Genomic DNA, 576716 nt, shown 5'->3' with positions numbered 1-576716 from the left:
TCATGAAGATCCTTACTAGTTTTATGAGCTCCAAGGTACCTCGTAAAACCATTTCAGACGCATAACAGAATTAGTTGAATTTTTACGACACTCCAAACTATCTTTGAGCTTGGATCCTAATATTCAAATGGATTAAAAAGAAGATCTTCGATGTCCCCACTCTTTTTATGAGTTGGAATAGCTCCACGGTACCACTTAACACCATTACAGTCACACTACATACTCACTCGATATCTACGACTATCCACACTATCATTGAGTACGGATCCTAATATTCAAACCGATCAACATGAAGATCCTCGATATCCCTACTAGTTTTATGAGTAGTTTTATAAGTATCAAGTAAGCAGATATTCTGGGAATGTCATTATTTGTATATACTAGTGTAATGATGTCCCATGAGGCTCAATCTAACATACAAGCTCGGGAACCTATGGATTACTCTGTTGATCTTGTAGACCTCCAATATTTGAACTCAAGAATGCTTTGGAGTACCGTAGATATTCTGGGAATGTCATAATTTTCATATACTGGTGTAATGTTGTCTCATGGAGTTTTTGCAACTGATACATAAGCTAAGTAGCCGTTGAATCAATCTGTTGGTCTTATAGACCTCCTAGATATGAACTCAAGAAAGGTTTGGAGTACCGTAAATATTCTGGGAAAATTGTATTTTGTATATACTGGTGTAATGATGTCACATGGGGCTTCATCAACTAATACACAAGCTCGGAAACCTATGAAGCACTCTGTTGGTCTTGTAGACCTCCAACATCTGAACTCAAGAATGATTTGGAGTACCGCAGGAACTCTGAAAATATTGTGATTTGTGTATACTGGTGTGATAATGTCCCATGGAGTAGCTCCAACTATCAAACAAGCTCTATGAATCACTCTGTTGGTGTTGTAGACCTCCAATTTCTGAATTCAAGAATGGTTTGGAGTACCGTGGCCATTATGGGAATGTTAAATTTCTTATATACTGATGTAATGATGTCCCATGGGGCAACTCCAACTAACAAACAAGCTCGGAAACCTTGTTAATTACTCTGTTGATCTTGAACACCTCCAAGATCTGAGTTCAAGAGTAGTTTGGAGTACCATAGATATTCTGAGAATATAGATTTTTTTATATACTGATGTAATAATGTCCCATGGGGCTTCACCAACTAACACACAAGCTTGTAAACCTATGAATCTTGGTCTTGCAGATCTCCAATATCTGAACTCAAGAAATATTTGGAGTACCGCAGGAACTCAGGGGATGTTGTGATTTGAATATACTGGTGTAATGATGTCCCATGGAGTTGCTCCAATTGACACACAAGCTCAGGACCGTATGAATCACTTTAATGGTGTTGTAGACCTTCAATATCTGAACTCAAAAATGGTTTGGAGTACCATAGCTATTCGAATAAAGTTTATTTTTTAATACTGATTTAATGATGTCCCATGGGGATTCTACAATTAACACACACAAGCTCAGGAACCTATGAATTACTTGTAGACCTACAAAATCTGAACTCAAAAATAGTTTGCAGTATCGTTGTGTTCTGGCAACACCGCGATTTGATAGAAATAGTTTAATTTTGTTTCAAGCCTACTTCATATTAGTATTGAGGCCCCATAAATCGCTTTGTTCTTTATGTAGATCATTAGGAACTGAACTCAAGGAAGGTTTGGAAGCAATAGAAGATCTAAAAAAAATTCCTCCCATGTTTCTACTTTTTCATGATTTGGATCCGTTTTTGAAGCAGTATGTCCAAAATTTATGTTGAAATACAACGAAAAAAAAAATCCGTATTGAATCGGTTAAAGAAATGAGCATTGAATTGTCCAAAAGTCTTAGAAGGTATTTTCAAGGAAAATATAGTGATCGCCAATACCGAAAAAGTATCGTTAGACCCCGAGCCATCCATGAAAACCCTAGACTTGGTTTGGTTACTGGGAATCGATCGTATCAAATTCCAATTTCAGGTCAGTATTCCAAATTTTGACGATGATATATCGAAACGGAAGGTACTCTTAATAATAGCTTCATTATTCGACCCACTTGGTGTGATCGGAGTGGTCATCTTGCGAGCGAAGCTAAAATTTCTATGGACACAAGGAAATGAGAATTGAAACTGACTAGGCTGGGATACTATTGCGCTTTTCAATGGGTTAAGGGAAATCCTTCAACGTGGAAAGCATCCGATGGCAACCATGTGGTCAAGATCCAACGTACTACCGAACCATATTCCTGGAACCATGTTGCCGAGGTGGGCAATCCGGCAGACCCAATATCCCGAGGTATTGGACCCGATCAAATTCATACCTGTACACTGTGGTGGAAAGGCCCACCATGGCTTAAGAAGATGAAAAAGGATTTGTTGAAACCGAGTTTCGTTTAACATCACATTGTTCTTATGAGAAGCCCGACGTACATTTCCAAGGTCGTACACATATGCCGAGGTGGACCGAAAAGAGCGCATCACTACTACGATGGTTCAATCCGATATTGTCAAGGGACAATATAATCCGAGTCGGTAGGAGATTGGGTCACTCACAGGAGTCGGATGACGCCAAAAACCCCATGGTACTGCCTGCTCGTCATCTATTCACCAGAAGGCTTATCCAATATTATCACCAGCCCTTGCTCCACGCAGTGCCTTAATTGCTATTGGCAGCAATCCGGCAGAAGTGCTAGCCTCTAGCGGGCGCAGTGTGGCAAGGGACGTTGTCTACAAATGCCAACGCTGCTTTTGAGTGAAGCCGACCGCGGTGCAGCAATTTATGGGAGAAATGCCTGCGGATAGACTCATCGTCGCAAGACCATTTTCCATAATGGCGTGTCGGTTCTTTCGGCCCCGGATCTGCCCAGGATCCAAGAGACCCGCAGTGAAAAACTTTGTTGCACTCTTCGTCTGCATGTGCAGAAAAAAGGTTCACCAGGAATTAGAATCCGGCCGTTTCATTAAGGCATTCCGAAGATTCGTTGGAAGGAGAGGCTATTGTTCTGATGTGTACTCAGACAATAACACTAAATTCGTTGGGGCAATAAAGTTGTTTTACCAGTAGCAGTTGTTCGATCTATTTCGCAGTAAGCGTCATCAGCTACACACCTACACTACACCAAATATACTCTATTACTATTAATATACTATATTTGACTACACCTACTACACCTCCCAGAGAATCATTGACCCAATCTCTAATGATTCAACAAAGGGTACAGGTATTTTGGCGTAAGTGGAGAACAGTTGGACAAACCATTGCGGGGGCACCGGTTCTAATGATGCATTTCAACTTGTTCTCCAAAGCTGTCCTAAAAAAAATATGGTCCCAACATCAAATGAGCGAGAAGAAAGCGTTTTATCCCCCTCGGTAGGGGCCGCCTATTCGAATCAGTTTTTTTCGACTTTATAAGGTTACGGCAGGTATTTTCGTCTGCGTTCTAATTCCCGTCATAGATTCGAAAACCAGCGAAAGAGTCACTTTTTTGCTATAACTAATTCGTATCAAAACGAAGGTTCAGAGGTTCGGTCTGCCACAGTAGAGATATAGCAAATGAACGTTGCATTCATTACTTTTAGCGCCTATGACGGGAATTGGACCATGGACGGTAATACCTGCAGTGTCCTTACCAGTGTGATAGACTTGTTTTCATGTTTTGTTGTAATTCGAAGTGGTTTCGTCATAGAGAGCGATTTCTGCAAACCTTCACGGAAGAAAAAAAGTACCCAAAATTGAGTATTTTTAAACTTACTTTTGAGTTATTTTTTCTCTTCTCTTTCATCCACTCTTTCTTTTGTTGCCAAAAACAAAAGAGCCAAACAATCCAACGACGCCAGTTCAATACGGGAAGCCAATTTTGAGTTTTATTACCTGAGGTCGAAATTGAGTGAATTAAACTTAAATTTGGGTCAATAAATTTTCCGTTGGGTTCTTTTTTAACATGGGAGTAAACCTGTCATAAGACGAGTTTAAACAGTCCCATTGAATTCCACCACTTAATTGTATCCTGACAGATACGTATTTCGACCTCAACAGTAAGGCCGTCTTCAGTGTCTTGTACTTGACTCGACTTCGTACGGGCTTCTCATAAGAACAATGTGATGTTAAACGAAACTCGGTTTCAACAAATCCTTTTTCATCTTCCTAAGCCATGGTGGGACTTTCCACCACAGTGTACAAGTATGAATTTGATCGGGTCCAATACCTCGGGATGTTGGGTCTGCCGTATTGTCCACTCCGGCAACATGGCTCCAGGAATATTGTTTGGTAGTACGTTGGATCTTGACCACATGGTTGCCATCGGATGTTTTCCACGTTGAAGGATTTCCCTTAACCCATTGAAAAGCGCAATAGTATCCCAGCCTAGTCAGTTTCAATCCTCATCTCCTTGTGTCCATAGAAATTGTAGCTTCGCTCGCAAGATGACCACTCCGATCACACCAAGTGGGTCGAATAATGAAGCTATTATTAAGAGTACCTTCCGTTTCGATAGATCATCGTCAAAATTTGGAATACTGTCCTTAAATTGGAATTCGATACGATCAATTCCCAGTAACCAAACCAAGTCTAGGGTTTTCATGGATGGTTCGGGGTCTAACGATACTGTTTCGGTATTGGCGATCGCTAGATTTTCCTTGGAAATACCTTCTAACACTGTTGGACAATTCAATGCTCATTTCCTTAACCGATTCAATACGAATTTTCAACATAAATTTTGAACATACTGCTTCAAAAATGGATGCAAACTATGAAAAAGTAAAAATATGGGAGGAAATAATATTTTTGAGATCTTCTAGGGCTCCCAAACCTTCCTTGAGCTCAGATCTTGATTATCTACATAAACAACAAAGCGTTTTACGGGGCCTCAATACTAATGTGAAGTTGGCAATGGTACTTGAGACATAATTAAACTATTTTTATCAAATCGCAGTATTACCAGAACATCAACGGTACTCCAAACTATTTTTGGGTTCAGATCTTGGAGGTCTACAAGATCAACAGAGTAATTCATAGGTTCCTGAGCTTGTGTGTTAGTTGGAGAAGCCCCATGGAACATCATTACATCAGTATTAAAAAATAAAACTTTCTTCGAATAGCCAAACCATTCTTGAGTTCAGATATTGAAGGTCTACAACACCAATAGAGTGATTCATACGGTCTTGAGCTTGTGTGTTAGTTGGAGCAACCCCATAAGACATAATTATACCAGTATATACAAATCACAACGTTTCAGGAGTTCCTGCGGTACTCCAAATCATTCTTGATTCAGATATTGGAGATCTTCAATATCAACAGGTTTCCGAGCTTGTGTGTTAGTTGTTGGAGCCCCATGGGACATCATTACATCAGTATATAAGAAATTCAATATTCCCAGAATAGCTACGGTACTCCAAACCATTCTTGAGTTCAGATATTGGAGGTCTACAACACCAACAGAGTGATTCATTGGGTCCTGAGCTTGTTTGATAGTTGGAGCAACTCCATGGGACATCATTACACCAGTATAAACAAATCACAACATTTTCAGAGTTCCTGCGGTACTCCAAATTATTCTTGAGTTCAGATATTGGAGGTCTACAAGATCAACAGAGTGATTCGTAGGATTCCGAGCTTGTGTATTAGTTGATGAAGCCCCATGTGACATCATTACACCAGTATATACAAAATACAATTTTCCCAGAACATTTACGGTACTCCAAACCTTTATTGAGTTCATATCTAGGAGGTCTATAAGACCAACAGATAGATTCAACGGCTACTTAGCTTATGTATCAGTTGCAAAAACTCCATGAGACAACATTACACCAGTATATGAAAATTATGACATTCCCAGAATATCTACGGTACTCCAAAGTATTCTTGAGTTCAAATATTCGAGGTCTACAAGATCAACAGAGTAATCCATAGTTTCCCGAGCTTGTATGTTAGATTGAGCCCCATGGGACATCATTACACTAGTATATACAAATCATAAGATTCCCAGAATATCTACGATACCATAAATGAGCAATCCCAACTCATAAGAATAGTTGAGACATCGATGATTTTCATGTTGATCGTTTTGAATATTAGGATCTGTACTCAAGTACAGTTTGGAGTTTCGTAGATATTGAACGAATTCTGTAGTGTGTCTGTAATGGTGTATTGAAATCCAGTGGAGCTATTCCAATCCATAAAACTAGTAGGGACATCGAGGATCTTCATGTTGATCGATATGAATATTAGGATCTGTACTACTCAATGATAGTTTGGAGAGTCGTAGATGTCGAGTGAATATGTAGTGTGACCGTAATGGTGGTACCGTGGAGATATTCCAACTCATAAAAAGAGGGACATCGAGCTCAAAGATAGTTTAAAGTGTCGTAAAAATTCAACGAATCCTGTTATGTGTCTAAAATGGTGTTACGAAGTATCTTGAAGCTACTCCATCTCATAAAAATAGTTGAGACATCGAAGGTCTTCGTGTTGATCGTTTTGATTAATAATATCTATACTCAAGAATAGTTTGGAGTGTCGTAGATATTTAACAAATTCTGTGTTGTGTCTGTAATTATGTTACGAGGCACCGTGAAGCTGTTTCAACTCATAAAACTAGTAGGGACATCAAAGATCTGCATGTTGATCGATTGGAATATTGAGATTTGTATTCAAGGATAGTTTGGAGACTCGTAGATGTCGAGCAAAGTATGTGGTATGTCTGTAATTGTGTTACGAGGTACTGTGGAGCTTTTCCAACTCATAAAAATAGTTGAGACATCGAAGTCTTGATGATCATTTTGAATATTAAGATCTGTACTCAAGGACAGTTTTTAGTATCATTTCATTTCATTTATTTAGTTAACATCTAAACAGATAACACTGAATCAACAATTTGACGCCACAATGCACGGTTCGAGGCCGCATCTCTCCATCCTCGGATACGCCCCACGCTCGCCAAGTCGTTCTGCACCTGGTCTGCCCATCTCGCTCGCTGTCAGGATACAATTAAGTGGTGGAATTCAATGGGACTGTTTAAACTCGTCTTATGACAGGTGAAAACATTCCACTAAAAAGCTCAAAATAATTTTCTTATCAAAATGGGAGTAAAGGCAAACTACTTCGACCCTACTTACTCAATTTTGGTTTCCCGTACGGATGTTCGAGGTTGGGTGAATTAAACTCACTATTGGGTAGTTTATTTCTTCCGTGTTGGCTGGATGGACATCGCCCAGGATGGAGATCTTTCAAGTCGGTCTTTTGCAAGTCGGATGTTGAGGTAACGTACCCAATACAAACAAAAACACAAAAAACCAACCGATCATCTAAGGAATCTGGCGTATCTATAATTCAAAATTTTTGCCCACGTTTTTGCCTAATGCAGCCTAAATGGCATCACAAAAAGAACATCCTATTCTTTGCTCACAAACCGATTTCCTCCGCGCCAATGCCAAAGCGCGATGTCCAAGCGATAACTTTAGACGGTTTTCGGTGGTGCCGGGGGGAACCCTTCAGCCGAAGCGAAGGAAGCGATTCAATTTTTGATGAGGTGGAACGCTGCTGAGGCTATGGTGCTGGGAGCCCATCCTTCGATCGGAAACGAATGAAATTCGGTTTTGCACCGCAATCATGGAACTGCTTGACGATGCTGGACGTGCTCAAGGTTGGACGGTGTGGGGAGCTGAGCGATGGCAATGGTAGTAATGCGATTTTTGGGTCCTACTATCGGTTCAAGTCAACCGCACCGAAACAGCTTTTGATGGCGGTCGGATGGTTGCGGTCTGCTGGAAAGGTGGGCGGCTAGTAGTGCTGCGGTACCAGTCGAAATTTATAAAACGATTCCAAAGTGGGTACCGTGAATCGGGGACGTGTCGATTGGTTTTAAGCGATACATTTTGAAGGTTTAGAATCATTGAAACCTAAGGAACTTTATTCAATGTTCGAAGTGAAATAAAACATCAGTTTTGATCTTTGTTGCTCAGAAACTGTACAGAAAAAGGAAATTGAAAAAATAGGCTAGCTCGGTAATCAAGCTGTTTCCAGATTACGGTAAGTGCACATATACGAGTTTGTTTGCATGTTTCGCATCAGGTATTTTAAGCTTTTTTTGTCGCTTATATGGTAAGTAGTTATGAAGAAGTGGTTTGTGTCACATGCTTGAATAATTGGAAGCTGTTTAGGGTCGTGTGAGTGAGCTGCAGGTTTTGTGCAGTCACTCCACTTTAGTAGCCTTTAGTGGTATTTTAGTAGTATTTTAAGAATAGAAAATAAAATGGAAATCCTCTTTTCTTCCTTTAGAATAGCAATAAGATTGAAAGAGACAAATACTTGTTTTGGTTGAAAAAATGGGAGCAATAAATTATCGTTGAGTTCAGGTGATCTCTACATCTGTTAGCAATACTTTTTCTTTTTTTGATTTAAAAACAAACATATGGATTGAATTAAAAACTCTACTGCGATAAACATAATTTCAAGAACTAATCAATGGATATTTACAAACGAACTGATTAAGCTGCTTGATGAATTAGATCATATCAGACCAGTTTTTCTATTCATCCAATCTTACGACAAGCCTTCGTCATCCTGCTCAACCTCGACAAAATATTCAAAACATCCTTAGCTTACGCACATGTCAGTAAGAGCGTAACCCCTTTCCAGCTGCCCGGAGGCTTGACCTACACAAACTTTGGTAACCTACTTGCTCCCGACACGTTGCGCCATATCGGCCAGGCAGGATGTTTTCACCCGATCCGATCTGGGTCACGTTCGAATGGTGAACCGTTCTGGTCGACAAAACGCATGAATAATCATAACCTGCCTCGGCTCCTGAGTGGTCACGCGCGCGCCCGCATATCAGATTCCCAACAGCTTCCTTACATGAAAATCCATAAATCACCATCAATCATCCCAGCTTTAACCCGAGAACAAACTAGTTTCAATTTTCAACCAGCCAAAAAGCTGCGCCGCACTTCCACCACCATCGGGTTGGAACCGGATAACGTCGACGGAAACATATGTTAAGTCGAAGTGTCCGTTTCTGCTGGCCCAGTCGTTCCGCCTGCCTTTCGGAAATCAAAGGGGACCGGCTCTTCTGCTTGTTCAACGACAATCTCTGGAAAGTAATTAGGATCATCTATTATTGAAAGTGAATCGGACAGATCTGTCATGTCCCGTCGGGCGGATATTTTCCTACCGGTTTGCTGGTTCTTTTTTTGCATGCAAGGAAGTGGACGTTCTGGCCTTTTGCTACGTGATAGGGTTGCACGGTGGAGAGTTTTCGATCGAAATCGGGACGAAACATTATTCATTGCATTCCATTTGATTTTACTTCGTTTCATTAGATTCTAATAGAATCTATTGAAACTTTTTATTCCTTTCTAAGCTTCAATTCAGTTTTCTTTCGATTCCATTGCATTTTATTCGATTCCGATTAGATTTCGTTCGAATTCTATTCGACCCAATCTCATTCTTTCCCATTTTATTCTATTCCACATGATTTATTTCTATTTCACTCGAATTCATTTGTTTCCACTGGAATTAATTTTGTTACATTCGAATCTACTGGATTTCATTTAATGCTATTTAATCGGAATCTGTTTATTCGGCTTTCATTTAATCGTATTCCGTTCAATTATAAATTTTTCGATTCTTCCTCATTGGATTCCATTTGATTCCATTCCAATCCATTTTGATCCGATCGATTTCGTTGACCTATATCCATTTCTTTTTTCCCGATCATAGTCGACTCGGTTAGATTCAATTTCATTTGCTAATCGATTGCATACGGTCCAATTTGAATCCTTTCGGTTCATTTGGATTATGTAGAATTTGATTCTATTCCTGTTTGTGCTATTTGATTTCATTCGATTCCCTTCGATTTCATTCGTTTCAATCGGATTATATTTGTCTTCATTTGACTTCATCGAATTACATTCGGTTTCGTTCGTTTTCATTTAATGCCATTTGGTACCTTTCGACTTTATTTAATCCATTGAATTTCATTTGAATGCATTCGAATCCTATTGAAATCGTTCGATTTTATTTGATTCCGTTCGATTCTAATTGTTTTCTTGCGGTTCCAGTCAATTTCCTATACGATTCCATTCGATTCCTCCAGATTCTGTTCGATTTCGTCCATTCGTTTTATTGGTATTAATTCTATTCCGATATTCAAATCTAACTGATTCCATTCGATTGATTTGATACCATTCAATTCGATTTAATTCATTTCCATTCTATTTCGATTAGATTACATTCCATTACTTTGGATTCAATTTGAACTAACTCGAACCCATTTGGCTCTCTTTGATTTAATTTGATTCCATTCGATTCTATTTGGTTCTACCCTGGCAACTGGAGACTATCCTGTTCCATTAGATGCCGTTCGATTGCATTAGATTCCGTTCATTTTTCTCAGTCGCTTCTGTTTTCGATTCAATAAAAAAATGGTTTCTAATGGATCCTATTGGATTTCATGCGATTCTACTCGGTTCCCTTCGATTCGATTGGATTCTGTTTGTTTATGTTCGATTCCATCGCACTTTTTTCTACCATATTCAATACTATTTGATGTCATCGAATTCCTTACTATGTCATTCGATATCATTCGATTTAGTTCGATTAAATTTAACTAAATTTTTTCGATTCCATTATTTTTCATTCGATTTCGTTCGGTTCCATTCAATCTCGTTTGGTTCCGTTTTGTGAAACAGTTTCAACTAGATTAAAATCTGTTATATCCGATCCAAATCGAATCTCTCCGATTTAAATCGATTCTATTAGATTCAAATCCATTCTATTCAACTCGATTTTGTTTTAGTCCATTGGATTTTATTTTATCTCATTCATATTGATTCGTCCCTCTTGGATTCTATTTGATTGTAGTCGACTCCGTGCGATCTGACTCCAATCGATTTCATTCGCTTTTATTCGATCTCGTTTAATCGATTGATTTAAATCTACACGCTAACTTTTACCTTTTTTTTTCTCTTTTCTTTTCTTGGAAATTTTACTCAATTTTCGCCAAAAGCAGGACAACTCATAGCTATGAGTAGTTCCGCTTTTGATGTAAACTGAGTAAAATTTACCTGGGGAAAAAAGAGATAATACAATTTTACTCAGTCACTGAGTAGTTGAAAGTTAAAGTGTATTCTATTCGATTCAAATCGACAACTTTTCGATTCAAAACAATGCTGTTCGGTTCGATTTCTCTCTCTCTTCGATTCTGTGGAATCACACGACCCCATCCAATGCAAACGGTTTTATTTATTTCCATTCGATTCGTTTTATTCAAATCGATTCTACTTGATTTGAAACGATTATATATCATTCAAATCGATTCTGTCCGATTCAATTTTTTTTTACAATTTTAGTCGATTTTATTCAGTTCTAATCAATTCGATTCGATTCAGTTGATTATATTCGATTCAAATCGTTTTCACTCAATACAAGTCGATTTTTTCCGTTTCATATCGATCTTATTCGATTCAACATGATTCTATTCGATTTTATTCATTTCTCGACTTCATCCAATGCCATCCGAATAAAATCGATTTTGTTCGTTTCCCTTCGTTCATGTTTGATTCCGTTTTAATAAAATCTATTCAACTTGAAAGAAATTATATTAGATTGAAATCGATTCTATTATTCAAATGTATCTCTTTCGATTCAAATCAATTTTTTACTATTCAAATCGAATTTATTCGATGCAAACCAATTTTGTTCGTTCCCATTTAATCTCCTTGACTCCGTTTTATTTTAATTAATACATACTAATTTATTTAAATTTTATTTGATTTAAATCGATTTTATTCGATAGGTACTACCGATTCAATAGATAATCGATTCAAATCAATTCTATGCACCGGAGACGAGCCAGCCTAGGGCTGAAAGTCTCCTTAATAAAGACAATAAAAAAAGAAAAAATCTATGCACGATGTTGAATTGCACATTTGATGATCCTGCCAGGAGTGTGTACCAACTTCTCGTAAAATCACCCATCATGTTGTGTAGAAGTGTGTGAGAAAAAAAGGTGTAAAACGTATTCGCGGGTAGCCAAAAAGTAGTTGAAGCGGCGAAAACTTTCCACATCGGTGAGAAGAGTAACATAGGGGAGATGCGGTCAATATGCGCCCTCTAAACTAATCACTCAATTTAATGATAATTTCTTCCGAAAACATGTATTTTCAAAGTGTTTATCAATAATCTAACATATCAGTCATTATATGGTCCAAAAATTTCCATGTAAAGCCATCAATATTGCAACAAAACGATTTTATTCCAAAATTGAGAATTTCAATCCAAAATGAACGATGCTGGGCAATATGCGCCACCCTAAAAAGATAATCAAAATATTCCAATATTTTGCACCAAAATTTTCAAACTCTTCTGCGCAAGATTAGTGTCAACTCTATCATTTCAGTTAGTCAATGTCTCACACTGATAGTAATAAGGAGAAAATATTTTTTGTATCTAAAGAAAAAACATTGAGGACATAAACGCCGAAATTGCGTTGGAATGAGCCAAAATATTATTTTATTTTTGAAAATTTTAATACAGATTTTTTAACTGAAGTGAAAAAAAAAAATTTCAAGGTGCTTTTTTTCCGTTTCGGTTGCCGATAACTCGCAGGAAGATAAATGGAAATCTGCTTCTGTGTCGCGGAGTTGTTTCGATTGTGAAGGATAGCATCGCAAGTGGTCGTAATTCTTGACGAAATTTTTGTATTGGGGGTTTTCTTGTGTTTGATATTGTTACAGCATGCAGGTGGTTAATATCAGATAGACGCCGCAACACCCGGGTTATGGACGTGTGTAGATTTGTGATTTTAGAAATAGTGGCGTAGCGATCGGACACTGATGAAATTCAACGAAGTGGCTAATTCGCAGATCCAAATTGAAAAATGAAAATAAAAGGTGTAAAAAGGACTCTAAGAAAAAAATGGATATAAGTTTAAAGTGGATATGCAGGATGTAAAGTGAAAATTTTAAGGTTAAAATTTTATGATGAAATAAAATGAAATATCGCACAAGACCAAAAATCGTTAAGGGATTATTTATCATTTTTATTAAATGGTTTCTTTCAATAAACAGAAGATGAGAAGTGCAAAACTCTAAAAAAGAAAAAAACTGTGGACTTTTTGAATATTTTTGGTGTTTTCTGTTCACGAGTGGAGCCTCTTCGATAGTGGAAAAATTACATTGGTGAGCACGTTCCAGCTTTATTCCTTTCATTCTTTCATTGCTTCATCATTTAAAAAATGAAAATTAACACTAAATACGTACAGGGCATCGTTTGCTGCTATTGCCGCGGATATTGTGGGAGTCCCAGGTATCCGGTTCACGCTTTAGTTAGCAACGATGGCTCTTCTCGACCTTCTACTCCCTGAGTAGTTAATACGAATAAGGGCGTCCTTGTGAAGTTTTGCTGTACCTGTTATGAAGATCTAGTACATCCCATTCCCTACACTTACTGAAGAAACCTTTCTTGCTTCAGAAGCGATCCTTTTTGTAGTACACTGGATTCTGTTTTTACACGATTTACATTTTCTCAATTTTGCACTTATCCAAAATGTTTAACGTATAATAATTATCATGTGATTTTTCTTTGATTTATTCAGGATTTTTTTAAACATATTGCAAGGATTTTGGTTGTAAATTGATGTCACACGATCAAAAATACGAGCGGAAAAAAATCGTGTAAAAACAAAATCCTGTGTACTAGTCTTCGTAACAAAAAGGGCACCATTACGGAGCATGAGATCTGATCAAATTATTCGTAGTACTGCTTGATCAACATCCCCAGTTGGGTGAGGGATAGAGGATGACGCACACACACGCACACACAGATTTTTTAACTGAGTTTTTTTCGTTTGACGGCTTACAAATGATTTTTGGCTTCATCTGCTTACGATTTTGAGACAAAATTTGGAATATAAACCAAGAAAAGGTGGTGGCGCATTTTACCCAACCGGCGCATTTTAAACATACTTCCCCTATGTGTATTGTCTTTGTGAATGAGATGAATTTTGTTTTCGGGATGTTGCCCCTTTGCTTGACCTTTCAAGCGCTCCTAAGGTGTGTGACAATTATTTTCTAGTATTTTTTGTGTATAATATATGTTTGATATGTCAAACAGAGTAGTTTAGCAGAACGATCACACCATCTTGGTTTTTTTTTGTAGATCTTATAAATGGTGATACACAGGTTCATTGAATGAAGGGGGCGGTGTCGCTCGTATTCGAATGCTGGCAGATTTGGGTTTTGTAAGTTATACGGTCGGCATGAGTTGCTCTATTTTACTTAATTGTCGGCCAAAGCGATACAAATTCAGTTCAAGTAAGAATTTATAAATAGAAGTGTGACTATCAATACACAAATAGAAAAATGTGTTATGGGGTTGATTTATTGATATTTTTCGGTGAACAATAACTACGCCATTTGTTTTCCTGCGTGACGTTTCGGTCTACTACTTTGTCTCGACCATCTTCAGACGCCTTATTTATTGAAAAAAATAAACAAAAAATAAACATTAATTAAATTACAATTATTTAGAACGGCACTTTACATTTAACACAACACACTTTTTTTTCCCACCACAACTCACATTTCGATCACCGCAGCAATTTCCACCTCGTTGTCTGCTGGGCGATCACGTACCACTGGCAAGTGGGGTTGCAGTTGTGGTGTTTGTCGTCTATTTGTCTCTCTTCGTCGTCTTTCGTCATTCGTCAAATTTCGTAGCTTAACCACTAATGCATTGTAGTCCGAGTTGAACATTCCACACTCTCGCTGGAGGTTGACTGTGTTGTGTTCTCCCGCCAGTTTGATATGGAATGTCTCCGCCGTCATCCTGCTTTCCTGGTCGTCGATGCGTTCAATTATTTTAGTTTTGTCAAAATTAAAGTTGTGTCCATCAATCAGCGTATGTTGTGTTAATCCCGTACGGTTGTCTTTTCGTTTTACGTCATTCCTATGTTCTCTTATTCGTATGTCGACTTTCCTTCCGATTTGTCCGATGTAAACTTTTCCATCTCCTGTTCCACATGGCACGGAATACACCACGTTTTTCTGCTGTCCTGGTGGTATGGGATCTTTCAGTTTGGAAAAAATGTTATTTTTCACCTTATTTTTTGGTTTAACAGCCAGCGTTAATCCACTTTGCCTAAGGATTTTTTGTAGCTTCTCGCTTAGGCATGGGACATACGGTGAGGGAACATATTTGGTCTGTTCTACCTCTCTTATATCCTGCAACCCGTTGTAGTGCTTATGCACTCGTTGCTTTAAGACATTCTGAATGAACCATGTTGGATAATTGTTACATTTCAGAATGCCTTTTACGGTGTTGATGGCTTCTGGTCGGTTGACAGCATCGGTTAGTTTGATTGCTCGATCTACGAGAGCAATGGCTGTGTTTCGTTTATGCGAGAACAGGTCCAGATATCGCATGTTTTCTTGTTTCGGTAACCAAGTTTTCTCCAGTATCCCATTCCCTCTTGAGAGCATCATATCAAGAAATTTTATTTTGTGATTCTCTTCCTGTAAACTGTAGCCTTTCATGGAATTCATTGAAAACTACGAGTATTTGGTCGACGTCTACGTCACACGCTATACAGAAGCAATCGTCTACGTACCTTCTGTACACGATCATTTCGATCCCCTTTTCCTCCAACTTACGCATGCTCTCCTGTTCCAACCTTTCCATAACGATGTTGGCTATCACTGGTGATAGTGGCGACCCCATCGGTACGCCGAAAGTTTGGGTGTAGCATGTGAGTTGTGGTGGGAAAAAAATGTGAGTTGTGGTGGGAAAAAAAAGTGTGTTGTGTTAAATGTAAAGTGCCGTTCTAAATAATTGTAATTTAATTAATGTTAAACACGGTTTTCCGGATAAACTGACACGGTTGATCAAAGCGACGATGGATCGGGTGATGTGCGTAGTTCGAGTTTCAGGGGCATTCTCGAGTCCCTTCGAAACCCGCAGAGGGTTACGGCAAGGTGATGGTCTTTCGTGTCTGCTATTCAACATCGCTTTGGAAGGGGTAATACGAAGAGCAGGGATTAACACGAGTGGTACAATTTTCAATAAGTCCGTCCAGCTATTTGGTTTCGCCGACGACATAGATATTATGGCACGTAACTTTGAGAAGATGGAGGAAGCCTACATCAGACTGAAGAGGGAAGCTAAGCGGATCGGACTAGTCATCAACACGTCGAAGACGAAGTACATGATAGGAAGAGGTTCAAGCGAAGACAATGTGAGCCACCCACCGCGAGTTTGCATCGGTGGTGACGAAATCGAGGTGGTTGAAGAATTTGTGTACTTGGGCTCACTGGTGACTGCCGAAAATGACACCAGCAGAGAAATTCGGAGACGCATAGTGGCTGGAAATCGTACGTACTTTGGACTCCGCAAGACGCTCCGATCGAATAGAGTTCGCCGCCGTACCAAACTGACAATCTACAAAACGCTAATTAGACCGGTAGTCCTCTACGGACACGAGACCTGAACGATGCTCGTGGAGGACCAACGCGCACTTGAGTTTTCGAAAGGAAAGTGCTGCGTACCATCTATGGTGGGTGCAGATGGCGGACGGTACGTGGAGGAGGCGAATGAACCACGAATTGCATCAGCTGTTGGGAGAACCATCCATCGTTCACACCGCGAAAATCGGACGACTGCGATGGGCCGGGCACGTAGCCAGAATGTCGGACAGTAACCCGGTGAAAATGGTTCTCGACAACGATCCGACGGGCACAAGAAGGCGAGGTGCGCAGCGGGCAAGGTGGATCGATCAGGTGGAAGATGACTTGCGGACCCTCCGTAGACTGCGTGGTTGGCGACGTGTAGCCATGGACCGAGCCGAATGGAGAAGACTCTTATATACCGCACAGGCCACTTCGGCCTTAGTCTGATTAAATAAATAATAATTATTTTTTTGTTTATTTTTTTCAATAAATAAGGCGTCTGAAGATGGTCGAGACAAAGTAGTAGACCGAAACGTCACGCAGGAAAACAAATGGCGTAGTTATTGTTCACCGAAAAATATCAGTAAATCAACCCCATATTGAGTAACGGTGATTAAACCAATCAATAAGAAAAATGTGTTGTAAAATTAAAAGAAACATTAAAGAATAAAAATGATTTTCAATAAGATGTAATATACTCTAGATTATATTAATGAGAGCAAAATTAATTTACAAGTTTCATTTTCAAAATAAGTTTCACGACGGCTGTTCGGCCACATTGAGAGTTGACGTAAAGTCAATGTCAACTTCTCTCCACAAACAGCCTAGATAGCCGTGTGGTGTCGGCAGCCGGTTGTCTGGCTAAGAATAACGCTACGGATTGCCTGTTCCAGTGGTAAAAGTCCACCATACAGGTGACCCCTAATTCTTGGTGTGATGCGGCTTTATGCTTACCGTGCCTATGAATGAATGGTTAGGGGGGTCTAAAATGAACCTAACCGCTAACGGAGCCTGTGAAGCACCAGGGCACCCTTCACAGTATTGAGCCCTTATTGCGCCAACCGGAGCTATGGCGTAGTTGACTTATTGCTTCTCCGGAATAATCGGCTACTCTTATTCAATCTCAACTTGAGGTTAAATAAGGGTGGGATTATGAGTATGTTTTTATTTAGTTTTTTATCTAATTGTCACCTATATGGATTCGCTTTATGCGTTTCTCACAGTGTACTCTGTGTTTCGTCTTTGACGTTCTTGATACGATACCGACTTGGTTTCATCGTTGCTGTTCACATAAATGTTGAAGTTGTGGAGTGTATTATCGTAATTCGCAATGGCTACAGTTAGGATAGCTCAAATCAATCTTCAGCACAAAAGAACAGCAACGATTAATCTTTGTAGACTTATGCAAAATGGCAAATCCCAAGTGGCTTTGGTGCAGGAACCCTATTTTCGCAAGGGTAGCTTTTACCTAGGTAACCTAGTGAACCCGGTTTTGCTGCTTTCAGTAATGAAATGGCAAACTCTCGATCAATGCCGCGTGCATGTGTACTTGTTAACAACGCTATCGTTGCTACACTTATCTCTGAACTAACAACCAGAGATGTATGTGCTGTCACAATTGATGCAACTGGCGGATCCCCCGTCAGGAAATACGTCTATTGTTCGGTTTATTTACCACATGATGAACCATCCCCTACGGATGCTTTCAAACAAGTGGTCAGTTATTGCACGTCAAAAGGCCTTCCGCTAATTGTCGGCAGTGATGTTAATGCTCATCACATCATCTGGGGTAGCTCGGATATCAATCTGAGAGGCTCCTGTTTGATGGAATACTTAAGTAGTACCGAACTTGGTTTACTTAACATAGGCAATCGCCCAACCTTTATGGTATCTAATAGAGCAGAAGTATTAGACATAACTCTCTGCTCCAATAGAATCAGTCACGAGTTGACGAATTGGCATGTGTCAGATGAGGAATCCATATCTGACCATCGCTACATCTATTTTGATCAGTTGAATGTTTCTTCGCAGACCTTGCGTTTTAGAAATCCCCGTTCAACCAACTGGGATCTCTATACAGAGTTGCTCTCGACAAAATTTCATGGATATCTACCATCCATTGAAACTCCTACCGACTTGGATGATGCCGTTGATACTACAACGTTGCATATCGTGGAAGCTTTTGAAGAAGCATGCCCCTTGCGTTCTGTGAAAACCTCAAGAGGAACCCCGTGGTGGAATTCCGAATTGGCTAAGCTCAGGAAGCAGTGTAGAAGGAGTTGGAACAGACGCCATTCAGCAGGGACGGATTCTTTCAAGTTGGCTCGCAAAGCTTACAAGAAGGCTCTACGATCTGCTAAACGATTCGGCTGGAAAAACCTTTGTGCAAATGTTTCCAATTTGAGTGAAGCCACTCGATTGAACAAAACTCTTGCGAGATCCAAGGATTTCCAAGTTGGCGAAATTCGCAAGCCAAATGGCGACTACACTTCTTCTGACGAAGAAGCGTTAGAGCACTTATTTGATACACACTTCCCTGGATGTGTAGATATTGCATCTTCGGATGTTCCTGATGTCTTTTCATGTAGTTATGGGTCTTGGGCTCAGGCTCGTAGAATCATAACTACTGAATCGATTCAATGGGCTCTTAATAGTTTTGCTCCTTACAAATCTCCAGGGGAAGATGGGATCTATCCCGTTCTTCTTCAGAAGGGTTTTGAGCATATCAAACATGTTTTGAAAAACTTTTAGTATGCAGTTTTGCTACTGGGTATATTCCCATATCCTGGCGGGATGTCACTGTAAAGTTTATCCCAAAAGGAGGACGTGCTTCGTATGAAGAAGCAAAGAGTTTTAGACCCATCAGTCTGACCTCATTTCTTCTGGAATGCTTAGAACGCATTATCGATCATCACATTCGTGATGACTGTTTGGCAAACATGCCTCTTCATGTTAATCAACATGCTTACCAATCTGGAAAGTCCACCGTGACTCTTCTACACAAGGTTGTCTACGACATCGAAAAAGCATTTGCTCAAAAGCAATCATGCTTGGGTGCGTTCTTAGATATTGAGGGTGCTTTTGACAACGTGTCTTTCGATGCAATATTGGAAGCCGCACGTTGTCATGGGCTACCTAATATAATTACCAAATGGATTCACCAGATGCTTAAAAACCGACATCTCTACTCGACATTACGTCAAGCAGCGATTAGGAAATTAAGTGTCTGTGGCTGCCCTCAAGGGGGTTGTATTATCTCCACTTTTGTGGAACCTCGTTGCAGATACGCTATTGAGATTACTCAATAATGGCGGTTTTCCTACCTATGGATTTGCCGACGACTATCTAATATTAATAGCCGGTTTGTGTATTACTACTTTATTCGACCTGATGCAAAATGCTCTTCAGGCAGTCGAAAGTTGGTGTCGCCAATATGGCCTTTCGGTTAATCCGAATAAAACATCTATTGTACTTTTCACGGAAAAACGTAACCGTAATGGTATTCGCCCATTACATCATTTTGACTATGAAATCAATATAATGGATCAGGTGAAGTAAGTGGGACTAATTCTTGATTCCAAGCTCTCCTGGACTCCTAACATTGAGTTCAGAGTCAAAAAGGCGTGTATGGCTTTCGGTCAATGCCGACGAACTTTTGGTAAAACTTGGGGTCTTAAACCTAAATATATCAAATGGATTTACACAACAGTTGTACGACCAATTTTGGCTTATGGATGTCTTGTGTGGTGGCAAAAGGGTGAAGTGAGGACAATTCAGTCTAAATTAGGCCATCTTCAAAGGATGTGCCTAATGGCAATGACTGGTGCGTTCTCTTCGACTCCCACGGCTGCTCTCGAGGTTCTTCTCGACGTTGTCCCACTACACATACATCTCAAACAAGAAGCACTTTCTTGTACTTACCGATTATGGGTTCTCGGTTTCATGGAAGAGAATCCTGTAAACCGCAGTTCTACAAACACTTCGTTGTTACAACTCATGGTTGATTGGGACAGAACAGTCCTTGCTCCAAGTGATCTCACACTCGCTAGTAGTTTCCCTTATAGGACATTTTCAACACAATTCCCCTCGCGGGATGAGTGGACATCTGGCTATTTGGAGAGAAGTATGTCGGACAGCATTGTTTGTTATACTGACGGCTCCCTCTTCGAAGGTAGAGCGGGTGCAGGTGTCTACTCGCGTGAGCTAAGATTGGAACAGTCCCACTCACTGGGTAGACACTGCACTGTCTTTCAAGCGGAAATATTTGCCATTATGTGTGGAGTGCAATCCGCACTGCAGAAACACATAATGGGCAAAGTAATATACTTCTGTTCAGATAGTCAAGCAGCTATCAATGCCCTCGCTTCGGCCAACTCAAGGTCGAAGTTAGTAATCGCATGTCGAACTCAAATAGAGGAACTGAATTCAGTTAATACATTGCACCTTATATGAGTTATCATGCGCCGTTCCTGCTACACATCAGCCGTTTCTGCTGCACATCAGCTAGTCACAACATTTATCAAAACATCCAGCCGATGCCCGCATTCCTTTGACCGGTATCGCACACAGTTCTTATTTCAATGTAAAACACAAACAAAATTGTCAATTATAAATAGAGAAATCAACAATAAATCGCAAGCAGTTCGATTATAACCATCATAGCGTGTAGTCGTTTTAATTTTAATTTTTAAAACTCTTTGCGCATGCAAAGTTTAACTGCCGCCCGAATAGGGACCAGTGTAAGTAAGGTTAATCGTATCGCGTGTGAAACAACATCGTGAATAATTATCCGAAATTTCAACTCTACCGCTGCAAGAAGTGGCGACCGCCACTAAACGCAGCAGACGTGAAGAAAGAGCGCCCCTAGTCACCAACGTGCATAGGAGAAACGGGAACATCGCCGCTTCACTGGGACAGTTGAAGCTTACATCTGGTCACCAATTAGGAGTTCTGACGATAAAGGACGGAACCCAAACCACTTAGGAGTTCCGACGATAAAGGACGGACACCCAGCTTAATTAAAATTATGCTAGCAATTATTCTGTAAGTATAATTAATGATCTTTTATTGGTTTCAGAAAAGAAAGAAATAAATGTTATAGTGCTAATTAAGAGTGAAATAAAGTAAATCCATCAAAGTGTTTTATTAGTGTTAATTTGATATAATTCCAAATATATTGAAATCAAGTATTCAAATATATAAGTTTTATTGAAGTGTTTGCGATTCTCTTTAGATAAAATCCCCAATTTTTTGACTTACATAAAAAATGGCTGAAGAACAAATAAATGCAATATTAGCCAGACTCTCGGCTATTGAAACTGCAATAACACCAACTACCCTGACTATTCTGATCCCCACTATATTTGGTGGATCAAAATAATCAACCAGTTGATCCCGAAGCCATAGAAGACATACCCGATCTGGTCAAAGCTCTTCCAACTTTTAACGGCGAGCCAAGTGAATTACATGTTTGGTTTGTCGATGCAGAAAAAATAGTGAACTTATATCGACCTAAAACAAATGGTTCTATCAACCAATTTAATAAGTTTCACATAGTGTGTAGAACCATAAGAAGGAAAGTAAGAGGAGAGGCGAATAACGCCTTGGTCTCCTCGAATGGTAACTTAAATAGACTTATGATAAAAATACCTTATTAACTTATTATGGAGAAAAGCGAGATTTGGCAACTTTGGACTGTCAATTAATGAGTGTACAACAGAGAGGCAAGGATCTTGAGAAATACTACAACGAAGTGAGTGCTATACTATCCCATATAGCTAATCACGTCAAGAGTGATAGTCGTTATAATCACCCCGAAGCCTCGAAATCCATTATTGAAATGTACAATGAAAAGGCGATGGATGCTTTCATACGAGGTTTGGACGGAGATATGGGTAAATTCCTAAAAATTACAGGGCAGAATCATTAGCCCAAGCTTATAATTATTGTAACGCATTTATTAATGCGGAATTCAGGAAAACTACACAAAATTAAAAACGGACACTCCCATCTTTTCACAACACCCACAGTATCAGCAACAAAAAATACCACCAAAAATACCACCCAGAATACCAACTACATTCACACCACAATATTTTCAACCACTACCTTCACAACACTTGATTAGACAAATTTCGAAACCACAATATAATCCATTCCTTCCAAGGCAACCATTCATTCCTAAAAACCCACAATATAATCCATATATTCATAATCGACATGTGGTAAATGCAGCCCCACAACCAGTTGTCCCCAAAAATCCACAATATAATCCATATGTTTATAACAGACAAGTTGTAAATCCTTCCGCGCAACCATTCGTTCCCAAAAATATTAAGCCTGAGCCAATTGATACTGATGTATCTATGAGAACGGTAAACTATATAAACCGGCCTTTAATACAAAATAGGAATCCGAAACAATTCCACATTGAAACAGAATGCGATGATATTGATACGCAACAATACTTTGAAAATTTACCTTATACATCGCACGAAGAATGTCCAGCAGGACCTTCATTCGAAAGATATGCTGAAAATTTGGAGTACCAGTATCCTCAAGAATTAGAAGAACATAACGAAGAACCAGAATTAAATTTTTTAGAATAAAGTCTGCATTACCATATTTTCTATTCTATGGTAATCGAAGTGATCCTTTAAAAATATTAGTCGACACTGGATCGAATAAAAATTTTATTCATCCGAAATTCGCAAGAATTTCACATCCAGTAAATAAACCTTTCAATGTTTCTTCAGTTGGAGGAAATATTCAAATTCAAACTTATTCCCAAGCAAAACTTTTTAGGCCATATTCTGACGTAAATGTGAAATTGTATCACATGGACAAGTTGCGATCATTCGACGCAATTATCGGCCATGATACATTAAAAAGAAATGGAAGCAATTATTGATACCAAGGAAAATGTGTTGATAATCAATAAAAATGTTATACCTTTATTAGCGCATCGATTACAGGAGGTAAATCAAATTCGCATCCGAGATGAACATTTGCAACAAGACGAAAAGGACAAGGTACATAATTTGTTAAACCAATACCAAGATTTATTTCAACCACCTGATGAGAAGTTAACTTTACCACAAAAATACGTGCAGATATACGTACCACTGATAATGAACCTATTTATTCAAAAATCATATCCTTACCCGCAAGCCTTTAAAAATGAAGTAAACAATCAAATTGAAAAATGTTACACGATGGAATTATACGACCATCTAGATCTCCGTATAATTCTCCCGTGTGGATTGTTCCAAAAACAAGATGCCTCATGTCAGAAAAATACCGACTTGTTATTGATTACCGAAAATTGAATCAAAAACAATAAGTGACAGGTATCCGATACCTGATTCCTCTACAATTCTAGCAAATTTGGGAAAGATGAAATATTTCACAACCATTGACCTTGCATCTGGTTTTCACCAGATTCCTTTGAATAATAATGATATAGAGAAAACAGCTTTTTCGGTAAACAATGGAAAGTATGAATTCGTTCGTTTACCCTTTGGTTTAAAAATGCTCCTGCCATCTTTCAACGAGTTATGGATGATGTTCTCCATGAGCATATTGGAAAAATATGTTATGTCTATATAGATGACATTATCATATTTGGTGAAACTTTAGATGAGCAAATAAAAACTTAAAAATAATATTGGAAACATTACGCAAAGCTAATTTTAAAATTCAACCAGATAAATCTGAATGGTTAAAATCTGAAGTTGAATTTCTTGGATTTATTGTATCCCAAAAAGGATTAAAACCAAATCCAAAGAAAATTGAAAGTATTCAAAGATATCCAGAACCCACTAATTTAAAAGAATTACGTGCGTTCCTTGGACTATCTGGATATTATAGAAGATTTGTTAAAAACTATGCCAAAATTGCAAAACCTTTAACAAAATTTCTAAAAGGAGAAAACGGTCATAAGCAAGTTTCGAAGAATGAATCCAGAAATTTTAAAATTGAATTAGATCAGGATGGAAAAAAAGCTTTTAAATTATTAAAAGATATTTTATCCCCAGAAGTTTGTACCATTTAAAACCCCAATACCCCAGCAACCTGGAGAAATAATTCATGTTGATATATTTGTTTACAATATAGATAATTTATTTCTAACAACCATTGATAAATTTTCCAAGTTCTTAAAATATAGAGCAATCGACTCTAAATCCCTTCTAGATGTAGAAGATGCCTTATTTGACCTAATTTATGAATGGAGTATACCAAAAATTGTAATAATGGATAATGAAAGTACTTTTAATTCAAATGTTATAGAGCAAAGATTACGAAACTTGAATATTCAAATTTTTAAAACCCTGTTCACAGATCAGAGACAAATGGTCAAATCGAAAGATGCCATTCAACTTTAAGAGAAATTTCAAGATGCATAAAAAGATTTTCCAGACATGGATGTTGCTGAATTAATGAGATCAACTGTGTATAAATATAATCATTCAATCCATAGTTTTTGTAAAAACACTCCTAATAATATTTACATTGGAGAAATTAATAAAAATTTAGATGCAAATGAAATTAATAAAAGAAAACAAAAAGCCATGAAAAAGTTATTCAGATGTACGACAAAAGAACGAAAAAATTCCCGAAGAAACTTATCCAACTTTTGAACCAGGATCTGATGCATTTGAAAAAACACATGATATCTCAAAACGAAAAAGTAAATATAAAAAGATCAAAGTTAAAGAGGATTATAGTACTTATATTATTGACATCAATAATCGCAAAATTCACAAAATGAATTTAAGAAAAAACTAATGTTTGTTCAATACTTTATTGTTTCAGAATTTTGATGTGTACTGCAATTCCTATGCAAGGACAAGTACGAATAGATGATTTCAATTAAAACCCAATAGACATTATACCTCTAGGGATAGCAAAGATTACAAATGGATTCGTGAGAACAATACAACCCATTAATTCATCTCAACTACCTGACATAATGGTAAAAGTTGACGAATTGATAAAAATAATGTATACAATAATCAGCTTTACAAATTATTGGAAAATAGAAACAATCTGTTGTATCAAACCTTTTGAAAATTATACCATCGTTCAGTCGAGTGAAACGTTGGGACACAATTGGAACGATTTTTAAAATGGATTGCTGGAACACCCGATGCCGAGGATCTCCACATCATCAACAAAACCATGAATGCCCTAATTGACAATAACAATCAGCAAACCTACATCAATGAAAATATCAATTACCGAATTAAACATCTAAATCAAGCCGTCAACGAATTAGTAGACTTGGATTTCAAATCAACACAACAACATGCAATTGAAATCAACCTCCTCACAATTTTGCTAAATCTTAACGCCGCTCAACATCAAATAGAAGTGCTAGAAGATGCTATTTTACTTGCAAAAATGGAATCCCTAGTAGTCAACTCTTAACTATGAAGGACTACTTAAGAATTAAACAGTTCCTCGAACACCAAAATATCCACGTAAAATCCTTTGAAGACTTATTAAGTAAATCAAGTACACAGGTCGCAATGAACAATACACACGTTATGTACATGTTAAAAGTTCCACAGTTCTCAAGTGAAATCTACAGTTATGAGTATGTTAGTCCACTCATTTTAAATGGAAGTCGAATCCACATCAAGTCGAACTATCTTATCAACAATAATTCACACATCTTCGAATCCTCACAACCATGCCAAGAGGACTCAGAAAATTTTATATGTGAATCCGAAATGCTACAACCAACAACTCCTTGTATTTTTAATTTGGTCCAATTACATCATGCAAATTGCACATACGAAAAGGTCTATTCAACTGGAATCATCAAGCGAATAAATGACGCTACTATCCTTTTAAACAACGTAAACACAACATTACAATCCAACTGTAGTAAATTGAATCAACGCTTAGAAGGATCATACTTAATCCATTTTGAAAAATGTGAAGTAAGCATTGATAACGACAGCTATACGAATCTCATCATACAAACCCCAAAATTATCCTTCAGACCTACAACCGGAATACTAGCCCATGCCGAAAACCTAATGGATATTCCACCACACGAATATTTGGCAAATCTTACATTAAAGCACAGATCAGTGCTCAAGCACATGTACTTGACTAATAATTCTTTACAGTGGAAACTTCACGTTTTGGAGCAATAAGTTTTTCAACTCTATTCCTAATAACAGCCGCTTTTACAATCTACTTCATCATCACCAAAAACAATCTAGGATTCCAAAATAGAAATCAACCTACAGGATCAAATGAAAGCATCTGCACCAGAAGAAAACCCAACGAAATCCCCATATTCGGATATCACCAATGAAAGACTTCAAGTTATCAATAATTATCTTAACATGCCAACAGCCAATCGTCCGATAAGACTTTGAGGGCAAAGTCATTTTAAGAAGGGAGGAGTTATCATGCGCCGTTCCTGCTACACATCAGCCGTTTCTGCTGCACATCAGCTAGTCACAACATTTATCAAAACATCCAGCCGATGCCCGCATTCCTTTGACCGGTATCGCACACAGTTCTTATTTCAATGTAAAACACAAACAAAATTGTCAATTATAAATAGAGAAATCAACAATAAATCGCAAGCAGTTCGATTATAACCATCATAGCGTGTAGTCGTTTTAATTTTAATTTTTAAAAACTCTTTTGCGCATGCAAAAAGTTTAACTTATGGGTACCTGGCCATTCTTCCATAGCTGGAAACGAATTGGCTGATGAGTTAGCTCGCACTGGAGCATCACAAGACTTTTTTGGTCCTGAGCCAGCTATTCCAATATCTAAATGTTGGGTGAAGCGTTTGATTAGCTCTTGGGCTTCCACTCAGCACAAACGGTATTGGAGTAGTTTGGATTCATGTCGACAAACAAAATTGTATATCCGAGAGCCATCTCCGGTAGTAGCTAACTATTTAGCTAATCTGTCTAAACAGAATTGCAGTGTCTTAGTCAAGGCCTTGACAGGTCACTGCCGACTCAACTATCACATGGTAAATATTCAACGTGTTGAATCCTTTGTCTGTGATGGTTGTGAATCCGATTATGGAACTTCTTATCATCTGATATGTAACTGCCCAGTTTATGCGCAACTGCGTTTCCAAATATTTGGTAAACACTTACTAAGTGAAATTGACTACAGAAACCTGAACCTTCAAAGTATTCTGTTGTTCATAACCCGTTGTGGTAAGGAGCTATGAGCTTTTGTACGTGTTGTATACGTTGTATGCCCTCTTCAAGGGTACCTTTCCCAAACTTCCCATTTTTCTCCCATCCATATTCCTTTCCTTTTTGTTCACATCCTTTTCCGTCAGGTGCGTGATGAGAAAGGCTGTGAAGGCGATGGCACAAATCTCCCGAATTGAGGTGAACGTGCCCCTGGAGCCGACGTTCTGATACCTGAAGGTGGATCGATCAGGTGGAAGATGACTTGCGGACCCTCCGTAGACTGCGTGGTTGGCGACGTGTAGCCATGGACCGAGCCGAATGGAGAAGACTCTTATATACCGCACAGGCCACTTCGGCCTTAGTCTGATTAAATAAATAATAATTATTTTTTTGTTTATTTTTTTCAATAAATAAGGCGTCTGAAGATGGTCGAGACAAAGTAGTAGACCGAAACGTCACGCAGGAAAACAAATGGCGTAGTTATTGTTCACCGAAAAATATCAGTAAATCAACCCCATATTGAGTAACGGTGATTAAACCAATCAATAAGAAAAATGTGTTGTAAAATTAAAAGAAACATTAAAGAATAAAAATGATTTTCAATAAGATGTAATATACTCTAGATTATATTAATGAGAGCAAAATTAATTTACAAGTTTCATTTTCAAAATAAGTTTCATTTTGAAAATTTTGTGTTATAATTCTAGTGTTATCGCCTTCTTCCTAATTAAATAGTTTAATTTATCATGGACATGGATTTACAGTGTCCAGATCACTACAAACTAGTGTTGCAAAGTTTTGAAAGATTGTAGTATTGTTCGAATGTTTTCATTCTTCCATTTTTGGCACTATGGAGAGTCTACGCGACATTTAAGAGAAACAGTCATAAACCGATGACCAATTGTAATGATTAAATGAATAAGTGTCAAAAGTAGAAAAAAAGAATCGTCTTTGTATGTCTCGTCGCAAAGTGCGATAAAGAATTTTAACAAACAAATATTGGTGTAGCTGCATATAGATTACGGCTATGAGTGGTGGGACGCCCGCTTTCAAGATTTTTTTCCTCTGCGTTGGTGGGACGCCCTCAAGAAGAATTATTGTGGATCAGAATGATCACAATTCTGCGTGATGGGACGCCCACATTCAAGTGTTCTTCTTTTGCGTTGCTGGGACACCCGCATCGGAATGATCACAATTCTTTGCTAAGAGACGCTCGCATTCAAATGTTTCTTCCTCTGCGTTGGTCGTTGGCCCGCAAGAAGAAAAGTATGTTTGTGGATCGGAATGATCACAACTCTTCGCGAAAGGACGCCCGCAAGGGTTTCTTCCTCTGCGTTGGTGGGACGCCCGCAAGAAGAAAGTGTTATTGTGGATCAGAATGATCACAATTCTGCATGGTGGGACACCCGCACATAAGAGTTTCTTCCTTTGTGAGCCCGTTAGAAGAATGTAGTTATTATGGATACGTTAGATCACACTTCTGCGTGGTGGGACCCTGTATTCAAGTGTTTCTTCCGTGATAGAATAAGTATGGTGTAACTGTGGATCCGAAAAGTCACACGTGCACGAGAAGATTGGTTTCATTGTGAATATATATCCGCCTATGATTAAAAGCTGTTTATCGATACTTTTCCAGTTACGGTTTCTAGTTTTTATTTATTTGTTATATTTCAAAACTGTGAATACACAGTGAAATAGACGTGTGTTTGAAGAGAGTAGAGATAGTAGTAGAAGGTTTGTAATACAAGTGAAAAAGTGAAATAAAATTTTATTGTGAGTCGAGATGGCACTGCAACCAAAGTGATTATTGATCACAAAATGCACAGCTCATAGTACACTAATATGCTGTAAGTAATCGTTTGCTGCAAAATGTTCTTCTATCGCAATGAGATCTTCTTCTTAATGGCATTACATCCCCACACTGGGACAGAGCCGCCTCGCAGCTTAGTGTTCTTTAAGCACTTCCACAGTTATTAACTGCGAGGTTTCTAAGCCAGGTTACCATTTTTGCATTCGTATATCATGAGGCTAGCACGATGATACTTTTATGCCCAGGGAAGTCGAGACAATTTCCAATCCGAAAATTGCCTAGGCCGGCACCGGGAATCGAACCCAGCCACCCTCAGCATGGTCTTGCTTTGTAGCCGCGCGTCTTACCGCACGGCTAAGGGCAATGAGATAGTAACCCCATTATACATAATATGTCAGCAGTGTTATTTTTCCTTGCAGAAGTACAAGGTTCTAGGTTCATAGCCAGAAGATAGAAGATGTGTGGTATTGGTTTCCAACAGTTTTTTTTTCAATTCAAACCCATTTAATTCGATTCCAATCAATACGATTTAATTCAGTCGATTCTATTCGATTCAAATCTCATTTATTCGATACAAATCGATTTTTTTCGTTACAAATCGATCTCGATTCAATTCAAAAAGATTCTACTTGGTTTCACTGAGATACGATTCTATTTGATTTCACACGGCTCCATCCAATGCCGACCTACTACCATCGATATCGTTCGTTTCTATTCGATCTCGTTCGACACCACTGGATGTAAATTCTAAATCATTTCTATATAGATCAAATAGATCTTTTTCGATTGCAGTCGACTTTATTCGATTAAAATCGATTTTATTCGAATCCAATCCATTATATCCGGTTCTATCGTTTCTGTTTGACTCAAATCGATTCTTTTCAATTTAAGGCTCTCCCAGACCTAAGCGATTTCACCGTCGCGACGGCGACAACTAGTCGCCGCGGTTCTATCATTGGATCGCTGCAGGCAATGTTCTATTAACCCTTCCATACCAACGGTGACAGAATTACTATTGTAAAGCGATAGAATCGCGTCGCGACTGTTGCGTCACGTGTATTTGGGGGAACCTTTAAATCGTTTTTTATTCCTTTTTTTTTATTTGGTAGGCACTCTGTGTTACTTAATCGCTACTTGATTTTAAACGATTGCATTCGATTCAAATATAATTTTGTTCGATTTACATCGATTTTATTCGATAGACGAGCTCGGTGGTCTAGTCGCTACCGCTTCTGCCTTATAAGCAGGAGGTCGTGGGTTCAATTCCAGGCTCGTCCCTTTCCTACTTTGTATTTCTATCTTGTGTTTTCTGTGTTTCACGTTCTACCAAAACGATTCCTACTGTTATAACCTTCCACACAATCCCAAAACCTCCCGTGGCACCTATGAGAGGTTGTAGAGTTCTCTGCATCTTTCGTAAATTGGTGTCCAACTAACCATCCTTCACCTTCCTCAGCATTCGCAAGGACGTGGCCAGGACAGATCTCGACTATTGGAGAGTGCATTGCTTCCATCTAAGAAATAGTGATTAGTCCCAAATCAATATCTGTGGTAACGGATGAAAGTGTTGCTACTCTCATACAATAGTCTTGGCGTGTACCACCTACGAAATTGTGCGAATTGCTCAATGCTCATGCTAATTTACATCGATTTTATTCGATTAGTCAATTCTATTCTACTCAAATAGATATAAATCCATTCGAATCGATGCTAAATATTCTATTCAAAGCGACTTTTTTCCGATTAAAATCGATTCTATTCAATTCTATTGAAATCAATCTTATTCGATTCCAAATAATGCCATTTGATTTCATTGAAAAACGATTCTATAAGATTCCACACAACTCCATCCAATGCCATCCGACTACAATTCGATTTCGATTCAAATAGATTATTTTCGAATCAAATCGATTCAATTCGATTCTCTTCAATCCAACTCGATTCAAATCGATTCTATTAATTTTTATTCGAGTGAAATCGACTCCATTCAATGACATGCATTTCCAATCAATTTCATTCTATTGATTTCGATTCAGTGTGAATTCATTCGCTTTTATTCGATTCTATTCTATTCTACTCAAAAACATTTGTTAGCATTCGATTTTATTCGATTCTACTCGATTTGTTTAGTTTTCATTTAGCTTATTTCAATTTTGTTAGAATTCATTAGATTTCATTCAGTTTTGTTCGAGTATTCGTTTCATTTTGGGGGCAACGGCCGTTCGGCCGAATGCTATTTGGCCGAACAGACAGTTAGGCCGAAAGCCATTTGGCCAAAAGTGTCATTTGGCCGAATAGGACATTTGGCTAAATAACTTTTATGGCACTTTCGATTTGTTCGCAACAAGTCGGGTGCGGGAAATTTTACAAAGAGTATAAACAAATGCAAAAAATGGGACCTATCCACCTGTCAGATTAATTTTATACTTTTCTTATATGGTCGGGGTTCCGAAAAAATCGCACCAAGCTGATTTTTGACTGACTTGTGATATTTTGTTCGTAAAAGAAAACGGAAATCATTTCCTATCCGTACGTTTGATCAAGGATATCCTCAGTTTTGGCCATTATGGGATTAAGGAATACGATTACACGATTTGTGGTCAATTAAATCTGCTAAACGAAAGATTGAGCAGAACAATTTCAATTTTTTTTATGGCTTTAGTGCGATTTGATAGAACCCCGGCTATATACTTTACAACATTTTTGATCGTACGAGAACGGCAACATGACCGCTAGGTGGAATATTTTTGATTTTCCTCCTTTCTTTTTCATTTTCCCTTTATCCTTCTTTCTATCATTCGTTTTTGTGTTTTGATTTCTGCTTTTATTCTATTCCATTCGATTTCGCCCAATTCAGTTGGGTTCCATAGTATTTCAATTCCAATGAATTCTATTCAATTCCATTCGATTCAATTTGAATGCATCTGATACTATTCGATTTCATAAGTTTCGACTGAGTTATTTTTGTTTCTGTTCGGTTCCATTTGGTTCCACTAGATTCCACCCGATGGCGTTCAATATTATTGATTTACTTTCAATTTCCTTTATTCTTCTTACCTTTTCATAATTCCTTCCTTCTTCTTCTTTCTTCCTAGTTCCTTCGTCCTTCTTCCTTCTACCGTAATCCTTCTTATTTTTCTCTTCTTCCTTCATCCTGCTTCCTCCTGCCTTTTTTTCTTTTCATTCATTCTTTACGTTATTCCTTCTTCTTTTGTTGTTGTTCCTGCTTCTTTCTTACTTGTTCGTTCTTCCTTGTTTCTGGTTTCTTCCTCATTCTTTCTTCTCCCTTCTTTCTTATTCTTATATCCTTCTTTATTCTTCCTTATATATTTCTTTCCTTCTTCATTTGTCCTTAAACCTTTTTCCTTCTTCTTCTTTCCGTCTTCCTTCTTCTGTCGCCTTTTGTTCATTTGACCCTTCCAGCCATTTGTCCTCTGAACCTTCTGTCCCTTTTGACTTTTTGTCTTTTCGGCCTTTCGACTTCTTGACATAGATTCATACATTTGATCTTCTTCTTCATTGGCATTGGGAAGTCGAGACAATTTCCAATCCGAAAATTGTCTAGACCGGCACCGGGAATAAAACCCAGCCACTATCAGCATGGCCTTGCTTTGTAGCCGCGCATCCTACCGCACGGCTAAGGAGAAGCCATCCGATTTTATGTCGATTCCATTCGACATCTTTTGATTCCTTTTGTTTTTTGGTTTCATTCGATTCCAAAAATTTCCACTTCATTCTCTTTGTTTCTATACATTTATATTCGATTTTATTTGTTTCCATACCATTCAAACCCATTCTATTCGACTCCATCCCGTTCCAATCCATTTGACCTTAACTGAATCCATTCGTTTCTCTTCGATTCTGTTTGATTTCAGGCGACTCCTCTCGATGCTATCCGATTCCAATAAGGGTGATTCTATGAATTCCATTTGAAATTATTTAATTGGCTTCGTTCTAACTTCATGGCATTTCATTCTATATGAATACACATCGACTATATTCGGTTCCATTCGATTATTGTTTCTGTTCGATTCTATTTGGTTCCATTCGACTCCATCCGATGACGTTTAATATTATTCGATTCCATTCGATTCTATGTTTGCTGTTATTCACTTCCATTACATTTAATTCTATTCCATTCGATTCAAAACCATCCCAAACAGCACACGCAACATCCTTCAAATTGCTGCTTGTTCCTGATAAATTGCATTGGAGACACATGAAATACCCCAAGTAACATTAAAGCCACTTTCCGGTTTCAGAAACACAGAATGATCCATTACCGTTTCAGGGTGGTCACAATGTGTGATTATGGGTTCAATGTGTTTCATATCAGAAACAAAGCAGAAAATTAGCATTTAGCATTAGCATTTAGCAGTTCGCACAAATTCGTAGGTGGTACAAGCCAAGACTATTGTATGAGAGTAGCATCACTTTCATCCGTTACCACAGATATTGATGTGGGACTAACCACTACCTCTTAGACGGAAGCAATGCACTCTCCAATAGTCGAGATCTGTCCTGGCCACGTCCTTGCGAATGCTGAGGAAGGGGAAGGATGGTTTGTTGGACACCTACTTAAGAAAGATGCAGAGAACTCTACGACCTCTCATAGGTGCCACGGGAGGTTTTGGGATTGTGTGGAAGGTTATAACAGTAGGAAACGTTTTGGTATAACGTGAAACACAGAAAGAACTAAGATAGAAATACAAAGTAGGAAAGGGACGAGCCTGGAATTGAACCCACGACCTCCTGCTTATAAGGCAGAAGCGGTAGCCACAAGACCACCGAGATCGTTATATCAGAAACAAAGCAGAAAATTTGCACAAATACGAACCAAAGTGTTCATTGCTGTTACCAAAGTATTTCTGATATATTGCAAAAACAAATATACTATATTAACAATATGATTCACTCTCACGAAATTTTGACGACACCACATGTGGCGCCAACTCGCGTCCAAAAGGATCGATACACACGTAAATCGAACCACCCAAAATATGACGATCGTTTTACACACACTTCAAAATGTCATCATGAAAAAAAAATAGGGATGCTTGATGTTTTTTTGCAAACTTAATCAATTATGTTTAATCGAATGCAATTATGGAAAATCAAATGTTGTATCAGAAGTGTGGTAGGAATATTTTTGTGGAAATGTATAATAAATTTGATATAGCTCGTTGAACTGTATCCGGCGGGACCATGCCGGTGCACCATATCGAAATTGACGCACGCTGAAGCAGTTGGAGAGCTATACGAGGTTGCTGTGGAAGTTTACATTCGTCTCGCATTGTACCTACTTGCTCTTTGTTTCGCACACCATGTTGCTGTTTGCTGTTGCAACACTTTTATCAAATATACTATTTATATTAACAATATGATTCACTCTCGCAAAATTCTGGCGACCCCACATGTGGCGCCAACTCGCGTCCAAAAAGTTCGATACACGTTATAAATAAACTACCCAACATATGATGATCGTTATACACACACACTTACGGAGCCGAATTTATTGAATTCAACATTTGGCTAGCAAACATTACCGCTAGGCAATGGTTAAACTCACTAGTATTTTTTAACAGCAAGGAAGGGACCCTGATCAATTTACTTATGTTTTGTTACACTTTTTGAATTTAAATGTAAATTAACAAAATTCGTAGAGATTTATAGATTTATGATTTATAGATATATAGATGCATAAGAGTTTACAAAATGATTGTTTGAGCTTGAAAAACGATGGAATTCCGACATTCAAGACTTAAGGATTTTTTAAAACCTGACGATTTTTATCACATTTTCAAGGATGATATGATCAAAATATTTTACCTACTTGTGAGATGAGCATGTCAAGACCATACTGGAGGTGGCTGAGTTGTATCCCCGGGTTGGTGTAGGAAATTTTTAGGTTATATATTTTCTTGGAATGATGGGATGATTTTTTTTTTGGTTTTGAAAGTAAGGAACACATTTGTTTTATTGAGTTTTACCAATATTAGCGGAGCTTAATCATTGGTAAAGCTTTTTGAAATTGCGGTTCTGATAATTGTTGATCTAGATTTATTTCCTTTAGATAGATGAATGAAAGTGAAGCTCATCGATCACTTCAAAGTCTAATGGTTGTATCAAGAATCATGCAAATAAGAGGCGTTTAGAAGAAAAAGTATTTGGAGTATAATTTTTATTTATTGGTTCACTATTCTGAAGTGTGGGACAATTTTGTTTTCATTAGATTCATCCCTTTTCTGACTTAAAATCAAAACTTTTGAAAATCTTTTACAAAACTACCCTGGTTCCAATCATCCAGATTTTGTAATTGCGTTTTCTGTAGGTGGTATTTGGCTTGGCCTCGGGCGTGACCTAATAATAAAATGTTATTGAAAGTGATTGCAATAATGCGTCTGTAAAATGAAAAGTGAACTAAATTTTGAATGTATCAATCAAGGTAACTCATTTAGCACTCACCGCAACAAAACAACGGCGGCACTGTATATGCATATTTCTATTTGTGTGCTTTTGACAGAACATGTCTACGGTGGCGCGATCTGTTCATTTCAAAGCGGCGGTTTTTGCTCATTGATTGCTCCATCGGTAATGAATAATTCTGAATTATTCTGGTGAAAATAATAGTTTCTAATGGTTATTTCTCCAAATTTCTCTCTTTCTATCATAGAAAACCGGCGTTCTAATATTGGTTATAAAAATATGGTGAATACTAAGCTGCTGTTTGGAAGAGCCACATGATTTGTAGTAAAATGAATTTGCTTTTTGATTTAATCTACGAAACAATTGATCTAATCTTTAACTACGCATCGGAGTGATATGATTTCTAAGAGAAATCATAGCAAACATTTTTCTAGATTTTTATACGCTAGCTGGAAGTAAATCCATTTCTAGCCACCTTCAACATGATGTTGCTTTGTAGACGCATATCCCAAGTAACAATTTACATACTTCTTGGATTTATTTAATTCTTATAGCGGATTTATAATAGCAACCACCATAGCTAGTTGCTCAATTTTATTGTCGATTTTATTGCTGTCGTAAATATGCTGCCTCTCATAAATATGCTGAAAAAGCTTCAAACGTCAACCGCATATTGACTTATCGAAATTTATTATGGCCATATTGAAAATGGAGAAGCATTTTCAAATCGATAAAATTTATCACTAACATTCATGATTAGACAATGTTTTCACCGCGTAAAACACTTTTTTGGTATTTGATTTACATTATAAATATATTAGGGAGAAATATCAATATATTTAAGGGAGATCAGGGATATTGCTGTTACAATTATTTTAAATTGAATGCTCTAAACTACATTATTTTGAGAGTGCGCCTTGTTAAAAAAATTTTTCAAAGCTTTTTTTTGACAGCTGCCGCAGCCAAATTCCCTTTTTTCCCCTAAATACTCTTATAATAGGTTTATAGTGGTTATCTAGAGAGAGCCACTTGGCCATATTTTACATTTATAGTGATCATCAGAAAGTTGTCGTGTAATATTGGGTTTTATTATTAGATCTTTTAAATTGATCTTGAAAACCATCCCTAGAGCGGAATAAAACTTGTAATGTTACTTGGGATATCACCGCATGGCTAAGGAAGGGTTTTATATTACTATGGTAGATTATTGTTTAGCATGATCAATCGTTTTGAATAATTTTATGACACCAGTTAAACTTATTCATTCTCATAACAAGTTTCAATTTTGGCAGGTGTTGAGAAAGAATTGGGTATATATGTAAAAAAGATATCGAACCAGTGCATAATCTCCATCCAAGCGTTTCTCAGCTATTTTCAGAGGATTACATACATTTATCGAGTTTGGCTTCGTTATGCTCTTTGACGCTTGAGCTTCAATAAACAAGTTATTTAGACTATAACTTGGTAATAATCGATTCCTCCTTAATTTTTTATATGGTGATTCGAAGAAAAAAATCGAGGAAACTCATTTAGTAGTGACGTGGTAAATAATTGACCGTTTTACAATTAAAAGGTTCCCTTTTAAGGGAGAAAAAAAAGTTGTTCGGGACCCCTCGGGAGATTTTTTTCAAATAGTCACGAAATGAAAGCTTAAGAGCTATATTTTCACGTCGTGAAAGTATTAGCGATGCTCATTTTCTTGTCACACACCGCGTTGAATTATCTTGACTTTATGAAATCAATGATGATTTCTTTTCAAATTAACTCGCATGCATAATCCCATTATATTTTATGTGCATGAATCATATAAAAAAGATTAGACCTGAGCTATCATGACTTTATGTGCCGCATTTGAAATTCAGTTATCAACAACGATATTGAACAGCTGATTATATACAACTTAAAGGTAATATATTTACATGCCACTAGACCTGCCAATATATTTTATGTGCAATGATCGATAGTTGATAATTATAATTACTTGCACATAAAACTCATTAGCAAACTATAACAGACTTCTTTTCTCAAGGAATGTTTGTGGTTGAAGTTGGTTGAAATTTTTCTCTGGTGAAAAAATGTGAGCAAATTCAGTTTAACATTAAGAATATGATCTAATCAGTTTTAATTTTCCAGATTCACCCATATTCTTGCTTTTTGGACATATGTGCTACATAAATTTACATTTTACTCGCGTCAGTACCGCTTATCGCGTTCCGTTTTTATTTCTTCCCGATGGAAGAGACAACACGCCAAAAAACTTCCGGAATACGCCTGCGTCTTTGAATCTATTTCAAGATGGAACGCCGAAAAGAAGGTGCCCGTTTCATCATGGACAACGATGAGCTTGGATCACAACACGGTGGACACAAACGTTTTCTATTTCCAACTCTTTTCCATGGTTCATTCCTTGAAGACCTTCCTCCGGTATGGAACCGCCCGTTGTGACCTGTTTCCAGTCGGTAAGGTGGAGTAGACTCCGAAGAAGTGCCGCTATAGTGCGAAGCTTCAGAAGATGGTTCCGATAGCGTGAAACTAAATGACAAACGTTTCGCTGCAGGGGGAATCAAAAATTATCATCGTGACGTTCAACTATCTGACTAGGAAATTGAGAAAATTCACGGTTGCTAATGAAACCGGAAAGCAGTCGTTCTAGAGCAATGAAATATGTCTGTGTAGAACGTGGCACTGGAAATTGTGGAGGAGATATTTGTTATCAGGTGCTGTAGCTGTATCAGCAATTCTACTCCGAGTCACCTTTGGAAAGTGCCGTAGTTTCCTCAGAGCAAGTCATCGTCAGCAATGGAACATCGCCAACATCGATTCCTCCACCATCTTTTGAAATAGAATCAAATGCGATACCAAAACACAAATTCCTCTCACGGTGGAAGATACCGATTCCTTCTCCGCTCTGGCAATATTACCCACATCCGCACTTAAATAATGAATACCATATTTGTATCAGACAATAAAAATAAACCATTATTTAAATACATAGGGTTTTTCCCCTTTTTTGTAGGTTTTATTTTATAATAATAAAAACTAAACAATTCATTTGGCATATAAACCAGGTCGCATGAATAATATTGGCAGCTGCATTTAGAGTATATTGGAAAGGCACATTAAATTATATTAGATGTGCATTCATTTTATATGTACGTTGCACATAAAATTTAATGGTCACCAAATTTTCAAATTTTATGTGCATTGTTAATGAAAACCATTTGCAAAGCTTGATTGCAAAAATCTATGTGCGTTGCACATAAAATTTAGATGGAAATTAAGCTCAGTGTATGTCGATGGTTTCCACGGTCCCTTCAATCCACATACATTTTGACTTTCTACATCTTGATAACTTCCCTATCTCGAAATCATTCTATCCCGATGTGTTGTAATCGTATTTTGTTTTGAATTCACTCTCCTTATGTCGATATTTTAGTTCAAATTTTTAGGCTACTAGACCATATTTGGACGATAACAATACAGATCAACAATAAGTAATGATATTTGTTTTGTTGTCATTTTTCATAGCAACAAGCTGTTTTGGATCTAGTACTCATTTGAATTTTCCTTCCATTCCTCGATCTCTCCCTATCTTGATGGTCCCTTCAATATCGAGATGTGGAGAGCGACTGTAGTATAATCCCGAGCAAGGTCGAGTACGTTCAACTATTTTTTCTTGCGAAAGTATCGAAAAGTAATCTATTGAATCCCAAAAAATATCTGATATTGGATACGAAATCGAGAAAGCACAAAAAAATGGGCGTAATTAAGTTTAGCCGAAATATCTCACCGTAATGCTACGTTTTGAAAGGGCAAGTGAATTGAACAACATAGTTGAATGCAATTTACTTGCCAAGAGTTGAACTTGTTCAACTTACTGTCCGTTCAAGTGAGTTGAGCGAAGGTGTTTGGACGCGTTTAATCCAAGCGACTTGTTCAATTCACTTTCCATGTCTAAATGTAACAAAATAATCATACTCATTATGATAAGCGCAACATAACAAAACGCAATAGGATGAGTGTCATCTTCATGGCTTTCCACTCAAGATACATATTCATTCAATCAATGGTGGGCAGCGAAAAGTTTTCAATTCATAATAAGTTGAAACGCAGGTGTTAAGTTCCAGTGGGAATTTAGGACACCGAAGAGGAAGAAGAATGATGCATTGGAATAATATCGATAATATTCAGAAATAATTAATCAAATTTCTTGCTGAAGAAAATGATAGAAATGTTTACAGTGGAACAATCATTTTAATGTTTGCGGAACGGCTTTCACAGATTGAACGATAGTTTGTCTGCTTTGCACTGCTTCATCGAAATATTTACAGTAGTGTTTGCATTTAACAAAGTCGATATTCCGGTAATCGATTTATTGAAAAATGTATGGACATCCCCACACTGTAAAATGTCATCGAACAACTGTATGACTACTCACCGGAAGATGGCAGGAGGGTTTTCCAGCACAAGCTAGAAAAAAACATGTTTAGATTCCTCTTTGCTCGCTAGATGATGTTGTTATCACCGGAAAATTGTTCGCCATTTCGTTGAATGGGAAAACTCGAAGTGAACCATATTGTTAATATAATATATTTGGCAAAAAAACTTGAGCAGAGCTTTGCAGCATTTTATTTCTAACAGTCTTTGGCATGTTCCCTAAAAGGTGTAATGATGTTTCAAATGATTTTATTGTTTCTGTAGCGCACTTGTAAGCAGAAGCTCCAAAGTGAATTGATGGTGTGATAGTTGTAGTAGTAGGTTGCCATCATCAAGGTCCATGGTTCGATTCGCAAGATGTTGCAAAAAGTCTCCACCTTTTGCGCTTTGGAGTTTCACATACGATGCGCTGCGCATAATTCAGACCTTCAGTGCGTAAATCACACCACAGTAACTGTTACTCATTGGGGAAAAAAATGGCGTTGCTTGGCATTCTATTGGGTTGTACTCAATCTTATTCGATTCTCTCCAATTTCATTTTGTTCTATTTGATTCCATAGACATAATTCGACGCCTTCCGAATCGATAGAAAAGCATTTTTTTCTATTGTTTCAACTGAATTCTATTTGGTCGATTCCGTCGGATTCATTGATTTTTCTCGTCAAAACATTTTATTTGCTCAATCGATTCTTAATTTTATTTAAGGTCAACTTTCTCAAATAACCCATATTTAAATTTAAAACAAAAAAATCGAAAAAGTGCTTTTCTGTTTTCAAGATTAGCCTAACATTTGCCCGATTTTGAACGAACATCGTGTGAATTTTTCTGACCGGTTCAAACGTGCAGCTTTTTTCGGTATTTGTTTTCGATTTTCAAAATAGTTAGAGGCTTAAAAAATATGGGCTCTTCGGGAAAGTTGATCATAGATAATTGTCAAAGAATGAACTGAGACAATAAAACGTGATCACAGTTGTCCATTTTTATTTGATGAAAATCAATGTTCCAACAACCAGACGTACTGGTGTCGTAGGTTCGATTTTCACCAAAGGATATTGATTGCCTCCATTACACTTTTTTGAATTAAATTTTTGCCATGTTTTGCCTGGGGCCTTTCTTAGCCGTGCAGTAAAATGCGCGGCCACAAAGCAAGACCATGCTGAAAGTGGCTGATTCCGATTCCCGGTTCGGTCTAGAACATTTTCGAGTTGGAAATTTTCTCTACTTCCCTGGGCATAAAAGTATCATCATGTTAGGCTCATGATTAGGGTGGCTCAAATTAGTATGGGAAAACCCTTTTTCAATTTGTTTGATGGGCCCCCCTCTTATTCAGTTCTATTTGATGCCTTGATGCTCTGGACAAAATTTCAGCCAAATCGGTCAACGTTTGGGCTGTGCTAAACTCGTTGGAAGTTTATATGCAAAAATGTATGCAGAAACATCCAAAAACAGTGAATTGCACGATGAACTTACGATGAAGAACAATGATACTCATTCAGATCTTGAAGAATTTAATACAGAATGTTATGCAGAAAACCGCGATATATGAATGCAAAAAAATGGTATCTCGCAGGTAATAACTGTAGAAGTGCTGAATGAAGCTGCGAGGCGGCAATGTCCCACAATCAGAAGTTCGGCCACTGCGCGCCACCCGTGTTGGTCGTCGTGCTGAAAGCTTCCCAAAGCTCATAAGCCTGCTCCGAAAGGCAAGTCCTTTCGGTTCGAAGTTGATAAGCAACCAAGTGACAGGGTAAATAGATTCACCGTGACTCACCGAGAGGCACGTACGCTCATTTTACGGATCGGGGAAAAAATCTGAACTCTGGATGGCAGATAAGGTGGTAAAAAGAGCTCATTTTTGTTCGCCTTGATGATGGGTCGGTTCCACGGCCCGCTCTGGTCGGTTGACATGAGCGAGCCTACCGACTTCCTACGTATGCGTGTCCGGGTTGGGTGGCCCAGTCGATGTATGGATAATGATGGGTTCTAGGTTGTAACCGGCGGACCATAAATCACTGTCAGCGTCCCGAGCAAACGTGGGAGTCGGGGAGGTTTGATGCACGTCGCCGCAAGGAAGTTTGAAGCCGCGGAGGGAAATGAATGACCATTAGCGTATTCAGTGGGAGCATTGTGCACTGATAGCCCTACCGCTGTTCCACTCAATACGCTGGTGCTGGTGGTTCGTGTACCTATCCACTGAGAAATTCGTGATATATCACTGAAACACTTCTCCGATGGTACATGTCGTGTAGATTTGCTTACCGTCATCAACTTTTTGCCCTTCGGACACCTAAGATTGTGCACTTCTCTCTCGTGGCTACCTTCGTCACGTAGTAACTTGGTCTGGTATGCGGGACGATCCCTGAACACAAACTCGATTAGTCTAAATGGTGCGGATGGGAATTAATAATGGAACTGTCACGCGACCGGACACACTCGATGGATGCAATTTTTCATCCCGAAAACAAACACGTGCTAATTGTTACCGAACAGTTGTGGCATCGCCAATTAGGTATGAACAAAAACGGAAGCACGTGGCTTAGTTGAGTCAGGCCAGCCGCTAACTAATAATAATCAATTGATTCCAGCAGGAAGAGTGATTTGAGGCAGGAAGTCACATAATAAAATCACATTTCAAGTGTAAATGGAATGTGTGGTTTTAACTTTTGAATATTATGATCTGGCTATTGATGAAGATGTAATGATTAAATTATTTTACACCGAAAAATCTATTACCGTGTCGACAATCACGACGAATTCTAACCAAAGCGGACACGTCATTTACAGCCCTTTTCACGCCAGTAACTCAGGTTTTGGGCTACTATAGGGTGACGCGTGACGTGACTTATACCGTGACGCGCTTAACGAACTGACGATGTAGGGTGTTAGATGCATTATCATGTCCATTTCGTAATTAAGGATTAATTATTGAATGACTGCGTTTTACTTGGAATGGAGCTTGAATTGGTTTGCTGAGTTGAGTCCACCTTGAGGTTGTTGGTTCATTATAATATTCAAGAGATAGCGATTATGAATATTTATTGATCGGACTCAGTCTTAAAATTTCACAACGAATTTAATCAATATAATTTCGTTCATTTAATATTTCGGATAGCTACTCTGTAATTCAGTGAGTTCTGTCTAACGATAAGACGTTCGGTATCGCAGCTTGATTGCAAATTTTGTGAAGTGATAGGGAGAACAAAATCTTGAAACCCGATTTGAGAGCGCTAGTGAAGAAGAAAAGGCAATTGCGAGAAATGGATGTTCCGGAACCAGAATTTCAGTTTTAAAAAGTAATTGACAGTCATTGAAGGCCATCCATAAAGTACGTCACGCTTTTAGGGGGAGTTATAAAGCTCGTAATATGAATAGACCGAAACGTGGTGAAGAACTCGTGATGGTTTATTAATTCATGTAGCTCAACGATTTTTTTTTGACAGCAAGTATTAAAAAGCTTTTATTATAAACGATTTATCTTATCAAACCCGTAATTGTAAATGTGTTGAATATGTGGCTCCCGATTGTTGACAAATCTGTTGATAATTATGGTGTTTTATGTCAATCTTTATAGAACTTAACATTGGCAGATTAATTTAATTGCAATTTGGTCAAACGATGATTTGATTGCAGAATGAATCTTTTCCTATCATGTTTTCATTACAGACAGGAAGGATCTTTCGTGGCTGTTTTCCACTATATTGCTATAAAGGCTGCTAAAATACGAAATACATAACAACGATTATACAAAATAAGTTATTTTATCATGATTTTCATACTTTTTAAAATATGAAAATACTGGTTGACCCGTCAGACGTTGTCCTGCATAGTAGGCGGATATGCGCGTTGTGAACTGCCCTTGCGAATCTAAATTTATGTTTTCCACAATTGACTCAACTTTTCTTGCAATGTTCGCATGAGGAAATATCATATAAACCCGTCGGAACCGATAACGAACAGGTTCCATAAGACCAGCTTAGGTCAGTTGGATATAAAATAAAATAAATAAATAAATAAATATGCTGAAGGAATGAAGAAAATCCATCTCGCCGTTTTCGAGTTATGCGGATACGAACACAGACCATTTCATTTTTATTAGATAGATTTGACAAACAGCAAAAAAATCTTAAATATCAAAGCTACTTAGATGGAGGCATAAAAAAGTTCACACTAACTGTCATGGTCGAATCACTCATTATCGGATTTATGGCAAGCGTAAAAAAGCTGGATGGGGCCAGGAACGGAACGATCTACAACTAGTGTCGATGGATTAGTCACAAAGACGTAATCAAAGATTAACTAATTGACGTAGGGAGCATCCAGAAATTACGTAACGCTCAGAGGTGGGAGGCGGGTTTGTCGAAGTGTGACATTCCATACAATTTTTTTTTAAAGATTCATACAAAAAGTGTTACTTAGTTGGTAGGGGAGGGGGGGTTGAAAATGGCCATATTTTGCGTTACGTAATTAATGGATCTTCCTTTATTAGTCTTTGACGAAATCGCAGTACGGGATCCACCAAACGGCTGCATAAGTCGCATGGCGCCGTGGAATCGTGGATTGGCTGGGTTAATCGTAGATAGCGTCGTACGGAATTTATCGGAAGGACTGGCTGGTCAGCAGAAGCCCAAGAGGAGATTTGAACAAAACATTCAGGAGCTGATTAGCAGAACTTCTGGAGGAGCTTAAGACCGAAACATACATATAGAGGACGATGAGCTCATGTTGAAATATGTATCAGATAGTGTACTACTCCTCGCTGTAGGAACCATGCGCCAATTAGATGAATCTGCTCTTTTGAAATATCAAGGAATATTGTTAGGTAACGATGTATTGAAGATACTTGTTGTTTAAATATAATAGAGCTGCAGTTGCTGGCAGAAGTATCAGTTAGTAGCCCACCTTAGGGTAAAGAAAACTCTAGTCTAATGTTTTCTTTATAACAGAGTTCCTCTTGGAATTGCGCGTTCAAAACGAAACAAAAATTGTGAACAGAAACAATGTTAGTAAGCCTGAAGTAAAACAGGGTGTTGATGAGTGAGAAGTCTGAAATGAGAGATGGGTAGTGAGAAGTAGAAGTGAGAATTATGAAGTAAGTAGCGAGTTTGAAGTTTGAAGTGATAAGTGACAAGCGAAAAGTGAAATGTGAGAAGTGAGCGAGAAGGAAGTGAGAAGTGAGAAAAAAGAAGAAAATAGTAAGAAGTGATAAATAAGAAATAAAAAGTGAAAAGTGAAAAATATGAAGTAAGAACTAAGATGTAGGTAGCGAGAAGTGTGAAGGGAAAAGTGAGAATCGAAAAGTGAAAAGTGAAAAAAAACTGAAATGTGAGAAGTGAGCGAGGAGGAAGTGAGGAGTGAAAAATATGAAGTGAGAAATGAGAAATAAAATAATAGAAGTTAGCCATGAGGAAGTGTGAAGTGAAATGGGTAAAGTGAGAAAGGCGGATGTTAGAAGAAAAAATCAAGAAGGAAGAAATAAGGAAGAAGAAAAATGTAAGAAACGATTAAGATGAAAGAAAGAAGAATAAGAAATAAAGAGGAATAAGATACGAAATGAAAAGAAGAAGGATAAATAAAGAAGGAAAAAGGAAGAATGAATAAGGAAGAAGAAGAATTAATAAGGGAAGAAGAAAGAAGCAAGAAAGAGGAAAAAAACTAGAAGAAAGATGGGTAAGGTAGTTCTGGGACATTCTGGATTATCCAAACTATTCGGGACTAGAGGTGTGCGCCGCCGCGCCACGCCGCCGCCACCGACAGTTTTTGGAACGCCGCCGCCGCCGACATTCTTGCATCGGCGCGCCGCCTTCTTAAAATTTGTAATGCCGCTGATCTATAATTTTCCACGCCGATTCAAAGAAGTCCGCAGAATTTTCAGTGGAAATTGCAAAAATTCATTGGAATTCCGTAGAATTTTCTGATTCTGATCCAGAGAATATTTCGAATGTTTTGAATTGTATGAAACTTTCTCGAAAAATTATCGATTTTTCTTGAAAGGGACGATCCATAAAGTACGTCACGCAAAAATCGGCGATTTTCGATACCCCCGTCCCCCCCTCGTCACACTTTTTGTATTAAACCTCTAAAATTTTTGTTTGAGTCGTCACGCTGCTCGGAACCCCCCCCCCATAGGAGCGTGACGTACTTTGTGGATGGCCCCAAAATTACATGCAATTTCTTGCTAAAATAAAAAAAAACTCTCCGTAAAAACTAAGAAAAAAAATCCTGTGGAAATTGCGAAGGATTTCTTCTTGAAATCCAGAGAAATTGAAATTTTGAACGGAGAAAAAGTCGTTCGGCAGAAAGCCATTTAGCCGAAGACCACAAGGCTAAAAGTTGTTTGACCGAATAAACCATGTAGTAGAACACTTGTCATAAGACGAGTTTATACAATCCCATTGAATTCCACCACTTAATTGTATCTTAATGGTCGACTTATCGAGTCGAGTCAAGTACGAGACACTGAAGACGGCCTTACTGTTGAGGTCGAAATACGTATCTGTCAAGATACAATTAAGTGGTGGAATTCAATGGGATTGTATAAACTCGTCTTATGACAAGTGAAGACATTCCACTGAAAAGCTCAAAATAATTTTCTTATCATGTAGTAGAAGACTATCTAGCCTAAAGTTATTTGGCCGTAAATGTCATTTGGTCAAAACGGTTGACCGAATAGTTCAAATGGTCGAATATGCCCTTTGGTTGAAATGGTCGTTGTTCAGAAAGCGCCATTTGGCCGAAATGGATATTCAGTCGAAAGTGTCGTTCGGCAGAATTGGTCATTTGGGATATTTTCAAGACATTAACGGAAGAATCTTTCGAATTTCGCCTGATAAGTCTCACCAACTTCCCCAGATAATTCTTTGAGTTTTTCCAGAGTATATTCATTTGAAAATTATTTTTAGATTTTCCACTAGAACTATTTTGAAGTTTCGAGAATTATTTGGAATTACCCAGAGGAGCTCTTTGGATTTCCCAAGGAAAGTTGTTTTGAATTTCAGCGGAATATTCGTCGGGTTTTACATGACAATCTTTTCAGAATTTTCACGGGAAGTTGTTCCAAATGTCTACAGAAAAATATTCGGAATATGTTCCTGTTAAGTTTCTGTCGAGCATTCTTCGCAATTTACACAGAAAATCCTTCATAATTGAAGGAGCTTGTAACTGGTAGAGAGGATGATTCAACTTTGACTTTCTGAATCTAGATTAATTGGGTCCTGAAATGAAGAAAGGATATTCGATATACATTCAGAAAACGATGAAGCTAACCATCTAAAACGCGTCAAGTTTTTTTCTACTTTAAAATCAAAAGGAACATTGTTTGAAATTTAAAAGCAGATGGAAAATGCTTCCTCAATATTTTTGGTCTTGTTTGACGTTCAAAATAAAGTGGTTTAATATGGTTTCAAACGCACCAACGCAAAACATCGCAGGGTAAAAGACTATTATTCTTCCATTTACTTCCACTATTCACTTTTTATGTATCAACAAACAGATACGTATTTCGTTTCCTACTTGGAAACGAAATACGTATCTGTTTGTTGATACATAAAAAGTGAATAGTGGAAGTAAATGGAAGAGTAATAGTCTTTTAACCTTGTAGAATTTCCCCTAAGACGCTCTAAAATAATTAATCATCGCAGGGTACTTCATTCCAACTTTTGTCATTTAATAAGGATTGCTAACGTTTGATCATCTGTCTTTTACGCGCACACAGAAAAGATAAGATTTGTCTTCATCGAGAAACGCTTTCGATTTTAAAGGAAATTCCCTGGATTTCTACAGAAAATTCTTTGTAAATAAAAATAAAAAAATCAGAGGCAGTTTTGATAATATGGTCAAAACTGGCCATTCGTTTGGCGAAATGGCCTTTTTGTCAAAAGGCCATTGAACAGAATTTCGTAACCTCTCTACTTTTTAAACTGATACTGGCCTTTAAATAATAGTTCATCTCACCAAACTCCATTAAGCCGAGCCAAACTGAATGTTTATCTGAAACTATTATCAGGTCGAACATGGTTTGACAGAAAATGTAGTTTGGCCGAAAGCGACATACAGCCGAAAGGAACATTCGGTCAAATTGGTTATGCCAAACAACATGTTCGGGGAAATGGCCAATTCTGTCAAACGACCATTTCGGCCAAACGGCATTTTTGGACTGATTACCTTTTCGGCCAAACGACTATTTCGGTCATACGACCTGTTAGGAAAAACGACTTTTTCGGCCACGTTTCTAATTCGGCTGTATTTTGCTATCAGCCAATTGGATTTCCAAAGAATTTCTTATGGACAATACAAATACTAGTCGTTAGATAAATGCAAAATGTTTACGTTTTTAGTTAGCGAATGCCGTTCGATAACTGCAACGCATTCTAGACGTCAAACAGTTGTCAGTCGACGTCAGTAGCAACAGAAGTGTAAAAATTGTGCAGCTATCATCGACTTTAACATCGTTTTTAAATTCAGCAAAACTGTGTTAAACGAATTGCAGTTAAAAAGCATTGCAGTTATATGACTTTTTTTTCTGTTATATGACTTGCGGTTATCGAACGTACACTGTACAAATAATTTCTCGTAGAAATCCATAGAAATTCTTTAAAAATTCCGAGCAATTTTTTGTTGCAATCCAAAGGATTTTTTTTATTGAAATTTAAAATTTTGAACAATCTTCTAAACTGTAATAGCTAACGTTAAAACAGTTATTCTACAAGCCGCATTCTTCTACAATTAAGAAGAATATTCTGTGTGTATTTAAAAAAAACTCAACAGAAACCCAAAAGGAACTTTCCGTGGATATTTCGAACATTTTCCTGTAGAAATTTTGAACAAACTCCCGTGAATATTCTGAACAATTTCTCATGTAAGTTTCTACATTATTCCTGCTTTTCTTTGGGAATTCCAAAGAATTCTCTAAACTTCAAAGTAGTTCGCGTGAAAAATTTAAAAATAATTTCTAAATGAACATTTTGGAAAAACTTAAAGAATTTTCTGGAGAAGTTCATCAGATTTTTCAGGCGATATTCGAAAGATTCTTCCGCTCATATTCTGAAAAAAAAAACAGAAAACAAAACTCAAAGAAACGTAATAAATAAAATCGCCACGCTGATTAACGCCGCCGCCGCACTGTGGTCGGATATCGTGAAATCATGGCTTTAATAAATAACTCCTTAGGGTTGCCTCATAGAAATTTGGTGTCTTCCACAAAGTCGTTGCATGGTAAGTAGGCCTTCATATGGTGATAAAAATATAGTTCGGAATTCTACCGCTAGAGCGGCGCTTCAGCTAACCTTTTATATGAGCATGATAGGATGACGGTGTCTTCAGCAAAAATCAAGAATTCAGGATTATAAGCAACTCTTGTGAAGGAACTATTTTTGAAAATGGTTTTGTTTCTGAGATACAATGCATTTTATGTAAAAATGTGAGTTTATATCCAAAATTTGATAATTTTTAGTTTAGTGCGTGTTGGCTCTTGTTTCGGACGGCCAAACGATCACGCGATTTGCCGAAATTTTGTGTTTTGCATTGCGCGGCCGGTAGTAAAGTTAATTAGTTCAGTGCGTGTTGGCTCTTATTTCGGACGGCCGTACGATCGCGCGATTTGCCGAAATTTTGAGATTTGCATTGCGCGGCCGGTAGTAAAGTTAATTAGATCAGTGCGTGTTGGCTCTTGTTTAGGACGGCCGAACGATAGCGCGATTTGCCGAGATTTTGTGATTTGCATTCCGCGGCCGGTAGTAAAGTTAATTAGTTCAGTGCGTGTTGGCTCTTGTTTCGAGTCAGCGGATCGACCGGTCGTCAAAGTTTAGTTTTGCTTTGTGCGGGTGAGTAAATAAATCAGAAAGTGAAAGTTTGTTTCTTATCCGGTCGTGTTTCTCCAGTAAGCGGATCGGCCGGTCATCGAAGTTTAGTTTTGCTTTGTGCGGAAGGCAAAACGATCGGCCGGTCGTCGTAATTTTGTTCTGCTTTGCGCGGGTGAGTGAATAAATCAGAAAGTGAAAGTTTCAGACAGCGAGAGTGTTATGTCCCATCCCATAGATCGCATCACTTACCGAAGTGAATCCAGATAAATTATCCTTTGTAACTAAAACGATATCCTATCCCAAGACAATCGTGGAGATGCAGAGGTGTTCTCGGTCTCTAGTAGCAACGAGAGTCGGACTAACAATCCTCCCCTTCCTATATGACCGTAAGGACGTGGCCGGCGCCGTTATTGACTTTAGATATTTGAGCTCCCGAAACGTGTACATTGAGAATGGGTAGCTAGTCCCAAGCCCGATTTATTGTGTTCTCTGTACAATTTCGCAAGTTCTAGTCAATCACGGAGTAGCAACTACGAATTGTGCGGTCATAATGCTCATGCTCATGCTCATGCTCATGCTCAAAATTTGATAATTTTTAGTTTAATTTTGTATCTATGTGAAAATTTTATTTTTGCTCATTTTTGCTGTATCTCGGAGAGTAATATATAGTAGTGTCTGAGTCGATTTAACCATGAAATAACTTGGAGAACGCCTTAATTTTTGAAAAATATTCAAAAATATGATGAAAAATCGATTTATTTTCCTACTCCCTCCACTTCCCGCTTAGATTTTGTATCGGATAGAATCTTTGGATTATGAAGAATGTAACGGACGCGAATTCGGTTGCAGAAATCTGCCGTAAATCTTCCACAGTGCCTTAATATTTATTGAGTTCCGCATGTGTTTGACGGAAAGCTGTCACTTATTCAATCAAAGTAGGCCGTGAAATTCATATTATAATGAGCACATAAACTTTCTGGGCTTCGTTTTGGTTATTTTTCAGTACTATTTTAAAATATATTGATCTGGAATTTAGGTTAGAAATCACTATATGACACTACCGATTTGTTAAAGTTAGTACACTCTGGAAGGATTTCGAAACAAGAAGGTTTGATCTTAACCATACTTTTAACAAGCTCTGACTAGTTCATATAAAAACACAAATTAATTAATGTTGTCCGTAAATCTATGTCTAATTCGAGGAGTGTGTAAATCATAAAAATTTGAAAATGTGTATTTCATAAGATTCGTCAGAAATAACATCTGGTGTCAGTATATTTGGCGATATTCTATTTTTGTCTTCAAGATCTAAATCGTTGAAAATGGGCTCTCATGAAACATCACCGGATATTGTGAAACAGCTCCTAGTTCTGAAAAAAGATAATTACGCTTTTAGATGATTAATGCACAAAACATTTTGTATTCATATTATATTCAGCATAAACAGTTCGTATGCCAACGTTAAATAAATATCAGGATGTTTACAACTATTATTCAAAAAAAAAAAAATAGTGCCAGCACCAGCATAAAATTTATATTGCATGGTACTATAAATGGTAGAACGGTAGGACTGTATTCAAGAAATTCGTGGCGTATGTTAAATTGAACGCAAAAACATTCATTTGAACAAATAAAAGTAGGTCGTTTGAGAGTTATGGCAAGTTTCTGCAACAAAAATGTTAGGTGGGACGCTAAACAGCCCTGACACGACGGCCCTCCGACGAGACAGGAGGTTTGCGCAGGCCCAATAAGCCGCCTTTAAAAACAACTATTACGAACGACATAGAAGATCATACGACTCGATACAATCGGCAACGACCTAGGCGACGAATAAAGGATCACGATTGGAAGCTTGGAACATGGAACTGCAAGTCGCTAGGCTTCGCAGGTTGCGACAGGATAATCTACGATGAACTACATCCCCGCAACTTCGATGTCGTAGCGCTGCAGGAAATCTGCTGGACAGGACAGAAAGTGTGGAAAAGCGGGCATCGAGCGGCTACCTTCTACCAAAGCTGTGGCACCACCAACGAGCTGGGAACCGGCTTCATAGTGCTGGGAAAGATGCGCCAACGCGTGATTGGGTGGCAGCCAATCAACGCAAGGATGTGCAAGCTGAGGATAAAAGGCCGTTTCTTCAACTATAGCATCATCAACGTGCACTGTCCACACGAAGGGAGATCCGACGACGAGAAAAAAGCGTTCTATGCGCAGCTGGAGCAGACATACGATGGATGCCCACTGCGGGACGTCAAAATCGTCATCGGTGACATGAACACTCAGGTAGGAAGGGAGGAAATGTATAGACCGGTCATCAGACCGGATAGTCTGCATACCGTATCGAACGACAACGGCCAACGATGCATAAACTTTGCAGCCTCCCGCGGAATGGTAGTCCGAAGCACTTTCTTCCCCCGTAAAAATATCCACAAGGCCACATGGAAATCACCTAATCAAGTAACGGAAAACCAAATCGACCACGTTCTAATCGACGGTAAATTCTTCTCCGACATCACGAACGTACGCACTTACCGCAGTGCGAATATTGAATCCGACTACTACCTAGTTGCAGTATGTCTGCGCTCAAAACTCTCAACGGTGATCAACACGCGTCGGAGTCGTCCGCCGCGGCTTAACATTGGGCGGCTACAAGACGGTAAACTAGCCCAAGAATACGCGCAGCAGCTGGAAGTGGCACTCCCAACGGAAGAGCAGCTAGGCGCAGCATCTCTTGAAGATGGCTGGAGAGATATTCGATCCGCCATTGGAAGCACCGCAACCGCTGCACTAGGCACGGTGGCTCCGGATCAGAGAAACGACTGGTATGACGGCGAATGTGAGCAGTTAGTTGAGGAGAAGAATGCAGCATGGGCGAGATTGCTGCAACACCGCACGAGGGCGAACGAGGCACGATACAAACGGGCGCGGACAGACAAAACTCGATTTTCCGGAGGAAAAAGCGCCAGCAGGAAGATCGAGACCGTGAAGAGACGGAGGAACTGTACCGCGCTAATAACGCACGAAAGTTCTATGAGAAGTTGAACCGTTCACGTAAGGGCCACGTGCCACAGCCCGATATGTGTAAGGACATAAACGGGAACCTTCTTACGAACGAGCGTGAGGTGATCCAAAGGTGGCGGCAGCACTACGAAGAGCACCTGAATGGCGATATGGCAGACAACGGTGGCGGTATGGTCATGAACCTAGGAGCACGCGCGCAGGACATGCGACTTCCGGCTCCGAATCTCCAGGAAATCCAGGAGAAGATCGGCCGGCTGAAAACAACAAAGCCCTTGGAGTTGACCAACTACCAGGAGAGCTGTTTAAACACGGTGGTGAAGCACTGGCTAGAGCGCTGCATTGGGTGATTACCAAGGTTTGGGAGGATGTGGTTCTGCCGCAGGAGTGGATGGAAGGTGTCGTGTGTCCCATCTACAAAAAGGGCGATAAGCTGGATTGTAGCAACTACCGCGCAATCACATTGCTGAACGCCGCCTACAAGGTACTCTCCCAAATTTTATGCCGTCGACTAACACCAATTGCAAGAGAGTTCGTGGGGCAGTACCAGGCGGGATTTATGGGTGAACGCTCGACCAGGTGTTCGCCATACGTCAGGTATTGCAGAAATGCCGCGAATACAACGTGCCCACACATCATCTATTTATCGACTTCAAAGCCGCATATGATACAATCGATCGGGACCAGCTATGGCAGCTAATGCACGAAAACGGATTTCCGGATAAACTGATACGGTTGATCAAGGCGACGATGGATCGGGTGATGTGCGTAGTTCGAGTTTCAGGGGCATTCTCGCGTCCCTTCGAAACCCGTAGAGGGTTACGGCAAGGTGATGGTCTTTCGTGTCTGCTATTCAACATCGCTTTGGAGGGAGTAATACGAAGGGCAGGGATTGACACGAGTGGTACGATTTTCACGAAGTCCGTCCAGTTATTTGGTTTCGCCGACGACATTGATATCATGGCACGTAACTTTGAGAGGATGGAGAAAGCCTACATCAGACTGAAAAGCGGAGCTAAACGGATTGGACTAGTCATCAACACGTCGAAGACGAAGTACATGATAGGAAGAGGCTCAAGAGAGGTCAATGTGAGCCACCCACCACGAGTTTCTATCGGTGGTGACGAAGAAAGAAAATGAAGAATTCGTGTACTTGGGCTCACTGGTGACCGCCGATAACGATACCAGCAGAGAAATTCGAAGACGCATAGTGGCTGGAAATCGTACGTACTTTGGACTCCGCAAGACGCTTCGATCGAATAGAGTTCGCCGCCGTACCAAACTGACTATCTACAAAACGCTTTTAAGACCGGTAGTTCTCTACGGACACGAGACCTGGACGATGCTCGTGGAGGACCAACGCGCACTGGGAGTTTTCGAAAGAAAAATGTTGCGTACCATTTATGGTGGGGTGCAGATGGCTGAAGGTACGTGGAGGAGGCGAATGAACCACGAGTTGCATCAGCTGTTGGAAGAACCATCCATTGTTCAAACCGCAAAAAACGGAGCAATGCGGTGGGCCGGGCACGTAGTCAGGATGTCGGACAATAATCCGTGAAAATAGTTCTCGACAACGATCCGACGGGAACAAGAAGGCGAGGTGCACAGCGGGCAAGGTGGATCGATCAGGTGGAGGACGACTTGCGGACCCTCCGCAGACTGCGTGGTTGGCGAAGTGCAGCCATGAACCGAGCTGAATGGAGAAGTCTTTTATGTGCAGCACAGGCCACTCCGGCCTTAGTCTGATGATAAATAAATAAATAAACATAGTTACCAAATTAAACAAAAAACAATCAAATTATGAATAAAAGCGCATTTTTTACAAAAAAGGCATTGTGTCTCATAATCAATTTTTTTTTATAGATGGTTTCTTCGCAAGAGTTGCTCATAATACTAAATTCTAAAACTTTGTAGAAGACACCATCATCGTGTCATGCTCATATAAAAAGTTAGCTGAAGTGCCGCTCTAGCGAGAGAGTTCTGAACTATTGTTTTATTACCATATGAAGGCCTACTTATCAAGCAACAACTTTGTGGAAGATACCAAACTTCTTTGTGTCAACCCTAACGAGCTATTTATTAATGCCATGATTTCATGATATCCGACCACAGTGGGCCGCCACCTAAAATGGCTATCGGCGTGACGCTGAAAACGCCACCGCCGCCGCTGAATATCAGACCGGCGCACACCTCTATTCGGGACTTCAGATTTACATCTGCTTAGAAGCTATGTTCAGTACTCTAAGATTCGATAAGCATTCAATTATATCCATTACATTCCCTGAAAGGTCGACTGTCATAAGGTAGTTTTGGAATATTCTGCGTTATCCAAACTATGCTTGAGTTCGGAACTTGAGGTAGATCTGCAAGAGCTGCAAGAAAATCGTTTTTCATTACTCAAAGCTTCAATATACATTTATATCTATTACACCTCCTGGTACGGTGTTGAACTTAAATTCAAAGATTAAAAAACACCTAAATGAAGTTTAAAAAATTACACCTTATGGGAGATTAACTGATATCGTTAAATAGTTTAGGATATTCTGGGTTAATCCAAACTGTCCTTGAGTTCGGGACTTATCTACAGCCGCAAAAAAAATCGTTCTTCAGAATTCAAAGCTTCAATATATATTCAATTATATGAAATACTCTTCCTGGGACGGATACCGTAAGTTTTATGATATTCTTAGTAATTCAAACTGTTCTTGAGTCCATGACTTGCAATTAATAGTTGACAGTAGCTTTTTTTCTCACACAAGATTTTTAAAATTGTTCAACTACACCCAATAAATCTCCTGGAAGTATAACATATATCGCCAGATAGTTTAGATGCTCTGGATCATCAGAACTTCCCTTGAGGAGCAATCAACAGTTGAAGCAATGGTTTTTTCCCTACTCAAACTTTTGATACGTGTTCAACTCCTGGAAATCAACAGGGGTTAGGGACAGAAGGTCGAAATACAAAAGGTCAAAAGGACAAAAGGTCAAAAGACAAAACGTCGAAAGACAAAAGGTCAAAGGGACAAATGGTCGAATAGGACAAAAGATCGAAAGGGACAAAAGGTCGAAAGGACAAAACGTCGAACGACACAAAAGGGCGAAAAGTTAAAATGTCGAAAGGCACAAAAGGTCGAAAGAATCAATAAAAGGTAAAAAAGACGAAAGGGACAAAAGGTCGAAATAGAGAAGAAACTGAATCGGAGAGAATCAATCTCACACCAGAGTTGCCCTACACACTTCTTAAAACCTCTGCTATTTTATTTTTCACAATTTTTAGCAATTAAATGAAATTCATTCAGTGAGTACAGAAGCCGTTCGATAACTGCAACATGTTTACTTTTAAGCTATTGAATGCCGTTCAAAAACTGCAACGCATTCTAGATATCAGACGGTTGTCAATCGACGTCAGATGCAATAAAAGTGCATCTAAATGTGCAGCGCAATGCAGCTGTCATTCAGTCTGACATTAGTTTGAAGTTTAGCGGTCCGATAACTGCAAAACTGTTGCAACTATCGAATTGCAGTTAAATGACTTGCAGTTATCGAACGTCTACTGTACCACTAATAGATAAATGTTTAAGTTTTCTAAATGTTACTTGTGTAACGCCGTGTGTTACATGTTGGTGTATTTTCAGTGCGCGCACCTGCGTGGCTGAGGCGTGCACCATTTTGACAGATCGAATTGATATTTAGGAAACCTAGATTTTGTTTAATTGTTTAAAATAGTGAAAAATAAAAGAGCAATGTTTTTGCCAACTGTATAGGACAGCTCTGTCTCTCGTAATACAAGTTTCACTTATTTCCTAAATCAACAATTTTTTTTATCTCTAACAGAACTACCGATATTCATAATATTATTTCATAGTAATTACTCCTTCTTTGAAAATTACTCATTCTTCAACTTTGATTGATGAGAGGAAGGCTTTATTTCTGCTTGAAGTTAAATGCATTTCACAAATTCCTTTGGAATATACTCAACTTTATATCATCTTTCGACCTTTTGTCCCTTTCAACTTTTTGTCCCTTTCGACCTTTTGTCTCTTTCAACCTTTGCCTTTCGACCTTTTGTCCTTTCGATCTTCTGTCCCTTTCGACGTTTTGTCTTTTCGACCTTTTGTCTTTCGACCCTTTGTACTTTCGACGTTTTGTCTTTCGACCTTTTGTCATAGATTCAATCAACAGACATCGTAAGGTGCTGTCTGTATACCAGGTGGACAATTTAGGGGTCGTACACTAATAACGTAAGCACTTATGGGGGAGGGGGGTCGGTCATTTTCTTACGCTCCATATAAATAAAAATTGATTAGTATGGAAAAAATCTTACATGGGGGAGGGGGGGTTGAAAAACACAGAAAAATTGCTTACGTAATTAGTGTACGGCCCCTTAGGGAGAGGGAGGATATGGCGAGTGTCCACGGCTCATACAAATATTTGAAAATTTATTTGTGCAATTGTCTATGCTGGAGGAGAAGGGTATCGAAACCTTATCAAAACCTGTCCGCATGGTGTATATATGTACAGTCTCTAAGATAGTTTTGGATATTCTGGCTTATCAAAACTATACTTTTATTCGGGACTACAAATCTACGGTTGCTAAGAAATATTTTCTAAAAGTGGCTATATATAGGGGAAATGACGGCTTTGGCAGGGTTTCGTCAATTATTGTCAAGGGGTTTTCTACTATTATTTATGATAAAATTTGGCCTAAACATTCTATGTATCTCAAAGAATATTGTGGTCAAATTTCATAAAATTTGGTCAACAAAAACTCCCTTGACAATAATAGAACAAAACCTGCCAAAGCCGCCATTTCCCCTATGTGATTATATTGGAGCTGCAAGTGATGGACAACTCAAATAATTATTAGCACTATATTTTGCCTTTTCGGCAATAGAAAGCTATTATATTGCCACTATAAAACCTTAGAAACATTTCGGCCTGGAAAGGTTGAAGGTGGCCCACAAAATTGGCAAAAAATCAACACTTCACATAAGTTGGTACATTTCTTACGTTTTTGTAAAAAAGTGACAACGGTGAAAAGTTAGCCTAGATTAGTTAGTTGATCAAATAGCTGCATAATATTGACTTGAAAAAAAGTTATGAGCGAAATACGCAACTAAGCGGGAGGGGACTAGAAGCAGAAAGATGTAAGTGACATTTGGGTGGAATTTGAGTTAATTAGAGCAAAATTCTTTAAATGTGAAAATTCATTTGAAAATAATAACTTTTTGAAGTTTTCATACAATTTGTATGAAACTATGAAAAATTGAAAAACATCCCACCCATTTTTATCAAATCTAAGTTTTGGTCACTAACACCTTTATCCCGTTTGATCCCCTCAGTTGATAAACGATCATTTGCATATCTTTATAGGCCACCACATAAAGACTGGTCAAATGGACCAGAAGCCTCTACCGGCTCCAACAACGAGCATGATTAATGCGAAAGTACACATCAGGACCACACCAAATAGCGAGCAGAACAAATTGTTCCACAATTCCCGATCGCTCGATAAGCGGTGAGTATATGTTTTCGTACGCATCGTTAATGTTGCCATAATCGGATGATTGTATGGACGGTAAACAATAATATTTTCGGTTCGTGTTTCCACTGCAATCAATTAGGTGTTACAAACGCATATTCATGGAAGTTGAGAAACGTGTTGTTTCTCATCAACCGAACCAATACGCTGAGGAGGAAAACCACGATAAATGAAATAATGCTCTCGTTGATGCATAATTAGTTAAGTCCCCAACGCAGTTGCAACGCAGAAAATGTAGGGGAAAAATGTCGCGCTGCTCGGGGTGTAAGCATACCCCGTTTTGTTCCATCTTCCTTTAGAATGAAAATTTTCCAACTCATTCCAACGAAGCCGACTTTTGCAGAAGCTAAAGTTTAAACGCATCAATTTTTTATAAGCTCGTGAGCATATTCGCCAACTTACTGCAATAAATATTAACTTCTCTTATTAACTTTCATATAAAAAGTGGTTTCTCCCCCTCCATATCGCCTTCAATGTTTTGGCCAAGTTGGCACTTTTGTTTGTAACTAAAAGTATTCGTTTGATTGCATTTTGTTTGAATATTTTTTCTTGGAAAAAGAAGTTTAAATCTTGCTGATTGCAGCCTAATTTTCCCTGAGGCAAAATTAGCAGAAAAACCTTTCCATGGAATGTTTTCCGGTTCTCATGCCAACCCAGCAATATGCAGCAGCTTCATTCTTGTTCCGGAACAAAACCAATGCATTCCATCATAAATGTCCCCAACAACAAGACCAACTCATTCTGACTTCCGGTTCTGATGGCAAAGTTTCCTTCTTGGGATGCAGCACCCAATTGGCGAAGGCAACCGACGACCGTCCGAGCGTACACTCAATCAGTAGAATATATATTTGCCCTGGACCAACAATCTTAGAAAATGTTATTTGCACATTGCTGGAAGTGTTTTCATACGCTCTTTCCTGCCTGTCGCCGTCGAAGGCTAAGACGACGGTGATGACAACGACTACGACGACGACGACGACCCGGCTGGCAGTATTGAACCCATTGCGGTTGATACAAGCAACATCAAGGAAGCCTTACCCTTGTCATTATCCTACGGATCGAGCTTGCTCCAGAATGCGTACACGCAGACAAAAATTGGCTAATAATTTCTTTACCCCTTTATTCCAAATACCACTTGATGAGAATGCGGATTTTGTTTGTATCTCACAGGTGGAGGTAGAACAAATCAATGCCTGTAAAAGAAGGTGCAGGTTTCTTTGAGTGTAGAACGCGTCGAACCAAAAGATGGACGCATGACTGGTAAATATGGATCACGTAATTGAAATTGATGGCCGATAATTGCTGTTAGTATTGGACCATTATAGGCCTTTCCCGCATCGTCAGCAGCTCCAACGAACGGCTCAAGCTACGAGGACGGAGTTATTTCCTGATTGGACACAAAGTGCAACAATGTGCACTGATAACTCTCACCAGCCGTGGTTGCAACAATTGGTTGCTGGGGCGAAGAGTGGTTTAAATTGGGTATCCACAGCGTGACCACAACGGCGGCAGTCCGTGAATTTCATCGATGGCATTCGATCCGGTTAATCCACCCAGCTCTGGGGTCTGATGGCTGGTATTCGCAATTGATGCATATTTTTATCGGAATGCATTTATACGATTTTTGTGGGTTGTTTTTATAATGAACTATGATCGAGTGATTAGCATTATGTACGTCGAATCTGGAGAATTGAAAAATGTAAACCTTAAGAATGAAGATAATCATCGAATTGCCTCAAGTATTATTATGACTGGCGATGGTTTGTTGCATCCTTCCGCATTCCAATGGTAAATTGATGACAGCGGAGATGCATCGCTACCTTTCCCAACCGTGTCAGTTTATCCGGAAATCCGTGAATTATCCTTAACTGCCATTGCTAATCTGCATCGCGATAGAGTCGTATGCGACTTCGAAGTCAATGCATAGGTGAAGTGTAGGCATATTGTATTCGTGACACTTCTGCAGTATAGTAGTAGTTTTGAGTTGTCCCGATTTTGACAGAAACTGAGTAAAATTTCCGTCGAAAAAAGGGACAGCAATACAATTAAACTCAGTCACTGAGTAACTGAAAGTTAAAGTGTGATGAATACGCCCGCACGCGATGGAAGCCGACTTTATCGATTGGAGGAATTGCAAAAATATCGCTCAAGACTGATGAAGACCTTCTATCAAAAGTTCGGTTTTGAGTGATCCCTTAGTCTTGAGCAGTATTACTTTTGAACTGAAGAGAGATAAGATATTTTACCACCTAAAAATACAAACAAACAAGTAAAAGCATACGTATTCTTCTATTGTACCAGTTTCAATAATCATTGATGAAAGCCAATTATTGTTTATTAGCCTAATAATGTCTTTTGTGGAGGAGGAGCCTTAAACAAAGTCATCAATGGGCAATCTTTCTCCAAATGGGCCTTCAGTTGGTCACATTCCGTACTAGCAGTCCAGGATTCAGTAGGACAATTCTGAAAAAAAAATATTCAAATTCAGAGTTAAGCTATCAGTACACTCCTATTAAAGTAGTTGACAAGTCCGCCTTTCCCACGTCAATATACCTATAATTTGTTTTATAAATGCCTGGGTGAACTTGAAAATATTTGCCATTATGACAAGGAGTGAATTGTGGGCATTTATTCTTCGGTCTGCCAACCACGGGCACTTACCGTGAACATCATCGTATGTACACATTCCTTGAAGCTTCCCGCAATCATGCTACATCCCAATCGGTCTTTCTGATTTCCCAACGACGAAACTTTTTCAAAACACGTCTCAATGGACGTATTGGCAACGGTCTGCCAATCGGAGGATGATCCCACCAATGCAATCAGAGTAGTTGTTGCTGCCTCTTTGTTCAACACACCGTCAGATATAATGCCTCCCTGTTCAAATAAGCACTCCGAAATACACTGAAAGACAAAAAAAAACAATGTATCGATGTAAAATTAGAGACTATCGTTTTAAATACATTTTGCCTTGGTGGAAAGCTACGTGGATGATTTCCCCGCATCGGTGGCGGCCCAGTTGGCTTCGGGATCGTCCTTACACAAGCGGTTACGTTTTCTCGCGGTGGTTTGATATTCGGCATTTTGCAACATTTTTTTGGGTTCTTGGTGTTGGGTCTGGTAAAGCAGTCTTCACTTATTTCTTGTTGACCGTAAACCAGCTGATTGGAAGAAAAATCTTAGTTTCGTTTGAGAAATTTAGTGATTTTATCCGTGGCTTGTACCATGGCAATCATTCCTAAAAGGGTCACCGTCAAAACTACATTGATACTCATGTCTTTTGGATGTGATGTTCGTTTGCGGTAAACTAAAATGCGAAAAGCTCGACGGTCAACTGAACTCCGCGCAGCGGCTTTTAAACGTAATTTACGCTTCGAGTATTCGAACCGTGAAATTGGGCCTTGATCGCAAATTATCGCGAATTGCCTTTGAACTAATGTTTTATTGTTCGAATAATGTTGAAGAGATACATAGGCCAGAACGATCATTGATCACACGCTGGTATGAGCTATTTTGGGACAAACCAAAATTTTCTAAATTCATGCGCGATTATCGTCTGTTTGTGTCATTGTATGATTCTTATAGTTGATCGCATTGAAGTATCGTTCTCCGCCTAGTATACTTTCCTAATTATGTTAAAGTCTAGTTTGGCTCCAAAACAAGAATGTTAACAGACGAACTAATTTCCGCTTATTCCCAGAAGCGAGAATAGCGAGCAACACTTTTTTTTAGGACAATGGTGAGATGGTACAAGAAGACTTGTAACCTAAAACTTTCGCTATGTATGTCTGTTTGGGTCGCATGTTGAAGTTGAGGAGAAGCACGTTAACACAGTGCTGTCTGGATATGCCAAGATACGTCATATGATCAATGTTGAACGTTGTGCGCGATATACATATGAAGATGCTTTGCCTGCGGAGGTGTAAAGGCGTGTATCAGAGTTTCAGATCTCTTGCACTTGCTTAAAACCTTACATCGGTGGTTTCAAACCGTCTGCACTCTGAAGCGAATTCAATCCAGTTCACCAAGGGAAGAATATCAGTGTGGAAGCTGATATATCTCCACTGGCAAAAGGAAGCTAGTTTGACTTGCTCATATGCCATCGCGTGCGGAAGGATTTTCTATCGACGAGTACTGTCTCCAAATTTCTAATATGACATCAGCATCTAGTCGAATAGGATTTTTATTGCACAGTTCTGTTGTCCCCCTTCTGTCCCCCTTCATACGGGAGCTTGGCAGAAGGAAGGTCGTGTGATATGTGCCATCACAAATACTGCCCTCCGCTCGCTTTCAAATCGACTTCTATAAAAACATTCTTCATGCCTGCCGTATCCTAACGGAACTATCAGTTCTATACTTTCGCCTCTAATTCTATCATGAACATGTACGTCTAAGTTTGGAAGATGATATTAGCATTTCCATATCATTGTAAATCGTTTAACTTCACGTAGAAGTAACACATAAAAAATCATTAATTTACAGTTTGATTGCTTTTTTATATTCCTTTATGGAAATTTTCTTATTTTTCTATTGCTCTTTATTGCTCGTTTCGTGGAATTTTTTTAATTTTTCTGGAAAAAATATATTTATTTTGCGAAAATTTTTGTAATTTTTTATTGCTAATATTGATTTATTTATGGAAATTTAGTATTTTTTTCGTGGAACATTTTGATTTTTTTTTATAATTGCAATCTTCGTTTTTAAAAGTACTTATTAATTTTTGTTTTGTGGAAAATTCTTACTTGTTTATGGAAATTTTGTTTTATTTGTGGAAATTTTATATTTATTTATTGCTCGTACCCTTATTTCTTTATTGGCAATTTCCTAATTGTTTATGGGAAAATTCTAATTTTTAGGGGGAGTTTTTATTTTAGTCTATGACGGCAGTGCCGTTTATAAAACGTTTGAAAATAAACTTTCCAATATCACTGTAGGGCAATTAATCCGATGGTTGTGGGTGCACAAATAGTTGCGGTAGTTCATATTTTATCAAATCTACTAATTAATCGCAGTAGTCTACATGATCTATCGTTTGTTTGACATATCAACAAACTATTCAAAGAGAATCAACCAAGGAATTCATTCAATATTCATTTAATATTTTCCGTCTTTGCAGCAATGGTTGCGGTAGTTTTCCTATAGTTGCGAGTCCCATAGAAAAACAATGGGATTCGCAACTATATGAACACAAATTAAAAAATAACTATTGGAACAACGTACCAATAATTGGTGGTTAAATTAAAGAGCACAATTCTGAATATCGTTGCGCTGGTTTCCCGACTGCAAGAAAAGTAAGTCCAATAGCTTTTGGATACACCCACAAGGTAAGCGAAACAAAATATGTATTAGCTTTAAGAGCTAAAACTGTGAGGGAAAGTGCTTAGTTCCTCAACTATTGTGTCATTTACCCTAGTTTACTTGGATCTTTTCGAAGCAGAGCACGATATACACGATGTCGGGCCGTTTGTCCGAATTTCGTTTGACTGAATGCCATTTAGCCGAATAGGTGAAAATTAACTTAGATTGTGAGTAATGAAACGTGAGAAGTTGGAGTAAGATATTCGAAGTGAAAAGTCCGGAGAGGAAAGTGAAAAGTGGAAAGTGAGAATTATGAAGTAAGAAGTGAGTAGTGAAAAGTTAGAAGTTCGAAATGAGAAATGAAAAGTGAGAAGTGAGCATTAAGAAGTGAATGGAAAAAGTGAGAAGTGAGAATTGAAAAGTGAAAAGTAAGAAGTAAGAGGTGAAAAGTGAAAAGAAGAAAGTGAGAAGTGAGAATTGAGATATGAGGACCGAGTGAGAAGTGGGATGTGACTGACTAGATGTGAGAATTGGAAATTAATCCTTATTCTTTCCAATTTCCTTCTTTACTATTTTTGCTCTTCCTTCTTCTTTATTATCCCTTCGCCTATTTTTTTCTTTCTTACTTTCTTATTTCCTCTTCCTTCTACTTTATTTCCTTTTGCTTTTCCTTTACCGTTTCCTATATTTATTCTATTTTCTCTTCTCTTCCCTCTTGTTTCCTCCGCTTTATTCCTTCTTTCTTTTTTTGAGGATTGAAAAGTAATAAGTTAAAATTGGGAATTGGATATTGAGAAGTGAGAAATGCTAAGTGATAAGTGAGTAGTGAGCAGTGAGAAGTGAGAACTGAGGACCGAGGAGTGAGAAGTGGGATGTGATTGGTGAGAAGTGAGATGTGGAATTTAAAATTGTGAAATTTATCCTTATTCTTACAAAATTGCTTCATTCCTCTTTTCGCTTTCTTTTTCCTTTTCTTCTTTCTTCTTTTTTCATTTATTTCCTTCTTTCTTTTACCTTATTCTCTCTTCCTTCAACTTTCTTCCTTTTCCTTTATCCTTTCCCTTATTTATTTATCTTTCTTCCTTCTTCTGTTACTTTCTTCCGTTTTCTTCCTTCTTTCTGTCTCTTTTTATCTCCTTCCTTCTTCCTTTGCCTTTTTTGCTTCCTCTTTCTTCTTTCTTTTTTCTTCGTCTTATTTTTACTTCCTTTTTTCGTGCTTTTTCCTTCTGTCATATCTCACTTCTTACTTCCTCAACATCTCCCAATTATCATTTTTCATTTTTCACATCTTGCCTCGGTTTTCTTCGCTACTCATTTCCTACTTCTGACTTCGCAACTATCACATCTCACTTCTCATCACTTCCCACTTCTAATTTCTCCTTTCTGAATACTCATTTGTCATTTGTTACGACACACATTTCACTACTAAGTATTCACTTCCATTTCTCAGTTCTCACTGCACACTACACTGTACTCACTACGAAAATCTTACTTCTCAGTGCTCACTTTTCACTTGTAGCCGCAATTGAGTCGTTTGAGAACGACTGGCGAACTATCCCTGAACAACGAAAAGACTCAATGAAACTAATCGAGGGACTAGCGCTACGTACTCAATTATAAACGAATGGCTTAAGCGCCACCTCTAATGAGGACCATTTATCGTTGTGTAGTTGCCCGGCATGAGACCTATCACTATTTAGGCCTAAGTTGTTCCTTGGAAAAGGTTGAGAAACGATCTTGCAGTCCCTGAATTTTTCCACATCAGTCTTATAGTTTTTTTTTGCATTTCACTCTTAAGAACATAACACCCCAAATCACCCTAAACGAACGGTCCTGAAACATACCATAAAAGCTTTGGTTTATCATCGCTGGAGGCTACCCACCATTTACACCAGAGGTCGACACCGTCATGGAACCGGTTCGTCTTCACAACTCTATTCACACTGCCTGGCGGTTTTCAAATTCAAAAATTATGCCAACATCACCGTGAATCAAGAGGATAGGGATCTAAACCAAACTGTTAGAGATCTAACCCAATTTATTAAAAGGATCTACTAAGGGCTTATTCATGGTTTAACAAAATGTATTTTACATAATTTCAGATCATTTGCTTTCACCTATCCTATCTACACAGACAAACAGACATAACACATTGAACATTCACTCATCAAAATCATCGTCGTGCAAACACTAACGACATCTGTTGTTTTCACACAGTTGAGCAAATCACAAACCAGATGGCGGTAGTGAGAAAACGTCAAACTCGAGCATCGATTGGCCAACCAATGATTATTTAAACTGACCAGTAAATCAGTGAACGATGAAAACTTCACAAGTGTTATGTCTGTTTGTCTGTGCTATCTACATGTGCGTGTCTTTACTCTCAACACCATCCACCATTTCGTTGTCTCATGGAACAATAGCGCTTGCAAATTACTAATTTTTGGGGACCGGCATCTATCGAGATGGCCTTTCATTAACGATCTCGGATCGTTGTCACATGTGCACACGGACGGGAGGGGAAAAAGAGCTCTTTGTACTTACAGTTCTGTTAGATTTTGTGATCGACTTTGCTGGCTTTGGTGATCGGCTACCTCATGCTGCTGGTAGATGATTGGACGGCGTGGATGAAAAAACGGTTGCAACTTGACGCTGCTCGCTGCTGATGCTGATCTAGCCACCTAGCAGGGCGAAACCGCACGGAGAGCGATTCTCGGACGTCGAAGTTCACGTGATGATTGCCGCCGGAATGTCGCTTGGGCACGATACGGTCCACGATAGCCTCTTGGTGACGGAAAACGGATATTTGCACTTAACGGAGGCTTGACGGAGGATGCAGCTACGGTGGGACGAGTGGTTCCTAAATCGGACACAGAAAGCCGTCGCACGGCTGTACGACAACGGAAACTGTAGACAACGCACATGGCACGCACACGATTCTACACAATCGCATTACCTTTCTGATCACTAGCTTCTTTGCACAAAGGTACTTCTGAACTTAACTGATTGGGTGGGATTATCAGTTTACTATAATGAAACACGAGGAAATTAGCACTTGGAAAGATTTTTGAATAAATTCCAAATTTCACTACCTCGGACTCCGTGTATTCTGGCAGAGCCACACTTCCGAAACTTTATTGAGACTCCAGGCAAATGAACGAGAAACTCTGCGGTCCTCAGATTCAAAGCCTCAAAACCGGAAGAACTTCAGTCCTGAACGAATTGAACAAAGTGGATTATCATTTTTTTGTTAAATATCTTGGCTGTGCATATGCACAGCATATGTTTCGAAATGGACAAATTGATATGAAATTTGCGAAAAAGAATCCACGTGTCTTGGAGGGACTCGAACCCTCAACCTCCTACTCTCTAGATAGGCGTGATAACCGCTACACAACAAGACCACTTAAAGGTCACGTTTGCGGAAAAGTCATTAGAATCCGAGTACCAACCTCCACCGCGGTTAGCTCTTTTTTGCAAATTAAATATTTTTCGGATGCTTGATTTGCCCAATCTTTACATGTGCTTTACTGTTGTATATCCACAGTCAAGCGAGTGCACATTGTTTATTAAACGAGAGGATCGCACTCCATGCCCCCCAGTAACGGACTGGGCGGGACGGTATAGAATGCGAATTCAATCGCACTCTGCTGTGCCAAAGGCTTGCTTGGCTAAAGCATTTGATGAGTTTGATTGCCTTTACGTAAGCGGTCGCGTGTACTCAGACGACTAATGACGGTGAAAGACCGACCCTTGATGTGGAGATTGGGCAAATCAAGCATCCGAAAGATATTCAATTTGCAAAAAAGAGAGCTAACCGCGGTGGAGGTTGGTACTCGGATTCTGATGGCTTTTCCGCAAACGTGACCTTTAAGTGGTCTTGTTGTGTAGCGGTTATCACGCCTATCTAGAGAGTAGGAGGTTGAGGGTTCGAGTCCCTCCAAGACACGTGGATTCTTTTTCGCAAATTTCATATCAATTTGTCCATTTCGAAACATATGCTGTGCATATGCACAGCCAAGATATTTAACAAAAAAACGGTTTTCGTACGGCCGAGTTGCCGAATAATATGCAATTAATTGGATTATCATGTTCTTTTGAGTGAAAATACATCTCGCTTCCGCGGATTGCATCATATATTGCCATCTCATTCTCCCGCCAATTCCAAAGTAACGTTTTGACCTTCAACTTTTATAGCAGTGCTCGCGATAAGACAGGGACACATTTATGGTGTCAGTGAAGATTTAATTTTATTGATGCTTTTCTACTTAATTTCTACGAACATAAATTATTACCATGTAAGTATAGTATATATATATATATATATATATATATATATATATATATATATATATATATATATATATATATATATATATATATATATATATATATATATATGTATACAATGCTTTCATTATATACATATATTAGAAAACAAGTACCAGGTTTCATGGTGTTTAAGGATTGAACGCATACAGAAGCGATTTATTCGACTAGCCCTGTGAAACTTGCCCTGGCGAGATTCTTCAAATCTTCCTCCGTATCCGAATCGGTGTAGACTTCTAGGGCTGGACACGTTACAACGACGAAGGAAGATCCAGCAAGCGTTGTTTGATGGGAAGATTCTAACTGGAGAAACTGAATCACCGCATCTACTGTCATGTTTGGATTTCTGCTACAACCTAGATTCCACAGAACGTCATTTGGATATCACGAGCCGATTACAGCGTGCCTCCAAATGCTTACGTAGGTGGAAAACTTGTTTGAGTTTGGTGAAGCGTCCAGTAGATTTTCGAACAAGCTGTACAATTCAGTGTTAATTTAGTATTGTAGTAATTGTAACTTAATATTATATCATTCTTTAAGACTTTGAGTCAGATGAATAATTTTTCAACAAAAAAACAAATATTGGTAGTAACTATAATTATTATTAACAAAATATCAGACGCTTGGCGTACCTATTACACACTGTTCAATTCGAACATCTCACTGCTACTTTCTCTTAATAAGGAAACAATTTTAAATATTTGGCCAAACGGTATTCGGGCAAATGGCGTTTGCCCAAATGATCCTTTTGGCCAAAAATGACCATTTCGGCCAAATGGCAATGGCTTTAAACCATATTTCAACATGCTATGAAAAGTATTTAATATTTTAAGAAAAAAATATCAATGTGGTCCCTATCTCGATGCCTCCCTAACTCGATGGTCCCTTCAATATCGAGAAAGGGATAGTTCACTGTATGACATTATGACTATGACATTATGAAAAGAATTATTCATTATGAATTTCTTTCCAGACTCTAATTTTCCTCTGGAATTCCTCCAAAAATTTATTCCACCTAACGATGTCCTCCTTTCAAGACACTTTAGAAAAGTTCTCCTGGAAAACTCTCCGTTGATTTTTTCTACGGTAAACCCGGATAAAACATAAGGGAATTACTTTGGAACTTGACAAGAGAGCTTGACAAAGTATTTCTGAGGTGAATCCTAGAACATTTGTGAGAGAACTGCTTGTCCTTGAAGAACTTTTTGGAATGGTTATTGAAGAAATGCAGTTGTTTTTGGAGGAGCTCTTGTTGAAATTTCCCGGGTAATGCTGAACTAACTTTCATTTAAAATCATATAAGAATGAAGAGCAGAAATTTAAAAAATCCAAAGAAATTCACGAAGAGAATTTTCATGACGAACTAATGGAAAAACTTATCGAGCCTGAAAGCCCTTCCAAAGAGGTTTGTGGATAAACTCCCAATCGGGTTTTGTTTAATCTCCAAAGAAAATTTCCATAAAAAACAAGAGAAGTTTATCTCCAAAAAATTGGCGGGATGATGCGCGTCCCTTACTATCCTAGTCAATCCTTTACTATTAACTTGAAATCTGTCAACACTTCATTGTAGGGTGGTCGGTGTTGGTCATTTTTTGACAAATACCGGTATTCGGTATTTGGTGGAGTGAATACCGGTAATATCGGGAAAATTTCATTATTAAAAAAAACATGATTTAGACTATTGGGTAAAACACAATATTTGTTGACAAATTTTAAATAATGAAATCATTACTTGTTGAGTTGAGCGAAGTAAAACTTAAATACTCATAACATACTTAGTGATTCATCGTCTCGGATTTTGTTGTCTATATTTCTGCTGAAAATGCCTTCAATGTTCAACCAAAGTTGGATGAATGAGCATCGAAAACCAGTGTCAAGTACTTGCCCTTAATCCTTTCAGATTCACAGTAGAAGAATTGTTTACGGATTGCTTGCAAGGATCCTGGCGTTAACGTAGTTGCCACCGGCAACGCAAGTGTGTTGCTCTGTTTCAACCGATGAACCAGAAAAATCACCAAAGAGGCATCTTTTTCTTACCGATCGCTAGGTGTGGTTATTCTTGGCGTTATCTCAGCTTCAATAATCACATCAGGAATGAATAGACACATCTCGTCCGCTTGCTTAATCAGAATTTCAAAGAAAATTTCAAAATAGTTTCTGATCAATTGCTCCTCCTCTTGAAAACCTCTGAAATAAAGACAAACAAAATCATCACTGAAGTTGAATTTGGATTAAAGTTACAAACCGATCAGAGTTTTTTTTTTGAGTGGACATCTTCAACAAATTACATCGTTTGAGCAGAGACAAACATACGTAACAGCCTGAACATTTTTCTGAAAAATCCATCCTCCAATTCCTTTCCCATTATCTTGCGAGCATATTACACGAAACATTGTTCGTTTGACATTGTCACCAGAAGGCGCTGGAGTGAAATGTCAAACTAGAAGGATTACGACGCTAGCGCCTCTAGTTTTTAAACGTGCAATCAATCAAATTCAAATGGATCGTTGAAGTCATGGTCGATGGTAATTTCTCTAGTGTTACATCTGTTTGTCTGTGGTTTGAGTACGGATAAAATTCTATTCCAGCGTGTCTTGGTATCAACCACCACCAATACAAGATGTTTTCCGAATTCAGAACGGACATATTTTTGCAGTAAATCATGTTTCACAGGTGATCTCCGGGTGATGAGTACTACGGCGCGTACCTTTTTCTCAATTTCATATATTGCGGGAAAATTTTTAACGATGTAAACGAAGTCATTGTCAATTTGGCAGATGGCTAAGAAAATGAAGCAACTTGTATGACTAATGACGATGATGATCGATTTTTGTTGAAGCGTGAACGTTGTCAATTAAATTCTGTAGCATGACGTCACGAATGAATTAGATTCTCGCTAAATAAACTTTTTCGACTGACTCCAGCGAGAACTCCCACAAAATTCGAGTTCGTGATTGGTTAGCTTCCCCTGAGTCCAACAATGAGAACTACTAAGCTGTTACATACAGACGTTTCAGAGCCTAATGATGCTTACTTGTGCAAAGGTTCATTCAATTGTTGTAAGTATTTGTAGCACACCGGGTCTTCACTGCCTGTAATCGCTTATTTGTCTCATCTTTGCGGGATTTTGTATCTATATAGAACATATATGCGATACCAGGCAGATTAGCTGATATATGTAAGTGAAAACAATTCGATTTTTTCATACTTTTTTTTTTTTTTTTTTTTGTGGTGGTTACAATGGCAGCTGTCCCTTGCTATTAATCTACACTGTACCCCGCCCATATTGGCTTCTATGAGCCTCCCGTTTTTCATCACCACACAGACGTTCCTAAGCGATGTTGCTCATGTGGTCACTGTTGTTGGCCGTGTTGATGAAAACAAGGATTTGTTTAACAGCCCACCCCATCATTATAAGCACTTAGTATTGTCAAACTATTATCACTAAAATCAATATCACTCTTTTCTTCTCTTTTACCTTTAAAAAATATATAAGTTTTTCTGACACTACTAATCACCTCAGTCACTTCACTCAGTATAAGCAATGAAATCATTCATCCTATTCACCTACTATCATTACGTAAATCTTGGCACAGTCATCGTGATCACCAACAATATTGCGGTCACTATCACCGTATCGTTCTTTCTTCACTTTCACAATTTCTCCACTATCATAACTCTCTTAGGCAGGAAAACCATCCCCAGAAACGGGTCACCGAAAAATCACCAAACGGTCAAAATCAAATTACTAAATCTTCAGAACCATCCTTGTTCAAAATCCCGTACAACATTTCCAAATTCACGTCACTCCTTAATAAGTATAAAGTCCCTGTTTACTATTTTGTTGAACATGTATTGCAGTCGTGTGTTTAATGATGAGTTGATTCACTTAATGTAGACCCATGACTGCCAACACCATCTAACATCGCTTCATCAATTTTTACATTATTTATATTTTACACTTCTCAGTCATCACCCAAAACACTTCAGCATAATTTTCCACTCATTTCCTAAATCAAATTTTATGCTATTGTTCTTGAAGCAGATCCAAATATTTGAAAACACAATTAATTAATGATAACTAGCCTGATGCACGTATTAAACATTCAGTTCTTCATAGTGTGATTCACAGTTTAAACACACTCTTCAGATGATGATATATACACACACTGACAAAAACAAACACACATTTTGATGCGGTTAAAGAAGTAGTTTAGAGAATTGTGCCTATCTTTATGTCTTCTACCAATTGCAGTGATGTCTGGTATTACAAGTTTTAATAGTCAAACAGTAAGTTTACTTCTAATTCTGTCAAGTATTTCGTAAGATGTCATTTGTTTTATCTTGTTTAATTCACCTATCACATTGTCTTTCTTAGTTTTTTGTTCTCTACGTAATTCAGTTTAAGTCGATACTCATTGTAGATTATGTTGCGTCGTTCCTTCATTTTATTTGTCTAATACTAATCTTCCAGGGTCGTTTCTGCATATATGGAAAACCTAGTTTTAGAGTTTGAAAGAGCATCGCTTTAAAGTTGCGCGAAGATAATGAAATTTGCCCTACCGTATCTAATCGTTTTAAATCCTTACAAGTAAAATAACCATCATTACCTAAGTCGTGGTCAGCTATAGGATTCACTTTTCGGTGGCAAAATAAAGCTTCATCACGCCTATTCCCTATCTGTTAATAAAATTTATCGAGAATGAAGCCATTGTTAGATTGTTACCATTACCATGTTACCATTCTACCATAGTTGTCAAGTGTGGTATTTTATATTATGGCTCTTTAATTTGGACATAACAAAATAAAAGAAGCGCCACGCTCCTAGTTTTGAAAAAACTTCTACTCAGTGAATCATATTAAAGTCAATTTCCTATTAATGTCAATAAAGTTGATTACAATTTCTCTATACCTATATACCTATCTAGCTAGATTTAAGCGTAGCTACGATTCATCATCTTCAGGGAACACATCAGAAAAGTATTGCAAAACAGGAGGAGATCTCACTTCATTATTACTGAGTAAAGAAGCCCACCTCACTGCATCACTATTCCAAGCTCCAAGACACGATGATGTCCGTTGGATCACATGCACATCCGTTAAATCAGTGCGTCAATGCCAAATTGTGACGCGGCATTGAACAAAAATAGTCAACATGTGATACCACCACGACAGGATATGTCTTTGGTTGCCATATCAGTGCTAATGGCGTAAGCCCACCCATCGCGGCAAGATCACATATCCGAGGGGAGGGAAAAACAATTCGATTTTTTCATACTTACAGTAAAATTTGCAATACCGAACATACCGGTATTTCCCGTCTCTAATAACGGTATTTTCGGTACTCAAAATTAGCCGGTAATACCGATTTCAGTACTACCGGTTAGACCACCGTACTTCATTATCAAACAAAAATACAGAAGTGACATTTCACAAACAAGCATAATAGCAACCCAGTGCTAAAATTTTGCGGGGTGCAAAATTCGCAAACTCATGGCCAATTTTATGTTGCGTTCCTGTCTTTTATTTCTGTTGAGATATCACCGGGTTAAAAGCGAGTACTTATATACTGTCGTGAATCGCAAGTAAGTCCCATCTTTACATTGATTCCATATACATATCATGAACTAGTTTGAATATTGCAATAAACAGACCAATATGAAAGCTTTTATTGCAGTACTCAAAATAATTCATGAAAAAAATGTTACTTAAGTCCTTTTGCAAAGTTAAGCGAGATTTCTTCAAATAGTTATTTATTTAACTCCATTCAGCTCGGTTCAAGGCTGCACTTCGCCAACCACGCAGTCTGCGGAGGGTCCGCAAGTCGTCCTCCACCTGATCGATCCACCTTGCCCGCTGTGCACCTCGCCCTCTTGTTCCCGTCGGATCGTTGTCGAGAACCATTTTCACCGGATTACTGTCCGACATTCTGGCTACGTGCCCGGCCCACCGCAGTCTTCCGATTTTCGCGGTGTGAACGATGGATGGTTCTCCCAACAGCTGATGCAACTCGTGGTTCATTCGCCTCCTCCACGTACCGTCCGCCATCTGCACCCCACCATAGATGGTACGCAACACTTTCCTTTCGAAAACTCCCAGTGCGCGTTGGTCCTCCACGAGCATCGTCCAGGTCTCGTGTCCGTAGAGAACTACCGGTCTTATAAGCGTTTTGTAGATAGTCAGTTTGGTACGGCGGCGAACTCTATTCGATCGGAGCGTCTTGCGGAGTCCAAAGTACGTACGATTTCCAGCCACTATGCGTCTCCGAATTTCTCTGCTGGTATCGTTATCGGTGGTCACCAGTGAGCCCAAGTACACGAATTCTTCAACCACCTCGATTTCGTCACCACCGATAGAAACTCGTGGTGGGTGGCTCACATTGACCTCTCTTGAGCCTCTTCCTATCATGTACTTCGTCTTCGACGTGTTGATGAGTAGTCCAATCCGTTTAGCTTCGCTTTTCAGTCTGATGTAGGCTTCCTCCATCCTCTCAAAGTTACGTGCCATGATATCAATGTCGTCGGCGAAGCCAAATAACTGGACGGACTTCGTGAAAATCGTACCACTCGTGTCAATCCCTGCCCTTCGTATTACTCCCTCCAAAGCGATGTTGAATAGCAGACACGAAAGACCATCACCTTGCCGTAACCCTCTACGGGTTTCGAAGGGACTCGAGAATGCCCCTGAAACTCGAACTACGCACAACACCCGATCCATCGTCGCCTTGATCAACCGTATCAGTTTATCCGGAAATCCGTTTTCGTGCATTAGCTGCCATAGCTGGTCCCGATCGATTGTATCATATGCGGCTTTGAAGTCGATAAATAGATGATGTGTGGGCACGTTGTATTCGCGGCATTTCTGCAATACCTGACGTCTGGCGAACACCTGGTCTGTGGTAGAGCGTTCACCCATAAATCCCGCCTGGTACTGCCCCACGAACTCTCTTGCAATTGGTGTTAGTCGACGGCATAAAATTTGGGAGAGTACCTTGTAGACGGCGTTCAGCAATGTGATTGCGCGGTAGTTGCTACAATCCAGCTTATCGCCCTTTTTGTAGATGGGACACACGACACCTTCCATCCACTCCTGCGGCAGAACCTCATCCTCCCAAACCTTGGTAATCACCCAGTGCAGCGCTCTAGCCAGTGCTTCACCACCGTGTTTAAACAGCTCTCCTGGTAGTTGGTCAACTCCAGGGGCTTTGTTGTTTTTCAGCCGGCCGATCTCCTTCTGGATTTCCTGGAGATTCGGAGCCGGAAGTCGCATGTCCTGCGCGCGTGCTCCTAGGTTCATTACCATACCGCCACCGTTGTCTACCATATCGCCATTCAGGTGCTCTTCGTAGTGCTGCCGCCACCTTTGGATCACCTCACGCTCGTTCGTAAGAAGGTTCCCGTTTATGTCCTTACACATATCGGGCTGTGGCACGTGGCCCTTACGTGAACGGTTCAACTTCTCATAGAACTTTCGTGCGTTATTAGCGCGGTACAGTTCCTCCGTCTCTTCACGGTCTCGATCTTCCTGCTGGCGCTTTTTCCTCCGGAAAATCGAGTTTTGTCTGTTCCGCGCCCGTTTGTATCGTGCCTCGTTCGCCCTCGTGCGGTGTTGCAGCAATCTCGCCCATGCTGCATTCTTCTCCTCAACTAACTGCTCACATTTGCCGTCATACCAGTCGTTTCTCTGATCCGGAGCCACCGTGCCTAGTGCAGCGGTTGCGGTGCTTCCAATGGCGGATCGAATATCTCTCCAGCCATCTTCAAGAGATGCTGCGCCTAGCTGCTCTTCCGTTGGGAGTGCCACTTCCAGCTGCTGCGCGTAGTCTTGGGCTAGTCTACCGTCTTGTAGCCGCCCAATGTTAAGCCGCGGCGGACGACTCCGACGCGTGTTGATCACCGTCGAGAGTTTTGAGCGCAGACATACTGCGACGAGGTAGTGGTCGGATTCAATATTCGCACTGCGTACGTTCGTGATGTCGGAAAAGAATTTACCGTCGATTAGAACGTGGTCGATTTGGTTTTCCGTTACTTGATTAGGTGATTTCCATGTGGCCTTGTGGATATTCTTACGGGGGAAGAAAGTGCTTCGGACTACCATTCCGCGGGAGGCTGCAAAGTTTATGCATCGTTGGCCGTTGTCGTTCGATACGGTATGCAGACTATCCGGTCCGATGACCGGTCTATACATTTCCTCCTTCCTACCTGAGCGTTCATGTCACCGATAACGATTTTGACGTCCCGCAGTGGGCATCCATCGTATGTCTGCTCCAGCTGCGCATAGAACGCTTCTTTCTCGTCGTCGGATCTCCCTTCGTGTGGGCAGTGCACGTTGATGATGCTATAGTTGAAGAAACGGCCTTTAATCCTCAGCTTGCACATCCTTGCGTTGATTGGCTGCCAACCAATCACGCGTTGGCGCATCTTTCCCAGCACTATGAAGCCGGTTCCCAGCTCGTTGGTGGTGCCACAGCTTTGGTAGAAGGTAGCCGCTCGATGCCCGCTTTTCCACACTTTCTGTCCTGTCCAGCAGATTTCCTGCAGCGCTACGACATCGAAGTTGCGGGGATGTAATTCATCGTAGATTATCCTGTCGCAACCTGCGAAGCCTAGCGACTTGCAGTTCCATGTTCCAAGCTTCCAATCGTGATCCTTTATTCGTCGCCCAGGTCATTGCCGATTGTATCGAGTCGTATTATCTTCTATGTTGTTCGTAATGATTGTTTTTAAAGGTGGCTTATTGGGCCTGGCGCAAACCTCCTGTCTCGTCGGAGGGCCGTCGTGTCAGGGCTGTTTAGCGTCCCACCTAACACCAGGACTTGGGCTTGTGCGCTTTGAGCGGCACACGGTCGCTTTGGCGGAGCCTACTTGCGGATTCATGCAGCTTTTTATAGAGGTTTAACAGGGCCCACTGTCAAACCCCACCACATCCTAGGCAGGCGCCACAACTCGCAGATGGCCTGGGGAGGGATCGTCAAGCCCTTGGACATAGTCCCTGCTGCCCTTCAAATAGTTATAAAACTCAATTCACTAGTTTTACTGAAAAGCCGAAAGTATCTTACTTGAAACATCCCAGTAGACATATTTGACTCCAATTAGCTGTGATAAGTCGATGATAGTTAACTTTTTAAAACCACATTGCGGGCATTCAAGCAAAACAAGACCGTGACACTAGCTTTAAATAGTAAGAACTTTCAAATTTAATAGAACATATTATAACTATTGTCCTGGTGTCCTTCGAGTCCTGGTGAAGTTTTCAAGATGATACGAGACGAAGCCTTAGATTGAGTCAAATATTTTCTTTAGAAAATGGTAACGAAATTCGCAAGATCACAAATCCTGAAATCAAGTTTCAAAACATAAATGTAAATTCAATTCTCCCCTTTCGTATTACTGGAATAATACCAATCTTGACAACTGACCACTCAACGCCATCAGCAGCACCATTTAAAGTGCGCAATTATTTGCATTTAACATATTGTCCTAATGCTAACTGGTTCCATACGCTCGTTCGACAAGGATAATCGTTCGGCGTTTGGTAAAATTCCAGTGCTCATTCCCGCTGTGACCTCAACGAGCTTGTTGACTGCCTGGAAAGCAGCCCCACAGCAATGTGTGGGTGCTTTTGGTTGGGATATTGACCGAGGAGGAGGTCCCACCAGCCAGCCCAGCTTGTGGATGTCGTTCATTATTTTAGCATGATTGTAGTTTCGGCAGTGATCAAATGGTATGATGATGTGCCCTACTGCTTGAATAGGAGACAATGCTCTATATGAATCGTTTGAAGAATTGTTTTCATGAAACTTTTCTAATATTTTGAATTTGATATAAACAAATTCAGTATTTTGTATTTTTAAAATATCTTCAATGACAAGTTAGTTTTTCAAACTAATTTGTTTGAACTAGATTCAAGACAGTTCGACGTTGAATTTCATTTATTTTTTCTATTTAATATCATTTAGTTTTCTATTTAAAGTTTATTTTTAAAACAAGTTTCTAATATGGCACAAGGTGGCACGTTGGACCATCATCCCCTACAGCCCTGTCACAGCGTACTATAGAAAGAAGAGCAAACGTTTGCTTCAATTAGGGAGCAAAAGCATATTGTTGCTGAACAAACAGAATTTTGTGTTGAATTGAATTGAATTAAATTTCAGCCTTCCGATACGGACTACGGTTCGCGAGTCCTGCAAGTGTTGGCGTATTCATGTGTTTATAACGCGCCTAAATGTGGAAGGAAGCACTTTGCACTGTTGGATAACAACTTCATATCCACCCTCACCCACTTCGTGATAGTGTTTCTGAATGGTGTTTGTTCATAACCATATATAATATATTATCTGCGAGAGCAGATTTTGATAGCCAGCTCTGCTACCGCTGATGGCTTTTTCAGCGTTTGAAATCCATTTGGCTACAGTACTATATTTAGTCATGCTCCACTTTTTTTGTGGTTCGGGTGACCAAAAATAACCAGAACTGATAAATGACTGGATTGGGAAAGAAAGTCGTCTTCATGAATGGACAGATGAATAGATAGACAGATGATGGATAGAACGAAGGAAATAAGAAATGTTCGACAGATAGTCGGAAATCTTTCATCGAAATTGAAAATTAAACCAGAATCGTTATTATGAGAATATGAATTGGCATAAGTCGGTAGAAATTTGAATTTTTCCAACGGCTGCTCACTTTAACCGTTGGGTTGCTCTCTTGCTTTTATCTTTGGAATCATTTGACCCTTAATTGAATGGCAGCCCTATTTCCATGTTTTTGCATTCCTGGAACGCAAACGGGCGGGGGCGTAAATTTATTGAATTGCAAATGAATGCAAAACCCCGCACTGTCCGGCTCTGCCCTGCGATGCGACCAGGATTAAGGTTCCCCCAAACACACGCGACGCGACAGTCGCGACGCGATTCTATCGCTTGGCGACAGCGATTCTGTCGCCGTTGGTATGGAAGCGTAAATAGAACATTGCCTGCAGCGACCCAGCGATAGAATCGCGGCGACTACTTGTCGCCGTCGCGGCGATGAAATCGCTTAGGTCTGGGGGAGCCTTTAACGTCCGAGATATTGGCAATTTCGCTATCCATACGATAAGAATCTGTTCAGTGAAGCGATGTACAATGGAATACTGATGAGAGACCAATAATTTCAGATTATATTCATATTTTTGCTATCATAGTTGCAATTCGCGGCGAATTACGAGCCGAATGTTGCAATGCTCTTGTTGAGATAAAAGACTATAATGATGTGATGAATTAGGCACTAATTGCATGTGATCCACTAAATGTTGCGGTGAATTCCCATTGCAATCTTTTCCCAGCTGCTGATTTCAATTTTGGCGTTTTTGCGATGAAGCGCCCCGCATTCGAGTTAACGGTCCAGCGATTGAATGGCCGTTTTCAGATGTAAAAACCACATTCCACCCGGAGCAATCACGAATGCCTGTCGTTCATTTCGTGCGCAGTTAAGGTCCATAAACGGAGCAATCTTTTCCTCGCGTCCGGTGACCACCAGCAAGTCGAATATAACCCAAAATGATGCCCATCGCGCGGGCATTTTGTCCATTTTGTGGAACGTAAACCAACAGCAGCCGAATGTCCCCGATGCGCGGGCCCCAGTATGGAAAACAATGGCCTCCGCCTCCATTCATAATGCCATAAATTCTTTATGACCAATAGCTCCCGGAGAGGTTTATGAAGATGAATTCCATTTCGAGGCCCTCTTGGAGCCCTTCTTCTTCAACGATTGGCCTGTTGTTCTGCTGCCCGGTTATTAATCGGATGGGAAATTGGTGGCAAATTTCGAAATGGCACGTTGTTGCATCACGCCGCGTTCCAGGAAGAATTTTATGACGAACGAAATGTTTCTCGCTTTCCGTTTCCGGAGCTTCCATCGTGTATCGAATGGGTTTTGCTTGGAGCAATCATGTAGCAATTTGCTGTACTCTGTTGCCACCTGGGACATGCGAATAGACATTTTAGTGCATAGGGCTCTGCTACCTGAACTAGAGAGCCGTTTTTGTCAGTTCCTATGAAAAACCTAATGGATGCTCGCTCAATTGCAAAATGTTCGATAGATCTGTTATGACATTTCATATGCTCGCTCATTTCGTTAGGGAATGAAAAGTATAAGTTTTGGAAAGTACTAAAACTTACTTTCCAAAACATATACTTAATGATTAATGATTTAAAAAACGGAAAAGGCTCCGGCCACGTTCTTAGTCAGTCAGTTGTGGAGAAGGAAGGAATATTAGTAGGCGATCTTTCCTGTTTTCGAGGGCGGCAAGGACTATGTCCTTGGGCTTTAGTTATTCTGCTTGATCGGATTTCGATCACCGCTTGAATAACTTTAGCTACCCAACTTTAGTCCAACTTTACTCTGGTTTCACTCGGTAAAATAAAAACTCACTTTTATTTTTTACGTTTCAACCAACGTATGTTGTTGTTTGGGTCATCCTCAGAAATATTACGACTTGCGTTGATTCTCATGGGCGGTTTGCTTTTTGACGTAAACCACGTCTAAAGGGAAGCCTCGAATACAGGGTGTAGAATGGAAATTTCCTAATTCGAGACCGTCACAAAATCAGGAGAGATTTCAAACGCTAATAGCGTCTTTGTCTTTTGATGGTTTTTCGAGATTTTCTTTTCAATCGATCCGGAAACTCTCCAGCAATTTGCCAATTTCATCGATACTATTGATTATCAGGTAAAAAGTTCAGAATTATTCAATCCCGTTCATGCATCCCCAATACGGACATCAGGTTGACGTAAGGCACGGGCTTTTTAGCTCACTGCCCCGCTTTTCCTGTGTATTATAAGACCTGTGTTTTACGTGCGCGAGTCGTTTACGTTCAGGATTTCATGGAGAGCAGGGCGTCCTGAAGCGGTCCTAGTGTCATCGGCTGTCGCAGCAGTTGTAGTGTGCAGAAGAAATTTTTTTCGCTACGGTGGCGGTCATGGCAGCAGCATGGCGTCCTTTACGTCCGTGTACCAATCAGCATCGGAGGTGATCGGTCGCTCGGTCGAATGGTTGCTGTGAGTGAGGCACATTATTCAAAATAAATCGGCTCTTTTCAGGGCCATCATTATATTTGGAAAGAAGATTAAGTTGAGATGACTTTCCCCAAATAATGCAAACGCTAGTGACTTGCAAATTCTCCAGTTATTGTTATGTGGTGTCAGTGATTCAATATGCGGAGTGTTGAAAAGAGTAACAAGTGAAAGTCGATTCTAAACTATCTACCATCATAAAACCATGACGTCAGTGTCGGTTCGAGCAGCGGCCATCGACGGGTGGTTGCTGTAGTAATTGAAAATGAAATCGGTTCCGAGGTGAATTTTATTCTATGTGCAAAGCATAATCGCTTGGCGACGACACATCGGTAGCAGACTCTTGAGCACGTGTCGGAATGAGGCGATGCAATAAATTTATATGCGAGAAAAATCGATGGCGTCAGTATCGGTCCTAACGACGGCTATCAGGTGTTTGCCCTTGAAAATTTATTCACCATGATGAATACCTCCAAAAATGTATTCATAAGAGAAGGTTGATCCGAGTATAGTTTTCTTCAAAGTACAAAACATAATTGCTTGGCGACGGCAGAATGTTGCCGTCGATAGAAGAATCTCAAATACATGTCGGAAAAAGACACCTCAATAAATTTATTCGTACGGTGAAGAAAATTCGATGGCATCTATATTGGTAGCCGTCTGAAGCTGATTGTTGTAGAAATTTATTTTCGGACGGCATCTAAATTTTGTTCAGTAATCATGCTAAAGAATTTATTGCGGCGCTTCTCTCCGATACGCTCATGATTACGCTACCGACGGCATGGTTACGATCGAACTAGGAACACGGCAGGTATTTTCGTCTGTTCGTCATAGTCTCGAAAACCAATAAAAGAGACGCTTTTTTAATGATATGGAAATGCTAATATCATCTTCCAAACTTGGACGTACATGTTCATGATAGCATTAGAGGCGAAAGTATAGAATTGATAGTTCCGTTAGGATACGGCAGGCATGAAGAATGTTTTTATAGAAGTCGATTTGAAAGCGAGCGGAGGGCAATATTTGTGATGGCACATATCGCACGACCTTCCTTCTGCCAAGCTCCCGTATGAAGGGGGAGGGAAGAATATCAGTGTGGAAGCTGATATATCTCCACTGGCAAAAGGAAGGTGCACAGTTCTGTTTTCTCATTGCGTCCGTCTCGTCGCAACCAACTTGGCTGCAATAAAAATACTATTCGACTAAATGCTGATGTCATATTAGAAATTTGGAGACAGTACTCGTCGATAGCAAATCCTTCCGCACGCGATGGCATATGAGCAAGTCAAACCACCTTCCTTTTGCCAGTGGAGATATATCAGCTTCCACACTGATATTCCTCCCTCCCCCTTCATACGGGAGCTTGACAGAAGGAAGGTCGTGCGATATGTGCCATCACAAATATTGCCCTCCGCTCGCTTTCAAATCGACTTCTATAAACACATTCTTCATGCCTGCCGTATCCTAACGGAACTATCAATTCTATACTTTCGCCTCTAATGCTATCATGAACATGTACGTCCAAGTTTGGAAGAAGATATTAGCATTTCCATATCATTGTAAATCGTTTAACTTCACGTAGAAGTAACACACACGAAATCATTAATTTAGACGCTTTTTTGTAAAACTCATACGTACCAAATCATAAGCTCAGGAGAAACGTTCTGCTATAGTGGAGTTTTAGCAAATGTACGTTGCTTTCGTGGGTTTTAGCCCCTACGACGATGGACGGAAATACCTGCCGTGTCCCTATCTGCCGATTGTGCTTTGAAATATGAAGAAACATTGCCTGATATTAGCAAATGATGGTCCTGAAAAGTCGAATTATATTTAATATTTTTTTAATAATTAATAGCAGCAAAACCAAACTCAGAGTCTTGCGAGAAAATCGCGAATTTCACCGAAAACAGCCTAACCGATGAAGACACCATAAAAGTAAAGACAATTTTCAGCAGTAGTCTATTAATAAGTTTATTGCAGAGTTCGACGAACTGTCTGCCGTCGCCAAGCGATTGTGTTTTGTATTGTGATGAATATTCGTCGCAGATCAATTTTCTCTTTCTCTTTTTCTCAAACTTGGCTCTGAGCAATAAAACCAGAGCCAGCATATCGAAAGAAAATTTCAATTTTCGCTCACGACAACCAAATCGATGGAGACGTCAATGAATTTCTGCAGCAAACACCCGCCAATTGCCTCCGCTCTGACCGGCATGGAAGCCATGATTCCACTATCCACGCTTAGCATTTTTTTTGTAGTTCGTCTCGGATCAGTTCTATTGTTATTCGTCCCAATAATACCCATTTCAAACCACTAAGGGGTCGTACACTTATTACATGAACATTTTTTTCTGTTTTTTCTACCCCCTCCCACAATGTAAGATTTCTTTCATACAAAATTTGTATCATTTAATTTACCATGTAATCATTTAATGATTTTTTTAATGATATGGTGCGTAAGAGAACGACAGATACCCCCTCCCCCATAAGTACTTACGTAACATGTGTACAGTCCCTAACAGTACATAACAGTAGAGTTTTTCACTTTCTTCCGAATATAATTGTGGTCCTGACAAGAACCGATTTATTTTCCTTAATGTGCTTCCTTATTACTATCAGCAACCTCACGATGTTGCTACCTTGCGATTGATTTGAGCTGCTTCCATTAAGAAGAACAAAGCTCCTGCCGGAAATTTTATCCCCGCCGATTAAGAAACTTTCACGTGGATGCCTTTGATGCCATCCATGCAAATAAATATTTGTAGGATCTCCCTCCGACGCGCGTTCGTGATTCTGTTAAGGATGGCAACTTTCTGGCGTGGCAAAGCGGTTAATTTGCACTTTAAACAATATTCTTCGCACATCAACCTTCCCTTGTATAAAATTGTGGCCCTGGAAAGAACCAATTTATTGGTCCTGCAACAAAACCAGATCCATAACCATGCAAGAAGTTTTCAGTGGAGTGCCGCTGACGGCGTCGATATTCACTCGAAAGTTTTTCGCTAAAGCGTTACAAATGCAGAAACCACCGCCATCGATGCTAGAACCGCTACCAAAGAAATCGTTCACAAGGCCCGTTCACAAAGAAATCGTTCAAACAGCGGGTCACAAGGTCCGTAACTTACATCATTCTGATGTCCGTGTTAGGAATGCATGAATGGAATTGGTTGGCTTTGATCAGTGTTGCCACATTTTTATCTGTACCATGACCTTGAAAATCTTTTTCATCTGTACCAAAATCTTCAAAAATCTGTACCAGACAGTATGGAGCATTACCCATAAATATCCAACAATTTTAAGTCAATTAAGCGATGTAAACAAATTAATTAGTGGAAAAGCATTTTTATAAATGTCAGTCACATATCGCAATAAGTTGTATTTTAACATATTTTTTGGTTACCTGTAAGAAAGTAACTTCCAGTAATTTTATTTAATATTTTCAACATTAGATACTACAAGGTTAAAAAACTAAATTGAATATTACTTCCGCTATATTCACTTTGTATCCACAGATCCGTATTTCGTTTTCTACTTGAAAACTTCTTCAGTGTTTTGTTGTCGATAACAAAACACTGTAGAAGTTTTCAAGTAGAAAACGAAATACGTATCCGTTGATACAAAGTGAATATAGCGGAAGTAAATGGAATAGTGAAGTATTTTAACCTTATAACCTTTTCCCCTAAGGGCGAAGCCAGAGTAAACGCGACGTGCGATGCGACGTGACGCAACAATGCAATTTGACAGCCTGTTGATAATGATTGTTATTCTTTTACGTGAGTCGCGTCGCATCGCTCGTCGCGTTTACTCTGGCGGGCACCTAAAACGTTAAACATTAATTCTCGCTTACTTTTTCAAAAGGACCTAAGTAACTTTTTTTTCATGAATTAATTTGAATAGCGCAATCAACAGAACATCATGAAAGTTATTGATTGCAGTATTCAAATTAATTCATGAAAAAAATGTTACTTAGGTCCTTTTGAAAAGTTAAGCGAGAATTATTCATTGGATATTATTTTACATGTCGCGTTGTTTAATTTTCAATATTTTTTCCTGCATTCCATGAGCATGAGCATGATTAACCGCCCACGTTTGCTCCTCCGTTATTGCCAGGTCAGCTGTAATTACACAGAGAACCAACAGATAAAGTTTGGGACTAACTACATCTTCAATGTGTAAGAACTGGTGACCTAAAATTGAGCAATACCAGCGCCGGCCGTGTCCGAATGCAGGTCAATTAAGGAATGGGTAGGAGAATGTTGGGCCCTCCTTAGCCGTGCTGTAAAACGCGCGGCTACAAAGCAAGACCATGCTGAGGGTGGCTGGGTTCGATTCCCGGTGCCGGTCTAGGCAATTTTCGGATTGGAAATTGTCTCGACTTCCCTGGGAATAAAAGTATCATCGTGTTAGCCTCATGGATATACGAATGCAAAAATGGTAACCTGGCTTAGAAACCTTGCAGTTAATAACTGTGGAAGTGCTTAATGAACACTAAGCTGCGAGGCGGCTCTGCCATAGTGTGGGGATGTAATGCCAATAAGAAGAAGAAGAAGGAGAATGTTGACATGATTCTCGCTTTGATAGAAGCCGACGAGTCATCTGCACTTCCACGAGAAATAACTGGGATGTTGGATATATGGGGTAGGGAGAGTGGCAGGGTTCGTTTTGGTAAACGAAATGCCGTGTATATAGGGTAAAACGTCCTATCGTTGTGGTATGCCCTAATGTTGCGGTAGTGTTAAAATAGTCCATTCTGGATATAATAGCATTAAAAACAATTGTGAATACGCTAAAACTCATCGAATTAACGACTAGAACAGCTTTTGTTTGACGAAATTTCGTTCAAAATTATGAAAAATCGACATTTTTCATTAAAAATTTTAATCCTTTGAGCCTATTATTGCGGTAGTGCTAAGGTCCTATTGTTGTGGTATCGATTACCATGAGAATTGCATGCAATACCGCAACAATAGGACTGACCTTGAAAAAATCTCGCAACGATAGGCAACTGTGTCCTGTTATTGAGGTAGTTTATTTTTGTTGTGATAAAAACAAAACAACATAACAATTAATTGCATATTATTCGGCAACTCGGCCGTACGAAAACCATTTTTTTGTTAAATATCTTGGCTGTGCATATGCACAGCATATGTTTCGAAATGGACAAATTGATATGAAATTTGCGAAAAAGAATCCACGTGTCTTGGAGGGACTCGAACCCTCAACCTCCTACTCTCTAGATAGGCGTGATATGCAATTAATTGTAATCAAGTGTCGGTCTTTCACCGTCATTAGTCGTCTGAGTACACGCGACCGTTTACGTAAAGGCAATCAAACTCATCAAATGCTTTAGCCAAGCAAGCCTTTGGCACAGCAGAGTGCGATTGAATTCGCATTCTATACCGTCCCGCCCAGTCCGTTGCTGGGGGGCATGGAGTGCGATCCTCTCGTTTAATAAACAATGTGCACTCGCTTGGCTGTGGATATACAACAGTAAAGCAAATGTGGAGATTGGACAAATCAAGCATCCGAAAGATATTCAATTTGCAAAAAGAGAGCTAACCGCGGTGGAGGTTGGTACTCGGATTCTGATGGCTTTTCCGCAAACGTGACCTTTAAGTGGTCTTGTTGTGTAGGGGTTATCACGCCTATCTAGAGAGTAGGAGGTTGAGGGTTCGAGTCCCTCCAAGACACGTGGATTCTTTTTCGCAAATTTCATATCAATTTGTCCATTTCGAAACATATGCTGTGCATATGCACAGCCAAGATATTTAACAAAACAACATAAGTTTAGCCCAACTGACGCAATATTTACGAATTTATAGTTAACCAGCAACCTATTCGACTACTGCAATGTGGAAAAAGACCAACAGGTATTTTTTAAAGAATTTCTGAAATGAATTTTGTTTTGACACGGTACTTAACCCCTCCATAATAGGTCGTTTTACCCTAGTGTAATTTGATCGATGAAAACAAATAATTTTATTTAAAGGCCGCACAAAGCAGAATAAAATTTCGATGACCGGCCAATAGTTCTGCTTTCCACACAAAGCAAAACAAAATTTCAAAGACCGGCTGATCGTTCTGCTCACTGAAGTAATATTTCTTAACGCGATCTAAACTTTTACTTTCTAATTAATTTACTCACCCGCACAAAGCAGAACAAAATTTCGGTGACTGGCCGATCGTTCTGCTTTCCTAAGAAAATATGGACGCGATCTCCGTTCGTTCTACGCCCAATACAAAACACTGCACTGATTGTTTCACTTTCTAATTAATTTACTCGCCCGCACACTAAAACCAGACACTTCGACAACCGCACGATCGTTCTGGGTTGCTTTATCTTTATCTTTATTTCAACACAAAATACGAACAAACTTGTACTAGAGAATTAAAAACTTAAAAACAAGTAAATTAACTAACCAAATGTACTGTAGTAATAAAATTAAAGGAAAATGTACTTAACAGACGTCAGGATATCCTTAATAAGAGCATCGCCACACAAACAAGGAGTTCTTCGACACCTTAACAATATTTTTTCAGCGACGTTTCATCCAGTTATTGACTTGCGGGTCTTGAATTCTTCAATGCTCCATATTGCAATATTTTTTCCTGCATCCCAAGTAAAAACTCTGGTTTATAATGCTCTTGGAGACAACGATTATGCAATAAAACCATATTAGAACCGTCAGTGTTACTAGGGATGAGTTTTATACGAAGGAAAAACTAAATATAATACAAACTCCTCCTTTTGACCTGCATTTATAAATCTTTGTTTTATTACAGAGCTGAGATGGGAAAAAATATGTTTTTTTTTAACCGAGGCTGTTGGACACTCACACGCGATGTTAGCTTTGATTTTTTAATTAATAAAAACTCACCAGCGAGTATAAGAATCGTTCAAAAATCGTATCTAAGCTTGAAGCATTTATTGTTAGTGTTACGTTTTGGACTAATTTTCCTTCCTACCGCAGAGCCATAACGCCAAACAATATTATAACGGTACTTTTGACATTTAAGTTGGTATTAGCAAGGTTTATATTCTACTGATAACTTTGTGTTTATTATAGTTTGATAGAAAGTCATCACCGGTGATAACTCACCTACTGCTCGCATCTGAAATAATCTCAAATGGAAATTGCAATCATTATCGTCGGAGAATGATTAACAGAAGCAAATTTACTTTTCTAAGGCTTGGTTATTTAAAAATCTGTACCAATCTGTACTTTTTGGTAAAAATCTGTATTCTGTACTTGTGGCAACACTGACCGAGGTTTATATACAGCATTGTAAAGATAATTAAAAGAGCTTACATATTATACAAACGAAAATCATGATATCATGAAGGAAAAAAAAATTAAAAAATCAAAATACGGAGAAAACACTAAAAATTAGACTTTAAAAGTCAGCGGAGATATTTAGTTGGGGATCATATTTGGAATGTGTACTTTCAGATTTCCATGGAAAATCTTGCGCAAACTTGCGCCATTTTGAGAAAACGCGATTTAAAAAAAAACGCTTGTGAGCTTGAGCTTGAGCTCGATTGACTGCTCGTAGTTGCTACTCCATTATGACCAGATCAGCTGTTCTTGCACAGGGAACCAACAGATGTTTGCTTGGGACTAGCACACATCTTCAATGTACAAGTACTGGTGATCTCATTTGTTAGGTCATACTGGCGCCTGCCACGTCAGAATGCAAGTCAATATAGGGAAGGAGGAGGAAATGATGATGCAATCACTCGCCCACTGCAAGTCGAATATACCTCTGCACTTGCCACGAGTTCATGCGGAATTTGTTGGAATTTCTGGGTTAGGTTGGAGAGGCAGAGGTCCGTCTTGGTTAACGAGCTGCCAATGTGATAGATAAGAGAAGGTAACTGATAGAATTTCTAATTGGATGTAGGAAACGAGCTCTATAGTTCATTTCCAATTCTAGCAGATTACTGATACAATACTCAAGTTGAAGGTATAGGAATAGTAATGGAAACGGTATGGAAGTCTATTTCCAGTTCTAGCGATTGCTAGAACATGAGAAATAAAGAGAAAGATACAAAGTAGGAGAATGGAACGGACCTGGGATTGAACCCACGACCTCCTGCGTATGAGGCAGAAGCAGTAGCCATATGACTACCAAGCCCGCTAAACTTAAAAAAAAAGAATTTTAAAATTAAAAAAAAAAACGTTTGTGCACAAAAACTTGTCTGTTTTTCCTTAGTGTGCATCATTGCAACACAAATTTCAATTTCTATTATAATAAATGTTCTTCCCTATTTGTTCTTGATATTTTGTGAATAAAAATTCGATGTCGTTTGGAAATTTATATACATTATTAATAAAAGAGTCAACATATTAAGCGCTTTTCAAAAGTTAGTCGCGAAATGACTGGAATTGATACTTAACAACATTTTCATGTTATGACAACATTAAAAACATCTTATTAGCATTAGCATTAGCATTAGCATTGAGCAATTCGCACAAATTCGTAGGTGGTACAAGCCAAGACTATTGTATGAGAGTAGCATCACTTTCATCCGTTACCACAGATATTGATTTGCACGGGTAAAATTCCATTCCCAAAAATCATAAAACTGACTCATGATTTCATGATTATAGCACATTTTCATGTTATGAAAATACACCATGATTTTGGATCATGAATTCATGATTCGTTTTATGATTTGTGCAACCATAACGCGTTGATGCGTTACGATTTTTACTATCGACGTTTTTGGGCTCATGAAATCATGAGTCATCAAATCTGAAATCATGAGTCTTTGAACCTGAAATCATGATTCTAACTCATGAATATGGGAGCTTTTTTATGACGGTGGGATAAATTTGCCATCAAATCGATATTCAATTTATGAATTTAAATGGAAGCCTTTTGAGGCCATCAAAGATTAATTTTTTTTAATGTTCCCAGTTCGAACCTAAATCAGGGACATTCTTTCGTTCAACGCGTATCGCAAGATTATACATCTAGTGTTCGTATTTTCCAACAATAGAGGTAATAAACTATAGAGGACGATTGTCGCTGCGGTTCCCTTTGTTATCGTTCGCAAACATGTCGGGTACCTATCTGTCAAAACGTACTGATTTTTCCTTCGTTGACATTTAGTGCCCTATCTTCGCCAGCAAAAGATGTTTCGCTAGTGACGACAGCGACAATCTTCCTCTATAGTTTATTACCTCTATTTTTCCAACCGTTTTTTTTGCTGTTGTTTAGGCTTTCTTGCTCTAAACGCTTTTAATTAGATGAAAAATGAAATGATACCCACCAAATTTGCATTATGCAGAGATAGCATGGAAAATGAGCGTTTTCCAGGGTTGACACTTCTGACTGACAATTCTAGTAGCTCGTACACATTACTTAGTGTCGATCATTGTAGATAAAACGATAGTAGATAAAACGGTAGTAGATAGATAGATGGAATCCAGTTCAGCATTTTAAATTGTTTATTTTCCAACTACCGACAACTGGAAGCACGAATTGCGGGTCTGTTGGTTCGACGCAAACGCCTTTCTCGGTAGTCCGTTTTCTTCTGCAATAGCAAGCCTAATGCTGGTAACTAAAATATTATCATTCCTATACATTTGAAAAATAATTGAATTACTTACAAATCAATTTTTTGGGAAAACCCTTTTTTGCACGTAATGGACGACTAAACATTATAATTATGATCTGACAGATACACGTAACGCTTGTCGCAATCATGATTCACGGTCATGGCTGCGGTTATTGCGACTCATGATTTTAGACAATTTGATCATGAAATCATGAGTCATAATCATGATTTCATGAAATAAGAAGGATCATGAATTCATGATTTTCAAATCATGAAAGCGGTAAGGGATTTGTTTCCGTGTGGGATTAATCACTATCTCTTAGATGGAAGCAATGTACCCTCCAATAGTCGAGATCTGTCCTGGCCACATCCTTGCGAATGTTGAGGAAGGGGAAGGATGGTTAGTTGGACATCTACTTAAGAAAGATGCAGAGAACTCTACGACCTCTCATAGATGCCACGGGAGGTTTTGGGATTGTGTGGAAGGTTATGACAGTAGGAATCGTTTTGGTAGAACGTGAAACACAGAAAGAACTACGATAGAAATTCAAAGTAGGAAAGGGACGAGCCTGGAATTGAACCCACGACCTCCTGCTTATAAGGCAGAAGCGGTAGCCACTAGACCACCGAGCTCGTAACATTAAAAACATCTTATAAGCTCGAGAAAAGAAAGAAAATATTTTTGTACGCCGGTTTGTATGGGAAGGCCCCATAGTGGGAACGTCTGGCAATGCGGGAGAAGTACAGCTGAATCTTAGACTGTCCCGCATAATTCGAGACTTATGGTCACCTATGATTCGACCGAATTTTACTATACATATTTCGAATTAACCTTGTCCACTTGCCCCAGCCGTACTTTTTGTAATAAATAATTTTTCACTTAAATCTATGAATTTCGCCCAGAAAAATAAATCGATACTATAGTATTTTCTATTATTAAAATATTCAGCACGAGTAATGGCTAAAAAATCAGAAGGGTTGTGTACAAGACACGACCGCAAGGTAGACGTTGGACAACGTAAGGATATTATTTATGCGATCAGACGCGTGCACTTCTTGCGAAATGAGTGATCGTAAGCAGGAAAAGCGCAAGGAGCTAGCAACAGTTTTGGAGAACAGCAAGCGGTAACAGAAGCGGAAGCGCTGGTGGAGGAAATCAAAGTACGTCTACCTATACAGATCGGTCTTCTCACAGGGCAACAGCATTCGGGCTACACTTAGCTTGGTGCCGCTGAAAAAATGAAGCGGATTAATTGTCTTGTAAACAAAATGGCCCTTTTCAGGCCACAATAATGACTGGAAGAATTTATTGTACTAGCATTCGGACTATCTGTTGCTTATTCCGCTCGCGTTTGTGGCAGCAGCGCGATGAAGTACATTTTTACATGTGAATACATTTTCGTAGTCTCTCCCTCTGACGCACGCTTGTGATTCTGCTACAGACGGAAATTTTCTGTCATCACAAATCGATCATGATCTGCACTTTGAAGACAAATTTTCTCGGCTCAACCTTCTCTTTTGTAAAATTGTAGTTCTGAAAAGAACCGAATTATTCTCCATAAAGCGCCTTTCCGAACACAACCAAATCAGTATTTTGAAATAAAATTAAATAAAAATAAAATTTCACATTACTGATACTGATGTTATCCATGCGGCAGCATCTTCCTCCTACGCGTGCTACGGACGGAAACTTTCTGCGATTGACAAGCAATTCATTTTCACTTTGAACCAAATTCTTCCTTAACCTTCCCTTTTATAGAATGTCGGGTCCTGAGAAAAACCGAATAATGTAAATAATGCGCCTTCTGAATCACTAACAGCAACCACTCAATAGTCCGACGCGCGCTTGTGATTCTGCTGCCGCTGTGGCCAAGCGATGATGATTTGTCTTTGATGAAAATGTATTCTGCTCAACCTTTTCTTTTGGAAAATTGAGGTTCTGAAAAGAACCGATTAATTTCGAATAATGCGCCTTCCAAATTAACTGCAACAAATCCAGATCCCGAACCATGCGAGAAATTTTCACTGGAGTGCCGATGACGCCGATGATAGTCTGTTTACCGCAACAGATGCAACAAACACCGCCTTCACTGCCATCTTTCTGTCCGCTCTCCGTGGATCCTCGAACAGAAATGACGCGCGGGCGCGAAACAAGGGTCTATTTATACCCAGAGAAAATGAAATAGTGGGTCAAAAGGCCCCTAACTTACATCATTCCGATGTCCGTGTTGGGAACACTTGAACGGAATTGGTTGATTCTGATATTTTTACTGCGTAGGACTAGAATTGAAATTTCTAATAGCTTTTCTTGAATAATCAAAAGTTTCAATGGAATTGACAAATTGCTGGAGAGTTTCCGAGTCGTTTGATATATAAATCTCAAAAATCCATCGAAAGATAAAGGTTATATTATCGTTCAAAATCTTACATGATTTCGTGACGGTATCCAATTTTAGATTCTGATTTGACACCCAGTACCTTCGGGTAAGACGTTGTCCAACGTCAAAAAGCGAAACTTTAAAGTGATGAGATTAACAATTTGTATGATATATCATGTATCGTTGCGTTGCGTTGCGTTGTAACGGAGTATTTCGTAGATTGCATACTGATAGTTGTCATGTATATTCTTTACCTTTCTTACCCCAATTGCTTATGGATTTCCATTTGGGATTCAATGGAAATCCAATTGGGGGTCCAAAATGATAAAACATGAAAGCTATCATTGCCGGCCACGCCCATCTTCTCCGTTACTAGGAAAGGGAAGGAAATGATGATATGACATCTACTTAACGAGAGGCCAGCGACTCACCGACGCCCTCATAGATGTCAAGGAATTGGATGGTGGGTAGGGTAAGTGGTTTAGGAGTATCATTATAAGCAAATGATAGAAAATTTGTGGGAATACGTTGGGAGTGACTTTGCTAAGAAATTTATGTCACTCCATTATCCTTGCCGATGATTTTCCTCGGATGGGGCGAAGGTATTAGCCTTGCCCTGGCTAATAGCCTAGGTTTAAGCGCCTTTGCTCGCTCTCTGAAACGAAAAAAGAGCAAAAAGAAATTAAATTCCCCTTCCCCCCTGATATGATAATGATTTTGATCAACAAATGAATTCTAAGTGGATGAATAAATGATCAAACGGCTGCAAACAAGCCTCTATTGTCGTAGCAGAAGCAAGCCCGCCTCAATACGACAGGCAGAAGCACATGTTTGTGATTCAAACGCGATCGACTGTTGTTCAATTTCGGTACCCATAGTTGGGTAGAGAGAAAAGATGTGAAATATTGCTAAAGTAGGATTCGATGGATACGGGGAATTGACTCATATGCCACCGTTATTAGCTGTTATTGTTAGTTATTTAGCTGGTTATGGGACAGCTTTCTCGCAAGGGCAGCTGTTGTATAATTGGTAATACGTCCGTGTTCTTAATGGAATAGTGCGGGTTCAAGTCCCACCGGCAGCCGAACTCTCCCTCGCACACCTCATAAAAAATGCCCTCCAATGGCAAACCCAACTATGTGCATCAAAACCAACATCCCTTCCAAAAAACTAAAACAAATTGCATATTGCAAATCTGTTATGCACTTATTCCTTGGCAATATGCGATTATAAGGTGTTCCAAAATAACTCATTGTTCGTTCAACCTGCTTCCTTATCAGTAAGAATTTCAGCATACCAAATTCAGGAACAGTGTAGAAGAAAATTTTACAACATCTTTTCACCGCTACACCCTACGTGATCGATAATTTGCCACCTTTCATTGATTAAAATTTGATGTGCAATTGCAAATCTAATTCTACAATTAAGCTTTTCTTCAATAAGTGAAAATAAAATATAGGGAAGTGAAGTTGTACTCACCTTTTCTTGTACAATGAAGGTACTTACCATCCACTTATATCACAATACCGGGCAATTATGTACTTGAAAGTAGTGCGATTTTTAGATGCAATATGCATCCGGACAACTGGACAACAGGTGGCATCGAGGATCGGAGCTTTCTGTTGGCACCTAAGGTACAGCAGCCACCTCCACAACCACCAACCGTCACCAGCGCCCACGCACCATCTTCGTCGTCGCTGGCGTTGTAGTTTTCATGCTGCCACCAGAACTTGTGCTACCAGTAACTAACTAATGCAGTATCACTTCTTCGGAACTTCGGAACCACCATTTCTCCGATGGGTAGTCAAAGTCAAGATTTTAAAATCTTCAAAGTGGATTTTGAATTTTTCCCAAAAAAACGAGAAAAATGACGCATGATAAGAATTTTGCTTCCGAACTTTTTCGCATCCTACTTTGATCTCAATTTGTATGATATATCATGTATCATACACAAACAGTATTGACAATTTATTAGGTTTATGATGTTCGACAACCCTAGTGCGTACTCTTTCTAACCCCGTTTAAAAACCCGTTTTTGCAGTAGCACCAGCAGGAAGAATGAGATCGTGAAGAGAGCATTTGAAGAAGGTAAACCTTTCGCGCAAGCTGCACGTGGCACAGCCAACATAGATGGGAGGTTGGCCGATTGAAAAAAAAAACAAAAAACCTTTTAAATACAAAGCTACATACTTAAATGCGATGTTAAGGTATCGCTTTGGAGAGGGATGGGCAGGAATTAACTGGCAACTATGAGCCGAGAGGAATGGGGACAACTTGTACGATACAGATAGTGATCCAACTACAAAAATAAAGGCGCCGCATACAAGCTGGATAGATCATTCTAAATGGTACTGCGTACCCTCCGACTATTTCGTAACTGGCAAATTAGCCAGCCGAAATTGAAAGGATTTATACGTTTCGGGCAGACCACTTAGACGTTGGTATGATAATAAATGAAATAAATTATGGAACTCACATCCCCCATATAGTACCGGATTTTTCATACACAATAACTTGGAAAGCACATAAAGGAAACCAGGCACGATCGATAACCTTGCTTCGGCGGAATCGTCTTCAGTATTTCCATATTCAGATGTGGACCTATTGTCCGCAATTCCGCACTAACACTTTCCATCCGTTGTGCTTCATCGCAATAGATCGTAAAAACGTGCTCCAGAATAAATCAATTTTATTTCCATTTCTGATATAGCGTCGGTTGGTGGTAGAAAGCGTGTTTACTACACAGGGGCCACACATGAAGGGTACTTCGTTCGCATTTTTATGCACCTATTCCAGAACATGTTTTGCCGCCACGCTATGAAGCACTTGATGCGAAAACAAGAATTGCCTGTTCTATTGGGTTGATTGGTTTTGGGTTCTTCTTTGGAAAAAAAACGTGATCCAAATTTATGGCTTTATGGTTTTTATCGGCGTAATAACTTCATTAGACTCAAACGATGACAATCAACTTCATACCTTTCATTCGTTGCGTTGAAACCAAAAGTACTCAACCTGATCCTTGACGAAATTAAGTCATCAACAAAATTTATTCGATTAATTTTCCTATTTGTCAAGTACTGGAAGTATGTAGTACGGCATAAGTGAAAATACAAAAGAGTTATTCTGATCCATCAGGATGAATTTCATCTCAATTTCACTAAGCTCACGGCATACTTTGTAAGTTGCCAATTATATGCGGGGGGACAGAACATGACATGGCTTTGTTCTGCAAAAGGATGATCAAACTATGAAAGGTACGTTTTGGACAAGATAGTTCCGGGTACAAAAATAGACAGGGGTATGTCTGATTGGTTATGTGATTTAGTAAAACTTTTGTCTAGATCTTTTGGAATTTCTGATTAAACAATTTTCCTTCCATAGAACTTTATACATTATATGAACTACCTAAGTTATGAATGCTTCTATAGCAAAAACCAGCATATTAGGAATTTCGTGGAACTGGATTGCGGAACACCGAGCCTGTTCCAATTTATACTACGCTACTGGTACATTATTGTTCGGATTTTACATGTCAGAAGCAGGAACTATTCCAACGTTCGTACCCGCAATTCACAAAGGTATCGTTTTCTTCGAAATATTCCATTCGTCTCCAAGATAGCTATTGCTCGACAGCGTGCTGTGTTGGAGAGTGTCCTGTATTCATGGAAATTTGCATAACTGCCGATAAGAAATATCACATGTGTGATGGAAAGTTGTTTGCCAACGGCTCACCTGCCCAATGACCTCACTTGTTGGAACGAAGTAATGCATGCGCTCCTTTGGCTTTGTTGCAGAGGATTAACCGTTGCCGGAGCATAACCATAAATGCTATGACAGTATGATATATGCATGGTTTCCGAGTTTGTGTGAATGTGCGAAGCACGAGTTCGGTGAAATATGGTCGGTACGACCAGTCGGAATGTCTCAGCGTGTATCTGGACTAATTCCTTTGCTCCGGAGATTATTAGCTTTGCAATAATCCAACATGTTCGTGAATTGTTGAACAAGCGAGTGATGGTGGCATAAATTTATTCATGAAATGGATGTAAAGAAGCATACCGCATTGTGTCTTGACATGAGTACAAGAAGACAAGAAGACAAGAAGACAAGAAGATAAGAAGACAAGAAGACAAGAAGACAAGAAGACAAGAAGACAAGAAGACAAGAAGACAAGAAGACAAGAAGACAAGAAGACAAGAAGACAAGAAGACAAGAAGACAAGAAGACAAGAAGACAAGAAGACAAGAAGACAAGAAGACAAGAAGACAAGAAGACAAGAAGACAAGAAGACAAGAAAACAAGAAGACAAGAAGACAAGAAGACAAGAAGACAAGAAGACAAGAAGACAAGAAAACAAGAAAACAAGAAGACAAGAAGACAAGAAGACAAGAAGACAAGAAGACAAGAAGACAAGAAGACAAGAAGACAAGAAGACAAGAAGACAAGAAGACAAGAAGACAAGAAGACAAGAAGACAAGAAGACAAGAAGACAAGAAGACAAGAAGACAAGAAGACAAGAAGACAAGAAGACAAGAAGACAAGAAGACAAGAAGACAAGAAGACAAGAAGACAAGAAGACAAGAAGACAAGAAGACAAGAAGACAAGAAGACAAGAAGACAAGAAGACAAGAAGACAAGAAGACAAGAAGACAAGAAGACAAGAAGACAAGAAGACAAGAAGACAAGACGACAAGAAGACAAGAAGATAATGAATCAATAAGCAAAGAAGACAAGAAGACAATAAGACAAGAAGACAAGAAGACAAGAAGACAAGAAGACAAGAAGACAAGAAGACAAGAAAACAAGAAGATAAGAAGACAAGAAGACAAGAAGACAAGAAGACAATAAGACGAGAAGATAAGAAGACAAAAAGACAAGAAGACAAGAAGACAAGAAGACAAGAAGACAAGAAAACAAGAAGACAAGAAGACAAGAAGATAAAACGTCATAAGGACAATAAGCCAAAAAGATAAAAAGACAAGAAGGCAAGAAGACCAGGCACTAAATCGAATTTTAAAAGATTACTCAAAGCACTTCAATTGTTTCAGTCATGATTTGGTCCGGTTCGGTAAAACAACACTTGAAAGAGACTTTGATTCTCGAACTTACATCCCTCATTCGACCGATAGAAGAACACTTCTCTATCCTTTTTTCGGAGAATTTCGCCCAGCCAAAACACGTTAAATTTCCTCAAACAACGGCTTACACATCGGAGTATCGGACCGCTCGTTTCGCAGAACTGCTTCCGTTCGACAAACTCGAGTAATAAGGGCGATAAATCAATCATAATAAACAATGATCTGATTTCCACCGGCGGCGGCAGTTCTGGTTTCAACAATGGGGAAGAATATACATCATCCAGAATTCATCCGTGGCGAGGAATGTGTATTTGTTGGGTGGGTATGTGTCATAAATATTTCATAACTGCGGAAGTGGATGGGTTTCACCAATGTCTTTCTTCGTCAATAGAGGAGCGTAGCCAGAAGGAGATTCAGAACTGGCACCGGCGGCGTTGATGAAGTTACATACGTGCAAACGTAGTTAACATTAATCAATTCGGTAGAATCTGCCCAGTGGTGGCAAATAAATGAGCAGTTAGAAGATGAGTGCAAGAAAGTTCGTTTTGTTGGCACAGACGTAGGATTAAGAATGATGATTCTATTTCAAGTGTAGCAATGAAATTTAAAATCAAAACATGAACAACGATAAAACATCATTCAAGCAATTAAAAAATAATAACAAGTTTTGTGTTTAGATGATCATATAAGTCTATGCTAATACGAAGATAATAAATTCGGGACTGATTGTTTGAGCATAGTTTTCCAGTGGAACTTATTATTCTGACATTCGTTATGCTATCGAAAATGAGATTAAATTGTTGAGCCTGAAACATTCAAATTAATTGCTGAACATCCATGTTTAGGATAACAGTGCATGGCTGTGGATTATTAGCAGAGGTTCAGTTGAAATGATTTTGTCTTTTTTTTGCATGTTTCAAATAATCGTCACAAATCGACTATGCCGCAGTTGACTAATTCTCGAATTTGTCTTCCACCACATCAATAATCATTCCACCAAATGCGGACATATTCCATCCACTGCAGTACCGTGGCCCGGATAGATGTTGCAATATTTGTGGTCAAATTTATACAATTCCCACACCGCATACTTACGGCATACCATTACTTGTATGGCAATAATGCAGCGGCGATAAATCAAACCGATTCCGTACGGCAATTATTCACACAATTATTCTGGCATTTGGGAGAGCATTTCGGAATAGTTTCGTTGCCTGAAGCCCAACCGAATCAACAGCAGTAATACCTTGTGAATATTTGACGGTGATATGATGCAGATGTGGTATAACTATTTGATCGATACATGCTTGCAGTTATTGATATCTTATTATGTTGTGCCTTAAGAAAATTTTACATAATTCAGACAGTTTCTTTTCGCTAGGGTTCAAGCATTTTCGTCTTTTCGTCATAGTCTCGAAAATCAATTAAAGAGACACTTTTTTTTTGTCAAACTCATCCGTATCAAATTGTAAGCTCAGGGGAAACGTTCTGCTATAGTGGAGTTCTAGCAAATGGATGTTGCTTTCGAAAGTTTGAATACGAATTTAAAGAGATTCCAAATGGATAAATTAAATCCATATTAGTATCAAAATTGATTGAAGAAATTGTGAAATTAAAGAATTGAGGAATTAAGGAATTAGGGAATTGAAGAATCAAGGAAATAAATAATTAAGGAATTGAGGAATTTGGGAACTAAGGAATTTAGGAATTGAGGAATTGAGGAATTAAGGAATTAAGGAATTGAGGAATTAAGGAATTAAGGAGTAAAGGAATTCCTGGAGGAACTTCCGGAGGAATTCCTGGAGGAACTTCCGGAGGAATTCCTGGAGGAACTTCCGGAGGAATTCCTGGAGGAACTTCCGGAGGAATTCCTGGAGGAACTTCCGGAGGAATTCCTGGAGGAACTTCCAGAGGAATTCCTGGAGGAACTTCCGGAGGAATTCCTGGAGGAACTTCCGGAGGAATTCCTGGAGGAACTTCCGGAGGAATTCCTGGAGGAACTTCCGGAGGAATTCCTGGAGGAACTTCCGGAGGAATTCCTGGAGGAACTTCCGGAGGAATTCCTAGAGGAACTTCCGGAGGAATTCCTAGAGGAACTTCCGGAGGAATTCCTGGAGGAACTTCCGGAGGAATTCCTGGAGGAACTTCCGGAGGAACTTCCGGAGGAATTCCTGGAGGAACTTCCGGAGGAATTCCTGGAGGAACTTCCGGAGGAATTCCTGGAGAAACTTCCGGAGGAATTCCTGGAGGAACTTCCGGAGGAATTCCTGGAGAAACTTCCGGAGGAATTCCTGGAGGAACTTCCGGAGGAATTCCTGGAGGAACTTCCGGAGGAATTCCTGGAGGAACTTCAGGAGGAATTCCTGGAGGAACTTCCGGAGGAATTCCTGGAGGAACTTCCGGAGGAATTCCTGGAGGAACTTCCGGAGGAATTCCTGGAGGAACTTCCGGAGGAATTCCTGAAGGAACTTCCGGAGGAATTCCTGGAGGAACTTCCGGAGGAATTCCTGGAGGAACTTCCGGAGGAATTCCTGGAGGAACTTCCGGAGGAATTCCTGGAGGAACTTCCGGAGGAATCCTTGGAGGAACTTCCGGAGGAATTCCTGGAGGAACTTCCGGAGGAATTCCTGGAGGAACTTCCGGAGGAATTCCTGGAGGAACTTCCGGAGGAATTCCTGGAGGAACTTCCGGAGGAATTCCTGGAGGAACTTCCGGAGGAATTCCTGGAGGAACTTCCGGAGGAATTCCTGGAGGAACTTCTGGAGGAATTCCTGGAGGAACTTCCGGAGGAATTCCTGGAGGAACTTCCGGAGGAATTCCTGGAGGAACTTCCGGAGGAATTCTTGGAGGAAATTCCGGAGGAATTCCTGGAGGAACTTCCGGAGGAATTCCTGGAGGAACTTCCGGAGGAATTCCTGGAGGAACTTCCGGAGGAATTCCTGGAGGAATGGAACTGTTGAATTAAGGAATTAAGGAATTAAGGAATTAAGGAATTAAGGAATTAAGGAATTAAGGAATTAAGGAATTAAGGAATTAAGGAATTAAGGAATTAAGGAATTAAGGAATTAAGGAATTAAGGAATTAAGGAATTAAGGAATTAAGGAATTAAGGAATTAAGGAATTAAGGAATTAAGGAATTAAGGAATTAACGAATTAAGGAATTAAGGAATTAAGGAATTAAGGAATTAAGGAATTAAGGAATTAAGGAATTAAGGAATTAAGGAATTAAGGAATTAAGGAATTAAGGAATTAAGGAATTAAGGAATTAAGGAATTAACGAATTAACGAATTAAGGAATTAAGGAATTAAGGAATTAAGGAATTGAGAAATTAAGGAATTAAGGAATTAAGGAACCGGGACATAAATTTAAACAATTTTGGATACAAACCCAGTACCCATATAGTAATCACATTCTGACTACAAAAAAAAATAAAACAAATCCAATATGTATAATAAAAACCCAGATTAATCCACCTAACGGTGATGGTGCCTTTCTCGCGCAAAAAGGTAATAAATGTAGCCTTTACGCTTACACCTCGATGATGTACAAGAAAGGCAAAACAGTTACACCGTCTAATGTTATGATAGAAAATTTACACTAGTAGACGACAGATGGCGCTGCCAAAAGTTTCTCGAATTTCCTATGTTCGAATTTTGACTTTCGGACAATTTCATGGTACTATGAAACTGAACGAAGAGCATACTTACGCCTAGATGCGTGCAACACGAGCATCTTTATAGTGCGATGAAACTCTTAATGGGAAGCCACGGATAAAATATTCATAGATGCAAGGCATTTTTCATAACACATTATTGTTCTATGTGACTATGTCTCATCACTATTTTAATATTATCTATTTTTTGCAATTTGCAATTATTATGAAATTCAATAGTGATCAACAGCGTTTTAGTCTCTGTCGGATGCAACTTGTTGCAAAAAAATCGGTTGAGAGTTTCTATGTGAAAATTTGGCTAATGTTTTTTTATGGCATTTTGTGCACACACACACGCACACACATACACACACACACACACACGCGCACACGGACAGACAGAAATTTGTTCAGCTCATCGAGCTGAGTCGAATGGTATATAACACTATGGGTCTCCGGGACTTTTATCAAAAGTTCGAATTTGGAGTGAAATGATAGCCTTTCGGTACAACTTAGTTGTACGAGAAAGGCAAAAAATATTGTACACTAGCAGACCCGACGAACTTCGTTTCGCCTTAAATAGAGTTATTCTCTGATTAGTTCTCGAGTTATGCAGAAAATTCTGGTTTATTTGAATGGGAGCCCCCCATTCCAGAAAGGGGAGGCGATTCAAACCACCACAGAAACATATCTTCCCTTCCAAAACCTCCACATGCCAGATTTGGATAAAATGCTTGATTTATTCTCAAGTTATGATGAAGTTGGTGTTTCATTTGTATAGGAGTTCTATAAGGTTCAGATAGACAGAAACTCATTTTTATGTTTGTAGAAGATTTAAAATTGGAAGAAAACAGCAAATGCAGAACGTTAACTTTTAATTTTTAACAATGAAGACTTTTGAACTTTGATTGAAAATGATAATCTAATTTGAAAGCTTTATTCAATTTCCAAGCAAACACCATTACTAACAAACTTGCGAAAGCAGATTGCAATTTAATAAGCGTTTCTGATACTACTTATAAAGCCACTCACCGGCAAAGATAATTTGTCCCTCATAACAATGCTAATCCTTCTTTGAAAGCAACGTTTTATCTCCCTTCAAAACTGGCTCAAGATTCTCCCAAAAATTACCTTCATCCCGACGATATCTTCCGTTTGCAGCTTTCTTATAGTGGCAACTTTCCAAAAACACATCCAAACGTCGTCGTACGGAACCAGGCAGCATTGCTGTCGGGAAAAAGCTTATGATTTAAAAGTTTCAACTAATCCGCCGTGAAAGTTTGCATCGCACGTTCCCTCCCGGAGGCTTCCCAAGGACGCTGGCTACAAGTTAGCAAGATTGGAAACGAACTGCACACTGCTACTACTGCTGGCTGTACCTCGTTTCCACGTGCGCGCGGGGTAGCCCGGCCCGGATGCCAGTATTTAATTGTGGCACGGCGAACTAAGCATTTTCAATTCAGGATAATTTAACATAATACACACAGCCGCCGCCACCGCCGCCGCCGGTGCACCATCCGCCTTGCGCGATAGATTCCGGGCAGTTGCGACTTCAGCGAGAGAACCGGGGAAAAGTTTGCTTAATTAGCAATTATGTTTGGTCCCGCCGAGTCCCCGCAGAGCACTGTGTTTCCTTTGAAGCGGAAAGGCGACCGAAATTACATTAACGAGGTGAAAATCCTTGATTCCATACTAAAATGTGATCGATCAAGTTTTTATAAAGATTGGCATGGCACACATTAGATTAGATTCGATTTAATTTTAATCAAAATATCTTACTTTTGCACAATAGGAAAAAAGGAGGTATTTTTGGCCAAAATTATGAATCCTGCAATAAACGGTGGTATTGTATGTATGTATGTTGATAGCCACCATCCTAGCTTGAGTCTTGCTCTGCATGCGGTTCCACCCAACAGTACGTTCGAATTGTACTTCTATTCTGTGTTCAATATATCGCTGTATGAAGGGCCAAAAGGGGGGTGGCGGACCCGTAAGCAGAGACACCTACGCGAAACCCGCGGAACATGAAGAATCTCCTTCCAACGTTATAATCCAACAAACTAACAATACAATTCGCAATACTTGAAGGGCTTTCCACGGGATGGTTTGTAAGAAGAAGGGCGCGTCAGATCCATTACAACTGTGGTGAAAACGTACCCATCTACAAGGATGTTATAGTATCATTTTCGCTCAGACACTTGGCGGCTTCCCACTCCTAGTGTCATTCAGTTATAACTTCCCTGATGCCCTGATGCTCCCTCCCAATTCCATATTATGTTATTGCAGTATAATTAGATATGATATAAAATGAAGTAGTATTATGTGTGATTATGTATTATGATTCTTATATTGAGATTTGAATCTCTGCTTTGTAGGAAGGCGAAGACAAGATTATTTGAAACACATTTTTCCTGGGTAGTTGATGAAGTTTCTGGACAACGAATCCACATCCTGTTCACTACTATGTAGTTTTAGCTTATTCCTATGTAAGGTTGATCTAAAAAAGTCGATAAGGATCTTTGGTGTCAATGAAAGAATACGATACTCCATGAAAAAATTTTACAAAAAAAAAATCAAAGTAAATTCCGGTGTTAAGCTGGTGATCACGCTATGTTTAAAGGCAGCTATTATGCAAAGTGAATGCACCTCGGATGTTAAGTCGTTAGGTCATAGTTTTTGACCTCTAGTTTAAGGATCCGTGTCGATTGAAATATTTCATCGGTGAAAATTTGACTTTTTTACCATTTAAGGGGATATTTTTAACCTAAAAAAATATTCTGATTTTTTTTAAAAATTTTGAAGCAAGTTACATAAAATACAGGTACCACATTTTTTTCCTGACATTTCAAGGAAAATTTTCATATAAAAACAATTTTTATATGATGAAAGTAGCAGAAGTTATTCTAAAAATACTGTTGACACCGAACATATATTTCATTTTTTGATAGCGAATTCTTGTGTAACTGCATATCTCATACGTGTTTATTAAAAAAACAGCAACCCTACACCACTTGTTGCCATAGAAACAGAATTTAACGCTTGACAGGTCAAGGAATTATATTTCAATTGTGTTCATAATCATTTTCTGGAAGGAGGAGACTATGACACAATTTAGACAAAAACCCTCCTCCAGCGCTACATTAGCTGGTGGGATTGGTCTACCAAATCTTCGGCCCTGTAGCAAAAAAAAAAACATCCAGACAAATCTGAAGTCTGGACATCAAACGCAACTCATCACGCTCAACTTGGTTTCACTGGGCATTACTGCTGTTGTCGAAGTCTTTTAGTTAAACGGGGTGTTTTGAAAGGAAAATAATGCAATGGTTATTACAATGTATTGGAGAGTCTACCACAGGTAGTTGATTGCTGTTTTAGTATAACATTGTTGGACTTCTATTCAGACTGCGTTCGAGCTTTTTGTTAAAGTTGGATAGCAGCCGGGCTACCAATCACCGAAAAATTTCTTGAAATTACATGTTCTTGAATAGAGCGCATCACAGGGAGGCCTTACAAAGTATACGGAGCAAACAACGGAAGCCATCCACAGAAATTTCTATACTATCTACCAAAACTACAAAATGCCAGATAACCACGAACAGTATGCAAGTAAACTGTTATCCACGATGGAAGCATATAACAGTGGTCACATAATGCAGGCGTCCATTGAGGTTCAATCAAGTTTGAAATACAGGACAAACATAAATACTACTTTGAACTAGTTCGTAGTTTTAATTTTTTGTTGATTTGAAATGTTAAAGAGTGATATTATGTTCTTAAATTTAATAATACTTCTTTTTATTGGCATTATATCAACCACTCTGACATATGCCGCCTCGGAGCTTAGTGTTCATTTAACACTTCCATAGTTATTAACTGCGAAATTTCTAGTCCAAGCTACCATTTTCGCATTCGTATATCATGAGGCTACGATGATACTTTATGCCCAGGGAAGGTGAGAATATTTCCTAGACAAGGCCGGGAATCGAACCCAGCCACTTTTAGCATGGTCTTGCAGTGTAGCAGTGCATCTCACCGCAGGGCTAAGGAAGGCTACAGATCTATTCATAATATACCGTAAGAACATTTAAGACTTGCAGTAATTTTAATACAACTTCTACTATTTTCATCATATGAAAAAGGTTTTTATATGAAAATGTTGCTTTAAGCATCAGGAAAAAAAGTTGTATAAAAATATTATTTGAGGAAGAGTTGACTTGAAAATAGATTGCGAGAAGCTGTTGGAAAGTTTTGTCTCATCAGTACTCGCTGAGCTGCGGAGGATGACCTGTCTAGCATACTGGCCCAGTACGTGGGATCAGACCTCACCCCATGAGTTTCCAATATCCCTAAGCTGTTGACGGAACAACTCACATAGATATTAGGTCTGCATGATGTGGATGTGCTTGCAAATATCTTATTGGCCGATCCACATTCCAACGTGAAATGCCCCATTGAGCTGCTCTTAGGAGCACGAGCATTCTACCTGATTATAAAGCCCAATAAGAAGAAGACGGAAGGAAATGGAGCCAGAGCAGAAACACATTGGAAGAGGACCAACCTTCCAAAACTCAGAGTTTGGATGGCGTGCTTTGTTCCATGATACACGGCCCAATACGAACCCAGCTTTAAAAATGGCCGCTTTGACTAAACCCGAGGATGAGCTAAGCAAACTAATGAATCAATTTTGGCATTTAGGAGAGACATCAAGTCCGCAGTAATCAGCGAATTCTATAAACGAAAATAATACGATAACACATTTCAATAAATAAATGTATATGTAGATTGTAGAGCTGTTTAAAGGAATGTATACATCAGATGAGACAGTAACTTTATGAATACTTATTTCCACTTGAATATCTACACATTTTTGTTAAGCAATCAAACAGGTAAACAGGGAATCTACCTACAAAAAACTGAGAGTTGTTTCAAACGCCAGTGCCATAACAACAAACGGGACTTCCCTAAAACGATTCAATAAAAAATCCGCGAAAAAATATAAATTTCGTTTCGTAATCACAGATAAAATCTCTTTATATTTCGTTTCGTATCATTTCGAACCAACATGAACACTACACATTTAAGCGCAACCTGTAGATAAATTTAATTCAAATGCTATTTTATACTAAAGGGGTTCTCAGAAGATCACTGAAAAACTTCTAACTGTGACGTGTTTTTATGATTCATTCAATTGTTTAGTTATTCCTGCTTCTGTAAAATTGTCATAGGACTCCGAAGGATGGCATTGAACAATGATCGCGTACTACGCGATTTGTGAACAGACCAAGTTCTGAAATCACAAGCACTCCCAGCCTCTTTTTAACCAAAACACAATAGGACTGCCAAAACTACCAAAAGGCCAATTTTCGATTTGGGCGAGTAAAATGTGATGAATACACAGCTAATAACCTATATTTCTATAATCAGGACGGTTCTCATTTTTTAGATTTTTTAGGGAGGGGTGGGGAGCGTTCAAACTAGCCCCTCCTAGAAATTATATTTTTACGTTTTTTGGGAAAACGGACAGCTTTGCAATGTTTTCGTCTCAAAAGTAACATATTTATATATCGCTACAAAGCTCTTGAACAGATCTATGCAATAGGCTTGATAATGTAATAATAGCTCCGTCCAGAATTTAGTTTTTAGTAGTTTTGTAAAAGCATATTTTACGCAATATTTAACGAACAAAACAGTTTGGTACCCCGCAATACCCCGCAGTAAAACATCATGCACTACACTATTGAACTCTTAAGCTTTGAGGACCATGAATAAAATTCTGCCCAAATTCACCATTTTGTAAGATACATGAATTTTAAAAATTGCCCATTTTTGCCTTTCTCGTGTACTAAGTATACGTAGAAGCTATATGATCGCTCTCAAAGCATTTTAAAAAAGCCCAAAACACTAACTGTGTTGTATCGTCGACTCAGTTCAAAGAATTGAGGTGATGTCCGTGTGTACGTGTGTGTGAATGTCTGTATGTGTGTGAGCAAAAATGGTCTTAACTCTTTTTTAAGCACTTATTCTAAACCGAATTACTCGCAACAAGTTCCATTCGTCAGAGAACGTTGGTCCATTGTTCCCTATTAAAAATAGGCTGGATCGGACTATGGGCTCAAAAGTTATGGCCAAAATACATTTTCTTATAATGTACGAGAAAGACAACATTACCGCTAGGGGGATTAATCAGGTGTTTTGGTAAACTTCTTATTTTTAAATTTTAATCTGAGTTACTCAATAATGCCACTTTAATTGAATTTGGTGACGAACACAATTTACATAACATTTTAAGGGGAAGGGTTATGCCTTAACGTTGGGCATAATTCAAGAAAAAATCATCTATCATATAAAAAGCGTTACGCAGCGAGAAGGGAAGTAGTTCAAAATTTAAAATTTTGACACTACTACATTTTAGGAGCGAATTATAGATTTAACCATAACGTGTCATAACGTGTTGGATGAGTAGTGTGAATAACTCTTTGCCACAATACCTTTTTATAATTATGAAAGAAATCTTAATGAAATATCAAATAAATAAATCTCCATTTCTTTGATGTCACAATATGACGCTAATTGAATCTGTTTTGCCCTCCTTTGTTGGTTTAATAAGTTCTACTCGGGATTTTGAATGCCAGAAGCTAATAGTACTTTTTTGATCATTTTTGGAAATCTGTATTGCGTCCATTTGTCTGTGACACGAATATACAGTACATGACCATTCATATTTTATCTAGAATAAAACAGGCTTATTGCAAGCCAAAAAGTGGCCAAATTCCGTTGGTTTTGTGGAATATGACAAAAATCGATGCTATGCCGATACCTTGCTTCAATACCCCATTGAAGGCTCAGAAAAAATATGTTTCTTTCCTATCTATGTTTTTATGATGAATACCACCGTTTATTGCAGGAATACCTTGGAACATGGCTAACTAACACCTTGAATCGACCTGCGACGACAAAACAAAGGTGCATGAGTGCTGTAAAAGCAGCAAAAGCTGTGATAGAATTTTGCAAAAAATATAAACCATCATGGGATATTGGAAAATTAATATACACCACAGTTATAGCACCCTCCATACTATATGGCACCAAGACATCAACGTTGACCAAAAGGAGCAGAATGCAATTGAGTAGATATGAGAAACAAATAATGAAGGATATATGGAATCACTGCCGAAAAACTAACCAAGAAAAATTTAATATACGTAAAGAACTAAAAGGAAAAACTATAAACAGACAGAACAGAACAGAGTACGGGTCAGCAGAATAAGTTATTTCGGGCACATAATGAGAAGACCAGAGGGACATCCCATCAAGATGGCAATGGAACTACAATTTCGAGAAAAGAAACATGGACGACCAAGTTCACTTGGAAGGACTCATTAAAACAAGACTTCGACAGATACGATGGCGCAAATGAAGAGGAGTGGAGAGAACTGGCGAAAGATAGGAACGAAATTAAAAAGAAAGCAGAAGAAATTTACCTAGAAGAAGATAGTGAGATATCGGATGGAGAAGAGACTAGTGAAGAAAACCAATGAATAAAAATAACCAAAAAATTCTCCCTGAAGGTTAACCGGCTAGATAACGTTTGGATATAGGAGTTGCAGCTTGGTGTTTGGAATAGATAGGAAGAGTGGCTAAAGATTGAGATGGATGTGAATGAATGTGGGAGACGAATGTGCAATATTTTGATATGCAATTCAGTGTGAGCTATAAAGATCAGATAGTTGCTTGAAAGTTATGAGTCAAGTTGCGTGAGCGAAAAGTAAAAGTAATATGAATACAGTGTAGACAGTTGATTAAAACTTAAGAAGTGAATCTGGATTACAATAGGGTCATTCGATAAGACGTCTAATCTGTACACCTCCATGGAACACCTTCCAGAACTGTTAAAAATGTTAAATAGTTAAAGATAGGAGACAAATGCCGATAAAATCTTGATGTCAACCAAACAAAACATAACGTTCAACCCTTATATTCTGGAAAATAGTTGGATTCACTGAGAGAAAGTAACATTTGCATTTCATTATGGTATAACTAGTCCTTACTAATAAGCGGTTGAATGTTATCATAAAAAATGATAGTAACAGTAAACAATACAATCCGAAGAATAAAAAAAAATAATTAAAAAAAAATAATAAAATAAATAAAAATAAATAGATAAATAAATATATAAATGATATAGAATCAATCTAATTGAGAGCCGACTTTTTTTTGCCAAATAAACGAATGATAAGTCAGTAGAAGTAATTTATAGAGCTTAGTTTCCTCTAAACTTCGGATAGTATTGAAAAGATGTGAGGGCGGTCGGGAGGTTGTTACTATCATTTGATAAAAATATGCATTAAAGCTCTTTTTCTTATAAATCAGTTAATCACCATTTTGTATGTATAAATATATTAAACGAAAAAGGTGGTAGGATATAAGAATACTTTTAGGTACTCTCTAATTTAATAACATCTTACATTCCAGAAAAATCTCAAAATCTCTCAATGAGCGTTAAGCTCAAGCAGAGGATTCCAGCGTAATAATTTAAACTTCTCTTTCAGTTCCTTCTCCTCGTTGAAGAGCAACAGCTTAATGTAGACGGTTTAACTTATGGAAAAAAGATTAAGATACCAGTCAACAGAAACATTTGTAATGCATACACCTGTGTTCAGAATAGTAGCAGCGGAAGCCGTTTTTCATACAAAATGGTCAACTTTGACAGGCTGTGGTTTTGTACCCCAATGACCGATTGGGCTGAAATTTTGACAGTGAACTACAAATATGTTGAAATTTACACATACTAAGTGTCATTTCTTTCGAATGACGCGTTCAAAAATTGCGCACTGGGTCAAATTGTTCAGAATAATAGCAGTTTTTGTTTTGGAAATATCAGGAAAACAATTAATTGGATTGTTACTAATTTGAATTCAGGTGCTGCGCGACACTAAGTTTATAATTTAAAGAATACAAATTGTTGAATTTGACATTTGAATTGGACAATATATCAAAAATAAAAACTGCTATTTTTTTGAGCAATTTGACCTAGTGCGTGGTTTTTGAACGCGTCATTCGAAAAAAAGTGATGCTTGGTGTGTGTAAATTTCAATATATTTGTGGTTCACTGCCGGGGTTTCGGCTCGATCGGTCATCGGGGTACAAGGTTACAGCTTGTCAGGGTTGACCATTTTGTGTGAAAGGCGGCTTCCGCTGCTATTGTTCTGAACACAGGTGTATGTGTGTATTTAGGTATGAAGCAGTATACTAATTATTTTAACGGAGATTTCCTCCTAACCCTAGGAGAATATAAACTATAAATATATACATACTAATTATTTCATAATTCCATAATTATCAAAACAACGTACAACATGTACCCGAGCAGGAGAAATTGGCTCAATAATACTTAATTTTGTTATTGATACCATACTCTGTTATGAACTGGCCCTGCATGGGAGGTGAAGTGCCGGAGGAATGATGCCGGGGGTTAGTATGCACAATACTTGAGCCATGGCAGACTCATTTATTAAATTTAGTTTCGATACCAAATGCATAACCAATTATTATTCGTTTGGTATTGAGGTACCTGAGCATGGTATGCCTCGAGTGTTTTGCATATGGGTTTTTGGTGTTTTGCCTCTTATGCAGGGATAGATCATACCAATTTCTGTTATCGAGGTCGTCGCTCCTGCTCGGATATAAATGCATAACCTCAAGCAACTTTGTAGTTTAATAGCATATACCGGTAGAACAACTTATCGTTCAATCTACTCTCATTCTATTTTATTAATAATATTATATTATATAGTGTAAGTAAAATGATAATTTTTATTAGGCAGATGAGACCAGTTAGCGGGATTTGTCTACTAGATCTATCTATAATTTGATCACGAGCGATAAGCACCAGTAACACAAGTGCCCAGAAACGTGATTCATTCATTATTCTGTTTTAGTACCATCATAGAAGTTCTCACGGACTGACAGTCATTCTTATAGCCACCAAACTTTCTAGGTTAGAGGCACTGCTACAAATGATTTTTTTATTTTCAGTTGATGATACAACTAAATGTATAAATTTCTTGGGTAACCAAAACATCACGCACGCTATGTTTAAAGGCAACTATTATGCAAAGTGAATGCACCTCGGATGTTAAGCCGTTAGATCATAGTTTTTGACCTCTAGTTTAAGGATCTGCATCGATTAAAATATTTCATCGGTGAAATTTTGACTTTTTTACTATTTAAGGTGATATTTTTAACCTAAAAACCTTTTACGATTTTATAAAAAAAAAAATGATACAAGTTATATAAAATCCAACCACTACCTTAGCGCTCGATGAAGTAGGATTATGTGATTTTGCCAGTTGCCAGTCAGGATCCCACCCGACCACATAAGCGGGTAAAGAGATCGCAACTCGAGTTACTGTACTGAACTGCCAGTTTGTCGTCAGATCCCAAACCGAACCCACTGAAGGAAGTGGTTATCCTCCAATACATTTTTCAAGCTAAATCTTTCACATGTTGTGCAATTACATAAATCGAGTTTCAGACATAATAACACTCACCCCAGCCAGCCTTGGGCTGAAAGTGTTGTTGATAAAGATGTGAAAAAAGTTACCACCAAGTTACCCGGAATATAAGCAATTAACTTCGATTGTCCTAAACTTAGGGATGATGATCAGCTTAACTTACATGGTGTAAATGGTATTATTCGAGACCAATACCATCTATGCTTTTTTGCGGATTTGAAGAATCGAACCAATACCGTGGATAACTGTTTCTTCTCATATATGTGAAACTTTTAGCTTTCTAAAAGTGTCTTCCGAAATTTCCTCAAGCTGCCTTCTGTGATCTAATAGACATATAATTTGCCATTGTGTTCCTGCTCATAACAGTGGCCAAGAACATAGTATGTTCCGTTTACCTTTTTTGTTTGAAAAACTGTTTATTATTTTGGTCTTACTGAATATGCGCCAAAATAATATTTCTTCGACCGGGAAAGTGTGTTTTCAAAAATAAATTTCTATTTTTAATTTAATTTCTGAATGCAGTCATGCAAATCTTACTATGCTCACTTCGTTTACGGCTTTCTTTTTACGGCACGTGACGTGAAAAGAATTTTAAGCAATATTATCATCCTATTGGAAGGCCTTCTTGGAAACCCAAAGAACTAACTAGCTATTAAAAACTGGTTCATGTCCTATTGTCAATAGCTGTTCAGATTCAAGTCATCCAAGAATTCCCTAGAGTATAGGCCTTAAGGTCTACACGCGTAACCAAAGGGTTGTTATCTCTTTTTAAAGATGTTTATGTCTTGTTTGATCTAGTGAACCAAATTCGATACACCTCCAATAGCTGTTCCTTTCCAGTTCATCCAAGAGATTCCTGGAGTATATGCCTTGAAGTCTACATGCGTAACGCGGGTTATTCTATCTTTTTGAAAATGGTTCATGCCCTATTTGCACTACTTAACAAGCAAAGGCGTAGGCGTTACAAGCAAAGGCGTAGGACTGCCAATCCGGAGATGACTAGTTCGATTTTTGCTCCGGAGGTTTTCGGGTGAGAAACATTCTCGGCTCCCCTGGGAATAGCGCAACCATTGTACACAAGATACATACTGAGGAAATGCTTATATAAAGTTGAAAAGTAGGCCAAGTTCCAGTTGGAGTGTAGAGTCATAGAAATAGAAGAAGAGGAAAAGGACCAAATTGGATGCACCTTAAATAACTCTACGCACCACAAAAGGGCTATTATCCATTTTTTGAAAATGGTGCATGCCCTTTTCAATCCGTAGAGTTAACTGTATACGCTTCCTTTTTTACTAATTTTATTTGCTAATTATCTAAAACATGCATTTGTCTCTAGGTGTTTCGTGTTTTCTTAAAACTATCATCCTTATTTGCTATGATACATTTATAATTATTATTAATACATTTTCATTGCCTCTGGCAGTTAGGATTTTTCCTCTTTTTACTTACTTATGGATCCTGTACACCTCCGGTGGTGCGAAGGGCCGACTTGAAAGATCTCCATCCTGAGCGTTGCCCGGCTATCGCTTTAACCTGTTGCCAGGTTAGATTTCGGTCGACTTATTTTATTTCTTTATTGAGGCTTCGCCGCCATGAACCTCTGGGTCTGCCTCTGCTGCGATGTCCCGCTGGGTTCCAGTCTAATGCTTGTTTACAGATTTCGTTTCCGCCCCTACGTAGAGTGTGGCCGACCCAGCCCCACTTCCGATCCCGAATTTCTGTTGCTATCGGCCTCTGGTGACAACGACGATGGAGCTCGTTGTTTGAGATCCAGTTGTGAGGCCACCAGGCCCGAATTATATACCGCAGGCATCTGTTAATAAACACCTGCAGCCGTTGAGTGTTCTCCACTGATACATACCATGTTTCGCTAGCGTATAACAGCACAGATTTCACGTTAGAGTTGAAAATTCGTATTTTGGTGCGTTCACTTATCTGCCTGTTTTTCCAGATATTTCTTAAACTCGCAAAGGCAGCCCTTGCTTTCTTGATCCGTGCGCCTATGTCGATCTTGGTACCGCCGTCTGACGTCATTTGGCTACCAAGATATTGGAAGCTTTCAACATTCTCCACTGGTTGCCCAGCTACTGTGAAACTGAAAGGAGTCACCGTGTTTACATCCAACGATTTGGTTTTGTTGACATTGATGACTAAACCTGCCGAGGAGGAGCGCTCGGCAAGGTCGTTGAGCTTACTCTGCATATCAGAGCGCCGTTGCGCGAGGAATGCAACGTCATCAGCCAATTCGAAGTCGTTTAGGTGCTCCATGGTTATGGGCTGCCATAACAGCTCGCGGTTTGGTTCACGGTCAATCGCATCTACCAGAATCTCATCGATTACGATGAGGAACAGTAACGGTGATAGAAAACATCCTTGCCTCACACCAGCTACGACCCGGATAGGGTCGGACAGGACCCCATTATGCAGCACTCTACACGAAAAGGCCTCGTACTGTGCTTCGATGAGGCCGATGATTTTCTTAGGAACCCCCTTGCGTCTCAGGGCACCCCACATATTCTCGTGATTGAGACGGTCGAAAGCTTTTTCGTAGTCAATGAATACCAAGTAAAGGGACTCTTGGAATTCGTTGACCTGCTCCATAATTATGCGGAGCGTGACAATATGGTCCACACAAGATCTTCCGGCACGGAAGACTGCCACCGGAGAGTCGCATCGATCTTCTCCTGAATCCGGGCTTGGATAATTTTGCACAGAACTTTGAGAACGGTACACAGCAACATAATGCCTCGCCAGTTATCGTATACAGTCAGGTCACCCTTTTTGGGCACCTTCACTAAGATACCTTGCATTCAGTCGACCGGGAAAGTTGCGGTGTCCCAGATATTACGAAATAAACTATGCAGTAGTTGAGCGGATGTCATGGGGTCAGCTTTGAGCATCTCGGCTGATATGCGGTCGACCCCTGGGGCTTTATTTGATTTCATGCATTGGATGGCTGTTTGAATCTCTAGCAGTGATGGAGCTTCGGTATTGACGCGTGTTATACGTCGGATCTTAGGCAGATCATGCCGAGGTGGTGATTGCCTGGCTGGCACTTGAAAAAGTTGTTCGAAGTGCTCGAACCAGCGTTTCAGCTGGTCAGTTGGGTCGGTCAATAACTGATCATTCGCGCCTTTCACAGACATCGTTGCATTCATCTTAAGCCCCGCTTAAGCGTCGTGAGATATCGTAGAGGCGGCGAATGTCCCCGATTGCGGCGGCTCTCTCTCCTTCGTCGGCCAGAGAGTCTGCCCACGCGCGCTTATCCCGTCGACATGAGCGTTTTATTTCCTTCTCGAGAGCCGCGTATAAAGGCATTCTTGATGGTGGTCCATTGGTCTTCCTCGCTGCCACCTTCCGGAATATCTACAGCACGCGTCTCCAATTCTTCAACGAAGGACCGTTTCACCGTGGCATCTTCCAGTCGGCGTGTGTTGAATCGTCATCCAACTCTTTCCTCCTGCCGACGAATCCGCGCAATGCGCAGGCGTATTTCGCCGATGAGGAGGTGATGATCAGATGCGATATCGGCACTACGTTTATTCCGTACATCAAGAAGGCTCCGATTCTATTTTCGGCTGATGCAGATGTGGTCGATTTGATTTTCTGTAAAGCCGTCACGGGAGACCCACGTGACCTTGTGAACCGATCGATGAGGGAAGAGCGATCCCCCGATCAACATGTCGTTATTACCACAAAATTCTGCGAACAGCTCTCCGTTTTCGCTCATTTCTCCGAGACCATGGCGTCCCATAATGCGCTCATGGTTCGAGTTGTCGGATCCGATCTTCGCATTGAAGTCGCCCAAACAGATCTTGATATCACCCTTCGGAATTCTATCTATGACGGCATTGAGTTGACTGTAGAAGTTCTCTTTGTCTTGCAGATCGGCAGCATCGGTTGGCGCATAACATTGGATTATAGTAAGGTTTCGGACCCGTGTTCTAAATCTGGCAACGATTATCCTTTCACTTATAGGTTCCCACTTCATTAGCGCAGAGTGTGCCTGAGCGTTTAGAAGGAAGCCAACTCCGCGATGCCGGGGAGCGTGTTCACCTCGTAAACCAGAGTATAGCAGAACTTGTCCCGACGGATTTCTGTGTTCTCCAAAGTTTGGCCAACGGACTTCACTCAATCCCAGGATCTCAAGCTTCATGCGGCGTGCCTCATTGGCAAGTTGTGCCAATTTACCCTGCTGGGCTAGGGTTAAAACGTTCCATGTTCCTATTCGTGTCCGTTGTTTCGCGCTAAGAGTCGTCGCTGTAAAATCAGTCCGTATTCTTTCATTATCGGATTCTCGAACAAATTGATGTTATGGGAACAGTAGGTTGTTGGCCCAAGGTTCCCTATCCACCGGGATGGGGCTGCCATCTTAGGTATAGCTTCCGGGGAATAGCATTTCATACTCAGCCGCTGGATGCCAGAACAGACGCTGCTGGAGCTGCACCTCTTTGGTGGATAGACGCTCGATCAGTCGGGTCAAATTTGTTTAAAGTCCCACCCAACACCAGGACTATAGGCTAGTGCGCTTTGAGCGGCACACGGTCGCTTTGATAGGGCCTGCTTGGGGACATATGCAGCTTTTTATAGACGTTCAACAGAGCCCACTGTCGAACCCCAACCGCACTCTGATCTGGGGGCACATCGAATGGCTCATCGAATATCTCTCCAGCCATCTTCAAGAGACGCTGCGCTTAGCTGCTTTTCCGTTGGGAGTGCCACTTCAAGCTGCTGCGCGTAGTCCTGGGCTAGTCTACCGTCTTGTAGCCGCCCAATGTTTAACCGCGGCGTCCGACTTCGACACGTGTTGTACACTGTCGAGAGTTCTGAGCCTGCGCATACTGCAACGAGGTAGTGGTCGGTTTCAATATTCGCACTTCGGTAAGTGCGTACGTTCGTGATGTCGGAGAAGAATTTACCGTCGATTAGAACGTGGTCGTTTCGGTTTTCCGTTTCTTGGTTGGGTGATCTCCATATTGCCTTGTGGAAAAAATGGACACAACTTCGGCTATTGTTGCATCCCAGTTCAACCACGAATAACCTGAAGTATAAACTTCCAGCTCCTTGAGAGCTGTTAGCCTTTTTTGATCGTTTATGCTGATAGCGATCCATAGAATGTGACGTGAATCAGCCTAAGGCTGAAAACCTCAATAATAAAGAAAAAAATCCATAGAATTGAATTGGAAGAACGCTCAAAAATCGTTATTTTTCCGTTAACTCAAAAATTCACTGGAATTTAGGCCGTTAGTAATCCATAGAACGAAATTGGAAAAGCATTAAACAAGAAATCAAGTCCTACTTAAATTAAATAATCACTCAAAGCACATTGAATTTCTATTTTAAGAAAATAGATCTTTCTTTATACGTATTGACCTTAAAGCATGTACTCCTGTTTTCTTGTAATTTTTGGATGGAGTTAAATAGAGCATGCCTTTAATTCATATCCTATCTGATTGAAATGATCACTAAGAGGTTGTTACATTTCTGAAAGGAGCAAATAGATTTTTCGTTACGCGTATTGGTCTCTATTTTATTTTTTTAATTCATGGATGGCCTGGAATGGAGCATGTATCTAATTAACATCCAAAAAAAAAGAAAATAGATCTTTCGTTACGCGCTCTGACCTTAAGGCCTGAGGTCCATTTCTTGAAATTCTTAGATGGCCTTGAATGGAACATGCATTCAAGTCATATTCAATTTGGTTCAAATGCTTACCAAGAGCATGTTGCTTTTCTGAAAGGAGAAAATAAATCTTTCGTTACGCGTATTGACCCTAAGTCCTGTAGTTCAATTCTTGGAATTCTTGGAACTTGCTATCAATTCATGTCCAATTTGGTGCAAAAAATCACTAAGAGCATGTTGCATTTCTAAATGGAGCATGAGGATTTTTCGTTATAAGAATTTTAAATACGACCTTAAGGCCTGTTCAAATGATCACAAAGAGCATGTTGCGTTTCTGAAAGGAGTAAATAGATCTTTCGTTACGCGTATTGATCATAACGCTTGTACTCCACTTCCTGGAATTCACAGATAGCCTGGAATGGAAACATATCCAATTTGGGTCCAAAATTGTCCAAAGATCAATGAATAAAAAGTGAAATACTAGTAATTTAAGCAAAAATTCTTTTTACGTCCCCCTAATAAAAGAGGGTTGAGTGTACTTCAAAATGTGGTCTGAATCTGATTCAATTAACAAAAGTAAAAAGTAATGATTGGGCATTCGAATTGATTTGGCTAAGATAGTTTTATTCTCTGTTTTGCACCCCAGAAAACAGTGTGCACCACCATTCTTCGGTGGCAAGGGGTAGAAAACGGTTGAGAGTAAGCCCCCCTGGTAGGAAAGGAACTCGCAGTATTGCAAAGGGAATAACAGAAACCATATTTCGTCCACTGCAGGTGCCCAGTGATGTGCAAGAAATGGGGTCTTCAGCAGCAGCAGCAGCGGTCGGAGTGCCGGTGAAAGCTGCCGTAGCATTGCATGCTCTGCACGAATTTGTGCTAAGCAGAGGGTAATTAAAATTAATTGGAAAATTTACTCCTGATGCGGGTAATAGATTTCGCAGTTTTGTGTATTGCGATTTACTCACTAATTGATGATTTGTTCTAGGTGATTCGGGGACGGTGCAATGTTAGTCATAATTGTGAGTTAGACTGTCTTCACCGAATCTAAACAAGCACCATTGATTTTAATTTTGGTCACTGTTCATAATTTACTTGACATGACTCTGCCATAATAGCGATAATTGAAACCCTTGTATTACATTGGCTTCGAATTATAATTGCATTATTAATTCGAACATAAATCATAATGCTTTTGAAGTTGCATGCGATTCGGATTTCAATTAACGAAATTCCGATGCATCAAATAAAACTGATAGCCAAACAGATCATTCATTTCCTAGAATGAATTCAGCAAGAATTCCAAATTTCGCCACAGCCGATGAAAAACTGAGAGCTGAAATCTGTTTTTTTATAAGCAGAGTGAACAGCGTGAGGTTTTGTTTGAAAACCGATGATCAAAGTGAAACAAGCATTTTACTAAATCCTCGGTTCTCAGAACATTTCCACAGCTTACAGCACGGTTACTGCTGTAGTGATGTTTACACGATAAAGTTTGATGAACATGTTCCGGATGCTAAATAAACATTCAACAACCCTAAAATTTGTTCCTCTCGAGTGAAACATCCCGCTTAATGGATTCAAATTTCCGTAGAATAAGGAGAACGTCGAAGTGCGCCACCTCGCTTAAAAACACTGATTCCACTTGTATGATTCAGTGGTTTGAAGTAATGTGTTGATAATGGCTGGTAATGTATAATGTAGCTAAGGTTTATTGAATATTAGTAGAAAACATTTTTCTAGACTAAGTTTCAGGTTCTAAATTAAACAGCATTAATAGCTACAAGTCGCCACCCTACAACACAATAGCGTAGCGAAATATTTGGTGAGAAAAACACCATTGAGTCCAAGAACAAGTAAATGCTGATAAACATTTTCATTAGAGAGTGTAATGAAGGAATCAATTTATGATTTTTTCCGCTTAGGTGTGCATTCGGTGTGTATTGAGTCGCCACATTATCGAATGTCTTCTGAATCTTTAAATGCGAGTTTAATAGACATCCACTTAAAAAGGAACTTCCATTGAATACATAACGTATGGAAGGCATTTGCATTTCCACAAAAATAATGTTTAAGCTTGAACTCGCCTTTTAAACCCTTTCCACCATTTCCCTTTCCACCATTTCCCTTCCCACCCTTACCTAAAACCATGACGCAATGAACCCAAAAAGTTATCGCATCCTAAGCAATCCATCAGGAAAATCCATTTCAATCATTCTAACTGTGCAGATGGGTTTCCAATTAGCTTCACGAGAAACAGCAGCGGGGAAAAAAAGTCTTGCGGTGAACACTCACACCCTCGTTGACCACGGGCGTACATTTAACAGCGAAAACAAGTACGTGTGAATTTCCGGAGGATAGTGCAACCAAAAGACCACAGCAATTCACACTTTTCTCTTTCCAAACAGCGCGACCCCCCTACACCGCTCGGTGAGGCTGGAGTGTAGAGGCGTTCATCAGCCCCGAGGTCCCTTTGATCAAGGGTGATTTTTTTTTCGAAATTCTCGCGGTTTCGGATTCTATGCTACTGATGTGTGATGTGCTGCCGCTGCGATATGCCCTTTCGTATTTTTTTGCATTAGAATACTTAGTGTCATGTCCCGAGGAATGCCTATCAAGGTATGTTGAGTAGGCCGGGTTTCATCCTATTGAAGCACCAACAGAGGTGGTTCTGGCATTCTGGTGGAGATGAGTGTGAGATGGTTGGAGAAGAAGCACGTATCGCAACTGCACTCCTAATTATTTCCATACAAAATAATTCAATCGAAACCATTGGAATTGGAATCATATCGAGTATTCCTGTTTTAATTCCCCTAATTTTTTTTTTCAATTTTGAATGGGAATTCTTACATTTTTTTTTCGAACTTGCTTTTGAATTTCTTTCAGCAATTCCTGGAGAAATTTTTCGGAGGAAGTTTGGAAAACATTTTTGGTATTACTTCCAGAATAGGAACAGTAATAGATTCGGGATTAATGCTGAAGGAACGTGCGAATGAATTCCTTAGGAATTTTTCAGCCAAAGGGTTTCTCGAAGAAGATAAGTCCTGGAGGAACTTCCCTAAAGAGCTTCTGGAGGAACTCCTCGAAGGAGGAAAGTTCCCGGAGGAACTTCCGGAGAAGTTCCCGGAGGAACTTCCGGAGAAGTTCCCGGAGGAACTTCCGGAGAAGTTCCCGGAGGAACTTCCGGAGAAGTTCCCGGAGGAACTTCCGGAGAAGTTCCCGGAGGAACTTCCGGAGAAGTTCCTGGAGGAACTTCCGGAGAAGTTCCTGGAGGAACTTCCGGAGAAGTTCCCGGAGGAACTTCCGGAGAAGTTCCCGGAGGAACTTCCGGAGAAGTTCCCGGAGGAACTTCCGGAGAAGTTCCCGGAGGAACTTCCGGAGAAGTTCCCGGAGGAACTTCCGGAGAAGTTCCTGGAGGAACTTCCGGTGAAGTTCTCGGAGGAACTTCCGGTGAAGTTCTCGGAGGAACTTCCAGTGAAGTTCTCGGAGGAACTTCCGGTGAAGTTCTCGGAAGAACTTCCGGTGAAGTTCTCGGAGGAACTTCCGGAGGAATCGCCGGAGGAACTTCCGGAGGAATTCCCGGAGGAACTTCCGGAGAAGTTCCCGGAGGAATTTCCGGAGAAATTCCTGGAGGAACTTTCGGATAAGTTCCCGGAGGAACTTCCGGAGAAGTTCTGGAGGAACTTCCGGAGAAGTTCTGAAGGAACTTCCGGAGAAGTTCCTGGAGGAACTTCCGGAGAAGTTCCTGGAGGAACTTCCGGAGAAGTTCCTGGAGGAACTTCCGGAGAAGTTCCTGGAGGAACTTCCGGATAAGTTCCCGGAGGAACTTCCGGAGAAGTTCCCGGAGGAACCTCCGGAGAAGTTCCCGGAGGAACTTCCGGAGGAGTTAACGGGGGAACTTCCGGAGGAGTTCCCGGAGGAACTTCCGGAGGAGTTCCCGGAGGAACTTCCGGAGGAGTTCCCGGAGGAACTTCCGGAGGAGTACCCGGAGGAACTTCCGGAGGAGTTCCCGGAGGAACTTCCGGAGGAGTTCCCGGAGGAACTTCCGGAGGAGTTCCCGGAGGAACTTCCGGAGGAGTTCCCGGAGGAACTTCCGGAGGAGTTCCCGGAGGAACTTCCGGAGGAGTTCCCGGAGGAACTTCCGGAGGAGTTCCCGGAGGAACTTCCGGAGGAGTTCCTGGAGGAACTTCCGGAGGAGTTCCTGGAGGAACTTCCGGAGGAGTTCCTGGAGGAACTTCCGGAGGAGTTCCTGGAGGAACTTCCGGAGGAGTTCCGGAGGAACTTCCGAGGAGTTCCCGGAGGAACTTCCGGAGGAGTTCCCGGAGGAACTTCCGGAGGAGTTCCCGGAGGAACTTCCGGAGGAGTTCCTGAGGAACTTCGGAGGAGTTCCCGGAGGAACTTCCGGAGGGGTGCCTGGAGGAACTTCCGGAGGAGTTCCCGGAGGAACTTCCGGAGGAGTTCCTGGAGGAACTTCCGGAGGAGTTCCCTGGAGGAACTTCCGGAGGAGTTCCCGGAGGAACTTCGGAGGAGTTCCCGGAGGAACTTCCGGAGGAGTTCCTGAGGAACTTCCGGAGGAGTTCCCGGAGGAACTTCCGGAGGAGTTCCCGGAGGAACTTCCGGAGGAGTTCCCGGAGGAACTTCCGGAGGAGTTCCCGGAGGAACTTCCGGAGGAGTTCCCGGAGGAACTTCCGGAGGAGTTCCCGGAGGAACTTCCGGAGGAGTTCCGGGTGGAGCTTACAGAGGAGTTCCTTGAGGAACTTCCTGGGGAGTTCCCTGGAGGAACTTCCGGAGGAGTTCCTGAGGAACTTCCGGAGGAGTTCGGAGGAACTTCCGGAGGAGTTCCCGGAGGAACTTCCGGAGGAGTTCCTGGAGGAACTTCCGGAGGAGTACCTGAGGAACTTCCGAGGAGTTCCCGGAGGAACTTCCGGAGGAGTTCCTGGAGGAACTTCCGGAGGAGTTCCGGAGGAACTTCCGGAGGAGTTCCCGGAGGAACTTCCAGAGGAGTTGCCGGAGGAACTTCCAGAGGAGTTGCCGGAGGAACTTCCGGAGGAGTTGCCGGAGGAACTTCCGGAGGAGTTGCTGGAGGAACTTCCGGAGGAGTTCCCGGAGTAGTTTCCGGAGGAGTTCCCTGAGGAACTTCCGGAGGAGTTCCCGGAGGAACTTCCGGAGGAGTTCCCGGAGGAACTTGCGGAGGAGTTCCCGGAGGAACTTCCGGAGGAGTTTCCGGAGGAACTTCCGGAGGAGTTCCCGGAGGAACTTCCGGAGGAGTTCCCGGAGGAACTTCCGGAGGAGTTCCCGGAGGAACTTCCGGAGGAGTTCCCGGAGGAACTTCCGGAGGAGTTCCCGGAGGAACTTCCGGAGGAGTTCCCGGAGGAACTTCCGGAGGAGTTCCCGGAGGAACTTCCGGAGGAGTTCCCGGAGGAACTTCCGGAGGAGCTCCCGGAGGAACTTCCGGAGGAGCTCCCGGAGGAACTTCCGGAGGAACTTCCGGAGGAGCTCCCGGAGGAACTTCCGGAGGAGCTCCCGGAGGAACTTCCGGAGGAGCTCCCGGAGGAACTTCCGGAGGAGTTCCCGGAGGAACTTCCGGAGGAGTTCCCGGAGGAACTTCCGGAGGAGTTCCCGGAGGAACTTCCGGAGGAGTTCCCGGAAGATCTTCCAGAGGAGGTCCCGGAGGAACTTCCGGAGGAACTTCCGGAGGAGTTCCCGGAGGAACTTCCGGAGGAGCTCCTGGAGGAACTTCCGGAGGAGCTCCTGGAGGAACTTCTGGAGGAGTTCCTTGAGGAACTTCCGGAGGAGTTCCCGGAGGAACTTCCGGAGGAATTCCTGGAGGAACTTCCGAGGAAATCCCTGAAGAAACATCTGGAGGAGTTCCCGAAGGAACTTCCGGAGGAGTTCCCGAAGGAACTTCCAGAGGAGTTCCCGGAGGAACTTCCAGAGGAGTTCCCGGAGGAACTTCCGGAGGAGTTCCCGGAGGAACTTCCGGAGGAGTTCCCGGAGGAACTTAACTTCCGAGTGAGTTCCTAAAGGAACTTAACTTCCGAGGAAGTTCCTGAAGGAACTTAACTTCCGAAGTAGTTCCCAAAGGAACTTACCTTCCGAACGAGTTTCTTAAGGAACTTAACTTCCGAAAAAGTTCTTTAAAGAGCTTATCTTCCGAAGGAGTTCCGAAAGGATTTTAACTTCCAAAGAAGGTCCTAAAAAAACTTAACTTCCGAAGGAGTTCCGAAAGGAACTTAACTTCCAAAGAAGGTGTTAAAGGAACTTAACTTCCGAAGGAGTTCCTAAAGGAACTTATCTTCCGAAGGAGTTCCTAAAGGAACTTAACTTCCGAAGCAGTTCCTAAAGGAACTTAACTTTCGAAGGAGTTCTTAAAAGAACGTAACTTCCGAAGGATTTCCTAAAGGAATTTCCTGAAGGAACTTCTGAAGGAGTTCATAAAGGACTTTACGAAGGAGTTTCTGGTGGAACTTCCCGAAGTAGTTTCTGGAGGAACTTCCCGAAGGAGTTTTTGGAGGAACTTCCCGGAGGAGTTTCTGGATGAACTTCCTTCTTGGAGAAACTTTCAGCAAATTATTTTAAAACTATCTACATAAAAATGAATTTCTGTCCATTTCACCATTCAAGATTTGTAAATTACTTAACCGATTGGCATAATAGTTTATCTGCAGTGGATTCTGGGTCCGGGACGGTTCTTATGTGTGACCCGAGACACTACCCCTCTTTAGGGAGGAACTCCCATTAAATAAATTTCAAATTTCTGCATAACAAAGAAACAAAGAATTTGAAAATTTTAGACGAGACGAAGTATGAATCCGAATCCACGATTTTGTTTCGGTTTATTCGAGCGTGTGTTTATCTGGCACCGGATAGTGTATTTAGGAGCAACAATTTTGTGTACCCCCAATAGAAAATCTGTCCTAGTGCTGGGAGAAACCTTCGCATGCAAGAGCGTGTTGAAAACTTTCCGAAAACATTTTTCCAGTTCGTTAAATATTCGCTTTGAGACCACCTGACCAGGTGTGAAATTGTGTTGCGTCGATCTGGTTGACGGAACTGCACCCGTTGACAAAGTTTAACCACAGCTGAGTCAGTGATTTGCAGCGGCTAAATTGTTTGAATAACTTTGGGAGAATTTGGGTGCGTTTAGAAAATGGGGTGACATATTTGTTTTAAGAAAACCCGGAGAAAATTAATCACAGGAATCAAATTTATTAAGTTTTCTTTACTCAAGTCGTATCGTATTTACATGAACTGCAACTTCTTTTTCAATCTAGAAAGCGCATAATGTTCGTCTACGAAAATATTCATTTGTGGAAATGAAAAACGATTGTTTTGAGATTATTATTTTTCGCTCGCTGCCAAGTGTCAGAAAATTTATTCTTTCTCGCTTTCATATTATTAGAAATGCCATAGAAGAATCTGGTTTTTATTGTTTCAAACTTTTTTGTGTTCTATTGTTAAACAACTTTAAGTACCCATATTCCCATGTATCGAACATAGAACAGAACACAATTCCTGATACTCAGTTATGTTCTTCACGTTTGAGGAGCTGTTGTTAAAAATTCACTCATTGTTAATTACTCTGCTGCACTTAGTCACAAAAACAAAATGAAGAACAATTGCGGAACAAAAAGTACCACTTGCTTAAACGGAAATAGATAAGACTGATTGTTTCTTGTGATTTACAATCCGGCTGAGACGTCTTTGTTTTAGCAAACGTAAGTAGATCCTAGCATGACGGTAAGCATCCTTCCTGTTCTGGTTGTTCCGGATGCTGCAGCGCTCGTTATTATGTGAGCAGCGTGCAGGTGAGCAAAGCCGAAAGCATTAGCCGGCACCATTCATTAGCAATCTGAAAGAAAACCTCTCAGCGTAGGGTCACCCGCCTTGAGCGGATTACCACAGTCGCGTCAATTAATTTCCCTCTTGTTAAGTCATGGGGGATTACCTTAGATGATACAAATATATACTTCGCATTAGAATTTGGATTGACAGTGGTAATAAATCATCGGCTGTAGGTATCCTATGTCTTGCTATTCACAGTTGTTTGAATGAAAATGCAGATTTTTTTGTCGATTCCGAAAATAAACGAAAATGTTGCTCGTGTAGTGTTTTTTAAATCTGACTAACAAATCGTTGAATTTTCAAATTTCAATGGTGGTGAAAACATTTTCAGTGTTTCATGCTTTAAAAGCTGATAGGTTATTATTATCGGAGATAAGTCTATTTCCACAATTTCATTTCTGTTTCCACTATTCGCTGTTTGTTAGTAATGTGTAAGCCTCATGATATACTTAGCACGTTTTATTGCTTCTTCATCTTGATTTTAATTTTTATTGCCATTGCTATGATCGAATTTGCTCTATCGAAAAACGACTTTTCCACCAATGAAAAACCGGCAAGCGCTGTAATTTCCTTTGACAAACCATAAATATGGTACCCAACTTCATTCCGCTGTCCTCGCACTGTTCTCGTCAAACATAAAATGCCTTCAATACTGATCGAACTAATATCCGATCCCGAAGAGAAATAAATATAACGTTTGACCTGACCGCGCTCAATGAAATCCGATGTATTTTCATTTCCTTCATCGTCGTCGGGAACCCTTTCCTACTTTCACCGAGTTTTTCGCTGCTGCCGTTGTCCGCTAGGTGGGTATTCCGAAGTGAAATGGATGGATTGAAAGAGGTGCGACCTAGTTTGTGCTTGCATCAGTCTCGAGGGACCGTCACACGGTGAAAAGGCATAATTTAGTTCCTGGAAATCTTTGACCCGACAATATTTTGATCTTTTCCAACGTCTGCGTTGGGATGAGCTAATGGAGTAAAAAAATATGTAAATCTCCATTAACGAGCATTATGATATTACATCACCTTCACATTGGCTTGGCTTTTTGGAATTAAGTCTGATTGTTCGGAAAAGGGGATATACGAAATCCATTAAGATTTGTTCACAAAGAAAAAGGTGTTTTGGAAGGAATACGCAGAACAGGGAATAATGATTGATTATTTGGATGATGCCCGTTACAGTAGTTTGTATGTAAGATAGAATGAAAACAATCCAATTTGTAGGTAGGTGTGATTTGTTAATAGATGTGATATTCATCGCAGTTCCACACATTATCGGCATAATTTAAAAACAAACATTTTTTTTTTTTTATCTTTATTAAAGAGATTTTCAGCCCTAGGCTGGCTCATCTCTTGGAAAAAAAACAAACATCGCAAATCAAACCCATTTCAACCCACAAACACAAATCACATCGATATTACAGGATTAATCCACCTCATGGGAAATTCCTAACGGTAAGATTCTCGACCACAAAGCGAGATCATACTGCGGATGATTGGGTTTGGTTCCGATTCTTTGACTCCTCAAAAGTTTCGTTAGATTTTTTTGACGTAGGACTACGTCTGTGTTTTCCATACCGGGGTACACTTTGTGATTGCGAAAATCGGAGATTGTCACAAAAATATGATAGACCTTACGTAAATATCTCTGCAGTTTCTCGATGCATTTTTTTTACCATTTGATCAAGAAAGAGTTAACGCTTTTTGTTTCGAAAATACTGAATTTCAGCTATTAGTTATCGAAGAATGGTGAAAAGTTTAGAAATAGGTGAGCTAACCCATCTCGTACATGCTACGCCAGCACAGACATCAAAATCAAGCAACTTCTGGTTTTGGATCCAATCCTCAGTTTGTACACGCAGAGCGGACGCAGCGGAGTGGACACAGCAGCGCGAAGGCGCTGATAGCAGTCTCAACGGAAAACCATCGCACCGATGGTTATCGTCGGGTTTATTGCTGCAAATCATTTAACCTCAACGATGGCAATGATTCGTTGCTGTTAATGATTGGAAAGGCGCATTGCGAAAAGAAAATCGGCACTTCAGCGTATTACACGTAAAAAAAATTAATGTTATTTATTATTAAGATTTCTAATACTTTTTTGCCAAAGCAGGCGCTTAATGATATGTATAAGAAAAAACTTATACATCGCATTAGTCACATACATTCCAAAACTTATAGTTTTCATTAACTTATGAATGTTATTAGCTTTTTGATATGGGATCATTCATTAGGTGGCATAATGAAGAGTATAAGTATTTTCGAATGGTTTTTTGCCATAACATATAAGGTTATTTTTTTACGTGTATGTAAAGAAAGTGTTACGACGCTGCGTTAACAGCCCTGGTTGCAGCATAACGGGCAACATGACAGCTCGCGCTTAGTAGTAGTAGTGTAAGAGAAGCGAAGAGAGGAGATACACTGGTGGTGGTAGATAGCGTAGGGAGTAAAAAATAAACACAACATAAACAAAGTTCGCCATCGCATTTTGAAAGAAAAGTTATTTTCGTGATAAATTAGTGAGCTCATAAAAATAATTTTCGTGCCAAATTTCGGTGTAAAATTCATTGGAATCAGCAGAAAGGGGTGTCGGTCAGTTGCGATTAAAAAGCCAGTGAGTAAAACCTGGATAGAAAGGAAAAATAGTTAAACATAAATTTAAACAATTTCATAATACTGACCTGCAGATACGGTGAAACTACAAATCCTTTTTCGGAGTGATTTCGGACTACAAGTTAGGTTGATCCGTCGTAGAGTAGAATGTAAGTAGAACCAGGAAATAGCTAGAGTGAGAATGAGTAATTGGGTTGTTTAGGGGTATATATGTTTTTACATATTCTGAATCTGTATAAAAAACTGAGCCTAATCCCAAATATTCAGAATTTTTGGAACCCTGGAACTATTTTTTATTTGCATTTCAAATTTATACGGGGCTAAAAATTTTTTCTTATGCTGCATGGGCCAACTGTCATGCTATGAATGTTAGTGTCATTCTATCGATTAAAATGTCTTATTGTTTGCTGTATAAAAATGTAAATAAAAGGTTTACAAACAGAATAAAAATATGTTGGAGATCAGGAAAGCATTCTCTTTATGTTTAAACTATAAAAAACCTCATATTTTCTTTGCTAAACAACCCAATTCAATACCTAAACTCAAAATAATGTTCACTTAAGAGTTACATGAAAACATATGCGGATATTTTCCATCTAGTTTCGTTTGTAGAAGTTAAATGATTTGTTAGTGATGGTACTCACTGCTCTCAATTAACTAAAAAATGTAATTAAATTTAAGTGATTTGAAATTTCAACAAACACATAGATTTTAAGTGAATTGGAATAATAGTTTGCGCAATACCCGTGTGAGTGATAATAATTCCCGTCCACTAGAGGCGGACGGGACCAAAAATAGAGTTATGAAATAATTATTTCATACTCAAGACTTATTTTTGTAAATTGCTCTCATGATGTTTCTGCACAATTTTTCATTAGCGATTGATGCAAAACATAGACTTCGGTCTGAGTACCCCACTCATATATTTTTCATACATTCGTGACAAGTAGTATTCACTAGAAAAGAATATAGATATTGTTTTCTACGTTTTCATTTAAATTTCACTACATTTCTTTTTGGTAGGCATATGACATGTGAGTAAGTTTTATTAGACACAAGTAAGGTCGTCATAAATGTAGATTTTTAAAGCCTACCTGATTTTTATAGTGGAAATTAAGTGACAATTATTTTGAGTGAATATTTGAGCAGCAGTTTCACGGCAAAATCCGCTGACCAAAGGTAGGGTAGTTGGACCGCACTTCAACATCCAAAGTAAAGGTAGCACAGAGGAAAGGAAACCAGTTTATTTGTAAGTAAATTTGATTAGTGAACCATTGTTGTTTATTTTAAACTTGAAAAATAAATTACAGTTCAGCATTGCTGAAAACAAATCAGCTGCTCCGGAAAAATTATGGGGAACAGAAAGTGTTGATTACTAAAATGGCGTCTGCGGCAGTTCCGCGCCGGATTTTGAAACTCCAAGAAAATTGACCTAAATCGTAAGCGGCTTTAAACCAAACACTAATATATTTGAAGGTTGCAAACCTTCGGTTTCCGCCCGCGGTAGAAGCGTCCGTGTATCTTTTTCTGTGGCGCCGGTGAAACAGTCATCCTATTCAGGACTAAAAACGTTTTTTTCCGGAAGAGGTATTGACAGTTGAGAAAAATCGTCACCCAGACAAACAGTTTCAAAAGACGATTATGGTAATTTGTTGTCGTCGCTGATGAATAAATCAAATTTTATTTTTTATTTGTTCGCATGCTCGATTCTTTCGGTCAACTATTTGGCTTAAGTTTTGAAGTTTCTCTGTCTAAACGATATCGCTACCACATTTTCTGTATTCACCATGCAGTTTTATTCAAAGAACAAAGGAGAAAACTTCTCTCAAATCAACTTTCTGTGGTTTAAAATACTGATCCACATTTGAAAAAAGTCCTTAGAAATTGATATGATGAAAACCCAGACAACCACATATCGCATAAGAATGCACGATCAAAATCGTTTACCGATCCAAATTTCATAATAAAGCTGATCGTTAGGTTTTATCAAGGTTTTCAAATGATTTATTAGTGGACTTACCACGCCCTATGTCCTCGGAAGGTGGGAAGGGTCGACTTCGCGCCTGCTTCCCTCTGCACGACTGGTATCAAGAATGATGATGCCGCGTGCACACCAAATTGACCTCTCTGCAATAGAGTCTATTCGCCAACACACAGAGGGACTTGCCGACGCGGTGCCTACGCTTGCCTTAGCCTTGACGAGGACCCCTTTCCGTCCACGGGCTTGGAACCCGCCCGGTTGACCGACGCCGCGAAAGCGACGATACCATGTTGTTCTTCGCGCGGCCGCTTGTTCGATAAAAGGATCGAGTTCGACCACAGAGCATGACCACCGGTATGACCCATGAAGCCGACTCCGATCCCTTGGACCACCTCTTGTTTGCGCCTGAACTAGCCATCCTTGAGTCCACGCGCCACCTTCTGTGTAGCTTCGAGACGATTTGGGCGATAGCCGATAAAACGGCGTTCCAGCCAACATCATCTTTACACATCCTCCGAACTAGGTTGTCCGGGGTAGTGTCCAGAATACATGTGGCAAGCATGTGGTCACGCATTGCGCGAAAACGTGGGCACACGAACAACACGTGTTCCGCCGTTTCCTCTAAACCTGCGCACACCAAACACTCAGGCGATGCCGAGCAAGCCAGCTGCGTTACCTGCACTGTGATTTTGCAGCACGCTTAAACGCCGGCCACTTCGAACCCCCCATGGGGTGCTTGTTGTTCACAGCTTTGCTGGAACAAATCAAACAATTGGGGGAGTTCGTGCAGCATTGTGCCTTATGTCCCTCCAATCCGCAGCGTCAGCAGAGATTGCTTCTGTCAGGGCCTCTGCAGTCCCATTGCTTGTGCCCCGGTTGCAGGCACTTGAAGCAAACTTCGGGTTGCTCGTATATGTCCACAGGGCTTACCGACCATCCTACCTTGACGCTCCTTAACTTGACTACCTTGGAGGCATCCGCTGCAGATAGCCGAACCAATGCTACCTGCGTCCCTGCCTGACCTTTCCGTAGCCGAACGGCTGCGGTGGGCGTCTCAACTTTACACTGTCGCCGCAGTGCCGTGACGAGCTCTTCGACTTCGGTGATCTCGTCCAGGTCTTTAACCCTTAGATTCGCCTCCGTAGTGAGTGCCCTCACCTTGACCGACTCGCCTAGGACTTCCTCCGCCAACTTCTTGTAGGCGGCGCCCTTTTGCGAGACGCCCCGCTTCAGCTCGAGGATCATCTCGCCCATCCGGGTACGTCTTATTCGACGTACGTCGGCGCCGAGTTCACCGAGCTTGACGTCACTCCTCATCGCTTTCAAGACGTCCGAGTACTTGGCCTCATCCGCCATGATGACTAGGGCATCTCCCCTGGAGCGATTGGCGCCTACCCTAGACCTCTTGTTACCCTCATTCACCTGGGCCTTCGTTTCGGCCCTTGACGTCTTCGGTTTCATCTTGTTCTTGACCAGGGTCCAGGAGGCGTCATCTTCCTCTATTACCTGGTCTGGTGCGGCAGAGAACTTTCAGCCTGCCGTAACCCCTTACCACCGTCTTTCCTGAGTGGACGGACCTTTCCAGGTCCTTCCTCCCCGGTTTTGGAGGTACCTGGCCGGGGTTCAGCATCCCAGCCCCACTACCCTTGTTCGGGGTAGTAACCCTCCGGGTTTTAGAGCGGCCCCCAGGGAGCTCATCCCCTGGAGACTGTCTCCCCGTTTTTGTGTCTGCTCCGTTGGAGCAGTGACCCCCGACGTGCCAGCGAATCCTTGGGCCTAAGTCTGGGTAGACTTTGGCACCACCGTCTTCGCTGGCACGCCCTCGGTCGATTCGACCTTGCCCGAGTCCGCGAATTCTCGGGCCCCAGTCTGGGTAGATCTCGACTCCACGGATTTCATGGGTTTAGACTTGGCCGTCCCGACCGCCCTCTCCAGTTTGGCGTCCAACATCGATTTTCGAAGTTTCAGCAAGCTCCTCTTGAGGTCCTTACTGATATTATGCTTCGATGACGCAAAGTCGATGATGGCGTCCAGCTGTTCCGTCGCCACCTCGAAGGCCGAAAGCCCATCGCCTTTGCGGTTCATCGCCTCCACAAGCCATGGGCCGTCAATAACCTCTACCGGCGTTTTTTTAGCCGAGAGGGAGGTTAGGTGACCCACGCTGGCGCTGCGCACTGGGCTGCCGACTATTGCCTCTGGCCTCCTAGGTCCTAGTAATCCTTTACCGATTTCTTCGCATCAAGTTGCATTCGACAGGGAACAAAGCCTTGTTGATCACTTTTGAATTTGATAACGATCGACCATTGCGTTTGAAAGTTATTAAGAAAATGGTACGTTGAATAAGCGTCATATAAGATTGGTGTCTTGGCTAAATGCGAGAAAGGCAGTATCACCACTCGGTGAATTAAGTTGGGTTCCGTTCAGCAGCAGCACTGACGAGTGGCCGACAGCAGCACTTATCTGTCGCAAAAAGGTAGCAGAAGCGGTTCCAGCAATAAGTAAATCATCGAGTGGCCGTCGCCGACAGCAGCCAACACAAAGTGAAATATAAACGCAGAGTGAGAAAAAAATATTTGGATGCAAACACAAGAAAAATTGTAAAACTGTGTGTAGTTTGTGATCGCGATGGGCATAGTGTTGCTGAATTTCAGAAGTTTAAGCAGCTGAGCGTAGATGAACGGTGGAGACAATGCAACGCAAAGGTTTGTGCAGGACGTGTCAGAACAGCCACGGTAAGTAGTCAGTAAGTCGTGGCGCAGATGCGCGGTTGAAGGATGTCAGTTAAAACACCACACACTGTTGCATTCGTCGTCTGTGCCAACTACATCGACCCATTCAACGAGCATTTCATCAAGCCTGGTCCCATGCGACCAAGACAAGACATGATCTGTGGTGTCCTCTATGCAAAAGGGAAGAGTATCACCATATTTGCGTTTATAGACGAGGGTTCACAGATAACTATTAGAGGAAAAGGAAGCCAAGGATCTTGGCGTTACGGACTCACACTACAGTGGACAGGGAACGTGAAGCGCAACGTGATGCGCTCAGAGGAAGTGAGCTTGCAAATAGCAGAAAAGAGTAGGCTGGAAGATCGTCAAGCTCGTACGGTGAGCTATTTGGTCTTGCCCACACAACGGTTAAGCTACCGCGAATTAAGCAATCGTCCCTAGTAGCACACATGTTCCACATAGGTTACTGCAACTAATATGCGACCAGATTGAGTCACAATAAAATTGCTGCAATCATTATTGCCTGACATGTGCTGCTCAGGAGTTTCAACCCCAGAAAGGACTACCGGTTGAAGGGTACGATTACGTTCGACCAAAGCTGTTAACCGGGCTTGGTTGGATTATATACGGCAATGTGTCAGCCGTTGGGTTGCCAACCTGCCGTTGTCGCTGTCAACTTTCACACTGCGGCTGTACCGAAGCCTGAACAGTAACTGAACGAGCAGCTAATAGATTACTTCACATTGGAAAGCTGTGTAATTGCGACTCCTTGAGCTTGAGCTTGAGCTTGATTGACTGCTCGTAGTTGCTACTCCATTATGACCAGATCAGCTGTTCTTGCACAGGGAACCAACAGATGTTTGCTTGGGACTAGCACACATCTTCAATGTACACGTACTGGTGATCTCATTTGTTAGGTCATACTGGCGCCTGCCACGTCAGAATGCAAGTCAATGTAGGGAAGGGGGAGGAAATGATGATGCAATCACTCGCCCACTGCAAGCCGAATATACCTCTGCACTTGCCACGAGTTCATGCGGAATTTGTTGGAATTTCTGGGTTAGGTTGGAGAGGCAGAGGTCCGTCTTGGTTAACGAGCTGCCAATGTGATAGATAGGAGAAGGTAACTGATGGAATTTCTAATTGGGTGTAGGAAACGAGCTCTATATTCATTTCCAATTCTAGCAGATTACTGATAGAATACTCAAGTTGAAGGTATAGGAATAGTAATGGAAACGGTATGGAAGTCCATTTCCAGTTCTAGCGATTGCTAGAACATGAGAAATAAAGAGAAAGATACAAAGTAGGAGAATGGAACGGACCTGGGATTGAACCCACGACCTCCTGCGTATGAGGCAGAAGCAGTAGCCATATGACTACCAAGCCCGCTTCTGGAAAGCTGTGTAATTGCGACTCCTGCTGATAAACTTGAATCCGAAGATGATAAGACAGCAAGACGGATACTCGAAGCAACGACACGACGGATTGATACCGGATTTGAAACAGGTCTCCTCTGGAAATTGGACAGAGATTCTGGATACGTTTCTTGCAACTCCTATTTGTTGAAAGGTCCTGATCTACTTACACCTTGACCAAGAGTCCTCATTGGATTTCGCCTGTTTCCAGTAGCCGTTTCTGGGGACATTAGGAAGATTTTATTTATTTAGGCAGACTAAGGCCGAAGTGGCCTGTGCGGTATATAAGAGTTTTCTCCATTCAGCTCGGTCCATGGCTACACGTCGCCAACCATGCAGTCTACGGAGGGTCCGCAAGTCATCTTCCACCTGATCGATCCTATTTGCCAGCAGCGCACCTCACCTTCTTGTGCCCGTCGGATCGTTGTCGAGAAACATATTACCCGGGTTACTGTCCGACATTCTGGCTACGTGCCCGACCCACCGCAGTCGTCCGATTTTCACGGTGTGAATGATGGATGGTTCTCGCAGCAGCTCATGCAACTCGTGGTTCATTCGCCTCCTCCACGTACCGTCCGCCATCTGCACCCCACCATAGATGTTACGCAACACTTTCCTTTCGAAAACTTCAAGTGCGCGTTGGTCCTCCATGAGCATCGTCCAGATCTCGTGTCTGTATAGGACTCCCGGTCTAATAAACGTTTTGTAGATTGTCAGTTTGGTACGGCGGCGAACTCTTTTCGATCGGAGCGTCTTGCGAAGTCCAAAGTACGTACGATTTCCAGCCACTATGCGTCTCCGAATTTATCTACTGGTATCATTTTCGGCAACTCGGTGTACTGAGCTCAAGTACACAAATTCTTCTACCACATCGATTTCGGCATCACCGATGCAAACTCGCGGTGGGTGGCTCACATTGTCTTCTCTTGAACCTCTTCCTATCATGTACTTCGTCTTCGACGTGTGATGACTAGTCCGATCCACTTAGCTTCCCTCTTCAGTCTGATGTAGGCTTCCTCCATATTCTCAAAGTTACGTGCCATAATATCTATGTCATCGGCGAAGCCAAATAGCTGGACGGTATTATAGAAAATTTAACCACTCGTGTTGATCCCTGTTCTTCGTATCACCCCTTCCAAAGCGATGTTGAATAGCAGACACGGAAGACCATCACCTTGCCGTAACCCTCTGCGGGTTTCGAAGGGACTCGAGAATGCCCCTTAAACTCGAACTACGCACATCACCCGATCCATCGTCGCTTTGATCAACCGTGTCAGTTTAGCATTAGCATTAGCATTAGCATTGAGCATTTCGCACAAATTCGTAGGTGGTACACGCCAAGACTATTGTATGAGAGTAGCATCACTTTCATCCGATTTGGGACTAATCACTATCTCTTAGATGGAAGCAATGCACTCTCCAATAGTCGAGATCTGTCTTGGCCAAGTCCTTGCGAATGCTGAGGAAGGGGAAGGATGGTTAGTTGGACACCTACTTAAGAAAGATTCAGAGAACTCTACGACCTCTCATAGGTACCACGGGAGGTTTTGGGATTGTGTGGGAGGTTATCACAGTAGCAATCGTTTGGGTAGAACGTGAAACACAAAAAGAACTAAGATAGAAATACAAAGTAGGAAAGGGACAAGCCTGGAATTGAACCCACGAATTCTTCCTTATAAGGCAGAAGCGGTAGCCACTAGACCACCGAGCTCGTCTCTTTGATCAACCGTGTCAGTTTATCCGGAAATGCGTGAAGATGCTTAGAAATAATAAATTGTTCCTGTTTCGCCACAGCCCACCCAAAGCGGTGCAGCCTTATGCAATCAACGTCACTATGTTTGTGTCAACGTGCTCACCATCCTCGACTCAATACGTCAAAAACGAAAACGCCGAATAGTTTTCCCGATAATATCCTCGAGCTGCAGTTGTCATCAAGGAACACCATTACGTCGACGGCTATCTCGACAGCTTAAGAACAGTTGACGAGGCGGTACGAATAGTAAACGACGTTCACTTCAAAGGCGGCTTCGAGATACGAAACTTCTTGTAAAACAGAGCCGAAGAGAACTGGGCTGCCGTAGCCTGAAAAAGTGACGTATACGCCATTTTCCCAAAATAGTGTTCACTAGTACTAGCTTGAGCTCTTTAACAGAAAAATGGAAAACATGCATGTTGTAAAATGGCTGTTACGTCACTTTTCCAGATTATGGCAGTGAGGAGATCGAACCAGGACCGTCTAAGGATTTCGCTCTCGTGCTAGCAGAATTCATCGAATCTATGCTAGGAATGAGATGGCTGCCGGAGGAGGATGTTTTCTCATACACGCTAGCATTGCGAAGCGATTTGCATCCGATCATGAACGAACAACACATTTCCTCGAAACGAGAAGTTCTTAAGGTGGTCATGAGCCTGTTTGACCCATTGTGCTTCGTGTCATTCTTTCTGGTGCACGGTAAGGTGTTGATGCAAGACGTTTGGCACCTGGAATTGCTTGGCATGAGAAAATCTGCCAAGTACTTTTCCAACGTTGGTGCCAATGGGTATCTTATTTCTCCCAGATGGATACATTACAAATTCCCCGATGCTTTCATTCCCTATAAATTTTGACCGACGTGAATTGCCCATCTTCGTCGATGCAAGCGATTTGGCAAATGTCTGTGTTGCGTATTACCGCCTCGAAACGGAACGGAACTAGAGTAGCACTTATCGGCGCTAAATCAAAAGTAGCCCCGCTGAAAGTATTATCCATCCCGCGTTTGGAATTTAAATCCACCATTCTAGGAGTCCGAATTCTGGTCTGGAGCGATTCCAGTACTGTGATGACCTGGATACGATCGGACCATCGTCGATTCAACAAATTTTTGGCTGTATGAATTGAGAAGAAATCGCTCAGGAATGGAGATGGGTTCTATCTGGAATAAATCTCGCTGACTTGGCCACAAAATGGAAAGTCGTCCCTGATTTCTCCTCAAATAACTCGTGGTTCAGCGGACCGCGATTTTTTATCAATCGGGAGAGTTCTGGCCTCAGCAAGCCAAGATACTTATCACTACCGAGGAACTTCAAATAAACCACGTTCACTGCACAATTCCTCCGTTGATCGACGTCTCCAGGTTCAGCAGATGGACCAGACTACACCGAACGATGGCCTACGTACTTCGATTTGTTGACAATATACGATGGAATACCAGAGGCAACAAGCTCCAACAAAGTACTCTCCAACAAGATGAATTGAACTGAAGAAGTGTTGTGGAAGGTTGCACAGTCGGATTCATTCGCATCCCTGGAGAAATCGCATCCCTTTCGGCTGCAAGAGGATCCTTACCCTATGCCCACCATGAGCGCTTTGCCAAATGCAGCTCCATTTATAAGAACTGGCCCTTTCTTGATGCAAATGGCGTACTTCGAATGCGTGGAAGAATCGGTACAGCCACATTTGCACCGACCGAAGCTAAGTACCCAACCATTCTTCCTAGGTAACATCTAATTACGTTTCTCATTGCAGACTGGTACCATCGCCGATTCCGCCACGCCAGCTGTGAAACCATGCGCCAGCGGTTCGAAATAGCGAAGCTCCGAATTGTGAAAAACCCCTTAGCCCAAGTAACAATTTCAATGCTTGTTAGATTTATTTAATTCTTATAGCGGATTTATAACAGCAGTCACCATGACCAGCTGTTATGTTCTATTGGCGTTCTTATTGCTATCAATAAACCTCTCACAAATCTGCTGAAAAAGCTTCAAACGTCAAATGCTGATTGATCTTATGGGCAGCTCTACGGTTGTGACTGAGAACGTAATAAGTCATATTTTCAAAGCTCGATCAAAGCCAAAATTTTTGGCCGTAATGCGGTAGAATTAATAACCACTATAAGAATATTTGCATTGCAAAGTGTTTATTACGGTGTTCGTTGAGAGCAACATTTTTCTGTTCGATATGCATGATGGCCATTTTGAAAATAGAAAAGCATTTCCAAATCAGTGAAATTCATCACTGAAATTTACTTCTAGACAATATTTTCGCCGCATGAAGAACTTTTCATGCAATTGGTAAGAATTGCAAATGTATTGGTGAGGAAAATCAACGGAATAAGTGAATACTTGGGATATGGATGTTATAATTCTGTCCAGTGTATTGCCCAGAACTACATAATTTTGTCGGCGCCTAGTCCTCAATCTCATTTTTTTACTAGGTTTCACAATAAAATTGAACGCGCAGCTCATTTCAATAAATATGAACCGAAGAAAAACCCTTGAAAAATATATTTTGTTGTCATTTTGATCTACAATCCATTTTGTTATTATTATTCGGTGATGTTTTTTTTCTCTTTTTCAAAGCAACTTTTTCGACAGCTGCCGCAGCCAAATTCCCTTTTTTGCAGGTGGCTTGAAAAGGGTTTCCAGATACTCTTATAATACCTTTATAGTGGTTATCAAGGGTGGGCCACTTGGTCATATCTTACTCTTATAGTAGTCATCAGAAAGTTGTCGTGTGGTCGTGGGTTTTATTGTGAGTTCTTATAATTTGATCTTGAAAACCATTCCAAGAGAAGAATAAAACTTAAAATGTTACTTGGGAGAAGACGCCCGGGAACCTGCGGTTTGAAACCATGATTCTTATGATTTCTTGATCGCAGTATAGGACATGTTAACCAACCATTAGGTTGAAGTTTCTTATAATACAAGTTCCATATAAATGCTTGCACACTTGTTCATTTATTTTATAAAACGGATGAGATGAAATTTGTGTAAAAAGTTTAGTCACAAGATGAATATTCGCACAAATGTACCATGCGTCTCCATATGCTTATAGGCTACTGAACAGTTTCTACAATCGCTACCTATCGTTTCCCCTAAGACGCCCATTTTTTTCCTGAAAAACACTCATGGGGACATTCAGATATCGTAATAACTTAGATTTGTAACGTTCTACGAACTATTTCGACCGAAATTTAAATAAAATTATTCGATTAGAACCGATAAAACAAAACAATAATTAGAATTTTATTTTAATTTGTGATCGTGTGTCGTGTTTCGTTTGCCTACATAAAATCTGTTCATTCCTATACCAATTTCAAGTTTATAGTATTTGTTAAAAAAAACTTCAACTCATTATGGCACGCATATAGGCTGCAAATAGGCAGCAAACAGGCGCCATACCTCTAATCGCCATGCTAAACGGTTGGCGTAATTTTATTTCAATATGCTTTAGAATCAAATTGAATGATAGCTCTGATTTGAATAGTTGAATGGTAAAATTATTTCAAAAGATTCAAAATTTCGTCTACGAATCGGCGAGAGCAGAAGTGCGCGAATAAAATACTTACTATCAGTTTTTGAAAGTTTAATTTTTGGTTGAGTGATTTTAGTTTAATTTGAAGCTTAGTGGACCTAGGTCCAATTGATTGCGTATTCTGCTTAGATATTTTTATTAAAGATAATTAATACGAAAAAAAGCGCCCTGGAGTTTCTGTCGCTTATCGACGGCATTCATCATCTCATCTCTGGTCAAGGTATTCTACCACGACTTCATCTGTCAACCGTCTTACCTGCGTGTGCCCAACTAAGGCCCGCCTCAAGGAGGTATAGACGAATTTCGCGCCAACTCGACCAGCGGTTGGCAGCACCATCTCAGAATCGAATGAAACTTGGTGGGCATAAATATATGGTATTTCTAAGCCACTCTGCATACTTAGTTTTTCAAAAATTGTCAAGAGTAACATTTGATGAGGGTCTAATTTATTTTCATGGATTTTTTATAAATCGATGTAACTCTAAAATGACAAAACCTACAAAAAAGTGTTGTATGGCGGACTGTCGTGAAATTCCCAGAAGTTTTTTGGAAAAATATCCAAAAAATAAAATACCGATTTCTACACTGAAAAAAAAAGTTTTAAAAATTAAAATCAATATTACAAAAAAAAAACCTCATCTCAGAAATCGATGAATTTTTTTCTGCAGATAGGTATTTTAATTATCTAACTTTTCTGGGAATAATGTTCCTGTGACATATTTAAGAAAAAAAAGTTTTTCTAACAAAAACTTTTTTCATGTCCATATTGAGTGAAAATTTATCAGCGTGTTTTATGCCTACAGCGCCAATCATAGGTTCAGCAGCCTATCATCAACCAATGACACATTTTGGAAGTATACAAAATTGTTTAGAAAGCAATTTATCATAATCTAACATTAATGTGGACCAACATTTGAAAAGGGCGTATATTTTCCCATAGGCTTATATCAATGTTACACACAAATGACCAGATTTACAAAATTGTGATGTTTGATGGACTATTGTAAATTTGTCTGAACTATGAAGTCTGAAACATAAAAGAGCGTTTCGTTCACCGAGAAAATAAATGAATGAATGTAAAGATTCAAATTGGTTTAGCAAAAAAATTGGAGGTTGATTTTTTATCAGATAAACATTTTGATTCCAAACGATGAAGCTCGGTAGGTAATTTCATTAGGGATTTCCGGTAAACGGACATTTAAAGAATAATAAATTTTCCGCATTTTTTAATTTTTTCTTCAATTTTATTTGTTACTACATTTAATTCTAATTTTCTCATAAATTTGTAAACTAAGTCGAACAATTAAAAGACTTTTGGGTCTTCATCTGAGTTGGAATATTTTTGACCAGGATTTTATTATGAGCGATTGGTATGAGAGAATGAAGCTTTTGTGTGCCAATTATAGTTTTTGCATTTTTGAAACGTTGAGTACCGTCGTCGGGGGTGACAATGGGTCAAATGGGGGTGAGAATGGGTCACTGTTTCAACTACTTAGAATGCTTGTAGAATGAATGTATCTGAGGACAAGAAGACAAAAATATGAGGGACCTTTTTGAACCATTTGGTCTACGCCCTCCATGCTCGCGGTGAGAGCGATGACCCATTCTCACTCCCAGACCCATTGCCACCTCCGATGGCGGTATTGCTCATTCGTGATATAACAGAAATGTAATATAGTGATATTTTTGTTTGATTGAAAACGTGCCCATTCGCCCATTCGTACAACTCCCGAGGAATCTTGATAGTATTTCCATAATCTTTGGCAAGAGTTGCTCGTTTTGCCATTCGTTTGAGAGTGCCACCAATAGCTTCGCAAGGGCTTTTCTGGGCGATGTTGTAAAAAAGTGCCATTCTGCTTCTAAGCCATGTTTTGAATTTAAATTACACAGACTTGCAAAGTTCCTTTTATTTTTATAATGTGCTGTAATTTTTGTAAAATCGATCGACTGTTTCAAAAAGTCAATTAATTTTGAAATGAATAATTGAACAGCTTTTGTGTCATGGGTCATTACTTCTGATTAATAAAGCTAACGTTTTCTAATTAAGGTCACTCCTGACGGAATCCAAGTTTGAAAGTGCTCGCGTTTTCGGGGGCACACCACTCGATACGGAAGCAACGCACAACTGTCATTTTTATTTTTTCACGCATGCTGCGACGTAGCAAAGCTGAATCAACAAAAATGACAGTTGTGCGCCGCCTCCGTATCGAGTGGTGTGCCCTGAAAACGCGAGCACTTTGAAACTTGGATTCAGTCAGGAGTGATATAACTCGTTTCTTTAAAGTAAACTTCGAATGGATGTATTGTTGCCTGGGAATTATTCCAACCTTGAGCAGCATTTTGGATAATGAATGAATAATATTCAGAGAAATCTATCAGTACAAGTGTATTGCTGTTTGCGAATAACGTTTGCGAATAACGTCATAAGTTATAAGTTTACCAATTTTTTCAATAAAATACGATACAAAATCTCGCTTAACTTTTCAAAAGGACCTAAGTAACATTTTTTTCATGAATTAATTTGAATAGCGCAATCAACAGAGCAACATGAAAACTTTTGATTGCAGTACTCAAATTAGTTCATGAAAAAAATGTTACTTAGGTCCTTTTGAAAAGTTAGGCGAGAAAACATCTACAGGCTTTATAACGGTTTCTAAATTAAACCGTTCAGTGGTTAGCCTTTGTTGAAAAACAACATCTTCTTTTCCACTATTACAATTAAATATCACTTCAGCTTCGTTTCGGCAACATTGCCCGTTTTCAAAGTAATTATTTTTATGTAATTGTTTTTAAGTTACTTCGAAACAAAAAGTCAAATAAAATATAAACCCTTTTCAAATGTTGGTCCACAATTATGTTAGATTATGCTAAATTGCTTCCCAAACAAATTTTTATACGTCCAAAATGTGTCGTTGATTGATGATAGGCTGCTGAACCTATAATTGGCGCTGTAGGCATAAAACACGCTGATAAATTTTCACTCAATATGGACATGAAAAAAGTTTTTGTTAGAAAAACTTTTTTTTCTTAAATATGTCACAGGAACATTATTCCCAGAAAAGTTAGATAATTAAAATACCTATCTGCAGAAAAAATTTCATCGATTTCTGAGATGGGGTTTTTTGTAATATCGATTTTAATTTTTTAAACTTTTTTTTTTTTCGGTGTAGAAATCGGTATTTTATTTTCTGGATATTTTCTCAAAATACTTCTGGGAATTTCACGACAGTCCGCCATACAACACTTTTTTGTAGGTCTTGTCATTTTAGAGTTACATCGATTTATAAAAAAATCATGAAAAAAAATTAGGCCCTCATCAAATGTTACTCTTGACAATTTTTGAAAAACTAAGTATGCAGAGTGGCTTAGAAATACGACATCTTTATGCCCACCAAGTTTCATTCGATTCTGAGATGGTGCTGCCAGCCCCATAAATTCGTCTATAGTTAAACGGAGGTGAGTGAGGTCGTTATGTTAATCGTAGCGAATATTCCACGTTGGTCGTTAAATGCCAACGGAAAGGTCCATTCCGTTACATTTCCGTACCAGTTATATAGCGAGTGTAGGTTCGTTGTGTTTTGCGCGTCATCAATTGCACGCCACGAACCTCTATCCTACCCAAAGGATAGAGGACGCGCCACACCCCGCTTGGTGTACCGGATAGGAGCCGGGTCGCTTAGGCACGTATGCCTCTATTTGACAGAGCCTATCGTCCTGGAGAAATTCAGTCCAAGGGCCACGACACTCTCTCCTATCGAAATCGGAAGCTTCCGTTCCAGCTGCCACTCTCTCCGCACCTTTAGTTTGGCCATATCGCAAACGGGTCACTTCCATCGCTGCGCGCCAAATCGCAGCACGGACACGCCGGTGACCGCCATCGTGTTACCGCCATCGAAGTTATCGTCGCCATCGTCGAGACAACGAAAGCCTCATCGATCCCGCCAGCATCGAGTCAACAAAAATCCTGCGCAGGTACGTGAAGAGCTTTTAATTACAAGGCCATTTACGTTTAACGTCAGTTCTCTATGTTTTGTACGGATAACGAGTCGACCGATCGAGAGTTTCCCTAAGCGAAAAGGTCTCCAAAAGTCGGGCAAAACAAACACTTCCGGTGGTCTCTCTTTGAGAGTAAGCCACCGTTTTAGCTATACTCGATAACTTTCATCGAACGGTTACAGATTATCGAAATAACTTAGTATTTTAACTTATCTGGACATGCAATGCAAATATGCAAATGACTTCAACGCCGTTGAAGCGATGATCCCCTTCATACTTTGTAACCAAATAATTTCGAAATTTTCCCGATCAAACAACAAGCGCCAGTAACCAGTCGATTTTAAAGGTCGAGAACTACAAATGCAACTCATGAGCATTGCAAATGCATTTTTTTAGGTTTTTTCGTACAGTGAAATCTTTCGGATTAAGATTCGAAATTTATTAGGCTACGGAAGTACTCAATTTTGCCAAGGTCGAAAAATAACATCTTATTCATTATGCACTTTCACCGTAATTAATTAATTAATTTATTTATTTATTGAATCGTCTTTGATGGTATCGTACAGACTAAAATTAAACTACATTCTTAATCCTAGTTTTGAAATAATGCTTAGAAATATTAAAATCAAACATATCACACACAACGTTGAAATATCTCAAACAGGAACTTAAAGGGCTGTTATACCCATAAATTGTCAAGTGCATGGGGACAGCGATGAGTGAAGCGTGCCGTAAACTACGAATAGGAGCGATGAGTTGGGTCTCCGAGAGAAGATCCGAGCAATCTATGTATACTTAAAGGATGGCGTGGACCAATAATGTTTTTAGTTTCAACCGTCTTCTTGATAAAAGTTCAAGATCCACCAGCTGGCAGCGAGCAGGATAGTCTGGTAAATTTGCAGGGTCATTCCACGGTAAGTGACGAAGTGCAAAACGGATGAATGATTTTCGAATACGTTCAATACGAATGACTTGCGAAGTGTGGTAAGGATCCCAAACATGGGCAGCATACTCAAGAATGCTACGCACGAGGGCGAGAATCCATTACGACTCCCAAATCTCGGATTGAAGCGACACGGTCCAGTTCCATACCATCGATGGTATAGGCGAAGGTAGTTGAAGACACACTATAACTTTTTCTATTTCGAGCTCGGCAAAATTGGGCACCGCTGTAGCTCAGTAAATTTCAAAACTGAACTTCGGCAGAAAATTTCGTTTATTACTGATTCTCAGCAAAATATTTGCTGTATCTCGGCAACTGAAACGTCACTTTTACTGAGATCTCGGCAAAAATTATGTTTGCTGAAAGTCGGCGGTGCCCACCACGGGAAAATAAACAAAAAATGCTGAGATCTCGGCGAAAAAATTTAAGTGTGTAGGCATCGGCAGAAAGTGATCACCTTGCACTTCTTGATGTTAACGCACATCCCATTCTTATCGCACCATCGGAGAAGTGTCCGTCTGCAGAGCAACGCAGTCTATAGTAATGATTTGATCACTCTGAAGATTTTGAGATCGTCGGTAAATAGTAGTTTTGCAGATGAGATACGAAGGCTTAGGTCGTTTATGTAGAGAACGAAAATCAAGGCCCTAGCACACTGCCTTGCGGAACACACGAAGGAATGTTGAAGGCCTCGGATCGGGAATAGTTTGTTTCAACGTAAGCCTTGTAATGGGACAGGGGAAGAGGAAGATACGGTTCGGAAGGAACAACCTCCACTTAAAGCGCCAGGCAAAAAAAACTGCCGTGAAGGTGCGTGTTCTAATCTCTGTTTAAGTCCCGGTCCCTGCCAAGATCCTCAGGGCGAGTCCTTTCTCCAATCTACAACCCTCACTCGAAACCTTGACGCTACCAAAAACCAAACCGAAAGACTAACAATTTGCAAAATATGTACAATATTAGGGTGAGTCGGTTAGCATTTGGATTTCTTCTCAGAGCCTATACTAATCCACGAAGTTATAAAAAAAACCGATCAAGTTAAATTTCCTTTTGCACGGCAACCAGACTTATCGACCACTTATCACCCAACACAATTTCCAATCGGGGCGTATTGTAGGTTTATTTAATCTAATAACCTTCTATCGTCTACCTCTCTCTCTCTTAATGCAACAGTAATAATTCGTTCTTTAGGTGCTTTTTTACAAACTTCATTTGCATGATTTTGTTGGGTTAGTAATGTGTACATAGGTCTATCTTACTTGTAATTCACTTCCGGAAGCCGTTGAAAATATCCCTCGGAGTCCAACGATGGTAAGTAGAGTGATTCAAATTTTGACTTTTTTGCTCCCCTATGCTTAAACGATGACATTTGCTATTTTAATAATCGTCCTAAATTTTTAGCTAATTTGGATGTAATTTGACTGAGCACAAGCTGTTTGAAGCTTGTATGAAAATTACTATGAAAACAGTAACTTTTGTGAAAAACCGTTCCTCATCATTGCCCATTAAGCTCTTAAAATGTATGAATACGTTAGCAACATAGGAAATTTAACAAGGGAAGATATCGTCGTTGTTGCTAAACGATTTGATGTTGGCAACAAAAGTTATTTGGAAAATACTGAATTATGGGCAATTCCATTTAACACGTAAAAGAATTACATCAATATCAATAATGAGCATTTCTGTTATTATTATAATTTTGCTCACACAAGTCAGATTGCTTCGCAACAACAACTGACTTTCAGCTTAGGATATATTCTATGATGGCGATGCGTTAAATGAATTAAAATACATTTAGGGCTGCTCCACGAAACGATCCTTTACAAAAGTGGCGATTCTCATAGTAATTTTCATATAACCTCCAAATGGCACGTGTACAATCAAATTACATCCAAATCAGCTAAAAATTTGAGAGGACTATTAAAATAGCAAAACCAAACAGGGGAGCGAACAGTCAAAATTTGAATCACTCTAATGGTAAGTGCACTTACAGCGCGGAATTTCAACCGCCACGTGATGGTGTTTCATACGCGAACGTCGGCCTGTGATGTATGACGTTATACAGCTTGCACACAATTTGTTGCGCCGGCCGGTCGCTTTTTGCAAGTTCTACCCGCAACTAGCAGGTGGGTGTCTCGACTATCTTGCGTGGTGAAATTTCGCTGTGTTATTGGTCGATGACGTCACCAGAGGATGCTACCATAATTGGGTACACGTTTATGCTACTATTCGGTTGCACGATAAACCTCGGTACCGCGAAAAGATGTTGCATAGGCCAGAATCACGTCGCGTGTCACTAGGACGGGGCCCTAGGGTGGCACCCTCGTTTGAAGGGCTGCGTATTCCATATTGGGTGCTCTACGGAAGCTATTGGTATTTGCGGACGCTATTGGCTATTATTCAAGATGGCTACTGCCTTAGTGTTTTTTTTAGTTTCACCTTACTCACTGAAGGATTAAGCTAAATTGTAGCTAAAAACCCAGATCAATCCACCTAGCGTTGGTGGTGCCTTTCTCGCGCATTAAAATAATAAGAAAAACACATAAGAGAGGTCGAAATAGCACTTTAGGGGGATAGATTTTACTTTTTCCATCAATTCATATGCATTTGCGGTCATTTGAATGCATTGCTGCAATCTTTGAAAAAAAAAATTTTTTTTTTCGTTTTTGAAAAAAAATTCCCAAGGGGGGACCCTTGGCAGAAAAACAATGTTTTTTCAATAACTTTGGAACGCAATGACCGATCGGGCCAATTTTCAATAGGAAACAACTAGACCGCAATCCGCGTCGACTGCAACTTGTTGCGAGCAAATCAAATAATGATAAGTACCAAAAAGTGTGTCTCACATTTTTGTACACACACACACACACACATACATACACACATACAGACATCACCTCAATTCGTCGAACTGAGTCGATTGATATATAACACTATGGGTCTCCGAGCCTTCTATCAAAAGTTCGGTTTTGGAGTGATCCTATAGCCTTTACGTATACTTTGTATACGAGAAAGGCAAAACTTCTGAAACTTTCTCTATCAGTTTCTCATAAACGCCGTTATAACTCTTTCAACTAGACTCGATTTTATCAACTATCGTTGCACCATGAACTAACTTCTTCACCCGATGCTGGTTGAAATTAAAGAGGAGCTTGAACTCAATTTCAATATTCTTCATGCCAAAACGTATTGAGCCCGAGTTAGTTCGTTCGGCTATCGTCGGGGTTGAGTTTCGAAATTAGATCGCTTCATGAATATCAAACTCTGTTAGAGATTTCTTCCTCCCGGTAGTTTAATCAGGGACTTAGAACGCAATTCCTTATTTTAAAGTAGAGGCTGAATTTTGAATCCATCTTTTTGCCTTTCTCGTATACAAAGTATACGTAAAGGCTATAGGATCACTCCAAAACCGAACTTTTGATGGAAGGCTCGGAGACCCATAGTGTTATATACCAATCGACTCAGTTCGACGAATTGAGGTGATGTCTGTATGTGTGTGTGTGTGTGTGTGTGTGTGTGTGTGTGTGTGTGTGTGTGTGTACAAAAATGTGAGACACACTTTTTGGTACTTAGCATTATTCGATTTGCTCGCAACAAGTTGCAGTCGACGCGGATTGCGGTCTAGTTGTTTCCTATTGAAAATTGGCCCGATCGGTCATTGCGTTCCAAAGTTATTGAAAAAACATTGTTTTTCTGCCAAAGGTCCCCCCTTGGGAAAAAAAATTCAAAAACGAAAAAAAATTTTTTTTTTAAGGATTGCAGCAATGCATTAAAATGACCGCAAATGCATATGAATTGATGGAAAAAGTAGAATCTATCCCCCTAAAGTGCTATTTCGACCTCTCTTATGTGTTTTTCTTATTATTTTAATGCGCGAGAAAGGCACCACCAACACTAGGTGGATTGATCTGGGTTTTATATATATATATATTATTTTTTTATATACTATTTTTTTGGATCATTTTTTTGGGAATACTTTTTTTATTTGATCTCTGTAACCATGTTACAGATTTTCTGCCAGTCAAATAGGATAAAATCCAGTCCGCTACCCAGTCTGGAAAGCCCATATGTCGCAACTTATTGACGGCATGATGATGTGGTATGCAGTCGAACGCTTTCGAAAAGTCGAAGTACCTAAATCGAATGCAACTGATTTCGCCGTTCGATTTCACGGAACAGCATGTTAGAGTAACATAACAGGTTGGTCGTAGTAGAGCGACGAGGAACGAAACCACGCTGGTGTTCCGATATTACATGTTTAGTTGCTGATAATATGACTTTGTGGATCATAGATTCAACGAGTTTGCCAAGACAACATAGTACAGGTATACCTCGATTATATGGACTTTTTCGATGCAAAAAAGTCCATATAATCGAATTTTCCATATAATCGAAGCAAATTTTTTTTTCTCGAAATTTGTGTTACACGATGAAATAAGTCTTAAAAGTTGAAAGAAAATATCCATATATTGCCTTACAGTCTAATCCGCATGTTTGGGCTCATTTTATGATAACTCAGTAGATTATGATTTTCTATAAGAACGTAACCTTTTTTCCAGCCGCTAGTTTCTAAGCTTACGTTAGTAATGAAGACTTCGCTCAGCTCAATGTGAGCACACTAATATACTTATTCACGAATTCTAACTACAGTGCCTTCCTGTTTCAGCAACAAAGCAAACACTGAGTGGTCGAGAAAGGTATATGTTAGATTCAAAAACTGGCTTTATATAGGACTGACACTTGTCCTCTTTTGATTTGATCGCAGCAAATTGAAACCGATGGAAAATTTTGTCCTATTGTCTCCTATTGAAAATTGGCCGGATTGGACTATGGGCTCAGAAGATATGGCCAAAATGCATTTGTTTATGCAAAAATCGCGTAGAAACAGTCTCACTTTTCTGACACTTATCTTTAAAAGATCTCCTTGCAACAAGCAAATGATTTAAGAACTGCTAACAAGAACATTCTACAGATATTCAATTTCTTTTCCTACCGTTGACCGTCAGTATAATCCTTAAGCCTTGTGCTGAACAAATGTGAATACCAGGATATTCGACAACATTTATTTAAACATAATGACTGCTCGAAGAGTTTTCAGTTTTTACATTCAAATAATTATCAAGTTCGTCCAGAAGAAATAATCACATATTGAAATAAACTCTTCCAGTTTCGTGTATATACCTAAAAAATCAGTCTCAGTGGGTCCGATTTGCTGGATGTTAATGCATCATCCGTCCTTCTATATATAATTCCATGCACCAAAAGCAGAAAAAGGTTGGAAGCAAAGATCTAACAGCTAAATATGACAATCTCGTCTTATCACTTGCTCCGCATATTGTCAGTCTGACAATTCACTTGAACGTTTTCGTATGGCAGAGATCATCAAAAATACGCATTATTTTTCACCACCTATTTGTAAGGACGTGGCCGTGGCTGTTGCAGATTAAAGAATTGTATATGTATCATTATATACAATGAAAATTTCCAACGCGAAAATGGTAAACCAATCAAGTCAATCGAACATATGACTCAGAGTGCATCTCGATATTTAACATCACAACATGCCTTACGGGCCTTTACTTGCCCCAATGTACCATAATAAATATAGAATCAATGTAAAATATGACTTACAATATTCAACATCTTTTTAAAATCCCAAAACACAAAACAAATTGAGCGAAAAAAAATGTCCATATAATCGAGGTAAAAATTCCATATAATCGAAGTCCATATAATCGAGGGTCCATATAATCGAGGTAAACCTGTATCGATGTACCGCGGTAGTTTTCAACATTGCGCCTGCTTCCTGATTTGTTGCAGTTTTCCATAATTCCGGGAACTGTATTGTCTTTTATCGATTGATTGAAAAGCAGTAGCAGTGGAGTCGCAAAAGATTCAGCACAGCTTTTCAGAAGAAAGGTCACGTCAAGGTCATAAAGAGCCTTTAGCACTTCACTGGATTAACCATTTCCTCCCATAATCAAATCAAAATATTGATAAATAAATGTATAATTATTGTTCATAATGTATTCAAAATGAATTGTGTGATTCAAAAATGATCTTAAATATATGTAATTCTAAGACACTGTTTTGTATGAAATCTATTCTACTATTGTTCTTGATATTTCATGAACTTTTCCTTGTTACATTTTATTTATAACGATAAGAATTCTTTGATTTAAATATTTAATATATTCTTTTATATATTACAATATATAAAATATAAATAAATAATATATTTTATTTATGTTTATATTTTATATATTGTATCATACAACTATCATTTTTGTTGTAAGCAATTCAAACTTTCCATATAGATTCTCGATTAATCTATTCTACGACAATCACAATTTATCTCAATACATACATAGGCATAAACGATGACTTCAAAATTGTGTACATGCACATTTTATTTATTTTCTATGAAACTTTTTTATTTCAGTCCTATCGTTTTACGTACCCAGCAGCACACAGATAAGTCTCCTGGCTGACATTCAGTTTCGAAACCCTTTGAAACAACGACGGCACTGGACACACTCGGAATTGTTTATGACTGGTAAGTAAAACTTTTTCCCCTCGCTTGTGAAATCCCGTTCGAGATTATCTACGACAAAGCGCACGACATTTCTCGTTGCCCTCCGCTAAACCTGGCAGCATTCGGTTCCCATCATGTCCAGTTTCCAGTTCGGTACTTTTTGTCGCCGCCAATTCAACCACCGCCCCCTCCTCACACAGCAATAACCTCGGCTCCACTAACCGTATGATGGACTCCAGCGAGACACGACCAAACCGAACGGACTTTGACTCGGTCACGGGTGCTCGGCAGCAGCAGCAGCCTCTGCCACTGAGTGATGGGATCTTGGCTTCTGCAGGTGTTCGGAAGGAAAACTTTCACACAAGGACACAAAAAAGTTGGTCTGAGTGCGAGACGTCGAGGCGGTTGGTGACGATGATCATCTCGAACGCACTCCCACTTCCATCTTGCCCAGTGGCAGTGGCACAGTGTCCGATGAGCTTAGAGTAGTGTGTGTTGTCTAAAAATCAATATCAAATATACCATTGTTTGTTTCGATGTTCGTCCAATTTCAATTGAACAATAGGAAGTTCATAATACGACGATGGCTTTTGTCAAACTTACCATATTGTTCCTCTTCTCAGATGAAACTTCCAGAGTACAAATTAATAATTCCAATGCATCGTGTATTTCTAGACGTAATAATATCACCAATAAGAGGCAACAGATAACAAACTTTCAACCCATTTTCAAAATCAGTCTTTTAGAAAACCACATGATGATCAAAAAACAATTTAAAATTAATAACTATGGTAACTCATTGATAAAAGTAAAATAAAACAAGAGAATTCTTTGTTCTGTTTTTGGTCTTAAAAGTTCTTTGCAGCTAAGTTGTATTTACAATATATTTATTTATCCCAAAAATCGAAACTAGTGCACAGAAATAATTGTAGTAGAGCTAGCGTTTAGTTAAGATTCGGTTTGACCACACCCTACTGTGCTGAGCTATCGTCGTCGTCGTCGTCGTCGTTTTCGTTGTCACAGCTTCTCGTTAGCACGTGGTCATTCTGGTCACATGGCTGCCGTGATAAGAAACCCAAAGCAGAAGAAAACCTCGATCGGCCCACGATTGATGTGGTGATGCTCTTGAAAAACGGATAAAAATTTATGACCATGATGATAACCTCATACCTACTACCCCGGTGAAGCTATGAAGAGTAGTTTTTGCGGAATGGAGTTCCCAGCCGGGGTCAAGTTAATGAAATAGGAAAAGTTAGCCAATCAACTCACCCTCAGTTAACTTGTTCTCGTGCGGCTGCTCGGAAATTGATTCCAACAGAATTTCCTGAAGCAGTGTTTTAATGCGGCCATCGACCATTGCTCGTACGGTTGACATCAACGACCGTTTCAAATGGGAAAAGATAAGCACAGTAATAAAAAAGCATAAGCTGACAAACAAACAATTTTTCGATGATCCTAGTCATTTGTCTCGCTTCTGGGTTGAAAGCTGCTGACCTGTTATGTCTGCTTCGCCCAAACCGAGTACAAGCTCAATAGAAACGTGGCATGTAGGTAGATAGCTGCTGTGCCCCATAAAGCCGTGTCAGTCTGGAAGCTTTCGTTGGCATTCGGTCATCACGAGATGCACGCCATCATCGTCCGGCACAGCAATTCGGGCAGCCCGGGCTGGTCCGTGCTACACTTGAAGTTGAGTTGGTGTCGTAAAAAAAAAGAAAGAATAATTCAGATGGTTCATGGCCGGGAGTAAACTTTGGCGCCCGTTGACCTAGCGACAAACGATGCCTGCAGATCGTTATCTAAGAAAATAAATTCTGCGGTCTGTGGCACTGTTGTGGGAAAACTGCCTGTCGGGGCTGTCATGTTTTCATAAACCTGGGCCATATTTCATTCGACCCCAACCTGCCACAATAGTGAGTGTCTCTTTTTTGGGGCACTTGTGATAAGAAATGGAAATAATACCATTCCGTCTTTATAAGTTGTTTTCATTTGTGTGAAAAATATCATCTTGAACATCAGGTCTTGAAGTTGATATAATTTTGGGCCATCTATCAAGAAACAATTAAATGTATCATCTCCATTATCAACACATCATCAGCCGTTATTGATTATCATCTTAGTCTAGAAGTCGGAGCATTAGTCGCTCAAAATTACTGCATTTTAGTTTGAATCTAGGTATCTATCTACATGGTGTAAGCAGAATCCCATTATTTTGATTTTGAACTTTTGTAGTACGTATCGAAAGCTTTTGAGAAGACATACAGGAATAATAATACAGGGCGGACTCGATTATCCGGAGTGTTGAAAAAAATTTCGAGCCACTTTTTTTTTGTTTTTGTTTGAAAATATAACTTTTGGTCAAATGATCTTTTTTCCAGCAAAATAAAAGCTAGGAAAATATCCACCGTTAGAGACGAGCGCTGATCCGCAAATCGTCGGCGGCATCCCCCGTAACCATGAAGCTATATATGCTTGCAAATAATACAGCCATTCAAGTTGACTTAAAGTGGAGAAAGGCCCTTTTACGACCAAAATAATGCTTAATTACTTTGACATGTTGAAATAAAGCATAAGTGATGCATCGCTGCATTTGTAATGCTGAAGTAATGTATCGTTGCCTGCTGATGAATAAATGCAACTTGCATCTTTGCATTTGGTTTGATTTGTGTTTGATTAGATGCAATAATTAATGCTTGGTGGTTACTTGGGTCGTTTGTCATAACTTTGCTCGGCGGCATTTTCGGCGTCAAGCCGATAGCATTTAGCCACCGGCGGTGTGAAGCGCCGTGTCGATTTTTGTATTGCGTTTGTTACCTAAAGATCTTTCAGAATATTTTTAAGACATTAACAGGAGAATTTTTTATTTTCGCCGGAAAAATCTAATTCCTAGGAAATTATTCCAAGCTTTTCGGATTTTTGACGGAAAATACTCTGAAGTTTCCACGGAGATTTCTTTGAAATCTTCACGGGAAATTCAAGAGCAAGGATGTTATCGATCATTTAGTAATCTGTGTTCGATCATTTAGTAGTTTGTCTATAACTCATTCCAGAGGCTAAATTTCAAAATGTGTTGTATGGTGGACTTTTAGTGCGAAGGTTTTTCTACAACTCTCCTGAACAGGTCGATGTTCGAACTCCACTGCTAAAGGAGTAACGGTGCTAGTTGCTATACTTTTTATTTATTTATCATCAGACTAAGGCCGGAGTGACCTGTGCTGCACATAAAAGACTTCTCCATTCAGCTCGGTCCATGGCTGCACTTCGCCAACCACGCAGTCTGCGGAGGGTCCGCAAGTCGTCCTCCACCTGATCGATCCACCTTGCCCGCTGTGCACCTCGCCTTCTTGTTCCCGTCGGATCGTTGTCGAGAACCATTTTCACCGGATTACTGTCCGACATTCTGGCTACGTGCCCGGCCCACCGCAGTCTTCCGATTTTCGCGGTGTGAACGATGGATGGTTCTCCCAACAGCTGATGCAACTCGTGGTTCATTCGCCTCCTCCACGTACCGTCCGCCATCTGCACCCCACCATAGATGGTACGCAACACTTTCCTTTCAAAAACTCCCAGTGCGCGTTGGTCCTCCACGAGCATCGTCCAGGTCTCGTGTCCGTAGAGAACTACCGGTCTAATAAGCGTTTTGTAGATAGTCAGTTTGGTACGGCGGCGAACTCTATTCGATCGGAGCGTCTTGCGGAGTCCAAAGTACGTACGATTTCCAGCCACTATGCGCCTCCGAATTTCTCTGCTGGTATCGTTATCGGCGGTCACCAGTGAGCCCAAGTACACGAATTCTTAAACCACCTCGATTTCGTCACCACCGATAGAAACTCGTGGTGGGTGGCTCATAATGACCTCTCTTGAGCCTCTTCCTATCATGTACTTCGTCTTCGACGTGTTGATGACTAGTCTAATCCGTTTAGCTTCGCTTTTCAGTCTGATGTAGGCTTCCTCCATCCTCTCAAAGTTACGTGCCATGATATCAATGTCGTCGGCGAAACCAAATAACTGGACGGACTTCATGAAAATCGTACCACTCGTGTCAATCCCTGCCCTTCGTATTACTCCCTCCAAAGCGATGTTGAATAGCAGACACGAAAGACCATCACCTTGCCGTAACCCTCTACGGGTTTCGAAGGGACTCGAGAATGCCCCTGAAACTCGAACTACGCACATCACCCGATCCATCGTCGCCTTGATCAACCGTATCAGTTTATCCGGAAATCCGTTCGTGCATTAGCTGCCATAGCTGGTCCCGATCGATTGTATCATATGCGGCTTTGAAGTCGATAAATAGATGATGTGTGGGCACGTTGTATTCGCGGCATTTCTGCAATACCTGACGTATGGCGAACACCTGGTCTGTGGTAGAGCGTTCACCCATAAATCCCGCCTGGTACTGCCCCACGAACTCTCTTGCAATTGGTGTTAGTCGACGGCATAAAATTTGGGAGAGTACTTTGTAGGCGGCGTTCAGCAATGTGATTGCGCGGTAGTTGCTGCAATCCAGCTTATCGCCCTTTTTGTAGATGGGACACACGACACCTTCCATCCACTCCTGCGGCAGAACCTCATCCTCCCAAACCTTGGTAATCACCCAGTGCAGCGCTCTAGCCAGTGCTTCACCACCGTGTTTAAACAGCTCTCCTGGTAGTTGGTCAACTCCAGGGGCTTTGTTGTGTTTCAGCCAGCCGATCTCCTCCTGGATTTCCTGGAAATTCGGAGCCGGAAGTCGCATGTCCTGCGCGCGTGCTCCTAGGTTCATTACCATACCGCCACCGTTGTCTGCCATATCGCCATTCAGGTGCTCTTCGTAGTGCTGCCGCCACCTTTGGATCACCTCACGCTCGTTCGTAAGAAGGTTCCCGTTTATGTCCTTACACATATCGGGCTGTGGCACGTGGCCCTTACGTGAACGGTTTAACTTCTCATAGAACTTTCGTGCGTTATTAGCGCGGTACAGTTCCTCCGTCTCTTCACGGTCTCGATCTTCCTGCTGGCGCTTTTTCCTCCGGCTAGTGCAGCGGTTGCGGTGCTTCCAATGGCGGATCGAATATCTCTCCAGCCATCTTCAAGAGATGCTGCGCTTAGCTGCTCTTCCGTTGGGAGTGCCACTTCCAGCTGCTGCGCGTAGTCTTGGGCTAGTCTACCGTCTTGTAGCCGCCCAATGTTAAGCCGCGGCGGACGACTCCGACGCGTGTTGATCACCGTCGAGAGTTTTGAGCGCAGACATACTGCGACGAGGTAGTGGTCGGATTCAATATTCGCACTGCGGTAAGTGCGTACGTTCGTGATGTCGGAGAAGAATTTACCGTCGATAAGAACGTGGTCGATTTGGTTTTCCGTTACTTGATTAGGTGATTTCCATGTGGCCTTGTGGATATTCTTACGGGGGAAGAAAGTGCTTCGGACTAACATTCCGCGGGAGGCTGCAAAGTTTATGCATCATTGGCCGTTGTCGTTCGATACGGTATGCAGACTATCCGGTCCGATGACCGGTCTATACATTTCCATAGTTGCTATACTTATACTAAATGATAACAAAATATGCAATCATTTAGTCTAAGTTACTGCTACTAGCGCTATAGCTCCGTTATTAGTGAAATTCAAACAACGAACTGTTAGGCAGAGTTGTAGATAAACCTTTGCACTAGAAGTCCACCGTACAACACATTTTGAAATTTAACCTCAGGAATGAGTTATTGATAAACTACTAAATGATCGAAGGCAGATTACTAAATGATCGATAACATCCTTGCTTAAGAGTATTTTTTCCAAAAGCAGATTTTATTGAATTTCCTCATAAAAATTTGTATTTGAAATGATTTTTTTTATTTTCACGGGAAATTGTTTTAAAATTTTAAGGGAAATGGTTCAGATATTCTTCGGAATTTCCACAGAAAATTTCATTTGCTAAACAAGTAATACGGCCAATAATCTCGACCAGGAGGGTTTGTGGCCTTTCGATTGTCGAAAGTTTTTTCGGTGGAAATCTTTTTTTCAAATGCCACTTGACAGAATAACATGTTAAGGCAAGAGCTATCTAGCCAACTTCCAATAGAGCGAAACGGTTATAACACAGACAAACATACATGACACATTGAACATTCTTTTATCAAATTCATCGTCGTTCAAACACTAACGAAACAGATGTCGTTTGACTAAGTTTGGCAAATTACGAACCAGATGGCGGTAGTGAGCAAATGTCAAACTCGAGCAAATCCGATGCGCGCTCCACGAGTGAGTGATTGCCCAACTAGTAATTATTTAAATTTGCCAGTAAAGCAGTGAACGATGAAAATATCCCTAAGTGTTATGTCTGTTAGTCTGTGGTTATAAGGTTGAAAACCCAAGGTCTTGTTGTGTAGGGGTTATCACGCCTATCTAGAGAGTAGGAGGTTGAGGGTTCGAGTCCCTCAAAGACACGTGGATTTTTTTTCGCAAATTTCATATTAATTTGTTCATTTCGAAACATATGCTGTGCATATGCACAGCCAAGATATTCAACAAAAAAGAGGCTTCCGGGCTTCTTGAAAGGAGGCTTCCGGGCCTCTTGAAAGGAGGCTTCCGGGCCTCTTGAAAGGAGGCTTCCGGGCCTCTTGAAAGGAGGCTTCCGGGCCTCTTGAAAGGAGGCTTCCGGGCCTCTTGAAAGGAGGCTTCCGGGCCTCTTGAAAGGAGGCTTCCGGGCCTCTTGAAAGGAGGCTTCCGGGCCTCTTGAAAGGAGGCATCCGGGCCTCTTGAAAGGAGACTTCCGGGCCTCTTAAAAGGAGGCTTCCGGGCCTCTTGAAAGCGTTCAGGCCCCTTGAAAGGAGGCTTCCGTCCTTCCGAAAGTTGGCTTCCGGGCCTTATGAAAAGATTAGGCTTCCGGGCCTCTTTGAAGGAGCATTCTGAGCCTTTTGAAAAGAACCTTTCGAACCTCTTGAAAGGAGGCCTCCGGGACTCTTATAACGAGGCTTCCAGGCCTATTGAAAGGAGTCCTCCAGGCCTCTTGAAAGATGACTTCCAAACCTCTTGAAAAGCGGCGTTCGAGCAGCTTGGAAGAACGCTTCCGAGAAGCGTAGATAGATGCTTCTAATCCTCTTGCAACGAAACAATCGAGGTTTTTCGAAAGTAAGCCTTCATGCCTCTTAAACGAAGGCTTCTGAACATTCGAATTCTAGATTTTAGTTAAAAAGCATCGATCAGGTAGATTGCATAGAAGATTTTTCTTTCAAATATGTCCATTCGTTCGATCTTTTTTTCCGTATTCCTTGGTTGTGGAGGGCCGGATTCAATTAGCTTTGATTTACTGATCACTATACGTATTATGTACAAGACAGTTTATAAGTTTTGAAATGATAGAAATACAAAATTATCCAAACATTATCAATATGTTTTGGTTGGAATTGTACTACGTCCGCCATTACGCATTTTTGTCCGAGGTACCCCCTGTGTCTTGCGAAGGTACCCCCAGGCAAGGGCGTAGCCAGAGGGGAGCAGGGGGGGGGGGGAAGGCGTCGATTACGATCCAATCATATACAGAAATAGGTGGTTGGAATTCAAAAGATTCCCAAAACTTATTAGGGCATCCAGGATCCATAATATATGAAAGTTCAAAATAACTCGAAACATTTCGGGCTCAAAAATTCTCCTTGAAATCAAGAGCTGCCCTGGGAACTTCTGAATTCCTCCGGAAAGTTATCCACAAATTCCTCTGAAAATCGTTCGAAAATCCTTCTCATATAATTGTAATTCCTCCTTATCTAGAAACCCCCCACTAAATTTTATTTAGGAAATTCACGAGGAAATTCCTTGTAGATTTCATTTCTTCTCTCCAAGATTTACTTCTAGATATTTCTTCGGCTATTCTCTCTTCAGGAAGAAGTCGGCATTTCCTTCAGGCATGTATTCGAAACTTCCGTCAAGCATGCATACGGAATTTCTTCCCAAAATTCTACCAGAAGTTTCTTCAAAAATTTATGACGGAAATCCTCCGATTTAGCTCCATAATTTCACTTGTAAATCTATAAGAAATTCCTTCAGAAATTCTTCTAGGAACTTCTCCGGGCATTCCTCTCGGAACTCTTCCTTAAATTCCTTCGGGATTACTTCCAGGAAATTTTCCGGGAATCCTCCAAACATTCAATAGCGAAATCATCTAGCATTCCAATCTGGAATTCTTTTCGCAATTACTTCAGAATATCCTTCAAGAAATCCTCTAGAAATATCTTCATGAATTTCTCCTGGAATTCGTCTAAGTGTTTCCCCAAAAATTCTTACAGGTATTTTTTCGGGAGTTTCTTCAGGTGCTTCTCCAGGAATTCCTTCAGGAATTTCTCCGGGAGATTTTCCGCGGAAGTGTACTAGAATTCCTTCCGGACTTCACTCAGAATTTACTCGGATATCTGCCAAGAGTTCTTCCAGAAATTTCTTCGGAACAATCCGCAGGGATTTTCTTCAGCAATTCATCTGGGAATACTTTCAGGATTTCATCTGGGAATTTCTGCATTAATTCCTCCTGATATCTATCATTGACCTTGACGAACGCACATTGTTCACCACGGTGGCACTGGAGTCTCACAACATCTTCTTTCTTCAACCCAAGAACTGTGCGACAAAAGCCATGTGCCTTTTCGAAAGACGGCTTCACCGGGAAGCGCGAGTAGTCTATACGAAAAGTGTTTTCGTGCCTCATCGCTGTTCTGCTGGGAGCTACAATTTGGACAAATTGTTGAAATGACGCCCATGCGGCTGTCGATCTTGTACACGATGAGTATTTATGCTGTATGCCGCTATCCCGCAATAAGTACAAATTGGTGATTGAATCAAATTCATAAGGCGCAGGAGCTTTGCGTGGGTTACCTTTTTGTTCACTAACATGTAGTAAAAGCTTCGTTCAGATGATTCTAGCTGTTTTGAGTTGATGTTATGCCAGATTTTTTTCCAGTTTGAGTTTGGTGACTCTTCCATTACCTTTGGGCAAATTATTTGGCTCAGATATTGATGATGCAAGGCAGTTGAAGATGGAGCTCTCAACACCTCTTGAGGGATATAAGCTATTTCTTGACAGATTTGCTTAAGACACGGGCAATCAGTTGGGAGCTGAGCTAGATTTGGAGGATTACCGATCCCTTCTATGAAACTTCTATAAAAAGGAATAGAATCGATTTCACAAAGATGTCTGTTGACAAGTAGTGTTTTGCATTTAAATATCGGCAAGTGAAGATTTAATCCACCTCTGTTTACAGGAAGTGCCAGTTGATGTATTGCCACTCTAGCTGTATGACCGTGCCACAAAAAGCTACCTATTAGTGAGGTTATTTTAGGTACACCCAGGTTTTTTTTACGCGGTTGGAATTCATTAATTTCTCGGTTAACCTGAACTTTTACAGCTTTTCAAATACCCCCTGAATTTTCTTTGATTTTTTGTGAATTTTTTGGTGGGGTTGACTCATTGCTTCATTGACCCTGAAGGTCTTAAACGACCAAAACCAAACCGTGTAAAAAAAAACCTGGGTGTATGTGTATTTTATACAGTGGTAAAATTGATGAAATGTACCACATTTTTGAGGAAACAAAAGTGTTCATCAATATGACTTTTTGATGGAGTGAAAGGACCCTCATTTTGTGCAACCAGATAAGTTGCGCCATTCTTGATATCAGTGTATTCCAATTCAAAATAACCATTCGTCTAATCGAGTTTGAAAAAATAACCCCTAATATTTTAACTCGTTCTGTTGTCTGGACCCACTGCACATCCACTTTGTTGCGAGCTGCTACGTATCCAACGTCTAAAGCCGAGGTTTTTTCCAGGTTTAGAAGAGCGCCTGCACATGTCTCAAAAGAGTGAAAAAGTTGTTTCACTCTCTCAATTTTTCCATCACACGTCGATATTATAGTCACATCATCCATATGCAACCACCAAATCAAACTGACCACTACAAGTTTCTTCAATTCCCACCTCTTACTAACCGTATAATAAAATGATATTGATTGTATATATCACAAAGAACAATGGCTCCGTAAAGTGTTATACACGCCTGAGCCTACCAAATAAACGAAACTGGAAAAAAAGTTTCTTCAATTCTCTGCAGGAGAGGATGGAGGTATATAACTAATAGGTGCATCGACAGCGGGTCGCCCTGGCGAACAAAGCGCTGTATCGGAAACGAAGAAGAGAGATGACCGTTGACTAAAAGCCGCGAAGTTGATAGATCCGAAATTGTTGCGAGTAGACGCGTCAAGTCAACGTTGAATCCGAGAGTATCCATCGTGTTGAAGAGAAAGCGTCGGTTCACACGATCAAATGCGTGATCCAGGTCGGCGATGTTTCCTGAGTTGAGCTATCTTGTCTTTTATTGCTAGCGTCGCTCCGAAAATAGTTCGTCGTCCACTTGAACATTTCTGTACATAGCTGATGATATTGTGTTCAGTCATTACCGTATCCATCCTATACTTCAGTATTCGTGCCAGAAGTTTGTAGTCATAGTTTAATAATGATATTGGGCGATATGACTTGATTGTATTGCCTGCATTCTTTTTACGTACTAGTACAATTACTCCGTTGACAAACACTGGCGATATATTACCACTTAGACCTTCGTTCAGAAGCAAATTGAGCTCTCTGTGTATAATATCGAAAGCCCACAGATAGAACTCCCTAGGGATTCCATCGGAGCCAGGTGATTTCCGAGCTGCGCTTCCCTTTAGTGCAGAAAATATTTCGCTTGTGGTGATAGGATCCATCAAGTTATTATTCAAATGACTGTTCTGAAGAATTTTCGGTTCACAACGAAAGGAGTGTCGTTCTTCAGGAGTATTTGTTTCAGCATACAGATCCTTGAAATAGTTGACGATGTGCTCCTGAACAGTGATTGGATCTTCAATTATGTGACCGTTGTTATCTTCGATCTCCTGTATAACAGTGCGTTTCCGATTCCTTTCTAATTGGAAAACTGACAACGGTTCTCCTGCAAGACGAGTTTCGTTTATTCTCTGGAACATATGGGTGTTTTTCCTTTGCAAGATCAACATTTTCGATTTGAACTTGTTGATGTCAACAAGCGCTCTTGGATTGTCCAGATAATTGTTGTAAGCGGAGCGAAGCTGTGTGTACAATCGTTGATGTTGGTTGTGAAATTCTGCTGAGAGCTCGTAGGATTTTCTTCGAAAGAAGGATCGAAGTTTAGGCTTCACGAAGAAAATCCACCACTCCATCCAAGAGTTGAAATTTCTTCGTTGTCGTGTCCAGTAGGTTCATTTCATTCCGAAATCCTCAAGAACGTCGTTTGTTAGTATGTTTGGACGAAGACTCCAGAAACCTCTCCCTCGCTCTCTACCCATAGAAGGAAGACAGAGCCTTGCTGTTACAGCTAGATGATCCGTGAATGAACATGCATGTGTGACCGCGGTACGAAGTTGAGAACGTAAGTGTGAGCTGATTTATATTCTATCAATTCGGGAAGCTGAGTTGTGGCATATGTATGTATGCTCGACCCGGTTACCATACAGTAGCTCCCATACATCGGCTAATCAGATTTGTTGAACTGTGTTTTTGAGTGCAATACTTAAATTACTGATACCAGTGGAGTCTTTCGGGTGAGTTACCGAATTAAAATCCCCGCTCAAGATAGTGTATTCGGTTTGGTTTCGAAGGTAGTATGCAACCGTATTATTGAAGAAGGCTTCTCTGCTGGCACGGTGTTGACTTCCAGATAGTGCATATATATTGCAAAGTGTTATGTTATCGTTTATTCGAAGTGAAATTAATCTCCAGACTTCTCTCAACGTGTGTGTATTTTATATAGTCTTTGAGCAGGATCGCCGTACCTCTTTTAGTATGATCAACATTGAAGACGGAGTTATACCCAGATATTGCTAGTGTTTCATTTTCGATTTCCTGGAGGAATACAATATCCAGATCTTGCTGTCTAACGAAGTGTCGAAGTGCGTTAAGTTTGTTTTCATTAATTGTATTGTTAATATTGATAGTTCCAATATTGTAACTCTGGAAAGCCATCCTTATTATTATTTACGGTTTGAAAGTGCGTCGATCTTGGTTTGGTTTTTTAAGTGTGGGGTACTCATACTTGTATTTTTTTGGTCGCAGTGAACGGTTTGTGCTGCTCGACGAAGCTGTTGAGCCGTCACTATGTACTCCGTCGTCTATATCAGTATTGGTTTTTGGGTTGGGAACTAGTGGCGTTTTGAAACTATCATCTGCAGTAACGACCCGTGCGGCCATCGCCGCGGCCATCGCTGTGTTCAGTTCGGAGTTTTCAGGTTGCAGTGACGGCAATGAAGTTACCGCCGCTGGCGGTGAAGAAGTCGAAGGAAGAACAAAGGTAGGTCCCGTGTCCCTTTTAACTGCATTAGCATACGAGCTGGTTCTTGAAGATTGTTTGGTGGTGTTTATGCGATCGTTGACACTTACTTTTTGTACTTGAAGCTTCTTGTTCTGAGTACAAGGAATACCCGAGTGAATGTATTCGTTACAGTGTCTACATGTGTGCTTCTGGCCGAAATGTGTGACGTAGGTGGTCTCGCCTTCCACAGTGATGTATGACTTGATTTGACTTTTGAGAATCATCTTAACTGAGCGAATACCCGAAGGAATATCGTCAAAAGCATACTTCTCCGACCATGCCAGCTCCTCGATTGCTAATACTTGTCCATAGTTAGACATGTGTTCAACAATAGCCTTATTTGTTACGTCTTCTGAAAGATCATGGAGACGAACGTCGACAGCACCATCCTCCATTAGAATTCTCAGTTTGATCTTTTTCCCAGAAACTTCAACCTCGTGCCGGTTGTCATGTTGTTGAACAATAGATTGCGCGGTCTCGAGATCGACGCATTTCACGAAAGCACACCATAAGTAGTGGTTAATTTGCACTCTCACAACTTGGGTTTTCGATAGACCAAGCGCTTCGGCGATGAAGCGGTGAATGTTCTCGAAACTTGGTTTCTTCGATAGATTCGCGAATTCTATTCTGAACGTGTTTACGCGACGGTGTGGTGCGTTCATGGTTGAACGAGTGCCACCTACGAGGTGGAATAACACAAGCGAAAATAACGAAAGCGGAATAATCGCCGGTAAATTGTAAGAAAATCTTATTTAGATACGATTGAAACTAGCCGGCTTTCCAACAAAACGCGTCTGTTCACATCAAGTGACGAAAGCTAACTGAGGCCTAATGGCACTTAATATTGATCACTTATTACAAATAGCATGGCTTGATCTCGTCATGATATTTTAGTGCAAAATATTGATATTGTCGTCTGATCTTTTAGCTCATATATCAATCATGTCCATATCTCATTTGGCTATATTATCAACATTTGATAATATTGAGCTAATTTCGTCTACTCGGGTACAACACTAAATGAAGCATCCGAAAAATAATCAATTTGCAAAAAAGAGCTAACGGCGGTGGAGGCTGGTACTCGGATTCTGATGGCTTTTCCGCAAACGTGACCTTTAAGTGGTCTTGTTGTGTAGGGGTTATCACGCCTATCTGTACAGTAGGAGGTTGAGGGTTCGAGTCCCTCCAAGACACGTGGATTCTTTTTCGAAAATTTCATATCAATCAGGCCATTTCGAAACATGTGCTGTGCATATGCACAGCCAAGATATTTAACAAAAAAATTATGATATGGAAATGCTAATATCATCTTCCAAACTCGGACGTACATGTTCATGATAGCATTAGAGGCGAAAGTATAGAATTGATAGTTCCGTTAGGATACGGCAGGCATGAAGAATGTTTTTATAGAAGTCGATTTGAAAGCGAGCGGAGGGCAATATTTGTGATGGCACATATCACACGACCTTCCTTCTACCAAGCTCCCGTATGAAGGGGGAGGGAAGAATATCAGTGTGGAAGCTGATATATCTCCACTGGCAAAAGGAAGGTGGTTTGACTTGCTCATATGCTGATGTCATATTAGAAATTTGGAGACAGTACTCGTCGATAGCAAATCCTTCCGCACGCGATGGCATATGAGCAAGTCAAACCACCTTCCTTTTGCCAGTATTTTTTTTCAGCACTACAAAAGGTATTCCCAGATCATGTTGTTGCAGCTCTGGTAGATGGCATGGCTACCTCTAAACGTTCGCACCATTTATCAGTTCTAATACACCTCCTGAAGTGCTACGATATCGAATCCGAAATTATGCGTTTGCTCTCAACGAAAAGATTTGCAGTCCCAATTGCTGTCGTAGCTGTGGTCTTTGCCGACCGTTCCGGTTCGTATTCGCTAGTTGATTATTATCGCTTATGAGCGATGATAATTCCTTTTTACATTGTGCTCATATCGCTCTAGTATTGTTGGATACTGCATTAGTATTAGGATTAGGATAGTGCTAGTATTAGCGAATATGTAAATGGGCCATTAGTTTTTAAAGGTTGGCTAGAAGGGCCTCCAACACCAAACCATACATTTCCGAAACATCATAGTTTACAGTTTTGCTTAGCGACCCTCGCAGGCACTTGGACGATGTTCAGCCGCATCTAACCCCGGGCAGAAGCTAAGAACAGAATAACAAAACATGATATGGACTTGATTGATATAAGAGATAAAAGAACAGGCCACAATATCAAAAATTTGCACCGAAATATCATTTAAATTTCAAGATATGCTATGGATAAGAACAAACTAATGGCACTTGATATCGATCACTTATTACAAATAACATATCTTGATATCCTCATGATATTTTAGTGCAAAATATTGATATTGTCGCCTGATCTTTTATCTTTTATATCAATCATGTCCATATCTCATTTTGCTATCTTATCAACATTTGATATTATTGAGCTATTTTCGTCTACTCGGGACGAGGCGAACTAGTCAAAAATGCCAATTACTACCACCATATAAGTAGAAATGTGCGCTGCCGTGCACGTAGCCATCATCAGTGATTTTCTCACGCCATCGCGGCCGTCAAGAATAAATCGACGCGCAATCGTAAGAAAATTAACCACGCCGCCAATTATTTTATATCACGCCGATTTGCCTATTATTTGGAAAACGAACCGACGGTAGCAATTTCTGGACAATTTTTTTAAAGAATACCGTAAACGAATTTCCGGGGGAAAAATCCTTCGAAATTTCCTTCAGGAAATCCTTCGGAAGTTCCTCCAGAAATTCCTTTGGAAGTTCCTCCAGGGATTCCTTCAGAAGTTCCTCCAGGAATTCCTTCGGAAGTTCATCCAGGAATTCCTTCGCAAGCTCCTACAGCAATTCATTTGGAAGCTGCTCCAAGCATGCCTTCGGAAGTCCCTACAGCAATTCTTTTGGAAGTTCCTCCAGGAAGTTTTTCGGAAGATCCTCCAATAATTCCTTCGGAAGTTCTTTCAACAGTTCTTTCGGAATTTCCTTCGGGAATTCCTTCGGAAGTTCCTCTAGGAAATTCTTCGGAAGTTCCACCAGGAAATCCTTCGGAAGTTCATCCAGAAATTCTTTCCGAAGTTCCTCCAGGAATTCCTTCGAAATTTCCTCCAGGAAATCCATCGGAAGTTTCTCCAAAAATTCCTACGTAATTTCCTCCAGGCATTCCTTTGGAAGCTCCTCCAGGCATGCCTTCGGAAATTCCTACAGCAATTCCTTCGGAAGTACCTTCAGGAATTCTTTCGGCAGATTCTCCAAGTATTCCTTCGGAAGTAGAGTTTCCATTTCCCGGCCATTTTCGTTGTCCCGGGATTCGGGATGAACTTTTTCGTATATCCCGGGAAATCCCGGGATCCCGGGATTTTTCGATGTTTCCTTAGAAAACTTATTTTTTGATTTAAAAACGATTTTATTCAATGTTCAGGGGTAAAGTTCATATTTTAGAAAGCTCTAAAACAATATTTGATGCAGCGACCTGCATTACTGCATTCTAGCACCGAGTAAAAATACTCTCAATGAATAATTGGTGAACTAACCTCGTCCCCTATTCAGTATAATTTGGTTAGGCCGATGGAATTTTGTCCTCACTGTTGGACATAAAATACTCGTTTAACTGGGTGTTTTGCATCTTCAAAATAGAAGTTTTGTTAATCATACTAAATTAAACAGTTAAGACATTAACAATATTCTCAGATTATTTACTATGGAAAACTAAGACTCTAAGAAATTTAATGATTGGTAAATTCGGCGACCTTCTCGAATTCCAATTAAATCCACGATTTAAAATTTGAAGGAGATGCAATGCTTGAAATAGGTTTTGTAAAACCAACTTGAGAATATTTGTACTTTCAGCCAGCCTCGGGCTGAAAATAGGTAGACCATCGGGGTCGAAAAAAAATAGGTAGAGCATCGGGGTCGGACCACTTATACTTGTGCATGTGCTGGAAAGTTTGTTGTACGAAAGTCGATTGGAAGGACATGGATTGGATCAATAATTGGTTTGGAGGCATGAAGCTCAGGAAGACTGACTCAATGTTGGGTGGCGCGAGGAGAATAGCAAGGCGAATATCAGCTAGCTGTAGACGGGAGATGGGTAGGAAGCAGGTGCCAAATAGATGTAGCTGATCTTGTACTGTAGATACATGTGGTTAAATAATAGAGAGCTGTAACTGCTGGAAGAAGTATCAGTCCTCCATTGAGTGGTATAGGGGAATCTAATATTTTTTGTAAAGGTGTTCTATTAACTATCCCCGATATTTTCATGTCTGCTCCTCTCTTACTAATTTAATAATAAGATGATATTGATTGTGCATCACAAATAATCTTGGCTCCGTATACATGTCTGAGCCTACCAAATAAACGAACTTGAAAAAAAAAATCATGTCTGATGGGAGGTATAAAAATATGATATGAATTTATCACCTAAGTTGGGTTTCGCGTTCAAAACAGATAACTTTTGTACGAAGAAAGATTTACAGTTTGCGAACTGGAAATGAAACAGTATTTTATGTCCCGGGTATCCCGGGATTTTCGGGATTTCAAAAATAATATCCCGGGAATCGGGAAATCCCGAATGTCCCGGGATGTCCCGGGATGGAAACTCTATTCGGAAGCTCATCCAGGAATACCTTCGGAAGTTCCTCCAGGAATTCCTTCGAAAGTTCCTACAGCAATTCCTTTGGAAATTCCTCAAAGCATGCCTTCGGGAATTCCTAAAGCAATTCCTATGGAAGTTCCTCCAGGAACTCTTTCGGAAGAACCTCCAATAATTGCTTCGGAAGTTCATCCAGAAAATCCTTCGGAAGTTCATCCAGGAATTCCTATGGAAGTTCCTCCAGGAACTCTTTCGGAAGATCCTCCAATAATTCCTTCGGAAGTTCATCCAGGAATTCCTTCGGAAGTTCCTCCAAGAATTCCATCGGAAGTTCTTCCAGGAATTCCTTCGGAAGTTCCCACAGCGATTTCTTCGGAATTTCTGCAGGAATTCTTTCGGAAGTTCCTCTAGGAATTCCTGCGGAAGTTCCTCCAGGTGTTCCTTCAGAAATTCCTTTGGAAGTTCCTCTAGGAAATTCATCGGAAGTTCCTCCAGCAAATCTTTCAGAAGTTCCTCCAGGAATTCCTTCGGAAGTTCATCCAGCAATTCCTTCGAAAGTTCCTCCAGGAATTCCTTCGGAAGTTCCTACAGCGATTTCTTGGGAATTTTCTGCAGGGATTCTTTCGGAAGTTCCTCCAGGTATTCCTTTAGAAATTCATTTGGAAGTTCATCCAGGAATTCCTTCAGAAGTTCCTCCAGGAATTCCTTCGGAAGTTCCTCCAGGAATTCCTTCCGAAGTTCCTCCAGGAATTTCTTCCCAAGTTCCTCCAGGAATTCCTTCGGAAATTCCTCCAGGAATTCCTTCGGAAATTCCTCCAGGAATTCCTTCGGAAGTTCCTCCAGGAATTCCTTCGGAAGTTCCTCCAAGAATTCCATCGGAAGTTCATCCAGGAATTCCTTCGGAAGTTCCTACAGCGATTTCTTCGGAATTTTCTGCAGGAATTCTTTCGGAAGTTCCTCTAGGAATTCCTTCGGAAGTTCCTCCAGGTGTTCCTTCAGAAATTCCTTTGGAAGTTCATCCAAGAATTCCTTCGGAAGTTCCTCCAGTAGTTCCTTCGGAAGTTCCTCCAAGAATTCCATCGGAAGTTCATCCAGGAATTCCTTCGGAAGTTCCTACAGCGATTTCTTCGGAATTTTCTGCAGGGATTCTTTCGGAAGTTCCTCCTGGTGTTCCTTCAGAAATTCCTTTGGAAGTTCCTCTAGGAAATTCTTCAGAAGTTCCTTCAAGAATTTCATCGGTAGTTCATCCAGGAATTCCTTCAGAAGTTTCTTCCAGGAATTCCTTCGGAAGTTCCTTTAGCGATTTCTTCGGAATTTTCTGCAGGAATTCTGTCGGAAGTTCCTCTATGAATTCCTTCGGAAGTTCCTCCAGGTGTTCCTTCAGAAATTCCTTTGGAAGTTCCTCTAGGAAATTCTTCGGAAGTTCCTCCAGGAAATCTTTCAGAAGTTCCTCCAGAAATTCCTTCGGAAGTTCATCCAGGAATTCTTTCGAAAGTTCCTCCAGGAATTCCTTCGAAATTTCCTTAAGGAATTCCTTCGGAATTCCCTTCGGAAGTTCCTCCAGGAAATCCTTCGGAAGTTCCTCCAAGAATTCTTTCGTAATTTCTCCCAGGAATTCCTTTGGAAGCTCCTCCTGGAATTCCTGTGGAAGTTCATCCAGGAATTTCTTTGGAAGTTCCTCCAGGAATTCCTTCGGAAGTTTCTCCAAGAATTCCATCGGAAGTTCCTTCAGGAATTCTTTCGGAAGTTTCTCCAGAAATTCCTTCGGGAGTTTCTCAAGAATATCCTCCAGGAATTACTTCGGAAGCCCTGCTAAAGTACTGTGCAAAAAGATAGGATAAGTAATGGTCAAGAAGCGATTGCGCTACTGAGAATTCTTGAATAGTACGGAGCTGACAAGGAAACCGAATAATTAGTATTCTAGTGAAGAAAACACAAACTGATGTCTTCCCTTGCGGAATAATGCAATGATGCACACACACACTTTTTGCAGCGGTACAATGTCGAATCCGCTTTGCTTCAGTACAATGGCAAATGTGCTCTCCGCCTGTTGAAGTTAGGCGATTTGCAGTTGCATGTCCGAGCTTAAAATCCCTATTAAATTTAATAAAATTAAGTCCTATTCATCGCTGTAGTTTTCTATATTTGTTTGCCAACCGGACTTTGCGGACTTGTTGATTATTCGTTGCTTGGATTTTAAAATGCTGGCTTGCAAGGGATGACACGAACCCGCTGAATTTCCGATGAACCCTTAGTTCATGGCTTGAGGTTCTCCGCAGGCATTAGGACGATGTTCAGCCAACCTAACAAGGGAAACAGACGCTATTGTGGTCCGCGCGTTCTTGGTGAACAGATGCTGGATCAGATTTGCACCTCCGGAGAGCAATAAACGACTAAAGTTCAGTTTTTTTTCCTTTATTATTGTGTTTTTATTTAACTTCTTCTTCTTCCGGAGGAATTCCTAATTGAACTTCCGGAAAAAATTCCAAATGAACTTCCGGAGGAATTCCTAATTGATCTTCCGGAGGAATTCCTAATTGAACTTCCGGAGTAATTCCCAATGGAACCTCCGGAGGAATTCCTAAAGGAACTTCCGGAGGAATTCCTAAAGGAACTCCCGGAGGAATTCTTAATTGGACTTCCGGAGGAATTCCTAAAAGAACCTCCGGAGGAATTTTTAAAGGATCTTCCGGAGGAATTCCTAATTGAACCTCCTTAGGAATTCTTAATCGAACTTCCGGAGGAATTTACAAACGAGGAATTCGTAAAGGAACTTTCGGAGGAATTCCTAATTAAACTTTCGGAGGAATTCTTAATTGAACTTCCGGAGGAATTCCTAAAGAACCTCTGGAGGAATTCCTAAAGGAACTTCTGGAGGAATTCCTATTTGAACTTTCGGAGGAATTCTTAATTGAACTTCCGGAGGAATTCCTAAATGAACTTCCGGAGGAATTCCTAAAGGAACTTCCGGAGGAATTCCTAAAGGAACTTCCGGAGGAATTCCTATAGGACCTTCCGGAGGAATTCCTAAAGGAACTTCCGGAGGAATTCCTAAAGGAACTCCCGGAGGAATTCTTAATTGAACTTCCGGAGGAATTCTTAAAGGAACTTCCGCAGGAATTCATAAAGGAACTTCCGGAGCAATTCTTAAAGGAACTTCCGGAGGAATTCCTAAAGGAGGAGGAGGAGGAATTCCTAAAGGAGGAGGAGGAGGAATTTGGAATGCCTAGAGGAACTTCCGGAGGAATTCCAGAAGGAACTTTCGGTGGAATTCCTGAAGGAACTTTTGGAAGAATTCCTAGAGAAACTTCTGGTGGAAGTCCTAGAAGAAATTCCGGAGGAAGTCCTAGAAGTATTTCCGGAGCAATTCCTAAAAAAACGTTTGGAAAAATTCCTAGAGGAACTTCCGGAGGAATTTCTAGAGGCTATTCCCGAGGAACTGCTAAAAGATCTTCTGCATGTATCACAAGAGGAATTCCAGAAGGATTTTCCGGTGGAATCCCTGAAGGAACTTCCGGAACAATTCCTAGAGGAACTTCCGGAGTAACTCCTAGAGGATATTCCGGAGCAATTCCAGAGGAACTTTTGGAGAAATTTCTAGAGGATCTTCCGGAGGAATTCCTAGAGGATATTCTGGAGGAACTTCCGGAGGACCTCCTGGAAGAACTTACGGTGGGCGTTTGACGTTTGCTCACTACCGTCATCTGGTTCGTGATTTACCCAACTCAGTGAAAACAACAGATGTCGTTAGTGTTTGTGCGACGATGAATTTGATGAGTGAATGTTCAATGTGCTATGTCTGTTTGTCTGTGGAGTAACTTGCGGAGGAATTGCTTATAGAACTTCCGGAGGAATGGATGAACTTCAAGAGAAATTTCAGAAGGAACTTTCCGAGGAATTCCGGACGGATCTTCTCGAGAAATTGCTGGAACTTCCAGAGCAACTTTTGTGAGAACTTTCAGAAGGAATTTCTTGAATTGCTGAAGGAACTTCAGAATGAATTCTTGACAGAACTTCCGGAGTAATAGCTGGAGAAATTTCAAGAGGATTTCCTAGATGTATTTTTGAAGAAACTTCCGGAGAAATTTCGGAGAATTTTCAAGGCATGAAATAAGTTCACACTGACTCACGCTGCCGCACCACCGGCGTGACGCCTTCGCCGCTCAATGAAACTGATCATTTTATTTTCAATCGACGTACAGGTCTAATCCTGGGGACCCTCAGAGAAACTACCAGAGGGACCTCTGGCGGTATTCCTGAGGAAATTTCTAAGACATTTATTGGTAGAATCTGGAGGAACTATTGAGGCAACTTCCAGAGGAACTCTTGGGGAAATTTCAAGAGGAACTCGTAGGAGAATCTTTGGAGGCATTCTTGAGGGAATTGCCGTAGAATACCGCGCTCAGAAATCCGGATGATTTTGAGGTGGTTTCTGAAGGAATTTTGTAAGCAATTCTCGGAGGAATTCCCGATGGAGTTAACAGAGGAAATTTTGTGAGAATCTAACATGGAGAAATTTTCTGAGAAAATTTGAGAGTTTCCAAAGGATTTCATTAGGGAATCTTCGGGGGAATTTCGGGTGAAAGTTTTGGAGTAATCTTAGGACCATCGGTACTCCGGAACCAAATTTCCAAGGAAGTCTAATGGAGAATTTCCAAAGGAATTCCTGGGTGGAACCTCTGGGGTAGTTCTCGGAGGTTTGTCAGGATGCGTTTCCTGGGGGAGTTCCTAAAGGAATTTCTGGTTGGTTTCCGAAAGAACTCTGTAGGAAATTTCCTGAGAAACTTCTTGTGTACCTCCAGGGGAATTCCTGGGCGATTTCTCAGGAGATTTTCTGCGTAAATTCACCATAGCACTCCTGGGAAATCCCTCGAAGAAACTCCCTGGCGTACCTCTAAAGAATCACTTGGGAATACTGGGAAGTAATTCTTGTGGAATTTTCGAATGAATTTCCGGGAGAATTTTATTTTAAAATGCTGGGGGAGCTTTCAAAAGATTTCCTAGAATTTCCTGGGATTATTCCGGGGGAATCCATGGATAAGATTCCAGAGCCATTTCTAGAAGAGAGATCTAATATCCGGAAAAATTTCTTTGTAAATTTCTTGAGGATTTACTAGAAAGTTTTCCAAAGGTTTTTTTTATTCAATAACTTCAAGTAAAATTCCTAAAAGAATTCCCAGGGGACTCCTGACAGTATATTTTTGTGAATTCTGGAGAAATCTGATCAGGATTTCCTAGAGGTTTTTTTTTTTAATTTCTGGAGGAATTCCCTTCTTGGAGTGAAGTCCGGTGGAATTCCTGGATGAATTTGAAAGAGAATATTCGGAGGACTTCCGTTAAACTAACTGTAAACTTGTGCATTTTGCTGTTTCATCAATTTTTAAATTTGTTGTCTTGTGTGGTTGCAATAATACCTCCATTATTGATACTATTACTCAAAACGGTTAGAGACATTTGTTCACAAAACATTAATTTGGAAACCCCCCATTCTCTATGAGTAATAGGTCATATATAGACAAATAAATAATATATAAGTTTACGCTGACCCACGATGCCGCACTGCCACCGCCGATGTTCCCGACTGAAAATGATCTATCCGTTACCGATATTTTAATTAGCGCATAGATCAACTCTATATTCAATTTCTGTCAGTAGAAAAGCTTGTATATCTAATTATATATTTGCTGAGTCTTCAGGAAGTTTGATCATGAGAACAATTTATTAATAAGAATTAAAGCTTGCATCTGTTACACCAGAATACTGCCTGGCCTGCAAAAAGGTCGATGATGAACGGATGTTTTGTTGCGATTACTGTGGCTCCTGGTGGCATTTCGATTGTGTCGGTGATCAAAGCTTATCCAATTCGGACATTTACTTGTCCAAACTATAAATAAGGCAAAGCAGATGATTTAAAATAAAGGACCAGTTATTAGACCAATCACTTACCTGATTGATGATATTTACCAAATTGATTGACGGATGAACACTAAACATATTTCTTCGCCTACTTTTTCGACTGCATTGAATAGCCAAAATTACTTTGGTAATTAGATCATATTTTCCTTGAGCATTTTCCTTGAGAACTGCATACTAAGCTTTATTGGGAACTTCTTCTGCTAGTTATCTACGATTAAAAGGAAGTTGACCTATTTTTGACCCCATTTGACCCAAGGAACCCCTTGATAAAATCGTCCCCATGGACCCACTAACCAGATCAATATATCTACACTAAAATATAGGGTATAATGCATTTTTCCTCCGAATTTCATGGAAATCAGTTGAAAAACAAGGGAACAGCGAATTTTATAATTTGAAATCGTAGTCCGGGCCGAAACGGGCTTAAAACTGCTAATTTATTTCTGTTTTGTGGAAAATTCTCAATTGTTTATGAAAATTTTGCTCTATTTGTAAGCATATGCGATATTTCGAAAAATTTCGTTTCAGGTGGTTCGAAACGAAATTCCGCGGAATTTCGCGGAATTTCGAAACAAATTTGAACTTGAACCATGTTTTATATTATTAAAAAATTTGGCTACGCCGCTGAACAAAATCATAAAAACTGCTTTTTGATTTTACATTTTTATATTATACAGCTTTTTCTATTAACGCTTATGTAGTAATCCCATTATGAGTCGACAAATACGTGTTTAGTTTTCTTCTATGAAACGTCTTCAGTGTTTTGTTAGAAATATCTAAAAGAAAACGAAAAGTATCTTCAACTATTCTAACCTATGTTTTACAAAAGTAATCCGACTCAATATTTAAAACGTCAGGCTTAGAGTGTAAATTTAATTGGATATAAATCAGATCAGTATAACTTTGTTGAAGCGTCAAAGTCGTGGCGTGGATTCCTAGGGTCCTTGTGAAGTTTTTTCAGCGCCTCTTTCTTATTAAAGGCCAATTTCTTCAATTCCGCTTAGGCCTCAACCCAGGTTTAATGAGTAAGCACCGCTTAAGAGTTAGTGTGGCCCTAATGAAAACATAATGCAACCTTACGTTCAAGCAACAATTAGAATCTTACCTACAAGTAAGAATAAAAACTTCAGAGGATTGAAGGTACTTCACACAACAGTCAATATTTGGCGAATCTTCAAAATGTACATAGCCTCCAAGATTTAAATTTGAACTCTGTGATATTATTTGACTATTTGCACAGTATGAGTGCAGAATCGATCGTGTACTGCTGTGCTGCTGGTCACGGGACGGCAGCTAGTCTAGGAAACGCAAAATGAACAAAATCTGCCTCGCGAGCAGAATCGATCGTGTTGTAGAGGCTTATTAAACGAAGCACATTGATTATGCGTCGGATTGATTTGAAACACGGTTTTCGTCTTCGGGTTTTCAAAATAACTTCGTTTAGTCGTTTATCAAGGTGGCTTCACATGAATTATCTTTTCAATTAACCAACGATTCCCGATTTGGTAATGCAGCAAATGTGATCAAATTCGGTTGTATATAAGTCCGAGTATAAGACACATAAGTTGTTGCGCCTCATGTGCTCGGGAAACTAAACTTCCTCTCCTAATCGTAAAATGACTGTAAGGACGTGACGAGCATCGTTATTGGTCATGAATTGGAAACTCCGAAGCAAGTACATTTTTTTATCCCAAGCAGATTATTCAATTGGTAAGCTATGCAAATTCGCTGTTTCTCGGCCAATCATGATTAGCAACTACGATGTGTACAATTAATCAAGCTAAGCTACGCTATTTTTTACTATTTGTACAATATGTAAGGAACATTGCGGAGTCGTGAGCTTTATGAATGCCTCATATGCACACACACATACAAGGACAAACATACAACAATTTCTATATTTTTACATACTTACTGATATAAAACTGAATTGATAAAAAAAAATTGATCCAATTCAAGACCACTCGCTCCACGATGAATTCATTTGAAAGCGACACATATGCTGGGATATCGCCTTATCGCCAATAGTATATAAACGGGGACGCGGTAATTTATCATAGACTGCTTCTTCTGTAGTTATAGCTCTATTGGTTGCAAAACAGATATTTTACTACAAAAAATTAAATTAGAATTGCGTATATAATGTAAAATCAAATAAAAAAAAAATCCGCGGAAAAAAAAATTAAAATTTCGTTTTGTTTCGCAAAATTTCGAATTCAATGGACCTTGATTTCGTATCGTTTGGAAATCTCGAAAGTAAATCTATATTTCGTTTCGAATCAACAATAACATTTTAAATTTCGTTTCGTTTCGTTTCGTTAGGAAAAAGTGTGTTATCGCATACCCTTATCTATTTGTGAAAATTTTATATTTATTCATTGCTCATACCCTCATTTCTTTATAGGCAATTTCCTAATTTTTTATGGAAATTTTCTAATTCTTCATGGAAATTTTATTTTGGTTTTAGTGAGTTGGGTTGAATAATGATTTTCCAACCCCATACTGTCTGATTTGTCATCTCAGGTGTCTGTTTGCAGATTTCCGTGAAAAAAGCAGACAGCAAACAAGCATTTTCTCTCCATGAATATTCTGATAAAAGATCGACACAGCTTTGTAACCATATCAATTGGTTGGAGGGTTATCAACAGGAATTGCTAGAATTCACCCTCTTCCCTGCTTGTTACCGCACATTCTTCAACCCTGCTCATTCACAACTCGTCCGTCTGCAGCGATAGAAAACAAAACTGCCCTTGCATCAAGTGCGACGATGCAGAATAGGGCGGTAGGGCCAAATTGGCTGACAATTTGCATCCCTCGGAGCTATTGGTAAACAAACAACACCCATTGTCGCACTAGGTCATGCTCTCTCGTTCGACACACATCCGCTTGTTCTCTCTTCAAGCTTTCAAGCGCATTTTCCAGTGAGTTCCATTAGAGCAGCTTATGGTTGCTCACCGTTAACCATGGTGCAGATCTCAGAGGATGCTGCGAGTTTTTCACCAGCAGAGATTTTCCTTTTTCCGCTCTCGGCGGAGCTCGAAAGCCGCCGCAGCAGAAACAGCAGCATCAGACAGCATGTACTTTCCCAACCGATTCTCGCGTAACCGTGTTGTGCCTCGAACTGGCGAGGGACGGGGGCTGGGCATTTCCAACCTGCCGCATTTCGCCCGCAAAGAGATCCTGGATGCTGTGACTAGCTTTGGCAATTGGAAAAGCGCCATTTGGCAGTCAGTATCGGATGTACTGTTGGTCGTTTCGTACGCGAAGTAGGTGCTTTACGCCTGGCTGGCTGCCGTGACCATTGCTTGAGAACTGGATTTCGAAGCCGAGTGTGTGCGCTGCCACGCCACTAGGAGTGATGATAGAGAATAAAAAATGAGACCCCGGAAAAGGTCGGGTGAATTTGATTGAAGTTTTTATGGGTAGATCAGATCCACCAAAAGCAGCGTATCCGTATAAGGCCGGGATGCCTGCAGAAGCGGCCTCACGTTGAGGTTGGCCATTCAGTGTTCTGTGCAGTGGAAATTATCGCCGCTCGGTCTTCTTGCGGGAAGTTTGTTTGTTTTTTGCTCCTCGTTCCTGGTGGAATCGAAATCTGCGATTGAGTGTGTGTGAACGAGGGTGGACGTGATTCAGTGCTCGAACCCTTTGCCATGGTACTGTTGTCGGTGGAGCTTGCCTAGTTCCGAATGGGGATGTTTTCATTGATGGGAGGTTGAGGAGCAGGAAAAGTGATGCACAGCGCATATCGAATGTGAATTTTGGATAGTCGGCAGAGTGCAGGGGCAACGTATAACACTCTTCATAGGATATTGGACTATAGTGGGAAGTGTTCCTACTGTTGTAGCAATCCAGACCCCATCCTGCCTTCGCTTTGATGTGTGTGATGGATTGAAGTGTCGGCTGTTCACCGATGATGGTGTGAAATATTAAACGCAATGTCCAAATTTCCACTGCAGTCACTCTAATCGCAAATAAGGGGTACGCTACTGAAGTGGTGAAAATTTCTACTGACAAGAAAAAAACAAAACCCTTGAAGCATTTCCAGACAGCTACCGGAAAGTGATATGCTACCCTACAAGTCTGTTCTTCGAGAAGAGCACCTGGCGCCGTGATTGTGCGAAATTCGATCGTGAAATCAAATTAAGTGGAAAATTGATCGAAATTCGCTTGCCACATTACCTACCAGCCCCATTTCGGTTGTGTCTGGTGGGAAAAGTCTGAAAACAGAGTAGAGCGAGTGAAGTCATAAAAAGCCGAAAACAACATAACCGTAGGCGCCAACCAGGGTCCGTGTCTTTCCCGTTCCACCCGAATAAAACGCACTCGTAGTGTGTGGGAGTGAGTTGAAGGTGTTTCGGAGTGCGGGGCCGTAATCCGGAATATCCAGTTCGGATAAGATAACAGTGTGTCAGTGTGTCGAAGCCGGCGGCTGGAATCCATAAGCCACTTAGGAGACAAGGATAAGTGCCGATGATGTGCCAACCAGTGAACCGGCCTAGAGCCATCGAGACCATCCGGGGAAGGGGTAGTCTCGCCAAGCTGCTTATATAAAAGTGCGCGTGTATTCGGAATGTATGTGCCCCCAATGTACGTGATGTTAATGTGTAATTAAAATTCACACCGGATACTTGTGTTGTGGTCTCCGAAGCGCACGGGCTTGATTACAGAACCCAACCAGCTTTAAACTTGGGTGTATTTTTTGTGGTATAAGAATTTTGACTCATCTGGAACTGCATGAAGAGGAAAGCCCATCAACGTGGAGCCGTTAGCAGGGTAAGCGAGCAGATGGTTATATGGTGGAGGGTAAATCCTTCAGGAAGTACGGGAGAAAATTAGGTAATCCCGAAGAAAACGAGGTCGAGCTTTAGTTTAATTAAAATTTTATTCAAGTAAAACAACTTCAGGTCGGGCCGTACAATGAGAAAGTTTTTGCGGTATTTGCCGGTACAAGGTGCGTTGCATGCCGTACCGGTGAAAATTCTGAGAACAATAGCTTGCGATGGTACTTCAGGCGAGATAGAAGAGGGCACTCCAACACGATAGAATGAGGCTTTATCTTCTGATTTGTTTGACAAGGATAATGAGATTTTAATCAATTTCATAGTATTGTGCAAATTAGCCATGTTGCGGATGATGTGAATTAGTCAACAAGTTTGCCATAGCATGTTTTATGTAACATTTATAGATATTTATTCAGTTATGCGGTTTTGAATCCGTTTGGTTGTTTTGTTTGATCATTCAAATAAATATAAGGCAAATGGACTGCCCTTTGAAGAAGTGTTGAGCAATATTATTCCGAATTGATAAGACTTTTAACATTTTGTAAACATTTTCAATACGGGGTTTTCGATGAATTGTTCAGATTTTTGTTTACCAAATCATTGTTCTAAATACAAAATGAGTGACATGAGAGAAATATGACGAAAATGTCGCAAAATGTTATTGCACGTCATTCGAGTCATATGATCATTGATCATTCGAGCGCATAGACAAAAAAGTATGAAAAACTAAGACTTTCCACATTTAAGCTTCCCCTGAACATACGTGATGCGGTTGTGCCATTGCGTGAAGAGTTTAATTGGAGATTGTATACTTTTACTAATACAACAGTCATAGGTTTTGGAGAACACATCTAATAATATTAGAAGGCAAACAGCCTTTATTGCTCAAGTTCATAATGCACCATGCTTCTCCACTTGTCTGCATACTCTGTTTTCATAACGGACGGGTTGTTCGCTAAGAACTGTCTGCTTACCACTTTTTTTCGGCCGAATATGAACTGTGAAAACTTTCTGTACTATCTGTAGGCAGTGTATGCAGATTACCATCAGCAGAGCTTTAAGGTCACTCCTGACAGAATCCATGTTTCAAAGTGCTCGCGTTTTCGAGGGCACATAACTCGATACGGAAGCAACGCACAACTGTCATTTTTATTTTTTCACGCATGCTGCGACGCAGCAAAGCTGAATCAATAAAAATGACAGTTGTCCGCCGCCTCCGTATCGAGTGGTGTGCCCCCGAAAACGCACTTTGAAACTTGGATTCTGTCAGGAGTGACCTTAATTTCCTAAAAATATTAGAACATATGTAGTAAAACTAAACTAAAAATAAAAAGCGATTATGACGTTTCGACTACCCAAAACCGGGTATTTAATGTGTCACGATCTACTTGGTCTAGTACTCGGCGATAGTTCTAACCTACTCCGACTAGAAGCTTTTCGGCGGAGGAAGCTCCCCCGAAACTAATCTTCCCTGACCATTGAGCTAGTTCCCACCTTAATTCTCATGTCATTCTCAACCACTTGATTGTTGAACAGTTTAGCTCCCAGCTTAGTCACAGACTAAGCAAATGATTCCCGGCGGCAGATTTATTCTAGTCCAAAAGGAAGTTCTCTGACGTTCAAATTACGCTCGTAACAGACGACCGCGCTTTCATACCATGGTTATTGAATAATCTTCACTACTCTTAACATCAACATCAACACAGATCTGGAATACTTTCACACTTCAATGGGCTGACCGGTCGAGTGCCGAAATCGGTCCAGATATTCCCGGTGCTGCATAGCATCCGATTCAATGTTAAGAAAATTATTTTGAGCTTTTTAGTGGAATGTCTTCACTTGTCATAAGACGAGTTTGTACAATCCCAATGAATTCCACTACTTAATTGTATCTTGACAGATACGTATTTCGACCTCAACAGTAAGGCCGTCTTCAGTGTCTCGTACTTGACTCAACCGATTCAATGACGGCCCAAAACCGATACTACTACGCGTCACGATCGTGGATCTAATCAACTCCAACTAGAAGCTCTCCGATAACGGAAACTCCTCCGAAACAAATCACCTGGAACCCTGAGCCAACAAGCTCCCAGCTCAGCCTACTCACATAGCGAACAACACCCAAATTTTGTCTCACAATCGTAGGCAGCTGAAGCCAAAAAACATTTGTTAGCCGTCAAACGAAAAATCTCAGTCAAAAACTCTGTATTGAAAATTAAATAAATAAAACATTATTTAGGCTGTCTCATATTTGGAAATTATCTTGGATTCCGCATATGTAATAAAACTAGGATTGATTCATACTGAACGGATTTAAGAGCTTCCTAATACTCCCTCTAATAAAACAAACATAACAATATCTGATTTCTTATTAAGATCCGCTGATATGATATTTTATATTCAACCGGTTATAAACCGGGGGAATCTGAAAATCGATTTTGAATAGACATCCTGACAATCCAACTGGAACATGGACTGATTGTTTAACTATTTGCAATTCCTTAGTTATTAATTGAAAGGTTTTCTGTGCCCGGCATTGCATGAGGGTGTATCTTGTATCAAACTGCAAAATAAATTTTGTGTTACCAAACTCCGATAGGTCGTTGAAATGTTAAACTGTCAATTTTATTTACGTTTATTTATGTTTAATCATTATTTGTTGCAGCTTCTGAACATTGCACAGAAGAGTAACTAGAACAAATTCGTGGACAAAACCCAAAATTTTTTTTTCAACATTTACACATTCTTATATTTTCTTTAGATACTTAAAAACATTCTGCATACTATGGCTGTTTCAGAAGTGATTCAAAACTTTCTAAAAAAATATAATTAGGGCTCAAAAATGAGGTATTGAATTGGATTTTATCTACTTTATTTGTGGAGTATTTGGAAAATCTGATTTTTACACAACATAAATGTTATCAACAAGCTATTATTAGTACACAATGAGTAGATTATAGTTGTATGCCTCCATTTTGTTTATGTTTATGGTCAAATTATAAATTTTATGTTTCAGGTGATGACCACTTGAAAATCACTATTTACTCTATTTTTTATGTTTTTCTTCAGAGTAAAAGTTAATCTATACGGCAAGATCCGGCAAAGATAAATCACTTGGGTGTAACTTCAAGATATGGACTAAGCATTCCACGTGAAAACCCGTCCGCAAACGTCCGCAAATTAGATTCTGAGCTATTAGATTAAAATGCGATTTTTCATCATTTTAAAACAAAATTTTAACATTTGTTCATAAATTACCACATATAACGAATCCAGGAAAAAAAAGTAAAAAGCATGCTATTTAGCATGCATTTTGTCAAGACAGATAGAATAATGGGTCTCCCATGAGTTGCGTTGATATCTTTTTTCTATTGAAATCGCTTATCTATAAATTCTGCATTGTATACACTTAATCATTTAACAGATTTCGGTGAATTTTGCTTCAATTCACCGAAATCTAAACAGCAGATTTGTTCGGTAAATATTTCACAAAATTTTCGGCGATTTTTTCTTTGTTCAACTGTCAAAGCCACCGCACATCTGTCAAATTATTCACCGAACGGTGCTGCTGTTGAGATTTCGGTGAAATTTCACAGAAATCTGCGATTTATTTTAAGTGTGTAGAGAAATCTGTTACAATCTAGATTTAGTATGAACCCGAAAATTGAAGTGATCATAATTTATGAACGGTGCCTTATTATGATAGTTTCGTCATGGCTAGCTATGATATTTTGGGGGCTTCGACTCGGACATGGTAATCGTTTTTGTTTCAAGCCATGGTATATAGAATACAGGTGATTTATATTTTTTACTACAGGCTTCACCTTTTCAGGCCCGAATTTTTAACGTTAAGGTTTAAGTTAAGGAGAAAAGAGGGTTCAAGCAAAAAACAGTGTTTACTTTTGTGCATGCGAATTTATACAACCATTTTTCGTCTGGGGTATTGTGCATGGGTTAAAATAGGTTAAATGGTTTTTTTTCCTATGTAAATGTTAGAAAATCCCTTTAAGGATAGAGCTTTAACTACGGGTTTCTTGCTACTTTGTGAAAATATAGCCATTTTAGAATCGTTCATGTAGCGGAAGCAAAAGATTTTACATAAAACGCGAGGTTTTGTTTGAAAACATATGTATTTTAACATTTTTATTTTGTTTTACACTGTTAGGTGGATAGATTTAGCCAAAAAATTGCATTTTCCTGCATAATTGGCAATTATAACTTCGTCCTAGGAATATCAGGCCCAAATAACCGCAAAAAATAGTTTTGGCCAAGAATTGGCTTATTTACTCCTATGTGCATTGTTTATTAAAAGATCAACAATTGTTCATTGAATTATCTTCCATCCAGAAACCAGATGGTTATTTATTTGCGGATTTTTGACCTCCCTCCTGCATGTGATTTATCGTATTCCTTTGCTGAACCCCCTTCCCTTATGACCATGTGGTTTTTTCTCGAACAAATAAATCTTTTCGAAAACCAATCAAACATAATTCATATTACATATATGTATGTACAATTGTAGCGATATTTCTAGTTTTACATATTTTGGGGCCGTTTGGGGCCTCTTGCCCTACAAAAATTTCGTCTGTTGCGATCCTGCGTGATGCAGTGGCGATGTTGAAAATTTATTAAAAACGGTGGCGTCTTACCGAAAAGTCATCGAGTTTGATCGCAGTTATTGGAAAAGCGCATTAGTGGGAGAAAATAGGATCTTCTCAGGACCACCAGAAAGGGTTGATTGCAAAAATTGCCTGTTTCGGTAGCATTGCCGTGGAGCTTGGTTGCTGTTAGTGATTTCATCCATTCGAAAAATTTTATTGTGCATCTCGCTCCGACGCGCGCTTGTGATTCTTCTAACGAAGAGCAACTTTCTTCGTCGTCAAACGATTAAGTTTTGTACTTTGAAGAACATTCATATCGGATCAACTTTCTTTAGTATAAAATATATATGCTAATATATGCTTTTCAATGCACAAACAGAAACAAAATCAAATTAGCAAAGTCGAAGTAAATTCTGCTCTTCCCTCCTATGGGAAACCCCATTGCTATCTGTCAGAGTTTGAGTGAAACATGGCCGCCATCACCTCCTCTCTGTTGCTCTACTGTAAAAACCCATAAAGAACTGTCATTGTTTGTGTGAAGAATTTTGCTTCGACTTCCCGAATACTAATAGAAACAAAACCAAAGAATCTCGTCGAAAAGTTGACTTTCTGCCGACGACAGCTCAATCGATAAAGACGCTACTTTAGATGAAAATTCCTACAGCAACGACAGACGCCAAACGAATATGTTTGTACGATAAAGAAATCTCGTCTTTTCAACAAAACGTATTTTGATTCATTAACAGCTCATTAGAAAATTCAGCATCTTGCGAGAAAATTTCACAGGATGCTTTGAATTTCCAGTCTCCCATGCTTTCCGATCAAAATGGCTCGCGCGCGCTGGAATGAATTCGTTAATCGTTATGAGTGCACATCATATTTACACCCATATAAGATCACAAAGGGGCGGGGTTTACTTTACTGAATACAAGAAAACTGCTTTCAGATGCGCGCGATCCATTTTGATCGGGATTATTTCGAATAAGAGAAGTGCAATTTCAAAGTAAGGTTCCGACAAGAGTTCCGTCGAGCGCTTGTGATTCGGCTATCGAAGGGTAACTTTCTGTTTTTCACTTTGAAGAAAACTTATCTCGGGTTGACCTTTATTTGTTTAAAATGGTGGCCGGGAAAAAAAAAGAAAATAAAACCAAATAACCCTGCATTTTCCACCGACGACAGCCAAATCGATGAAGACGCCATCTCAGTGGAAAAGCTGCTTTAGTGTTTGAAATGGCGCATTACAAAAATAAAGGATCTTTTCAGAATCGTTATTGTCGCTTAAACGGATAAATTCGAAATCGAAATTCGAAAATAAATATATTTGCGTTTGGTTTCGCACCACTTCCGATTCGGACATTTTGAGGATGGTGTCTTCTAGTCGTGTTAATCCCTTTTCCACGGTTGCAGAGCCAAAGTCCATCCAAATGGGAGCTACTTTTTGGCTTCTTGATTCCCTTGACCTCTGAGCAGTTTGCTCAATGTTAATAAAGAGACACAAATTATGATCATCCATTTCGTATAGCTACGTAGTCCTACGTCATCTTTGCGTACAACCCGATTGGGCTGCACCTTTAAGTTTTTTTTATTTTTCATTCCAAGAAATATAAATTACCGGTTCAGTTATTTTGTTTTCCATATTACCAAACTGTTCAATAATTTTTGACATTGCAAAATAAAACTACCAAACGATCTGCAATTGTTTCGTTTACTGAACTGATTGCCGAACGTTCAGCAGTTAAAAGTTCGGTAAAAAATTACCGTATATTGTATGTAAAATATTTTAAGTGTGTATGCTTCTGTTCGCAAGGCTTACTAAAGATTTTATTTCACCCCTCCCTTTTTTGTCTGCAACTTAATAAATGATTCACAAATTATATCCAACTGAATAAAGTTCCTTTAAAAAGTATTAAAACCAACATTTTTTTATGTGTTTTTAATTATTCGCGCAATACAGGTCGGACTCGATTATCCGGAGTTTCGATTTCGTTTCACTCCGGATATTCGAATCACCAAAAGAATAAAATCAGCAACCAAAAAAAAAAAATGTTTAATTTTATTTGCAGTTGTGTAGAAATTATTCAGGAAAAACGCTATGTATTATGAGAACACAGTATGTTGGCCATTACTTTTGAGTCCACAGACCAATCCGATAAATTTTCAATAGAAAATTATAAGACAGGATTCCCATTCGGAACGGTTGAGAATAGGTGCCAAACAACAAGGGGCCATCCACAAAGTACGTCACGCTTCTAGGGGAGGGGGAGTTTGGATCAGCGTGACGAGTCATGCAAAAATGTTGGAGCTTTAATACAAAAAGTGTGACAGAGGGGAAAGGGGGGGGGGTGTGGTAGGAAATTTATGGATCTTCCATAAGCTAGATTATCTACGCGCTTTTTGAATAAAAATAGAATTTTGACCATAAATCATGAGTCCATAATCCGACTTAGCAACTGTTCAAAAGAAAGCAATAAAACAGGATTCCGCGTCGAATGCAACTTCTTGCGAAAAAATTGGTAAAATATGCTCAACATTCTCAAATGATATTTTTCAAAAAAAATGTATTTTGGCTATAAATTCTTAGTTTATCTTGTGAATTAGTCAATTTCAAATTGGCAATCATTTATCAACATTACCTGTTAAATGCAACCTTTTGAGAGCAAATCGGCTAAGGATAAATGCTAAATATGTTTGTAATTGGAGGGAACCCTTCCGGTATACGAATAAAACAACAGAAAGAGGTCTGGAGAAACAAAAATGTAGATAATAACCCATATGAAAAATATAACCATTTACATGTAGGCAGGTCCTTGCAATCTCTAATTGATGACAGTGTCGTGTTTCCATTTGTATTTGTCGTGGAAATTCATAAGAAGTTTCCAAAAAATGCAAGAAGGGATCGCCGTGTTCACATCCAACAGTTTGAATTTGTTGATGTTATTGACTGAATCTAAACTCTGCTGAAGAGAATCATCACCGGATTGGCAATCCTACGCCTTAGCTCGCAAGGCTGCTGGAGACCCCATGAACCCCATTAACTTAAACACATCAAGAGGGGTCCCGTAGCGTAGTTGGCTACACGTTCGCCTCATAAGCGAATGGTCATGGGTTCGATTCCCAGCCCCTCCACCAAACCCTTGTCAGTCGCCAGAAGCGCAGTCCGTATGGTGGAGTTTTGGGAAACGCGCCTCACCGACACGGCTGGCCTGATGACGACTGACAAATCTGTGCTGCTCAGTGGCCTTCCTCCAACGTTCTTCGATTAATGGCAACCGATCAACACTGGTGGAGACAGAGGTGGGGCACCACACGATGCAATCACACCATTGTTCTCATAGGCTATTGTTCTTGCGCCAAGTGGTGCCCCATCAAATAACATTATAGCTGGCGACGTCAGTGCCGATCAAAGCAACGATCACTGGATTCACCACATGGACAAATTAATACAATGGACTCAAGATGATATGGACTGGCAACGACAACAATACCGAATTATGGACATCTAAAAATAGATTCGGTGTGGACTCTGTAAAGCAGAGTACCACAGTAGATCACGGCACAGTAGCAGTTAAGAACACAGAGTGCCTACCAAATAAATATACGAATAAAAACCCAGATTAATCCACCTAGCGGTGATGGTGCCTTTCTCAACCATTATAAAAATAGTATTTTGGCCATTACTCGTGAGGCCATAGTCCGATCTGGCCAATTTTCAATAGGAAACAATGGGAGAGTATTGTGCGTCGAATGCAACTTGTTGTGAGAAAATCGGTTAAGGATAGGTGCCTGAAAAATGAGTGACATTTTTTCTCAATTTTTCTATAAAAAAGTGGTATTTTGGCCATAACTTCTGAGCCCATAGTCCGATCTGACCAATTTTCAATGGGAAACAATGGTAGAGTATCCTGCGTCGAATGCAACTTGTTGCGAGTAAATCGGTTAAGGATAAGTACCTGAAAATGAGTGACATTTTTTTTGGGTGGGTGCGCACAGACACACACACATACACACAGACATCACCTCAATTCGTCGAGCTGAGTCGATCGGTATATAACACTATGGGTCTCCGGGCCTTCTATAAAAAAATTGTTTTTGGAGCGATTATATAGCCTTTACGTATACTTAGTATACGAGAAAGGCAAAAAAACTCAAATACATCGTTCTATGGTGGCTTTAATACGTTTGCAATTGTAGAGCGAGCGAATACTTCATCAGTATTGGAGCCTTCTTCAGAGCCCTAGGCTGACTCGTCTCCGGAAAGATCACATCAGATTAATATAAATGACGAATCAGAAAAATTTGTCGCAAATGCAACAGCTTAGAAAAAATGGGAATTGATCAAGTAATTGCTTTGGCAGATGAAAACGGACATCTATGGAAAACTGCTTGAAGTGAGAAGTTCGTGGAAATGTTGTAGAGAAAATAATTGATTCATGGAATTAAGATTAAATATATATAACCTTCCCTCCCGTTCCAGCTTCGTTCATGTTTCTTCAAATAGTAATATTATGTGTGAATATAACATTAATATATTTATTTGAATTCAAGTATTAGATATAAAGTACACTGAGGGAAATGAAAAAAGGGGGTAAGTGTAAAAATCGACTCGAAAAATTGGAATTGTTCATATTTTACAGTTTTTACCACACCATAACATTGTGCAAGAATATACTTTGATGCCCACACTAATACTATATTAAAATTTGTATAATACAAACCCCAACACGGTTAACGCTTGAACTGTCATTTGAGGTTTCGCGAGAAGTTGATTTTGCATTCATAAAATCAATTCTTATTTGCACATATTGTCCCTTTTCCCAGTGAATTTGATTCACAGGTAATCATTACAATACAATTGAACTAATCACATCCAATTTGAAGTGGTTTGTACCATGAAAGCAAATAATTTAAAGATTTTACACTTACCCCTGGGTTTATTTTCACTCTGTTAATCTCAATATGTTCCTTCTTTGTTATCATTGTGATTTCAGTGGTAACTGGACTAATGTACATAAGAAAACGCCATAAGAGAATACCTATCGGTATTATTGCCTTTCACATGTTTTACATATGAAAAAAATGTATGAGAAAGAAAAAAATAGCACCGGTAGGTATTCCATAATTCACATTCATTTATATTTATAGCAAGTTTCGGTATGCAATGTTGAATGCAATTTTGGGTGCGAACAAATTGGTTAAGGACAAGTGCTTCAAAATAGGAGATAATTTTGTACGTGTTTTACGCACACACAGACATCACCTTAATTCGTTAAACTCAGTTGATTAATTCATAACCCGGGGGGGGGGGCGAACCTATAGATTTTACGTACACTTAATGTTCAAGAAGGCAAAATCAGCCCTTCACTAGCTATTACGAGAATTCCTTGGAGACCTATTCCGTTAACCTTTTGTCTGTGCTCTGGGGTCAATATGACCCCAGGCCACTTTGAGTGGCTGCCATTTTTTTTAGTTTTCAACCGACTCTCCTAATTTTTGGTAGTTTGGTAAAACTCGCCGAGACCTGTCTCCTAGGTGCAAATTCACTTCAAAAATCTTTAAAATATGCGCTACAGTGTACTTTTTTCAAAAAACTTACGTTGTCTGTGCTCTGGGGTCAAATTAGCATTAGCATTAGCATTGAGCAATTCGCACAAATTCGTAGGTGGTACAAGCCAAGACTCTCTTAGGGCCCTCCTTAGCCGTGCGGTAAGACGCGCGGCTACAAAGCAAGACCATGCTGAGGGTGGCTGGGTTCGATTCCCGGTGCCGGTCTAGACAATTTTCGGATTGGAAATTGTCTCGACTCCCAGGGCATAAAAGTATCATCGTGCTAGCCTCATGATATACGAATGCAAAAATGGTAACCTGGCTTAGAAACCTCGCAGTTAATAACTGTGGAAGTGCTTAATGAACACTAAGCTGCGAGGCGGCTCTGTCCCAGTGTGGGGATGTAATGCCAATAAGAAGAAGAAGAAGACAAGCCAAGACTATTGTATGAGAATAGCAACACTTTCATCCGTTACCACAGATATTGATTTGGGACTAATCGCTATCTCTTAGATGGAAGCAATGCACTCTCCAATAGTCGAGATCTGTCCTGGCCACGTCCTTGCGAATGCTGAGGAAGGGGAAGGATGGTTAGTTGGACACCTACTTAAGAAAGATGCAGAGAACTCTACGACCTCTCATAGGTACCACGAGAGGTTTTTGGATTGTTAGTGTTGAAGGTTTAACAGTAGGAATCGTTTTGGTAGAAACCGAGAAACACAGAATGAACTAAGATAGAAATACAAAGTAAACTGTAAACTAAACAAAGAAGCGGTAGCCACTAGACCACCGAGCTCATCGTCTGTGCTCTGGGGTCAAATTGACCCCAAATTGAAATTGCTATAACTTTTTTAATGTTTGGCCAATTTTCGATTTTTGGGGCTGTTTCGAAAGATAATTTAATCAATTTAATCGTTACCAAAGATTGACTATAGGTGGGCAGGTACATCGCGGGGAGGAGTTTTCGTAAAAAAGGGTACAAAAACAGTGATTTTTCATGCTTATTTTACTTATATCTGAAAATCCGGGGCCCTCCTGAGCCATGTGGAAAGACGCGCTGCTACAAAGCAAGACCATGCTGAGGGTGGCTGGGTTCGATTCCCAGTGCCGGTCTAGACAATTTTCGGATTGGAAATTGTCTCGACTCCCAGGGCATAAAAGTATCATCGTGCTAGTCTCATGATATACGAATGCAAAAATGGTAACCTGGCTTAGAAACCTCGCGGTTAATAACTGTGGAAGTACTTAATGAACACTGAAACGATTTGACCCCGGGAGAAATTGCTCGGTCCCAGAAGGGGACCCGCCTAAGCCCCAAGCAGCTGGTCTTGAGCCAACGGCCGCTTCCGGGGTGGGCACCAAAGGCCTTCTTTTTTCTCCCGGGTCCCAGGGCGGTATGAGTAGGGGAGAGTTTCGGATGTGGGAGTCCTAGTAATAAAATAGTATTTCAACTTACGGTGATTTATTGACTGAGGTGGGCGGCGGCGGGGTGTATCTTCAAGGGACGTCAAGCAATAGCCGCATAAATCGATAGCGTCGTCGTCGAGTACATTAGCGGGTGCCTCGACGGGGCGTGGTAGGGTTAGCAGGTGCACGCCGGGCACCACGAGGCTCAGGACGGACCGAACGAATCGGTGCCCGGGAAGTGACGTCGTTTGTCGGCGAAGCACAGGATCCGGTGAAATCCGTTCTGGTGGTTAGGTGTTTCGTAAGCGATGGAACAACAATAGCCGAGGGCCGATGATCCTTCCCTGAGGGAGTCGCGACGGGCTCCACGAGGCTCCGAACAGACCGAACGAATCGGTCGATAGTAATGGATGTAGATGCTTTGGCTGGCGGTTGACGGTGATGCTTGGTGTAGCGGGTGATCTGACTGTGCAAAGGCTTCAACGGATGTGTGAAGGAAAGAGCGTGATCCACCTCCGTCTGGCCGGTTGCCGACCGAAAACCTGGTGCCCGAAAAAGGGCGCGAACGCGAATAACTGGAGCTTGCGGCCGATGGTAAGTTTGTCCACGAGATGCCGGGTAAAGGGCTTGTTGGTAACTACTCCTCAACTGGACGGAATTTAGTGGTCAACTTCACTAGGTGGTCGTAGAACCAATCCGGACTTCACACACGTGTCGGAAAAACGGAAGATTAAAGCTCGCCAACAATCAACCCACAATACTTGAAAGCGAAATAGATCTTTTCACAGTGATCGTCGTAACCATACTACCCTCGTTCGTTTTGGGCGAGCTCCAACCACCCAAAAAATTCGGGCACTCATTATTTTCGTCCCCTTCGCCGTTTCAGTATATCCGCCCCCACGAGCCATCCACATTCACACTGGCTCCCACGATCTGCGTTGCGTTTGAAGCGTTAGTTGTGCAGCCGCCCACCGCATTTGAATCGGACGTTATCTAGCTGAACAATAAATACTCCTACCATCCCACATCGTAATAGTAATCAATGTTACCGTACGGTAACAGTCCCCCTCTGGTCAGAAAGAAAAAAAGGATAATACAATTGTTCTTTTTTCTAGCCCTAGTAAACTATTATAAATTGTAATTAACATTGCAAACGAAAAAAACAAACCAGATACGGAAAAAGGATTAATAATATTAATGATAAAAATAACAGTGTACACTTGTAATCGAACGTTGTAAGAAAATCATCGCGAATAATGGCATATGAGTCCAAAATTTGCAGCTTTGTGATACAATGAAAACCTTTCACAACCTTCCTGGACTCTCGAGGATGGTGTCGACAAAACAACAGAAAAAAAACTTCCACAATGCGTCGAAATTCCCTTAACTAGTGATCTGAAAAGATAACACGACACCGACTGTCTCGCGGGACAGGACCGACTCGGACTAACACTGGACGATACTAATTTTCGGCGATCACTACCTGGTCGCCGTCAACTGCGCTTTGCACTCTCTCACTAGGTGATCGTGCACGTGAGAGGTAACCTACACGCTCGCGCTAGGCGTAACGTGCTATAAAATTCATGCATAGTTGGTAATAACATATTTATTCAAATAAATTATACGATCGTAGAACAGTTCCCTCCGTTGAGAAAACTGCTGAGATCGACCTCTTATGAGTCGATTATCTCATATCCGGATTTTAGTGTTCGAACGACTCTCGTCCGCTTTGGAACGAAGCCCGCGCGCGTACGTAATGAAATGCTTGCCTATGAGAACGTCTCCTCCGGCAAGCGTGTTAGCGTGTTAATTCAAAATGTCACCTACAAAATTCATATCTACCGTTAACATCTAAGGGATTCGCTCCGCGGAAAGCGATTACCCCAGAAAAAACTGCCAAGGACAGAGGGTAGGATCCAAAAATTGAAAAAGTACTAGTGAAGGGCAGGAATCCATTTTGTTTAATTTATTATTCTAGGTGCTAGTCGCGCTCAGTGACCAGGGACGCCTATTGTTCGCAATAGTTAGATGACCGCATGGGAAGAGACCGATGGTCATTGTTAAGCGGCTTTCAGCAGCTTAGCTGGCCACACACCGAGATTACGACCTTGAGCATCAATTAGTTCGTAAGACGAAGAGCCATGTCTAGCTACAACAGTACAAGGTACATATTGGGTTCCTAATTTCGAATTATAGTATTCGAGGGCATTTGAAAGTTTTGTATTTTTTTTATACACCGTATCACCTACTTTCAACGGGTTAGCAGGTTTTCGCGTACGCAAGTTGTATGTATTGGATGTGGCATGAGCTTTTTGAAGATTTTTTTTGAATTAAAGAGAACAACTGCGAGGCGGCTCTGTCCCAGTGTGGGGATGTAATGCCAATAAGAAGAAGGAAGTAGAAGATCTGAAAATCCTACCCATTTTGAACTGCATCTTTTCAAAAAGGTTATGCAGGAAGGCATGTGCTTTTACATGAGGCATTGATTATTATTATTCTTTATTATTTTTATTATTTTGGACTACTCAAGTAACTCCGATATATGGAATTTTCTTCATTGTAAATATTCTTATCGCACAAATTCGAAATTTGTAAAGATGGCGTCTGTAACAAAGTTCGTCTGGTGGGAATAGACTGTCATGTGACGGAATAAATAATAAGGAAATTTACAAATAGGCGGCGCTAGTGTACTTCCAATATTCTTGCATATATGAAATATTGCTTTAACTTGAGATCCCTCATACCTACACCCAATTTGTATTCGGCAACATTGTTCAGGATGTCTAGCACTACAAAGCGGTGCTCAATATAATGAGCACTACTCCCAATTTTTAAATTTGTGCGATAAATATTTACACTGAGGAGAATTCTATATATCGGAATATCTTGAGTAGTCTAAAATAATGAATTCAAATATACCACCACCTGGCGCCGAATTTTAAACTTATCAACGCCTCATGCCAAAGCACATGCCTTCCTGCATAACCTTTTTAAAACAGGTGCAGTTCAAAATGGGTAGGATTTTCGGATATAAGTAAAATAATCATGAAAAATCACTGTTTGTGTACCCTTGTTCACTAAAACCCCTCCCTGCGATGTACCCGTCAACCAATAGTCAATCTTTGGCAACGACCTGAAAGATGATTAAATTATCTTTCGAAACAGCCCCAAAATCCCAAAATTGGCCAAACATTAAAAAAGTTATAGCAATTTCAATTTGGGGTCAATTTGACCCCAGAGCACAGACAACGTAAGTTTTTTTTGAGCACAGACAGAAGGTTAAACCAATGAAATTATTCAACAAAAGATACTCAGAGCAATTACCATTTTGCTTTAGTTATACATATGTAACTACTCATCATAACTGAAGGTCAAGGTAACATGGGTTTTCCAATTACCCCATTACACTGGGTTAAATAGAAAACATAACTCCTAATTTTTAAATCTTTTTCCATCAATTTCAAGCGACCAAAATGGTATGAATTACCGCACAGTTGATGCAAAAGTGACTGTTTTTGAAAGCCCATTTTGATTGAATGCATTTAGATCATTTAAATTTGTTTTAGACTAGTTCAAACAAGAACTATCGATTTTTCCTTTTCACTTCCCTCTTACCTTACAAATGTAGAATCAAATTGCAATAAAACAACCCCTCTTTAAACCTCTTTGTTAAAATAATCATATAGTATATTACAATTTAAATGGAAAATTAAATAAAATCAAAATCGTGAAAAAATAATACGGCTAATCGTCCTGTCCGACCTATAGTTATGTATTAAAATAAGAGCGGAAGTAATAATTCAAGATGTAACCTGCACATTGGATTCATCGGATCAAGTCGGGTAGCTGTAAAAATGAAGTCTTATCATTGCGTAGGATGACCTCCCTGCAGACATAATTTCCATCTTATTCGGTCTATAATACTCTTTGGTTGGAAAAAAAGCTTGACTTTCTTGACGTCAATGAACTACATTGTGCTTGCTTCACAGTAGGTACAGAAGATACAGTTCGGATTGTTCGAAGCAATTATGACATAATGAGAAAATTACGCTTGCAAAAGTTATTTTTGCAGTCGAAGTTGTTTCGAAAGAAAACTTTGAATTCTTCATGCGATGAAACGTAGTCGCAGCCGGATTTATTTTAATGATAAACGCAAGACATGTTTTTCCTTCTGATGTCACGAAAACGGCAATGCCGTGACAATATTCTGTTTTCTTGTAAACTCAAACCACTGGAAATGAGTTCTACCATGTAGAGAGAAGTGGCTATACTGAACCGGTTGAGGACAACGGGTTTTACAATCATTTGCAGAAGGCCTTCCATTTTTCATACTCATTATAATGTTAGTGTTGTTAAAATGTTAGTCGATCTTCAATGGTTCAGTATCTAGTTGAGTGAAGTTAATGACATTTTATTGCATTAGAATTTCATTCTTCATTTCAAAGACTTTTCTTCCTTGTTATAGACCCGTCTAAATTTTCCTATTTTAAACTCTGCCGTCTTTGCAAACAATGCAAGACACAATAAAGGAGGGATAAAAGCCAGTTTCTTCCGAATGAGTTTCAAAAAAATGTCTATCAAAGGGAGAGGGTCCACTATAGTGTAATTCATTCCACTGTGCAATAAAAAGCATAAATTGAGAAATGTGTTCATTTTTCATCATTTGCCCCAGCCAAGCATACGAAGCTTCCCAGAACCGTTTTGTGGCAATTCATGTTTTGCTCACAAAGCGTGGAAGCTTGGAAAAACAGGAACACAAACACAGACGGTGCAAGCTCATTACATTTCAATTCCACAGTGAAAAACATACGCCGTCGGTCGGTAGCCGAGCCGGTCCCTCCCGTCAGCCCCAGTCATCGTCGACTGAAGGACAGTGTACAATGTACATACGCAGATACCTACGGTTAGTCAAACGTTTCTCGAGCGTACTGTGTTCAGTATCGAGTACAAAAAGAATCCGAAATCAGAACACCTCACAAAAGAAAAACCTCTCACCCACCGCTGTAGCAGAGTAGTGCAAACACACAATAAACGGTATGAAACCGGAGGAGTGCTTCTTGTTCTGAATGAGAAGAAAATTCAAGATTAATTCACCGAGCGGTAGGTGATGATTTTTAAAAACGACGAAGTAAGTTCAAAATCATTACTTATGGACCGTGTACACCCCAAGGAGTGGTGCAAAGGGTCGGCTTGAAAAATCTCCATCCTGGGCGATTTCCAGCAACCGTCTTAACCTGTTGCCAAGTTAGATTTTTGTCGACGTTTTAATTTATTTATTGAGACTGCGCCGCCATGAGTCTGGAGTTCAAAATAGATCTGGATTTTTTTTCTTATCTTCCAGAAATAGGTAAAGCGGGTTTAAAAACCATTGGTAACTATCTATGGTCATAATCATGGCTGCCAGTTTAATAGAGTAAATATAGTTAAAGACAGTTGATATCAGAAACACTCATTGTTCTGAACGTTCATATGTTTGAAAACATATATTTGTAACCTTCCTTCGTATCTAGTGAAACAAACTAAACTTTTGAAATAAAAACATTGGAAACTGAAAATTAATTTTCTACTGTTATGGTTTTCAAATTTTATTTAAATTTATTTTACAATATTCCAATTTTAAACGCCGGATCGAGCATCGGAATTGCTGGTCTTTCAAAATATTGTCGTGACTCAAGAAACACAGATCCAAACGAAAAATAGCCAGGCATTTGCGGAAAACTCCTTTCCACCTTTAATGCGTTGTAGCACACACTAACAATTGAGTGCATTTTCTACAAAAAAAAAACTCAGATCTGTACAGGATGGTACAGATTCTGCAAGATTTTATGCTGATGATGTATTAAATCAATACAGTATTGTACAATTTTATTACAATGATTCTATTGAAATATTTCAAATTTGTATGCGCCAAAATTTCATACAGATTTCGCAAGGTTTTAATACAGAACTGAATTAAACTTTTCCATCGGCTGGTTTAGTGTATTCCCCATTCCATAATTATGATCTCGAGTACAATTGAGAGTTCCCAATAACAGTAAACTTTATTCTATAACGTGAGTTTCGGTAGACCAGTCCACAATACGCTTTCAAAAATGAAGTGTACTCAAAGTATCGTTGTTCGTTTTTCCGGGTGAACATTCAACTTTTCACCCCGATGTACGAAATAGACAAAGAGACCTGATCGAGCGCCCGTTTCGGCGGGACGAAACGGAACAGTGCGACCGTGTTCGTGGAAATAAACAAAACACGGAAAGCAGGGTAAGCAAACACGGAACTCCTGCCGCAGAGTGATGAGTCGGGTGGTGTGGTGGCTCTCCCCCGGTCCGTGTTCCAACGGCAGCACATCGCATCGGTGGCGTTTTTCTTGAATGAAGCCACTTTTCGACCACCCACCGAAGCAGTTGTAAACGGAGGAATTGGTATGTTCACCGCTACCACGATGCGTCGTTGGTTGTCGGTTCCGTGCTGGTGGAAATTTCTTGTTTAGATAGAGATGGATCGGGCGGATTGGGATGACAAGTGGTGGGAAGAAAAACACAACAGGGATACAGCCGCCCGTCGTCGTACGGTTCCGGGGAGTTTTGCCACATTGGAGCAATGTTGCCATGTGGAAGCTATCAGACGAATGGTAGAATGCCATCGCTTGTCTTACGGCTGACTGTAAGAGTCTTAGAGCCTGCAAAATACGATACAGCTGATGGTGATATGACATCGAGAGTAAGTAAGGTTTAAGTGAATGGGTATGCAAAGTGGAAATACTGTCGTTGAAAGTTTTATGAGTATCGATGGTGCGAGGAAAGGGAAGTCATCGATATTAATCAATTTGTCGTTAGTACGGGATGTTCTTTTTGGAATATATTAATTTGAAATACGGACTGATTGCTTCGGGATTAGGGACAGGTACCACGAACCAACATACTTTGATATAATTACGGTTATTTTAATCGCTTCAATTGATTTAAGTATAAATATCTGCTGTTGAAAGGAAAATAGCCCGAGTGAAGCAGTTTCTGAGGATGGCGTTACTGTACGAGTTATAATTGAATTAGAAAATTAAATAAATGAAACTCAGTGAAATTCAGTAAAGCAAAACTAGGGTAATTTAAGATAATGATCCTGGACAGATCCTTGGAGAAGTAAAATGCCGTGCGAGGCAAAGTTGTTTCATGTCGTTTTTACCAATGTCATTTTTTTACTGGGCTGGGTGGTGGTCAGAATCCGTGACTTGATGAACTTAATTGCTTACTGCCTTTAATCTAATCTGAGTGGTGTCTTCAGAGAAAGCAAATCACAAGTATATTGCCCATATTTTGGTGTATTGAAGAAGAAGAATATGCGTTCAAATATTTCTATTGCGTGTAATATTCGAAATTTTTACCTGCGTAAAAGTTTAAAACCTTTTTTTCACAAACCTTTTAGAACAAAGGTAGTAGTAGATTCTTCAGCAAAGATGAAAAGTTGTAGATGGTAAAAATAGAATTTAGTCACGATAACAGATTTCGGGGAAGGGCCGTTTGGCCGAACAGACAATTAGTTCAAATGACATTTAGCCTAAAGGTCATGAAGCCAAATAGGTTATTTGGCCGAATAGGTCATTTGACCGAACATTACATTGGACCGAACAGGTCATTTGGCCGAACAGGTCATTTAGCTGAACAGGTCATTTGACTGAACATGATATTTGGCCGAACAGGTCTTTTTGCCGCACAAGTCATTTTCCCGAATAGGTTATTTGACGTCTCATTTCTCACTTCTCAATCATCATTTCTCACTTCTTACTGCGAAAAGCGAGAAATGAGAAGAGAGGCGTCTCACTTCTCATTTCGCACTATTAACTTTTCACAGTGATAAGAAAGAAATGAGAAATGAGGAGTGAGAAGTGAGACGTCTCTTTCCTCATGTTGCACTTCTCATTTCTCACTTTTCACAGTGAAGAGTGAGAAATGTGAAGTGAGAAAGTAGACATCCCTTCGCTGAAAAATGAGAAGTGCGAAGCGAGTAGTGAGACGTATTACATCACCCCACTCATTTTTCACAGTGTGAAGTAAGAATGAGAAATAATTATTAAGAAGTGAGAAGTAAGACGTCTCACTTCTCACTTCTCACGTATAATTTCTTACTTCTAACTTCCCACTGTGAAAAGCGAGTATTGCGAAGTGAGAAGTGAGACGCCTCCCTTCTCACTTCTAACTTCTCACTATTATATGTAAGAAGTAAAAAATGAGTAGGCAAAGTTAGAATTACGACGTCTCACTTCTCACGAATGATTTCTCATTTCTTACTGTAAAAGGTGAGTAGTGTGAAGTAAGAAATGAGACGCCTCCCTTCTCACTCATCATTTCCAATTTCTCATTTCTCAATTTTCGCAGTGAGAAATGAGAAATGATGATTGAGAAGAGAGACGTCAAATGACCTGCTTGGCCAAATGAGATATTCAGCCGAACAATCTATACGGCCAAATGACCTGTTCGGCCTAGAGCTGTGTTCCGCCATGCAGCGCCGCGGTCGCCGACGGTTTTTATGCTCCACCGCCGCCACGATCTTTGACCGGCACGCCGCTGTAATTTTTTGACCGCGCACTGGTGAATTTTGGGCGCACCGTTGAAATAATTTCAGTGCAGTAGCCTGGTGGTGATTTTGGGAGTTCATCCTCCTACCTCAATTTGTTAGAAGAAATATTCCGTTGACATCCTTACATTTAAAAAAATCCGACTGCGCTACTAAAAAGAATAAATACATTCAAACCTCATTTAATGTGACTTGTTGGGAGGTTGCAAAAAGATTTTTTGTTCAGATTACTTATTTTTCTCTCAATTGCTCCTCGATTTTTTTAAAATCTTCTTCTTCTTCTTCTTATTGGCTTTACATCCCCACACTGGGACAGAGCCGCCTCGCAGCTTAGTGTTCATTAAGCACTTCCACAGTTATTAACTGCGAGGTTTCTAAGCCAGGTTACCATTTTTGCATTCGTATATCATGAGGCTAACACGATGATACTTTTATGCCCACGGAAGTCGAGACAATTTCCAATCCGAAAATTGCCTAGACCGGCACCGGGAATCGAACCCAGCCACCCTCAGCATGGTCTTGCTTTGTAGCCGCGCGTCTTACCGCACGGCTAAGGAGGGCGATTTTTTTTAAATATTATACATAATTATAGCAATTCAAGAACCCAAATTAATTTATTTAATTAGGCATGTTATTGCCATATGTTTCAGGTCTTTCAAGAATTTCTTGGAACTTAGGATTTCAGATCCCCAAGTAAACTAATATACGGGCAGCAGGGACTATGTCCAAGGGCTTGACGATCCCTCCCCAGGCCATCTGCGAGTTGTGGGGCTTGCCTAGGATGTGGTGGGGTTTGACAGTGGGCCCTGTTAAACCTCTATAAAAAGCTGCATGTATCCGCAAGTAGGCCCCACAAAAGCGACCGTGTGCCGCTCAAAGCGCACAAGCCCAAGTCCTGGTGTTAGGTGGGACGCTAAACAGCCCTGACACGACGGCCCTCCGACGAGACAGGAGGTTTGCGCTGGCCCAATAAGCCGCCTAGAAAACCAATCATTACGAACAATATAAGAGATAATGCGACTCGATATAATCGGCAAAGACCTAGGCGACGAATAAAGGATCACGATTGGAAGCTTGGAACATGGAATTGCAAGTCGCTAGGTTTCGCAGGTTGCGACAGGATGATCTACGATGAATTACATCCCCGCAACTTCGACGTCGTGGCGCTGCAGGAGATTTGCTGGACCGGACAGAAAGTGTGGAAAAGCGGGCATCGGGCGGCTACCTTCTACCAAAGCTGTGGCACCACCAACGAGCTGGGAACCGGCTTCATAGTGCTGGGTAAGATGCGCCAACGCGTGATTGGGTGGCAGCCAATCAACGCAAGGATGTGCAAGCTGAGGATTAAAGGCCGTTTCTTCAACTATAGCATCATCAACGTGCACTGCCCACACGAAGGGAGACCCGACGACGAGAAAGAAGCGTTCTACGCACAGCTGGAGCAGACATACGATGGATGCCCACTGCGGGACGTTAAAATCGTCATCGGCGACATGAACGCACAGGTAGGAAGGAGGAAATGTATAGACCGGTCATCGGACCGGATAGTCTGCACACCGTATCGAATGACAACGGCCAACGATGCATAAACTTCGCAGCCTCCCGCGGAATGGTAGTCCGAAGCACCTTCTTTCCCGCAAAAATATCCACAAGGCCACATGGAGATCACCTAACCAAGAAACGGAAAACCAAATCGACCACGTTCTAATCGACGGTAAATTCTTCTCCGACATCACGAACGTCCGCACTTACCGCAGTGCGAATATTGAATCCGACCACTACCTCGTTGCAGTATGCCTGCGCTCAAAACTCTCGACGGTGTACAACACGCGTTGAAGTCGGACGCCACGGCTTAACATTGTGCGGCTACAAGACAGTAGACTAGTCCAAGAATACGCGCAGCAGCTGAAAGTGGCACTTCCAACGGAAGAGCAGCTAGGCGCAGCATCTCTTGAAGATGGCTGGAGAGATATTCGATCCGCCATTGGTAGCACCGCAACCGCTGCACTTGGCACGGTGCCCCCGGATCAGAGAAACGACTGGTATGACGGCGAATGTGAGCAGTTAGTGGAAGAGAAGAATGCAGCATGGGCGAGATTGCTGCAACACCGCACGAGGGCGAACGAGGCACGATATAAACAGGCGCGGAACAGACAAAACTCGATTTTCCGGAGGAAAAAGCGCCAGCAGGAAGATCGAGACCGTGAAGAAACGGAGCAACTGTACCGCGCTAATAACACACGAAAGTTCTATGAGAAGTTAAACCGTTCACGTAAGGGCCACGTGCCACAGCCCGATATGTAAGGACATAAACGGAACCTTCTTACGAACGAGCGTGAGGTGATCCAAAGGTGGCGGCAGCACTACGAAGAACACCTGAATGGCGATGTGGCAGACGAAGATGGCGGTATGGTGATGGACCTGGGAGAACGCGCGCAGGACATAATTCTACCGGCTCCGGATCTCCAGGAAATCCAGGAGGAGATTGGCCGGCTCAAGAACAACAAAGCCCCTGGGGTTGACCAACTACCAGGAGAGCTATTTAAACACGGTGGTGAGGCACTGGCTAGAGCGCTGCACTGGGTCATTACCAAGATTTGGGAGGAGGAAGTTTTGCCGCAGGAGTGGATGGAAGGTGTCGTGTGTCCCGTCTACAAAAAGGGCGATAAGCTGGATTGTAGCAACTACCGCGCAATCACATTGCTGAACGCCGCCTACGAGGTACTCTCCCAAATTTTATGCCGTCGATTAGCACCAACTGCAAGGGAGTTCGTGGGGCAGTACCAGGCGGGTTTTATGGGCGAACGCTCCACCACGGACCAGGTGTTTGCCATTCGCCAAGTACTGCAGAAATGCCGCGAATACAACGTGCCCACACATCATCTATTCATCGACATCAAAGCCGCATATGATACAATCGATCGGGACCAGCTATGGCAGCTAATGCACGAACACGGTTTTCCGGATAAACTGACACGGTTGATCAAAGCGACGATGGATCGGGTGATGTGCGTAGTTCGAGTTTCAGGGGCATTCTCGAGTCCCTTCGAAATCCGCAGAGGGTTACTGCAAGGTGATGGTCTTTCGTGTTTGCTATTCAACATCGCCTTGGAAGGTGTAATACGAAGAGCAGGGATTAACACGAGTGGTACAATTTTCAATAAGTCCGTCCAGCTATTTGGTTTCGCCGACGACATAGATATTATGGCACGTAACTTTGAGAAGATGGAGGAAGCCTACATCAGACTGAAGAGGGAAGCTAAGCGGATCGGACTAGTCATCAACACGTCGAAGACGAAGTACATGATAGGAAGAGGTTCAAGAGAAGACAATGTGAGCCACCCACCGCGAGTTTGCATCGGTGGTGACGAAATCGAGGTGGTAGAAGAATTTGTGTACTTGGGCTCACTAGTGACTGCCGAAAATGACAGCAGCAGAGAAATTCGGAGACGCATAGTGGCTGGAAATCGTACGTAGTATTGACTCCGCAAGACGCTCCGATCGAATAGAGTTCGCCGCCGTACCAAACTGACAATCTACAAAACGCTAATTAGACCGGTAGTCCTCTACGGACACGAGACCTGGACGATGCTCGTGGAGGACCAACGCGCACTTGGAGTTTTCGAAAGGAAAGTGCTGCGTACCATCTATGGTGGGGTGCAGATGGCGGACGGTACGTGGAGGAGGCGAATGAACCACGAATTGCATCAGCTGTTGGGAGAACCATCCATCGTTCACACCGCGAAAATCGGACGACTGCGATGGGCCGGGCACGTAGCCAGAATATCGGACAGTAACCCGGTGAAAATGGTTCTCGACAACGATCCGACGGGCACAAGAAGGCGAGGTGCGCAGCGGGCAAGGTGGATCGATCAGGTGGAAGATGACTTGCGGACCCTCCGTAGACTGCGTGGTTGGCGACGTGTAGCCATGGACCGAGCCGAATGGAGAAGACTCTTATATACCGCACAGGCCACTTCGGCCTTAGTCTGAATAAATAAATAAATAATAAGTAAACTAATATCTTCCGGTCTACACACGGGATTCTGTTTCACACGATTTTGTGTTTTTGATCGTGTGACTTCAATTTTCACCCAAAATCTTTGCAACATGTTTCAAAAAATCCTAAATATATCGAAGATATATCTCATGGTGATTAATATGCGTTAAACATTTAGGATGGGTGCAAAATTGAAAAAGTGTAATTCATGGGTCTCCAGTAGCCTTGCGAGCAAAGGCGTAGGATTGCCAATCCGGAGATGGCGAGTTCGATTCTCGGTCCGTTCAAGGATATTTTCGGGTTGTAAACTTTCTCGACTCCCTGGGCATAGTGTATCCATTGTACTTGCCACACAAGATACATACTCATTACTCATGTAATGACGAGCATAGAATAGCTTTCAATTAATAACTGAGGAAATGCTAGTAGAATACTAAGTTGAAAAGCAGGCCAGTTGGAATGTAGAGCCATCAAAGAAGAAGAAGAAATCGTGTAAAAACCGAATCCAGTGTATATCTCCTAGCGAATCATTAATCAAATTGGACATACTTTCAACATGTATTCCATTACAGGTAACCCAAGAATCCCGTGAAGTATAGACCTTAAGGTCTATACGGGTAACAACGGATTTATAAGCTTCTTTTTTAAATGAAACATGCACTATTTGCTTTTTCTTGAAATGAACATGCTGTTAGTGATCATGTGGATCAAATATCATTTGACTTCTTGGCTTATCCAATTTGATTATATGGATTACATATAGAGCATAAACCATAACCCAAGATTTACCAGTTCTTTTTTTCAAAACAAAATTCTCGGAAGACCTGTAATCAAATAATTTTTGAGGACATATTCAATTTCGGGTCAAGCTCCATTTTGTTGGATGAATTGTAATGGAATAAATATTGAACGCTCATTCAACTTAATTCTATGGACCACAATCGGCATAAATAAACAAAAAAGCAGTCAGCTTGCAAGGAACTCAAGGCCTATACTGCGCTTTATATTTTAGTTGCTCGAGAGAAGCTTAGAAAATGAAAAGATTCTGGATCATTGTATTTGAACAATGTGCTTAGCTTAGCTTAGACAGACTGTACATATCAATGGTTGCTACTCCGTGAATGATCAAAACTAGTGTAAATTGCACTTCGATCAAAGTTAATAGTGGTTGGGATTTTCCATCTATTCTCGAAGTGCACGTTTCAGCAGCTCGCAAATATTGACCAATAACGACGCCGACCAAGTCCTTACAGTCAGTTGGGGATAGAAAGGAATGTTGGTGTGTGGTTATTGTTGCTTCTAGAGACCTAGAATACCTCTGCATCTCCACAATAACCATGGGAAGAAGATTGTGTTACTTGGTTGGGATAATCAGAAACATAGATCGGGATTCACCATGGAAAGTGATGTGACCTATGTTACTTCTACTCTACTAATAAGAACGGATTTCTCAAAATACAACATACAACATTATTGACATTCTGACTTATCGACCGCACAAAGCAGAACAGAACATTTTTTGAGCGCGTGATCGTTCTGCGTACTAAATAAAACACGATGTGACGCGCACCGGTTCTTAGCTATTTTATTGTTTATCCATCCATCGCACAAAGTGTGTGATTGTTTCTTTGAACACGAGGAAAGTAGAAAAAGGGAGGGTGTCAATAGTAAAGTTGTTGCGTTGTTACGTTACAATATCCTCTGGAACCGATTACTTGCACAGTGAGCAAAACGATTCCTCCGGGATAGACCGCATCGTGCTTTCGTGTTGTGCGGTTCTTTCTCTCTTTGCGGAAGGAAGTTTTTAATACTACCCGAAGCTATTTTAATTTCAACAGTGCTTCTCAGCGCTATTTGTACCCACTGATCCCATTACGATCTTTGCAAGGACCCGTGCCTTCGTTTTACGTTGGACCCGTTTGCGGAAGTAAAATTCCGACAAGCGGTGGTAATCCTGCAGGGACACCGTTCTGGGAAAAAAAACCTCTTAGAAGGTCACGTCTCCACGCTCAGCAATGAGCAATAATAAAAACAAGAGGAAGGGGGAGTCTCTGAATTCTCCACTTCCTTCAAAGAAACAAGGTTCAAGACCGTCCTGCCCAAGCGCGGAAAAATAGAAGGAAGCTGGAGACTTCAGATATTCCTTCTAAATCTAATGTTGACATTATTTCTTCTCCTATCGAACTGAGCAATCAGTTCGATTTGATTAATGATGAAATTGAGCAAATCGAATCTACCTTTAGCCCAGGTGATTCGATTCATGCGAAGAAACAAAGGATTCCGCCAATTGTGGTATCTGTTGCCGAGTTTTCTGGCTTTCGGAATGAAATCTTGAGTAACCTTCAGGGGATCAAGGTTTCATTTCAGATTGCTAGGAAGGGTGACTGCCGCGTTTTGCCGGGATCCTTTGACGATCGCAAACGTCTTCTTCAGTATTTAACTGAGAAGCGCCATAAATTCTTCACATACGACGACAAAACTGAGCGATTGTTCAAAGTCGTCTTGAAAGGTCTCCCCAGTGATGACAAATCACTGGATGAGATTAAAATTTAAATTTCTCAATTACTTGGATTTTCACCAGTCCAAGTAATTAAGATGAAAAAGAAATCCCACTCTGGTACTTCCCAGAGGGGCATTTCTCAAGAATTTTATTTAGTTCATTTTAACAAAAGTGAACTAAATAATATGAAAAGTTTGGAAAAGGCCTGTATTATGTCCCATGTCCGTGTTACATGGGAACATTTCCGCAGGCCTGGGGGAAATTTCCAAAACCCCACCCAGTGCCGTAAGTGCCAAAAGTGGGGTCATGGAACCAAACATTGTCACATGGATGCTAAATGCATGATTTGTGGTGGAACCTCTCACGCCAAGGACGCATGTCCTGTGAGAGAAGATTCCAATAAATTTAAATGTGCAAATTGTGGAGGCAATCATAAATCCAATTTCTGGGAATGCCCTTCACGCAAAAAAGTTTTGAATTCCCGTGCAAAATTGATGACGGGAAATTCCAATCGGATCCCAGATTCGACGGGTAGAAATTTTTCAAACACTCAAATTTCGAAACCAGTTACCGGTCGAGCAATTCATACCCACCATAATTCACAAACAAATTTTGCAGCTCGTCAACGGGTAGCAAGTACTTCAGTAAATTCCAATTTTTCAATGTACCTACGTATGCAAACATCGCTGCTGGTAGACAAAATTTCTCTTCTCAAAATGAGGTTTATACCCATGTCCCAACGGAAAAAACGGTCATGTTGCCGATTCAGGTAGCATGACTGCTTCCGAATTCGATTTTTTAACTGAACAATTGCATCACATGATTGATGCAATGTTCAAAGCAAATACCATTCCTGAAGCTGTTCAGGTTGGTATAAAGTACACACAAAAAATTGTTATCGGACTCCGTTTCAATGGATCCAAATAATTGTGTGAAAGTTCTAAATTGGAATGCCCGCTCTCTAAAGGGTAAGGAAGATGAATTATTCAACTTCCTAACAGTTCATAATGTGCATATTGCCATTGAAACAGAAACTTATTTAAAACCAGGACTCTCCATTAAAAGAGATTCAAATTATTGTATTTAAAGAAATGATCGTCTTGACAGCGCCTGTGGTGGGGTCGCCATTGTCATCAATAGACGTATCAAACATAAATTATTTTCTTCGTTCGAAACCAAAGTTTTTGAAACCTTGGGAGTCTCTGTTGAAACAAATTTTGGACCATTTTCCTTCATTGCAGCCTACTTGCCTTTTCAATGCAATGGGCAGCAAAAGAATTTGTTGAAAGCTGATCTTCAAATTCTGACTCGCAACAAATCAAAATTCTTCGTAATTGGTGACTTCAATGCCAAACACCGTTCATGGAATAATGCTCAAAGCAATTCCAATGGTAAAATTTTATTTGAAGATGGTTCTGCGGGATATTATACTATTCAATATCCCAATGACCCAACTTGTTTTTCTTCCAGTCGAAATCCTTTTACAATTGATTTAGTTTTAACGGATTCAAGTCAGCTGTGTGGCCAATTGGTAACTCATGCTGACTTTGACTCTGATGACCTACCTGTGACATTTGAAATCTCACAAGAAGCCATTTATAATCCAATCAGTTCTACTTTTAATTATCATAGAGCTGATTGGGATTCATATACAACTTATATCGATAGGAATTTTGATGTTGATATTCCTCTCGATACCAGCGCTGTTGAATAAGGATCAGGGAAATGGCAGCTTTTGGCTCTTCAAGTTTCTACCTAAGCAATAAAGTAATTTACTGCATAGGTAAATAAAGTAGGCAAATAAGATTAGATTAGGTACCTAGCGTAGTATAAATAGTGTAAGTTCCGATTGTTTTCTTCACACACCACACAGTTGTGGTCGAAATACGTATCTGCAAAGATAACGAAAATTAACTGGTGGAATTAAATGGACAGTACTTAATTCGTCTTAGACGGTTCAAATTTAATTGTCGAAGCCGGAGGCATTGCAGTTCCTAAATGTGAAATTAAATTCAACTCCATCATTATTGACGACGATCTTCAGCTACTGATCCGTCTTAAAAATGTGAGGCGAAGGCAATACCAAAGAACTCGCGATCCCGCGTTGAAAGTTATTTGGCGAGATTTGCAAAATGAAATTAAAAAACGTTTCGCTATTCTGAGAAATACCAACTTTGAGAATAATGTCTCGAAGTTGGATCCCAGTTCGAAACCCTTTTGGAAATTAACAAAAATTCTTAAAAAACCTCAAAAGCCAATTCCAGCGCTTAAAGAGGGAAATAAAATTTTATTAACAAATGCCGAGAAGGCTCAAAAACTTGCTCAGCAGTTCGAGAGTGCCCATAATTTTAGTCTAGGTCTCACTAGTCCAATTGAGGATCAGGTTACACGGAGCTTCGAAGACATTCTCAATCAAGAGAATGTTTTTGACCCTTCGTTGGGAACTAATTTGGATGAAGTGAGATCTATTACTAGAAAATTTAAAAATATGAAAGCCCCGGGTGATGATGGTATTTTCTACATACTTATCAAAAACTTCCTGAGAGCTCTTTATCCTTTTTGGTTAATTTATTTAACAAATGTTTTCAATTGGCATACTTCCCTGATAAATGGAAAAACGCCAAAGTTGTTCCAATTTTGAAGCCGGACAAAAATCCAGCTGAGGCTTCTAGTTATCGCCCAATCAGTTTGCCCGCACTGTTTGAAAAGATTATTTTAAATAGAATGATGGTTCATATTAATGACAATTCTATTTTTGCTGATGAGCAATTTGGTTTTCGCCATGGGCATTCAACCACCCATCAGTTATTAAGAGTTACGAACTTAATTCGGCTCAACAAATCTGAAGGATATTCGACTGGAGTTGCTCTTCTTGATATAGAGAAAGCATTTGACAGTGTTTGGCATGAAGGTTTGATTGTAAAATTGATGAATTTTAATTTTCCTCTGTACATTATTAAACTTATCCAAAATTATTTATCAGATCGCTCACTGCAGGTAAACTATCAGAATTCTAAATCTGATAGATTACCTGTGAGAGCTGGTGTTCCCCAAGGCAGCATACTGGGGCCCATATTGTATAACATTTTTACATCTGATTTACCTGATTTACCACCAGGGTGTCAAAAATCTTTGTTTGCAGATGACACGGGTCTCTCAGCCAAAGGGCGTAGCTTTCGTGTCGTTTGTAGTAGATTGCAAAAAAGTTTGGATATTTTCTCTACTTACTTGCAAAAATGGAAAATTTCCCCGAATGCTTCCAAAACTCAGCTTATAATTTTCCCACATAAGCCGAGAGCTTCTTATTTGAAACCTTCTAGCAGATATATTGTCACTATGAATGGGGTTCCAATTAATTGATCTAGCGAAGCTAAATATTTAGGACTTCTGCTAGATCAAAAATTAACTTTAAAAAATCACATTGAAGGCCTTCAAGCCAAATGTAACAAATATATTAAGTGTCTATATCCACTTATAAACAGAAAATCAAAACTTTGTCTTAAGAACAAATTTTTGATTTACAAACAAATTTTCAGACCTGCCATGTTGTATGCTGTGCCAATATGGACTAGTTGCTGCAATACCAGAAAGAAGGCACTTCAGAGAATTCAAAATAAAATTTTGAAAATGATTATAAAGTTGCCTCCGTTTGTATAGTACCAATGAACTTCATAGAATTTCTAATATTGAGACATTGCAACAAATGTCCAACAAAATAATTTCCAATTTTAGACAAAAATCGTTGCAATCTTCTATTGCAACGATTAACTCCTTGTACCCTTAGTATGAAATAGGTTAAGTTTAGTTTAAGTTGAAAACATTGTAATTCCTACATGGTTCAATTCAACCAGAGGAAAAAAATTCTAACTGCCAGAGGCAATTGAGATGTATTAATAATAACTAAAAATATGACATAGCAAATAAGGATGATAGTGTTAAGAAAACACGGAACACCTAGTCTAAGAGATGAATGCATGTAGCAAATAAAATTAGTTAAAAAAAAGCGACGAGATCGGTGCCGGTGCGATGAGATGAATATATGTTCAGTGAGATAGAAAACGGAGCAGTTCCTCTATTTTAATTTAATTTTGCAAAGATTTTACTCATTTTTTCCATTGCACCTTAATAATATATAACGAATAACGAGACGAGCCAGCCTTGGGCTGAAGCGATTTTATGAGTGAGGCACGTTATGCACTGTTCTCCTTTGTTATTAGTTAAACGCGCTAAAAAGACGATTTCAGCCACTGTGTGATGTATCCATTCTGGTATGTAAAATGTGTGGAAACGCATTGTACATTGTAAGTTAGCCCCACTTGAGCGTTAGCCTTGCCGAAGAGTTAGAAGTTTTATAAAAATGTGTAAAATTTTCGTTTTTCCTACCTATCTTTAGGGAAAGTGTACCGGTTTTGGACACCTTAGTGCCAAATTTTGGCCAACCTGAAAAATTTTTATTTTCCAAAAAACAAAAAATCGCTCAGTTTCAACAGCGAAAAATGGATATATCTCCTGTAAGAGTTAATAAAACCTATTTTTTTTTTGGAAAAGATGTTTAATTTTTAAACACATAGTTAAGTTTGCCATTTTAGGGTGTTTTTATGAGATATTGCGAAAAAGGATTCGGCTGCCGGTGGGAATTGAACCCACACTATTCCATTTAGTACACGACTGACTTCCCTCACAAGTCATCAATCAAGAAAAAGACTAACTATTATTTTGATACTTTTTTCACATAACCTACATAATGTTAGGTCTATTTTTATCGTACTTGTATACAAGTTTGATAAATTTGTTATCATGGCTTGTTATGATTCGGAACAATTTTTGCCTTTCTTTTATCGTTGTTCGTTATCTATTCAGAGCGATTTCTGCAAACCCTGCTTATAAATATAGAACCGGCACCTGAATCTAATTATTTCGTTCTGTTTTCGACCTTACCCAAATGCGAAATCCTATAGCTTCATAATCTATGAACGTGATGTACTCATAACTCAAAGCATGTGAAAGATTACTCCGGATAATCATCTTACACACACCCACGATTCAATAATACCGAATGGAACTAATACTCCACCTCTTCGATTTTCTGCATTAGCTCCACATGACTTCCATTAGGACTCATCCTGCTAGCTCTGCTTCGGTATCTTACCGGTAAGCCCACACCCATCAAAGTGTAATCCCCGACACGCGCTCCCGGAAACGAGCTTTGAAAGTCAACAAGCCAGAAAAAAGAATAACGAATCTTCCGTGAATCGTATAACGTTCTTTCTCTCACGCAATAAATCTCCAGTGAAAGGAAATTCCTCTGTGCGAAATATGAGCCGCCGCTCTGTTCGGTTATTTCCCAGATTAAGGGCTATTTTCGTCCTGGTGTCGCTGTTCATTGGAGCCCGAGGACGAACGACGATGTAGCTATTAACTTCGTAAGATTTGCAGCCAAATTAACACAACTGTCCCGGTCCTGGTCATTACACCGCACCGAGCGAGCATTTCGAGAATATTGCGGCACGTATTGAACATTCGCGACCTCGGCTCCGTCGATTAATGGACTTTCATTAATTATCCGCGCGTCGGTTCACTTCCATCTATCAGCGTTGTTGGATACCAATCTGTGGGCAATTCCAAGCCCATGGCGGTGGGATGCGGTCACGGTTGCCATCAACACGGGATCATATGGTTGCCCAGAGGTCAATGAGCGTTACCACCTTGTCGCTCCGTTGAGCTGCCCATTTGGCTCTTATCGTGGAATTAGATCCATGCAGAAGTGCCCCCCTGTCGGAATGTGCGAAGGAGGGGGGTGTTACAGACGGCCTCACGGAGCTGCGGGAACATGTGGAAGAATGAGTGGAATTGGGTTTGTTCGAAGCATGGGAGAGTGTACGGAATTTAATTTCCTGTTTCGCCTTGGGGATGGTCGATACGATGCTGGATTATCGCGAGACAAGTCACTGGATCTAGATGGTGGATAAGCGCTTGAATTATTCGAGCAACCGGGTCATGGTAGGAAGCGTACTCTGATTAATATGGTTCCGTATTGGAATGGTGTTGCTGGTAATGGGCAATAAATTTGATTTGATGAATATTTCATGGAATATTTCGGTAATAGATAGCAGCTCTTGTATTGCTGAGGATCTGTGTCTTTTATGGATTTCCAATAGGGGATAGTTAACAATGTTACTAATCAAGTTATGAAAATGAATATAGAAGTCAAAGGACTGCAACTGGTTAACTGGTATACATAACCAATAGGTTTAAGAATTCAGAGACTAAATCGAAGTTGATATTTTCAGGACTGTTGCTGAACATGCAGAACATACATTTTACTGTTTCACTTTTGCGTTTATTTTAGTCAAGGTAAGTTCTCTGGGGGCCCTCTTTAGCCGTGCGGTAAGATGCGCGACTACAAAGCAAGACCATACTGAGGGTGGCTGGGTTTGATTCCCGCTGCCGGTCTAGGAAATTTACGGTTGGGGAATTTCCTCGACTTCCCTGGGCATAAAAGTATCATTATGTTAGCCTCATGCTATACGAATGCAGAAATGGCAACTTGGCTTAGAAACCTCGCAGTTAATAACTGTGGAAGTGCTTAATGAACACTAAGCTGGGAGGTGGCAATGTCCCAGTGGAGGATGTAATGCCAATGAAGAAGAAGAAGAAGTTCTCTGCTACATAGAAAACCAAACATAAATATTAATATAAAAAAGTCTGCTTGTAAAGCATGTAAGCTCAGTTTATTTAGTTTTCAAATTAAACTTCTCGTAGATAGTATATGTATTTCCTTTAATTTTTTTTCGTGACTCTAGTGATTCAGTTCTAATAGTTACGCGTTAATGTAAGGATAAAGAAAAACTCACAGACGACGTCAAATCAACTTTCAAAGCAAACATAAAGTATTTGATATAAAGCCTCCCATGGTCGAAGAACATCCAAAAGCAAATTTCTATATTCAGAGCGTAACCGAATTTCGCCAGAAAATGGCAAAGTTTTGCATTCATTCTGCGGTGTCGTTTGTTATTATGTTTGCAGGAGTTTCGGCGCGCAACAGACCATCAGCAGCAGCTCTACACAATCTGGCTTCCTGCCTGGCTGGCTGTTTGCCGTCGCATTATTCATTCATTCCGCGATTAATAATTCATCAGAAACCGAGAGTTCCGCGCTTCACGATTAGTTAGTGGAGTGGTCTTCTTCGGTGAACAGTGGATATTTGCTCGCTCAACGTGGCCCGGCGCTGATTGGTAGGCAGCGCGCCGAAAATCAAGTCGCCGGATCACATTCCCGGTGCCGACAGACACGGGGAAGATGAGCAGGAAAACTTGGCAAATTGATATTCTCAATCAATTATACAAACGAACAAGCAACGACTGGCGCGTGTTGAATTAAATAATTTTCCATGTCTTTTCGGACTTATGTCTAGAGTGGAGGATGATGGGATAAAGAAGATTTGTTAGATCAGTTGACCAGTAGAATTCTGTTGTCAACAGCTTGTATCGGATTACAAGACCATCTTGCTGTTTGTTGTCTGTGACATATGAAACCAAATGTTTTCAATATGCAATCAATATTTCTTTTGTTTTAGGCCATTTAATCTTATTTGAAATTACGAGATGTGAGCAAAATGGTTTTATTCAACCAGAACTTGAATATTCGCAATTTACCTTCAGTATCCACGGGAATTATTGTACATAAGACTCATGCTTTATGCCTACTTCTTCTTCTTCTTCAATGGTATCTTGTGTGGCAAGTACAATGGATACACTATGCCCAGGGAGTCGAGAATGTTTCGAGCGTCGAGAAAAATCGAGCTCGCCATCTCCGGATTGGTAATCTTACGCCTTTGCTCGCAAGGCTACTGGAGACCCTTCATGCCTACTCAAGAAATCCAAATATTTCTCGTGGAAATTCAGAAGAATTTGTTTGGATGTCAAAAATAATTTTCCGTTTTATTTCCTTGGGAATTACGGAAAAAAAATTACTATGGAACTTTTCGCGCCGAAATTCTTAAGAATTTTTTTGTTAATTACCGAAGCATTTCCCGTGGAAACTTCGAAAATATGCTTGTGAAGACCCACGTTTGAACGAAACACGCCCACAACCTTTCCAGAGTTCACCCAAACCGTCCTGGATGCCGCCGTTGTTTACATCCCGCAAACCAGCAGTCAGCCTGGACGAAAGGCGCTCCGCTGGTGGTCGGATGAAACGCGTCGGGTGGTTGAAGCGAGAAGAAAGGCCCTCCCGCTGGTCATCCTGATAAGGAAAATGTCCTTCAGGCCTACAAAGAAAAGCACTATGAATGCAGGTCAGTAATATTTAAAGCCAAGCGGAAACAGTGGGAGGACTTCCTCGATTCAGTCAACCCGGCTCAATCCGCTGCCGAACTCTGGAGAAAAGTCAATGCGCTTAGTAGCCCCATCTGGGCTAGCAACGATGAACGGCTACTCCACCGAATTTAAGCGGACAATCACTGGTAGCACTGGTAGCACTCAATAATCTTATCACATGTCGAGAAACAAATTAGTAAACATTGTGCCATGTTACTAAGTTAACTTAACTACATTTTCTATAGAAAAACACACATTTTAATCAGTTCAATTGAAGTTAATTGGACCACCCGACTGGGACATTAATTTATTTTGTTCTGAAAACTCAGATGTAAATATGTACATTATGTGGAACATTTTGATTTGAAAAATGTATTGGAGGTAACCACTTTCCTTCGATGGGAATCGAAACCACTACCCTCAGTACACATTTCAATAAAAACTTTGCATGCTGGATAAAACGCGCTTATTAGATATGTTTGACTAAGGATGTCATAGTTTGATAAGGGCGTGTGCTACTAATAATTTATTTTTTAATAACTAATTATTGAATTATTGAAAAGTAAACAAGTAAGAATTTGAAAGTGAGAAAATGAAAGTGAAAAGTGATTAGTGAGAAGTTATGAGTGATGAGATGTGAGAAGTGACAAGTGAGAAATAGGAATCGAAAAATCCACTAAAAAGCACTCAGTAATTATATAATCAATCGAGAATGGTAAACTAGGATTTGAGATATGGGAAATGAGAAATGAGATGGGAGAAGCGAGAGGGAAAAATGAAAATTGAGAAATGAGAAGCGATTAGCAAGCTGTAAGAAATGCAAAATAAGTTGTGATCAGTCAAAAGTTGGAGGCCAGTAGTAACATGTGAGACGTAAGAAAAGATACTTTGTGTGAGAAATGAGAAGTGAAAAGTAGAGATGTGCACCGCCATGCTGCCGCCACCGACATTTTTGATTTGATTTCAATGAAAATTCCATACAATTTCATGTTGAAATTTGGAAAGCTCTCCGTAAAAACTAAGCAAAATTTCGTGTGAAAATTGCAAAAGATTTCCCATTGAAATGAAAAAAAAATCTAATTGAAATTGAATTTTTGAACGGAAAAGGTCGTTCGACAGAAAGCCACTTGGCTGATGACCATAAAGGCTGAAAGTTGTTTGGTCGATAATGTCGTTTAATCGAAAAGACTATTTGGTAAAAGCCTACCCGAGCAAAGCTTGAGAGCTTAATTTGGTATCTTTTTGGATTTTTCAACGGTTAAAATAACAAACCATATAACAGAAAAATCTTACTGTTACATCAAATCAAAAACTATGAGAACCAATCGAAAATTAATTTTGATATTGATTTCTGATAACAAAATAAGTACACATTTTAATGTCATATCATTCAATTTAGTAATATACGGCTCTGTAAGCTCTGTTTTGTTCTCTGCGAGGCAGCTAAGTTAGTTGCGACGAGACGAACGCATGGAGAAAACAGAACTGTGTAATAAAAGTCCTATTCGACTGATGTCATATTAGAAATTTAGAGACAGTACTCGTCGATAGAAAATCCTACCGCACGCGATGACATATGAGCAAAGACGTTTAGCCAAAAAGACGTTTAGCCATATTGATCATTTTAGAGAAAATGCCGTTTGGCCGAAAGGGTTGTTTTGCAGAAGGACATTTTCGGGCCAAATGACCATTCCTACCAAAAAGCATTTTCGGCAAAATTCGGTTAATCGATTTTCTCGGCCAAATTAACAATTCGGTTGGATGTCCATTTCGGCTGTATGTCTCTTACGGTAAAATTACATTTTTTCAAACCATTTCCGACCTGATAACAGTTTCGGATATCGACTTAAAAAGTAGAGAGGTTACAAAATTTCGAAATTTCTAAATTACCCGTTCAGTTATTGACATTTGGACGTATGATCTATTGGCCCAAACGATATTCTCGGCTAACTGACCCATTCTGTCAAACGACCATTTCAGCCTGATAGCAGCCTGATAGCAACAGCCCCTATTCGACCTAACGACCTGTTAGGGCAAACGATATTTTGGCTACATTACCAGTTTGACCGTATGTCGCTTTAGGCCAATGAAATTTCCCAAAAAGATATGGGCAGTTCTTTATAATCGGTTCCGATCGATAGTTTTCAAAGGGATCAGGCCACAAATTCATTTGAATCTCGTTTTTTAACAGATCGTTCACTATGATTCTATTCCAGAAGACTTCTAATGCGTCAAGAAAAAAAAAACAATTAAATAGACTGATCCTTGAGTCGCTGGGGTGCACCAGGGGAACCTACAGAAAGGGCCTTTCACGCCAAACGTAAACCACCTTTTGGTCACATTGGAATCCCGACATAGCCCATAGTGCGATGTGAAATCTACCATTATTACATCTCAGGATGAGGCATCTAATCCATATGACACCGACCACAACGAGACGATACACAACACAACATGCACAACAAACATATGGATCTATGGGGCAGAATGGTTAGATGTCTACTTTTGACCGATCGTCTGCAGAGACATTGTGTCCCTCTCCCCATCGACCTAGTACCTTTAACCCATGGATTGGTATGGGTAAAGGTGCAGAATTGTATACATTTATAAATATCGTCAGATGTGTAAATAAATTGTAAATGTGTATGTAGAATTCAAGAACTATTTCTTTAAATTTTGCTTATATCTGGCCATGAGCTCGACCACATCATTTCGGGATCAACAGGGACATTTCAGTTTTAGTACCAAAACCAGTCATTCGACGGTTCTTTTTCCATGGTTTCCGATCAGGAAGCAAAGTATGAATATAAAATAGACCATTGACGGCTCTGACCGTTTCCAAAACCTACGGATTCCCTACCTACGGATCCCGGGAAACATGTGGAAATGGACATTTCAGTTCTAGCACTAAGCATATGCGGTATTTCGAAAAATTCCTTTTTGGGGCATTCGAAACGAAATTTCGCGGAATTTCGCGGAATTTGAGTATGGCGAAATCTGATTTTCTGATTTCGTTTCGTATCGTTGAATTTTAAAAATTTCGACAGATAAATCATACTTTTAACGAAAGTTCGAAATGATTTCTTAATAATTCCAATTTTCATTTCATATGAAAATTCGGGTGCGCCGCTCAATTAAGTCTTTCAAACTCTATTCAATATAAACAATAAATTCCTTTACTAAATCTCCCTACGTTATTCAATTCTGTATCTTCAACAGAAACGCATTTAGCTTTCCACTAAAAATTTATTCTATGTTTTTTTTTAATTATTCAAGTATAAAACGTAATTCATATATCTTTTCTCACCGAAGAATAGACTACCATGCTCACACGTCCAATTGGGTCCTAAAATGAAGATCTTTGCAGATTTAACCTTCCGCAGCTCGCTTCACTTTTCATAACACGAGAACTCGCGTGTTGTATTGGTTAAAATTTGCCTGGAGACTTCATCCAAGATGTTAATTAATATAGAGGTGTGGCACTTTAAATCTGTAATAGGGGAGCTGTACCGGTTTTGGCCATGTTCCTAATTTGGCCAATTTTGCGAATAACTCCAAAAATAAATAAAATCGGGAGAGTTTTATCAGTTCTAACAAGAGATATATCCCTCACGATCCAACGCTGCATTTAACTGATCGATTATTTTGGAAAAATATGTATTTTTCAGGGTTGGCCAAACTAGGCACTAAGTTGGCCAAAACCGGTGCACTTCCCCTACTTTTCAAAATGGTGAACAGATCTAATCAATATCAAATCTGTTAATTGCAGTTAAAAAATCAGCTTTTTTAATTTTTACTGAGGTTTGTTGGAAATATTAAGCGATGAATAGTTGTAGGGTATGACGGTATAATATGCCCCCCTAAGGCAACGCCTTGATAACTTTTTACTTTTCAATGCAATTTATGCAAACTTTGTGTTATTTGGTAGGCCAGGAAGTCGCAAATGCATTGACCGTGAGTAGTGAGTAGTCATATAAAAATATTATAGATAACACATAATAAAGCTTTTTTGAAAAGTCGCGAAAAAATGGATTTCAACAAGTGCCTGGGCAATACGCCCCACCTTAGCCAAAGACGTTTCATAGCCGTTCATTAGTATTTTATCAATCCCTTAATAAAAAGGTTACAAATCCTTATGCGCTTGATATTAAAAAACCAACATAGGTCCATTTAAGCAGGTGTGAATTACATTTCAATATTTTCCATACAATTAGGAAGCAACTGCTGCAGGCTCGCTGCGCTTGTGTCCAGTTGGTAAGGGCATATCGTCCTGCCTACACTGGGGCGTTTTGGCCAGTGAAACATGTTTTCGAAAATCGTTACATTTTTAAAGATGGAAGCAATTTTATATCATATTAACCACTGAGAAAAGTTATTTTGTTGCCCAACTGAGTGTTCCAGTGCAAGTTTTGTGGACAGTATGCCAGAGTCGCTCCAGAATGTTGAGGTAACAAACATAAAAAGTTACATCAAAACTGTAACTTTTTGTATTTTGCTATTATTTTCATTGTGTAATACAAAAATACTTCCACATTCACATGGTATGATGGGTTTACAAATACTTAGAGGTACCAACTGATTTTGACCCTTAATTAGTTATAGTTTTCTAGAAATCTATATGGCCAGGTGGGGCGCATTATACCGTCTTACCCTACGTTGCTAATGGTAAGGGGCATACTTTTGAAAATGGTGAACAGGTCCAAAACTGATCTGTTACTTATGTTTTTTTTGTAAAATTAAGCTAGATTCTCCCTATGGCATTTGGGTATCAATATTTGACTCTAAAAAAAAATAAAAAATAAATTTTTTTTCGCGGGTTTTTTATTCGTTTTTGCATTATGTAGGTATATAAGGCCGATACAAATATTTAAAATCTATTTTGTCTCCCCTCTCGGATTTTTTTTCTGCCAAAAAATAATATTTTGAGGGGGCAACAAAATAAAATTCGGATAATTTTGAGAATTTTCAAAACATTATTTAACAAATCCGAGAAGCTTTTGTTTTTTTTTTTTTTCATTTTAATAGGTATTTATTTTTTATTATCCCCCTTCCCCTTGACCTTTCGGAGACCAGTAGGACAAAAAGTTAATTAAATATTTGTAACGGCCTAATGAAAAAAAAACTTTTTTATCTTAATGGTATTACATCTTCACACTGGGACAGAGCCGCCTCGCAGCTTAGTGTTCATTTAGCACTTCCACAGTTATTAACTGCGAGGTTTCTAAGCCAGGTTACCATTTTTGCATTCGTATATCATGAGGCTAGCACGATGATACTTTTATGCCCAGGGAAGTCGAGACAATTTCCAATCCGAAAATAGCCTAGACAGGCGCCGGGAATCGAACCCAGCCATCCTTTGCATGGTCTTGCTTTGCAGCCGCGCATCTTACCGCACGGCTGAGGAGGGCCCACAAAAAAAAAGTATTCAATAAAAATTCCGCGGAAAAAAATAAATTTCGTTTCGTTTCGTAAAATTTCGAATCAAATGGTCCTCGATTTCGTTTCGTTTCGAAGTCTCAGAAGAAAATCTGAATTTCGTTTCGTTTCGTTCGAACCAACGAGAGCATTTCTAATTTCATTTCGTTTCGTTTCGTCAGGAAAAAATGTGTCAGCGCCAGGCTTCGGAATTCTCACTCATATGAATAAAAACCCAGGATTGATCCAAACAGCGGAGTGCATTTTTTCCATATTCTCCTTTGAGCAAGTGTTCTCACACAATATTTTATCCGGATAGAAAGGCGGGCGATAAACTCGCGAGCGCCGGCTTGCCGGATAATTTAATTTTGGGCATCCAAATTCTCCACCTCGCCACTTCTCCAGATAAGTTTTAAAAGCATACTCACAAAAATGAAGGTCCGCGACGGGATTCGAACCTAAAACAATTTCAAAATGTATAGAACGCCCACTATAACCACGCTACCACACGAACCGATTGAAAGTAAATAGAAAAACTGCTGTATTGAACCTACTTCTTATCGTGGCGCATCGTCGTATGCAATCAGTTCGGAGAAGCAAAGTAAGCAGCATTTGATTTTCGCGAAACATGGGAAGAGGGATAACAATTTTTCGCACCATCGCTTGTGCCGGAGTTTATCGCACTGTAATTTATCCGGATAAAATGGATGGTGGAGCGATCTGTTGTCGCGTGAGTGAGTGAGAAATCCGAAGCCTGGTCAGCGCATACTCTTACTAGCACCAAAAACAGTCATACTACGGCTCTTTTTCATGGTTTTGGATCAGGAAGCGAAGTATGAATATAGAATAGACCTTTGACGGCTTTGAACGCTTGTAGGACCTTCGGATTGCCTCAGGCTAACCTGTTGAAAGAAACATTCCAGTTTAACGGCCAAACCCGGCACTCGACGGCTCTTCATTCGTGGTTTCCATCATGAGGCGAATCATGATAAAATAGACCATTGATGACTCGAATTGCTTCCAGGTTGAAGGTCTTAGTAACATCTGGCAAAAAGAAAAAAGAAAAAGAAAAAAGATTCGGGTATCATTTTTAAAATGATCCTGGTATGCTCAATTTCGTTCGTAGCCATTTTCTGCGGTTTTTCTTTCTACAGTTTCCATTTAAAACAATCAAACTTCCACGAGCCGATGTTTTATGATGACTACTGTTACTGTGATGGTCACTTCATACAGCTTTCCAAGGATTTCTATTCCATATCACTATAATTCCATGAGGCGACAGTCCTTTCAATATCGACTTTTGAAGATTTAACTGTATTTATAATTTGCTTCCTGATTGAAAAACTATGAAAAAATCAGTCGAATGACTGATTTTGGTGCTAAACCTGAAATTTCCTCTTCTACTGGCTCCTCTGGGGCAATCCGGAGATCATGGAATCTGTTAGAGTCATCATTGTTCTATTTTAATCCTATAAATAACCGGACTTCCTGATCGAAAAACATGAAAAAAGAGTAGCCGAATGACTGGTTTTGGTGCTAAAACTGAAATGTTCCCTTCCGCAGATTCTGCGGGTGCACCCCAGCGACTACAGGATCCGTCTATTCAATTGGTTTTTCATCCTTGACACATTAGGGGCCGTACACTAATTACGTAAGCCAATTTTCTAGGGTTTTCAACACTCCTCCCCCATATAAGATCTTTCCCATGCAATTTTTTTATTTATATAGAGCGTAAGAGTAAAATTGCAGACCCCCTCCCCCTGAGTGCTTACGTAATTAGTGTACGACCCCTTAGAAGCCTTCTGGAATAAAGTCATTGTGGACGATCTGTCAAAAAACGAGATTCAAATGAATTTGTGGCCTGACCCCTTTGAAAACTATCGATCGGAACCGATTATAAAGAAATGGCCATATCTCACTCGATTCTGGTCCCATTCCAAATCCCAATATATGGTTCAGATCGGCAAGAGCCCCACTTCATTTGTCGCTATCAATATTAAAATTAAAATTTTAACCACAACTTATCCTAATATCCACCTCAAACTTACGGTTTTGAACCTACCTCCAAAAAACCCGGAATATCTCCGGAATATGATGGCCATAGTCGGTTTACCGTGGACATACCGTGAAACAGCATTAATTTCCCAGTTCAGGGATCCCTGAATTGTCACAATCAGATGAAAACTGTCAAAGTTACAACACATCTAATTTTACCCAAATGTTGCCTGTCGTACGTATTTTGTCCATCCCCTGTGCACTTAAAAGCTTTATTCCAAGGATTTTTTGTATGACCAAAAACTTTTGCTTTGATTACATTTTATTTTAAGCATCACAAATGGCATGTACTATATTTGAAACATTCCAATTGATACATGTGTACCGTGAATAGAAAATAGTGATTTGGCTCCGTAAAATGTGCATGCGCCACATTAGTTGATACTTGATTCGTATGTCAGTTTCACAGCTGTTTACATTTTAAGGCTAGCGTATTTTGGCCTCTGGGTGGAGCGTTCCAACGTGCATGGTTTGCATTGGCATTTTAAAATAAACTCGTTTTCTCGGAATATAATTGCTTTTTCGTCTAAGCTTTTATACCGTATTATATGTAGATGGTAAGTTAAATTGTGGTTAATACATTAGAAGTACATTTAATTCGAAGATTTGCTTAGAAGGCACATATTGAACGTTCTACCCCTACTCAAGCACATTATTCACTTCGGAGGTCTCAATGGAATATTTATAAATATATATTAATAAATCAATTGTTTCCATCCGGTAGCGAAGGAATAGAACTCTCACATGAGTCCTTTTATTATCATGTTTTACGCCGAACATGCATAGTAAAACATGCTAATTATCAATTAGATAACGAATTGTTGAACAATTAAAATGTCCTTGATGGTTAACATGGTCACCGCATTCTTCTCTCCTTGTAAATTTTCTTGCTCAGCTGCTTAATGGTATTCGGCTTTTTTTGGGGGAGGCGCTCGGAGACGACAGAAATTTTCTGTACATGTTCCTCGATGGTTCCATGCTTTGCACAGGATCATGCCTACTTTCGATTCCATAGGATCCTTGAAACTTTGCAACTTCCATTTTTTCTCGACGGTTTTGCTTCCTTCAGCCATGATGTGGTCTCCTAAGTTTCTCGATCTCTTAATCCTTGCTAGTGGAAACTGCCTGCAATCACCGGGCCGTAACTCAATTTCACGCCGAGCTTGAGCATATGGAAAGCCCTCGTCGACTCAGATGCGTTAGATTTCCGTCTTCTTCACATAAGTTGGGCCCTTTCTGCTGTATGTTAGGTGGGCATTGCTCTTACAGAATTTACAGTACGCTTCGCCTAGATGTTGGGGATGGATGGCTGAGGCATTCAACGTCTCGTCAACATTCATAGCGTTATCGGGCATGGTTCTTAGCGTAATTACCACACAGCTGTTTGTAATTGGAGCACCTCTGATGTGCCCAAACTCCCAACAGCGATTGAACCTCATCGGGCTGGGGTAATAACTCCTCGTACGTAACCACTTCCAACCGAAGTCGATGTGTCCTGGGACCACGGTACCATCCAGGGTCAGGATGATGGGGGTGTTCACTTACCTTTTTTTTCTTTATTTGGTAGGCACTTTGTGTTACTTAACCGCTACTGTGCCGAGATCTACTGTGATATTTTGCTGCCAGAATCCGCACAGAATCTATTTTTAGATTTTCCATTATTCATTGTTGTTGTTGTTGCTGGTCCATCTCACCGCGAGTCAATTGTGTCCATTTGTCCGTGTCGTAAATCCAATGATCGTTGCATTGTTCGGTTGCCATTTTAATCCGGGTAACGTTGGAGGAATGCCTCCGAGAAGAACAAGTTGCCAGTCGTCATCAGGCAGTCGTGACGGTAAGATGCGTACCCCAAACGCCACCGTATGGGCTGTGGATCCAGCGATTGACGAGGGTTTTTGTGGAGGGGCTGAGAATCATGACCATCCGCTCGTAAGGCGAACGTGTAGCTAACTATGCTACGGGACCCCTCTGTTCACTTACTTACCATCCGGGTTTGTCCTTTAGATGCGGTGCTGCTTCAGCTGAAAATCTCTAAAATAAAGTAATTAATGAAAATGCTCCAGGAGATTGCAACGATATAGCGTCCGAGTTTGAGACAACACACTTGTCGAATTCTGGACGGGGTGTTCGATAGTTGCAACTAGCGTACCGAGGCTGAGACTGTCAACTTGTAGCAGCCGCAGTAAGGTTGAAAGCCCAATCGATAAGGCTACCAAGGTAGCTTTACACGGAGAGACGTAATAATAAGGGATTCTATGGAAGCGGGACGTCTTTACCTTGCTGTGCGTCGGTCTGCTCCATCGCCTATCGCACGTGTTGCCAATTATCTTTTTTCGAAGTTTCGTAATAGAAACGGACCAAACGGGACGAAATACTTACTACAAAACTCCGTCAACCGACACAGACAGGTTCACGCGAACCGACGAAGGGATTCGTTATCCAACTTGCGCACCGGTATATAAAGCACGCAAAGCGTGGGCCTTTACAGCAGAAAAATTGTCCCTCACTACAACACCACACACAATCGATGAAATCGAAAAGTATCGTGCGCCTCCTTTACACTTACACGCAGTACACTGTTCAGTATAGGGGAAGAGGCCCCAAAACGCGTGGTGCTTTGTTCCCTAGGAGCTGCCAGCTAAAAGGCGTTTTGCCTCATGAGTTTTCCGGCAACAGAATATCACCAAAAAAATGTAAATAAGGGAAAAATAAAAAAATCAGAAAAAATGCTTTGATATACAAAAAATCGCATTTGTGTGTATACTTTTTCATCATCAATCTTAAAACTGGATAAAATCGGCTCCTAAACAAATCTTTTGGTTCCATGCAGACACAATTTTTACTTCGTCAACAGTCGTTTACTGGTGCTAACAGTCAACACCTCCGTTTAGTAGTATTCAAATTATCATAAATCGTATACATTGGGTTAATGACAGTGTCTGATTTCTGTTGAATCTAATAAGCAAAACAGGAACGTGAAAAGGGTTGAATGGTTTACTTCATCTTCGTATTGTCGCTATAGATCATTGTCAACGGGGGCTAAGTGTAGGAAGTCAAACTCAGGAGCATGAATTATTCAGAATGCTTTCTATTAGCATACACATTAACATATTCGCATCGTTGATCAAATCTGAAAAAAGGTCACGGTATATTAGCTCCAATTGTACTATAATTCCATAACCCACTCAACCATTCGTAACTACCTGACCGGCGGGTGTTACATCAAGAATAAATTTCTCTCCATTAGGGGCCACCCCTTCCCGTCCCGTGCAGCCGGAGTGGAAAAGTGCTCCCATAATTTGCTTGTGATTTTTTTTCGATTAAATAAATTACTTTTGAACGGTCGCATCCAACAAAGGAAACCTTCCGACCTTTGCTGCCGACACAGCACGGGACCCCACTCACTCATCCAGGGATCCGGGAAACCCCAACCATGGACACAACCTCTCGGAATCGTCCTTTGGAATAACTCACCGGAACAATTCCCATTCCCCGGAGGCAGGGACACGGTCCCCGGCTGGACGGGCTGAAGCCCACTTGAAAATGGAAAAATTTAAGATTTTTATCCTCGTGCCCATTCGGTAGCGGCCTATAACCCACTGTGAAACCTCACACTGCGGAGAGCAAACACGGTCAACCGGAGTACGGTACCGGACTAAGCTGCCAAGGAATTTTTATTGCCCTCATTATTCTCGGACTATGATGGCGATTATGCTTTTTTCTTCATATTTTTTAGTATTTCTGCTGCATTCATGCCCCTGATGCTCATACACGCTCAGTATCCCTCACATAATGTAGAATCGGAACGTTTTGTGGTGGTGCGATGCGGTGGTGTTATCATCAGCATCATTGCCGTCATCGTGATTATAATCGGCATCAGTGACCCTCCTCTGTTCGTCTTCTCGATGGCAACGTTGACTGCGGAACCAACAACACCAGCCACACACTTTGGAATTCGTGCAGGATATGTGTCCCGGTTTTGTTGGTGTCCCACAGTCGACACGAAACCATCCGGCATCATCAGGGCCACAGACAGGAAGACGCGCACCGCGTCGACCGTCGGCCTCCAGCGCAGCACATTGCGGCGTGGTCCAAGTGCATTATCGGCATCGGGAAAGTCTTTGTTGGCAAAAGTTATTTTCAGTTCCGTTGCGGAGCCGTTGTTCGGTTTGGGCAGTAAGCTGTTACCATCATCAGTGTGGAACAAGTCGGATCGATGGCACTCCCGGGGAAAGTCGGATTTATTTATATTGATGGGAGAAAAATCTGGGCCGCCTGCTCCTACTACACGAATGTGCACTTGACAATGAAAAAGTTATCGATTATTTAGAGAAAGAGTTTCCAATAAGTACTGTGTAGCACTCGATAAGTAAGAGGAGCATTGGTACGATGCCATATTTTCATCAGCACAATTGAAAGGATAGCTTTCGAGCTGTTCAGAAAACTTTGCACTTACGCTATAGGAAGACCATTACAATCTATCCTAATGACTATGTTTTATCCTCTACTAGTAATACTGATAATATCGAACTATTCCAATTCATCTTCCTGAAACAGAGGAATTATCTCAACCCCCAACTATTGCAATAGTTCGATATTATCAAGACAAATGCTTTCTTTAATGTTAGAAATATTGACTGCTTGGACAAATAGTATTCCAGTATTATTTTTATATAATTTATTGTACACGTCGTGTTCGCACTAAAAAACATTGAGCGAGTTGCCAGTTACTTAAGAAATAATCTCTTAACTTTTGCAGGAATCCGAAGGAGCTACTGGAGGAATTTCTGGAGGAACTTCCGGAGGAACACCTGGAAGAACTTCTGAAGAAAATTCCGGAGAAATTCCTGTAGGAACTTCCAGAAGAACTTCCGGAAGAACTCTTGAAGGAACTTCCGAAGAAACTTCCGGAGGAATTCCTGGAGGAACTTCCGGAGGAATTCCTGGAGGAAGTTCCGGAGGATTTCCTGGAGGAATTCCTGGAGGAACTTTCGGAGGAACACATAGAAGAACTTCTGAAGAAAATTCCGCAGAAATTCCTGGAGGAACTTCCAGAGGAACTTCCGGAGGAATTTCCGAAGAGACTTTCGGAGGAATTCCTGGAGGAACTTCTGGAGGAATTTCTGGAGAAACTTCCGGAGGAATTTCTGGAGAAACTTCCGGAGGAATTCCTTGAGGAACTTCCGAATAAACTTCTGGAGAAATTCCTGGCGGAATTTCCGGAGAAATCCTAGAGGAACTCCCGGAGGAATTCCTGGAGGAACATCCGGAGGAATTTCTGGAGAAACTTCCGGAGGAATTCCTTGAGGAATTTCTGGAGGAACTTCCGGAGGAATTCCTGGAGGAACTTCCGGAGGAGTTCCTGGAGGAACTTCCGGAGGAGTTCCTGGAGGAACTTCCGGAGGAGTTCCTGGAGGAACTTCCGGAGGAGTTCCTGGAGGAACTTCCGGAGGAGTTCCTGGAGGAACTTCCGGAGGAGTTCCTGGAGGAACTTCCGGAGGAGTTCCTGGAGGAACTTCCGGAGGAGTTCCTGGAGGAACTTCGGAGGAGTTCCTGGAGGAACTTCCGGAGGAGTTCCTGGAGGAACTTCCGGAGGAGTTCCTGGAGGAACTTCCGGAGGAGTTCCTGGAGGAACTTCCGGAGGAGTTCCTGGAGGAACTTCCGGAGGAGTTCCTGGAGGAACTTCCGGAGGAGTTCCTGGAGGAACTTCCGGAGGAGTTCCTGGAGGAACTTCCGGAGGAGTTCCTGGAGGAACTTCCGGAGGAGTTCCTGGAGGAACTTCCGGAGGAGTTCCTGGAGGAACTTCGGGAGGGGTTCCTGGAGGAACTTCCGGAGGAGTTCCTGGAGGAACTTCCGGAGGAGTTCCTGGAGGAACTTCCGGAGGAGTTCCTGGAGGAACTTCCGGAGGAGTTCCTGGAGGAACTTCCGGAGGAGTTCCTGGAGGAACTTCCGGAGGAGTTCCTGGAGGAACTTCCGGAGGAGTTCCTGGAGGAACTTCTGGAGGAGTTCCTGGAGGAACTTCCGGAGGAATTCCTGGAGGGCTTCGGAGGAATTCCTGGAGGGCTTCGGAGGAATTCCTGGAGGAACTTCCGAGGAATTCCTGCAGGAACTTCCGGAGGAATTCCTGGAGGACCTTCCGGAGGAATTCCAGGAGGAACCTCCGGAGGAATTGCTGGAGGAACTTCCGGAGGAATTCCTGGAGGAACTTCGGAGGAATTCCTGGAGGAACTTCCGGAGGAATTCCTGGAGGAACTTCCGGAGGAATTCCTGGAGGAACTTCCGGAGGAATTCCTGGAGGAACTTCCGGAGGAATTCCTGGAGGAACTTCCGGAGGAATTCCTGGAGGAACTTCCGGAGGAATTCCTGGAGGAACTTCCGGAGGAATTCCTGGAGGAACTTCCGGAGGAATTCCTGGAGGAACTTCCGGAGGAATTCCTGGAGGAACTTCCGGAGGAATTCCTGGAGGAACTTCCGGAGGAATTCCTGGAGGAACTTCCGGAGGAATTCCTGGAGGAACTTCCGGAGGAATTCCTGGAGGAACTTCCGGAGGAATTCCTGGATGAACCTCCGGAGGAATTCCTGGAGGAACTTCCGGAGGAATTCCTGGAGGAACTTCCGGAGGAATTCCTGGAGGAACTTCCGGAGGAATTCCTGGAGGATCTTCCGAAGGAATTTCTGGAGGAACTTCCGGAGGAATTCCTGGAGGAACTTCCGGAGGAATTCCTGGAGGAACTTCCGGAGGAATTCCTGGAGGAACTTCCGGGGGAATTCCTGGAGGAACTTCCGGAGGAATTCCTAGAGTAACTTCCGGAGGAATTCCTAGAGGAACTTCTGGAGGAATTCTGGAGGAATTCCTGGAGGAACTTCCGGAGGAATTCCTGGAGGAACTTCCGGAGGAATTCCTGGAGGAACTTCCGGAGGAATTCCTGGAGGAACTTCCGGAGGAATTCCTGGAGGAACTTCCGGAGGAATTCCTGGAGGAACTTCCGGAGGAATTCCTGGAGGAACTTCCGGAGGAATTCCAGGAATTCCAGGAGGAACTTCCGGAGGAATTCCAGGAGGAACTTCGGAGGAATTCCAGGAGGAACTTCGGAGGAATTCCAGGAGGAACTTCGGAGGAATTCCAGGAGGAACTTCGGAGGAATTCCAGGAGGAACTTCCGGAGGAATTCCAGGAGGAACTTCGGAGGAATTCAGGAGGAACTTCCGGAGGAATTCCAGGAGGAACTTCGGAGGAATTCAGGAGGAACTTCCGGAGGAATTCCAGGAGGAACTTCCGGAGGAATTCAGGAGGAACTTCGGAGGAATTCCAGGAGGAACTTCGGAGGAATTCCAGGAGGAACTTCGGAGGAATTCCAGGAGGAACTTCGGAGGAATTCCAGGAGGAACTTCCGGAGGAATTCAGGAGGAACTTCGGAGGAATTCCAGGAGGAACTTCCGGAGGAATTCCAGGAGGAACTTCGGAGGAATTCCAGGAGGAACTTCCGGAGGAATTCCAGGAGGAACTTCCGGAGGAATTCAGGAGGAACTTCCGGAGGAATTCCAGGAGGAACTTCGGAGGAATTCCAGGAGGAACTTCGGAGGAATTCCTGGAGGAACTTCCGGAGGAATTCCTGGAGGAACTTCCGGAGGAATTCCTGGAGGAACTTCGGAGGAATTCCTGGAGGAACTTCCGGAGGAATTCCTGGAGGAACTTCCGAGGAATTCCTGGAGGAACTTCCGGAGGAATTCCTGGAGGAACTTCCGGAGGAATTCCTGGAGGAACTTCCGGAGGAATTCCTGGAGGAACTTCCGGAGGAATTCCTGGAGAAACTTCCGGAGGAATTCCTGGAGGAACTGGAGGAGGAATTCCTGGAGGAACTTCCGGAGGAATTTTTGGAGGAACTTCCGGAGGAATTCCTGGAGGAAGTTTTGGAGGAATTCCTGGATAAACTTCCGGAGGAATTCCTGGAGAAACTTCCGGAGGAATTCCGACCTTGATGGGATCGACACCCGTTGCACACGTGTCCGCGGTCACTTTTCCCAGTCAACATGATGAAGCCGAACGACGAGGTACACCGAAGAACTGCACTAACCGCTGCTTGGATTCGGATACGCGTTCGCGCCGGAGTGTCTCCGACGACGACTAGCAAGATGTCGCTCAAGTAGACAAAAATGTTGTTGTCCTTAGGTGGGTCATTGAAGACCTCTTCCATGGCAACCAGAAACAGGGTCATCGCCATAATAGATCCCGTAGATCGGGTTGGTCCTGGAGACGTAGTTGTCGATAAGAACCGTTGGGAGAAAATGTTGTGAACAAAAGCTAAAATGTTACCAGTCCACCAGTTGCTGCAGCACTAGTACGGGTGAACGCTTACGATATAACAAGAGAAAAATATCGGCGTGTTTCACTTGGTCGCAGCCGCTTTTGATTACGTCTCCTAATCCGGTGATGTACGAACTGGCCCCATACCCCGAGTGGAAAGCGTGATGGCGGAAACCAAATCTTCCGTCAGCCGCAAGCTTTTCACGTAGCTTACCTCTCGGCGATCTGTGATACACAGGAAAGGTTTTTCGGAAATAAATAATCTTTTTGGGGATTGGAATGACGTGCTGATTCGCCACTCGTCGGGAAACGTTTGACTGGTCCAGGCTAGATTTACTAGATCACGGAATGCTTTCAATGCGAGTAATGCAAAATATTCCCCGAGTGCATAGGCCTCCTACGATGGGTCAGAGATAGTACGGTCTTGTGAATCGGTCTTGTGAATGGTTTGGCGGCGGATTGGGCCGGATTGATGAAGTCATGGAAGTCCTCCACTGCTTCCTTTTGGCATCTTGGATGATCGTACGACATTCGTAATGTTATTGCTTGTAGTTCTCCAATGCGCTTACCTTTTTTCGGGTGTCCAGGGAAAGCATCCTGAACGCTCGGAGATCCTTTCTTCTTCTTTTGACAGTTCAACGCGTCTCATCCGTCCACCAACGGAGAGCTCTTTTTTGAGATCGAGTACTAGTTTGTGGGATGGAAGAACCAGCGGCGTCAAAGACGACCTTGTAGAAGTCAGAGAGCGTGCTTGGGAGTGCTTCTCTCTAATTCGCGTCGAATGGTTTCATCGAATGATTTTCAGTCAGCAGCGGCATCAGACAGGCGATCGGTAGTGGTTGCTTCCGTAGAGGTTAGGAACAACCTCTTATTTTAGCGGAAAAAAAGACCGGCTACCAATGGCGGTGGCCGAGTGGCTGTCGAAAAGGGTAGGTGTACCATCATTAAGGGGAACGAGATCGGGTTCCTCGAAAGTCTCAAGTAAGGCGACTCCACGGGAATAAGACCTACTACCACCCCATGTCGGATGGTGAGCTTTCATATCTCACACCACCACAGTAGAAGGGGAGACGAGAAAAAGAGAAAGAAGGTGGGAGTACTGCATGATTCCGAATCCGGTTATGTTGCGCTGATCGATGGAGAAGAGAGCGCTTTGCTGCCGTAATCTGAAAAAGTGACGTATGCACCATTTTACAACATACATGTTTTCCATTTTTCTGTTGAAGAGTTCGACGAGTACTACTCGTTAACACCATTTTTGGAAAATGGCGTATACGTCACTTTTCCAGATTATGGCAGTTTGGGAGTTTATTTGAGTGTCGTCATAAGTGCCCAACAGAGCGTTGTGATGGATAGAAGAGTCGTGATTGGACGGGCAAAGATCGCGCTTGGGTCCGTAGGTAGGCCTATTATGGACAGCTAGACAAGGAGGAGAGTGCTGGCTGTGGTAAGTCTAACTAAAGTTCTGTAATTATAACGCATGTCCTGAGTTTCATACAATATGGTCATGTTTAAGGATCAAAATCACGGTTTCTAGCAATTTGGTGGAGTACATATTTACCTTCCAGCTCAAAATTATCTGAAATTAAGTTCAATGAATGTTAATATTGGGCGGAAAGGCGCGTTTCAATTGAAAATATTTATAAAGCCACTTTATTTGTATAAAACCTCATTTGAAAGTGATGGAATATTGCATTTTGAGGTTTCACCAATAGCTCCGCTATTGGTAAACAACAGTTTTGCCTTTCTAGTGCAACAAAGTTGTACCGAAAGGCTATCATTTCACTCCGAAAATGAACTTTTTATAGAAGGCTCGAAGACCCATAGTGTCGTATACCACAGAAGCTAAGGAAAACATTAAGCAACGCCGCCACTCCATTCGCTGCCGACAATATTTCAATCGGCGCACAGACCAACTTTTTTAAACTCTCGAGGTATGGAATCTAAATAACAACAGTTTTACACGGTATAGTTTGAGTAATTGCCACATTCCACATTTCTATATGAGCGTTGTATACTCTTCTGAAGAGAACAAGTTCTAACATGGAAACTGCTTCTGTTGCTCTATTTCAGAACTCTCTTGCATGTATCTATATTTTCAGCACTAACATACGGTTAAATAAATATCATAAATCAATCTCCCTTCCTAGAACAATACCTGGCGCTGGTTGGTGTGATGTAAGCAAGGAATGTTTCATCCTGTGGAATTTCACTATGTTCCTACTTCTTTCAAACCCTCGTCCCTTTCCGCAGAGTTGAACAATTTCGAGAACTTTTGAACCATTCTTCTTCGGAAGAAGAGCAACCTCACACCGCACGCTTCATGAGTTCACATCTGTTGGAACCGCAAACACACAGCCGCAGTCGAACGAATGCGAATTTCTCATTCGTGCTTGTGCGTGGAGCGCTTCCACTAGCGGGAGTTCCGGTGCCCAGACTGTAGACAGGTATATTACCGTCAGATGGGAATAGATTTATCTAATAGGTTGGATGTTTCCCAAATGCATGTTTGGGAACACATAAATTAAATCTAGTCCAGTGTGACTTCTCAAGTCGGGTTCTACTTGGAGTTTCTAAATGAATTTCAGGTTCAAACATAACACTACGAGACAATAGAACGCAATCCATTACCTGCTAGGTACGTCCTGAGCTTTCTGAATTTCAATAAGTTAATTTTTGTCGAATAAAATTTAAAATTCGAAAAAAAAAATTGATCTTTTATTGACGACATCCAAGCCTCAGACAATTTACCTTCACAAGTACAAATGTTAACAACGAAGAAATAGGAAATTGTGATAATCGGCGATGGCGGCGTGATGGTCACTTTTGCCCCGGCGGCGTCACGGCGGCGCGCCGTTGGCTTTTATCGGCGGCGTGAACCGGCGAGGATGAAAAAATCAATTTGAACGCGGCTTTTTTGATTCACATGGTACGAATCACCAGTATAAAAATCGACTTCAGATACAATTGCAATATTATACAATATTATTGCAATATTATACGTTACGAGAGAATTGCTGAAGTAATGTACGAACGAGTTTTTGAAGGCAACTTTTTAAAGGAATTTCCGGAAGCACTTATTTATGGAAACGAAGGAATTCCCGAAGAAAAATTAGAAGGAACCCTATAAGGAAATTTCTAAGAAATCCCTACAGACATTTTCAAAATAATTCCTTGCAGAATTTAAGAATGCATCCTTAAGGCAATTTTCGGAGGAATCCAAAAAAAGGAGTTTTGAATGAATTTCTGAAGAGATCCCCGAATAAAACTAAAAGAAATGGAGAACCATGTATCATTAATTAACGGCTACGCAGTCTCATACAATTAAAACGAGCTTGTTTGTTAGTCGTCTCCAAAAATTGGTAAATGAAGAATGTTGTAAAGGAATTCTTGAGGGAAATAACCAAAAATTTCTTCCTCAAGTTACCAAACATACTAGAGGAATTTTCGAAAGATTTCCCTAAGTATTTCCCAAGAAATTGCTTAAGGTAGTTCTGAAAGAATTCCTATAGAAATTTCAGGAAAAAAGTCAAGGAGCTTGTATGGAACCCCTAGAGGAATTTCCAAAGTAATTCCTAAAAAAAATCCGAAGGAATGCTTAAAAGAATCTTCCGAAGGAATTTTGAAATTAATTTCCGATGAAGCTTTTGAGAAAATTTCCAAGCCTAAAGAAATTTCCAAAGGAATCCGTAAATAAATTTCAGAAGGAATTCTTGAAGAATTATTGGATAAATAATGAAACAATTTTCGAAAGAACTTCTTGGAGGAAGTTTATAAAGAATACCTGAGGGAATTTCTGAAATACCTAGTTCTTAGAAATCCTTCTTTGAATTTAATTTTTGGAGGAATAAATTCTTGAGAAATTTCAACAATTGTTTAATTTCTGGATTCATTTCCTTAAAAAAAATTCGGTAGATTTTCCGAAGAAACCCCTAGAACAGCGGTTCTCAACCTTTTTCTTGGGAGGTACCCCTTCAATCTTTTGCGTTCATTGAGGTACCCCCTATTTTTATCGCCCTAATGAAAATAAGCGCTTTTTCCAACAATTCATTGAAGATCCGAGCCTTTGAAAGGAGACTTCCGAGCTTCTTGAAAGGAGGCTTCCGAGCCTCTTGGAAGGAGGCTTCCGAGCCTCTTGAAAGAAGGCTTCCGAACCTCTTGGAAGGAGGCTTCCGAGCCTCTTGGAAGAGTCTTCCGAGCCTCTTGGAAGGGTGCTTCCCAGCCCCTTGGAAGCGGGCTTCCACGCCTCTTGGAAGGAGGCTTCCGAGCCTCTTGGAAGGAGGCTTCCAAGCCTCTTGGAAGGAGGCTTCCGAGCCTCTTGGAAGGAGGCTTATAAGCCTCTTGAAAGAAGGCATCCAAGCCTCTTGAACGGAGGCTTCCAAGTCTCTTGGAAGGGAGGCTTCCAGGCCTCTTGGAAGGAGGCTTCCAGGCCTCTTGGAAGGAGGCTTCCGAGGCCTCTTGGAAGGAGGCTTCCGAGCCTCTTGGAAGGAGGCTTCCGAGCCTCTTGGAAGGAGGCTTCGAGCCTCTTGGAAGGAGGCTTCTGGGCCTCTTGGAAGGAGGCTTCCGAGCCTCTTGGAAGGAGGCTTCCAGGCCTCTTGGAAGGAGGCTTCCGAGCCTCTTGGAGGAGGCTTCCAGGCCTCTTGGAAGGAGGCTTCCGAGCCTCTTGGAAGGAGGCTTCCAGGCCTCTTGGAAGGAGGCTTCCAGAGCCTCTTGGAAGGAGGCTTCCAGGCCTCTTGGAAGGAGGCCTGAGCCTCTTGGAAGGAGGCTTCCGAGCCTCTTGGAAGGAGGCTTCCTGAGCCTCTTGGAAGGAGGCTTCTGAGCCTCTTGGAAGGAGGCTTCCGAGCCTCTTGGAAGGAGGCTTCCAGGCCTCTTGGAAGGAGGCTTCCGAGCCTCTTGGAAGGAGGCTTCCAGGCCTCTTGGAAGGAGGCTTCCGAGCCTCTTGGAAGGAGGCTTCCAGGCCTCTTGGAAGGAGGCTTCCGAGCCTCTTGGAAGGAGGCTTCCGAGCCTCTTGGAAGGAGGCTTCCAGGCCTCTTGGGGAGGCTTCTGAGCCTCTTGAAGGAGGCTTCCAGGCCTCTTGGAAGGAGGCTTCCGAGAGCCTCTTGGAAGGAGGCTTCCAGGCCTCTTGGAGGAGGCTTCCGAGCCTCTTGGAAGGAGGCTTCCAGCCTCTTGGAAGGAGGCTTCCGAGCCTCTTGGAAGGAGGCTTCCGAGCCTCTTGGAAGGAGGCTTCCGAGCCTCTTGGAAGGAGGCTTCCGAGCCTCTTGGAAGGAGGCTTCCGAGCCTCTTGGAAGGATGCTTCCGAGCCTCTTGGAAGGAGGCTTCCAAGCCTGTTTGAAGACGGCTTCCAAGCCTGTTGGAAGGAGGCTTCCAAGCCTGTTGGAAGGAGGCTTCCAAGCCTCCTGGAAGGAGATTTACGAGCCTCTTGAAAGGAGGCTTCCGAGCCTCTTGGAAGGAGGCTGCCGAGCCTCTTGGAAGGAGGCTTCCGAGCCTCTTGGAAGGAGGCTTCCGAGCCTCTTGGAAGGAGGCTTCCGAGCCTCTTGGAAGGAGGCTTCCGGGCCTCTTGGAAGGAGGCTTCCGAGCCTCTTGGAAGGAGGCTTCCGAGCCTCTTGGAAGGAGGCTTCCGAGCCTCTTGGAAGGAGGCTTCCGAGCCTCTTGGAGGAGGCTTCCGAGCCTCTTGGAAGGAGGCTTCCGAGCCTCTTGGAAGGAGGCTTCCGGGCCTCTTGGAAGGAGGCTTCCGAGCCTCTTGGAAGGAGGCTTCCGAGTCTCTTGGAAGGAGGCTTCCGAGCCTCTTGGAAGGAGGCTTCCGAGCCTCTTGGAAGGAGGCTTCCGAGCCTCTTGGAAGGAGGCTTCCGAGCCTCTTGGAAGGAGGCTTCCGGGCCTCTTGGACGGCGGCATCCGAGCCTCTTGGAAGGCGGCCTCCGGGCCTCTTGGAAGGTGGCTTCCGGGCCTCTTGGGAGGAGGCTTCCGAGCCTCTTGGAAGGAGGCTTCCGAGCCTCTTGGAAGGAGGCTTCCGAGCCTCTTGGAAGGAGGCTTCCGAGCCTCTTGGGAGGAGGCGTCCGGGCCTCTTGGGAGGAGGCGTCCGGGCCTCTTGGAAGGAGGCGTCCGGGCCTCTTGGAAGGAGGCGTCCGAGCCTCTTGGAAGGAGGCTTACGAGCCTCTTGGAAAGAGGCTTCCTAGCCTCTTGAAAGGAGGCTTCCGAGCCTCTTGGGAGGAGGCTTCCGAGCCTCTTGGAAGGAGGCTTCCGAGCCTCTTGGAAGGAGGCTTACGAGCCTCTTGGAAGGAGGCTTACGAGCCTCTTGGAAGGAGGCTTCAGAGTCTTTTGAGAGGAGGCTTCCGAGCCTCTTGAAAGGAGGCTTCCGAGCCTCTTGAAAGGAGGCTTCCTGAGCTCTTGAAGAAGGCTTCCGAGCCTCTTGAAAGGAGGCTTCAGAGGCTCTTGAAAGGAGGCTGCAGAGGCTCTTGAAAGGAGGCTTCCGAGCCTCTTGAAAGGAGGCTTCCGAGCCTCTTGAAAGGAGGCTTCCGAGCCTCTTGAAAGGAGGCTTCCGAACCATTTCAAAGCAGATCAAGCCTCTTAAAAGGAGAGTTCCAAGTCTCTTGAAAGAAGGGCTTCCGTGCCTTTTGAAAGGGGTTTACCGAGGCTCTTAAAAGGAGGCCTCCAAGTCTCTTGAAAAGCCGGAAAATAGTCTTTCAAGCCTCTCAAATAGGGATGGATTTTAGTTTAGAAGCATATTCTCAACATATCACTATTTTTCTAACATATGCTTATTTTTTGTTTCGATCAGATTTTCAAAATTTGTTCCTTCTTCGTTTGGTCTTTACCATTTTTGTGCTACAGCCCTTCATGTACTGTGCTGGGTGGTAGGCAAGATTAACCAGGATTTAATTTGCTGATTGAATTCGCGTGCATTGCATTTTATGAACAATGCAAAGTTTTAAAATAATTATCAAAACTTTATCAATCAAGAAATTTTATTACATCCGCCATTGCACATTTTTCCGAGGTACCCCCTGAGGCCAGCGAAGGTACCCCCAGGGGTACATGTACCCCAGGTTGAGAACCGCTGCCCTAGAAGAATTTCTGAACGAAGTCTCGACATGACATCCAGAGGAATTCTTGAAGACATCTAAGATTGTCGGAAGTTTCTTCAGGAGTTATTTTTTTTAATTCAAATACTCTTTCAAGAACTTGTTCAGGAATTCTTAACGAATTTCATAGAATTTTGTCCAAGAGCCTTACAAGAAATTCCGAAAGAGTTCTTAGAAAAATTTCCGAGGGTATTTTTTTAGGAATAACTTAACATATTTCCCAATGTTTTCCTCTACAAATTTCTGAAAGAATACGTGGAGGAAATTCCAAACTAATTCCTAAGGGAAATTGCAAGTAATTTCGAAAGATTTCTGGAATTCGTTTCCGGAGTCGTTTTTGTAGAACTCCTTGAGGCAATTCCCGAGGGAATTACCGGACGAATCTCCAAAGGAATTTCTGGAGGAAATTGTGAATAGATTATTGGAAAAAAAATCCAAAGAAATTCCTGGAGAAATCTGCGAATTACGTCAGAAATTCCTCTGAAATTGTATTAGGAATTTCTTCTCAAATGCCTGTGGGTCTTACTCCAAAAAATCCTTCAGAATTTGTTTCATGGATTCCTCTGGAAATTCCTTCAAAATACCTTCAAAAACTCTTTAGGCAGTTCTTTCCGGAATCATTTTCGAAAATCCTTTCAGATTCTCTTTTGGAAATGCCTTCAAAAATTCGATTGGAAATTTCTGCTCAAAACCCTTAATGCATTTCTTCAAAAACTCCTTCAAAAATTCTTTTGAGAACTCCTCCAGAACTTTTATCCTCAAATAATCTAGAAATTATTTCCGGTACTAATTACATTTTTGATAGAATTCGTAAAAAAAACTTTTAGAAAAAAAATGTTGAAAAAAAAATCCGAATGTATTACTGAAAGATTTTCCGAAAAAAAACTCATAAAGGCATTTTCAAAGAATTTGAGAAATTGAAAAAGAAGTCCCGGAGAACGTTTCAAGGGAATTGCTGGAAGAAGTTCTGAAGATTTTTTTATGGGAAATTTGAAAGGAATTCATTATTCTCAAGAAATTCCTTAAGGAGTCTCCTAAGGAATTCCCACAAATTTTTTTAGGACCTGCTGCTACCATTTTCGAATGAAGATCGTAAAGGTTTTTCTAAAGATAATGGAAATTCTGAAGGAATCTTCATAGAAATTTCGTAAGGAATTTCCGAAGAAATTCATAAACAAAATTACGAAGGAATTGATGAAGTAATTTTTGAAGGTTTTCTAAAGGAAACTTTTTTAAGGAATTTCTGGAGGAGTTTCCAAAGAAATTTTTGGATTTATTTTTGAAGAAATTTCTGGAATATTTTCCGAAGGGAACCCTGGAGGAAATTCCGAAGGAAATCTAAAATGAATGTCGAAACTATTCATTTCATTTATTTATTTAGTTTACATCTAAACAGATAACACTGAATCAATAATTTGACACCACAATACACGGTTCGAGGCCGCATCTCTCCATCCTTGGATACGCCCCACGCTCGCCAAGTCGTTTTGCACCTGGTCTGCCCATCTCGCTCGCTGCGCTCCACGCCGTCTCGTACCTGCCGGATCGGAAGCGAACACCATCTTTGCAGGGTTGCTGTCTGGCATTCTTACAACATGTCCTGCCCATCGTACCCTTCCGGCTTTAGCTACCTTCTGGGTACTGGGTTCGCCGTAGAGTTGGGCGAGCTCATGATTCATTCTTCGCCGCCACACACCGTCTTCTTGCACACCGCCAAAGATGGTCCTAAGCACCCGGCTCTCGAATACTCCGAGTGCTTGCAAGTCCTCCTCGAGCATTGTCCATGTTTCATGTCCGTAGAGGACAACCGGTCTTATAAGCGTCTTGTACATGACACATTTGGTGCGGTGGCGAATCTTTTTCGACCGCAGTTTCTTCCGGAGCCCGTAGTAGGCCCGACTTCCACAGATGATGCGCCTTCGTATTTCACGACTAACGTTGTTGTCAGACTAAATGAATGAAATGAAATGAATGTTGTTGTCAGCCGTTAGCAAGGATCCGAGGTAGACGAATTCCTCGACCACCTCGAAGGTATCCCCGTCTATCGTAGCACCCCAAGTAACATTTTAAGTTTTATTCCGCTCTAAGAATGGTTTTCAAGATCAATTTATAAGATCTAACAATAAAACCGAGTAATACACGGCAACCTTTTGATGACCACTATAAGAGTAAGATATTGCCAAGTGGCCCTCTCCAGATAACCACTATAAACCTATTATAAGAGCATTTAGAAACCCTTTTTAAACCACCCGCAAAAAAAGGAATTTGGCTGCGGCAGCTGTCAAAATGTTGCATTAAAAAAAGAGAAACAAATCTTTGCAGAAAAATAATAACAAAATGGATTGTTGATGAAAATTATGATGATGACAACAAAATAATATTTTATTTCAGGTTGTATTTTCGATTCAGTACCATTGAAAAGAAGTGCGCTTCCGATTTTATGGTCAAATGTTGTGAAAAAATAAGGTTGAACACCACGCGCCGGCCATATAACGTAGTTCAGGAAAATAAATCGAAAATATTGATTACCACAACATCTAGGATGTCCACTAAATCGATTAGTATTTTTGCCCAAACTATTAATTAATAAAATTATTTATCGGAAAAAGTATTATAAGCGGTGAAAATTTCGTTAAATCATGCATTTTAGTGATATATTTCACTGACTGCGAAATGCTTTTCCGTTTTCAATATGGCCATCATGGAATTTGATCAGAAAAATTTTGCTTTTAAAAAACACCGTCATAAACTCTTCGCAATACAAACATTCTTATGGGGGTAATTCATTTGACCACATTATGACCAAAAATTGTAGCTTTATTCGAGCATTAAAAATTGGATTTATAACGCTCTTCATCACTGCCATAGATTTGTTCATATGGATAATAGGCATTTGACGTTTGAAGCATTTTTCAGCAGATTTATGGGAGGTTTATTGATAGCAATAAGAGCGCCAATAAAACTGAGCAATCAGCTTCGTGATTGCTGTCATAAGTCCGCAATAAGAATTATATAAATCCAAGAAGCATGGAAATTGTTACTTGGGACTGCTTCCCAGGCGGGCCCTGTCGCGCTCGGTTCCGCCCACAAGCATGTACTTTGTCTTTGACGCATTCACCACCAGTCCAACTTTTGTTGATTCACGTTTCAGGCGGGTGTACAGTTCTGCCACCTTTGCAAATGTTCGGTTGACAATGTCCATGTCATCCGCGAAGCAAATAAATTGACTGGATCTGTTGAAAATCGTACCCCGGCTGTTACACCCGGCTCTCCGCATGACACCTTCTAGTGCAATGTTGAACAACAGGCACGAAAGTCACCTTGTCTTAGTCCCCGGCGTGATTCGAACGAACTGGAGTGTTCGCCCGAAATCTTCACACAGTTTTGCACACCATCCACCGTTGCTTTGATCAGTCTGGTAAGCTTCCCAGGGAAGCTGTTCTCGTCCATAATTTTCTATAGCTCTACGCGATCTATACTGTCGTATGCCGCCTTGAAATCAACGAACAGATGATGCGTTGGGACCTGGTATTCACGGCATTTTTGAAGGATTTGCCGTACAGTAAATATGTGGTCTAGTGTCGAGCGGCCGTCTACGAAGACGGCTTGATAACTTCCCACGAACTCATTCACTAATGGTGACAGACGACGGAAGATGAGCTGGGATTACACTTCGTAGGCGGCATTAAGGATGGTGATCGCTCGAAAGTTCTCACACTCCAGTTTGTCGCCTTTCTTGTAGATGGGGCATATAACCCCTTCCTTCCACTCCTCCGGTAGCTGTTCGGTTTCCCAGATTCTGACTATCAATTTGTGCAGGCAAGTGGCCAGCTTTTCCGGGACCATCTTGATGAGCTCAGCTCCGATACCATCCTTACCAGCTGCTTCATTGGTCTTTAGCTGTTTAATGGCATCCTTAACTTCCCTCAAGGTGGGGGCTGGTTGGCTTCCATCGTCCGCTGAACTGAAGTAGTCATCTCCTCCGATGCCTTGACTTTCACTGCTTGTACTCTCAGCGCCATTCAGATGTTCCTCGTAGTGCTGCTTCCACCTTTCGATCACCACACGTTCGTCCGTCAAGATGCTCCCATCCTTATCCCGGCACATTTCGGCTCGCGGCACGAAGCCTTTGCGGGATGCGTTGAGCTTCTGATAGAACTTGCGTGTTTCTTGAGAACAACACAGCTGTTCCATCTCCTCGCACTCCGCTTCTTCCATGCGGCGTTTCTTCTCCTGAAAAAGGCGGGTCTGCTGTCTCCGCTTCCGTCTATAACGTTCCACGTTTTGCCGGATACCTTGCTGCAGCGCGACCGCCCGCGCTGCGTCCTTCTCCTCCAGAATCTGTCTGCACTCTTCGTCGAACCAATCGTTCCGTCGACTTCGACCCATATACCCGACGTTGTTCTCCGCTGCGTCGTTAATGGCTGCTTTGACTGTATTCCAGCAGTCCTCAAGAGGGGCCCTATCGAGCTCACCCTCTTCCGGCAACGCTGCCTCGAGATGCTGCGCGTATGCAGTGGCGTCATCAGGTTGCTCCAGTCGCTCTAGGTCGTACCGCGGCGCTCGTCGGTACCGAACATTGTTGATGACGGATAGTTTTGGGCGCAGTTTAACCATCACCAGATAGTGGTCAGAGTCGATGTTAGCGCCACGATATGTCCTGACGTCGATAATGTCGGAGAAGTGCCGTCCATCAATCAGAACGTGGTCGATTTGTGATTCTGTCTGCAGTGGTGATCTCCAGGTGTACCGATACGGGAGGCTGTGTTGGAAGTAGGTGCTGCGAATGGCCATATTCGTGGAGGCGGCGAAATCAATTAGTCGTAGGCCGTTTTCGTTCGTCAGCCGGTGAGCGCTGAACTTTCCAATAGTCGGTCTAGACTCCTCCTCTTGGTAAACCTGAGCGTTCAAATCTCCTATGATGATTTTGACGTCGTGGCTTGGGCAGCTGTCGTACTCACGTTCCAGCTGCGCGTAGAATGCGTCCTTATCATCATCAGTGCTTCCGGAGTGTGGGTTATGGACGTTGATTATGCTGAAGTTGAAGAACCGGCCTTTGATCCTCAACCTGCACATTCTTTCATTGATCGGCCACCACCCGATCACGCGCCTTTGCATATCGCCCATCACTATGAAAGCTGTTCCCAGCTCGTGTGTGTTGCCGCAGCTCTGGTAGATGGTATGATTACCTCTAAACGTTCGCACCATTGATCCCTTCCAACAAACCTCCTGCAGCGCTAGGATGCCGAACCCACGGTCCTTGAGCACATCGGCGACTATGCGTGTGCTCCCGATGAAGTTGAGAGATTTGCGAGTTTCCAATCGGTAGTCCGAGTTTCCGAACCGAGTTTCCAATCGGTAGTCCCTTTTCGTCGCAGTGGTCTTCGCCGATGGTTCCGGTTCGTACTCTCTTGATGATTGTTCGTTGCTTATGATTTTTTAAAGGCTGGCTTGCAGGGCCTGACACCAAACCCCCTAAATTTCCGGAGGACCATTCCTCCTTATTTCCGGTGGACCATGGTGCACAGTTTCACTTAGAGTCCCTCGCTGGCACTCGGACGATGATCAGCCGCCCCTAACATGGAGAACAGACGCTGTTGTGAGCCGATCCTGACATGGAGAACAGACGCTCAATAAGATTTGCACCTCCGGAGAGGAGCAAACCCCCCTTCCCTGTCAGCATACGACCATAGTTCCCACCGGGGTTGGTTACCCGATCTTCCCTAAGGTTGCTCGTATCCCGGCCAGCACCGCGGGGAGGTAGGGATAGGAGTTGCTGGGTAAGAGGCTAAGGACCGCGAGATGGGGTCTATTTTTGTCTGCGGAGTACAAAACTCAGTGGAACATGTGATCTGCCGATCTGGGATGGACCTATGGTACGCTTTACCCAGCATTTGCCGTGCCAATTTAAAGCGAGAATTTAAATTGCTTATATTTTTGCGCTGATCGTATGAGAAATTGTAACGATCAAATAAGTTTTACTTGTTGTGCAATATTTGTTGGGAAAACTTAAACAGCTTTATTAAATATTTTTTCGATAAAAGAAAGGTTATGTGGGTTGGTTGCTTGGAGCCATTTTAAATTTTCTCTGGGCAAATGTGAAATTTCGTCGGGAAAAAGTGCAACATTATATGATTAATAAGAAATGAAGCTTGTCTGCTTTTAATTACGGATACCTATCTTCCAACGCGACTTTTTTTTTGTTTTTACAAACCACTGAGACGATCCGTTTACATCTCTTCGATATCTGCATTCAGCATGTTTGAGCTCTCGCCCAAATTGATGAAATGGCGAAAAGTCAAGCATTTATAATTTGATTCGCAATCAAAAATATTTTATTGGGTCAAACAGATTCCATTGAAGCATACACGAATTGAATTATTTTTTGAAAATTTCTATTTCTTGGTTTGTACTGCGTCATTTAAAAAGTAGGTACATGGAGAAACCGTCATTTTTATTAGTTGCATCAAAACTATGAATTCATAAGAAACTCAAAATAAAAGAGATAACAATGTTAAATTTATCGAAAATATGAAAAAGGCATAATTTTAAAGTTTCCGTGACGTTTGTTTATTCACGTAGAAAATATTCATTATATCAAGGCATACATCGGAAAGGTAAATTATCGACAAATAAAGTAATATTATCTGACAATATGACATCTGAATAGAGTCCCGAGTCTGATTAACTGCAGTACAACCTTCTGTCAATTCACGGTACGAATGTACTCATTTTCCAATTCACCTACGCTTCAATCGTAGGAAAAATCATCAGATTCCGGCACCCCGGATTATGAGATTGCCAACTGCAGCACCACGCCATCTACATAGACGCACACATGTATGCATCATGCGCAAGGTACTGCCACTGCTAGTAAATATTTATGAGGCATCGCGAACATTGTGCATCAACCGCCAGACAACTCGCCATGCAAATCCTGCGGGCAAACGGCCCAGCCGGACAGACCTGAACACGATTTCCCCGAGCGGCGGCTGGCGGCGGCTAAACATCGCGGTTTTCCGTAACACAAATATGCTGCACTATGTTTTTGCAGCATCGAAGCAACATCATTGCATTGAAATGGCGCGACACAAAGTGGCACATTTTCGGACAAAAACCGGAAAGTGAGAAAGCTGTTGGAATGTGTTAAGAACTGCAAATAAGAATGAATTTACCTTCCAACTACCTTCTTGAGATTCATACAGTATTATAATCCCATTAAAGGATAAAATTATAACCTATGGCCCTAATTCAATGTTATTTGAGCGTCGGCCACTGTGCATTGCGCCGGTTGCTCGTTGGTGGTGACTGACTGCCACTGATTATCCTCCAGTGGTTGACTTCCACTCAACAACATGTATTGGAGCATGAAGATGGCGTCGTCGGTGTCTGGTTGGGGCCGGCTGCGGCGGGTTGAACAAGATTCCTCGCTTTGTTCGCCGCACGAGGCGGATGAAGTGTAGGTATCGCGCCAGATCAGCGGTATTTTAGCTGAGCCCTCACACGGATTTCCTCACACGTGCTTTGTGATGCAGAGATTCGTCCTCGTAGGCCCCTTTTCCTCGTACCTACATGTGAGCGAGCATCCCGCCCACTCGCTTTGGTTTGCAGCAGGACAAAGCCTCATACGACTGCATGGACGTGTGGCTGGCTTCGTCTTCGTACGGTAACTTAGTCAGCGCAACAAATTAGTGGGATTGCCGTATTATTTTTAAACAAAAGATTCATCGTGCTGAGATTTGCACCGTCATTAGAGTCGTTCCCGTTCGTGGTGGAGATAAATTAGATCCCGCAGATGGGGAGGCACCAGCGAGGCGATAGAGTTAAGTGATTAGGTGGATGGTTTCAGGATTATTAGGTTGTAGCTAAGAGGGCCAACGTGGGGTGTGAAAAGTGGCACCGAAACAAGCGGTGCTGTTAATTGAATGTTGGATTAAGAGATTAATTATGATTTTACTGGTCTTGTAAGAGCCCGAATCTTCTGTAGCGCGTTTTTGACCAACTTTGGTTTCAACTCTTTATTATTAACAACGAAAACAATCAAACTGACTTTGGAATTCTGGATGTTTTCGAAGTGATATGGGTTCTTCAAAAGTGATTAAATAATCTTTGAATAACACAACATCGACTTGAGGGGATTGAACTTTGAACAACTCTTGCCAAGAGAACATTTAGATATTATTAGCTTTGCCTTACCTGTATAAATGTTTATTGTTGTCTGACTAATGGAACAATGGAAAGTGAATCATGGATTTAAAACAACCCAAATCCATACAAAATATCTATTTACCCAGAGCCAGATTTACTGTAATTTTTTTATCAATCATGATCTAGAACCAAACTATGTTCATTTAAGTGTTCATCTTTGTAATCTTTTCAGCTAGTGAAAGTGCGATATCCTTAAAATAGAGACATTTTTAACCAGGACGAACGTCACACATTGAAGTTATGTTTAAGCTGTATTTTGTAGAGATTATTATGTCGAGCGACTATTTTGTGTATACCAAATAACTGCAAGACGAATTGCAAAACTAACGGAGCAAAAAATTAATTCCTTCTACCAGCTACGATTTTAATTAGTATTTTATATTTGCTGTAGAGAATCCTCCACAAAACTTGACAAAACAAAACTGTACATTTGCTAGAAAATCGCTTGATTCATCGGAACGAAAGTCGGAGCCCCGATATAGATGGAATATGTGATCAAGATATAATTAATTGGCTTCTTCAGAAACAGACATTCATTTCTAGGATTTCCAGAGGTGGGATCCGCTTTCGAAATAATTCAATTCCACGTGGGGAAGGAAATAAAGGTCAGAGGGAAATTTAATTTTTAATTAGGTTCTGAGACACCTACAAATGCAAACCGTGAAGCGTTGTTCATTGTTTCGGAATCGAAATTCACTGATTGTACGCGTACTGAAGGAGCCTTTTGTTTGAGAAACTACATTGAAACTTTGTTGATGTCTCGGCATTGTGTAAAATAGATATATGCAGTTTCTCAAACAAATATTTCACAAGTTGGTATTTGAAACACAATAAAAAGATTAGACCTCGGGGTCCCTCAATTTCAAGGAAAAATTAATTATTTAAAATGATGTTTCTCCGCAGCTATGCATCGGAATTTGGTTCTGTTTTCTGCATTCGTCTCACCCAAAATCAATTAGTTAGAACAAACATTTATTTTGCGCTAGCAGCACAAATGGCACTGGTAGCAATTTCAACGGAAAACCATTGCATTGATGGTGGTCGTCGGCGTTGGTGATCATCATTCAACCTCCACGAGCCAGCATTTTATGTGAAGACAGGGTTAGTAACATCGTCTGTTGCGATTCCGCGTGATGCAGTGGCGATGCTGAAAATGTATTCCAAATCGTGGCGTCTTACCGAAAGGTCATCGAGCTTGGTTGCAGTTAGTTATAGAGAAAGCGCATTGGGGAAAGAAATAGGTTCTTCTCAGGACCAGCATTTTCTGTACAGAAAAGGTTGATTGCAAAAATGGCCTGTTTCGGTGGCATCGCCGTGGTAGCTTGGTTGTTAGTGATTTCATCTATATGAACAAATTTATAGCCTCATCTCCCTCCGAAGCGTGCTTGTGATTCTGCTACCGAAGGGCAACTGTTTGTCGTAGCCAAACGATTAGGTTTTACACTTTGAAGAAAATTAATCTCGGATCAACCTTCTCTTGTATTAAATGGCGGACCGGAAAAATCGATTTCATTTCCAATGACTAACAGAAACAAAATTAAATACTAACAAAAACAAAGCCAAAAAGTTCACTTCTGCCGACGACAGCTAAATCGATAAAGAGTAAAGACACTACTTTAAAGGAAAATGTCTACAGCATTCACCCACCGGCGACTTTTGCTCAGACCGACAGACGTCAAGCGATTATATTTTGTAATATGAAGAAAATTGCGTCTTGGTCAAATATATTTTGTTACTTTTCAACAAAACGTATTTTGAATCATTAACAGTTCATAACCAAATTCAGCATCTGCGAGAAAAATGCACAGGATGCTTTGAATTTCCAGTCTTCCATGCTTCTTGATCGCTCTATGTAGAATCCCAATCAAAATGGCTTGCACTCGTCAGAAAGCAGCTTTCTTGTGTCTTTTTAGCTCCGCCCCTTCGTTAATCGTTATGAGTGCACATCTTGGTGCACATCATATTTACACGCATATCGGATCACAAAGGGGCGAATCAAACGAAGGTCAAACGGTCGAGGCTTCGAGCCTCCTAGTATCAGCAAAGAAATTTTAGAACTTGCTCCTGCGTTCCGATCCACAATCAGATCCGCCTGCACACGGGCAAACTATCATTTCTTGGCCTGTTGGCTATTAGGTAGTAATAAACTCAGACGATTGCATATTAAAGTTTATTTTTAAATCGCGTATCGGTCGGTCGGCCAGTAAATGCCGCAACGTCGCAAGAAGAATGATAGTCCGTCTGCCAATATAACGGCCAGCACTCCTGATCTGGACAACGCTAAGAAAAAACTACACCTAGAAGAAACACCGGTCATGACACGAACCCATCCCAGCGATGCTGGCGATAACGCTACTACTTACACAGCAGACAGCGTCAGCAACAATGGCTTCGGAGAGATCGAGGGTGAGTTCAACCAGCCACATCTGCCGATTTCAAACAAAATTCCACCATTGATGGTAAGATATATGGGCTTGGACAAGCTGAAACGAAACCTGAAGACCATCGGAATAAACACGGTTTTCAAAATCTGCCGTATCGGAATCAAGGTAGTGCTCTCATCCAAAGAGGACTACCAGAAAACCAAAAAGCATCTGGACAATAGCAAAGCCGAATATTTCACCTATGACATTCCGTCGGAGAAACCATTCAAGGCAGTAATCCGAGGACTGCCTATCATGGACATTGAGGATATCAAATCGGATCTTGAACTTCGATACAAGCTGAAGCTTTTAGCGATTTTCCCCATGACTCGACACAACAGAGTTATGGAATATCGCGACTGCCTGTACCTGGTACACTTTCGCAAGGGATCCGTATCGCTGGGTGCACTGAAGGCAGCGAGAGTAATCCAGGATGTTATCGTCTCATGGGAAGGCTACCGTGGAACGAACAAAGATGTTACGCAGTGCATGCGCTGCCTGAACTTCGGACACGGAACTCGGAACTGTCGTCTATGGACAAGGTGCAACATATGTTCCCAGGGTCACCCCTCCGACTCTTGTCCCATCGAAGGTGCTGCGGAGTACAAGTGCGCGAATTGCGGTGGTGTCCATCCGAAAGCAATCGTCCACTTTTATTCAACCTGGAAGAAAAAGAAATCATGACCCCATGCTTGATCTGGAAGAATTTCCGGTTCTCACCCAAGAAGTCAAAAATATTTCGCAGCCAGTACAACCGACAGCTTGGAGAGTTCCAGCCGCTGGTAGAGCGGAACATCGTACAAGGGCTCCGAGGTCCACTTCACCTGGGCCTCCTCCTGGCTTCCAACAAACACACATGCCTCGTTGCACACCCAACGTATGAGAATTACTCAGCTGACGCACCCCCGATTTTGTACACGGCAGCTGACCTCCAACGCATCCTCAACGAGATTGTGACAAACCCCAGCAGTGTTCCACCCGTCTGGAACAAGTTCGGCTGATAGGTAATCTCGTCCTGACCTATGGATACTAATGTCGAATTCGTTTTTAAAAAGTACCAGTTCCAACCTAAGTGCTGTCAAAGTGTTTTTTTATTCGCTCAGGTTGGAACTAGGTTCGCACTAGTTCCAACCCCAAAGCTGTCGGGTTCGCACTGTGTTGTTTTACGGTTTCGCACCAGGTTCACCAATACAACAGCACTTCAACTGTCAAAACCATATGGGTGGAATAAACAAGCCGAAGGGAAATACAAACCAGAGTAAAAACGAAACTGTTTGTGCATTTAATAAAGAATGCGCATTGAAAGCCGTTTTACGGAAATTTTTTATTCCCTATGATATTTGTCAACATTTGCATTATAGTTAAATTCCCTTAGGATTTTTTTCAGTAACCCCTGGATAATTTGTTTTAAGCGGAAATATTATATCGCAATTTGTTCTAAAATTCCCCCATTATTTATTTATTTAAGTAGTTCTTCAAAAATTCATACGGAAATTCTTCAAAGAATTCTTATAATTCGTTCCGATATTCCCCCTTGAAATCTTGTATGCATTCCATTGCGAATTCTTTCCAGAATGCATTAGAGCAATATTTCAGGTATTCCTTCATAATATTTTTCCAGAAGTTCATCTGGAAATTCCTCCAAAAGAAATTTATTCCAAGAATTTCTCTGGAAGTTCCTCCAAGAATTCCTCCGGGAGTTCCTCCAGGAATTCCTCCAAAAGTTCCTCCAGGAATTCCTTCAAAAGTTCCTCCAGGAATTCCTCCAGAACATCCTTCAGAAGTACCTCCGGAAGTCCTTCCAGAAATTTCTCCGGAGTTTCCTTCGGAAGTTCTTTCAGAAATTTTCTCCGGAAATTTTTCCCGAAATTCCATCAGGAATTCCTTCGGATGTTCCTCCAATAATTTCTCCGGAGGTATTTCTGGAGGGACTTCCTGAGAAATTTCGGGAGGGACTTCCGAAGGTATTTTTGAAGAGACTTCTGGAGGTATTCCTGGAGGAACTTTCGGAGGAACTTCTAGAGAAACTTTCGGAATGAATTTCTGGAGGAACCACCGGAGGAATTCTTGGAGGAACAGCTGGAGCATTTCCTGGAGGACCTTCCGGAAGAATTCCTGGTGGAACTATCGGAGGAATTCATGGTGGAACTTCCAGATGGTTTTCTGGAAGAGCTTCCGGAGGAATTTCTGAGGAACTTCCGTAGGAGTTTCTGGAGGAACTTCCGAAGGAATTCCTGGAGGAACAGCTGGTGGGATTCCTGGATGAACTTCCGGAGGAATTCCTGGAGGAACTTCCTAAGAAATTCCTGAAGGAAGTTCTAGAGGAATTCCTGGAGGAATCTCTGAAGGAACTTCCGGAAGATTTCCTGGAGGAATTTCTGGAGGAACTTCCGGAGGAATTTCTGTAGGAACTTTCGGACGAATTCTTGGAGGAACTTCCGGAGAAACTCCTGGAGGAACCACCGGAGGAATACCTGGAGGAAATTCTGGAGGAACTTCCGGAGGAATTCCTGACGGTACTTCTGGAGGAACTCCTAAATGAATTTGAGTAGGATCTCATGAATGAATTTCCAAATGATTTACTGAAGGAACTTCCGGAAGAAGTTTTGAAGTATTTTTGGGAGGAATTCCTGAAGGAATGTTCCAAAGATTTTCTGAAGGAACTTCCGGAGGAAATTTTTAAGGAACTTCGGAACTTTCCTAACGAACTCCCGAGCTCCGAACGTAACTTCAGGAAGAAGAGGAACTTCTGAATAGATTCCTGAAGAAATTTCCGAAGGAATACTTGAAGAAACATCCGGAGGAATTCCGGAAAGAAACTCCGAGTAAATGCCTGCAAGAACTTGCGGAGGAATTCCTGAAGAAGCGAAAAGGAATAGAGAATCTGGGGTAGATATATCCACCCAAAAGTAAATTTCGTAATTCGCGAAAATGAGAGCGCGCTTGATCATTTTTATCATGATCTGATTCGTTGTGGCCCACAAACTGCCAGTGCACTGGTAAAGTCCGGTATGGTGTCGATCATATGTTTCGAATCAAAACAAACACGATGCCACGCACACCACCATATCCAATGACAGATGGAACTGAAAACGTTTTTGCCTTTCTCGTATACTAAGTATACGGTAAAGGCTATATGATCGCTTCAAAAACAAACTTTTTATAGAAGGCCCGGAGACCCATAGTGTTATATACCAATCGACTCAGTTCGACGAATTGAGGTGATGTCTGTGTGTGTGTGTGTGTGTGTGTGTGTGTGTGTGTGTGTGTGCAAAACTACTCAAAAAATGTCACTCATTTTTCGGGCACTTATCCTCAACCGATTTGCTCGCAACAAGTTGCATTCGACGCAGAATCCTGTCCCATTGTTTCCTATTTGAAATTGGCCAGATCGAACTATGGGATCAAAAGTTATGGCCAAAATACAAAATCATACGAAAAAATCGCGTAAAAATGTCACTCATTTTTTGAGCACTTATCCTCAACCGATTTGCTTGCAACAAGTTGCATTCGACGCAGAATCCTGTCCCATTGTTTCCTATTTGAAATTGGCCAAATCGGACTATGGGATCAAATGTTATGGCCAAAATACAAAATCATACGAAAAAATCGTGTAAAAAATGTCACTTATTTTTCGAGCATTTATTCTCAACCGATTTGCTCGCAACAAGTTGCATTCGACGCAGAATCCTGTCCCATTGTTTCCTATTTGAAATTGGCCGATTCGGACTATGGGATCAAAAGTTATGGCCAAAATACAAAATCATACGAAAAAATCGCGTAAAAAATGTCACTCATTTTTCGAGCACTTATCCTCAACCGATTTACTCGCAACAAGTTGCATTCGACGCAGAATCCTGTCCCATTGTTTCCTATTTGAAATTGGCCTGATCGAACTATGGGACCAAAAGTTATGGCCAAAATACAAAGTCTTACGAAAAAATCGTGTAAAAAATGTCACTCATTTTTTGGGCACTTATCCTCAACCGATTTGCTCGCAACAAATTGCATTCGACGCAGAATCCTTTCCCATTGTTTCCTATTGAAAATTGGCCAGGTCGGACTATGGGATCGGAAATTATAGCCAAAATGCCTTTTTTTAATAGAAAAATCACAAAACAATGTCACCTATTTTTCGGACACCTAAAACCTTGATCGATTTACACGCAACAAGTTGCATTCGACGCAGATTCCTGTCCCATTGTTTCCTATTGAAAACTGGCCAGTTATGGCTAAAATGAAAACTTTTACGAAAAAATCGCGTAAAGAATGTCACTCATTTTTAGGCATTTATCTTCAGATTATTTGCTCGCAACAAGTTGCATTCGACGCATAATCCTGTCCCAATGTCCTATTGAACATTGGCCAGATCGAAATATGGGATCGGAAGTTATGGCCGAAACACCATTTTGCCTTTTGTCTACAAAGTATACGAAAAGGCTATATGTTCGCTCCAAAACCAAACTTTTACAGAAGACCTGGAGACCCATAGTGTTATATACCAATCGACTCAGCTCGATGAACTGAGATGATGTCTCTGTGTGTGTATGCATGTGTGCGGTGCGCGCACCAAAAGTGCGAAAAGTTTAGCTCACTTTTTTGTACTTATCCTCAACCGATTTACTTGCAACAAATTCCTTTCAACGCGGGATCCTGTCGTATTGTTTTCTATTGAAAATTTGGAAGATCGGACTATGGGCACAAAATTATGGCCAAAATGCTTTATGTTATAAAAAAGCGCGTAAAAAAGTCTAGATCATGTTTAATGCACTTACTCTCAATCGATTGATGGACGCGGAATCCTATTCTATTATTTTCTATTGAAAATTGGCCAGCTTGGACTATTACGTTAGAAATTATGGCCTAAATACTTTTTGCCTTTCTTGTGCTACAAGGTTGTACCGAAAGGCTATAATTTCTCTCCGAAAACGAACTATCGGATGCTTCCACACTGATACACTTCCCTCCCTCTTCATACGGGAGTTTGGCAGAAGGACGGTCATGAGATTTATATCATAACAAATATTGCCTTCCGCTCGCTTGATGGGAATGACATTTTCGTTTTCTTTTGTATAGTCAGAGCTTCAGTTTAACAAACATCCAAACATCCTTAAAATATATAACTGGGTAACATAAAACAGGGGTATGTACATCAAAAAGATTGGAAAAGGAAAAAATGTAGAAATTCTTATTAGCATATTGTAGATCAAGTTGAAAATCGAACCGAGATCTCGCGTTTTCAACTGGATCTACAATATCTTTGCTTGAAATAATCCGATTTTCATAAAACGGACAAAAAAGTTTTTCTTTTTTACTCCTAGCTACTAGCTCATCTACTTTCAAGCAAACACATTTTACGAAGGTCGAGAAAGGCACCATCACCGCTAGGGGGATTAATCTGGGTTTTTTATTCAGGGTTCGGGTTGGCACTAACCCAGGTTTAAAAACAAATTCGACATAACAACATCAAACTACTACTATGGAATGCCCGTTCAATATCACGGAAAAGCTCCGAACTACTGGTCCTGCTGTTACGTCGAAACATCCACATACTAGCAGTCACCGAAACCCACCTGAAGCCTGGTATTAGCTTCAATCTACCAGGCTACATCGTCATCAGATTAGATCGCACGCACTCTAAGGGGGGAGGTGTGCTGATCGCGATAAAGAACACAATGAAGTTTTCCACTCAACCTCATTATCAGACTAAAATCATCGAAGCACTCGGTGTCGAGGTGGCAACTAACTCCGGTGAGTTCCAGTTCATAGCAGCATATTGTCCGAAGCAGTGCCACAACAGCAACGGAACCAGCAGACAGTTCAAGAACGATCTAGCAAAACTAACAAGAACCAGGAAGAAGTTTATAATCGCTTGCGATCTAAATTCCCGCCACGAAGCATGGGGAAATCATCGACGGAGCAAAAACGGTGAGTTACTATTCCAAGACGCACAACTTGGATACTACACGACCAACGCTCCTCTCGACCCAATGTTTGTATCGCCAGCCGGCGTATCATCGACAGTAGACATTAGATCTGTTCACCATTTTCGAAAGTATTCCAGATTCAAAGTGCCACCTCTCTATTTCAATGAGTATCTTAAATAGAGTCTCCTGACCAATTTTCAGCCAAATCCATGGAGATTTAGAGGTGCATCAAACGAGATTTGTGATTTTTTAGACTTTTTCATAGAAATGTCGTCTGAATGCATCAATTTAACTCCACATAGTAGAAGCATTAATCGTGAATAGCTTCTTTAGACTATTACCTACCACTTTGTCATTGATACTAGGATGTTTAGAGGGCTTATTCCATGACTTTTTAGTATATTTTGCTGAAAAAAATGACTAAAAACCAGAAAAATAATTTTAGGAGCTTCTGGGGGTAGTATAAATTTTTAATATGTGCCCAATTCAATTATTCCGTTTATTTCCTTCAAGTGTTGCGGAAGTTTCGTCCATACATCACTTTATTCTGAAAAATAAGCTTCGGCATGTAATAATGCAGTTTTCATGAAATATTCAACATTTGAATAGGGTAGTCAAGCAAGACCATTCCCCCCATGCTAAAACAAAGTTGACCATGATTTATGAGCAATGTCATCCAGTATGCTCGACCCACTGATATGGATCTAGATTGGGCTATGTGGTAGTGTCAGGGCCTGCAGATCAAGAGGTCCACGGTTCGAGGCGCCAAGCAGTTAAAGATATTTTATTTATCAAGCCAGGTGGCTAATTCCATGTTGTCGATAATCTGTCGCGGTCGGAAACTTATTTTAAATTGAGCGTGATAAAAAAATCTAGTTTAAAGTTTAAAAAAACATTTTGATTTATTGGTTATCCGCTCTTTAGGTATTGTACCACACTCATGGCACAAACAAAACCGGATCGATCCTTACTTCACAATGAATTATTGGTAGTGGCTGGTTTTCTACCGGCCGCTCTGCCACCATCCAGGCGCTATCGTATATGCGCAAATAGCCAGCATGATGAGCATTGGCGTAAATAAGGGGGGGCCGGGGGGGGCCTGGCCCCCTCCAGACCTACTTGTGGCCCCCCCAGAAAATTTTGAAAAGTAATTCCAACTTAGTCAGTTTTTTTTTCATTTACATATTTCCTACATATTTCTTAATTTTGATTATGAATTCTATAAACATATTTTTTGTTGTGTTATCACATCTATGACCATTTGTTCAGCAAAGCATCGAAATATTTAAGTTGGACCCCCGGGAACATTTTCTCGATTTTTAAGCTAAAATCAATGCCGCTTCTAATTCAGTTGCTAGCTTAAAATCATAAATTTGTTCTGCATTTGTTTGACTAGTCCTGGTCGCAGAAACATTAAAACATGATTGTATTAAGATATAAATATTTCTGTTCTATTAAACTACCATCCGCTTCAAAAAAGACTGAAGCAACTACATCAAAATGAGCACATGTACACAAATCCGGTCAATGAAATTTCGAATGACCATTCTTTCGAAAATCTTCGAGTTATTCGCAAGGTATGCCGCAAAACAGTTGATCAAATTCCTATGGAGCCTTTTTGCTCTCGCTATATAATTCTGGCACAGAAAGATATAAAATTATAAAACTTAAGAATCTTTGTTACAATGACAGAAAAATCAACAACGCATTCCATTGAAAGTATTAGGACAAAACTTAGGCAACCTTCGCACTCAAAAGAGATTGCATTAAAGAAATATTTTTATAATCCTCAAAAGATCTTGTTCCATTTAATTTTTTGGCGATTTCATAAGGATCATCGGAAAACTCTTTTGTGCCTTCTTTAGTTAGAATTTGTTTTTTAGGATAAAAAAAAATAGATTTAGAAACCAGTTCGTATCAGAAAACATTTCTTTTGCAGCACAATTCAGATCGATTTGGTTGCTTCTCAAGTCTCTTTAATTTTTGCAGAGAAATCTCTCACCTATTCAGAAAACCATAATAAAGCCTCTTCCTAACGTCAGTAACTACAAAAACCCTATGTTATTCTGGAATTTGATTTATGACTCATAATTTTATGACTCATGGGATTTATGACTCATAAAAACACTTTAGGATTCCAAATTTGTGTTCATCGGTACTTAACTATTTCAGCACATAGCATACATTTTGGAATTGCATGAATACTTATATTGATTATGACAAAATTTCGTGGAATTTATTCCACATCTAAAGAATTTCAAAAATTTCAAGTTTCAAAAAAATCGAGATCTTTATGCATTAAGTAATCATGGAAATGCTTGAAATCTTTCTGAAATATACTCATATCGAATTTCATTTATAGATAATTCGAAGAAGATTCTTGAATCTTAGATTACACACTTATCCACATTTAGTAACATGGAGAAGACAAGTTGACACAGACACAGCGTTTTGAAGCAATCACAGCATCATTGGAAATCAATTGTATTATTCGCGATTTTTTTATGTTACTTCTAGGACGAATGAGCGATAAACTTAGTCAAACAATTTCTATTGCAATCCATGCGCACAATGCTTTAAATCGCCTTTGAAAATTACATCCTACCAGCTGGTGCCATGGCCCCCCCTAGACCAAGACTCTAGTTACGCCTATGATGATGAGTTAACCGCCAGAACTCTGTATGGCGAAACACATCTAAATTACGTGGGTTTTCTCAAAAAGGGTAACTTTATCGGGAAAAAAATTTGGTACCGGTTATTCAGGAAGGAATCCGCTACTACGCTTACCAAATACTTTTTCGATTAGGGTTTTTAACTTTGAGAAAATCAACTGTAGATGCCTTTCGCCTTTTACTGATTTCAGATAGTTAACTCCTAGTGTGTCGCTGTAGGCACGCTCAAAGCAGACGATTCATTGGTGACTGCAATGATGGACATGAACTTATTATAATCTCAATAATTGAATGTTGTTTAGTCAGTGGCATGAGTGATGCAATAACTAGGAGGAGGGTATAGAATCAGTCACATTCAAATGTAGTTAACGACCCCGAAAGGTCATTGAAAACATAGCATTTTCCATAAGACTTGACAAGAAAAAATCTTTATCTACTCGGCGCCTCGAACCGTGGACCTCTTGATCTGCAGGCCCTGACATTACCACATAGCCCACTCTAGATCCATACAAGTAGGTCGAGCATACTGGATGACATTGCTCATAAATCATGGTCAACTTTGTTTTAGCATGGGGGAATGGTCTTGCTTGACTACCCTATTCAAATGTTGAGTATTTCATGAAAACTGCATTATTACATGCCGAAGCTTATTTTTCAGAATAAAGTGATGTATGGACGAAACTTCCACAACAGTTGAAGGAAATAAACGGAATAATTGAATTGGGCACATATTGAAATTTTTTACTACCCCCAGAAGCACCTAAAATTATTTTTCTGGTTTTTAGTCATTTTTTTCAGCAAAATCTACTAAAAAGTCATAGAATAAGCCCTCTAAACATCCTAGTATCAATGACAAAGTGGTAGGTAATAGTCTAAAGGAGCTATTCACGACTAATGCTTCTATTATGTGGAGTTAAATTGATGCATTCAGACGACATTTCTATGAAAAAGTCTAAAAAATCACAAATCTCGTTTGATGCACCTCTAAATCTCCATGGATTTTGCTGAAAATTGGTCAGGAGACTCCATTTAAGATACTCATTGAAATAGAGGAGTGGCACTTTGAATCTGGAATACTTTTGAAAATGGTGAACAGGTCTAGTAGACATCTTCCTCACGAATGCGGATACCTACATCAACGTACCGGTGACTATTGGCGAGTTAAGTTCTGACCATTATCCCGTTGAGTTACAAATACAAACATCCCCGACTGTGCGACCAAGTCATCGTAGAAAGGACTTTCATCATGTTAACTGGATCGAGTTCCAACGAAGAGTTGACCAACGCCTCAACATCCAAGCTCCTCTGACATCTACTACAGACATCGACCGAGCCTTAACAACCCTCCAAGATACCATCACATCCTCCGAAAATGAATGCGTCAGACGACTACCACCGATTGTAAGAAACGTTATACAAATTGACCCTGTGACAAAAATATTGATTACCAAACGCAACGCTGTTAGACGAAAGTACCAAAGATCAGGTAACTTGAATCATAGAAATCTTTCCGCCAGTTAATCCGTAACAGAATCACTATCATAAGAAACCAAAAATTTCAAAATGACTTATACAAACTAGATTCCCGATCAAATCCTTTCTGGAAATTAACAAAAGTTTTGAAATCTAAACCGCAGCAAGTACCACCACTGAAAGTGAATGACTCGTTACTGGTCTCTCCTTCAGAGAAATCAAATACTATTGCTCAGTATTTTGTAAATTCCCATAACCTAGGTAATACCATTAACAGTCCCATGGAACAAACAGTACAAGAAACCATTATCATCATTAACAACACCCACTGTTATGTACCTGACATCAAAAAGATAACGCCCGAGGAGATTTATTCAACCCTCAAAAAATCAAAAAATATGAAAGCTCCAGAATTCGACTGCATCTTTAACATTGTTATAAAACACCTAAGTTCTCGTAGCTTAGTTCACCTATCCGCCATACTTAATAAGTGCATGGATTTACAATACTTCCCCTCTGTGTGGAAATGTGCTAAGGTTGTCCCGATTCACAAGCCAGGAAAAGACCCAACATCACCCTCTAGCTACAGACCAATAAGCCTTCTATCCTCAATTAGTAAAAATTTTGAAAAAATTATACTCAACCGTCTATTGGAACACACCAATAGAATTCTTCCAAATGAACAGTTTGGTTTTAGAAAGGAACATTCCACTTCATATCAGTTACAAAGAGTTGCTAAATTCATAAGGAGGAACAGATCTGTCGCCAAGTCAACAGCTATGGTATTATTAGATGTAGAGAAAACCTTCGACAACGTATGGCACGAAGGCCTTATCTTTAAACTGTTCAGATACAATGTCCCAATTTAACTGATACACTCGACATCTTCTTCTTCTTCTTATTGACATTACATCCCCACACACTGGGACAGAGCCGCCTCGCGGCTTAGTGTTCATTAAGCACTTCCACAGTTATTAACTGCGAGGTTTCTAAGCCAGGTCACCATTTTTGCATTCGTATATCATGAGGCTAGCACGATGATACTTTTATGCCCAGGGAAGTCGAGACAATTTCCAATCCGAAAATTGCCTAGACCGGCACCGGGAATCGAACCCAGTCACCCTCAGCATGGTCTTGCTTTGTAGCCGTGCGTCCTACCGCACGGCTAAGGAGGGCCCCATACACTCGACATACTGTAAAGAAATTATAAAATTATGTAAACACATCAATTATATGCAGACTTGGAAGATCAAAATTAATAATTGTAAAACCCAAGCTATCTTATTCCCATACAGTAAATCAACTAAACTTGTACCTCCCGCGGATTGTAAAATTGTTATAGCTGGAAACTCAATTGACTGGTCACAAGAAGTTGTCTATCTAGGACTTACACTAGACAATAAATTAACTTTCAACAAACAAATCGATAAAACCAGAACAAAATGTCAAATACTGCAGAAATTTTTTTTTTATTCCTTTCTTTATTTGGTAGGCACTCTGTGTTTCTTAACCGCTACTGTGCCGAGATCTACTGTGGTATTCTGTTGTACAGAATCCACACAGAATCTATTTTTAGATTTTCCATTACCATTATTGTTGTCGTTGCCAATCCATCTGATCGTCAGTCCATTGTGTCCGTTTGTCCATGTCGTGTATCCAATGATCGTTGCATTGTTCGGTTGCCATTTTATCCGGGTAACGTTGGAGGAATGCCTCCGAGAAGAACAAGTTGTCAGTCGTCATCAGGCAGCCGTGACGGTAAAGCGCGTACCCCAAACGCCACCGTATGGGCTGCGGATCCGGCGACTGACGAAGATTTTGGGGAAGGGGCTGGGAATCGAACCCATGACCATCCGCTTATAAGGCGAACGTGTAGCCAACTACGCTACGGGACCCCCCTTGCAGAAAAAAATGTATCCACTAATAAGCAGAAACTCTAAATTATCCCTTATTAATAAATCTGCAGTATACAAACAAATAGTATTACCAGTAATACTGTATGGATCACCTGTATGGGACTCCTGCGCTAAGACTCATAGAAACAAATTACAAATTATTCAAAATAAATACTTGAGAATGATATATAACCTATCTAGATACACAAGAGTTAGCACTATACATGAAATAGCAGAAATGAACACAATTGAAGAACAATTAGCCAAGATAAAACGATTTTTTTTAGAAAAATGTCAAGCTTCCCAATACGAAGCTATTCGTGGATTGTTTCCACAGTAGAATTAAGTGTAGTTAGTTTAGGTTAAGTATTTAAAACAAACGAACAATGTTCAAACATTGAAAATGTTAATTGAATTAATTACAAAATGAAAAACTAAATTTTAAAAACGCAAGGGAACTAAAGATGAAAGCTGATCAATTAAAATGTAAATTAAACAGAGATTGTTAAATGAATGTGGAAATAAAAATAAATTAAATAAAAAAAAAACAAAGGGGCGAAGCTAACACGCTTACTTTATTGAATATAAGAAGAAAGCCGCAGAGAGCGGTCGAACAAGATTTCACGCAGAGCGGACGCAGCGGAGCGGATTCAGCAGTACAAAGATTCTGTTAGAGGAAACGGAAAACCATCGCATTGGTGGTGGCGTCTGTAGCGATCCCGCACCACCAGTGCCGACGCTGAAAATGTATTCCCAATGGTGGCGTCTTAGCGAAAAGTCATCGAGTAGCCTTCGGACAATAACAGCACGAAGTGAAATTTCAACGTTCCGACAAGTGTATGGTTGCAGTTGGTTGTTGGAAAAGCGCATTGGTTTATTCCCATTGTTTATTCTCAGGACCAGCATTTCGGTGTTTCGGTGGCATCAGCATGGTAGCTTATTTGTTGTTAGTGATTCTATTTATTCGAACAAATTAATTGCATCATCTTCCTCCAACGGTACGATTGTGATTTTGGTACCGAAGGGTATCTTTCTGTCATCGCCGAAATAGTAATTTTGCACTTAACGAAAAGTTCTTGGATCTCGGATCAACCTTCCCTTGTATAAAATAATGGTCCTGTAAAGAACCGATATATTTTAAATATCCAACAGCAACAAAACATAATCAAAATCTTGTGAGAATATTCCATTTGGCTGCTACTGACGCCATTATTTCGAACATTTTTGAGGATGGTGTCTTCCAGGACTGTGATGTCCTTCACTGAAAGCCAGTCGATAAATGGGCGATGAGTCGAGTTAATCCCTTTTCTACGGTTGGAGACTCAAAGTCCATCCAACTTGTAGATACTATTCGGCTTCTTGATTCAGTTGACCTTCGAGCAGTTTGCTCACAAACTATGATTGGAGATAGCACCCATTTCATATAGCTACGTAGTCCAACGTCACCTTTGCGTACAACTTGAGTATTTTCCTGAGAATCAATATTCGAGCAACGCCGAACAATATACTCTTTGTCATCAACAGAATTTGTTACTGACAAACGCACCTAACGACAAACCTTTATCAGATCCCGAACACAATATGACAAGAATCATTTGCCTTGTATGCTCTGATATTCCGAAAATACGATGCTAATTTTATAATCATTGTTTGATTCTCGAATATTTCCATAAAACCAGAAACTATGATGGCATACAACCGAAATTTGCTCTAGAAATAATGCAAAATTACGGGATGAAAAGTTAGCAACAAGATTGTTTTCTTTTTTGTTGCCGACAAAATTTTTCGGATCTTTTTCATTATTATCTCGGACAAAAACAAAGCTTTGTCGTTTGTTCTCTTTTGTCGCTTGTTTCGCATGCGCAATCCAAAAAAAATGATTCTCTGGTATTTTTTTTTACCAAACTCGTCTTATGACAGGATTCAGCTCCCAACACAACATGGTGACAAAAAAGTGCCGACATCGTTGACGTCAAGTCTGTAGTGTTGCGAATAAAATTATTATCAGTTCTGAAATTGTTTTGGCTTTCTTATTCTTGTGTATTCAGAACGATGAGTTTTTTTTGCCCGACGTTTCGGCCTTTTATTTTGGCAGTTTTCAAGGGTGAAACTGCTTACCGTTTTTCGTTCGGTACACAGGTTCACCCCTGAAAAAAAACCAAAATAAAAGATCGAATCGTCGGGCAAAACAACTCATTCGGAAAAAAATACGATGGTCGCACGTCTATACAGCTACTTTTCAGAAATTTTTGACGATTGTGACATGATTTCAAATGTCCATATTCATACCAATCATATCCCATGATAATTTAATTCAAACACGGTGAGTAAGAAGGCAATCCCTGTTTGTTCGGAAAAACCGGAAATAAGGATTCACAACTTGGCTTGGTAGTCATATGATTTTGCCTCATACGCAGGAGGTCGTGGGTTCAATCCCAGGTCCGTTCCACTCTCCTACTTTGTATCTTTCTCTACATATCTGTTCTAGAAATCGCTAGAACCGGAAATGGACTTCCATGCCGTTTCTATTTCTATCCTATACCTGCAACTTGACTATTCTAGTAGAAATTGCAAGAAATGAAAATGAACAAAAAATCTCATTTCCTACATCCAATAAGAAATTCTAGCAGCTGCTTTCTCCTATCTGTCGCAATAGCAGCTCGTTAACCAAGACGAACATCTGCCCCTCGAGCATCAACATCAACCCCAAAAATTCCAACAAGTTCCGCATGAACTCGTGGCAAGTGCAGTGGTATATTCGGCTTGCAGTGGGCGAGTGATTGCATCATCATTTCCTCCCGCTTTTCTACATTGACTTGCATTCTAACGTGGCAGGCGCCAGTGTGACCTTACAAATGAGATCAACAGTACTTGTACAATAAAGTGCTAGTCCCAAGCAAACATCTGTTGGTTCTCTGTGCAAGAACAGCTGATCTGGTCATAATGGAGTAGCAACTACGGGCAGTCAATCAAGCTCAAGCTGAAGCTCGAAAACCGGAAAAAAGCATTCACAAAGACTAAAAATGTTCTGTAGGTACATGAAAATGATTCCCAGTATTCCCAGAATCTGTTACAGCCTGCTGAGTTGATATGGCCGTAGAGCTACTGTTGCTGTTGTTATTGTCTTCTTTTGCTCTGAAGAAATAATCTGATAAAATCTGTACGGATAATTTGTTGACACCCTGTATAAGCCACGATCAATAGATCAGCTTGAGCTTGATTGACTGCCCGTAGTTGCTACTCCATTATGACCAGATCAGCTGTTCTTGCACAGAGAACCAACATATGTTTGCTTGGGATTAGCATTCATCTTCAATGTACAAGAACTGGTGATCTCATTTGTTAGGTAACGCTGGCGTCTGCCACGTCAGAATGCAAGTCAATGTAGGGAAAGGGAAGGAAATGCTGATGCAATCACTCACCACTGCAAGCCGAATATCCCTCTGCACTTGCCACGAGTTCATGCGGAATTTGTTGGAATTTTTGGGTTTGGTTCGAGAGGCAGAGGTTCGTCTTGGTTAACGAGCTGCCAATGTGTTAGATAGAAGAAAGCAACTGAAAGAAATTCTGGAAATTCTTAGGAGTTTCCATGGCCGACTGCCACTTGGTTGAATAACACGATAAGTTAAGGTCACTCCTAACGGAATCCAATTCCAAAGTGCTCGCGTTTTCGGGGGCACACCACTCGATTCAGAGGCGGCGCACAACTGTCATTTTTGTTGATTTAGCTTTGCTGCGTCGCAGCATGCGTGAAATAATAAAAATGACAGTTGTGCGTTGCTTCCGTATCGAGTGGTGTGCCCCCGAAAACGCGAGCACTTTTAAACTTGGATTCCGTCAGGAGTGACCTTAAAGTCATCTGGGCCGAGTTGAACGTTTGGCCGAAACATTTATAACGTCGTTTTGCTTAATAGGTCATACCACCGAAAAAGTCCTTTGGACGGAAATACCATTTGGCCAAACGGAAATTATCATTTGCTGTGTAATTTATATTGCCAACAAATTCAACCATTTCGGCCAAACATTGTTTTCGGTCAAATAACCAGTCGATTCTTCTTCTCGGCCTTATGTTGCTTACGGAAGAAAATGACATTGTCGGTCAAATTCAAAATCAAACTTCCTGCCAAACGTTTTTTTGATTCCTTTCTTTATTTGATAGGTACTCTGTGTTGATTTAACCGTTACTGTGCCGAGATCTACTGTGGTATTCTGCTGTACAGAATGCACACAGAATCTATTTTTAGATTTCCATTACTCATTTATTGTTGTCGTTGCTAGTCCATCTCATCGTGAGTCCATGAGTTTCCATTTATTCGGGTAACGTTGGAGGAATGCCTTCGAGAATAACAAGTTGTCAGTCGTCATCAGGCAGTCATGTCGGTAAGGCGCGTGGCCCATACGCCACCGTATGGGCTGCGGATCTATCGACTGACGAGGGTTTTGTGAAGGGGCTGGGAATCAAGCCCATGACCATTCGCTTGTAAGGCGAACGTGCAGCCAACTACGCTATGCCCCCCGGCCAAACGATTCTTTCGGCCAAATGACCTATTCAGCCAAACGACTTTTCCGGGCGGGGAAGGGTCGTTTGGTCGAAACCATTTCGGCCTAATGACTTTTCCTGCCAAATGATCATTTCGGTCAAACGGCGCTTCTGGTCAAATGACCTTTTCGGCCTAATGGCCCTTTCGGCTAAACGACCCTTTCGGCCAAATGACCTTTTAGGCCAAATGGACCTCTCGGTCAAACGACTTTTTCGGCCAACTACTGACTTTCGGCCTAATTGCCTGTTCGGCCAAACGACCCTTCCCTTCAATTTATATTGCCAACAAATTCAAATATTTCGGCTGAACATTATTTTCGGTCAAATAACCAGTTCAGTCGATTATTCTTTTCGGCCTTATGTAGCTTTCAGCCGAAAATGTCACTTGTTGAATGGGTTATATGGCCAAAAATGTCAGCCCGTTCGTCTAAATGACATTGTCGGTCAAATGGCCGTTTCTGCTAAACGATTCATGCAGCCAGACGGAATTATCGGCCAAAGGACATATGCAGCCAATCGACTTTTTCGGGAAAATGTCCTGTTTGACTGAACGTTATTCCGGCCGTATGTCTATCACAGCTCAATAACTTTCACTAGATGAATATTGGTCTAATGGTTTGCTTGGCCAAATAACATATTTGGTCAAACAACATTCAACCAAATGGCATAATTTCTTTTAAAAATTTGATTTAAAGGAAAAACTCTTTAGAAATTCCATACGAAATTTTTTATAGTGTCTGCTGGAAGTTGTTCGGAATTCACACATTCTTTTTGAATTTTAATGAGAAATTCTTTGAATATTTCCAGGGAACCTTCCCGGAATACACACTAAAATTTTTCAAAACTTCCACGGAACTTTACTCGGTATTTCAAAATAAATATTTTATGAAATTCAAAGAAAATTATTTGAATGCCGACGGGAAATTCTTCGAAATTTCAACTAGAAGTTGTTCTTTTTTAAACGGAACTTTCAAGGAAAATTCTCTGGAGCTTTAAAGGGATGTTTTGGGAATTTCAATCGTGAAATTCGACGGAAAGTCCACTGTTTCTTCTGAATATGGAGGTACACCCAATATTATTTTTACACGGTTAGTATTCTTTAATTTCCCGGTTAACCTTATCTTTCACAGCTTTTCAAATACCACCTGAATTTTCTTTGATTTTTTGTGATTTTTTTTTCATGGGCTCACTTATTAACCGACTAAAGCCCACCCGTGTAAAAAAAAAGAACTGGGTTTGAAATTCTGCAAACTTGTATAAATTCGAATAGGCGTGGAAAATTGAAGATCAACATCCCAACAAATTTAAAAAGGCGGTTTGCTAATTCTTAAATATCGGTGGAGACGTGATGTCAAAAACTGTGGCGCACGCCTCTATTTAGTGGTGTTGTAAGTAATTGATTATTTTTGAAAAATATTTTACAGTGGTACTTAATTTGAAAATAAGCTTTTAAAAACTGTTTGGTCCTATAAGTAGTAACGATTTCTTTCAATGATGCACCACCTATGGGAATCACAACAGCTGCAAACACTGGTGCAAAACCACGATTTTTTTGTCTTTATTAAATAGATATTTACATGAATCCTTTTTGGTTTCCTTTTGTTAATTGCTTCAATAGCACAAACACATCTCTGACATCTATATGGAACTCATTAGAATAAAATGCTAGAATTCTAAAGATTTTAAGTAAACATACGATTTTTTATGATTATTAATTTCAATAGACGTAAAACAGATATTTACGCCATCACCCATCAATCTGTTTTATGGTGGGATAAAGCTCAAATACCACAGAGATATTTCGAAAATCATAGTGCAGTGCAAAAATAATGAGACATATGAACCGTAGTGAGCTATTGTTAATTGACAACGTTATGTCAGACATATACACAACAAAACGTAGCCTCTAAATACCTGAAGAAGGTGAAATTTACACCGAAACGTCGGAAAATAGACGCAATAACGTTTTAGCTGCTTTATGAGACTGAAAGAGCCGATAATAGTCAAGCAAAAAATAAAGTAACTTAAAACGATACTTTAGATAAATACTTACTTGGTATCGGACATCAAAGTATCGATACCAAAAATACTTGGTATCGAGTATTGAATTGACTCAAGTTTACTTTCATCAATTCATTTCTAGCCGTAATTCCTTTTCAGATTTCCTTTTCTCGTCTTATTATATAACAAAATTTCCCTTTTCTTTTTATTTCATTGCAGATGTAAGCATCGATCACAATAAGACAAAATCTTTAACCGTACATACCAAACGATGTGAATACTATAGGTAACATGATGCGAAATAAAAACATAACAACACGTGACGTAATCGTGTTTTAATATTACGTCAGATGTTCAGCATTCGTAATTTACAATCTAGTACCTAGACATATATTTCAGTGCTAAATAACTACTATAAAATTACATCTCATGGAACCACTCGGTACATGCGTTGATGCAGTAAAATAATTATTCTTTGCAAATTGGGAGTTGAGTTTCTCGAAGCATTTAAAAAAAATTGCTTCTGGAGTCCTAGGAAAAAATGTCTCGAGCTTAAAATAATTTTCTTATCAATTCAAAGAGTTTATAAAAGAAATTCGATAAAAGTTCCGTTGGAAATAAAAAGATTTACCATGGATTTTTCGGTAGCATTCAGATAAATCTCCCGTGAAAAATAAGAAAAACTTTCAGTGGAAATTCAGGAAATAAAATTATTTCCCTTTGAATAATAGGTAAAAAATTTTGCTTCAAAAATTTGAAAAATTTGAAAGAATTCTCATAGAAAATTTTATTTTTGTCGGGCAGATTCAATTTTCTGAAGCAACTTCCGCCAGAGATCCAGAAATTGCCCGAGAAAAAATTAGTGATTTTTATCGAGAGGATTTCATAAAATTTTGCAGCCGCAAGTCAGCATTACTTTTGGCGTGATGCCGAAAACATTTCTATCGTTGAGCAAAAATTACGACACACTCCGCCACCTTCGATTTTTGGACTGACGCATACTTATAATTTTCACAACAAGACACATTGACACAAGACATTTTCATCAAATAGAGTTCTTCATCGTCCCATATTGACTACTCTCAAACGTCATTAAACCACTTTTATTATTAGGACACGGGACGTGCGCAATGCTGATAGAGGATGCGCAGTGGTCAAATTTTTTGGTGGACAAGCAACACCTAGAACAAGAAATTAGCACTTTTTCATAAGTAGCTCCGCAAATGATTGTTCCATTTCTTTTTGTTTCCTCAAGAAATGCTCTTCAAGATAACAAACATCAATAAAAATCACCACTGATGATACCCCAGGAGACAACCTTTTTGTTCCGCATAAAAAGTAAATGTTCTTTTCAAACGCAATATAGCATAACAGAGCGATTATCATCGCTTACAATGTCCCAGTCAAAACGTTCCATTCAAATACTTTGCCTATACACGGCAACCCCACGAAATAACCAATCCGGTTAGTTTCCCTCCAGACGGACAGTTCCGCAAAACCCCAACGAAAAAAAACCTTTGTCCAAAAATCCGTATCAGTTGGAAAAATCCACTTTATCGGATGGCAAACCACCCGACCGGGAGTGGGCTTATCGAGTGTTCTTGTTTGCTACCCACTTGTGGCCAATGTTTCTCTATCGACTGCCCCGGACCAATCCGTCCGGAATCCATGCAACCGGATCCGATGATTAAAGCGTTCATCTCTACAACCGGTCACTCGGTCAGTTGGGGCAGCCGCCGCTCCTTCCGACTCTGACCCTTCTCGATTCGATTGGCTTTTGCGGTTGCTCACTCACAAGCAGCGAGGGGCCAACAACGACGACGGAGGCGCAACGATGCGGGAACAAAAAGGAAATATGAAAATTAAAAGCCTTCGCCTCCAGATGCTACTCGAAACTGATGGCAACCAGACGCCTTTTCCTTTGGCTTTGGCTTGTGATAACCGCAAGAACTCTCGACATTTTCCGAAGTAAGTCCTTTAGCCCGAACCGTGTACTGCACGCAGCGGGCCCGGAGAACGATAGTGGATTTGTATGCCGCTATCACCGTCAACGCCGTTACGCAAAATAGCACATTGGGATTTGTACAGATTTTTTCCAAATGATGTCCATGCTTTCTGAGGCTCAGATATTTTTTTATTGTTAAAAAAATGTCTACCATATATTCAACATCGTATAAAACATTTTGTTATGTTACGAGCAAGATTATTTCGCTAAGTAAAAATAATAAAAAAAGATTGATAGCTTATAATATAGTTCATTTTTTAAATTTCCGTGCAAAAAAGTGTAGTCTGCGTTGTTCATCAGAATGTATTTGACAAAGAGATAATCTCAATTCGGGTCGATTGAACTGATTTATGATTCCCTTAACTGGTAAGGATCTGCACTTTTCAGTATTGTCCTACTTAATATCGCACTGTGCACCATCGTAGCATTGTTGTAAAACATTGCCGAAAGTATTTGGCATAATCCACGAAAATTAAATTCCATCGGTTTGAGCAGATTAAAACTCGAGAAACATACCGAGAGCGGGCAGATTGCGTTTTTGTTTTCGGATGGCCTTGATCCGGACCATTGCTGCTCGGACGTTTTCTCGCCTGGCTCAGAACCAGCTCAGTAAGCCTCGAGCGTACACGCCGTCGCCACAGGCCGCCGCCGGCCGCCGTGGCACATTCGAAAAATTTACTTTCACACTTGATCCTGCCGAAAATCCGCATGGCAAATAAATTTAATCTAACACTGGCAACAACAGTCGGGGGCAGCTCCGCGTCGTCCTGTCCTGTCGTGCCGCCCCTGCCTGTCTGTTTTTATCCCGAGCGATCAGCTCAGGAAGACGTGCTCGCTTATACCGAATGATGGGAGCACCGAATGCTGGCCACTTCAATCAAAACTTTTCGCCCCAGCATCAGCAAGTGCGAGCTCTCCGAGCCAGTATGTCGGAAGGTTGGCTGCCCAGGGGAAATATCCGGCCAGTAATAAAACGTGCTGTTTACAGTTTTGGCGTCTAAACGAGTGAGAGCAACAGCTTTCAAGAATTTTGATTTATTTATGGCCTAGAGACCGTGGACGCTAGGACAAGAGGTTAGTCCGTTGTTCTACATTTTATTTGTGTACCGATTTTTTGCGTTACTCGCTAATGCAGTGAACATAATTCAATTTCTTTAAAAGCATTATTAAGAAAGTTTCGTCAAGTCAAATGCGAGTCAAATAGGATTTCAAATCAATTTCAGGGTACTTAGCGGTACGATCGCGTGATTTTCGGCGAAGTGGGATTTGAAGTTCAGAGTTTAACTCTAGTTTTATATAATGGAAAAAGCAGGATCCACATGAGATGTAAGATTTCATTTAGCATGAACGTACAGTAATTGTGAAGAATGGAAAAACATGTGGAAATGGAACATGTAAATTAAATGGTGAGACCATAATAAATATAAATAAACTCGACGCTGCGTATTATTGCCCGGGGCACAGTGGGACGGATTTGAATAAAGTGGGACATTGGTATTATCAGCTAAACTATTGATTGGAGACTTTTGATGTCTTCCGGAGTGTGTCTTTATTTTAAGAGCACTTTATTTGAGTACCAAAAAACCTGACTTGTTGGCAAAAAACATTTATATTGTATGGATATATTGTAGAAATGACAATTAAAAGACATTTTATCGAAAACACCTAATTCCTATCTCTGAAGTGGACAAAACTATAGGGGTTCAAAGCTAGTATCCCCTTAAAATTATTTTTCCGCTATTACTTTTTTACTTGAATTTTTACATTTTTCCAATGTTCTGTAAAGTTGTAGCTGCTTCGAAAAAACAGTTTGTCGTAGAAAAGAGCAAATCTCTATCTCTTTATTTTTTTACAGCTAGCCTTCGACAGCCGAAGTGTTAACACGTTTCGATATGGAGCGATTTGCGATTCAAGTGCCGAAGCGGGTGATCCGCATTCGATTTGTGTTCCGGTTCTGGTTCGGGGTAGGTGGTTCCAAGATGAATACTTGAAGGATTCGCGAGAACACGTTCCGGGTGGAATTCTCAAACTTCCCGAAAAAACAACCTTTGAGGAGGTACATGCGTTTGTTGCACAACAAATTGGTGTTACCCGAGCACAGATGGTGAGACTACAACTCAGGCACACAGACGAATGCGCCTTTGTCAAAGTCGTTGATCTTAACACTGCACAACGTATCGTCCAGACTCACGAAAACCAGCACGACTACGAAGTGAACGGGGTAAAATATAAAATTCGAATTTGCATCGTGGATGGCGGAGTGGAGGTAAGGCTACATGACCTCTCAGAACGCATATCCGTCGAACAAGTCAGCCGTCACATGGGAGCTTACGGAGAGGTCCTCACCATTAGTGAGCTTCTCTGGAGCGAAAACACCACTATGCTGGGTTGGCGACTGGAATCCATCAAACCGTATATTTCGATTCAGGGAGAGACCACATAATGTCTCTTATCCCAAAAAATGGCCCACGAGCAAGCTCTGTGGCGAGTTCATGCATACAGGCATATCATGTGTGCAAAATACAAAAATATTGGTTCAAAAGGTCAGTGTCAACGATTGGCTCAAGAGTGGTTCATATGCGGGAGCAGTGCGAGGTTCATCTGACGGATTCGGATCGAATGATTAGGGTGCTCAACCAAGTGCCTCGCCATCTAACAACACAACACCGGCGCAATCAAGCAAGCAACACCGGAGAATGTGTGCTGTGCCATCGAGATCCGATGCTATGTCTTTTCCACCGCTAACCATAGAAATCCCTCCCACGGATGTCAGTCAGATGGATGCACTGACTGATATCGATACTGTACCAGCACAGCAGAATACAGAAAAACAACGAGAGGCTTCTATGTCCAAGGGCTTGACGATCCCTCCCCAGGCCATCTGCGAGTTGTGGCGCCTGCCTAGGATGTGGTGGGGTTTGACAGTGGGCCCTGTTAAACCTCTATAAAAAGCTGCTTGTATCCGCAAGTAGGCTCCGCCAAAGCGACCGTGTGCCGCTCAAAGCGCACAAGCCCAAGTCCTGGTGTTAGGTGGACGCTAAACAGCCCTGACACGATGGCCCTCCGGCGAGACAGGAGGTTTGCGCAGGCCCAATAAGCCGCCTGGAAAACCAATAATTACGAACAATATGAGAGATAATGCGACTCGATATAATCGGCAAAGACCTAGGCGACGAATAAAGGATCACGATTGGAAGCTTGGAAGCTTGGAACATGGAACTGCAAGTCGCTAGGTTTCGCAGGTTGCGACAGGATGATCTACGATGAATTACATTACCGCAACTTCGACGTCGTGGCGCTGCAGGAGATTTGCTGGACAGGACAGAAAGTGTGGAAAAGCGGGCATCGGGCGGCTACCTTCTACCAAAGCTGTGGCACCACCAACGAGCCGGGGACCGGCTTCATAGTGCTGGGTAAGATGCGCCAACGCGTGATTGGGTGGCAGCCAATCAACGCAAGGACGTGCAAGCTGAGGATTAAAGGCCGTTTCTTCAACTATAGCATCATCAACGTGCACTGCCCACACGAAGGGAGACCCGACGACGAGAAAGAAGCGTTCTACGCACAGCTGGAGCAGACATACGATGGATGCCCACTGCGGGACGTCAAAATCGTCATCGGTGACATGAACGCTCAGGTAGGAAGGGAGGAAATGTATAGACCGGTCATCGGACCGGATAGTCTGCACACCGTATCGAATGACAACGGCCAACGATGCATGAACTTCGCAGCCTCCCTCTTAATGGTAGTCCGAAGCACCTTCTTTCCGCGCAAAAATATCCACAAGGCCACATGGAGATCACCTAACCAAGAAACGGAAAACCAAATCGACCACGTTCTAATCGACGGTAAATTCTTCTCCGACATCACGAACGTCCGCACTTACCGCAGTGCGAATATTGGATCCGACCACTACCTCGTTGCAGTATGCCTGCGCTCAAAACTCTCGACGGTGTACAACACGCGTAGAAGTCGGACGCCGCGGCTTAATATTGGGCGGCTACAAGACGGTAGACTAGCCCAAGAATACGCGCAGCAGCTGGAAGTGGCACTCCCAACGGAAGAGCAGCTAGGCGCAGCGTCTCTTGAAGATGGCTGGAGAGATATTCGATCCGCCATTGGTAGCACCGCAACCGCTGCACTTGGCACGGTGCCCCCGGATCAGAGAAACGACTGGTATGACGGCGAATATGAGCAGTTAGAGGAAAAGAAGAATGCAGCATGGGCGAGATTGCTGCAACACCGAACAAGGGGGAACGAGGCACGATATAAACAGGCGCGGAACAGACAAAACTCGACTTTCCGGAGGAAAAAGCGCCAGCAGGAAGATCGAGACCGTGAAAAGACGGAGCAACTGTACCGCGCTAATAACACACGAAAGTTCTATGAAAAGTTAAACCGTTCACGTAAGGGCCACGTGCCACAGCCTGACCTGGACCTGGGAGAACGCGCACAGGACATAATTTTACCGGCTCCGGATCTCCAAGAAATCCAGGAGGAGCTGGCCGGCTGAAGAACAACAAAGCCCCTGGAGTTGACCAACTACCAGGAGAGCTATTTAAACACGGTGGTGAGGCACTGGCTAGAGCTCTGCACTGGGTCATTACCAAGATTTGGGAGGAGGAAGTTTTGCCGCAGGAGTGGATGGAAGGTGTCGTGTGTCCCATCTACAAAAAGGGCGATAAGCTGGATTGTAGCAACTACCGCGCAATCACATTGCTGAACGCCGCCTACATGGTACTCTCCCAAATGTTATGCCGTCGACTAGCACCAACTGCAAGGGAGTTCGTGGGGCAGTACCAGGCGGGTTTTATGGGCGAACGCTCCACCACGGACCATTCGCCAAGTGCTGCAAAAGTGCCGCGAATACAACGTGCCCACACACCATTTATTCATCGACTCCAAAGCCGCATATGATACAATCGATCGGGACAGCTACAGCTACAATCAGCTATGGCTGCTAATGGACGAACACGGTTTTCCGGATAAACTGACACGGTTGATCAAAGCGACGATGGATCGGGTGATGTGTGTAGTTCAAGTTTCAGGGGCATTCTCGAGTCCCTTCGAAGCCCGCAGAGGGTTACGGCAAGGTGATGGTCTTTCATGTCTGCTATTCAACATCGCTTTGGAAGGGGTAATACGAAGAGCAGGGATTAACACGAGTGGTACAATTTTCAATAAGTCCGTCCAGCTATTTGGCTTCGCCGACGACATAGATATTATGGCACGTAACTTTGAGAAGATGGAGGAAGCCTACATCAGACTGAAGAGGGAAGCTAAGCGGATCGGACTAGTCATCAACACGTCGAAGACAAAATACATGATAGGAAGAGGTTCAAGAGACGACAATGTGAGCCACCCACCGCGAGTTTGCATCGGTGGTGACGAAATCGAGGTGGTAGAAGAATTTGTGTACTTGGGCTTACTGGTGATTGCCGAAAATGACACCAGCAGAGAAATTCGGAAACGCATAGTGGCTGGAAATCGTACGTACTTTGGACTCCGTAAAACGCTCCGATCGAATAGAGTTCGCCGCCGTACCAAATTGACAATCTACAAAACGCTCATTAGACCGGTAGTCCTCTACGGACACGAGACCTGGACGATGCTCGTGGAGGACCAACGCGCACTCGGAGTTTTCGAAAGGAAAGTGCTGCGTACCATCTATGGTGGGGTGCAGATAGCGGACGGTATGTGGAGGAGGCGAATGAACCACGAGTTGCATCAACTGTTGTGAGAACCATCCATCGTTCACACCGCGAAAATCGGACGACTGCGGTGGGCCGGGCACGTAGCCAGAATGTCGGACAGTAACCCGGTGAAAATGGTTCTCGACAACGATCCGAGGGGCACAAGAAGGCGAGGAGCGCAGCGGGCAAGGTGGATCGATCAGGTGGAAGATGACTTGCGGACCCTCCGTAGACTGCGTGGTTGGCGACGTGTAGCCATGGACCGAGCCGAATGGAGAAGACTCTTAAATACCGCACGGGCCACTTCGGCCTTAGTCTGAATAAATAAATAAATAATAGCTTACTCGGATTAATGCAATGGTGGATGATTCCTTTTTTATAAATATTCACTTGCTCGAATTACGACAGTTGCGGATATTATCTTTTTTTTTAAATGAAGGCGTGTGCTTAGCATAAGCCGACCTTCTCTGTGACCTTCTCTTTAAAAGTAGGTGCTCACCCGGATTAACCGATTCAATACAGATTTTTTTTTTCGTTTTATTTCAACATAAATTTTCGACAAACTGCTTCAAAAACGGATGCTATCCATGGAAAAGTTGAAATATGGGGTGAATTTTTTTTGGAGTTCTTCAAGGGCTTCCAAACATTCCTTGAGTTCAGATCTTGATGATCTACATAAACAACAACGCGTTTTACGGGGCGTTTATCAAATTCCAGTGTTACCAGAACATCAACGGTACTCCAAACTATTTTTGTTCAGATCTTGAAGGTCTACAAGATCAACAGAGTAATTCATAGGTTTCCGAGCTTGTGTTTTAGGTTTTGGAGAAGCCCTATGAGACATTATTACACCTGTATTTACAAAATACAACATTCCCAGATTATCTACGGTACTAAAACAATTCTAGAGTTCAGATCTTGGACAATCTACAAGACCAACAGAGTGATTGATAAGTTCCTGAGCTTGTGTGTTAGTTGTAGAAGTCTCGTGGGACATCATTACATCAGTATATAAAAAAATCAACATTCTCAAAATTACTACGGTACTCCAAACCATTCTTGAGTTCAGATAAGGTCTACAACACCAAAAGATTGATTCATAGGGCCTCGAGCTTGTGTTTTAGTTGGAGCAATCTCATGGGACATCATTACACCAGTATACACAAATCATAACATTCCCAGAGCTCCTACGGTACTCCAAATCACTCTTGAGCTCAGATATTGGAGGTCTTCAAGACTAACAGTGTGATTCATAGGTTTTTGAGCTTGTGTATTAATTGGTGAAGCCCCATAGGACATCATTACACCAGTATATACAAAATACAATTTTCTCAGAATAATTACGGTACTCCAAACCATTCTCGAATTCAGATTTTGGGGGTCTACAAGACCAACAAAGTGATTCAAAGGCTACTGAGCTTATGTGTTAGTTACATAAACCCCAGGAGACATCATTACACTAGTATTTGAAAATTACAATATTCCCAAAATATCTACGGTACTCCAAAACATTCTTGAGTTCAGATATTGGAGGTCTACAAGCACTAGTCTACATTACACCAGTATATATAAATCATAACATTTCCAGAATATCTACGGTGCCATACATGAGTTCAGATATTAGAGATCTAAAAGACCAACAGAGTTATTCATAGGTTCTGAAGCTTGCTTGTTAGTTAGAATTGCTCCAATGGACATCATTACACAGTACTTGCGTACGCACGAAAAAAAAAACATGTTGTTATGATCACAAACATCGCATCCACATTTTTTTATTCTTTCGTTTCGCTTGGTCTACACACAAAAAAATATCATTGGTATAATTGAAAAAAGCATTGGTAAAATTAAAAAGTAGCGTTGGTTCTTTTTCGTAGAGAGTTGCGAAAAATCAAAACTAAAGTCTAGAAACTGCCGTTTTAAAAGTAATTTCAAACTATAAAATTGAAAGTTCAAGCTTTTAAAATAAACTGTAGAACTGTCAAATCGAGAAAAAATATACACAGTAAAAAAGAAAGAATTATATTGTTTGTTTCAAATGGTAATATGGGTAATATTCTTATTAGAATAATCAAAACATGACAAATTTTGAAGAAAGGAGAATTATTGAATTTTATTTCCAACCATTTTCAATTTTAAAAATTCCTCACGGGAGATTCCTCTTCTGGCTGTCCTCCGACGCTGATGGTCTCGATCCGCGATTTCCTCAGAACCACTGTGGTCGCCTGGTCGTTTGTACTTTTCGACACCAATTCCACTAAAATATATTCAAATGAACCAAAATTAATAGGTACACGTCATACATAAGTTGTTTTGTGCAAATGCCATATGCAGTAACATTGGAAATTTGCGTAATATTTGTTTGAAATATAAGAACATGTACTGTTACGCTTACTGTTCAACGCTGATGAACATCCAGGTTCAGGTCAAGGATGGTCAACTTCCCGTTCCACAGTACAAGCTGGTCTTTCAGGAACCATACTGACCAAGGAATGTAATTGTCGCTGAAAAATGCAGAAAACAAGCGACAAAAGAGAATAGCGATAACTCTTTGTCCCCATCTGCAGAGGATAAAGACATTGTTGCGTTCCATTTTATTTGCAACAAACATGGAGAGGTAATTGTTGTGAACTTTTCAAACTGCGATAAGTTGTTTATTTCAGAAGTAAAACGCAAATCATGTTAACAGATGGTTAAGTTTATGTCTAATCTATGATAACTGATACTAATTTTACCAAAAACATCATCGGAAACCGACTACTTCTCAAAATGCGTGGCAGGCGATAATTGTCCTAATCCTAAACGCTTATTGCGAGTTGAGTTTGTCCCAACATTTACAAGAGAGGATAATGTCGTTGTCATTGGCAATGTTGTTATTTTACATTCCTTGATACTGATTCATTTTTTCGATTAGCTGGTCCAACAGGAAAAAGAAAAGCTTCAATAAGATCGACATTCCCCGTAGGGGGAATCACTGCGGGTCACTGCAAACACTAAAATTTGAGAATAGAACACAAAACAGATTATTGCCGTGGAAGTTTTAATTGACCACTTACCTTCGGTTTATCGTAGCATGGAGCTTCCGATTCAGCATCAGAGCTGGCATTTCCTCACACACTGTGCACAATGAGGAGATTTTAATACACACCACAGAGAGTGACGCTGATACTCATCGTGTAACAAAGCCAACACGGTGAGTGAGGACGAAGACGAAGAGTGAGAGAATCATGCCGGTGAGAGCTGGGCCAGCACAAAGTTGTGCCACTTATGTCGTTTTCGGTTATTGCTGGGTCGAACCTAGTTCTGCACCGGATCCGCTCTAACAGCTGTCAAAACGTTCGGTTATTCGTTCAGGTTGGATCGCGATCCGCACCAGATCCGACCCAAAATGAATGGGGTTCGCTCTGCCGATTTATCGAGATCCAACCTAGATTCACCAATACATTCGAACACAAACTGTCAAACTGGTGTTTATGTTTACGCTAAAGGAAAATGAAAACGTAAAAGACACGGATGGGTATTTGATTTTGTTTGTTTCATTTGTTAAATTTATCAATTTTGTTGCTGTCTTCAAGTTTCTCTGATGGTGAATCGGATTAAGATATCGACATATTTTTCGCTGATTACCTCAGATGGTAGCTCCATTATAAACAAAATGAGGGTTGAACATTTTGTTGAAAATGTGATTTATAAAATGCAGTGACGAGAAGGTAGCTGCTATTTATTCACTATTACGTTGTGTATTCGTACATATACTTTAGGTATAATTGCTCTATCAATGGAAAAATAGCGTACCAGAGTATCTGCCGCTATGAAGTTATTTATACCAAAATGTTCTTACCATTATTTTATTCATTATTGCAGTTCTGTGCATAATTTGTTCAAGGTTACGGATTTGAAGAATATACACATAATGTATTAACCGTGACATTAACCATTTATAAGGCTTTAGCAACTATGTTGCCTTCAACAAATTTAGGAACAGTTTTCATACGAATTGTGCATAATTTGTGAGTGGAAGAAAGAATTTAATTGTAATTCGTTAAAAAACCGACAAAGACATATTTATTCCCATTGATATTTATTATGTTGAATCTCCTGTTTAGATTTTGTAGTGAAAAATTATTTGCCTTTTTTGTATATTTGGTTTTTGCAGTTCTGACGAAATCGCAATTTATCCCAAAGGGTCTGGGGAGAAAAATAGCAGAAAGAATGCAAATAGCGCAAAAGAATACTGCTCAACTCTTGTACGAATTGATTCTTTGTTTTAAAATAAAAGGCACCAAATCTAAATAAATTTTGTATTGGATTTTTTACAAAGTGTTCCCATATTTTCTTGTTCTGTTCCATTTCAATGACATAATTGATAATTCAAATCTACTGTAACACAATCATTGTTACCCAAAAAGCCATATAGAATCAGCATAATAGTTTATCGGGAAACACGGATTGGCATAAATTCTTTCACGGCAATCCACATTGCCGTCGTCATTCATCACAAGCTCCTAATCACATTAATTTATTGATGGATTAATAGTCATTTTAATCATTAAACAATTAACAGAAGAAACGTCTGATTTCCCCCATAATTCATGAAACAAGAAAAAAAAATAACACTAATAACAAAATTCAATAGATAAAATATGTCTGTTTCTCCCAGCTGATAAAAATGCGAATTGAAAACAAAACAGATGATAGGGATTGAGTTCTCACTAATACCATCATACTGACTCGATCCCGATTCGTTTTTCGTTCGGTTATTCAGAGTCGGGGTCGGACCTGACTCAGGTTTAAAACCGAAAACGACATTAGAGAAGATCGGGTAACCAACCCCGGTGGGAACTATGGTCGTATGCTGACAGGGAAGGGGGGGTTTGCTCCTCTTCGGAGGTGCAAATCTTATTGAGCGTCTGTTCTCCATGTCAGGATCGGCTCACAACAGCGTCTGTTCTCCATGTTAGGGGCGGCTGATCATCCTTCGAGTGCCAGCGAGGGACTCTAAGTGAAACTGTGCACCATGGTCCTCCGGAAATTTAGGGGGTTTGGTGTCAGGCCCTGCAAGCCAGCCTTTAAAAAATCATAAGCAACGAACAATCAACAAGAGAGTACGGACCGGAACCATCGGCGAAGACCACTGCGACGAAAAGGGACTAGCGATTGGAAACTCGGTTCGTGGAACTGCAAATCTCTCAACTTCATCGGGAACACACGCATACTCGCCGATGTGCTCAAGAACCGTGGATTCGGCATCGTAGCGCTGCAGGAGGTTTGTTGGAAGGGATCAATGGTGCGAACGTTTAAAGGTAATCATACCATCTACCAGAGCTGCGGCTACACACATGAGCTGGGAACAGCTTTCATAGTGATGGGCGATATGCAAAGGCGCGTGATCGGGTGGTGGCCGATCAATGAAAGAATGTGCAGGTTGAGGATCAAAGGCCGGTTCTTCAACTTCAGCATAATCAACGTCCATAGCCCACATTCCGGAAGCACTGATGATGATAAGGACGCAATCTACGCGCAGCAGGAACGTGAGTACGACAGCTGCCCAAGCCACGACGTCAAAATCATCATAGGAGATTTGAACGCTCAGGTTGGCCAAGAGGAGGAGTTTAGACCGACTATTGGAAAGTTCAGCGCTCACCGGCTGACGAACGAAAACGGCCTACGACTAATTGATTTCGCCGCCTCCAAGAATATGGCCATTCGTAGCACCTACTTCCAACACAGCCTCCCGTATCGGTACACCTGGAGATCACCACTGCCGACAGAATCACAAATCGACCACGTTCTGATCGATGGACGGCACTTCTCCGACATTATCGACGTCAGGACATATCGTGGCGCTAACATCGACTCTGACCACTATCTGGTGATGGTTAAACTGCGCCCAAAACTATCCGTCATCAACAATGTTCGGTACCGACGACCGCCGTCCTAGAGCGACTGAAGCAACCTGATGTCGCCACTGCATACGCGCAGCATCTCGAGGCAGCGTTGCCTGAAGAGGGTGAGCTCGATGGGGCCCCTCTTGAGGACTGCTGGAGTACAGTCAAAGCAGCTATTAACGACGCAACGGAGAACAACGTCGGGTATATGGGTCGAAGTCGACGGAACGATTGGTTCGACGAAGAGTGCAGACAGATTCTGGAGGAGAAGGACGCAGCACGGGCGGTCGCGCTGCAGCAAGGTACCCGGCAGAACGTGGAACGTTATAGACGGAAGCGGAGACAGCAGACCCGCCTTTTTCAGGAGAAGAAACGGTGCCTGGAAGAAGCGGAGTGCGAGGAGATGGAACAGCTGTGCCTTTCTCAAGATACACGCAAGTTCTATCAGAAGCTCAACGCATCCCGCAAAGGCTTCGTTCCACGAGCCGAAATGTGCCGGGATAAGGATGGGAGCATATTGACGGACGAACGTGTGGTGATCGAAAGGTGGAAGCAGCACTACGAGGAACATCTGAATGGCGCTGAGAGTACAAGCAGTGAAAGACAAGGCAGCAGAGGAGATGACTACGTCAGTTCAGCGGACGATGGAAGCCAACCAGCCCCCACCTTGAGGGAAGTTAACAGCTAAAGACCAATAAAGCAGCTGGTAAGGATGGTATCGGAGCTGAGCTCATCAAGATGGGCCCGGAAAAGCTGGCCACTTGCCTGCACAAACTGATAGTCAGAATCTGGGAAACCGAACAGCTACCGGAGGAGTGGAAGGAAGGGGTTATATGCCCCATCTACAAGAAAGGCGACAAAATGGAGTGTGAGAACTTTCGAGCGATCACCATCCTTAATGCCGCCTACAAAGTGGTATCCCAGATCATCTTCCGTCGTCTGTCACCATTAGTGAACGAGTTCGTGGGAAGTTATCAAGCCGGCTTCGTTAACGGCCGCTCGACAACGGACCAGATCTTTACTGTACGGCAAATCCTTCAAAAATGCCGTGAATACCAGGTCCCAACGCACCATCTGTTCGTTGATTTCAAGGCGGCATACGACAGTATAGATCGCGTAGAGCTATGGAAAATTATGGACGAGAACAGCTTCCCTGGGAAGCTTACCAGACTGATCAAAGCAACGGTGGATGGTGTGCAAAACTGTGTGAAGATTTCGGGCGAACACTCCAGTTCGTTCGAATCGCGCCGGGGACTAAGACAAGGTGATGGACTTTCATGCCTGTTGTTCAACATTGCGCTAGAAGGTGTCATGCGAAGAGCCAGGTGTAACAGCCGGGGTACGATTTTCAACAGATCCAGTCAATTTATTTGCTTCGCGGATGACATGGACATTGCCGGCCGAACATTTGCAAAGGTGGCAGAACTGTACACCCGCCTGAAACGTGAAGCAACAAAAGTTGGACTGGTGGTGAATGCGTTAAAGACAAAGTACATGCTTGTGGGCGGAACCGAGCGCGACAGGGCCCGTCTGGGAAGCAGTGTTACGATAGACGGTGATACCTTCGAGGTGGTCGAGGAATTCGTCTACCTCGAATCCTTGCTAGCGGCTGACAACAACGTTAGTCGTGAAATACGAAGGCGCATCATCTGTGGAAGTCGGGCCTACTACGGGCTCCAGAAGAAACTGCGGTCGAAAAAGATTCGCCACCGCACCAAATGTGTCATGTACAAGACGCTTATAAGACCGGTTGTCCTCTACGGACATGAAACATGGACAATGCTCGAGGAGGACTTGCAAGCACTCGGAGTATTCGAGAGACGGGTGCTTAGGACCATCTTTGGCGGTGTGCAAGAAGACGGTGTGTGGCGGCGAAGAATGAACCATGAGCTCGCCCAACTCTACAGCGAACCCAGTATCCAGAAGGTAGCTAAAGCCGGAAGGGTACGATGGGCAGGACATGTTGCAAGAATGCCGGACAGCAACCCTGCAAAGATGGTGTTCGCTTCCGATCCGGCAGGTACGAGACGGCGTGGAGCGCAGCGAGCGAGATGGGCAGACCAGGTGCAGAACGAATTGGCGAGCGTGTGGCGTATCCGAGGATGGAGAGATGCGGCCTCGAACCGTGCGTTGTAGCGTCAAATTGTTGATTCAGTGTTATCTGTTTAGATGTTAACTAAATAAATGAAATGAAAATGTATAATAACATTATTTGTAATTTAATTATATTTCATTGTAATTCTATTTCATTTTTTATCCGGGATACTCCGAAACTTTTGAACGACCTGGATTTTTTATTTCATGCTTTAAACTTTTTTGGAATAGAAAGTATTAAAGGTATACTCAATTTGGTTCATGAATCGCAAATAATATGACTACAGTGAACGTTTGCTAATTTTTTATTTACTTGGGGAGCTTTTTGATTGCAGGTTTGCTAATTCGGGCGAAACGCGTTCGATACTTTCTGGCCCGTACAATGTTCCTTTGCTCAATGCTTAAAGTAAACAATATTGATGCTTGTCAAAAGGCCTCAATAAGCGAACGACATTTTCTAATTGGGATGAGGTCGTACCCCAATTAGCGAACGATAAATGTATATGATTGCTAGAATTATGAAACGTAGGGGACTGTTCGGCACTTCATTTCATAGTTCCCATTTCCATCTCATCAAAAACTAAGCAATGAAAAGGAATTTGATTTGTTTTTTTTTTGTGAATCTTTCCAGCATCTTAGCAAAAAGGAGCGTCGAGATTGGTGCTTTATTTCTCTGTTTTGCGATGAGATGAATATATGTTCAGTGAGACGGAAAACGGAACAGATCCCCTGTCTAAAAAGCCGATAAATTCTTGGGTGCGCAAGCTGGTCTGAAATTGGTTACACTCCAAGAAATTATGGATTACCTGGAACCTATGATGATTATCTTTGGATTGGGTCCCAAGATTAAACATTTGAGCGAAATATTAGTTATCTTAACTATTCGGAACCGATCTGCAAGTAGGGCGTAGCTTATTTTTTAAGCAAACATTGTTTTAAGGATTCCAAAGAATGCAAGCGTACCCTTATCTGAGAGAGGAAAGTTCATTTTATCGAATACATATTGTGGTTTTCTCAGGCAGTGCTTGTTTTAGCGTGAATTCGCTCTCCAAAGTTTGTTTACAAAATCATGTATGCCCAAATCTTAAATCAGCCCCGAATTCTTCTTTCTACGAGGGATAAGCGACTAATGAAAACTAACAAATTTTATCGAGTTAGTTAAAATTCCGATATCAACATCTATAGTCTATAGTCATGCTCGTTGCATCGATGCAGACCAATGATATTTAGCTAATTATTTCAACTGTAATTCAACACTAGCTGTTACAAAATGACTTGAAACGGAAGGAATCATAAGTTGGGCCAAAGGTGTCGAAAGGGTGGTGTATAAACATGTCAAATATGATATATTAAAGGGTGTTGGTATTACGCGTATTGTCAGTTTCATCCACAGCACACTTATCATTTTGCTCTGATGATAAATTTCTTGGAATAACAAAGCTTTCGTCTAGGGTGTATTCAGATGCTCCTCAATGGTGAACTAATAAAATGTTTCTTAATAATATATTCAGGATAAATGTTCCATTTTCGCGCTATGGGCATGACAAAGTATCCTTTCCTCTGAAAGATTGTATAATTTTATGTCGATCGGTTAAAAAATCCTGAATAATTTGGAAAGGAACAAACAATAAAATCTAAGCGAGCTAAAAACAATACACTAATGCACAACACCTATTCCACACATAGCTATACAGAAAAACTGTAACAAATCTGAAGATCAGCCCCCATTTAAAATACCTCTGTTACACCCATTTCTTCCGAGTTGATTGGTTTTATACCGGAACACTTTACTAAAGGTGTTCTACCGTCATCAACTGTCGCCTACAGGGAAGGATATTGCTTCGCCTCCCAGCAAGTACATCATCACTCATGCCGCCCCAGCCAACGGAGCGTATAATTTTCACCTGATAACAACCGACGAAAAACCTAAACAGCTTTTCGGCGATACCACTTGAGTATACAAGGCAGGCAGCGTAGCAGAAGACAGGTCGACAAAAAAAGGCACATAATGAAAATTTCGGTCGTTCGTCGTTGTAAAATGCTTCCCAACAAATGGTGAACAGAACTGCAAGCAGACACCCTCCGCCCGCCATGCCACGCCAACCACGGCGAACCGGAAAACGAATCCCGGCCTCGTGAATATTTAACGTCACTGCAGCACTGGAGTACACCTTCAACGAACTGCTTTATGCCCATCATCGTGTTTTGCCCTTTGTGAAAATGTTATGAATCCTCTTTTCAGCGCCGAACGTCACACGTCTTTACTCATCCAGCGGAGAACGCTCGCAAATACCAATCGCTGCTGCAATGTTGTGGACCACGATGCGAGGGCGGCACAACCGTCCCACACCATCGCGCACAGGAAGAAAAAAGCAACAGAGAGCTGTCGTTCCTTTTAGTGCTTTGTAATAATGCTTATTTCACGCTTTCATTTTTTGCTCCACTGGCGAATGAAGGCGTCTTCATCGTGTATCGCAAAATTGGTAGTATATGATACTGCTCTCGAATGAAGTTTTAATCTGCACAGAGAACATGTCCTCTTAAAAATGTTTATGCATGATTATTATCAACGGTACTGCGTCTGTCTCTTCCTGTAACAATATCCTTATGTAGTTTTGAAAATGTCAGCGTATAAGTAGGGGAAATTACGGCTTCGGCAGGTTTTATTCTATTATTGCCATGGGGGTTTTTGTTGATTGAATTTTATAAAATTTGGCCACAATATTCTTCGATATGCAAGGAATGTTAAGGCCAAATTTGAGCATAATTAGTTATAAACCCCCCTCCCCTGATGATAATAGAACAAAACCTGCAGAACGCTATTAGTCATACAATATGGTATGACGATCGACTCCCAATCTGACTGGGATCAAATTTCGTTCCTGGCTAGGAGGCCGTTAGTTGGCCAACTTTCTCAACTTGTTATTGCCATAGAATGCATATGTCACATTATTCATAGCAATTCATACTACTTCTCTAAAAATCACTGTGCAAACGTGGTAGCAATATCACATGAAAGCACTGAAAGTGATGAAGACGAAAAGCTTCAATAATATTTTAATCCAAATCGTTTCGACGAACTGAAAATATCAAACGCCGCTTATATGATTTAGTAGCTGCTCCTTGGTTAAAATAGCATTTAATTTTGCGTTTAACGCTTAGATTTTCCCGAAACAATTGCCGGAAATGACGGTATAATAAAACGGTGTGCAAATACCGCAAATTTCCAGAAAATGGAAAGGAAATCCATCCCACATCAGTTAAATTCTAACCATCATCTTTGTAGTCGAGGCAGCTCTTAATTGCGCTTGCTAAACATCATTGTTCTTAGAAATCCATAAACTCTTGTATCCCCAGAAGCAAGATGTTTTTACGGCTGAGTATTGTTTGTTGTCGGCACTTTTTGGTGTGGCTGCTTCTGACTGTGAATGTAATTAATTTCAATGTGGGGGTAATGACGGCTTTGGCAGGTTTTGTTGCATTATTATCAGAGGAGTTTTTTTATGACATAAAATGTATATTTAGACAAAATTGTAGCATCATTTTAAATTAAATACTACGCTGGAAGTATATCTTATATCAATCTTTCATCAACCAATGTAGGTTTGATTCTCTAATTTTGCTGGAACATTGGAATATGATATTTTGTGGACTAGATTAAATATCGCAAAAAATTCTCTCCAATCTGTGCATTTGCATCTGCTTATCATTACAGGGGTAAGACAAAAAGGTTAAGATAGGCAAAATTTTGTAGAAGTTCAAATCAGCATAACTTTGCGTAGGAAAATCCGATTTCAATAAAACTGGGACCATCGGACGCGGAAACTCTTCTAGTATACTGTCCCTATGCAGAACCTCAGATTGGTCCTTGGCCACCGGAAATGTTCCGGGTTTTCCAAGGCTATGTTAAAAATGCATTTTTTCTTCGGCTTGTCATTTTATGTGACGTTTACTTTCATCATGTTTTATGCTTACCCCTGAAACTAGAACTAATATGCTGATCAATGCTGGCTGCGGATCGAAAATCCGTCAGGAATACACAGAGATATGGCCATTTTCGTGAAAACGGTAGGGGATTGGCCATACACCCTGAACAAATGTCACTTTCGCAGAACACCCGGAACCTGTTACAAATTGGCCAGTGAGTCTGGCGGTCATCAAAATGTATCTTTAATATAGATTTTATATTTATCGTCTTGGGAAAAGATGAATTTTAACACCCATATATGCATGGTTCCAGATGGTATAAAAACCGGCCCCTCCTCGAAGGCCCCTGGAACCTGCTATAAGGGTGGCAGTGGATACTATTACCCTGGGAATGTTTCTATAATCATCGTCTCGCAAAGCCATGAAGATAGATACTCATATTTGCGTTATTCCGATCTGTTACCATTTCATCATGTTCCCGGAACTATTTTTTACGGAAATGGCCATATCTCTGGGTAGTTTTTATGGATTCTCGATCTACAGCCAGCATTGGTCGGCATATTAGTTCTAGTTTATGGGAAAAACATAGAACATGAAGAAAGTAAACGTCACATAAAATGACAAGCAGTACAAAAAAATGCATTTTGAACATATCCTCGGAAAATCCGGAACATCTCCGGTGGCCAAGGGCCAATCTGCATAAGGACAGTATACTAGAAGAGTTTCCGCGTCCGATGGTCCCGGTTTTATTGAAATCGGATTTGTCTAGGCTAAGTTATGCTGATTGGAATATCAACCAATTTTTGCCTATCTCAACCTTTTTGTCTAACCCCTGTATATATCGCGCTAATAATCAAATTCGATCTATGCAGACCTTGTTAAATATGTACAAAATGTTGGCTTGATTAGAATATTTTAATACAATAACACTAGTCAACAGTGTTTTACTCCCTTCAACCATTTTCAGTGTACTTAAAAGATTTTTCTTCGCTGAATTCAGTCATGTATTCAGATTTTTTGTAACACGTCCAGTTTTTGAGAAAAACGTGTTTTAATTCACAAAACTACGTATTCTTATGGAAATTTGGTTTCTGTTCTGTAAAGCTGGTTTTCGGTTTATAAGTTTGAGAAAGAGGTTTGAATTATATAGAAGAAATCGTACAAGATCTATGTAAATTGTTGAATCTTATTTGACACGTACATTTGTTGTGGAAAACGGAATCTATTTCACAAAAGTACGTATTTTCATAGAAATTTGGTGTCTCTCCTCTGCAAAGCTGAATTTCGGCTCCTCACTTTTAGAATAAAGTTTGAATTTGGTGAAATGGGACTTGTAGAATGCATGTGGGTTGTTGGATTTCATTTGGCACGTACATTTGTTGTGAAAAACGGAATTTCATTCACAAAAGTACGTCTTTTCATAGAAATTTGTTTTCTCTCCTCTACAAAGCTGAATTTCGGCTCCTCACTTTTAGAATAAAGTTTGAATTTTGTAGAATAGGCCTTGTAGAATGCATGTGGGTTGTTGGATTTCATTTGGCACGTACATTTGTTGTGAAAAACGGAATTTCATTCACAAAAGTACGACTTTTCATAGAAATTTGTTTTCTCTCCTCTACAAAGCTGAATTTCGGCTCCTCACTTTTAGAATAAAGTTTGAATTTTGTAGAATGGGCCTTGTAGAATGCATGTGGGTTGTTGGATTTCATTTGGCACGTACATTTGTTGTGAAAAACGGAATTTCATTCACAAAAGTACGTATTTTCATAGAAATTTGTTTTCTCTCCTCTGAAAAGCTGAATTTCAGCTCCTACCTTTTAGAATAAAGTTTGAATTTTGTAGAATGGGTCTTGTAGAATGCACGTGGGTTGTTGGATTTCATTTGGCACGTACATTTGTTGTGAAAAACGGAATCTATTTCACAAAAGTACGTATTTTCATAGAAATTTGGTTTCTCTCCTCTGCAAAGCTGAATTTCGGCTCCTCACTTTTAGAATAAAGTTTGAATTTGGTGAAATGGGTCTTGTAGAATGCATGTGGGTTGTTGGATTTCATTTGGCACGTACATTTGTTGTGAAAAACGGAATTTCATTCACAAAAGTACGTCTTTTCATAGAAATTTGTTTTCTCTCCTCTACAAAGCTGAATTTCGGCTCCTCACTTTTAGAATAAAGTTTGAATTTTGTAGAATAGGCCTTGTAGAATGCATGTGGGTTGTTGGATTTCATTTGGCACGTACATTTGTTGTGAAAAACGGAATTTCATTCACAAAAGTACGACTTTTCATAGAAATTTGGTTTCTCTCCTCTGCAAAGCTGAATTTCGACTCCTCACCTTTAGAATAAAGTTTGAATTTTGTAGAATGGGTCTTGTAGAATGCATGTGGGTTGTTGGATTTTATTTGGCACGTACATTTGTTGTGAAAAACGGAATTAAATTCACAAAAGTACGTCTTTTCATAGAAATTTGGTTTCTTTCCTCTGCAAAGTTGAATTTCGGCTCCTCACTTTTAGAATAAAGTTTGAATTTTGTAGAATGGGCCTTGTAGAATGCATGTGGGTTGTTGGATTTTTCATTTGGCGTTCCAATTTGTTGTGAAAACGAATTTCATTCACAAAGTACGTATTTTCATAGAAATTTAGTTTCTCACCTCTGCAAAGCTGAATTTCAGGAAAAAAGTTTTTGTACACTTGTACAGAATTTACGTACATTTGTTGTGCAAAACGGAATTTCATTCACAAAGTACGACTTTTCATAGAAATGGTTTCTCTCTGCAAATGCTCCTTTTAGAATGTTTGAATTTTGTAGAATGGGGTGCCTGCATGCATGTGGGTTGTTGGATTTTATTTGGCACGTTCAATTGTGAAAAGCATTTTTGATTTTCACTTGAATTTGATTTTTCACCTCTAAATTGAATTTCGGCTGCACTTTCAGAAAAAAGTTTGAACTGATTCCTGTTCACAATAAATGTACGTGCCAAAATGAAATCCAACAACCCACATGCATTCTACAAGGCCCATTCTACAAAATTCAAACTTTATTCTAAAGGTGAGGAGCCGAAATTCAGCGTGGCAGGGGAGAGTATCCAACTTGCTATGAAAATACGTACTTTTGTGAATTTAATTCCGTTTTTTACAACAAATGTACGTGCCAAATAAAATCCAACAACCCACATGCATTCTACAAGGCCCATTCTACAAAATTCAAACTTTATTCTAAAGGTGAGGAGCCGAAATTTTGCTTTGCAGAGGAGAGAAACCAAATTTCTATGAAAAGACGTACTTTTGTGAATGAAATTCTGTTTTTCACAACAAATGTACGTGCCAAATGAAATCCAACAACCCACATGCATTCTACAAGGCCCTTTCTACAAAATTCAAACTTTACTCTAAAAGTGAGGAGTCCACATTCCGCTTTGCAGAAGAGAGCAACCAAATTTCTATGAAAAGACGTACTTTTGTGAATTCAATTCCGTTTTTCACAACAAATGTACGTGCCAAATGAAATCCAACAACCCACATGCATTCTACAAGGCCCATTCTACAAAATTCAAACTTTATTCTAAAGGTGAGGAGTCGAAATTCAGCTTTGCAGAGGAGAGAAACCAAATTTCTATGAAAAGACGTACTTTTGTGAATTTAATTCTGTTTCTAGCAACAAATGCCAAATAAAATCCAACAACCCATATGCATTCTACAAGGCCCTTTCTAAAACATTCAAACTTTATTCTAAAGGTGAGGAGCCGAAATTTTGCGTTGCAGAGGAGAGAAACCAAATTTCTATGAAAAGACGTACTTTTGTGAATGAAATTCTGTTTTTCACAACAAATGTACGTGCCAAATGAAATCGAACAACCCACATGCATTCTACACAGCCCTGTCTACAAAAGTCCAACTTTATTCTGAAAGTGAGGAGCCGAAATTCAGCTTTGCAGAGGAGAGAAAACAAATTTCTATGAAAAGACGTACTTTTGTGAATGAAATTCCGTTTTTCACAACAAATGTACGTGCCAAATGAAATCCAACAACCCACATGCATTCTACAAGGCCCATTCTACAAAATTCAAACTTTATTCTAAAGGTGAGGAGTCGAAATTCAGCTTTGCAGAGGAGAGAAACCAAATTTCTATGAAAAGACGTACTTTTGTGAATGAAATTCCGTTTTTTACAACAAATGTACGTGCCAAATAAAATCCAACAACCCACATGCATTCTACAAGGCCCATTCTACAAAATTCAAACTTTATTCTAAAGGTGAGGAGCCGAAATTTTGCTTTGCAGAGGAGAGAAACCAAATTTCTATGAAAAGACGTACTTTTGTGAATGAAATTCTGTTTTTCACAACAAATGTACGTGCCAAATGAAATCCAACAACCCACATGCATTCTACAAGGCCCTTTCTACAAAATTCAAACTTTATTCTGAAAGTGAGGAGCCGAAATTCAGCTTCGTAGAGGAGAGAAAACAAATTTCTATGAAAAGTCGTACTTTTGTGAATGAAATTCCGTTTTTCACAACAAATGTACGTGCCAAATGAAATCCAACAACCCACATGCATTCTACAAGGCCCATTCTACAAAATTCAAACTTTATTCTAAAGGTGAGGAGTCGAAATTCAGCTTTGCAGAGGAGAGAAACCAAATTTCTATGAAAAGACGTACTTTTGTGAATTTAATTCCGTTTTTTACAACAAATGTACGTGCCAAATAAAATCCAACAACCCACATGCATTCTACAAGGCCCATTCTACAAAATTCAAACTTTATTCTAAAGGTGAGGAGCCGAAATTTTGCTTTGCAGAGGAGAGAAACCAAATTTCTATGAAAAGACGTACTTTTGTGAATGAAATTCTGTTTTTCACAACAAATGTACGTGCCAAATGAAATCCAACAACCCACATGCATTCTACAAGGCCCATTCTACAAAATTCAAACTTTATTCTAAAAGTGAGGAGCCGATATTCCGCTTTGCAGAGGAGAGAAACCAAATTTCTATGAAAAGACGTACTTTTGTGAATGAAATTCCGTTTTTCACAACAAATGTACGTGCCAAATGAAATCCAACAACCCACATGCATTCTACAAGGCCCTTTCTACAAAATTCAAACTTTATTCTAAAAGTGAGGAGCCGAAATTTAGCTTTGCAGAGGAGAGAAACCAAATTTCTATGAAAAGACGTACTTTTGTGAATGAAATTCCGTTTTTCACAACAAATGTACGTGCCAAATGAAATCCAACAACCCACATGCATTCTACAAGGCCCATTCTACAAAATTCAAACTTTATTCTAAAAGTGAGGAGCCGATATTCCGCTTTGCAGAGGAGAGAAACCAAATTTCTATGAAAAGCCGTACTTTTGTGAATGAAATTCTGTTTTTCATAACAAATGTACGTGCCAAATGAAATCCAACAACCCACATGCATTCTACAAGGCCCATTCTACAAAATTTAAACTTTATTTTACAAGTGAGGAGCCGAAATTAAGCTTTGCAGAGGAGAGAAACCAATATTCTATGAAAAGACGTACTTTTGTGAATGAAATTCCGTTTTTCACAACAAATGTACGTGCCAAATGAAATCCAACAACCCACATGCATTCTACAAGGCCCTTTCTACAAAATTCAAACTTTATTCTAAAAGTGAGGAGCCGAAATTTAGCTTTGCAGAGGAGAGAAACCATAATTCTATGAAAAGACGTACTTTTGTGAATGAAATTCCGTTTTTCACAACAAATGTACGTGCCAAATGAAATCCAACAACCCACATGCAGTCTACAAGGCCCATTCTACAAAATTCAAACTTTATTCTAAAAGTGAGGAGCCGATATTCCGCTTTGCAGAGGAGAGAAACCAAATTTCTATGAAAAGACGTACTTTTGTGAATGAAATTCCGTTTTTCACAACAAATGTACGTGCCAAATGAAATCCAACAACCCACATCTATTCTACAAGGCCCATTCTACAAAATTCAAACTTTATTCTAAAAGTGAGGAGTCGAAATTCAGCTTTGCAGAAGAGAGAAACCAAATGTCTATGAAAATACGTACTTTCGTGAATTAAAATGCATTTTTCTCAAAAACTGGACGTGTTACAGAAAATCTGAATACGTACCTGAATTCAGCGTAAAAAAATCTATTGAGTACATTAAAAATTGTTGAAGGGAGCGAAAAAAAGTTCAATTTTGTAGGATAGTGTAATTGGGGCTAGGGACAAAATATTGAAAAACAGAAGGTCGAAAAGGACAGACAGTCGAAGAGACCTCTTGTTTTTCATATCAACAGTTTACAAACCAAATGATGCATTCTTGGTGTTTTTTAAAACTAACTTAACTTTAACGATACAATATTGGAACATTTTCACTACGACTAACATAACAAAAAACTTGACTTACATAGTGTTGGACAAATATCGACAATATTTTTTTTTTTCAATGCAGAACGCGACAAATTAAAATCGAATACACTTTAACATTGATTGAAAATTCTACACATACTACTAATCGGTTCATTTTGGCCATAATTTGTATGGGACATAGGAAGACGAATAAAATTGTGGGAACGAAGATCACGACGACGAATATCAATATCTATAAGACGGACTAAACAATCACAGTCAATGTTTGAGAGCAGAAGGTCAGATATAAATGAAGCTTTAGCGACATCACGTCGTAAATACAGCGGTTCAAGTCCAATGAGTTGGCAACGTTCCTCGTATCTTGGGAGATTTTGAGGATCGTTCCAAGGCAAGAGACGAAGCGCAAAACGCACAAACTTGCGCTGGATAGACTCAATGCGTTGGATGCCGTTTTGGTAATACGGGGACCACACTACAGCTGATTATTCCAATATTGGTCTAACTAAGGAGCAGTATAGCGCTTTTAAATAGTAGGTACACACTTGTGAAATTTTTTGTAACTCGAAATAGAAATCCAAGACTTTTTGACGCTTTTGAAGAAATGTACGCTATGTGGTCCTTGAATGAGAGCTTACAGTCAAGCATAACCCCTAAGTCTTTCACGGTTGTATCCTTCCTTAAAGTTATGTCAAAGATTTTGTAGTCAAAATTTATGATTGAATGCTTGCGAGCAAAACTTATAACAGAACATTTAGAGGCATTCAAAACCATCCGGTTGGCAACACACCATTCGGCAAATGCGTTCAACTGAGATTGCAGGTATAAAGCATCGGTTACGGTACGAATTACACAATAGAGTTTGAAATCATCTGCATACGAAACTTTGAAGCAGTCGATGGAGAAGTTTACATCGTTTAGATATAATAAGAAAAGGTATGGTCCGAGATGGCTTCCTTGAGGTACGCCTGATGTAACGTTGAAAGATGTTGATATATTATTTCCGATTTTGACAGACATTTTACGACCAACTAGATAGGAACTGAGCCAATCTAAGATTTTTCCCTGAAAAGCAAGTCGCTGCAGTTTGAACACCGCAATCTGATGATTAATTTTATCAAAGGCAGCTGATAGATCAGAGTATACTGCGTCAACCTGAAGACGATTCTGTAGCGAGCGAGCTATGAACGATACGTACGATACGAGGTTTATGGATGTGGACCTCTTAGGGATGAATCCATGTTGAGATTCAGTAATATAATTACTGCAGCTGTGTGTTAAAAATGCTAGAACAATAACCTCGAGCAGTTTCGCCATTGCGCAGAGAGAAGCGATCCCACGGTAATTTGAAACTTTGCGTTTGTCTCCCTTTTTATAGACAAACATCTGGAAAAACTCCAGAGCGTAGAGGTGTGTTGAAAATGGCAGCCAATGGTGAAGATAGTGCAGTTGAGCACTTCTTAATGATCAGCGAAGGCACTCCGTCTGGTCCAGGATTTGTCGAGCGTTTCAGTTTCGTACAAACATTCATAACAGTCTCGGCATCAATGAAAGGGTGAGATCCAAAAGTAGATAGAGTGGGTACATTTAGTGCTGCAGCAGATACTTGTTGTTCATCAAGAATCTCGTTAGTAAAAACACTGCTGAACTGCCTGCGGAAAAGTTCACAGATGTCCTTCGTAGAAGAAGCCTCATCATCACCGAGCGACATAGAGGAGGGCAAACCAGATTCGCGTTTTTGCTCGTTAACGTAATTCCAGAACTGTTTTGGGTTGTTTTTAATACTGCGTTGGATGCGATGCCGATAAGAACTAAAAAGCGATTCGTTCAGCTGTTTGTAGCGATTATTTAGAGAGATGTAATGGGATTTTAGCAGATTTGTTCGGTACTTCGAGTACTTCTTAAGAGCAGATCATTTAGCAGCTTTTAGACCTTTGAAGTGTCGCGTAGACCATGGAGGGAAAGTCAGGGCACGATGTACTCTTTTGGGAGTGAACTGATCAATGGCATAAACCAACACATTTGACACAATCATTGCGGCAGCATTGGCATCCGAATCGTCGAGTATTTCGCTCCATTTAACACGAGATAAGAAATGATTCATTCCATCGAAATCAGTCTTCCAATATACGTAGGTTAGGGTTTCAGTGATTTTTTCGTAAACATATGGTTGACATTCGCTGAGCAGAACATGAAACGCTGGGTGATGACGACTTATCTTAATAAGAGGAGCAGGAGCACGAATAACAAGACTGCGTTCCGCTATATCTTCGCTGATAAAGCAGAGATCTAACATAGGGTTATTTTAATTTTTTATACCACACATTTGGACTAAACCAGCAGTACTATAACAGTCCAGCAACCGCGTGATTGAAAAACTTAACGATGAATGTGATGGATCAGCAAATAGAAATGATGCTTTGCTAGGAATCCAGTTGATGCCGTTGAAGTTGAAGTCCCCGATTATCAAAATCTTGTCACAAAGCGCCATTTGCGATATTATCCAGTCATGCGAGTCGATGTGTTGATCGAAGAGGGATGCATCGTTCAGGCGGTCGGGCGGAATGTATATGACACAGATGAACAGCTTGTAATTGCGGAAGGCAAGTGAAACCCACAATTGCTCAACGCCAGAACAGTTAGGTGAAGATAGAAGATGCGCCTTGTATTGGGATCGCGCAGCTAAGAGAACGCCGCCACCAGATTGTTTCCTGCTATTGTTAGGCGAGCGGTCTTGTCGAAAAACGGTGTACGAATTGCCAAATGTTTGATTTGAATTAGTGCTATCATTAAGCCAACTTTCTGTGAAAATGTAGAGGTCGTAGGTTTCACAGGAACAAGCGAGAGCATAATTACTTACTCGAGTATTGATACCACCAACATTTTGGTAATTGCTTAAACTAGAGTAACTCTGTTTATTGTGGGAGGTTGAGTTTGTGTCGGTGTCTGCGGAAGCTGATGCACGTTGGGAGCTAATTGCAAAGTAGGTGTTCGAATTGATGAAGCTTGTTGCCGATATTGAGGGTACATCATCCGAGGAGGGCCACGTGCACGGATACGATGGGTCACAGCCGGGGACGGAAACGAGGTTTTTTGATACTCTGGTCGAACTTTTTTGTAGGTGTTCGATTTGCGGTCTAAAAAAGGGGCGATAGATACGCCTTCAGGCCAGAAACCTTATGAAAGAAGTATGCTTTCAATGTTCTCAGGGACATTCAACTTGAAAGAAAGGTATGACAAAGGCCTCATGTTTCTGTCTTGACGAGAGAGCTTATGACAATAAATGAGATTAGGATCGCAGTTAGCCTGAGTTGAGACGTATGCGACGATATTTTCTTCCGATTCGTGTGGCATAAATCGAGTGATGTAGAACCACTTGTCGTAGATAATAGGACGAGCTACAGCAAGAGTGGGTTCTACAGTTGTGGGTGAAGTCCTCACGGCGTGTTCAGTAGAACAATATTATCACAAAAAAAAGAGCATGGCTAAAATTTCAACTACGTTAAAATATAGCTTCTTATCTTTCATTTCCTGGGTATTTTAAAAAAATCTACCGGGGGGTCCCGAACAACTTTTTTTTTCCTTTCCAAATGGAACCTGCATTCTAATCTACCAGCTGCCAGTCACGAGTCCCTCACGAGTTGACTCGTCATTTATTTTTTTAACTAGGGTAAATCACTACTTGGGCCTATGGACCCGGTTCCCGGCTCACTGCACAGAAAACTAATGATTTAAACTGTTTGGAAGTCGTAGGTTTATGGTTGATAATTTTTAAAAAGTCTCCCATTTATTTTTCACAATACTCAATATTTTTCTATCACTTGTTTTACTCCTAATTGATTCAATTGTAGAAAATAAAAATGTAGAATTCAAAATTTCACTCTCCGATGCCACACCACTGAGCCGGAGTGATTCTTTCCACTTTTACAAAACGGTATTATCGAATAAACACCTACCTGAAAATCGTCACAGTGCTCGATACAACCATTGCATGAAGCTGTTAATCACCACACCATAATTCTAAACACCCGCACTTCAATTATTCTTATTTATTCGTTTCACTAGAACTTATTTAAACATACTAGAATACATTTTAAAATGTATTCACAAACCGAACAAAAATTCACCTCGGCCCAAGAACTTCTAGCCGCACCGTGCTGCCAAAAGGCCAGAATTATAAAAATGATCCTTCATCGTTAATAGGAAAATTGTTTAATACGTTGACGTTATCATGTTATTTATAGTTCTCTCGATTTTAAAAGGTGAAATAAATATTGTTTTTAAGTATTTGGAAGAAATTTGGATGAGTTAATATATCTTCTCAACCAAATAAAAATGATTATGAATAATACCATCTGGCATCTTGTTGTCGTGGAACGTGCATATTTTTGTTTACATCGCATTTACTACCGTCCCGAGAGAGAATGAGAGTAAAATGTTGAGAGATTGAGTGAAATTTTGCTTAGGCCGGGAACTGGTTTTTTGTATGCCGGATTGGGAATCGCTATGACTGAAATGAGTGCTGCACCTCGTTAATTTAAATCAAATGAAAGCTTCTTTGAACGATATTTAGCACGAATAGCTATTTTTTAAGCAGAAGTGAACCCCAATGCAGTATTATACAGCCTACAAATTTCAGAAAAAGTTGCTTCCTGTCATAAATATCAATTAAATAATGCAGTCGTACGCATGTTAGGCCGGGAATGGGGTAAGAAACCCTATTTTTCATGAATTAAATGCAAGGAATGAATATTCTTCATGTTGAGCCAAAATTATTAACTTCAACATTTGGCAAGCAAACATACTGCTTCGCAAGGGTTGAACCCACTAATATTTTTAACAGTGTTTGTTTAGTTTCAATTTTATACTTTTTGGATTTAAATGAAAATTAGCGTAATTCGTAGAAATTATTCCAGATAATTGAGAAATTTCAAATTGATTGTTTGAGCTCAAAAAACGACAGGATTCCGGCATTCAAGACATAACGATTTCTGAAAACCTAATGATTTTTTATAACATTTCCAAGATAATATAAAACTATTTTAACCTACCGAGATAAGCATGCTAAGACCATGCTGCAGTTGGCTGAGTTGTATTCCCGGTTCGGTCTAGGAAATGTTTAGGTTGGACATTTCCTCGGTATTTCTATTTGGTATGGTTTTATAAAGATATTTTTGGATTTGAAAGTAAGGAATACCTTTTATTCTATGGAGTTTTTATAAATATTAACGGGGCTTAATAATTAGTAAAGCTTTTCTAAATTACGCTTCTGATCATTGTTGAGCTAGATTTTTTCCACTAGATAGATGAATAAAAGTAAAGCTCATCGATTACTTACGATTATTAGGAAGATGCATTTTATGCATAGGGCAGGAGATTGATTTTCGTTTACTGGTTAACTTTTCTGAACTCTTAGGCAATTTAGATTTTATTAGAGTCATCCCTTCAGCACGATTTTTGTGTCTAAAAATTCAAACTCTTCTCCAAAAACTTCTAAAACTACCCTGGTTCTGATCGTCCAGGTTTTGTGTTTGCGTTTTATGTTGGTGGTATTCGGCTTGACCAAATAATTGAACGCTATTGAAAGTGATTGCCAAAAGCAAAATAGCAATAATGCGACAACACAATGAAAAGTGGACTAATTTTTAAATTGGTAATGAATTTCGAGTGAAAATAATAGTTTCGAATGAGTATTTCTCCAAGCTCACGCAGTGCAATATCATAGAAAGTTGCATGTTTGCCACAACATTTGTAGTAAAATGAATTTGCTTGTCTGGATGAATCACTCGTTCTCATCAACTATGCATCGCAGCGATATGATCTCTAGGACAAAATACAGTACATATTTTTAAGTTTTTTTATACCCATGTCACTTTTTGTTGAAATCAGAAGAGATTTTATTTTAAACTAAAAGCTAGATATTTACTTCCATTTTTGCCTTTATTGTGCACTTAGCATGACTCATTTTTGCGCTCATCTGTTTACCGTATAATTGAAATCTGATTTCTATTTGAATGAGGTATTAAGGATTTCTATGAGCATGTTGGATAGTTTTTAGTGATAAATTGAAGTTACACAATCAAAAATACACTGACCCCACAATCATGGGTCACACACTAATATGGGTCATTTCCATTTGATCAACGTGCAAAATGGAGTGACTAATAATCGTTACAAAGTGACCCATATATGTGGGGTCAGTGTACGACAGAAAAAAAAGTGTAAAAAGTGAATTATGTGTATCTACATTACTTCTCCTTCTTCGTTTTGGCATTACATTCCCCACTAAGACATTGCCGCCTCACAGTTGAGTGTTCAATCAGCACTTCCACAGTTATTAACTGCGAGGTTTCTAAGCCAAGTTACAATTTTTTTTCCATCAAATTTACCACCAGTTTCAATTTTGGTATATAATTTGGGAAAGAATTGGGTGTATATGTGCATAAGATGACGATGCAGAGCATAATCTCCATCCAAGTCTTTCTTAGCTGTTTGCAGGGGATAACATAAATATATCGAGTTCGGCTTCGTCATGCACTTTGACGCTTGAGCTCCAACAAACTATTAATTTAGACTATAACTTGGTAATTTCGGTACCCCAGAGTTTATATACGATTATTGGAATAACAAAATCCAGGAATCTAATTTTAAATGGGACGCGATAAATAATAATCGTTGGTCTTCCAACTACAAAGATCCGTTTCAGGGAGAAAAAAAAAAGTTGTTCGAGACCCCTCGGTAGATTTTTTTCAAATAGTCACGAAATGAAAGCTTAAGAGCTATATTTTCACGTAGTGAAAGTTTTGGCGATGCTCATTTTTTTGTCATAAAGGTCCCCCATACACACGCCGTGGTCCTGGTATCGTTTGGTAAAGGATTAGGTGGCTTAATTACTGTATCGGAAAGAACAGTAATTCCTAAGTTATGTCTATTACCCCCTGGTGTGTTATGGGTTTGAACAAGATTTTTCCTGCTAACTACTACTGGCATATCGATATACTGCTGAGTGTGATTATCACTTTGGTTAGTGTAATATTCGCTTCCGGTTAGTGTAATTCAATCGCTTCCAGTTGTCCTAAATATTAAGCGCCCTCAGGTCCTCTTCAACTGCAAAAAGCCATCGTGTACGCGGCCTTCCACGAAGCCTGCGGCCTCTTCCGGGTTCTCTACTAAATATTATCTTCACTTGACGTTCTTCCGGCATACGAACAACGTGGCCAGCCCACCGTATGCTGCCGTGTTGAATAAGCTTAATAATATCCAGCCCTTTATACACCTGGTACAATTCGTGATTCATGCGACGCCGCCAGATACCGTTCTCCTGTTCACCGCCGAATATTGTCCGCAGCACCTTACGCTCAAACACTCCGAAAGCTCTCCGATCAGCCTCCTTTAATGTTCATGTCTCATGGCCGTATAAAGCCACCGGAAGAATCAGAGTAGTATACAGCGCGAGTTTTGTTTTCGTTTGCAGACTACGGGACTTAAGCTGGTTACGAAGCCCGTAATAAGCCCTATTTGCAGCTGCAATACGCCTTTTCACCTCGCGGGTAACATCATTATCGCACGTCACTAATGTTCCAAGATACACAAATTCTTCTACCACTTCAAATTTTTCACCATGCAGCACCATTTCGCTACCACCACCACTAATGAACCCACGTTGATTGCCAGCGACTATGTACTTCGTTTTACTGGCATTGATCGTGAGTCCAATCCTCGCTGTCTCCCTCTTAAAAGGCACAAAAGCCTCTTCCACGGCACGGCGATCAATTCCGATAATATCGATATCGTCCGCAAATCCCAGGAGCATATGCGATTTTGTGATGATGGTACCGCTTCTTTGCACACCAGCTCTCCTAATCGCTCCCTCGAGCGCTATATTGAACAGTAGATTCGAGAGTGCATCACCCTGTTTTAATCCATCTAAGGTAACAAATGACGTCGATATTTCATCCCTTACACTTGATTTCGATCCGTTCAACGTTATACGAATCAGCCATATCAGTTTCGCCGGAAAACCATGTTCAAGCATAATTTTCCACAATTCATTCCGTTTCACTGAATCGTACGCCACCTTGAAATCAATAAACAGATTATGTTTCTGCAAGTTGTACTCCCGGAATTTATCAAGGATTTGTCTCAGGGTAAACATTTGATCCGTCTTTGATCGGCCCTCACGAAAACCTGCTCGGTATTCGCCGACGAAGGACTCTTCAAGCGGTCTCAATCTGTTGAACAGAATACGGGACATAATTTTGTACGCCAAATTAAGGAGGGTTATTCCTCGGTAATTGGCGCACTCCAGTCTGTGCCCTTTCTTAAAGAGAGGGCAAATGAGGCCGTCCAACCAGCTAGCAGGCATTTCCTTGTCTTCCCATATTTTCGACATAATATGGTGCAGAACTTCATAAAGCTGCTCACTGCCATGTTTGAGAAGTTCAGCCAGGAGCTGGCCCTTTCCCGCAGCCTTATTGTTTTTCAGCTTTTTAACAGCTTTTTTAACCTCATCTAGTGTAGGTGACTCCACAGCTTGTCCATCGTCGCTAATATTTATTCTGTTCACCGATGCAGCGTCACTTCCTCCATTCAACAAAGTCTCGAAGTGTTGCTTCCACCTGGCAGCCACTTCAGTTTTATCTGTCAGCAAATTCCCTTGTTGGTCGTTGCACATGACGGGAGATGGCGCTGTTTTTCTCCGCACAGCATTGACAGACTCATAAAACCTCCGCATATCGTTCTGCCTCTTTTTTTGCTGCGCCTCACTAATAACTTGTTCTTCGTACTCTTTTTTCTTCCTATGGTGGGTTCGTTTTTCAGCTGCTCTTGCTTCCTTGTACCGATTTCTATTCGATCGGGTACCCGACACCAACATCCGGCTTCTGGCAACGTTCATCTCGTCTGTCACTCTCCACATCGAACCTACCCGTCCTGGGTCGCCTCTGTGCAGTACCTAGCACTCCTCGTGCTGTTGTGCTCACCGCTTCATGGATCGACTCCCATAGACCGTTGATGTTGTCGCTAACGTTGATTGAACTTATCCGTTCGTCGAGCTTCTGGCGGTACTCAGCCGATACTCCTTCCGCCGATAATCGCTGGATATTGTAACGCATCGTTCGCTGTCATTTTTCTTTCGATACAGTTGACAACCGTGATCAAATTTTACTGACAACGAGGTAGTGATCATAGTCAATGTTTGGACCTCTGAATGTCCATACATCGATAACATCCGAGAAATGGCGCCCATCCACCAGAACATGGTCTATCTGGTTGCAAGTTTTACCATTTGGGTGTCTCCAGGTGTGCTTTCGGATATTCTTTCATGCAAAGTAGGTGCTACTGATGGCCATCCCTCTGGCAGCAGTAAAATTTACTAACCGTAGGCCGTTGTCATTGGTAGCGGAGTGAAGGCTCTCCCTATCGATTATGGGACGGAAAAAGTCCTCTCTACCGACCTGAGCGTTAGCGTCTCCGATAACAATTTTCACGTCATGCTTTGGGCACTCTCCATAGGCTTTATCAAGACATTCATAAAACGTGTTCTTCACGTCGTCGGATTTATCGTTTGTCGGTGCGTAAACGTTGATTAGGCTGTAATTGAAGAATTTATATCCGTATCCTCAACACACAGATTCGTTCGCTAATGGGTTTCCACCGCATTTCCGCCGCTGTGATAGATGTTATACTTGAATGCAGTGTTGGTCGTGGGGTCCACGGCTCGGAATTCACGTTCTCCGGATCTGGGCCATCGGACTTCTTGAATAGCGGCCACGTTCACTCCAACCTTCTGCAGTTCACGAGCCAGAAGGCTCACTCGTCCAAGTTTCATTTAGGGTCCTGACATTCCAGGTACCAAGTTTCCAATTATAGTCCTTATTTCGTTGCCGGGTCGGTTGCCAAAAATAACGTTCTCTTTTTCGTCTATCTCCATTTTTCGTGGTATTTGATCATTAATCATTATTGTATTAAAATCTTACAATAATTGCTTCTCGATTATCTTGTCTTTGACCGAAAGCGAATCTTGGAGCTTGTTTATTGTTTCGGTCAGAGACGCCACCTTATCAACCAGATCCTCAATGGTACCATTCGTTTGAACCCTCTCCAGACGATTCCCGACGCTTGCAGATTTGGGCTTTGCTGCAGCTTGTAGCTCGCTAACTTTCTTCCTCAGTTCCTGTATCTCCTGGTCCTTGCTCGAGCTGGTGATTCTGGCAAAGGTGCCAGTTTGACCGGAACCGGAAAGTGTTTCCACCTCTCTACGTGCTTGAGGGTATGGAATGCCGCGGTCGACCTTGACTCGTTGGACCTCAACTTCCTTGAGGAACAAGGGACACTTGCGGCTGGATGTCGGGTGGTTGCTGCATTTACAAAATTTGCAGTGCTGTTGATCTGGGCATGGTTGGCGGGTTCTTGCGGGACTGACTTCATCGGTTGCCATGGGCGATTCCTCTTGGTGGTGCCCTCCGCAGTTGCCGCAGATCTGCACGGAACTAGTACATCTTCTGCCGGTGTGGCCAAACTCCCAGCAGCGGTAGCAGCGCATGGGGTTCGGATAATAATTCCTGGTGGCGCACCGAGACCATCCGAAGTGGATGTGCTCGGGAATTTCGGTACCTGCGAGGGTGAGGACAATGGCTGGTGTGTTAGCGAGCTTACCATCAACATCTCGACGCTTGATGCGACGCTTTAACTCCCTGTTCACGGAGCTCCGACAAGAGATATTCGTCGGATAAATCTACCGCGTCGATGCACGACACAACACATTTTGATACGTTGAGCGTGGGATGCTCGATGACGGAAACGGGGGTCTCATCGCTTAGCTTGGTCATCCGTAGCAACCGTTGGAACTGCGTTGTACTACGTACCTTCAAAGCGTATGACGCTCCGCGATTTTCCTTAACCGCGCCGTCGATGGTACTGCCAAGATATGATTCAACCGAGCGGCGGATCAAGAAAGGGTTGGAAGGTAATGGTTTGTCGACGCCTTGCAGACGCACGATCTGCAATGGACCGTACGTATCAGCTGGGTCCATGAAACTGGGTAATCGTCTTCCAGTGTACTCGCCGTCCCGGCGATTTGTGACGATTTGCTTGCCATTGTCGGGGCCCCCTAGGCGGTAGGAGTGGCCCGCGGCCAACTCCATCGTAGGCGCACGCCCGCCACCAACCGGCAGTAGCCGATTTTTAACTTCACTCCGCGAAACGAAGCTTCACGGGAAACGATTTCACCGACGCGCGAACGAAAAGCACTATGTGCTGTGAGATGTGAGTACACTTCACGCCGAAAAGCACTATGTCTATGCGGATGGTTTACACTTCGCGACGAACAGTACTATGTATGCGAAAAGTACCTTGCGTCTCCACCGAACTCACTTACCGGGTCACCAAATGACGTCACAAAATTCGGGAACTGCGGTCGCCGCTGACCGGCAGGTCCGATTCCTGTGTCAGTCGACGCGGCGCTCCGCCATGAGTGCTCCACCCGATTTCTGAGCAGGGCGGGCCACGGGAAGACCACTTTTATCGATTTTAATTTCGCGCGTCCTATCAGCCGAAACTGAGCGTCACCCGCCGAATGACGTCACAGGTGCAGAAACGCTGAAACGCCGGCGGTCGCACCGGATTCCGCACTGTGGGCGCCGAAAGTTGTTCTACCAGCACTGGACAGATCGCGATCACAAACTTATTCCGGGAAACGCACTCGAAAAACGTTAAAACACGCCGAAAAAGGAAAAAAAAAATGCTCCGAAAAAACACGTCCACACTGAATGCTTGTTCGAGCTAAACTGGTCCCAAATGTCCTTTAGATGCATGAAACTGGAACGATATTTGATGCCGTAGTGCAGCGGTTCTCAACCTGGGGTACATGTACCCCTGGGGGTACCTTCGCTGCCCCCAGGGGGTACCTCGGGCAAAAATCCGTAATGGCGGACGTATTACAGTTCCAATCAAAACTAATTTATACAGTTTTGGTACTTGTGCATTTTTTTATTTCATAACTTTGTCTTTAGCTTGTAAATAATATGCATGGCGATCAATAAATCAAAATCAATTGAATCCTGCCTTCAACAATCAGTGTATGACAGGCTGTGGAACAAAAGATCAAAAGGACAAAATTTCAAATTAAAAAATTAAAAAAAAACTCTTCAATGCAATCTACCTGATCGAAACAAAATGTTGAATAATATGTTAACAATATGCTTCTGAACTAAATCTAGAGTCTAAAGGTTCGGAAGCCTCCGTTTGAAAGGCATGAAGGCTTTTTTTCGAATAGCTCGGTTGCCACGTTCCAAGTAGCTCGGAAGCATTCACAGAAAAAAATATGTCGTTGTTTTAAATGTATTTTCATGCACATTTTTAGAGTATGAAAATGAGCGTATTGTTGTTTTAAATCGAAATACATTATACAAGAATAACTAAAGTTCTTGCTTGTAAAATCCAGTCAAACTTAATTGAATATCCATTGCAATTTAACACGTCGTTGAAATTTCAAAACTATGTTTATTTATCATCAGACTAAGGTCGGAGTGGCCTGTGCTGCACATAAAAGACTTCTCCATTCAGCTCGGTCCATGGCTGCACTTCGCCAACCACGCAGTCTGCGGAGGGTCCGCAAGTCGTCCTCCACCTGGTCGATCCACCTTGCCCGCTGTGCAGCTCGCCTTCTTGTTCCCGTCGGATCGTTGTCGAGAACCATTTTCACCGGATTACTGTCCGACATTCTGGCTACGTGCCCGGCCCACCGCAGTCTTCCGATTTTCGCAGTGTGAACGATGGATGGTTCTCCCAACAGCTGATGCAACTCGTGGTTCATTCGCCTCCTCCACGTACCGTCCGCCATCTGCACCCCACCATAGATGGTACCACATAACATATGTGTAACTCGGGTAGCAAAAGTTGTACCCTTATAACAGATTGAATGTGTTATACGGAACATCGAAACGTCAAAAGATATGGTATAACAGTATTGAATTAGCAAGGGGTCGCGCGATTTTTACTGTTTATCTGATTATTATTCACACCAAAATTAGCTGAATATTTTTTTTAGATTACAACGTGGTGGAATAAAATTGAATAGTACTAAATTCGTCTCATGCCAGGTAAAGACATTCCACAAAAAGGCTTAATAATTTTCTTATTGTTTTATAGTTTTGTAATCCAATTCTTCCATATTGATGATTTAAAGTGCTTATGTTGATGTAAATAATAAAAATTAAATCGTATCCGCATAACTCGAAAACGGCTAGATCTTGACGAAAGACGGCTCGTTTTGTATTCGTAGATCTTGATGTCACCGTTAACCGGTCACTGTGAATTAGAAAAGTAAGCAGCAATGCAACTCTGAATAGCCAACCTTTGCAAACCGAATATACATGGCACTTGCCACGAGTTCATGCGGAATTCATTGACATTTTTGGATAAGGTTCGAGTAGCACAAGTTCGTCTTAGTTAACGAGTTGGTAGAGTGGCAGGAGAAAGCAATTGATGGAATTTTAATTTGATGTAGGAAACTATCTTTTCGTTTATTCATAGTACTAGCAATTACTGCTAGAATATCAAGATGGAGAAATAGGATATAAAAGGAAACAACATGGCGTATGAGGCAGAAGCGGTAACAATATGACTACCAAGCCCACTACAGTCGGGATTCGCTGGTTGAGATTTTAATACTTGGGTCACTTTTTAATTGGGCCTCCGCTGGTTGGGTCATGGCCCAACTAAAAATCAACGTCAAAATTCAATGTTAACACGGAAAACGGGATTGTGCGTCACTGGACATAACTTGGCCCAACTAAAAAACCGAATTCGTTAGTTTAGTCGAGGTCGTGGCCCAACCAGCGAATCGCGACTGTAGATACAGAAGAAGAAGAAGACGCACATAGTAAAAAACTCTCTGTTATTGAGCTAAACTCTTTCTTTCTGCATAACTATGCGAAAAATGTCAAATAAAAGAATCGAACTTCGTTGCCTCAAATAGTTAACATAGACCATTGGTTCATTGAATATAAAAATGATTACAAACTTCAAACTTCCATGAGTCGATGTTCTATGACTAGATTTCGGCTCATGGAAACAAATTATATCATATGAAAACAATATTTTCTGGGTGACTGTGATGGTCCCTCCAAAGAACTCCCAAAGATTTTCTATTCCACATCTCGATATTTCCATGAATCGACTGTTCTTTACAATATCAACTCATGAATGTCGGTCACATTCATTATAAAATCATATAATTATTAATTAAAATTGATTAAAAACATAATTATACGATTAATCTTTTGAAACTCTGTAATTAACTATTAATTATTTTGAACATGAAACTTCGATTTATCATACTACAGTAACACCAAACTTTTGAATGAAGTATTACAATATCAGTGTTTTGCTGTTTGAACAATAAATGTAATCAATATTTCCCCTTATCGGTACAAATTTGGAAACGTTATTACCAGAAAATGCTTAGTTAAAGCGTATTAAGTTAATTAGTGTTGAAACAGCTTTTCAATTCTCAAAATGATAAGAAACATCGTTAATATAGTTTATTATTATTCCAAACTCAATACACCTCGCGACGCCGTCCCGCGAGTTTGCTTTCGTATACTTGGTTAATGATTTAGGTTAGAGGATATACATATATTCAACATTGCAGTCTATACGTAATAATAGTATTAACAAGAATGACATCTAGTCAATAATAAAACTTTAATTTTGAAATTTGCTTTTTTTTCTCATTTCATTTCGCAACTCATTTTTGCAACTTGTAAACCAACATTGGTGTGTCCCTCGCCATCCTTTTGAAAAAGCCGAAAACTGCATATTCACAGATTAGTTTCTAATGTAGAACAGTTTTAAACGACATCTTAATTAACACTTTTTGAAAAAACTTCAATTTTCTTCAATTCATACACAATCTAATTGAACTGGCTTTAGGATCATTTCATTTTCGATACTAGTAATCGGTAGAAAAAAGATATTGTTCTAAAATCGCCAGAAAATAGCTGTTTTAGATAAAGAAAATGTCGATATTAATTTTATATCTTGTCCATTGTTGTGAGAAGCGCAGAAGAAATTTGTTTTCGGATATTATCTCCCATATCTCGATAATGTTTAAAATATATGCATGCTAAAACTGAATTTCTCCACACTTCAGTTGTCCATCCTGTTATCCTGTTTTGTGGATAATCAGTTTGGTACGGCGGCGAACTCTATTCGATCGGAGCGTCTTGCGGAGTCCAAAGTACGTACGATTTCCAGCCACTATGCGTCTCCGAATTTCTCTGCTGGTATCGTTATCGGCGGTCACCAGTGAGCCCAAGTACACGAATTCTTCAACCACCTCGATTTCGTCACCACCGATAGAAACTCGTGGTGGGTGGCTCACATTGACCTCTCTTGAGCCTCTTCCTATCATGTACTTCGTCTTCGACGTGTTGATGACTAGTCCAATCCGTTTAGCTTCGCTTTTCAGTCTGATGTAGGCTTCCTCCATCCTCTCAAAGTTACGTGCCATGATATCAATGTCGTCGGCGAAACCAAATAACTGGACGGACTTCGTGAAAATCGTACCACTCGTGTCAATCCCTGCCCTTCGTATTACTCCCTCCAAAGCGATGTTGAATAGCAGACACGAAAGACCATCACCTTGCCGTAACCCTCTAAGCGTTTCGAAGGGACTCGAGAATGCCTTTAAACACGGACTACGCACATCACCCGATTCATCGTCGCCTTGATCAACCGTATCAGTTTATCCGGAAATCAGTTTTCGTGCATTAGCTGCCATAAGTGGGCCCGATCGATTGTATCATATGCGGCTTTGAAGTCGATAAATAGATGATGTGTGGGCACGTTGTATTCGCGGCATTTCTGCAATACCTGACGTATGGCGAACACCTGGTCTGTGGTAGAGCGTTCACCCATAAATCCCGCCTGGTACTGCCCACGAACTCTCTTGCAATTGGTGTTAGTCGGCGGCATAAAATTTGGGAGAGTACCTTGTAGGCGGCGTTCAGCAATGTGATTGCGCGGTAGTTGCTACAATCCAGCTTATCGCCCTTTTTGTAGATGGGACACACGACACCTTCCATCCACTCCTGCGGCAGAACCTCATCCTCCCAAACCTTGGTAATCACCCAGTGCAGCGCTCTAGCCAGTGCTTCACCACCGTGTTTAAACAGCTCTCCTGGTAGTTGGTCAACTCCAGGGGCTTTGTTGTTTTTCAGCCGGCCGATCTCCTCCTGGATTTCCTGGAGATTCGGAGCCGGAACCCTAGCAGCACAATTCACGTTGATTTGGTTGATATAACTCATATATGACCAAATTTAGTCTTATATGAGTATAATAGACTGATTTACAACATGTGTGTTGCTCGGGAAGTCGCATGTCCTGCGCGCGTGCCCATATCGCTATTCAGGTGCTCTTCGTAGTGCTGCCGCCACCTTTGGATCACCTCACGCTCGTTCGTAAGAAGGTTCCCGTTTATGTCCTTACACATATCGGGCTGTGGCACGTGGCCCTTACGTGAACGGGTCAACTTCTCATAGAACTTTCGTGCTTTATTAGCGCGGTACAGTTCCTCCTTCTCTTCATGGTTTCGATCTTCCTGCTGGCGCTTTTTCCTCCGGAAAATCGAGTTTTGTCTGTTCCGCGCCCGTTTGTATCGTGCCTCGTTCGCCCTCGTACGGTGTTGCAGCAATCTCGCCCATGCTGCGTTCTTCTCCTCAACTAACTGCTCACATTCGCCGTCATACTAATCGTTTCTCTGATCCGGAGCCACCGTGCCTAGTCCAGCGGTTGCGATGCTTCCAATGGCGGATCGAATTTCTCTCCAGCCATCTTCAAGAGATACTGCGCCTAGCTGCTCTTCCGTTGGGAGTGCCACTTCCAGCTGCTGCGCGTAGTCTTGGGCTAGTCTACCGTCTTGTAGCCGCCCAATGTTAAGCCGCGGCGGACGACTCCGACGCGTGTTGATCACCATCGAGAGTTTTGAGCGCAGACATACTGCGACGAGGTAGTGGTCGGATTGTTCAAATTGTTCGGATTGATTCAAAACTATGTGCTATGTTCTTTCAAGCAGCTCGGAAGATTCCTATCAAGATACTCGGAAGCCTCATTTCAAGAGGTTCGAAGGACTCATTTCCTGAGGTTCGGAAGACTTCTTTCAAGAGGGTTTAAAGCCCTTTTTCAAAAGGTTCAAAAGATTATTTTCAAGAGGTCCGGAAGCCTCCTTTCAAGAGGCCCGGAAGCCTCCTTTCAAGAGGCCCGGAAGCCTCCTTTCAAGAGGCCCGGAAGCCTCCTTTCAAGAGGCCCGGAAGCCTCCTTTCAAGAGGCCCGGAAGCCTCCTTTCAAGAGGCCCGGAAGCCTCCTTTCAAGAGGCCCGGAAGCCTCCTTTCAAGAGGCCCGGAAGCCTGCTTTCAAGAGCCCCGGTCTCCTTCTTTCTAGCGGCTCGGAAGCCCCCTTTCAAGCGGCTCCGAAGCCTCCTTTCAAGAGGCCCGGAAGCCTCCTTTCAAGAGGCCCGGAAGCCTCCTTTCAAGAGGCCCGGAAGCCTCCTTTCAAGAGGCCCGGGGGCCTCCTTTCAAGAGGCCCGGAAGCCTCCTTTCAAGAGGCCCGGAAGCCTCCTTTCAAGAGGCCCGGAAGCCTCCTTTCAAGAGGCCCGGAAGCCTCCTTTCAAGAGGCCCGGAAGCCTCCTTTCAAGAGGCCCGGAAGCCTCCTTTCAAGAGGCCCGGAAGCCTCCTTTCAAGAGGCCGGAAGCCTCCTTTCAAGAGGCCCGGAAGTCTCCTTTCAAGAGGTCCAGAGGTCCTCCTTTCAAGAGTCCCGGAAGCCTACTTTCAAGAGGCCCGGAAGCCTCTTTTCAAGAGGCCCTGAAGTCTCTTTTCAAGAGGTCTGGAAGTCTCCTTTCAAGAGGCCCGGAAGTCTCCTTTCAAGAGGCCCGAAAGGCTCCTTTCAAGAGGCCCGGAAGCCTCCTTTCAAGAGGCCCGGAAGCCTCCTTTCAAGAGGCCCGGAAGCCTCCTTTCAAGAGGCCCGGAAGCCTCCTTTCAAGAGGCCCGGAAGCCTCCTTTCAAGAGGCCCGGAAGCCTCCTTTCAAGAGGCCCGGAAGCCTCCTTTCAAGAGGCCCGGAAGCCTCCTTTCAAGAGGCCCGGAAGCCTCCTTTCAAGCAGAAATGCATCTGAACACGAGAACGCGTGTTCGTGTTCAAAACGTTCTGAACACTGCACACTGTTCAAGAGCACTGACCTAACTTAGCAACTTGTATCCTAGGAAAACAAATTCAAGCGACGGCATGCTACACATTTTTCGGTCAGTAACGGAACACGTGGGCATCTAACGGATAGAAATCAAGCATGCTCATATGTTTTTGCATAGTTCCAAATCTAAGGAATCTTAGTTACCACGATCGTTTTGCTTGCATACCAACCCAGTGCACACTGAACTGTGTTCAGAGTTCAAAACTAAGAACATCAAGGCGCGCTCTTGGCTCATGTTCTGTTCAGGATGCATCTCTGCTTTCAAGAGGCCCGGAAGCCTCCTTTCAAGAGGCCCGGAAGCCTCCTTTCAAGAGGCCCGGAAGCCTCCTTTCAAGAGGCCCGGAAGCCTCCTTTCAAGAGGCCCGGAAGCCTCCTTTCAAGAGGCCCGGAAGCCTCCTTTCAAGAGGCCCGGAAGCCTCCTTTCAAGAGGCCCGGAAGCCTCCTTTCAAGAGGCCCGGAAGCCTCCTTTCAAGAGGCCCAGAAGCCTCCTTTCAAGAGGCCCGGAAGCCTCCTTTCAAGAGGCCCGAAGCCTCCTTTCAAGAGGCCCAGAGCCTCCTTTCAAGAGGCCCGGAGCCTCCGTTCCAGAGGCCCGGAAGCCTCCTTTCAAGAGGCCCGGAAGCCTCCTTTCAAGAGGAAACCTCCTTTCAAGAAGCCCGAAGCCTCCTTTCAAGAGGCCAGGCCTCCTTTCAAGAGGCCTGGAAAGCCTCTTTTCAAGAGGCCCGAAGCCTCCTTTCAAGAGGCCCGAAAGCCTCCTTTCAAGAGGCCAGAGCCTCCTTTCAAGAGGCCTGAAGCCTCCTTTCAAGAGGCCCGGAAACCTCCTTTCAAGAGGCCCGGAAGCCTCCTTTCAAGAGGCCCGAAGCTCCTTTCAAGAGGCCCGAAGCCTCCTTTCAAGAGGCCCGGAAGCCTCCTTTCAAGAGGCCAGAAGCCTCCTTTCAAGAGGCCCGAAGCCTCCTTTCAAGAGGCCCGGAAGCCTCCTTTCAAGAGGCCCGGAAGCCTCCTTTCAAGAGGCCTGAAGCCTCCTTTCAAGAGGCCCGAAGCCTCCTTTCAAGAGGGCCCAGGCCTCCTTTCAAGAGGCCCGGAAGCCTCCTTTCAAGAGGCCCGGAAGCCTCCTTTCAAGAGGCCCGGAAGCCTCCTTTCTAGAGGCCCGGAAGCCTCCTTTCAAGAGGCCCGGAAACCTCCTCTCAAGAGGCCCGGAAGCCTCCTTTCAAGAGGCCCGGAAGCCTCCTTTCAAGAGGCCCGGAAGCCTCCTTACAAGAAGCCCGTAAGTCTTCTTTCAAGTGGCTGGGAAGCCTCCCATCAAGAAGCTAGGAATTCTTCTTTCAAGAGACTTTCAAGACTTTCAAGAGAAGCGTCCTTTCAACATTCTAGGAAGTTTCCTTTTAAGTGGCTCAAAAGTCGCCATTAAAGAGCCTCGGAAGTCCCCTATCAAGAGGCGCGAATTAAAATTTTTATAGATTCGGAAACTCTTTTCAAGAGGTTCGAAAGCCCCCTTCCAAGAGGTTTGGCAACCTCCCTTCTAAAGGGCTCGGAATTAGGTTACTTTAAAGAAGCTCAGAGGCGTCCTTTCAAGATATTCAGAAGCCTCATTTTAAGCAGCTGAAAAGCTGCCTTTAAAAAGCCTCGGAACCCTCCCTTCAAGAGGTTCAGAAACCTTCCTTCAAGAGGCTCGGAAGCCTATTTTCAAGATATTCGGAAGCTTGATGTATAAACTTATTTTAATTGGAAAGTTTCACGGAATAATGAAAATCTCTTACATGGGGAGAGGGGGGTTGAAAAACCCAGAAAAAAGGCTTACGTAATTAGTGTATGGCCCCTTAGTTTTCAGGTCCATTTTTCAAGGATCTCGTGGGTTACGCTTATTTTCATTTACAGCAAAAAATAGGGGGTACTCAATTAATGCAAAAGTTCAAAGGGGTACCTCTCAAGAAAAAGGTTGAGAATCGCTGCCGTAGTGGAATAATTAGATGTCCAAAGTGACAAGGGGAATTTTTGAAAAATTTGAAATTTTGATGATTTTAGTGTTCTGGGGGATGCAAATCTCCCTGTTTTTTTTATAATTTAGCTTTTGGTCCCAAATGTCCCGTAGATGCACGAAACTTCGATATTTGAAAGTGCCGTCGACGAGTAAGGACCATAAAGCTCAATTATCACCCAATTGCGGTTCTATTGTTTGTAGAAAGATTTGCAATGCATTGACAAGAATAATGAACACGACAAATGGAATGAGTTAATCTCGTTAAGTCGCCAACGAAAAAAAAAAGAATCGTCGAAGATAATCCTCTGTTCCGGTAACGGATCAACGGGATTATTGATTGATGCCCTGTTCTAGCGGATCCAGATGGGTATGGATTGGCTGCCCACTACAATAACCAACTTGGATCCAGTGGCACCCGCAGTGGCGCGACGTCGTGTCCTCATGAATGTTTACAATTTCCAGATCTCGCCGCACAACAGTCCCACAACGCTTTGTTTTCAATTTACGAGACCAAATTACATTATGGTAGACGTTCACCGCCGCGCCGTGCCATGTTGAAAGTCAGACCGGGCGGCTACGTGCGCCGAAAGCGGCGAGAAGGGTTGGATGTCTCGGTTGACTTGTTTCTGAGCATTCTTTATTTTCGCTGTTAGGATGGCTGAAATGAACGCAGATTTCAACTTGGACAAGATTGGTAGACATTTTTGTGATTTTTGCCTTTCTACAACAACGGAGTTGTGAAGAATGGATATACCTTCACTGTATAAATGAACTTTTTATAGAATCACCCTAACATCAAGGTTTAAATGCAATTTGGATCAGTTTGGTGAATTGAGATGATGTCTATACACATTTATACAAACGAATACATACACGTATACATCATGTTAATTCGTCGAACTGAATAGAATTATTTATGGGCCATATTTCGGTCGAATTGAACTTTTATAAAAAAAAAAGTTGAGTTCGCTATATAAAAAGTTGAATTCGACAGAATTCTACTGTTTTCCCAGGAATCTAGTTTCAGTTCATTGTAACGCTGAAAAGTTTAGATGAAAGCGATACTCAACTCTAGAAAGACAAATCCGGAGCAGGTGAGTTAATCTTTTTTTTGCAACGACGAATATTTTGGAAGTTGGAATTATTTCTAATTGAATAAACACTCATTTTACGCATCAAGCTCGTAACGGAACATCAAGCATGACACAGCGAAACAAAATTAAACTTTTTTTTCTGTCTTGGAGAGAAACAATGTTATATCGTCACGGCATCTTTGTGCAAAGGAGCCAAATGTATTTTAAAAAAATCTGTTGCGATTGCAAAGCTACGAAAAGTGGGCTTTCTTATTTCATGAGATGCCAATCAAAAAAGTTTAATTACAGGAGTTTGGAGTGGCTTTAAAAACATAGCAACAAACTCCATATGATCTTTTTACTTTAGTAGTATATATATGTCAGACCTACTGATATCTATTTAAAAGAAATTGCGTTGGTAATTTTCTCAGTAATGCCGTTGGAAATTTCCCAAGAAATTCCATCGGGAACTCATCCAGGAATTTAATCGGAAAATCATCCATCCATATAGAGTATAGTTTCCCAAAGTGGTGGATCACAACCGCCAGCCTATGTAAATCTTATTAAAGGTTATTATTCCAGGAATTCTGAATTCCGCACAAGGAACTATGTTGACACTTTTTCGGACTCATCATATTAAGCACTATGATTAAGCACTTTGTAGTCAATTATCAAATGCGACAACATTCAAAGCGTGACAAATTATCGATCTTGAATTGCTAAATTTTAAATTGTTTGTCCAAAGGGCTCAAAAGTCTTTTGTGTTATGAGCTATATCAAGGCATTGAATCCGGTAGATTAGAACTCCCTCGTGGATTTTACCTACTGGTGATGCAAGCATCGAGAGTCGACAACAAGCCGTTATTTTTCTACGGCATTTGATAACGTGTTCCGCTTTCCACGTCTTTAAACTGAGCTGCTTTGGTCTGCGACGTCGTGAATCGTCAACTGGATTAACTACTAGGAAAACCCTCGTTAAGATTCGTGACGCCATATCCGATGAATTTGTAATTGAGTCGTATTCTGCATTCTAGGACTAGACAAACACCACTGATTGATAAGGGTTTTTCAGAAACAAAATATTTCTAATCACACTTTTTATATCACATACATTCCTCTCGCATCTACCACATGGCAAATTGTGTTCACTTTAATCCAGTCATCCAACCACCAAATCACGGAGTAAACAATCATAACTTTTGCCTTCAACACTTCAACCATAAGTGAACCTTGCGTGGCGCCATGGACATGGACACGTTGTCTAACACAAATCGACATAAATTACGACCAGGTTACGGCATCTACTTTACGATTATCAAACTTTATCGGATAGGCCATAAAGAACAGGATTCCGGGCTAAGCTACTCCCCGCAGAACCGCTTTAATTGGGCAGTAAAATACGAAGCTCAATATAGGGATAAGTTCTTGAGTGGTGCGGAACCTTCCTCGATGGCGAACGTCGTCGTCGTCGTCCTAATCATCGCTATTGCCGACTATAACGCGCGGCCCTTGTTTGGCATTTCCTAGATACTAAATGTGGGCCAAATTGGTCTCAGTTCAGTCGCCCGGTTCGCCGTATTGTTTGTTTTGTTCCCGACAGACAACCTGCAAAAAGAGCTTTTCCGCTAAAAGCAGAGACCTTCCAAAAACGTATGGCCCATCTCTAAACAAAGGAGTGAAAGGATTGCCCGGCTTTTCCTATCCTGATGAGCTTTCCTTCGTTGTGGGATCCCGGAGCCAGCTCAGTCCACTGCTCCGGTCCGGTTGTTGCTGTATGAATAATTCCTTATCGTTTGTTGAACAACGGTCCCCGATTTCCGATAGGGTGGGCATTAGGTCGCTTTCACCAGTCAGTGCGAGATAAAGGGAAAACTTAGACAGTGTTTGCGCTGGGGAAAAAAGCACCAACAAGAGTCTGGAAATGTTTGTTGACACTCTGTGTAGGTACCGTTGCATTTAATGGAGAGAACATTGAACGTTTTGAAACGATGACAGTCAGAGCGGTGCGATGTCGGGACACAAAAACGGGACTTTATCGAATTTTGGCTTCCAAATGATGATAACGAGCAGACGTCCCTACAGGGACTGTTAATCTGAACACGTCCACGGTGACGAGGGACGACCGCCGCTGTCCGTTGCCAAAATGCGATATTTTATGATTGTCTTGCGAGATTATAACGATTGAAGAAGGATAAGGTGAATTGATTCAAATGAGGCTCATGACACGGGGGAAGCTTCCATGTCAACTTTATACAGATGAACCTTTGTTGGTTTTGTCATTTTTGGATTTTTTTGAAAGTTTCCCACGCGATCGGAGAGGGTGATATTTTATGTGATTTTTAAATGGACATTTGTATTTTTTTCCAACGGATAAACGAAATTGTGGTTTGGACGACTGAACTTCAGATTTTGATTCGCTCAAATAACTCATATTTTTTACGCATCTAAGTATTTTTAAACAGCGGGGGGATTGAAGGACCATTTTGTCCGCGCGTCCGTGAAGGTTTCGCCACACTCGTCGTTAATCCTCTTGATCTGCTCCTTCAATTTTCGGTTGGCGCCCACAAAATTGGTGCCGTTGTCAGTGAAGATCTCCACTGGAGAGCCCATTTGCAGGTGAATCTTCGGCTTGCCATGATACACGAGTCGGTCGTCAAACTATACGCCAGTTCCAGATGAATAGCCCGCACAAACAGGCAGGTGAATACGACGATATACCGCTTCTCTCTAAGCCGTCCCACAGTGACTTCCAGAGGACCCAGATAGTCTATTCCGACGTAACTAAACGGCTTCACGTACGCTTGATTTTTCTACGTTGAGTAGCTCTTCCGTTGGTTTGTTCCAATTGTTCAGCAACACTCGCATTTCGTCGGGATAGGACTCACTTTGAGCATCGGGCCACAAGCACATTTCCGCCTTCACATACTCCTGTTGGCATAGCGGTATCAACTTCGCAGGTATCGGCTTGATGAGCAGTTTCTCCTGGGCAGCCGTTGCCCCAACTGTTTCTATCGGATGACCCTGCAGGCGACGTCTACAGTTAGTGATGAAGCGATGGACAAATGCAATCGTTCGCACTAACACATTCCATTTCGGGATTCGGCCAGCCTCCACAAGATTCTTGGGTATAGTAACACGGTGCAACAGCACGTGACTTCTGAGTTCTTCGTTGGTTTCTGCTGAATGTCGCTGTTCCGGCCATTCTCTTTCCAGGTGATACAGGAACGAAGGGCCATTCAACCATTTACCGCTATAGCTCGGTTCTGTGTCTTTAGTCCACTTGGTCAAGCAGTTTGCCACGTTCTCTTTCGATGGTACCCATCGCCAGTTTTCCGGTTCCGACAGCGTCAGTATCTCTCCAAATCTGTGTGCAACGTATTGTTTGTATCTCCGGTGTTCGGAACGAATCCAGGCAAGAACGGTGCTGGAATCAGTCCACAAAAATTTCTGGTCGATCTTCAGCGTATGGCTTTCGCAAACACTATTCATCAACCGCGCGCCTATAAGTGCCCCTGTAGTTCCAACCGTGCAATAGATTGGTATTTCAAAGGCGCTACCTTGCTTCTCGACTATTCTGAAGTAAGCAGCACATCCAAATCCATTTTCGCTCGCATCTGTGAACATGAACACGTGTAGCTGCAGAGTTCGATATGAGCACGGGTCTGCGTCTCCGAAGTAGCATCTCGGGATCTTCAGTTGGTATGCCATTGGGAGCAGCCCAGTCCATTGCTGCCATTTTCTAATTACTTCATCCGGTACGTCTTCATCCCACGCCATTCCTGAACGCCACATGTCCTGAATCAGCATTCGTCCGTGTATGAGGAGTGGTGCCATGAGCCCCAATGGGTCAAAGAGACTCATAATACAGCGCAGTGCTATTCGTTTGGTTGGCCGACGGTTTTCACATACGTACGGAGTCAATTCTTCCTGCCAGTTGTCGGAGAACAGGAAGCAGTCGTTGATCGGATCCCAGAGCATACCAAGAACGCGTTCTCGATCCTCGCTTTGATTGCTAGACAGCGGCCGCAGTGATTGTTTGGGGGTTTCTCCCAGACTGTGCAACACTTCAACACTATTGCTGACCCAGCTACGCATGTTGAACCCAGCTTGCGAATGGATGAACTTCACTTGTTGAGCTCGTTCAGCTGCTTCTTGAGACGTATCCGCGCTGTCGAAGTAATCGTCCATATAGGTTTTCTGCTTTATAGCTTCTGCTGCATCACGTACTGCGCGGAGCATGGAGAGCATGTTGCTCCCAAAGGTAGCGAACGTCATCAGGTAGGTATCCAGAGGTCGACTGGGGAAACGAAACAGGAATCGTTGCGAATGCATGTCTGCAGGGATCATTGTAAGCTGGTGGAACATCTTCTCGATATCGCCGCCAAATCCAACGCGCCGTTCCCGGAACTTACTGATCACATGTAACAACTGAACTAGTAGGTCCGGCCCCTTTAGTAGCAGGGAATTAAGTGACACGCCATTTACTTGTGCCGCTGCGTCCCACACCAGTCGCTTCTTTTCAGGCTTCTTCGGATGCGTTACCACGTTGAGAGGAAGGTACCATATCCTATTAGGATCAGCCACAGCTAGTGCATAGTATTTTTCGATGTATTCTTGGATCTGATGGTGCACGTTGTCTCGCAGGTCTGGATCTCTTGCCAACTTCGCTTCGAGGCTTTTCATCCTCCTCAACGCCATCGGTAGACTATTTGGGAGCCGTACGTGGTCTTCCTTCCACAACAATCCAGTGACAAATCTACAATCCTTTCGCGATGTAGTTTGCTCCAGTAACTCTCGAGCTCGCTTCACCTTAGCTGACTCTAGTAGCATAGCACATGCCTCAATGTCTTCGAGAGCGAATCGCTGACGTATTATTTCGTTAAGCTCCCGATCTCCATCGTACCTGCGTACGTGCCCTACAAAACGATTGGTCTCTGCTATAGGCTCGCCAGGTTGACCAATGCGATTCTCCAATGGTACGAAGAGCTCCAAGTTCTGCAGCCCGATCAGTTCTTTCGGTTCAGCGTCCACATATGAGAGTATTGGTAGATCATGAAGGTGTGTTAACCTTTCTGCCATTTCGTGGAACGGCAAGCTCTGTTTAGGCAGGCTCAGGGCATTCACGGTATGTGCCGATGACAATTTGAAGCGTTCGGTTTCTCCTCGTCCCGAATTCATCAAGTCGATTCGCAGCGATGACTTTTCTTTGCGAACCACATTTGATGTCCATGCTAACTCCAATGGTTCAGGCACTCCCACGACTCCGAGCTTGTGTGCAACGCTAACTTCTACCAAGGCAAAAGAAGATCCTTCATCCAGAAATCCATACGTGTCAAAGCTTCGATCACCGTAGTACAATGTGATCGGCACTATACGGAATAACACAGATCTACGCACACTGGTGTGCGCTTGAACTTGCGCTCTGGTGGCAGGACTCGATTCAATTGGATGCAGTAGGGGGTGGTGTCGCTGACGACAATCTCCAACACTGCAGTGGAATCGCGACTTACATTCTGATTGCCGTGATAATACAGCCTCAAGGTGGTCACATAACTGCTGGACAGCCATGCCGAAGTTTATCAACGTATCGAGTCGTTCTGGTTTCGGTGGTTCTAGGCGACGAACTTTTCCCAACAGGTTCTTCTCCAGCAATTCCGGTCGTCCGTATAACCGCCGCAGAGTCTCCATAATCGATGGGACGCTATTCGGGAACATAAGCTTCGTTATCACAGCTTCCCGCGCCGGACCCTTCAAGGATTCCTGGAGTCTGATAATATTTTCTACATGAGAAAATCCACACGCAGCATTTGCACTCACAAAACTGCTATAAAACGAACAGTGGGTAATGTCTGTGACATAACCGCTAAGTGGACGTAGGACTTGACTTGACCATGCCTTTAAGATACATAATATGTCCAAATTTCTCACATCAACTATTTTGGATAAATAATCGGCGTTGCATACCATTCCTTGGCAAAATCTTCTCATCAAACCGACACAGAAATCAAATCTACCTCGAACAAGAATCATCAAAAAAAAATCAGGAAGTATCTGTCCGGTCACGAAATATTAGCCTCGACAGTGGCAACCTTCCCACTGAAGGACTGCCTGAAATAAACCACAAGTTGGCTCAGCAGGGGATGTAGACTGTATCTCAGCCCTTCCACTGAAGAGCCTTCTAATCCGTGCGATAGCGACTGAAGGAGAACATTATTTTTAACTCTTAGAGCCTTGAAAAAGGCTGTTTGCTTCGGCTAAGTGCAATAAGTAAGAAAACGATCTTTTCAAATAACCGCGAATTTCTAGTGATGGTATAAAAAAGACTGAATGCTCTGCGAGCGAATGCACTTTTCTTTAATACCTTATTTTGAATCTTCTCTGCTTACCAATTGGTGGGCCAATCAGCTAGTGTCTTGTATGCCGCTTCTTTGTCAGCCAAAGCGTCATCATCGACAACGCGTTCGAGAAGGGCTTTTTCTTTTTTACGCTCTTTGCTCGCTGCTGGCGTCTATTTCCTAACGGGACTTTTCGCTAGATACAGGCCAATAAGCCGAGCAAGGGAGCTTAGAATTGCAGTTCAGGTGGGAAGTACGTGTTCTTTTCTGAGACAACGCCTCGCAGCTTAGTGTTCATTGAGCACTTCCACAGTTATTAACTTCGAGGTTTCTAAGCCAAGTTACCATTTTTGCATTCGTATATCATGAGGCTAACACGATGATACTTTTATGCTCAGGGAAGTCGAGACAATTTCCAACCCGAAAATTGCCTAGACCGGCACCGGGAATCGAACCCAGCCACCCTCAGCATGGTCTTGCTTTGTAGCCGCGCGTCTTACCGCACGGCTAGAGAATTCGCCGAGGAGACCGGCGTCCCCCAAGGGTCGAACAGACCAAGGGTCCCCCATCCCGAACAGGAAAATCGTCCGCATCCTTGGAGTGGACATCGATCGTCGATTAACCTGTGTTCCACACTTCCGGGCTGTTAAGATGGCCTGTAAGTCCCGGATTAGTCTGATGAAAACCCTGGACAAAAAACATCGGACTAACAGCAGACACACCAGGTTAAGAGTGGGTCAGGCGATTATAGATAGTCGTCTATTTACTCTACGGCCTGGAGCTAACCTGTACCGCGCGGAGCGATTTTTTGGCCGTCCTCTCCCCAGTTTTCAACAATTATGTTCGGCTGGCCTCTGGACTGCTTCCCTACACGCCAGCAGAAGCCGCTTTTGTTGTGTGGGGAAAATACAGACGAGTTGAGAAGATCCTTCCTAGAACTGTTGGGAACACGATTCCAGAACCATGAAATCCGATACACCGATGGTTCAGTCTCCAGCCGTGGTGTCGGTTTCGGAGTCTCCGGTTCCGGTTGAAATACATCGGACAGTTTAGCTAGTAAATGCAGCATCTTCTCGGCTGAAGCTGCTGCCATCTTCGTCGCAGCCACAGTTACGGCCAACAAACCGATCGCAATCTTTACAGATTCAGCTAGCGTCGTCGCTCCTCTCAGAGCGACACTCATAGACACCCTTGGATCCAAGGAATACAGCCGGCTATGGCACCAAATACTTGTCTCGCCTGGATCCCCGGCCATTGTGGCATCAGGGCGCGAAGGTCTTCCCTACACCCGCTCCGTCCCGCTGGCCGACGTTAAAAAGTGGACAAAAAGTGTCGTCGGCCAGAACTGGGCGCGGATTTGGAGTAGCAACCATACACTATCCCTGAAGAAGATCAAAGGCTCTACTTGCCCATGGAGGGAAGTGACTTCCCAGAAAGAGCAGGAGATCGTATCGAGGTTACGGACCAGCCATACAAGAGTCTCCCACAACTTTGGTGGAGACCCTTTCCGACCTCAATGTGACCTGTGTGGAGTTATAAACAGCGTGGAGCATTTCACCTGTAGATGCCCTAAATACGAATTCCCTAGGGAACTTTATGGAATCCCAGGTAGCAACCCGAGCAGCGCAAGTCAGACAAAAATGGTTGCAGCAACTTGATTGTGACTTAATCCGGTCACATATGAGTTGCAGTGACCTATGAAGGACATGTGTGCTGCTAGGGAATAGAGAAGCTCTAGGGGACGACGAAGCCAGAATGGCAGCTCTCTTTTGCTTTTTGAAAGATGCCGGGCTCTACTACCAAATATAGGACCCCCGAACACCTTTTTTCGGGAACAAGGTCCTCTGCCGAGGCGAACGGGCTTTCCCCAGATATAAGTCCCACCCCCTAAGTGAACCACATACTGTTCAGCTTATGGGGCTTCAGCCTCCTCCTCTATTTTTCAGCCTTTATTTTACACGACATTCTGCCATGTCTTCGAAATTTCTTTTACCTTTTTACCAAGGTCTCAATAGAATACCTATTCGAGCAAGATGACCCCTCTGAAAAATTTTGGGCTTTGAAATTGCCATTTTACCACACACTTGGCTTTCAAACTTTTCCATGAAAGGACTGAATGATCCTACAGGGTCCATTAAGGCAGAAAACGGCTGAAAAATATGAACCAAAGCATAGGCAGACCCCAACACAGCCCACATCCTTCAAACCAAACACCGGAGAACAGCGCACCAAGATTCAGGACTACGGAACTTCCCCAGGAAACCAAACTGCGATGTTGACAGGAATGCGGTTCGTGCTCCAGTGAGGGAGCAGCACCACGACCTACCTGGAAGCGACCATTAGACGACCCATTAGACGGACCCCAGTAACACCCGTGATTGTTTGTGAAAGTGTCATCCTATTTTTATTTTCATTTTATAGTTCGTTTTATCTATTTTTACAATTAGTTTGCTTTTTTAAGTGTTAGGTTAAGCCAAAAATAGCATTAAGAAAACCAACTGGTGAGCCCTAAGTTGGCACGCAAGGGGGGACCATCCCGCCCACCCTTCCCTCTTTCATCAGCACACAAATACGCATCGTGGCGGAACCCTTGGTTGAACCGCGAAGGGAGCTCAAGCTCCCTTCCATACCGGTGTTGAACTTAATTTGAAATTAAAAAAACACCTTAACAAAGATTAAAAAAAAAAATGTTCCATACAACCTTCTGTCGATGGAAAAATATTTTAAATAGTCAGCAGCTGTTGCTGTTCTGGGCGAATGATTAAGTATGCGACTTCCAATGCAGAAAATAATGATGTCATCGATGAATGGGCAAACTCCAGGAATGTCCACGGTCAGACTTTCGGTCAGATCTCTGGAGAGCTCCAGTCCAGGTGCTGACTTAACGGTAGGAAGACTGACCAAGAAAACTTCAGTGTACGTTCCTAGTCTTTGGCGACGGTTGTGTTCAGCGTCGGAATGGAATGGCAATGAGTTATTTTGTGATTTGCTTCCAGGCTGTGAAGCTGTACCTCAGAGCGGTTACACGAATCTGGGGGTGTTATGCTTGATATAATCAAAAGGAATCACTCGATGCCCATCAGGCCTAGGTTGCACATGGAAGTAACAAAATATCGGGATCGCTAGTTTTCGTCGCAGAACATGAGGGACACAGTGCAATCGAACTTGAGGCTTGGTTTGATTGTTTCATCTTCGGTTTTCCAATTTGCTTCCGCTCTGCTTTAGAAAAAAAATAGAGATAGCGCTGGCGGAATCCAGTTGAACAGACACAGCAAAAACTTTATAAATATTTAGGTCGACGAGGTGCTGGTGTCCGATGCGATTAAGAATAAACACTCCGTTCGTTTTTGTTTTGATTTTTCCTTATTTCGCATCATGGGGTGTTTTGATTGTTTTTGATAATTTATTTCATTGAGAAAGTACGAAATAACCCAATGTGCATCTTCTCATAAAATACTTAATTGCCAATGAATCAGAACAAGTGCTTTATCATTTGAGCATGAATGCTGAATCGGAAAGGGAAAACTTTTCCTTCAGCTAAATATGGTTAAAAGTTTTGTGAATCTACGTCATCCACAAAATCATTATGCATTCTGAGCTCTCTTATATGAAGCACATACTTCATATTGGTTAGAATTCACGATCCTGGAATGGTTTTGTAAGTAAATTCCTTTTCCTTAGTTTCCGAATAGAGAAACTTCATCTGCTTCTATTTTACATGAGAAAATCCCCTCAACAGAAAAGCCAAGCAGTTTGACCTTGATATGTTTTTTTATAGCTGAACCCGTTGTTGGTTCCTACCGTAGAGCACACAGCGGAAAAATCCCTTCCAGTAATAAAACAAAAGAATCTCCTACTCCGAGTAGAAGGCATCCATCTCCGATTTTCTTCCAGACTTCATCAATCATAAATTATTCATCTCAGCAGCATAAAATTCCGCCCAACCTAACGAACGAGCAACAAAAAAGTGGACGTTCTTGCAATTTTTTATCGCATTACTCCGCCCTCCTTCTAACACCGCTCGGCTTCAGCAGAATGAAGAATGAATCTGCTACCCAAATATTTCCTATCCAGCGACGTCAACAATCTCAACAACGGTCAAAAAGCAACAGTTATCGCGCTCCGGCCACAGTCAGTCAGTGTTGTGTTAAAACTGTCATCGTTGACGACGCTTGATGCCTTCGGATCGTTTCTGTTTCCTTACCCTTCAACGAACATTGAATTGGCTTTTGAATCCCTTCACATTTTTCCAGGACAATGCACACCGCGACTAACCCACTGCGCCATCGCCACCCCGGAGCACAATAGTCACCATTGTTCTCGATTTATATAAATAATGCATGTGCTCCGTGGGACCGGGAAAGAGAAGTAATCCGAAAGTGAGCCATTTTTATTGGCCCCAAAGGGGATGTCCCGCTATCCCGTCTAGACTTTGACTGCTGTCTATATCGAAGTGGCCATGTGGGGATGCTCTTGAAGGAACAGAATCGAACCGGCATCCCGTTGAATGGGGACACGACGACACAAGTTCAAATTTGTAGAGCGCATCATATTTTGGCCCGGGGCCAAAGAATCATAAGCAGCTTGTATAAAGGTTCACGTGGACATTATCAATCAATTTTTTTTTGGAAATTTTTCCTGCAGCGGTGGATTCAATAGTTTGGAAAACGAGACATGTGTGTGAGAATCTTTCCATGTTCCTTGACTATTTTTTTCTCCTCTCATTGTCAAAAACGTCGACCCGCTGGAGATCAACGATCCGTTAAATGAAAATGTGTATCACACAGAACGAAAACCTGGAAAAAGGGTTGGAGCTTTTGTGCTGACGAAGTTAGAAATAAATTAAAACATTATTCTTGCTTTCCCGACGTGCTTTTTTTTCGGTGGGAGCATACTTCCAGACAGTCGTACGAGTTTTATAGCAGTGTTCTTTTTTAAGCACGATGCTCTGAGACTGGTGCAGGAAGCCAATACTTGTTTCGATACAAGTTCAAACTATGTTCATCTATGAAGGAGCTATACCAGCAGATGAGACCCACCGGAGAAGTTGCTTTATAGGCAAAATTTTGTTGGTTGTCTGTTCGGAGCGTAATTCAACAATGGCTCTCTGGATCGATTTTCACTGAGACTATTTTTGGATAGCTCGATGAAGAAAGGGGGACAACATGATTTTCCACAATCCCTAGTCTTTCTCATGTTTAAAATAAATATGTAATGCATACTTTGCTTCACCTTATATTACGTATATTAGTTAAATCTTGAAATAAAATACAACAACGCACAAAAAACGGAAATTTTCTTCATTTCATCACAATCTACAACCTTCCTACCAACAATGTACCATGTGCTTCTATCCTCTCATCGCCATTGTATGAGGTATTTGGTTTAACAAAAAAAGACGCCAAATTACCCAAACCGAAAAGTTTTTCCGTAAAGAGTTTGGATTAAAATAGCGCTCGATAGCATTGGTACTTTCCATGAAATTTCTTTTATATCTGACTTTTCCACCTACCATATTTTTGTCTATGGGTCAGAAACAAGATCGCAATTAACATGTTACAAAAGACGAAAATTCAAATATCAATATTGTAAGTATTAAGATCAAAAAGTTTTCTACGCGAAAAGGGCAATAAAATTCAATGATATAATTTCTGCAGGAGACATAAGCATCGCTTTGAACATATGCACATGTTTGGCAAAAGGCAAAATATGATATGGTTCCTTCATTCAATACAGGCATTTGCTCGTTTTTAGACAAGTTACGATCCCTTCTTTGAGGGATGTACTTGCGCAGCAGAAGGCAAGGTAGAAGACAAGTCTTTCTTTCAATTCAAGCATTTTTTACATTTAGGGTAAAGTATGATATGATCCCTTCTTTCAAAGAATACATTTGCAAGGCAGAAGACTAGGGATGATTATTTCAATTTGGGCATTTGCTCTGGTTAAGGTCACTCCTGACAGAATCCAAGTTTCAAAGTGCTCGCGTTTTCGGTGGCACACCACTCGATACGGAAGCAACGCACAACTGTCATTTTTTATTTTTTCACGCATGCTGCGACACAGCAAAGCTGAATCAACAAAAATGACAGCTATCCGCTGCCTCCGTATCGAGTGGTGTACCCCCGAAAACGCGAGCACTTTGAAACTTGAATTCTGTCAGGAGTGACCTTAAGGAAAAGGAAGATTTATTATCCCTTGATTCCTTCTTTCTATTCGAGCTTTAGATCGGTTTAAGGTAAGGGCAGATATGATTCTTTCTTTCAAAGGATACCTTTGTCGCTGCCCGCAGAAGGCAAGAGAGTATATGAGTTCTTTTTCCAATTAGGGCATTTGCTCGGTTTAAAGAAAAAGCAGAAATGATCCTTTCCAGTGCCGTGAAATATCAATGTCAGTAGAATTTTTTGAACCGAATATAAACTTGGCCTACGTAGATCTCAATTGAATAACACAAATGTCAATTGAGTAGCCCAATCTATTCCATTGACAGCAGCGAACGCATCCATTCGATTGACTTTTAGCGCATATCATGCAGGTTTTAAAATTTTCCGTGCATCAATTTATGGAACCATTCTTATTATTATTTATTCAGACTAAGGCCAAAGTGGCCTGTGCGGTACATAAGAGTCTTCTCTATTCGGCTCGGTTCATGGCTACACGTCGCTAACCACTAGGGTGGTTCAAAAAATCGATTTTGCTCCACAGTGCTCATCTGATTCTTTACCATATTCTGAGTGTCCTCTGAAAATTTGAGCTCATTTGGATTAAAACTGATTTAGCACAAGCCGTTTCAAGTTTGCATGCAAATTAGTATGGGGAAATTTATTTTTTCATTATACTGTTAATGACGCTTCCACATCAATCGCAGGTTAAAAGAAAACCTACAGAGCTTGAAGGAATACTCAACAGCTTTCACCCAACGAAAACCGCATGTTGATTAATCGCCCCAATATTTAGTAATCCATTTTAGGACAGGTTGCGAATCTTTAGTCTTGATCGTTAAACTTATTTGAGGGCATCACTGTAATGTGCATTGCAACATAGTAGCCTGAATTTGTGTGTGCTATCTTTCGCGCCACGTGCAGCAATGTTGCCTGTTGATGAGTTATGCAATTAGCTCCAGAAAACCACGGTATAGATTAAATTCGATTACTAATTATTGGAACGATTAATTAAGATGCGGTTTTCACTGAGTGAAAGCTGTTGAGTATTCCTTTTAGCTATGTAGGTTTTCTTTAAACATGCGCTTGATGGGGAAGCGTCATTAACAGTATAATGAAAAAATAAATTTCCCCATACTAATTTGCATGCAAACTTGCAACGGCTTGTGCTAAATCAGTTTTAATCCAAATGAGCTCAAATTTTCAGAGGACACTCAGAACATGGTAAAGAATCAGATGAGCACTGTGGAGCAAAATCGATTTTTTGAACCACCCTACTAACCACGCAGTCTACGGAGGGTCCGCAAGTCATATTCCACCTGATCGATCCACCTTGCCCGCTGCGCACCTCGCCTTCTTGTACCCGTCGGATCGTTGTCGAGAACCATTTTAACCGGGTTACTGTCCGACATTCTGGATACGCGCCTGGCCCACCGCAGTCGTCCGATTTTCGCGGTGTGAACGATGGATGGTTCTCCCTTTGAAATCAGGAATTAGAAATATGTTTCCCATTTTTCCGATCACCAGTCATTAGAACGATGTGTATCTCAATTGACAAAACAGAATCTTTCAGTTGAAGAGAGGCACTGAAAAATAGTGATGGCATCCATTTGAACTATTTGAGGCACACGAAAATATGATCCTATATTCAAAATGGGTCATTTGCCCGGCAAAAAGTGAAAGAGGATATGATTACTTCCTTCAATTTACGCATTTTCTAGGTTCAAAGCAAGGTAAGTTGATTTTGACGTAGGACTAACGTCTTTCTTTACTATACTGAGTGTCATTTAGATTTTTGGAAATCGAGAGCGTTACGCTGGAAGGGAAGATATTGAACGATACTAGCGCCTTTATCTTTCGATGGATTTTTAAGATTTATATATCAATCGGCTCGGACACTCTCCATCATTTTTCCTATTTCATTGAAACTTAAAATTATTAACGATAAGCTAGGGGGAATGACGGCTTTGGCAGGTTTTGTTCTATTATTGGCAGGGGGGTTTTTTATGACTGACCAGGCTTAAATTTGGCCTAAACATTCTTTGCATATCAAAGAATATTGTGGCCAAATTTCATAAAATTTGGTCGACAAAAACCCTCTTGCCAATAATAGAACAAAACCTGCCAAAGCCGTCTTTCCCCCTATTGAAAATTTAAATTCTTGTCAAAGCCAGTAAAAATTTCATATGTAACCAATCCCGTCCATTCCTAACACGGACATCAGAATGCGGTATGTCACGGGCCTTCGGGTCTACCGGGAGATTTTCTTTGTGTTTAAAAGAAGCAGTGCCTGCCGTGTGCGAGTCACTACAATTTGTAACATCAGCGCGTTCTGACATGCTTTTTGCTCGCGCATTTCTCGTTTCGTTTGTTTGTTTGCTGTGTTTACCTGCAAAGCGACAGCATGCAGTCATCAACGGTAGAACTGCCGGTGGGTCTGCAAATATGCACGAAAGAAAAGGGCGCATTTTTTTTTGTCATTCTGTGCTTGATGATGGTCGGATGCAGTGGTGTCGATTACGATGGATGCAATCGCTCATCGTATCCCTCGGAGTTCACGGTTAGAGGTCGCTGATGGCTAAGGCATCGAGGGCAGCGGTGGTGTATGAAGAAGAATAAAATTAGAGAGATTTGGTCTGCTCATCCAGGTGATTTGTTTCATAATCCACATGATCCCGGGATGGGTACGAGTCATGTCATATAACTGGCCATATGTTAAGTTGTGCTTGGTACTAAACGACACGTACATTAAAACATGGTTATACTATAACAGTTCTGATTCCCCAGCAAAAAAATCAACTACACTAATGAAAATAAAAAATTGATTTAAATAATTACTTTCATTTATTTGCAGAAGGCATTAGCAATTAAAGATGCACAATCAGCAAAAGTGTTAATGTCCATTTTAGATTAGAAAATTTCGCTGTATTACATGTAAATGTTTTAAAAAAAGTCTGCAAAAAATAATTTCCAGAAGAATATTTAAATAAACTTTATCTTATTCTTTGTTTTTCATTTTCTGAGAAATTTCAACTTAACGTAGACTCGGATTTTGGAATGAAAACATTAAATAATTTTTCGTTGACGTTTTAGAAGTACCTCCTCTATTTTAGTAGGGTTACTGCTCTTTGACTTGTTTCTTAATGTTGTAATTTTTTTAGCAGTAAGCACGCATGTTAGCAAAAAGAAGCAACGAAATTGGTGCTGCATTTCTTTGTTTGAAAAACGGGACCGTTCCCCTAAAACAGCACATTTTGTCCAAGTCTGAAAATTTTATAAATAAAATTTTTAAACTACAAATACTATCATCAATAAGAAGTGCCCTACATTTTCTTGAGTAAATAAGGGCTTAATAGTTCGAAACAAAGCAATTCCAATTATGTATTTAATTATTAGATTTATTTCCAGAAGTTTTGAATAAACAAATTGCTAATATTTCTACACAGCATGGAAGTTATTATTATTATTTATTCAGACTAAGGCCGAAGTGGCCTGTGCGGTATTTAAGAGTCTCCTCCATTCGGCTCGGTCCATGGCTACACGTCGCCAACCACGCAGTCTACGGAGGGTCCGCAAGTCATCTTCCACCTGATCGATCCACCTTGCCCGCTGCGCACCTCGCCTTCTTGTGCCCGTCGGATCGTTGTCGAGAACCATTTTCACCGGGTTACTGTCCGACATTCTGGCTACGTGCCCGGCCCATCGCAGTCGTCCGATTTTCGCGGTGTGAACGATGGATGGTTCTCCCAACAGCTGATGCAATTCGTGGTTCATTCGCCTCCTCCACGTACCGTCCGCCATCTGCACCCCACCATAGATGGTACGCAGCACTTTCCTTTCGAAAACTCAAGTGCGCGTTGGTCCTCCACGAGCATCGTCCAGGTCTCGTGTCCGTAGAGGACTACCGGTCTAATGAGCGTTTTGTAGATTGTCAGTTTGGTACGGCGGCGAACTCTATTCGATCGGAGCGTCTTGCGGAGTCCAAAGTACGTACGATTTCCAGCCACTATGCGTCTCCGAATTTCTCTGCTGGTGTCATTTTCGGCAGTCACCAGTGAGCCCAAGTACACAAATTCTTCTACCACCTCGATTTCGTCACCACCGATGCAAACTCGCGGTGGGTGGCTCACATTGTCTTCTCTTGAACCTCTTCCTATCATGTACTTCGTCTTCGACGTGTTGATGACTAGTCCGATCCGCTTAGCTTCAGTCTGATGTAGGCTTCCTCCATCTTCTCAAAGTTACGTGCCATAATATCTATGTCGTCGGCGAAACCAAATAGCTGGACGGACTTATTGAAAATTGTACCACTCGTGTTAATCCCTGCTCTTCGTATTACCCCTTCCAAAGCGATGTTGAATAGCAAACACGAAAGACCATCACCTTGCCGTAACCCTCTGCGGGTTTCGAAGGGACTCGAGAATGCCCCTGAAACTCGAACTACGCACATCACCCGATCCATCGTCGCCTTGATCAACCGTATCAGTTTATCCGGAAAACCGTGTTCGTGCATTAACTGCCATAGCTGGTCCCGATCGATTGTATCATATGCGGCTTTGAAGTCGATGAATAGATGATGTGTGGGCACGTTGTATTCGCGGCATTTCTGCAGTACTTGGCGAATGGCGAACACCTGGTCCGTGGTGGAGCGTTCGCCCATAAAACCCGCCTGGTACTGCCCCACGAACTCCCTTGCAGTTGGTGCTAGTCGACGGCATAAAATTTGGGAGAGTACCTTGTAGGCGGCGTTCAGCAATGTGATTGCGCGATAGTTGCTACAATCCAGCTTATCGCCCTTTTTGTAGATGGGACACACGACACCTTCCATCCACTCCTGCGGCAAAACTTCCTCCTCCCAAATCTTGGTAATTACCCAGTGCAGCGCTCTAGCCAGTGCCTCACCACCGTGTTTAAATAGCTCTCCTGGTAGTTGGTCAACCCCAGGGGCTTTGTTGTTCTTCAGCCGGCCAATCTCCTCCTGGATTTCCTGGAGATCCGGAGCCGGGAAAATTATGTCCTGCGCGCGTTCTCCCAGGTCCATCACCATACCGCCATCTTCGTCTGCCACATCGCCATTCAGGTGTTCTTCGTAGTGCTGCTGCCACCTTTGGATCACCTCACGCTCGTTCGTAAGAAGGTTCCCGTTTATGTCCTTACACATATCAGGCTGTGGCACGTGACCCTTACGTGAACGGTTCAACTTCTCATAGAACTTTCGTGTGTTATTAGCGCGGTACAGTTGCTCCGTTTCTTCACGGTCTCGATCTTCCTGCTGGCGCTTTTTCCTCCGGAAAATCGAGTTTTGTCTGTTCCGCGCCTGTTTATATCGTGCCTCGTTCGCCCTCGTGCGGTGTTGCAGCAATCTCGCCCATGCTGCATTCTTCTCTTCCACTAACTGCTCACATTCGCCGTCATACCAGTCGTTTCTCTAATCCGAGGGCAGCGGTTGCGGTGCTACCAATGGCGGATTGAATATCTCTCCAGCCATCTTCAAGAGACGCTGCGCCTAGCTGCTCTTCCGTTGGGAGTGCCACTTCCAGCTGCTGCGCGTATTCTTGGGCTAGTCTACCGTCTCGTAGCCGCCCGATATTAAGCCGCGGCGTCCGACTTCGACGCGTGTTGTACACCGTCGAGAGTTTTGAGCGCAGGCATACTGCAACGAGGTAGTGGTCGGATTCAATATTCGCACTGCGGTAAGTGCGGACGTTCGTGATGTCGGAGAAGAATTTACCGTCGATTAGAACGTGGTCGATTTGGTTTTCCGTTTCTTGGTTAGGTGATTTCCATGTGGCCTTGTGGATATTTTGCGGGGAAAGAAGGTGCTTCGGACTACCATTCCGCGGAGGCTGCGAAGTTTATGCATCGTTGGCCGTTGTCATTCGATACGGTGTGCAGACTATCCGGTCCGATGACCGGTCTATACATTTCCTCCCTTCCTACCTGTGCGTTCATGTCACCGATGACGATTTTAACGTCCCGCAGTGGGCATCCATCGTATGTCTGCTCCAGCTGTGCGTAGAACGCTTCTTTCTCGTCGTCGGGTCTCCCTTCGTGTGGGCAGTGCACGTTGATGATGCTATAGTTGAAGAAACGGCCTTTAATCCTCAGCTTGCACATCCTTGCGTTGATTGGCTGCCACCCAATCACGCGTTGGCGCATCTTACCCAGCACTATGACGTGTTACCCGCTCGTTGGTGGTGCCACAGCTTTGGTAGAAGGTAGCCGCTCGATGCCCGCTTTTCCACACTTTCTGTCCTGTCCAGCAAATCTCCTGCAGCGCCACGACGTCGAAGTTGCGGGGATGTAATTCATCGTAGATCATCCTGTCGCAACCTGCGAAACCTAGCGACTTGCAGTTCCATGTTCCAAGCTTCCAATCGTGATCCTTTATTCGTCGCCTAGGTCTTTGCCGATTATATCGAGTCGCATTATCTCCTATATTGTTCGTAATTTTTGGTTTTACAGGCGGCTTATTGGGCCTGCGCAAACCTCCTGTCTCGTCGGAGGGCCGTCGTGTCAGGGCTGTTTAGCGTCCCACCTAACACCAGGACTTGGGCTTGTGCGCTTTGAGCGGCACACGGTCGCTTTGGTGGGGCCTACTTGCGGATACATGCAGCTTTTTATAGAGGTTTAACAGGGCCCACTGTCAAACCCCACCACATCCTAGGCAAGCCCCACAACTCGCAGATGGCCTGGGGAGGGATCGTCAAGCCCTTGGACATAGTCCCTGCTGCCCTGAAAGCATGGAAGTTGTCGTTTCCAATATAATCAAATTCTATAATCTTATAATCAAATTCCATAGATCCAAAAGATAGAAGTTAAATGTAAATACGTTACGTTTATACAAGTCCTACGTCTACTCGCGGTTATGTTAAAAACATAACCCATTGCTCGTTTTTTTTTTCTTTTGAAGAATACATTTTACCGGCAGATGGCAAGATAGGATATAAAGCATGCATTTTCCGTTTCTTCTATTCTTTATTTTAAAGCATGCATCAGTTTTCTTACATCAATCTTACATGGAAAATAAAATTACCCACTAATGTCAAATTAATTCAAAGCTGATTTATCTTCCTAAAAGACGTGATAGCATTTAAATTGTTCCCATTTTTACGGCAACCTTCTTTATTTTTCTTTTGCCACGGCATGCAATCATACGGCCAATTATCATGCATAGCCCATAAAGTAGAAACAACGTAACGGAATGGCTTGAGAAATGACCATTATGCCAAACGGCATTATGCCAACCGATTTTATGCCAAAAGGGGTACTCGATTTATGCAGCAAGCGAAGTATTTTTTTAACACCGCAAGGCCTCGTTGAATAAACTTATGAAAAAAAAACTGTGGCGTAATGGATGACACACATTGATTTAATATGGGCGCCGTCAGGTAGTATTGGTATCGATACCATTATCAAATGAATGGCATCCATATTAAATCAAAATCAAATTTACCTCAAAATTTGAGCTTTTCGTTGTATTTTAAAAAAAATCCAGTGGATATAAAAAAAAGATTATCTCTCGGGTACTTATTCAAAAGGACGTATGTGATTTTGTAAACAAAGATTCAAACGTCGATTTGTCCACTCTGATGGCACTACCACCCAAACCAACACCATCAACAGGTAGCCGAGGGCTTCCCCTACCTGTCTGTGGTGATGGTTTGCGTGGGAGTACTATCAGATTGGACAAATCGATGTTTGAATTTTTGTTTACAAAATCACATACGTCCTTTTGAATAAGTACCCGAGATCTGTTATTATTTTGAAGAAGGTTTGTCGAAAATCTTTACGATTTTTCTAAAATCTTCAAGTTATTTCTCGTCAAAACTCTTAATAATTTTCGTAAAAACCTTTAAAAAAAATTCTCGGGAATTAAAACAATATACATGAAAATTGAGGGGCCCCTCTTTGGCCATGTGGTAAGATGCGCGGCTTCAAAGCAAGACCATGCTGAGGGTGCCTGGGTTCCATTCCCGGTCCGGTTTAAGAAATTTTTTGATTTGGATCTCGACTTCCCTGGGCATAAAAGCATCATCGTGTTAGCCTCATGATATACGAATGCAAAAATGGTAACTTGGCTTAGAAACCTCGCAGTTAATAACGGTGAAAGTGCTTTATGGACACTAAGCGGCGAGGCGGTAATGCCACAATGGGGGATACAATGCCAATGATGATGATGAAGAAGAAGAAGACATGACAATTTATAAAAGATCTTCAAAACTTCAGATCAATTGTCCTCAGAAACATAGATGATTTCTAAGATTTGATAACGATCAACCACTACGTTCAAAAGTTATGAAGAAAATGGAGTAACGAACCAAAAAGGTTGGTGTCTTGGCTAATTGCGAGAAATGCAGCATTACTTCTAAGTGAATTAATTTGTGTGTTATTTAGCAGTTCACACTTTCACCTTCGTACAATATTTTTCATTTCTTATTTTACACATCCCAATATTGGCTTCTCGCTTTCTCTTTTTCACTTTTCGCTTCTTTCTACGCAGTGCTTGCTTCTCATCCCTCACTTTTGTCTTTAGCTTTCGCATGTAGTGCTGTCCCTACTTTTTACATACTTAGATTTTCCCAAACTTAACTAGACCATCTTTTGAAAAGACTAAACAATTTTTACCGATTTCTTCAAATTGGAAACCCCTCTAGCCCCTTATGACCTACGAAATAAGGTCGCTTGGCTGAAAGACATTCAGACAAAAGCCATTTGACCGAATAACACGTTAGGCCGAAAGTTATTTTTCGCCAAATTCCATAAGGTCGAATAAGGCCATTTGACCGAAACTGTTTTTAGGCAGAACTGGTCATTTGGCCGAAAAAGACGATCGAAGTGCACCGTGATTGCAGTTGGACGTGTTTTTATTTTTGTCCCGTCACTTTTTTTTTGTATTCGCCAATTTCGATTTTCATTTTTCTAGAATTCAATGTTCAATCAGACATGATTACCATTCAACAAGTGCTATGTTTCAAGTGAATGTGAGGCGTGGTAACACTAAATACGTATACTGCAATTGCGAAGTTGGAACCATACAGGTTTTGTATTATCGTGCTAATGGAAAAGTGTTACCGTTTAGGTAGTTTCACCTTAAGAGAAAGGCCTAAGCAGCAAGAGAGTGAAGCAAGAACTCAATCAAGCAGAATAGCAACTCAATGTCATACTACTGCTCGGTATGAATGCATTCAATACAATGAGATATTTCGAAACAATAAATTAATGATTCTTATTTGATTCTAATTGATGATACATAATTAATAGGATGCTCCGATAAGCATAATTATTGACTAGGAATAATCTAAATATATGGTATCGCCAATTTATTAATAAATGTATTTCCTAAAAACATGTTCTGTAAACGGCTAAATCAAATGTATACCTACATTTCACATACACTTTACAAAAAACTCTCACAATGGATGAAGGAGCTGAAGGGAAATATTGATACGATATGGAAAGAGTGGAAAATGAAAAGGGATATTTTCTATTGAAAATAGGAAAAGGGGGGTCCGAACATAGTCCTTTTGGAGAGCTTCGTTCTTTTCCACGTTGACCAGCAAAGTCACTAGACGTACAGTGCAAGTTTCTTGAGAAGAGTTAAAAGTTAAATATAGTGGAAAAGAAAGAAAGTAGAAGAAGAGTTTTGTAACAAGGAATCAGGTACGATTGAACAGCTAAGCTCAAGGACTCATAAGCCCAATACTAGGACCCCCTTATTCGTTCCATCCAACCAGGACCCATTGGTTTTACTCGCCAAAGCTCCGGAATAGCTCGCTTCGGGCGGAAAAGTCGATATTTGAGGCACGGCGATCCCAGGGCACGTGTAGAGCACGAGACCCGACGAACAACCTGAACTGACTGCGATTTACCCGCTTGCCACCCCCTTCGGGCGCAGTGTCTGCAATCACCATAGGCGTTCAGACGATAGTGCCACCTTCCCGTCGGCAGCGCTCTCCAGTAGCACGCTGCTTGTAGTCTTCGGCGTCGCCCTCTCACTTCGATCGACCGCGTGGGAACCGCAGCCCAAGCAACACCGACTGGTAACCCACCAAGCAAGCCGAAGCACCCTCCCAAGCTCGACCCCATCTCGGATGAGCGAACGTCATCGTATCTTTCCCCATCGCAGCCCTTCGCCGGCCGGCCCAACCATACACGAACACACACACAGACTATTGTAAGTACCAGAGCAAAGAATAAATACTGTGAATAGTGAGTATAGTGTCTTCTGCATTCCCGATCGGTATCCGAGCCGACCCTAAAACAGTGTTCAGAGGGCCACAGCTGGTAGCGGAGCTCAGAGGGAGTCCCAGCAGTAATAAAAGGTGTTCTGTATTTAATTTCGAGTAGTCCAGATTTCGGAATTCAATCCGGTGAGTTTGTTCCATGATATGATTAACGAAATGACACAAAAATCGTCCGAAATGCGTTTCCCGTCACAGGACTAAGAGCCGGTTCCTTTGCGACAGATTTGATTGCACAATCGGTGCGTCGGTGAAGAGGGCAAGTGAAACCATTATTTTAAAATAACTTTGCAGAGGTGTACTAGGGCCGGCTGGTCCCAATACCGGACGTTTCTCTTAAAGGACACTTCTGGGATCCACACATATTTTATATTTAAAAAATAACAGGTCTATTACAAATGGGTTACTTTAGTAAGGTTTGATGGGGTTTAATGCCTTCTCAGCCAGCCTGATTTCCTATACATACACCCGATTCCGTGTTATTTCGAGAAACCGTGTAAAATCCGTGTAAAAAAGTAACCGGGTCTCTGTTAATATGGGGGATGCGTTCCGTGTGAAATAAATCCGTGTCATTTCGAGAATCCGTGTAAAAAAGAATCGGGTGTATTATAATACAGTAGCAAAAATTAAATAATGCACACTTCATCTTACACATATAGATTTTGCTGTTACAAAATAGATTATAGGTTATCAGGGACTGTCTAATTAACGGGTGCTCAAATCCTTTTTTAAATTTGTTCATTAAACAACTATTTCACAGTTTTCATAAAGTAACTGATCTTAGAATTCTACAAATCCATGCATTAACTGATACACAACAAAGAATCAGATCAGTTGTTTCCTATACAGAAACAATTTAAAGCAACTTCGATGTTAGTTTTCTTAATTACGATTCTATAAACAATTTTCACTACTAAACCTATATATCAAATTGTTCAGTGAGAGAAGTAGAACATGAAATGTCAAATATACGGTAGGCTAATAATTCTGAACTGAAACTTTCTTTTTATTTTATTATTTATTTATTTTATTTATTTATTTAATACAACGTAATTACATTAATAACCGCCTAATGGTTTTCAGAGTATATGCTCTTATGTACACCTAACTACTATGCACTACTAATTCAAAACGCATCCAATTTTTCTCTTAAAGCAAATAAGATCTCGTTCGCTCCTGCAATTTCTGGGTAAATCGTTCCAAAGTTTTACAGCACGATGGCGAAAGGATACTTTTAGATCATTTGAGTTACATCTCGGAACGATAAGTGCTGATACTCGTGAGGATCGAACATACTCAAAGAAATTTTTAAGGTATGAAGGAGGGTTATTTATTATTTTATGGATTTGAATATACATTCCAAGTTTGAGGTGATTCGTGAGATTGCATCCAAGTAATTGATTTCGATAACTTGATATATGCTCGTATTTTTTAAGATTGAAAGCATATCTTGTGACAGCATTAAATACTAAGTTCAATTTGTTTAATTTTTTTGTGGAAACTAGACCAAACAGCGTATCGCCGTAATCAAACAAAGGAACCAAAAGTGATCTAGCCAATTGGATTCTAATATGTTGAGGAGTGCAATGTCTCAGCAAAACTAGGGAGTGCAAAGCATTACATAAACTTTGTTGCAGACGGCGTCAACTTGGGCATACCAGTTAAGGTTTGAATCCATCATTTTAACTTATATTAAGTTTATTTTTTTTCTTCGGTTTGTAATAATAATAATACAATCAATGTAATAGTAGGAACTTCTTGCGCGCAAATCGATTCCACGATCACTAAAATGTTTATTTTCTCGTTGAAGTGCAGATGACTCGTCGGCTTCCATCAAAGCGAGTATCACGTCAACATTTTCCTACCTATTCCCTAATTGACCTGCATTCGGACACGGCCGGCGCTGGTATTGCTTGATTTTGGGTCACCTGTTTTTACACATTGAGGATGATGTTAGTCCCAAACTTCATCTGTTGATTCTCTGTGTAATTACAGCTGACCTGGCAATAACGGAGTAGCAACCGTGGGCGGTCAATCATGCTAATGCTCATGCTCAGAACTGGTCATTTGGCCGAAAAGTCGTTTGGCTGAATAGGTCATGTGATCGAAAACGCCGTTCGACCGAACTGGTCATTAGGCAGAAAATGTGATTTTCCCGACCAGGTCACATTGACGAAAATGTAAATTTTTTTTTCGTAGCGTTTATTTATTAGGCTCAGTCGTGTCTAACACTTTGCGGAGCCAATACCAAGTTTTGTAATATTATTCTATTTATCAAAAAAGAGAATTGTTCTAATTATGAAAAACTTCAATTTCGTCCACTCTAATGTTGTACGCTGCTGCTATTCTTGTTTTGTCGTCCTCTATTATAAGTCTACGTTCGTGTTCATCTTCAATCCATTCGTATGTCGGCACACTGAACCGTCTCTTCCCGAAAGGTAGGTCCGACGAGTGCGGGACGGGACTGTTGCCGCTCTCGCTTGTAGAAGGATTGGCCGCATCGATTACTAAATCAGAATCTGCTGATTGTTGCTGCTTTGTCTTGATTTTCTTTGCTTTCTTTTTCGATTCAGTTCTGCACTGTTCGCCGCCGCTGGATTCTTCAACGCCAGAGTCGACGACTGTTGTAGTTTTTTACACCATCAAACAACCGATTGTCAAGCTTTATTGTTTGCTTCTGCTGTTTATTTTGCAGCATCGGGCAGGCCTTTTTGACATGCGTTTCTGACTTGCAAGCAAAACACTTCACTTTCATTCCATCATAATGGACTCTTCCTTTACGATGTTGAAAATAAAGTATCTCCGGAATGTCTTGTTCCACATCCATGTACAGTCCACGTACTCCCGTGAACATGTCAAGCTGGTACTCTGCAGGAAATCGTTCTCGTACGGTGCGTTTAACCTTACCGAACTTAGATAGCACGGAACAGACGTCGTGATCAGAAATTTCCGATGGCAGATCGTAAATTCGTACATATCTAGAGTTTCCGCCTGCCACGGACATCCGCACCAAAACTTTCTTCCCTTTGGTATAATGGAAAGGAAGCATCTCGTCGTTATTCTCAAGGGAATATTTCATCGCATCCTCGTTTTTAAATCGGATGAAAACCGATTTCTCGTCGGAGATTTTATATGCAGTTTCCATCTGCGTCTGATCACCAGTCAACGACTTCACTTTGTCCGCCAGAGATGGTTGAGCGGCATCCTCGGGGAAAATAAATGCCAACGTACTTTTAACTGTTGCTTCGCTGCACATTCTGACCGTATCCCGGGCAGAAGCCATGAATAGAATAACAAAACATGATATGGACTTGATTGATATAAGAGATAAAAGAACAGGCAAAAATATAAAAAAAAATCTCTGAAATATCATTTAAATATCAAGATATGTTATGGATAACAACAAACTAATGGCACTTGATATCGATTACTTATTACAAATAATTATTTGTAATAAGTGATCGATATCAAGTGCCATTAATTTGTTCTTATCAATAACATATCTTGATATCCTCATGATATTTTAGTGCAAAATATTGATATTGTCGTCTGATCTTTTAACTCTTATATCAATCATTTCCATATCTCGTTTTGCTATCTTATCAACATTTGATAATATTGAGCTATTTTCGTCTACTCGGGATTGGTATATGTACCGTAAACGATTGAACAAACACCGAAAGCAAACGCGTGAGTGAACCAAAAAAGCGTCTGTTCACGTAGAGATGTGATCGTTCACTCGGCTGCTAACGATATGGGGGCTATGTAGGATCACGTTTTGACTTTGCTTACGAACTCGTGACCAACAGAGGTTGCGACCTAATCAGTGCTCTAAGTGCTCATTTATGGTGATGTTGACGAAACTACATTTCACCGAGTCTATAATTTCCAACAGTTACTCCTTTGGCGAGGGTCCGTTAGCGTCGTCGTTGAGCTCTGCAGAGACAGTTCTAACAAACTCTAAAAGGGCTAGGTTAAAATGTTGAACTCGTTGGCCCTCATCTAAGAGTTAATATTTCAACCGAGCGGGCACCTATTTAATAATTACAGAATGTATTTGTTTCACTTCAACAAATGCTGACCGAAAGGAAAACACACAACGTTTTACATGTACTCTATTTTAAGGATTTGGTGCACTGCCCTCACGGTGGCCTCTGTTACAGGAAAATAATGGCAATCCTGGTATGGATAATGAATAATTTATCTTCACTCTCAATCCTTGGTTTGGTGTCTGTTCGAAACACCCGTCGTGTTCCTCCCCATTTAAATTACGGACATAAGATCTGGGTGTCTCTATCGTTAGAATGAACAGGTTCTGAAATAAATTATTCCCGTACGGGTCCTGAAGCTCCCAAACATGCAGAGAAAATAAGTTTCTTTTATATCAAAATAAATTGGATTTATTCTCAGCAAACCATTGTCCACTTTAGTTTCATATGTGTATGTCCTACAATTTTCTTCTACAGAGTGTTTCTATTACCAGGTGTTCTTCAAGTTTTTTTTCTGAAATATGATTAAATCAGCAATGCAGTGAATGTTGACCAACAGAAAAAAAGGTGGACACGTTCCTTTTATATTACACCCAATCAGGGGATTAATACAGTTCTGCATAAGAACCTTACAGAAACTATATCAAATTTTGGCATATGCAATTTCTGAAGATTTCAACATTTGCAGAACTGTGTATGTCAAGATTTTATTCAAAAATTTTATGGTTTTGTTTTCCTTTTCACGTATACGAATTATACCTAAGGATACAAGTTCGCTCCAAAAACAAACTTTTTATAGGAAGGCCATGTTAGACCAAAGTTACACCAATCGACCACCCAACTTAAGGTAATGTCTGTGTGTATGTAGGAATGTGCGAAAAAAAACTCACTAATTTTTTTAGCACTTATTCTTAATCGATTTGCTCGCTACAAATTTCATTCGAAGAGGAATTCTGTCCCTTTTTTTCTATTGTAAATCAAAATTAGGCATTTTTTTGTAGCCAAAATCAAATGGAATTTGTAAATGAAATAATGAACGAGTTCTCTGGACCAAACAGTGCTCTTAAGAGATTCATCCATGATTATAACGGCCATTAAACTCGTGCTCTAATAAGTCTTAGTAATGATTTCGTTTCAACTGCAATCGTCATCGCAGCATCAATAATAAATCTCTTTCTATCCACTTTCTGTCCACAGAAAATAATCTTGTCTTACGTCAACCATCGTGGATGCAAACAGCGCTCAGGACTTCATCCGGCACGGAACAAATTGAATGCTCTGAATGAATCCACCTGAAAATCCCCACCGAACGGACAAACAAAGTAAGGACGAGCTCCCACCACAAAGCGCAGAAAATTAATAAGATATCCTCTTCGGAAGAAAGCTCGCTGAAAGCACGCTCAGCTTCATCTGGTCTCCCATCCGGAAGCGAACGTTAATCCCGTATTCCAAACCAAAGACGGGTACGCTCGGCAAAAGTGTACCGCCGCACAATCAGCGCAACCGGAAGCAGCCGAGCGTCATCAGGTGGAAAATGAGAGTGCATAAATTTTCCACCCTTCGCACGAGTGACGCCGAAAAGAAGTGCGAGTGCCAGTTGCAGCTACCGTCAGTGTCGTCGTCGTTGTCATCACTATGGTCCAGAATGGATCGCCATCATGGCGCGAGTATTACTAACAATGGTGGTGAAGATAAGTTTAAAGCCGTGCCGCAGTCTAATGGTGGTCATTCGTGTCATCGCTTCATCGTCCATCAGCAGCATCAGCAGCAGCAACAGCACAGGAGCATTTAGGAAGTGCTGGTCTCCAGCAACCTTAACCAGTGATACCTGTGGCAAGGTTTTTGGGACGCATCCTAGTCGTTTCCTAGTATTCACAGGTAATGAACATGCACTTTGTGGTATGAATTTATTAAACAGCCATGGACGTAACTAGATGGGAGGTTTGATATTGAGGTACTTATTAAATGGGAAGCTGGGCAGGTGTGTTCGACTGGTTTCCCAAACCAAATAAAACGCAAAGTTTAATAAGCTCAAATTTAATGAATATTTGAAAGTCCAAAGTAAAAGAACTTAGTCAATAAATATCTATTAGACATTCTTTTCCTCAATGTCTTGGCTTAGGAGACACATTATGACCGTATTCCCCTAATTATGAAAGATACCTAGATACAGCTGTGCATTTTAATCTACTTGGTGTATTCATGTAGAAGTTTTTAATTAGGCACCAACATTGCCGAAACCTAGGAAACTTGCTACTCCATAGAGTGGGATGCGTTCTGCGCAACAAAAATTATACCGCCAATGAAAGACATACATTTTCCATAAAAAAAAATTGATAGTTATCATGGGAGAAATTGAAATTATTGATCTGAAATTTAAAACAAATCTTCAAACATCCTTAACCACTGAAGATTCGCATAAAAACAGGCTTGTTAATGAAAAAAATACTTGTGGTACTGAAATACTGAAATTATAAGCACATTTCTTTTTTAAGATATTTCGAATTCCTGTCAGTCATTTTCATGACTATGATATCAAATACGTCTGAGGGGAAGCCTCGGATACAGGGTGTAAAATTAAGGCGAGATTTCAAACGCTAATAGCGCTTTTATATTTCGATGGATTTTCGAGATTTTCTAATCAATTGATTTGGAAACTCTCCAGTAATTTGCCAAATCCGTCGATACTATTGATCAACAACGTTAAATTATTCATAATTTAATTTCTTTCCAAACCCAGTAAAAAATCAAAAATAACAAATCCTGTTCATGCATCCCCAATACGGACATCAGATTGATGTAAGGAACAGACCTTTTGGGTTGCGCTGCTCGGGCTGCTACCTCCCGCTGCTGGTGGACGCCGTCGAGCGTTCATCGATGAAACCTTGAACAAAAATGACGCCCATATCGTTCACCAGAAGAACGGGACTAATGGTGCTACTTCATTAGATACAGGTAAGCTGGGCACCGCTCCAGCAGTCTTGCCGTTTTGCGGTAAATCATGTAGAGGTCAGCCGGCACCAGCAGCATCAAGTGGAATAATAGAGGTAATAAACTATAGAGGACGATTGTCGCTGCGGTTCCCTTTGTTATCGTCCCCAAACATATTGGGTTTCTATCTGTCAAAACGTACTGATTTTTCCTTCGTTGGCATTTAGTGCCCTATCCTCGCCAGCAAAACATGTTTCGCCAGTGACGACAGCGACAACCTTCCTCTATAGTGTATTACCTCTATCCAGCTTTCCACGCTCGCCATAATGGCGGATGCTATAAAAAGTTTGACATTAACTGCTTCCAGACACTGAACTGAAATCATCGTCTAAGCATGCATTGATGTTCTTCGTCGTCAACGACAACCCAGAATTTGTTATTTTTTCGTCAACAATCCACTCGAGTATCCAACTTCATAATTTTCCCATTTATCATATGATTACATTTAAATTTTTAATGCTTTATTTCAGAAATCTCATTTCAGTCATCGCAGTGTCAGTGTGAGGTGATTCTTGAAATTGATTTCGGATACCCTTGCTTGTCATCACCAATCCATAGGGCAGTTCTGTAGGGCCTTCAGCGGTTTGATTTGAGAAACTTGATAAGCAATCCGTCGTCGGTAACGTTAGATGCTGCATAAATGCAGTGACTAGAGTTGAAGTAGGGTTCATAAGTCGACTAGCCTTCGCTAGAAGGTTGTACTATATATGGTCAATACGAATGTCAACAATTTGTTTTTTAAATAAGCTTTAGGACTTATCCTCAACTTAGTTTACGTAAGGTGCCGATGGATGGCTGTATGAACATGAAGTAATAAACTGCCGCTAACCGCAAGTCAGACTTATCTGTATATGGACGCCATATCCAGATAAGTCTGACTTGCGGTTGGCGGCAGTAAACGTCTTACAATCGTTTCATATTTCAAGTGTAAAATATATTCTCCTTTCCCTTGAATTCTATGCGTAGCAGTGGATAATATTCTTTTTATAAACTGGACGATATCGGTGTGTGTTCTAAGGCTCAACGCGAAAATTTGATACAGCACACCCTTATTAACAATGCTGTAGTAGACCCAATTGCATACAAAGTATGGAGAAACAATAAATTCATGCCGATCGTGGTTTGTAACTATATATTTAATTTTGATGTGGGTATTATATAAATTGTTATAAAAGTATCCATCGTTCGTTGTAAATCTCAATGTTGATTATTGTACGAATAAGTTGAGTATATTTGCGGTGACATATGTAGTAACTCAGCTACAGGGCAGCTACGGAAGGCGAACGCAAGACGATAAAATAGCCAACACTCGAATAGAGACATTAAGTGTTCTGCTGGAAAGTCTAGCGGTCGTATTCCGAGAAGTTTTTAGGCAAACCGGAATGGCGTGAAGTGGAATGTGTTTTTGCCAGAGAACCCATTTTGAATGTTTTCTGCCGTGAGGTCACAAAGCAAACCTTATCCCGCGTAACGTCGTACTTGTCAGATTGTCCTAGCATCACTTCCTCGCTGACAAAAAATTCCTTCCTCCCATCAATACGGCGTGCTGTGGAAGGAGTTGTCGAAGCCCCGGGCCAGCTGCGGCGTTTCCTGCAGCAGAAATTAACCACTCGTGATGGCTGGTCTAAAGCCGACGGATAGCTCCAGCGAATTCCCAGAGATTCTATGCCGACAAAATCAAACCACTGAAGGTCGCCAGCTGTTCGAGAATGACCCGGGAGCTTCCGTTAACTTAATACCATCAGCTTGAGGCTTAGACACGACTCCTTCTGAGACGGTGCAGAACTTCCAGTGTCAAAGCAGCAAAGACCTTCTACTTCAGATGTAATGTTGGTTCTCCACTCCAGAACGAATCCAGAAGACTTTTTTCCATGGCAAGGGTATCCGAAATTAATTTCACCTTACATTGCTTTGTCAGAAAACCTTTTCTATTTCTGAAATGAAGCATTAAAAATTAAAATGTAATCATGTAAAATGTGAAAAGTGTAAAGTTTGATACTCGATTAGATTGTTGACGAAAAAATAACAAATTTTGGGTTGTCGTTGGCGACGAAGAACATCAATGCATGCTTAGACGATGATTTCAGTTCAGTGTCTGGAAGCAGTTAGTGTCAAACTTTTTATAGCATCCGCCATTATGGCGAGCGTGGAAAGCTGGATTAGTGGAATTTATTGATCGGTGGTCGTCTGCACGGTTGCTTTAAGAAATTCGGCATGGCGATGGCGTGGACAGCGGCAGCAGTAGTAGTATTCGATGGTGGACGGCAAGGAAGCAAAACTCGTGAAGTTATTCGCATTGGTCTGGAAAGCTGAGTGGTCGAGAAGCAGCTCTTAAGTCAGATTTGTCTCGCAGGATTCAAACTTTTGAGTTAGATCTGGAGACATTGTTAAAAATAAATCGATTCTTGTCAGGACCATCAATTGGATTTTTTCCTAAATATACAACTGCTAGTAACTAGCATAGTATTGGCATCCAGTGAAATTGCCTCGCTACTATTGAGACGAGTAACAAGATATTTAAGCCGAGACAAACTTTCTTCAAACTACGAAAAATCGCTTGGTAATGTTCCATTCACGCTTACATCCCGGTTAGACGATAATAGCACATCAAACGTGATGTTGATAACAAAAATGCATTGAAATATCATTAAAATATCAGGTTTTGCTATTACCTAACAAGAACTAAGCAATATCTTGAGCTATTAGCGAAACATGTTATTTTCGTGATATTTTGGTGCATTTTTTGTTATTATGCCTGTTATTTTAACAATTATTTCAAACAAGTTCATATTATGTTTTATTATTAATATCAAGGCTTCTACCCGGGATATCAACAGCGACAAAATCGTGATTACCAAGCGATTGAATCGCATCCCGATTGTCGTGTCGCGTGTGTTTGGGGGAACCTTAACGCAAGACTTATTTTCCAGTCAACTTGAATGCAGATGAATGTTTTAGTTCGACCACCGGATGAAAAAGAATTTTATTGTACATCCCTTCTCGAATCACAGCAAACGGTGCCACGGTGCGCCGGTAGACCGTTATTATAAAATAAATGTCCACCAAAACCAAGTACAGAGCTTGATTCCTGATTCTTGATTTGATGTTTTGAGCCAAATAATTTGAAAAGAATGCATATAAGAATACAAAATATCACCAAAATAACCCACAAAAACATCTTGGACACCAGTGGTTTTCAATCCATTAGTATTTGTTGCCGTTTCATTTCAATTTATTTAGTTAATATTTAATTTTAACTCAAAACGGCTACGCAGTCTTTAAGGATTAAAACTAGATTTATATTTGTCCAACGTTTCGACACGGGGTTGGTGTCTTCATCAGGGGAAAAATATTATGTTTGTTCCTTGTCTAATGTTTAGTCTTACAATAACTGTCAGGTTTGGAAATTTGTGATACATTATTTTGGAAAACACTTATTTTAAACATAGATGACACTGGAAAATAACACAGATTTTCTTTATCAAGCCGCCTGATTGCAAACAGGGGGTTTGATAAAGAAAATCTGTGTTATTTGCCAGTGTCATCTATGTTAAAAATAAGTGTTTTCCAAAATATTTTTTTATAGAATAATAATGTACCCAAAGTTTCCAAACCTGACAGTTATTGTAAGACTAAACATTAGACAAGGAACAAACATAATATTTTTCCCCTGATGAAGACACCAACCCCGTGTCGAAACGTTGGACAAATATAAATCTTGTTTTAATCCTTAAAGATTGCGTAGCCGTTTTGAGTTAAAATAACAATAAACAGTCGATCATTCGAAAGTTAATATTTAAACAGATAACACTAAATCAACAATTTGATGTCCCAATACTAGGTTCGAGCGTTCGAGGCCACATCTCTCCATCCTCGGCCTCATGCTCGCCAAATCGTATCTGATTAGCCCCCCTAGCTCGCTGCGCTCTACGCCTTCTTGTACATGCCGGGCCGGAAATTAAACACCTTGCTGCCTAGCATTCTTATTTAGCTACCTTAGGGGTACTGGATTCGACGTAGAGGTGGACGAGCTCGTGGTCGTCAATATTCTAATAAACGGACTGTTTGAGCATGTTTGATATGTAAGCAGAGATCCCTTCCTGTGCCTCTACAGAACCCTGAAACATGATAATTCAATATATGGCACTTTGATGTGAATGCAAGCTGCGGCTTTTTCCAGCTGCTAGCAAAGGCATCAATTGCTTCTTCAAACCCATGCTCGATTTTCACGTTTTTATAATCATTCAGAAACTGATGATTGAAATATTAATTAGAAATTTGTTAATGTTTCAGTAGAGTAACTTACCGTGACGTTATCCTAAAGATCGCGATTCAAGTGAACCCTATGCAATTGGTTGATGCCTCATTTGTTTTAGGTTCACCCACAGCTCTACTCTACCTGGCCTATCTCGAGCAACTTGAAAATCGTATTAACAACTACAAACCTGATGTGCAGTGGCGGAGGTGATTACAAATTCAATATTTTATTTTCGTTGTTACCGGAAACCACAAGATTATGCACACAGCATGCAAAAATCTTTCTTTCTCTGGTGCAATTTTCCTTGATATTTTCTTTGGAGACATTCGATATGCCGAGCTCACTCTTGAAAGTCGTAGAATTTTTCCTTACCGCTATCCTTGAAGTCATTACCAGCCCGTTTGCGTGGAAATTTCAGATAGTGATTTTGCAAAAGCTTCGTCAATTCCAATCGTTACGGCATCAGACGAAGATCCAACCTGTTTTATAATGATAAACGACTACGCTGCCGTCACATGTATGTTTGTCCTATGTCTATGGGACAATTATGCGTATAACGGCAGTACTTTACTTCAAACAAATATTTGTGCTGCCGGTTTCATTCCAATAATTTCTATCGTACTCCAAGTTTGATCTTTACTTCTGATGCTCACATACATTTTTAATAGAATACTAATTTCAAAAGGTTTTGCTCATGCTCAGAATGTTCTCGCCTTTAGTGCGAAAGGACGAAAAATCGAGCGAAAAAAGGATGTTTTACCGCCACCTGTTTTATTCCACCCAAAAATGTGTTTCTGAAGGGAAAACGTCTGATAAATCGTTTGAAGGGGGTTTCGTAGGCTGGAAATAACTGGAAGTGGTCCATATTGCCTTATTTTACCCCATTTTGACCCATTTTCAACTCTATTTCGGAATAATAAAAATTCAAGATCACATTTATAAACAAACTAGCTTTATGTACCCGGCCTTGCTCGGAATTGCCAGTTTGGTTCGAAGTTTTTTTCCACAATCGGAAAATGATAAAACCAATTGGTCAACAGGGTAATTGTGTTTACTTATTGATACTTCATCATTTGATTAAAAGAAGGCTTTTAGAAACACTGACTGAAAAAAGGGATCGTGGGTTTGAATAGCCATATTCCGAGCAAACGTCTATTTCTAAAGAAGGAAAAACCTCAACCGATGCAATATTCCGGGCAAACGCATATTTTTCAAGAAGGGATCACACCCACCATTGCCTTATTCCGGGCAAATGCCTACATTTAAAAAAGCAGTCACATCCACCATTCAGAAGGAAACACATCCTTCATTGCTTTTCACTGAGCAAACCATGATTCCGATGAAGGGTAACAATTACCATTGCTTTATACCCAAATGCATGCTTTCTATGAAAGATTTTACTGATGCTGTTCATAATTATCCCAAATGCCTTCATGTCGAATGACCTTAGGCCAAATAGTGTTATGTTAATGGCCAGCTTCATTCAGGGAAATGTCATATTCTTGGATATGTGTATCGGGAAGTATCGTTTTCGGGAAATATCATTTTCGTTAAAGTCATTTTTCGGAGAATGTTATTATCGGGAAAATGTTATTGTCAAGGTCTTGATATTTTTGAGGAATTCGGGCAATTTGTTTTCGGAACATTGTACAATGTCAAAGAACCTCGGGTGAACTAAATAAGACGGATTATAAATTAAGACGTTTTCTAAACAATAGCAACCCCAATAACCTCCCGCATTCCAAAAGTCCCTACCAGCCTGTCTATAATAGTTTCCTTTGGGTAGAGAATACGTGTTTACAAAATGAAAATAAAATGACCTACCCCTATCCACTAAAATCGTTTCCTTGGGACAGACAATATTTGAAAAAAATTTGGTTCAAATCGGTCTATCGTCGCCTCCTTAACATGAAGAATATGTGTTCCAAATTTGGCTGAAATCGGCCAAGGGGCTTAGAAGTTATACTGAGTTGATCGAAAACTAAGAAATACCCCTCCCCGCACACCCTCCCCCTTTTACAAATAGCATACTTAACCCTCCATTGTCGTCTCCTTGAGATAAAGAATGTGGAAATCGGTCAAGGGGTTCAGAAGTTATACTGAGTTGATCGATAACTAAGCAATACCCCTCCCCGCACACCCTCCCCCTTTTTCCGAAGAGCATGCAATCGTCGTCTCCTTAAGATTAAGAATGTGTTCTCCAAATTTGGTTGAAATCAGCCAAGGGGTTCAGAAGATACACTGAGTTGATCGATAACTTAGCAATACCCCTCCCCCCACACCCTCCCCCTTTTTCAAAGAGCATCCCCAACCACACTATCGTCGTCTCCTTAACATGAAGAATGGTTGTTCCAAATTTGGTTGAAATCGGCCAAGGGGTTCAAAAGTTACACTGAGTTGATCAATAACTAAGCAATACCCCTCCCCCCACACCCTCCCCCTTTTCCAAAGAGCATGCTATCGTCGTCTCCTAAAGATAAAGAATGTGTGTTCCAAATTTGGTTGAAATCGGCCAAGGGGTTTAAAAAGTACACTGAGTAGATCAATAACTAAGCAATACCCCGCTCCCCACACCCTCCCCCTTTTCCAAAGAGCATCCCTAACCCCCCTATCGTCGTCTCCTTAAGATAAAGAATGTGTGTCCCAAATTTGGTTGAAATCGGTCAATGGGTTCAGAAGTTATGCTGGAACATACAGGGGTTAGGCAAAATGATTGAGATAGGCAAAATTTGGCCCAAATTCAAATCCTTATAACTTTTTCAAAAATTGATGAAATTGGACAAAACCGGAAGCATTCAACGGCAAATTTAGTCAAGATTTAGGAACATGCACGGTCACGAATACTGGCCACCGGACACCGGAGATGTTCCGGATTTTCGGAGGCCATGTCAAAAACACATTTTTTCTGCCGCTCGTATTTTTGTGTGGTTTGAAGTTACATCGATGAACACTATTTTCCTAGAAACTAGATCTTATTGAAAATTGAATGCGGGCTGTTGCGCTAAGATCCGTTGAAAAACATCCGAGATATGGCCATTTCAGTAAAACTGGTTCCGGATACTATGGTCAATTATGTATATCCTTCCAATCACGTATATATTATCCGGTACCATATCAATATTGGTATCAAACTTCAAGATTTTTCATGAAGATGCTTCAGGAAGCATATTCAGGGTGATCAGTTGCTCTGACCACTCTGTAGTAGGTTCCAGGTGCCCCGGGGGAAGTGGCCAATTTGAAAAACATTCAGAACCCTATCAATATGGGTATCAAACTTCAAGATTTTTTATGAAGATGCTTCAGGAAGCATATTCAGGAAGATCAGTTGCTCTGACCACTCTGTAGTAGGTTCCAGGTGCCCCGGGGGAAGTGGCCAATTTGAAAAACGTTCAGAACCCTATCAATATGGGTATCAAACTTCAAGATTTTTCATGAAAATGCTTCAGGAAGCATATTCAGGATGGTCAGTTGCCCTGACCACTCTGTAGTGGGTTCAAGGTGCCCCGGGGGCAGTGGCCAATTTGAAAAACGTTCAGAACCCTATCAATATGGGTATCAAACTTCAAGATTTTTCATGGAGATGCTTCAGGAAGCATATTTAGGACGATCAGTTGCCCTGACCACTCTGTAGTAGGTTCCAGGTGCCCCGGGAGAAGTGGCCAATTTGAAAAACGTTCAGAACCCAATCAATATGGGTATCAAACTTCAAGATTTTCCATGCAGATGCTTCAAGAAGCATATTCAGGACGATCAGTTGCCCTGACCACTCTGTAGTAAGTTCAAGGTGCCCCGGGGGAAGTGGCCAATTTGAAAAACATTCAGAACCCTATCAATATGGGTATCAAACTTCAAGATTTTTTTTTAAATGCTTCAGGAAGCATATTCAGGATGATGAATTGCCCTGACCACTCTGCCTGATGATCAAGAGCCCCGAAGGAAGTGGCCAATTTGAAAAACGTTCAGAACCATATCAATATGGGTATCAAACTTCAATATTTTTCGAGGTGATACTTCTTAATGCATTTTAGAACCAGCAGCTGTCATGATCACTCTGCAGAAGGTTCCAGGTGTCTTGGGGAAGTGACCAATTTGCAAAATGTTCGAAACCATATCAAGTACTCAATACTCATTATCTAAGTTCAAGGTTTTTCATGGAGATGCTTTTGGACTCTCCTGTCGAATAGAGTTCGCCGCCACACGAAGTTGACCATCTACAAAACGCTCATTAGACTGGTCGGCCTCTATGGCCACGAGAGTTGGATGTTGCTGGCGAAGGACCAACGCGCCCTTGGAGTTTCCGAATGGAAGGTGTTGCGGACTATTTATGGTGGGGTGCAGATGGAAGCCAATGGAGGTGGTGGTGGAGGCCAATGAACCACGAGTTGTAACTGTTAGGAGAACTACCACATGGTACAATTTTGGCGGTTACGGTGGGCCGGGTATGTAGCCAGAATGTCAGACGACAACCCGATTGAGATGGTGCTCGATAATGATCCAACCGGTACAAGAAGAAGAGGCGCGATGCGGTCACGGGGGATCGACCAAGTGTAAGATGGCCTGCCATCAATGGCAGCAGGTCGCAAGCATGACTTAGCAATTGTGTGGGGTGCTATATCTTGACATGGCCATGGTCCTATTATGGCACTTAAGGGCAAAGTGAAGCCTGCCGATTATCAAATTATTTTGGAAGACAAGGTATTTGTTGATATGATGACAAATCCTGAATATGACGTCTGTTTTCATTTTTGCGAAAGATCCGCAGGTCGCGTTCCACTTGGTCGATCCACCGTGACCGCTGCACGCCTCTTCTTCTTGTACCGGTCGGATCGAAGCATCATCTCAATCGGGTTATCGTCTGGCATTCTGGCTACATGCCCGGCCCATCGTAACCGCCAAAATTGTACCGTGTGGGTAGTTCTCCTAACAGTTACAACTCGTGGTTCATTTACCTCCACCACCATCTCCATTGTCTTCCATCTGCACCCCACCATAGATGGTCCGCAACACCTTCCATTCGGAAACTCCAAGGGCGCGTTGGTCCTTCGCCAGCAACATCCCACTTTCGTGGCCATAGAGGCAGACCAGTCTAATGAGCGTTTTGTAGATGGTCAACTTCGTGCTGCAGGGGCCCTCCTTAGCCGTGCGGTAAGACGCGCGGCTACAAAGCAAGACCATGCTGAGGGTGGCTGGGTTCGATTCCCGGTGCCGGTCTAGGCAATTTTCGGATTGGAAATTGTCTCGACTTCCCTGGGCATAAAAGTGTCATCGTGTTAGCCTCATGATATACGAATGCAAAAATGGTAACTTGGCTTAGAAACCTCGCAGTTAATAACTGTGGAAGTGCTTAGTGAACACTAAGCTGCGAGGCGGCAATGTCCCAGTGGGGGATGTAATGCCAATGAAGAAGAAGAAGAAGAAGAAGAAGAACTTCGTGCTGCGGCGAACTCTATTCGACAGGAGAGTTCAAAAGCATCTCCATGAAAAACCTTGAACTTTGATGCTCATTTTGATATGGTTTCGAACATTTTGCAAATTGGCCACTTCCCCAGGACACCTGGAACCTACTACAGAGTGATCATGACAGCTGCTGGTTCTAAAATGCATTTAAAAGTATCACCTCGAAAAATCTTGAGGTTTGATACCCTTATTGATATGGTTCTGAACATTTTTCAAATTGGCCACTTCCCCCGGGGCACCTGGAACCTACTACAGAGTGGTCAGGGCAACTGATCGTCCTGAATATGCTTCCTGAAGCATCTCCATGAAAAATCTTGAAGTTTGATACCCATATTGATAGGGTTCTGAACGTTTTTCAAATTGGCCACTTCCCCCGGGGTACCTTGAACCCACTACAGAGTGGTCATGACAGCTGCTGGTTCTCAAATGCATTTAAAAGTATCACCTCGAAAAATCTTGAAGTTTGATACCCATATTGATTGGGTTCTGAACGTTTTTCAAATTGGCCACTTCCCCCGGGGCACCTGGAACCTACCACAGAGTAGTCAGGGCAACTGATCGTCCTGAATATGCTTCCTGAAGCATCTTCATGAAAAATCTTGAAGTTTGATACCCATATTGATAGAGTTCTGAACGTTTTTCAAATTGGCCACTTCCCCCGGGGCACCTGGAACCTACTACAGAGTGGTCAGAGCAACTGACCATCTTGCATATGCTTCCTGAAGCATCTTCATGAAAAATCTTGAAGTTTGATACCCATATTGATAGGGTTCTGAACGTTTTTCAAATTGGCCACTTCCCCCGGGGCACCTGGAACCTACTACAGAGTGGTCAGGTCAACTGATCGACCTGCATATGCTTCATGAAGCATCTCCCTAAAAAATCTTGAAGTTTGAAACCAATATTGATATGGTACCGGATAATATATACATATATACAAGGATATACATATATGACCATAGTACCCGGAACCAGTTTTACTGAAATGGCCATATCTCGGATGTTTTTCAACGGATCTTAGCGCAACAGCCCGCATTCAATTTTCAATAAGATCTAGTTTCTAGGAAAATAGTGTTTATCGATGTAACTTCAAACCACACAAAAATACGAGCGGCAGAAAAAATGTGTTTTTGACATGGCCTCCGAAAATCCGGAACATCTCCGGTGTCCGGTGGCCAGTATTCGTGACCGCACATGTTCCTAAATCTTGACTAAATTTGCCGTCGAATGCTTCCGGTTTTGTCCAATTTCATCAATTTTTAAAAAAGTTATAAGGATTTGAATTTGGGCCAAGTTTTGCCTATCGCAATCATTTTGCCTAACCCCTGTACATACAAACATACATACAAACATACAAACATTGAGTTTTATATATATATAGAAGAAGAAGATAGAAGATAGAAGATAGAAGATAGATAGATTTTGGTGAACTAGTGTTAAGAAATGCATGGAAAATCTTTAGCAAGCCGTTTGCATATTTTTAAAATGAATGAATTGCCTTTTTTGCCTTAATTGACAACGATAAAATGGTATTATTCGTATATTTATAAAATCGTATTATAGCCTGTCTCATTTTGTCCCAAGTGACCTTGACCATCCGGGACTCGCATGGGTTTGCATCAGTCATGCAGTTCTGCCTCTTTTGTGAACGATAAGCGTACTTTTTCCAAAGGTGTTTTCTTTTTCAAAGTCAATCACAATACACTGAAGTCGGTTTTTACGAGGGGGAAAAGTACCGCGTAAATGGAAACTTCCTAAAAAACGCCAAGACATTGGCTGCAAGAAATAAATATGTTTTCGACTATAAAAAAATCGAAATATTTGAATTTTAATACTTTCAGGAGAAATATGGGACCATAGTTTTACCTGAGCTGATCAACAAAAGTGTATTGAAATAAATATTGATTCACTTAAGGCTACAATTACCGTCATCCAGTCATTGACGAGAAAGACAGCCACGTGCTCGTACCACCCCCCAGTAATAAAACCATCCACTGAGGAGGAAAAGCAGTCTCCAGCTGGATGGGGGAAGTATTTTTGTTTCATAACTACATCATCCAATAGTGAATACATAATTATATCTGGTGGATGCTTCGTGTGGTTGTATTTCGCTTTAGTTTTCGAAAAAACTGCCTTTTGCAACATTTTTTCCCAAGAGGGGAAATCGACGATTTACTCTCACAGTCTCTTATGTATAAGAGAGCGTGAGAGTAAATTGTCGATTTCACATCACGCTAGCGTGATGGTCTTGCTAGAGTAAGCGCATCTCACGGCTATTATTGTTAAGGTCTCGAAGTCGACTCCCACCGCAGCCCACCACAGATTTTTTTTTCTGATTGTTCTCGTAAAAAGTGAGTGAGAGGTGAACTGCCGTTCTACGCATGCATGTACCAAATTCAAAAAACGACAAACGAGAAAATGGCATTTGAAATTGAACCCTAATTTTCATTGCTGACGTATAACCTGAATGAAATATAAAATTATTACATGACAGAACCATTCAGAAGACTTAATATCATTGAAATCATTCATATTTTTCACCCACAAATAGAATTTGCGACAACGATCATGAAAATAGTTTGGCGGGACAGTTATGCCGAGAAATAGAGCACTTGTTTTGTGGTTTCTACGCATATCAGCCCCATTCAGTGTTTGATCTCCTGATTGACTACTGCGATTGACATATGTCTCCACATGCTTTATCTATGGAAGTGAACCATCCACGTGGTTGAAGTGATTATGCCGCTTAGAATGAGTATTGTACAAATAGCCCCCATTAAACCAGTGGAACAGGCTAAGATTGGAAGATCTAGACAGAAAACGCTATTTCAATGTGTGTTGCTCCATAAAAAAGCAGAATCCGCCATAATGGGTAATTTAATCACCGCGAGACAATTGTGCGTAGAAATTAAGCAATGGGACAAATAAACTTGATGTTGTTTTCAATGATTTTCCGAACAAAGTTCGAAAACGTTTAGAGTTTTCTTAAAGTATGCATCAAAATAGACTACTCTATGGTGAAAAGTCAAAATCCACAAAAACTAACATGGGACAATTATGCGTAGAAGGGCAGTGAAGTGATGAAACGAAAACAGGTTTTCATCTAGCAGTCACGATTTTCGTTTATCTTCCGAGGCTAACTCCATAGAAAAAAGTAATGGATGGAAGACCATCTTGGAAAATATTACAGATTCAATAAATCTTCATGAATTAGGTTGAGATTTTTGTCTAGATGTTAATTGAAATCGAAGGGTGGCACTTTGAATCTGTTGATAGCAGTTCAAAAATCGTTTTTTTTTCAATTTCTACTAAGGTCTGTTGCAAAAATGGAGCGATGAATATTTTTATAAAAAGACATGAATACCGTCTTCGACCAGTGGTCGTACAGACTGAACACTTAACACCCAGCATGAGACAATGCACTATGGTCCAGGATACAGAATCTTTTTCCGATCAAAAGTTATAATCGTTTTTCTGTCAAAATTACATTTTTTTCATAAGTTGATATCTCCGATGTCAAAAAATTGGGGATATGTTATTTTTTTATCTCAAGTTTCGCCAATTTTACTAAAATCATGTTTTTTTAAATAAATTGATATAACTCGACAACGGGAAAAGATACATACGATATTTTTATAGCAAAACACGCGTTTTAAAAAGCCTCAAAAGTAATATTCGTGAGAAAGGAAAAATAAAAAATCTACAGCTTTAACACTTTTTATAAGTTTTATCATTATCATTGTATTGCAAGATTTACGAGAGCTACAGAAAAAGTTTTTTAGCAAAATTGATTGGAATAAGCTGCGCTACAACTTTGTAGAACATAACATGTCAATATTCTGAGAAATAAAAAAAATCAATTTTTTTATATAGGGTGGCCCCTATTTTTTGGTAGAACCATAATGATGGCCTTACTATTTCGAGCAATTTTGTAGAACAACAGTTTTTTTTTCTAAAAAATATAGTTTTGGCGTAAAATGCATCTTTCCGCGTAAATCTGTATCCTGGACCATAGTGCAATGGACAGGACACAAAACACCCTGTAACATGATAATTTCCAGAATATCATAAATTAAGTATTTTGACGCTTTCAAGTTATTTACGACATGCTTACATGTTGGTCGAACATTACATCGCTTGGATGTACATTTCTATATTTCTTCACACAGCTTGTTCCCATGAACAAATCTGGGTCATGTCGTTTAACAGCTAATTGTTTATATTTTACAGTTCAATACCCATCATGGGTGGCAACATTCTAGAACAATTGCATTCCCATGCATGTAACACTGAGTCATCAAATGACAACACATTGCACCACTTGACAATCGGTCTAGTGGCATCGAATTTCATGAGAACATGCAAAGCGCAAGAACATTCCTTTTTCTGTTCTTCGCTGACCTAACCCAACAGCGCATAGGTTGAACTAGCAATGTGTTTGTGCATGCTTATTAGTATTGGTTAGTATTCTTCTGATTGGACAAACTGGAAAATGGGTTGTTCCTATCTTCTAGTTAAGCAACGTACTAGATTAAGCCGATAGGTTAGCTGTAAGCAAAGCAACTTAATAAAGAACAGATTATCGACAACCATCGTGAAAACTAGACTTCTCAGTGTTTTCTTATTTGAGATGTGAATTTCTTAAAGGATAACGAGTATCCTAAAACCCAGTGGACCAGTGGAGAATTGATCGATCACGAAAAGTTTCCTCCTTACCGGGGCGGGAATCGAACCCACACTCCATAGCACATGCGTCTAGACGATTGACGTCACTAACCGCTGGACGACGAAGCCCGTTGTTTACTGTGAGAGGCATACTTTCGAAAATGATGAATAGGTCAAAAATTGAGGATATTTGTAAAATTAAGCTAGATTCTCCCTATGGTATTTGGGTAACAATTAGGCCGATGGAAACATTTAATAATCAATGATAATATTATATTTATTTAATAATCAAAAATGGATAAAATATATGAGCTTTTACTAAATTATGTAAAGAAATAAAGAAAAAATGTAAATAATGTCGATGTTGTGTTAGTCTTAGACAGGTTTCATTAAAACTTCAAGATAGACGCACAAACCATCTATCTAATTTTGATCACAATTTATCATAATCATGTTTAATTACTTGCAAAATACTGAACTCTGAAATATTATTCATATAAGACCGTAAAATCCAGTGATTTTTGGTTTTAAAATAGCGAGGTGAGAAATAAAATATGTATATACATAGTTCATGTTTTCAACTGTCAATGCACATAAGTTTTTATAAAACCTTACAGAACATATTTGAAACTACATAAAGGGATGCACCGAATGATGACGTATTTTCAATCTCCACCGCACGATTTTGATTAAATTTAGCGCTCACCTGCAGCACGCATAGTTCCCAAATTTAAGCTCTAATAGATACACAATTTTCGAAGATCTGTGCGTTTAAAATCACGAGGTGAAAATACAAAACGTAAGCATTACGAATCGCGCGAAATCCACTGCACTGTTTTATCTGTCATCATGAGATTAGTTCTAAAAATGTTGCTTCGAAATATCTTTGAGACAAAATTGCTGTTCGGAAAGGAGGCCTTTTTTATCTCCAGCTCACGATTGTACATACCGTTATTTTCATATTTTGCACAAAATTCCTTCACCAAAGAATACATTCACGTTTGCTTACCTGCAGCATGCCTAATTCCGGAATTCGAATCCCTTCGGACCCATATTTCGACAGATTTTTGCTTCCAAAAATGCGAGGTGGACAAAAAATGTAAACATTATGGGAATCATCATTTTCAAGTGTCACTTTGAGATTAGTTCTAGAGTAGTTTAGGCAAACATATATGTACTTGGAAAAAAGACAAACTTGTTATTTTGAAGTGAACGTTTTGCCTTTCTCGTATACTAAGTATACGTAAAGGCTATATGATCGCTCCAAAAACAAACTTTTTATAGAAGGTCCGGAGAGAGATGAGAACAATATCTTTTTGTATAACGCTTGTAATGCTGTTATGAGACCATTTTTTCATCTCAAATTTTAAAAGAAGTTTTTGTGTGTTACTTGCGTATCCTGAACAAAGCCGTCGGTAGGAAAAACATTACACGTCGGAGGGAGACGCTACAATACATGTTTGGTTGACATGAGTTTTTTTTCTAATATGTACCTTATTATCGCGATTTTTTTCAGGCCGGGAAGCTCACACTCAGCGAACTGGACTATCGAAATTTATAACTGGCGCCTTATGAATCTTCGACCGATTATTCCACCAGCATTGCTTCTTATACGCAGTTACCTTCCCAAGTATTCAAGCGTCGATGGGTGTGCGGTCTAAATACTAGCTTCCTGACCCCGACGTCCATGGTTCGAATCCAGTCTACCGCACTTCATTTTTTTTTAATGAAATTCATCATTCATGAGCAGGGAATCAATTTTTTTCGAATGCTCCTGCGAAACAAGCGACAAAAGAGAACCAACGACAAAGCTTTGTAGATAATAATGACAAAGATCCGAAAAATTTTGTCAGCAACAAAAATGAAGACAATCTTGTTGCTAACTTTTCATCCCATTATTTTGCATTATTTCTAGTGAAAATTTCGGTTTTATGTTATCATAGTTTCTGCTCTTATGGAAATATTCGAGAATCGAACAATGATTACAATTAGCAGCGTATTTTCGGAAATATCAGAGCATGCAAGGCAAATGACTCTTGTCATATTGTGTTTGAGTTCTGATAAAGGTTTGTCGCTAGGTCCGTTTGTCAGTAACAAACTCTGTTGATGATAAAGAGTATATTGTTAGGCGTTGCTCGAATATTAATTCCCTGTTCATAAGGCAACATATTGAAAGTCATACCGATTCCTTGTGGCAAATTTTCATAAGGCGTTTGATTGAAAATCATACGTCCATTTTCCTCAGTGATCACTTATTGGCATGAGTGTAGTCCATAGCGATTATCGGCAAGTTATCGATTTGGCTGTCATCAACGAAAAGTAAACGACTGTCATCAAAGAGATTCTGACTTTGGTTTTGGATGCTCTAAGTTATTTTAAATGTTCAGGCGCGATTTACTTTTTTAAACTTTATTTATGTGTTTTCATGTTTCATGCGTGATTAATTGAACGTAATTCGTATCGAACGTAGATGCGGTTGTTTAGTTCTTTTTTGTGCGGTCGGAAATAAAATCAATTAGCTTGCGATTAAACGTGTTTCGTATCGAACGCGGATGGGGTATTTAGTTCTGTTATGTGCGGTCAAAAAGTGAATCAATTAGTGTGTGTATGAGATCCGGGTTATCTGTGATATTTTGTTCAGTGTGGGGCAATTGATAATCAAGATAATCAACGCGATCACGAATACTTGTACATTGAAGGTGAATGTTGATCTCAACTTATAATCCGTTGGTTCTCTTTATAAATACAGCTGATCTGCAAATAACGGACCACCACCTTTTCAAGACCACCATTTTTGCAGGAGAAAGTTGATCCGAGAACCGAGATAAATTTTACTTCATAATAGAAAACACAATCGCTTGGCCTACGTTTTCGAAATTTTGATTAATAAATACATTTGAGAGTGTACATTAGAGTGATTCAAATTTTGACTTTTTCGCTCCCCTGTGCTTAAACGATTGTTTTTGCTATTTTAATAGTCCTCCCAAATTTTTAGCTGATTTGGATGTAATTTGGTTGTGCGCGTGCCGTTTGAAGGTTATTTGAAAATTACAATGAGAATTGCCACTTATGTAAAGGATCGTTTCGTGAAGCAGCCCAGAATCTATTTGAATATATTTAATGGATCGCCATCATAGAGTAGATCCTACGCTGAAAGTAAGTTGTTGTTGCGAAGCAATCTGACTTTTGTGAGCAAAATTATAATGAAAACAGAAATGCTCATTTTTGATATTGATGTTATTCCTAAATTTCCTATGTTGCTAACGTATTCATACATTTTTAGAGCTTAATCAGCAATGATGGGGGACGATTTTTCACAAAAGTTACTGTTTTCATAGTAATTTTCATACAAGCTTCAAACTGCTTGTGCTCAGTCAAATTACATCCAAATTAGCTAAAAATTTAGGACGATTATTAAAATGGCAAATGTCATCGTTTAAGCTTAGGGGAGCAAAAAAGTCAAAATTTGAATCACTCTAGTGTACATATTTTCACTTGACAAATTGGAATTTTCAATACAAATATCAAAATCTATGGTAATTTTGACGATATTTTTTTATAAATTTAAAAAACAACCATGAATTGAAATTTTTTTGTTGATTTTTTAATAAAACAAAAAAAACTAAACCACTAATGTTAATCGATACTCAAGGGTTCATCAATTCTGCACAATAACAAACAATATACAAGTAACTTTTCAAGTAGAAATTTTAAAATAATGACCCCAGATCCGTTGACATCTCCTATCCGATCGTTCAGCTTCTGGCGGTTCTGTTCAGCAACCTCTTCAGCTGCTTCAATCAAACTAGCAGCACAATTCAATGCGATTTGGTTGCCACTTGTATGTAACCGAATTCAGTTGTAAATAGTCGTGTACAAGTCGCAGACCATTATCATTGGTAGCGGAATGAAGGATGTCCGTACCAATGACAGGGCGCAAGGAGCTTTTTTCTCGACGATCTTTACATCATGTGTTGGGCACTCTTCGTCGTATCAAAGCTCTCATAGAACGTATCCTTCACGTTATAAGGCTTATCGTTTGTTAGGATATGCATGCTGATCAGGCTGTTGCTAAATAATTTGCCATTCATTCTGAATACGCAAACGCGGTCGCCCATCGGCTTCCACCGGCTAACTCGCTTCATCTGCTTCCCGATCACCATGAATCCAGCTTCACGTTCTGCTGTGTCGCCGTCGCTATATTAGATGTGGTACTTGAATGAAGTGTTTGCGATGAGATCTTCCGCACGGAACAAGTTCTCCGGTTTTGGGCCACCGTATTTCCTGGATTGCTGCCATGCTCACGCTACCCTACTGGAGCTCACGAGCCAGGAGCTCAACATGTGCGGGTTCATTCAAGGTTCTCTCGTTTCGGTTTCAAGATCCGACTTTCCAATCGTTGTCCTTTATTCGTTGCCGGGTCTGAATCCATACAATCGCTCAATAGTAGTTTGTGCAACAAGTTGCAAAAAGATGATTTTTTCAGCACGAGTTTTACTAATATAGATAAATACTACGAGTGCTGAAAAAATCGTGTTATGCAGCGAGTTGCACACGCTATTTTTTGCAATGACGAAAAATGGACTTAAATTTGATAGATCTGTACCAAAGTTGTACAGTCTACTTTACTCCACATGATCATTCTTGCCAATAAATTATGTTGCCGCAGAAAACAATCAGATTCTATGTTACCGTGCCACATTGCATAGTTCGATAAGCCGTGAAGTGTTCATTAAAGCACCCATTTCGTTGGTATGGAAAAGTAGGCCGTTTTATCATTCAAAGACGAACTGTAAACCAGGTACCTATTATGATCAGGAATTACAAAAAAACATTTTTTTTGCACTTTCAATATTTTTGACATAAATTAAACAAAAAATGGCATTATAGAATTTCACTCGAACAAATTTTGATTTTTTTATTGAGATATTATTCATCTGCTCACTCAACCCGCCCCAGCGCTTCTGTTAGTCTGGTCCCTATAAGTTCGACTGTACTGTCATATATTTTCCGAAATACACAGGATTTTATTTTTACGCGATTTTTTTTCGCTCGTATTTTTGATCGTGTGACTTCAATTTGCCACCAAACTCTTCGCAACATGTTTCAAAAAATCCAGAATAAATCAAAGAAAAATCACATGATAATTAATATACGTTAAACATTTAGGATGAGTGGAAAATTGAGAAAATGTAAATCGTGTAAAAACAAAATCCAGTGTATATGCGTTACTTTGCATCGGGGAAAGAGAAACCGACCGTCGGGAAAGTGAAACCGATAAAATTAAGTTTAATTATGAAAATTAATAACTTCAGCGAGTAAAATTTGAGCAAATAATTGCCCCGTTGCTCCAAAATCAACGAGGACTATTATAGTTTCACTCTTTATTGGCTTCGTGGTTTGTGGTTGACGTGGTATGAGGGTGTGTTCTGTGCGGACGATAAATTTCTGGTATGGATAGCGCACAAATATATGTGTGGAGTTATCGTTAGGTTGGATTGACTGAATTACTATTGAACATGTAACAAATATGTACTATATACCGTGGGGAACCGAAATACGTACGGCACCGGAATCCGTCCACCTTATGAGATATCAATAAATTAAAAGAGACTGAAGGTTTTTTATTAACAAATAATTTATCTTATCCTGTTCATATACTTGACAGTAAGCTTTAAGGTCATTGAGATGGAAGTAGGGTTTCAAATCAAAAACAAATCGCCCACCAAACGTGGACCTACTGGCGCTATTTGTTTGCGTGTGAACATAATTTCACCAAAATTAACTGTGTTTTAATTGAACAATCAATCAAAGGGATCGCCTTTCAAGGTGCGTATTTAACTGTTTACAGTGGTAGTTTAGCTGTACGGATTTTGATCCTTTGATTCGAAATCCGTCCACGGTGTACAGATTTCGGTACAAGAGGTGTTGATTTAATTCATTATTTTATCATGTTTTTCATAGTTTCTGATGTGTAAATGCGTAACACATCAAAAGTAGAAGCCTTTATGCTCATGTATCAACGATAATCGTTTCATTTGCACTCGATTCCTATTTTCTAGAGACTTTTTCAAAAAATTGCACGCAAAGGAATAACAATCAATAATAAGGAGCTGTCAAATCGTATGGATGCTTAGCTTCTCTTCGCACTTCGCGTCTACTCTGGCCGCACCCTAAGTGTACGGATTTCGATGCCCCATGGTACTTAGATACGGTGATAATAGTTTCACCATTTATTAAAAGAAAAGTTATGTTAAAGAACCCGTCACTTAAGATTGAGTTCTATCAAATAACTAGCGGAAAATATCCTACTTTGCCCAGGTCGGGTGTTTATGTTACAAATGCCACATACTGAACTATTTGTAGCGCCGCACTCTAGATCAGTTTCCGTGCAATTGTTTTGCTTTCCTTAACAGCTGGCCCACAATTGTATTTTAATAATTTTTCACCTTTCTCAATTAAATTCAGCCACTTTTTGAATATAAAAACGTTGCGGACCCCAAAACGAATCGATTAGAGAAAAAATCTTGTAAATCGCTCAACCCGTTCGTGAGTTTAAACGTCACAAGGAGATCTTAACTCATTTTAATTTAAATAGATAGATAGATAGATACATAACGAAAATACTCATTAGAGCAACAATGAGGAAGACAATCTCGAATAAAAATCACATTACTCATAAGTTTCATTGCCCACAATATAACTGTTGAAACTGGAAATACTCTAAATTTTAGTAGTTTCACTAAAAACAAAAATTATTTTAATTTTCGTGGGAAGAAAGAGAGGCGATACTGTTCTACTTAGCTGGTGAGTAGAAAAAGCCAAAGTGTATGTCATGTGTCCTGTGTTACCTACGAAACTATACAAATTCATTAACACTAACGCTAATGAGTGTAACAAACCGTTCATAAAACGTTGTACAGTTCATGTCTGCTATGACAGCATCAAATTTGTTGTGAGCATCTCCAAAAATAAACTTGAATACACAAATTAAATTGCACTTCGTGTTTTGCACACCCATAATAGAAAATTACATTACGTGTTACAAATCTTATCCAAGCAATTTACTGCAAAAAATAATTCTCAGAGCTCAGTTTCCGAGAGCACCATAATTAAGCTTAGTCTTAAATTACTCGCTCTGGTCCTCACAATCCAATTAACAACACTTCTTGTTTTCTTCCATTTCCAGCCAACGCGAGTGATGAATTGCACCAAATTAGTTCACCAAACCGGGAATACGTCTGCCTTTCAGTGAGCAAGATTGTTTGTTAGGGTAGCATATAAAAATTAAAAATAAAAGAAACTAAAACCTGCCCCAACGGTGGAGCATATCCCGGTGCTCATTTGTGAATCCCGCGTGAAGAATTATGCAACGTGCTGCGCTGCACCACGTGCCTGGCGACCCGACCATTAGTCAGTGTGACACGGCAGCGTCAGTATAATTGAAAAAGCGCATCCTCGTCGTCCCAGTCGGCCCCGGTAAAGCGGCGGATAGTCAGACCTAGAACCGAATCAGGATTCACAGCACGAACTACCGAGGCCAGGCTGACGCTGGACGGTGCGCCACATCGCGTGTGTGTGTTGGTCGGGCCCGCGTAGTGTGAAGTGGCGGGATTTAGTGGGTGCTGACGCAGGGTCTCGGTGGACCCATGTGGGACAACAGAACGGGACATCTCATTAAACGAGGTGGCAAACGTGTGAGCAGATGGACGAGCCATCGTGGGCAACTGAGTGGAGCATACAGTCAGTGGGGACAAAAGGGGTGTGTGTGTGAGTGCGTCATTACAGTGAGGCGTTTCCTATAATTGGACGACACGACGAAACGAATCGGCAGGAGCAGCGGGGAGGCACCGAGTGAGCAACAATCGTATCCATAAATGAGCAGATTGTAATTATACGCTAGTGAAAATGTTGGAGAAATTAACGTTCTATGTTGGAGTCTATTTACTACTGTTGCACAGCAAGATTAAAGGTAAGTGATCCGGTGTTGGCATTGGTTGCATCAGTCTGCATAAGTAGCAATTATCGTTGCGTGCACATGACAGGATTTAGATGGGATAATTTAATTATACGTAAATTGTACAGTAAAGATTAACATTTGCATGAATGAAAAGTGCTTTGGTTTTAATCAGCACAAGATGAATGCGTAAAACTCGAAATTTACATTATTTTCACGACTTGCCAAAAGACCAAAAAGTGGCGCACCATTATAAACTATTGAATATATTAAAAATATTGAATGCATATTGAGCTTATAACAGATCTATTACTGAGACGAAGATAGTTATAAACGATTTTTCAGCATCTCTCTACAGTGATTTTATACGTCGTTATTAATTAAATAATCGCCTTTCTCGATTAATACTGACAACAACATTGACCACAAAGGAATATAAATCAAATTTAAATCAAACTACCGGTATCCCGACTTATGCACTATACTGTTTAGTTATTAACACATTTCTGTATTGTTAACAAAATATACGTGGAGGCCATATGTTCGCTTGGGCTGCAAAATGGTGTGTTGACATCAAGGAAGGAGCGCCCAACAGAGCTCTGGTCCCCACAAGTTCCTATCTCACGCTTCCACGGGTCGTCCGATGACAAAAGACCGCCAGCTAAGGGTTTTGTACTTAGCTGGTAGTGCAGCTCTGGGCACTGTTGTCCTTCTGACATCAGCTAGAGTGAGAAGGTACGCCTCGAGCGTCTATTCACCAGGAGGTGCGGCTCAAACAGCGTCTGCATGGTACCCAGCGGCTGATCAACGAAATGCTGTATCGCGTCATCTATATCTAAGGTGGCAGCCCCACCAGCGCGATGTAGGTAACGCGACCCCGGTAAGGTTGCTTAATGAAGCCTCTCAAATACCACTAAAAATGGAGATAGAAGAAAAAGAGAACGTTATGTTTGGAAATTGGAAACTCGGTACCTGGAATGTCAGGACCCTAAATGAACCTGGACGAGTGAGCCTTCTGGCTCGCGAACTGCTGAAGGTTGGAGTGAACGTGGCCTACAGTAGCTCAAAAACACTTTTGCAGAAACATCCAAAAACAGTAAATTGCAGCTGGACTACACAACTTACGATGAAGAACTATGATACTCATTCAGATCTTGGAGAATTTAATACAGAATGTTATGCTGAAAACCGCGAGAAGATTCGAGTTTGCCCGGCTAAGTTATTAGCATTTCTCTGCAGTGGGGTTTGAGCAAATTTCGTTTCTTTTACCTTTGAAAAGAAATAAATTCACCCCTACAACACTCCAGTGAAATGCTAATATCTTTGCGTAATAAACTCTAATCTTCTCGCGGTTTTCAGCATAACGTTCTGTATTTTATTTTACAAGAACTGAATGAGTATAATGGTTCTTGATCGTAAATTGTGCCGTCCAACTGCAAATCACTGTTTTTGGAAGTTTCTGCATACATTTTTCCATATAAACTTCCAACGAGTTTAGCACTGCCCAAACGTTGACCGATTTGGCTGAAATTTTGTCCAGAGTATCAGGGCATCAAATAGAACCGAATAAGAGGGCGGCCCATCAAAAAAATTGAAAAAAGTTTTTCCCATACTAATTTGAGCCACCCTAACGTGGCCGCTATTCAAGAAGTCCGATGGCCAAGATCCGGAAACGTGAATTCCGAGCCGTGGACCCCACAACCAACACTGCATTAAAGTATAACATCTATCACAGCGGCGGCGGAAAAGCAGAGCATGGAGTTTGTTTCGTAGTGATGGGCAAGCAGATGAAGCGAGTGATGCGGTGGAAACCCATTAGCGAACGAATCTGTGTGTTGAGGTTACGGGACAAATTCTTCAATTACAGCCTAATCAACGTTTACGCACCGAGAAACGATAAATCCGACGACGTGAAGGACGCGTTTTATCAATGTCTTGAGAGTGCCCAAAGCATGACGTGAAAATTGTTATCGGAGACGCTAACGCTCAGGTCGGTAGAGAGGACTTTTTACGTCCCATAATCGGTATGGGGCCCTCCTTAGCCGTGCGGTAAGACGCGCGGCTACAAAGCAAGACCATGCTGAGGGTGGCTGGGTTCGATTCCCGGTGCCGGTCTAGGCAGTTTTCGGATTGGAAATTGTCTCGACTTCCCTGGGCATAAATGTATCATCGTGTTAGCCTCATGATATTCGAATGCAAAAATGGTAACCTGGCTTAGAAACCTCGCAGTTAATAACTGTGTGGAAGTGCTTAATGAACATTAAGCTGCGAGGCGGCTCTGTCCCAGTGTGGGGATGTAAAGCCAATAAGAAGAAGAAGAAGAATCGGTAGGGAGAGCCTTCACTCCGCTACCAATGACAACGGCATACGGCTAGTAAATTTCGCTGCTGCCAGAGGATGGCCATCAGTAACACCTACTTTGCACGAAAGAATACCCGAAAGTACACCGGGAGACACCGAAATGGTGAAACTTGCAACCAGATAGACCATGTTCTGGTGGATGGGCGCCATTTCTCGGATGTTATTGATGTGCAGACATTCAGAGGTCCGAACATTGACTCTGATCACTACTTCGTTGTCAGTAAAATTCGATCACGGTTGTCAACTGTATCGAACGAAAGATCACAGCCAACGATGCGTTACAATATCCAGCGATTGTCGGCTGAAAGAGTATCGGCTGAGTACCGCCAGAAGCTCGACAAACGAATAAGTGCAATCAACGTTAGCGACAACATCAACGATCTATGGGAGTCGATCCATGGAGCGGTGAGCACAACAGCACGAGAAGTGGTAGGCACTGCACAGAGGCGACTCAGGACGGGTTGGTTCGATGTGGAATGTCAGAGAGTGACAGACGAGAAGAACGTTGCCAGAAGCCGAATGTTGGTGTCGGGTACCCGATCGAATAGAGATCGGTACAAGGAAGCAAGAGCAGCCGAAAAACGAACTCACCGCAGAAAGAAGAAAGAGTACGAAGAACAAGTTATTAGTGAGGCGCAGGAAAAAATGGAGCAGAACGATATGCGGAGGTTTTATGAGTCTGTCAATGGCGTGCGGAGAAAGACAGCGCCATCTCCCGTCATGTGCAACGACCTACAAGGGAATTTGCTGACAGATAAAACCGAAGTGGCTGCCAGGTGGAAGCAACACTTCGAAACTTTGTTGAATAGTGGAAATGACAGTGCATCGGTGAACAGAATGAATGTTAGCGACGATGGACAAGCTGTGGAGTCACATACACTAGATGAGGTTAAAAAAGCTGTTAAAGAGCTGAAAAACAATAAGGCTGCGGGGAAGGACCAGCTCCCGGCTGAACTTCTCAAACATGGCAGTGAGCAGTTTTAAGAAGTTCTGCACCATATTATGTCGAAAATATGGGAAGACGAGGAAATGCCTGCTAGCTGGTTGGACGGCCTCGTTTGCCCTCTCTTTAAGAAAGGGCACAGACTGGAGTGCGCCAATTACCGAGGAATAACCCTCCTTAATTCGGCGTACAAAATTATGTCCCGTATTCTGTTCAACAGATTGAGACCGCTTGAAGAGTCTTTCGTCGGCGAATACAAAGCAGGTTTTCGTGAGGGCCGATCAACGACGGATCAAATGTTTACCCTGAGACAAATCCTTGATAAATTCCGGGAGTACAACTTTCAGACACATCATCTGTTTATTGATTTCAAGGTGGCGTACGATTCAGTGAAACGGAATGAATTATGGCAAATTATGCTTGAACATGGTTTTCCGGCGAAACTGATACGGCTGATTCGTATAATGTTGGACGGATCGAAATCAAGCGTAAGGGTTGCGGATGAAACATCGACGTCATTTGTTACCTTAGATGGATTAAAGCAGGGTGACTCTCGAATCTACCGTTCAATATAGCGCTCGAGGGAGCGATTAGGAGAGCTGGCGTGCAAAGAATTAGCATTATCACAAGATCGCGTAGCTCCTGGGTTTTGCGGACGATATCGATATTATCGGAATTGATTGCCGTGCCGCGGAAGAGGCTTTTATGCCTTTTAAGAGGGAGACAGCGAGGATTGGACTCACGATCAATACCAGCAAAACGAAGTACATGGTGGCTGGCAATCAACGTGGGTTCATTAGTGGTGGTGGTAGTGAAATGGTGTTGGATGGTGAAAGATTTGAAGTGGTGGAAGAATTTGTGTATCTTGGAACATTAGTGACGTGCGATAATGATGTTACCCGCGAGGTGAAAAGGCGTATTGCAGCTGCAAATAGGGCTTATTACGGACTTCGTAATCAGCTTAAGTCCCGTAGTCTGCAAACGAAAACAAAACTCGCCCTGTAAACTACTCTGATTCTTCCGGTGGCTTTATACGGCCATAAAACATGGACGTTAAAGGAGGCTGATCGGAGAGCTTTCGGAGTGTTTGAGCGTAAGGTGCTGCAACCAGTCTTACAACCAAATGACCCTTTCGGCCAAATGACCCTTCCGGCTTAATGACCTTTTCGGCCCAACGATCCTTTCGGCTAAATGGAATCTATGACAAAAGGTCGAAAGACATAAGGTCGAAAGGACAGAAGGTCGAAAGACAAAATGACGAAAAAACAAAAGGTCGAAAGGACAAAAGGTCGAAAAACCAAACCTCGAAAGGGATAGAAGGTCGAAAGGACAAAGGTCGAAAAGACAAATCGCCAAAAGGGACATAAGGTCGAAAGGACAAAAGGTCGAAAGGTACAGAAGGTCGAAAAGGACAAAAGGTCGAAAAAGACAAAAAGTCGAAAGGACACTCATCTCATTAATCAAAGTTGAAGAATGAGTCATTTTCAAAGAAGGAGAAATTACTATGAAACTATATTATGAATGTCTCGATAGTTTTGTTAGAGATAAAGCAGATTGTTGATTTTGGAAATGAATAAAACTTGTATTGGTCGAGACAGAATTGGCAAAAGGACCAGTTGGCAAAACAAATTGTCCTTTTATTTTTCACTATTTTCAACAATTGAATAAAATGCATTCAATGAGTGCAAATAATAGATGGATATCAAGGTTTTCTAAATATCATTTCGATCTGTCAAAATAGGGCACCATTTTGGAAGATCAATGTGATATTTAGAAAACCCAAACATCCATCTTTAGTTGTACTAACTGAATGAATTTTAATTAATTGTTTAAAATTGTGTAGTTTTGATTTTGATTGAACTTTTGTTTTTTCGACCTTTACCCCTTTCGACCTTTTGTCTCTATCGACCTTTTGTCTCTTTCGACCTTTTGTCCTTTCGACCTTTTGTCCTTTCGACCTTTTGTCCCGTTCGACCTTTTGTCTTTCGACCTTTTGTCTTTCGACTTTTTGTCCTTTCGACCTTACACACTTAACTCATTTCACCGTATTCGGTAAATTTTACCGAAATCTCAACAGCAGAACTGTTCGGTAATTCATTTTACAGATTTTTTGTAATTTTTCCCATTCCTCAACTGTCAAAATCACCGAAAATCAGTTAAATTTTATTTATTTTAAGTGTGTATGTCTTGTAAGAAACTCCTGTAGTGTCCTTACACCCGTGGAGCGGACGTCCAAACGTCCCACACTAGCTCACCTTGTAAGGGGCGTAAGGGGGGATTTTATCTCAGGGTCGGACTACTACACCTGCTTAGGGGGCACACGAACAACGTCACTGAAGCGGAAAACCACAAAGAGCCAGAAAATCTCATGCACGTCAAGGCTAGTAGTTTAATAAATGAAATTACCTGGAGAAATACATTTTACTTTTTTTTATTTGTTTGTTTTCATTTGCTTAGGTTAATGTTAGTTCATAGTAAGTATCGTTGCGGCCGTTTGTAGTTTTGTAGGAGATCTCATGACTTACATTTCTTGACAGGTGCTCGCCGGGCCGGGAACGATGTGTCCTGTCCGACAACGTCGTGTGGCGGTTCCAGAGAAATCCGGGGGGGAGGTCCCAGTTTCCGACGTCTTGCTCGACCGTAACCCTAGGAGCACAGTTGAGATCGATTAGGTTGCAACAACTCCAGTGTGACTGGATTTGGTCGCACATGAGTCACAGTGACTAATATGTGACAAGCGTGCTACTCGGGAACCTTCCAGTCGTAGGCCAAGAGGAGGGTCGACGGTATTCCGTCGCGTTGAACGTCACTGCGCCGGTTCTCGACCACCTGCCGTCATCGCACCAACCGAGAAAAATGGGACCTTGGAGAGTACTAGGCTCCTGGGGTCGAAACGGGTTGCTTGGAGGTTTTCGTGTGGGTGAGCGCGTGTCACCGCCGGCAAAGGGGATTGTCGTTTACCCCGCAAGGAAAAGATTGTGGTTTTCGCAGTGCCAACCGAAAGGACGATGGCATAGAGCCGCGGAAGCGAGAGGCCAAGGTTTGTGGGCTGGTTCTCCTCCCGTTGGAGTGATTTTTTTTTTTTAACATAAAAAGCTTGTTTATTAATGGTTCTATTATTCAAAATTAATTACAATTCGATTTGAAGAGAAAATTCTAGCTCATCTACGTCTATAGCGTTATCACAATTCATGATAAAGGACACATAATTTATAAAAAGCTTAAGAATTAATGTTGTTTGTCTCCTGTTTGTGTGGGTCAAAGCTGTTCGAAGCAAATCATCGAAGGAAAGTCTCCTCTCTCCCCCGATGATCGTTGCCAATACACGCTGTAGTTGCCGCCATGCTGATGCTACCCTTGGGCATTCACTGAGTTTGTGGGCTAGAGTCTCCGTTGCCATGTTGCAGTGTATACATTGTTCGCTGTCCGCTCTCCGCATGGTGTGCCACAGCATTCTATGTTCTGTTTTCTCATTCACGAGTAAGTACCAAGAGCTTCGTTGTTCTGATGAAAGTAGTTTGCTTCCAATGTTGCGCCATACTCTCTTCCAGTTTACTCCAGGATATCGTGTCTCTACTCTAGGCTGGTCCGTTTGGTCAAGATGGAAACGGTGGATTTGTTTGGACGTAGCATTTTGTTGGATTTGAAGCGGCAATCGAGTAAATGTTTGCAGAATAACTTTCAAACACGGAACGTCAAAAGGTAGAGCATGAAGATTTCTTTGACTTAGGTAAGTCTTGTAGAAGGGGATACAGTCAATTTCCTGAATGTGACGGTTCGTCAACAAGGCCTTCGATTTAAACATCGGGATCTGTAGCCCTAAGCCTCCTTGATCACATGGCCTCACTAATTGCTGAATTGGAACTCGCGCCGGCTGTCTCCTCCATAAGATGCACTTGTCGTCGGTTCCCTAGGGCACTCGGTGCCGTAGGCACAGACTGAAAACCACGCGAATGGGCACGGCGTCTTCGCAGCACAAAACTAACTCGCGATTACCGGGAACCCCCACGTTTTTTCCGCTGAGGACACTTGCCGTCAGGCTTCTCTTTTGGGTTGCACTAGGAGCCGCGATTCCTGGGAAGCTTTCCTCACTCTTTCTTTAAAAAACGTCCTTCCTCTTCAACGGTCAAACCCAAAAGCCTCGTTCTCTTCCGCTTTTTCGTTTTCCTCTCCTTCTCCTCTTTTTCCTCGCCCCGGATATCTCGCTGACGTCTCAAGTTCGCCCGCTGGATCAAGGCTGCGGTAGCGTTAGTCGTTTACACTCTGAAGACAGAATACACAGATAGTCGGCAATTTACCTGTGTGTTCCGCCTTTGGGTACTTCATGCATAGTCTCACATCCGGGGATTTTAGTATTTAAAAAAAAACTAGGGCGCATCAGTGGGCTTATTGTTGGCATATTCGGTAACAGTCTTTCGACCTTTTGTCCCTAACCCGGCTAAATGACCCTTTCAGACTAATTGTCTGTTCGGCCAAATGGTATATTCGGCCAAATGGCTTTCGGCCCAACGATCCTTTCGGCTAAATGACCCTTTCGGACTAATTGTCTGTTCGGCCAAATGGTATATTTGGCCAAACGGCTTTCGGCCGAATGGGTTTCGACCAAACGACCCTTCCTCCAACAATTTACGGACTGTGACATATCAGTAAAGTTAAATTATGTATTTCTTGGAGAGTCTGTGCGAAAACCTCGTAAGTTTATTCATTTTTGGCTGTGATACATCGGAAATAAGAAAATGGGATCAAGTCTTCCCAATCTTCCATACAGAGCTCAAAATTGAATATGAAATTGTCACAAAATTACCATTCATTCGTTCAAGATGATCACATGATTTACATTTGATTTTATAATAATTAGTTTCACGTCAAATCTACAGAAATATCTGGGAAAACGGTAAAGGCCTACCTAAACAGGAGCGACATCTGGAATTGGTTCCAAATTTAAACAACAGTGTTCAAGAAAATTAATTACCTCTTTTTTAGTGGAATGTTTTCACTGTCATCAGACGAGTTTAGTACAATTGCATTTAATTCCATCAAATCGTATTGGTTTTACATATATGTAAGCTAAGCGTTGATTCGCCGAGACTTTATAAAAAAATAATTTATTCACTAAATTAAACTGAATTCTACAATGTCACACTAAAAACTGAACTTGTCACTCGTTTATCGATCACTTTTATTAATTAAATCTGCTGATTCCGCAATCCTCCGGGTGGCGTGATTCCGATGCAACCTTTGTTCCCACGGCTTGTGGAATTTTGCGTGGCTCATCGTTTACGGCTCCGCGCTTGCTATGGGCTGGTTCTGGGTGTTCGCTGTTGCTATGGCCAGGTGAATGTGTTGGCGTTGGATGGTGACCGGAACCGACATAACGTCTCCCCCCTAAGTGTCAGGCGTCCTCGGTTGACCTCAAAGAGTCATCGGTGAATGTGAATTTGGCCGGAAAGAATAGGTTGGCCAAACTAGATGGGTTGTCCTTTTGTTGATTAACCGTTTTGTCTGTTAATTTTCCGTTCGCCGAACCTGAATTGCTACAAGATATGTGTAAAGTGGTTGTATCCTCATCTTTGGTACAAGGTTGACTTCTGTATCTGCGAATGCAGAAAATGATTAGGGTTATCGAAACGAGGAGGACAATGATCACTCCTCCAATTGTCTGTGAGCTAATTATGTGAAATTTAAGCCTTCTGATCTCTTCCAAACTGTTGAGATTCATCAGATGCAGTTCTTTTTACGTCCGTATTTTGCTTGGTTAATAATATCTCTTTTCCAAAATTGGTGTAAAAATTCTTGTTGGTCGGTAGGTTTGGGGTTGCTTTTAAATGTGAAGTTCTGCACTGTAACTGTGCAGTTACCTGTTTCGATGATTGTTGGTGTTGATACTAGACGTGAATCCCCGCATGAATCTTCTATGTATATTGTTGTGTCTGTGTCGATCAGTATGGTTCCTAGGCTGATTTCTTTGATGATTGGTTGCTCCGGTTGATTGTATGTTGAACATTTGGCTTTCCGGTTAGTGAGTATGTTGAATACGCAATCGTCGTTTACTGGATTAGTATTGTCGCAGATGAAGCACTTTTCCTTCTGCTCGTAAAATGTGTGTTGATGATAGGCCACATAGCGGATGTTTGTATCGATTCGTGTTCCGTTTGTGTTGATGGGTTCCAGTTGCATCAGTCTGTACTGCTTCTGCTCGATGATAGGAATTTTGATGATTATGATTATATGGTTGTTTTGTAAAGAGGCGATCGATAAAACAAGCCTATACATTTCGTCTTCGAATTTCATGTTGATTTGTTGATTTTCTAAGAACTTCCAAATATACTCTTTATCTTTTGGACTAAGAATGTTTTTGTTCAAGTGATTGGATTTCGAAAAAACTAACTGTTCCTCCAGATCTTCTAATGTCTTAATCAAAATATCTAGATTTAAAATAAAGGTTGATCTGTTCTAAATCTCTGCTAACTCTTGAATTATCTTCATCTATTTTGATAGAAATTGACCTTAGTGTTTTGGAAACCTTGTTAACTGTTGATTGAAGCAAGTTATTTATTCTGATTTGTTTCGCTTGGTTTTCTATAATTTTGTTGTTGACTTGATCCTGAATTTCAAAGTTTTGGTTGATTAAATCTAAATCGTCCTGATCCGGGTTACCGGCTACGAATTTAACTACTTTTCCTAGAGCGTTTACAAGTCCTCTTTTGTGTCTTCTAGGGTAAAAACTATTCATTTTCTCATATGCTTTCCTAATCTTGAATTGAAAGGTTTGTTCTAAGTGGTCTGTGATATTAAGTTTAGTGGCAAGATTCTCTATATATTCGATGTTTTGCCTGATGTGTTCTAAATCAACTTTGTGGATAAGTCTCTCATAGCCTACTCGTATTCTGGCAGTGTCTAATTTGATTGTCAGTAGTCCATTTCTTGTTGATACATCGTGAAAGGTCGTCGCTGTAGTCAGTGGTATAAGTCTGAAAGGAGTTCAAGAAAATTTATCTCTTAATTCGTTTTTTGTGAATTTTATTCCAAATGAATCTTTATAAGTGAGGTCGTTATTTTCTTGCACTCGTGAGGTCTTAAAAGGTTCTTTGTCTTTTGTGATACGTTGTGTAACCTTGATGTATACGTCTTTACCGTTTACCAACTGTTCTGGTAATGATTTTCCTTTATTTTCTTCCTCTACTTGTCTTTTCCTTTTCCCATCATTACCAAAATAGCTGATTGTGTCTTCTTGTAGTTTTGAAAATATCGTCAGCGTTAGTCTGGTTTTGGTGGTTAAAGATAACTTGTCTTGGTTTGTACCCTGTAGCTGAATGGACTGTATTATTATAGATGTCTACCAAGATATTCATTCTGTCATGTAGTTCCAAATCTTTGTGTCTGTGGTTTAATGTCCGAAAAGTTCTATTAACGTGGAGTGAAAACGCTCCACTATTCCGTTCGAGTTACTGCAACTTGCGTGGTGTATCTCTATATTTAAGTCTTGTAAGAAGCCTATGAAATCGATAGAAGTAAAACCAGGTTCTTGGTCGCAAACTATAACATCTGGTCTACCGAAAACCCGAATATGCTCTGTGATTGCCCTTTTCAGATCAATAATTGTTCTGGTTTCCAGAGCGATCACATTTGCAATTTTGAAAAAGCGTCCACTACTGTTAACATTTTTTTGCCTTTTATGAAAAATATGTCGATATGTATTTTTTGAAATGGTCGAATCGTGTTGTTGGTTCTTTGAATTAATTTTGGGGGCTTTCTGTCGTACTTGCATTTCTTGCAGATAGGACAGTTGCTAATGTAAATTTTGAGCTTTTGTCGATTTCCGGAAAGAAATAGTTCAAAAGGATTTGTTGTTTATTTTCTTTTGTTCCTCTATGTGCGTACTCGTGGACTTTCCGCACAATTTCGTCCTGCTCCTCCGGGAGTCTAACATCTTGTAAGAGTACCTGTGAAATATAGATCTTGAAAATTTTGCTGTGAGAAAAGTGTTTTTCGGTATGTTTCTTGGATGATCTGGGTTAATGGTATGGGTCAGTACATGTAATTTGTTCCGTTTCGGCTACGTCTTTCTTTGAGAATTTCGACAATGTTTTCTTCGTTGAAGTCTGGTCTTGAGATTGTGAATCTGTGGTATTTGGGAAAAATCTGTTCGTGAAAGTCGAGTTCTTGTGAATGGATTTTGAATATCAGTTGTGTTCTAAACATGTTAGTCGGTTTCTCTGTCGTCCAAATGTAATGGTCGTCGCTAGTATCTGCTGAGTGTACAGTCTCTCCGTCACTGTTGTTTTCGTCGTGTTCGTCCTCTGTATTACTCTGGTTGTTGGCGTTGAGGTCGGTCTGCTTAATTCTTGAAAGGGCGTCTGCTACGACGTTCTCTCGTCCAGGTTTGTAAATTGTTTCGAAGTCGAATTCACTGAGGTCTATTTTCCAACGTATAATTTTTTGGTTAGCACTTGTCATGGAATATATTAATGGCTGATGATCGGTAATTAACTTAAAACGTCGCCCGTAAAGATAGGGCCGGAAATGTTTTACCGCCCATATGATGGCTAAGAGTTCCTTCTCCGTGGTACAATAATTTTCTTCGGCTTTGCTAAGTGTTCTAGATGCATAGGCAATAGGGCGGTCTTTGCCAATTTGTCCTTGTGATAGGACTGCTCCGATCGCAAAATCGCTTGCATCTGTCGTCAAAATAAATTCCTTCTCAAAATCGGGGTAGGCCAAAATAGGGTCCATAATCAGAAGGGATTTACATTTTTCGAAGCATTGGGTTTCTTTTGCAGTGAACTTGAAGTCTGTATCGTTCCGCAGTAGTTGTGTGAGAGGTTTTACCATCTTCGCGAAGTCTTTAATAAAGCGGCGATAGTAACCAATGGTTCCAAGAAATTGTTTTAATTCCTTTTCAGTTTTCGGAATGGGCCAATTTTTTATCACCTCGATTTTATCACTGTTCGGTTTGACTCCCTGTTTTGTAACGGTATGACCCAAAAATTGGACTTCTGGTCTAAAGAAGTAACACTTGTCCAACTGTATTTTCAAACATGCTTCCTTTAATTTTTAAAGTATCTTTCGAATATCCTTCACGTGCTCTTCGAACGAACTTGAGAAAATTATTATGTCGTCCATGTAAACGAGACAACATACCCCAATAAATTCCCTAAGAACGGAGTCCATGACCCTTTGAAACGTCGCTGGGGCGTTTTTTAGGCCGAAGGGCATTCTGGTGAATTCGTATTTTCCCGAATTCACAGAAAAGCCGTTTTTCGAAGTCTTTTTTATCTAGTTGAATTTGATGGAATCCAGATACTAGATCAATGGTAGAGAAATATGTTGCTCTACCAAGCTTGTCTAATATTTCCGATATCTCCGGTATTGGATATCTATCGGAAATTGTTTTATCATTAAGTTTGCGATAGTCGATGACTAATCTAAACTTTTTGACCCCTGATGCGTCAGCTTTTTTAGGGACTACCCAAACAGGTGATGTATAGGGCGATATAGATTCCTTAATAATCCCGTCCCTCAACATCTGTTGTACCTGTTTTTGCACTTCAGTTTCAAATACTTGTGGATAGCGGTACGATTTGGTATGAATCGGAATGTTATCGACTGTTCTGATCTTATGTTTAATCTGATGAGTGAATGACAGTTTCTCATCTTCAAAGTATAAGATCTCTGAGTTATCCGAAATGATTTTTTCTAAAGCCTCTTTCTCTGGTTTGTTTAATGAGTCATCTTGTATTTTAAATTTGTTTCTCTTTGTGTTTTCCGGCTGTTCAATTTCTGTGAAGTCATTATTATTGAAACTGATTTCATTGATGTTGATTTCTAAGTTTGTCTTGTTGGGGTTCTTTACGGCTACGAAAGCGGAATTCCTTCTACTATTGTAAATACCTGGCAAGATAGAAAAATTTCCCATGTTCCTTTCCTCTCCTATAATAAAATCCCCATCATTTTCTGTTTTAATTTTAATGAACTGGACTTCTTGTTCATTAAGATTAATTTTTTGTGTTTCAGGGAACCTCTTTTTCAATTCGATAGTTTTCCTTCCAATTTTTAGTTTGTTTTTCTGCAACCGGCTATCTGAAAATTTATCTCGTCTCCAACGAAATAGTCATCATCATCCGATTCGATTTTAGATGTGTTGGCTTCGTTTTCGACTGCATCCGGTTCTTCGTCATGCTCATCTAGATGTTTACTATGTTTTATTTCATGATTATTGACTTGCATTTTTGAAATGTGGGATTTCATCGAAACATCTTCATCATGATTATTGAATTTCCTGAATTTTCCAGAGTTTGGTTTCTGTTGGTTTGGATTCTGAGTATTGTGATTATTAGTATTCTGAATTTTTGGGTTCTCATTTCTGTTCTGGTATTTTGTGTTTGTGTTAAATCCCGATGAGCTAGATGAGACTTGCCGAGTTTCCATTTTCTGCCTATGTGAGGCATTCGAATGTTGCACGGTTATGTCATGAGCTTCCTCCAAGGATTTTGGTCGGTAGCTTCTGACATACATAGCTAGGTTTTCCCCATTGAGTCCGTCAATGTACCTAGTTAAGGTGATTAAGCTAATAAGCTTGTTCACCGCTTCGATTGAGCCTTTATAGTCGTCCATCTGGACGGCTGTGGTTTTAATTGCCGTATCAATGGCTTTGACTTTTTGGAAATATTCACTAAGTGATTTTTTTCCTTGTTTTACGTAAAATAATGATTGCAAATGGGACGTGATGTCCCTTTTATCGCCGAATGCGTTTAGAAGAATTTCTTTGATCTCATCCCATTCTGAGGGGTTTCCCGAAGCTATCAGCACTTCTCTTGCTTCTCCCACTATTTTAGATTTTACTGCACGGATTATGTGCTTGTATGAAGGTTCTAGTTCAAACTCTTCAAATTGATCTAGTGCCTCTTGCGTGTCCTTAATCCACGCGATGGCTTCTTTTCTATTTCCATTGAATTCGGAAATAATTTTAATTTGGTCGGGTATGTGGAAGTTTGTGAAAGGATTATTTGCCTTCTTTTTCAAATCATTAATTGTTGAAACGAGTTCTGCTTGGATGTTGGTTAGCTGTTGCACTTGCGCAATCAGCTGTTCTGGGGTGATTGAATTTTGATTGCCCTGGGTGTCTGTCATGGTGTTGTATTTCCTAAGCTTTCACTGAGCAACGAATAATGCACACACGAATGATATGATACCTGTTAGCTTGTTTCCCCAGCACCGTTATTTCACTTATGAGCGTGTTCAATTTGTGCACTTGTCGAGGTAAATTAGGAAGATTGTATTCGAGCTCAATATGCCCTTTCGCTCAAATAATCTCACTAATAGATCACTTTATAATAAGCACTTGTAAAAATGTTTTAATGATTACTTACAGTAGGATAATCAGCATCCTCCTGGAGTTTTAGGTGAGTGTAGATCTTCCTGGGGGTTGGTTCTATAAGTGGATCCGCCTTCGCTCTGGATACATGCAACTCAACGATATGCCCTCGCCGATGGTTTCCCGATGTACCAGTTGTTCGCACTGAACTTTGCTAAGTTGGGTTTCGTTACTCCGAACACTTTTCGATGCACTTAATTTCCACTTTTTTTCCGTAGACTGCGCCAGCTAAGCGTTGATTCGCCGAGACTTTATAAAAAAATAATTTATTCACTAAATTAAACTGAATTCTACAATGTCACACTAAAAACTGAACTTGTCGCTCGTTTATCGATCACTTTTATTAATTAAATCTGCTGATTCCGCAATCCTCCGGGTGGCGTGATTCCGATGCAACCTTTGTTCCCACGGCTTGTGGAATTTTGCGTGGCTCATCGTTTACGGCTCCGCGCTTGCTATGGGCTGGTTCTGGGTGTTCGCTGTTGCTATGGCCAGGTGAATGTGTTGGCGTTGGATGGTGACCGGAACCGACATAACGTGTATTTCCAGGAGAGATCGACTATGATGGTGATATTTGAGGTTATGGTTTTCAGTCTTCTTATGCTCAAAAACGGGTTTTAAAACCCGTAAACCCGTAAAACCCGTTTTTGAGCATAAGAAGACTGAAAGCCATAACCTCAAATATATGTATTTCGACCTCAACTGTAAGGTCGTCTTCAGTGTCTCGTACTTGACTAGATTTGGTGGAATTAAATGGAACTGTACTAAACTCGTCTTACAACAGTGTTATTAATTCTCCACCACTTTTTCGCTATGGAGAAGTAATGTTGTGAGCTTCTTGGCCGTGCTAACTGCCAATCGTCTAGACGCATGTGCTATGGAGTTTGGTTTCGATTCCCGCCCCGGTAAGGAGGAAACTTTTCGTGATCGAAAAATTCTTCACTGGTCTACTGGGTGTTATGTGTCCGTTGTCTAATGCTTGGTGTTAAGTGTTCAGTCTGTACGACCTCTGGTCGAAGACAGTGTTCCTGTTCCTGTCTTCCTGGTCCTACATATTTTTTAATTCGACATTTTGTCGAAACCAACCACTCAAAGTGCAACAATGTAACTGTATAGTATGCTTGATCTACATTATTGATATTATCACCTCGAAAAAGAGTATCAACTAATCGAATCTAGATTTGTTTGCATTTACGATCGCGCCCTCATACTTTTTGGCCCTGACGACATCGCAAAAAGAAAATGGGGCTGGGAGATGCTTTGTTATTTCACCCGGCAAGGCAAATAGCCATATAGCGCATCAATTTTAAAATTCTTATTAAAATGTTAAAACACGTTACAGTCGGAAATAGTTTATTTTCGGGTTGGTATTTCGGTGTACTTTTAGATTAGCAACATGACGGTGGAATGGATGTGGAATGGAACATGTATTGAAAAATAGCTTAACATGTAGTTCTCCAAAATTCTAACACTAAATATTTGAATGTTTTTAGTATATCGCTGTTTGAAACATTTTAAAAGCATTTTAAAACAAACTTCCTATGTTCACCATGTCGAAATATAGTGATTTCACGCACACGCTCGTCTCCACCAGATGGAAGCAGCGCGGGTTCGTCAAGACTTCATACGGGTATCCATCAGGGCTACATCGCCACGATGCAATAAATGATAAGCAGTTCTGGCAGAATATAGAGTTTCTCAAAACCAACGCTATCAAGAGTACATACTTACAGTAGAGCATATGCTCCATGAACATAAAAATTGTTCTTCAAGTACGAAGCATCACTAAGCTATCAATTGCTTTATGCTTCTTAATTTATATGTAAAAAAAATCTATTTATATCGATCACGTAAGCCTGTCGAAAAAATATGCCTTCATGATGATATAGTACAACGGAACAGATTGCTACCGAGAGTATGTATGTATTCAATTATCGCCCCTAATCGTTGGCATCAATCCAACCCAGTAATGTCTTCTATATGAGTGAATAATTTTTATGCCATATAACATTTCATGTTCATTAAGCATGAAGACCGAGCCGGATGGGAGGTAGTTATCGAATTCCCTGGCCGCCCATAAAACAGACCCCCCGAATGTTTACTAAACTTTGATTTATCGTCCAGTTATAACGCTGTGGCGCGCCCTAACGGTCCTGCTCAATAAAACTCTTACTTCCGTCCGACGCGTGTACCCCGCACCAAATCGTACGACCAGGAAATTGCTCCAACTTGTACCGAAAATTATGTCTAATGTTTAACCGCACAAGCTCACGCCAAAAAACACACAGCTGCAATTGCTGCTGGTAAATTTCTTACAAGACATGCCGTCGCCGCCAGTTGTGGCGAATGGCTCGGGCCCTCGTTTATGGCCCTCCGAGGACGACTTTTCCCATCGTTTGAAAGGATTAAACCGTTCGGGTGGAGCCAAGATTTGCCATTCCCCAGGAAAAAGAGCACTTCAGCAATTCACTTCGGCTTGCTGAACACATTAACTCATATCACTGTACTCATTTCGAGATTTATAACTTTAGCGTCGTCACATCTGAGTCATGTGCGGGGGGATTGCTTGCAGTTAAACCCCACACCGGGAAGCGTGCCTAAGTAGCGGGAACGGCAACAGAGAAGTCGGCATATTAGCTAACGTCCAACTGTGATGGTTTCTCCCACAGTCTTAAAAGTGTAGAGCCCTGCCGACCATGTTCATAGCGTAACATATCTGTTTTCACCATATACATGAAACGACGCTCCCTGTGTAGTAATCAGGTTTTGAAATATTAAATTTCCTGTCTTCTCTTCGGGCCGTAGGGGATCAGCACTTGACGCAGGGATGTTTTCTGCCCAACCAATCCTTCTTGGTGAGCAACGATCCGACCAACAACAAGATGATGATGGATTCCGGATCGCGTGGGATGGTCGTAGGTAATGGTGAATGGGCCTCTTCATCTTGGAAAGGATTGTTAATGTGTGGGAAGATACAGTAATATATGTTCATTCTTACTTCTGCTATTGCATTGCCACAGGCGTTGCAAGGGTCTACAATATTTTTATTGAATGGACTTGTCATCAGCTTTATTTTGGAAAGCAATTATTTTTGTTTTGCTTCGCAAGACCTAGCGCAGGACAAATTAAAGCAACCATATTCATAGTGACAATATGCCTGCTACATGGTTTCAACTGGAATACTCTAGGTTTCTGAGAAAACAATATAGGGGGACACATAAGCCATTCAACGAAAAATTCTCTAATTATTAAGATTATGTTTACTTGTACACCATATACACAGAATATGATCATTTAAGAATCATACAAACTATATTTGATCATTTGAACTCGTTATTCTACGAAGTATTATGATGATGAATTTTGGTGAAAATTTTCACGGTTCAGAAAAGTGTCCCCGAGTACCGGACACTATTGCATCATGTTCAAATATGACCAAGTTCCTATTACATGAGTAAAGGCATCATTTAGAATGGTAATATTTTTCACTTGCTTTAAGCTGTAGATATTAACACGTGTTAATAGAACTTATTTGATTCTCCAGCTCAATTTCTTACATCCTACTCGAAATTCCCTCCATTTTCAATGACATCATTAATTTTTGTTTCTGCTTATTTCTGTGGCTTTCTGATACCTCAGCAAGAAAAAAAACAATTGAATTGAAGTAAGTTTAACAAAACAGGTGCAAAGAATGGCTATTTGATCATATTAAAAAAACTCACTGTCCGGACCCGGGAGACAGCTACCGGATACAGAAATTGATGTGGCACCATATATACATTAGGGTGTCCCAAAAAAAATCGATGTTCGAAAAGTCATGGTGCTCAACCCTGTAATGAAAGATATACCTGTCTGGATAATTTTTGTAGAACAAACCGAATTTCTAAAAAATCGTTTAGAGGTCGCGCCAGATCGATTTTTGAAAAATGAGCTTTTTTTAGGTCAAAAATCAAATATTGGGTCCTTTCACAATTTTTTTTCAGGGTCACCCATTCGTTTTATATTTTTTTATTTTTCTGTGGATCTTTGCCAATATTCTCCATGAATTAGTTTTTGTTATTATGCGTTTTTACAGTCTGCAGAACTTTTTAAATATCGAAAAAAAGCACATTTTTTGACTAATTTTCGAAGTTATTTCATCCTCACACAAAAAATATTTTTTTCAAGTTCAGAAAAACTTACATACTACAAAGAGCTATTTATAAGAAGTGTTTTCATAAAAAAAGATCCAAGAAATGTTGTTCTGGGGCTGAGATATTGCAGTTTTAGTAAATAGTCAAAAAGTGTACAAATTCGGTACTTTTTCTTTACATGTTATAATTTCATCAAGATTGCACCAATATTTTAATCTATATACATAAAAATGAATTTCTGTCTGTCTGAACCTTATAGACTCTGAAACTACTGAACCGATTGGCGTGAAAATTTGTATGCAGAGGTTTATGGGGCCGGGGAAGGTTCTTAAGATGGTTTGAGACCCCTCCCTTCTTTGGAAAGGGGGGCTCCCATACAAATGAAATAGACATTTCTCCATAACTCGGAAAGTAAGCAGAAAATTAATCAATTTTAGGCGAAACAAAGTTCGTTGGGTCTGCTAATTTAAATTAAAACAATTCAAAAGCGAATAAATGGGAATATTTTTATGCAACATAGCTTTTATTTCCGAAGGAGTTGGTTACCTGAATTACAGGATTTGGTCGGAGTATATGGGTGGAGCCAGTTATAAAATGATATCACATCCAACCATTAATATGTAGCAATATACAAGTAATCATGTTTACTATGATCTCTCCATAGCTGTGTGGTAAGACGCGCGGCTACAAAGCAAGACCATGCTGAGGGTGGCTGGGTTCGATTCCCGGTGCCGATCTAGGCAATTTTCGGATTGGAAATTGTCTCGACTTCCCTGGGCATAAAAGTATCATCGTGTTGGCCTCATGATATACGAATGCAAAAATGGTAATCTGGCTTAGAAACCTCGCAGTTAATAACTGTGGAAGTGCTTAATGAACACTAAGCTGCGAGGCGACTCTGTCCCAGTGTGGGGATGTAAAGCCAATAAGAAGAAGAAGAAGATGATCTCTTTATTAGTTTTGATTCAATCATAGGCTGCTTTTCACGGTATACAAAAAACAAGGCAGGCTCAGCACGTATGTAAACATTCAGTTTGAACGTAAACATGTGTCGTCACTACTATCTTCGCACAAGCTGAACTGAGACGATGCTCTACGGTCTCAGCATGCTTACTTTTGTACTCTATGTGGCGATAAAATATGCGTCTCACTTGAAGTGTCATTTTTCCGTTTTTACTTTACGTTTATTCCGTTTTTACTTTTCCAATATCTCAAGTGAACTCATGGAAAAGCTGTCGAACTGGTACGACGAAAAAAAATTGTTTGACTGTCATATGACATATCAAAAGCATCACGGTATGCAGACAACAAGGTAGGCTTGAAAGAAAAGTGACACATCAAGAGTGACGCATATTTTATCGCCACATGTTAGAGTACAAAAGTAAGCATGCTGAGACCGTAGAGCATCGTCTCAGTTCAGCTTGTGCGAAGAAAGTAGTGACCACACATGTTTACGTTCAAACTGAATGTTTACATATGTGCTAAGAATGCCTTGTTTTTTGTATACCGTGAAAAGCAGCCTATGATTGAATCAAAACTAATAAAGAGATCATAGTAAACCTGATTACTTGTATATTGCTACATATTAATGGTTGGATGTGATATCATTTTTTTTGTGTCTTTATTAAGGAGACTTTCAGCCCGAGGCTGGCTCGTCTCCGGCTGTGATATCATTTTATAACTGGCTCCATCCATATATTCCGACCAAATCCTGTAATTCAGGTAACCAACTCCATCGGAAATAAAAGCTATGTTACATAGAACATATTCTCATTTATTCGCTTTTGAATTGTTTTTAATTTAAATTAGAATATTGGTGCAATCTTGATGAAATTATAACATGTAAAGAAAAAGTACCGAATTTGTACACTTTTTGACTATTTACTAAAACTGCAATATCTCAGCCCCAGAACAACTTTTCTTGGATCTTTTTTATGAAAACACTTCTTATAAATAGCTCTTTGTAGTATGTAAGTTTTTCTGAACTTGAAAAAAATATTTTTTTTGTGAGGATGAAATAACTTCGAAAATTAGTCAAAAAATGTGCTTTTTTTTCGATATTTAAAAAGTTCTGCAGACTGTAAAAACGCATAATAACATAAACTAATTCATGGAGAATATTGGCAAAGATCCACAGAAAAATAAAAACATATAAACGAATGGGTGACCCTGAAAAAAAATTGTGAAAGGACCCAATATTTGATTTTTGACCTAAAAAAAGCTCATTTTTCAAAAATCGATCTGGCGCGACCTCTAAACGATTTTTTAGAAATTCGGTTTGTTCTACAAAAATTCTCCAGACAGGTATATCTTTCATTACAGGGTTGAGCACTATGACTTTTCGAACATCGATTTTTTTTGGGACACCCTAATATACATTAAATACCGTGGACCCCCGGTAATATGACCGCTTTTAATCTGAACACTTTTTAATTTGAACCCCGTTGGTTTGAACATCGTTCAAATTAAAAATGGTTCAAACGTCATTTAGCACGTAGAATCGAGAGAAGAAAAATGAAACATCGTGAAACGGAACGCAGAATCAAAACAAACCAGCAAAGAGAGCGGCGAGAAACCAGTTTTTCTGATGCAAATAGAGTAACCAGAAGTTCAAATTAAAAATGAACCCCGTTAATTTGAATGAGGTACCGTTCAAATTATCGGGGGTCCACGGTATCTAACAAATCATGATCGCTATTTGATATATGAAAAATATTGACCATCTATACATAATCAGAATGCATTGATTTTAATATTGTTGAATCACCTTCTAAAATAAGGCGAAACATGAAATTTTTTGACATTTTAGTTCAATTTCAAATTTTGTACAAAGTTTACAACATGAGAATCTGATATTCCATGCAGTAAAGGACATTTCAATAGCTTTCTTTTGTACTACATGAGATGATGGAGGGATCTCTGCAAGCGTTGTTTTTAGAAGTGTCCGGTATTGGGAGGTGTCCGGCGTTGGGGGATCTCCCCCTACAGAATTTTAGATGAATTACGAAGTATGGTCCGTTTTTGAGTGGAAACTAGAAACATATTCAAACGGTAATACATTTAATTAAACGAAACATTATATTATTAAGTTACCGGCATCAATCAAAGTCCAAGCAATGGTCAATAGATTTCATATCGAAACAATAATCCCACAGCCACTTTCTGGAGACAATGGTGCAATGGGTAAACATTTCTGTAAAAACAGTACATAGATGTCATTCAAATGAATAAAATCTCTAACCGTAATTAAGCAGAAAAGTTTGTCGATCAAGTCGATTAAGAACAAGACCTTTGCCAATTTCTCATCCGAATTGAGTCATTGTTCAAAACAAGAATTTTTGGATCCACAGGACGATATCGAAAGCTGGATGATCAATTGATCACTAGCTAAATTATATGAGCCTATATCTCCATCTCTCATATCTCCATAAATTGATTGAGTTCTTGTTTCAATACGTGGTAGTGAAGGCGGTGGCGTTTAAAATCCATGATTCCAATCGGTCCTATCATAGTTCGAAGGAGCAGTTTCCACCGAAATTAGTAATCAATGTAATTGTGTACGAAATCAATTCAGAGCCGTCCTGTTATGCGTGTGCGAGCATTTCTATTTCCAGTGTGGAACAGTTTACAATTTGCCAGTTAATCAACTCCGTGAGCTCGTGTCTTAAAAGAGAATGCGCTGAAACTGTTTTCGCAACAATCACAATCGTCACAATCAATGCTCGCCCACATTCGATTTGTCTATCACGAGGACAAGACTTGCCTAATCGTCACAACTGGATATTCTTTGTGCCGATCCGCAGCTCCTGGGATCTAGAAGAATTGATTTGGTCATCATCTTTTGACGTAGGACTTACGTTTTTTTTACTATACTGGGTGTCATTTAGATTTTTGGAAATCGAGAGCGTTACGCTGGAAGGGAAGATTTTGAACGTTACTAGCGCCTTTATCTTTCGATGGATTTTTAGGATTTTTATATCAATCGACTCGGACACTCTCCACCATTTTGCCTATTTCATTGAAACTTAAGATTATGAACGATAAGCTATTGAAAATTTCAATTCTTGTCAAAGCCAGTAAAAATTTCATATGTATCCAATCCCGTGCATTCCTAACACGGACATCAGAATGCGGTATGTCACGGGCCTCCGAGTCTACCGGAAGATTTTCTTTGTGTATAAAAGAAGCAGTGCCTGCCGTGTGCGAGTCATTACAAATTGTGACAGCAGCGCGTGCTGACGTGCTTTTTGCTCGCGCATTTTTCGTTTCGTTCGTTCGTTCACTGTGTCTACCTACACAGCGACAGCATGCAGTCCCCAGCATGAATACTCATTTTTTGTCATTCTGTGCTTGATGATGGTCGAATGCAGTGGTGTCGGTTGCGGTGGATGCAATCACCCATCGCATCGATCGGAATTCACGGCTAGATGCCGATGGTGGTTGAGGCAGCGGTGGTAGATGAAGAAAAGTAAAATTAGAGAGATTTGGTCTGCTCATCCAGGTGATTGGTTTCATAATCCACATGATCGCGGGATGGGTACAAGTCATGTCATATGACTGATCATATGTTAAGTTGTGCTTGGTACTAAACAACACGTACATTAAAACATGGCTCTGATTTCCCATCAAAACAAATCAACTACACTGATGAACATAAAAATTTGATTGAAATTAAAGATGAACAATCAGCAATAGTGTTAATATCCATTTTAGATTAGGAAATTCCGCCGTACTACATGTAAATGTTTTAAAAAAAGTCCGCAAAAAATAATATCCAGAAGAATATTTAAATACACTTTATCTTATTCTTTATTTTTCATTTGCTGGGGAATTGTATTATTAAACATGACGTGAACTCGGAGTTTGGAATAAAAACATTAAATAATTTTCGTTGACATATTAGCAGCACCTTCTCTATTTTAGTAGGATTACTGCTCCTTGACTTGTTTCTTATTGTTGTGATTTTTTTCAACAGTAAGCACGTATGTTAGCAAAAAGAAGCAACGAAATTGGTGCTGTATTTCTTTGTTTGGAAAACGGGACAGTTCCCCTAAAATAGCACATTTTACCCAAGTCTGGAATTTTTATAAATAGAATTCTTAAACTTCAAATACTATGTATCATCAATGATAAATCTTCGAATGCCCCACTTTTGCTATCGAGTAAATGAGGGCTTAATAGTTAGAAACAAAGCAATTCTAATTATGTGTTTAATTATTAGTTTTATTTCCAGAAGTTTTGATTAAACATATTGCTAATAATTCTACACAGCATGGAAGTTGTCGTTTCCAATATCAATACCTATAATCAAACTCCATAGATCCAAAAGTTCGAAGTTAAATGTAAATACGTAATGTTTATACATGTCCTATCTCTTCTCGCGGTTATGTTAAAAACATTACCCATTTCTCGTTTTTAAATTAGAGTGGCCCAATATATAAAAAAATAATGAAAAAAAAAGTGGAATACTGACATGTAATGTGCTACAAAGTTGTGCAGTGCAGCTCATTCCAACAAATTATGCTAAAAAGATTTTTCTATAGATCTGGGGGGGGGTGTAAAGATAGGCATCAAACCACTACATAAATCCGTATTTTTTGAATAAGTGTTTGTGGTATTTATCGGTGTTGCACTACAATTTTACGAAGGACGGAAAGAGACAGACGAGACGAGGTGTCCCTCAAAAAACAATATTTCCGAGAACATTATTTAAGCTCTTTTAATGGATTGTCTTCAACTGTCGAAGACGAGTTTAGTACTTTCCATTTAATTCCACCACGTTCTGTTATCTTTGCATATACGTATTTCGACTTCAACTGTGAGGCGGTCTTCAGTGTCTCGTACTTGACTCGACAACACTTCTAGAATTGGTCATTTTGATTTCCTCGTAAAAAAACCTCAAATTCAAAAATACCAAAATATGCAGAGCTATCCTCAACCGTTTCTCTGTTTTACCCAAGATCCTCGTTTCTCCCCATTTAAAAACACAAGCATTGGAAATGGCGGATTTCATCAAGAAAACTGTCTACCAATGTATGTAATGACTTGGTTGAGTAACAAAATTCTGGATTTTTTATTCTCTAAAACTTTGTAGAAGACATTAGCTCGATAAAAAGTAAAACTGAAAAGTTACTATCAAATTAATGATTTTTAAGGGTCACCCTAACATTATTGTTTGAAATCGTCATAACAAATGATACAAGCGACATACAACAATGGGTTTTTCAGCAAAATGCTTCAAAATTAAAGAAAGAACAAATTTTTACAAAAAATAAATTTAGATTCGATTATTATGATTATTATCTCAAAATGTAGAACAGATATTGATAAATGTTTGCGAAACAATAATGAAGTAAATCGATTCGCAAGTGTTTTGTTCTGTGATTTAGTCCAGTCATGTTTCTCCAGTAAGCAGAGCGATCGGCCGGCTCACCGAAACTTTGTGCTGCTTTGTGCGGGAGAGTAAATTAATCAGAAAGTGAAAATTTGTTTTCTGTCCAGTCGTGTTTCTCCAATAAGTGATACGGTGTTCGGTGGCTCATGAGTTTGCAGTAGCCATTGAACAAGTAAGTATGTGTTGTAATCGTTTGCAGTGCATTTTTTAGTCGTCGCGAAGTAGTTAAGATAATTTTCCTCCCCTTATCCTAATTGACTGTGGCCGGCATCGTTATTGGTCTTGAATTAAAGAAACTCCGAAGCATGTACAGTGAGAATAGCTTTCTAGTCCCGAGAAAGCTATTCAATTGGTGAGCTGTGCATTATTTGTTGTTTCTCGGCCAATCATGGCTATCAACTACGATGTGTACAGTCAATCAAGCTAAGCTAAAAACGATTTTGGAATACTTCTGAATAGAGCCGGTGCAAAAAAATTCAAAGCATCCCGAACAAACAAAAGAAAATTTGGTGAGAAAATTCTATTGTAAATACAAATAATTGAATTAAAACTATTTTATAATCTGCATATGACATAACCGGTTTAGGGTCATTTGGCCGAATGCCGTTTGCGCATAGAAAGTAGTATTTTGGCCTTAACTTCTGATCCCATAGTCCAATCTGGTCAATTTTCAATAGGAAACAATGGGACATAATTTTCAGTTGAATGGAAGTTGATGCGAGTAAATTGGTATATAACACTATGGGTCTCCGAGCCTTCTATCAAAAGTTTGGTTTTGGAGTGATCATATAGCCTTTACGTATAGACCCGTAATGCTGTGTAGACACCTTTACGTGGTGTGTTACGAAGTAAGATCTACCACGGTTACATTGCCAGCAGCAGGCAAATCCTGACCCAACGAATACCTTCCTCATTATCCAACTCCGTGGTACTTATGAGGGTGTCGCTAAGTCGGTGGCCTCTCGTTAAGTAAGTACAGTGTTGACCCGATTTCATCACGTCCCGATTTTATCACGTTTTCGACCCAATTTTGACACCCCAAAAAATTTTGTCAATCTTTTTATTTTTGTAAATAATACCACAAGCAACATTGATTTTCATGAAATAACTTTCACCGCCTGTAGCTTATTACGAACGACTTCTGAGTACCTGAGAAATATTCTTTAAGCAATTTCGACAAGAAATAACGGGTACCGTTCACGCATTTGGCCTTTTCAAGGCATAAAATGATTCATATTTGTAGAATGAATTAAAAAATTCAAAATATTTTTTTTTCAATTTTTTCACATACTCTGTTTTATTACCCCAAAATTCACCAGGAGGGTGATAAAATCGGGATATTACTGTACTACATCAACACTTCCTTCCTCCCCCTAGTTACGGTGAAGATGGGCGTGGCCAGGAGTAGTAAACCTCATGCTTTTGTTATTTTTGTTTAAGACTGGACATTCTTGATTTCTGATAGCATTCTAGATGAGGATCTCAAAAGTAAAACATGGGTATCACTTAAGGGCAGTGTTGGTAGAATCACTCATAAATCTCAATCAACGAGCGCTCCCGTGCGAACGAAATCGTCTGCGATTTTAAAGTAATGCATCACGCTTGAATTTTTCATGCTAAAACGCATCATTTCACTCATTTGCTAAAAAATCATTTTGGTTCAAAAACGCATTTGAAATCAATTTGGGGGCAATTTATTTCTTATACATAAAAGAGTGTCTAATATTTTATGCGACAGACGTCAATTCACTGTTTTTAACGAAAGAGAACAAAAGAAAACCTACGATGATTCAAATGGATGATTCAACTCATCCATGAGTTTTTAGGTGCTGAATTGGGTGCGTTTCAACTCACGCTTGATTTGAATCATCCATGAGTTTTGAGATTTTGAGTTTTTACCAACACTGCTTAAGGGTATGCGATAACACATTTTTTCCTGACGAAATGAAACAAAACGAAATTGGAAATGTTGTTGTTGGTTCGAAACGAAACGAAACGAAATTCAGATTTACTTCCGAGACTTCGAAACGAAACGAAATTGAGGTTCATTTGATTCGAAATTTTACGACACGAAACGAAATTTATTTTTTTTCCGCGGATTTTTTCCACCAAGAAAAATAATTTTGATAAATATTATTACCCCAATGCCATGACAAGAATCTAGCTTAATTTTACAAAAGGACATAAGTAACAGATCAGTTTTGGAATTGTTCGCCATTTTCAAAAGTATGCCTCTCATCATAAACAACGTAAAAATATTCATCGCTTAATATTTCCATCAGACCTCAATAGAAAATAATAAAACGCCGATTTTTCAACTGCAATCAACAGATTTCATATTGATTGGATCTGTTAATCATTTTGAAAAGTATTACAGAATCAAAGTGCCTCCCCTCCATTTCAATCAACATCTTGAATAAAGTCTCCAGACAAATTTTCAACCAAATTCATGAAGATTTATTGAATCTGTTAAACTTTCCAAAATGGTATTTTCAACAAATATGAAAGTATGCAGTATGAAAGCTGTTAATTGCAGCAGAAAACTCGGCTTTTTCTAAATTTTTTACTAAGGTCTGTTTGAAATTTAAGGCGAGCATTTTTCTTATTATGGTGAGGGGCATTTTTCACCCACCTTTTTTTTTCTATAGAGTTAGCTTTGGAAAATAAATGAAAATCGTGACTGCTAGACAAAAATCTTTCTTCGTTTCATCCCTTCACCTCTCACTCACTTTTTATGAGAACAATTAGAAAAATTATATGGTGTGTTGCAGTGGGAGTCAAACCTTAACAATAATAACCATTACGCAATTTGCATGTGGGCATTAGGTCACAGTGCCAAACGTCCCGGATTATGCGGGACAGTTCCCGGTTCAGCCTTCTTGCCTCACATTACCTGGCGCCCCGGAATACGTTCTCCATTCCATGATGAATCTGTAAAGCCTGGAGATTCAATCCATTGGAAATGGAATGTAAAGAAATCTGTAACAGATCTGAATATTTAAGAGAATATAGGGAACTTGAGCCTACTGAAGTTGAGGGTCTTGAGGGTCTACTGAAGTAATTAAGGTAATTTTGAGTTTCTTAACAATATTCGCCATATTAAAGAATACTCACTACACAGTCAGTTTTTATACAATACGGTTATTTGCTGATTTACAGTAAACTATTTGCTGTATTTTGCTTTGAAAAATAGGTACGTGTTTACTGAAAGTTAGGACATGATTGGACAATTCAATCGAGATTGCCTTGTTACTATTTAGTCGGTAGCTCTGATGAGGTGGTCGCCAATGTAACCAAATTAATCGCATACCTTTTAAACGCATGGGTCCATTCAAACCAAATTTGGGACACATACTCTCAATCCTAAGAGGACAAATATAGTTGAGTTGGAGAGACATTGGAAAAAACGGGAGGTGGTTACGGTGGTGGTTATTATTTAGAAAATGAGCAGTTTATTTACTGTTAAATATATTCAATAAATGAATAAACAACTGAAACTTGCTGTCCATTTTATTTTTCTTTATTTTATATTGTTTTGCCTTTCTTGTATACAAAGTATACGTAAAAGCTATATGTTCGCTTCAAAAACAAACTTTTTATAGGAGGCTCGGAAACCCATAGTGTTATATAACGATTGACTCACCTTGACGAATCGAGGTGATGTCTGTATGTGTGTGTGTGTTTTTTTTCCTAAGCAATGCAGGGGGAAACTGCTCAACAGACATCCTGGGTTGTCCAAGAAGTGCGGGGTTAGGGACCACCACAACAGCGAACGAAGGAGGCAGGACTACATCCCCGACCCGCTAAACCGTTTCCATTGCCGCCAAGCCCATAGTCCCTTCGGTACAACCAGAAAGTAATGCTTCAAAGGGGGGCCAGTGCACGACGCACCCTCGAGGTTAGCTGCGTGTCTTTGCAGCATCGAACATCGTGACTCGCTTTTTTAGAAGAACACCATGGTATCGTGCCAGCGCATTGCCGGCTTTCCAGGTGGCCTTACCACGCCCTATGTCCTCGGAAGGTGGGAAGGGTGGACTTCGCATCTGCTTCCCTCTGCACGACTGGTATCAAGAATGATGATGCCGCGTGCACCCCAAATTTACCTCTCTGCGATAGGGTCTATTCGCCAACACACAGAGGGACTTGCCTTGAAGAGGACCCCTTTCCGTCCTCGGGCTCGGAACCCGCCTGGTTGACCGACGCCGCGAAAGCGACGATACCATGTTGTTCTTCGTGCGGCCCCATGGGGTGCTTGCTGTTCACAGCTTTGCTGGAACAAATCGAACAATTGGGAGGGTTCGTGCAGCATTGTGCCTTATGTCCCTCCAATCCGCAGCGTCGGCAGAGATTGCTTCTGTCAGGGCCTTTGCAGTCCCATTGCTTGTGCCCCGGTTCCAGGCACTTGAAGCAAACTTCGGGTTGCTCGTATATGCGCACAGGGCATACCGACCATCCCACCTTGACGCTCCCTAACTTGACTACCTTGGAGGCGTCCGCTGCAGATAGCCGAACCAATGCTACCTGCGTCCCTGCCGGACCTTTCCGTAGCCGAACGGCTGCGGTGGTCGTCTCCACTTCACACTGTCGCCGCAGTGCCGTGACGAGCTCTTCGACTTCAGTGATCTCGTCCAGGTCTTTAACCCTTAGATTCACCTCCGTCGTGAGTGCCCTCACTTTGACCGTCTCGCCTAGGACCTCTTCCGCCAACTTCTTGTAGGCGGCGCCCTTTTGCGAGACGCCCCGCTTCAGCTCGAGTATCATCTTGCCCATCCGGGTACGTGTTATTCGACGTACGTCGGCGCCGAGTTCACCGACCTTGACGTCTTCAAGTCGTCCGGGTACTTAGCCTCGTCCGTTTTGATGACTAGGGCATCGCCCCTAGTCGCGATTGGCGCCTACCCTAGACTTCTTGCTACCCTCATTCGCCTGGGCCTTCTTTTTGGCTCTTGACGTCTTCGGTTTCCTCTTGTTCTTGACCAAGGTCCAGGAGGCATCATCCCCCTGTATTTCCCTGGTCTGGTGCGGCTGAGAGCTCTCAGCCTGCCGTAACCCTTACTATCGTCTTTCCTGGGTGGACGGACTTTTCCATGTCCTTCCTCCACTGGTTTTGGAGGTACCTGGCCGGAGATCAGCTTCCGAGCCCCACTACCCTTGTTCGGGGCAGTAACCCTCCGCGTTTTGGAGCGGCTCCCAGGGAGATCATCCCCTGGAGACTGTCTCCCCCGTTTTTGTGTTTGCTTCGTTGGAGCAGTCACCCCCGACGTGCCCGCAAATACTTGAGCTTCAGTCTGGGTAGACTTTGGCACCACCGTCTTCGCTGGCACGCCCTCGGTCGATTTGACCTTGCCCGAGTCCGCGAATCCTTGGGCCTCAGTCTGGGTAGACGTCGACACGGATTTCACGGGTTTGCACTTGGCCGTCGGCCCTCTCCAGCTTGACGCCCAACATCGACTTTCGAAGTTTAAGCGAGCTCCTCTTAAGGTCCTTACTGATAGTATGCTTCGATGATGCAAAGTCGGTGATGGCATCTAACTGTTCCGTCGCCACCTCGAAGGCCGAAAGCCCATCGCGTTTGCGGTTCATCGCCCCACAAGCCATGGGCCGTCCATAACGTCTACCGGCGTAGCTGGGGAGAAGGTTAAGTGACCCACGCTGGCGCTGCGCACCGAGCTGCCGACTATTGTCTCTGACCTACTAGGTGGAGACCTGAACAACCCACCTCTTGCGAAGGGGTTGTCGCCTACACTACTACCACTAATTGAAGAATTGACTTGGTTTTCTATTTTGTTTCCACGAGTTGCTCGGGAAAAGAGGTCCACCACGCCAGAGCCCAGCATGACGCGGTAAGGGAATTACTGTGGAGGGTGCCCAGGTACCCCACAGGCTCATTATTCCACCCCCCTCTAGCCATGCATCGCTTCGGCACGGGTCGCTTAACGCCTTTGGATTAGGGGTTACTGTGTGTGTGCGTTTTTTTTGCTTGCAAGTTGCATTCGACGCAGAGTCCTGTCCCATTGTTTCCTATTGAAAATAGTCCTGATCGGACTATGGGCTCAGAAGCTATGGTCAAAATACTTTTTCTTTTGACGAAGACGAGTGATAAAATCTAGTTCACTTTTTTGGCACTTATCCTTCACCGATTGTTTCGCAAAAGTAACGTTCGACAGGGAATCCTATCCCATTGCTTTCTATTGAGAACTGGGCAGACGGGATCAGAAACTAACTATAGTCAAAATACATTATAACTAACACAACATGCTATTCCAAGACATTCGAATTTTTTTGCAAATGCTAGTAAATCACGGAGTGGCAACTACGAATTGTGCGGTCAATATGCTCATGCTCATGATCAACCTGCCCTCACTTAGCAAATACTGCTCGAATCATTTAGTTGTAACGATTTTCATATTTTTTACCTCATGATACAATTCAAAACCATGACTTGCTGATTCCTGACATTCTGTTGCCCGAAACTCTTAAAAGAAAAAAATTCTTTGAGAGTACAGCTCTCAGGAGGAAGCAACGCATCACGCGTCGGATTGATAATCAACTTTCTGATATTAACAGGCGTGGAGGCGCGTGCTACATCGTAGAATAATCCCGCTAGGACGCCGAAAAAGTTTATTGTTACATCTAAAGGTGGAAACCATGGTTTCCCCACCTTCCTTTCTATGATTTTTATACTTTTTCCAACAAGACGAGTCCTCTTAGGTTTATTTTTTCATATTTATCATGGTTGAGATGGACGTAACAACACTAGACCCAAAATTATGTAGGAAAAGCGTAAACATAATAATTAGGAAGGTTGGAGAAATTGAAATTGTCCACATTTGAATGAAGCATTTAACAATTTTCAAGGCAACCGATGCTGGTGGCATCCCTAACTTACACAATAGAATTGTTTTGCAAAGACAGAGAGCAAAGCGCCTTTTTCTATCTCAGGCGAATAAATGAAAGTATTGGGTTCTCTGATCAATTTCGCATGAAAGGCAGTAATGAAAGAATGTTGTGCTATGTTTTAAAATTGAAATTTCTAAATTATTGTTTTTGCATATAGGGACACGGCAGGTATTTTCGTCTGTTCGTCATAGTCTCGAAAACCAATAAAAAAGACGCTTTTTTGTAAAACTCATACGTACCAAATCATAAGCTCAGGAGAAACGTTCTACTATAGTGGAGTTCTAGCAAATGTACGTTGCTTTCGTTGGTTTTAGCCCCTACGACGAAGGACGGAAATACCTGCCGTGTCCCTATCTATTAAAATAATATAAAAAATTCACTTTTAAAACATAGCACAAATTCCTTTCGTGAGTGCTTTTCAGGCGAAAATGATCAAAGACCCACAATATAAGCGCTTCGTTCGCTGTCTTGTGGCGATCACAGCCTTTTGCAGTACTGTACTGATTGAGACTCGGATAACTCTGTAGAAGAATGAAAGCGCCTAATTATATTCCAAAAGTTACAAACCCAGATGCGTTACTTTTAATTTTTTTGGGTAATTTGTAGCTATGAGCTATGCGAAATGTCAATTTGCATGAATTAGGCATAGAAAATGGTTCGAAAATTTTACCAGAATTCATTTCCTGGACCAAGCCAAGCTGACGGTGCAGATATTTCATGTGAGGATTCCGGCCATTTACACTTGACGAAATGAGGGGCCCATCTTGTTTGCACACGCTTAACGCTCCACCGCCTCTGCACAAAAGAGCTTTATAAATATCCTACGGACAACAAAGATATGATAACCCCATCAGACCGACGTCGTCGCAGCGAACGGAGAGACAAGATGGATGTGGGCGGCCGGTTGATTCTGTGTGTGATGTCAAGAGATGAAACAGTGTGTGGTTTATAAAATGATTACCGCACACGGACACGGACAGTAGGATCAAATAAGTTGTCAGCGTCGTGTATGATTGTACGTGGGCTTTGATGTGTGAAAAATTACATCAGGGTGCCGGGTTGGAAAGGCTTAGAAACTGTAAGAAGCTGCTGCTGCCGAGCCGAGAGATGAAAGCTTTTGCCATCACAAATTTATGCTTTTTGGTGTTTGAAAATCACATTGTTGTGGGAAGCATACAATGACAGGGGAAATTATTTAAAATGGTTTCTTAGTCTATGGTTTGTTTAAAATGCCTTCTTCGGAATGAATATTTTATTAATTATTCTTCATCGCAAAATGCTAGCGGCTTGTGGAAACACAAAATTTATCCGAACTTGTTAGCGTTGAATTACGCAGAATAACAAACACTTTCCGATTGGTAAAATGATGCTCACCGTAGATTGCTATTTTCTCCAGGAATGCTCTTCTCAAGTTTGTTAAATATTCTTGTCTTTGTCAGTTTTTAAAGCTGTACCTCGAGTTCTTCCTTGGAACGAAAACCTACAATGTGGTACGCGGAAAGTTTCGTAAAAACTTCCAACCAGTTGAAAATTTCTTCTGAGATTATTTTTACTTGAAGACACTACGACCTGTGACGTGACGGCATATCTGTACAATTTTAAATATATAATTTAATTGTTCTTTCCAGCTTTCCAGTTGGTTCTGCTTATTATTATCATTATTTCGAATTGCTTCACAATGAAAGCAACCAACTTCTTATTGCCTGAAATTAGAGCCTCGAATGCGCTTCCATCATACTAATAAATACAGAGAAAAGACTCGAGCGCGCTCCGATGACGGCGGAAGCAAGCTTCTTTGAACCATGGCCATGGCCGGAGAGTGGTCTTATCCTTTGAAAGACGACCTCGTTTATTACGCAGCTGAACTGAAGACACTTCTATCGTTCGTTGTCGTCATCGTCATCCGGCGTGTACCGTCGTAAGTGGCTAGTAGTCGTCTGTGTCCGTTCGTTTGTTAACGTCCTTCTGCAACGCAAGAGCCCCTCCAGCAGCGACCAGCAGCAACGACGACGCTTCAGAGTGCAGAGGCAAGGTACGCGGTTGGTAATAACTGGCAAGCAGCATGGAGGAGAAAATGAAAATCACAGAACACTGAGACTGTGAGCCGGTTTGGCCAAACAGAGGGACGGAAATTTGCATGAAAATAGCTCAAGTTTTCCATTTCGAGCGGACTTCGAGGAAGTTCAAGGCAACCACTTTACCAAGTTGGACCAACACTCTGGCGCTAGCTGTGACAATGGGATGAGAGTTGATTTTTTGTGTGAAGTGAAAGATGAGATTGCGAAGCATGACTGATGAGTAGATAATGGGGGAAAATGAACAATCATAGTGACTTTATTTTTCGTTTAACTGAGGTTATACTCTCGGCAATGATTACTTCTCAGGAAAGTGAGTGCTGAATTGTATGGATGGTTAATTTTGGAAGGGTACTACTTACGGTTTGTTTCGTTAACCAAGACCAATGTCAAAATGACTTCAAGCATCAATTTTCAAGAGAATTTGATGTCTCCAATCAGAGAATGCTTTATCTTAATACATTCCTTAAACATGCAGCTAGATACTGTCGGACGGCATAATTAAGTCTGGCATTTGTGCACAAATTGAGAAGGTTGGGATGGCTATTAAAACATCACGCAGAAGCCCACCATTGTATAATATACTAGCACAGAGGTTCCCAAACTTTTGGATATGCGACCCACCTAGCGGAATCTCATATTGCTTCCGACCCACCAGGTATTAAATGTATTGATTTTGTGAAATTAGATGAAAATAAATTCGCGTAGGATTGAATAAATCATAAAATTGTACAAATTGCTTTTTATCCCATCATTGTATTTGTCAAAAATTCTTCAAGTTTTTTAATTGGATGTGGATTGGATTTTGATGGGATTTGAATTGAATTTGGGTTGGATTGGATTTGAAATTTATTCAGATTGGATTTGAATTAGATTTGGATTGAATTTTAAATAGATTTGGATTTCATTTAGATTGGCTTTGAGTTGGATTAGGATTGGTTTTGGATTGGGTTCGGGGCTAAGATTTGGATTGTATAGGACTTCTTTTTATTATGCATCCCAAGATAAACACTCAGTCGTGATCATCTCGATCAGCCTCCGTCGAATTGCGCCCATTTACTTTACACACGGCGGCTCTTCAACTATGGCAACCCCATTCGGCGGCTTATCATATTGAACAGCGCAGACTCGCACCCTGTGTTAAAGCATATGGGCGCGCTGCTGCGCAATCTTTGCTTGCGCGTTACCACCGCGAAGAACTGAGCGTTTGAGAAGAGCGCGACAATACTTGCCAAATATCGTATACCAAAAAAAAAATCGTTGACCTCGTCAGGTTTGTTGTTCTTTAATCATCCAATTATTACTTAGATAGTAATTCAAAATATATAATAGATTTGTGGGACAAAATAGTAACAAAATTATGAATTAAGATTTGTCTTTCGTGACCCACCACTGAACAGCCCACGACCCCCCTGGGGGTCGCGACCCACAGTTTAGGAACCTCTGTACTAGCAGACCCGACAAACTCCGATTCGCCTAAATTTGATTTATTCTCTGATTAGATCTCGAGTTATGCAGAAATGTCTGTTTCATCTGTATGGGCCACATAGCAAGACCATGCTGAAGGTTCTTGGGTTCGATTCCCGTTCCGGACTAAATAAATTTCGGGTTAGTAATTTTTTCGACTTCCCCGGGCATAAAAGTATCATTGTGTTGTCTCTCATGATGTACAAAAGCACAAATGGTAATTTGACTTAGAAACCTTGTAGTTAATAATTGTGGAAGTGCTCAATGAACAATAAGCTGTGGTGAGGAGTCAATTTTCCAGTAGGGGATGTAATGCCAATAATAAGAAGAAAAGCCTAAGATCCTTTGTAGAGGCTCGGAAGCCTCCTTTCAAGAGGCTCGGAAGCCTCCTTTCAAGAGGCTCGGAAGCCTCCTTTCAAGAGGCTCGGAAGCCTCCTTTCAAGAGGCTCGGAAGCCTCCTTTCAAGAGGCTCGCAAACCTCCTATCAGGAGGCGCCGGGGCTTCATTCCAATACGCTCGGAAGCCTCCTTTCAAGAGGCTCGGAAGCCTCCTTTCAAGAGGCTCAGAAGCCTCCTTTCAAGAGGCCTGGAAGCCTCCTTCAAGAGGCTCAGGAAGCCTCCTTCAAGAGGCTCAGGCCTCCTTCAAGAGGCCCAGCCTCCTTTCAAGAGGCCCGGAAGCCTCCTTTCAAGAGGCCCAGCCTCCTTTCAAGAGGCCTGGAAGCCTCCTTCAAGAGGCCCGGAAGCCTCCTTCAAGAGGCTCAGAGCCTCCTTCAAGAGGCCTGGAAGCCTCCTTTCAAGAGGCCTGGAAGCCTCCTTCAAGAGGCTCAGCCTCCTTTCAAGAGGCTCAAGCCTCCTTCAAGAGGCCTGGAAGCCTCCTTCAAGAGGCCTCAGAGCCTCCTTTCAAGAGGCTCAGGCCTCCTTCAAGAGGCCCGGAAGCCTCCTTCAAGAGGCCCGGAAGCCTCCTTCAAGAGGCCCGGAAGCCTCCTTCAAGAGGCCTCAGCCTCCTTTCAAGAGGCTCAAGCCTCCTTCAAGAGGCCCAAGCCTCCTTTCAAGAGGCCCGGAAGCCTCCTTCAAGAGGCCTGGAAGCCTCCTTCAAGAGGCCCGGAAGCCTCCTTTCAAGAGGCTCAGCCTCCTTCAAGAGGCCCGGAAGCCTCCTTTCAAGAGGCCCGGAAGCCTCCTTCAAGAGGCCTCAGGCCTCCTTCAAGAGGCCTGGAAGCCTCCTTCAAGAGGCCCGGAAGCCTCCTTCAAGAGGCCCGGAAGCCTCCTTCAAGAGGCCCGGAAGCCTCCTTCAAGAGGCTCAGGCCTCCTTCAAGAGGCCTGGAAGCCTCCTTCAAGAGGCCTGGAAGCCTCCTTTCAAGAGGCCTGAAGCCTCCTTCAAGAGGCTCAAGCCTCCTTCAAGAGGCTCAGAGCCTCCTTCAAGAGGCCTGGAAGCCTCCTTCAAGAGGCCTGGAAGCCTCCTTTCAAGAGGCCTGGAAGCCTCCTTTCAAGAGGCCTCCAGCCTCCTTCAAGAGGCCCGGAAGCCTCCTTCAAGAGGCCTGGAAGCCTCCTTCAAGAGGCCTGGAAGCCTCCTTTCAAGAGGCTCAGCCTCCTTTCAAGAGGCTCAGAGCCTCCTTTCAAGAGGCCCGGAAGCCTCCTTCAAGAGGCCTCGGAAGCCTCCTTTCAAGAGGCTCGGAAGCCTCCTTCAAGAGGCCCGGAAGCCTCCTTCAAGAGGCTCAGAGCCTCCTTCAAGAGGCCCCAGCCTCCTTCAAGAGGCTCAGAAGCCTCCTTTCAAGAGGCCTGGAAGCCTCCTTCAAGAGGGCCTCAGAAGCCTCCTTCAAGAGGCTCAGAAGCCTCCTTTCAAGAGGCCCGGGCCTCCTTCAAGAGGCCTGGAAGCCTCCTTCAAGAGGCTCTGGAAGCCTCCTTCAAGAGGCCTGGAAGCCTCCTTCAAGAGGCTCGGAAGCCTCCCCTTTCAAGAGGCCCGGAAGCCTCCTTCAAGAGGCCTGGAAGCCTCCTTCAAGAGGCCTGGAAGCCTCCTTCAAGAGGCCTCAGCCTCCTTCAAGAGGCCTGGAAGCCTCCTTCAAGAGGCCTGGAAGCCTCCTTCAAGAGGCCTGGAAGCCTCCTTCAAGAGGCCTCAGCCTCCTTCAAGAGGCCCGGAAGCCTCCTTTCAAGAGGCCCAGCCTCCTTCAAGAGGCCTGGAAGCCTCCTTCAAGAGGCCCGAAGCCTCCTTCAAGAGGCCTCAAGCTTCCTTTCAAGAGGCCTGGAAGCTTCCTTTCAAGAGGCCTGGAAGCCTCCTTTAAGAGGCCCGGAAGCCTCCTTTAAGAGGCCCGGAAGCCTCCTTCAAGAGGCCTGGAAGCCTCCTTCAAGAGGCTCGGAAGCCTCCTTTCAAGAGGCCTGGAAGCCTCCTTCAAGAGGCCTGAAGCCTCCTTTCAAGAGGCTCTGGAAGCCTCCTTTCAAGAGGCCTCAGAGCCTCCTTTCAAGAGGCCTGAAGCCTCCTTTCAAGAGGCCTGAAGCCTCCTTTCAAGAGGCCTCGAAGCCTCCTTCAAGAGGCTCAGAAGCCTCCTTTCAAGAGGCCTGGAAGCCTCCTTTCAAGAGGCTCAAGCCTCCTTTCAAGAGGCCTGGAAGCCTCCTTCAAGAGGCTCGGAAGCCTCCTTTCAAGAGGCTCGGAAGCCTCCTTTCAAGAGGCTCGGAAGCCTCCTTTCAAGAGACTCGGAAGCCTCCTTTCAATTTTAGTCTATTTTAGTATTACTTTGCTGTGCGAGAAAAGCAAAAAATAAGAATTGACAAATTTTTTTCTAATTCAGCTTTAAAGCATCCTAGTGACAAACAAAAGGGCTGAAATAGCCTGACAGTATTGATTGCTTGTTGTTAGAATGGATGTTTCAATCTTTATGCCCCAAATTTTAATTTTGAATCTGGAAACCCAAGACAACATATTCAAATCCATTCAACGTTAAGAACAGTTAAAGATCATCCACTTTTCTTAGCAATTACTACCGAAAAAGGGGACGACCTTTTATCAACGCTTTCCTTTTGAAGAAGTGAAATAAAATGCAAATGTCGCTGAAGCTTCCTTCCGTCTGCACCGGGCGGCCACCGACAATCAAACTACTATCCGATGAGATACAGCATAAAGACCGTAGCGGGCACCATGATTGAGATTTTTTTTACCGCCATAACCCATGCTTAGCGATGTCGTGCCAATCCAAGGGGAAGAAATCGACGTCAAACGACGACAACGATGACAACCGATGGCAAAAGTGTTAATTAAGCCTGAGTGGGAAAATTAATTACGGGCCTCTCGAGGTTGGCCGGCGATGGAGGTCCTGCTCACCGTCCGCTGTCTTTCGTCGTCTTCGCCGTCATCTCGGGTAGGCAGCGCGCGCGTGGTCGGCCATGTCGATTCTGATGGCTCACTTAAGGAAAAACTAACGGAATGCGTTAATTAAAAACCGTATCGTCGTCGGTGGCGGTGGCGATGACGAGACACAGCTTGTTCGAGGCGCGCGTTCGACTTTTGCCTTCTAATTAAATTACTTTCCTCGGAAATAGCACAATGCGCTGCACTACGTCAAGTGGCTAAAATTTGAAGAACACAAATATGATGTTTCTTTGATATTTCAAAACATTGCCGAAGCAACATTGAAAGTACGAAAATAGATTCTGACCAATTTACGCTTACAAACAATTTCTTATTCTAATACAAAATGTTTCGCCAATGACAAAAAGAATCGTAATTACGTAGAATTAAAAGGAAGCCCAAAAGATCTTATTTGCATAGTGAACACTTTTTTAGCCACAAACTTGTTACAAAAGTTTCTCGTAGTACAGTGGTGAGCTCCGAGCAAGTCCGTCTCGCCTTCCGGGTAAAATTTGTTTGCACGTTTTATTTTACGAGCCGGAGAGAAGTTTAACAGCCGAGGATCGCTTTGTCCCCATTTTACGGTCAATTGCCAGCTACAAATCGCACACCACCATCGGGTGCGATGCTGTTTAAATTGCGCTTCCAAAATTACCCACCGGTAATTATTTACTTAGGACTGCTCTACACCCCTAGCGGACCCATTTTCCGGTTGTTGATTTTCGTGCGCATCAATTGTTCAATTTCTGGGATCTGTGTCTGGGCTCGGTAGTGAAGTAATTCGACTGACAGGTGTTACAATTTGCAATTAGCGCCCGCAACCCGTGCCTGTGGGTTGGTGGTTTCGTTCAACGGTGAACTTCCGTTGGTTCGGCCCAGTTTTCGCTGGCAAGGAGGGCGCTCGATTTAATCAGCGGTATTGCGAATCAATGGTGCACACCTGAACGGATCTATTTTTCAGTTAATGTTTGGAGAAGCAAAGTATAGCCCGCATGGGGGCGGCATTGGAGAAGGAAACAACGGATCCAATTACTGCTCCGGATCGAAATGAGGGCGGTCAAATTTCGACACGCACGAAATAGCAAATCCAACCAACTTTTAGTTAGATGATTGTCCTGGTGCGGAAAATAATTACAACTGAAAAGCTGGTTCTGATAATTTTATTGAAACCGACACATTTTGTTTCCCTAAAGAACAACTGGTAAAGAGCGGTTGGACCCAGCAACGGTCAAACATCATTCGGAGCCCGCTGTTCTTGCCAGAACACAATTTAAAAGCAAACCATAAATCAGAACCGACGTAGAAAGGCCTTTGCTGCTCATGTTCTTCGAAAGTCAACCGAAATACCGAGCAATAAATCAACTAATCACTGAGATTAAGATATATGTAGACAACCCTGTCAAGCGAAAACGACGGTAAGCGAAAAAACCGAAACTATTGTACGAAATGATGACGAAGATATTGGATCAGTTTTGTGCCTCTGATTTTTTTTACTTTGACTGAAATTAATTTATAAGATACTATTACGGTTGGAAATAAGAATTATGGAGTTGGTTCTGACAGGTTCTGATTTTATGTAAGCGGGATCCTCTTGGAACGGGTATACCCCGTTAGGCATAAGTACGTTAGACATAAGATCGTTAGGCATAAGTGAATTAGGCATAATGTACGTTAGGCATAATGAATGTTAGACATAAAATGACCCAAAGAAGAGCCTATGACATAAATAAGGCAGAATTATGCCAAACATCCATTATGCCTAACGTTCATTACGCGTAACGTACTTATTAGGGTGGTTCAAAAAATCGATTTTGCTCCACAGTATTTTCTGATTCTTTACCATGTTCTGAGTCTCCTTTGAAAATTTGAGCTCATTTGGATTAAAACTGATTTAGCACAAGCCGTTTCAAGTTTGCATGCAAATTAGTGTGGGGAAATTTATTTTTTCATTATACTGTTAATGACGCTTCCCCATCAAGCGCATGTTAAAGAAAACCTCCATAGCTAAAACGAATACTCAACAGCTTTCACTCAGTGAAAACCGCATCTCAATTAATCGTTCCAATAATTAGTAATCGAATTTAATCTATACCGTGGTTTTCTGGAGCTAATTGCATAACTCATCAACAGGCAACATTGCTGCTCGTGGCGCGAAAGATAGCACACGCAAATTCAGGCTACTATGTGCACTGCACATTTCAGTGATGACCTCAAGGAAGTTTAACGATCATGACTAAAGATTCGCAACCTGTCTTAAAATCGATTACTAATTATTGGGACGATTAATCAACATGCGGTTTTCGTTGGGTGAAAGCTGTTGAGTATCCCTTTTAGCTATGTAGGTTTTCTTTTAACCTGCGCTTAATGGGGAAACGTGATTAACAGTATAATGAAAAAATAAAATTGCCCATACTAATTTGTATGCAAACTTGAAACGGCTTGTGCTAAATCAGTTTTAATCCAAATGATCTCAAATTTTCAGAGGACACTCAGAACATGGTAAAGAATCAGATGAGCACTGTGGAGCAAAATCGATTTTTTGAACCACCCTAGTACTTATGTTTAACGTCCTTATGTCTAACGTCGCGGATACTCTTGGAACACCTGATGATTTTGATGGTTCACTAAATGTGACGATCGGCATATTTCCCGAAAGCCCTCCGGGGCACTCCGCCGCCGAGCTGTGAAGGAGTCAATGCGCGAAGTGGCAAGCGTAGATCTTCACTCATTCGCATCGATTCGCAAGACCGTACTATTTATGATCCACCTGAGGTGGTTGATGCAACCGGGGAATCTTTTGCAACAAGCGCTGCAGAAATTTCGAGTCACGCCTGACTTACTAGTTTCTCCAATAAATCAGAGCTTTTTCAATCCCCGAGCTACTCTTCGATTTTGACTGAAACAACCGGGAGATTTCAGGTGCAGCAAAATAGGGTATCCGATGCTGAAAACCCATTTCCCCTACCGCAAAAATAGTACAGTCAAACCTCCATGAGTCGATATTGAAGGGACCATCGACTCATGGCAATATCAAGATGTGGAAAAGAAAATCCTTGGAAAGCTGTTTAAAGGGGCCATCACAGTAACACAGAAAATATTTTTCAATATGGCATAATTTTCCTCCGTGACTCGATTCAGATTCATAGAACATCGACAAATGGAGGTTTGACTGTACTTCTTGAATCAAGCCTAGTCAAAGCTTTTTCTGAAGAGGGGCGTATCAGTTCCGGGAAATCCGGAACATTCGTAAAAAAGACCAATTCACAATGTTCGTCTTAGAGCAGCGCGATTATTTCAGACAGCGGCTTGGAAGTCAATTACTATCCGTTACTCATCTTTACATACATGTTGGCACAATACAGCATTCTCAGAATTCCGGACCGTCCGTAGTGAATTCGTGAAATTTATCCTAAAGCAGCGGTATTTTTCTAAACCATTTCTGATAGTGATCTTCTTCTTCTTGATTGGCATTACATCCCCCACTGGGGCATTGTAACATCGCAGCTAATTTTTAGATTGGTTGAGATGAAGTATCCGAAAAATGAATACGTTTTTGCATGCATTGTTGTAACTATTCGCTGTTGTAGCTGTTCGCAAATCGTCTGAGGGAATCAATAAATTTTGGTGGCTTTAGCGCCACTCTCGCGTAGAAGAGACCACCAGTCTGTTGACTTGCCCGACTATTTTCGAGACATTCCTCAGGGGAAATCCTCGAACGGTTGCTGGTTGAATATTCATAATCACCCGCTGAATCCTGGAAAAACCAAACTACAACCCTTTGCTGCCAGAAGCTTCAAATTATTTAAATAATATTTGTGTGACCCTAAAAGGAAGGAGCTAAGTTGTGACAGCGACTCTCCGTGGATGCGTGTGCACGCCGCGAAGGTCTGACTAGAAGAGCCAAAGTCGACAGTCGACAGTCAAAGCCAAAGTCAATGCTATTCCGGTGCAAATTTTTGATATTGTTGTCTGATCTTTTATCTCTTATATCAATTAAGTCCATATCATGTTTTGTTATTCTGTTCATGGCTTCTGCCCGGGATACGCACCTTCAGTTTCACAAACTACAATACATTTTTTCGGCCACCTTTCAGTTTTCTAAGCCACAAACCATTTCCACCGATCTTGCAGACGTGCATTGTAATTTTACAAACCGCAAACCAATTTCTGACGATCTTCTAGGCGAGCCTTGGTGTTCTTCAAACCACGAACCATTTTTTCAGCGGCTTTTCAGGCGCGGCGCCACATACTATTTTCCAACGGTCTTCGAGACGCGTCTTGTGATCTAGCAAACCACAAACCATTTTCCGACGGTCTTCGAGACGCGTCTTGTAATTTTGCAAACCACAAACCATTTTCCGACGGTTTTCGAGACGCGTCTTGTGATTTTGCAAACCACAAACCATTTTCCGACGGTCTTCGAGACGCGTCTTGTGATTTTGCAAACCACAAACCATTTTCCGTCAGTCATCGAGACGCGTCTTGTGATTTTGCAAACCACAAAACATTTTCCGACGGTCTTCGAGACGCGTCTTGTGATTTTGCAAACCACAAACCATTTTCCGACGAGACGAGACGCGTCTTGTGATTTTGCAAACCACAAAACATTTTCCGACGGATTTTGAGACGCGTCTTGTGATTTAGCAAACCACAAACCATTTTCCGACGGTCTTCGAGACGCGTCTTGTGATTTAGCAAACCACAAACCATTTTCCGACGGTCTTCGAGACGCGTCTTGTGATTTAGCAAACCACAAACCATTTTTCCGACGGTCTTCGAGACGTGTCTTGTGATTTTGCAAACCACAAACCATTTTCCGACGGTCTTCGAGACGCGTCTTGTGATTTCGTAAACTGAAATATATCACTCGTCACAATTTAACCACTAGAATTCAACTCACCTCATGAAAGCAGCAATAGGATCGAAAAAATAGACTGGCAGGATCGCTAAAATGTGTGACACTAAATGGCCGGAACTAAGTTGTGACAGCGACTCTCCGTGGATGCATACTGTGCACGCTGCGGAGGTCTGAATAGAAAAGGCAAAGTCATGGCTTGCTGCTCGCCGATTGACACGCTGATGTGTGAATCTTTTAACACATGCTGAAGCCATTTTAGTCAAACCCCACAATATTTACTTAAAAGGATAAGAACGTCAAAGCCGTTTATTAATTAAAAATACTGAAAGATGATAAAAACTAATTTCATAAAAAAATTATTATTGATTTTGCTTAAAAAGATAAAAACGTCTGAAGCTTCAAGCAAATTCAATAAATTTAATTCAAAATATCCACCCAACGCTACATGGTTCGCGTATGAAAAATTGTATTCTAACCATAACTTTTAATATTATAGTGCGAACGGCCCGATTTTTGATAGGAAACAATGGGACATGATTCCCCGTAGAATGCAACTTGTCACGAGCAAATTGGTTACTAAAAGCATGAAAGCCAGCTAAAAAGCACGAACAATTAGTGAGATTTTTTTGCTCACAGACATGCACACAAACTTACACGCACACACACAGACATCAATTCGTCGTACTGAGTTGATTGGTGTATTACGCTTTGGGTCTTCGAGTCTTCTAAAAAAAGTTAGTTTTTGAGGCGATCATATAGCCTTTACGTATACTTATACGTATACGAGAAAGGTGAAAATGTAAACTTATTATACGGATGCTGTATTGAACTAATATTGAAATATAGGTTTTTATAACAAAGATTGATCATTGATCAAAGATTGAAATCTTCCAAAATTGTATAAGCCGAAATTTTATACAGATATTACATGGTTTTTATACATAACTGTATAAAACTCTGCCATCTGCTGATTGGGAGTGCTTTCCGTTAAGCAAAGAAGACTAAGGCTCGAAATGACAATGTTCTGGAAGCCAATTTTCAAGTCATATTTTCTACTGTTATTTATTCAAATCTTATAGATCTCAGGATCTTGAATTACGCGCTTATCATTATTTTTGTCCGACCTATATGGCGTACCTTCACTTTATTTTTTTTGCCATGTTACTAATTCCACATCATCATTCCTCTTCGTTCGTAAGTTCGTTTAACTGCAGGGAGCATGACCATGGCGTTGTCGTAGCCACACAAATCACAGTCCGATTTATCTACGGGAAATAAGCATCGAAATCTATTAATCGAAAGCTTGCCTACGCAGGCATCCCATCTCAAATTCAAATGTTTGCTCATTTTGTTTATTAAGCATGCTCACACTTCGCTTGTTTACTGCGATTGAATTTCAGGATTAAAATTTTGACAATGTTAATTATTTTTAATTAAAATAATATGCATTTTAAGTTTTTAATACATGGTTATTACCAGTGTAATTATTAAAAAATAAACAATACGTTCTGCCTAAACAAAAAATTTAACCCACATGGAATGACTGTTTGAGTATTACTTATTCTCCACAGTTACCACCTTTACCAAAGACATCTTATGCATCTTATTGCCAAGAATAATAGCACAAGCATATTCTACACAAACAAACAAAATTCTCGGAAAACATTGTAGACAGTTACTGTCTAATCTTCGCAGATTCAGAGATACACAACCAAATTGGTAGTCTCAGATACACTAGCGCCACCCTACGGATGAAATCAAAACTAATCAGCTTCTCAACACATTGATATCAAATTACCGGATAGCTTTGTAAATAACTGTAGCTTTCTAATCCCACAGATCCCGAAATTTCCAACCAGAACGGTTGGCCCATATAGCCGCCCAGTGGGCGTATTTCAAACTTAACTAGCGCCGACCTAAATTATAAACACTAGTGGTGCCTATGGGTGAACTCAAAACTAACAGGTTTTCAACATATTGGTTTCCAACCCCAAAAACTTTGTGGAATACGGCAACTTTTAAATCCCACGGATCCTGATATATCGAACCAATCTGGCGCCGCCAAGTGGAGCAATTCCAAATTAATTATTTCGAATTTTCTCACTGGTATTTCTTTGATTCAGGGTCTTCCGGAGGACCAGTATGTGATTCATTGGACCAAAAATGTCCTTCATGAAAGTATCTATCCCATTTTATCATTTTCCTGAATAAAATACGTTGATATCATTTTAATTGGTTTTAAAATTCAATAAAAGGATTCTAGAACTGTTATACTTTTTAAAATATACAAGTTCTCGTGTTATGAAAGTTGAAGCGAGTCGCGGAAGGGTAATATTAAAAGGGACACTTGAATATTCTAGTGATTCTGTTCGTTATGTGTTTGTGTTTATTAATCTCTATCGGTAGGGTTTCTTTTCCCTAGGTCTCTTCTAACACAAGCAAGTGCTCTGTACTTCTCGATTTGTAAGTAACGTCACGCTTTATAGGGAGTGCTACTCCACGATAGTCTGCGCTCCTGTTACCCGACGGCAATTTGATGGAAAAAGGCTCACGCACGCATTTTCACGGGTCCGTGATGACGGATCCGCGCGATCGTCGGAAAGTTTCCGAATCAGACCTGACAAAGATACATTAGATGACTCTTAGACAAGCACAGACACTTGTCTGCGCCGTCAAGTCACAGTGATGGTTGTTCGAGTCGTTGTATTGAGTTGTTGTATTGACTCGTTGTAGCAGCTGGGCTGGAGGACTGGGTTTTCACCAAGGAACATCCTAGTTTGTGATCCTAATTTTGTTCACAACTTCCTATCCCGCCCATCTTTCCAGGTCTTTATCAGCATTTCCACCTCTACCTCTATAACCTACCCAGGAAGATCAGGCAGAGTTCCTGTAGCGCAGCGGTTCTCAACCTTTTTCTTGAGAGGTACCCCTTTGAACTTTTGCATTAATTGAGGTACCCCCTATTTTTTGCTGTAAATGAAAATAAGCGTAACCCACGAGATCCTTGAAAAATTGACCTGAAAACTAAGGGGCCATACACTAATTACGTAAGCCTTTTTTCTGGGGTTTTCAACCCCCCTCTCCCCATGTAAGAGATTTTCATTATTCCGTGAAACTTTCCAATTAAAATAAGTTTATACATCAAGCTTCCGAATATCTTGAAAATAGGCTTCCGAGCCTCTTGAAGGAAGGTTTCTGAACCTCTTGAAGGGAGGGTTCCGAGGCTTTTTTAAGGCAGCTTTTCAGCTGCTTAAAATGAGGCTTCTGAATATCTTGAAAGGACGCCTCTGAGCTTCTTTAAAGTAGGCTAATTCCGAGCCCTTTTGAAGGGAGGTTGCCGAACCTCTTGGAAGGGGGCTTTCGAACCTCTTGAAAAGAGTTTCCGAATCTATTAAAAGTTTGATTCCGCGCCTCTTGATAGGGGACTTCCGAGGCTCTTTAATGGCGGCTTTTGAGCCACTTAAAAGGAAACTTCCTAGAATGTTGAAAGGACGCTTCTCTTGAAAGTCTTGAAAGTCTCTTGAAAGAAGAATTCCTAGCTTCTTGATGGGAGGCTTCCCAGCCTCTTGAAAGAAGGCTTACGGGCTTCTTGTAAGGAGGCTTCGGGCCTCTTGAAAGGAGGCTTCCGGGCCTCTTGAAAGGAGGCTTCCGGGCCTCTTGAAAGGAGGCTTCCGGGCCTCTTGAAAGGAGGCTTCCGGGCTTCTTGAAAGGAGGCTTCCGGGCCTCTTGAATAGAGGCTTCCGGGCCTCTTGAAAGGAAGCTTCTGGGCCTCTTGAAAGGAGGTTTCCGGGCCTCTTGAAAGGAGGCTTCCAGGCCTCGTGAAAGGAGGCTTCCGGGCCTCTTGAAAGGAAGCTTCCGGGCCTCTTGAAAGGAGGCTTCCGGGCCTCTTGAAAGGAGGCTTCCGGGCCTCTTGAAAGGAGGCTTCCGGGCCTCTTGAAAGGAGGCTTCCGGGCCTCGTGAAAGGAGGCCTGGGCCTCTTGAAAGGAGGCTTCCAGGCCTCTTGAAAGGAGGCCTCCGGGCCTCTTGGAAGGAGGCTTCCGGGCCTCTTGAAAGGAGACTTCCGGGCCTCTTGAAAAGAGGCTTTCGGGCCTCTTGAAAGGAGGCTTCCTGGCCTCTTTAAAGGAGGCTTCCAGGCCTCTTGAAAGGAGGCTTCCGGGCCTCTTGAAAGGAGGCTTCCGGGCCTCTTGAAAGGAGGCTTCCGGGCCTCTTGAAAGGAGGCTTCCGGGCCTCTTGAAAGGAGGCTTCCGGGCCTCTTGAAAGGAGGCTTCCGGGCCTCTTGAAAGGAGGCTTGAAAGGAGGCTTCCAGGCGTCTTGAAAGGAGGCTTCCGGGCCTCTTGAAAGGAGGCTTCTGGGCCTCTTGAAAGAAGGCTTCCGGGCCTCTTGAAAGAAGGCTTCCGGGCCTCTTGAAAGAAGGCTTCCTGGCCTCTTGAAAGGAGGCTTCCTGGCCTCTTGAAAGGAGGCTTCGGGCCTCTTGAAAGGAGGCTTCCGGGCCTCTTGAAAGGAGGCTTCCGGGCCTCTTGAAAGGAGGCTTCGGGCCTCTTGAAAGGAGGCTTCCGGGCCTCTTGAAAGGAGGCTTCCGGGCCTCTTGAAAGGAGGCCTGGGCCTCTTGAAAGGAGGCTTCCGGGCCTCTTGAAAGGAGGCTTCCGGGCCTCTTGAAAGGAGGCTTCGGGCCTCTTGAAAGGAGGCTTCCTGGACTCTTGAAAGAAGGTTTCTGGGCCTCTTGAAAGGAGGCTTCCAGGCTTCTTGAAAGGAGGCTTCGGGCCTCTTGAAAGGAGGCTTCCGGGCCTCTTGAAAGGAGGCTTCCAGGCCTCTTGAAAGGAGGCTTCCGGGCCTCTTGAAAGGAGGCTTCCGGGCCTCTTGAAAGGAGGCTTCTGGCCTCTTGAAAGGAGGCTTCCGGGCCTCTTGAAAGGAGGCTTCCGGGCCTCTTGAAAGGAGGCTTCGGGCCTCTTGAAAGGAGGCTTCGGGCCTCTTGAAAGGAGGCTTCCTGGGCCTCTTGAAAGGAGGCTTCCGGGCCTCTTGAAAGGAGGCTTCTGGCCTCTTGAAAGGAGGCTTCCGGGCCTCTTGAAAGGAGGCTTCCTGGCCTCTTGAAAGGAGGCTTCCGGGCCTCTTGAAAGGAGGCTTCCTGCCTCTTGAAAGGAGGCTTCTGGCCTCTTGAAAGGAGGCTTCCGGGCCTCTTGAAAGGAGGCTTCCGGGCCTCTTGAAAGGAGGCTTCTGGCCTCTTGAAAGGAGGCTTCCGGGCCTCTTGAAAGGAGGCTTCCGGGCCTCTTGAAAGGAGGCTTCCGGGCCTCTTGAAAGGAGGCTTCCGGGCCTCTTGAAAGGAGGCTTCCGGGCCTCTTGAAAAGAGGCTTCCGGGCCTCTTGAAGGAAGGCCTCCGGACCTCTTGAAAAGAATCTTTTGAACCTTTTGAAAAAGTGCTTTAAACCCTCTTGAAAGAAGTCTTCCGAACCTCAGGAAAGGAGTCCTTTGAACCTCTTGAAATGAGGCTTCCGAGTATCTTGATAGGAATCTTCCGAGCTGCTTGAAAGAACATAGCAAATAGTTTTGAAATTTCAACGACGTGTTAAATTGCAATGGATATTCAATTAAGTTTGGCTGGATTTTACAAGCAAGAACTTTAGTTATTCTTGTGTAATGTATTTCGATTTAAAACAACAATACGCTCATTTTCATACTCCAAATATGTGCATGAAAATACATTTAAAACAACGACATATATGAATATACAATAGTAAAGCGCATGTGGAGATTGGACAAATCAAGCATCCGAAAGATATTCAATTTGCAAAAAAGAGAGCTAACCGCGGTGGAGGTTGGTACTCGGATTCTGATGGCTTTTCCGCAAACGTGACCTTTAAGTGGTCTTGTTGTGTAGGGGTTATCACGCCTATCTAGAGAGTAGGAGGTTGAGGGTTCGAGTCCCTCCAAGACACGTGGATTCTTTTTCGCAAATTTCATATCAATTTGTCCATTTCGAAACATATGCTGTGCATATGCACAGCCAAGATATTTAACAAAAAAATGGTTTTCGTACGGCCGAGTTGCCGAATAATATGCAATTAATTGTTAACAACGACATATTTTTTTCTGTGAATGCTTCCGAGCTACTTGGAACGTGGTAACCGAGCTATTCGAAAAAAAGCCTTCATGCCTTTTAAACGGAGGCTTCCGAACCTTTAGACTCTAGATTTAGTTCAGAAGCATATTGTTAACATATTATTCAACATTTTGTTTCGATCAGGTAGATTGCATTGAAGAGTTTTTTTTTTATTTTTTTATTTGAAATTTTGTCCTTTTGATCTTTTGTTCCACAGCCTGTCATACACTGATTGTTGAAGGCAGGATTCAATTGATTTTGATTTATTGATCGCCATGCATATTATTTACAAGCTAAAGACAAAGTTATGAAATAAAAAAAATGCACAAGTACCAAAACTTTATAAATTAGTTTTGATTGGAACTGTAATACGTCCGCCATTACGGATTTTTGCCCTAGGTACCCCCTGGGGGCAGCGAAGGTACCCCCAGGGGTACATGTACCCCAGGTTGAGAACCGCTGCTGTAGCGGTATATTCTGGTGGTGACCCTGTATCTTATTGCCATAAACGGCGTTTTCAATAGCCAAGAACATCAGTACATTCAAAGTTAATTGCCTATATGCCGGGTATTAAGCCACCCGGAGTGGAAATTAATTACTATGTCTGAAACTTGATTATGCATATGTACAACATGTGATAGATTTAGTTCGGAAAAGGTATTGGAGGGTAACCGCCCCTTCGGTGGGGTTTGATCCCACGACCCCAGTTCGCATGACAGGTGCTTTCCCTACTAAGCTACGAAGGACCTCCGTCGTCCACCGCAGCTTAGCGGGTACTGATGAAACCAAATTCCCAGCACCAGGTACCAGCCGATCTCTCGCAATACATTTTCAGAGCTAACTCTCTCAAATGTATTTTTGTACACATCATGTCAACCAAGTAGGATGAGTATTTAGTATTGTCCGGCTCACTTGCTTCATCAGCAACGGCGCTCAATGAAGTAGGGTTGTGTGAGGTTGTGCCAGTTTGGTCGTCAGATCCCAACACGACCACACAAGCGAAGAGAGATCGCCACTCGAGATCAGTACATTCAAAGTTAATTGCCTATATGCCGGGTATTAAGCCACCCGGAGTGGAAATTAATTACTATGTCTGAAACTTGATTATGCATATGTACAACATGTGATAGATTTAGTTCGGAAAAGGTATTGGAGGGTAACCGCCCTTCGGTGGGGTTTGATCCCACGACCCCAGTTCGCATGACAGGTGCTTTCCCTACTAAGCTACGAAGGACCTCCGTCGTCCACCGCAGCTTAGCGGGTACTGATGAAACCAAATTCCCAGCACCAGGTACCAGCCGATCTCTCGCAATACATTTTCAGAGCTAACTCTCTCAAATGTATTTTTGTACACATCATGTCAACCAAGTAGGATGAGTATTTAGTATTGTCCGGCTCCTACACACTTGCTTCATCAGCAACGGCGCTCAATGAAGTAGGGTTGTGGGAGGTTGTGCCAGTTTGGTCGTCAGATCCCAACACGACCACACAAGCGAAGAGAGATCGCCACTCGAGATCAGTACATTCAAAGTTAATTGCCTATATGCCGGGTATTAAGCCACCCGGAGTGGAAATTAATTACTATGTCTGAAACTTGATTATGCATATGTACAACATGTGATAGATTTAGTTCGGAAAAGGTATTGGAGGGTAACCGCCCCTTCGGTGGGGTTTGATCCCACGACCAGAGTTACCGTGCACGTGCTTTAGTTGATGGTGCATGAGACGCGTTTTAAGCCTTCTCGTACGAACGAAGAAGGTGATGCGCTTCTAAATTGCGCGCCTCCGTCTAGTTGCTATGCGCCTCATGTGCAGCACATGCGATCCATCTCATGCGCTCGTCATGTGGGCTGATCACCTTGTGAACGAGCGTTAGGAAGAATAAACAAAGTCAAGTAAATTGCACTGCTGCAGTTTAGTTGATGGTACTTGGTGCACAATCAGATGAAACTGCCGACCGTTTCCGAATATACGTCGCGTTACTCAAGGCATTATTAAAAGGTGTGCATTAGAAATATTTTTTTTAGTATAATAAATAACCAATTAAAATATTTTTTATAGCTTTCGTTCGCCGTACTATTTAATTGGATTTAAGAGATTCTGTGCTAATTGCATTTCACTGGTACGTATAAAAACGTCGGGATCGAAAATTTGAAACATTTAAAATTTTATTGCTTTTGAGTCCCGTCCAAATATTATCTTAAAGATTATAGTCAACTATTTTTCAACTATTTTGGACTACTAGAAAGTGATTAAATTTTAAGATGTGAATCACATACGATCTCATATTTACAGCAAATCAAATGATAAATAAATATTTATAACTAAGCAAATGTCGTATTCGTCCACCAGAGAATGACTCAAAAACAGACAGTCGCGGATGAGGAATTATTCAAAGTGAATCTTCTGACGAAAGAGGCTATCTGCGTGCAATGTGACAGAAAAATAACCGATTTACGCAAGTATAGTTATTATCGACACTATAGAAGTATGCACAAAGAAGTAGCGCGAAAATTTGGATTGTTGCATAACGAAGATGATGAAATTAATGGTGAACCAGCGAAAAAAATTCCAAAAGTTGAAGTTCGAATCGATTCATGTACACTAACTTCGTCAACTTCTCACCGTAAATGGACTTCCGTTCAACCTGCTTCGCTATCCTGCTTTTCAACGAATCATAAGACCAATCGAGGATGGTCTCAAAACATCGCGACATATGAACCCCGAGGCAATGAAGCATGTCCTCCATCAAGTCAGCGCTCAGATTAAAAAAACACATTATCTCTGACATCGACGGTATGTTTATCTGTGTCAAGATCGATTTAGCAATCCGAATGGAAAGGGAATTCATCTGTATAAATATCCAGTATGTCAAGAATAACCGTATTGTAATCCGAACCCTTGGCATGATAGAAATGCATGTTTATCATACTGCTGCAAATTTAACCGACGAAATATTGAGAATTCTACACCCATATGGTATTGATGTACGGAAAATATTGTTGGTGACCTCCGATAATGCCAGCAACATGATTGCAACAGTCAATCGACTTAAACTTGTGCAACAAGAAGCTTTGAATGAATACGATGCTTTGTTTGGTCTGATGGATGACGGAAATTCAGAGGAAGATACTGATGATCCGGATCATTTAGAGCCGAATGATGATGACCCTGGGAAATCGAATCAAATAGAAGATCAAAGTGAGAAGAAAATGGAAATACTAGAACCAATTCTACAAGGAGTGCGATGTGCGGAGCACACACTTCAACTTGCTGTTAATGACACTTTTAAAGAAGCAGAGATGAAAACTCAACTGATAAAAGTACGCAAAGCCGTGAAAACTCTGAGAAAGCGACCGTACAAGGGAATGTTCAGTCTGAATAAGAAGAACAGGCCGAAACTCGACTGCGTGACGAGGTGGAATAGCACTTACCTAATGCTCAAAAGCTTACATTCGGAGAAGGAGTTCATTTGCTCATTAGTAGAAGGAGATGATGATAAAATAATAGACGAAGCATTGTGGAAGTTCATCGAAGATTTTTGTACAGCATTCTGTCCTGTGGCAGAAGCAACTATAAAATTGCAAGGGACCCAGGTCACATTTGGAGATTTTTTCCTTATTTGGGAAAAATGCACATTTGAACTGAAAAACTCGCAACATGATTTGGCTATTAAAATCGCTCAAAAAATGGACGAACGACGAAAGAAATTAATGAACAATCCTTTATTTCTGGCAGCCATATATATGGACCAAAGGATAAATTTCAAAAATAGCCCTTTTATAAGTAAAGAAGAAAGGGAAATTGTAGTGGTAGGTTTTATTTATATTGATCTCAGGGACACAATAAGTTTTGTTTTTATTCACATTTGTAGGACTACTTGGTAAATATATGGAATCAGATGGGAATAATTTTCAATCCGAATAATGTTATTAATGGCGGATCATCTGAGTTATCAATCAACGGAGACTCGTTCGAAGCATATTTGGCAACTCTTGATGAGGCAAACGATACAGCAATTACTACGGATATTCGTGACGAATTGGTTAACTTGTCGCGTGGTCCACGTTTAAAGCTATACTCAACAGGACCAGAGGCACAAAGTATTCTAGATCACTGGCAAAGCATGAAATCTTCTAAACCTGATCTTTTCAAGCTGGCTGCCGTTTTCTTGGGAATTCCTTGCACACAAGTCAGTGTCGAAAGGTCATTTAGCGCATTAGCACTTGTGCTAACGAAGCAAAGGTCTTTGCTTGGTGAGGACACATTAGCCGATATAAGGTACACTGGGGGAAGTGGAAAAAGGGGGTAAGTGTGAAAATCGACTCCAAAAATTGGAATTGTACATACTTTACAGTTTTTACCACATCATAACATTATGCAAGAATATACTTTGATGCTCACACTAATACTATGTTGAAATTTGTATAGTTCATACACTAACACGGTTAACGCTTGAACTGCAATTTCAGATTTCGCGAAAAGTTGATTTTTGCATTCATAAAATCAAATCTTTTTTGCACCAATTGTTCTTTTTTCAAGTGAATTTATATCACAGGTGACCATTATAATACAATTAAACTAATCCCATTCAATTGGTAGTGGTTTGTACCAAGAAAGCAAATAATGCAAAGATTTTACACTTACCCCAGGTATCAAACACTGCGTGGAAAGTGGATAATGTTGAAATTTCGCAATTTTTTTCTTCCCTCCAGGGTTTATTTCTAAAGCTGTGAATCTTAATATGTTCCTTCTTTGTTATCATTGTGAATCCAGTGTGATTGGACTCATATAAATGAGAAAATGCCTGATTAATCCACCTATCGGTATTGATGTCTTTCACATGTTTTACATATGAAAAAAATGTATAAGAAAGTTAAAAAATAGCAATTATAGGTAAAAATATTGTATTATTCACATTAATTTTTAATCATAACAAGTTTGGCCCTTGAATGCAGTTTTTTTGCGAACAAATTGGTTAAGGACAAGTGCTTAAGAATAGCTGATATTTTTGTACGAGCTTTGCGCACACACATACATACAAATACGCACATACAGACATCATCTCAATTCCCACCCTGGAGCAACAGTTATTTGAAACGTTTGAAGAATATCAAAAAGTCCGCCTTGAGGAAATACTCCAAGTACAAATCTCGGTTTAGCAAAGCAGTTTATCTCTCCGCCAATCAACGATATAAGCGTGTAAACAATAGACTTTTCAAATCGTATCAACGAAAAATCCAGCAAAAACTTCGTCGCAACCCAAAAGGATTTTGGAACTATGTGAACAAACAGCGAAAAGAATCTGGCCTTCCAACAGTCATGACGAATGGACTCATAGAACAAACATCCACGGAGGCAATATGTGACCTTTTCCTGAAGCAATTCTCCGGCGTATTTTGTAATCATTCGGTTTCTGAGCAACTAGTACAGCAAGCTGCTGCCAGCGTACCCCTCCGTCATCCAGTCGGTCAACATCCTTTAGTCGCGGCAGAATACGTCGATGAATGCTGCTCGTCGCTAAAATCATCTACCAGTTCGGGCCCGGATGGTATTACTTCAACTATTCTCAAAAAATGTTCTACAAGTTTGTCGTTACCTTTGTCAATCCTATTCAACTCATCGTTACGTTCAGGAATTTTTCCGGATTTTTGGAAAAAATCATACACTTTTCCTGTCTTCAAGAAAGGTAATAAGCAAGAGGTAAAACACTATCGTGGTATAGCAGCGCTATGTGCCATGTCGAAATTGTTCGAACTAGTTGTTCTAAAGTTCCTATCCTACTGAGGATCAACACGGTTTTGTTCCAAAGCGATCTACAAATACTAACTTGATCATCTACTCCTCGATTATTATGCAAGCTCTTCAGAAAGGACAACAAATCGATTCAATATATACTGACTTCTCATCAGCTTTTGACAAAATCAATCACCAAATCGCTGTCGCCAAATTTGAACGACTTGGATTCTCTGGTTCCATTCTCTGTTGGCTCAGTTCTTATTTAGGAAACCGTAAAATGGCGATAAAAATAGGCGACTATGTTTCTTCGTTTTTCCCTGTGACTTCAGGAGTTCCCCAAGGCAGCCATCTTGGTCCTTTAATTTTTATAGTTTACATGAACGACATTAACTTGCTACTCAAGTGCTTTAAACTATCATTTGCCGACGACTTCAAATTATTTTGGATCGTAAACGGTGTACAAGATACACTATTTTTGCAATCGCAGTTGGATCTCTCCACTGACTGGTGTCAGCTGAATTGTATGGTTCTCAATCCAGATAAATGCTCCTTCATTTCGTTTTCTCGTAAACATTCAGCAATTGCCTTTGACTATACTATTGGATCAACCACACTACGTAGAGAGACTGTTGTCAAGGATCTAGGTGTATTATTAGACACTAAGCTGACGTTTAATGAACATGTTGCTTTCATAGTCTCTAAGGCCTCCCGTACACTGGGTTTCATTTTTCGAATAGCAAGGAATTTTAATGATGTCCACTGTTTAAAGGCTCTATATTGTTCTTTAGTAAGATCCACTTTAGAATATTCATCTGAAGTTTGGGCACCTTACTATCAGAATAATATTTCCCGTATTGAATCAGTTCAGCGTAAATTCGTACGGTTCGCTCTACGTCACCTCCCGTGGAGAAACCCTGACATTTTGCCTAGTTATGAGGACCGCTGTAGGTTAATTGAGCATTTACTAAGCGTCCGCCGTGATACTGCCCGTGCGTTATTTGTAGCAGACCTTTTGCTTCTGAACATTGACTCGCCCTCTCTTTTGTCCCAGCTGAATTTCAACGTCAGCCAACAAAACCTTCGTTCTAGACAATTCTTTTTCCTCCGCGGTGCCCGAACGAATTACGGGCACAACGAACCATTTTTGAGCATGTGCAGAATTTTCAATCGCTGCTCAAATGAATTCGATTTTTACTTGAGTCGTAACACTCTTCGGAAAAGGTTTTCCCTCACCCTGTCGCACTTTTAGAAAGGTTAGTTTAAATTGTTGATACTAGATCTAGACTAAGTTAATCATTGTAAATAGTTGTAAGAAATAATTGTATTGTGTATCATTTGGAGTAAAATTGTATTCTGTTGGTACGAAAAGACGAAGAGGTTTTGCGCCCATTTGAGAGAGAACAAAAAGAGTTCAACTCAAACGGGCTTTTTCCTTTTCCTAAAAAAAATAAACAAAATAAACAAAATAAATTCGTTAAACTAAGTTGATTAGTTTATAACCCTGTAAGTCCAATTTTTCCTTTAAAAAGTTCATCTTTGGGGCGAACATATAGACTTTACGTACACTTAGTGTTCGAGAAGGCAAAATCAGCCCTCCCTTAGCTATTATGAGAATTCCTTGAGGATCTATTCCGTTAAGGTAATGAAATTATTCCACAAAAGATACTCAGAGCAATTATCGTATTGGTTTTAGTTATATGTAACTACTCATCACTATTGAAGGTCAAGGTAACATAGGTTTTCCACTTACCCCATCCCACTAGGGTAAGTGGAAAAATAACTCCTAATTTTAAAATCTATTTCCATAAATTTCAAGTGACCAAAATGAAATGAATTACCACACAGTTGGTGCAAAATTGACTGTTTTTGATAGCCCATTTTGATTGAACGCATTTAAATCATTTAAACTGGTTTTACACTAATTCAAACATGCACTATCGATTTTTCCTTTTCCACTTCCCCCAGTGTACCTTACTACTTATCCGATTGAATTGCAAAATTTTCAAAAAAATTGATTTTAAGAACATTTAAGCGATTTTTCCAAGCGAAATTTTTATTACTACATCTAACTAACATTCATCTTCGGTTAAGTATTTATATGAGTTACATAATTGTTTGAATTAGTTTTCAATAAAAACATAAGAACGACTTCAAAAACCTCTTTTAATGGGAAAGTTACTGTTCAGTTGCATTCTAGAGGCTGTCCATATATAACGTGAACATTTTAGGTCCAAATAAATTTTTGAAAAATTACATGAACAAATGTCCACGCAGGGGACGGAGGGTATCTAAAACTGACCAAAACCTGTCCATGTGGTCTATATTTTGCATCTAACTCTATCATGAAAATTCTTAGTTTGCAAATAATATTATCTCTTCTCTTCTCCTTTATTTAAGTTAGTTTTAGTGGATACATGGTTGGGAAATATGATTTACTTTTCCTTATTATCCAAGAAAAAACAATTTTAAACATTGACCACAATTATCCAATATAGGAATTCGAATGTTTCCAAATTGAAGCGATTCACATATTTTAATATGCGACATTGCACATTGCCATTAATTTTCATCATTCACTTTTGTTGGTGGAAAAAAAAGGAATACGAATGACAATCTTTGAAAATTTAATTTGGAAACAGTGCTTGAGATAGCGCGCGGCGACGAGCGCGGGGCACGCGCACTTAAGTTTTCTGAGGTGTCACACCCAAAGCACGCTCAAAATTTTGATTGATGCGTTCCTTGATTGCTCAGCATACTTCGATTCTTATGTGCTATGAGCTGGTATAGTAAGAGTCTCAGTAGCACATTTGTGTACGCATGAGAATAAAGTAACTCTGCCCACGACCCCAGTTCGCATGACAGGTGCTTTCCCTACTAAGCTACGAAGGACCTCCGTCGTCCACCGCAGCTTAGCGGGTACTGATGAAACCAAATTCCCAGCACCAGGTACCAGCCGATCTCTCGCAATACATTTTCAGAGCTAACTCTCTCAAATGTATTTTTGTACACATCATGTCAACCAAGTAGGATGAGTATTTAGTATTGTCCGGCAAGTTTCAGACATAGTAATTAATTTCCACTCCGGGTGGCTTAATACCCGGCATATAGGCAATTAACTTTGAATGTACTGATCTCGAGTGGCGATCTCTCTTCGCTTGTGTGGTCGTGTTGGGATCTGACGACCAAACTGGCACAACCTCACACAACCCTACTTCATTGAGCGCCGTTGCTGATGAAGCAAGTGTGTAGGAGCCGGACAATACTAAATACTCATCCTACTTGGTTGACATGATGTGTACAAAAATACATTTGAGAGAGTTAGCTCTGAAAATGTATTGCGAGAGATCGGCTGGTACCTGGTGCTGGGAATTTGGTTTCATCAGTACCCGCAAATCTGCGGTGGACGACTGAGGTCCTCCCTAGCTTAGTAGGAAAGCACCTGTCTAGCGAACTGGGGTCGTGAGATCAAAGCCCACCGAAGGGCCCAATACCTTTTCCGAACTAAATCTATCACATGTTGTACATATGCATAATCAAGTTTCAGACATAGTAATTAATTTCCACTCCGGGTGGCTTAATACCCGGCATATAGGCAATTAACTTTGAATGTACTGATCTCGAGTGGCGATCTCTCTTCGCTTGTGTGGTCGTGTTGGGATCTGACGACCAAACTGGCACAACCTCACACAACCCTACTTCATTGAGCGCCGTTGCTGATGAAGCAAGTGTGTAGGAGCCGGACAATACTAAATACTCATCCTACTTGGTTGACATGATGTGTACAAAAATACATTTGAGAGAGTTAGCTCTGAAAATGTATTGCGAGAGATCGGCTGGTACCTGGTGCTGGGAATTTGGTTTCATCAGTACCCGCTAAGCTGCGGTGGACGACGGAGGTCCTTCGTAGCTTAGTAGGGAAAGCACCTGTCATGCGAACTGGGGTCGTGGGATCAAACCCCACCGAAGGGGCGGTTACCCTCCAATACCTTTTCCGAACTAAATCTATCACATGTTGTACATATGCATAATCAAGTTTCAGACATAGTAATAGCCAAGAACATGTTCAAACCGGAGCAGACTTAAACCAGTGCTCCCGCATAGCTTCTGGACTTCCGAAGGCTGGCTGCACCGAATCAACTGTCCTCACATTGTGCCATCGTGTTAGGCGCCCTCCTTAGCCGTGCGGTAAGACGCGCAGCAACAAAGCAGGACAATGCTGAAGGTGGCTCGGTTCGATTCCTGGTGCCGGTCTAGACAATTTTCGGATTGGAAATTGTTTCGACTTCCCTGGGCATAAAAGTATCATCGTGTTAGCCTAATGATATCCGAATGCAAAAATGGTAACCTGACTTAGAAACCTCGCAGTTAATAAATGTGGAAGTGCTTAATGAACACTAAGCTGCGAGGCGGCTCTGTCCCAGTGTGGGGATGTAATGCCAATAAGAAGAAGAAGAAGGTTATTAGTTTCGCTTTCCATTGGTATTCAAATGTCGGAATAAACAAAAAAAAGTTTTTTGAGTTTTTCTATGAAAAACATGTTTTTTTTCATTTGCAAATATTTCAAAATGGAGCAAACTTATTTTCAATCTATTGATTCTATTCGAAATCTCGCACTTTTCTTCGTTTATGGTGAGAAAAATGAGAGAGCGTTTTTTGTTTAAAGCGTTTTATTTGATTTTGAAAAAATATGTTTTTAATCAAAAAACGGCTATAACTTGATAAATAAACGAGATAGGTCCATGGGTCTTCAACAAAAAGATGTGCCTTTAAAAGTTCTAAATGTGACCCATACAAAGTATCTCTCAAAAATCAATACATAAAAATATATTCAAAGAAAACCGATTTCCGTAAGGAAAGAAACGTTAGATTGATCAAAGTAGGCTGGTCGACAGAGCGTATGGTTTTTTTCATGTAACATGGTTAATTTTCAAATTACATAACGCCGAAAAAGACAATTTTCAACCCCCACCCACCCCTTTTTTACAACTTTGATCTCGTACTTGAGGAAGATTTGCGCCTTTTCGAAGTTTTCCGTTTTGAAGTTTTTCCTAATGTTTAAAATCTACTCTGCCAAATTTGCTGCGTTCAAGAAATGTTTTTCCTATTACTTGCCTTCCATAACATTTTGAGTTTTAATGCAAATCACTGAGATTTATACACCTTATGGAGGTTTTCTTTTAACGTGATATAGTAATAAAACATCAGACGATACCGAAAAAATGTAATCAAAACAGGGTAGGCTTGTAAAAAAGACTATACTTTGAAGTTCAAACGTAACGTACTTTTAACGCTACATATCAAACAGAAAACCAGGCTACTAAGAATAATATGCATAGCAGCCTGATTTTCTGTTTGATGTTTTGCATGGCACACAAAAGACATGGCACTCACAACACGTATGTAAACATTCAGTATTAATTTAAACATATAGCGTCAATACTATCCTCGCACGAGGTGAACCGAGAAAATGCTCTACGTTTCATCTTACGCGTAGTATTGACTAATACGTCACTCATAATTGTCATGTTTATCACGGTCCTACATTGGTCCTCTCTCATTTTTCTCACCAAAAACGAAGAAAAGTGCGAGCTTTCGAATAGAATCAAGAGATTGAAAATCGGTTTGCTCCATTTTGAAATATTTGCAAATAAAAAAAACATGTTTTTCATAGAAAAACTCAAAAAACTTTTTTGTTATAAGGGATAGATCAATGGTTCAATGGAATGTATAACAAGTTATGGGAAGAAAACCTATTTTTAGGGACCGCCCTAACGTATTTATTGAAAAAGCTCATAACTAGTGAACCAAAAGTGATAGAAAAAGGGTTTCTTCAGCACAGTTGCTCAAAATAATTGCTCTACAACTTTGTGGAACATTGCGTAATTCTATACCGGAAGATTAGAAAGTCAATATTATGAACTTCTGAAATATAGGTACCACCCTAATGTCACTGCAAGGAAAAAAATTGTCAAAAAATATGATTGTTTTTTCTCAAAGACACTCTATATCTAAAACTAATGGTTTAGGTGCAAATATTTTTGTCTTGCTAGATTCGACTCTGGGACCATTGCAATGTGTAGTGTAAGGATGTAATGGAAATGGAAATCGAAACCATGGATCTAGACATTTGAATCCTGTAACTGTAACCATCACACTACCAAATCTTATTGATGATTTTGCCTTCAAGTATACTATAAAAACAACAAAATGATTTATAATTACTGTTAAAAATAAAATGCTGCTCACCTGAAAGGAACAACGTGGTAACAGCAATAAACCGAAGTGTCATTTTTGCAACTTATGTGTTTTGTTTCTGATTTGCAACACATTGAACACATAATCATTTAATAATTCAAATGCGATGCAAATTGCAACGTCACTAGAATGGAAATGAAATATTGAGTTTATGAAACTGGATAGTGACTTTAATGAGACTTGATGTATTGTAAGACGCGCGGCTACAAAGCAAGACCATGCTGAGGGTGGCTGGGTTCGATTCCCGGTGCCGGTCTAGGCAATTTTCGGATTGGAAATTGTCTCGACTTCCCTGGGCATAAAAGTATCATCGTGTTAGCCTCATGATATACGAATGCAAAAATGGTAACCTGGCTTAGAAACCTCGCAGTTAATAACGGTGGAAGTGCTTAATGAACACTAAGCTGCGAGGCGGCTCTGTCCCAGTGTGGGGATGTAATGCCAATAAGAAGAAGAAGAAGTGATGTATTGTCAGAGTCTAAAATGCCAGTAAAACGGAAAACGGAATATGAAACCTTTCGAAAAGGATACTAAAAGTTTAGTCGTATTGTTCTTCTACATCCGTTATATAAACTCAAGTGGTTTGGTTTAAGGGGTCCAGCATTTAGAGAAATCTATAGACATCGTAGTTTCAGATGCATCTATCTCATGGAAACGAAAAGGGAAAGGGAATCTCAAAAAACATCTCTATGGTTTATGTGGTCATTAATTTTAAAATTTTCTTAAATCCTATGACACATGATTCTGAATGTTTATTAGTCGAATTCGCAAAACCTGCTATTCACAATTTCAGGTAATTTGATGGCAAACACGATGTGTACCGTCGATAACATTTCTGTGGCAAATTTCAAAATCTCTTACGAGGAATTTTCCATGTGTAAAATTATTAGAATTTCTGTTTTGAACATTCAAAGTCACTGCTTGGAATTTCCATAATGCACAAACTTGAAATGAAAAATCACAGCGCGAACCCAAGATAGAATTATTGCCATAAATTCCCTGAACTCATACGAGGAATATTTAAAAAAAAATGATTTTCTTTATTTTCATGTTTTCTAAAACATTGTTAAGAAATATTCTTTCAATGATAGATAATATTTTTTATGGTCCACTTCGTTGAATATAATATTTCTGGATCCGTTCAAATCACCCCTTAATTGAAATATAATGTTCCGAGGGAAAAGGTAAAAACTTTCCAATGGGATCGATAAATTCGAACAGCAAGCACTGCGACATTTGCTCGTTTATCAATTTATCTTCGTAAAGTCCACAAAAATGCTGCAACTGCTGTACCCTCCAGCATTAAGAAAACTTTCACGCTTTTCGTCGCACAGAGCACGGAACAAATACACTTAGGGCTACTGATCTCAATTCTATTCGAATAAGGTCCAATTTGTTTCTTGGGTCAATTCAATGGATTCGAGTTCTGACAATGACCCAAAGTTTTTACGCTACTATGCCCATTACATTTTATCGATAAGCTACGTCAAATTTATAAAGAGATGGATTTTCGACTTGTGGAACGTTCTATAGAACACTCAACTATAATACGATTCCCCAAGAAACAGAACACAAGGAAGACAAATCAGGTGATATTAAAAGTGTAGTATGATCAAAACTGGAACACAAACCTTGCTTACCAATTATCGCAAAAATTTCCATCCAATCAAATCTAACAATTTTATCAATTTTCTCCGCATTTTGCACAGCATCCTTCACCCTCTTACTTTCTTGTGCAAAGCCTGCGGCCGCATGGGCAAAGTTGTGCAGAATTTCACACTGAACTTTTTCTTTTCGCGGGTTCTCGCCCCCTAGTCGCGGTGCCCGGGAGAAATGTCCCTTTCGCAACCCCCATTTTCCCCAATTCCTACCGTGCATTCCGGGCGGGGTGGTTGAACTTTTTTCTTCACGCGTGCACTGGTTCTCTTTTCCACACGAATGTATTTTTCCTTGGGTTTCGGGTCCGGGGCTCTGGACGTCACGTCCGCAGCGTCTCCGGGTGGGTTCGCTTTGATAAGGCGGCGGCGGAGTACAATAAAAGCGCAAATGTCTGCCAGCAGTCAGTGGGAAAGTATAATTGTTAAGCCACTCAAACAACCCCCGGTCCAAGGGTTTGTTAAGTAGTGAAGCTGCGAGCGAGTCGAGCAGTGACTTGACTTGGGAAGAAGGCTGCCTTGCCACAGTCAACTGGCGCGGAATGATAAAAAGTAAAATTCTCATGGGTTTGATCGCAAAAAAAGGACTTTTCTCATTTCCGTTGTTTATTTATGGAAAAGTTTTTCAGTTAATAATCGCAATTAGATGTATTTTTGCTTGTTTGATTAACTGCAGATGTTTATGTTTCTATAAAAAAAACAAGTACCTACACAGAATGAGTAGGAATTTCATCGTTTTTGCCTGGATTGGTGTTGGTTTTTGTTCAAACATTAGCCCTACAAAAGTATATGTTACTCTGCTCTACATATACGTTTTCAACACATCTAGCAACAGCTACATTACTACACTCAATCATGCATTGTGGACAGCTGTTGACTATTTCCGTCTCGTTGTGACAATCTATTTTGTGTATGTCTTTTTCTCATTCATACTAACAGAAGATCACATAGCATCGAACGGAAATCAACTTCTTATTTCAACCTAGCTCAACTAGCTAACAGTAAAAATATCTAGCCTATAATATCTATATTCGATTTTTTGCGACGTCACAACTTGAATTCAAATTTACTTTGAAGTTGAAGATGAATTGAAGCTTGAAGAGGATACATGACGAAAGTCTTGAACCAAAAATAAATGCTTTTGATAAAAAGCTTTTGCAACAAGAGAATTATAATTTTTCTTCACCTACTGGCATTTTCCGATCAAAAGTTTCTATTCGCTTCGATAGCTACACATCTCAAGATCAAACGAACCATAATTTCAGTAAGTTTGTGGTTTCTTAGAAAAAATTAAAATACACTTTTGAAGCGAGGGGAAGTGACAGAGGAAAATGTAATCATTGTGTGCAACTATGCGTATGAACCAGAGCTTCCGCTTTTCAGCTCACCAAAAAACGCTATTGCCAGAGGTGCTCACAGTAAGTAGGGCCATCAAAGATAAACAGATTGACGAAACAAGTTGAAGGCACTGTTAAATTGCCAAAGAACCATAAAAATGAGAACAAGACGTTGATTTTCTAGCGTGGCAACCGTCCCGTGGGAAAACTTTGAGCTGATATATCGACACACTAAAAGTACGCTCAAGCTGCTCACATGGTACGGTTCTTAACGACGAACGGAACACCGCAACAAGGCAAGTAGATATAATAAGATTGAGTCTTGTTCTTGATGGCTACTTACCGCTCTTCAAACGCCGTATGGTTGTCCTGCGGGATTTTTATTTCTGCCCACTCTTGTGGAAACTTGCTTGTCTTGTCTTCTCCCCCACATGTCGCACATGAAACAGGCAACACACCAACGGATTATGTGACAAAAATGTGTACGAATTGCAGCGAAACTGGATATTTCATCAAATCAAATACTCACTATTACTGTAGAAAGGATTGAAATGATTAGAATTTCAATGATAATGTATCTCATCATTATCTTTCGTATGATAGAAAAATCCTGTTGAAATTTTTAATCTACGATGTCCAAACAATTTCGATAACAATTTCGATTAAGATCATTTGCTACGAAAAATGAATCAGTTCAATAGACTATATGCATGATCTAATTCGAAAGTATAAAGCGGAAAATCATAAAGAGATTCTTTATTTCAATTTTATTATATCCCCGAGTAACATATTTTCGGACCCATTCAGGACTAACGAGCATTATTTCCTTCTCTGTTCTCTATCGCCAGTTTCCGTGAGCTCGACGATGCTGCTGACTACGGAGGAGTCGGCTGGTCTGCAGCCCTACTTTGACTTTGATGTACAGCGAAATATCACCGTTACCGTGGGCCAAACTGGCTTCCTGCACTGCCGAGTGGAACGGCTCGGCGATAAGGACGTAAGTACATACCCGGCCTATACGGCACTAACTATTGGCGACCCTGACGAAAAAGAATTGAAAAAAACTTTTCCACGCTTATTGTTTTCGATGATTTATGGGACGGGACTTCGGAAGAGGACTGGTGCTTGTGAAAAACTTCGAAACACGGTGATGAATTGAAGTCGGCGGCAGTGGTCCATTAAGGTGAAAGTTCAATGGCAAAGAACATATTTTCTTGAGTGGGACTCTTGATGACCAAGTTGTAAGCTTTTGTTGTTAATAATCTGCTTTCGGAAAATTGAGCCGTCAAGTACCTACGCCGTGATTTGTTAACATGGGCATTAGAAGGCCATTATTTAAAAACAATTTGGAAACACTGGGACAAGTTTTTACGAAAAATAATGAAAAAGACCTACGTGACGACGTCATCGTAGCTGTGCGGTGCTGCTGTACGTGAAGAGGAACGCGCCAAGCAGAGCAGCGGGCATTGCTTCAGATTGTTTCATCCTGCGCACCAACACTGATTGCAAATCACAATGCGATCGTTTGGCGCGGTGATAGTCTAATCAGATTAAAATTTTAATGTTTTTGCGCTCGTCCCCACGTCCGCCTACAACAGTTTTTATCGATTTGTTGTGTTATTTTTTCGTGCTCGATGTTTTAATAAGTCTAAAGGTCCGAAACTACGAAATGATGATGACGATGATGTTACTACCATCCAGAGGCGCCTCCATTTTCCAAGTCGTGGGTAGCACAAATAGGAAAAAGCTGATTTTGGCAAAATTTTGAGTTTTGAGAAATCAATGCACTTTTTACAAATAATCATTTCTAAATATCAAAAATCTTAACCGATTTTCTTGCAACATGTTGCATTCGACGGGGGACGACGGGGACGATGGATTTCTCAGCAGACATCTCATACCCGGCGGATTTAACCCATTTGGCAACCTTGCTCACCGCTGCTTGCTAGTGTTACGGCAATGACCGAGCCTTGGGAGATCCCCTCCTTCACGATCTTAGACGTCCGTGCTCCGAGTTGCATTCGGAAGAAGCGATCGGACAAAAAGTTTTTAATGAATTGGATGAGGTTCCCAGAGATTCCCCAAAGTTTGAGCTTCTCCAAAATGCCGGGTATCCACGTTCTATTGTATGCCCTGAAAATGTCAAATTTTGCTAGTTCTACGTGGTGATCTGAGCCAGGAACGCGAAATAGGTGCTCGTGTCTCGCACGGCGCGGAAAGCATGCTGCCTATTATCCAGGAGACAGGAGTTTTCCAAAAATTCGGCAAAACGTATGTTGACCATTCGCTCTATGAACTTGGCAGAAACGTTAGTAAGAGCGATCGGCCGATACCTTCCGGCTTCGCTGGTGAGCCATTCCTTTTTGATCCATATTTCCACTGCCCAGGCAGAGTACCAGCCATCCACTCGTTTTGGATGTTTTCCAGTAAGACAAGTTTTCCGCAAGCTGGTAAGTGCTTCAGCCATTGATGCACAGGTTGATTCCCTTCGAGCGCCTTTTGCCCTGTATGGGACCGATGCGTATCCACAGTTTGCTTGTCGTTTGTTCGCTAGAGATACCGTCCGGGAAGATTGCCCACGATTTTTTTTTTGCTTCACGCACGGTCTGACGGCACTCGTTCCTGAATTTCTGGTATATCGACCAAAGAATTGCCCGTGTAAACAACTTAGGAATCACTCTAATAAAGTTAAAAAATCGAAGAATTGCCAATTCCGGGCTATCGGGCTCTCAGCGCTTTTCGACGCTTCTGGACAACGGTTTTGGTATCGCCGCTCCACCAATGGAGTGCTCGGCGTTCCTGGTTTGGACTGGTTTTAGGGATGCTTTTTTCAGCTGCCCGGAGAATGAATGATTATTGTCAACAGTCTAAGACGAGTTTAGTACTTTCCATTTAACTCCACTAAGTTTTGTTTTCTTTGCAGATGCGTTTTTCAGCCACAACTGTGAGGTCGTCTTCAGTGTCTCGTCAGAGTCAAGTACGAGACACTGAAGACGGCTTCACAGTTGAGGCCGAAATACGTATCTGTAAAGATAACAAAACTTAGTGGAATTAAATGGAAAGTACTAAACTCGTCTTAGACGGTTGAATACATTCCACTAAAAAGAGCTTAAAATATTTCTTCGATAATTGTGTTCGACGGCTTCTCGTCCATGAAGTTTTCGATGGTGGCTTGGAAGCAGCTCCAGTCAGCACTTCCAAAACAACCAGCGGGGTTCCCGAGTTACTTCGGTTAGGAAGTTGTTGAGGGCCACCGATATCAGCATGTGGTTGCTGCCTCGGGTCACCATCCATTGACCACAGCAGCCGGTTCACAATTGACATCGAGGCCGTTGATATGTCGATGGCTGACGACTCCACGTTTCCTCTGTGAAAAGTGGTTGAGTCATCATTCAGAATAAGTAGACCGGCTTTAATAAGGGCGTTGAAGACCGGCCTGCCTCTGATGTTTGTGGAGCTACTACCCCAGGCGAGGTATTACCGGTGATGGCACTTCCTTGCACACTTCTGTCAGCCCCTCTGCAGACCAGCCACTTTTCCATTGGGGAGATAGACCGACGATATAGTGACGGTGAAGGGCTGAAACGGGAGTAGACGATAAATTAGGATTGGTTTTGCATACAACTCCAATTTAGCGCCAGGCAAGCATGTATTACTTGCCGTGAAGCCGCTCAATACTTCTTTTTTATCTCGTTCCCGGCGGTGAGACCTCAAAGGAGAGTTCCAAAATCCCAAACTTCAATCCACAACCGAAACCTTCAACCGTCTAACTACAGAATGAGCTATCTTAAATGAACAAAATGTGAGATACAATTACAGGGTGGAGTTGGTTCCAGTCCGTAGAAAAGGCACCCAAGTCCAGAGCCTATACTAAATTCAAAACGAAAAAAAACGATACTGCCTTAACTCAGCTCCAATAGTTTGCTAGGGAATATTACGTTGAACAAAAAGTCTATCTGCTAAATTATGCTCTTATTACATACTTTTCCTTTTATTAGCGCACCTTTAGTGCAGAATTTAGAATAATCTTTCCTTCCATAGTTTTTCCACCTCCCCGTTCACAATTTTCCATTCTTATTCTCTAGGATTAGTATCATACAATTTTGGTTTCGTTTACTTGCCCCAACGTATTCCCTTTATGGTATCCATCGACTTCCCGTGACGTCCAACGGCGTCAAGATACACGTGGGTGGTACTGGTTCACTTGATTGCACGGTTTTCATACGAGTAGCGGCCCTCTAGTGTCGGGTTTGGGCTACACTACGTCGAACCGGTTCGTATCTTTGCTCACTGTGGTTACGTGGTCGTGAGCGTGACTACGTTACTGCAACGGTCCCCAACGAGTTTCACGGCGACGCGATGTCACACGATCGATTTACCGCGTGGTTTCACCACGACGAGTGCCAGACACGTTCCCCCTAGGGGTGCCTTCGACTGATTATCCCACCAACAGTGCTTCTTAAGGGGCCCTCCTTAGCCATGCGGTAAGACGCGCGGCTACAAAGCAAGACCATGCTGAGGGTGGCTGGGTTCGATTCCCGGTGCCGGTCTAGACAATTTCCGGATTGGAAATTATATCGAATTGGGCATAGAAGTATCATCGTGTTAGCCTCATGATATACGAATGCAAAAATGGTAACTTGGCTTAGGAACCTCGCAGTTAATAACTGTGGCAGTGCTCAATGAACACTAAGCTACGAGGCGGCTCTGTCCCAGTGTGGGGATGTAATGCCAATAAGAAGAAGAAGAAGTGCTTCTTATACGCAGTTACCTTCCCGAGTAATCAAGCGTCGATGGGCATGTGGTCTACATACCGGCCCCCCGACCCCGACGTCCAGCAGGGACAGCAGGGACAGCAGGGACAGCATGGACCATGTCCAAGGGCTTGACGACCCCTCCCCAGCTGTCTGCGAGTCAGGGAGAACTGCCTAGGGCGTGGTGGGATTTAGCAGTGGGCTCTGCTAAAATCCCTCCCAAAAAACCACAAGTGCCCGTAATCAGACTCTATCAAAGCGACTGTGTGCCGCTTCAAAAGCACAAGCCCAGGGAGTGCCAATTGGCATGGGAAGTGTCCCTACTTCGGTAGGGTAGCGCGTGAGCTGCTTCGGCAGGGTGGTTGTGCTGAGGCAGGAGTGTCATAGCGTGTCACCGCTATTGTCACCTCGAAGCGCAGCAGAATTCTGAGTATGGACTGCACATGCTGAGGTAGGAGTCGAGGTACCCATCGACACCTCGAGGCATTGCAGTGGAGTGTTAGAGTGAGCACCCGAAAAAGGGTCACATGGAGCGAATGGTCTTTGGAGAAGCTGCTTCGGCGGCAGGGTAGTAGTGGGTTGTACCCACACACCTACAGTTGTGCACATGTGGTGCATGGGGAGTGTCCCTGCTTCGGCAGGGTAGCGTGTGGTCTGCTTCGGCAGTGGTGTGATTGATCTGCTAATGCTGAGGCAGGAGTGTCGTAGCGTAATATTTGTAGGCCCAGGCAGTTACCGCTATTGACACCTCGAGGCATGGCAGCGGAGCGCCCGGGAGAGCATCCAAGTAAGACTCAAATGGAGTGAATGGTGTGCGAGCACCCAAGTCAGTCTCGCATGGGACGAGTGCCTGTGTGAGAGATAATGAGCGAGTACGCTTAGTACTGCCATCCCCCCAGAAGTAGTACTGCGAGGTAGTTCCTGGGGGAAACGATGGTGGAGCCCAAGGGAGTTTAGTCGGTATTACCGGTATGGTCGAGTCCGACACTCCAGTACACTTCCGTGTGGTACGCACTTCACTTTTTTTTTCAAATTAAAATCATCATTCATAAGGCAACATATTGAAATTCATACCGATTCCTTGTGGCAAATTTTCATAAGGCGTTTGATTGAAAATCATACGTCAGTTTTCCTCAGTGTACGGTGGATTTCCTGTAAAGCGATGGCTATGGGTTTAATTTCATTAACCAGGAGCTCCAGGTCGCCTTAATTGTTCAGAAATCCGTTGATGTTCCACTGCAAGGCCAGGGTGGTGATTGGACGGCTTGTTGGGTGGATCTTGAATATGCTGGAGGAGAAGGAACAGTGACTGGGGGTGGCGGGTGGTGGGGGTGGCGAGAGTCCACAACTGTAGGCGGCGAGGCAAAAGTAGTCTGGGTGGAGGAGGAGTGCTCTCCCATTGAGCTCCACCAGATGCAGCAGGTCCTGGATGGCTATTGGTTTGAAGGAGAAACTGCTGACAAATGGGAAACTAGGAGTTTCCCAGAGGGTCCAGCAAAAATGCTGGAATGTCTTCCGTACCTAAACTTGCGGTTTATGTAAAGTGGGTGATATAGACGCGGGTCCTAGGGGAGGAAAGAACCCCAATGTTGGGCTTGAAATTGGAGCTTGTGTAAAAGTAGGGTCCCGGCATCGGAGGTTGTCTGCCAGTTCCGATTGGGGTGTAGCTTCCGCACTGCCGGAGCCCGGCTACCCGGAGACTGTGATGTTGTTTGGGCTTTCGAGATGAAACATTGGGGTTTATGTTTTGCAGTTTGAGTGCCCGTTTGAAAAGATCAGCCAGCACATTTTTTGTGTAGTTCTTTAAAAATGGATAGATCAGAGTTCAGTGCGTGATCTCTCATGTTTCGGACAGCAGAACGATCGCGTGGTCGGACGAAATATTGTGTTCTGCATTGCGCGGCCGGTAATAGAAATAATTAGTTCAGTGCGTGATCTCTCATGTTTCGAAGCGGGCTTGGTAGTCATATGGCTACTGCTTCTGCCTCATACGCAGGAGGTCGTGAATTCAATCCCAGGTCCGTTCCATTCTCCTACTTTGTATCTTTCTCTTTATTTCTCATGTTCTAGCAATCGCTAGAACTGGAAATGGACTTCCATACCGTTTCCATTACTATTCCTATACCTTCAATTTGAGTATTCTAACAGTAATCTGCTAGAATTGGAAATGAACTTATAGAGCTCGTTTCCTACATCCAATTAGAAATTCCATCAGTTACCTTCTCCTATCTATCACATTGGCAGCTCGTTAACCAAGACGGACCTCTGCCTCTCCAACCTAACCCAGAAATTCCAACAAATTCCGCATGAACTCGTGGCAAGTGCAGAGGTATATCCGGCTTGCAGTGGGCGAGTGACTTGCATTCTGACGTGGCAGGCGCCAGTATGACCTAACAAATGAGATCACCAGTTCTTGTACATTGAAGATGTGTGCTAGTCCCAAGCAAACATCTGTTGGTTCCCTGTGCAAGAACAGCTGATCTGGTCATAATGGAGTAGCAACTACGAGCAGTCAATCAAGCTCAAGCTCAAGCTCAAGTTCTTTAAAAATGGATAGATCATAGGATTTGAATAGGGTAACGGTACCAATAGTGGAGGTATTAGTAGATCCACAAAAGAAAATATTTTTCAAAAATTGATAATTATGGGATATTTACTGCTTTATTATCTTAGTCAATAGATAAACTAACAAATTTGCTAACAAAAATGAGATAGATGCCATTTAACATCAAAAATAACCAAATATTGCTTGCACCACTATGGGTACACTGTTCCTTTAGTGACGGTAAAAATTAATTTTGGTTCCAATAGTGGTGCTATCCATTGGTTTCTTATGAGACTCGCCACTATTGGTACAGTTGCACCACTATAGGTGCAAGGGAGTCAATTTTGTTAAGGAAAATCATTGTTTTCAATAGTTTTTCAAGCGAAATCTTAAGGTAAGTTCCGCATCAACTGAAACCATCGTAAAGTCTATAAATATGATAAATCTCATTAAAACCCCTCTACCTCCACTAAGGGTACGGTTACCCTATAGGATTAAACTAATGAGAAGGGCTGACTGACCTTACTAAACCATTTACTTCATACCCTCCACGTTTTGGTTTCGGTACAGCAGCATTAAATTTCTCGCATTCGCCGGAGTTACTAGCATCGCATCCTCGCTTCGGTGTTTGTTAGAATGGGTTTGTGTCCATAGTACCAGGAGAGTCCGTGAAAATGTCGTCGCTGTCGATGCTCGTGTTTTTTTTCCTTTGCCAAATTTCTTGCTTTTTTTTTCGGGTGAAGATCACTGCGTCCAGATTTTAGGATTATTGTGATATACCCTTTTGCTGTGAAATACGCAAGTTATCTCAGTAACATGTTTGTCACTGAGATACCTTGGTATCGACTGAACTCAAGACCATCTATTATTGATGAATAGAGATCCTGAGTTACAGTATGTGACTCCCCCATTCTGGCGAGACTAGCTTTATGAAGCCAACCACGTCCTTGGGGGATAAGATCCATATGTCAGCAGGCCCTAAAAAGGCCTTGCTGAGAACTTTGAACCTACGTTGGGTGAGTGCACTGCAATAGCAGAGGATGTGTTCTGATGTTTCTCTCTCCTCGTCACAGAAGCGGCAATTTGAGGTTTGGATTGCTCCGATCTTTTGTAGATGGTATCTGCAGGGGAGCGATTCCAAGCAACAGCATCAAAATTTAAGAAAATTTTTAATTCATGATTTTCTATTGAGTTGAAACTTTGCACAGTTTTTCAATTTCATCTAAATCGTCATTTTTCGATATCAAATCTTCATATTGAGTCACGACTAACTTTTCAAAAGGGTGTATGTGAAAATGGTTCAAAAATATTTAAAAAGCTGCACAGCAAAAACGGAATGTTCGATTGTTATGATTTTTTAGCAAAGTTAGACAACTAAATGGTGATTCTTAAGAAAATGTGCACAGTAAAAAAAAAAATTTTTTTGCCTTTAAAAATATCATTTTTGTCACAAAAACTCAAATATCTCAAAACCCTATCTTTTTTCGAACGTAATTTTTTTAGGGAAAACGGTCCATTATATTAGCTATCTACCATAAAAATTGGTGATGGTAAACTAATAAACAAAAAAGTTATGACATTTCAAACATTTCACAATTTTCACATTTAGTAAAAAAAAAATAGGGTTTTGAGATATTTGAGTTTTTGTGACAAAAATGATATTTTTAAAGGCAAAAAAAAATTTTTTTTTTACTGTGCACATTTTCTTAAGAATCACCATTTAGTTGTCTAACTTTGCTAAAAAAATCATAACAATCGAACATTCCGTTTTTGCTGTGCAGCTTTTTAAATATTTTTGAACCATTTTCACATACACCCTTTTGAAAAGTTAGTCGTGACTCAATATGAAGATTTGATATCGAAAAATGACGATTTAGATGAAATTGAAAAACTGTGCAGAGTTTCAAATATTTTCGAAATGGTCGCTCAGGATCGACTGACATGCCCCCGTGGAATGCCTCAGCTGGGCAGTGTCCAGTTATTAGACCGGTGTAGATGTTGAGATCCCTTTTGTTGAGACCTAATAGTTGTTGGGTTTTCTTGGGGTTAATCGTTACGAGCCTTTTGGATTGGCTCGTATGGGGAAGTGCATTCCAGTTTGATGTGATTTGACTGACCACATATTTGTTCAGTTCCATTTTTACAGAGCATCGTCTGAGATCCCGCAGAAGGGCTCAGGGCCAATGAACCTTTCATTAGATCCATTCCTGGCTAGCTCATCAGCAATCTCGTTTCCCTCTAGACCCGTATGTCCTGGGATCCAATATAGGTAGACTCGATTGCGTATGGATAAGTTTTTCAAAGCCAGAATGCATTCCCACACTAGCTTTGAGTTACAAGTGTAGTTATTAAGCGACTTATGTTGCTTGGCTGTCAGAGAAAATACATATTTTTGCAAATCTATACTTTCTCCTCAGGCATAATAACACGCATTCTAATATTGCATATATTTCCGCCTGAAATATCAGGGCCACTGTCCTAAGTGGACAGAAATTTTTGTTGTAGGGCCATAGATTCCGGATCCTGTCAGATTATTCATTTTCGAACTATCTGTGAAGAAATTTATAGAGCCTGTTGGAACGTTGGTCCACCTCCTTCCCACTCCTGGCGGGAAGGAATGAACACATCGTAAGGTAAGTCATAATTGACTACCGTTTCCATCCAGTCACTACAAATTCCTATTGCGGGATTTATGGCAAATTCATTTAATATGCTGAGGTGACCCGTAAGGTCTCCTGACAGCAGTGTTTTTGTTCTCTTTAACCTTAGAGCACTTTTTTTCCGCTTCCAGCTTTATGAATTGATCTAACTGGGGCAGGTGAAGCATTGCGTCTAGGGCCAAAGTGGGTGTACTACGAACTGCACCAGTGATGGCTATGCAAGCGGTGCGTTGGATTTTGTTGAGCTTAGCCCTTGCAGCAGCCTCATTAGTGTTAGGCCACCAGACAAGGGAAGCGTAAGTTGTCCTGGGACGGACAATGGTTTTATATATCCACATGATCATACTTGGTTTTAGGCCCCATCTTTTACCAAGGGTTTTGAACAAACCCAAAGTGTATTGAGACCTTTCTGCACAACTGATTGGAGATGAGAGTTCCAATTAAGCTTTGCGTCGAGTATGACACCTAGATATTTTACTTCACTTGAATAAACTAATTGTGTTTGATTCAAGAAAAGGGTTTCAGTTGTACCTTTCTCCGTTTGGTGAAAGGGATAATGGAAGTTTTTGTAGGATTTATGCCTAGTTGATACTTTTGACACCAGGAAAAGTGTGATTTAGGGCAGATTGCATTCTTTCCACGATAACACTTTCGAATTTGCCTCGTACAATAATGACAACGTCATCAGCATATCCAACCACTTCGAAGCCTCTTCTCTCTAAGCTGTCTAGAAGCTCATCCACCACCAGTGACCACAACAAAGGAGAAAGCACTCCGCCTTGCGGACACCCCCTTGTTGCTTTAACAGTGATGTATGAACCGCTAAGCTCAGAGGAGATTTTCCGATTAGCTAGCATAGCATGTACCCAGGTTACAATGCATGGGTCGAATTTTCTCCTCAACATTGCTGACCCTATAGACGAATAAGAAGCGTTATCGAATGCGCCCTCAATATCAAGAAATGCTACAAGAGCAATTTCTTTTGCATTAAGTGTTTTTTCGATTTTTTGAACTACCGTATGTAGTGCCGAGATCGTAGATTTTCCACTTTGATAAGCGAATTGGTTTTTTGACAAAGGCATTGCTTTCATAAATTTGTGATTTATGTACTAGCATAGTACCTTTTCCATAATTTTGAGCATTACAGAGGATAAACTTATCGGCCTGAATGCTTTGGGGTTGGTTTTATCTCTCTTGCCTGCCTTCGGAATGAAGACAGCCCGGATTTGACGCCAATCGTTAGGTATGTGCCCCAAAATCAGACTCGCCTTAAAAATCTCAACCAAGGGTGGAACCAGTGTTTTCTCCTCTTTTTGGATCAACGCTGGGAATATTCCATCCATGCCAGGAGACTTAAATGGCTCGAAAGATCTCACAGCCCTCTCAACCCTGGCCCGAGTGAAAGCTTCCTTTGCAACCTTTATTGCGTCTTTTTTAGATCCAGAAACCCATGATTGGATCTCTTGTGGATCTGAGACAGCAATTCCAGTGCCTTGGAATTTGCTTACTTGCATTGTTGGGTTTGGCTCCTTTGGAGAGGCGCCAGCTTACACTGTTTCGCGTAGCTTCTCGATGATTTGGTCCTTGATTGTACAGCTGTTATACTTGCAGCTTGTTCAGTGAGTTGGTAGGAGGGCGATCTTTTGAACAAGTTTTCCGAATCAAGCCTATTTCCGACTCCGGAGGGACTGGAGATATCGTAAATCCCGATTAATCGATTATTAACTAATCGATTACTCTCGATTCCTGTCGATTAAAAAATAATCGATTATTACAATGATGAATCGATTGATAGAAGTAATTTGCGACAAATCTATGAGGGACCTAGGGGCTTTGCAGTTTCGGTCCTTTTTCGGCAATTCTCCTGCTCCAGTCATTTTCAGTTCCTTGATTTTCTGGTCTTTGCTGGTTGATACTGTTGTTTGGAGTTCATGAAATTCGTCCAAAACTCCAATATTATTTTAACTTTTCAAAGATTTAGTTCCAAATCCTAGATTCCAAGGATTTCGCTTATACCGAATCACCCGAAAACCTAATTTATTGATCGGAGTCTAACGAGTATGGTCGGAGTGTGTCATATAACCGAAAGGTAAAAAACATAATTTGGCCAACCGAGAAATACAAACGAACATGCCGTTTGGACGAACGGCTCTAAATATCGAAGAAAAAGAGATATAATCAAAAACAAAATTATTCCAGACAGCTTGTTTAACAGAATAAGCTAGACTTTTTCCTTGTGAAACGAAACGAATTTTGAACTTTTCATTGGAAATAACCCAAATTATAGATTTACTTTCGTGTCTTCGAAACTATACGAAATCGATTCAAATTTTTACGAAACGAAATTTATATATGTTCCTTCGTTGACGAGTGGGACAAACTGACCGCAAATAGTTTCACGGCCGTTTTCAATGCTAACGGATGTGAGATCCGTGATGCTATCGTCTCATTAACGATAGTAGGAGAGCGCTCTGGCTGTCTGTACCGGCTAAAGCTAGCGGAATCATCAAAAAAAGCTCAAGGTAAGACACACACTACTAATTGTAAGCATCAATGACACCGACGGCAATGATGTAGAAAATACTGTGAAGCAGGAGGGAGATGACGAAGAAGTTGTGAACGGCCCACGGAGATTAGGGCGTCGCACCTGCGGAATGCTACCCACCCGATTGTCGAATTATGCGGTAGGCGTCGTCAGGCAGCAGCAGGAGGAACCAACGACATTTCTTCAAGCAGTATCCAGTGAAGAGCGAGATTCGTGGAAGGCGGCGAAATTCAGTCGCACAAGCAAAACGGGACGTGGGAGTTAGTGCCGCTTCCGAAGGGCCAAAAAGTGGTAGGCAGTCGTTGGGTATACAAAATCAAAAGGAACGAAATCAACGAAGTGGTCCGTTACAAGGAGTGGATCGTTGCCCATAGGTTCACGCAATACTACGGAGTCGATTACGACGAAGTGTTCGCCCCTGTGACCAAGCATGCCACACTACGGTTCCTGCTGTCTATGGCGGCGAAGAAGAGGATAGTGCTGAAGCATTTAGATGTGCGCACCGCGTATCTCTACGGAGACATAGAGGAAGAGCTCTATATGCGCCAACCACCCGGCTACGAAGTTTGCGGCAAGGAAAGGATCGTTTGCCGACTTCGTAGAAGTATTTACGGACTGTAACAATTCGCTCGATGCTGGAACCGGAAGCTAACCAGTGTTCTGACGGAAATGGGATTCCAAGCAAGTTCGGCGGATCCGCGCTTATTCGTGGCAACCAGAAATAACATCAGAGTTTACCTGATCGTTTATGTCGATGATTTTCTCATTGGTTCCGAAAGTGAGGCGGAGATTTCCCGTGTTCAGAAGCAGCTGAGTCGGCATTTCGAGATTGTCGACCTCGGCGACGTGAAGCACTTCCTAGGTCTGGAAGTACAGAAAGAGGATGACACGTTCTGTGTCAGTCTGGCCAATTATATCGATAAGCTGGTTGCACGATTAGTTTGAGGCAAAGGGTAGGAGGCAAGAACGCACATGGATCAGGGCTATCTGAGAAACGGGGCTGAGAGCAAACCGTTCGAAGATGGTACGAAGTACTGAAGCGTGGTTGGTGCTCTTCTCTATGTCCCCCCATGGAAGCGGACTGGACAGCTGCAAAGCGTGTGACACGGTACCTTAAAGGTACCAAAGAATGGAAGTTGAGGCTTGGAGCCAAGAAAACAGAAGAGTTGGTGGCATTTTCGGATTCTGATTGGGCAGGAGATGCGAGCACACGGAAGTCGACAATCGGATACGTGGTGTTCTACGCAAGAGTGCTGGGTCAGTCGTCGGCAAAGTTGAGTGACCCTTTCGACGATGGAAGCGGAGTACGTCACCCTGGCCGAAACGTGCCACGAAGTAGTGTGGCTTAGACGACTGTTAAAAGACTTTGGTAAAGAACAAGTGGAAGCAACAGTGGTAAACGAAGATTATCAGAGATGCCTGAGCTTCGCTCGTTCGGAGAGGTCCACAAGCGCTCAAAGCATATCGAAACCAAGCACCATTTTGTTCGAGATCTTTGTGACAACGGTGAGGTGGTGCTGCAGTAGGGCAGTTTGGTCCTTCTGGCAACACGGTTGAAGTTTATGTTTATTTCATGTAGGGACACGGCAGGTATTTCCGTCCATCGTCATAGGGGCTAAAACCAACGAAAGCAACGTACATTTGCTAAAACTCCACTATAGCAGAACGTTTCTCCTGAGCTTACGATTTGGTACGTATGAGTTTTACAAAAAAGTGTCTCTTTTATTGGTTTTCGAGACTATGACGAACAGACGAAAATACCTGCCGTGTCCCTACTTTGTTTTTATTTACTTGACCATCAACATTATGTGTAAATACGTTCAGCTATGTTAATTAAATAAATCGTCCATTCTGTCCGTGAATGTCCGCTGTGTTCCGCGATCATGTTTAGCTTCCAAAGTCGGTACGCGAGTGTCCACTAGCGCCAAGTGAGAACTCTGCACCACAATCAACAAACTCGGTATTCCCAAATATTCGGGGTTCTGATCTGCCAAATCGCACCAAGCGTCAATGGAAATTTCCATTTTTTGCCAAAGTTTTTGTGTAATAGATTTAATTGATCGCAAATCCCATCGGACTTCGCTCAACTGAGGATATCCTACATCAAATTTACCCATGAATTGACATGAAATAATTTCCATTTCTTTTTGCGAACAAAATTTCACAAGTCATTCAAAAAGCCGCTTTTTTACAGGAAATACCAAGATTTCGTACGGCGTTCAAAGGATTTCTCTTTATATCCGAGAGATGCTTTCCAAATCCAAGAAAATAGCAAGAAACATAATAAATTAATGATTTCGTGTGTGTTACTTCTACGTGAAGTTAAACGATTTACAATGATATGGAAATGCTAATATCATCTTCCAAACTTGGACGTACATGTTCATGATAGCATTAGAGGCGAAAGTATAGAATTGATAGTTCCGTTAGGATACGGCAGGCATGAAGAATGTTTTTATAGAAGTCGATTTGAAAGCGAGCAGAGGGCAATATTTGTTTTTTTTTTTTTTTTTAACTAATTTTATTTGCTAATTATCTAATACATGCATTCATCTCTTAGACTAGGTGTTCCGTGTTTTCTTAACACTATCATCCTTATTTGCTATGTTACTTTTTAGTTATTATTAATACATTTCAATTGCCTCTGGCAGTTGGTTGAATTGAACCATGTAGGAATTACAATGTTTTCAACTTAAACTAATCTTAACCTATTTTATACTAAGGGTACAAGGAGTTAATCGTTGCAATAGAAGATTGCAACGATTTTTGTCTAAAATTCGAAATTATTTTGTTGGACATTTGTTGCAATGTCTCAATATTAGAAATTCTATGAAGTTCATTGGTACTATACCACGGAGGCAACTTCAGAATCATTTTCAGAATTTTATTTTGAATCCTCTGAAGTGCCTTCTTTCTGGTATTGCAGCAACTAGTCCATATTGGCACAGCATACAACATGGCAGGTCGAAAAATTTGTTTGTAAATCAAAAGTTTGTTCTTAAGACAAAGTTTTTATTTTCTGTTTATAAGTGGATATAGACACTTAATATATTTGTTACATTTGGCTTGAAGGCCTTCAATGTGATTTTTAAAAGTTAATTTTTGATCTAGCAGAAGTCCTAAATATTTAGCTTCGCTAGACCAATTAATTGGAACCCCATTCATAGTGACAATATGTCTGCTAGAAGGTTTCAAATAAGAAGCTCTCGGCTTATGTGGGAAAATTATAAGCTGAGTTTTGGAAGCATTCGGGGAAATTTTCCATTTTTGCAAGTAAGTGGAGAAAATATCCAAACTTTTTGCAATCTACTACAATGACACGAAGGCTTCGCCCTTTGGCTGAAAGGCCCGTGTCATCTGCAAACAAAGATTTTTGACACCCTGGTGGTAAATCAGGTAAGTCAGAAGTAAAATGTTATACAATATGGGCCCCAGTATGCTGCCTTGGGGACACTATTCTTACAGGTAATCTATCAGATTTAGTATTCTGATAGTTTACCTGCAGTGAGCGATCTGATAAATAATTTTGGATCAGTTTAATGATGTACAGAGGAAAATTAAAATTCATCAATTTTACAATCAAACCTTCATGCCAAACACTGTCAAATGCTTTCTCTATATCAAGAAGAGCAACTCCAGTCGAATATCCTTCAGATTTATTGAGCCGAATTGAATTCGTTACTCTTAATAACTGATGGGTGGTTGAATGCCCATGGCGAAAACCAAATTGTTCATCAGCAAAAATAGAATTGTCATTAATATGAACCATCATTCTATTTAAAATAATCTTTTCAAACAGTTTGCTTATTGAAGAAAGCAAACTGATTAAGGATAACTAGAAGCATCAGCTGGATTTTTGTCCGGCTTCAAAATTGGAACAACTTTGGCGTTTTTCCATTTATCTGGGAAGTATGCCAATTGAAAACATTTGTTAAATAAATTAACTGAAAAGGATAAAGAGCTCTCAGGAAGTTTTTTGATAAGTATGTAGAAAATACCATCATCACCCGGGGCTTTCATATTTTTAAATTTTCTAGTAATAGATCTCACTTCATCCAAATTAGTTCCCAACGAAGGGTCAAAAACATTATCTTGGTTGAGAATGCCTTCGAAGCTCCGTGTAACCTGATCCTCAATTGGACTAGTGAGACCTAGACTAAAATTATGGGCACTCTCGAACTGCTGAGCAAGTTTTTGAGCCTTTTCGCCATTTGTTAATAAAATTTTATTTCCCTCTTTAAGCGCTGGAATTGGCTTTTGAGGTTTTTTAAGAATTTTTGTTAATTTCCAAAAGGGTTTCGAACTGGGATCCAACTTCGAGACATTATTCTCAAAGTTGGTATTTCTCAGAATAGCGAATTTCATTTTGCAAATCTCGCCAAATAACTTTCAACGCGGGATCGCGAGTTCTTTGGTATTGCCTTCTTCTCACATTTTTAAGACGGATCAGTAGCTGAAGATCGTCGTCAATAATAATGGAGTTGAATTTAACTTCACATTTCGGAATTGCAATGCCTCTGGCTTCGACAATTAAATTTGTCAAAGATACGAGAGCATTATCAATATCACTTTTGGTATCGAGAGGAATATCAACATCAAAATTCCTATCGATATACGTTTTATATAAATCCCAATCAGCTCTATGATAATTAAAAGTAGAGCTGATTAGATTATAAATGGCTTCTTGTGAGATTTCAAATGTCACAGGAAGGTGATCAAAGTCAAAGTCAGCATGAGTTACCAATTGGTTACACAGCTGACTTGAATCCGTTAAAACTAAATCAATTGTAGAAGGATTTCGACTGGAAGAAAATTGTGATATTGAATAGTATAATATCCCGCAGAACAATCTTCAAATAAAATTTTACCATTGGAATTGCTTTGAGCATTATTCCATGAACGGTGTTTGGCATTGAAGTCACCAATTACAAAGAATTTTGATTTGTTGCGAGTCAGAATTTGAAGATCAGCTTTCAACAAATTCTTTTGCTGCCCATTGCATTGAAAAGGTAAGTAGGCTGCAATGAAGGAAAATTGTCCAAAATTTGTTTCAACAGAAACTCCCAAGGTTTCAAAAACTTTGGTTTCAAACGAAGAATATAATTTATGTTTGATACGTCTATTAATGACAATGGCGACCCCACCACAGGCGCTGTCAAGACGATCATTTCTGTAGATAAAATAGTTTGGATCTCTTTTAATGGAGAGTCCTGGTTTTAAATACGTTTCAGTTATATTGGCAATATGCACATTATGAACTGAAAGAAAGTTGAATAATTCATCTTCCTTACCCTTTAGAGAGCGGGCATTCCAATTTAGAACTTTCACACAATTATTTGGATCCATTGAAACGGAGTCTGATAACAATTTTTTGTGTGTACTTTATACCAACCTGAACAGCTTCTGGTATGGTATTTGCTTTGAACATTGCATCAATCATGTGATGCAATTGTTCAGTTAAAAAATCAAAATCGGAAGCAGTCATGCTACCTGAATCGGCAACATGACCATTATTTTCCGTTGGGACATGGGTATAAACCTCATTTTGAGAAGAGAAATTTTGTCTACCAGCAGCGATGTTTGCATACGTAAGTACATTCGAAAAATTGGAATTTACTGAAGTGCTTGCTACCCGTTGTCGAGCGGCAAAATTTGTTTGTGAATTGTGGTGGGTATGAATTGCTCGACCGGTAACCGGTTTCGAAATTTGAGCGTTTGAAAAATTTCTACCCGTCGAATCTGGGATCCGATTGGAATTTTCCGTCATCAATTTTGCACGGGAATTCAAAACTTTTTTGCGTGAAGGGCATTCCCAGAAATTGGATTTATGATTGCCCCACAATTTGCACATTTAAATTTATTGGAATCTTCTCTCACAGGACATGCGTCCTTGGCGTGAGAGGTTCCACCACAAATCATGCATTTAGCATCCATGTGACAATGTTTGGTTCCATGACCCCACTTTTGGCACTTACGGCACTGGGTGGGGTTTTGGAAATTTCCCCCAGGCCTGCGGAAATGTTCTCATGTAACACGGACATGAGACATAATACAGGCCTTTTCCAAACTTTTCATATTATTTAGTTCACTTTTGTTAAAATAAACTAAATAAAATTCTTGAGAAATGCCCCTCTGGGAAGTGCCAGAATGGGATTTCTTTTTCATCTTAATTACTTGGACTGGTGAAAATCCAAGTAATTGAGAAATTTCAATTTTAATCTCATCCAGTGATTTGTCATCACTGGGGAGACCTTTCAAGACGACTTTGAACAATCGCTCAGTTTTGTCGTCGTATGTGAAGAATTTATGGCGCTTCTCAGTTAAATACTGAAGAAGACGTTTGCGATCGTCAAAGCGATCCCGGCAAAACGCGGCAGTCACCCTTCCTAGCAATCTGGAATGAAACCTTGATCCCCTGAAGGTTACTCAAAATCTCATTCCTAAAGCCAGAAAACTCGGCAACAGATACCACAATCGGCGGAATCCTTTGCTTTTTCGCATGAATCGAATCACCTGGGCTAGATTCGATTTGCTCAATATCATCATTAATCAAATCGAACTGATTGCTCAGTTCGATAGGAGAAGAATTATTTCCGATATTAGAGTTAGAAGGAATATATGAATTCTCCAGTTTCCTTCTACTTTTTCCGCGCTTTGGCAGGACGGTCTTGAAACCTTGTTTCTTAGAAGGAAGTGGAGAATTCAAAGACTCCCCCTTCCTCTTGTTTTTATTAATACTCATTGCTGAGCGTGGAGACGTGACCTTCTAAGAGGTTTTTTCCCAGAACGGTGTCCCTGCAGGATTACCACCGCTTGTCGGAATTTTACTTCCGCAAACGGGTCCAACGTAAAACGAAGGCACGGGTCCTTGCAAAGATCGTAACGGGATCAGTGGGTACAAATAGCGCTAAGAAGCACCGTTGAAATTAAAATAGCTTCGGGTAGTATTAAAAACTTCCTTCCGCAAAGAGAGAAAGAACCGCACAGCACGAAAGCACGATGCGGTCTGGGGCAATATTTGTGATGGCACATATCACACGACCTTCCTTCTGCCAAGCTCCCGTATGAAGGGGGAGGGAAGAATATCAGTGTGGAAGCTGATATATCTCCACTGGCAAAAGGAAGGTGGTTTGACTTGCTCATATGCCATCGCGTGCGGAAGGATTTGCTATCGACGAGTACTGTCTCCAAATTTCTAATATGACATCAGCATTTAGTCGAATAGGATTTTCATTGCACAGTTCTGTTTTCTCATTGCGTCCGTCTCGTCGCAACCAACTTGGCTGCCTCGGAGAGAACAAAGCAGAGAAAGGCACTGCTGCTGTACCGTCGACCAATAACAGCTGGATTGATGGATGCCCCACCAAGGGTAGTACACTAAATTAATGATTTCGTGTGTGTTACTTCTACGTGAAGTTAAACGATTTACAATGATATGGAAATGCTAATATCATCTTCCAAACTTGGACGTACATGTTCATGATAGCATTAGAGGCGAAAGTATAGAATTGATAGTTCCGTTAGGATACGGCAGGCATGAAGAATGTTTTTATAGAAGTCGATTTGAAAGCGAGCGGAGGGCAATATTTGTGATGGCACATATCACACGACCTTCCTTCTGCCAAGCTCCCGTATGAAGGGGGAGGGAAGAATATCAGAATATCATTGTAAATCGTTTAACTTCACGTAGAAGTAACACACACGAAATCATTAATTTAGTGTACTACCCTTGGTGGGGGCATCCATCAATCCAGCTGTTATTGGTCGACGGTACAGCAGCAGTGCCTTTCTCTGCTTTGTTCTCTCCGAGGCAGCCAAGTTGGTTGCGACGAGACGGACGCAATGAGAAAACAGAACTGTGCAATAAAAATCCTATTCGACTAAATGCTGATGTCATATTAGAAATTTGGAGACAGTACTCGTCGATAGCAAATCCTTCCGCACGCGATGGCATATGAGCAAGTCAAACCACCTTCCTTTTGCCAGTGGAGATATATCAGCTTCCACACTGATATTCTTCCCTCCCTTCATACGGGAGCTTGGCAGAAGGAAGGTCGTGATATGTGCCATCACAAATATTGCCCTCCGCTCGCTTTCAAATCGACTTCTATAAAAACATTCTTCATGCCTGCCGTATCCTAACGGAACTATCAATTCTATACTTTCGCCTCTAATGCTATCATGAACATGTACGTCCAAGTTTGGAAGATGATATTAGCATTTCCATATCATAAGAAACATTATAATTTCTTTTGGAACACAAAAATTTCACTAAGACTTCAAGTCTTACCAAACCCAAAGATTTTGTTTGAAGGTCAAGAATTCTGTTTAAAGTCTAAGGACCAAATCCAAGTACCAGAATTTTACAAAAAAAAACCTAAAATATGTTTAAGGTGTGCAAAAAACTGGCTCAAAATCTAAAGGTGACGAAAAATTCCGCTTTGAATAATAAAATTCAAAGATTTTGTTTGGTATACGATTTTACTCAAAATTCAAGATATTTGTTCGGATTCTATGGATCCACTTTGTCGGAATTCCAACGATTGCGATCACAATTTCGCTCGGTGCCTAAATATTTTTCACAGAACGCACAGATTTCATTTAAAATTCACAATTTACTGTTGCAATCGAAGAAATTCGTTCCGAATTCAGTAAATGGAGCCCCAAGTTCAAAGATTCCGTGACCAAATATAAAGATTCCGCTCCAAACCCAAAGATTTTGTTCGAAAACGACAAAAATCATTCGAAGTAACGAACGAACGAACGAACGTTAGAAACGATTTGAGAACCATGTAACAGTTTTCAATCAAAAAGAACAGACAAATTTTTTGATGCCGTAATTCGATCAAAGTCACAGTGTCAAGTTGCCAAAGCTGCTTTCTAGAAAACCGTTTATCTTTCACTGGTACTGTGATCGAAACATGAATTTGTTTCTGAATTTTGCATTTTGGTTGAACACAATTTTCGACTTTTTAACATTCAGTTGTACAACTATCGACCCGATTCCTATCGAACATGCTTTCTCAATAACACGTTCAATCTTTTCGTTCTGCTTATAATATATCTTCTTTCTTCCCTCAGTTCCCTAAGGGCTTAGCTACGTCAGACTAAAGCGTTGACTAAATTAAATCTCCCCCTAAAAGACTTAGACATTTTTCATAAAAAATAGAAAATTGTCAATAAAGGAATCAAATGACACAATTTTCCACTAATATTTTTTTCTTTTACAAGAAAATTAAGAACTTTCCACGAAAAAAATCAATAAATGGCAATAAAATATGAAAATTTACATTAAAAAATGTAAGAACCAATGAAACTGAGCATTATTTCATAAATGATCCCTTCGTTTAAGGTTCATGGAAATTTTTATCAATTGTTTTTTTTTTGTATTTTTTTTTTGTATTTCTTATAGAATTTTTTTTTTATTTTTTTATTGCTCTTTGTACAAAAAAATATTTATTTTATAGATTTTTTTTTAATTGTATAATGTTGATATTGATTTATTTATGGAAATTTTGTATTTTTTTGTGCAACATTTTGATTTATTTATGGAACAAATTTCTTTCTTCTTCTCCAATGGGTCAATGACGTCTCCCTACCCACTTTTCACAGTGAGAATTTAGAAATGAGGAGTAAGAAGAGAGATGTCTCACTACTCACTCCTCATTTCTCACTTTTCAAATGGCCTCTCGATCAAATAAGCCTTTCGGCCAAATGACCGTTTCGGCCAAATGACCTTTTCGGCCAAATAACCCTTTCAACTTAATGACCCTTTCGGCCAAATGACTTTCGGCCTCATGGTTTGTTCGGCCTAGTGACATTTGGCCAGATGGCTTTCGGCCGAGTGGGTTTCGGCCAAACGACCCTTTCCCCTTAAAGTATTAAGCTCGAAATAAAAAAAATCACTCGAAATCCAAAGATTTCCCTTAGAACCGAACGATTTAGTTTGGATTCCAATAATGTTGCTGGGGGTTTATTTTAAAATTCATGGATTTTATTACATATCGGAATTTTGACCAGAGCACATGGATTCCTTCCAATATCTAACGATTTCCCTTCTAGTTCACTTGGATTGACGAAGAACTGATTTTTCTTGGTCATGAAATCACCTCCGAAATAAAATACTGCCCATCTATTTTTCATTCTATTGCTTTCTTTCTGATGGGAAGAATAGAGGTGCTGAGAGATGACTAACCAATATATTCACGAGCATAAAACCTATCGATCCTATCAAATAGCCTCTTTTTGAATATAATAGAGACGTTCTTGTCAGAGCAATAATTCTGTCCTGCATTATTCGACTGAATGTCATGCAATTATCAGCCAATTGTAAATCATTCAGCTTTAAGTGTCCTTCCTGTACTTACCGCCACAGCTGTTTCCCCTCTCAACATCATCGCTGTCAGCAACTCGGTTCAGTGCAAACGAACTGAATTAAGGACCATATAGCTCTGATTTTGATTACGTGTGGTTGGTTGGAATTTCCTGATGGAAGCTTTCAACACCCGGTCCTGTCCCGGTAGAACCCTTACCCCGAGAAATTAGTTCGCTTACGGCCGAACGACATCAGAGGCTGATGGATTGCCTTGCAAGTGTATGCCAACCGGCTGGTTTCAGTCGAAAATGCTACGTTCGCTCAATCAGTTTCAGACTCGATTGCCGCTCGACTATGGTGTGTCACCGGCGCACGTTGGCGCAGTAAGGCGGTCCCATCAGAAATTTCATTCATGACATCGAGATGATTGGAACGATGTTGTGTCTTCTAGGAAAATGTGCTTCAGATTCTGCTGCACTGACTTTTCTCTGCAACCTCCGTATTGAAGCAGTGTAGCGTTCGTGTGCGCTTGAAGAAGATGATAATGCAATTCAACCGAGTTGGACCTGTCGGAAGACCTCCTCCGGGGCTTACATCTGCTGTTGCAGTAAGTGGATTAAATTGCACTGCTCCTACCGAAGAACATGTGTGCGACGTATGGTTGACAGAGCATAAAACAAACATACCGGGTACAAGGTTATTGGGAGCTTGATATCATTGGAGGGACGGAAAATGGAACTGTCGTAAGTAGTAGAGTATGTGAAACTGAAATAGCGGATTAGAGAATTTCATTCGCGTCCTTATATTTTTTTATAATTAGTTTCGGGGAATCGTAGTTTTCCTTATTAATAATGGAATTAGTTATTATGTCCGAGTATTATATCTTTTACGAGAATCACAGTAAGTTTCTATGGGAAAATACTTTTTTACTTGACAGTACCCTGGATTGGAATGGGAACTGATCTTGTCATCTGCTATCAACTTTTTGTATTTTCTCCTACACGTTTATAACCATTCTTTTTCAGATAAATTTCTCATTACCCTTGTCATTGACGAGGACCATAACACAGTCACATTCCTTTTAGTTTATCACAAAACAATTAAAAATTAATTATCTATCAACTGAATCAAACATTTACTTTCGTTTGCAGGTGGCCTGGATCAGGAAACGTGACTTGCATATCCTCACGACCGGCTCCTCGACCTACACTTCAGACCAACGATTTCAGGTACGTACAGCAACAAAATAAAAACGCCTGTCTAAACCGATTTTCACGAACAGACAAAAGCGCTGTCCACCCTTAAGCCTTGTTTTCCTATTAACTGTAAGTTGATCCTAAAAAAAAGGGTAGAATTTTTTTTAACAAAAACATCAAAAGGCGGTCGAAAAAAAATACATAAAAAATAAGAGCTCTCTCGAACTCCAACAATTCGGTCGTTAGAACTAGTTCCGTATACATTTTAAACTTGTTTATTAAAAATAAAAAAATACGATGAATATGACAAAAAAGCAATATCTGTTGAAAACCGGAAATCAATAGGAAGCATTTTCCTTCTCAAACAGGAACTTAGTTCATTATTGAACTATACATTTTAGTCTTTCGAAATGTGACTCAAAACGGTTCCAGGCTACTTCCCACTCACAATTGTCCGAGAAAGTTTATAATTACCTTCGCCGCGTTCGTTCCGTCGCTGTTCCCGGTTTGCCGTGTATCGAACGACCACACTTTTGCAACAGCCAGCGCTACTGTTGTCCTTTCGGATCTGTCGCCGCGCTACTGCGCTGCCCTCATTCATTCTGTCACTGACTGGCACGGAAAGGTGATTTATGTTGTCCCCATTTCTCCACCTCGTGCGCAAACATTTCGCACGTTGTTGATTGCAGGTGATACGGCCGGAAAACTCCATTAATTGGACGTTACAGATCAAGTATCCCCAGGTGCGGGACTCGGGCGTGTACGAGTGCCAGATCAACACCGAGCCGAAAATGTCGCTGTCCTACGAACTGAACGTGATTGGTAAGTGACGATTTGTAATGGCGTCTGTTTGTTTCGATGATTGTTTGTGTTCGTATATTTCGATTTATGGAATGGGCCAGTGGATGAATGTTTGTTAAAATGTGTAATATGGAAATGGTTCTATTTTTCGAGTCGTGAACCCTCATCGTGGACATACTTCAAAAACTTATATTGTAAAAAGCAACTCAGCACATTTCCATATTTGAACACATGCAATGTCCGAGCAGAAGAAAATAGCTCATTGAGTCTGTTCAATCACAGCAATATCGCTCCTTCTGGTAATTCTAATGAGATCCACAATTGGCATTAAATAGTGATCTCTATTTATCATGCGGTCATGATTCCTTATCACTGCCATCAAGTAGAGCAGTAAGAGAGATCGTTTCCAGTTCATTTGGAAAAACTTTCCTCCGAGTCTCGGTATCACTGTCGACATCGAGTAGTAGTTAGTATTCAACAGTGCGCTAGGTTGCTTCCAAATAGAGTTTGTCTTTCAAAACCTACCACGCAATAAATAATTTGAAGTCGAAGTAGATTAATTGAATATAACTGTATTGCTTTCATAAATTGAGCGTTTTCAGTCCGGAAAGCCGAAAGGCGAAAGCCATACAGTGTCCGAAGGATTCCGGTCCGGATGGTGAACACAATCGAAATTATGTATGTTTTTGATACCAATAACATGTGTCAGGGTTGAGAGGTGAAAAAACAAAAATTATAATAATTTAGTTCTGAATATACGTACACACGTATTAAATTTAAACAGTACTTCATGATAATGGAGCTGATTGTGATATTATTGCTTTTATTTTATACTTATTACTCAGCTGTATAAGCTAGTGCTTGACGAGAAATAAACTTAATTATACTTTATACATAAAAATAAACTTTATCGTCACCCATCATCATTTAAAACAAAATCATGCGCAACAACTGCCCATACAAAATACAAGTTGGGGAGATATGCTTGAAATGCGCCGGTTGGGTGAATTGCGCCACCACGTTTTCTTTTTTATTAACCCAAACTTTGTCTCAAAATCGTGAGCGGACGAAGCCAAAAAAACATCTGCAAGCCGTTACACAAAAAAACTTTGTCAAAATCTCTGTGTTTGAATTTTTAAAAATAAAATAATGTTTTGGCTCTTTTCGATGCAATTGCGGTGTTTACGTAAACAATACTTTTTTTCAGATACAAAAAATATGTTCTCCTTATTATAATTAGTCTAAAATATTGACTACCTTAAAATATAAGACTGCCACTAATCTTATGCAAAAGAGTGTGACTATTTCAGTGAAAATATTGGAATATTTTGATTATCATTTTTGGATGGCGCATATTGGCCAGCGTCGTTCATTTTGACTGAAAATACACTCTTTTGGAATAAAATCATTTTCTTGTAATATTGTTGGTTTTTCTTGAAAACTCTTGGACCATATAATGACTGACATGCTGGATTATTGATAAACACTTCGAAATTACACTGTTTCGGATGAAATGACTATTAAATTAAGAGATTTGCTTAGGGGGCGCATTTTGACCATCCTTCCCCTTCTACGTTGACTTCTAGGCAAGGTTATCGACTTTCGTCTCAATTTTCACGTTGTGGAAAACAATACTGAAGAGTGAAGACCTCATCAAAACAAATGTTTTCGGCCTTCAGTATCGTTTTCCACATCGTAAAAACTCGATAGCTTCTTTTTCTTTCTAGTAGATTCTGTTTGCTGCAGAGATCTGGGGGATAGCACCAGAGTCGATAACAGGGCGGCAATATGTCGCGTATCGCCCTCTAAGTGTATGGAACAAAGCTAAATGCTACTACGCTCAGAGCGCATCGCCACACGCTACCAATATCAGTAGATATATAGGAATCATCGGCTGCTGAAGAAACACAATTCGAAGAGAGAGTAGGGAAAAAACAGTTCAATATGCACCCCTTAAGCTTTTTCGATGTTTTCACCAATATAAACAAGAATACAGAACCATTTCAACGTGCAGATATGAATTTTACAAAACTGCTATTACCGTCTTCGGGGGTCACAATGGGTCAAAGGGGTGAGAATGGGTCTGGGTAATCGTTTTTACCGACAGTCTGAAGGTCCGATAGCAAAATCGTTCTAAAAGGTCTCTTATATTTTAATTTTCTAGCTCTTAGATACATTTGGCGAAGGGCCATTCGGCCGGATGCTATTTGGCAAAAGGCCACTAGGTCGAAAGTTGTTTGGCCGAATAAACCATTTGGCCGAACAGACCATGAGGCCTAAAGTCATTTTGCCGAAAAGGCCATTTTGCCGAATAAGTCATTTACTGAATAGGCCATTTGGCCGAATATGCCGTTTGGGCGAAAAGGCCATTTGGCCGAAAAGGTCATTTGGCCGGATAGGACATTTGGGCAAATATGTTATTTGACGCCTCACATCTCATTTTTTACTGTGAAAAGTGAGAAATAAGAAGTTGGAAGTGATGAGTGAGAAGAGAAGCGATAAGTAAGGAATGCGGGGTAAGAAGTGAGACGTCTTTATCTCATACTTCTCACTGTGAAAGCGAGTAATGCGAAGTGAGTAGCGAGACGTCCAACTTCGCACTAATCAATTTATACAGTGAGAAGTGAGAAATGAGGAATGGGAAGTGGGTAGTGAGACGTCACTACTCACTTCTCACCCCTCATTTCTTTCAACTCATTGTGAAAAGTGTTAAGTGCGAAGTGAGAAGTGAGACCTCTAACTACTCACTTTGTGCTTCTCACTTTTAGCAGTAAGAAGTGAGAAATGAGAAGTCTTCATTCCTTATTTCTCACTTCTCATCGTAAAAAGTTAGAAGTGAGACTTCGTGCTTCTCCTTTTCTATAATGAGAAGTGAGAAATGAGGAGTGAGAAGTGAGACGTTTCACTTTTCACTTCTCATTTCTCACTTCTCATTATTAAAAAGGGATTAGTGAGAAGTGGGACGTCTCACTTCACACTTGGCACTACTCACTTTTCACAGCAAGAAGTGAGAAATGAAGAGTGAAAAGTAAGTCGTCTTACTTCTCATTCCTCATTTCTCATTGTGAAAAGTGAGAAGTGAGAAGTGAGTACTAAGGCGTCTCACTTCTCACTTCACACTACTCTCTTTTCACAGTGAGAAGTCAGAAATACGTAGTGAGAAGTCAGACGCCTCAATTTCACAACTAATTTTTCACTTCTCAAATAATATATTCGGCCAAATGACTTATTTGGCCATATAACCTATTCCATCAAATCACCTGTGCGGCTGGATGACCTGTTCGGATAAATGACTTTCGGCCAAATGGCTTTCCAAACGACCCTTCTCCGATATATTTTATCGGTTCTACGAGCATTCTAAGCAGTCGAAACAGTGATCCATTCTCACCCTCATTTTTATATGTTTTGAAAATGGGGCTGGAGAAAAATGAAATAATGGTGAACGCATGGTTGTTCGTTTATCTTAGCTGATTGAACAAAAATCTCACCAGTGAGGTGAGAAAATTGCAAATCGTTGAATATTAGTTAAAATTAACCGATTTTGCTCAAACTTTTCACTGCAATTCGATTATCACTAATATTGAATTGTAACATGGTGTTATTTGTTAAGAAATGTCCTACAAAAGATCATCTTCTTCTACTTCTTCAAAAGATCATTAATGAGTTAAGGCATTTTGCCCCGTGGGTGCGCTTCGCGTTGTTCTCTCCTATGCATGAGTGTGATTGATCCACGAATTGTCACAGGCCGTTGGATCGTATCTATCGCATCATATTATATCTAGCCTATTGAAAGGTTTGGGGTTGATTCCACCTGTAGGAAAGAGATTTTTTTCGAATAATTGCATAAGTATTTTTTTTCGTCAAAACACATGTTTTCGGCCTCCAGTATTGTTTTCCACACAGTTGGTGAGAGGTTATTATTTATTTCAACAGAGGTCATTATTTTTTTATTTTAACAGATAACGTTTGGCCGGACAGATCATTTGACCGAATGTCGTTTGGCCGAATGGTTGAAAAATTATCCTTAATTTGCGAGTAATGAGAAGTGGATAGTGACTGTACATAAACTGTAAAGCGTAAAATAATGAATGAGATATTTCTTTCATCTCATATGAAATAAGACGTCAGAAAGGAGAAGTGGAAGAGGAGAAGTGAGAAGTGAGAAATAAGAAGTAAGAATTGAAGAATGAGATGTGGGAAATGAGAAGTAAAAAGTGAAAAAAGAGAAACGAGAAATGAGAAACGGGGAGTCAGAAGTGAGATGTGAGAAGTGTGAAATGAAAAATGAGAAGTGGGAACTGAGAAGTAAGAAGCGAAAAGTGAGATGTGGGTAGATAGAAAAGAGAAGTGAAAAGTAAGAAATAAGAAGTGATGATTGGGAAATGAGAAGCGAGAAGAGAGAAGTGAGATGTAAGAAGTGAGAAGTGGAAAATTTAATCCTCTTTCTTCTTTCTTCCTTATTTCATCTTCATTCTTTCTTACTTTCCTTCTCTTCATTTATTTTTCAGTCTTATTTTTTTTTCTTCTTTACTTCATCTTCACTTTTTCCTTTTCTTTCCTTCTTCCTCATTGATTTTACATTCTTCATTTTTTCTTCTTACTTCTTTTTTCTTCCTTCTTTCTTATTCTTTCTTCATCCTTTTCCTTCTTTCTTCCTTGGTCCTTTTTCCTTCTCCTTTTTCCTTCTTCATTGTTCTTTCTTTTTATTCTTCTTTTTCATGTTTCTTGTTCCTTATTTTCTATTCCTACTATTTTTTTTCTTCTTTCTTCCTTCGTCCTTCTTCCTTTTCCCTTTTTCCTTCTTGCTTCTTTCTTCCTTTTTTCTTCCTCCTTCTTTTTTCTTCTTTCTTCTTTCTTCCTTATTCCCTCTTGCTTTTTCCTTCTTCCTTATTCCTTATTTCACCTTCCCTCTTTCTTCTTTTCTTCTAGATTTTTTCTTTCTCCTTCTTCCTTCTTCTTTTCTTCTGCTCCTTTTCTTCTTCATTCTCCTTCTTTCTTCTGCTTTCTTCATTATTTCTTCATTCTTTCTTCTTTTTTCCTGTTTTCTTCCTTCTTACTTCTGAGCAGTTATCGAGCAAATAAGTACAGAGCGTGTGTTATTTGTCGCGAGGAGAAGAAAAAATGTCTATTCGGTGGAACATGCGCTTGTATTGCACCTTACTCAGGTCGAGACAATGTGATCTTCTATAACAGCGGTTCTCAACCTGGGGTACATGTACCCCTGGGGTTATCTTCGTCGGGCCCAGGGGGTACCTAGGAGAAAAATGCGCAATGGCGGATGAATACAATTTTAATCAAAACCTATTAGGAAAATTGTGATGATTTTGTATCTTTTTTTTGTCTTTGTTTTGTACATAATGAGCATAGTGATCAGTAAATTATGGCCTATTGAACCTTGCCCTCCACAAACAGCACAGTGAATGAAAGGCTGTGGACAAAAGATCAAAAGAACAAAACGTCGAGTAAACAGATTTCTGCAATCTGCCTGATGGAATCAGAATGTTAAATAATATGTTAAGAATATGCTTCTTAACTTATATCTAGTGTCTACAGATTCGGAAGCCTCCATTTGAAAGACAAGTTTTTTTTCGAATCAGTTGCTTCGTTGCAAGAGAATTGGAAGCGTCCTTCTACGCTATTTGGAAGCCTTCTTCCAAGCAGCTCGAAGGACACCTTTCAAGAGGCTCTGAGGACTCATTTCAAGAGGTTTGGGAAGGAAGGAAGGAAGAAACCATTTAAGAGTCTCGGCAACCTTCTTTCAAGAGCCTCGAAAGCCTACTTTTAAGAGGCCTGGAAGCCTCCTTTCAAGAGGCTTGGAAGGCACCTTTAAAGAGGCTCGAAATTCTTCTTTCAAGAGGCTTGAAACCATACTTTCAAAAGGCTCAGGAGCGCCCTTTCAAGATACTTAAAAGTCTCTTTTAAAGTGGTTTGAAAGCCGTATTTTGAAAATCTTGTATCGTAAAAAAAAGGTTGAGAACCGCTGTTCTATAGTTTGCAGTAGCCATCGAAGTTTTTGAAGACCGGGTTTACCTCTGCGTCTCCACAAAAATCACAGGAAAGATTATCAGTTAGTCGGCAGGCATCGTTGGATTTTGATCCACTCTGATGAGCGATGCGACCATGCCATTTTTTACACAATGATTTAAACTAACTATGATTCGGCCGAACAAAGCAGAACTAACTCACTACCTGCACACCGAGCAGGAACACGATCAAATGCGTATCAAATGATTTATTTTTTGTCCGCACAAACACAACGATACCAGATCGTTCGAAGATCCTATGAACCGAGCATGAACAAAACAGAACGACGCGCAGCACTCTGTACTTACACTCACGGCCAAAAGTTGGGGCTCACCCTCGAAAAATATACGCAAAAGTTTATGGCCGTATTTTCACCGTCTTACATCCGATTTCGGGTGTAAGTCCCTACTTTTGGCCGATGCACACCATGCACTTGAGTAAACATTTTGATTTTTAAAAATAAAACAAGATTTTTTCGACGAAATTTCATCAATGCATATCAAAGATTGGGTTCCATTCCGCTTTTTATTTCCAAATCTTGTGGACACAATTGTAAAAAAATCCATATTTTTACAACATAAATATAAGAAAATGTGTATCTTACATAGTACATACATAAAAAATTGTTAGTTGAAAATACCAGCTATGCCAGATCTACTCATACTCTTTGTATTGAGCTAAAAATACCCGAAATTGGATGTAAGACGGCGAAAATGCAGCCAAAAACTGTTGCCTATATTTTTCGAGGGTGAACCCAAACTTTCGACTGGGAGTGTATGTGTTTAATCTCAAAATCATAAAACTGATCAGTTTTGTTAAAGACTTCTCTTGGAAAGCTAAATATTAAATGATTTTCAAATAGTTAAATAAAGCCGCAAAAAATTGAGGGGTGTGGTGACAAATAAGTAATGAGTAGTGAGACGTCTCATTTTTTACACCTTATTTCTCTCTTTTCGAATGGCCTATTCGGCTAAATGACCTGTTCGACCAAATGACATGTTCGGTCAAATGACTTATTCAGCCAATGCAGAGCTTTTCGGCCAAATGGCATATTCGGCCTATGACCTATATGACCAAATGACTTATTCGGCCGAATGACTTTTGACCAAATGATCCTTCCCTGATTCTGCCTAATGTAGATTGTAAGGATTATTGTTTATTAAGTTCTAGCTGAACAATAGTCCAGCTTCTTTAAAATCTAACCGTAGTTGGCAATCAGAACTGGAATGTATTTTTTTTTCAAACAATTTTGTTAATGAGTTTGATACCATCAATGAACCAGAATGTTATCACGCTTTGCAAACACTTAATTAATTCATTAATGACAATAAAAGTGATTAGCATTGAATAACTAAACAAATCTTTATTACTTGAACTTTAAAATGTGCAAGTTCGATACTTTCCCGAAAAAAATGATCAGAGAAGGCATATGGTGTAATGAGAAAAGACGAAATATTTTTGTGGTACATGATAATTGAGTTTTTTGGAATTCGCTTTTTAATTTTTTGGCTTACGCCAATGGCTAACGATCGAGACCAAGTTTTTTTATTCAGTTGAACAAACCTACAACCGGAAAGAAACTGTGGCTCACACCGCTACCAACATGTAGGGCAACCTTAAAACGCAGTCTGCGCGCAAAAGTCAACGTAGGAAAATACAAAGTGGTTAAGTTGTCACCATAAATTTAGCAGCTGCCAAACGTGAGTTGCACGATAAATCAACTCAGTTTTAATTGAAATTACAAACCAGCAGCACACCGGATGCACACACACCAGCACAATCATGCGCACCGAAATGCTCAAAGTTTCATCTCTCGGCACTTTTCTCGGCTCAAAAAACAACTCCGCTAATGCCTTTCATCGTCATCGTCGTTCGGAGCACGGAAGTTGAAAAATACACATCCTACATCGGCGAGATATGATGGCGATGGGTCTACCGTTTGCTACTTATGAATACATGTGTGGGTTAGGGTGCTTCAACACATAAAAACAGACTACATTATTTCAAAAAAGGGTCTCAAAAGAGAGATTTTAGCTTTCAAATTATGCGTCTATAAAGTTTCATGTAAGATTTTATATATAATATATACCATATTTGTATTAAAATTTGACACTGATAGTTTTGAACATTTTATTGAACGAAGCAGTTTGAAAGGTAACTTTTCTAACGAATTATTATTTGATCACCCTAAGAATATTCTATTCCATCCCACAACCCTTGGGACACCGGAAAGTTGTCCGATGGTTGCCGTTTCGGTTGGAAAATTTCCGATCCACGTAAAATGGACTGTGAACATAGTTGGAAGCAAACCAGCAGCAATCATCACCGCCAACGTGGTTGTTGACGGGGGAAGTGGGCTGCCAGCAGATTCATTACGATTGACCGTTTGTGCGCCCACTATCAGAGTATTTTTCTAACCGGATTGCAAACTTCCCGATAAATGTTTACGATGACGATGGAGGTCACTTTTTTCCCATTCCTTGTAATATAAAAGCCCCATAAAAGTTGCATTGTTAATTATAATTTTTTATGGTGATCTGATCCGTTCGTGTGGGAAATTGCTTTCCAATGCAGCTAGGCTCCTGTCGATTGATGCTGACACAGGACATCGTTAATGAGCTTTTCTGCCGTTCGAGCTTCGCTTGGATCTGGCTTGCCGTAATGCAGACAAGAAAGCGAAATGCTGATAAACCACGTCAAACACTAAATCTCAGCGATTCAATTAACTTTTGTTCCTCGACCAGGCGGTGCAATCGTTAAATGGGACCGAAGCAGAGTGGATGCACTTTATGTGCAGTCTCATCCTGGTCTGTCCATGCTGCGGAGCTCTTTACAGTTCATTACACCGCAGACAGAGCTTTCTGATTTCAGCTCAAGGATCGAAGTGGAGCACGTTCTGTTTTGGAGTATGCAGAGCATGGGTTGATCCATACATGGGGCGGATTGAATTATAAGGAAAGACTGAATTTTTATAATATGCTTTTTAAATAAATACTGAATGTCTCTGGTAAAACAAAATTGAGCGCATCTTGAACCGTGTGAGGTTCAACGACAGAGATAGTTACGTCGCTTAGGTTCGATGCAACCTCTGTGCGTTGTGATTTAGCGGAAACCCAACCAATTTATATTCTGACAAAACCAACTCAAAGTCAAAATGTTTGATCGTATAAACCCAAACGAATACAGAGAAACATGAAATTCCGAAAACAAAGCTCCATCCTAGCTATGTACCGCAGAAAACACATCACACATATCGGCCAGAATTGATTATTTAGGATAGTGTCTTCTCAGAACTAGAAACAGAATGGATCTTTCCATCTTTTGAATTTTTGGGTTTAATTTCTTCCAATAGATTACCATCCTACCCACAGATAGTTATTACTAAAAAAAAGGGTTTTCGCTTTCAATTTATTCAACACCGACTTTCTACGAATGGATGAAACTGATACCAACGATCCTTTCATATCTGATAAACACTACCCACTGGGTTTTGTTTCATTTTAATTAACATTCGTTTCCATACCATAGTACTCAGACGCATCCGAAAATATTACCCCGAAAAACTTGACGGTTGGGTTATGCTGCTTTTGTAAGCTGGATCAAGAGCATCACGTAGAAAGGGTAGAAAACGCAAAACCACACAGACGGAATTATGCCGAAAACCGGTCAAAGAAAGGATGCGCAGCTTCACCATAGATGCTGGTCTGTAAATGCTCGACGCCAAAATGATAATTTCCATCGAAATTATTTGCACAAAACGTTACGGCAAACAATCATATTTGAAGTTCAATTTTTGTCGTTCACTGAAAGCCGCATTTCTTTACAGATACGATAAAGTTATGGCGAAAGTTCAATCTGATCCCATGACGGTAAATAGTACCCAAACGGAAATATATCCCCTTACCCTATTGCTTATTATGCTGTGAGGATTTTTCCGACTTTGATTGGTTTAGATGGAACAGAGTTCTGATTTCATTATCAGCTAATTTGAAATTACTCTCGGCATACCAGAAACGGACGAACCTCCACGGAATACATGAGCGTAAAATGGACTGGCTAATTGCTAATTAGGAAGCTTGTAGCGCAATAGAATTACCAAGAATTTTGGCTAAATCGGACATTCTCTTCCGGCGTGCTGATGACGAGTGAGCCTGTTGCCAGTACTTGGGGAGTCCTAAATGCCGGCAATTGTTACGATTGGGAAGTGAAACTTGTTTTCGTTATTACGCGAACTTCTAATCAATATAGGGAACTACTCAATTCGCTGAAAGTCAGGATTAGAGCGGAAAATATGTTTGCATCCAGTCCTGTTCTCCCGAGAATGATACTGACGTCAGTAGTTCGTTGGTGGAACGGAATGTACAAATAGGAAAACTAGGGTAAATAGTGGAGCCGACAACGGATTATTTTAGAATGAATGCTCATGGAAATCTTTTGTTGTTTCTACATTTGCAACCACCGCACAGTGTTTTCTAACCCAGGAATTCGTGATCGAAAATGTTTTGGCATTGAAAAGTTGATTTTAGAATCTCAGTGACTTCGGAGAAAAGTTTCAGTATGTTAAGCTCCATATTCTGGAAAAAAATTTTTTTTTGACTAATCCCCCTAAAAGTGAGATGGAAATTCTCTTTCCTCCAATTATGAAGATACATCATTGGTGTCTTCGAAAAAGTTGTAGAAAAAGTTTCTAGGAAAAATTTTGCTTTATAAACTTTATTTCTATCTGCTATAGAAGTCGAGATATGGGTCGTTATTTATGTACGACCACCAACAAACAGGTTTTTCACGATACTTTCGTCAATATATTTTTTAGATTTTTCAAATGTTTTACAAAGATGTCCGTCGCGATAAAAAAACATGAACCTTTCGAAGACAGTTTCTTCTTATTTTCAATATTGACAAAGTTATTGACGATTTTTTGTTCAAAAAAGATCATTTTGACATTAATTGCATACATGTAGGGGCAAAATGGGGCAGAATTTTATTTAGGTAATTGAAAGTATAACTCATGCACTAACGGTTGCATTGCAACATATATGTGACATAGCTTGACATAAGTGCCGTATGAACATCGTTTTCTTCTTCTTCTTGTCATATATAAAAAATGAATTGGTCTGTATTGTGCATAACTAAGAAACGGCTGGATAGATTTTCTTCATTTCTTCAGCAAATTTGTTTATCAATTTGTTTATTGTTTATGTTAAATCTCGACCAAAATTGGAAAAAATATGATAAATTGAAAATAAAATTGGTATGGAATTTTTAAAAACGTAGATCGCATTCTCGCCTACTGTGCAGGACAACGTCTGCAGGGTCATCTTTAGTCTTTACACTTACGCCAGACCTATGATTTAGCCAAATACAAAATTTTCTAAATGATTATGGATGGATGTTTTACAGAACTGACATGAATTTCAAATTCCGCGGGAAGAAACAACGCGTATTTAAAAAAAAATCATCAAAAAGTCACGTAAAAAGTGACCCCAGTGTGTTTTGGCAAATTGTATTATTTTAGAAATCACCATACAGCCAGGAATGCTGATGAGAGGAAATGCAGTATCGGGTAAATCAGTAATCTTTATTCAATGGAAACTATGGTTAGCGACGCCTCAAACATCATAAGTTTAAATATAATTTTATGAAAGCAATTCGAAGGTAGGGAGCGGGACCATTTAGGCAGCATCCCCTATTCCCGTCCTCAACGTTAATAACTCGACCGCGTTCCAACCAAATGGCTTGATTTTTTGTACATCACTACATCAGTAATTCGGTTGTAATGCGATAGAGTAATAAACGTTGCGGACGGAAATAGGGGGTGCTGCCCAAATGGTTATCTACCCTACTTGTTTTACCTATTTATTTTTCGAAATATCCCGGAATAATAAAAAGCCGGTTTGCTACGTCTAAAACATCACAATATTGCAAAACAGGTTAACAGAAAAGTGTTCCAAAAATTTTAGTTTATTTCTTTTCATTTAGAATTCTCTGGAAATACCAATATCCCAATATATTCGTATTTCTCTGTAAAATATCCGTCGATTCGATAATCATTTTCAAAATTTGGACATTAAAACAAGACATAGGTCTGGCGTAAGCGTTATTTTCATGAACTATATGACCCGGCAGACGTTGTCTTGCACAGTAGGTGAGAATGCGTGTTGTGATATGCCTATACAAAACACCCATACAAATTCTAATTTGAATTTTTAATATTTTTTCAGTTTAAGTCGTGACTTTTACATAAGAAAATATTATGTAAGCCCATCGGAAATTGTGGTGAAGAAATTTGAACCCAGCCGTTTCTTGGTTATGCGGAGTACAGACCAATTCATTTTTTATATATAACAAGAAGAATAAGAAAACATATCCATACGGTACTTACGGAAAGCTAAGTCACATATATGTTAGTGCATGAGTTATACGTTCAATCTCCTAATTAAAATTCTGCCCCATTTTGCCCCTACATGTATGCAATTAATGTCAAAATGATCTTTTTTGAACAAAAAATCGTAAATAACTTCGTCAATATTGAAAATAAGAAGAAACTGTATTCGAAAGGTTCATGTTTTTTATCGCGACGGAGATCTTCGTAGAACATTTGAAAAATCTAAAAAATATATTGACGAAAGTATCGTGAAAAACCTGTTTTTTGGTGGTCGTTCATAAATAACGACCCATATCTCGACTTCTATAGCAGATAGAAATAAAGTTTATAAAGCAAAATTTTTCCTAGAAACTTTTTCTACAACTTTTTCGAAGATACCAATGATGTATCTTCATAATTGGAGGAAAAAGAATTTCCATCTCACTTTTAGGGGGATTAGTAAATTTTTTTTTTCTAAAATATGGAGCTTAACATACTGAAACTTTTCTCTGAAGTCACTGAGCCTCTAAAATCAACTTTTCATGGCCAAAACATTTTCGATCACGAATTCCTGGGTTAGAAAACACTGTGCACCGACTGGGATATCGTAACATCGCAGGTTGGTTTTGATTAAGCACTTCTACAGTGAAGATATGCGACCTTCATCGAGAATTTTCGTTTTAAGTGATTGGAAACGAAACTTCACGGAATTTTTTAGAGTTTGAGAAAGGATGATTCTATTTTTTATTTCATCTCGTTTGATAAATTCCAGATATTTCGTTAACAAAAAGTAACTTTTGTAGAAATGAAGGGAATTTCGCGGATTTTTGACATACATTTTAATCCTCTTCGAGGGCCCCCATTCAAGAGGCCCGGAAGCTTTGTTTCAAGAGGCTCGGAAGCCTCCTTTCAAGAGGCTCGGAAGCCTCCTTTCAAGAGGCTCGGAAGCCTCCTTTCAAGAGGCTCGGACGCCTCCTTTCAAGAGGCTTGGAAGCCTCCTTTCAAGAGGCTTGGAAGCCTCCTTTCAAGAGGCCTGGAAGCCTCCTTTCAAGAGGCTCGGAAGCCCCCTTTCAAGAGGCCTGGAAGCCTCCTTTCAAGAGGCTCGGAAGCCTCCTTTCAAGAGGCTCGGCCTCCTTTCAAGAGGCCTCGGAAGCCTCCTTTCAAGAGGCCTCAAGCCTCCTTTCAAGAGGCTCAAGCCTCCTTTCAAGAGGCCTGGAAGCCTCCTTTTCAAGAGGCCTGGAAGCCTCCTTTCAAGAGGCCTGAAGCCTCCCATCAAGAGGCCTCGTAGCCTCCTTTCAAGAGGCCTGGAAGCCTCCTTTCAAGAGGCTCGGAAGCCTCCTTTCAAGAGGCCTGAAGCCTCCTTTCAAGAGGCCTGAAGCCTCCTTCAAGAGGCTCAGAAGCCTCCTTTCAAGAGGCCTCAGAAGCCTCCTTCAAGAGGCCTGGAAGCCTCCTTTTCAAGAGGCCCGGAAGCCTCCTTTCAAGAGGCCTGGAAGCCTCCTTCAAGAGGCTCAGCCTCCTTTCAAGAGGCCTCAAGCCTCCCTTTCAAGAGGCCTGGAAGCCTCCTTCAAGAGGCCCGAAGCCTCCTTTCAAGAGGCCTGGAAGCCTCCTTTCAAGAGGCCTGGAAGCCTCCTTCAAGAGGCCTCAAGCCTCCTTTCAAGAGGCCTGGAAGCCTCCTTTCAAGAGGCCCAGCCTCCTTTCAAGAGGCCTGGAAGCCTCCTTTTCAAGAGGCTCAGAAGCCTCCTTTTCAAGAGGCTCGGAAGCCTCCTTTCAAGAGGCCTGGAAGCCTCCTTTCAAGAGGCCTCGGAAGCCTCCTTTCAAGAGGCTCAAGCCTCCTTTCAAGAGGCCTGAAGCCTCCTTTTCAAGAGGCCCGTAAGCCTCCTTTCAAGAGGCCTCAAGCCTCCTTTCAAGAGGCCTGGAAGCCTCCTTTCAAGAGGCCTCAAGCCTCCTTTCTTGCGGTCTGGAAGCCTCCTTTCAAGAGGCCTGGAAGCCTCCTTTCAAGAGGCCTGGAAGCCTCCTTTCAAGAGGCCTCAAGCCTCCTTTCAAGAGGCCTGGAAGCCTCCTTTCAAGAGGCCTGGAAGCCTCCTTTCAAGAGGCTCAAGCCTCCTTTTCAAGAGGCCTGGAAGCCTCCTTTCAAGAGGCTCCTGAAGCCTCCTTTCAAGAGGCCTGGAAGCCTCCTTTCAAGAGGCCTCAAGCCTCCTTTCAAGAGGCCTGGAAGCCTCCTTCAAGAGGCCTCGAAGCCTCCTTTCAAGAGGCCTGGAAGCCTCCTTTCAAGAGGCCTGGAAGCCTCCCCTTCAAGAGGCCTCCAAGCCTCATTTCAAGAGGCCTGGAAGCCTCCTTTCAAGAGGCCTGGAAGCCTCCTTTCAAGAGGCCTCAAGCCTCCTTTCAAGAGGCCTGGAAGCCTCCTTTCAAGAGGCTCTGAAGCCTCCTTTCAAGAGGCTCAAGCCTCCTTTCAAGAGGCTCAGCCTTGTTTCAAGAGGCTCGGAAGCCTCCTTTTCAAGAGGCTCGGAAGCCTCCTTTTCAAGAGGCTCGGTAGCCTCCTTTTTAGAGGCTCGGAAGCCTCCTTTCAAGAGGCTGGGAAGCCTCCTTTTAAGAGGCTCGGAAGCCTCCTTTTCAAGAGGCTCGGAAGCCTCCTTTTCAAGAGGCTCGGAAGCCTCCTTTTCAAGAGGCTCGGAAGCCTCCTTTTCAAGAGGCTCGGAAGCTTCCTTACGGTCGTATTATGGAAACTACCTTCTACCTTTTCTTTTCAAATTTTTGCCTTCCTTCCGAAGATCAAGAATAAAAATGATAGGTGGAGTTAAAGGTTGACCGTACTTGGAAACCTACTATCCCTTACCACTACAATCATCGCATTTATTAAAATAGCAAGAGGAGAATTTATTTCAATCAAACTCAGGTCTAAACGCCTTGATCAGAGCCGTAGCGTGGTCTTCCAGCGCCCTTGGCGAAACCTTTATTGAGCGCCCCTTTCTTACTAAAGGAATTCAAATTTCGAGATCAATTTGAATCTTACAAGATTAAAGGGTTTAGTGGTTCCAAAAAGTTCAAATAAAAGTCATGTGTAAATGTTCAGCGATATACAGGAACCTGATCCCTGCAAGTCTTTTTCGATTGCAGAGAATAGCCTAAGATATTTTTAAAGTTTTGTTATCATTTTGACCTATTTGCAAGATTTGAGGACTTTTATAGCGCCGAACAGAATGCTCCAAAAATTGCTGAAAGTTTTTAGGTCGTCTCTATAACATACACAACGTATAATAGTGGCCATAATTTTCATAATTTCAGAAAATAGTGATCATACGCATGGTGAGAGGAGTGGGTTCAAAATCACAAATTTTTGCGTAACATACTCAAAAAAATTATTTTATAATTTCTGTACGACCTATGATCAAGCATGATTAAACAATAAGGGTAACCGTCTAAGACGAATTAAGTACTCTCCATTTAATTCCACTATTTAATTTTCGATATCTTTTCAGATACGTATTTCGACCACAACTGTGTGGTCGTCTTCAGTGTCTCGTACTTGAAGCTCGGAAGCCTCCTTTTCAAGAGGCTCGGAAGCCTCCTTTCAAGAGGCTCGGAAGCCTCCTTTCAAGAGGCTCGGAAGCCTCCTTTCAAGAGGCTCGGAAGCCTCCTTTCAAGAGGCTCGGAAGCCTCCTTTTTAAGAGGCTCGGAAGCCTCCTTTTTAAGAGGCTCGGAAGCCTCCTTTTTAAGAGGCTCGGAAGCCTCCTTTCAAGAGGCTCGGAAGCCTCCTTTCAAGAGGCTCGGAAGCCTCCTTTCAAGAGGCTCGGAAGCCTCTTTTTCAAGTGGCTCGGAAGCCTCCCTTCAAGAGGCTGGGAAGCCTCCTTAAAAGAGGCTCGGAAGCCTCCTTTCAAGAGGCTCGTAAGCCTCCTTTCAAGAGGCTCGAAGCTTCCTTACGGTCGTATTATGGAAACTATCTTCTACCTTTTCTTTTCAAATTTTGCCTTCCTTCCGAAGATCAAGACTAAAACTGATAGATGGAGTTAAAGGTTGATCGTGCTTGGAAACGTACTGTCCCTTACCACTACAATCATCGCATTTACTAAAATAGCAAGAGGAGAATTTATTTCAATCATACTCAGGTTTAAACGCCTTGATAAATCGATCTAGTTCACTAGTTCCGGGCCATAAGCAAGCTACCTCTGGTCGAAATGTTCCCATTGCCAAGATCAAGTCGAGGTTAGTGCGGTAACTGGTCAGTTTAAGGTTTTCTTATAAACAAACGATCGTTGAAAAAAACCTTGTGAGGAGTATTTAGTGCAAACATCATGCGGCTTTCCTTTATGAAGAGGAAATTAAATAGCAATGAAGTAGAGAAGTATCCTAATGTGTTTTTGTGTCTATGGACCCCATTCACGCACTGTTGTATAGTTCTGACCCCGCTCAGGAAGTTTGGTTCGTTCGGAGTAAAGTCGGACCGTCTGCGGGCAAGTTATAGTGTCCAACAGTCGTACAACTTTCCAACAGACAGTTTGACTTTACTGCGACCGAACAAAATTACCTGGGGGCGAATCTAAATTGTACAACGTGTTGGAACGTGTGTGGGACTCCTGACAAATAACCTTTCAGTACACCTTGCTTTGCCAAACTGCAAACAAAAGCTTTTTTCTATACATCAACAAAAAAATAAGAGCCCCTCTTCCTCATTAAATCTTTATGTAATGAGTGCATGGTCTCTAATATTAAGATCCTTCGCAGATGTAATCTGCTGGATAATGCGGGTTTATACCGCTCATCAAACCACGATACTCCTGTGAATATTAGCATTTATGATGATGACGGTTTCTACGAAGACGCTTTTGTTGGTATCCGCTGTTACTAACGCATTCAAGAAAATTAACATCGATATTATGATGGAGGAGGAAAAGCAGCCCCTACTGATGTTGCCGCTAACGGTTCATCCCATTTCACTAGAAAGCACGCAGGAATATCAATCGATATTATGTTGGCCTATGTATTTATGCTTTAAGTACATGAACTGGTTTACCGATATAATACTGCTTTGTTTGAGTATGGCAGACTCAATGTCTTAAGATCGCAAACGAATATTCGAAATTCACGTTAATAAAGTTATTAAAAAACGAATGTGTGGAGTCAACTTGCATACAAACAACATAAAATTATCGAAAGTTTAGGTCATTTCAAGCAGAAAGGCGAAATATGAACACAATCCAATCGCCAAGAATGAAGATTTTGATCATAAAACATTTTGTATGAGAATCAGCGCTAATGTTATTATTATTTCCGGCGATGTATGTGCAATGGTTTACCTTGAAAGAACCCCCAAAGATCAAACAAATTATCGCTGAAGTGTCACATTTCCAACAAAGTGAATAATAAGCTTCATTCCGCAATATAATTCATTCGGCGTAGTTGCCATTTATAAAGACAAACGCTCCCCTTGAAGTTCGGTAATTGAAGCTCCAGTAAAGCCCACAATATGGGAGGATTCATTAAAGTAATTATAATTTCATTTACTTGTACCCTGATCCCGAGGCGCTTCGACACCATCGCGTTCAGCATTTTTTACTGGTTTATTTTCTCAAAGAGGGACATTATTTGCGAAACGCGTCCAATCGTCAATAATTCCCAGTCGAACGGAACCCATCTGTCCGATACAATAAGTTTGGCTGATCCACGAGAAAATGATGGGAAACGGTTGGCGACTGGAGCGTGCACTGCCCGCCATTGCTCATCATTCATTCATTATTTTCATTTCTCCGGTAATCCATCTCATCAAAGGAGAGGGAATCATAAAAAAATACACTCGCTCGTTGCCCTCGTTCTGTGTGACAGTCCGGTTGCCATTATGCTCGCCAACGCTAGGTGCATTCGCAGGACCATACATAAATTTCAACAACAACAGCCGAAAGCGCGCTGCTGCTGATGGTGGTAGCTCGCGGTAGACACCGGACCGAACTGGCAGCAGGCAGTAGCGTAAACTGGGTAATTAATATTCATAAATCCTTTCACATTCGAAATATTTACAAGAGGGAGCGAAACGCAATTAAAAAAGCATTCCGAGGCAGTGGCAACCCAACGCGTCAGCGGTGCAGAAATTCGCGATGTACGATGAAACGCAATCGCCATCATCATCATCACCACCGTCATCGTCACTTGCAAATGGCAGCACTGATATTCTTTCTTTTTTAATGACGTTACAATCCCTAACTAGGATAGTGCAACACTGCCGTAATCTGAAAAAGTGACGTATACGCCATTTTTCAAAAATGGTGTTAACGAGTACTACTCGTCGAGCTTTTTTAAAAAGAAAAATGGAAAACATGCATGTTGTAAAATGGCTGTTACGTCACTTTTCCAGATTACGGCAGAACATCAGTGATTGTAGTTCATTTTCATAGCAAAACTACAACTTTTGATGTCCATTGAATGAATGCGAGAAAATTTCCAATAATAAAATTGCCAAAACTTGATCATAAGACTCAAATCTTCAATATGGTCTTGCAATGGAAATTTTACCTCTGAACTACGGAAAGTTCACTTACTTAAAAAAAAGTATGGTTTCAATACCGCGTGCAACCGGCAATTCTCTTTTTCTTCCCGTTTCCACCACTGTCACTACGGAAATTTGAACTTTCCCTCAGCGGTTTTGACGGGTTTGGTTTGGTTTGGTTGTGAATACAAGATTCTTGTGGAACGCAGCATGGACAGAATAGCACCCATTTCATGCTACACTGTAACATTGCATAAATAATCTTGATTGGTGGATTCAAAATGCATCATTCAAATAACAAGTAGCCTCTCCCTGACTTACGTGAGCTTTGTAGAGTATTTGTCAGCAGAGTTAGTTATGATTGGGCTCATTTTCTTAATTTTATCATAAGAAATTCTCTTTGGCTCAGAATCTTAAATAATTGCAAAACAGAGCTTTGGCAATTCCTCTGCGAAGGTAGGAAAGGAATGCTTACGAATTATCAACCATTTTATACAGGCTGCATTAAAATCTTTCTTTGAATATCATTATGTCTCAGAATTCATTAGTTTTTATTTGGACAACAATGTCTACGTTTGGTATTTTTGACCTATTTAATCTTTTTCTCTCCTAATTTCATTCAATCTGCCGCAAATTGGAGAATCACTGACTAGTTACATTTCGAATTTATCCATTCTTTTTAAGCCTTGCTATCATAAACAAGTTGATATTCAAAAGTGTTCACAATGTTTGCCTTTCTCGTATATTAAGTACGAGTAAAAGCTATTATTATTATCGTCTTTATTTAAGAGGTTTTCAGTCCTTGGCTGGCTCACCTCTGGTATCTGAAAAAAAAAATATATAAAGGGTATTACATATCATTTTTACAAATTTGTTATTCTAGTTGTTGTTTTTAATAAAAAAGGAGATCTTCAGTGTTCCATCATGGATGGTGCGTATTCCGGAGGGTGTCCATTATCGTTGCGCGGTCTATTGGGGTTCCAGGGTTAATTCAATTTGTGTTCCATTTTTTTGAGAGAGTAGTCCAATTTCGTTGCCGGGTCGGTTTATTTTCGATGGGTTCAGGTCGTGTTCCTTGGTTTCTTGAGAATAGTCCAGTTTCGATGCGGGGGTCTTCATTCGTTGGGTTGTCGTGGTGTGATGCCAGGTTTTCTATTATATTCTAGTGTAGAGGTAGGCGTCTTTGAGGAAGTTGATTGTGTTCCTCTCGTCCAGCGGGTTGTTTTGCAGGGCTGAGTAGGCATTGGAGATGTTGTTGTTGGTGCGGGCTGTGTGGTAGATCGGGCCGGTAGGTGGTAGATGTGCCGAAGATGTGGTTGATGTTCAGAGTGCAATCACACTCCTCGCATCTGTTATGTAAGCTGGTGCCACCCAAGTTATGGGTGACGTTGGTGTGGCCCGTTCTCAGCCTGGAGAGCACCACTTGCTCGCGACAATTGTCAGTGTCGTTGCCTGGTAGGGTCGAGTTCTTCAGCATGCGACAGAAGTTTCTCTGCCGTCGCCAGTCGTTTCCCAAGCTGTGGCGATTTCTGTTTTTACCCACAGTTTGGCGTCCGCTGCCGGGACTTCTCTGCTCATAAAGCCGTCGGTTCTTCCGAGATTGGCCAGTGCGTCTGCATATTCGTCGCCGGGTATTCCTGCGTGGCCGGGTACCCAGAGGAGCGTTGGCTACTGATTCGATCGCTTGGATCCATGGATGCTTGCTGGCTGGTGACGCTAGAGCTGTTAGGACACTAGCCGTGTCCGAAACGATGAGGATTGGCAGTGTGCTGGGTATGGCGATGGCCCTGAAGATTGCGGCTGCTTCAGCTGAGTAGACCGTGCAACGGTACAGTCGGTACGATTCATCGAGGGTGGAGGAGTAAATTCCGATGCCGACTCTGCCGGCAGCCTTGGACCCGTCCGTGAATCGGATGTCGTGTTTCTGGTACCTTTCCCGGATGCGGTTTTTGAAGGTTTCCTGTGCTACAGCTGGGTTTGGGTTTCTTGAGAGGCGTTCTTTGAGCTTGAGGTCTACTTTGGGAGGGGGGGTTTGCCAGTGTCTCGGTCCCAGGCGTCGGAGGCCGGCGATCTTGGGGATGTTTTTACCGCAGAGGTTGTGAAGAGCCGTGTTGGCGTTGTCGTTGAGGTGGTCGTGGTTTCGGCTTGCTTTTGTTCTCTCGGAGTGACCGATGGCCCTGCTGCAGAGGGCGGCGGTGGCTTGGAAACGGAAGGGTAGCACACCGGCCTCGGCGCAGGCCACATCCGCCGGGGTCGAAGGGAGCAGTCCGGAGTCTATTTGGATGGTCTTGTTATATGTTGGCCCAAGCAGGGCGATGAGGTTGTCAAGGTTGAGGCTGCTCAGCTCGATGCCGTAGAGGAGTCGGCTGCAGATGATTGCATTCGCTACTCGGAGCCGCGTTGGGCGGTCGCTCCTAGATCTTCTTTTTGAAATGCTCTTTACGATGTTGATTCTGGATGCACATTCACCCCGTACTCGGTTGCAGTGGTCACTGAAATTGAGTTTCCTGTCCACTGTGACACCGAGGATCTTGCAGGTTTTCTTGGTAGGGATGGGGATTTTGTCGATGGCGATGGGTTGGGTTGGAGGTCGATGGTTGATGCTGCATATATGTGTTCGGGAACACTTACCCGCAGACATAACGTAGCCGGCTGATTTGGCCCATTTGGCCACGTCGTTGACGACTTCAGTTTTTTTAGTACACCGGGTGTCTAGGTGCGGTTGTACGCCTTCGAGAGGTCCAACGATGCCATTTCGACGTGGTGCTCTTTCCTTCTTGCATCGTCCAGTATTTGACCCAGTGCGGCGAAGTAGGTGTTGGTACCCTTGCCTGGTCGGAACGCGTGTTGCCTGTTATCCATGTGGCCGCCTTTCTCCAGTAGCTCGATGAGCCTTCGATTGGCCATTCTCTCCATTATCTTGGAGACTACGCTGGTGAGGGCGATGGGTCGGTAGTTGTCGACGTCGTTGGGAGAGCCGCGGCCTTTCGGAATAAGCACGACGAAGCTGGACTTCCATTGTGTCGGGAGCGTTCCTTCTTGCCACTCCTTGTTGATGGAGCAGAGGAGGGTGGTTTTTCCGCCGACGGGCAGGTGCTTCAACATGGGGTAGCCCAGGTCGTCGGGGCCGGCTGACTTGCCCTTTCCTTTCTGGAGGGCGTACTCCAGCTCAACGAACGTGAAGGGCCTGTTGAATTCTTCTCCGCTGTCGGGTGGGATCTGGATCGCGCTGATTTCCGAGGATGGGTCTCGGTGTGTTTTCCGGAAGTGATCCGGGTACTCCAGGTACGATGCGTGTCTTCCGAATTCGTCAGCCAGGGCGTCCGCTACGGCGGAGGGGTCGCGTTGTACGGTGCCGTTGATCTTGAGGGAGATGCCTTTTGCTTTGCGCTTTGCCGTGGAAGCAATTCACTCGACGCCAAAGCTCGGCGGAGGGTTGGTTGCTGTTGATTCCGTCCAGAAAGTTTGTCCAGCTTTTCTCTTTTACTTCCCTGATGGTTTGCCGGCACTCGTTGCGGGCGGCTTGGTAATCCGTACGGAGTTCTTCGAGGTCAGGGTGTCCTGCTTGCAGTCGGTCTTTTCCCCTTTTCAGCGTTCGGAGAGCTTTGCGCCTATGCTTGACGGCTTTCTTGGCGGTGTCGTTCCACCAGTGTACCGCCTTTCGTCCTGGGTTGGGGCTCGATTTTGGTATGCAGCTTTCGGCCGCTCGGAGGATGACTTCGGATAGCTCTGTTGCTGATATTGGCGGATTTGCTACCAGCTCGGCCTCGACTACTCGTTGGTAGCCGTCCCAGTCGGCGCGATCGTATAACCACCTCGGTCTTCTGGAGATTTCTTCAGGTTGGCCGTTGAGCGCCAACATGATGGGCATGTGGTCGCTTCCTCGCGGGTCATCGTCCGAGGACCAGAGGAGCTTGCCTACAATAGCGCTCGACGCTAGCGATACGTCGCGAACCACTTATAGCGACCGCCGAGAGCGCGGTCCATGGCAGTCGGCGTGGTCCTGTGGATTTCCTGGAGTGCTATTGGCAGAGGTTCGGAATTGGCTACTAGCAGTTCCAGGTCACAGATGTTGTTGAAAAACCCGTTTAGATTCCACTGCAGTGCCAGAGTGATACGCGGCGGGCTGGTGCCGCGCTGGTGCGCTGCTCTGTACGGTGTTGTTCTGGTACGGGGCGTTGGTGGGTTGTTACCGGATGGAGAGGTCCGAGGAAACGTTGTGGGTGGCGTTGCTGGTCCGGTACCCGCAACCGGCAGAGATGGGGAGGGCGACGGGAAAAATGGGGTGATAGACCAGGTTTGTGGCGGGGGTGTGCTCCCCCCCAGAGCTCTTCCGGAGGCAGGTCCCTCGCCATGGTCGTCTGTGGTAGCCGTACTTACGTGGGAAGGACCGGGCAGGATGACGGCGTTGGGGCCGTATCTTCTCCGATGGAGTTTGTCCTAGAGAGAGGCAGACGTTGATTTAGCTCCGAGTGGAGGGAAGATGGTTGCTTCGTCCGCAGTGGCGGCTCTTTTACCTTGCGCTTGACTGATGGAAGGTGTATTGCATCCCACGTCGTCCGTCGGGGAATAGAACTTCGTCCCGAGAACGCCAACTGTTCTGCGCTTGACTCCATCGGTGTCCCTCGCAGATCTTGTCTTGTCCTGGCTGGCAGGGTCAGCGTCCGAGCGCCGGAGGTTGTCCGCCAGTTCCGGTAGGGGTGTAACTTCCGCACTGACGGGGCCCCGGCTACTCGGATGCTCAACTGCGGCCATTATGTTGATGGTGGTGGGTGTTGGTGGTCGTGAAGTGACGATGGGTGGGCTTTCTTGTTCTTCGACGGTGTTGGTCTCGACTTGGGTGTTGCTGGTTGAGACGAGTGGGATGCGTGGTGGGGAAAGGGAAAAAGTTTGAGTAACTAGTACTCGTCTGTGAGGCTCAGGTTGCTCCTTAATGTTGGAATTGCCGTTAATTTGGTGGGGAGTGAAAAGGGTAGGAAAAGGATTATGTTATGGGTGGTGGATGGGCACAAAAAGGCAAACTGAGCCTATTAAACCATTTATCTCACTTTTGTGATTGCACCACGCTTCGTCTTTGGGGCACCCATAGAAGAGTCACTACTTACACATTGGTTTCGTTGTGATGAATGATCACAATTCTGCGTGGTGGGACGCCCGCATTCTAGTGTTTCTTCCTCTGCGTTGGTGGGACGCCCGCAAGAAGAACGGTGTTATTGTGGATCGGAATGATCACAATTCTGCGTGGTGGGACGCCCGCATTCTAGTGTTTCTTCGTCTGCATTGGTGGGACGCCCGCAAGAAGAATAGTGTTATTGTGGATCGAAATGATCACAATTCTGCGTGGTGGGACGACCGCATTCAAGTGTTTCTTCCTCTGCGTTGGTGGGACTCCCGCAAGAAGAACCGTGTTCTTGTGGATTGGAGTGATCACAGTTTATCCAAGAGCCTCTTTCTCAGCGATGGTCGATGGTCTACAAGTAGTTTGGTGCTGCGAATCCGAAAGGTCACAGGTACACGAGAGGTTTGATTCAACTGACAATAGATATTCGGCCATGATTTATAGCTGTTTTTTTACTTGCGGTATGGTTTTTGTTGCTGGTTGTTTGACAACTGTGAATGCACAGTGGATTGTACATGTATTCGAAAAAAGTAGAAGTAGTGGTAGTGATTTGAAGTACAAGTGAAATGTTACTTCACGAGTTGCGAGTACAACTGCGAGTCGAGACGCCCACTGCACGGGAGTTCCTTGAGAAGGCTTTCCAGATTTAGGTGTGCCACTATTTGTGTTTTTCGTTTATGAAATGAGATGCTGACAATACAATGGTGTGCCAGGAATGGTTGTTTGCTGCAAGATGCTTTCGTATCATGATGAGAGAGCAACCGAATGATACACAATATGTCGTAGGTGTTATTTTTTTCCATGCAGAAGAAAAGGGTGACAGCACTTTTTTTAAGAAGAGCGGAGATGTGTGGCATTGGACAGGCCTATTATCATAAACAGGCCTAGCAAGCATATGACAGATCCTGTTTGTCATCGTTAGTATACACATTCGCAGTCAGTCGATCCCATCTTTCTCGCGAGTGCAGGTAGTGCAAACATGATGGGAGATTAATATGCGCGATATTGAATTGCACAGCTTAGAAGGAGCTCTGCTCATCTGAAACCAATTTCTCACCTGTGCTGATAAGCATTTGTGGAATGTCAATTTCTTGAATTTGTATGACCAACAGTATTTGACAGATTGCTTCGATAAGGAATTATAACTCGCCATCGAAAATGTTCGCAGAAGTCTAAAGATTGAAAGCATGAGCAATAATTATCTACCTACTCTTTTACTATTATCCGACGATGGTGAAGAAGGCCTAAGAAATAATTTAAATTGCGTGTAGCTTTTAAAAAAAAATATTTTCTCCATGCGTTTAAACATTCTTGACTTTCTAAAGGATGATGAAAGTAATAATAATGCTTATAGTCTGTTTAGATTACGAGATATATAACTTAAATGTTATTCACTTGATTTTATGACAGTTTTGATATGATTTTTTTACTTTCCAATTTCGCCACATTTTTTTTGTACCAAATACTCAGAAAAAATACTGAAAACAACAAATGATTTTCATCGTCTATTGATTATTATGAATTAGTTTGAGAATTTAGAAGTCTAAAGAGAAGAAAAATTATTCCAATACTTCTAGAAGTCTATGACAGTTAAAAAGTAGTACCATGTATACATTTCCTAGCGATGAGCCATTAATTGCTTTATACTTGTGCTGTGTTGACCTCTCTAAGGAACTTATCTCGATACATTTTATAATGAGCGAGAAAGTCACCGCTAGCTTGATCAATCTGTTTTTTTTACCAACATTCATCAAATCTTACAATATGATTATTTTATTTCAAATATGAGTGTAAAGCCAAGCCTATCGCAAACAAACCGTTTTGCAGTTGAATGTCTCCCGTTGAAGCAATTCCGCATAAAACGCCGAACGATGCAACTTGAGCTGCGGGGTGATTTAAAACAAACTCTACATATTCTCACAACTATTTCATAACAGTTGATCGCAAGCAAAGCTTTTGTTTTTTTTCTCTATCCTCAGCGAAGCACGTAACCAACCATAGTTTATTCAATTAAATGGACCCAGTCCAGCTGACCGCCTGCAGTGAGGCGCTGCACGGAGTACTTTGTTGCATGCCAGCGCAACGCGCTTCCAATTCCAACCGGAGTAGTTGGAAAATATTTTTAAAAACAAACATTCATCCCCTGCAATGGCCACAATTTCGTTATTCAATTTCATCGGTCTGGTAAACATTCCCTGTGTTGTAATGTTTTTTTTGTCCTCTATTATTCACAGAGCTACGAGCGCGGATACTGGGTCCGTCAGACATTTTTGTGAAATCCGGCAGTGAAATCATCATGACCTGCGTCATCCAACAGGGACCACACGACCTGGGCACGGTATTTTGGTACAAAGGTAAGAACGTTGAACAAATGGTTCCTGTTTTTCCGCAGATTTCTCGAATTTATCAATTGAAAATGCTTTTTTCCCTCTCCTCTTGCAACGCAGGAAACGTGCTGATAGAATCCACCACCCAGGAGAACATCATCCACGCGGGGGAAAACCAACGAATCACGGTCGAAACCGACTGGGCCGATGGGTTAACGTCCAGGTGAGCAGGCTTGATTGTGGGAACTTTGGGTCGGGTCGGGTTGCTCGATGCGAACAGCGCCAACTCCGCGAACTATTCGTTTCGCACTGAAGCCGGGGATCATGGTGAAAGTTTTTCTTTCGTTCGGTTCCGGGAAATAGTGTGTGTGCATGCAGTTCGGTGGTAATGGATATTAGGATCAGGGCCGCTTTTGCAATGGTGGGTGATATGAGCTAGATATTCGAAAAACCCCTTTGAATACTCCCGATAAACAATCTGAAGATCTGTTGCAACTTACAAATTGAACTCTAAATGTGAGTGTTATAAAAATCATTATACAGTGGCCCTGATACCGCCTGGGGAGCAGTGTTACAATAGACAGGGATACCTCCGAGCTGGTCGATGAATAATTGAACCGTTTGTTTGAGAAACTGCATATGTAACATTTTTGGCCAAAATGAGATTTTTATATATTCTGAATCCTCGTCCAAAAATACATATTCTGGCAAAAAACACGAAAAAAAAAAATTTTTGTTCAGGAATGTATGAAATTTTTTTCGTTTGTTTGAGAAACTACATATGTCCACGTACTTTGAAGAGCAATTGTGGAGTACTGCTTACATTCTTTGTACTGAAAGTGCCCCAGGGTGTTGAGTTTTGCCAAAAACTATTGATCTGTATAGAAGAAATCGAAAGATTCGGTGCAAATTTGTTAAAAAAACAGTTTTTTGTTGTTTTCTCGAAATAGTGTAAAATGGACTTATGCAGTTTCTCAAACAAATGATTCAATTATTCGTCTACCTTGGATACTTACTAACGGTTGATAATAATGTTAATCGGGAAATACGAAGACGCATCATATTGGGCCTTCTACACACTTAAAATAAATCGCAGATTTCTGTGAAATTTCACCGAAATCTCAACAGCAGAACTGTTCGGTGAATAATTTTACAGATTTTTGGTGGTTATGACAGTTGAACAAAGAAAAAATCGCCGAAAATTTGGTGAAATAATTACCGAACAATTCTGCTGTTGAGATTTCGGTGAATTGAAGCAAAATTCACCGAAATCTGTGAAATGATTTAAGTGTGTACGGACTCCAGAAGAAACTGCGGTCAAAAAAGGTTCACACCCGCACCAAATGTGTCATATAAATGTGTCATATGAAACTTGGACCATACTCCAGGAGGACTTGCAAGGACTTGGGCCATTTTTGGCGGTGTGCATGATAACGGTGTTTGGCGACGAAGGATTAACCACGAGCTCGCCCAACTCTACGGCGAACCCAGTATCCAGATGGTAACTGAAGCTGGAAGGGCACGATGGGCAAGTCATGCTGCAAGAATGCCGTTCAGCAACCCTGCAAATATCGTGTTCGCTTCCGACCCGGCGGGTACAAGAAGGCGTGGAGCGCAGCGAGCGAGATGGGCTGACCAGGTGCAGAACGATTTGGCGAGCATGGGGTGCATCCAAGGATGGGCTCGAATCGTGTATTGCGGCGTCAACTTATTGATTCAGTGTTATCTGTTTAGATGTAAGCTAAATCAATGACTGAATGTGCTGCGTACAAATATAGTAGCGAAAACAGAGCAAAAGTTATAGTCGAGAATAATTCGAAGAAGGCTGTATATCAATCTCTGTAGAAAATGTTTGAACAAATTGATGGAGTTTTGTTTTTGTTTCTAACAAATCACAAATACTCATACTTCCATTTGTTTCTTGTTCTAAGAAACATATTGCTGATTGAATGGAACTTCAATATTGATACACGGTTTGATTTGCAGGTGAAATCAAAACAAACGCTGCTCACCCATAAGTTCGACTCTGACCGGGCTCACTCCTGTATCACTATCTTGGGCTTGCGTCGCATTGGGATACAAATGTGGGAACTTTATTATTATTCCAGGCAGCAAAAGGCAGCAGTGCATTGAGAAAGTTTTCCGTACGTACGTATCAGCTTCTCCAAGGCTCCGATTGTGGGCAGCAGCTTTCGGCAAGGATCGGGGGTTTCCTGGGAAATTGTGTATGAAACTGGTCCACCGCGCCGTCAGGGCGGCTGCGGGTTGGGCAGGGTTTGATAGTTTAAAATGTTGACTCAAAATTTGCAAGCGTTTTCTTTTCGGTTGGAGCTCATGGATGCAGCAGGAAACAAAAAAAAACGATCCATTTGCTGAGCAGTTCTGGGTAAACCGGAGATGTGGTGAATTCAGTTAGGAATTTTAAATGGGGATACAAGAGAAGTCTGATACCATTAGAATTGTTTGAAAAGTTGAAGAACTTCAAATGTCAAGTGTAAATGGATAGCGTCGAGTAAAAAATAGATCAATCCACTTAATGATAATGGCGATAGGATTATGCATTCTGGCTTCTTACCGCATTCACTGATCTGACGTATATTTTTCCATTAATTAAAACCGTAGATGCATTAATTAACAATCTTAGTGCAGAAAGTAAGTTGAAGATAAAAAATGACAAATAAGTGAGTGATTCTCTTGAACATGCTTTCGTGTTTTGGGCATTGGTATGTAAATATTTTCTTGACCTAGCGGGGGATTGCAGCAATGCAATGGACGGTTTCAAAACTTTTCAGGTAGGCCATTTTCTTGACTTTCCTGATAACATAATCGGTAATATCGTGTTAGTCCTTTAACGAGGCTGCAATGTCTCAGTGACTCAGAATGAGAAATAATACGAACAAACAATAAAAAAACTGATTAATCTGCCTAGCGGTGCTGATGGCTTTAGCATTAGCATGAGCATTGAGCATTTCGCACAAATTTCAACACTTTCATCCGTTACCACAGATATTGATTTGGGACTAATCGCTATCTCTTAGATGAAAGCAAAGCACTCTCCAATAGTCGAGATCTGTCCTGGCCACGTCCTTGCGAATGCTGAGGAAGGGGAAGGATGGTTGGTTGGACACCTACACAGTAAAATATTCTGAAAATTAGCCACGACGGAAATCCTTACTGAATGTAAAATTTGGTAACAGAATGTGTACTAGATCATAATTTTCAATTTCTGTGATGTAAACGATAAAATCGTTGATATTTCCATTCAACATGACTTAATTTTACATGCGTCTAACGGAAACCTTGTTGTGCGAGAACGTGGCTGTCAAAACAAATCAAAACAAATCCCATTCCATTTCATGCAAACCGCAGCTGGCGCTTACTTTATTCATATAAGCATCAATCAAATTGAAATATTCGGATGTTTGTACAAAGTGGCCCTCATAACGCAGCATTTCATCGCTGTAACTCAACGATTTTATAACATCCCTTCGAGAAATCTGTGATGTATTCAGTATACTAAGTCTCAAACATTCGCGTCTCGAAGAAGTTTCCGTGTCATGTAAATTTAAGTTATCGTTCAGTCTGATGAAGAATAATCAAATCGACAGAACGCTTAACTTGATACTCTTTGGTCGACTCGCTTTCAAGAAGTTGAAATGCACGAGTGGCTAACGAGGTGGCCTTTCACTCTGTGGATTGAGGTTCGATTCCCATGTAGGTCGCATTTTTTTGCTTTCTTTTAAAAATATAAACTCGTAAATTACAGCACATGTAAATTTAAAATAACCTATAACCTTACGTTGCTTAACACGGAGGTCAATTTGTTACATCTACTTGAACGGAAATTTGACTATCAAATGTTTGGTTTTGGAGTAATCATATAGCCCCTACGTATACCCCGAGTAGCACACTTGTCACATATCAGTCACTGTGACTCATATGCGACCAAATCCATTCACATTGGAGTTGCTGCAACCAAATCGATCTGAACTGTGCTACTACACACTTAGTTTTTATTTCTGCAGCTCAGCAAAAATCCACACAGCCATGCGGCAGCAAAAAAACTGATATTCCGAAAAGAATGATGTTTGTTAGCTGATTTTCGGCAAATTATTTGCTGATTTCCAGCAATTTTGACAGAAATCTCGGCAAAAAACATGCTTGCTGGGACACGGTTGTGCGAATCTCGGTAAAAGTTAATCATCCCGGTGAAAAAAAATAAGTGTGTAGTATACGAGAAATGCATAACATATTTTATTTAAGTGATTTTCTTAAGGTAGACCGGACATCAAGACCCCACCGGAACGACTGGGTTGACCCCGGCACCCAATTGACTACGACTCGCCAAGCATGAAGAATTTGTCCAGATCCCCCGGTAGTCGGGCCCCCCTCAGTCTTTCCCTCACCGGAACTAAGGAACATCCCCGGGCGCCGGGAGATAGACGGAAGAGGGACGCTTTATCCCCCTGCAAGCAATCTAGCAAGCACAAGGTTTCAAGACGCTGTTTCTTCGGAGGACTCTGTGGGAAGCAAGTGACTCCTGACAGGTGTTATCGGTAAATTTTGTTCTTCTCAGATGGACGACGGGGTACGCAAGCCACCGAGTAGCAGCAAGCTGATTAACCAAGACTATCGAGAAGTTAGTACGGATGCTATGAGTATGTGCACCCTGTGCTTAGGGCACCCTGGGACCTCTATCCCTGGAAATAAGTCCCTTTAACCTCTTCCTGGTCATCCCGGAGACACCAACCCGGATTATAATTCCCAACAGATCCAGCGTCCTAGGCTCCTCGGGCACTCCAACCCGAGTGATAAGTCTTACCACTGCCAGCATGTCACCGAATCTAATGCAGCTCCTTACATCTGCCCTGTCTACGGGTCTAGGGATTGCCCAGGCTCGACCACCCAAGACACTGTCTACAACAGTACGCTTCCGAATACCTCCGAAGATATCCACTCCGACTCCCAAAGTGCTCTCTTCCCTTCTGATCAGTGCAACACAACTGATACAACGTCATCATCGCCCCTACCTGCGTCGGGTACGGATCTAGGAAACACTTCTTCCTCTTTTCTGACCCCTGCGCTTCCACTAGATGTCAAACTTTGTCTTCAGTGGAATATTAACGGCTTTTCAAACAACCTGCCCAACATGGAACTGTTGATAAACGATAGCTCGCCCTGAATTATAGCCCTCCAGGAGGTCAACCGCATCTCAACAGCCTCCATGGATCGCTCCCTTGGAGGCAAATATAAATAGATTTGTAAAGAAGGTACAAATATCCGGCATTCCATGGCGATAGGGATCCTCCGGGAGATCTTTTTTGACGTCTTTCAGTTTCGTGAAGACCTCCCAGTCGTTGGAGTCCTACCACCCCTGTAGAACGCTTCCCGCCATCAATCTAAAGGTGAGTGACATCATCCGTCGTTACTTCTTCTTTTGGGAGATATGAACGCCCACCTGGGGAGGTACAAGGTCGGATGTCCGTGGTGTAGCCCTGCTCTAAGCTTTCAAGGAGGCAGATCTAGGTCCCCTAAACGATGGTTCACCCACCTTTTGTAATGGCCATTCGGCCACCACCATCGACGTGACCACCTTCACCCCTCCTTTCCATGTTGAATTGAGAGATTGTCTCCGACCTCCCGCAACCATTTTGCAATTCAGGTCACTGCCAAAGAGTCACTGTAGAAGGAGACTACCACTTCTAAGAGGCCGCGATGGCGTTATGATGCCGCCGACTGGGAGCTTTTTGATAACAGCATTCGACACGCGTTGGAGCACACTACTCTGCTTACGCTTTCCGACTTCTCCAAAGTCGTACTCGATCTATTCATCCCTCATCCCGCTGATCTATTCATCCCTCAGACCAGTTCTCGGTCAGGACGCAAAGCCCTTCATTGGAGGTCGGACGAAACGCGTCGAACTGTAAAGGACAAGCATCACAGAATCCAAAACAAAATTCACTCACGTTTTCAAGGGCACACCACTCAATACGGAGACAGCGTTTATTATTTCACTTTGATGCGTCGCAGCATGCGTGGAATAATGAAAATGACAGTTGTGCGATGTTTTTATATTGAGTGATGTGTCCTTGAAAACGCGAGTGTATTTTGTTTTGGATTCCGAGATGCTTGTCCTCAAAGCCAGAAGGAAAGCCCTCCTAACGCTCAGTAGGCTTCCCCCTGGGCACCCAAGAAAGGTAAGTGCATTGGAAAACTACAAACAAAAACACTATGAGTGCTGAACGGTCATCCAAGACGCCAAAAAGAAACAGTGGGAAGGCTTCCTTGACTCCATCTATTCGGCTCAAATTATGGGGGAAAGTCAATGCACTTAGTGGCAAGCGTAGATCTTCCCCCATCCACATCGATTCGTAAGACCGTACTATTTCCGATCCGCCGGATGTGGCCAATGCGGGGGAGTACTTTGCATCACTCGCATCAGTAAGCGGCTACTCAGCTGATTTTTAAAGGCTCATAGCAACCAGGGCTCTGACGCTGCAGAACTTCCGAGTCCCGCCGGACTTGCTAAGTTCCCCAATAAACCAGCCCTTTCGTTCCTTCGCTCTTGCCAGAAGAAAAGGGAAGTCTTCTCCTGAAAAACCTTCTCCCTATTGCCAAAATAGTATTCCTCGATCTGTTAAATCAAGAATGGACCAATCTAACTTTTCCCGACGATTGGCGCCTCAGTCACGGTTTTCCGATACCTAAAAACAGTATTTCCTCCCGCGACACCGCTGATTACCGGCCTATCTCATTGACTTCCTATGTATCAAATCTGAGATGAGCCAGCCGCGGGCTGAAAATCTCATTAATAAAGACATTAAAAAATAATAATAAATATGTATCAAAGGTAGTCAAGAAGTTGATCAAACGTAGGCTGCGTGAAAAGCTTGAGTCTGCCGGACAACATGGTTTTCACCAACACGCCGTTTGCCCGGGGTATGGGGCAAGTTCGTACTTCGCTGGAAATACATATTGATCTGGTTTCCCTGGATATTTCGATGGCGTTTAACCGCACTTGGACCCCACTAGTGCTCAAACAGCTGGCGGACTGCGGTTTCACTGGTAACATCGTAGCTTCTGAGCAAAACTTCCTCACCCACCGGTTCTTCCAGGTCTTTATCGGAAATTTCGCCTCCAGAACCTTCCCAGAGGAGACCGGGGTCCCGCAAGGGTCTACTTGTGGTAGTCGGTTTCCTGCTTGTGGTAGTCGTAGACACTTCTGCGCGAACGCGTAACCGAACCGCAGCGGTTAGTGCAGTTCATCGGAGGGCCCCGTCGGTTGGCTTCACCAGGTCGGCCGTAGAAAGCGTCCGCGGGCATGTGTGCAATGAACGGCATCGTCTCTCCGGCCCTAGTCTTAATATTAATGGGCAGCCGATCCCAAACCGGAAACTCGTCAAGATCCTCGGAGTCTCCATCGACCGAAGACTAACCTTCGTCCCTCATTTTCAAGCTTGTTTAAACTTTATCAAGACCGCATAGGACGAACAACAGTACCAGCCAAGCGCTTATTGACAACAGACTGTTGTACGGACTAGAACTAACTTGTGTTGCACGATGTGAGCTTCCCACATACTCTCCCCAGTCTTTAACTAATACCGCGGCATAGCTTCCGGACTTCTTCCTTCACTGAGGCTGCCTGCGCTAAAGTAGATGTCCTCCCATTTCCCATTTATTTACCTAGAAGCCATCACATCCGGAAACCATAGGAAGCCTCTCCTTGTTGAAGGGGATCGGATTAAGCACACGATGGCCGGCGTCAGTCTCCCCCCGGTGGCTAGGGTCCACTGGCATGGAGCGAGGAGCTGGCACTCCTCCTCAACCAACATAAACAGCTCCATTGCGAGGTGCTTTAAAAGAGGGGACAACACGGAAGCTCTTCAAAGATCGGTCGCCGAGTTGCTAAACACTTAGTTTAGGGACCATGAGCATCGATAAACTGACGATTCCCTTTCGAGAGAAGGGGTTGGCTTAGGTGCTACTGAAAGCAATCTAACGGTCCCGGACAGCCTTCCTGCACAATACAGCATCTTTTCGGCGGAAGCCGCAGGTTTGTTGATTGCCGACCCAGTTATAGTTCTGACAGATTCCACTAGTGCCATCGCTCCGCTATAAGGTGAACACCCGTAACTCCCTTGGATCCAAGCCCTCCTCGCTAGCAAACAATAATAATCGATAACCTTCGTCTGGATTCCCGGGCATTGTGGGGTGCCAGGCAACGTCACTGCGAACATTCTGGCTGGTGTCGGCCACCAAGGCCGGCGTTTCACAACATCGGTTCCCACGGCTGATGCTTAAACCTGGATCAATGGGCTGCTTTCACAACCACGCAATTGAGGAAGGTCAAAGGATTTACGGCACCCTGGAACGACATGCCCAAACTCAAGGACCAGCAAGTAATCTCCCGCCTCCGCACCGGCATATTTTCATAATTTCGGCGGAAAGCCCCTTAGTACCGTTTGTGACATCTGCGGGGTACAAAACTCAGTGGAACATGTGATCTGCCGATGTTTGACATTCCTCGCTCCAGCTACGGAATACCGACAAGCATACGAGATACCCTACCCAAGCAGCACAAGTCAGACAAAAATGGTAAAAAAATGGACGATACCGCTAGCCTATCTGTCCTCATCTGCTTCATCAAAGATGGAGGACTGTACCACCATATTTAGATCCAGCTTGGATATTCCGGGCACCCCAACCCGGAAATAAGTCCCACTTACGGAGGTATTCGTAGGTAAGTTCCTACGCTCCCCACAGTCCCCATGGCAGCGTTTCTAACTTCGCTAACATCGTATCCCCATCTTGATACCAACCGACCAACCGAGCAGGAATACGAAAGCTGTCGCTCTCAGAGTGAGCCAAGCTTGCAAAGATTTTTTTTTTGTTTTTAAATGCTGTCTGAATTTTGTCATCGTTTAACTGAAGTTCTCATCAGTTTATTGCGGAAATCCTTTGCTCTGAAAAGTCTTACCTTTTTCGGTCAGCTTTATGGACTCTTGGACATCCGTACAGCCATAGTTGGCCACCTGACCAAAGTTTATCGATGGAGACTCCCACCGCAGAGGACCGTGATTGATGTCCGTTTTTGTCAACCAGCTCTATTTTTTTAACCAACCAAACTTTTAACGTTTTTTAAAGTGCATAGTTATAATTTTCTTTCTTAATTATTATGTACTAGTTTATTCGTGGACGCAATAGCGCCCATGGCAAGTGTTTTTTTTTATTATTTTAAGAGTGACAGATTCCTTTCTGCATTTAAAAAATAAAATTTATCAACGTCTGTTGTCTGTGATATTTTTCATCAAATGCTGTGTCTGGTTGTCCAAGGTTGTCACTGGTTTTGTTTTCTGCATCTGATAGTAAAAAAGAATTGAAGTGTCAAATATTTTATTTTTTGTGTGAATTTCCCCGCGTGCTGCGTCTGGTTGGCTAGTCACCGAACAGGCAATCAGGGCTATTATATTTATGATGATTGTACTCTCTGCTTGCGGGAGATGCCATCCCAGGACCTGAGGGTCGTTGCTTTCAGCGCCCACCCTTGCCAGTTGCAGGTGTGGAGCTTGTACCGTTAATATACAAGCGGGAGTCTCCAAGAAAACCTTTTACCTACGATGGTGCAGCACGTGTGACTGACATCTACGTGCAACGACTGCTTCGATTATTGTTTATTCGAGATTGGTATTAGGCCTACTTCGATGGTTTCAGAGCCATTTAATATTTACTTATATAGTAAACGCCTAGTGATATTTCACTGCCACACATTCCCCCCTTCTCAGGACTTTTCGTTTTTTTTTGCTTTTTTTATTATTACACTTGCCAAATATTATGAAAATGGCTGTATTCAAAGATTAATTTTCTTATTAGTTGCTTCCCAATAAACATTGGAAACTGATAAGGCGCTTATTCAACAAAAATTAGTCTTCTTCTGCTTGAAAACTAGCTTTTTTTCAGCTTAGGTCGTTTGTTGGGTAGCTGAATTTGACTGTTATGAGACCAATCATTTTTATTATTAACTAGCAGACCCGACGAACTTCGTTTCGTCTAAAATTGATTTATTCTTTGATTAGTTCTCGAGTTATGCAGAAATTTCTGGTTCATTTGTATGGAAGCCACTCTTTTCAAAGAGGGGAGGGGTCTCGAACCATCTTAAGAACCTTCCCCGGCGGTGCTGGATATCACATTAGTATGCGAAGTCATTTTATTTCAGACGCTTTGCTACACTCCATGTCGTTTTATATAGTAAATATTGCAATTATATTTTCAGATATATCGCTGCTTTTCACATGTTTTCCACTGAGCATTATGCGAGCACCACTCGCGCTCATTACAAAACTAGCGACACTGAGCACTTTATGCGAGCACCACTCGCGCTCATTTAAAAAAAATAGTCACACTTAGTTTTACTGAGCACTTTTTGCGAGCACCACTCGCGCTCATTTAAAAAAAATATCAAAACTGAGTTGCATTGAGCATTTTATGCGAGCACCACTCGCGCTTATTACAAAAATAGCTACACTGAGCACTTTATGCGAGCACCACTCGCGCTCATTTAAAAAAAAAACTTAGTTGCACTGAGCACTTTAAGCGAGCACCACTCGCGCTCATTTGAAAAAATAGCAACACTGTGTTGCACTGAGCACTTTTTGCGAGCACCACTCGCGCTCATTACAAAACTAGCGAAACTGAGCACTTTATGCGAGCACCACTCGCGCTCATTACAAAAATAGCGACACTGAGCACTTTATGGGAGCACCACTCGCGCTCATAACTAAAATTAGCAACCCCATTTTTTTAGGCTGTATTTATTTTCATTAGTATTCCACTGATATTTGCTGATATCTTAGTTTAGGAAAAGTTTTGACTCAGCGGTCGTGATGTCGAGTCGAAATATGGGTCTGAAAATACCACAAAGTGAATAAGGGTATGTTCACAAGTTAATCGAACCGAAAAGCAAAGCATGGCAAGCGTATGAACATTCCAAGCGCCCTTCGCACGTTAATGCCAGCAGAGGACACAATTACCAAACTTAAAGGCAATTGTAAAGCTCTGACGTATATATTTTCACATATATGTACTCACCATTTATGTATTCTGAAATATACCTATTTCTTCATAACGGGAATTTCCAAAAGATACCTCCCCCGATAATGATAGTGTTTCTTTTTTTTTCGAGCACTTAACTTTTACTTTTTTTTATCACTCGCGTAGTACAAACGAAGAATGGTACATGATACAATTTGTCCTTGGGCACTCCCGCTTGTTTAAAACCAGATTCCAAATAAATGTATGATTTTAAATGAGGAGCTTGTTCCGTTAATATACAAGCGGGAGTCTCCAAGAAAACCTTTTACCTACGATGGTGCAGCACGTGTGACTGACATCTACGTGCAACGACTGCTTCGATTATTGTTTATTCGATTATTGGTATTAGGCCTACTTCGATGGTTTCAGAGCCATTTAATATTTACTTATATAGTAAACGCCTAGTGATATTTCACTGCCGCACAGCAGGCAGTGCTGGCAATATCATGACAAGTAAAGAACGAAAGAAATTTCAAAATTTATAGAAATAAAGGGAAAAAAAGGTTTAGGCAGTTAAAAGAAGAAGTGAGCCTTTGTGTGCCTTGGTCAATTACCAACAGTTTGCTATAGGATTCAATTCCGAAACACAGAAAACCACAACGCTCCAACGGCAAATTCCATTCGTCAGGCCAACCAATAATGGGGGGCGTAAACTAATTACGTACGCGCTTATGAGGATAGAGAGTGGAGATTATCTCATCTCATCATGAAATGATTGAATGAACGCTTGGAGATGCATTGCTCACAGGTGTCAGCGATTATTCTGCGTTGTCAAATATACGCGCCAGAAAGACCGCTTCGTTACAGTAATTTCCTATTCCTGGAATTGAGAAGCGGTAATTATTCCTTTTTTAGTATCTTTATTAAGGAGACTTTCAGCCCTAGGCTGGCTCGCCTTCGGCGATTATGCCTTAAACAAGCCTGTCCGAGCTATCTGCCAACAATTCAATCAATATTTTTAATATTTTGAAATGTACCGACATCGACTTCCAGTAGCTCTCGTCCAATAAAAAATTTAGAAATAATAAACAAATTTGTTTATCACACTTTTGTTTAAACATCATATAATTGTTTGCTTAGTTTTGCTTCTTTCAATATTTACCAGTGATTAAATTTGTTTCTAACCAACTACAAAATGAGAAAATAATCACATAATCACTTCACCGTCAACTGCTTATAGAGAAGATATATCGAAAAATATTTGTTCAACAATAACAAATGGAAAATCGTAGGACGCCAATGAAGAACTTTTATCGTTCCAACGTGCCCACATCAACAAAAGGTTAAAACTTTCTCATTAACAAGTGAAATCGTTGCTCGTTACAGTTTTTGGTTGAACGGTCCCGTCCTCATTCCGTAATCCATAAAACATTTACCAATTTCAACTCAGCAAGAGCGTAATCGGAAGCACTAAGCCGAATGAAGAAATATGAATTCTCTGTTTGTAACTTCTTGTCGATGCGTACCACTGCCGCCGCCACCCCCAGTCGGAATAGATAGAGACTTTCCTTTCGTCGGACGCCAGCTTGTGCGTCCTTCAACCGTTTTTGCTCCACCAAACATCGAAAGCAACTCGAAGAACAGAAGCAAAGTTCCAACCAGAAATGGCGCACACACGACGCACATATTCCTCCTACTAGAGACGTGGGGGCTAGACCATTTGAGCAGAGTCAAGTTTCCGTTTACAATAAAAGTCAGATCGTTCCTTCCCAGCACTGAGCTGCGAGACTTCAATTACAGTTGTTACTTGAACGGTGCGGTTTTTGAGTGTACCTCTTGAAACTATTATTAAGAAGTTTTCAAACATTGAGAATGCCTTAAAAGTTGATTGAATTTAGAACCATATGCAACCAATAAAACCACTCCCTCGACGCATCTCCAAATTTCTTTGTTGGTATCAGTTCCAAGTACAGTAACACGCCAACCAACAAGACACGAATTCATACAATGGCAGATACTAGAACTGAGCTTAAATGGAAGTAAGTTCAGGTAGAAAAGTAAATGAAGAAGAGGATGATATTTAATTTAGTTCTATTTTGTCCATGGTTATTTAAGAAAAATGGATACTTTCAGGCAGCCAATGCGAAGCAATTAACCTTTCTAATGCATTAGAAAAAAGTTACACATTGTGCATTGGGGTCCATTTGGACCCAAGATTTCATCTTGATCACAAAAACTCAAATTTCAACCGATTTTCGATCTTTAGGCACCAAACGAAAGCTGTAGGTTCCAATAACTAGCCCACGGGGTGATTCATCCAAATTGACCACTCAAGTCCCCGGGGAACCTGTGCTAAAGAGGTACTGTTTGAGCTTCTTAATTTAACACCAAATTATCGAGTTTCGTGTTATGAAACATAAAATTGCTTGCAAATATGTGCTCTGATGACCCCAACTGTATTTGCTATATTGTATATGCCATTTCTGGGCAAATTTATCCCTCGAGCGGTCATCGGAAAGCCCTCTGGAAGATCCGGAACTTCCGTAAAATTGGCCAATTCTAAAAGTTCATCCCAGAGCTTCGCGATTTTTTGATAACCATTCATTCTGGAAAATTGTGGGTTCTATCAATAGTTAAAGCCTTCTGTGACCTACGAATGTCCAAGAAACGGTCCTCCGGAAAATCCGGAACATCCGTAAAACGGCCAATTCCAAAAGTTAATCCTAGAGCTCCGCGATTTTTTTGTAATGATTTATTCTGGCAAATTGTGGGTGCTATCAATAGTTAAAGCCCTCTGTGACCTACAAATGTCCCAGAAACGGTCCTCCGGAAGATCCGGAACATCCGTAAAACGGCCGATTTCAAAAGTTTATCCTGGAGCTCCGCGATTTTTTCGTTATGATTCATTCTGGCAAATTGTGGGTGCAATCAATAGGTAAAGTCTTCTGTGACCTTCAAATGTCCCAGAAATGGTCCTCCGGAAGATCCGGAACATCCGTAAAACGGCCAATTCCAAAAGTTTATCCTAGAGCTTCGCGATTTTTTCGTAATGATTCATTCTGGCAAATTGTGGGTGCAATCAATAGTTAAAGCCCTCTGTGACCTACAAATGTCCCAGAAACGGTCCTCCGGAAGATCCGGAACATCCGTAAAACGGCCAATTCCAAAAGTTTATCCTAGAGCTCCGCGATTTTTTCGTTATGATTCATTCTGGCAAATTGTGGGTGCAATCAATAGGTAAAGTCTTCTGTGACCTCCAAATGTCCCAGAAACGGTCCTCTGGAAGATCCGGGACATCCGTAAAAGTGGCTAATTCTAAAATTCCATCCCAAAGCTTCGCGATTTTTTGATAACCATTCATTCTCGCAAATTGTGGGGGCAATCAATCGTTAAAGCCTTCTGTTACCTCCAAATGCCCCAGAAATGATTCTCCGGAAGATCCGGAATATCCGTGAAATGGCCAATTCCAAAAGCTCATCCCAGAGCTTCGCGATTTTTTGACAACCATTCATTCTGGCAAATTGTGGGTGCAACAAACAGTTAAAGTCTTCTGTGACCCCAAAATGTCCCAGAAACGGTCCTTCGGAAGATCCGGAACATCCGTAAAATGGCCAATTCTAAAAGTTAATCCCAGAACTTTGTGATTTTTTTTGGAACATCCGTGAAAATTGTCAATTCCAAAAGATAATCCCAGAGATTCGCATTATTTCGTAATCATCCATCCTGACGAATAATGGATGCAATCAGTAGTGAAAGTTTTCAGTAATCCCAAAAAGCTCCCGACAACGGTCATCCGAAAGATCCGGATCATACGTAAAAGTGGCCAATTTCAAAAATACATCTCAGAGCTTCGCAATTCATTCATAACCGAATCGCCTGTGCAATCAATTGTGCAAGTCTTCAGCGACCCGGAAATGCTCCCGAAAGGAGCAGATACCACAAAATCATTCCAGAGCATTGCTATTTTAATAGTAACCATTCATACGGGCAAATTGTGTACGCAATAAATTGTTTAAGTCTTCTGAGATGATCACAAACGGCCCTCCGGGAAATCCGAAACATTCGTAAAAGTGGCCAGTTCCAAAAGTTCATCTCAAAACAAATTCTCGAAACTGTTTATATCATCGAATAAATTACGCAATGAATAGTGAAAGTCTATTGTGGCCCGAAATGACCACAATACGGACCACAATACGGTCAAGAAGCCCGAAACATGAGCACTTTTGTTAGCATTCCCGTAGTAATGGTGAATTATATATAGAGTAAATAGTGAAAGTCCTCTGTGACCTATCAAAAGTTTATCACATTCGATTTTTTGGACATTAAAATTCACATTGTTAACGGCTCCGGTTCTCCGGGAAATTTGGGACATCCGCTAGAAGTATGATCCCCGGGGAGACTTGATCACCCCCTGTTTTATCGAGAACTAAAGTAGTTTAGTATTTTTAAGTATAGATCCTCTAGACAAATAACTTTTATGTGGTGAGTTGTTTTTTGGATTGACAAACCTTATTCATTCTGCAGGCCGGTTTGTGTGTTTTGACTTTCCCAAAGACTTGTTTATTGGCCACGCAAAATTTGATCAACTTTTCGTAACAATGACGAAATGCTTTCATTTTTTCACAGCACAAAGCCATATATATGCTTAATGATCTGTACTGATGACAATGCCAACATTCCATCAAAGTTTTAGAATATTTGGATTTGAAGTTATTGCCTTAATATGAAGACACTTGATTAGTTTATTTATTTTATTTCGGCAACCAACGTAAACTAGCACATATTCATAGACCCGAGGAATTTTGGCATTTGAGCGGGTCGTTTTCTCGAACAAAAGTTCATTTTGCGTTCATTATGCGACCCCATCAAACGTCATAATTTCTTGGGTGAGTTCATTTTGCGTTAGTCTATATACATGTTTGTTTTTGTAATGCTATAGTATGATTAAATAATAGTTTTTTTTTAGTAAAGTGATGTATAATTTTGATTTTGAATTTATATTGCTGAATTTGTAATGTTTGTTCTTTGAAAATATTGTCTGTTGTTATGCCGAGACATTGTTAAGTCAATAGTTTCGCAGTGTTGATTGTAAACAGCCATCTTTCGGTTGAGAGGCCCAAATTCGGCGTAATTTGTTCGGCAGTGGTTGGTTAAAAATAATGTTTTATGTCGAAGTAGCCGAGAAGGTATGTAAAAATTAAATTTCGATAATTCTTAGAGTCTGTGTGGAAATCGCGCATGTTTATTTATTCTTGGTTGTGATACATCGGAAATCAGAGAATGGGATCAAGTCAACCCAGTCTCCCCTAGTTGAAATTTTCTAGGATGTCTGAATGTGCACAAAACCGTCCTCCGGGAGATCAGGAATATCAGTGAAAATGGTCAATTCCAAAAGTTCATCCCACAGCTTAGCTAATTTTCGCTTTCATTCATATGGGTGAATTATGTACGCAATCAATAGCGAAAATCCTCCGTGATATGCAATGACAATAATAAAAGTCAAGTCAAGTACGAGATACTGAAGACGGCCTTACTGTTAAGGTCGAAATACGTATCTGCAAAACACATAGTGGAATCAAATCAATTGATGGAATCAAATGGAATTGCACAAACTCGTCTGATGACAAGTAATGACATTCCACTGATAGCTCAAAATAATTTTCTTATCAATAATAAAAATTCCTTCATAAAATCCGGAACATCCGTAAAAGACGCCAAATCCAACAGTTAGCGTAACAGAACATCATTAGCCAGCGATGACGGCGTGGCGGCGTTCCTCGTTGAATTCCTCCGAAGCTTCTACAGAAGCTCCTCTGGAAGTTATTCAAGAACTCCACCGAACTTCTTTCGAAAGTTTATCCAGAGATTCTCAACGAAGTGTCACGGAAGTTCCTCCGTGAATTCTTTTTCGAATTGGCCACATTCACGGATGTTCCGGATCTTCCGGAGTACCATTACCGAACAGTACCAAAAACTTGTATTATTGATTGCAAACACAATTCGTCAGGATAGGTAGTTACGAAAAAATTGCGATGCTCTGAGATATTATTTTGGAGTTGAGCACTTTTACGAATGAACTGGATCTTCCGGAGGACCGTTTCTTACGAACTTGGAGGTCACAGAAGACTTTCCCTATTAATTTGCCAGAATGAAAGGTTACGAAAAAAAATCACTGTGCTGAAGTTTTGAAATTGTCCACTTTAACGGATGTTACAGATCTTCCGAAGGATTGTTTCTACGACATTTGTAGACCACAGAAGACTTTCACTATTGATTGCACCCACAATTCACCAGAATGGATGGTTACGAAAAAAATGCTGGGTTGAACTTTTGGAATGGCCACTTTCACGGATGTTCCGGATCTTCTGGAGGACCGCTTTTGTGGCATTTTGGAGGTCACAGAAGATTTTCATTATTGATTGCATCCATAATTCGCCAGAATATATTATTATGAAAAAAATACAAAGCTCTGGGACGAACTTTTGAAATTGTCCATTTTTACGGATGTTCCTGATCTTCCAAAGAACCATTTCTGGGGCATTTGGAGGTCATAGAAGACATTTACTATTGATTGCACCCACAATTTGCCAGAATGAATGGTTTTAAAAAAATCCCGAAACTCTCCTGAAACTTAGGGCCCTCCTTAGCCGTGCGGTAAGATGCGCGGCTACAAAGCAAGACCATGCTGAGGATGGCTGGGCTCGATTCCCGGTGCCGGTCTAGGCAATTTCCGGGTTGGAAATTGTCTCGTCTTCCCTGGACATAAAAGTATCAACGTGTTAGCCTCATAATATACGAATGCAAAAATGGTAACCTGGCTTAGAATCCTTGCAGTTAATAACTGTGGAAGTGCTTAATGAACACTAAGCTGCGAGGCGGCTCTGTCCCAGTGTGGGGATGTAATGCCAATAAGAAGAAGAAGAAACTCTAGGGTGAACTTTTGGAATTGGCCATTTTACGGATGTTCCGGATCTTCCGGAGGACCGTTTTTGGTACATTTGTAGGTCACAGAAGGCTTTAACTATTGATTGCGCCCACAATTTGCTAGAATGAATGGTTATCAAAAAATCGCAAAGCTCTGGGATGAACTTTAGAATTGGCCACTTTTACGGATGTTCCGGATCTTCCGGAGGACCGTTTCTGGGACATTTTGGAGTCACAGAAGACATTAACTGTTTATTGCACCCACAATTTGCGAGAATGAATGGTTATCAAAAAATCGCGAAGCTCTAGGATAAACTTTTGGAATTGGCCGTTCTACGGATGTTCCAGATCTTCCAGAGGACCGTTTCTGAGACATTTGGGGGTCACAGAAGGCTATAACTATTGATTGCCCCCACAATTTGCCAGAATGAATGGTTTTAAAAAAAATCGCGAAGCTCTAGGATAAACTTTTGGAATTGGTTGTTTTACGGATGTTCCGGATCTTCCGGAGGACCGTTTCTGGGACATTTGTAGGTCACAGAGGGCTTTAACTATTGATTGCACCCACAATTTGCCAAAATGAATCATTACGAAAAAATGCGGAGCTCTAGGATAAACTTTTGGAATTGGCCGTTTTACGGATGTTCCGGATTTTCCGGAGGACCGTTTCTGGGACATTTGTAGGTCACAGAGGGCAATAACTATTGATTGCACCCACAATTTGCCAGAATGAATCATTACGAAAAAAATGCGGAGCTCTAGGATAAACTTTTGGAATTGGCCGTTTTACGGATGTTCCGGATCTTCCGGAGGACCGTTTCTGGGACACTCGTAGGTCACAGAAGGCTTTAACTATTGATAGCCCCCATAATTTTCCAGAATGAATGGTTATCAAAAAATCGCGAAGCTCTGGGATGAACTTTTAGAATTGGCCAATTTTACGGAAGTTCCGGATCTTCCAGAGGGCTTTCCGATTACCGCTCGAGGGATAAATTTGCCCAGAAATGGCATATACAATATAGCAAATAGAGCTGGGATCATCAGAGCACATATTTGCAAGCAATTTTATGTTTCATAACACGAAACTCGATAATTTGGTGCTAAATTAAGAAGCTCAAACAGTACCTCTTTAGCACAGGTTCCCCGGGGACTAGAGTGGTCAATTGAATCACCCCATGGGCTTGTTATTGGAACCTACAGCTTTCGTTTGGTGCCTAAAAATCGAAAATCGGTTGAAATTTGAGTTTTTGTGATCGAGATGAAATCTTGGGTCCAAATGGACCCCAATGCACAATGTGTCACTTTTTTTGTGGCGCCTCTCCTAGATGTCGCTGGAAGCTGATTTTTGCAGGGAATCCTTATTTCCAAAAGTTAGGAAAAGTCAGAATTTTTCAGATTTTTATCTCGTTGCGTTACAAAGTTACAGCGGTGTTTTGGGTGTGCTTGGGTCGAAATGGACCCCAATGCACTAGGATCGCTCACACAATGCGTGCCTGTGGCGTGGCATGCGTAATATATAGTGCAACTCCGTGCCTAACAATTCCTGTTAAACTTTGGGTTCTCTATTAGCAATTTTTTTTTCAACTGGTATTACTACCTGATAGGAATCATTTTTTTTCTGTTAAGCACATAAGTTGACCAAAATTCCCCGCCAAAATACTGACAATGTTTACTTAGAAATTTAAATTAAGAATGGGCAATTTCAAGGAAAGCTCCATAGTTCCATAGAAGTAAATGTCTCGAAAGAATTAACACGAGAAATTCATTAAAAATTTCACAGGAAACTCGAATGCATTTGCCGTGAAAATTGAAAATAATTTATCGCGGTAACTCGCATGAAATTCTCGTGGAAAGTCAGATGAATTCGATTGGAAATGAGAATTGAATTTGGAAAAATCGTTCGTTGAAATTCGGATGCATTTCTCGTGCTATTTCGGAGGAATTTTTCTCGTGAATTTATCGTGGAACTTAAAATGAATTTTCCGAAGAAAGTCGAATGATTTTCTCTAAAAAATATAAATAAATAAATAATTCCAGTGAATTGCATGACGAGACTCGAATAAATTTCCCGTGAAAATTCGAATGAATTTCCCGTGGAAAATTTTCCATGGTCATTCGGATGGATTGTACCTCGTTTGGCATAACGGTTGATTAGCATAATGGTCGTTTGTCAAACGTTTGGTTATTTGGCATAATTGACATCAGATTTGAGTGTTTGATGTAAGGTACCCTGGAGCAGGTGAAAATACGGATTAATTGGGTACTATGGCTGCCGATGAATCGATTAACATTTTTAGTGGTAACAATGTTCTAGAAATATGAAGCAGGACTATCAATCGAATAGACCTGACTCAAAAATATTTGGAATCAAAGACATTGAAGGCACCATGCTAATGGTATTTGTCTGATCATGGCTTCAAACTATTGGGAAAAGCTATTACTTGAATTTCAACTCAATTGATTTCCAACAGAATAGTCGATTCTAAATTTATCATCGATGTGACTAGTTGAGCAATTAAATAATTGTGTGACATCGAAAACGAATAAAATATTTTTACTCGGACTAACGGCTTTTCAGTCTGGCGAAGGAATCGAGACGTTACGTTTTGCCTTTCTCGTATACTAAGTATACGTAAAGGCTATAATTTTCGGGTACTTATTTAAAAGGACGTATGCGATTTTGTAAACAGAAATTAAAACGCCGATTTATCCAATCTGATAGCACTCACACGCAAATCATGACCACAAACAGTTAGAGGAAGCCTTCGGCTACCTGTTGGTGGTGTTGGTTTGCGTGGGGGTGCCATCAGATTGGACAAATCGACGTTTGAATCTTTGTTTACAGAATCACATACGTCCTTTTGAATAAGTACCCGAGATATGTTCACTCCAAAAACATATTTTTTATAGAAGGCCCAGAGACCCATAGTGTTATATACCAATCGACTCAGTTCGACGAATTTTCAGGCACTTATCCTCACACGATTTACTCGCAAGTTGCAATCAACGCAGAATCCTGTCCCATTGTTGTTTTGGGTCATTAGGCCGAAAGAGTCGTTTGGCCGAAAGGGTCATTTGACCGAAAAGGTCATTTGACCGAATATGACATTTGGCCGAATAGTTCATTTGAAAAGTGAAAAATTAGGAATGAGAAGAGAGACGTCTCACTTCTCACACTTCATTTTCCTCTTCTTACTGTAAAAAGTGAGAAGCGCGAAATGAGTAGTGAGACGTCCCACTACCCACTTCGCACTACTCACTTTTTACAGTGAGAAGTGAGAAATGAGGAGTGAGAAGTAAGACGTCTCACTTCTCAATCCTCATTTCTCATTTCTCACTGTGAAAAAGAGGGCGCGAAGTAAGTAGTAAGACGTCTCACTACTCACTTTTCATTTTCTCTTCTCATTGTACACTTTTTACAGCGAGAAGTGAAAAATGAGGAGTGAGAAGAAAGACGTCTCACTTCTCACTCCCCATTTAGTACTTCTCACTATAAAAAGTGAGTAGTGCGAAGGGGGTAGTAAGACGTTTACTGCTCATTTGCATAAATGCATACATTGCAAGAAGGAGCATATACCGGACGAATATATCCTTCAAAATAAGGGAACATGTCTTCTCTTGCATCCAGCGATCAAATGCATCCTTCAAAAGAAGGGATCATATCTTCGATTGCCAACAAATGCCTGAATTGAAAAAAAGGATCATATTCTCTCTGGCTTTCTACTGGGCAATTGCATTCATTAAAGGAGGGGCTCATATCTTACGTTGACTTGAACCGAACAAATGCTTGAATTTCTATTGTCTTCTGCCGTACTAATGCACCATTTAGAAAACAATGATCATTTCTGCACCTACCTTAAACCGAGCAAACGTCTGATTTAGAAGAAGGAGCCATATCCTCTTTTACTTCTGCCGGGAAAATGCAGGATCATATCTTCCCTTGCTTAAAACCGAGAAAACTCCTGAATTGAAAGAATGAACCTTTTCCTATTATGCCTTAAAATAACGGCATGCAATAACACACTTTTTCATGGCGAAACGAAACTCGCTGCAGTGTAAAACGCGCTAAAATTCCAATTCGGAATAAAAATCTGACAATAATCTTATTTCACTTAAAAATAAAAGTAGGCTTGATTAAATATGGCCAATACTGATAAACCGTAACACACTCTTGCGAAGAAAAACAGCGTTCCAACGCGTTGAGGAGGTCAATTACATAAACACAGCATTGTTGCTTCAACAACATATAAAAAATTAAATGCAAAATCTTAATCTGCTCGATTGGGACACACTTTACAGCATGTATCATGCAAACTTTCTTACGATTCAAATTATCACACGCAGTTAAACACTCTAAAAATTACACGCTTTGGGAATATTTGATTCCATACTGAATAATGTCAAATAGATTACTAGATGGGGATTGTAAAAAAAGCATAAAATGTTTTGGGATTAAATCCCAGGATTCAATCCTCCCATACAAACTAGGATAGGATGTGCTAAGTAGTCATTAAAAATCGTACCGATTTTCTGTCACAATCGTACCGGTTGCTGATTGGTTGAAAATGACAATCATTTAGTTCGATTGGCGATGGCGCGTTTTTCGTAGGGCAGCATGTTGTTAGTTTGGCCCTGTTGCTGGTTTGTAATGTTGATATTTATCAATAAACGTAAATGTTTGAGTTCGAGTTTTTTGACACAACATTAATTTGTTTTGAACTTGAAAATATTTTCAAGGGTTGCAAAGGTTTAAAACTGTTGATTTTAAGCATTATCATTCACTTTTCTGTCATTTTCGACCTCAAAATCATTATTTCATTTGCGGAAATGTCTCCCTGTTAGCCTTTCTCTTCTCTTACGTAAATATTGGATGGAACCGAAAGAAAAACATCAAGTTTTGACACATAGTATTTGGAAGACGTTGTAACAAATCAATTTGGCTGCACTGGCGGCCACCTCGTCAGAGCAGCCGACTAAAAAACAACAAGGCAGGCTGAACATTTCACTATGTTGCAACTATTCGGAAAGAAACAATCTTTGCGTATGTGCCATCAAACATAACTCTCTTGCAATCTAAAAAGCGCAAGAGGTGGAGCCTACAGAAACATCCTTCGATTGCAGTAAAATTGCAAAAATGGTGCAAAATACTACAGCGGAAAAAAAAATAAAATAAAAATATAAAACTGGATTCGATTTATGGATCTTGTGATTGATAGTCCTTCACTCTACCACAGCACCATTCAACATTTCGAAGGGAATGCATGTTGACTCACCATAAAAACCATACTATTATGAAGTTTTGTACTCAGGGTTCCTGTTACTTGATTGCACCATCACAGGAAAAAATGTGAGTTGTCAAAACGTTGAACGATGCTAAATTAAACATGACGACACATTCAACTTATCTGCAACTTAATTTAAACAAACAATTAAATTTTGAAAGACGCTTTGAAGTAACATGGTAAAAAATATGCAACTTTATGATTTTGTTTCGTGTTTGCAACATGAAGTGCAGTATTCTTTGTTTGTTTGTTTCCAAATCACAAAAACGTACCGCATTGCAATTTTAATGGAACATTGATCACAATTCGAACGTTTTTGACATCTTGATGAAACTTTTTCGTGCTTTGATGTTTTTCCAATGCCTTTAATGAAACTGGATAGAAACAAATTGTTTTTAGGAAGATGTTGCGTGTGCTACTTGGGTTGTCACATCCTATCCTAGCATACAAAGTGGAAAAAGACAATGCATGCCTGGATTGGGATCGTTTGCGTGATTGGGATTGATGCCTCTATCATTTTTTGAATCTCAGCATCTTCCAGAGTGTGATCTTTTGAAGACTGCACGAAAGTAGTGATAGGGAGTTTGTTTTAATTAGAGGTAAATTGGGACCAGCGTCATTTTCGATTCCTTTAAACCAGACAATTGTATGAGGGTGAACAACCAAGCAAAGCCCATGAATATTCAATGATATTTTGAATTTGATTTTTTCTTATGGGTTTTTATAATCTGATAAGGCTTCAAACGAGGCAATTATCTAAAGACATGCTGAGTCAGAGAATCAGCATCGGGGGATATCAGTAATGATGGCAATTGATCTACCTTAAAGTTGAAATTTACCAAGTCATTTAACCAAGTCAACCAACGCAATCAAACTATCGATAGACCCAATTTAGAAATTGATATATCTTGATCCGAAGATGCCTGGAGTTGTTTTTTTTTCTGATCCGACAAAATCCAGTAGTTTTACTCAATTGGCTTTCCCAGTCTGAAGAATACGGACGATGGTTTTTACTTACTCGACGTTACAGTTGTTGAATGTTAACAAATAAACCCACCCAAGCAACCAAAAGTTCGGATAAGAGGGGATGTTTAGGCTTAATCAGCTTACATTTTAAGTAATTTTCTGAATGGTTAGGCTGACCAGATCATTTCGGTGAAAAAACGGGACAAACGCGCTTTAAAAACGGGACATGTCAAAAAAATTAAAGAGCTTGGGAAATTTCAAAATGTATGGGCTTAATTTTCATTTTCCTAATCTAATCTAATCTAATCTCATACATTCGTAGCCATTACTTGGAAGCATCAAGCGACTTCATGAATACCTAAAGTCACATCTTCTTCTTCTTATTGGCATTACATCCCCACACTGGGACAGAGCCGCCTCGCAGCTTAGTGTTCATCAAGCACTTCCACAGTTATTAACTTACGAGGTTTCTAAGCCAAGTTACCATTTCTGCATTCGTATATCATGAGGCTAACACGATGATACTTTTATGCCCAAGGAAGTCGAGATAATTTCCAATCCGAAAATTGCCTAGACCGGCACCGGGAATCGAACCCAGCCACCCTCAGCATGGTCTTGCTTTGTAGCCGCGCATCTTACCGCACGGCTAAGGAGCCTACAAGTCACATAATAGCTTGGAATCGAGGGGAAAAGAAGAAAGCGTGGACCTCCCGTACCAATTTTCATTTTCCTTGTAAGAAATTAGAAATATTTTAGTGTGAATCATTCACCACTATAACTTTCTATTGTATTAAGTTGGTTGTGGAAAAATACTAAACTACAAATATTTCACTCTTTAATGGGAAGCAGACAAAAACACGAAGGAATAGAAAATTACGCATATTTCAATATAAAAAAACAATGGGGATTTTTTTTAATCTACTCTTAGGCATCCATTAAGGTATTGTTAAAGACCAAAAGTAGCATCACGCTTCGGGAATCTTGTCAATTGATTTTGTTCCAACATCACATCTCCTAAAACAGCAGTGCTCATGCAGTTTCGTCGCGGAAAGGTAAAAAATCCTGGCCAATTTATAGCCTGGTTTATAGCTCGGACTCTCGGAGATTTCCGCTGGGTTGTATTTTAAATCGAGCCGAATTTCTAATTTTTCATTGCGGAATCCAATTAATTTCGTCCACACACATGGGAGCGAAATTTACAGACAAGTTCCTGATATGTGAAAATCACAACTAAAGCACGTGGGGACTCTAGATCTAGCCTTTAAGCCAAATTTTCTCTCGGTTTCAAACTCCAATCCGAAAATTGCCTAGACCGGCACCGAGAATCGAACCCAGCCACCCTCAGCATGGTCTTGCTTTGTAGCCGTGCGTCTTACCGCACGGTTAAGGAGGGCCCACATTTACTCATTAACAAATACGAAAAACATGATAAAAAAATGAATAAAATCATCAACTCCTGATTCAAAATCCGTCCACCGTGGACGGATTTCGAATCAAAGGATCAAAATCCGTACAGCTATTTTTGAACTAAATATTTAAATTGAAGCAGTCTAATTGATAAAACTACCACTGTAAATAGTTACTAATAGGTAACTAATTTTGCACTCACCACATCACAACAAAGCCGCCACTGTATATGTAGGTTAACATGCGAGAGGTTTTGAAGGAACTGGTCTACAGTGGCGCTATCTAATCATTTCATAGCGGCAGATTTTGCTTTTTCATTAATCCATTAGCAATAATACAGTTACACCCGATTCTTTTTTTACACGGGGGATGCGTTCCATGTAAAAAAAGTTTTCAGTTCAAAATTTGAAAATCCGTGTAAAAAAAGTTTTATGATTTCTCGACAAATCATGCAAAATTGAACAACTTTGCAAACAACTTTGAATAGGATTTTTTTTCTACACGGCCGTGTAAAAACAGAATCGGGTGTACTTTTGGTGCAATTATGCTCTACTCGAAAACAAAATGGCGGCAAAAACTCCACGTTTGGTGGGTAGGGATTTCTCGCTTAACTTTTCAAAAGGACCTAAGTAACATTTTTTTCATGATTTAATTTGAATATTGCAATCAACAGAACAGTATGAAAGCTTTTGCTTACAGTACTCAAATTAATTCATGAAAAAATGTTACTTAGGTCCTTTTGAAAAGTTAAGCGAGATTTGTTTTTGATTTTTGTTGTTTTAATTTCAAAGCCTTCTTTCTATTCTAGGATAAGATAAATTATTTCTACATTAATTTCCTTTAACCGTTTCGTCCACTTTCTTTGGTGAGAGATGAGCCAGCCGAAGGTTGTAAATCGCTCTAATAAGGACGAAAAAAAAACTTTCTATGTATGATCAATGTAAAATCAATGAAAAAAACGGGACAAATTGGGGATTTTTCAGATTACGACGGGACATCACAAAAAGGTTTAAAAAACGGGGCTGTCCCGTTAAATACGGTAAGTATGATCAGCCTATGAATGGTTGGAGCGCAAAAGTGAACTTTGAAGTTAAGGTGCTTGGAACTCAATGTGAACCAAAATTGAACCAGTTGGTTCGGTTAGGAACAAAATTAAGTAAAATCTGAACTTTTGGTTGCTTGGGCAATCTTAAGGTTCCCACAAACACACGCGACGCGACAGTCGCGACGCGATTCTATCGCTTGGCGACAGCGATTCTGTCGCCGTTGGTATGGAAGCGTAAATAGAACATTGCCTGCAGCGACCCAACGATAGAATCGCGGCGACTAGTTGTCGCCGTCGCGGCGATGAAATCGCTTAGGTCTGGGGGAGCCTTTATAGTCACTTTTCCAAAATTTTACAAAAAGCGAGCTTGAAAAACACCCTCTTCACCATTGATTGAACGTGGTTTACCATTATTTACGATAGATAATAGACCATAAAAAAAAGCCACAACCTATCGGCTGAAATGTAGGGCAAATAAAAAAAATAGTTTTTTCAAACCTCCGACCAAGGTCTAATGGCGATTCCGAAGGTCATTCGGTTCACTCCAAAGTAGGGTTCTTGTTGATGCGACTACGTCCGATAGTGATCCAACCAAACCAAACTTTCAGAAAATCGTTGATATTTTTAGAAAAGAGTTTTAGAAATGTTCTGACCTTTTTAATACTCCTTACACCTATTGGAAGATATGCAGGTTATAGAGGCTTAAGGAATTCATAAAGCAAACAAACACACCACGCAAAAAAAGTTAATTTTGAAAATATCCCAGCTTTTATCATGCTATTTGTTTTGAACATGCATGAAAGTATGGCGCGCCCAATAACGGTTCGCTGAGAGTCCACGCTACGGCTCTGATTGTGAATTCAAATGTTCAATCGATATTACTGTTCTTTTAAATCTAAATAAATTTGAACGTTTTTTTTTTTTTTTTTTTCAAATGTTTGTTTTATTAGGCTCAATTGTTTAATTTAAAACTCCACGGAGCCAAAGACTGTTTAATATTACATAACATTATTCTGAAGATGTTTCGGACAAGCGTCGTGAAACATTTTTACGAGATGTCTTCTTTGGAGGGGATTGATCTATGAGTGTAACCTCAGTAGGTTGAATTCTCAGCTGACTCGTTGTTGGCTTTTGCTGCTTCTTATCTTCCGTTTTCAATTTATTTACACAGTCCGTGTATCCCATTATGCCTTTTTTAACGAACCACATCCGATCTGTTTTGTTTTTGAAAGTCATAGTCTCCGCCATTTTTTCCCGCTCTATCATTGAACATGGGATAGAATCTGGATCCATTTGACGTGTTCTCCTTGTTGGGTCGGTTTGCAATGCAACTACTTCCTCCTCTAGCACTTCTATCACGTCGTTCTCCGAGACTTCAATGTTTGGCTGTTCTGCTACTGTTCTTTCGAATCCAATCACAACTCCGGAATAACTTTTCTTTCCGTTTTTCGACTGCCTATTATTCACCTCTCCTTTCAGATGATTGTTCCTCAATTGTGGACACGAGTCTTTTCGGTGTCCTTCCGCTTGACACACGAAGCACTTATTCCGCAAATTTGGATAGTATATCCGTGCCGTCCATTTGGATACCTGGAACGACGGAGGTACTTGCTTTTCCACATCAATATACACACCTCTAACGCCGGTGTGCATATGGTCCAAACCTAAATCTGGTGGGAATTTTTCCCTGATAATACTTTCTACTTTCCCGTATTCTGTAAAACGTTCCTCCAACTCGTCGTCCGGTAATTCGGGTGGCAGATCAAATACTCATCAAATACTGCCTGCCACCATCATCTTCACTTCCACGGAATTACGGGGCTTCTTGCTCCTGACCAGCGAATTTTCCATAGGATCTAATGAAACGAATTAAACAAACAGCGATCTATCCAATGCTGTCCTGTACACCGTTTCCATCAGTAACACATCCGTGTCCAGCTGTCGAACAAAGCCTGCGATCTCTACCCATGTCGGGCGAGGAGCTGAAGGTGGAAACCGAAACTGCACAGTATTCGTAATCATTTCGCACTTCGCAGCGATGCGTACGAACAAGAGAAACCGAAAAACCGAAAAAAATAACTACCGCGTTGTAGCCCTTTTCAAAGACAACCTGCTGCGACGAGAGCAAATGAACAACTGTAAATTTGAACGTTGCTTGTAAAATTCAATCAAATTCAATTGAATATCGAATGTTTATTCGTTTGTTGGAATCAGTTGCAATCTTACTCGTCGTTGAATTTTTAAAACTATTTGCTGTGTTGGCTTGTTGCTATTCATAGCATATCTTGATATACAAACAAATGATATGTCGGAGCAAATTTTTGATAGTTTTACCTGTTTTTTTATCTCTCATATAAATCGGGTCCATATCATGTTTTGTTATTGTTTTCATGGCTTCTGCCCGCGACTTGTTTGGATCTGTTAGTGACCCGCTGGTTTAAAACTACGCGTAAAAGTAGTGCTGGATTGCACTGAAATCGTGTACGCATTACCCTGAAAGATACTTTCCTCTTACTATATTTGCTGAGAAATGCAAAAAATGTTTGCCATTCATATGCAAAACAAGTTCAACACCCCCACTCAGCTTCGCATTCAAATTGTTCTCGACCAACATCGGCGACGACGACGCTTTCTCATGTTACTTTTCTCCTTCTTCTTTCCCTTTTTCATGCATACATCACCGACCCCCCAACTATAACTTTCCGAAATGGTATTGTCTTACACCGCTGCCGGCAACCGGAACCTCACCACCAACCGCACGGAACATTCATGCCGCAACGAACGCAAATAATAATAATAACAATAATAATTACACTGATCCTGACTTCGGCGACCTGATGCTGCAACTGCCCCGGGAATGAACCGGCTCCGAAAACCAGGTTAAAGATAAGGCGAGCGGTGCAGAGTGACACCGGCAACTACACGTGTGTTCCAACGATGGCCAAATCATCCAGTGTGTATGCACATGTAATTAGTGGTGAGTTATCTTTCCTAGATTTTAATTAACAAACAATATTTATGGTACCTTCGAACGACCCACCCCCCAATGGAATCTAGAATCTATGAATCTAAGGGAACGCTCATAAAGTACGTCATACTTTCAAAGGGGTGGATGGGCTTCGATGCTTGTGACGATCCTTACTGAAATTCCAGGGAACACAGATTATCAATTTTGGCGAAAATACCGCACTTTATGAATCATCCCTGATGTACAAAAGCGAAGAAGTTCCTTCGGTTTTGCAGCGTTTAGATGCAAGTTGCCCAAGAAGTCTATCTGTGTGGGTCTTCCGAGTTTCGGCAAGTTATACGGGTTCGAGATCTCCTTACAGACTATGGTGCTATTGTCGTTCAGGTTACTGTCGGAGTAAGAAAACTGCTCCTATAGTTGTTGTGTTATGCTCCATGCAGCGCAGAGTGGAAAGTACAAACAGAAAATGTAATGGTTTTTTAGATCGATATCCGAAACGAAAATTGAATTCACATTTTAATATGGGCAAGGGAAATGGCACAAGCGATAGAATGAATTTTGGAATATGAGAAATGTTATGCCAGTTGCCAGCAACGATTGCAATATCTAGTTCTTATGACACAACCTTCGTAGGTACAGAAACAGAGCCTTGCTGCAATGTAGTGCCTTGTTTCAAGATTATATTTGAATCACTTCCTATGTTTGACAATGCATATCGGCATTTGTATCCGATACATCAATATTGGCTTGGGGCGGTTTGTTGTTTTATTTTATTGAAATATTGTTCGCATTTCAAATTTCTCATCTGGAAGTATTCTTTAATTTGTAACTTTTGCTTTAATTATATTTATCCTTCTTTATTGATCCACTATTTAAAATGAAGTAAATCCAACTACCCATCTACCAACTCGTTTGCTTTTGATCTTGCTGTCAGCTGATCAAGGATTCTGACGAGCTACTGTAAAAACAAATCATGAATGCAATCTGAAGGAATCTGTAACTTTTTCATTTGAGATTTTTTTTATTCATGAACAACATGTACCTACATCATTCGGGCCTTCAAGCTTCCCATTTAAAAACAACTCATATAACAGTAGACGTTTGGAGCTAAAAGAAACTTAGTTTATTACCTTACGTGACATAAAAATATCAATCCCGCAATGTATTAAATATGCAACGTATGACTCATTACTTAGTTGCCGGAATGTTCACATTACATAATAACTGTGATTTGCAATACATGTAACAAAATTAAAACTTTATTGAGCTAAGTGTTTGGTAAATACAGCAAGCACATCCCCCCTCAATATCGTTTATTCCTCCATACCAATGGGAACACACGCTGACTACAAACTTTTGAAAACCTAATAAAAAAGTTATTCCATGGCCCTTTTATAGCCAATTCCTGCGAGCTGCATGTATCGCGCATTTTTGCATGGGAAAACATTTCCGTTGTTGCTTGAAAGCTTGATCTCCTCCCACCTATCGTTGCCGTCCTGGCCGTCGTCGCGGCGAAATGGTTGGGTTTCGCTTCTGAAATAATAAAATCTAACCATTTCTAAAAGCGCTTATTCCCACTCCTGCCCGTGCTTGTGGCCTCGCGTAGTCATAGGAACCTTTCCTCCATTGCCGCTGCAAGGGCCCGAAGCAGAGTAACAACCACCGAAAAATCTAATATTCCATACATTTCCGGAACCGAAAGCGCAGTTTATCCTCCGATGGAGACTCGTCCGAAGAGTTGAGCGCCCGGAAATGCCCAGTAAACCACATATCGTATATGAAATGATAAATGGTATCGCATATATTGCTATTTTCTTTCACATTCGTATATGGCTGCTTATAAAGATGGCTAAAATATGAATAATATTGTATATGATACCTGCGTATGCAATATTTACGATTGCGTTCATGAAAGTCAGAAACCTATATAAACAATATCAGTTTTATCGGATCAAATCGAAAATATCGTTTATGTATACAAATATTGTCATGCAAATCATATACCGATGTGCGTTGTACGTATATAGCTTCCACCTTCTGCGTGTTGAGCACTGAACCACTGAACCTTACCGATTAAATTAATTTCAAAATTACTTACTTCACTCCATCCGATCTGCAAAAATTCCGATTATTGCCGGTGTAATTTTGTGTTGCCAATAATTATCGCTCAATATCTGCACTAACAATAACTAAACATCATCGAACAACTAAAATGTAAATGAGCTGTAAACACAGTTCGAAAGTAAACACTATGAAAGACATTACTGATGTTGACATTTTAGAATCGTTTATACGTCGGTTGAATCGTTTGGCATGATGCGCAATCGTTGTTATGTACGAGCATTATCAGGATAATCATAATTTGTTATCATATACGATTCAAGCCACATTTGTACGTACAACAACAAGGCATCCGAATCGTATCAATGTAGTTCATATCGTACACTGAAGCTCTTGTCAATAATAAATCTCCATCTAGATTATGATTGTCAAAATTTTGCTGCTTTTCAAGAGTTGCTGAGTAGCGCAAGGGTAGAGCACCAGCCTTTAGTTCCAGAGGTCAAATGTTCGAGACAGGGTTGTTACCATTTATTTTTTCAAATATTCACTAAGTCGTATAAATGATCATGAAAACTCGAGAAAGTCCTTATTTAGCACGTATATGGCCTCCACTTTAGTAGGTATATAGCGATTCGGTGCATTATATACAGAATATCTTATGTGTATATGATGACCTATATCAAGAGCAATAAGTATAAAAATGTTGACTGGGTGGTACGATAAAGCGATTATCTGCCACTAGAATCCACCCAGTTCCAGCGCCTCACATAACCGGCAGAATATCCTCCATTTACGAGGAAGCGCTGCGATAGGGAACGAAGCGGCCACACGCTTGAGCCGGAGTGCTATTTAAAGAGGGCCCATTATTGGCGGCAGGAGAGCCATCTACGGGGCGGATATTTCTATATTAGGAACCGCCATTCTGCGTCAAGTTTGGAAACCGAGAATGCCACACACCATCAGCTAAGACCTAAGGCAACTAAATGAGTGGCAAATTTAATCTATTCTATAAAAATAAAATTAACATGAGTTTCATTTTGCGTTCAACAACTTTTGCGCACTCAAGCGCCACCGGAGCATAGGAGGACCATCGTTGACCGCTGAATGAATGGAAACGGGCGGGAAATGAGTGTCCACCAGGGATGCCAGTTTGAAATAAAATATTTATATTTTATAATTTAAGGATTTTTTCCACCTACGTCAATGTTTGTTGTTTAAAAAAAAGGTGCGAAACAAGCCAAAACACTTTTCGACAATTTTCTGTCGTGGTAGCAAAACTTTTTAATACACCCAATATTTTATTACACGTTTGGTATTCTTCAATTTCCCGATTAACCTGATCTTTCACAGCTTTTTAATTGCCACCTGAATTTAGTTTGTTTTATTTTGTGATTTTTTTTCATGGGGTTAACTCATTAACGCCCAAGATCTTAATCGACTAAAGCCCAAGAATAAAATGCATAAAGGTATGAATAACTTCTTCACGTCCGAGATAAGCCGAGAAAGTCTCGATAAAAAAGTCAATTATAATAATTCTCCACGTTAAGCTTCTTACAAGGGCAAATTGCCCTCGTGACACTTGCCTACGATGCACCATGCGTCTCCATACACATTTCCGCACTGTCTACACTAAAACGACATCAACGGACGAGTGGTTATTAGGTATAGGAGTTTGCAGTAGCCATCAGGCAAATAGGTACAGTGCGTATGTGGCGTAGCTAGAAAAATGCTTTGGAGGGGGTGGGGTGTTTGGGGTGACTCTGAATTGCGTTCGATTAAGAAAATTTCAATGATTCTTTCCGACTGCGTGCCACGCCGCTCAAATTCAATTATCTTTGTGTTTCTCAGCTTTTTTTCTAACATGTACACTCTTGAAAATATTGAATTCTACATGTTACTTAATTATCAAAATATCTTAATATTTAGTGAATGTAAGTTGAAAATAAGATTTACAACATTTCACTTTACACGACCAACAGCCTGGTTTGAAGTTTGTGCTCTACTCGATATAATTTTACATGATTTTTGACGTTCATGGTGCCGTTGAGCATGCGTCAAAACTGCTGCCCTGTGTATCATTCCAAACGCAGCCGGTTTAGGACATCGCGTCGCGATACGTTTTTCAAAAAGGTTAAGAAATGAGCATGAGCATGATTGACCGCCCACGGTTGCTACTCCGTTATTGCCAGGTCAGCTGTAATTACACAGAGAACCAACAGATGACGTTTGGGACTAACATCATCTTCAATGTGTAAGAACTGGTGACCCAAAATTAAGCAATACCAGCGCCGGCCGTGTCCGAATGCAGGTCAATTAAGGAATGGGTAGGAAGATGTTGACGTGATACTCGCTCTGATAGAAGCCGACGAATCATGTGCACTTCCACGAGAAATCACTGGGATATTGGAAACATGGGGTAGGTATTGTAGCAGGGTTCGTTTTGGTAAACGGTATGCCGGGTGTAGCGTGTAGTTTAATCAAGGTCAAACAAAAACACAATCGAACGCGCACTAATTCATTGACATACCGACTGCTCAAAGCAGAACAATATATTTCGATGATCACGCAATCGTTGTGCGTGATCAATAGGAAAAGCACTGCTTTCGGTTAGCTAATTAATTAACTCACGCGCACAAAGCAGAACAAATTATTGCGACGACCGCGTGTTCGTTCTGTATATTAAACGAAACTGATAGGACGCGCACTGACTTTTTGTTAATAAATCAACTCACCCGCACAAATCACAATAAATGATCGCACTATCGTTCTGGATGGTCAACGAAACGCACGCACTGATTTTTATTTGCTTACTCTCTCAAACATATTTTTTAATGAAAAGTCTATTTGATATCCTAAAGAACTGGAATTTACAGCTTATTTGTTCCCAATAACTCATCACTGTTGAAAAAACTTTTAAAACCTTTTTTGAACCGTCTAAGACGAGTCCAGCACCACCCCCCCCCCATTCAAATCTACCAAGTCCTGCCATCCCTGCAGACACGCATCCCGACCCCAACCGTGAGGTCGTCCTCAGCGTCCAGCACTTGACTCGACTTGAATTACTCGAGCCAAGTACAAGACACCGAAGACGACCCCACAGCTGAGGCCGAAACACGCATCCACAAAGACAACAAAACCTAGCGGATCTAAATGGAAAGTACTAAACTCGTCTTAGACGGTTGAATACATTCCACTAAAAAAAAGCATAAAATATTTTTCTGACCTTTTTGAAAATATTCTAATCCTTGAATTCTTGTAGAAATATCTGAACACCTGACTTCAGAATTCCTCAAGAATCTAGAGTATTTAAAAATAATAAGTAATTAAATGATATGTTTTACACTTCGATTCAATATTATTTCTAGAACTTCTTGTGCCATAAAACATGAAAAACATCTTCCAGCACATTCTGAAAAAAACTCATGCTAACCGCGTTTACACTGGTTGACTTTGTTCTGTTCAACATGTTCTGACCAAAAATAGTAGCTAAATATTTTCTAATTTTAACGTAAAATGTACGAAAAAAATGCATCACGTTTATTAAATAGATGTTATCTAAAGGATCGAAATTTTCATGAAACATTACATGCAGCTTAGTTTCCCGACGACTTGTTAGTGGCTTACAATTTCTGGAACAGTCTATATTCGTGAAAATGTAATGTAATATCTACCATGAGAAGAATTGTGTGTATTGAATTTATCACGACTTTACGAAAAAGCCAATATCTAGTTAATGAATTTCCTGCTAATATTTAAAAAAATAGATTTTTAGCGTGACGTACTTTATGGGTCTTTCCATTATGATATGCAAATTCCATAATTCTAATTACCAATATACAACAACAATAGTGACACAAAACAGTAGTTGTATATGTTAAAATACGTTTCACCACCATTGGACTTTTTGAAAATAATCAGGCAATTGGAAATTTAGTCAAAAAAAAACTACAAAAAGAAACAATAATAACAGGCAAATTATACTTAACAAACTGTTGTCACTCTTGAATTCCATGAATCTTGGTCGATGGCATCTAAATTTTCCGGAGAACATCACCTCAATCGCACCAGGTTTCAATAATCTTCGCTACTTTCCAGATTGGTAGGCATTATCCGCATTCTCTCCAAAATTCACAGCCAGTCTGTATAGCCCAGCATAGCAATTGGCTTGACAATTCTTGTAAAGCACAAAACATTTCCCTGGTCGTTTTGGAACTCACACTCACACAGGCCAAATTTTCACAGTACACTTTTTGGCTACAGAAAATATCGGCCGCGAAAAAAATCTTCTCAGCAAAAATTTGACGCAACCGACCACGGACAATGATTGCTGCGATCCATCGTTTTTCAAAAAGGTTAAGAAATGAAGATTAAGGCTGTGAACCATTCCACCGATTCGTTGAACTTTTAGTTAAAATTTGACAGTTCGATGGTTATTTCGCCGTGGTTAAAAATAACCCTGCTCCGGAGCATGGTTAGATTTGACAGTTCGATAGTTAAACTTTGTTCGCGAGAAAATTGGCGCCAAATCCATTTCGTTCCGAATAACTATCAATCTGTCAAAACTCAAATGGGTCGGCTTCGGAGTAAAATTTTAATCACGATGGGGAAATAACCATCGAAGTGTCAAATTTTAACTAAAAGTTAAACGAATCGGTGGAATGGTTCACAGCCTAAGTGCATCGTGTATGACAATTGTACCGCTTATGTGAAACATATCCGTATTCATCGGCATTTTAAAATGTTCAAATGTATGTTTGACCTTTCGCCACACCGAATAGTTTTAGAATATGTATTTTTATCGGGTGGCATCGGCGAAAAAACAGTAAAATCTTCTGAAATTGAGACATTATACTTTGAATCTTTGCCCCTACTGCAAGACACTGAAGTGATTTAAGAACCATCTCATAGAGAAAAATCTGTGTGCAACATTCGAAAGCCAATTAAAATTTTTTTTTGGAAATCTGTTTTGGAAGTTAGTTACTTAAAATCATGTAAACGAAACTGTGGTGCAGGAAATTGTAAAAGCTTTGGTTGCTCAAAACAAATTTTAGGAAATAAAATGTGCTTCAATAGCTGACGAACTCAACATAGCAGGGGTGCCAAGTGCGAGATGGTTCGGTTGATCAAATCAGAAAATATTCTTGATCAAATTTTTGTTTGCGGCGGAGTATTCCGAACAACTCATATGAGAAAAAATATTTCGTACATACCCCAGAAGAAATATCTTTGCAACGCGATAATGATCATAATAAATGTATTATGTACCGATTTTGGACACTTTGAGAACGATGCCGAATGATAAGCACATCTACAAAGCACTGTTTCGCGAAAAAAGAAGCAGTTCCTGGGTAGCTGACGGATAATACTGATGGAATAAAATTCAAAGATAGCGACTTTTTCTAAAAAAAAACTATTAATATATTTCTGTACCAAGATGCACTTGACGTAGAGGCAAATGGTGTAGGCAACGCAGTTGGTCGGCACAAAATTCCTTGTGCTTACATGGTTTTAGGAAATTTGGATCCCCATCAACCTTGTCTCACCGACAAAGTTCAATTGATTCTTGTGTGCAAAACCAAATACTTTTCATACTTTGGCACGCATGCAGTTTTCCGGTACTAGAAGAAATTTGAATAGTAGTGAAAGGAGAACAAATTAAAAAAAAGTTTTCGGATCCGTATTCACTACTTCTCGAGAAGTTTGTTTTTCTGTAGCACTTGTTATATAGAGCATATTACTTTTGAATATGATTTTTCAGTGAGGGCATATTTGAGAACCCCGGTGTTGAACAAGCAGGATTTGGTTGTCGTAACGAGTCAGCTCAGCTCACTACAGAGGAGTTGCGTTCTGAACAAATTAAAATATTTACATATTTTTTACAATGGAGTTGCTCCTTGCATTGCACACGATCTGTTCGAAGGGTGGGTAAATCATGATTTATCATATTTCAAAAATTAATATTATTTGCAAGCTAAAATCAATTCAGTTTTCTCACAACTGAATTTAAAAACAAAGTGTTTCGTCCAGGGTGGGACTACCCTACGTTGTGATTATTTTTAATGGTGTGGTTCTCCGGAAGACGAATGAGAAAAACTACTGCTTCTGAACTGGACTTCTAATTTATTGCCTCCAAAAGGCAGCGTGCCAGCTCGGAGATTACTTTTGAGACACTGTACAAAACATGAATTTGAGAGTCGCCTTTTATAGGCGACTCTTAGTACAATTTTACAGAGTTGCAATTATGAGAAATGACAAATAGCAGGACTGGAACCACCACCAGTGTTGTAACGTCTCTTTAAAATTTTGCGATTAATAGTCCTGTAAATATAATTGTGTCATTAAATGCGTTATGTATTTTATAAATGTGTCGTGTTCAATAAACTGATGTTGCGGCATTTAAGTGGACTGAAGAAGAGGCAGGGTCAGATTTAAGGGGGGGCAGTGGGTCCGTGGCCCCGGGCTCCCACAAATATTATGTACCAAAACTAACACCTTCCGGCTAAAGCCGGCCCTGATGGAGAGGTATTTATCCAATACGGGTCCATAAACTCATTGCAATGCATTGTGTTGGGAAACCTCAAATCACGTAAAGTTCACTATGAACGAAACAGGGCCGGTTCACGACAGATCATTTTCCAATACTTACTATTATTAAGGCAAGCCCGCCCTAGCCGATATAGTGCAAGATCATCGCTGTTTTGTGAATTTTATCGTTTTACATATTGAGTTATTTATTTAAGCTTCTGGAGTTACCTATTGCTGAAAAATGTTTTTAAGCAAATCTGCATGGTATCTTTTGATTTCATTGTTATTAACCAACATTCCTCAAGCGTACAATGATTTTTATCGGAAATAGTCCATTTGGTGTCCACTACATAGGCCAACGTACGATACTCAGTACTCAGGAACAAAAGGTCGAAAGACAAAATGTCGAAAGAAAAAACGTCGAAAGGACAATCGTCGAACGAGACAAAAGGTCGAAAAGTCAAAACATATAACGGGACGAAAGGCCGAAAGAAACAGAAGTGGAAGCTGCAAAAATGTATTCGCATGGATGGAAATAAAACCTCAAACAAGAAGTAGACTATCTACTAAAACTATAATCTTGAGGCCTAATTTCACTTGACTTCTGCTGGTGCTATCCATGCGAATAATTTTCTGACGCGCGCGTGATTATGCTACCGACGGAAAATATCTGCCATCACCAAGCGAATCATCATTTGATCAAAATTCGTCTCGCCTCAAATTATGCCTTAAGAGCTGCTTTCACTGATGATAGCCAAACGGATGGTACTCCAGACGCCACCGTTGCTGAAATGTGCTCCACCGCGTTGCTACCACAGCTGCCATCGTGGCGAAACAGGCAAGAAATTTCTTCGGAGGCCGATGACAACGACCACACGACCCACACCGACAACTACCACACGACCCACACCAAATTTCCGGCAGGAGCTCTGCCGATGCCGATGGTGGGACCGCGGTCTGCTCTTTACGACATCTCGAACGAAATGACTCGCTCGCGCGGAAAAGCTGCATTCTTGTAATCAATAAAGTTAACCCTTTACCCACGCTGCTTTGGCGAGTGTTACGGTTGCATGATATTTACACGCATACCGATCAACAAAGAGGCGGGACTAATGGGCCTCATTTATTGATTATAAGAAAACTGCTTTCCCGCGCGTTCGTGGCATTTCATTCTCAAATATCGCGGAGAGCGGATTCCGGTCCAAGCATCGGCGGAGTTGCTGAAGCCGATGGCGTGGGTCGTGTGGTCGTCGTCGTAGGCTGATAGTGATTCGAAAGATGCATTGTTATAAGTTAATCGGTTCTTCTCAGGACCATCATTTTATACAAGGGAAGGTTGTTGTGCGATGAATTTTGTTGAAAGTGCACATTAACCGCTTTGCGACGCCATCCGTGGCAGAATCACGAGGGAGAGGCGCGTCGGAGGGAGATGCTACAAATATTTATTTACATGGATGGCATCAGTAGCAGCCAAGTGAAATTTTCTCAAGATTCTTATTTGGTTTTGTCACTGTTTGTGTTTGGGAAAAATTAATCAATTTAAAGGATCACAATATCGTGGAAGCGAAGGTTTAGCCGAGATGCATTTTGTTTAAAGTGCAAATTATAATCGCTTGGCGACAGCAGAATTTTTTCGTCGACATTAGAATCACGAGCGCGCGTCAAAAGAAGAAGCTACAAAAAATAAATTCGCATGGATGGAAATAAAACCTGAAACAAGTAGCAGACTACCTATTGAAATTATAATCTTGAGGGAAAATTTCACTTCACTGTTACTGTTGCTATCCATGCGAATAATTTTCTGCAGCGTATTTCGCTGACGCACGCGTGATCATGCTACCGACGGAAACTATCTGCCATCACCAAGCGATTTATTTGTACTTTGATCAAAATTCGTCTCGCCTCAAGTAGTGGCAAAGGAGCTGCTTCCAGTGATGGTAGCCAATCGTTCCCACTTAACTCATTTCACAGTGTTCGGTAAGTTTTACCGAAATCTCAACAGCAGAACTGTTCGATAAATAATTTTACAGATTTTTTGTAATTTTTTCCATTGTTCAACTGTCAAAATCACCGAAAATCAGTAAAATTATTTACCGAACAGTTCTGCTTATGAGATTTCGGTAAAATTTTACCGAATTCGGTGATTTATTTTAAGTGTGTTAGTACTTCAGATGGCACCGTTGCTGAAATGTGCTCCACCAGCCGCCATCGTAACTAAACAGGCAAGGAAATTTATTCTGAACGCTGCTGATGCTGACGACGCTGACCGCACGACCCACACCATCGGTGGGAATAAAATTTCTGGCAGGAATTCCGCCGATATTGCTTGTACGACCGCGGTATGCTCTTCGCGACATCTCGAACAAAATAGCTCGCGCGCGGGGAGAAGCTGCTTTCTTGTAATCAACAAAGTTAATCCTTTGGTCCCGCCCCTTTGGTGAGTGTTACGATTACACAATATTTGCACTCATACCGATCAACAAAGAGGCGGGACTAATGGGCTTTATTGATTATAAGATTATGATTATATGATATAAGATTATGATGATATGATTATAAGAAAACTGGTTTCCCAAGCGTGCTTTGCATTTCATTTGAACTAGGGGGAAAGACGGCTTTGGCAGGTTTTGTTCTATTATTGTCTTTGATATGCAAAGAATGTTTAGGCCAAATTTGAGCATTCCCTGCCAATAATAGAACAAAACCTGCCAAAGCCGTCATTCCCCCTACTTTAATTCGTTTACCTTTTTGTTTTTGTTTATTACATTATTTTGAACATTTCAAATGGGTGGCCATTTGACCCTTCATCTTTGATTTTGTTTGATTTTTTGTTTTGGGCAAAGTCCATGCGAACTGACTCTTTTGTATCCAATATGTTTGGACAGAAGAATAAAGGGAACCGAAGGGACAACCTCTATTTCTCTGCTATCTACTTCCCAACACTTTGGATGACAGCCATAATTAATTTCCATTTTTTTTATAGTCTTCAAAAGGATTCTTCCTGACATTTTATCGGAAATTCCTCCTGGCATTTCTTTGTTAATTCTTCTGGAAGGTCTTGGAGTTCATTTGGAAATATTTCCATGATTTTGTTCGGAAATTCAACCACATGTTGCTTCGAAAATTCCTTTAAGAATTCCGTCGAACATTTTTCCAGGTATTTTCTTGTCAAGACCATAAAAAATTCCGAGAAACAATCCTTCGAAAATGCTTCCAGGAACTCTAAGAATCGCAAAATCCTCCTGAATTTTTCTTCCTGAAGGCTAGTCCAAATGTTCTATCAGAAAATTCTGAGAATTTCAACCTCGAAATGCTCTAGAAGTTTTTCTAATGCAGCGGTACTAAACCTTTTCTTCAGAGGTACCCCTTCGAACTTTTGTATCAATTAAGGTTTTGTTTTGTTTACTGTAAATGAAAATAAACGTAACTCATAAGATATGTGAAACATGAACCTGAAAACTAACGTAATATATCGGGACCGCTTTGCGATTTGGGCGTACTTTTTTTTTTATAAACAAACATTGTTTCATGGATTCAGCAGAATGCAAGCGATTTTCCCCAAAACTAGCTCCCCTATCTGATAGAGGAAAGCCTATTCTGTTGAATACATATCGTGGTTTTCTCGGGAAATGCCTCCTGGAGCAGGAATTCGCCTTCCAATGTTTGTTTACAAAATAAGTTACGCCCAAATCGCAAAGCGGTCCCGATATGGGTTTTCTTGAAGTTATCAGAAACTTGCGTTTTCCGTGAAACTTCCCAATTCAAAATAAGCTCTTGCATCGAGCTTCCTACAGAACTTATTAAACTATTGGAGGCTTTCAAGCATGTTGAAAGAAAGATTCCGCGCCTCTTGAAAAGAACTTTCAGAGCATCTTAAAGGAAGGCTTCCGAGCCTCTTGAAAAGCGGTTTTCGAGCTACTAAAGCTAAAGAGGCTTCTGAGCGTCTTGAAATAACGCCTCTGAGCCATTTGAAAACATTTTAAGGAAGGCTTCCGAGCCACTCGAAGAGAGGCTTCTGAGCATCTTGAAAACACGCTTCTGAGCCTATTGAAGGGGGGTTGCCCAGCCTTTTGAAAAGAGACTTCCAAACCACTCGAAAGGAAGCCTCCGAGGCTGTTGAATGGAGTGTTCTGAGCTTCTTGAAAGGAGGTTTACAAGCCTCATGAAATGAAATTTCCGACCGCTGCACAGTGGCGAAAATCGTGTTTTTAGCGCGTTTATTTAAACATTTATTATGCAATTTAGCGTAACGGTGTCTTCGAGACATTTTATCAGTAAATTAATGCGCTTCTTTAGAGCTATTTATCTTACTGATCAATCCCCCTAAAAGTTAGATTTTTTTTCCACTTCACAACATATATGATTTGATTCTTCATGAAAGTTGAAGCAAAAGTTTTTCTGAAAAACTTTGTCGAAGACACCAAGTTTTTAATTCCGTTACTTTTCACCCCTTAAAATGGGTTTTTCATCATATCTTTTTCATTTTCATTTTCACATTTTTTGCATGTTCTAGAAAGTTTTAGATAATATTAAAATACGCCCTTTGGTGGCTATTACGAATTAAAGACTTGAAAAATAAAAAAGTTTTAACAGGATATTTTAGTCATATTTGATTTAACTGCAAATTGACAACCGGCAAATTGTTGCAGTCAATCTCTCATGCATAACAAAGTACAGCAATGAACTTTAAACTAATACCTGAACTGTAGAGTTGTAAGGAATGTTTCACCAAAAAACATTTCCTACTATGCAAAGCAAAATCACAAGGAGTTCATAAATCAGCGCACCATGCGTCTCCATATGTTCGTATGCTTATACGTCGAATATGTACAAAGCTTGTTGACATAAAAAGCAATTAATCTTCAAAAGTAATGAAATTACGAACTTGGTGTCTTCGACAAAGTTTTTCAGGAGAACTTTTGCTACAACGCAAGGTATATGCATATTTTAAATTGGAAAAAAATAAATTTTTCATCTCACTTTTACGGGGATTGATTATAAGGCTGAATACCTCTTAAGAAGCACATTAACTTACTGATAAAATGTCTCGAAGACACCTTTATGCTAAATTGCATAATAAATGTACTATTAAATAAACGCGCTAAAAACACGATTATAGCCACCGTGCGCTGTTCTAATGCAACTCCTCCTAGAGTTCCCCATGAAATCACTCTGGATTAGTGTTGGGAAATGTACATTAAAACACTTTGATTATGCGAATGTTTAGCTTTTTTTCAGTCAAATTTCTTGCGCCAAACAAGCCGAAACAGTTTGCCAAAAAAAATGTACGCGACATCGTGACATTTATTTTTCCGATGAAGCAAACTGTTTGCTTGCTGCTACGTTAGAGTCGTGCCGGCGCGCGGTCAACATTTGCGTGAGATTTTTTGTTTCGGCTCGTGCGCAGCGCAAACAGCACAGAATCGAGCTTAATTACCTGTGGCGCAAAGCCTAGAAGGAGTGCTATCCGTAGGTACTGATTTATTCGTTCTTGTCTCTAAATCAAGCAAGTAGTAATGAAATGAATATTCCCCACCAAAAACGGTTATACGTTGTGAAATTATTGTACGAAAACATTAATTGTGGGGAGAGAAAATGGTAAAAGCATGTGCTGACTGTCGTCTGCTTGGCGTGGCTGCTGCTGTGGCTGCCATAGTTTTGTTTTTATTTTTTTGCATAGAAGAAGGAATGGTAAAAAGAAATGTCAACCATTCCCGTCCCTGCCTGGAATTCCTTCACGAGATTTTAGTGGAATTTCACCAGGATTGTTTTTCTGGAATTCATTCCGGAATACGTAATCTTAAATTCCTGCAGTATACTACAGTTACTTCTGGATTGATCCTAGAAAATGTGCAGGAATTTCTCCTGGGATTCCTCAAAAAGTTCCTTTTGGAAATCCTATGGGAGCTCTTTCTGGAATTCCTCCAGAAGTCTCCTGGGATTCCTGCAAATATTCCTTCTGGCCTTCACTGAGTAGTTGCATTTGAAATTTCTCCATGAGATCTAGGAGATTAATTCTCTGAGATTTCGACTGCATATGTGGCTAATTATAGGGTTTTTCGGCTTTCAGTCACATAAAAATGTTGATAGTTTTAAATCATTGCCAACGTTTCAATCCAGAAGTTTGGATCTTCGTAAGTAGATGCTTCAACTACTATGTCAGCCACCGTACAACATTACGTAATCCATTATGCCCCGATGAACGATTGCATAGACGGGATGAATAGGCAACTACTTCCAACACTGCTAAACTATCCAAGCTTACGAGATACTGTTAACAGAGGATGTGAAGAGCAACCAACGCAGATGTATTAGCCGATTGGTAATCCAAATTGATCTCGTGCTTGATATCTTTATCAGAGAACGCTGGAAGGATGGCTTGCTCTGACGAAGTCAACAGCACGCAGTTCCACCCTAATATTCGACGGGTTCAATTGCAAAATTAAGTAATCCAATGTCTGCTAGTTTTACTGTTGAATTAGGGGAAACCGCCAAATGTTGAACCCCTAATTTTGTCGCCTATTGTTGAACTCCCTCCCCAAGAAATTAGCCGTTCAACATTTGGTGAATTACCCTAGTAGAATTGCTTAGAGAAGTATCGGTTTGATGTGGTGTTTTCTGGAAATATTAGAAGTCCGACGTGCGCTAAGATCGATTAAAAGTGGCCAAGGGTTGATTCAAAAGTATTTCCCGTAATAGCTGCTCTTCGATTGTTTGATGAATTTGTATTAGGCTAAAGGATTTGAATGAGCGCGCGTATGTGAAGACTGCAGTTAGACCGTGGTTAGATTGCGTTCGCAGTTTTGATACAAGATTTGCTGCTAGAGTCTAGAAAAACTAGGAAAATAGTGGAGCCAGTAACGAAGATAGGGAGGACACCTTCTATACTTACTTCGCCTGCCTGTTTCGGAATGTATCCTGGATTTTCACTGGGATGCTTCATTAAAGGAACTCCGGGAGAAATTTCTGAAAAAATACTAAATTTCCTGAAACAACTTCTGGTTCAATTTCGAAATCAATTACGTATTGATTTTTTTTTCTAATCTGCTCATCTGAGTCGAAATATAATCATAACTGATGGACAGGGTTGAATTGGGATTATTCTTACAAGTTGCTGTTTTTCCATTGATATCATAAAGACAACTCTACAGTACTCGTCGATAGAAAATCTCCCTACAAGCGACGCTATATTGCCAGTTAAAAGATATCAGTTTCCACATTGATACTCTTCGTTCCTTCTTCAAAATGGAAGAATGGCAGAAGGAAGGTCGTTCGATTTATATCGTCACTAGAATAACCCTCGGCTGATTTCGAAATCAATTACCATATAATAAAGCTTTATGCCTGCTGTATCCTACCATAACGCTTCAAATTCTACCATGAGATTGTACAGTTCAGTTTGAAAATGATATTACCATCTTCAATTCATTGCTAAAAATGTTATTGAAGATCGAAATGCATATGGCATGAGAGTAAACATTTTCGACATAATAAAGCTAATAACCCGAGCAAAAATGAATAACTTATTGATAACAAATTCTATTATCCGGTTATCGGACATTTTGATAACTGAATTTGTTATCATTTTGGCTGAATTAACAGCCAACATAACAAAAATGATACCAGAATTTTGCTCCTGAAATAACTAAATGAAAACAAATTAAGTTATCACTGATACCAAGTTGATAACACATTTTGTTATAGATATTATTGACTCAAATAACTAACTTAGTTATCAATTAGTTATCACTCATCACTGTTTTATCGACCAAAATAGTTAAATCTTCTTTGCCGACTTCGTTACGCATTGAAAAAAATGTTGGCATTCACTGGGGTTCGAACTCGAATCACGTGATTGTACGGCGACGTCTCTGGGCACTCACCCAATTACGCTTTCTTGTGGAGCAAAAGAGAAGAGCACTACGCTTCCTAAAATCTTGTATTTACTGAAGACTATTTATAATCAAATCATGATGCCATATGGCATATGGCATATATATGACCAACAGTTGGCTGGACATAGTGCAAAGCAGAATAACTTATTAATAACAAACTTTATTATCAAATTATATTGATAACTAGAATTGTTATCATTTTGGTTGAATTACCACTTAACATAACAAAAATGAAAACCGAATTTAATTCAAAATAGCAAGTCGACAATCAATTAGGATAAATACAGTTCATCGTCCTTTTATTGAACACTTTTTTTCAGTTGTGACCAATTAAATAAATATATAAATACTAGGCAATCATTCCCGATCTTCCTCAGGTTAATTTTTTCTCACTTATTGTCAATCATTAGGTTGCTAGCTATTCAACACTGTAAATCGATTTCAGTGCTAGAATTTATTCAAACAAAACCAAAATCTTGTATGTCGCAGTGAGTTACATGTTTTCTCAAGGGGTAAGTAACTCTAAACTTTGCGATAGTATTAATCATTGTCCAGCAATAGTATTCGTGGTATTTCTAGTATCCATGATATTCCTCAAACAAAGATACGGTTGCTAGTTTGGTTGTTATGGCATTTGTCTGTTAGTTTTTGAAACACAGTGCTCCCCCGTTTTGGGAACATCTGATTTGTACTTTTTACAGATTCTAGAACGACGTAGTTTTTCGCTAATATTTTTAAGTATTTATGCATACTGTCGAAAGTTTGTGTTTTCATATGCATGTTTAAACTCTGTTATTTGTAGACAACAGAAATCTCAACTCATTCTTATTTATATGCAGTGAAGGATCAGGAGTCGATGTTCTATGACTCAATATCGACTCAAAAAGCAAATTTTTCAACACTGAAAATTGTTTTATGGGTTACTATGATGACAGTACACCTTCTTAATAATCTTCCATTCTACATCTCGATATTTCCATGAGTCGACCGACCCTTAACTATCGTGGAGGTTTGACTGCATATAACGATTTTGCCTGGATTCGTATTTTACGTTCAAACTTAAGTTCAAAACTGTCAATAGTTGAGCATATTGCAGCGCTGCACTTAGATCGACGTCAGTGCGATCATAATTGTTTTCTCCAAATCACACCAGATCGTTGCAATTTATTGATTATTCGACAGTTAAATTCTTCGCTTCCCCATATATTTGAACACTGCGGATTTCAAGATGAGTTATATTGCCGTAAGTGAATTATATTGCCTCAAACAAACGCATACTCATTTTATATATAGACGTTGTCCTGCAAAGTAGGCGGTTAGTCAAGAGTATTCACCATTCCTGAATGAGCACATATGCCCTTGGATCATATGTTTCGGGAGTTGCAAGTACACGTTAAGTTTTAATTCAACTCCTACATCGTATGGTTCTCAGATACATATATACTTCATTATTCAACGACACCTGAAATGAAAGTAAAGTCAATAAGCATAGTATAAAATAAATAAGAAAACTTGAACTCTTGCGCAAATTCCAGAAAAAAACGAATCTATAGAAATCGTTGGTAACAGGGAAAATCATCGTCTGCTTAGACGAACATTTCAGCTCAGTGTTAAGAAACAGTTCTTGTCAAACTTTTTTAGCGTCCGCCATTATGGTGAGAATGGAAAGCTGGATGAACCTTAATCCTAATCTGTATGGTAAATCTGATTAAAGAAAGATTCGCAGTTTTATATGGTAGAGTTTTACCTCGTGTTAAACAAGTTGGGATGACCATTCACCATAAAATATGTCCATAGGGAAGTTGCTCTCACAAGTTAGTTTATTTGAAAGAAAAGAATATTTAGTACGATATTTGAACGACGCGAAAATTTAAAGAAAACGGCAAATTTGTATTGATAATAAAATTTGTTATTATTCAGTTATCAGTTAATCACATGATTGATAACTGAATATCAAAATGATAATAAGGATAACTTAGCATGTTATCAGTTTGATATCATTTCAGTTATCTGCCTTTGCTCGGGAATGTACCCAAAGAAAAACCAGACCTGGCACCCCTGGCACTCATCTGACTGTCCCACTGTCATTCATGGTCGTTTGGTACTTCCGTAAATGTCCGAGAAGGGTGGACGACGTGGGCGTATGTGTTCGGATGTACTCAATGGTGTGTCGTACGAAAGCGTAGGAACTTTGCCCGACAATTTGCTTCTGCTGCCGTTGTTGTTGCTGCAAAGATAGGGGGAGAATGTTTCAGCTAAATTATGATAATTAAAAACAATACCACTGTGTGACGCTCGAAAGCCGAATGCCGTACGAAGTTGGACTTGGAACTGCGGTCGGTGGCATAAAACCGTTGGCATCAAATTGTTTCCGTTGGTAGTTCAATTTTGCTGGATTGGTGGCAGTTCGTTTGACCCATGCATCATCCGGAGTTCGCACGAGTTAGTTGAGCTGTGCTTCAAAAAGTTTTTTGCAATTTCCGGAGTGGTGCCAATTTATGAGTAATCATTTTTGTCTCCATCGTAGAGCCATATTTTTCTCGATGAAACGAGGTCAAAGTTATGCCGAACTGGAGCACATTCAGCGCTGTCGTTCGAGACTCATATTTTCCCAGCAACGCTACCGGAAGAAAACACTTGTCTAGTGCTCTACAGGCCATCTCGCCCTAATGTCGTAAATCCGGAAACTTTATCGTCGTCGCAGTCGTAAAAAGTAATTAAAAACTTTTTCCAACGATGCACCCTACAAGTAGGAATGCAGCATGTTCGCTTACAGCTGTTAGCCATCGGAGGGAATTAGATTTGTGTTGAGATGAAATGCGTAATAAGTTACCTACTGTGAACTGACATGCTTCTGAGAAAGTATGCTGCTGAAGTATTCGGGGAAAATTGAATATTTACGATGCATGGAAGCTGAATGGTTTCAAATGAGCTTCTATTACAAGTGAAGTGAACTATCAAATCGTTTTTTTGGCTTCCATAGGGATGATGAATTTGCTCCAAATTGTTTTGCATCGCGTGACTAACTTGAGTAGAATAGAATTTTTGGAATTTCCACGAAAAATTTATTAATATTCCCACTCGTAATTTTTCGTAGTTTCCATTAAACTTTTTTTTGTAATTTTCATTTTCGAACGAAAAAATTACAGCTCTATTTATTTTACATTAAAAACGTTGTTAGCGTTACGAACTATGATCCACTTAACAGTTCCGTTTCGAGGATTTTCAAGCAAAATTATTCCTTGCTCTATTTTTTGCACAGTACTTTTGGATTCTATCTCAAACGCCCGAATTACATAAACCCGAATTCCATTCGCGTGAATGACAAACGGCCGAATGTAACACATGCCCTGATTCCATTCGCCCGAAAAGACCATTTGCCCGAAAGTATCTCATACGTCCGAGTGAACTACACGCCCAAATGGAATATTTACCCGAATTGGTAGTATGTACAACCAAACTTTTTTTTTTAGAAGAATGATTTCCCACTGTAGTTAATTAAAAATATATGAACGTTTGTTTTGTACATCTTTTGCATTTGCTTTAATTAAGGAACGAAAGTATTTTTTGCCCAAAAATATTATTTTGAGGGGGCAAAAAAAATTCAGATAATTTAGAGAATTTTCAAAACATTCTTTAACAAATCCGAGGAGTTTCTTGAATTTTTTCATTTTAATATTTATTTTTTACTATCCCTTCCCTTGACGTTACGTAGACCAATAGGAAATAGTGTTAATTAAATATTTGTAACGGCCAGAGAAGACTAAAAATCTAGAATAAAACCTCCAATTTAAAAGAATTGGATTATCTTTTGTCCGAATTATCTTTTTTGTATTTTTTACCTGTTAACCTACAATGTTTTGATCAAAGAAGACCTTTGTCTGCATGATGCCGAAGGACATGAGAGCATAACTCTGCTTTCTTTATGCCTTGGAGGCTGGCTTGTCCCTTGGGCTGTTCTTTAGTGACGTATATTATGTCTAACGACGTATACCATAAATTCTCTCCCTAAAACACGAATTACCGTCACGCGGGGCTTCTTTTGACTTCAGGGGCTACTTTGGATTTTGGATTTTCTGAAAAAATTAAGCGAAAAAATACCAAATTTGAAACAGAAAGTTAGCATCCAACTATCAAGAAGACACCTGAATGGTAATAATATTTGATAGTAATTTACGTTACAATTCTTGTTCCAAAATGTCCAAAGTAGCCCCCGAATTGTCAAAAGAAGTTCCGCTCGACGGTACTCCATGAATGGAAACAGTAAATGACTCTTCTGCAATATAATGAAAGTGGAAAACTATCATGGGTTGCGTACTTTGCTGGTAGTGCAGCCTGGGTGCTGTTGTCCTTCTGACATCAGATAAATGTAGGTAACGCGACCCCGGTAAGGTAGCTTACTGATACCTCGAAAAATGGAGAACGAAAAAAAAGAGAGCGTTATTTTTGGCATCCGACCCATCAACAAAATAACGACTAGGATTGGAAACTCGATACCGTGGACCCCCGGTAATATGACCGCTTTTAATCTGAACACTTTTTAATTTGAACCCCGTTCGTTTGAACATCGTTCAAATTAAAAATGGTTCAAACGTCATTTAATACGTGGAATCGAGAAAAGAAAAAAAGGAACATCGTGAAACGGAATGCAGAATCAAAACAAACCAGCCAAGAGAGCAGCCAGAAACCAGTTTTTCTGATGCAAATAGAGTAACCATAAGTTCAAATTAAAAATGAACCCCGTTAATTTGAATGAGGTACCGTTCAAATTATCGGGGGTCCACGGTACCTGGAATGTTAGGACCCCAAATGAACCTGGACGAGTGAGCCTTCTGGCTCGTGAACTGCAGAAAGTTAAGTAATTATTCAGTTGAAAAAACGCTTGCCTAAAACTTAGCCTCTCAAGAGTCAAGATGAACCCACAGCCATCAAATCAAAAATCGACTGAACGATAAGCTACAGGGTGCGGCAAAAAATAATGCGAATAAGTTTAAACTTGAATATTGGGTTAATTTAAGTAGCTAGTGACTAATTTCTGTTTAAAGTATATTTGTTTATGTTTACTTTCAAATACCGCACCGAGAGATTGTTGCAAATTTTTGAAAATGTAGCCAAACGAAGTGGTAACTAGTTTGTTGCTCGCCCAGAAGACGCCGAATGAGATTACTATGGTGGTATGATATCTTTTGGCCACAGTTTATCGCCTTAAAATGTCTCTGCAGGATGGGTCTAAGCAGTGGAGGCCAGCAAGTGGACGTCTATGCTTTGCACGTATGTCAAATCGGCTCGTGGAAAGATTGCTTGCAACTTGGTGCGTTCCATAAAAAAAATTAAAAAGGAAGTCAAAATTTCTAAGAAATCCATGCGAGATCCATCAATGGAGACTTTCATGTACCTTCCAGAGCTTGAGTGGAACGCCACTTGATTACGGACCGGGTATAGGAGGAACTACGAGTGACTCGTTCAAAAAGATTGCTTTCTTTGTTGGAGAAGGAAAACATATAATCCTGTTCTCCGACGCGGAAAGCTTTTCAGCATCCATGCTGACGCCGACGGCCGCACGGACCGGTTCATTTTACCGAAGAAAATTGTGGATGTTCTGACGAAAATGAAGTTTAAATTCCAAACCAATCCGGCTGATGTCATGTTTGGCTTGGTGGCCACAACGGTTTGAAACTGCCACCTGTTTTCATTTATTTTGGGTTTAAAATCAATACCGAGTTATTTATCGGTATTTTAAAGGGCCAAGTGCTTCCCTGGTTGCAAACCTGCAAACCATCGCACCCTCGCGTGAAGATCCTAACGTCAGCCCTAACATGCACATGGTAGCCGATGTCGGAGGACTAGGTTCGAAAGGGGTGTTTTAGCTCCGGCATCGTATTGAAGATATTATTAATAAAAATAGAGCACACATTTAGTAAATTTGTTTGAAAGGACCTTATAATGATAACTGAACTCGAAAATGTAGATATTATTGCTTGGAGCAGTTCAAATGGGATTTGAAAGAAAAAGAACCAATTTTCGCATTATTTTCTGCCGCACCCTACACTCTCCTATTGGCCCTATTGTTCAATGGAAGCGTCCTACCAGACCACATTTACTTTGGACTCCTATCTAGGGTGGTCAAACCAGTAATACCGGTATTACCGGCCAATTTTGAGTACCGAAAATACCGATATTTTCGGTATTTCCAATTTTTCTGTTGGTATAAAAAATCTCGAATAGTTTTCAGTTAGGCTTAGGATTCACCGTGCCACAAACACTTACAACAATTGAATGCGCGCATGAATGAACATTTGCTCAAGTAAAAATCATCATTGACGACGTTCACGCTACCGCAAAAATGGATCATTATCGTCATTAATCATACGAGTTGCTCCATTCTTCTAGCCAAATTGCCTATGACTTTTTCTTCAATGAAATTGTGAAAACGGTAAGTGCCATAGTAGTTCTCTTCCGGAGATAACACGTGAAAAATGATTTGCTACAAAACTATGTCCTTTCTGAATTCGGAAAAGAACTCGTATTAATGGCTGACACAAAGCCACGCTAGAATAGCATGTCACCCATGCTCGAACGGTTCTACGAGTTTCAGGAGGCCGTTCCAAAAACTTTGATCAATTTGAAGCTGAAATCCAAACTTACCTTCTGTGATTATGATTTTTGTTTACGGTAGGTGAAATAATTCAAGCCCTCGAACCTGTTTAAGCTGCTGTGGAACTACTCTGCCGACGTGGCAATTATCAAGTACTAGCGGAAAATACCCAGCTTTGCCCGGGTGTTGCAAATGTCACAATGAACTTATTCGCAGCACCGCTCTCTAGATCAATGTCGGTGCGTTTGTTTTGTTTTCCTCAACAGCTGACCCAAAATTGTATTCTAATGATTTTTTACATTTCCCCGTTAAATTCACCAACTTTTTGTATGTACAAACCTTGCGGATCCCAAAACGAATCGATTAGGGAAAAAATCTTGCAAATCGGTCAACCCGTTCGCGAGTTAAATCGTCAGGAAGGAAATCTCAACTCATTTTTATTATATAGACTAGTCGACCCGGCAGACGTTGTCCTGCATAGTAGGCGAAAATGCGCATTGTGCACTGCCCAAGCGAATTCTCCATACGATTCTTAATTTTAGTTTTTCACGATCTAAACAACTTTACTCGTGATTTATGCGTGAGAAAATATCATATAAACCCGTCGGAAACTATAATGAACGTAACTGCTGAAGGAATGAAGAAAATCCATCGAGCCGTTTTCGAGTAATGCGGATACGAACACAGACCATTTCATTTTTATATATAAGAAGAAGATAGAAGCAAATATTATATATTAACAATATAGCCCACTCTTGCTAAAAACAGGCGAACGCGACAAAAGCGCTCCAACGGATGGCGGTCGAACTATCAAATCACAGCCACGCTTGAAGGCGCATCATTGCTTCTATATCGACGCGTATACGCACATAGAAGCACATCGTTGCGTCCAAAACAAATGAAAGAAAACAAAACGTTAAACGTCATGTCATCCTCCCAATCCTCTCAAGCCACCGTGAGTACTTCGGATTCCTCTTCCCAACTAACAAAAAATCCGGTCATCATCTCGACAGGCTTTATCAAAATCCTAATCGAGCTCATATACGAATATTTGATACTAGCGAGCATGATTTTTTTGTAATAGCTATTTAGTCAGCTCATGGAGCAGCTGTCCAACGATCAGTTTGGACTTGCGTCTGATGAATATATAACAGATACTCTCAAATACTCTAAACGTAGAAGATGTTAATGGATATCTCCAGATAATATGAAAATTATCAGATTAATCTTAAATATTTATTCTTTCTTTACAATATTAATTAATCAAATGGCGAACTCGATGTGTTCGTCGGGATCTGTTGTGGCATACATCCTTTTTAACTCCATCTTCGCCCAACGTTCCGCATGTGTGCTTCCGGATCTGGACTTAACAGTTCTTGGATGCTATCAAGCGGGAGTGAGGCCTCAAGATCTTACCAGGCCCTCGTATCGAAGGTTTCTATCATTCCTTTCCGGGCGAGGCGTTCGTCTGGCACAAAGAGCATCAGTACAGATAATCTGTGGAACAAGCAAGTAGTTCACAATATTTGGAACGACACCATATTGTCAGCGGTTTCAGGGGCACCTACCTATGCTCTTCCGGGGTCTTCAGAGTCTCACGAAACTCGTTATTGACTTAGGTATTGCACGCTTACTTCTTTTGTTCCTTTTTACAAGTGGGTACAACCCGAAATCGGAGGAGCTGTTCCCACTAACAAGCCCGTTCTTGATGATTGAGGATTTTAATGTCTACCATCACAACAGCTCAATTGAGTTTACGAGGGAACAGTGACATTTCAATAACAATTAAAATCATAGGCAACTTGATCATTTTTACTGAAATGGTCCGACTTTTCAGCACCAGGCTGCGCTGCCATCAATAAAAATTGTTCACCAGTGGCATGTATAAGATACTAGTTGACCCGGCAGACGTTGTCCTGCATAGTAGGCGAAAATGCGCGTTGTGAACTGCCCATGCAAAGTTTCCATACGATTCTTAATTTTAGTTTTTCACGATTTACTCCATCTTACCCGTGATTTTCGCATAAGGAAATATCATATAAACCCGTCGGAAACAATAACGAATGTTTCTGCTGAAGAAATGAAAAAAATCCATCCAGCCGTTTTCGAGTTATGCGGATACGAACACATACCATTTCATTTTTATATATAAGAATGAAGAGTGGGCTATCTTGTACTTAAAAATCTTTGATAGAAGATAGCCGCAGAAGCTACCGCCGGTTGCGGTGCTCTCAAAAAACGAATCCTAGAGATGATACGCTGATTTGTTTGCTTTTCTGAACTATCCTGCCGAAAAATAATTAATCAGACATGATTTTGACATTTTCTTCAAGACATCCATCTTTGATTAACCAAGTGGACGAGATCTTGAAGCGTTATTATTATTATTTATCTTTATTAACGAGATTTTCGGCCCTTGGCCGGCTCCTCTCGTGAGTTCTTGAAGCGTCTAATCATTCGTGCATCAGTGCAGAATGCATAGGCAACGACCACACCTGACGACCGGTGCATAGAAGATACCTCTATGGACGATTTTTCTGGTTTATCGGAGAACAACTCGTAAAGAGACTGCAGCAGAGCAGTTGACGCCAGGATTCTTGCAATCAATTCGTAAATAATTCTCCTGCTATGAATCTAAAGAGTTTAAGGGCAAGTACTTGAGACTGATTTTCGACGTCCAACTTTGATTGAACCAGAGAGGGCATTCTCAACAGCTGGCAATATTGTCAACAAAATTCGATTCCCGCTGTAGCATATTACATTTCAACATTCCTGCACTTATAACGAAACAGGAAGAAAAGTCATTTTTGTGATCCCACCTAATACACCGAGATTCCACACCGCCCTAGTAGGGAGAGAACTTTTTATAAAGCAGAAAATTCTTCACTGGTCTACTGGATGTTCTATGAATATCTGCTCCATTATCTAATAGTAGGTCATAAGAATTCAGTCTGTACGACCTTCGGTTGAAGGCGGTGATCCTGTCTTCAATTCTCGAATGAATTCCTGAGAAAATTACCGGAGGAATTCCTTAAGAAATTTCCGGAGGAATTATTGCATGAATCCTGACGGAATCACTGGTAGCATTATCGGGAAAATTCTTGTAGAAATTTCCGGAAGAATTCCTGGAGGAATTTGCGAAGGAAATTCTGGAAGAAATCCTGAATGAACTTCCGGAGGAATTCATTAAAGGAATTTCCGGAGGGATTGCTAAAGGAATCCTAAAGGAATTTCTAGAGAAATTCTTAAAGGAATTTCCAGAAGAACCTGTGAAAAAAAATTCGGAGGAATTCCAGACGCAATTCCAGGAGGAATTCTCGGAGAAATTCCTGGAGAATTTTTAGGAAGAATTTTCGAAGAAATTTTTGAAGGAATTTCCAGTAGAACTCCTGAAGGAATATCCGGAGTAATTTCCAGAAGAATTTTCGGAAGAATTCCTGAAGGAATATCCAGAGGAATTCCTAAAGGAATTTCCAGAGGAATTTCTAAAGGAATTTCCAGAGGAATCCCTGAAAGAATTTCCGGAGTAATCCACGGAACAATTTCCAGTAGAACTCCTGTAGGAATATCCGGAGCAATTTCCAGAAAAATTTCCGAAAAAGTTTCCTGAAGGAATTTCCAGCGGAATTCCTAAAGGAATTTTCAGAGGAATTCCTAAAAGAATTTCTAGAGGAATTCCTGAAAGAATTTGCAGAGGGATTCCTAAAGGAATTTCTGGAAGAGTTTTCGGAGGAATTCCCGGAGCAATTCCTGGAAGAATTTTTAAGAAGAATTTTCGAAGGAATTTTTGGAGGAATTTCCAGAGGAATTCCTAAAGGAATTTCCAGATTTAGAATTTGTAATGGCGTTATGGTGTTACCGACTGGATTTGCCTTACTTATTCAAATTTTGATTTTCTCAGTCTGTGATATAAGAACGATTTTTGTTTATGTTACCGAGGTTTCGGCCGATTGGTTTTGGCCATTCTCAAGGGTCGCTAAAACATGTATTAGCATTCAACATATAAACACAGAACTAACTACTCACTAAAGTCTATCGTCTATCGTTACATTCGGTTCTCCACATATTTACATTTTTTGATCAATGTAGGCTTAAATTCATAGAAAATATTAGCACTCATAGGCACTGTTAGAAATCAATGTGTTCGTTATGTGCTCCTTGTTTTTGGAAAATATTCTACGCCAAACCAGCGAGATCAAGATCTTCCCGACTTGAAGAGCATAACAAAAACTGAACACAATTTTAACATATTCTGATATTTATAACAATTTTGTTCTTAGTAACTATTGTGTTTCAAATGTTGTAACAGGATTTTATCATAATATAATCTAAAAAATGCTTAACCTTCGGGGACTCGCGCCGTTGTAAAAAGTACAACACCTTCAAAAAAAGCACGCTTCTCGTTCACAACAGAAGCGGGACTGCGTGAGCGGTCCAGGACCAAGCGAGTCCCGGAAGGTTAACACCGAATTGCCCAACAGTAGGCAATTAAAATAGATGTAGCATGTAGAAGGTCATATCATAATTATATCATCATATGTTATTATGTTATACAATATTTTTATAACAAAATTTGTTAGAAATATGGTGCAGGATGTTGTTAAAATATCTAAATTTCTATCAAAAATTACATTACTCGAAACAAAAAACTATCGTATTTTGTTAGAATTTCATCATAAAAATAACATGTTTTGTTAGAAATTTATAACAGAATCAGTTACAAAATATATTGGTTACTGTGCAGTTACAGGTCGTGATAGGTCTCCAGATTGTGATCAACATTCAGAAATATTAGTTTTTTTTTCTGAACAAAAATGTTTTTCAAGAGCTTGAAACTAAGAACATTACAAATTAGACAACTTTTCCAAATTATATCAGCGTTTGTGATATCTATGGCAGGAGACTTTGCTACATCTATTTTAATTGCCTACTGTTGGGAAATTCGGTATTAAGCATTTTTTAAATCTTATTATGTTAAAATCCTGTTACAACATTTGAAAGAACTGAAACTGAAAAATGGCAACTAAGAACAAAATTGTATCAAAATAAGTTATAAAGATCACAATATGTTAAAATTGTGTTAAGTTTTAGTTATGCTCTTCTAGTCGGGTTGCTTTAACGATTTAGAAGTTATCAGTAAATCGTTTGATGATGATTGGTAGGGCCAACTTTTGGGGAGAAAGGTGGAGTCCGGGGGCTCATGGCTCGGGCTCGGGCTCCCACAAAACTTTATGTACAAAAATAAACCTTTTTTGCTCAATCAGAGCCCTCGAGAGAAAAAACCGTTAGTCCCGTGGCTCCCTTCCAAGCTAAATGCGGCCTTGGTGACTAGTATCTTTTAGTTTCTTATGATGGAAAAAGCTCATTTGCTAGAAATTAAATTTAAAACACAAAGAAAAAAATGCATCTGTATAATAAAGGCGTAAACGAAATAAAGTACGATTCCAGTTAGATCTTCACGTGTTCAAAAAATTGTTTATATTTTCGGATTGAATTATAAGTCATCCTTTCTATGCTAAGCTTTCATATTTTTCAATCATTACCTTAGCCAGCGGACGTTCAGCAACCCTGAAATATGTAGATTAAATTAAACATAGATAGGGGAAGTGCACCGGTTTTGGCCAACTTAGTGCCTATTTTGGCCAACCCTGAAAAATACATATTTTTCCAAAATAATCGATCAGTTGAAAGCAGCGTTGAAGCATGAGGGATATATCTCTTGTTGGAACTAATAAAACCCTTGCAAATTGCTTTATTATTGGAGTTATTCGCAAAATTGGTCAAATTAGGAACATGGCCAAAACCGGTACAGTTCCCCTAAGATTTTTTGTCCAAGAATTTTAACTTCCAACCAAATTGAAAGACCGAAGTCAGAGTGTCACGAATCCATTGCAACGATTCGCTTAAATAAGTATTGCTTGAGTTTCTGGAAAAAGAATTGGAGTACAGTCGACTCTCTACATCTCGATGTTCTATATCTCAATTTCTCTCCCTATGTCGATGGTTTCCTCGGTCCCTTCAATCTTCATACATTTGGGCTTTCTAAATCTCGATAACCTCCATATTTCGATATCTCTCTATCTAGATGTGTTCTAATCTTATTTTGTTTAGGATTATCTCTTCCTAAGTCGTTATATTCAAATTTTTAGGTTACTAGATCATAAATAACAAATGTATCAAACACAAGAGATGACATTCGTTTTGTTGCCGTTTTTCATAGCAACGAGCTTTTTTCGATCTAGTACCCATTTCAATTTTCCTTCCATTCCTCGATCTCCCCTTATTTCGATGGTCCCTTCAATATCGAGATGTTGAGAGGCGACTGTATTAGGATAAATTTAGGTGAGAAAATTATAAAGTTGTTTCGGAAAATATTAGACGTTTGTTTGAGTGCCTATGAGTGTCAATATTTTCGAAGAATCAAAGCCTACAATGATTAAAATAAGTAAATATTTCCTACCTTCTGAATGTCAAAAAGGAACTCTCAAGGGCGCCATTATCAAGTGCAAAATACTGGATATGCATTCTAAAAGGCTCATTCTATGAAATGCAAAATTTATTTTCAAAGTGATGAGCCGAAATTCAGTTTTGCAGAGCAGGGAAACCAAATTTCCATGAAAATACGTACTTTAGTGAATTAAATTCCGTTTTCACAACAAATGTACGTGCCAAATAAAATTCAAAAAACCATATGCATTCTGCAAGGCCCATTTATGCAGTGCAAACTTCATTCTCAAAATGAGGAGCCGTCATTCAGCTTTGCAGAGGACAACCTTATAGTCAATCCCATATTTCGATATTTAGTTTTTTTTTTCATTTTCCAATTAAAAATCCAATTATGAATAAAACTAAAAACAAGCAACGATCTTTCCACCATATGATAACAAACATATAAGACTTCATGTTATCCTTTTTGGCGAAGTCAATCGCGAACTTCCCGGATGATTTATGCGTTTTTTCGTCCCTCTACCGTGTTTTTCACCAGCAAGACGACCTGAAATTGTCATGAGAATAAATTGCTATCCAACTGGTTCGCATTGTTCCAGCCAAATAGCGTCGCGCATTCGTCGTCATCGATGGCACCAGAAATCTCCCAAGAGACGAGTGTGTGTGTGTGTGCTGGTGTATGTTTGGAGCTACCGGAAAACGCATCCTTCAACAGTGGCAGGAAGCAGAGTAAAACTCGTGCTTAACGCGAAACCATTATAGGTATCCTACACGTGTAGTCGAGTAGATTCGATTTCCAATTTGGTCATCGATCGTATATGCAAATATTCTCGAAGAAACGATAAGGGATCTCTTAAGCTGCTGGAACGTTATCGTAGAGCCATATAAAGTTAAATGTGGAAAGAAAGCTTTAAGGTTATGCGGTGCGATTCTATCGCTTGTCAACTACGATTTTGTCGCCGTTGGTATGAAAACGTAAATGCAGCATTGCATGCAGTGATAGAATCGCGGCTATGAAATACCGTATGTCTGGGGGAGCCTTTGAAAACAAGCCTCCCGCAATCCAAAACTATCCAAAAATGACAGTTGTGCGTTGCTCCCGAGTCGAGTGGAGTGCCCTCGAAAACGCGAGTGAAATTAGTTTGGATTCCGAGAGGCTTGTCCTTAAAATAAGGCAGGATCCACCGACGTTCTAGTTGATCTATTCAGAAAACAATGGATCTTTTTCCATGAATGCGTTGAATTGATCAATGCCGCGTGTCTACATTCATATACTACGTGTCTACCAAATTCTATCGTATCTAAGTATATATTGACAGTTATTGAATGCGCAAAAAAAACAGCCATTTGAAAACTCATTCTCGTCAATCGAGCAGCTACAGCATTTGAGTCGTAGATGTGCTTAAAAGGTGATGTATAAAAGAGTCAAAATGTTAATTAATGCGTCAATCACAAAATAGATTGGCTCTGAGAGGAAGGACTGATCGTAACAGTGCTTACCAAGGAAGCGTTATTACGATCGATTCAGAGATAAATTGGTGCCAAGAAATTCTAGGAATGTTACCTTGGTGCACGGAAAAGTAAAACATACATTTTGATGGATCCTCAATTACGTCACGGAAATAAAAAACTTTTTTCGACGGCCCCTTCATTGTCATTCCCAACAAACATAAATATCCACTTCTCTAATCAATCCCCATCCCTGCTGCCCTCCCAAAAAATATAACGCACCTTATGGACGTACCCCAAAAGTCACTGAAAGTAATTAAAATTATCAAGATTCTACCCGGCTTGCCTCCACTGTAGGTCCGTCCGGTTGGAAAGTTTGTTTTTTTTTTCTTATCAGAAACCATTTCGTGCTCTCACGTGAACCGTTTTATTTTTCCGCTCGCTCGCAATGAGGAAAACTGATCTGACAGAAAAGTTATTTAGATTGTTTTCCTTTATGTATTTATTTTGCCTGCACCCCAAAAAGCGAAACAACCAGCCAGTTAGCCCGACCGGAGAAATAAAACCCGCGCCCACGGGACCAGGAAGGGGCCGGGGGTCCAACTGCTGTCGTATTTCAATCCAAAATGGCATTCAACTCGGCACTCCAATCGTTGCCGCATCTCGTTCGCCATTTGCCTAAAAACATACGAGTAGAGGCACTTTTCGCCGCTCTAGTTTGTCGAAATGTTGAATTATTGGTTGGTTAAAAAATTTACGGCCTTTTATTGGCACTAAAATGGGAAAAATGGGTTCTTGTTTCGGTCGGTATATGGACCCCGGTTGCTGAACTGTGACGAAGGTGGTGAGAAAAAAAAATGTATGGTTAGATAAACTGACTGAGGTGTTGAATGGAAGACCAATTTGGCACCCTTGAAATGAGAATTAATTCGTTGGGAGGACTGGTTATTGGCTTCCGATTAAATGGAGTGCATGAGTTTTAGATGTATGCAGTATGAGATCCGAATCCAAAATAAAGACTCGTATTTGAGCCAAAACTTCTTTAGCAGTTGATATTTGCGTTGTGCACAATTCGGAACAAAAATTTTCATGCTTTGGGCAGGAGGTTTTACTACATTGAAGAACACACGGCTAAACTGGGATTGAAATGGATTAGCGATTTCCATGATAGTACTGGCATTCCAGATCCCGTTTGTCATTGACGACGGGGCCTTTCTTAGCTTAGCGTTGCGTTGATATACTCAGCTTAAAAATGGTAACTTGTCTTAGTTACACTGTGCAAGTGTTCAATTTCCATGAAGTTTCAGTCATGTCCCTGACCGATGAATTCCCACATAAGGGCAGTTCGAACCATTGTTATGCATTCGCAATCAACTATTAGGCATTACTTAGACATTTATCAAAAATGGTAATCATGAAAGGGTTTTTTTTTGTTGAGGCGAGAAACCACTGCGTCCACTAATTGAACTTTTGTGGTGAGCTCCTATTTAATATTTCGCGTCAAACAGGCTGGAAAATCAATTGATGATAACCAACTAGGCATTATGACGCGTCTTCTCCCAGTCAGGTGAGATGGCTTTGATAAAACCAACCACCCTTTTGGGATTTGTGGTCCAAACCTCTTCCGGTTGCATGTATGCACCATTTAAGAATTTGGACCTTATATAATGCAACGAAATTGCAAAACAGATGCACCGATGTTTAACGTTCCATGTTACAGAAACGACATATATCACTTTGGACCAGGCCTATATTTTTTAAATGATATCTACTAGGATAGTGCCCAGTTACTACGTCCGTGAATGTACTTAGAGCACATTTGTTTAGTTCAAGTAGCCTTCTAGTAATTAAGGCGTTAGGCACAATAAATCTTTTTGATTGAACACATGTTGTGACGGCCATCCAGCTTGTCATCACCCTTTGTTCTTCCCATCTTTTGAGTTCAATTTTTATCGTACAAAACGATACTCCACAGAAAGGCTCTGGGCCAATAAACTGTAAATTGGAACCTTGTTTTGCCAGTTCGTCTGATTTTTCATTGCCATCAATACCACAATGCCCTGGAACCCAGTACAAATGTACTGCATTCTTTTGACATAATGTTCGTAGTGACAGAATGCACTCGAAGACAAGCTTGGACTTTATCAGTAAACAGCGCTTTAAGCGCTGCTTGACTATCACAAAAAATACAAATGTTTGCTTGTCGGTACTTCCTAGCTATGCAAATATTCGCACATTTCAATATATCAAAGATCTCCGCCTGGGAGACCGTTGTGTAATGTCCCATTGCCACTGAACGATTAATTCCAGGACCAAAGATTCCTGCTCCCGTTTGCGTTACAATTTTCGATCCATCTGTAAAGAATTTGATAGAGCCTTAGCGAACCATAGGACCCCCGTCTTCCCATTCCTATCTCGATGTTTCACGCGTCTTGTAGGGAATATCATGGTTAACTTTCAGGTTTCATCCAGTCTCCAATCATACTCATTTCTGGTCTTTTTTGGAAGGGCTGGGACACATTTAAGTGATGGACAAGATCACCTGCCTTGAACTTGTTAAATCGTTCAAGCCTTAGCGAACCTTTCTCAGCTTCCAGCTGCACGTATTCATGCAGAGGAAGCAAATTTAAAATGGCGTTCAAAGCCTTCGTTAGAGTGCTTCGCATCGTTCCTGTAATAGCAATCGAAGCTAGACGTTGGAGTTTTGCCAGCTTCCTTTGTGCGTTTGCCTCTTTTGTTTTCGGACATCACACTAGCGAAGCATACGTAAATTTTGCACGGATCACTGCTGTGTAAATCTACATGACCATTTTAGGTTTCAACCCCACTTTTTCCGATAGTCCTGGAACATAGCCATAAAGCACTGGTTGCCTTCCCAATCACGGTCTCTAGATGAGCATTCCAGTTCAGTTTGGCATCCAAAACATTTAAATATCTAAATATTTTACTTGTTCACTAAACTGAAGTTGTCCGCCACCAAGCATTAAAGGTTTCAAATTGACCTTCCTTCTTCTAGTGAAAGGGACAATTACAACTTTAGACGGGTTTATGTTAAGACCTTCCTGAAAACACCAGTTACTGGTATACTTTAAGCCCTTGTTGCATTCTTTCGGTGACAATAGCGTCAAATTTTCCTCTCACTATGATGACAACGTCATCCGCGAAGCCAACTACCTCGAAACTCTTTCCTCTACGAAACTTTCCTGCTTCTCAGAAGATTGTTTACAACCAGAGACCACAAAAGTGGCGAAAGGACTCCGCCCTGAGGGCATCCTTTTGTTGCCCTCACTGTCATAGACGAGTTTCCTAGCTCTGAGGTGATTTCCCTTTGTTGGAGCATCGAGTGAATCCAGTTAATGACGCTTATGTCAAAGTTTTTATTTTCCATTGTTCGAGCCATAGAGGAATAGGAAGCATTAAGGTACACCGGGGCAAGTTGCAATGCGGGGTAAGTTGAAACGGAAGCTGTAATTTAGATCAGCAATGACCGAATGCCGAATGCCCTGACTGCCATTCCCGGAAGATTCCAGCTACTAAAAGCAATCCCTGCCATTGTTTATTTTTCACCCTTTGCAAAATTCGAACCAACTTTTTGACGTGCCAATGAAACAGGTCCCAAAATGATGTTTGGAAGTGTTTTTTCATCAAATTTTCACGGTAGGTAATCATTCAATGTTGAATGAACATAATGATTATGAAAAATCGATAGAATATATGTTTTCATTTTTGTATTTTGGTAGTTTGATATTGCTCCGCATTTTCAACCCATCGGGGCAAATAGAAATGCGTGGTGCGGGGCAAGTTGAAACAACGATTCAAAACGTCACCCTTGCAATTAAAGTTTCCTGAATTCAATATGGTCCGTAAATACATTCGGAAAACAAACATTAATAGAAAGGTCCGAAACTCTGAAAATTAATTTATTAAATTTCTGCCCATTCCGTCGTGAATGCATCCCTCCTACAATCTCCACAGAATAGAAGAAAAAGGGGCCATGTTTAAGCTGCACGGTCTAGTTTTGAGATTCTTAAATTATTTTGCCTCGCTGTGAGCACTGGCTCTCAAAAAATAAATCATAGAGCATGTAATCATTTCGTTAACTCCACCTTTCACTTCCCCAGCCCCCCTTTCTCCAGTCGAGGGTCTACGCTGGTCTAGATACGCTGGTTAATTAATGTAAGTTTATGAAGAAGCCACAGCCGAATTAATCAAGCGTATTATTCAAAGAAAAGAGTATAGAGTATCAAAATCTGGAATGTGACTTTTATGCGAGTAAATATCAAGATGAGCCAAGTGGGATTTGATTTTCAAATTTCTAGAACAAAGCTTACTATTTTATCAGGGTTTTAGGAGACAATTTTAAGCTAATTTCTGAAAGATAATCAAAATCGTCAAAACTATACATGGGACTCTTATGCGAATCTTGGCAGTATAGTCACCTTTACAACCTCATGTATCTTGTGTTACACTGAGTACATATATTTTGTTTTTGGTACGGTACAGTTTGCTTATGTCTGTATACGGCGCAATGTTTCAACTTACCCCGATATGAGGTGCAAGTTGAAACGGAGCATATAAAAAAAATAATTTTAGTATGCAAAATATTTATACAAAAGTTTGGTAAGGTTGCTTATTTTTTATGTATAATCTTTGGCCCGAACTAGCAAACACCGCAAACGGATTCAAAATTTATCAAAGGGTGATTGTTTTACAGCACATCAAAGTTCAACTTTGAAAAAACCGTTTCAACTTGCCCCGGTGTACCTTATCAAAAGCACCTTCAATGTCTAAGAAAGAACAAAGTGCTATTTCTTTCGCTGCGATACTTTTCTCCACTTTCGTTACCAACGTATGTAGTGCAGTAACTGTCGACCTACCAGATTGATAAGCAAACTGAAAGTTGGATAGCGGGTGATTAACCATGTACGATGAATTTATAAAATCCATCATCACTTTTTCCATGGTCTTCAGTAGAATTGGTGTTAGACTAATCGGTCTGTAAGATTTCGAGTGCGTGTAAGATTTCGCTTTCCTATTTTCGGTATGAACATCACTTTTACCGGTCTTCACCTAGTTGGAACACAGTTGAATCTCAGGCTTGCCTTAAAAATCTCAATTAGAGACGGTGTTAGTATTGTTTCTCCGTTTTGAAGCATTTTGAAGTTTGGAAAGATCTAACAGCTGCTTTCACTCTGGATTCCGTGAATATTTCATCAGCTATGTCGGGCACACTGTCCCTTGCTCTATCGGATATAGAACACCTTCCAGATTCAAACGGTTGGAGATCATTCGCATCATACACAATTAAGCCCGGAAAATGAGTTTCCATGATTAAACCTAAAGTTTCGCTAGAGCTTTTTGTAAAAACTCCGTCACTGCGCTTCAGATTTCCCAGTTCAATAGTTCTTTTGCAAGGGTTTTTTTGTAACATTGCAACATCAGGAGCACTATTTATTCCTTCACTTGTTTGAACCCAAGTTCGACGTTTGGATCTACGCATTTCTTTGTTGTATTCAGAGAGGCATTTTTTATATTGACTCCAATTTGAAGTTAATTTAGCTTTATTGAACATCCTCCGAGAGTTTTTTCGAAGTCGTTCCAATTTTGAGTTCCACCACGGCACTTCCCTGTTAGTGGACAACTGTTTAATTGGACTGCCCAAGTTAAAAGAATCGATTATTTTATCATTTACATTTCAATTCTTCAATAGAATTGATTTTCCACACTTTGCAAATAAGTCAGAATTAAGGTGTAGTACATATTCATTCCAGTTTGTTTTCTTTGGAACTCTGAATGACTGTAGAGAAGAGTAACATTTACTCCATTCAAATGTAATATATTTATGATCAGACAGTGAAGTTTCGTCCGACGCTTCCCAGTTCACATTTTTTTTTAAATTGCAGCACTACAGAGCGTCAAATCTAGAACCTCCCTAGAACCTTAGTTCCCTTATTACATATAACATATACCAATGTGGTTAGAAGAGAGAAATTCCAAAAGACACTCAGCTCGATCGTTGATATCCGTGCTGCCCCATACAGTATGATGCGCATTAGCATCACACCCTATGATGAACAGTTTGTTGTTCGCTCTGCAGTACTCTTTAAGTGAAGCGGTTTCAGGAGGAGGAACCTCAGGAGCATCACCAGGGAAATAGGCTGAAGCTACAACAACCTCAGTTTTCCCCTTGGTGGTTGGTAGCTCAACCATAACCGCAACAATATCACGTTTGACAAATTCTTTAATAGGATAGTATTTTAATGTATCAACGACTAGGATAGCACTTCTCGGTGAATTGTGCTTTTCATCGTAAAACAACTTACGATCTTTTGTACAAATTCCTAATACTTTTCCTGTATTGGACCATGACTCTTGAATGAGTGCCACATCCAGTACTTCCTTTTTGAACCTCCGACTCAACACAGAAGAAGCACCTTTTGCGTGATGGAGGTTTGCTTGTAGAAACTTAATAGGTTTCATCGGTGCGGCTTACACGCTCATCTTTGTCTTTATGGGAAGCGATGGGCCCATCTTTTGTCCTCGGAGAAGTATTAGCAGGTATCCTTGCTGGTGTTTCCATTATTGGATGCCGACCATCTTCTTTTCCTGCCTCCTTATTCGTTTTTATCGATGCTGAATCCACTAAGACTTTTGATCTATCCATAGATTCATCCCGTTTGGAAGAATGAGCTTCGCTTAACTTATCCGGTTGACGTTGAGAAGCGCTTTTCATTTTCCTTAGCTGCGTTTCTCCGAACTGGAAGTTTAGCACGAAATTCCTTTTAGACAGTACTACAAAGACCATTCGTCTATGTGAAGCACCCACTCAGCATGTTTGGTACTTAAACCACCATTTTGGCTCTCAATGAGATCCTTCAGCCTGTCATTACTAAAATCAGCACTCAGTGGAAAGAATGCATGGAATACATCAGGACGGGGAATATCCTTTTCATCCATAGCAATAAGTTCCGCATTTTCCCAAGGCGTGAGTGTCCTAGTTGCATCTTTTAGTTTTTGTTGTTATCTGATCCTTGCAGTCAAGGGAAACATTACCTTGCTTATAGCTACATTTTGCAAACTTGGGCTTCACTTCCTCGTGACGCTGTTTCTCTATTTCAAGAAGTAAAGCTTCTTGAACGGCAGTTGTTCTGTAGTCATTTGATGTCTCGGATAGTTCTTGGTGATTATTCCAACCTTAAGAATGCTCGCCACATCCTTGTAAGAGCTACTACCTGAATTAGGATCCTTATTAGAATTTGAAGTTTGGCCTTGACCTCTCCCAATTCTTTTCGCTTTCACCCGACTCAGATTGAACTCTTTCTTTGATATGGTTGCTTGTGATGTTGCAGTGGTTAGTCCTGCTCGCACTTTCGGACTAATATTTGCTTTTGTCCTCTTAGCGATCGGATTCTCACCACTACTGAACTGATCACCAATTCTTGATCGTTTTGTGAACTGCGGTGTTGGAGGAATATCATTCGAGAATACTTGAATTCGAGCTTCATGCTTATTCAGCCAGCCTTCAAGACATTTCTTCATTTTATTCCGTTGAGCTTTCGACATGCGTTTACGCCATTTAATTTTCGAACCGTCATCACTTTCAGGCGTTACGTTGTACGATTGCTTAAACATGACTCTTGTCGCTCTTACATACCAACATACAACTACACTGAATACACATTGTGCAAGAAAACTCAATCACACTGATTCCTTAAGTATTGTATGCCTTACTTCCTAGCTGATTAGAAAAACGAAATAACACACATAAAAATGCATCCCAGCTGAATTAGAGCATTCATCTCCATTCCAGCGATGCAGCCTGAAATACAATCCCATTTATCTCTAGTTTGCGTCATATGCTCTTAAGTTTTAGCACGATACCGTAACCGTTTTTCTTTGTTCTGTCTCTCCCCGCGCAGGTGAACATCCGGCCGCGATGCAGCACAACGCAGCGACCGGCGGACCGGTTCTATCACACGCCAGTATTTTATTGCTCCATGTGACACTTTTAGTGCATATTGTTGTGAGTAAGCAGTTTAAAATATGGCACAATCACGACCCAAGATGAAATTGGCCCAGCGGCGGCTCCTCAAATCGAGCGCAGCAGGAGCGGCAGCGAAAAAACCGTGCCATTCCGTCGCGATCCGAATCGCGGTCACGGTGCTGGAGGAGGTGGCCCAAATGTTCTTCAGTTGGACGCCTCCTCCCCGAAGATGGTAGCGATAGTAGCCCGGGCGGACCGGTGCCGCGCTGGAGCTGGCGGGACTGGTGGTGGTGGAGTGCCGCCGCCCCGGACGGCCGCGGACACCGAAGGTGGACCGCCGCGCGGTGGTGGAGCTTATTGGGTGAGAGTTTGGAGCTGAGCACGATGTGAGGGGCTTTCGTGGATAAAATCACAATCCCACTAACTGAAATAAGAAAATCTTCCTTTGTACAAATTGGAGTGAATGTTTATGAGCGAGATTTTTCCTCGGAGCGAAATAGCAAAAACCTCTACGAAAATCACAGTAGGAAGTGCCGGGTGCTTGAGATAGGTGTGCCCGAGACAGTTTTCGAGTGAAAAAAAATAGTAGACGAACAGTGTAGTATAGAAAAGGCAGCAAAATAAACAAAATGAATTTAGATACAAGAAACAATCAAAACAAGATCTAGAAATAAGATGTGAAACTAAACTGTAGAACTCCCATCCACTTACATAGACGCAAAGAAAAACCGGAAACGGACAGTAACAGATTTAGCAGAACGAACAGCAGGAACTTAAATAGAATGGGGCAGCTAACGAGCTGAAATAGAGTGACGATGCATGGTGGGTTCGGAATACATTTAATCGAAAACATATGGTGGTTCATTGCCTCAGTAGAAGGCAAATGTGATAAATCTGGGAATTCGCGACGTGAATTTGATTTTGTTTATTGGCACTGGTAAGATAAGACAATTGGGTAATAAACCATTGCATGAGTTATTTTTTGGTCGAGCTACGTGATACTTAAAAGCTGTCAAGCCACCGGAAATTTCCACTCATGAAATCAGAAAAAAAACAGGAACCAGGAGTGTGTCCATAAAAAATTCTTTCGAATTTTTACAAGAAAATATTCTGAATATCTACGATGAGTTTTTTCAAATTTTCACACGAAATTGCTTTGAATTTCCATGACAAATTGTTTTAAAATTTTCATTCGCAATTGGTTCGAATTTTCACTCGAAATTATTACGAAGCTCAACCGTAAATTGCTTCAAAATTCCGCCCTACATTTCTTAGGATATCCACAGGAAACTTGCTTCGAGCTTCTGCGGAAAATCTATTTGAATTTACACGATAAACTGCTTTTCGTCGAATTTCCATAAGAAGCTGTTTTGGATTTCCACGAGAAAATCAATACAAAATTGTTTCGTCCATCTACAGGAAAAATTGTTTCGATTTTCCACAGGACGTTGTTTCAATTCTACCACAGATTGCTTCGAATTTCGATTTCCCACCACTTTTCCCGACACTGCAAATCGTTTCGAAATTCCACGAAAATTGCTTCAAATAACCACAGGACAATGCATCGAACTTTTTATGGAAGTAGCTTCGAATTTCCACAAGAAATTGTCTCGATTTTACACGGAAAATTGTTTCGCTTGTACACAAGAAATTAGGATCGAGTTTCCACGTTAAATTGATTCAACTTTAAATTTCAAATTTCCATGGATCTTCCAATATCCAAGAAAAAAATAATTTATGATAATCGTTAGAAAACAATTCCCAAGAAACTAAAACGCAAAAATGCGTTTGGCAAAATGTAACGTTCACCAAGAAACAAAATCCCAGAATGTACCGTATTCCAGAAAATAATGTTGACTATTTTTGTTTTATAATTTAAAATAGATGTTCTTATTGAATGTTTCATGAATCTGGAGATGTTAAATCTTAGATAAAACGCATTTTTCAATCTAATTTGGCTTTGAATAATTTGGTTAAATAAGTTCCTTTCAAACAGCAAACTACAATGACTTATGTAGAACAACTTGAAAAATGATGCAATTATTAAGTATGTATGATCGTTGTTTTGTTGTTAAAATGTTATCACTTGATAACAAGGTATAAAACAATTCATAGAACATCCAATGATTCAAAGAATGAGTATTGCACTTTTGAATACATGATTTTTTTCAATAAATTGTCACCCTCAATGAAAGCAAATCAACACTGTAGTTGCATTATGTTATACAAAACGTCCTACATTTATGATGCATTTCAGTTGTTATAGTATTTAAGTAAACTGTACACGAACTTGAGTTCCTACTTATTGTTCTAAAAATTACTCTGATCTTGATTTACACCACGGAAAAAATTCTAAGGCATTCGCTGATTTTCATACACCATGTTCATGTTTGAGGATCATGATCTCGATTTCTAATGATTAGATTGAGGACATTTTTGGCATCCCAGCCTAAAATGATCTAAACTATTAATTAATGGTTGTTTCGCGTTGTTCTTTGTATGCATGTTTACTTAAAACGCACGTTTCAGTTGAAAAAAATTATAAAGCCATACAAAAAAACAATCATTAATTGTCCTCAATCCAATCACTAGAAATGGAGATATTGATCCTCAACCATGACCATTTCGTTTGAAAATCAGCGAATGCTTTATAACTATTCCCGGGGTGTATAATTAATTTATTTGGAGTGAAATACCTACTCGAAAGCAGACTTGATTACTACGTCTCAGGGTAGAAATATTTCACTGTCAATGCAGTGAAAAACATGGATCTCAGTATAATCTGCGGTCGCCTTCTTCGCCGCCGTGGTGAGTGCGACTGGGGGCAGCCGAAAAATCATTTCCAACACCGACCATTCAATTTCGCATTCAGCCACTCACAAGTCCCTCTGACAGGCTACTCAGTTCGGGCCTTACCGTATGACAGTGAGTGGCCCATTTAAACGCGTGGTGACTTTTTTTCATGGGCCACTGGGTGAATGTGTACATTTTGCTGTGATAAATTTCATCTTCGCTGCGCAGTGGGTGATGTGAGTTCTGTTGTTTACTTTACTGCCTCTCCGGGGATGTGAGGTTGATTTCAAAGCAGGAAGAAAATAAAAAAAATGATATAAAGAAAACATCACCTTCATCCAGTGCTGCCGAAAATTTACAACCAATTTACAACCAATCAGTTTTATTAAACCATTTAAACGAAAAACATATTGTGGAGTTTTTTCACGTGGTACGACATTTCGTAGAATATGCCGTAGAATATAAAAAACATCTCTCAGAATATACCTTTTCAATGAAAGTCATTCTGCGGAATGCCGTTCGACGAAATTCGGTCAGGATAAATTATCATAGAAATAATTATTGAATTTTACTGAACTACACGTTCAAAATGTTTTGTCATCCGGTATGAATTATTTCTGAGTGCGGTATTAAGCGACGAGAGAAGAAAATATTTTCTTTAAATAAACGCTTCTGCCTGGTATGAGGCGAAAGAAGGAGTGAATTATTTTATTTATTTACTCGAACTAAGGCCGGAGTGGCCTGTGCAGTACATGAAAGTCTTCTCCATTCCTCTCGGTCCATGGCTGCACATCGCCAGCCACGCAGTCTACAGAGCGTCCACAAATCGTCTGCCATCTGATCAATCCACCTTGTTCGTTGTGTACCTCGCCTTCTTGTGCCCGTCGGATCGTTTTCGAGAACAATTTTCACCGAAATCCGAAATCCTCGCTACGTGTCCAGCCCACCGCAGTCGTCTGATTTTTGCGGTGTGAACGATGGATGGTTCTCCGTAAACGTAAACGACGAATATCAATGGTTCAATAATTATTATTTCAAATGTTAGCTTGTTGTTCAGGGATTGGTGAACATATGATAACATATTTGATCAATTGCGATTACTGAACAAAAACTTTTGTTTCTCATTTTTGTGATTTTTGTTCAGCCGTAAGCCCGCATGTTAGCTAAAAGCATGGGCGTAGCCAGGATTTCGAGAAGGGGGGGGGCAACTTTTTCTAAATCGTAGTTTTATAGTAATTTTATAAAAACACATGATTAATTAATATACATGAAACCAAATCCAAACCAAATCGAAACAATAATGATTGAAACACTAATGGATTTAAAAATGCGTGAATTATTGCTCATCAGATATTTTTAAATAAAGTAAGAAAAATATTAACGAACTTAGTATTCAGAAAGAATATAAAATCGGCTATAACAATTATTATAAAAATCCTGCATTCTTCCATAAGTCTTGTCTTATGCATTCTTCCATAAGTTTAAGAAAACTAGAACCATACATCTGAATTTTTAAACAAATCCTCTCTGAAATAATATTTATTATAAAATAGGCAGAAAAATCAATATGCAATTCCTTCGACAATTGCTCCTGGCATTCTATCCGAAATTCTATCAGGGATTCTTTAGGAATGCCTCCAGCAACTTATTCGGCAGTGTCTTCAGGAATTCCACCATAAATTTTGCCGGGAATTGAATTTTCGGAGGAATTCCTAGATTAATTCGCAATGAAATCCTGAAAGAATTCCGGTGGAAACTTCAAGATTTCCACTGGGAGATCCTCCAGGAGTTTCTCCGAAAATTCCTCCTGGAATTCTTCCAGGAGTTCCACCGGCATTTCCAATTTCTCTAGGATTTCCTTCGAGAAATAATTCCGGTAGTTCTATCGGCAGTTCCTCTGAAAATTCTTCCGGGAATTTCGGCAGAATTGGAATTTATTTAGGATTCTTCAGGAATTTATATAGATTTTCCACCAGAAGCTCCTCTGAGAATTTCTCTGCGAGCTCCTCAGGGAATTCTCCGGGAGGTCCTCTGATGATGATGATGGTCCAGCTACAAACCCCAGCAAAGGTTTCAGCTACACGAGATTTGTCTATAAGATGAATTCTCTTGTTTCCGAGAATGCTTCTGGTAGTTTCCCCGGGGTTCCTTTGAAAATTCTCCCGGGAGTTTCTTCAGAAATTCTTCCAGAAAATTCCTTCGATAGTTCCTCCGGGAATTCCACCAGCAATTCATCCGGGAGTTTCTCCGGAAATTCCTCCGGGAGTTCCACCAGAAGCTATTCCAGGAAATTATTCAGGCTTTTTTTCAGGAAATCATTTAGGCTTTCTTCAGAAATTAAGCTGGAAATTCCTCCAGAAGTTCTTCCGATAGTTTCTCTGGGAGTTCATCCGGGAGGTCCTCTAGGAATTCTTCTAGGAGTTCCTCCTGAAATTCCTCCGGGAGTTCTTACGGGAGCTCCTCCGGCAGTTCCTTCGGGAATTCCTCCGGCAGATCCACCAGCAGTTTCTACGAGAATCCCTCCGGGAGTTTAACCGGCAGTTTTTCCGGGTGTTTCTCTGAAAAGGAACTCCCGGAGGAACTCCCAGAGTAATTTCCGGAGGAACTCCCGGGGGATTTTCTATAGGAATTTGCGGAGAAATTATCAGAGGAATTCTCGGAGGAGCTACCGGTGGAACTTCTGGAGGAATTTATTGAAGAATTACAGGAAGAATTTCCGGAGGAAATCCTGGAGGAACTCTCGTAAGAATTCTAGGATGAACTCCCAAAGGAACTTCCGTAAGAATTCCAGAAGGAACTCCTGGAAGAATTCTTAAAAGAACCTCCCAGAGGAATTCCCGTAAGAACTCCCAGAGAAATTCTCCGAGGAACTTCTGGAGGAATTTGTAGATATATGCCTAAAGAAATTCTAAAGGAATTCCTGGAAGAAAGCCTGATTGAATTCCCGAAGGAACTACTGGTGGAACTTCAGAGGAATATCCGGTGGAATACCCTAGAGGAAGAGAAAAAATATTTCTGAAGGAACTTCCGAAATCCCATTTCCCGTGAAATTCCTGCCAAATATCGTCCAGGAATTCCCTGTAAAGTTCCTGGAGGTATTACCGGAGAATTTCTTGGAAAAACTCCTGGAAGAACTCCCGGAGGAACTCCCACAAGCACTTCCGGAGGAATTCCCACATGAAAGTCCTGAAATAATTCTTAGAGAAGTTCCTAAAGGAATTTCCGAAAAAATATCTGAAGGAATTCCAAGAAAAATACCAGGAGTAATTAATGCAGAAATTCCCAGATGAAATCCTGAAAGTATTCCCAGATGAATTGCTGAAGAAAATCCCTGCGGATTGTTCCGAAGAAATTTCTGGAAGAACTCTTGGCAGATATCCGAGTAAATTCCGAGTGAAGTCCGGAAGGAATTCTATTACACTTCCGCGGAAAATCTCCCGGGAAAATTCCTGAAGGAATTCCTGGAGAAGTACCTTAAGAAACTCCCGAAAAAATACCTGTAAGAATTTCTGGGGATACTTGGACGAATTCCAGGAGAAATTCATGAAGATATTTCTAGAGGATTTCTTGAAGGATATTCTGAAGTAATTGCGAAAAGAATTCCAGATTGGAATGCTAGATGATTTCGCTATTGAATGTTTGGAGGTATTCCCGGAAAATTTCCTGGAAGTAATCCCGGAGGAATTAAAGGAAGAGTTCCGAGAGGAATGCCCGGAGAAGTTCCTAGAAGAATTTCCGAAGGAATTTCTTATAGATTTACAAGTGAAATTATGGAGCTAAATCGGAGGATTTCCATCATAAATTTTTGAAGAAACTTCTGGTAGAATTTTGGGATGTATTCTTGACGGAACTCTCGAATGCATGCCTAAAGGAAATGCCGGATTTTTCCTGAAGAGAGAATAACCGAAGAAATATCTAAAAGTAAATCTTGGAGAGAAGAAAAGAAATCTTCAAGGAATTTCCTCGTGAATTTCCTAAAAAAAAAATTAGTGGGGGTTTCTAGATAAGGAGGAATTACAATTACATGAGAAGGATTTTCGAACGATTTTCAGAGGAATTTGTGGATAACTTTCCGGAGGAATTCAGAAGTTCCCAGGGGAGCTTCTAGAAGGATTTCAAGGAGAATTTTTGAGTCCGAAAATGGATCCTGGATGCCCTAATAAGTTTTGGGAATCTTTTGAATTTCAACCACCTATTTCTGTATATGATTGGATCGTAAAGTGCACATGTTTAAGGGAATTCAGTACCTTTCTTTCCTATCTTTCCACAATTTAGGGGGGGGGGCGACGGCCCCCCCCTGCCCCCCCTTGGCTACGCCCGTGGCTAAAAGCGACGAAATTGGGGCTGTATTTCTTTGATTGATTGGCAATTAGATAAATATATGTTCAGTGAGATGGGAAACAGTTTAGTTGCTCTTCGCACCTTCGCGCCAAATCGCACCAAGCGCGAGTGAAAAATTACCTATTTTCTACCACGAGTTTCGTGCATCAGATCTAATTGATCACAAATCGCTTCGGATATCCTTCTACCCTATAAATGAGGATACCCAACATCAAATGTACGAATTAATTTATGTAAATTCATCGCCGTTTCCATTCCACGAACAAAATATCACAGGTCAGTCAAAAAGACGCTTGGTGCGGTTTCGCTGAACCCCGACCCTGTAATAGCACATTTTTCCCATGATAGAAAATTTAATTCATAATTTAATTAATCCAATTTTAATATTTAATACAATCCACAATACATCAACAATGCTTGAGTAAATAAGGGCCTAATAAGGGCAAAATAGGTAGAAACAAAGTAATTCTAATTATTTAATGATCAGTTTTACTTTTAAACGTTTAGAAAAAAAAACAAAATGTTAAAAATTCTACACAGCATGGAAGTTGGTTCTAATATCCATATCTCTAATTAAACCCAGGTCCGGAATAAGCTGGAAGGAGGCCTCGGGGCTGGTAGTTTGCGAGGGCCTCTAAAAGTACGAAAAAGATTGGTTTTGGTACATAACATTTTGTGGGGGCCCAGGGCCAACTCGCTCCTCCTAGCACTTAGCCAGTCGTTCTGAGCTCCTCGTCTCCAAAACATTTACTGGTCCAATCAGCTGCCCGTGCAAATGGCCTTCCATTCGACGTTTCTACAAAAACCTCTCCAGCACATTCGCCTATACAAGTGACCCGACTTCGACGCTTTCACAGCACTCTCGATGCTCTGCAGATCGGCTCCTGAATGTTTTGGCTCTGCTGTACAGCCAGCAACCTTCTAACCTCCCGGTAAAATCCGTACGACGTAACTCACCATTTACGCAGCCAATTCATAATTCTGCGGCGTCATGTGCCTGATCTTTAGATACGATACTACGATTACGTCTTTGTCCATCGACACTAAGTTGTAAATCCGAAATCACTCCTGGGCCCATAACCTGTTGGAGTGCTGCAGCTGTCGGTCAGTAGTCTGGCAGAAGTATCAGTCATTGTACCCAAAGTTTGTTCTGTAAAAAGGGATCACAAATAAAGGCGAGTTTCGCAATCTGCGTGAGGGAACATTCCGACGTACGAGCTACAATAGCTCGGGACATTCCAGATTCCCTGTTAGGTGGTCGAAAATAAACAATCTTTGCATTTTTAGGTACCTGGCGGAGAGAGTTTTCAAATCGATCAGCTTGCAATGACTTGGATAGCTCGGGAGGTTAAATGCGTCAATTCAAAGTAGCTGTCTTAAAGCAAACCTAATGAAAATTTTCTGAATTTGTTCGAGTGCCAGCGTAGGTAGCATGGAGACCACTCGGATTAAGCGTATTCTTGGTAACTCTTAGGTCGCAAATAGAGCTGACGCGTTCCAAGCCATATGGTCAAAGGGAATATTTATAATCCAGGATAGCGTTGGCGGAGTGTGTGAAAATTATGTCTTTGCATTTTTTACTGTTTACGCGCATGCCGTTGTCGAGACACCAAACAAGCAGACGATTAATGTCGTCCTGCATTACAACACAATCGGCAAGAGATGCAATTGCGCGAAAAAATTTCAGGTCGTCAGCATTTCAAATCTTGCTTGATGAAATCACTAAATCGAGGTTGTGGACGTAGAAGACTACTTTTAGTTAACCGATGACGCTGCCTTTATGTACTCCAGGTGTCATTGAAAAGATATTGGAGCGCTTGCAGTTCACCGCCACAAAAGCTTTGCAATCAGATAGTTAAGAGTGCAGCCATTCTGTGATCCACGCTGGGAATCCTATGTGATTCAGTTTGTCGATAATAATATCATGGGCTAATACAGTGTCGAGGGCTTTTGCAAAATCGACATATATGGAATCAACTTGTCGCTTGGATTCAAGCTGTTGAGATATGGTTGACACGTAACACATGTTGTTGGTTGTTGTTGAGCGATTTTTCAATAAGCCATTAAGCTTAAACAGCAGAGGATGGATATTCGCCGATAGTTGAAGATGCAATTTCGGCTTCCAGATTTATGGATCGGTATTATGGACGCGGTATTTCAAGCAAAGGGAAACACTGTCTTGAAGGAAGCGATTAAACACTGCAGCAATCGTGGTAGCTAGCGTAGCTGCGCAATTCTTAAACAATGCAGGAGGAAGATGGTCTGTTCCTGAACTTTTATATGTGCCAAGATCATTCAGAGCTGTTCGAATATCATCAGGAGAAACCTGAAAGCATGGCAATCCGATGTTGTAGGAAGGTATTTGACCAAACAGTTCTGGCCACGAACAGGAGATACCTACTCTACGGAAAACGCTTTCGAAATTCGCAGCAAAAAGGTTAGCTGCTTCATTGCTTGTTCTTGAAGTAGTCCCATTAAATTTCACCAAACTGAGGATGCCGTTGTTAGTCTTCCTCTTTTGATGTAGTATCAGAAACGGGAAGCATTCTCCTTCACAGAAGCTTTAACGTTGCGCACATAGTTTTCGTGGGCAGCAGAAAGGATTGCTTTATATTCCAGTTCAAAATCAAGGAGTCTGTCCCTGTCAAAAACGTTCTTTGTTACGAAGTATCGGCTACGCAGCTTGCGGCGATTGTCGCTAAGGTTACGTAGCTTAGGAGTCCACCAAGGTTGATTAAAATCAGACTTTGAAACACGCTTCTTCCGAGGAACGTGTGTGTTGATAACTTCAAAGAGGAATTCACAAACGTTAAAACTGAAACAATCCACAGGCAAGTTAGTGGCCATTAAAGGTCTCGCGTCTCGGGAACATTTTTCGCCAGATTTTAATTCCCGTGCAATTTAATTGGGGTCGGGATTTTGATTTTCCGTGCCCAAATCCCGAAAACATCGCATATGTAAAAATTCATGGGGAAAAATTCCGCGGACCAAATTCCCGAGGTGTGAGGCTACCTTAAAGGCTAATTTAAAATGCACGGGGACCAATATCCGGCGAAACATTTTCTCAAGGTGTGAGGCTACCTTTACTGATCGCGGAAAACTGGCTTTATGATAAAAATTGCATTGATAATATTTATCATATATCGCTCCAAATCTATGAATATTTTTCTAAAAAAGTAAATAAAAATTCTGGGGATTGGTAATTTTTGGCAAATGGTTTCCGGGGAATGGAACTTTCTGGAAAATGGTTTTCTGGGAGATGTCATTCTGGCGATTGGTTCTCTTGTGGAAATTCAAAGCACTTTTCAAGTAGGAATTTCAAACAAGTTTCCAGTGGATATCCATTTCGAATTTCCACAAGAAACTTGTTTCGAATTCCCTCGGGTAAAGTACTTCGAATGTTCATTAGATTGCTTCAAGTTTCCAAGAGTAATTGCTTTGAATTTCCCCTAGAAATTGCTTCTAATTTCTTTCTTCTAAAACTTTTTCGAATTCCCGAGTTTTCGAAATTGATTTGTGATTTCTCGTTAATTTGCTTCGAATATCCAGAAATTGGTTCGAAGTTCTGCTGGAAATTATTTTGAACTAGCAGACCCGACGAACTCCGTTTCGCCCAAAATTGATTTATTCTCTTATTAGATCTTGAGTTATGAAGAAATTGGTGTTTCATTTGTATGGGAGCCCCCCTTTCCAAAGCGGGGAGGGGTCTAGAACCATCTTAAGAACCTTCCCCGGCTCCAAAAACCTCTGCATACAAATTTTCACGCCGATCGGTTCAGTAGTTTCCGAGTCTATAAGGTTCAGACAGACAGAAATTCATTTTTATGTATATAGATTTGCACGAATTTCCGAGGAAATTGAAATCACTTCGAATTTCCACCCAAAAATGCATGGTGTTCCCACGGGATATTGCTTCGGATACCTTCGGATGGAAAGTTGAAAGAAAGGTATTTTCCCACGAATATTCGAAGTAAGATGGAATATGGAACCAATTTGTGAAAGAATTTCGAAGTAATCTCTCGTAGAAGCTCAAAGCATTTCTTGCGGAAATTAAAAGCACTTTTTCCGTTGAAATTCAAAACAAGTTTTCTATAGATATCCACAGAAAACATGTTTGAACTTTCCACGGGGAACGTGTTTCGAATTTCCATTAGATGTTGCTTCAAATTTCCAAAAGCGATTGCTTTGATTTTCCACGACAAATTGCTTCCAGTTCACACGAGTATTTGCTTTGAATTCCCATGGAAAACTGCTTCGAATCTCCACGAAAATTTCTTCAAGTTTCCACGAAATTTCCACCAGAAATTGCTTCAAATTTCCTTGGGAAAAGCTTTGAACTTACACAAAAAAAATGCTTTAATTTTACAGAATTTTTTTTTCAAATTTCCATCACAAATTAGTTTGAGGTTTTTCGGTAAACCGCTCCGAATTTCCACAATAGTTTCTTCGAATTTCTTTCAAAAAAATATTCGAATTTCCAAGAAAAATTTGTTCGAACATCCGCGGGAAATGGTTTACGATTTCCTCAAAAAATCCTTAGAATTTCCATCAGAAATTTGTTCGAAGTTCCGCTGGAAATTGCTTCCAAACGTGAAATTGTTTCTGATTTCCAAAAAAATGATCGAATTTTCACCGGAAATTGGTTTAAAATTCCATTAAAAAAGTTTTCGAATCTACACGATTTTTTTTTTCGAATTTTCATGGAAAATTCATTTGAATTTTCAAGTTATGGAATAAGCTTCGATTTTCTATTGGAAATGGCTTCGATTTTCCTTGGAAGGGAAATTAGTTTGAATTTCTACGATTTGATTATAACCAGTGGAAATTGCTTCAAAGTTCCACGAGACATCACTTCGGATGTCCACAAGAAACTTGCTTCAAAATTCTCTAGGAAAATGCTTTAAATTTCCAAGATTTTTTTTTTCGAATTTTCAATAAAATTTCTTTGAATTTGCATTAGAGAATAGTTTAAAGTTCCACTGAAAATTGTTTCGAATTCCCACTGTATATGGTTTTGAATTTTCACAAAAAAATCTTCGAATTTCCACCAGAAATTAGTTCGAAGGTTCACTGAAATTTTTCACTAGTTAACACAAAATGTGACGATCCGTACGAAAATTTCAGATGATGCATACAAAAAAGGAACATAGGAGAGGGGGCTGAAAATCATCAATTATTGTGTTACCGTCGTGCGGGGCTTCTTTTGACAAATCGGGGGCTACTTTGGACATTTTGAAACAAGAATTGTAACGTAAATAACTATCAAATCGCCATTATTACCATTCGGGTGTCTTGTTGATAGTTGGCTGCCAACTTTCTGTTTCAAATTTGGTATTTTTTTCGCTGATTTTTTTCAGAAATTCCAAAATCCAAAGTAGCCCCTGAAGTCAAAAGAAGCCCCGCACGACGGTACGCAATAAATGGATCTTCCTTTGGAAAAAATGTAGGAAACATTTATTAATTGAAAACTTTCGTTGTCAACAAAATGCAAGAATTTGTTATTTTATGTGAAGAGAACATCAGGCTTCGTAATGCCGTGCCTTTACAGATTTCGCTATCTGGGGTCACTATGTAAGTATTATGTTTCATTCGATTAAGCGTCCGCCGAAGGTCGCACAAAAATCTAACACATAACTTAATGATTACTTTTAGTTAAAGTTCTAGAAATACATTTTCAGGAATAAAGCAATGATATAAATACAGTTGATTAAAAGGAGCAGAGAAATATATTGAAAGGCTGTCGTAATGCTGTTTCTTCCTTCGATCGACTAATGTTAACCTGTTTTAAAATACGTAATATTGATATGCAAAACAGACGAAAATCCCTATGCAAAAAGTAGTCATATACCTAGACAACAATCAAATACATGGAGAACCCCAAGCTTTAGGTGCCGAATAAATTTTTCGATTTCACCGGTTCCAAACCCACCGTGGATGGTCATCGTAGCAAAGGGCTAAGAACGTATAAACAGATATCCCACAAAAGTCACACTCCGCAGCACAGATTCACACAACTTAGGTCACATTCAAACAAACACACACAGACACATTACATACTTAGGACACCCGACCGGCGGTGCAAAACAGAGAGGATGGTGCAGGCAGGCGGATTCGGAACCAAGAAAAGAACAACTTCTCCTAGCAACGAGAAGCCATTTTTGCGTTTAATTTGTACACGACGAAAGTTTAATAGCGTAATATCATTGTTGGCAGAGAGATAGAGAGATTCGGTAGGAGTACGAGCGTTGTTCGTTAGCAAATCGAGATGAATATGTTTGATTGTGTGCATTGGAAAGTTTTAGGCTGGGTATATGTAGGCGGAAATGCGGAAAGGAAACGGAAGGAACATTTGCGTTCGTCACGCCGCCCGGTAGCTTTGGGTTGGCGGGGGATGGTAGAAACCTAGGACGGGAGGGGAGGGTCATTTGAAAATGGAGAATAAATGTTTCTTCTTAATCTGATGAAATTAGTTTGAGCAGTACAATTACAACGATGTAGTTTGAAGCAGCTGGTGTTCCCATAGATGGTAATCGGTTTGGAAAATGGGTGTGGGGCGATTGTTCTCAACACGGAAGACGGATGTTCACCGGTGCTGTGGATATCATGCGGATTTTTATATCCAGCTGTTGCATAACTGGTGTTGCACTGAAAGTAAGTATGAAGTTTATTTTCCTATTGTCATGGTAGCCTGAGAAGAGGGCATCTAGCGTTCACACATTGTATATTTAATCGATGCTATTGAATTAATCGTGATTCAACACAAAAACGAAGAGAGTAAGAATGGATAGTCCATTGTTTAATTTTCTTCATTCACCTTGTAGTGCTCAAAATTGATGCAGGTGTTGCATACTGTGAAAAAAAGTGGAAATTGGTGTTATTCTTTTCAAGTTTGTGTTTCGAAAAAGAAGGGTAATTCACGTTGATTCTTACGTGAGGTTCAGTAATGTTTCATGGATGCAGAAAACGTGTTGGCAAGCTTGAATAGCACGTTCCAAGAAGAAGTACTGCGATAATGCTTCTAAAACTCAAACATTTTGTGGAGATCGCATTTTTTATGCATTTGGTAAAGTCTTGCTTTGCAGTCGCCTAGTGTAAAGCTGAGTATCGACAGAGCAAGACCGTAAAAAAGGCTTTTTCTACTTTCTGTTAGCCTCAGAGATTTTTCTTCGCATTTCTGCACGACCGTTTCAATCTACTCAGTCACTGAGTAGAACACAACGGGCGTGTGTATAGGAATGCAAAACCTGTACGAAATTTCAGCATATTTAAAAATGCTTTAATTTATTATCAGCCTTGAATAAAACCTTAAAATTTCGAATGCTTATTCTTGCATACAATATTCACATCAGAAGCTCACATTCTTCAAAGCGATGAAACAAATATAGATTTGCAGAGAACAGTTTGCCAAAAGTGAAAACGAATGCATTTTGAACATACCCTCGAAAAACCCGGAACATCTCCGATGGCCAAGGACCAGTCTGTGATTTTGGAAGGGAACAGAATACTAGAAGAGTATCCGCTTCCAATGGCCCCGGTTTTTCAAAAAATTGGAATATTCAATTCAGATCCAATATATGAAGTTTACGTGCACCTACTATACCTTCCACGGCTAATTTCTTCTAAATGAACCATTACCGACACTTCTGCGCGGGGTTATTAGATCACGATCAAAAATGCAGAGATCCGGCTCTATCATTTCGCGACATTATTAAGAGTGATAAAAAGAATTAGGGCGACATCTACCCGACGAACAGGATGACAGGATACAAGAGCAGCGACGTGTTAAATTATGCTGCAGCACTTTTGCATTTATAATAAAGTTCGAGAAATAGAATATTAGCTCCGTTAAAAGCACTAATTTGAAGGAAAAGATTGTCTTCCAAGAATTATTCAGTGCCAGCAAAAATCCCATCCCCTTTTATGCACTGACTGAGTCGAAGCAAGACGTGTGGGATGCGCGTCGCCTGCAGCTGCAATATACACCTCAATAGATATGCTCGCTGCTAGGTGTCTAAGTCATCCCTTGCAGGAGGGTAATGTAACACATGTGCGCTGAATATTAGGGACGACAAGAGCGAAAATTTTACGGATAATGCTTGGAATGCATTTTTCTCTCGTGTCGCACTCCCTCGGCAGGAGATCATAAAATAAGTGCCACACGAGGATGACAACGATGTCCTCTCGTGCGAGTTCAGAACGTCTCCAGACGATGACGATCCTCACCTGGGCTGCGAAAAGGGTGCACAAGAGGCTGGGCGGATGAAAAAAGTTCAAATTAAATTGAAAACGTGCCAGAACGCGCGGTATGTTGTCGGGGAAAAATATTCAACTTTTCTGCTGTCTCTACCGCTTGAAAGAAAGAAACTCTCAGCCAGCAGGAGTGGAACAAAGCAAAAATCATTCTGATAAAACGCGCCGCAGTCGATGGCACGGCGCGGGGGGTTTGCCCACCGTAGCGAGTGGCTTATTTCGAAACGGAATTGCAGCTTCACTCTCGGAGGGAATTAATTCATCTGCCGCTCGGCACGCCTAGTGTTTCGCCGTAGTGAATGGATTTTCCCAGTGAATGGAAATTGTTTCACGGTAGAGTTTGATGGATTTATTCCGAAGGAGCTTCCGTGCGGAAACAGGGCTGAGCTAGATTTGCCTCGTACCTGGGCTAACTACTGCACGGAGCGCTCGACTGGCTTCACAAGAAGATTTATAAAGTATAATTTGGATTGCGCTGCGGTTGTCTTCTCGGGAAAAGTGCATAGTCAGTGGCAGCAAAAAAAAGTCGGAAAACGATTCCGAAAAACTTTCCTTATAACTTGGAAATAATTCAAAATTCAAGTTTGGTGATTCTTTGTCCCAAAACGCCAAGTTTTCTTTCAATTTGGAGATTTGTTTTTCGAACTGCAAGAGCTTGATGGATACACTCTTAGGATAGGAAACAATTCTCGGCATTCGGATGATGAAAGGACGAAATTGCATTATGGCCAGGATTTGATTAATATAACATCAGAAACTGGGTCCTCCTGGCTCTGGCTGCTCGTCGCCAACCACTCAGTCTGCGGAAAATCCGCAAATCGTCCTCCACCTGATCGATCCACCTTGCCCGCTGTGCACCTCGCCTTCTTGTTCCCGATGGATCGTTGTCGATAACCATTTTAACCGGATTAATGTCCGACATTCTGGCTACGTGCCCGGCCCACCGCAGTCTTCCGATTTTCACGGTGTGAACGATGGATGGTTCTCCCAACAGCTGAAGCAACTCGTGGTTCATTCGCATCCTTTAAGGACCATCCGCCATCTGCACCCCACCGTAGATGGTACGCAGCACTTTCCTTTCGAAATCTCCCAGTGCGCATTTATTCTCCACGAGCATCGTCTAGGTCTCGTGTCCGTAGAGAACTACCGGTCTAATAAACGTTTTGCAGATAGTCAGTTTGGTACGGCAGCGAACTTTATTCGATCGGAGCGTTTTGCGGAGTCGAAAGTACGTACGATAATCTGCCATGATGCGTGTCCGAATTTCTCTGCTGGTATTGTTATCGGAGGTCACCAGTGAGCCCAAGTACACGAATTCTTCACGAATTCGATTTCGTCACCACCAACATAAACTCGTGGTGGGTGGCTTACGTTGTGCTCTCTTGAGCCTCTTCCCAAGCAGCACAAGTCAAGCGAAACTAGTTGCAGCAACTTAATTGTGACTAAATTTTGTAACATATAAGTTACTGCGAAAATTCCTTCAGGAATTCCTTTGGACATTTTTTCAGGAATTCCTTTGGAAATTCCTTCAGGAATTCCTTTGGAAATTTCTTCAGGAATTCCTCCGAAAATTCCTCCAGGAATTCCTCCGGAAATTCCTCCAGGAATTTCTTCTGTTCCGTACACGGAAGCAGTCATGCGGTGCGTGAACATTCTATTTAAATTCTTTGGAAATTCCTCCAGGAATTTCTTTGGAAATTGCTCCAGGAATTTCTTAGAAAATTCCTCCAGGAATTCCTTTGGAAATTCCTCCAGGAATTCCTTTGGAAATTCCTCCAGGAATTCCTTTGGAAATTCCTCCAGGAATTCCTTTGGAAATTCCTCCCGGAATTCCTTTGGAAATTCCTCCCGGAATTCCTTTGGAAATTCCTCCCGGAATTCCTTTGAGAATTCCTCCCGAATTCCTCTTGAAATTCCTCCCGGAATTCCTTTGGAAATTTCTCCTGAATTCCTTTGAAATTCCTCCTGAATTCCTTTGAAATTCCTCCCGAATTCCTTTGAAAATTCCTCCCTGAATTCCTTTGAAATTCCTCCTGAAATCCTTTTGAAATTCCTCCCGGAATTCCTTTGAAAATTCCTCCCGGAATTCCTTTGGAAATTCCTCCCGGAATTCCTTTTGAAATTCCTCCCGGAATTCCTTTGGAAATTCCTCCCGGAATTCCTTTGGAAATTCCTCCCGGAATTCCTTTGGAAATTCCTCCCGGAATTCCTTTGGAAATTCCTCCCGGAATTCCTTTGGAAATTCCTCCCGGAATTCCTTTGGAAATTCCTCCAGGAATTCCTTTGGAAATTCCTCCAGGAATTCCTTTGGGAATTCCTCAAGGAATTCCTTTGGGAATTCCTCAAGGAATTCCTTTGGGAATTCCTCAAGGAATTCCTTTGGAAATTCCTCCAGGAATTCCTTTGGAAATTCCTCCAGGAATTCTTTTGGAAATTCCTCCAGGAATTCCTTTGGAAATTCCTCCAGGAATTCCTTTGGAAATTCCTCCAGGAATTCCTTTGGAAATTCCTCCAGGAATTCCTTTGGAAATTCCTCCAGGAATTCCGTTGAAAGTTCCTCCAGGAATTCCGTTGGAAATTCCTCCAGAAGTTCATCCAGGAATTCCGCCGGAAATTCTTCCAGGAATTCCCCCGGAAAATCCTCCAGGAATTCCCTCTGAAATTCCTCCAGAAATTCTTCCAGGAATTCCTTTGGAAATTCCTCCAGGAATTGCTTTGGAAATTCCTCCATGAATTCCTTTCGAAATTCCTCCAGGAATTGCTTTGGAAATTCCTCCAGGAATTCCTTTGGAAATTTCTCCAGGAATTCCTTTGGAAATTCCTCCAGGAATTCCTTTGGAAATTCCTCCCGGAATTCCTTTGGAAATTCCTCCCGGAATTCCTTTGGAAATTCCTCCCGGAATTCCTTTGGAAATTTCTCCCGGAATTTCTTTGGAAATTCCTTCCGGAATTTCTTTGGAAATTCCTCCCGGAATTTCTTTGGATATTCCTCCCGGTATTCCTTTGGAAATTCCTCCCGGAATTTCTTTGGAAATTCCTCTCGGAATTTCTTTGGATATTCCTCCCGGTATTCCTTTGGAAATTCCTCCCGGAATTCCTTTGGAAATTCCTCCCGGAATTCCTTTGGAAATTCCTCCCGGAATTCCTTTAGAAATTCCTCCAGGAATTCCTTTGGAAATTCTTCCAGGAATTCCTTTGGAAATTCCTCCAGGAATTCCTTTGGAAATTCCTCCATGAATTCCTTTGGAAATTCCTCCAGGAATTCCTTTGGAAATTCCTCCAGGAATTCCTTTGGAAACTCCTCCAGGAATTCCTTTGGAAATTTCTCCAGAAATTCTTTTGCAAATTCCTCCAGGAATTTCTCCAAATGTTTGGGAAATTTGGAAGAAATTCCAAAGGAATTCCTGGAGGAATTCCCAAAGAAACTTTCAAAACAATTACCGATGAAACTCTCAAAGGAATTTCCGAAGAAATTCACAAAGGAATTCCACAAGAAATTCCCGAAAGAATTCCCAAAGGGATTCCCAAAGGAATTCTCGAACGAATTCCCAGAGAAATTCCCAAAGGAATTTCCAAGAGAATTCTCAAAGAAATTCCCAGAGGAATTCTCAAAGGAATTCCCAGAGGAATTTCCAAACGTTTTTTCAAGGGGAATTCCTAAAAAATTTCCAGTGGAATTCTGAAATTAATTCCCAGAGGAATTTCCAAAGGAATTACCAGAGTAATTACCAAAGGAATTACCAGAGGAATTCCCAAAGGAATTCCCAAAGAAATTTCCCGTGGAATTCCCAAAGAAATTCCCAAATAAATTCCCAGCGGAATTCCCAAAGGAATTCCCAGAGAAATTCCCAGAGGAACTCCCCGAAGAATTCACATAGGAATTCCAAGAGAAATCTTAAAAAATAATTCTCAGAGGAATTTCTAAAGGAATCCACAGAGAGATTTCCAAACGTTTTTTCAAGGGGAATTCCCAAAAAATTTCCAGAGGAATTCCGAAATTAATTCCCAGAGGAATTTCCAAAGGAATCACCAGAGTAATTTCCAGAGGAATTACCAGAGGAATTCCCAAAGAAATTCCCAAAGAAATTCCCAGCGGAATCCCCAAAGGAATTCCCAGAGAAATTTCCAAAGGAATTTCCAGAGAAATCCCAGAGGAATTCCCATAAGAATTCCCAAAGGAATTCTAAGAGAAATCTTAAAAAATAATTCTCAGAGGAATTCCCAAAGGAATCTCCAGAGGAAATCTCAAAGAAATTCCCTAAGGAATTCTCAGAAGAATTCCCAAAGCAATACGCAGAGGAATTCCCAAAGGCATTCTAGAGAAATTCCCGAAGGAATTCCAAGAGGAATTCTCAGAGGAATTCCCAAAAAAAATTCCAGAGAAAATCCCAGAGGAATTCATGGAGGCATTCCCAAAGGAATTCTCGGAAGAATTTCCAAAGGAATTTTGGAAATTCCTCCAGGAATTCCTTTGGAAATTCCTCCAGGAATTTCTTTGGAAATTCCTCCAGGAATTTCTTTGGAAATTCCTCCAGGAATTTCTTTGGAAATTCCTCCAGGAATTCCTTTGGAAATTCCTCCAGGAATTCCTTTGGAAATTCCTCCCGGAATTCCTTTGAAAATTCCTTCCGGAATTCCTTTGGAAATTCCTCCAGGAATTCCTTTGGAAATTCTTCCAGCAATTCCTTTGGAAATTCCTCCAGGAATTCCTTTGGAAATTCCTCCAGGAATTTCTTTGGAAATTCCTCCAGGAATTTCTTTGGAAATTGCTCCAGGAATTTTTTTGGAAATTCCTCCAGGAATTCCTTTGGAAATTCCCCCAGGAATTCCTTTGGAAATTCCTCCCGGAATTCCTTTGGAAATTCCTCCAGGAATTCCTTTGGAAATTCCTTTGGAAATTCCTCCCGGAATTCCTTTGGAAATTCCTCTGGGAATTAATTTCAGAATTCCACTGGAAATTTTTTAGGAATTCCCCTAGAAAAAACGTTTGGAAATTCCTCTGGGAATTCCTTTGAGAATTCCTCTGGGAATTTCTTTGAGAATTCTTTTGGAAATTCCTTTGTGAATTTCTCTGGGAATTCGTTCGAGAATTCCTTTGGGAATCCCTTTGGGAATTCTTTCGGGAATTTCTTCTGAAATTCATTTGTGAATTCCTTCGGAAATTCCTTTGAGAATTTCATCGGTAATTGCTTTGAAAGTTTCTTTGGGAATTCCTCCAGGAATTCCTTTGGAATTTCTTCCAAATTTCCCAAACATTTGCTTCCGAAATTCCTATCAAATTTCTCTGAGAAGTCCTCTTGTAATTTCTTCAAGAATTCTGGGGATTCTCCAGAAATTCTTACGAGAATTCCCCCGGGAAATCTTCTGGGAATTCTACCGGAAATTCCTCGAAAAAAATTTTGCGATGAAAAAATGCTTTAAGAAATTCCCAGAGAATTTCCGGAGGGATTCTCATAGAAGTTTGGGTGGAATTCCCGGAGAAATGCAGGAGTCATTCTCTTATGAATTTACAAAAGAAATCCTAGAGAAATTTGGAAGGAGTTTACAGAAGAACTAAAGGAGGAATTTTTAGACGAAATCTCTGAGGTATTCCTAGAAGAATCCATAGTGGAGTTGCCAAAATAATTCATGAAATAATTCTTAAATTTATTATGCGTTTGCTCAGAAAATTCCTTCCTTAAATTCTTCTGGGAATTCCTTCGGAAATTCTTAAAGTTCCCTTGAAAATTCTGGGAATTCCTCTTGAAATTCCTTCGACAATATGTCCGAGAATTCCTGTAAGGAATTACAGGAATTTAAGGAGACATTTCAAATACAGGAATACAGGAATTTACGGAGACATTTGTAGAATGCTCGAAGGAATTTTTGAAACAGATGCCAGAGAAGTTTAGGAAGAATTTTCAGATGAATTTTCGGAAGATCTACCAGAGAAATTTTCGGATAAATACTCAGAGGAATTCCGGGAGGAATTTCTAGAAGAGTTTACGGAGGAATTCTAAGAATTCCCGAAGCAATTGCCAAAGGAATTTATGAAAGTATTTCCAGCGGAATTTTCTCAAGAAGAATTATCAGAGAAATTTGGGAGGAATTCCCAGAGGAGTCTTTTAATACAGATATGTTCTTTGTGGAATAATTGATTTCTCTTTTATGTGGATATCACAATATTTTTTAATATCACAATTTTTTTTTGTTTTAAATTTATTTAACTCATTGTGACAATATTAATGTGCAAGATAATACTAAGAAATGCACCCAATGTCTTAGAAAGGATTAGATTACTGAATCACTTTCCGTATATGAACACATTGTACTCGGTGGTATTCAGGAGTAATCTGTCAAGTTTTTTGAGTCTTTTCTTCTTTTTCAATGTCTCAACCAGTATTGAGTACCGCACAGCAAATATATACGAACTCTAGGGATTAGTTTTTATTGGAATATTCGTGCAATTACTGATATTATTATTTTATTATTTAGTATTATTTGATGAATATTTTCCGTTTATTCAATCTGGAGTAGGAACCATTAATATGTACAGTCAGTATAAGCTAAGCTAAGCTTATTTCGAATTTTATCCAAATCCAATCCCTTTTCATTTCAAACCCAAGCCAAATCTTATCAAATTCGGACCAAATCCAATACTAACCTTGTCCAAATCCGATCTATATGTTTTTTAAATTCAATAATCCAATCCAAATCCGATCTATTTCAATTCCAAATGAACTTTAATCAAAGCCATCCATTCATATCCATTCCAAATTCCATCAAATTCTAATCCATTTTAAATCTACTCCAGACCCATTCCAATCCAATTCAAATATAATCCAAATCCTATTCAAACCTGTTCCAAATCCAATTCAAATTCAAGTCAAATCCAATTCTGATCCAATCATTCATTCCAAAGCCAATCCAATTCAAATGCAATACGAAGTCAATTCAAAGTTTAATTAAATTCCAAACCAAACCCAATTCCAGTCCAAACCAATTCCAACCCAAAACCATTCCTAATATACTCCAGATTAAACCTAAACCAAATTCAATCCAAAACTAATCTAAAGTCAATCCAAATGCAATGAAATCCATTCCAAATCCAATTATAATCCATTCCAAATCCAATCTGAAGCCAATTTTAATCTATTCCAGTTCTATTTTGAAATCTTTCTAAATACAATCGAAACCTAATCCAAATCCTTTTTAAATTCAATCCACATGCATTGCGAATTCATTTTAAATCCAATCCAATTTCAATTCATTCCTAATCTAATTCAAACAAAATCCAAAATTGAATCCAAATCCGTTCGAAACCCAATCCAAACCTAATGTAAGTTCAATCCAGATTCATTTTAAATCCAATTCTAATCCATTCCAAGTTAGAAATGTATCCTCAAACCGAACAAAAAATCACGTCGGCCGAAAAACTTCTAGCCGCACCGTGCTGCCAAAAAGCCAGGAACTTATTTTTAAGTATGGAAATAATCCTGCATCGTTAATATACACATTCATTTTAATCAAAACGCTCATGTTATTATCTATGATACTGCCATCCGTCTTTTTATTACATCTTTTCAGAAACCCAGAAGTCTATTTATCGATCTTTGAACCAGAATGAAGAATATTCCGAACTATCGGTTTTCTATCTCTGAAGACAGCATAAATCCAAAACTAGCTGGTGTTGAAGAAAGGTCCTCCTTCATCCAGGACATGCGAATTGAAACTTGGTGAGAGAATTCCATTATATATATTATATATACATTTACCAAATTATATTGAAACCATATGATTATTACCAAACAAAAAAACCATCAGGGCACCCGATTGAAGCGATTTGGATAGGAAGAGTGGAATCGCCAACTTCCTATTGTTAACATCTCGTGGATAAAGGGCGGGCTCTTCTCCCCATCTATTGGGTCAATCTGGGAAACGAGGGCTAGGTTATATTATTGTCTGTACTAACTTTCTTCTGGAAGGAGATTCTCTATTCATCCCGTGGATTCGCATAAGTGTCTCTGCTTATGGAACCACCCCACCCATTTTTGGCCCTTCATACAGGAGTTTGATGAAATACAAACAATAATATAATCATGATCAAATCGTTTGTCAGATATGGCCAGTGCTATCGGCAGGTGCCTTGCTACAATAGATGGTAGTATCATCATCATCATCATCATCACAATATTTCAAAGATTGCGTTAAATTGATTTCAAATGAAAACGAATTATTAGTTTCACCAAAAAAATCTGTCTCTCTAAAGCGCGATTTCGACCCCACCAAACTGGTTTTCTCATTACATTTTATAATTTTCGAGAAAGGCACCATCGCTGTTATGTAGATCGATAAAGTTGTTTTGTTTTCGTTAATTTAATTCATTCCAAATTCATCTGCGAAGATAAATTCTTCTGGGAATTCCTTCGGAAATTCTTAAAGTTCCCTTGGAAATTCTAGGAATTCCTCCTGAAATTCCTTTGACAATTTGTCCGGGAATTCCTGTAAGGAATTACAGGAATTTAAGGAGACATTTCAAATACAGGAATACAGAAATTAAAGGAGACATTTAAAGAATTTCAGGAATTTTTGAAACAGATGCCAGAGAAGTTTAGGAAGAATTTCCAAATGAATTTTCGGAAGATCTACCAGAGAAATTTTCGGATAAATACTCAGAAGAATTCCGGGAGGAATTTCTAGAAGAGCTCACGGAGGAATTCTAAGACCCCACCAAACTGGTTTTCTCATTACATTTTATAATTTTCGAGAAAGGCACCATCGCTGTTATGTAGATCGATAAAGTTGTTTTGTTTTCGTTAATTTAATTTGACGTACGTTTTCTATTCGAATATTATTAGTGTGCGTGTGTACCCGGCTGTATCGATTTTCTTGGGTATTTTCACCTCATGCAACAGTTAAACAATATAGGGGGAAAGACAGCTTTGGCAGGTTTTGTTCTATTATTGGCAGGGGGGTTTTTGTCGACCAAACTTTATGAAATTTGGCCACAATATACTTTGATATGCAAAGAATGTTTAGGCAAAAGATATTTTAGTTACCAGATAAAGAGTGTCGCTGTCGACGCTGTCCGGAACATCTTTTGCTGGCGAGGATAGGGGAGTTAAATGTCAAAGAAGGAAAATCCATACGATTTGACAGCTTGGTACCCAACATGTTCCGGACAGCAGAACAAAGGGAACCGAAGCGACAATCTGTATCTAGTAATTTAAATATCTTTTGTTTAGGCCAAATTTGAGCATAATCAGTCATAAAAAAACCCCCCTGACAATAATAGAACAAAACCTGCCAAAGCCGTCATTCCCCCTCGCTAACTAATGCCATAAATAATTTGTAAAAATTCTCAACCATATTGATAATTTTTACACCTGTGTTCAAAATAATAGCAGCGGAAGCCGTTTTTCATACAAAATGGTCAACTTTGACAAGCTGTGAATTTGTACCCCGATGACCGAATGAACTGAAATTTTGGCGGTGAACTACAAATATGATGAAATTTACACATACTACGTACCATTTTTTTCGAATGACGCGTTCAAAAATTACGCACTAGGTCAAATTGTTCAAAAAAATAGCAGTTTTTATTTTTGTTTTATTGGCCAATTCAAATGTCAAATTCAACAATTTATATTTTTTAAATTATAAACTTAGTGTCTCGCAGCACCTTAATTCAAATTGATAGCATTCCAATCAATTGTTTTATTGGTGTTTCCAAACCAAAAACTGCTATTTTTTTGAACAATTCGACCTAGTGCGTAATTTTTGAACGCGTCGTTAGAAAAATTAATACTTAGTATGTGTAAAATTCATCATATTTGTAGTTCACTGCCAAAATTTCAGCTCAATCGGTCATCGGGGTACAAATTTACAGCTTGTCAAAGTTGATCATTTTGTATGAAAAACGGCTTCCGCTGCTATTATTCTGAACACAGGTGTACATTAAACAAAAGCGGTCATATTTCGCTGTCGGAAAACTCATGAGGCAAAACGCCTTCTAGCTGGCAGCTCTCAGGGAACAACGTACCACGTGTCGGCGAATCAGATACGCGTTGTACATTATAAGTAAGTTCCCATAGGGCATAGTTACTGTCATCTCTGTGTAACATGTGTGCTTCTCGGGAAATGTTAATCCAGGAAAGCCCCGCTTTGGCCTTACGTTGACTTCTACCCCTCTCTTATAAACTGTATAATAAAATGATATTGATTGTTTATATCACAAAGAAGCTCCGTAAAGTGTTATGCACGCCTGAGCCTACCAAATAAACGAACAAAAAAAAGCCCGTTTTGTGCGAATGGAACACAAAATTGTGTAAATCATTTTAGCGTGTACTTCCCACTGAAGCATGCACTTCCCAATACCTGCGAATGACTCGATTAAGGATGAGTTGGTTGCAATTGTTTTTCCTCGCTTCAGTTCATAAAGGGTCTTTTTTTCGTTTGACAATCAAATACCTGTTTATTGTGTGCCAGCAAACAGAAAGTAAAGCTAAAGTGCCACCAGGATTAATAAAACGACTATGAATATATGTTTGCGTTAATTATTCGAAAATTTATCGGGAATTACTGTTGCCGCATTGAATTTCTGTAATTACACATTCCACGAAGAGCGTCCTACACATAAATGCTATTCCGTTTCAATTTCACGGTTGTTAATGCACTCAATATGAAGCGAAATCCGTTCTGGTTAACAACAATCCCAATACAATGCATAAAACTTTTTTTTCTCGTCCTGGAGTAATTCCAACGGAATCCATTTCAATATATCCACACGTTAATCAGATACAAAATTAAGTTTCCATTATAGGGTATCTGTGCCATTAATCATAACTTGTTCCTTTGTGGTCCTTCTACATACTAATCAAGCTTGTTCTTATCCATAAGTATATAGGAGCACGTAACAAAACGTTCATGAATTCATGAACTAACAATGTATTTCGAGTAACGGTTTCGGGAACAACACTCACGTTTCCTGGAACGTTCTGGAAAACGTGACTGGTGTTCCCGAATCCATGACTTAAATCACGATGTAATTTTGCTGGTTCACTAATTCGGGAACGCTCCCATGCGTCAATACGAAACACAAAAAAATGCGAGTGAGATTCGTGGAAGTGGTCACATGACCTCGAACTCAGGTGCAACAACCCTAGTTGCCTCGGGTGCGAAGTAAACACACTGCTGCCACCAACTTCCATTCCGGTTCAGCTCCTCGCCGTATCCGAAGGTTGCCGACCGCACTTCCACTGAACGTTTTTTGCCGGGAGGAAAACTTTTCTGCAACTTGGCGCGCGCGCTTGCCTTGCTCTTAATCAATTTATGATACACTTTGGCTGGCACCGAA

The 576716-nt window shown here is 40.8% G+C and overlaps 3 protein-coding genes and 1 long non-coding RNA gene across 4 annotated transcripts; 2 read left to right on the top strand and 2 right to left on the bottom strand.

Annotated features, from left to right (window-relative positions):
• Positions 1 to 60976: 60976 nt before the first annotated feature.
• Positions 60977 to 61937, bottom strand: LOC134214695 (general odorant-binding protein 66-like). The gene is made up of 4 exons (XM_062694014.1): positions 61877 to 61937; positions 61616 to 61813; positions 61314 to 61556; positions 60977 to 61115 (listed from the first exon to the last, which is right to left on the bottom strand). The coding sequence occupies exons 1-4, from the start codon at positions 61925 to 61927 to the stop codon at positions 60990 to 60992; spliced, it is 618 nt and encodes a 205-aa protein (XP_062549998.1). The 5' UTR covers positions 61928 to 61937; the 3' UTR covers positions 60977 to 60989.
• A 66526-nt stretch (positions 61938 to 128463) lies between these two features.
• Positions 128464 to 152228, top strand: LOC134214694 (uncharacterized). Its single transcript, XR_009979879.1, has 3 exons — positions 128464 to 128595; positions 128669 to 128743; positions 151391 to 152228. It is a non-coding gene; the product is annotated as an uncharacterized LOC134214694 (long non-coding RNA).
• Positions 152229 to 177617: 25389 nt separating this feature from the next.
• LOC134209849 (zwei Ig domain protein zig-8-like) lies at positions 177618 to 551742 on the top strand. Its single transcript, XM_062685871.1, has 10 exons — positions 177618 to 179138; positions 341245 to 341925; positions 364608 to 365390; positions 431145 to 431293; positions 454267 to 454344; positions 455001 to 455133; positions 481329 to 481448; positions 481542 to 481644; positions 510953 to 511050; positions 549933 to 551742. Exons 3-10 carry the CDS (start codon positions 365327 to 365329, stop codon positions 550079 to 550081), a joined length of 894 nt encoding a protein of 297 aa, XP_062541855.1. The 5' UTR covers positions 177618 to 179138; positions 341245 to 341925; positions 364608 to 365326; the 3' UTR covers positions 550082 to 551742.
• LOC134209085 (uncharacterized) lies at positions 316103 to 319009 on the bottom strand. The gene has a single exon (XM_062685064.1). The coding sequence runs from the start codon at positions 319007 to 319009 to the stop codon at positions 316103 to 316105; it is 2907 nt and encodes a 968-aa protein (XP_062541048.1).
• Positions 551743 to 576716: the final 24974 nt, after the last annotated feature.

The sequence above is a fragment of the Armigeres subalbatus genome, chromosome 2 (genome assembly GCF_024139115.2).
Source record: "Armigeres subalbatus isolate Guangzhou_Male chromosome 2, GZ_Asu_2, whole genome shotgun sequence".
NCBI classification, from domain to species: domain Eukaryota; kingdom Metazoa; phylum Arthropoda; class Insecta; order Diptera; family Culicidae; genus Armigeres; species Armigeres subalbatus.
Note: the sequence above shows the minus strand (reverse complement) of the source record. Positions and strands in the feature narration are given on the sequence as shown.

Bases quoted from the DNA above. Each gene is read 5' to 3' on its own strand.
- LOC134214695 (XM_062694014.1), bottom strand. From the start codon at position 61,927: ATGAGTATCAATGTAGTTTTGACGGTGACCCTTTTAGGAATGATTGCC. The intron at 61,814-61,876 runs GTACAAGCCACG...TCTTCCAATCAG, and splicing joins TTTTAGGAATGATTGCCATG to CTGGTTTACGGTCAACAAGA. The intron at 61,116-61,313 runs GTAAGTGCCCGT...TTTTTTTTTCAG, and splicing joins TACATACGATGATGTTCACG to AATTGTCCTACTGAATCCTG.
- LOC134209085 (XM_062685064.1), bottom strand. From the start codon at position 319,009: ATGGAGACTCTGCGGCGGTTATACGGACGACCGGAATTGCTGGAGAAG.
- LOC134209849 (XM_062685871.1), top strand. From the start codon at position 365,327: ATGTTGGAGAAATTAACGTTCTATGTTGGAGTCTATTTACTACTGTTG. The intron at 365,391-431,144 runs GTAAGTGATCCG...CTCTATCGCCAG, and splicing joins GTTGCACAGCAAGATTAAAG to TTTCCGTGAGCTCGACGATG. The intron at 481,645-510,952 runs GTGAGCAGGCTT...TCCGAAAACCAG, and splicing joins GCCGATGGGTTAACGTCCAG to GTTAAAGATAAGGCGAGCGG.